Here is a 560,171-nt window from a genome sequence, read left to right as displayed (position 1 = left end):
AGTTAGAAGAATAATATTTATTTGATGAATTATTAAGGTTAGTTGTTATTAAGATGAATGTTGGCTATTTTTAATATTTATAAATTTTGTTCAATATGTTACAATATTTGTTACTTAACTGTCCAGTGTCCGTTTTATAATTTAAAGTGTTTTTATTTTTATTAATGTAATACATTTCAAGAAATAATCTACTTTTGTAGTTATCAGTCTGTGCCAAAATGTGAGCTTTGTTATAGTCTAGCATATGACCAGTGTTTTCATAGTGCTCAACCACTGCGCAAGTATTTTTTCTCAAGTTTTATTTACTGATAACTACAAAAGTAGATTATTTCTTGAAGTGTATTACATTAATAAAAATAAAAACACTTTAAATTATAAAACGGACACTGGACAGTTAAGTAACATATATTGTAACATATTGAACAAAATTTATAAATATTAAAAATAGCCAACATTCATCTTAATAACAACTAACCTTAATAATTCATCAAATAAATATTATTCTTCTAACTTTTCTTTTATTGTTATTTTTATTTTTACATTTGAAATAATTTTAATTTTTTATCGTATAGCTGTAACGAACGTGCTTAAGACAATTTAATCTTGACATTCAATATTTCAAATACTTCAATGTCAGTTTTTATTTGGGAAATCTTTTAAATTCTGTAAGTGTTTAAAATGTATTTGTACGCCATTTTTTGTAATGTTCAAATTGTTTTTAGTTTACTCCTGAGGAAGCTTTTAAATAAATAGCGAAATATTGAGTAATTTAGAAAAAAGAAAGATTTTTATTATAGACCACTTTACCCGATAATTTGAACGTATTTATATATATATATATATATATATATATATATATATATATATATATATATATATATATATATATATGAAAATCACTAAGTTCTCGGAAAGAACCGCGACGAGAATTTAATGCTCGACGTTTCAGCACCCATTTTGGAGCCATTTACAAGAGTGATACGATTTCGTACGAGTTCGGGGTCTCAATCTGCTTACTCCCCGCACTCGTGACTTACCAGTATCGTGTTCTGTAGAAATACAAGAACCGTAAAAATGCACTGAGGTCTCAATCTGCCTACTCCTCAGTGTCGAGTGACTCGACAGTTATCGCCAGTTTTTAACTCCAAAAATCAGAACTTATTTATTAAATTTCTAATAGCTTTTTACGTGAAGTAAAATCCAAATTTTGCTTTTTGGAATAAGTTTTGTTGAAAGAATCAAACGAAAATAGTTTTTCTTGATCTGGACTGGCCAAAAGTTTCAAAATAATGAAGAGAATCTTAGAGATTCTAACACAAATATATATATGTGGCTAAAACACCCCTTTAGGGGTTACGCCGCTTACGCTCTCTAGATCTATGTTTTGAGGTAGATCAGTCCTCATGTTCCTTATTTAATTTTCTCAGTTATTTTTTTCCATTGTGTCCTATCTCTGGTTTTTCCTTTCCACTGTCGTATGCCCGCCTTGTTGAGATCATTTACATATACATCTACTATTTACTGAAATTTACACTTTAACTGTAAAATGTTTCTTTTGCAACCCACCTTTCTTGTTTTATTTGGCTTTCAAAAAAAGCCTTTAATTTTACACTTAATTAATGGATCGTTATCTTTAATGTAAAATAACATTAAACATTGTTTTTCATTTCCAGCCTAACAGTTGGCGTATTTTACTTGAATATCAGCTTCTTCAGAAGAATAATAATTTTAAACTAATTGTTTTTGCTAACCTCGTATATGAACAAAAGATTTTTTTTACTTTTTATCTAAAAAGTAAAAGCCACTGACCGTAACCTTCCCATAGATATTTTGTTCGTTAAGAATCAAGTCTGTATTTTTAGGACGGTTTTATTTGGAGCAAGACTAAAGTTTTTATATTATTCTTATGTATATAAATTTTCAAAAGCATGGTTAAATCTATGATTTTCTGTAAATTCTAAATGGTTTGCTTGTATGTGATTGGTTTTTTGGTTGAAAAAACTATCTCTTTGTTGAGGTATTTTTTGTTGGAAACCTGTCCCTTCCTAACCTATGTATACGTATAACAATTTTTATTCAAACAGTTTGCTACGTTATTGGTTGGTTGACCTATAAATGTTAACGATCACATGATACATGACATGGTAGTTGCTATGAAGCTATTTTTCTGTGGCATGTAAATACAGCTTACTATTTTTACTGAGAATAATCCACAATTTTACTTTAAACAATAAGTTTATTTTGATGTATCGATTTCCACTTCGGAAATTTATTTATTTTGAGAACGAAGAGAAAATCTAAACATCAAAACAAACTTTAAAGTAATATTTCGGCTTATTCACAGTAAAAATATTAAATTGTTTTTATATAACTTATATCACAGTATATATTATATTTTGTATTAATATTTATTTATTTTATTTTATTTATTTTTTATTAAATTTTTTATTTATTTTATAATTAAAATTTTTTGTTTTGGATTATAATTTGCACAGTCTAAAAACCAGAAATTTTTTAGGTAAACATATAAAAACTAATAAAGATAGAGATAATCTTACGTTTATTTAAGTAAATAAGATTACTTGTGTGTGATAAATGAATATAAGCATACATAGGTGCAACAGAAAGAAATTTCAAACAAGGATAACTGAACATAAAGCTAGTTTTTTGGACAGAAAATTCAATAGCACAAATTCAATTCGTTTGATTGCAGAAATTTTTTCTAGCACAAATTCCATCCGTTTATTTTAATTTGAGTATAATTTTAAAATTTTACGAGTAAAAATTAGACTTGCTAGAAATTTCAATAATTAACCACTTCAAAGCAGTCCTCACTTGATTATTAACGAACAAATAAAAATATAACTCAGTAGGCTTAGTAGGTAATAGTACAAGCTTAACCGGTAAAAGTAAAGATTTATTATTCTTCTGAGGAAGATGAAGATGAGGTCTCAACGAAACCTTTTCCTTTTTCCATTTCAAATATTTTTTGGACTGGACTATATTTTATTTATAATGGTAAATTTAACTTCTCGTAATTATCAATCATATTTCTTGATTATTTACAAAATTCTCTTATGTTTACTCAATTATGCTGAGACCCATACTGACTCAGAAAAATTTGACTGTGAATTGACTCAATATTGTATGATGATCATTTAAGTTTCATTAAATTTAACTATCCATCAGTAAAGTGTTAAACTATTAGTACTAACAGAACTAAACATTTGACAACATTAACATAGAAAGAACATAATTTTTAAGTCTTATTGTTTTTTTTTTCATGTATAGTAAGATTGTTAAGATTAAGGTCAAATAGTAAATATTATTACCTATCTATTTTGATTCCTGTATGGTCTTGTTTTAAACTGTTTTTGAGGATTTTACCATTGAAAATACGAGTAGCATAAACTAAAATTATTAAGCTATAAATTTTTGATCTGCAGTTATTCAATCATAAAATAAAAGATTCATGTTAATTTTACTTTAGTAATACGGAAATAAAGCTTAGTTTAATAGATTAGCCTTGTTACTTGGATATAAATTTTTATTGTATTTTTTGAAATGTTTCGCATAATGGTATTGCAATACACTACGAGCACTATCAACTAAATGTTTGGACAAACAAAAATTTATTGAATATGTTAATTTTCACAACTGTGTTTATTAAACCAAAGAACGAGATTAACAATACAATAAACTCTATCAAAAATAACAAAATATTGAAATGGTTCGGTCTCTATAAACTCTAAATTGCAGCTTTGGCGGCAAAACACACGAAAATGTTGCATAACATCGTGACAACTAAATCTTCGGACAATTAAAGAAATTATTACTTTAATATGGGGTTACAGCGCAATGCGCCTTAACAACCAATTCATCGGTAATTCTGTCTGGAATTGTTCGTACTAATGATTTACACAAATCAGCGTCGAAACTATCCCATAATTCATCTAATTTACTCTTCAAATCGGTGACGGTTCCCTGGAGATCATTACGCAATATCTGTTTAATCTTATGCCACAATGTTAATAAAATTAAGGTCTGGACTGTTCGAAGGCCATAAGAGTACTTTAATATTATTGTCTCCAAACCATTTTTTTGTTATTTTAGCCGTATGGCATGCAGCACCTTCCTGCTGGAATATAAAATTCAATCCAAATAAGATTTGGGGCTGCATGTCATCAGCGGATCTAGAAAGATATAAAGTGGTGAAAGGCACAATTAACGCATTAATTAAAGTATAAAGAAATTTTTAAAAATAGTCTTGTACCACTCTCACGATCACTACCAGGACTGGAATTTTATAATCCCTCACGAAGTCCTCACATGGCTTTCGAACAATCCAAACCTTAATGTTATTGAGACATTGTGGCATAAGATGAAACAGAAATTGCGTAATGATACCCTGAGAACCGTCGCCGATTTGAAGAGTAAATTAGGTGAATTATGGGATATTTTCGACTCTAACTTGGGTAAATTTTTAGTATGAACTATGCAAGGACAGGATTGCCGCGGTTGTAAAGGCACATGACGATATAACTCCATCGTAAAATAGTAATTTCTTGAATTGTCAGAAAATTTAGTTGTCATGATATTGTGCAACGTTTTCATTTATTTCGCCACCAACGCTGCAATTCAAAGTTTATAGAGACCAAGCCATTTCAATATTTTGTTATTAATGATAGGGTTTAATATAATATTGATCTCGTTCTTTGGTTTAATAAGAAAGATCGTGAAGATGAACGTTTTCAAAATTTTCGTTTGTTCGAACATTTAGTTGTTAGGGCTCGCTCGTATTACAAAGAAATAAACCAAAAAAGTGTCAAAACATGTAAAAAGAAAGTGTGTTATGATGCTTAAATTGCGATATTTTAAATTAGTTAGATTATATTACCGATTTTACTACAAAGAATTGCTGACTACAAAATCAGAAATCTTAGCATGTTAAATATTTTGGCATGAAATCAGATAGCAATCTAAATTTAAAGAACGTTTTTTAAACAATAAAGCACGTATTCACAAATGAAAAAGTATATGGGTTACTAGGAAGATCGACACCATCGTTCGTTTGAAAACAAAAATATTGCTATGCAAAACAATAACAAATGACAAGAATTAAAAACCAAAATTAACGAAGCCACAAGCAAAGTAATTGGGAAGAAACAAAAAATAAGAAAAAACAAAGATAACAAAGACTATGAAACAGCGGGAGCATTTAACCCGTCAATGTTCGTGTATCAGGAAATGACGCGATTGTTCGCCTATGAGCGCTGCGCTCAGTCGCCATTTTCTTCTCATTTAATTACAGGGATGAGTGCCTTAAGAACCGACAAAATAACGCAAAAGATAGAAAACATAATACGTTGTGAAATAAAAAGAGATGAAAGTAGTAGAGGTGAGAAATTATCGATATAAACCTATAATTTACTTTACATTACATTAGAATTATCGAAAATTTCCCACCTTTAGAAGTTAGCTTATGAGCTGGTTGACTTCAGTTATAGTAATACGTATCACGTAATGTAAGTAAAAACAGTTTAAGTAGGAGTATTTTTTTATCCAAAATTAAACTATTGATCAATAATAAACTATGATTTGAGACGTCGCATACACTCTTCTCAATACAGAATTATCATAGCTTGTTATTCTGTATTCGTTAACACAGAATTAATTATCAAATTACTACTAATTAAACTGTTTATTTACATTTGCTTTATTGCCTTTAATTAGTTCTTACTTTATGCGAAATTTAAAAAATGTTAATGTTCGGCGTCATACTTGTAATATTATGACTGAAGTCAACTAGCTCATAAGCTAACGTCTAAAGGTGGGAAACTATCGATAGTCCTAATATAATATAAATTAGAAGTTTCTATCGATAGTTTCCCACCTCTACTACTTTCATCTCTTTTTATTTCACAACGTATTATGTTTTCTATCTTTTGCGTTATTTTGCTGGTTCTTAAGGCACTCATCACTGTATATTTTATTAGGATATTCAATAATTAACGAAACTTAGTCGGTTGCTAGTTCTTTAAAAATTTTATTAGTGATAAATAACATAAATGTATTTATTTTTTATTAATGAAATAATACATATAGAAAAAATTGTATAACATAAAAGAAATGTAAACCCTTTATTCACTCTCATGACATGTTGTAATTATATGTTCACCACAAATAGGTTTTAAAAAATCTTCACACTTTGAAGTGGTTTTTCTATGTTTATTTCGAGGACAGTAAAAATATTTGACTCTATCTTTAGTTTTTGCAGTTGCTACTGAAGTGTCTTCATCAGGAAGACCTGCTTGGCGTCTTATTTGAAGTCGTAATAATATTGGCAATGTTGTTATTGATGCACGATTATTCAGGTGGGCTCTGATGAGATCTACACTAATTTCTCTTAGATATTTACGGCGTTCTAATTTAGCATTAGTATTGCTATAAGAAATTACCTGACTATTTATTCCTGCAATATTCATTAATGAAAAAATACTTTTAGTGACCATCGGCAAATTATTCGAAGAACGGAGTAATTAAATTTTATCTGGTCCACAACATAGACTGCTCCCTTTGTCTTATTGTAGAAGGTTATAACCTGCGGCTTAAAGTTTTTACCCGTTTTTTCATTATTTGTGTCATCATCATGAAACGTAGATAACATCAGAACATTTTTTGTTTTTCTTTGGAACGTATGATAGTAAAAAACAGTCTTTACCATAACCAAAAATACTGCTGTTTAATGGTCTTTCTTTTGTAGCTACAAAAAAAGGAGGAATTTGTGATTTATTCTTTCCCAGGGTTCCTACTAGAGTTATCCTGTAATTATGTAGTAAGTCCAGTAATTATTATCCTGTAATTATGTAGCAGTAGACACTGGCTACTGACTTGCTACATAATTAAGTTCGCGAATCAACAAGTGCGAACATTTTGATCCCATATTTTGCCAGATAACTAGGTGTATATTGACCAATGCAGCAATACATTCCCACTGTATAGCAAGCCATGCACTTTTTCAAAAACTCGTCGAAAACTTTTCCAACGGGTGCAAGTTTGTCATGCTTTTGTTGTTCTGCTCTGGACTGGATATCGTCAAAGATTAGTACATAAAGGAGAATATCGAATCGCTTCTTCGTCGAAAAACATTCAGGAGCTGTTCCATTTGTAACCCAAAGATCATCCAGATTTACATAAGAAGCTTTGAAAGTACAACAAACCAAATAGTACTCTAATTTCATCACTATTGGTACATACTGCATCCCGTTGCGCATTTTTTACTAAATAAGTTTAAATATATACCACAATTTTGTTTATCATTTTGCCACAGAAAAACAATTTCCAGCAATCAAGTAGTATTAACATATTTTTCGATATTTGTTTTACACCTGGTAGACGAGTAACTATGTTGCGCCTACGTATGTGACTGGTTTTTTAAAGTCTGTATTATGGCCTATATTTTCACACTGGTCTATATCACTGTCTTCTTTATCTTGTAAACCAGGTTTATTTTCATTCTCCCCTGCTTCAGTTTCATCTAACTACGTCAAAAAGTGTGTCTCTTGGAGTGGATCCATAATAAAAATCGCAGGTAGTACAATTATATCTAAGCGGTGACGTTAATACAGCACGACTAAAACGCAACAAATTCTTTTCATGATTGTTCGTGTACTGAGCCTTTTTTACATCTTTAAACAGAAGAAGGAAAATCTGCATACAGACACCTGTGACTCACACAGGTAGTGTTGGGTTCCTAATACCCTAACTAAGCTGTGCCAGGGCGAGATGCCCAAGGAATTTAGACCTTTGACACTTCGTCCCATCACCACTTCGAGACGGTCAGCGTCCAACTAAAAACCTCTCCTCTGTCACATCAGACATCAGGATGGAAGGGCCGGTTAAGGCAAACATCTCCCCTGATGCCCTGCTATCACGCAATTCCCATTCTTTCTCTGACACATTCATCGAGAAAACCGCACCCACACGAACCACCAAAGACTTTCAACCCCCTGTCTTAGCGAGGCTGTCATCTCTCTCGCGTCGTCTGTCTCTCATTCACTCTTATTTCAGCCTGTGATAGTCCGAACCCCACCAAGGTGCTTCTCGCTTGTTTTAGAATTCTGTTGCAAGATTCCTTTCCTTTCGTTCTTTTAAAGAGAGCAGCTCCCTGAAAAATTTGTGGATCCGCGTCCACCTCTACTCATCCCTCATCATTTTCTCCACCATTTCTCACACGGAATCAAACATTCTGCAGTTACACTCTCTTACAAACTTATCTCTTTCATCCGCCCAACGCTTACACTTCAACATCGTGTTTGTCACAGTATTCGAGAAACCACTTCGCTTCGAAGGTTCGGGATTTATGTTGTTGCCACTGTCCGATTGAAACTAATCTCTCGGCCAGTCTTATCTCATTCATTTCTCGATCTCCAATGTTCCGTAGCAATGTAGCCTCTGAGTACTACAGCCTCCGTCTTATCCTCCGCGAGGGAAAGATCATGCTCACTCATCCAATCCTTAACTAGGACACACGCAAGCGTAATCCGAAGCAAGAGTTCCTCCCTGTCCCGTGCCGCCACCAGCATAGCAAGGTCGTCCCCGAATGCGAAGGGGGTCACACCCTCCCAATTTTCGCAGTTTCGTGTACTGAGCCTGAGCGCGTCGCTCAGCTTACGCCTGGACAAGAAATAAATATTTAGTGGTGGGGTATTTGTGCTTGCCGGCAATGTTTTTACACGTAAGTGCCTCCTACATATTACCATTAGAGGTTACACTGAGTCTGAATGCCGGTTGTTTTCTGAATTCTTTTGTAACCTTAAAAATAATTCCAGCTGAGCGCTGCACTCACCACGCGAACAATAAAGGGTTAAAATTTCTGCCAAAATGACATGAGTCAATCAAGAATTAAATATTTTTGTTGCCTTAGATTTGTTTTCTTGGTCTATGACATAACATACGAAATAATGGCAATGTATGGTAATAGCTATATTTCCAAGCAAGAATTGGTATAATAAAATGTTAGCGTATAGTCTGTAATATAAAAATAAGTAACTTTATAAAGATTTTTAACTTACATATCTTTAATGCAATATTCAATATGCAAATACTATGTTTATATGGGATTGAGTAACGATTGATTATAATGACAATTAAATTTTACCTAAAAATTTGACGTTTCGACTTCCACTCTGGAAATCGTTCTTAAAAAAAGATTATTAAATAATTTTATTGCGGCCAAAAGTGAATCAACCTTTAATTTTATGACATATCCTTGTCAACAGTTTTGGCGGTGAAGCTTCACATTACAAAAGTTGTTGCTCAATTCCATAGTATTTAGCTTAGACATGCCACAAGAAAACAGTTTCAGAAATTCATTATAAGTTCTAACAATTGTACAAACTATAGTTACTATAGGTAAGTTTTGAATATGACTGAGTTAATCAAATATTGTTACCAGAAAATATACCAATAAAATTTATGATTAATTTTGTCTGTTTCAATCATATTGTTTATGTTGGCTCTTACAATATAGTTTTATATAAATTTATATAAATAGAATAAACCTTTGTTATAGATTTTGTAAAAAATGTTAATACTTAATACTTTAAGTACCTAATTTTGATAATATATTTTTTTAAAATAGTTTTATTTTGTATTACTTTTAGTTCTATGTATCTCCCTATAAAGAAAACAAAAACAATGGTAATACCGCAACAGAATACTCCAAATATAAACATATTAGTAAATGAGAATCTAAGTTAATTACTATTTTAATGGGAATAAGCCACAATGAAGTTTAAAATAAGTTTATTAACGTTTCAATTTCCACTTCGGAAATCGTTTTCAGAATACAAACATTAATAAATTGAAAAAATTTGTTTTTTGTTTGGAAATTGAAAATTCTCTACGAAAAACTGGCACATTGTCAAAATTTAATCAAATTTTTACTAAGATGTAGAGACAATTACCAAGAAACAAAATTTGTTTAATTTATTAATGTTTGTATTTTGATAACGATTTCCGAAATGGAAATTAAAACGTCAATAAACTTATTTTAAACTTCAATTGTGGTTTATTCCCATTAAAATAGTAATTACTTTAAGGTGCTACAAGAAAATAGAAGTTGAAAAGCTTAAATATTTAGTATGATGGATATATGGAGCTTAAGCTTAGAACATGAAGTCAAATGTAGAATGTAGAACAAGCCAGAAACGCATTTCTGGAAATGAGATAATTTTTCACCACTCGATATTTTGATCTCTACGACATCGCTTGATAAAATCATATAAGTGATGGATTTAACCGTTACTTGATGAAAGTTCATTTTATTTTACAATAGCTTTGAGAAAGTAAAATTTGAAAATGGTCATTAAAAGAATGATCATGATCTAGAAGGTGAAGTGTGTACGTAAAATCTGTTCTGTTATTGAAAGCCCTTTTGTGTTATGCTATTCGTTTGTTTAAGATTCTACCAGTTTGGCCGACATAAGTTTTTGGGTAGTCACCAAATGTAAGTTTTTATACACAACTGAAAAGGCACTTAAACAGTCTGTTTGTTTTTAATATAAGTATACACATAAATAGATATTCAATTGATCAAAGTTTGTAGAGTACAAATTTTGAAACGATTTATGAAAAGAAAAAATGAAATTTTGCAACTTTTCATTAGCAGCAGGGCCAAAGATATCATAGAGAGTGAGAGAGAATTAGCCTCTGTAAGGCTAATTTAAATTTATACCTTGGAGAAAAATCGTTTCAGTGCGAAATTTGTTTTAAACGATTTAGTCGAAAGAGTGCTTTAACTTTTAATAATTAAGATGACATCTTTGATACCTTGAATTATAATGGGAGATTTTATTGCATATAATTCATTATGGGGCTCAAAAACATGAAACTCTCTTAAATAATCTCAATTTAAATCTACTTAATGACGGCAGGAATACTAGATATAATGCAGCAACAGGAGAGTTTTCAGCAATTGATTTATCGATTTGTGAACCATACTTGCAACCTAGTTTATCGTGGGACGCTTTACCTGATCTATATGAAAGTGATCAGTGATCACTTTCCCATCTTAGTTAACAATCTGTTGTACCATAAGCACAATACACGCATCACATCACCAAATGGTCCTAAAATTAAGACAACTGGACACTATTCTCAACATTGATTTTTTCATCAGCTATGGATCTTAGAGAAATGTAGAAATGTTAGACTCAGAACAAAATATTAAGGAGAAAACATCCTCTTTCAATAAAGTCATCATTGATGCGGCGAATAAATCCATTGGAAAAACAGCTTTTCATCCAAAACATTCACCTGTACCGTGGTGGAACGATGCGTGCAAACAGGCAACAAGGGAATCTAAATCGGCTTTTAATAGATATAAACGATATAAAACTACTGAAAATTATTTAAAATTTATAAGAATAGGAGCTGAATGTAGATTTATTATTAAAAAAAGCAAACAAGAGTCATGGCAAAAGTTTGTTTCAGAAGTCAATAGATTTACTCCAATTGGTCAAATCTGGAACATGATTAGAAGTATATCTGGAAAAAATTTACATCACTCTATAAAGTACTTAAAAGATAATCAGACATTTGCGTCCGAATGCAATATATCTGAAACAATGGCAAATCAATATTGTACCGCTTATAGTGATGAAAGCTATTCAATAGAATTCTTAAATAAGAAACGATTCGAAGAAAATAAATACCATTAATCAATGACAATTCACCAATAAACAATCCTATAAGCTTTACTTAAACGCTTATTGAAACGTTTAACTCCGTTAGAATAACTAGTCCAGGACCACATAACATACCTGTGCTTTTTCTACAGAACCTACCACTAGGAGACCAAGAACTATTATTTTAACTTTTCAATTTTATATGGATCAATAAGGTATTCCCACAACTATGGCACTCGTCAATCATAGTTCCAATATATAAACCAGGTAAGCCTAAATTTGAAGCAGAATCCTATAGACCAATCTCTCTCACGAATGCAATGTGTAAGTTGCTAGAAAAGGTCATTGTCAATGGACTCATGTGGTATATTGAACATAAACATCTTACTATACCCAAACAAAGTAAATTTAGTAAAAATAGATCAACATTAGATAACTTAATATCATTGGAATCAGAAATTCACTAAGCATTTATATGCAATCAAGAATGTTTAGCCATATTCTTTGATGTAAAAAAGGCTTTTGATACCGTATGGCGCTATGATATTTTAACTACACTACACAATTGGAAGATTCACGGTAACATGCATGCTTTTATTTTAAACTTTCTATGGCAACGATATTTTCAAGTTCGAATCAATAACCATTTGTCTGAATCTAAATTACAGAAAATGAAATTCCACAGGGCTCGAGTCTAAGCGAAGCACTATTTTTAATTGCTATTAACAATGTTGTGTTGTACTGCAATGGAACAATTATAACTTTTTTGTACGCTGATGATCTGGTAATTCTACCAAGAAATAAAAACATTATCTGCTCATAATCGTATTGCTGCAGTGTAACGTTTCATTGAACCAATTGAACGTGATACCAAGCTCCTCTTGGTACTTGTCCCCAGTACTATATTATTCCAAAGCGACCTCACTAAAATATAAATATTTTTCGCTCTCTTTTCAATCATTCTACAATGAAACTTTAGTCACACAAATTGGTTAGTTTCTTAGCCGTATACACGGCCACTACCGTGGGGTGCAAGCAATAGCCAACCACACTACCTTGGGAAGCAAACAACAGCCAACCACACTACCTTGGGGAAACAATCAGCAACCACCCATACTACCTTAAATCCACTGATGCATCAAAATATAATTTGAAACCCATTTACCAACATGGGGACAAAAATGATTGCTATAATCTAGACCAACAACCCTTCTTAGCCCAACCAACAACCGCCGACAGCGGCTAGCTTGCACAAAGATCGGAACTCTTCCTGGAGAACTGAACGACTCCTTCAGAACGAACTAAAGCTGAGTACTTTTTTATACTTAAATTAGTTTATACCGGCAACCGGCAGAATCTTTTAGTCTCAGTTTAAAAATTTATTTTTGTTTCACATTCATAATAATATGAATTCTGTTTATTATTATTTAATAAATATATACATATACCTTTACTATGACTTCGTTTTTTTTTTTATTTCCTGTACCTCTCTGGGATTGGTGTGGGGAGAGAATGAACAGGGAACGAACCTAGGGCTGAGCAGTAGGGCAGAGCACGATTCTGATGGATGGAACGGTGAACGTTTTTCTCTTGAATATCCTTAGGGATATTCGAAAAATTTCTCCCCTCGCTTCTTCAAGTAGTGTGGTGTTGCTTAACGCCCTGATCTTAATACGAATAGACGTTACAGCAGCTCTTAAGTCGATAGAATCGTGGTCTAACAATATTGGGCTCAGGGCAATTGGGGAGCAGATTTTCCAACTCTAATAAATTTATATAGAGCCTTAATTAGATCAAAACTAGACTACGGATGTGTTGTGTATAACTCCGTAAATCAAGCATTGCTTAAAACTTTGGATACTCTTCAGAGTTCAACCGTTAGACTTGTTCTTGAAGCATATTGCACCAGTCCAGTGGACAGCTGTTTACTCTGAGAAGCTGGAGAGCCACCCTTATACCTAAGACGAAAATACTTAACTCTATCGTATGTCTCGAATATAAAATCTAACCTAAAAAATCCAGCTCTCCATCATGCTGTTGCTTACAGGTTCCAGGAGGTCTATCAAAAAAGAAATAGGGGTCCTGTACCTTTCTATGAACGAACTAATAGATACTTATTAGATTTTAATATTGAACTACCTCCCATTTATCCTACCTGCGAAATAAATTTATATTTTTCTTGGGTTGTTCCCTGTCCGCTTTTTAACCTTAAACTTACAGCATATAACAAAAATAACGTGATACCAAATTTTTTTAAAACTCACTTTCTTCATGTTCTCACACAGTACAAAAATTACCATCTTATATACACGGACGCATCTAAGACCATAAATGGAGTAGGAGCATGCTTTGTGATATCACATGAACATTCCATCTATAAATTGTCTTCGGAGACAAGTATTTTTACAGCAGAACTATTTACCATAATTAAGGCCCTAACCTTTATTCTAGAAAATAACTTCCCTATCTTATATTATTTGATTCACTTAGTTGTCTGACATCAATTTCTCAGATTTGTATCCCTCTCATCCAACATTACAGCAGATTAAGTTAATTTTATACCGTATGTACCAAAACAATTTGACAGTAGAGTTGCTTTGGGTACCGTCACACGTTGAAATAGATGGTAACAAAAACGCAGATAGTCTAGCTAGGTCCGCAGTAACTAGTACAGCCGCATTAGTGGAACATCTATAGGTGCATCCAGATTTAAAACCTTACTTAAAGGCAAAATTGCACGATGTTTGGCAAAACCAATGGAATAGAAGCACCACTAGATTGATAGAAATAAAACGTTCCGTCCTTCCATGGAACTTCTGGCCTTTAAAGCGACAACATCAAGTCCTAATAACACGTCTCAGATTAGGACACACTTCTACAACACACGAATACTTGTTGAAGAGAGAAGAGGGACCAGTGTGTTTTGTTTGTAAATGTAAAGTGACAGTGAAGCAGATTTTGATTAACTGTCCAATATACTCAGTTGAAAGACTATATCACCGCACTCAAAATCATTGATTAATGACCCCTATTAATGAATGATTTTCTATTAATGAACGATTTCATTATAGGCAATACAACATACATTGCTTGTATAAATTAATTTAACCACATTTAACGCTCTGTGATTGGCAGTTACCTGTGGTGTAGGCAACCAAACATACCTATTTATATTCCCACTAAAAAATTATTTAAAATGAAGTAGCCGCTGTAAGTACTGTCTGTCATTGTATGTCATTATTTATCGTTAAGTAAATAAAAATTTAAACTAAGATATTTTTATTTCTGAAAAGTACGGTCGACGGAAAAGTTTTGTAACGAACTCGTGAATTAAAATGGCGATTAACAATCTCGAACATTAACGCACTCGCTTCGCTCGCGCGTTAATATATCTCAATTGTTAATCGCCCTTATTAATACACTTGTTGGTGAAATAACTATAACACAATACATCAATAATTAAAATATATATTGTATATCTTCTTATATAATTGATATTTTGTATATGCTTATGTATGTCTTTATCACTTTTTGTATTTTCTTATGCTAATAATAACCTTAAGTGGTCGAAGCAAAATAAATAAAAAAAATGACACCTTTGATATTGCAAAATACAGTGATAATTAAATTAAGAGATAATAATTTTTTAAAGAGTTCTCCTAATAATTTCTAACATTTAACATCAATCATATAATAAACAAATGAACGTACGACAATTATATAATCTACTGTTATTTTTATTATTAAGAATTATTTGTCTATGATAATTAGCATGAAATTATTCGCAATATTCAGTTGCTGTGAATGCATAAATATATTTTCCCAAGACGATTTCACCTAATGTTTAGATATTCAAAATGTAAATTTCTTCTTAAAAATGATTTTATTTGCGACGATGTAAAATTAAAAACATTAAAACATATATTATTATTTAATATATATATATATATATATATATATATATATATATATATATATATATATATATATATATATAGAAAAGAAATTTAATCTTTGCAGATAAGTTAAATAGTAAACTCTTAAATATTGGGGAAATCTGCAAGAAAGACTCTAATGAGTATCAATTGTTTCGCCGAACGTTTTCGCCAAAGAGAATTAATTTGGCTTCTTCAGGGCTGAAAGAGAATAAATTATAATTAGCTACCATATGCAATACTTGGGTCATGTGTTGAGAGGCGAAAGATATGAATTACTTCAACTTATACTGGAAGGAAAAGTACAGGGCAAAAGATCAGTAGGAAGACTCCAGAACTCGTGGCTGAAAGACCTGAGGAGATGGTTCGACCGCCCATCCGCAGAGATCTTTCGCGCAGCAGTTTCCAAAACTACAATTGCCATTTGGATCGCCAACCTTCGAAAGGAGACGGCGCAATGAGAAGAAGAAGAAGCTACCATATATTATCTATTAAAACATTGATCTTACCGTAACTTAGAATTGTAGAGTTAGAATATTAAAAAACTTTGCTAGTAACATAGTGGTGTTTTTTGTTACTATGTGCAAAAAAAGTTTTTTTAGGGTTTGAAATGTATGGTAGCTTTGTACTTAACACGCAAAGGTTTACCTAAGGTTAATCGAAAAACCCAATGTAACTACATTTAAAAGGAGATAATTCTTTGAATTGTCGGCAATAACTAAATTTTTGATTTTTATAAAAGTTCTGTTTTAGCCAGAACGCATGCGCTGACAAATTCAAGTAGTTCTTATGAATCGTTATGTAGTTAAGGTTCATTGGTAAAAACGAATGAAATTAAATCCCAGTATAGGGAAATATTATTTTGATTTTCTTTATTTAATTATATTCTATTGTTCATGTATTATTATATCTTATTGAGATGTATCTAAGAAAAGCAAGGGAATGTTATCTTTTTTTGGTTAATGAAAATTAATTATAAAGGTAGATTAGTTGTTAATGGATATATCAGTCAAGTTAGTTATCTGTGATGTTGTATTGTTCTTGGTATCTGATTTAAATAAGAAGTGGTATATATCGCTGTAGTTCGACTCGAGCAGTCGAACAGTACGGACGTGCTCAAGAGAGAAGCGTGCTTAGGTGGGGGCGACTGACCTATTGTCAACGGAGCTTTTCAGCTCCCGGTGGGTAAGACACCGAGTGTGGCATAGGCACTTGTCCTACATATTAGCGAAAAGCGGATGCGAGGTTGTTACTAGTTAAACCGTCGAGGAGCTGTTTTTATAGGCTCCTCGCGGAGGCTATAATAGCTTCGCGTTTGCGAAGAATTCGGGATCACCTCAGTGTGTCGTCAGGGATGACACTGTAAGGCCTTGACATTTGACAAGGTCGGACAGAAACGGCCCCTGCTCCTGAGGTGTGAGAAACAGGAAGAGGATCCCTCACTGTGAATACAGGGAGTGAACTACCGCGAGGTACCTGGGACGGCACCCAGTAAGCCGTACTGACAGCGGTCAGTCGGTGGAAAAAAAACAGAGTCGTCTAAGTAGAATTTTCTTATATCTTATGAACTATTTGTTCACTGCCTTACGGCAATATGAGTGATATTCCCCCCCCAGAAAGTGTTGTCACGCAGATGACAACACAAGAAGAAGAAGAGAATGATTTAGCCGAATCATCAAACCCCTCTGTTGACAGCTCGATCGAGCTATATAATAAATTTATTAAATCGACTAATCCCGCGATCGACGACATAGAAATCGTAATATCTTCTGACGATGACTCCTATCTGCCCGAGTCGGAGGAAGAAAAAAGCGAAATCGACACCGATGACGATATTAATACGATGGACGCCATCGACGAAGAGCCGAGCCTAGCTGCAGAATCGCGCGAAGCCCCACCCCCAACTGTAGTAGAGACACAACCCGCCATGGACAACGTCTCCAAAAATGAAGCCGAGCCCGAAATCGGCAAGAAAATGAAAAGGCTAAGGCCCAAAGAAGACTCTTCGGAAGACGAAGAAGTAAAGAAAAAGGCCAGAGAAATGGCGGAAAGGGAAAAGGCCAATGAGCTTTTAAGGTCGGTCAATGTACTGACGGAACAGATCAAATCCCTTAAAGAAGAAAGCCGTATCCGCGAGGAAAAGGCAAATAAACAAATCCAAGACCTTCTCGCTCAGATGACTGAGCTGAGAAACGAAAACAAAGAAAAGGACAAGGAGATACAAAAACTTGTACAACATATAATGGCATTAACAGCAGCCAAGGAGAAAGAAGAGTCAATAATGGAAATCGACCCGTGGAAAGCCTCCTTCGATAATGACGTTGTAAAGCTAGTGGAACTAGGAATCGGTTCACCTCCCCCCGTAAAGCCATCCGGTAGCAAAGGCAAGCCTAAAGAGCCGGAAAGAATCATAACAACCAAAGAACCTGCAGGTTGGACACAAGTCCAAAACAAAAAAGGAAAAAAGACAGGCACCACTACTGAGAAATCAGACAGTAGTGTGAAAACAAAAATAAGCGTCGCCGAAAAGCAGACGCAGATAATAAATCAGCGGAAAGAAATCGAATTTAACAAGGCTGCGAAAGAGGCTCATGAAAGAAGCCAGAAAAAGAAAACTGCCCAAAATAACTTGAGCAATAATAGCCAAGTTGAAAAAGAAAACGACGTACCAAAAGACTCACCTCAAACAAGCGAGGAGCCTATAGTAAAAGAGCCGAAACCACCGGCGATAATCCTAAAAACTGTAGGAGAACACCAAAAAATCCTGCAGAGAGCAGCCAACCAAGGCATAATATCAGTCAATAAGTTTGCACGATCAGGCAGATCGATTGTTATTAACACAAAAACCAGAAAAGATTACCTAGGAATGGTACACATCCTAGAAGAACACAGTCCAAAAGTAGAATTCATCGCATATCCCATAGATAGCGATAAACTAAAAAGAGTCATTATAAAAGGGCTATCTGCTACTACTAGCACAGTAGCAATTAAAGACGAACTATACAATAAAGGAATAGAAGCAACAAGGGTGATCAATATGAGCTGATAAAAAAGTACTGCCACATTTCATCGTCACCCTCAAAGACGAAGACGTTGCAAAAATTAAAAAAATATCTGATATATGCTACATGCGCATCTATGTGGAGGATGAATTCAAAATCACAAAAGACACCCTACAGTGTTATAACTGTCAAGGGTTCTATCACAGCTCAAAGGCTTGCCATTGCGGATCCAGATGTGTAAAATGCGGAGAAAACCACATCAGTAACGACTGTGAGAAAAGCCGGGAAACCGACCCCAAATGTGCAAACTGTGGTGAAGAGCACACAGCAAATTATAGAGGATGCTCTAAAGCCCCCAAAAAGAAAACACCTGCCGCAACAAGACCGGTAGGAAGACCCATAAACAGCGCTCCAATCAACAAAGGAGTCAGCTACGCAAAGGCAGCGAAAAAATCCGCTGAAACCACCTCAGAATCTCCAGCACAACCACAAGAAGTGTCGGTACAGGACGCAGCTACCCTCATCGCAAACTTCCATACAGAGTATAATAACAAAATGATGTCCATGATGGACAAAGCAACAAAAATGATGACTGCATTTGGAGAAGCCGTCCGAAAATGTTAGCAAACCAAAACGAAGATCTACGCATTGGGTCATGGAATTCCGGCGGAATATTCAAAAAGATCAACCTTCTGGATGAAATAATAAACAGATTAGAGCTCGATATCGTAGCCCTTCAAGAAACCAAACTAGTGGAAAGGAAAAAAACAAAATTTCCAGGCTACGATATCTATAGAACGGATCATAGAGCATTATCAGGAGGAACAGCTATATTAGTCAAAAGGGGACTCGAACACGAGCACATCCCAACACCAGACGGACTGGTGACAATGGAAGCCACAATTATTCGACTTAAGGCCAACAACGAAACACTAAAAATAGTGTCAGCTTACGTTAGACCACATGATCCGATTTTCAACGAAGATTTGAGCCTAATACTGAACTCAGAAGAGCCAACTATAATTATTGGAGACCTAAATGCTAGATCTCCCAATTGGTTTGACAGGACGACCAACCGAAACGGAAGATATCTCTGCAACCATCTCGAGAACAGACCGAACACATACGTCATCGGACCAACAGAACCGACATGTTTCCACGGAGAACTCCCTACGTATCTCGACATTGCAATCCTACACAACGTGGGTCAACAATACGAGATACACTCTCTAAATGAAGGCGATTCGACACATAACCTAATCGTCCTGACCCTGGGCGCAACAGAATTGAACTATTTGCAGCCCCACAACAGAAAGAAAACAAGTTGGCCAAACTTTAGAAGAATTGTGAGCGAGAACATCGGTAACATCCCAACAATTAATAATATTACAGAACTAGAAGACACTGTAATAAAACTAGAACAAGCAATAAATAATGCTATCGATGCCAGCTCCAAAACCGAAACAATCACAAGACAAAAAGGAAGATTCAGGGATATAAGTATAGAACTTCAAAACCTAATCAAAGAGAAAAACCGGAAAAGAAGAAGAGCCTACCGCACAAGAACGGTAGAAGACAAAAGGATTGCAAATGAGCTAGACAGGGAAGTGAAAAAACAACTTCAAAATCATAGAAATGAAAGCTGGGACTCCTATATCGATGAGCTAAATCCTAACAAATCCGCCTTCTGGAAGTTATCTAAAATCCTCCGAAAGGACAAGAAACCCATACCTCCCCTACACGGAGTAAACGGGATTGTCCATACGGAAATCGACAAAGCCGAAGTCATGAAGGACGAACTAGAAAGGGCGTGTAGAAACAACGAAGACCCCGACGATGACATAGACTTTGAAGAAGAGGTAGAAAGAACAGCGAGAAGACTTAGAAGGAAAAAGGGCAGAATAGGTATTACACATACATCTCCCGAAGAAATAAAGGAACTTATAAATATGACAAATGCCAAAAAAGCCCCAGGACCCGACAACATCACAAATAGGGCGCTGAAAAATCTACCAACAAAAGCTATTGTTTATATCACTAACATAATAAACAACATGCTAAAACTACGATATTTCCCAGATAGGTGGAAAGAGGCACACGTAATAATGATTGCAAAACCTGGTAAAAACGGCACATTTCCGCAAAATTACAGACCTATCAGCTTATTATCATCTATAAGCAAGATAGCAGAAAGAGTCATACTAAAAAGACTCAATGAAGAATCACAAATGCTAGGAACCATACCAGAGGCTCAATTCGGGTTCAGAAGCGACCACTCCTGTGAATTACAGGTACTACGACTTACAGAATTCATCACCAAAGGATTTAATGAAAAAATGTACACAGCTACAGCTTTTCTGGACGTCAGCAAAGCCTTCGACAGAGTCTGGCACCATGGACTCATCTATAAAATGAATGAATTTGGTTACAGTGAGGCGATGACATGCCTCCTTGCGTCATATCTTGCCAACAGAAGGTTCAGAGTTCGAATAGGGGCAACCCTATCCGAAGTCGGGACCCTGGAGGCGGGTGTGCCTCAGGGAGCGGTGCTGTCGCCGTACCTGTACATCATCTATACGGCCGACACGCCAAAAGAGCCAGGCTCTCTGTTGAGTCTTTACGCTGACGACACAGCAATAGCTGTTAGCTGGAGAAACCCGGATTATGCAGCTAATCATCTGCAAAGAGCACTAAACAGATTCCAAAGATGGTGCATAAAATGGAAAATAGCCCTAAATCCAGATAAAACACAGGCTGTAATGTTTAGTCACAGAAGAAGTGTACCAAATCGCGAAATTACAATCGAAAACACCCCAGTAGACTGGACCAACCAGGCTAAATACCTAGGGGTACATCTAGATAAGAAGCTAACGTTCACTGAGCACATCAATCAGCAAATACGCAAAGCCAAAGCGTTGAAAAGTCAGCTCTCAACACTTATTGGAAGGGAAAGTAAACTACGATTTAAAACCAAAATCAGGGTTGCGAATAGTGTTATCCTGCCAGTCCTAACATATGCATCCGCTGCGTGGGGACACACCTGTAAAACAAACAGGAAAAAGATACAGACTACTCAAAATCAAATAGTCAGAGATGCCCTTAAGATACCAAGGTACGTACCCTTGAGATATGTATATAGAGACTCAGGACAAACAAGAATCCTACGCACGCTAGACGAGAGAGCATATGAAATTTTTAACGGACTAAGAAACCACCCCAGCAGAATGTTAAGAGAGCTGACTAACTACAATGAAAACACAAGGACGGTACACAGAAGACCAAAACAACAGATAGCTCGATATAGGGAGAACCCGAACGAATAAATAAAGAATGAGATGGTTGCAAGAAAAACGAACAAAGAAATGCAGTCAATCAGAAAACACACCAAAAAAAAACTCTGGCGAGAGAGTACGCTTTTCCTTTTTAGGTTTTTAGGTTTTTAGGTAATTATAAGTCCAATATACACCGGGGTGTGTGAGAGCATTATACACTTGGGAATGCACACCCCAATACACGCACACAAATAGGATTAAGGAAAAAAGGAAAGAATTGTTGCCCAGGCATTTTATAGTCCCGACGCCACAAGGAAGTCCACAAAAAAAAAAAAAATGTGTTTTCTGATTAAATAACGTAAATTCATATTGATACATTCATACTTTTCATTAAACCGTTTAACGTAAATTTACCTTATATAGCAAATATAGAAGGGGCCCGCCAGGCCTTCTATATACCGCTCCGCAGACTAGGCCCTTAAGGCAGATCGAAATGAAAGATCTACTCGCGATATCCGAGCATTGAGGTCATGTGCGGCATGCATGGGCTTGGTGGCCGGACCCCTCTCGGGTGCTCAGCCGGCGAGGAGAACAAAATTTATTTTGCCAAATCGGCGGCTGAGTGACCGAGCACACACTCTTTTCCGGACATAGAGTCATCAGCTCAGGCTGATGGCTCTATGGTCGGAACACACGCTCTTTTTTCTTTTTATTAGGGGCTCAAGTCCCGACGTAAAGCTAGAGTAAAATCAATTGAGTCAGTAAAGTAAATAGGGAGAAAAGCCTAGATGTGGCTACCCCTACAGTTAGGTGGCATAACCACATTCACTAAAAACCGAGGATGTCCTATTACCCAGGGCATCTTAAGTAAATTTCAGATCATAAGCCTCCTCACGTAAGTCACACGATGAGGAGGGGTGGTGACTTTTAGATTTATTGTTCTCACGGTGGAGAATTGTAGTGTTCGTATAGTCCATGAGATGACCAGTGGAATGGACATGTTTGGCTAATGCACAACGGTCAGGGTGAAGTCGAGAATCACTTTTGTGTAGTGTAATACGTGATTTCAATAATTGAGATGTTTGACCGATGTAGGAATTGTTGCAAGAGAGACATGGAATGTTCTAGACAATGTTACTAAGCCTATCTATGGGAGTCTTATCTTTTATCTTAGAATAAAGATTATTAATTGTTAGGGCTGATCTACAAGCCACATTAAGTTTAATGTTGTTATTATTATTACCAAAGCTATTTTCAACACTTTTCAGAATCCTTGTTAACCCCGAAGTGATATCTCTGAAGTATGGTAATGAAAAATATTTGTTGATAGGAGTATCCGAGACTGGGTTCCCACTTAAGACATCAGGATCAGCATTGTTAGTCGCGAAGGAAGGTGAAATATCTTCGTTATGGATAGTATTAAACAAAATCTTATTCACTAATGGTGTTGGATAAGCGTTTGAAATAAAAAGTTTCTGTAGGATTTGTAGGTTTTTTGTATGAAATGAAGGATCTGATAGTTTTATTACTCTATTTTTCATCTGTTTGATTAAGTTGACTTTGGTAGAATTATTATGGTATGAGTGGTAGTTAAGGTATCTACCAGAATGGGTCGGTTTTTGATACCAATCTATTTTAATGTTGTTGTTTTCCCTGATCATCCTTATGTCGAGAAAGGGGATGGACCAATTACCATCTTCCCTCTCTATAGTGAACTGGATATAGGGGTCATAACCATTAAAAGTATCTAATAGTTCATCTACCTTGTCATTGGGTATAGCCAAAATGATATCATCAACATATTTTTTAATAAATGGAATTTTAAAGGATAGTAAAGGAATGGCTGAGTCTAATACATAATCCATAACGGAAGTTGCAATGATAGGAGAAATCTTTGCTCCCATAGAGGTACCGAAAGTTTGTTGATAGAATTTACCATTAAATGAGAAGTAAGTGTTGTTAAAGAGAAATTCGACGATGCTGATGAATCTGTCGCAAGGCATGGAACAACAACCTCTAATACGGTCCCAGTTGATCTCTATTGATGTCAAACATATTCCTAGATGAACGTTGCTGAATAAGGATACAACGTCAAGGCTGACGAGGACATAATTTGATGGCAGTATGTAGCCATTATATTTATTTACCATCTCAAAGGAATCTTTAATGTAATACTGAGTTTTATAATTATATACATTAGTAAGTATGTCTGTAACAAAAGCTGAGATATTTTCAGTGGGTGTTCCAATGGAAGCTACTATGGGACGAACCGATAGTGTTGGTCTTCGGTTCGTGGTTGTTGCAAGTATTTGGCTCAAAAAAGTTCAATCATTGCAAGTATTTGGTTCAAAGAATATTTTGTAGGTTGGACGTGCTTTTTGTGATAAGTCGATAACGAACCTGTCTTTAAAATGTAAAAACTAGGTAAAAAAACGAAAATAGAAACAGTTGTTTTATAATTTATATATTAATTAAAATACTTGTATTGTTTGGTTGCTTGTAAATATGTGTTGCTACAAACCATAATGCAGGGAAAAATACAGGGAAAATGAAGTATTGGAAGAAGACGCATCTCCTGGCTCAACAATCTGAGAAAGTGGTAAAATTGCAGTTCCGTCGACTTGTTCAGAGCTGCAATCTCAAAAGTGAAAATAGCTGTGATGATTACCAACCTCCTTAGAGGAGACGGTACCTAAAGAAGAAGAATTGTTTGGTTATATTTTCTAGTATAATGTGAGTTTCGTTAATAGGAATTTCCATTCTATTGTATATAATTTTGTTTTTAATAATTTCGTTACAGATATTTATCAGATTTACTTTGGTAGTTAGGTATACATAGAAGTTTGTAGTTTGTTTTTCTTAGATATTTCGAATCCTTATAGCTGTGTTTTCTTTAATTAAACAGTTGTTTATGTTAGTAAAGTATAACCATATCGAACAGTAATAACATTGGATTGTGAGTATTTGTGTGTACTTTGCTAGTATAGTTATATGGTAACTTTATTTTATTGGATTATTTTTATCATAAACATTTTGGTTACTGATTTTCTTTTACCGAAAAAACAAATCCTAAAGATATTGTTAAAATCGAACTGATATTCTACCGAGGCTCATACAAGGATTAAATAAACTTCTGAGTGATGATTTTTACTTGAGGATACTTATTGAGTATTCAAAAGAAACACATAATAATGCTTACATTTTTATTCTGGCCATACTGACCACAGTATGATTCCTTCTATCTTATTGCCAGGAATGACGGCGTCTGCCCATTTCAGTAATGCAGATCCGATTTCATTTCCACCACGAGTAGGTCATTATAACTTTTATCTATATAAGACTCATCTTCTTCATCAAAACTCAAGTCATCTCTAATAATATGCTCTTCGCTTAAAACATCATTTCTTGGTGTATTATTTGATTCTGAAATAAAACTAGGCTTATAATATTGGTTGTAGAATATATTTTATAATACTACTAGTCTAAGATTGGTACCAAATCACTACATTAACTTTTTGAGGTTATGTTTTTTAATCATTTAAAAATAATGAGCAAAAAAGGTAGAACGCAGAACTTTTCAGTAGTTCAAGAATCTTTCTCCCACGACAATTATGGTAGATTATTCTTATTATTAGTAAAAAACAACAGTAAACACACCATAAATGGCAAAAGTACTATTATTATATCACTAACAGTCTACCTGTCATCATAAAGATATGCAAAATATGTGCGGGGGTAATTCACATGTGTAGAGGAATAAAACAGTCCACATGGTGTTCTAAGTGAAAAGGACTTGGTATTATTTTAAAGGTCACTATTTTAATTAGCCAATGGTTAAGACCTAGTGCTCTATTCCTTTAAATAAAATGATGAAAGTTGATGCGTTAAGTGTCCATGCTTCAATCCGGTAAAGCAGAAATACCTTGCCAGCCTAACTCTCAAGTCTAATTTCAGTTCTCTTGCACAAAGTACCTTTCTCATTTTATTGAAGTTTGTGCGTGCTTCTTCTATTCTAACTTTGATTTCTTTGAAGTAATCGTTTGTGTGAATAATTATTGTGTCAAGATAATTGTAGTTTTCAACTTGTTCTAAAGTTTTACCGTTAATTGTCAGGTTTTTATCATTATTTTGGGTTTTTGATATCCTTATAAATTTAGTTTTCTTGATGTTTATTGATAATCCATATTTTTCTCCATACTCAACTATCTTGTTCATTAGCTTTTGGAGGTCTTAGAGGTTATCTGCTATTATAATAGTATCGGCCGTATATCTAATGTTGTTAATTGGTGTTCCATTGACCTTTATTCCTACTGTTTCTCCCCCAAGAGCCATTTTTTATAATTTCTTCAGAGTATGCATTGAATAGTAGTGGTGACAATACACACCCCTGTCGCACTCCTCTTTTAATTTCGAACTCTTCTGATGTGAGTTCATTATTGCGTATATATGCCTGCTGTTTATAATATAGATTTGTTATAATTCGAAGGTCATTGTATTGTAATTGTTTTGCTTTAAGGACGTCCATTAGCTCTTTGTGGCGTACTTTATTGAAAGGCTTATTGTAATTTATCAAACAGACGTACATATCTTGGTTCACATCCAAGCAACTCTGGATAAGTAAGTTGAATGCAAAGAGAGGTTCATGCTTCACCTACGCCTCTACGGAATCCAAATTGGCTTTCTTCAATATTCATATCAAGTATTTGGTAAATAAGTTTATGGATGATCCTTAAAAACATTTTAAGTGTTTGAGACATCAGGCTTATGGTACGGTAGGCGGTGCATTCTCTAACATTTTTCTTTTTTGAAAGACAAATAAATGTTGAAGTCAACCATTCATTGGGTATGTCATCCGACTGATAAATTTCATTAAAAAGCTTTAAGAGGACATCGATGTACGCATTTTCTATTATTTTAAGGATATCAATAAGCAGTTGATCTGGCCCTAGGCTTTTTCCGTTTCTGATGTTCCTTAGTGCATACAATATTTCTTTCTTTGTAATTTCTATACTTGTTTCTCTGTTCTCGAAAGATGTGTCTTGTAGGTTTCCTCTTTTGTCGTCGAAGAGTTCTTCTACATATTTTTTCCATCGTTTTAGCTTTTCGTCAGTCGTTATCATAGTATTTCCATTTTTATCTAAATGAGTTGTGTTGTGGTTTCTTTTTTGCAGCCCTGTCATTTCTTTAACCTTTTTATGTAGGTTGAATAAGTCGTATTTATTCTGAAGATCTTTTATCTCTTTACATTTTTCCTCATAGTAAGTTTATTTTGACTCTCTTATCATTTTTCTGATTTCACTGTTAATGATTTTGTAATTGTGACTGTCTTTGTTCTTGGTTTGTCTTCTTTGGTCTATCCTGCCGAGTATTTCGTCGGTCATCCAGTTGTCTCTCTTTCTTATCGGTTCTTTTAATATCCCTTTGCATGGAACGAGGAGGCAGTTTTTTAATGTTTTCCATTGTTGGTTTATCTCGTAGGTTTTTCTTCTTCTTCAGCCCTAAGTAATCCAACTTTGGACATAGGCCTCCCCCAAATTAATCCAGTGTCTTCTATTTTGCTCCATTTGCTTCCAGTTGTGCCCTCCGATCTTCTTAATGTCATCAGCCCATCTCATTTGTGGTCTTCCTCTTCATCTCTTTCCTAACCATGGCCTCCATTGTTGTATTTCGTGGTTCCATCTCTTATCCTTCAGTCGGGCATTTGTTTTTTTTTGTATATAAGTCTCACCCCGAGCATTGATCTTTCCATCGCTCTTTGTGCTTTTACTATTTTATCCATATTGGACTTGGTGAGTGTCCACGTCTGTGAACAATACGTGAGTATAGGGAGGATACACTGATCGTTAATTCTGGTTTTCAAATACTGTTCTATTTTTAGTGCTTTTCAAGATCCAACTCAGTTTTCCAAATCCTGCCCACGCTAACCTTATACTTCTGGTAATTTCGGTAGTTTGATTTTCTTTGTTAATTTTCATTATATGTCTTAGGTAGATGTATTCGCTTACTGTTTCTAAATTTATGTCGTTCAATATTATTTCTGGAATGTTCGGTGTATTTGTCATTATTTTTGTTTTTTCCAAGTTCATCTTAAGACCTACTTTTTCCGAAGCTTGAAATAGTTGCGTCGTCATGGTCTGTAGTTCTTCTAAACTTGTAGCGAATATTTCAATGTCATCAGCGTATCTTAAATGACTCACTTTTCTTCCATTAACATTTACTCCCTTATCTGCCCAGTTAATGTCTTTGAACACGTCTTCAAGTCCAAGTGTGAATAGCTTTGGTGAGATAACATCTCCCTGGCGAACTCCTTTGTTGATTAGTATAGGTTTGGTTTTCGCATCAATTTGTATTTTCATTGTAGCTTTCTTGTAAATATTGTGTATGAGCATTCTGTATCGGGAGTCTATCCTGCAGTTGTTCATAGCTCTCTCTATTGCCCAAAGTTCTATAGAGTCGAATGCCTTTTCATAATCAACGAAGCCAATATATAAGTTCAAGTGATATTCATTGGCTATCTCTATTAGAGTTCTGACTGTAAGAAGATGATCCGCTGTACTGTAACCTTTTCAGAATCCTGCCTGCTCTACCGTTTGATAGCTATCGAGCTCGATCTCGTAGGTGTTAGTATCTAATTTATCAAAATTTTCGTATATTTTCTGTTGGGGTTTGTTTTTTATATCAGCTTCTTACAGTTTTCTTACATCTAATTTTGGATTTCTTTGGGGTTGTCTAATACGTTTAAGCTTAAGCGTGACATTAGCGATTAGTGGGTTATGGTCTGATGTGACATCTGCTCCTGGATATGTTTGAACTGATTTGATGGTATTACAATATCCACTAGCCACTCATGCACAACTTGACACCAGAATTGTCCATCTCTTAGTAACAAAAATGACTGTCAATATCAATCAAAGAGCAACAACAAATGAAATGACAAAATTAAAAAAAAGTAAGTCAAAAACCTAAATGAAAAAATGGGAAGAATGCTAAATCTTTCGATTACTGTCATCACCAAAATATCAAAATAAATAAGTTCATTAAAATGCCATCTATAACACCAACAAGTAACGAGCACAACATGTACAGTAGGGTGTTGTGAAACACTTTTATATAAGTTCAAAATTTTGTAATATCACGGTCGTCGATAAGACACTATAAGCTAAATAAATTTAGTAAAGACTTTATTTACAACAACCCGAAGAACAAACGGGATTTAGGGCCGGACGCTCCACTATGGATAATATCTTCACATTAAAAATTGCAATGGAAAAACGAGTGCAGAGAAATAGAGAAACTCATATAGCTTTAATAGATTTGGAAAAAGCATATGACAGTGTACCGATCTCCCAACTATGGATAGAAATGGGTAACTTGAAAATAAACCCAATTCTTATTAACGCCACTCAAAAATATTACGAACAAAACTTTGCAAGAATTAAAATGGGACAAGAAATCACTTCTCCTTTTCAAACAACAAAAGGACTAAGACAAGGCTGCTGTCTATCACCCACCAGTTTTAAAATCTATTTGGACAGATCCTTAGTGAAATGGGTAAAAAAATGTAGAAACATGGGAATAACGGTGGAAGAAAACAAGCTATATACACTTTTCTTTGCGGATGACCAGGTAGTAATTGCCGAAGACAGCTACGATCTTAGCTATATGGTAAGAAAACTGCAAGAAGAATATGAGGTGGCAGGTCTAAACATGAATATGACAAAATGTGAATATCTTTCAGTGGGAACAGATGAAATATGTGACCTAGTCTTGGAAGACGACAAAATCAAAGGCGTGCAATCCTGCAAATATTTGGGGGTCATTTTCAACAAGAAGGGAAATAGCGCAGATGAAATCAGGGAAAGAATAAACAAGGGCAGAGCAGCGACCCGTGCCTTAAACTCTCTTCTCTGGCAAAAAACAATTCGACGAGAAACCAAAAAACACATTTACGGTAGTATAGTCCAAAGTATTACACTTTTGACAACAGACAACAGAAACAAACTTTTGACGACAGAAATGGATTATCTGAGACGAAGCTGCGGTAGATCGAAACTGGAGAGAGTTAGAAACGAACAAATAAGAAACGAAATGAAAATGGAGAGAAATATCAATGATGACATAGAAAGAAAACAATTAATCTGGTTCGGACATGTTAAAAGAATGCCAGAGTACAGATGGCCTAGGAGACTACTGGAATGGATCCCTCCTGAAAGAAGAAAGAGAGGACGACCAGGGAGAAGTTGGCGCAACGATATTGATGAAGCAATGGCGGCAAGAGACTTAGAAGAGGCAACTGCATATGACAGAAAAAGATGGAAATTGGGGGCGGAGAAGCGGCGACAGCCGTAATAAATCCGTTATTATATATATAAGACTTTATTTAAGCTACTATTGTTGGTATAGAAGACTGGAATGGTTTACTGAGAGTAAGAATTTTTGCATACACTTATTAATAGACTTTAATCGCACAAAGTCTTTTTTGATGCAATTAAAACAAGAACTTGTTCATCCAAATATAATTACTGTTTGCTGATAAACAAAACATCTGTTATATCTATTCCTAGTTGATTTTAATCAACAAATAAAACACAACATCTTGTATTACAGCACTCCAGAATGTCGAAGTAAGTCTATTTTGATGCAATAAAAACAAGAACTTGTTCATCTAAATATAATTACTGTTTGCTGATAAACAAAACATCTGTTCTATCTATTCCTAGTTGATTTTAATCAACAAATAAAACACAATAACTTGTATTACAGCACTCTAGAATGTCGAAGTAAGTCTATTTTGATGCAATAAAAACAAGAACTTGTTCATCTAAATATAATTACTGTTTGCTGATAAAAAAAACATCTGTTCTATCTATTCCTAGTTGATTTTAATCAAAAATAGAAACACAATAACTTGTATTACAGCAGTCTAGAATGTCGAAGTAAATAACAAAGAAGTTCTCCACTTTACTTGAATTTTATTGTGAACCAACTCGTTTTATATTCAACGACAAATAAAAATAAACATTTCTGAATTCCTAGATCAACATTCAGTGCAACAGGTGCCTAGTGCCTAGTAAATAGGGGTCAATTTATTTGCAGTATATTTCTTTTAGACGAATCGCCCTTATAATTGCATTATAGAACAGGGTTGTCCAACTGGCGGCCCGCATCCGGCCCGCGAGGCTGTTTGTTGTGACCCACGTAAGATTTTAGAAAAGCATATATTTTCTTTAAATGCTGCCACTGTGAAAAAAGATTTTTTAATTTATTTTATATTTTATGGCTTAGCAGTGTTTTTACATCACAAGTACTATACCGCGTGCCGCTTCGCGGACGTGTACCGAACACAATCATTCTCCACCACTATGAGAACTGCACTGATTACTGCGCATCACAGTTCACGCAGGCCACACCTCCCACTGCTTACCATCCGTCGCCAGCCGCCATGCCATCGTGCCAGTGTGCTACTGACACGAAGGCTAGTCGGCTAATCTATTACGTTGCTAGTGAACAGTGAACTTGACTAATTCTTTGTCTTGATTCCTCTTATACAATAATGAGTGTAAAACCAGTAAAACGGAAAATTTATAGTAAGAACAGAATTTACAAAGAAAGTTGGGAGAGTGATTACTTGATTGCTAACAATAATGGAAAGTTGCAGTGCTTAGTGTGCATGAATGTCGTTTCAGTGCCTAAAGAATATAATGTGAGAAGACATTACACAACAGTGCATGAAAATAAGTATGCTACGTACACAAATGAAAGTCGGCGTGCCCTAGTTGCAGATTTGAAGAAAAAACTTAAACAGCAAACTGGGATGTTCAGTAAAATATTACACTCTCAACAAAAAACCTTTCACTGATGGCAATTTGATAAAAAAAATGTGCTGTTGAAATGGCCAAAGCTTTCGGTGATTCTAAAATGGCGGAGAAATTTGAATCAGTGTCAATTTCGCATCAAACCATACAAAGAAGGATTGTTGCTATGGGTGAGCAAGTAGAAAAATCTATGCTTAGCCTGATTAAGAAAAGTTCATATTTCTCACTTTGTTTGGATGAAAGCACTGATCAAACCGATGTTAGTCAGCTGTTAATATTTGTGCGCACTACTTTTGATGATTTTACCAGTAAAGAGGAGTTATTTGATATTTGTCCTCTTTATGGAACAACAAAAGGAAAAGACATCTATGAGGCTGTGAAGAAAACAGTTGACAGAATTGGAGGCTTTGATAAATGTTCAGCCATAGCAACAGACGGGGCCTTATCAATGACAGGTAAAAAAATTGGATTAGTGGGTCTGCTTCGAGAGAATGGTGTCACTTGCTCAACAATTCATTGTATTATACATCAGGGAGCTTTATGTGGAAAATCAGTCAAGGAAGATCAAGTTTTCCAAACCGTGATTAAGATTATAAATATGATTAGAGGTGGAAATCGATCTCTTTTACACAGGCAACTTAAGCGTTTTTAGTGGAAACATAGGCTGAGTATGGAGAATTGCTAATGTACAACCATGTAAGGTGGCTGAGTGCAGGAAAGTGCATGGAACGATTTTTTGCCATAAGAAAGGAAATCCCTGCATTCCTCAACAAATACGTTTCATCTGACACAACTGAACTGGAAGAGAAGTTTAAGGATCCAGAATTCTTAAGACAGTTAGCTTTTATAACAGATCTGACTAATCATATTAACATGTTAAACTTGAGTCTTCAAGGAAGAAACAAGACGGTTTCAGATTTGATCGCAATGATGAACGGATTCCGGAATAAGCTGAACGTGTTTAAACGTGCTTTGGAGAAGAACAACCTGACACACTTCCCTAGCTGTCTGCAAATAGCAGAAGAACTCAACGGTGAGGAAAATATTGAGTTTTGATCCTGCATTTCACAAATTGAACAAGTTATTAATGAATTCAATACAAGATTTGAAGAAATTGAAAGTCTCAAAAGCAGTGTACTACTTTATAATAACCCTCTTGGAGCAACCATTGATGATCAACCACCCAACTTACAGCTTGAGTTATGTGATCTTCAAGCAGACATGTTCCTTATCACCAGACAAGAAAAGGGATTTTCCGTTTATAAAAAAATGTAGTTGTTGAGCAATAAAAGAAATAATACTCTTTTTTGTTTTAATTATTTTTATACCTCACTTTATTTTGTTATTACTTGTAACAAAATTATTATATGGCCCGCGACAACATCAAAGGTTTTAGTTTTGGCCCTTGAGGCATTGCAAGTTGGACACCCCTGTTATAGAAGGTGTTACATCAACTTTTGGTTTTTTAGAAGTAAATCACTTACTGTGTCTTAAAATAATATTGTTGAGCACATACTATGTTTAAAAAATATATTTTTCTTTAAAATAGTTGTCTTTGTAGAAAGGAATTTTGTCATTTTGATCGAGTTGCTTATAAAATAGATACATTTTTACTAATTTATTTTAAAATAAAGAGGTGTTAACCATTTATGTTTAAAAATTGTTTTGTTTTAACATTTTCTTACACTATCCTTATCCCCAATATTTATTCACCCAACAACTTTTGACGAGAGCAGTTTATTATCTAACGCAAAAGTTTTACATTAAAAATTTTACTAAAAATTTATAAAACTGGGTTTAAAACAAAAATACCATAAACTCATTTATAGTGAATTATCCTATAAAAACCACATACTCAAATATTATGCTTATTATTTTTAACAGTCAATTCATCCATTTTAATATTCCAATACATTCAGATGGTATTTGTTATGATTGTCTGTTACTGAAGCAACAGAGTTAATAGAATAATCAATACCTTCATGTCTAAAGATATACGTAATTTGTAACCATTGTGTGAATATCCAAACTTATTTAAAATGGCACTACAATGGGAAGACAAAGAAGTTAGATTTGATATACCATATTCGTAAGTACATATTAGAAATCGTAGTTTTATAGTTGGTATTATATACTAAACTTTTTAAAGGATTGCAAGATTTTAAAATAAATAAGATATTGATAAATGTACCAAAACTGTTATTAAGTATAGAGATCACTGTAAAATATTATAATGAATGGTTTTATCAAATAAGACAAATTAGAACAGGGTATAGAAGAAAAGAACTGCATTTCTAACCTCAAAGTTGGTCCCCTACAAATCTTTGTGAAAGAGTTTGGTTGAGTTAGATTAGGTCAACTAAGTTAGTCTACCAAAAATAATAATAAATATAAAGATTACCCTACAATATTTGTGTTTATTTATCAATTTAGGTTAAGAGTTAGAGACATTCTCATTTTTGAATATGTCAAAGTTATCTATTATTGAATGAATGTTCTCTTATAACGTCTTAAGAGGTAAATAAAATTTAAACTAATAAAAAAATTCGTCCCAAGTAAAAAGAAACGAATAGTTTAATTTTTCTAACACGGTGTTTCTAAAAAGGTTTTTGAGCTTAGAGAGAAGATTTCAATTTTAATATATATATATATATATATATATATATATATATATATATATATATATACAGCGCTACAGGTCTTGTAGGCCCCTGGCTTCCAAAAACTTGGGTTATTTTCCTCCATTTTTTTTTTGGTTCTTTGCTTTCTCTCTCCAATCTCTCACTTCTATTTCTGACAAGTCTTGCTTTCTGCTTCCAACCATTTCTTCTTTGGACGTTCTCTCCTTTTTTTTCATTCCTCCTCCTTCAGAATTATTTTAACATTTCGATTCTCTGGTATGTGACCAAGTCACCCAGCTCTTTGGGCTCGTATTTTTGCCGTAATTGTTGGGTTTCCATACATCCTTATTATTTCTTAATTTATTTGTCCTATCCAAATATTTTCTGCCGTCTTTATTCCTCCGAAGAATTTTCTGGGCCCCTTTATTTCCCAGATTTCTACTTCTTTTCTTCCTGTTGGTTCATAATTCACGTTTCTGACATACATCACTGTGTATCTGATTACTCTCTCGTAGACTCGCAGTTTAGTTGTTCTTGACACATTTTTGCTTTGAGTAATGAATATAGTGACCCATCGCTCTGTTTTCCTTCATTAATCTTTTGTCTATTTTTTTCCTTCTTTTCCCGTGTTCGTTATGGTTACTCCTAAGTATTCGAATTTTGACACTTGTTCAAAACTATAGACAGTCTCTGCTCCTTTCATTTTGATATATTTGTTATGTCTTCTCTCATTTCCAAATATTGTGTTTGGAATAAATTCGTTGATTGCGGATCCTCTTGTTTTAAACCTCTGTTTGCTGTAAACTGTCTTGAAAAGCTTCCTTCCATTGTTACCCTATTTATCGCATTCCTAAGCGTCATTTTCATTAGCCGTATAAGCTTTTCTGATATTTCTAATGTTCTCATGTCCTCATATAGCATCGTTCGATTTATGGAGTTATACGCTTGTTTAAAATCGATAAATAGCATATGTAATCCTAAGTTTTGTTCATAGCTATTATTTTGTATTAATTTTAACATACTTATTTGATCAGTAGTTGTTCTTCCTGGTCTAAAACCTCCCCGGAATTCTCCAATCACTTTGTTGTCATATTTTATCAATCTTTTCCAACAATTTTTACAAGTATTTTATAGGCTACTTCTAATAGTTCTATACCTCTATAGTTTTCGTACTCGGTTTTGTCTCCTGTATTATAAATAGGACAAATAAGAGCGCTATTCCATTGTTTTGTCATTTCTTCCTTTTGCCAAATTATTAATTTCAAGTCAAATATTCTTTCCTTCAATCTTTTGCCACCTTCCTTAAAAATCTCAGCTGGGATACCACTTTCTCTTGCACTTTTGTTTTTTTAGGTATCTTATTATTTCTTTGACTTCAAGTCCCTTCTTCATCTTCTTGCTAATTTTCATTTCCCTCGAGTTCCTCTTGTTGGTCTCTATTTAATAAATCTTCGAAGTATTCCGCCCATCTGTTTAACTGTTCTGTTGTTTCTCCTAGAAGTAAACCTTCTTTGTTTCTGCAATACTGTGGAGTATTCTTTTTAGTTTCTCTGGATTTATTAACTTCTTTTGAGAAATTCTTTACCTCTTTGTTTATGTAGGCTTCTTCTATGTTTTTTAAATGCTTTTTTAGCTGTTCTCTTTTCTTTTTTTGGTAAATTCTTTTCACTTCTTTTCTTCTCGCCACATAGTTTTTGTTTCTTATATATATATATATATATATATATATATATATATATATATATATATATATATATATATATATTTATTTTTATTTTAGGAAAATGAAGCTTATTAATGGCGAAAAGGTGATAGATAAACTAGATAATATCGAGGATACCAAAGGTAACAGTGGCTTCAGAGGTAGATTGATAATCACAAATATTAGAGTTTTATGGCATTCATCATCTAGTCCACGTATCAATTTATGTAAGTTCACATATTAGAATAAGTTAAAATTTATCATCGTCAGTAGTCCTACATATAGAGTTCGTCTGGAAGGGTAGCTTTCCTTTTCTCTTGCAAGGTATCACGTCCATCTTAGTCTACCCTATTATTTTTTTTACCCCCGTTCATCTGCTTTTTCTTCATACTTTTATTTGAGCTTAAAGTTATATGGTTTTCTCCAAATGGCATTTCCATGGATTGCATCAAATAATCTTCCTAAGTTCTTTCAGGATAAGTGATTAGGCTGAAAAGGCTGAAGCTTCAGAGGTAGATTGATAATCACAAATATTAGAGTTTTATGGCATTCATCATCTAGTCCACGTATCAATTTATGTAAGTTCACATATTAGAATAAGTTAAAATTTATCATCGTCAGTAGTCCTACATATAGAGTTCGTCTGGAAGGGTAACTTTCCTTTTCTCTTGCAAGGTATCACGTCCATCTTAGTCTACCCTATTATTTTTTTTACCCCCGTTCATCTGCTTTTTCTTCATAGTTTTATTTGAACTTAAAGTTATATTGTTTTCTCCAAATGGCATTTCCATAGATTGCATCAAATAATCTTCCTAAGTTCTTTCAGGATAAGTGATTAGGCTGAAAAGGCTGAAATATGTATAATACAGTGGCAAATAGAAGAGGTATAAACATTCCTTTGTGAGATTATTTGCAAATTATTTTATGTTTGATTTACAAAATAAATCTAGCTGAACCTCTGAACCAGATATAACTCATAACACTAAAGAGAAGCTCTCCTTCTTTTTTGCTTTAAGTAATTTTGGTCTTTTTTTGGTAGTTTTATATTGCTGTAATTTGTTTTATAAAAGAAGGTGGTGGTTTATGTGCCAGGAAGCAATGAATGCCTCTCCTTTTACTAGAAAAATCTCTCTTCTTTTTCACTACGAAATATTTCAATCTAGTCGGATTTTATTTCAGTGACTAAAAATTCTCTTCCTAATACCTAATGAAATAAGACTGTTGTAAGTTATTGCCCTTTTTACATATTATTTTATTTATTGATTTTTGATTCAGCCCTAGGATTTGGATGCATCTTATCTACAAATACTAAGATGGTTAATTCGGTAAGTATATATTATTTTATTCAGTTAATTCTTGTAAAGATATTTTTCCAGTTTTTGTAAAGGTGTACTTACTAATATAGTTTTTGTTTAGTTCTAGTTTCTCGCTTAAATCATCTTAAAATACATACATTTTATAGAACTATTTGCAAAGAGTAATTTTTTTAATTTGAATTAAGGAGTCTCGACGACGAAGTCATTGACACGATTACAGTGTAATACAATATAACGATATTACAAATACAGCTTTACATTTGTACATACAGTACATACAGTACACAATACATAATACACAATACTTTTTTTTACAAATTTAACCATATATATGGTTTATAAAGCACTTCTTAAATATTTAAACAGACTTGCATATTTCTCAGTTTCACTCAAAATTTCTTGTGTATTATCTCCCAACTGAGGTTGGTTTCTTTTAGTAGAAAGATGTGAACATTCTTTAAGGAACTGCTTGACGGTTAAGTGATTGCTATAATGGCCACAGACAGGTGGATCGGTAGATGCCATGAGAAAGCCATGTGTAAGCCGAGTGTGTTCAATTCTTAATCTGCTTAGAGTAACCTTGTGTCTTGTGGGCATAGGTGGTAACTCTAAGGAAGGTATAACTGGTTGTATATCATGTAAGTGACTCAGAGTTGTGTTTAGACTGTAAGTGACTCAGAGCTTGACATTTGTCATATATACGCTTTTGAACATTTTTTAATATCATTATTTAGCTGGATATGTGATATAGGTATATCCAAAGTAGAAGCTTCTTTTGAGGCCACATCTGCAGCCTCATTTTCTACAAGTCCTACATGTGAAGGTACCCAGACAATAGTGACAATTACTCCATGGTCTGTAAGTTTATTATATATGTCATGTATTAAATTTACCAGAGGATAATCTGACAACATATTTTTAATTACTTGTATTGATGATAAAAAGTCTGTGCAAATCGCTACATTGCGGTCATTCCTCGCTACATTCCAACATACGAAAAGCCTCGACGAAACCATAATAGATCTTTAGTGTATACACTACAAACGGCAGGAAGTCTGATTAGTTTTGTAGTACTGAAAGAGGAAACAACAGCACTACCCACCCCTATATCATTTTTAGAGGCATCTGTATAAAGAACATTATGAAACTGATTTCGATTAAGTATGACTAGGAACGATTGTTTAATTATAGCTTGAGGAATATCATGTTTATTGAAAGAGCAAAGGAATGCATTGGCATTCAGAAGTTGCTTATGCCACGGAGGATATATAGAGATATCTTAAACCATCGAGAAGAGAATTTACTAAACAAGAGAGAGGTTTGGCAGCTCTAGTGGTCTGAGAATAATGAATGATAATATTTGGTTAAATAAGTAGTTAGTAGACTGGATTTTGTGGATTGGCTAATGAGCTAGCTGCATATGACAAAAGAAGATGTCTCCTTAACCAAACTGGTAATTCGTTAGCTTCACAGTACATGCTTTGAGCTGGGCTAGATCTGAAGGCAATTAAGCAGATCCTAACACCCGTATTGTGTACGGAGTCAAAAGCTTTCAGATCTGACTTAAAGGATGATATATAGACAAAACAAAGTGGAAATTGAAACGTCAAAAAAAAAACAAATTTTAAAGTAAATTTGGGGCTTATTCAGTAAAAATAGTAAATTGTATTAAGATGCCACAAAAATAGCTTCAGAACAATATTATTCTAGCTTGGTATCACGAACCTGTTTTAATTTATCTTTCACTACGTCAAAGGTTCCTCCTTTCGAAGTGAAGGGAAGGTTCTAGACATCTGAGTGTTATGTATACTCAGATGTTAGTTAGTCAATTGTGTATATATTAGAGAGGATGGGGGCCATTACGTTACCATAACCAAGACCTTACTTTACAGTGAGGATTCGACAATTTTTATTAGATGGTAATCTTTTGAACATCATAATATAGAGTTCTTTTTATTTGATAACAGCTGTCTGGAATTCACTGTATCGTAGTCAGGACTCAGATCAACCAATGCAAGCCTGGTTATTTGACTATATTCTTATTTTTTTATGTGATCTCTGTAAAGTTGAAAATTTGACTGAAAAAGATTTACATGATCTGAACCTGGCTTATTAAGCTATACGCTTCTGGTCGACAGATTGATCTGTAGTTTTTGGGTGAGTATTAATCCTTATCTGACTTTATACTAGCTAACTTTCAACGTTTTGAGATTCTGCAGTTGTCTCGATTTAGCTAACTTTAGAAACAAGTTTTTGTTTCAGATAGATAATATACACGCCCGCTGCCTTTCTATTTTATATTGAGTAAATATTAGTAGTAGTATATTGTTTTAATTGTAAAAGGTACCTCAAGACAACTTGATATGGGGCTTGTAATTCTTTGTAATCTGTTTAGTTTTGAATTGAGCTTTCAGTTTAGTAGGAACTAGTAAGGTATTTGGTCTGATGTTACTTTATAGAATTGTCTCTTCTCAGTAGAGCCACAGCTGAGATTTTTGATGATGCTTCATGCCACCTTACTCCTATATATTAAATCCATTATATTCAAGATGCCCATTCACTTTATTTCTTCATATCATTTCTTCGTTGAATAAGTTTTGGTTATACAGTTTTAATATTTAGCCAGTTTTTTGCCAATGTTTTTTGATATTATCTTGACTCTTTCGACAAAGATGATGGTAGACAAGAGTTTATATTATTGATAGTCTTGTTTATGTGCTTTAAAAAAATTTTTCATTAAGCGTTTTTTTAAAACTTCAGAATTTTTTTAAATATTCGTTACTTTATATCTCACTATATCCCCATGATGTGTTATGGATACTGAAATTCCTTACAACGTAATAATCCCAACGAACTTTTGATCGTTTGAACTCGTTCGAACGAACGAGTTTTTAGTTTTTTTTTAATTATATGTCAGCAAGAAGTTAAAGGCTTCTTCTGATGGTTTGTAAACTAACGTCACTGTTCGTCTCTCGTTGGTTAGCACTTTAATGTGGTTTTGTGTTGTTCGATTTACTGATAGCACTATGAGATACGGTCTTCTCAAGATTGGACTGTTCGACTGCCGTACTAGGGATATGGCGTCTCTACTATTAGGCGTAGTTCATATATCATTGGTCTGCACGAATATTCAGTTGACAATTTGACACTTATCCTGGAGATAAGAAATCTCTTTTTTGGTTCGGCTGAATTCGGAGAAAATGTCCTTTTTTTTCAACATTTTTTTAAAGTTGACGCTAAATAACAGAAATTCATCATCCTATTTAATGATTTAATTTCGCCATTTATAAATACCTTTCTTTTCAATCTGTTCATTTATCAGATTCATTATTATTATGAACGTTGACACTTTTCGAAGGAATGTATTGCTCCGTTTATGCTGTTACTTAATGTGTAAATATTTTGAGTTGGTTTCCTTTGAATCAGTACTCTCTTCAGATTATCGCCCCGTGTAATATGTCCAAATAATGTTAATATATAATAAAAAGAAATATATTTATTCTTATAGTCATCCAAAGTATTCGAAGCTTTTTTCTCCAACAGCATATCAAAAATGCAATAATGCTTCTTTTATCAGCTGTTCAACATATAAAACGACCAATCGCTTCATATATAGCACTGTTAGAAGTATGTCTCACTTTAAGTCAACTTCCTCTTCATTTACAATGTCCTTTCAGAACGTTGGTTACCACATCATAGCTATCTGAATTTTTTTCACTGCGAACCTAAATAGCATGTATCAATACAATAGTTCTTTAAACATGCAGTCTTCCTTCCTCCTGGACTGCGTTTGCCTGCTATTTTTTTCTTGTATAATATATTGTAGCAACTTATATTCGGGACCTCTTATTACATGTCCGAAATACTACAGTTTTCTCTTCTTGATGCTTTTTATAATCTCAGTAATATTGCTGAGACGTTCTAGTATTGTGGAGTTTCGAATCTTCTCCCCCCAAGAAACTTTTAAAATATTCTATAGCACTGCATTTCGGAAACCTTAAGGAGATTTTGATCACTTTTATTCACAGTCCAATACCCGTCACGATAAAGTAAGATCGAGAAGACGTAGCAGCAACTTTTACTGTTACATTGTAGCGACTATATTTGCCTACCACATCAGGTATCACTTATAGGGGGTTGAAAGTGGGAACTGGGCAATTACTGGGCTAGGGATACGGTAAGCAAACAAACTGAAACGTTTTCGAACGGCCACTCTTGGTTTGGTTGGAGAGCTGTGTCGTAAGTAAGTGAATAAAAAAGGGACTAGAAGGGGAAACTACAAAAAAATGAATCAAAAAAATACTTACATAGATTTCCTGAGCAACACAACACAAGAAGGTTCCTAAACTATTTGAAAAACACGCAGTTTACAAAAATCTTCTCGCTGGATGGAAAGAAAGGCTTTTCTTTCCTAAAAAAAATATTAACAGGTGAAAATCTTTTTAAAGGAAATAATTCTACAACTGCTGGTTTAGAGAGACATTACATATATATGATTACTTTACCATAAACAGTTATTACAAATAATATTAATAAAATTTTAAAATAAAACTTACAATGGTCTTATTTGTAACGATTTACAACAAGCTCCAGACGTCGGGGACACTTACAGGAATTTAATTTATTATTAAAATGAAAATATCTAAATTTCTCAAAAGAGCTTACATTGAGGTTAACCTTCAAACAAAACAATTCAAATTTATGAATATGTACCAAATGTCCGAAAAAGATGTCATACTAACTGTCATATGTCGAAATGGAAAATTAAACCTTTTTGAAATATTAATTTTAATTCTTTAGTAAAACTAGAGTTAACTTTATGTAAAAGAAAACTAATATGACAATTAGCTAATCCAAAAAATTATAATTTTAATTATTATAATTTTTTAGTTTGTCATGAAAGCAAATTTTTTTATTAATCAAAAATGTCTATTTTACTTGGAAAAATGTTTAACAAAAAGTACCTTATATCACTCTGGCTGATGTATTTCCTTCAAGAACTTTTTGGGATTAGAATTGGACCAAAACACTGTCCCACACAATTGACAGATCTTGCGAAGTTGGACTACTGATTCGGGCCTCGGATTATCCTGAATGACAACAAACTGCAATCTTCAAAACTCGTCCTCTGAAACGCTCCTGCTTAAAACCATGTGGACCTCTCAAATTGTTATAACGCAGCTTTACAAGAAAACACTTTTTAGCATTCAAGTATTGATACAACGAGCAAAAGATGTTAATACAGATGTCTTTGCCTGTTTCATTGACTTCGAAAAGGCATTTGACAAAGTACAGCATTAGAGGCTTATTGAAACTTTGCGAATTGCAAACATCGATGACAAGGATATAAGAATAACAGCCAATCGCTATAGGAAACAAATAGCCAAGATTCGAGTAGACAATCAATAATTATCCGATGAAGTCTTAATACAAAGAGGAGTACGACAAGGTTCCATACTCTCGCCTTTGCTGTTTAATGAGTACTCTGAACTATGTCGAGACGCTTTGGGAGAAACGACTGATGACGTGATTGTTAACGGTGAAGTAATAAATAATCTAAGGTATGCAGACGACACTGTCCTTGTTGCGAATAGTGCTGAAGGATTACAAAGACTGATAGATTAAGTAGTTAACATCGGTAGAAAATATGGAATGAAACTTAATAATAAGAAGACGAAAATTATGATTATAAGCAAAAACCAAGATACAGATGCAAAGTTTATGGCAAACAATGAGGTATTGGATAGAACAGAGAAAATAACATACCTACGATGGAACATTACAGGCAGCTGGAATCACTCATACGAGATTCAGTGTAGGATCGAAAAAGCAAAGAGTGCCTTCCAACAGATGAAGAAAGTTCTTTGAAATTTAACCTTAAACTTACATCTCCGACTCAAAACATTTAATTGTTATGTCTTTCCTTTTCTTATGTATGGAGCAGAGGCATGGACACTCACTGATGTGTCTTGCAGACGGTTGCAGTCTTTCGAGATGTGGTGCTATCGTCGCATGCTCAGAATATCATATGTACATCATATAACTAACGACGCAACGTTTACAAAAAGAACCTGAAGTCTTAAAATCCATTAAAGAAAGAAAGTTAGCATACTTCGGACATATAGTGAGAAATGAAAATAAATACAAAATACTACTATTGATATTAGAAGGGAAAATAGAAGGAAATAGAGAACCAGGACGCCGCCGAATATCCTGGCTTAAGAATTTGAGACAGTGGACAGGTATGACCACCACAGACCTATTTCGAACAGCTGCTAATAAAATACGATGGGCCATTGTGGTAGGCAATATCCATAGAGGACAGGTACTGGCAGAAGCAGAAGCTTTACAAATCTCCCACATAGGGCACAACACAACAAATCGGTGGTTAACTCAATAAAAACTGCCACATTTCATTTGAGCTTAAATTCACCTCTCCACAAAAAAAAATTTGCCGGCTTTTGAAGACTACACACGCCGAAATCTTTCTCCTCCAAAATCTCAATCCAAACTTTGACTTAAACTCCACATTTAACTGCTACTGTCACTTTATACTATACGAGTATATATATGACAAAAACGAATAACAAACAACAATAACGAATTTGAAAAAGAAAAATTAGTACTAAACAATGAAACCGATTGACTTTGGTGGAGATACCACTGAGAGTGAATCACTTTACACTATGTTTCCATTACAAAAATGAATAACGAACATACAAAAAAAAACAATAACGAATTTGAAGAAAAATCCGGACTCAAACAATAACTAACCGCTTCCGCTGCTTATCGTCAAGTGAGTGATCTCATCCTTAAAAATAATTCGCCTCCCCGCATAACTTTCTCACTAATGTAAGTGAATATTTTTTATTTAACGCGCAATATTAGGCGGCATCACGATCAAAGGAATTCAATTCAAATTATTATAGACAGACCAGAACTGTTTTTGTTATCAATCCCAGCGACGCAAAAAAAGGATTGAGAAAATATTTCGGTGTTTTAACATATAAAAGGAAATAGAAATGCCACAAGATAATACCTTGGACATCCTTATTAAAGCGCCTCTAGCCTGCTTAATTCTATATCCCATTTCACCAATACTATTTACATTACAATTTAACTGATATCCAAGGTAAACAATTTGATCAACTTGCTCAAGTTTGGTACTATTTACATGTATAGATGGTTTTATATTCTGTTATTTAATTATTACGAGTATTATCCATGTTTCTGGTGTTCTTTAGTGCATACAATATTTCATCCTTTGTAATTTCTATACTTGTTTCTCTGTCCTCGAAAGATATTTCTTGTAGGTTTCCTCTTCGTCGTCGAAGAGATCTTCCAAATATTCTTTCCATCGTTTTAACGTTTCATCAGTCATTATCACGGTATCTTCATTTTTATATAAAAGAGTTGTATTGTGTTTTTTTTGCAGCCCTGCCATTTCTTTAACCTTTTTATGTAGGTTGAATGGGTCGTATTTGTTCTGAAGATCTTATGCATCCTTACATTTTTGTTCATAGTAAGTTTGTTTTGTCTCTCTTATCATTTTTCTGATTTCATTGTTAATGATTTTGTAATTGTGACTGTCTTTGTTCTTGGCTTGTTTTCTTTGGTCCATCCTACCGAGTATTTTGCCGGTCATCCGTTGTCTCTCTTTCTTATCGGTTCCTTTAATATCACTTTGCATGAAACGGGGAGGCAGTTTTTTAATGTTTCCCATTGTTGGCTTATCTCGTAGGTGTTAGTATCTAATTTATCAAAGTTTTCGTATGTTTTCTGTTGGAGTTTGTTTTTTATATCAGCTTCTTTCAATTTTCTTACATCTAATTTTGTAGTTCTTTGGGGTTTTCTAATACGTTTAAGCTTAAACGTGACATTAGCGATTAGTGGGTTATGGCATCTGCTCCTGGAAATGTTTAACTGATTTGATAGTGTAACGATATCTCTCTTTAATCATTATATAATCAATTTGGTTTCTTACCACTTTTTCCGATTTATCTGCTGGTGAGCGCCATGTATATAACCGTCTCATAAGTAATTTAAAGAACGTGTTTGTGATTATTAGACTTTGTTCTCGGCAGAATTGTCTTAGACGATCTCCTCTATCATTACGTTCTTCTAGTTCTTGATCTCCCATTATTGTTCCAGCTCTTCTTTTACCGGCTTTTGCATTGAAATCGCCGGTAACTACAGTGATTTCCCTATTCTTTGTCATTTTCAGTGCACTGAATTCAATTTGTTGGTAGAATGTTTCTACTTTATCTTGTGTTGCATCCGTCGTTGGCGCATATACTTGGATCAAATTAAGTTTTGTGTGTGATGTCCTTATTTGTAGTCACTCTGTATGTCACTCTTTCTGAGATTGGGACAAAACCCTATATTGACTTGTTGACCTCTGTATCGACAATTATTGCTACTCCACGTCTATGCTGGTTGTCAATATTTCCCGAGTAATATAAGGTACCGGTTTCTGTTGAAAGGTATCCTGAGTTAGGCCACCATATATCGCTTACACCATATATATTTCTATACATTTTTCTCATTTCTTGAAGGATGTTATACGTTTTACCAGGTTGATACATGCTTTTGACGTTTGTCTTGTTTTGATATTTGACAAGGGTTTCGCAGGTTAACGACCTGGGAGTTCCTGTCTGTTCCTCCCCTGTCGGATGTTGGGATCTGATTCCCATGATCTGTTTCTTTTTTTTTCTTTTAGTATCATTGTCATGACGATTGTACTAGAGATATCCAATTGGATCTTTAATGCAGTGGTTTCTCCTTGCCTTCTGCATTCTTATGCCGTTGACCATTTAGTTGATTCATTCACCTTTGGTGCCAATTTCTTGGCGCCAGGACATAATAGTGCCCTTCCACTTACCAACTCATCCGCCCAAAGCCATTGATCAGTAAGTGTGGGATTGCTTATACCGGCAATAGCTCGGTGGAATTTTCTCCACATCTGGCTTCCCTCACTTAGTTTATCCTGCAGACCAATGCAGTTGCCCGGGGTGTGGCACGTGGAGCCATAAGTGAGAGTTCGTTGTCTTATAAGGACCAGTTATCACAAACCATCTCCCGTCTATGACGCTCGATGTGGTCGTTCCGATAAAAGGTGCTACTTTTATAAGACAACTCTACATCCCTAATAAAAATCATAACAATGTTAAATACCGTACCGAAGAAATTCGACTTGCTTCTAGAATATCAATTAAAAGCAGTATGAATATTTGAAATGTCTAAAATTAATAAACAAATTAGCAAATGAAAATCACTTCAATACTGACATTACACACACTTATTTTTTTAATTAATTATAAAACTGTTTTTATAATACCAAATATGCTAATACATTATCATTTTACAGAGATTACGAGGTACCACACAGGCTTTGCAAGTTTTAACATTATCCAGAGGAACTCGATATGAATTTATTTTTACAAATTTGGTACCAGGAAATACACGACATTTTATTTCAGTTATGGGCGTCCACAAGTAAGTTAAAAATATACCTAGCATGATATATTAAGGCATATTAAGCACACTGAATATAAATCTAGGCTCTCGTTTTCATCTGAAATATTCATTTATAATATTTAGAATAGATTGGCTTTCTATAAAACTTTTTATTTGTAGAGCATATAACTCGTCTAAACTCTACAGGGAGTTGAAATTAAGAGGAGCCGTTGTTCATAACAAACAGCTTAAAATTCTACCTTTAGAGCAGGTAGTATCAACGGTCAGTGGTGTATGGAACTTATCCAGTGATCAAGGTAGCCTTGGAACCTTTATAGTAACAAACGTCAGATTCGTATGGTTTGCAGATGTCAATGAAGGATTTAATATATCTCTGCCGTATTTGCAAATCGATACTGTAAGTTAATGTAGATAATAAACACTTAAAACGTATGTAAGAACTAAATTAACACACTAAGGTTAAATTATTGAATTTAAAAGTAGTAAGTCTTATCCTAAACAGGCCGGTCGGAAAAAGAAGAAGGGGGTAACCTAAAGCCAGATATTTAGACGATATGCAGGACGATTTAAGTAGATTGAAGTAAGGAGATGGAGAAGACAGGCACTCGACAGGGAAGCATGTAAGAATGTTTTGAGGCAGGCCAGGGCTCACGAAGGGCTGTAGCGCCAACTGATGATGATTAAGTCTTGTCCTATTGTATAATTGCCAAGCGTTCGCCTGAAAAGATTTTGTTCTCTAACTGGTGGAGTCAAGGTTTCTAGTGATTTTTTTTTAATTAATTTCATTTAAAAGTTTAGTTTAAATTAAGTTCTTGTATCCCCAATAAAGTCTGTGTCTCTTAGTCACGAACACAGATAACATTAATGTAAGGAGAATTTAACAACTTTTGAAATGAGGTATCAGTGGACCCTCCTTTATATTTTTTAAATTTTGGGGGTGGTGTCACCCCGCCTAGGTCTGTTCAGATATGATCGTGAATTGGTAATTAATAAAAGTTCCTTTAAATACATCAACGGGTATAACCGTTTTCCAAAGAAATTAATTTCGTTTTCGGTGCATTATTATTTTTATTTAATTATTTATTAATAAAATTATTTTTTCTTCTTTTGGTAGAATCTGATTACACAGTATAATGTTTATAAAAATAAATCAAATTAACTCTGAAGTTGACGCTCAAATTAACTCAAATATTGACAATGTCTGGTTGAAACAGTTACATAAATTATGCGTTTATGCGTTTGATAATCTGTCCCAAGCTGCATGTTTACGATCTGATTTAACGCTGAATTTTTCTTAAAAATAAATTGTTCGTATTAGATTTTTCAATGTAAAATTGGGAAGTATATAAAGTTAGTAGCTTTAAGACAGCCAGTTGAAAACTATTGAATTACATGGAAATCAAGCTGAAAGATTCTGCTTGATTTCCATGTAAAAATTGAATATTTCTTTTACTACCCTTTGAGACCCTGTGTGCATGTGTAACTACATAGCTTTTGTTCTTTTGTTAAATATTAACCCAATAATCACATATGCACCTCTCGCATGGGGACACATAAGCAATTCAAATAAAAAGAAAATAAAAGCAGTCCTCAATAACATCCTAAGAGAAGCGGCAAATGTACCCAGATACGTCGCTAAACGCTTTCTGTTTAGAGAACTACAAAAAGTAAGGGTGATAGATAAAATGACAGAAAAAGCCAGAATTCGGTTTGCAGAATTAGAGAATCATCCAAGCCCGATCCTGCGAGAGATAAGATATGATGCTTTCTATAGATGGAAGCACAAAAGACCAAAACAGCAAATCTTGGCAAACACAAAAATTCTAGATAATTCGTAGCTCTACCAACAGAAGAAGCCCCAGCATGCAGCACTGGAAATTTTATTAATTGATGTTTATTTTCAGGACAACCTTCAAAAAAAAATAATAAAAATAAATAAATAAAGGCTTTGACCACCAAAAAAAATAAAAAATACTAACAAAAAGGCGACAGCCATCCAAAAAATTAACAAAACCCCAAAACCTGGGCACGAAGGGCCCACATCCTCGGTCACCGAGTTGCCGAACTGGGCGCAGCCTGGGGCGGAGACTCGAGAAAGCAGGGAAAGAGCGCATCACCCTGCATTAATCGGATAAGGATCTCATGTTGGAGTTCTTATACCCTGAACTTCCACACGAGAAGCATTTGGCTGATAATTGTGCCTATATCGCGCATCATAGTGCTATAGGGGGGGTAAGGGATAGCCTAGAGCATTGGAGCGCGGTGGAATGACTCCTGTTTTTAACTCGTTAATGCACCTCGCTCCAATGAATTGTTACACCCGAACCTAATTCTTAGGAGTGAGCATGTCTCACAAGCTGGGTTTACTTAAATTTCTTGCTTGCTTATAACTTATACTCGACTATCTATACCGAAATTGCATTTAATCACTCGAGTATACATTCACGATCCACATTTCTAACTTCTGCTTCCATCTTGTGGTCAAAAGGTAAAGTTGTCAGCCATTTGGTTGTGAAGTGTCAGCTGTTTAGTTGGTAAGCGAAACTGCTAGTTTTATTTTATAAGAAATCGTTATCTTTGTGAAACGAAATCCATCAAACTTTTTAAGTGCAATTTATAAGGTAAGTAGAGTAGATATTTTACACTTTATTAAAATATTAATGAATGCTTTATACGTGCAGATATCCATACCCCACATATGCGCTCCCAACGGTCACCGCTAAGAGGAAAATCAAGGCGCATGACGGGAGTCGAATAATATCATCATCAGCAGCCATAAGACGTGTTTGTTCCTCGTAACAAAAGCTGGAATAACCATAATTTGTAAGTGTTATTGATAAAGATTACTAATTCACTACAAAAGTATTATTACGACGAAGACGTGTAGATCTATGAGAGGATATAAAAAGCAAGACCTAGCGTAGTTTATTATAAAGTACAAAACATTACCATAAATCCGATAGTTTTTAAATAAACAAACGTTTTTTAGATGTCCATCAGCGTGTACAAGTGGTCTGAAAGCAAATTTCTGATTATACATCTGCATGGAAGTTAGAATTTCTAGGACATATAATGAAAAACGGCACTAAATACAGATTACTTAAAATAATCCTTCAAGGCAAAGTACTCGGAAAGCGAGGAATTGGGAGAAGAAGAATATTATAGTTAAAAAACCTGAGAAAATGGTTTTCCACATCAACAACTAATCTATTTAAGGCATCAGTTAGTAAAATAATTATAGCCAGAATGATCGCCAATATTAGAAACGAATAGGCACCAGAAGAAGAAGAAACTTGGGTTTTAACTTAGTTATTGTTCATTGCAAATAACATGGATCACAAAAGAAAATATAATTTGGACAACCCAAAATATCTCCAAGAGTTAATTGACCTGATAGAGGACGGTAACGTATCAGAAATAGACCTAGATCTATCTAAGGGAGATAGTTCTGACGAGGAGGATAGAATTCTGGATAACTGTGAAAATAAATCTGTCATACGATCAGGGATTGATGCTTTGACCAGACGTGAATCTGAGACACTGGAAAACGGTGATGGCAGCGAAAATAAAAATGATCATAAGGAGTTCTGGCTTTCGGTTGTTTGACTTGTTCTTTCATAGATTTAAAAAGGTTATAAAATATCAATTGTCTAATAAAATGTTAAAAATAATGTAATATCTCTTTTATGTCGACCTATAAGAAATTTATTTTCTAACCTGCCTCTTTCGCCAAAAATGCAATAACACTAACAATAATTTTCTATGATTGAGCGCAAATATCTATTCTAGCTAGTCGTAGTAACAACGAGGAAGTTAAGTCTAAATGTATTAAATGTCTTTCTAGGATTTATCTTTAACATAATATCTCTACTATAACTTTAACATGTTAAAACATTTTTGTTTTACAAGACAAACGAATGTTCGATAAAACTTGTTCCTTTATATTCTATAATCGTCACAAGTAAAAAGCCTTGTAAGCACATTTAAAAATAAACAATTTAAATGGTTTTGAATAACATTTTTTGTATTTTTTAGATTGCAATAAGAGATTCAAAATTTGGAACTGCACTTGTTATAACGAGCTCAGAGTCGAGTGGACTGTACGTTTTAGGCTTTAAAGTAGATCCAGAAGAGAAACTTAAAATACTGTTTAAAGAACTCTCTTCTTTACATACTGTTTATACCTCTAAGCCTACTTTTGGAGTGGAATATAAATGGACATCTTCCCAAAATACAAAAGAACACAATAATAATATAATTGCGGAATTTGAAGCTTTCGATGAAAGTAAAAATGAAATATCAAATTCTATATCTGCTTATTTAGCTGATGAAGGTCATTCTAAGGATAGACTACCAGCGTTTTGTCCTGAATTGGGATTAGCTGTTGAATCTATTAAAGAAGGATATACGTTGCAAAAACTTTGGGAAGTCATACCTTCATAAATATTATCATAATATTACTATTTTAAAATAAATTTAAAGAAATTATATACTTGTTTTACTTACTACTTATATCCTTCGACATTTCCAAAGGAAAAACTTTGCTTTGAGCAAAGCAAATTTTAAGAACTGAGCTTTTCATACGCTACTACTGTTTTTCTAGACCTTGTCGATAGGTGGTGCGGAAAATGGAGAGTAACGCCTATTCAAAATAAAACACAAATGATTCTCTTCAGATATCCTAATCTTGGCAGATACATCACAAATAATGTTGCCAAAAGAATTAACTTTAAACTTTGGGAAGATCGACTCCAACTCCGTGACCAGATCGAGTACCTAGGCATGGTGTTCACAAAATACTACACTGGAAACGCGATCTGGCATAAACCCATAACAGGATAAGGAGAAAAGTCGGTCTACCCAACGCTCTATGTGAAAAATTTGGACGGACATATTCACATAGGAGAAGTAATGAACAGTAAGAAACAGACATACTAACATACATAGAACAAAAAAGACTAAAGTGGTATGGACATGTAAGAAGAACTAGCATAAAACGAATAACCGAATGGAGCCCCATAGGAAGGAGGAAAAGAGGACGACCCCGAAAATCCTGGAGGAACGAAGTAGACGACGCCATGAGTAAGAGAGGTCTAAACGATCGAGAATGGGACAACAGAGAGAGATGGAAACGGTTGAGCGAGGAAAGGCAGTGAATACTGTAGAATCCCTGAATACAAATACATCAGGCCCGTGATTGATTACAGGGTTAACATATTATATGCTCTTTTCAATCACGACCTTACACGAGAGCTGCTAGGACTGAAGAGAAAAATTTTGCGTAAAGTAAATTAAAAAACACTACAACTACTCTTTCGCCTTCATATATCAACTATAGAACATCCAGCACATAAATGAGAGGCTGTCCTCTCAGAGCAGGAGTTATATGATTAAAACCATCAGAAAACTTTAGAGCCCAAAACATTATCAAAACTACCTGCTCATCCTTTGGCAATGTATTCATCAGACATCCCAAAAAAACTATTCTTCCTCCCGACAGAACTGCTGGCCTCAGCCAGCAACGAACTCCCTGATAAATACATGGACATTCTGGAAAAAACTCCACTTTATTACCGTAACTAGCTAAACAGCTCACTTCGAGCTCTGCCACGGTCAAGGAGGGATCGGTTTTCTATGGTTTCCCGATCCCATTGCACAATTGTACCTTACCTTAGGGTGGATACAGTTTAGATAAAATCTAAATTCATTTTAAAATAATTTATACATTTAAATTCAGTCATATATCATTCATAATCATTAACAGAAATAATTTCTGAAAAGACCCCGTTTAGCACCAACTTTTTCTCCCTGACTACTCTGGAAAGTTATCTTCTCCGCAGGAATCAACATCCACCGAGCCAATACCACCAGCGAGACACAAGGATCCCAGTGCCAAAACCCACAAAGTAAACCACGTCCTGAAGAGATGACAGACAATTAAAATAGGACACACACCTACCCACCAAAAGAAGCAACCAAAACACATAACGATACATCAACGAAACCCTGTGCGTCAAGGAGCGGGATCAAGTCATCTACCAGGAGTGGCCATTGGAGGGGAGAAAGCACTCCCCCCGTGAACGCCCCCTAGCTGTTTTGGCCAAAATCTCCTATTATTAAAGGTCTGTTAGAATCAACCTATTTTCCAGCAATGCTTTTGATCCAGTTACATATGGTAGTGGATATGTCTATTTATGTTTCTACACCATAAATGAAATTTGGTAACGTATTATTGAATGCGCATTCTATATCCAGAAAGGCGGTAAGTACAATCTCTTCATTATTACTGGAGTTGGTTTCCCTCTTGATATGCATGCTGGTTGCCAATGTCTCAATTAACCCTCCGTAATACCTCTATCAAGAGTTTTTTTTATTGTCTTTAACAGATATTTTGTAAGACTAATCGGTTTGTAGAGTTAAGGTAAGGCGTTGTCTTGTCATCCTATTTTGAAAAACGCTAAATCTTTTACTACAGAACCACTTTCCATGTTAAACAATTATTGATAGGCAGACTTAGGCTGAAAGTCTGGAATGACCTAAACGTCATAGGAAACAAGACTAAGAATTCTCTGCAATAAATATTAAAGCAGAGAATGTAAAGTAGGCCATAAACCACCTTGCTCCATTGAAATCGCCAGGGGAGGACGAAAGATTTCCTGTCTTACTACAAAAAGAATTAAATTTAATCTAAAACTAAATCTTATTGCTCATCCTTTGCCCAACAAAGATCTTTAGGGCTAACAAAGCACTAGGTTGTATACCAAGAAATGGACAATTGTAATGGTGGTTTACATGCACGGTCAGGAGTTTACAATGCCTATACAGTGTGTCCGTAAAGTATGGAATAAATTCAATATTTCCTAAACGAAAAGCCTTTTTAAAAAAATCTAAAACACGTCGATTTTTAATTTTACTGACCTAAATTTTACAAAAAAATTTAATTATACAGAGTGATACAAATTCAGACAATATACTTTTTTGGAATCAGCTCATTTTTATCGATCTAAAAATGTCCTAAAATACAGGGTGTTACATTTAAAAAAAGAGCCGATGACGTCATCACTGTAATGTGTATCACCTTGTATAATGAAATTTTATTGTAAAATATAAAACATTAAATTTAAAAATCGACGTGTTTTGAATTTTTTTAAAAAGGCTTTTCATTTAGGAAATATCGAATTTATTCCATACTTTACGGACACACTGTATAGTTAGAGTTGTAGCGTAGCGCAACCTAAAATTATGATCAAAATGACGAACACCCTTTTTTTAAAAAATACTACTTTTAGTTTTAAGTCGAGTTGTACCCGAGAATGCACGATAGATGTTGCATATATTCTTTGCACAAAATTGCGAGATTATCACGTACTCTATTCTTAATTTTATTTAGAAAAAAACATCAGTCACTGTCACTGTCATATTTATTAATTAAAAATAATTCGCCCATTTTTTCACCACAGAATGTTTAACTAAAGCAAAATAAAGTTTTTCAAGTTGTAAGTGTTTTTTAAAGTGTAATCCGAGAAGTGTGATCGCCAACTTAAGGTAACACATTTTAATTATTATTATCATTCGAATCAGATCGAAGGTATTGCCCCAACAGGCAGTGAGCAACACTTCAGGAGGAGAAGATAAATTCCCCCGGTGTTCTACAAGAGTATAAAGGTAGCAATATAAATTTAATCTACCAGTTGCTAAAATCTAAATCAGGTTTGTTTTTAATCCAAGACGTATTACAGTTGTGATATATTTTCTTTAATAATTATATGGCTGGAACCATATTCTATCAACCAGCCAACAATGTTCATTCGGGATTAGGTAAGGATTTCTTTATTGGAGGGGGGAGGATTGAACATGTGTGTCCCTGTTTAGGACTTTCATCCTCTTCGCTATTTTTGTTGAATGTGGTTTTGGCCTCGTCCATTTTCAACACTTTTTTTTTTCATCAGCATATCAACATGCTCGTTATTTTTAAGACTGATTTGTGCTTTAACCATACAAACTTATTGTTTTTTATAATGCAGTTAATTGTTTTTTACTTAGCTTTAGATTTAAAATCAGCTTTTTAAAATTATATAGATATAATATAACTGAATGAGTAACTTCGGTACTTGACGAAAATCAAGGAATTTAAAACAGACAAGGAGTCCGATAAAATTGTTGCAGGGCCAATTGTAGATTGTGTTATAGTTTGTTTCACGAAAAATGGTTGAGTGCTTAATGGTTACCTGAGTTGATCCTATTGTGTATACAAGAGTCTCTCAATAAACTACCGAAGTACACAGGGTCGCACTTCAGAAAGTTTGTTATTTAATATATTTCAACAAAATTTCAACAAAATGAGAAGAGTTCTATGTACCAGGGATTTAAAACTGGAACTAAGAGTTAGGTTGGCGAGGTGCTATGTTTTTTCGACCTTATTTTATGGAATGGAATCTTGGACCTTGAATGCTACATCAATGAAAAAACTGGAATCATTTGAGCTGTGGGTGTACAGAAGAATTCTGAAAATATCATGGACAGAACACGTCACAAACAAAGAGGTTCTGAGAAGGATGAACAAAGAAATGGAAATTTTAAATTCAATAAAAACAAAAAAATTGGAATATCTCGGACATATTACACGTGGAGAGAAATACACCTTGCTCCAACTGATCATGCAGGGAAAGATCCAAGGAAAGAGAAGCATAGGGAGGCGTAGAATGTCATGGCTGCGCAACCTGAGAGAGTGGTACGGATGTACATCAAATGAACTTTTCAGAGCAGCCGTCTCAAAAGTTCGAATAGCTATGATGATTGCCGACCTCCGCCGCGGAGATGGCACTTGAAGAAGAAGATTGGTAGCTGTGTAATACACGATTATAAAAATTTATTAAATTATTTCATATGGTATTTTCCGGTTGGTCAAGTGAATATACTTGATAATTGAACAATTTTTAACATGAAGAAAGTAGTTTTTTGTTCTACGTGAATAATTGTAGTATATGGATCTAAATTCAGAAAGGTACTTTCCTTCACACTTTTTACAGGCTTAGGACTGTCAGCAAAAAACTGGCGTGTTTAAAAGTTTTTGCTCTTCCTAATCGGATATCGTTAAAAATGTACAGTAATAATAGTTCTATTTACAGTATATACATACAAACGAATACATAATGTACAAAAAATAGATGAATTGAAAAAAAAATATAGAAAAATATATACAAGTTAATATTTACAAAAAAAATAACAATTGGTTTAATTATGTGATTCAAAGTAACATATGAATTTTCTACGTTCATTACATGGCGTACTGAATTTTTCCAACTTTCTGGGGAGATATCATCAACACATTTCCTTATTAATTCGACTACACTACCACTTAAAGTCGGAGAAACATTTTGTGACCTAACATTTGACTTTAGTTGGTGCCACATATGCTCTATGGAATTAAATGAACAATAGTAGGGCGGAAGCCGTAACACTGTATGTCCCATGTCCTCGGCCAATACGTCACAAACATATACTTTTTTAATAGAAAAGGATTTTAACACTTTTAACAGTTCATTTTTTAAATAACTTTCTTCAAAATATATATCGTTTTCTAACAGGCAGTTTTGAATTTCAATTTTCGTGTTATTTGCACTTGGAGACTTATGTTATTGACGACTGTGGTAACTTGCATTGTCCATTACTATCACACTATTTTGAGGAAGGTTAGGTATAAATCAATTCTTAAACCATTGCTCAAAAAGCGCTGCCGTTGTATCCTCATGATAGTCCACGCAGGAGTCTTTATTGTTCTTTGCAGAAAGCCATAAGGCATTTGGGACCCAACCATTTTCTGATCCTGCATGTAAAATTGTTATTCTTTTCCCTTTGTTTGATGGAGCTTCTGTTTGACACCTGTTGGAAGAATCGGACCATCCTTTGGATGGTGTTTCATGAGTGTCAAACCATGTCTCGTCCAGATAAATTATTGGTCGATCTTCTGTACGGTACTTTCTTATGGAAGTTATATATTCAGTACGCCACTTTTGTAAACGATGGGACTCCATAAGCACTTGCCTTTTGTCAATTGTACGATATCTGAAGCCCATTTTAGACAAAAAAGACTAATGCGGCTACAGTTTATTTATGTATCATCATTAGTAAGCCGTTGTTTTAAAGCATCTAATATAGGTATCCGTTGCTCTTCGTACATTGTGTAAATTTTTCGTCTTATTAAGTCCTTATCACTTTCGTCAATACATTTGGTAGAACCGGCATCCTTACGCTTCCTTCTTGACTTAATGGGATTTGATGTTTTATTACACTGAATTATTTTCAGTGTGGTTAGAGGTATTTTCGTTAAATCAGATATTTCACTGGCAGTAGTATTAGCAGTAAGTCCTCTTGTAAGTAAAGAACTATATATTGTTTTTACGATTTCTCTAGCGTCAGCAGATAAATTCTTTTTCTTTGCTGGAACACTGGAAGAAGCACCATCAATGTTTTCCACGGACGCCACATAATGCTGTTGTATAGGTATAAATAGGTATAACACTGGTAACACTTGTAACACTTTCAACTAACTAAATGAAACAAAATGTATATTTAAAAATTTCTCATCGGTTTTATATACTTTTAAATTATACAGAATAGAGGGAACCTGTATAGTTATTCCAGGAAATACTTAACGATCAAAAAATTTATTGTGGTTATTAAAAGATCAACCATTGATAGTGAAACTCACTGTTAAAATGTTTACAACTTTATGAAATAAAATGTATTCTAATCGTTTTTATAATTTTATACGATTTTTTAATCGTTTTTATATTACCAGGATTTTATTATACAAACAAGATAACGACACTCCACAGTAGCTTCAATTTTACCTGAATACTTACCTGCTCAACTAATGTTGACTAAGCTGGGGTACTTGCGGTCGGGTTTTATTGCAATCATTATGTACTCAACCATTTTTCGTGAAATAAACTATACATAAGTCCAAGCTGTATGATTGCAATAGCTTCAAGAATAGGATGGTGTATAATGTATTGTTATAGGAATATAAGAAAGCATTCTACGCCATCCTTGGACTTAGAAGTGCCAGTATATATGGCCACAGATTCTTCGAAGCTTGCGCGTATTTAGTTTAAAAAGTTATTATTTGTGAAACTACTATACAAGAGTTCCACTATACTGATATTCAGAAACAACGAATTATTGTAATTATCAAGATCTGATAGAGTTAAGCTGGTATAATATAAATCACTAAGGATATCTTGATTAGATGGAAGTGCGATGTACAGAGAGTTTTTCATTGACTGATATTTATTTATAATATCGTATGCATTTAATATTACTATATTTATATATATATATATATATATATATATATATATATATATATATATATATATATATATATATATATATATATATATATATATATAAACTAAGGTACACTCGAAGAGTGGTGGGTTTTTCGGTCAAAGTGGAGAAATAAAAGACAAAGAAGGTGGCGACTTCATCTATTTATTGAAGACGTTTCGCTTTCTGCTCAGAAAGCATCATCAGTTCATCTAAAAAGAACAATATGAAACCAAACATCCATAGAGAAGTTACAACAAAAGTGTGTTACCTTACAAAGACATGTAGCAGTCAATGATGTTAAAAATATGAAAAAACTTACGAAACTGGACATTCAGAGTTAACGTTGTATAAAATAATTAATTGAAACTAGGTATAGTTTGCAATTTAACAAAATTAGCACAGCAAAAGAACATGTGATAAAAATACATGTATTAAAAAGTTATTATAAAAACTTAAGTAAAAACATTAAAGTTTATTTTAAAGTGTAAAGAACTAAAAAGATCATACGAATGCACTTCCAACAAATTTATTTAATAAATTAGATTTTAATTTTAACTTTAGGTAACATTATAAGTTATTTAGAATAATAGTAATAAGATAAAATGAAGTTACCAGTCTTTAGCTTACTGAGACTCGCCGATAAATGAATTTACAAGTTTAACACCCACGAAAACACGTGAAAATAGGTGGCCTTGAGGTCAGAGTGACATAAACAGCAAGGCAACCTACCAACTTCTATATATAAGGCGGTATATTCAAAATTTGTGATAAATTTGGTTGACAGCTTGTCGTTAAAACACCAAACAATGAAAGGAAAAGGTGGTTAAAATCACCACTCACCCCAACAGTGATTGATCTGTCAACAAAGAACAAAGCATGCGAAGTCAATCCAAAATATCATATATTATAATATTATGACGTCACTAGTTAGCCAGCTAGTCACAGGTTGTCTTGCTGCTTATGTCACTCTGACCTTAAGGCCACCTATTTTCACGTGTTTTCGTGGGTGTTAAACTTGTAAATTCATTTATCGGCGAGTCTCAGTAAGCTAAAGACTGGTAACTTCATTTTATCTTATTACTATTATTCTAAATAACTTATAATGTTACCTAAAGTTAAAATTAAAATCTAATTTATTAAATAAATTTGTTGGAAGTGCATTCGTATGATCTTTTTAGTTTTTTACACTTTAAAATAAACTTTAATGTTTTTACTTAAGTTTTTATAATAACTTGTTAATACATGTATTTTTATCACATGTTCTTTTGCTGTGCTAATTTTGTTAAATTGCAAACTATACCTAGTTTCAATTAATTATTTTATACAACGTTAACTCTGAATGTCCAGTTTCGTAAGTTTTTTCATATTTTTAACATCATTGACTGCTACATGTCTTTGTAAGGTAACACACTTTTGTTGTAACTTCTCTATGGATGTTTGGTTTCATATTGTTCTTTTTAGATGAACTGATGATGCTTTCTGAGCAGAAAGCGAAACGTCTTCAATAAATAGATGAAGTAGCCACCTTCTTTGTCTTTTATTTCTCCACTTTGACCGAAAAACCCACCACTCTTCGAGTGTACCTTAGTTTATTTTGGATTGACGGTCGTACTCCTTTTCTCGATATATATATATATATATATATATATATATATATATATATATATATATATATATATATTATTAAATCAAAAATACTCTTAATACCAGCATAATAAGAGTGTACAAGACAATAATCCATCCCACAATAACGTATGGAAGTGAGACATGGACTCTGAACCAGAGGAAAACGACAAAATTACTGGTACTGGAAAGAAAGATACTGCGGACTATCTATGGGCCTTGTAGAGAAGAGACAACAGGAGAATGGAGAAGAAGACACAATGATGAACTTCAGACAGTATATGGAGATGAAAACATAGTACGCTACATTAAAGCAAACCGAATAAGATGGGCGGGCCACGTACTAAGATCGAGTGACGAAAGACTCCTGAACGCCACATTCTGGGAAAGGCCCGATGGCAGAAGGTCAGTTGGTCGCAAAAGAAAGAGATGGAAGGACGCAGTAGCCAGTGATCTACGCAGCAATGGGAAATAGTCGCTCAGGACCGACAACAATGGAGGAAAATAGTAAACGTAACCAAGACTCACATAGAGTTGTAAAGCCAAATGATGATATTTATATATAGAATACATTTGGTTTTGGATATTTTGAGAAGACATTTTTCTGCACGGAACTGCTTTGCGTGATTCTAAAGAAAAGCTTCTACATGAAAACGAAGTATATTGTATTTAAATATACAGGGTGTTTCAAAAAAAGGTAACCCTGTCTCTAGGGTAGGTAAAAAACTGAAAAATAAGTAACCCCGTCTCTAGGGTAGGTAAAAAACTGAAAAATAATTGGGGTTTGCTTATTAAAAAATTTTTGTAACGCCATTCGTTTTCAAGATACAGGGCGTTGAAGAAAAAAAATTACGCATTTTTTACGATTTTGCCGAAACTAATGGCAACCTTGTAATGAAATTTTATACGAATATGTTTTGGAAGCTGATACATCCCATGAATTTGTTTTTATATCTGATTCTCATAGAGGGCGCTACTTACACGGATCGTACTAAGTAGTAGTCAATATAACTTTTTTAAGAGTATAATTATTAATCAAAATTTCAAGTTAACTTAAACATCATTCAATTTTACACGAAAAAGATACTCTTGGTGAAACTCGATACTGTGTGCCGGTTTCGTAATATTTTGATTTGAAAATTATGAAGTAATAATTGATGCTGGTAGTAATGATAAAGTTCTAATAGGTATACCTCTATTTTCTCCAAGTGGAAATCTGACATTTTTATTGATTGTTATGACGATAAATCAACAATAATTATAGTTTTGAAACCTTGTTATTTGTAAAATCAAATCAAAATGTACTCAAATGTTGAATACACTGACACGTTATTAACCTTAGGCGAATGTTTAGGATATTTTAGTGCAGCTGTGACATGTTATGCAGAAAAGTTTCCTAGAAGAAACTTACCAAGTAAAAAAACATTTAGAGCCGTTGAACAACGTTGTCGAGAAACTGGAAATGTAAGACCAAATAAAATAAATTCTGGTAGACCAAGAACAACAAGAACAATTAATAAAGAAAATAATATTTTAAATTTACTTGATCAAGATCCAACAGTTAGCGTAAGGAATATAGCCAGACAAACAAATACTTCTTCTTCCAGTACTTGGCGGATACTGAAAGAACAGCAATTACATCCTTATCATTACAGACAAGTCCAAGAGCTCTTGCCAGATGATCTACCGGTTAGAGTGGATTTTTGTGAAACATTGCAACAAAGGACAGCCCACAATCCAAATTTTTTAAAATGCATTCTTTTTACGGACGAGGCCACCTTCACGCGACAAGGTATGTTTAACTCCCATAATGCACACTACTGGTGTGATGAGAATCCACGAGTCAAAAGGGTATCACATTACCAACACTCATTTAAAATTAATGTTTGGGCAGCAACTTTAGGTAACAAATTAATAGGTTATCATATTCTACCTGGAAATTTAAATGGTGATAAGTATCTTGATTTTTGACGTGACAACGTCTTAAATTAGGTTGTGGCTCGGAGTCATTTAAGAAAAAGTGTAACGCCCGCTCACGTCTGTTACAGTGAGTCGCCGAACGAGAGAGAGGCCCGCCGGACCGGCGAATGCCTTGCGTCTCTCTCCCACTCAAACATGATCGGTCCGCTGCGCGCGGCACTAGAGAATTAGGCGCGTTGAATCGCTAAAGTTGAAAATCGTTGAAAGTATCGTCAGCTGTGTCTGTAGTGAAAATGTGGAGTGCTTAGATTCGTCATTTACAACAACTACAACAATAAAGGTAAATAATTGTACACTAATATTTCATTATCGTAAACTATGATTGATTGATTAATTGTTAGATTGACTCAAAAGTTGAGAAACTGAGTTTATAGGTTATGTCATACTATTGACAAATGTTGATAGTGTTAAGTAAATTATTAGTTTACATCAATATTATTCTACCGAGAAAAAGACGTTGTCACGTAAAATTTTGGCCCGTAAAACCGACTTTACAGGCAACCGATTTTTTTAAACAATTCCTTATTCGAGATATTAGAAGATTTAACGCTAAACGAGCAAACATCTTTATTTTTTATGCACGATGGAGCTCCACCACACTTTGATAGAAGGTGTCGTAATTGGTTAAGTTATCATTTTCCGAATCGATGGATTGGTATAGGTGCAGAAGCTCCGATTCATTGGCCTCCTCGGTCATGCGATTTTAACTCTTTGGACTACGCAGTTTGGTCGTATACAGAGGTAAATTCACGCCAAGAATTGGAAGAAAGAATTCAACGTCAATTTAATGACATCATAGCTGATCCCCTACCATTTAGAAGGTTAATGGAATCTTTAGAAAAAATAATTGACTTGTGTATTCGCGAAAACGGAGGGCATTTTGAACACTTACTGTAATTGAATTTTATTTTATGTCCTTAGTCATTAATTTAATTTTCTTCTTGTGAGTTTTGTTTAATTACTATTTTATACCAGCATCAATTATTACTTCATAATTTTCAAATCAAGATATTCCGAAAACGGTACACAGTATCGAGTTTTACCAAGACTACCTTTTTCGTGTAAAATTGAATGATGTTTAAGTTAACTCGAAATTTTGATTAATAATTATACTCTTAAAAAAGTTATATTGACTACTACTTAGTACGATCCGTGTAAGTAGCGCCCTCTATGAGAATCAGATATAAAAACAAATTCATGGGATGTATCAGCTTCCAAAACATATTCGTATAAAATTTCATTACAATGTTCCCAGTAGTTTCGGCAAAATCGTAAAAAATGAGTACAATTTTTTTTTTCTTCAACGCCCTGTATCTTGAAAACGGATGGCGTTACAAAAATTTTTTACTAAACAAACCCTAATTATTTTTCAGTTTTTTACCTACCCTAGAGACAGGGTTACCTTTTTTTGAAACACCTTGTAGTTCGGACTAAATATTTACTCGATTGTTATTTTTATTTTTTTTTATTAAAAACTTCTCTAAATCATTTGTTTGTTATTTAGTTATTAGTGTATTATTTTTAATCCTGTTCGCTTTTACGAAAAATAAACATATAAATAAACTATTTGATTTATACTTCATGTGAGAGATTCTTAGATTTATAAGATAATCCATATTTTCCAGTAGTTGACACTTAGCTAACATTGTTAGATTTTTTATGAAAAAATGGTTTAAATACTGAGATTAGTTTTAAGACAAGTGTTACACTTTTATTATAGCGTTTTGCCAACCTACACCAAAATTTAATTTCGACCGTCGACAAATTGTTGTCGCTTCTTTTCTTCATGGTAGAATTAAGTTAACAAGATAATAAAGGAATGCAAAATTATTACATATTAAAGGCGCAGGTCATACAGAAACAAGTAACTGCACGAAAAAGTTGAACACTGTGATACGTATTGGGTTTTGTGATTCCAAATTAACCTATGTATTGTTTGTTTTGATAATCTGCCTTATGGAATAATAATACCTATTATACTAATTTGTAAGTATACCAATATGTCATTAGATGAGCCAATTAAGATTTTGCTTGTTAATGTTTACGAATATTTTGATAAATGGCGTAATATATTAACCAGGGAATCATATACGTACATTTTTAAATGCAACACCATATACAGTGAGGGGTAAAATAATGGAATCTATTTTTCGAGAGACTTTGTAGACAAATCGCAAAACAAATCGATTTTTATTCTTAAGTTATAATTGTTTGGCATACATATTATTTTAATTTTATAGTTTTTTTAAATGAGCATAGGGTTCGTGTACTGGCTCATTTCAAAGACTATTCTTAGTCAATTCCCTATTCAGTGATAGGTATTATTTATACAGGGTAACCAGAGAATTTTTGATTTTTGAATTAAATTTATTTACACAAGAAATATGTATGTAATTCAATTAAAACAAAATGTTCATGTTTTAGTGCTGTCAGAAAACAGAAAAATGTTTATTTGACAAAAAAATAGTTTTTTTTTTAAATAAATGAAAACCAATTAATGAACATCTTTTCAATTTCCCATTTAATTTTATTTTTGAAATTTTGTAAATTTTGTGGTTAATCCACATTAATTAATTAAATTAATTTACACAACAAAAAATATGTATATAATTCAATTAAAACCAAATACATTTTAGTGCTGTCAGAAAACAGAAAAAATGTTTATTTGACAAAAAATTTGGTGTTCCTTTAAAATAAATGAATGAACAATTAATGAACATCTATTTAATTTCCAACCTAATTTTATTTTTGAATAAAATCAAGTAAAATCAAGTAATGGAAGACCGGGATATCTTGGGAACCATTCTATAGCTTCTTGTCTTCCAATCCATTTTCTAAAGGTTCGTTTTGTAAAATATCAAGATATTTTTGGACCGTCAGAGGCTCATCGAAGAAAAAAGAAGCCATACATACATATAGCATTGCTTCGCAAACTGCATTTAGCGATGTGGATCATCCTTACTGATTTACAGGACATTATTTTTATAAGGATGATATTTCTTTTTTTTAGTACACGTAAAAGAGATCATTTGAATGGGTTTGCATCAGTTGCAATTTGTCTTAAATTAATTTAAGGATTTTTTGTCACAGTCAATAATACATTAAGGTTTACACTGTCATTGATCGATTGGTGGACGATCGGCATTTTCATTGTATTTCAGACGTATACCTGTCTTCCTTTTAAATTATTTCAATGTTAGATTCCTCTCGACGTTGTTATCAATTGCTCTTACGTCATCAAGCCATTGATCTCATTATCATTACATTTGCCTCGATAATCCTTTGTGAATCCTGGCCTGCTACAAGATTTGTCGTTATTTTGTTGTCCTCGTCGTCAACTGATCTTTTGCCCTGCAGTTTAACTTCCAATATTTCTTCTTCTTCAAGTGCCCCCTCCGCTACGGAGTTTGGCAAACATCATTGCTATTCGTATCTTTGAAGCTGTTGCTCTAAATAATTGGTTAGATGTGCACTGGAACCAGTCTCTTAAATTGCGCAGCCAAGATATACGTCGTCTCCCCACGCTTCGTTTGCCCTGAATCTTTCCTTGAATAATTAACTGGAGCAATCGGTACTTTTTCCCTTTCATCACATGACCAAAATATTCCAATTTTCTTCTTTTAATGGTGATCAACAGCTCCCGTTCTTTGTTCATTCTTCGAAGAACTTCACTATTTGTTACTTTGTCTGTCCAAGGTATTTTCAAAATTCTTCTGTATATCCACATTTCGAAGACCTCTAGTTTATCAATATTGCTCTTGTTTAAAGTCCAAGTCTCTACTCAGTACAGCAGTATCGAGAAGATGTAGCATCTAACCAATCTCATTTTCAGATTTAAGTTAATGTCATGACTTCCTAGAATGTCCTTCATATTAACAAAAGCAGCTCGAGCCTTTTCAATTCTAGTTTTTATTTCTTCTGTGATGTCATTGTTGTTATTAACGCTTGTTCCCAAATATTTATATTTGTGCACCCGTTCGATTTCGTTATTGTGAATGTACATGTTTGCATTCAATTGTTTTTTTGAAATAATCATGAATTTCGTCTTCTTGACGTTCATTGTTAACCCTTTTTCTTCACTAGCTGTGACTACCTTGTTTAAAATGGCTTGCAGGTCTTCTACTGTCTGCTCCATTAAAACCGTATCATCTGCGTATCTAATATTATTAATTGGTTGGCCGTTAACCTTTATCCCAATCTCTTCTTCCTCCAATGCTTTCTTCATAATTTCTTCCGAATAGAGATTAAATAGCAATGGCGACAGCACACATCCTTGTCTAACTCCTTTTTTAATTTGAATTTCATTTGTTGTGCTATTTCCGATACGTGCGACTGCTTTCTGATTATAATACAGAGTAGATATTATTCTTATATCGCGAGTGTCTAACTGTTTAGCTTCCAAGATCTCTAAAAGTTGGTCATGTTTGACGTTATCAAACGCCTTGTTGTAATCAATGAAATAAGCAAATACATCTTGATTCACATCCAAACACTTTTGTGTCAAGATGTTAAAGGCAAATAATGCTTCACGAGTTCCATATCCCTCCCGGAATCCAAACTGAGTTTCTCCTATATCTTCTTCCAATTTTCTGTAAATTCTATTGTGAATTATTTTGAGAAATATTTTTAAGGTGTGGCTCATCAGACTGATCATGCGATGATCACTGCACTGCTTAGCATGTGCCTTCTTGGGTAGAGGGACAAACGTTGATCTTAGCCATTCTTCAGGAATTATACTGTTTTCATAAATCTTGTTAAATAAGTCTACTAACAAGTGGATTCGATCTTCGTCTATCAACTTTAGTATATCCGCTGGTAGCTCGTCTCGTCCTGGAGCTTTGCTATTCTTTGATAACTTCACCGCTTGCATTACTTCTTCTTTGCTTATTTCTGGACCTGTCTCCTCTGGAAAATTATCACAAGGAGGCTGCCTTTGATCGTCAAACAGTTCTTCTATGTATGTCTGCCAATGTTTTAGTTTCTCCTCTGTTTCCATTATCATGTTCCCTTGTTGGTCTATAAGTACTGTTTGCTTCCTGTTTCTATTGTTGATAATTTCTTTAACTTTCTTGTGAAGATAGAATGAATCATATTTGGCTTCCAAGTTTTCAATCTCCTTACATTTGTCTTGTAACCATTGTTTTTTAGCGTCGCGGATTTTTCTTTTGATCTCTGTGTTAATTTGCTTATACTGTTCTTCCTTTTTGCCTTTCGATAGTCTTCGAGAATTCATCAATAACAAAATTTCGTCATTCATCCATTCTTTCTGTTTCTTTGGTTTTTCTCTCTTCAGAATATTTTTAGCGGGCTCCAGCATGTTCTTTTTAATAATGACCCAGTGTTTATTAATGTCTAGTTCTAGTACCTTCTCTGTCTTTACAATTTTTTCAAGATTTGCCTTAATGCTTGTTTCTACCTGATGTTTAATTGTTTCATCATTTAAACGATTGATATCTATTACTTGTTTGAGCATAGGTTTTTGTACTCTTTTAAGTTTTATTCGGAATTGTGCCACTACTGGATTGTGGTCTGACCCTATATCTGCTCCTGGATACGTTTTCACAGATTCGATTGTGTTTTTATATCTGTTGTTTATGGTTATATAATCTATTTGATTTCGTATATGGTCTTTAGTGTCTCCAGGAGATTTCCACGTGTATACTCATCTTCATGGTAGTTGATAAAATGTGTTTTTAATTATAAAATTATTTTCCTGGCAAAATTGCAACAGCCGATCGCCTCTTTCATTTCTTTGGCCGAGACCATATTTTCCAACCCATTTGCCACCTTCTCCTTTCCCAATTTTCGCATTCCAATCTCCAATTATTATTGTAATGTCTCTAGACTTAACAACTTTCAGTGTTTGTTCAATGGTTTTATAAAATTCTTCTGTGTCTTCTTCGCTACTCTCCGCTGTAGAAGCATATATTTGAATTATATTTAGTTTTCCCTGAATAACTGACAGTTGTAGAAATATAACTCTATCTAACACTGGTACAAAGTTTATAATCGACTTACTTATTTCCTTGGTGACCATTATTGCCACTCCATTACTATGATGATTGTCATTTCGTCCTGAAAAATATATGGTACCGTTTGGGGTGATGCATTGACCTGCATTTGTTCATCTGACTTCGCTGAGTCCTAAAATACTGATCTGTAACCGACACATCTCTTGACTAGCATTGTGTAGTTTTCCAGCTTCAAATAGCGTTCTCACATTCCATGTGGCGATACGGATCGATGTATTATGCATTTTGCAGGGGTTTTGCAGATTGACGACCGGAGGAGCCCTGCAACTTATTGAATCTCCCCTCCTGCCGGATCTTGGTTTCCGATGACCATGATCAGTAACTTCCAAAGAATCGCTATTCTTTGCCATGATGATTTATACTAGGGGTACTCTACGAGTCTTTAATACAGTGGTTTCCCGTTGCCTTCTGTATCCTTATGCCGTTGACCTTGATTCATCCGCCTTCGAGATCGATTTCTCAATCTCAGGACAAAAGAGTGCCCTACCACCTACCAACTCATCCGCCCGGAGCCGTTGGTCAGTAAGTGGGGGATTGCTTATACCGGCAATCGCTCGGTGGAATTTTTGCCATATTTGGCTACCCTCAACTTCCAATATGATTGTGAGTAATTCATATCTTTCACCTCTCAACGCATGACCCAAATATTGTATTTTTCTCTCTTTGATTATGCTGAGTAATTATTTTTGTTTACTTATGCGCCAAAGTACCTCACTATTGGTAACTTTTTGTATCCATGGAATTTTTATTATCCGTCTGTATATATACATTTCAAAAACATCTATTCTTTTTTCTGTTTCAGAGTTTATTGTCCAATTTTCATAGCCATACAGCAAAACAGAGAAAACGTAATATCTGATTATTCGAATTCTGAGCTCTATACTAAGGTCTGATCTTGTAAAAAATGTTTTTTTGTTCATGAGTGTTTTCCTCGCTTGTTCTATTCTTGAAAGGATTTCTTTTTTTGGGTTACACTGGCTGTTATTTGCTGCCAAATATTTGGGAGCTACCTACTCTATTTATTTGTCCCTTGGCGTACAAATGTACGTTTGTTGGTATCTTTGAAAATACGTACTAGAATTTTAGTTTTGAAAACATTTAGATGTATACCGAACATTTCGCTATGACGAACTATTACATTTATTATATTTTGTAGTTTTTGTGCATTGCTTACTATTAGGACAATATCATCAGCATACCTGATGTTGGCTATGCTGGTTCTGTTAATCTTGATTCAATTGTTGCCGTTTGGTGCCAATATCTGAGATAATTCGCAAGTCTTGTTCGTCAATTCCAGTTGTTCTCAGAATTTCGATCATCTTTTGTTGGTTAACGCAGTCAAATGCTTTTCGATAATCAATAACACGTGCATATACATCTACATTCATGTCTGCATCGTTGTGTTAACACAGTTAAGGCAAAAAGAGCTTCTCGTATTCCCAATCCATTTCGAAATCCGAATTGAGTGTCATTCATCTGAAACTCACACTTCTTGTAAATTCGAGTATGAATGATTTTGAGAAAAATTTTAAGGACATAAGACATCGTGCTTAATATTCGATAGTCATCACAGTGTGAGGCATTGGATTTTTTTGGTAATGTTACAAATAATGATTTTTGCCAGTCTGATGGTATTTTATCTGTGTCATTTATATCTTATTGAATAGTGCTGTTATTAAGTCGAGGCTTTTACTTTCGTTGTCTGCAATTAATTTAAGTATTTCGACATTGATATTGTTTGGACCGGTAGCTTTTCCGTTCTTCTGAGCTTATTGCATAAATAACTTCTTCTTTTGTTATTTTTGAACCTTTTTTATTTATTCAAAATGAATGGGCTTCTGTTATGCTATCAACATACACGCTTTAAAAACTAAAAACTTTGAAGAAAAAATGAAATAAGATAATATTGTACATTAGTTAATTGGGTGAAGAGCAAAGAAAGTTAAATAAATCGTAAAAATCAATAAAATCAAAGAATAAACTTTATTATATATAAATAACTTTATTATTTATTATATATATTAGATACCTAGAAAATAACAGTTTGGTCACTCTAGTAATACAAGGAAAAATATTCAGAGTAAGATGTCTATATAAAAGAAGGACATAGTTTAACAACCTTTAAACTTTAATAAAACAGTGGTATGCGCAAATAACCTGAGATAGTGGTACGCATGAATCTCATTTCTGGAGAGCAGATACTGCTTTATTTAAGTTTGGTACAAATGTAGGCCAAAGTCACTACACCAAGTGGTGGTCTATGATAGACAAAGTTTTTGTGAGCGATGTGAATTCGCTTGTCTCGGATTTTGCTGCAAACTTTCATAGACAGAGGTGATGTTTTTGACATATCTTGCATTTTATTAACGTACGGATGTGGTTGGTACCATAGAAGTCAAATGTAAGCACCATCATGGTAGTTATCTTGGTAGGACGATTAAGGCGACCGTAACACCTATGTTGGTCAAATAATTTTATCATTTGTACATGTATACTATATCCATCCGTGGTGATTTGGATGGATGACTGACGGAATGACAGTCAATTGTACAAATGCATTTTTTTCAACAATATGGCCACTACAACTGACGAAGTTTGGAGATTCCTATTGGAAGACCCTATAGATGCTAAGCTTATAGCTTGCTCTTGTTAAGACATTTATTTTATATTCTCATTCTCTGAATAACTTGGTTGTATTGCGTTTTCTTGTTGTATTCCAGTAATTAATCTTTTCTATTTCTTATATGTTTTCTTATGTTGTCCTTTAAGTGTTTTATTTTTAAACTCAACAGAATATTTGCAGTTTCAAAAATAATGAAATAATAAATTTATTTAAGTGGGCTTTTTATTAAAAAAACTATTGCTGGTGTTTTTTTTTTGAAAACTTTTAAAATATCCCATGTGTTTAGTTAATATAATTAGGGGTCACGAAACACATATTTACTCGCCCACATCAGAGGAAACTTAACCTTCTCAATAATAAGATGATTACCCATATGTCTTTTCTTGTTATAGTTTTTTGACCTAGTTGTAAATAACGTATATATACAAAGTATTAATACATTATTAAATAAAATAAAGTTCATATTTTATTTAATAAAGTAATTGATGAAGGAAAGATTCCTCAAGAATGGTACAACTCCGAAGTCATTTTACTATTCAAGAAAGGAGACAAAGCAAACATCGAGAATTACCGACCAATATCCTTGCTCTCACATCTGTATAAATTACTAACTAAAATCATAACCAAGCGCCTAACACATAAGCTCGATTTCTATCAACCTATCGAGCAGGCTGGATTCAGAAAACATTTTAGTACCATAGACCACTTGCACACCGTAAGAACACTGATAGAAAAATGCACCGAGTATAATGTTCCAATTCATATGGCGTTCGTCGATTTCCATAAAGCATTCGATTCCATCGAATTATGGGCAGTGCTTGAATCTCTAGAAAATGCACGTATAGATTCAAGATACACTAACATAATTAAAAACATATATGAAAATGCCACCATGCAGATAAAGCTGGACGAAAGCACAAAAACTAATCCCATAAGACTACAACGGGGAGTAAGACAAGGAGACACCATCTCTCCCAAACTATTTACCCTTGCTCTAGAAGACATTTTTAAGAAACTAGAATGGAACAATAAGGGTATCAACGTCGACGGATCATACTTAAACCACTTGCGATTAGCAGATGACATAGTTTTAATAGCCGATAATATCCAAGAACTAAATGATATGTTACAACAATTAAATGCAGTTTCAGGAGCGGTAGGCTTAAAAATGAACTACAACAAAACAAAAATACTGAGCCGAGACCAGACAAATATAACAATACAAAATCATACCATAGAAAATGTTGAACATTATGTATATCTAGGTCATGTTATCAAACTAGGAAAACCAAATCAAGATGCTGAAATTAAAAGAAGAACACAACTGGCATGGGGCGCTTTCGGCAAATTAGCATATATCTTGAAAAACACCTCCATTCCTGTAAACTTAAAGAAAAATGTGTATAACACATGCATACTACCAGTTTGTACTTACGGCTTGGAGACAGTAGCCCTTACCAAAAAATCTGCTAAAAAATTAGAAACAACGCAAAGAGCAATGGAACGAATCATGCTTGGAATATCACTAAGAGACAAGATTAGAAACACCGAGATAAGACGTAGAACGAAGATTAGGGATATTGTGGAAGAAATTGCAAAAATGAAATGGCGCTGGGCAGGTCACGTAGGCCGATATAATGACAACAGGTGGACTCGGAGAATTCTAGAATGGAGACCAAGGACGACAAGAAGAAGCACGGGAAGACCTCAAAAAAGATGGGTAGATGACATAAGAACAGTGGCAGGCAAACAGTGGATTAGATTGGCGCAAGATAGAGAAAGATGGAAGCAATTGGGAGAGACCTACATTCAGGAGTGGATGGAAAATGGTTGACAAAGAGAAAGAGAGATTAATACATTTTATGACAAATAAAAATACAGGTTTTATATATAATAAACTAACAAGACAATGTGTCCTAACCATGCAACGAAATGTTTTTATCCTAAGGTTTTTATTATAGGAAATGGAAGCGGTAGCATTAGTGTCATGTAAAGATGTTGAAATAAAGGAAACGAATGATACAGAGGTGAAACTGTCCATCGATGGAAAACAAATACCTGAATCTAAACAACCTCTTTTAGTTAACGATAAAGAATCATCTTTTAAATTAAAGCCAAGGTAAGGATGAATAATTTGATTGTGCTATTTCTTTGTTTACTATTTTTTCTGTCATTTTCTTGCTAAAGTCAATAAGCCGTTCCTTGAACAGGATTGTTATCCAAGTATTTTTATTAAAACTGTATTTTATGTGCAATGATTGAGTCTCGCTCCAACCTTTGCTGGAGACAGTCGCATAAATTTGTTTTTCTAGTACAAAAATATCTATTATTATAGTAACCAGTTTTTATTGGAAACTATATCGTTAATTACTAATATTAATTATCAGTGTTCTAAAAACGCAAACAAAATAAAACAAGTGCTATTTCCAAACGCCAAATAAAAGTCATAGGCGTATCATAAATAATTGATCGTGATGTATAAAATATTTAATCGTGATACAGGATGGACATAGACAATCCGTTCTTAAATTCTAACAAAGTGAGCAGATCTCCGCCGAGAAGTTCAACTTCAGAAAAACACATTGCTAATCTGCAAATAACTACCATGCAACAACCATCGAGCAACAGAACCTTGTCTAGCGAACAACAAAGCAATGAAAATTGCTCAACCAATATACTACTCCAAGAGACAGAGTCAACTGAGAATCAACATGAACAACCAGGTAACTCTTTTCTTTCTAATTATGCTTCTTCTTCTTCTTATCTACCGTCACAAATATTCATCGCTAATCCACAAGATAGCCAAGAAAACCAAGATCAAGAATGGAAAACTGTTCAAGCCCACAAACGAGCAAGAAATGACAGCCCTGGAGGTGATAAACAACTAAAACAAACAATAATGAGCGATTACTGGCTCAAAGCACCCACACCAACGTCTAATAGATTTGCTAGCTTAGATGAAGTACCTGATGAGACCAACCAAACCAGAACTGATGCAGTTAAAGAAAGTATTCAACCCCCACCCATATTTGTTTCAGATGTAGGTGATATACAACCTCTTCGACAATTGTTAGAAACAATATCCCCTCTGGGATATTCCATCAAATGTCTCTATAACGACCAAGTAAAGATCCAGCCCTTAACTTCTGAATATTACCGAAACATAACCAAAGCACTCAATGAGAAAAAAACACATTATTACACCTACCAAACAAAGGAAGAAAGAACATTCCGAGTTGTGCTTCGTAATATGCATCAGACAGCAGATAAAGACGCTTTAGTACATGAGCTAGGATTAATGGGACACGAAGTAACCAACATAGCTAATATATATAAGAATGGATCCAAAATAGCGCTTCCGCTCTTTTATATAGAATTAAAAACTAAGCCAAATAATAAAGACATATATGATGTGAGAGCACTCCAGAACATGATTGTGTCCTTCGAACCACCATATCCCAAACGACAGGTTCCCCAATGTACCAAATGCCAACGCTACGGTCACACACAAAAATTCTGCCATATGCCTCCAAGATGCGTAAAGTGTGCAAGTAATCATCTTACTTTACACTGTCCACGAAAAGAACGCAGCAATAACGTAAAATGTGTACTTTGTATGGGAAACCATCCGGCCAACTATAAGGGCTGCAGCGTATACAAACAAATACAAAAAGAAAAATTCCCCCAACTCAGAAAGAATCAAGAGACCCACAGAACAGACACCTATGAAACCAATAGTCAAAGAGTAACCCCTGGTGTTTCTTACGCTCAAAAAACTTCAGGAAATAGTCAAGCGGATGAAATCACAAATCAACAAACTAATGTCGGCTCAAACCATTCAACGAAAATTGCCAACCTTGAAAACCTGATGACAAAACTAGTAGAGAGAATGGACACTATGCTTAATCTTCTTATGACTATGATTTCCAAAATGCACTAATGCAACACAGACTTAAAATAGCCGTCTGGAACTCAAATGGCCTAACGAACCACATCCAAGAAATAAAAATTTTCCTCGACGAGAAGAAAATTGATGTTATGCTTGTATCAGAAGCTCATCTAACAGACAAAAACTATATCAAAATTCCAAAATACATTGTCCACTACACAAAACATCCAAATGACAAGGCACACGGTGGCACAGCTATCATTATCAAATCTAATATAAAACACCATGAGTTAAATAAGTTCAGTGAAAAGTACCTGCAATCAACTAGCATTGTCATCGAAGACTGGTTAGGCAACCTTACCTTATCTGCGGTCTACTGTCCTCCTGGTCAACCAATCAACGAAAACAACTTTAGCACCTATTTCAGTTCTCTTGGACACAAATTCATAGCAGGAGGAGACTTTAACTGTAAACATCATCACTGGGGCTCTAGGGTAATTACAACAAGGGGTAGACAACTGCTTAAGTCAATAACAGGAAACAACCTACAACACATATCTACAGGAGAACCAACTTATTGGCCTACAGATCCAAATAAAACACCAGATCTCTTAGACTTCTGTGTGATTAAAGGTATCTCACTTAACTATTTAGCAATAGAACCATGCTGGGACCTCTCTTCAGATCATTCTCCCATTCTAATTGACCTAGACTCCAAAATCATACTCAGAAATAAGCCTCCAGTCCTAACCAATAATCAAACAAATTGGAAAATATTCCGAAGCGCACTAGCAGAACAAATACCAACGAACTTGCCACTTAAAACAGAATTACAAATTGAAAATGCGGTACAACAACTTACTACCTCCATACAAAAGGCAGGTTGGATTTCTACTCCTGAACATACAACATGGAAGGAAAGCATAAACTGTTCGCAAAGTGCAAAAAACCTGATCGATGAGAAAAGAAAACTTAGGAAAAAGTGGCAAAACACACACGCTCCTATTGACAAACAAAATTTAAACAGAATTACCAGAAGACTTAAAAATCTATTAAAAGAAGAGAAAAACAGGGGGATCCAAACTTACTTAGAAAATTTGACTCCGTCCAAAGACACCAATTATTCTCTATGGAAGGCGACGAGAAAGGTAAAAGGTCTACAAGACGCCATACCTCCTCTAAAAAATGTCAAAGGTAAATGGGCAAGAACAGACACAGAAAAATCTGAGACATTCGCTGAACATCTTTCTACAGTATTTAGTCCATTTAACAGAGTAGTGCCATTAGAACAAGAAGAACCATTTAATTCTTTTCTTGAGGCTCCATATCAAATGGAACTACCAATCACCAAGTTTAATATTAAAGAAGTAAAACAGATAATAAAGAATGAGATACAACCCAATAAGGCTCCGGGATTCGACCTCATAACGGGTAAGATCCTCCAGGAACTAACCAATGACTGTTACAGAATAATCACTATGATCTTTAATGCTATGCTTAGTCTGCATTACTTCCCTCTGCAATGGAAAGTGGCACAGATTATACTCATTCAAAAACCTGGTAAAGATCCAAAAGATGTCAACTCATACCGACCGATTAGTCTACTCCCAGTCATCTCTAAGGTCTTCGAAAAACTTCTGCTACGAAAAATCAAACCAATATTGGACGAAAAGTGCCTCATACCTGACCATCAATTCGGTTTTCGTAACCAACATGGTACAATCGAACAAGTTCACAGACTATACACAACAATAAGAAGTAGTCTCGAGAACAAACAATACTGTACTGCAGCCTTTTTAGACGCCTCTCAAGCTTTTGACAAGGTGTGGCATACAGGACTTCTGTACAAATTAAAGAAAAATTTACCTTATCCTTACTTTAAACTGCTTCAATCATACCTTACAGAAAGGAGATATCTGGTAAAATATAGTGAAGCCTATACAAAACTCTACCCCATCCTATCTGGTGTACCCCAGGGTAGTGTGCTCGGACCGATTCTGTACCTGATATATACGGCTGACTTGCCAATAAGCAATAACCTAACGCTTGCAACATTCGCAGATGATACTGCTTTCTTGGCCTCTCATAGCAACCCAATAATAGCATCAGAGAGACTGCAACTACATCTGAACAAAACAAATGAATGGTTTAAACTCTGGAGAATTAGAGTAAACCCCTCAAAATCCACACAAATTACATTCACTCTACGAAGAGGTACATGTCCACAAGTTAACCTCAATGGACATCCTTTGCCCCAAAAGGATGACGTAAAATACTTAGGTATTCACCTTGACAAACGTCTAACTTGGACCAAACATATATGGACGAAAAGGCTTCAATTGGGAATTTTATACAGAAAACTTTACTGGATGTTGGGAAAAAACTCTCACCTATCGATTGACAACAAGCTGCTGATATACAATACAATAATAAAACCCATTTGGACATATGGCTCACAGCTCTGGGGTTCAGCTAGCAAATCTAATATTATGATAATACAAAGATTCCAATCCAAAACTTTGAGAACAATCGCTAATGCACCTTGGTATATCCAGAATGATGCAATACATAGAGATCTTCAGGTACTAACAGTCTCTGAAGAGTGCAAAAAATCTTCTGAACAATATCAAAACAGGTTGCGGGTGCATCCTAATACCCTGGCACACAATCTTCTCAACAACCAACAAGCGAAGAGATTGAAGCGACATGACCCCTTGGACCTACCTCACCGATCCTGACAGAGCCTACAGCAGTGGGAGTTACGCCTTCAACAGCACCCAGCCATTGTGATCAGTGCCGCTTTTAGTGCTCGCGTATCAGTGTATGTGCGCATCCTACCGGTAAACAAGCCAATTTGTGTCGTGATGATTTGGTCACTGGACCTTACATCTCTCTGTCATGTAAAGACAAAAATTTTACTTATTGTTTTCACTGCAAAACAGATTGTAAAAATCTTAAATGTTAATAAAAAAAAAAAAAAAAAATGTGCAATGATTCGACGGATTTAAAACCGCTTGGAGTTTTTGTGGTAATATAAATATAATTATAAATAATATAATAAAACTTTTCCGCCTACAGCTTTGTCCCCTGGAAAACAAAAGGTGCAGTCTGGAGTAGCTCGGCAATCACAATTGTACACTTCCTCACAATTGTACAGGCACAGTGGTTCATAATTGTTAACTAATGAAAGTAACACAGTCGTTATCTATGTATTTGAGGCTGATAAAACGGCATCTTTTACTTCTCCAACAATTTTTTTTAAGAAACTTGCAAACAATTTTTTCATCTGTGAAGTTCGCATTACCCAAATTTTCAGCTATTTCTTCATCTTTTCCTTTTAAAACTGGACCTCTGGTAGAAACAGTTGGGCGGTCTTCTCAGTAAAGCACTCGGATAATATCTGTTCGATGTCTGAATTTTTCCCACTGCGTTTTCGTTTTTGGGTTAATTTTGAATCAGCTGGTCAATCGTTTATGAAACTGTTTTAATTATTTTTTAAAAGTTTACTTGTGAAATTAAAAACTTTCTAGCAATTTCGATTTGACTGCACTTAGATTATTTCACGTTTTCAATTACATTAACTTTTTCTTTTAAAACAAAATCCTTTTTCTTCGAATTTATCAATGCCATGATTCACTTGCAAACAGGTAGGTATCTGGGTGAATTCTTAATTAACCGTTTCTAAAGATGCATTAAGAGGCAACAAAGTAAGTTTTCAATAGAAATTTTTAGAGAAATGAAAGAGTGCTTTATGGCCTTTATGACCTATGGATATTTCGGAGAAGTATCGAATTGCTCCTTTAAAAGATATGCCATTAAATAAATCATGGAAGCTGTTTAATATATTTTTGCAGCAAAGAGGGGTGCCCTAAGAATGGAACAATGCTGTAGCCATTCTTTTGCATAAAAAAGAAGATAGAACGGACCTAGAAGATTATAGACCTATTAGCCTGTTGAACCACATATACAAGCTCTTCACTAGGTTAGTGACATCAATATTGGAGAAAAAATTAGATTTCTACCAATCAAGAGAGCAGGCAGGATTCCGTTCAAATTATGGTACCACTGATTGCCTCCATATAGTAAAGACACTCATTGAAATAAATACAACAAATCTCTTGTCCTCACCTTCACAGATTTTCATAAAGCGTTCGACACAATTGAAATAAACATCCTTATAGAAGCAATGAATGATAGCAGGATTGACCATAGGTATAGTGAACTTATTTACAACATTTACAAAAATGCCACTATGACTGTTAAGATACACGATAAAACCCGATCAATACAAATAAAACGTGGGATAAGGCAAGGAGATACATTGTCACCGAAATTATTTATAACGGCAATAGGGTATGCCTTTAATTGGACTTTGCATGTTCAAAGTTGGGCCTCAGAATGAACTTGACCAAAGTTTATGACAAGTATGGTCCCCAATAACCATTTAACTATTCAAGACAAAGTGGTAGAACTGGTAGAGAAATACACGTATTTGGGCCATGAAATAAGAATCAGCAGAGATAACCAAACATGCGAAATCCAAAGACGATTTACTTTAGCGTGGGCAGCCTTTGGAAAATTGCGAAACACGCTTAGGGCCAACATACCAATTAGCCTCAAAAGGAAAGTATTTGACCAATGCTTATTAAAGGTCATGACCCATGGGGCGGAAACTTGAGAGTAGCACAGAGACGAATGGAACTGTCTATGGTGGGAGTGACGTTGCGGGACCAAATAAGAAACGAAGATCTGCGAAGAAGGACGAGTATTGCTGATGTTGTGGAACGCATAGCGGAACTAAATAGAAAACTGGGCAGGCCATGTAGCAAGAATGCATGGCTCACGATGGACGAGCAAAATTACAAATTAAAGTCCAAGAGCAGACAAACGTAGTAGAGGAAGACCACCTACACGTTGGGATTACGGCATCAGGCGTATCACCATAAATGGGCAACAAAGAGCAAAAAATGGTAAAGACTGGGAGAGTTTAAGGGAGCAGTGACTTATGTCCAGCAGTGTACGTGATTAATCAAGGCTAGATGATGATGATGCTTGAAGTACTACTCATAACAAAATAATAAAGTATCTATTACCTAACAGACCCTAATAAATCAGAAATCATTTAATTTTAGAAAATTGTGCACAAAAAGTTATTCGTTTATCTAAAAAATATTCTATTAAGCAGTCTTATTTTATTAAAACGTATTGCTCTAAACGGATAAATTTATTAAGGATTAGATGGAAACGTTTCGGGACCTCAAATTGTTATTCCTTAAATCAGGATATACCTATAACTGGTATTCTAATAAGCGGGTTCGAATGTATTTGATGTGCAAATATTTTATTTTTGCAGAGCCTCTACGTTAGGTATATGTTTTAACCTAACATAACCTATCATTTTAATGTAGACAGACTACATTTATGTATATATTAATCCATAGATATTGTAACGTGTTAAAATGATGATTGGGAAAGTTGACTTATTTTACTAAATTTTAAAGCATCCCGTATATGGTTTTAACTTCTTTCTCGTGAGATAATTTTAGGCAGATAATACTTTTTAATAACAATGCGATAATAAGCACACACAGTCTTTTGACTAAATTGTCGCAGGTCTGTTTTTTGCACATATCGAAGATAATCCCTCAAAGAAGCGTGTTTGGCTTGTTTAAGTCATTTATTGTCCCTTAGATGTTCTACCGAAAATGCTCCTAAATATTCTGCATTTATGATCAATCCTCCGTATGAAATATTCGTTATTTAGGTTAGTTTCAGTTTCAGCACGTCCCGTTTAAAAAATATCCCGTTATGAATCATCCTTACAGTTTCACCTGATTTAGACCTACCTTCTTCTTTAGGTGCCGTCTTCTTAGCGAAGGTTGGCGATGACCTCTGCAAAGTCTTCCCTATTTTGGGCTTTCCTTATTAAACTTTGAAAGTCTAATCCTGTCCAATCTTTGATGTTGCGCAGCCAGGTCATTTGTCGTCTACTCGGGCCGCGTCTACCTTCTATTTTCCCTTCTATAATAAGCTAAAGGAAGTTATACCTGCCGTGTCTAAATATGTGTCAAAGATAAGACGTTTTACGCTTCTTGACAATTTCTGTGAGTTCACGTTCTCTATTCATACGCCTTAAAACTTCTTCATTTCTAACGCGGTCGGTCCATGGAATTTTCAGCATACGACGAAATACCCACATCTCAAAGCTCTCTAAACATCGTAACGAGCTGACTGTTAACGTTCAAGCTTCCACGCCGTGTAATAGTACCCTATATACATAACACTTTATCATGCGGTATCGTAGGGACAAATCAAGATTACGGGTAGTGAGTAACTGTCGCATCTTTTAGACCTACCAGGACAACATAACTATACTCCGTCTTTAAATGTTTTTTTCTAAACAGCTGAAATATGTAGTTGAAGTACGACTAGTGTTATGTCTCCAGACCCCTGATAAAGGGTAAGCTATTATTTTGATACCTTTCGTATTTCTTTATATTTTTATCTTTTCCTTTTCTTTGCCTCTTTTTAGATTGCTATTTTCTCATGTAATTAGGGTACGAAGTTAATGTCGGTCCAAGTATATTCGAATGTGGGTAAATAGACTCCGGTATATTTCGAGACTGGTTTAAACGTAATCTCAAGTATAATCCAATGTCAATCCAATGTCAGTTCAATATAAGTCCAATGTTGGTCTAAGTAAATCCACGTATTTCCAGTCTATCTCACGTTTTTCCATGGTTGGTAATGAAGGTTCCCTTCAGCTTAATTTTGGAGCCACCCGTGTAACCCGGAAATGGGTGCACAAAAGTTCAACGTTCAGTCGATTCGTTCAAACATTGTGAGTACTGTTCCCCTTATGTATATTGTCAGCCAATTCAAGTGGTAGCAGTTACAAGTAAAACTACAATTATAACAAGAGACTGTATATATAAAAATGGTTTTTTTTTAATTGAAGTATTATATGTGGTAGATCAAGCAAATGATGGCATAACGAATGCTCTAAAATAAACGGAAAGGGAGTGCTGCCCGATCGTTCTGACCCATAAAGAAAAACTAAGCCAAAATACCAAAGAGCTAATAGGTAAAAGAAGACAATAGACAATAGGGTCAATCCGAAAACACGTAAGAGAAAACAATACAAGAGAAATAACTAAAATAATTCAAGAAAACAAAAGTTTAAAAGTTTTGAGGCAAAATACGAACAACATAGGCAACAAAAATATGTACAAAATAAAAAACAAAACATGGAAACACGACTGCTGATAGAACCAAAATCCTTGTGAAATGTATGAGAGCACCGACAAAAGGCAAGATCATCCCCTGCCCAAAATCACAAACCAGGGATCAGAATTAATGCCAGAAACAACTCCATACGAAATCAAAACGGCACTTTTAGAAATGAAAAATAACAAATCCCCTGACGATGACAGAGTAGTGATCGAAGCGATCAAACTAGGTGGAAATAATATTATCCAGGCTTTAGCCAAGCTTTTCACCAAATGCATCTACTAAGGAAAAACTCCTTCTCAATTAAACAATGCAATCATTATTTTATAACACAACCAAGGAGACATAACAGATCTAAAAAACTACTGGCCTATCAGTTTGCTTTCACACATATATAAACTTTTCATAAAAGTTATCAAATAAGACTTGACGCTAAATTAGACGTCCATCAGTCTAGAGCACAAACTGGATTTAGATGGGATACAGCACTAGCGACCACTTACTAGTGATAAAGAACCTAATAGAGAAGTCTGCAAAATACAACAAACCATTGGCACTAATATTTGTTATCTACGTGAAAGCATTCTATAGCATAAGTCATCAGAAATATCAAAAGTATTGACAGAATGCCGAATAGACCATCGCTACAATAACATAATCAAATATATCTAATAAAATCCCACAGATAGCGTAAGACTATCTGAACACGAAACGAATAAATTCTGTATACAGCGAGGAGTACGGCAAGAAGACACCGTCTCTATAAAGCTATTCACGACGCTTTTAGAATATACTTGTAAGAAGGCACATCTGAACGATGTGATGATGCAATAATAATGTTTGAAAAATTATATCACGCTTCCTTGGAGGTCGGATTAAAGACTAATATGAACAAGGTGCAAATAATGACTAATCTGATGCTAAACCGAAATGTTGCTGTTGATGGAAGGGATATTGTGCAGACTACATCGTATAAGTACTTAGGACATGAAATTCGGTTGGCCAGAGATATCCAGACATGTGAGCTCCCACGTCGCATAGGAATACCAGCGTTAGGACCATTAAACTATGTATTTAAATCGGATCTACCCATGTACCTCGAAAGGAAAATCTTTGACCAATATGTGTTACCTGTACTCACTTATGAAGCGAAGATATTAACACTAACAAAAAAGGTAGTGAGTAAGATTCGCGTGGCTCTGATGGCTATGGAGCGCCAGATGTTGGGTGTCTCTCTGAGAGACCGAATACCAAACGAAGAAATACGTCGTACAACAAAAACAACAGACGCCATCGAAAAAATCGTGTCGTTAAAATGGAATTAGGCAGGACATGTAGCCAGATTATCTGACAACCGATGGACAAAACGTATTTTAGAGTGTAGACCAAGACAAGAAGCAATACGGAGCAGAGGACGCGTACCAAATAGATGGACTGACGACCTAAAGCGTGTCAGCAATAACTGGATGCAACCCACACAAGACAGAGACAGATAGAAAGAGCTGAGGGAGACCTATGTACAGCAGTGGACGCATACAGGTTAATGATGATGATTATATGTGGTGATACTTATATCATGAATACTTTTGTAACATATTTAATTTCAATTTATAATTTAAATACAAGTCGCTCATATTAAACCTATGTATAAATCATAATGGATTAACGAATCAGTAAAAATTTTTATTCTCTTTTGCGTATATATCCCTTAACATTATGTTTTGTTTTATTTGCACAATATATCCATGGCACAAAAGGATATAGGCTCGTTCTCATGTTTCATTTGATATAAATTTATCGATACTAGATATATTGATATTTATCTGCGTTATTTGATATGAAATTTGACGATTTTATTTGATCAGGTTGTCTGATTATGCTATTTGATTATTTGGTGGTATATATGATATGGTATAATATTTGATTATACCATATTAATTACTTACTTACCATGTTTTATTTATTAATAATTGCCTGTTTTCCTTGTTGCAATTTTGTTGCTGTATATCTATTCTTTCATATGTTACTCACCTCTATGAATTTTCATCATCATTCTGGCAACCATGCGTGGGTCCTAGCCTTCCCAGGAATTTCTCTCCAGTCCTCCCTATCCATCGCCTTCCGCCAATCACGTATATCCATATTTCTCATATCTTCATCGATGTTATCAAGGAACCTTGTTCTGGGTTTTCCTCTTCTTTTTTGACAAATGAGTCTCTAAAGGAGCGTTTTTCTAGCTGGGTCAATTTGTTCCATACGCAGTACATGCCCTATCCACAAGGAGCGCTCGCAGGTATACAAATTTTTTCACTGCTTCGATGACGTCGTTTTCTATAACAAGTGGTCTTAGGATTTGTGGTTGCGTGCTTATTTTCATATACTTCGTTTTGTTGGTGTTTATTATTAAACCCATTTTTGTAGCTGATTCTTTTAATGCTATATATGCATCTCGTACAGCGTTTTCCGTTCTACCAACAATATTGATATCATCAGCATAGGCAAGCATTTGCACTTTATTATATATTGAACCAATAGTTGTGATTTGTGACATACGTATTACTTTTTCCAGAGCCAGATTGAACAGTATAAAGGAAAGAGGGTCTCCTTGGCACAGCCCGTTATTTGTTTGAAAAGGTTCAGACAGTTCCCCCTGAATTCGTACTCTACATTAAACTTTTTTAAGAGTTATTTTTGTTAAATTTACCAACTGATTTGGTATTTCTAGCTCTTTCATTGCTTTGAACATTTCTCTTCTATTCACAGAGTCGTAGGTTGCTTTCACCTCTATGAATCACCCCACCCATAATCTATCAGTACTAAGCAACGGATCGTACGAGCCTATTGTCAACCGGTGTTCTAAGATTTTTTTCTTCATAATCTAGATCACTAGGAATTGTACAGTATATAATTAAATGCGTTTAATAATATAATAATCTTAATTAATCTTAATACCTTTCTTATTTATTTTTTGTTTAATTGATTGTCTTTTGTATTTCAGACTAAATACTACAAACTTGCCATACATACGAGCAGTTGCAAAAAATGGAGACTGCAATATTTATCCTTCAAATGTACAGAAAAAGCGATTTTTAAGGGATATTTTTACAACACTTATAGATATGAAATGGAGATATACCTTCACAGTATTTTCTCTGGGTTTTATTATAACCTGGACTATATTTGCCATACTTTGGTGGTTTATAGCGTATTACCACGGTGACTTAGATGACCGCCATTTACCTATGAATCAGATGGCTTCTAACTGGACTCCATGTGTTACAGACATTTACAATTTTAGATCCTGTTTTTTATTTTCGGTAGAAACTCAACAAACTACAGGTTATGGTGAAAAGAGGCCAACCGAAAAATGCGCTGATGCGGTAGTACTTATGTGTGTTCAAAATGTAGTGGGTTTATTAGTGGATGCATGTTTGGTTGGTGTATTTTTTGCAAAACTTACCAGACCTAAATTAAGAACCCAAACTATACAATTCTCGAAATATGCTGTAATCGCTATGAGGGAAAACGTTTTGTGTCTAATGATAAGACTTGGTGATCTAAGAGAAAGAAGTCGGATAATAGAGGCTAAAGTTAAAGCACAATTAGTAAGACAACGACTTACTAAACATGGAGAAACATTTTCAAACTATTTAACCAAACTTCGTGTTACTATAGATGACTGCGAAAATGATTTGCTATTCATTTGGCCTATGACCATTGTTCACAAAATAGATTCCTCGTCGCCTTTTTACAATATTTCGAAACAAAATTTAACTGAACATAACTTTGAGATAATAATTAGTTTGGAAGGTACTATCGAAAGTACTGATCAAAAAACACAGGTTAGATCAAGCTATTTAGCTAATGAAATATTATGGGGGTACCAGTTTGCTTCTCTAATGTCAATTTGTCAAGAAAAAAGCGGCTATAGAGTTGACTATACAAGATTTGATGATTTAGTACAAGTTGATACACCTTCAGGACCTGCATCTGAATTTAAAAATCGAAATAGAAATAATAAAGAAACTTATATACCTACTTCATGATAACATGTCATAAATAAGTCATTTTACATACTGTATTAAATTTTGATTTTCTTTTTGTTGAAGTATAAAATTTATTTTGTTTAGATTTAAGTTTAACTTAAATTAACTAGTTTAATAAAAACCAAAAAAAACTGGTAGTAAACTTTGTGTTTCTCATTTATTTATTTTTCATTTCGATCCTCACTGTGTTTCTTCTCATATATATATATATATATATATATATATATATATATATATATATATATATATATATATATATATATTATATATATATATATATATTTATAATATATATATTTATATTTATATATATATATATATAATGATAAACGGTTGTACTCAACGCTGATCAGTTAGAATGCAAACACAATTATTTGGATATGCTGCAGAAGACAGGACAAAGAAGGATGTACAATGTACACCGCTTAGTTAATCAAGCTTTTGCAAATCTTTATTTGCTTTATCAGGGTGCTGCAATCAGTAAGATTGGTACAAATTACAAAATAAAAAATTATTTTGTATTTTACACTAATTGAGGTTGGTTGTCAAGATGTTAAGAATATGAAATAGACAACTCATCTGGCTCCTCTAAATAATAGCGAAAACTTTCCAAAACATTGTTTTAAAATTTCACAAAAAAAAGTAGTCATATTTTAATAGTTCTAGTTTGTTATTCGTTATTAATTATTCGGATATACAATTAACGATTATACTTATTCTTAATTAGAAATAACACAATTGGTTGTGAATTCATAATTACCATCTTAAAATGATAGAACGTTGGATATTAGTCTTAGAATGATAACATATGTAATGTAGATAGTATACCCAATTGGCATTGGATTTTCTGAAAAAGAAAAGTCAAAAACACTTATTTTATGAAGTAGAGGAGATATTATATATTACTTACATGATAGATATATTATAGATGATTAATTGTCTTTATTAATAGATTTGTAGTTATCTAAAATTAACAGTAATGAGTAAGTTACTCAAATTGTCTGTCTTTTTATTAATGATTTCTTTCTCTTAAAAAATGAATGCCATCTCGAGAGACAATCTTGTTGAATAATTACTCTCTGTGGATAGGATCTCTACATTGGGAATGGGAGGTATGACCTATATAGGAACCTTCATAGCCTAAACAACTAAGTTTGTATACAACATAATTTCTAACTGAGCTTCATAAAAACAGTTTTATTTAAATGGCCATGCAAAAATGCTGTGCTGATATCTAAATGTGAAAGATCTAAACCAATATCTACACTTAATGCTATTAACAAACGCAAAGTTAAATGTTTCGGGTGAAAAAGTTTCAGAATAATCAATACCCTCTTTTTGAGTGAAACGTTTTGCTGCTAACCTAGCACGATGGAGTTTTCTATTTGAACTGTCACTTTTGAGCTTAAACACCCACTTACACTCCACTTAAGCACTTTTATTTGGTAAATCTACTAAATCCCAAGTGTGGTTTCCGTTTCTTCTAGCATGGCCTTCTGCTACATGCTACCATCAGTTCTGGGTTAAGCTTCTCCTACAGATTTAAGATATCCCTCTGGAAATGTATCTTCTTCCAAACTGTCTGTAGTACTTAATTTATAAGTAGTACTTAATTTGTAAATAATAGATTATGTTACTGTAAGTAACATAATCAGTAAAATTCTTTTTGGTTCTTTGTCTTTCGAACCTTCTTGGCTCTATTTTTTGCAGTGGTTTATCGTTAGATACATTATCTGGTACTTAGTTACCATCATTTGGATCATCAAATTCTAAATTATTATCTAAAGTACCATCAGATAGTATGTTTTTATTATTTCCTATGTGATCATTCGGAACTGAATTTAAAACATTGCCCTCACTTCACCTAAGTCTCCTTGTTCTAAGTTCGCTTCTTAAGACTTCTTGGGAATAATTCTCATGAATAATAACATCTCGGCTTGCAAAAACTTGCCTTGTTTTTTATTATATAGTCTATAGCCCTAGCTGTACTCACCGCTTCTGCCCAAAACTGGGTCTCTAGGCCTGCCTCATATAACAAACATCTAGCCTTTTCCACTAATGTTCTGTTTAGTCTTTCTGAAAGCCCGTTCTGCTGGGAAGTATAGGGATTTGTAGTCTGGTGAACAATGCCTTGTGTTCTGAGGAAACGTTGAAATTCTACACTGACATATTCTTCACCATTATCTGTATTTAATACCTTTATCTTCTTACCCAGTTGCTTTTCAACTAAACACTGAAATTATTTAAATTTATCAAATACTTCATCTTTTGCTTTAAAGGACATGTGACTAAAGTCATCTTGCATAGTCACAAAATATTTTGAACCAATTATCGATGTTGTTTCCATCTGACCTGCCAAATCGCTATGAATAACATCTAAAAGTTCAGTGGCTCTAGTACCTACATGTTTAAATGGACTTTTAGACTGTTTACCTTCAGAGCAAACTTCACAATTTCGTTTCTCAATGTTTGTTTGTTTGCTATTATTCACACCATCAACTAAACCATTTCTCATTTTGTTCAGATAGCTAGAATTAATGTGTCCAAGCCTTCTGTGCCATGTATCACCAGACACGGTTTGAGCAACAAACATTTCACTTTCTGAGATATCAATTTTGTACACGCCATTATTCAGGAAACCTTTAGCAACTAAAACCCTATCTTTATTGTAAATCTTGCAACATTCTTGCTCGAATTGAACATAATTCCCATTTTCAATTAATTTACCAACTGATAATAAACTTGTGGTCAAATTTGGTACATATTGAACATTTCTAACGTCTATTTCAAAGTTCTGAGTACTTTGTGCTATGAATTCTAACTTCGCCAAAACTGTATACAGAGAGACTTGTACTGTTTGCAATTACAATATCTTTTAAAATAGGTTCTCTTTAATTTAATAACCAATCTTGTCTGTATGTTAGATGCACACTTGCTCCACTATCCACCCTTGCTTTGCTTTGGCTTTTGAAATTAACACTGTGTCTGTTTCTTCACCCTCAACACACTTACTTCGACCTTCTAATACAAGGAAATTTTCCATGGCAAACGAACATTTCTCATAATTCCCACAGCCACGTAATTTTGGAATCGGCGATAAATAATTGACGGCCATCTCATAATTAAGACACTGCACAATTCGTACTGTTTTCTTTTACAAAACCTATTCTATCGTTGTAAAAACTAAACACACTGGCGTAACAATTACTTCTCAGCCTTATTAAACCTTTTCTGGACCATAACCTGTCATAAATACTGTGGAAATAGGTTTTGGAAAAGGCAGAAATAATGAGAGTACACACGTTAAGTTTGAACACTTGTCTGCGATTACTTTATTACTGACATATGACATACACATCATATATGTTGCATACACTGCAGGAATTAACTTATATTTCAAACTATTTCTAACACATATCTCGACGCGTATTATTGCGAACATTAAGGCGAATGATCATTAGATATATAAAAAAAAAAGTAGGAACAGTATTCTTACAGAAAGAGAAGATATTCTTTTGTGGCAGAGACATTGTCTGAAAAAAATCTATCGTGAAGGTAGTAAAAATCTAGACTATAGTTCGACTACTATTTAGATGAAATTTGACTAAATCAATGGCATACTGTCTCAAAGGTGTGGCAAGATTTTGAAGTTAGAAACCATTGACAAGCCTGTATTGAAGAGTTATCGGGTGTAAAAACACCAGCGGGCAAAGGACTGAGACTCATTTTAGCATATGTAAATAGGTAGTAATTCGTGTTTTTTGGTTGGAAAGATTTTATTAAAAATCTTATCTCTAATCTCTATTTTATTAAAAAGGGCCTGCGTAGCGCAAGCGGTAGGATGCTTGCATCGCAAGCCGGTGGTCCGGAGTTCGAATCCTACCGCCGGCAAGAACATCTAGACATTTTAAAAATGTCTATAGGCCCCAGGTCGACTCAGCCTGAATAAAAATGAGTACCTTGGGTAAAACCAGGGGTAATAATAGACGGTTGAAGCGTAGCACTGGCCATGTTACCTTCCTTGTATACCGTAGGCCCTAGATATAGCAGACTACCCTGCTATAATCCCAAAGCCGCGACAGCGGTATAAAACGGGAGACTATTATATAAGATTTTATTAAACCTTGAACCAAATTCTGTCGTCGTTTTGGAAAATACCTTTTATCATAGTAGACAATTGGAATCGTCACCTACAACTGCCTGGCCAAAAAATGACATCATGAACTGGCTCTCTCAAAGAAATATACCATTCGATGACAATATCTTCTTACCATAACAACTATTAGTATTGTGTTACTTTGGCTTTAAAAATTTTTATAGATATAATAATGACATCAATCTATAGTATTTAATTTTTATTTATTACGTTATTGTAATTATAAATTATAAACTATACATAGGCTATTTTACCTTGTATTGTTATTTTTTTATATCAAATACCTGTATATGATGTTATAAATTCTCTAGCGTTAGCTAGCTTAACAAACATATCAGGTGATGTAGCGTCAGCACATGGTCCTCGACCATCTGTTATAATTCCCACAATAACACCGTCTAATAATACAGGTCCCCCAGAATCGTAATTACAGGTACCAGCAGGGGTTTCGATGCCGCTAGCACAAAACATATTCTCGGTAAAATAGGGAGTTTTTGTTTTGTTACAATACTCATAATCAAAAACAGTAAGTTCTGTTTCCTGAAGGATTTCAGTAGGTCCTATAGAGTCTCCTTTGCCGCCCCATCCTAAAACTGTAACGTTTGAACCAACGGGAACAATATCAGTGGCGTTTGTTATTGTAGCAAAAGTAACATTATTCACTTCCGTTTCTAATTTTAAGAGACCCACATCCATATCATTATTTAAGGTATTAAATTTTGGATGGCTAAAATAATTGGCGATGTGAATAATTTGCCCAGCTGACGATATATTATTTGTTCCTAAGCGAATGGTTAATTCTTCAAGAACATTTATATCTTGAGTACAATCACCAGAAGTCAGAGCCCATTTGCTTGAAATCAGAGTTGCGCCACATAAGTGGTTTCCCTGATATTGTAAGGAAGCTATCCATGGATATTTTGAGATATCAGCATCATGGCCACCTATTATTTCAAGTGGATTCGTGTCTGAAACAAAATCTATCATTAGATAATATATTAAAATATGTGAGAATGTTTATACTGTAGTTCGTCTGTATTTATAGAAAGAAAATATGAAAAAATGGTATTTAATTTTAGCGTCCAGGCTTCAACTTCATACTGAAGGACTGACCAAATCTAGCATTTTATAACTCTAATTCGGATATGTAAGCTTAGTTTTCTAAGATATAGATAAGTTGCTTTCATTTATTGTACATGTTCTACTTCTAGCCCGTTCTATTCGTGTCTTCATTTTTATGTCTGGATACCACTTATCATTTAGTTCTACTCAGAAGTATCTAAATTTGTGAATGTGTTCTAATTGAGTGTTATTTAGGTAAATGCGACAATTTTCATCGGTTTTGCTAATTACAGTTATAGTCCAGTCGTAAGAGATTTGACCCCTACAAATCATACGAACAAGCTGAATTTTGCTGAGAATGTCACTTTTACCCCAAGGGTTCCCCCTAAAATCCCCCTCGTAGGTGGAGAAAAACGGAAAAAATCTGTACCAAGAATCTGTACACCTTACAAAAAAAATGTTTATAAGCACTTTTTTTGTAGAATCGTTCTCTCAGAAACAACGCTTGAAGCGAACGGTGATTTTCAATGTCAGGTACACGCGCGAAATCAAATTTAAAGAAAATTTGTATCAACTCGATGGCAAAAGTTCGATATCTATTGATCAGATTGTCCTATTGACAAAATTCAAAATGCATTTTAAAGGTAAAAATTTCAGCTTTCTTATAAAATGTTCGTATAGTGTTGAAAATGACGTCAGTTTCTATAAAGGTGTTAAATAAATAAACGTTTAGCGATTTTTACCATTCTTTACGATTCTCATGAAATCAATAATATTTATCACTTCCATTGACCGGTCACTATAAAAATTTTATTATTAGAGTCCAATCTTTAAAACTTATAGTCTGAAATTTTGGTTTTAACTTTTGTAAACAAATATGAGTCATTTAAAATAAGCCCAAAAAATGCTGAATTTAAACATTCACATCACAAACAATCGCACTTCACGGAAAATTGAAACCTCAATACTCTGGGGTATTGTAATTTAGGAATAAGAATATACAATAAGGAGAATTTGGAGTGAAGTTATTGAATGTACTAATAAAGAATTTTTTAGCTCGGAGGAATCAATTTAAAGGCCAGAGAGACACCAAATCTCAAGGGAGAATTCGGGCTAGCTTTTCTACACTTAGGAATGGCTTTAAGATAAAAGACCAATATAATAATAATAGTCTCCTGTTTTATACCGCTTCGCGGCTTTGGGAGTATAGCAGGGTAGTCTGCTATATCTAGGGCCTACGGTACACAAGGAAGGTAACATGGCCAGTGCTACGCTTCAACCGCCTATTATTACCCCTGGTTTTACCCAAGGTACTCATTTTATTCAGGCTGAGTCGACCTGGGGCCTATAGGCATTTTTAAAAATGTCTAGTTGTTCTTTGCCGGCGGTAGGATTCGAACTCCGGACCACCGGAGTGCGAGGCAAGAATCCTACCGCTTGCGCTACGCAGGCCCTAAAAGACCAATATATGGGATGATAAAATTATATAAACAAGGGAGAAAATGAGACCTTTAACACAAACAATGAAATTAGATATGACAACTTAGAATTTAATCTTGTATTGAAGGCACTATGACTAAATATACGAAGATGCCTAAGGTACTGAATGTGGGCGCCACTCAAGACCAGCTTGAGAATTTAGAAATAAAGAAAAAACAAGAAACAGGTATACCTAATACAATAACCTGGAATTACTTTTAAAAAACCACTATTTACCTTGTATTGCTATAATATACTACTTAATAGAAACTGTATTTATAAATTTTATTTAACACAGTTTAAATAATTTACCTACATGTAAAAGAAAAGCTGAAATAACAGTAGTGGTGGGTGTGTAAATATAATATGGGGCTTAATAGCCACGAATAAATAAAAATACCACTACTACTGTACCAAGTAAGAAGGGTATTACTAAAAACAATAATCTAAAGTCCAGGAGAAAAGCGAAATAACTTAACACTAAAGGTTAGTATTAGAATATATAACAAACCTAGACTAGGTAAGGTATTAAAGGTATGAAAAGAACAACTATGATTACAATAAATGAATACCTTACCTAGCAGACGCAAAGGGGCGAGGTACTCACCGATAGGACTAATATGTGTCCGAATAGCAACTAAATTACTATAATTAATAGAATGAGTCGGGTCAGAGACTCTTTATAAAAACCTATTTAAAAAAAAAACCCATAAAATTTTCCCTTTCCTTATTTAACAACCTATATAAACTTTAATTACCTTTATAAAAAAACTAGTAAGTTTACTTGATTATATGCATATAAGCAGTTTACACTGATTGTAAGTCAAAACAAGTATCAACAATTTAGAGATATTAAACGATTTACAGGTATTTATATGAATTTAAAATTAACAAAAGCTTATCTGTTCCAACAGCTGGTTCCACAGAAAACAGGTCCACATAGAGTTTGACCCTCTCGGCTCTACAAAAACCAACGACATTGGAAGGCTGATTGAAATAAGCCAAGCTGATTTCTCCAAGTATTGCTCTTCAAATAATGTGCAACTATATGGGTGTATGGGTGAATTGGGTTGCGAATCTACAAAATAACATTAAGAAAATTCTAATTGTTTCTAAGAATGGTTATAACAGTACATATTTTACATCGGATCGTTCGATAAACAGTCTACACATCTAGGACTTTTTACCGTATTGGAAAAAACGAATAAAAAACTAATAAGGAACGATACATGTTACAATAAAAATGAAGTCCATATGAAATTATGACATAAAAAACGTTGATTCTATTTTGTTTTTTAGAAAATGAATAACGATATATATGGGTATTAAAAGAAACGATATTATAAAATAAATAATTGAGATTGCTTACTTGAGACGAGTGCGCAGCTTTAGGACTTTAGAGCGATTGTCATTATGGCGTGGTTTAATATCTAGTTTCTTATTATTTAAGTTTCTTTATATAGACATAGGTAAAAAACGCTCACTTCTCAAATCGGCCCCAAATTCGCCACCAGAGATGTGCCAAACTGCTACGCACAAGAGAGTCTTGGCCCCAACTGGCAAACCAAAACGTCCAAAACCAAGATTTCGCTTGTCGCTCAGCACAGTTGACAACACAGCGACTCAGCGACCTCTTATATTTTAATTTAGCCATGGGCGTATCTAAGGAGATTTTTAAAATACGCGATAAAAAAATTCACGAAAAAGATATTAGGTGGAATTTGTAGTTAAAGTTGTGTCGTTTCGAAAAATATACTTTTGTAATCAAAAAAAAGTAGTTTTAAACGTTTTAGATCGTTTGTACAGTAAATGTTTAAATTTAGCATTTTTTACGCATATTTATAATGCCTCACTTTTTTTGCTAAAACTTAAAACTGAAATTTAAGGCGATATGTTTTTAAAGCTGGTATCGAATATATTAAAATTCCATAGTGACCGATCGATGGAAGAAATAAATATTATTGATCTCATAAGAATCTCAAAAAATGGTAAATATCGCTAAAAGTTTATTTACTTAACACCTTTATAGAAACTGACTTCATTTGCGGCAAAATTCAAAAATTGCATACGAAAGCTGCTTTCTTTGCCTTTAAAACGCATTTTGATTTTCGTCGATAGGACGCTCTGAATTGGTAAAACGATTTGTTCCGTTTTTTCTCCTTTGTGGGTGGAGGTTTTAGGGGGAAGCCGAGGAGTAAAAATGGTAAACTTTTTTGCCATCTTTTTTGGGGTTACAAAATTGATATTCTCTGCAAAATTCAGCTTGTTCGTTTAATTTTTGAAGGTTCAGTGGCATTTTCGTCTCGGACGAATGGAGTATTACTTTAATTTAGTTTTTTGAAGATTTATTGTCAATCCCATTGCTTCACTTGCATTATTAACTCTGTCTAGTATATTTTGTAAGTCTTCAATTACTTCTTATCTTAGCGGAAGTTACAAAAGAAAAAATGCCAAAACAAAGATTATTCATATACAAAAAAAAGTAAGGACTAAATCAAAATAACTTACCAAAGATACATCTAGACTTAGGCAAATATGCAAATTGCATATTTTGCATATAATGCATAAAAAATGCAAAAATGTCCAATTTTGCATATTTTTATAAAAGTGAGCATAAAGTGCATATAATTTGAAAATTTGGTGTTAACTATATATTTTTATATTCAAACTTACAGATAGCATGAAAATGCAAATATTTAATTTTGTTTTATAATCACTTGGTATTCAAATTCTTGATATAGTAACTAATAAAAGACAGCGGCTTATAGTTTTGTCACGTTTTGTCCTGGAATTAAGGGTTTGTGTTTGCCAGTTTATGTCTCTAGGTAAAAATTTTTATTTTGACGGTCAGTTTCACTTGGTTTCACTTTTGTTGTAAAATTGGAGGCGTAAACAATGTGTATTTTTAATTGTGAATAATTATTGAGCTTTGAAAATGCCGAAAATAAGCAATGTTTCAACTTGGATAAAACCTTACAAAGAGCTATCTATGGATATGGATAAAGTTTATTGCTCATGTTGTGGCAAAACTGTAAGTACATACGTATTATTTTTTATTTTATTTTAAAAATTTACACGGTGGTACAAACAAAGATTTTAAAATTGGAGATTATGTTTAAGAAAAGTACCGACACAACGCTAGTTCGCAATAAATCGATGTATTTTTTCTTTTTTCAAGCATTTTTTAAACTCCTTGCGATAAAAAATAGGATACCTATTTAAAATTCAAATCATTCAATAGTCTACTGAAAGGTCGTTAACATCTTAACAACTAAAACTAACTCATAACATCGTTACATATATATATACCAAAAGTATTATTCTAGAATAATTAAAAGTAGTCCCACCTCTAATTCGCCTACGTGACCGGTTGTTCTCTCTCGCACTCGATACATCGCGAAAGTTCTCGAAGCGTTTTCGAGATGCAACCGTTACATGGGCCATGCCAAAAGCATGTTCGTAACAATATATATTGGACTTAATTAGGTGCTTTTAATTTATGCTTACAGTATTTTTTCTTTAAATGTAAACAGAAAAGACCAAGAGCCTCTTGTAAATATTTGGGGGTTCTTCTTTCTTGTACATATATTTCTTGACATTTTCCAGATTACTACACCGATTTTTATTTGATTTCATTTAAATATTTTAATTGTTATGCAAAAACGGTTCATTTTTAGTTTATTTCTACAATCTTAGATTTTAAAAATGGGTACAACTATAGAATATTTATATTCTTTTTTAGATTTTATCTGAAAAAAAATTTCAAATACATCAGCATGTCAGAACCGCGAAACATTTAACTAAAAAAGTAAAAACCACATCCGGTGAAAAATATCAACCTTCAGTGTCCAAGTGCTTTCAGTCAAGTTCCAAAAAACAAACCAAACAAGAAATTTTTAACAAAGACTTGTGTCGTGTATTAGTATCTTCTAATATACCGCTTTCAAAATTATCTAATGAAAACTTTAGTTCTTTTTTAAAAAATTATTGCAAACAAAACATTCCCAGTGAACGAACTCTAAAGAGAAATAATGTCAAGTTGTTATACTCCTCAGTTATCCACAACATAAAAGCCGAAATAGGTAATAATTACTTTTACATATTTGTGGACGAGACCACTGACTCGTCAGGAAGATACATTGTGCACTTTTTGATTAGTGTACTTAGCGATGAAACCTTTCCAAAATCGTATTTAATTTCCTGTAAGCAAGTGGGAAAAACCAACGCTTTAACAATATCACGGTTTCTACAAGAAGCATTAGCAAACTTTTTTCTTCCTGCTGCTGTGCCTAATGATAATGGTGATAAATAAATGATGTGGTGAAAGCAGGACAAAATTTAAAAATATTTTATCCAAACTTAATACATGTCACTTGTTTAGCGCATGGAATAAACAGAGTTGCGGAGGAAGTAAGAAAATAATTTCCACTAGTTAACAGTTTAATAGCGAGCGTCAAAAAGGTGTTCCTGAAATCACCTGTAAGAATACAATGTTACAGAGATATGCTTCCTGCTGTTCCACTGCCACCGCAACCCATTTTAACACGTTGGGGAATATGGTTCGAAGCAAGCTAATTTCTATGCTGATCATTTTGTTGATTAAAAAAAATAATTAACCATTTTACGGATGATAGTTGCCAATCTTTATTGGAAGCTAAGCAAGCCTTTCAAAATAACATCCTCTAACAGCAACTGTCATTCATAAAATCAAATTATAGTTTTGTCCAGAAAACTATAACTCAATTAGAATCCTCAAAATTATCATTGTTAGAGAGTAGTTTTAATAAAAGAATTTGAGTCTTTGTGTCAAAACGTTAAAGGTACTATAGGAAAGGAAATTTTTCAAAAATTTAAAGTAACCATGGAAAAACATAGTGGTTACCAGGTTCTTTCTGAAGTAGTTCAAGTACTAGCTGGGACATTTTCCGAACCACTTAATTTAGAACCATCTATTAGAGTAAATTTGAAAAATGCCCCAGTTACATCAGTTGATGTCGAAAGAAGTTTTTCTATTTACAAATATATGTATTCAGATAGAAGCTATAAGTTTTTATTAGAAAATTTTGAACATCATTTAATAATCTATTGTGACCACAATTCAAAATAATATTTATATGTTAAAATAATTGTATATGTTATGTATTTATAATATTTAAGTATTTTGTAAATAAAAAAATATTGTAAATATTTTTTATTATATGCATATTTTCTAGATAAATATGCATATTTTGCATAAAACACTGCATATTTTTGCATAAAATACTGCATATTTATGCGCATATTTCATACTTTTTTATTTGCATATTTGCCTAAGTCTATACATAACATTTAACTATGACAAGATTAAATTTAAATTGTAAAATTATAGGCGCCAAAAACAGGTCCCAATCTAATCTTTTTCTGGGAAAACTAACGGTACTAATTTAAATCTGGTATAGTCCAAATATCTATTTTACATTTTTATTAATTTTATTAAGTTGTGTATTATAAAATGCACCAATATATATATATATATATATATATATATATATATATATATATATATATATATATATATATATATATATATATATATATATATATATATATATATATATATATATATATATATATATATATATATTATATATATATATATATATATATATATATATATATATATATATATATATATATATATATATATATATATATAGTGGAACTGCTTAAATACGCTGGCAATAAAACCTGGAAAATCTTAGCAGGCATATTTACGAACTGCCTAAGATTGAGATGCATAAAAGACCACTGAAATACAGCAAACATAATTCTTATTGATAAGAAAGGTAGCGAAAAGGATATCAAAAACTACAGACCTATAAGTCTACTACCAACCGTATACAAGATATTCATAAAGATCATCAACAACAGATTAACAAACCCGTTAGATGCTGCACAGCCGAGAGAAAAAGCTGGCCTCAGAAGTGGATTCAGTACCATAGATCATATTCATACATTTCGAGAACTAATGAGTAGAGCTAAAGAACATGAAATACCGCTAGCAATAACCTTCATAGATTTCGAGAAAGCTTTCAAGGCAATAATAGAAGCTTTGACCAACCAAGGTATTGAAAAACCATACATACAAACTTTAGCAAATATATACAGACAAGCAAAAGCTAAAGTAAAAATTTATGAAAACACTTTACAATTTTCCACTACCAGAGGCGTCCGACAAGGAGACACAATATCACCAAAGCTCTTCACTACAACTCTAGAAAATATATTCAGCAGAAGAACTGGCAGAACAAAGGAATATCCATTGATGGAGAATACCTCAGCCATCTAAGATTGCAGACGACATCGTTCTGATTGCTAATAATTCTGCAGAGCTACAAGAACTTAAAAGCGACCTAAATGCAGCTAGAAATAAAGTTGGAATAAAAATGAACTCGACAAAAACAAAAACCATGTACAACTAGCCAGTGGGTGTCCAAAATGTAATAATAAACAACATTGCACTTAAGACAGTAGACGAGTATGTATACCTAGGACAATTAATATATAAATCTGGCTCCTTACTTCCAGAAATCAACAGAAGAATGAAACTAGCTAGAATAATCAAATCGAAGATGCCAATCCACCTGAAGAAAAAAGCATTCGATCAGTGTATACAACCAATCAAGACATACGGCTGCGAAACTAGGACACTAAACAAAGAGATAATATCGAAACTCAAAGTCACTCAAAGTTCAATGGAGCGATGCACGCTAGGTATAACAAAGAGAGATCGAAAAAGAATAGAATGGATCCGACAGAAAACCAATGTTATTGATGTAATGCATAGAATTAAATCTTTAAGATGGCAGTGGTATCCAAGAGGCGCGAAGAGACCAAAAAGACGTCCAAATTTAAGATGGGACTGTGACATAAGGAAACAAACCCGTACAACACGCCACAGAAAAGCTAAACTTAGATAATCGTGGGCAGATATGAAGAATGAATATGTAAGGGAGGCTACATCATAATTGGTAGAATATGCTGAGAATACTGATGATGATGATGATGATGATACGGTGCTACCAAAAGTTTGCAAAAATGTTCATACCATGAATATTTAGTTTAATTATTTTTTAAAGAGGCGTTTAAATGTTTACATAGGGAGAATGGTACGTACTAAACAAAGTGCCGACAAAGTAGCAGCTCTCTTAACAATTAGTGAATGTAGAAACAATTTTCATGCATCGGAACGTCTTTTTAATGAATGGTGCTTCTTCGAAAGTTTGAATAAACAGGTAGTGTTCAAGAAGCTAAACGATCTGCTCGACCAACAATTAGTGATGACAAAAAATTGACATAATTGGAGAGATGGTAGTGTACCCTACTTCTTCTGTGAAAATATGTCCAATCAAATTAACCAACAGCCAGATTACGTAAAAAGAATTTGTTTTAGTGACAAAATTACTTTTTCCTTAAATGGAAATGAAGACTAAAACCTAAAAACAGACTCAAATTACTTATACCGCCGACTTCTCCCTAAAACCAACCACTCTCGTAGGAGAGAAAAACAGAAAAAATCGATTTGCCAAGAATCTATACGTCGTAGAAAGAAATATTAAAAAAAAATGTAGCTGAGTAAATTTGGTATGCAGTGGACGGAAGACGAGCATGCAAAAATGCACCTTAACAAGAAAAAGAATCAAGTGAATTGTTCGCGAACACCATAAGTACCTGGAACGGATCTTTTAGATTATTATTAAATAACAAATGTTTTACCAAAATGGACAATATTTCTTCTCAGAATTCTAGATCATCATAATCATTATCATTATTGTGGCTTTACAACCCTGTCTGAGTACTAGTCTCCTCAAGAATTTCTCTTTAGTCATCTGGAGTATAAAATAGCAAAAGCTATTTCAGGTCGCAGTGCATAAAAAGACCTACTATTATAGGTACCTTTGAAATCTACATGCAATCTACAACTTATCTTTGTAAAGAGATATTTTTTGGGTATGTAAGCAACAATAAAAATAGTTTAAAATATAGCTGTTAGAGAAAATAAAATTTAAGTAGAATTTAAAAAAATACTTACGTACAACTGACGAAAATATTAAAATAATAAAAAATTTAAACATTTTTCAACATGAGCACTACTGTTTAAGTTGATATCAACAGTTGTATTAATCCAAATGGAATGATGTAGATAACCACATATCAAGTATGATAATATAAGTAGTTGATTAATTTTAATAATAATTATAATAGGTAATACCCTGTAAATATAATGGATTTTCTATAAAGTAGATGAGAAAAATAATTTTTGCTTTGTTTTTTAATCGCGATTTTCTTTATATTACGCTCATTTGAAAGTGACAATTGGTGCTATGGACAAGGAATGTCCCATTGTTTACAAAAATGCATCAGCAAAGATGTTGCGCGTTAGAAAATGTGCAAATACCAAAAATTGAAACGCCACCTGAACCATTGAACAGCTTGTTATTATCGGTATGGATCCAGATTCAAATCTGTTCCTGAAGTCCATTCGCACATTCAATTAAGATTTTCAAATTACATCGTTCGGAGCAACATAAATAGTTCACTATAATGCGGTAAATGATCAACAATGAATGGTTGGTGTGTTATTATTTTTATAGAACGTCATCGTTTACAGCGCTCCATTCTTCTTTCGGTATTATTAGACATTACGAATGCAGATTCACTGCAAGATACAAGAAAAACAAATCCTAGCAACGAAACTCCAGAAAATACCAATTCAAAAGTTTTGTCCATCCTTTATAAAACTTATTCAATGGCATAAGAATGTTGGCAGAATCTGTGGCAAAAGAAGTAGAGGATGACCGCGTAAAAGATGGATTGATGATGTGGAAGAAGACTTTAAGATTCTTAGGGTTGTGAGATGAGGCAAAAAGGCCAAAATCCACAAAGGATTGTCAAGTCAATTATGATACATTTTTCAGTCATAGACCTCATGCCCACAAACCTACAATAAGTAACAAGTTATTTTTTTATTTAGTGACCAAAATATTCACGAGAAATAATTTATATGGCAAAACAGCGTTTGCCAGGTAATAATTGTAAAGTGAAATATAAACAATAATAACTTTTTAGGTTTGATATTAATAAATGTCAAATACAGTCGACTCAAAAATAGCGCTGGAGAAATTAATTTTATAGTTGCTGTATTTAGATATATTTATATATCTAAATTATAAACAAATAGTCTCAAATTACAAAAATTTCACTTACATCTTCACTGATTCATCTAAGTATTCACAAGGCGTAGGAGCAGCAGTATTTATAAACAACGATACCAAATATTTATTAAAGCTTCAAAGCTCATACCGTATCTTAAATGAAAAACTTTATGCCATATTACAAGCTTTAAAATACATTTTCAGAACACAAACCAAACACTCTTTAATATTAGCTGACTCACTCAATTCACTGAGACTCATAGATCAAACCTTTACAAACAACACTATAGCCCTATTAATCAAAGAAATATTACATAGTCTTCATCAAACAGAATCAAAAATAGTTTTCCTATGGGTTTCCTCTCATTCTGGAATTGCGGGAAATAAAAACGCTGATTGTTGGACTCACATCGCTGCATAATTACCGTCACTAGCGGAACAATTAATTGTAGCCTCAGAAGCAAACTAAAAGAGATAAAAGAAGATACTGGTCCATGGAACCCACATTCAACCAACAGATCTCACCAAGTTATCCTATCTCGTCTTCGGTTAGGATACTGCAAACTTACTCATGAACATCTCATTACTCATATCCAAGCACCAAAATGCAGCAAATGTAATGTACCAATAACAATAAAAGATATAAAATATCGTACTTTTAAGTATCACATTACACTTTATTTTTACTTGTTTTGACACTTTTTTGATTTATTTCTGGGTCATTGGCATCACGCCTCTAGACATATATGTCAAAGAGGTGGCGCTGGTAACAATGATGCGACTGCGCTCAGCTGGTGCAAACCTTGATGTAGGAATGTGACAATTGAGAACTCGTTTCTGGCGGGGACAACTAGATGCGCTACCTCTGCTACAGGCAGGCTGTGGCCCAATTAAACCAAAGTCTGTCTTTGACAAACCCTACAAAATCGAAACAAGACAGTATAGGGAGACAAACGTGGCAAATGCCTTTTGCATATACACCGATGGTTCCAAAATGGAAGAAGGCTCAGGATGCGGGATATACTACAGATCACTGAACCTAAGAATAAAGTGGGGTATGGGCAAAAATGCCAGCGTAGTTCAGACAGAACTGGCTGGTATCTCTATACCCGCAAAAGAGATAACCCAAAAAGATATAGCCGGGAAAACTATAACAATCTGCACAGATAGCAGACAAGCGTCACTAACCTTGAATAGACCACGTGTCACATCAAAGTTAGTAATGGAGTGTCACGAGTCACTAACTCAAGCTTTGAATGATAATACCATCATCCTGAGGTGGGTTACAGGACACGACAGGAATAAAGGAAACGATAGGACCTAGGGATCTTTTTGGTTGGTCAACTACATCGCGGAAATTGTCAAATGTCACTCCCATACGCAAACCGTAAAAAGATGGGAAGAAGGGCAAGGATGTAGACTTGCCAGGGTAACACTAAGTAACCTTAAACAGTCAGCATTTAAGAAGTACTGGGAATGACCAGGAAAAACCTACGCTTGACAGTTGGTTTTTTAACAGGTCATTGTCAACTAAGCAAACACCTCCACATACTGGGGCTAGTAGACACACCTCTATGTAGGAAGTGTGACCGAGAAGACGAAACTGTGGAGCATGTCCTATGTGAATGCCTGGAGTTATCGTTAATACGAGAGTACGCGTTCGACGAGTCCTAGTCCACACCTGCCCACATAAGGGAGATGTCTCTTGGTGACTTCCTAGAAAAGGCAGGATGGACAATGAGCTAAGGACGACAGCTCTCTGGGAGGATGCACAACGGGTCAATTGTGGCCTAAGTGCTGTGGAACTTAACTTTCCCTCCCTACTCTTCAGATACAAAACAATAAAACGTGTTAACAGAATATGATGAACTTGACGCTTAAAAACAATCGATACCTGGACATTCAAACAATATGAACATTGACATTCTTAAACTTCAAAAGTAAAGTTATTAGGATATAATGTACCTAAACTTATATTTTGTAAACCTATTGTATTTTCTTTACCCCGCTAATCATGTTCGTGTTTAATGCGGTTATTTTCTAAATAAAAAAAAATATTGATATTAAAACTGACACCAATGGTATACATACTCAACCAAAACGAAAAATTAATGATAGATATACTTACGCCACCATACACAGATACAAAAGAAAAAAAGTTTCGATGCCAGCACCTAAAATGAAGAAAACTAAGACCGGTACAGACTTCACAGTAACCATACCATCTAGTCAAGCTCTTTTTCAATCAGTAAAATACTTTATTGAAAATTAATCACAACCATTTGCCCTTAATTTCGAGCAGTTTGTTTACTTTTAAGTAATGTTAATGTGCAAAATGCCATTAACGTAATTAAGAATTTTATTACAGATATAACAGATATAACATGTTAAACACAGTTTACTCCCATTTAAAATGGAGCTCTGCTAAACACCCCTTAGAGAAAATGATAAAATCTGAACTTGAACAGACTTTAAAAAATTCCAGATGCTTCATATTTATCCCGTCTCGTTTTGGAGTTGATGGAAACGAAGCAGCAGACCAATACGCCCGTAAAGTTTCGGAAAATGTTGAAACATATGTAATGGAGTGTCGAAATCTAGCAAGTGATATAAAATCATATATAAGAAATTTAATTAGGTATAAGTGGAATCAAGAGTGGAATTATTCAGAGACAATATGTATCCGGGGCTATCTAAAGTTCACTATTCGACTACGTACATGTACGTACATGTGAAGTTTGTGTAGAAACAAGTGTAGAACATTTTGTAAATGACTGTCCACTTTTTGTAAATGAATGCAACAGGTACAATATTCCGAACAATATCAATCAACTTTTAAGTACAGCTTTTAATTATGATGATAAAATACTGTCAAAGCTTTTCAAAGTTCACATCATGAACAGGGCTCAACTATCTACATCTACACAAAACAACTTTAATTCCAACCCAAAATCATATATTTCGTTGCCGCACTCGCTAGGCCTTCTTCTCCTACGTTTCTTAAAAGGAAACAAGCTATTATCATGCCCTTCATTTCGAATTCTGTTTTATTTAAATATATTAAAGCAATTGGTGAAATAGTTCCCCAAAAAATATTACTTTTGCATCTCGTATTTCAAATAATCGAATCTGCATTTTCTCACATCTACCGACATTGTTGATCAACTATTGAAAAATTTACCGCACATCCCACACCATCATAATTAATTCCACCGTCGTCTCTATCTGAAGGCTTATTTCCCCGGCCAAAAGAATTCTTATTTCAAATGTGTGTCCTTCCATCCCGCATTTACTAATCGAACAGTCCCTAAAAGTTATTGGATACAGCTAGCAGCCCCTGTTACTTTTGTAAAATAAACATCGGATGATCAATATGCACATTTCATGAGTTTTCGTAGCTTAACATTTGTTATCCCTGACAGGGAAGTGCAATCTTTCCTGCTAATTAACCATAAAAATACACCTTTTAGAATATTTTTATCCACTGACAGACTAGAGTGTTTTCTTTGTAAGCTTACGGGACATATCGTGGAGTTTTGTCCTAAAGTCTCCAGTGGAACAAACCACACACTTACTACATCTATACTTCTCCCCTTTTTTATTTTTAGCTGACTCCTTAACTTCATCCAAAGAACTTCCATCTTTAGAAATTGGGTCCATACTCATTATCGGTATACCCACCATGGCTACCATTATTAATTTATCCATCCCTTCTTATACTAATTCAAAGCCCATGTAGGCAGTAGAAAAAAAAGAAAACACTCTACCGATAGTCCTTCTGACACTTCTACCAGTCTCTCCTTATCCGTTACTTTTGCCCCACCAACTTCTTTTCCCCCTTCTATATTCTTGATGCTACCCAAACCAGCCAAAGAGGTCCAAATCTAATCTTGGATCTGATTACTCAATGAAATCTAATTGCATTTCCGCCCATAGAAATGGTTTACAAAGATAATCCGTCTAATTTTACACTCAATTCCACTCAACTTATTGCTTTTCTTGAGAACTCTTTTGGATATCTCCCCCACTACAAGAAGCTCAAAAATTTTCCTCCAACATTGATGGTTTTCAAAAGAATATATCCCAGCTCTATACAGATACAAAGGAAAGATCACTAAAAAACCGTATCACTAGAATCTTAAAAAAGTTGAAACAACAGCCTACTCCGATGTCGAATCTAATTAGAGCACACATAATGAATGGTAATCACTCGCTTTCTCTCGCATTTTTTCTTTGTTTCTTCTCTCTGTATAGTTTTTGTTTCATTTTAGTCTTCAAGCCAATTCGTATTTCCTCGGTTGGAGGTTTATCCCTATTAAAATCCAAAATTAATAAATTTATCAGATGGCCTCCAATGCCTCTTACACCTATATTTATAAACTATTTACCTCTTCTCGTAGTTAATCATTGTAAAATACTGGGTTTGACATTTGACTTTTGTCTCTCTTGGAAGCAGCATATTTTTAAATTAAAAAGGTCCTGCCACAAAAGATTAAATATTCTTAACTAAAACACTATCTCATTATCACTGGAGTGCAGATGGAAAGTCGCTCCTTAAAGTATGTAAAGAACTTATTCGCTATAAATTAGATTATTGCAACATTGCTTATATGTCCGCTTCCAAAAAAGACCTGGAATCCTTAAACTCTATCCATAACACAGTCCTTCAACTCTGTCTAGGATCATTTTATTCCAGTACATCTAAGAGTCTCTACTGTGAAGCCGATGAACCCTCCCTCTGGATTAGAACGGCAATAACTTCGTCTTCCCTATGCAGCATCTGTCTTTTTTAACCCCCTTAATACTGTCTTCCGTTTATTTACAACAACCTATACCACAACCTCCCCAAAAGTTAACACCATATTTTCTATATTATCCACAATAACAAACGACATCAACTTTACACTCACAAATCCCATGTCCTTCCTTTCAATTCCACCTTGGATTATGCACCCACCTCAAACTAACACATATTTAACAAAATTTAATAGATACAAAACACCTAAAGAACTCATGATAAAAGCATTTTTTGAAATTATACACAATAATCACTTTGATCAAATATTATACACCAACAGTGGCGGATCCAAGGGGGGGGGGTCACGGGGGTCATGACCACCCCCAAAACAAAATTAAATATCAATCAAATAATCCTAAAAAAAAATAATTTAAAACCCATGAACCCTATAAGCAGGAAGTTAAGAGTTGAAATGATTCAAACTCATTTATTTTGGGGGTAAGTGTAGAATTATATGGAAGCCTTTTTAAATTGCTCTTTAAAAAAATTAACAATTCTAAATACAATATTACCTCGACTAAGACTTCCACGAATTTAGAGTTATTTATACGCGATTTTCAAATTTTGTCAATTCGTTATTTAAGTGCCAGAGAATCGTTCGATTATCGATGAGATAGAATTACCGCCCACACATTATTGCTCATTTAATGTACACGACTTTTCGCACGAAATCAGCACATTTTTATTTTGTATTAGGTATTTCTTATCTTCAGTTTTGTCTACGAATTGGTTGTTTGTAATTTGAATATGTATTATAATTTTTTGAGACTATGTGCTACATTTTATAATTTATCTATAATAAATATCAAAGTTAATATTGTTGTTGCATTAGCTCTGTCTGATACTTTAGTGAAGACAAATAAAGGAACTGGGGGCTGCTGTCCAAAATATTTTTGAAACTGTGAAACAGTAGTTTGTCTTAGTGATGTTTTAAGTACAGCTGTATCACTTAGTCGTCTTCTTCAGTCACCAAAATTAGATTTTAAGTAGGCTACTGAGGCCATAGAGGACACTAAATGCATTGTTCAAAATAAAAGATCAAATGCTGAATCTGTTTTTAGCAAACTTTACCATGAAGTAAACAAATAGCTGAACAACTGAACAACTAGACATTAAATTGAAGATGCCTCGTATAGTTTCTCGTCAAACCTGTCGTCAAAACCAACCTGCTAACTCTTGCGAAGAATATTTCCGAAGATCTATCTATTTACCTCTTTTAGACAATATTTTAACTGATTTAGAAGAACGACTTTTACCGAAAGTTATGAATCTATTTAATCTTCGAATTGTTTTACCTAAAACTGATAACACACCAAAAGATAAAGTTGTATTAAAAAAAATTGTTGACACCTTTCATAATATTATTGGACTTACTGCATATTTTACAGTAGAACAAGAGTTTTCACTGTGGATTCAAAAGTGGAAAAGAGTCGTGCAAAATAATGGAAAACTTCCTGATTGTATTTTAGAAGTATAAGAAAACTGCGATATTCATATGTATCAAAATATCAGAATATTTCTGCAAATTAATATTAATTACACTGCCAGTCAGTGCAGCAACAACAGAGCGTTTCTTGGCTTAGAAATAGAACTTCTGTAGAAAGGTTAACTGATTTAGCACTCATCAATGTGCATCCTGAAATATCTCTAGATGTTGATGCAATCATAGAGCGATTTGCTAAATCAAATAGGCCAAAAGAATACATTTTTATAAAATTATATAATATTTACTTATCTTATTCTTATAGTATTTTTAATCACTGAACTTTTATTTACCACTCGTTGCCGGCTGTTGCTGACAATTTGTGAGAAAAATTTCAATACCGAGTAAAAAAATATTTCACTCACTTATAGCCTAATATGCCTAATTATAGAAATACCTATTCCTTAATTATATTATGTTTTTTGTTGGATAAATTAATTTAAATAAAATGCTGTTTACATTTATTCTTAAGGTTTCTTCTTCATTACGGAAGGGTAGCTATAAATTCAGATAATTGCTCTCTATCTTGAGCTATTCTTAGTATCGAGTATGTGTCCATGCCTGTTCAGTCTCTTACATTCTTCAGCCAGGAGCATTTTTTTCTTCCTGGACCTCGTTTTCCTTCTACTTTCCCTTCCATTATGAGCCGTAGAAAGTTATATTTTTCTTTTCTGTAAATATGTCCTAGATAATTCTTTTCTCTGTTATTTACAATATTTAGTTCTCTCCCAAGTCTCATTCTTCTCAGCACCTCGTGATTGGTCATGTGCTCTGTCCACGAAATCTTCAGCATTCTTCGAAAAACACAAATTTCAAAGGCTTCTATACGCCTCATAAGATAGAGTTTATTAGGAATGTTAAATATATTCATTAATGTTTACACTTACATTGAGTTATTGCATTTAAATTACTTAATTTTAGTTTATACTTATTTATCCTTGGTTTTGTTCTTGATTTTGTAGCTATAGGATAGGTGGGTTTAAATTAATTGTCTTTAAAATACCTAGTTTAAATTAACAGCCCTTGATTTTTCAGTATTTATATTTTAATAACTTTATTTTAGTTTAATAGTCTTGTACACTTGATTTTACTGTCATAGAGTAGCTGATGTTAATTTTTTTTTTTGTTTAAGGTTAAGACCCGTTAGTGTTGTACCCTTTTTTGCACCCGTAGGGTATTTGGGTTTTAATAACTTCTCATTAGTTTAACATATCGCTTAAAATAATTATTGAGAAAATGGTTCTCTTACATGAGGCACAAATCATATCAATCGTAAAGGTGCAAAAATACACCAATGCTTCCAAAAGTGATTTGGCGGTTGGCTGTTCAGTTACCTATCAAAACAATCTCATTTGTACTTCTTTTGTTCCTCTTTTGTGCAGCGTACATACTAGAGAATTGTATAGTGTGCTACTGGCTGTTACAGATTCACCAGGATGTTATGGTAAACCCACTAGAGCTCCTTAAATACATCCTTACGTGCAATCTAGTCCTAATTTTATAAGCCATTATACACTGGCCCCACGGGAATATCTAAACAAGACCTTACAATTATACGAAGAATCCGTGCAGGCCACACCAAACTCACACAGCTTCCGGATGACATCAGATGTGAGGCCTATCTGTCACACATGCCAGTGCCAACTAACAGTGAAACACATTCTTACCGAATGTCATCAATAAGACCGACAGCTAAATCTCAAATATGATTTGAGATACAGATAGACTGAGTTCTTCAGTTTTTTTGGAAAAATGTGATTGTATCATAAACTCTAAAATATTTTTATATAACGTAACTTATTTTTGATACTATACCTCTTGTAATGTTGTTTGCAATCGCCCACGTGTGAGTGGTTATAGTTGCCGAGAACGGAAATGTAAAAAAAATATGAATATTATCTAAAATGTATAGATTTGTATTATAAATTTTAAACTATTCGAGTTGTATACCTACATTGTATTCCCGTTAACCCATTAATGCCCACTATATTTTATGTAATACTGCTACATATTTCGCTATCTACTAGTCAGAAAAAAAAAGTAAACATTGTGGACAAGTGGAAAAGTGGACGAAGCCATGGAGCCGTATTATGTGCATCATTCAATAAAGCAGATTATTCGAAGAAAACCCATCCGTTACGGATATAAATTCTGGTGCGATGCGACCAATAAAGGTTACCTTGCAAAATTTCATCCCTATACTGGAAGGGGAGATAAATTACAGGGTAACTCGTTAGGAAGTTTTGTAACCAAAAAGCTGTGTACAAGGTTTTTACCACAAGAATCTGTTATCTATATTGATAATTTTTATACATCTTTACCTTTACTGACAAGATTGAGAGATCAAAAGATACACTGTACCGGCTCAATTAGAAGAGACAGGATTGGAAGAGCCCCACTCAAAGAAATAAAAAACAAACGCTCTACGTAGCGAAGAACATCAGCTCACTCTTGTTCGCTGGAATGACAATAATGAAGTTATTATGGCAACTAATATTTCAACTCCAGAAATATTTACTATGTATAGGAAACTGTAACAGATGGTCCAGAAATGACAGAAAAATAATTATAGAGGTCCATCAATCAAACGTTGTGCACAGGGAATGGGGGTATAGACTTATTCGATAGGCTAAGAGGTTTATATAAAATTCGAATTCGATCTAAAAAATGGTATTGGGCGATAATAAGATTTTGCTTGAATGAAGCAATATTTAATATACTTCTTCTGGCTTCTTTACTGCAACATTGACGTAATTTCTTTATTAGATTTTACAGGCGAATTATGGAGGCCCTGCTGACAGCTCCAGATATTCCAACGCCACGTAGAGTACGTAAAAAATGTTGCTGAAGAAATTCGTTTGGATAATGTGGGTTATTTGGTGGACAAAATCAAAAAACAACGAAGGTGCGGCAAATGTGGCAAGTGTACCAATCGATGCATTAAAAATGTAATGTAGGACTTCATCCCCAGAAATGTTTTGTCAAAGATCACACGTTCTAAAAATTTTAAAATAAATAATGTTTTATGAAATATTGTGTACTTCATTGCCCGGTGCAGGATATATCATACGTCAAAAAAAACACAGTTACAATGAAAAAAAAAACTTAAATTTTGCAGATTGCTATTAAAAACAACCTCTCTTTATTTCATTCTGAAGTTTTGATTTCGTTTTGATAAAAATTTAATTTTGGGCATTTATGGGTTAATCGCCTCATGGTGGATGCAGCAAATTTTTCATTAAAAAAAATTACTTCTTGTCTGTCAAAATATAAATTGCTTTTAACAATATTTTAAAATAAAAATATGCATAATGTGTTTGAACCATATTTAAAAAATAGATATTTATTACCGCTATGTTGGTTTGGCTTTTCTAATATAATTTAATTCTATTATTTTATTATGGGAAAATTTCGATTCTTGCATTTTTTTGTATAAATTGATAGTTGTCTCCTGCCAACCATATTCTTTATCATTGTTATGTCTATAAAAGTCATTTATTTTAAATAATGTAAATTTACATACCTATATAAATAGTGAAAGATAGTTTGAGATCTTTTAGTTCAGTTTCTTTTGAGATGACTTTCGAGAAATTTGATATAGATTTGAAATCTGTGTACTTCTTTTATTTACAGCAAGTAAGTAATTATGTTCGTAGTAATATTGTTTTAGACTAACGTTTTATACTATTCTACAGGTATAAATACTTTTATCAAGTAAATATAGATTTTTTGATACAATTTGTAGAAAATACAATTTTCTTACAATAAAAATTTTGTAATCTTTTCTAAAGTGGGAATAAAGTTAAATTAATAGCTATTTTATTTTTATCCACTATACTTATTGGAAATTAAATACAATTTTAATTGAAAACGTTTAGATTTCCGCATTGGAAATATTTCTTAAAATACTACTAGATATACACAAACACAACAATTTTTTTTTAACACCAAAGCCACATCAACCGTGCATGGGTATTAGTGAATATAATAAACACAGAAATATTAAATAGAATTGTATAACTTGAGAGATGTTGAGATGTTTTTGGTAAGAACTGTTTTAAGATCATGTAATTCTTCTTAGTACTGTCATCTCTGCCGTTTCCAGTAACCTTTGCGTTGTGGCTGTGTCGGGTCTTGTTTCTGAGGCATATGTCATTATTGGTCTTACGCTGGCTAAATTCTTGAGTTCATCTCAGTGTTAATGTGTCTGTTTCGCCATATAGGGTTATTAAGTCATCCTGCCTATTTGCTTTTTGTACTTGATCTCACACTTCTTTGTCCAGGTCTTCATAGTTGGACAGTGTAATTCCCAGGTATTTTATTTCCATTACTTGTTCAATACTGATGTCATCAATTTCTATTTTACATCTGGTTGGTTCTTTGCTGACTACTATTGTTCTAGTTTTCTGAGATGAGATTGTCATATTAAATTCTTTTGTTCTTATGTTAAGTCTGTGGGCCAGTCTTTGCAGACTAACTTCATCTTGGGCTATCAAAATGGACGTAACAGAGTATTTTTATTTCTTTGTTTCCCATTCTGGAACTCCGCCAGCAGTTTTGTTGGGTGGATCAAGTAGCTCGGCAGAACTGTTGCCGGTCCCAAGCCCGGATAAAGGAGAAGGGGGTCTACAGCCAGGTTAGCACCCTACTGATAGACTTTAAAACCATACAGCTCATACAAACAGGATTATGGTATATTTTTAAAGGTATAAAATAGGCGATGCCAGTATTTAGAAGCTCATAGAACAACCCAATCATTTATGCCAATATTGCCTAGACATTTTACCCAATCAATAGATGATAAATTAATATTTAAATCCATATAATTGCCATTTGTAAAATCATAGTAAAACTCATTACATACAAGATTTCTAGACTAAAGTGCTTTTAAAGTAGTTATACTAAAATCAGAACTAGTATGATACAAACTGAAATTCGTACGAGGTTCAACCTCCTCAGTTACAACACAATATCTAGAATTAAAAAAAAAACTAAATCTAAAAATATATTGAGATCATTTGGTATGTTATTGTGGTGAAAAATAACAGTAATAACAGAAAAATAAGTAAAGATTGAGCCAAATCAATTGCTGGGTCACCTGCTGGACACTGGCCTACTGTCCCATTGGACCACAACGCCTTCGGCAGATTGTAATCACCTAGCAGGTAAACATTCGTAGCTGGATATTATTGAATCAATCCCTCAACTGTCTCACAATGCACACTGTAGATTTCATGTGAAAACTGTGGGGGGATGTAGATTCCAGCAATAATAAAATGGGTATTATTAATTAGATAGAAGAAATATACTTTCTCCACCCTTGTTTTTTCACCTCCGCTGGACTTATGGCTAGTATTGCAATTTCTATCGCAACGGAAAATACGAAAACCTGTACATTTAAGTTGACAATTAGAAAAGTCCTTATTTAAATTACTTTCAACCATGACAATAATGCCATAATTACTGCTCACCACCCTTGATATTAGTTCATGTAATTTGGTAAGGAGATCTCCGGCATTTTGAAAATAGACCTGGGGTGCCGCCGTGGCATTTTAGTTTCCACAACAGGCTCATCGTTACGGTACCTAATGACCAAATTCTTCTCACTAGTTGAAACCCTAGCTTCCAGATTAGTCTTGACTTTTTTATAGGCTTCCCGTTGCATCAGTGTCTGATCATAGGACATTTTATAGCGTGTCCCCTGCAATTTTTTCCCAGATTTTATTGCCAGCCTTACTGTATCCATATTGCAAATAACTTTGACGGCTCTTGCCTTGTTATTTTTGATTAGTCCAACACGAATAACTTTCTTTATTGTTGCGAGTTCCTGCTACATCCCCAATTTATTAAAAACCTCATCGACTATGGACTTATTACGAGCAATACGGTCCTTTAAATTTGTGGAATTAGAATCAGGAATATTATAAACTAACAAACTGTTGGCTCTTATTGTTCTCTGAGTCACCTTATACTCTATTGCTTGCTAGACAACCGCATGCTTCATAGTTTGCACTTTCTCTTCCAATTTAACAATTTTACGCAGCATAGCTGGAACACTCTTTAATGCTTTGCGACATTCCTGACAAAAGAACATAAGAGTACGTTTTTTAAAGACAACTGCTCAGAGGCAGAAAGACCAGAGCATCCTTCGGCTAGATGAATGCGAGAGGAGCAGGCCGTAAATATTGAATAAGCAGAGGAGTTAATGATGGTCCGTTGCAAGTGGAGACATATTTTTAAGTTAGCAAAGATCCACCTCGGATTGTAGTGCTAGAGAAAATGAGAAGAAGAAGTAAAAAAGGTACTTGATTTATAAGGTTTTAAATAATTTATAGTCAGAAGACAGACGGTGTTTTTGAAGGAAGGATAAGACTTATAACGAGAGCCTAATATCCTGTGGAATAATTCCGTTTGCGAATTTTCATAAAACCTTGCAATCATGTCTCCTAAGCATTGTGTTTTTTGTTTGATGTCAAAATATGCCTTGGTTCATTTTTTAGAGCCAAATGAATTTGCCACCCACAATTAAGGACTTTTTTAATTATGATTATTCTGGAGTTATTTCGTAATACGTCAGGTGACTTTGGTGACTTTTATCATTATGTCATATTGACACTAACATTTTATTTACCTATGATTGATCATGCTTCTTAGTGTCGAAGATTGTGCGAAAGCCGTTGCTCTGGTTTAAGATGGGCGAAATTATGAATAGGTCGCTAGATTACTACACATTCATCGCTCTAGCATCCAAAGAGTAGTGGAACGTTTTATACGAACTGGAACAAACAAGTGTAAAGCGGGAAGTGGCAGGAAGCGCAAAACTACCGCTTTAGATGATCGTTTTATACGAGTCAACGCTTTGCGGGATCATCATTTAACAGCGGTGCAAACAAGAAATCAGCATCAAGAGGTTAGAGGCAATAATATGCGTGTATTTGTGTATAAGTGTATTTACAGTTCGTCAAAGATTACATGAATTTGGTTTGCAAAGTTACAGACCAGCAACTGGGCCCAAATTACTTTCACGGCACAGAGTAGCTAGACTACAATTTTCCAGGAAACATTTACATTGGAATTCACGACAATGGAGTAATGTTCTTTTTACGGATGAGTCGAGATACTGTCTTCACTCATCAGATGGGAGAGAACGAGTATGGCGTCGAACTGGAGAGAGATTTGCGGAGTGCACTTTCAGCCCCAGTGTTAGCCATGGAGGGGGTTCGGTGATGGTATGGGCAGGAATATCCCGAGTGGCGCACACTGAATTGGTATTTATTGAGGGTTCGTTGACTGCACACCGATATATTGAGGAAATTTAGCGAATCACGTAGTACCCTTTTCTCAATATATCGGCGATGATTTTCTATTAATGCAAGATAATGCTCGATCCCACTCTGCAATATGTGTCATGCAATATTTAAAGGTATGTTGGTATTAATAAAATGAACTGGCCAGCGTGTTTGCCAGATCTGAACCCAAAAGAGTACGGTTGGTACATGCTTGGTAGAAATATTAGAGGTCGAGAAGTCGCATCAGCCTCAATTAACGAACTTCGCTTGGCTCTAGAAGAGGAATGGCAAAACATCCAGCAAGATGATATTCGCAACCTCATAGACAGCATGAGCCGACGTGTACAGGCAGTTATAGAGGCTAGGGGAGGCAATACAAAGTATTAAGTTATTTTTTACTAGTTTTTCTTTGTTATTTGCGTACTTAGGCTAAGTTACATTTAAGTTGTTTTTTTTTTATGTTTTGTTATTGTTATCATTGATGTTATTGTTATCACCAAGATCATGTCGATGCTTTTAATCATTATTTAAATACAGTGCTTTTGGGATGTCTATATGACATTCCTTCGATATCAGTCCCCAAAGCCCCTATCGTCGTATTACAAATTAATACAAAAGATAATGGTAATAATAGGAAAAGTCGTAAATTGTGGGTGGCAAAGTCATTTCGCTCCTAAAAATGAACCAATTCATATTTTCACATGAAACATAATACTTAGAAGACATGGTTGCAACCGAAAAACAAGGTTTTACGAAAATTCTCTAACGGAATTATTCCACAAGATGTTTCAAAGTTAGGATAAAAAACCACCTTTCGATTAACTCCGTATAATAAGTCAAATACAAAATTTTATTAAAAAACTCACTATACTGAATTAAAATTTATAAATTTTTACACAGTGTGCTAAAAAAATTATCAAAATAGGGATAAAAATAAATTTCAATTTGACCAAAATTTTCTCCGTTGCGTTTTTTTGCATCTGAGTATATATATATATATATATATATATATATATATATATATATATATATATATATTTTATTTTTTTATTTATTCGTATTATTTGTTTATCCACATTGTCTCGTGATTTCCAGCTAATACATTACCATTTTTGATTTTAACATAGAAATTTAACTTGTCAAAAGATGTTAGACCAACATTTATTCCTTTGTTTATACTTTTGAAATAACCACACCACAAGTGTTATTGTCTCACTAATATTTATAATTTTGATTTCCAAAAAAACGACTTAAGTATAGTGATACTACAAAGTCAATTTTTCATTTCATAAATCTTAAAATAAGAGAAAGTTTTGTTATTGTTTGTGAACATACAGATCGTGATTAGCAGTTGACAACATTATATAAGCACTCCCTCTTCGAAATGAAATAAGACAGTATTAGCTACTGAGTGGTCTGTGACAAAACGTGTTACGTGGGTGATTTAAATATGTCTTCCCGTTGATAAAAAACGCCTTGAACAGGAGGTAACTTGCATATTCAGACATATTTTATTTTCTAATTTATTAGTTTAAAAAATTAAATAGTGTTTAAAATTATTTAATGTATTTAATCCATTATATGCATAAATTAATGTACATTATTAATATACCAAAAACTTTTAAATGAAAGAGCTTTACTCACTTATTTCATCATGTATAATTCTATCTTTTTATAGTTGTATATTCTTTATGTATTTTCTTTTTGCATGTGATTAATTCGTAGAAAAGACGTTTATTGTCTTTTTCTATTTGTCCTGCAGTTTAAAGTGTTCCATCCAAAGTTCTCTGTATTTGTATTTTTCATTGTATTTAACTTGTTTCGTAAATATTATTTTCAAAGCTTTAGTTTGAAATGTATCTTTATTTTTGAATGTACCTACCAACTTAAAGTAATTATATGTCAGAATATGAATCTTTAATGTAAGTTGTTGAGATTATAAAATGTATATTAAGATCTATATTATACATTAAGAGCGATTTGTGATTTAGCGTTGGTTATATTCAATTTAAGAAAATACGTATGTATGTATAGCGTTAAAAAGCCTTTTAGGCCCATTGCTGGATGGATAATTTCCATCGTTTTCTGTTCTGTTCTTAGCTATCAGCTTTCAATCTCTGATTCCCATCTCTTTGACATCGTACGTCACTACATCTCTCCATTTCTGTCTTTATCTTCCTCTCTTTTTTTTGCCCTCAGGTACTCTCCAAACAATATTCTTGACTAGTCTATTACCTTGCATTCTTTCTAGATATCCGAGCCATTCTAATCTATGTTTTTTCACCACTTTTGTTATTGTAGAGTTAGCATACAATTGGTACACTTCTGCAATAATTCCTCTTTCCCATTCTCCCTCTATTACTTTTTCACCAAACATTCTGCGAAGCATTTTTCTTTCCCATGCTTCAAATCTGTTCTGTATGGTTTTGTTCATAGTCCATAGTTAGTCCATAGTCCATAGTCAACGAAGAATGGCAGTAGAACAAGACATACTCAGCTACATCGAAGAAAAACATTTAATTTGGAATTTTTGGAATGCAAACAAAAAATAAGTTGAAATTTACTTACGACGTCATATTTTAATGTTTTGTTTAAAAGAACAAAATTAATAGTTGGTTTTCCGTCCTCGAGCGTTGACTACTGCTTGTAACCATCGTGGAATGCTCTAAATAAAATCTTGAATATATGCTTGAGGAATTGCATATCATTCTTCTTGTGCTATATGGGTTAGCTCTTTTGGTGTCATATAAACAGGATTTCTTTTCCAAATGCTACATCTTAAGATGTCCCACAAATACTAGATCGGATTTAAATCCGGGCCATATGGTGGCCAATAAAATCTTTCAATTATCGTGTATTATCAAATGGAAAAACATGATCTTCTAAAATGTTTTCAATGTACATGTCAGCTGTCATTCGCTCAATCACACCCTCAAGTTCAGTATGTCCTTCCCAAGTAATACCACGCCGATAGCACTATGCTGCCACCATCAAAAATAACGTGGTGTGAGGTTAAAACTGGTATACCGGTCGTCAACTCTTCTGTAGACGAATTTTTGTGCATGTGGCGTCCATAAATGAATTCTCGTTTGATCTGTGAACAAAACATTTTAGTAGCAGTATTCACTGCTCGATAGTCCAATTAACATACCCAATTAAATTATTCCATATTTTTATCCATTTTTATATGAAGCAGTTAAAGACTCCCTTCTTCATGAAAATTATTGTTAGAGAGTTTTCCTCTTCTTCTTCCTGTTTAAGCATTTGTTGCCTGCTACATCACACTTTGCTTTATCTTTCCAACGGGCGTGCTACATATCTTCTTGCTTTTGATTTGTAATTTGGTTAGTTAGCCGATTTTTATGAATTCTGTTTACATGCTGTTTCTATTTTGTTTTATATTCCTTTATTATCACATTGGTCGCCTTAATATTTACTTTTTTTTAAGTTTACTCTCGACAACTAATTATCATTGTCACGGGAACTAAAACTATGTTTGCGATATTTGTTAAAATGAAACTGAATGAACTGAAAGTACCGCATTCAAGTAGGATATGATGAATGGAAAGCTATGTGTTCTTAAAGCGTTCACAAACTAGACCGTTACCAAAACTGATGAGGTAACCATGCGTGGGTCGAGTGTGACCTAATCTTATTCTTCTGATTATTGCTTTGTCTCTTCTTTTTTCTACAAGGCTATACGGAAACCGTATTTTTGGTTTTATTTGGTGTACTTTGGATGTGATTTTACTCCATTGATCTTGTTAATTTTCCAATACCGATTGCTTAAAGAGATATTTTAGGTCTTGATATAGCTGTATTCTTTTAACTGGAAGATTGAGACAATAAACTTCCTTCAATTGTGTACCTTATTGACTATTGGATATTGTGAGCTTAAGGTTCTTAGAGAATGAATCGATAACAGTAAGTCGGTGCATATGGCTACACTTTTTTTGCTTTTTGGTGTCACTTTCAGAGCTATATATTTCATATAATTTCGCTGTGTATATATTACACATTGTAAAAAGTCGAAATGACGTTATTGTTTGGTCTATTGTAGTAACTGCGTAAATTGTACCATCTTCACCCTTACTGGCATCAGCGTAGAATATTGTGTCAAACTTTTCCTTATCTACCATTTTATTGAATTTTTATCTAATTAGAAGGGTGCGAGTTTCCTTTTTGTTGTAATTATATAGACTAGTATTAAAAGTGGACAGCTTTCTGGTCCAAGGCGAGATATGAGGGATATAAATGGGGATTATATTTGAAAAATATATATTGTTAATTAACTGTAATTTACGGTCAATTGGGCTGACTGATCTAAGTTTAAATATGGGCACTAATTGTGTGTGTGTATGTGCGTGCGTGTGTGTGTGTCTTGCCACAAGATCCCCAGCTGAATTAGGGATTAGCAGAAACTTTTGTAAAGTAATTCAGAAGGAATCTTTATCTCCAAATGATCAGGAACGTTCATAGGCTTTGATGTGAAGGCTTTTATAGAGACTAATTGAAAGATATTTATTTTGAATGACATTAAGAAAATTAAGGGGAGAGTTGCAGCGGATATGTAGAGTATGCTACTGTAATCCAGTCTGGACATGATTAGAGCTAGGTGAATTCTAAGTAATACTTACTCTTTAGCTCCCCAATGACAGTGAGCAAGGGATTATATTAATTCTCCTTAAGTAATTAGCCTTAGTTTCTTTTATATAGTTTCGTCAGGACAGTATTTTATCAAATTTATCTACTACACGAAGAGAAGTTCCATGAAGCTATAAATCTATAAATTTGGCGTGAAAATTTGAATATACTTGCGTACTTTTTATGACCAATTGATACTCTGTAGGTTGTTTTAAAGCAAGACTTATGTACTGGATTTGGTTTTACCTTGACAAAATAGTAAGAGATCAACAGCGTAAATAGCGTGCTGCACTGGTGCTTTTGTCATAGAAGCATATGTTATTAATACAGATCAATAATAGTGTAGTGCTAAAAAAAGAACCTTGGTAACCCATGTCCTACAGCTTGTGGTGCACACACTTTACCATTTATGGACACTTGAAACATTCTATTAGTACCAAAGTATCCATATGCTGGAAACATTATTTCTGTTAAAAAGTAAATAGTAAAGTTCGATATGTTACTTCTAATTTGAGGTCATTAAGTTTTGCAAGAATTACTGATTTTGAAGTATTATCGAAAGCATTTTGTATGTCTAGAATAACGGCTATTACCTCATTCTTGTTTTCCATGGCGTGCGCAATTTCAGAACCTAGTGTATCCAGGTTATCAAAAGTACATCTATTTGGTCTAAATCCTAACTAGAATGGATTTAGAAATATTTTTAGGGGTAGTAGAATTTATAAAAAAATGTGAATCTTTTATGGGCGGCACGCAGTTTGTATTTCGTGAAGGGTGAACAAAAAAAGCTTTATTTAGTATTCAGGTTCCAGTTCAATACTATAGGGATGTGTCAGTACCAATATACGCTTGTTTTATAAATTATAAAAAATCTTTTGACTATGTTTAACACATAAAACTTTCGGATACTCTTTAAAGGGTTGGCGTGGATAATCGTGATTTAAAGTTACCAATTTGTACTGGAACCAGACTATCCAAAAAAAAATTAAATACTAATGATCTGATCTATAATGGCAATAGAGCAGCTTATAAAAGAAATATGGACACAGAAATCCCTCCCCAATGAATGAAATATTGGAATACTTTGCACCATACACAAAAAAGAGATATTTTTGATTGCTCTAATCACAGAGGAATTACGCTTCTACATGTAGCGTACAAAATATTTTAAACAGTACTGTCACCGTATGGCACCATATGCAGTACGGATAGTAGGAAAATACCAGGTAGGTTTCAGAGGTGGTAAATCGACAATTCATTGAAAAAAAAAACACTGAAATATGGCATTAATAGTCATCACATATTTATAGACTACAAAGCAGCCTACGAGCCTACGACTTTATGAATAGAAGAGAAATGTAAAAAGCAATGAATGAGCTAAGCAACCAAATCAGTTGGTAAATTTAACTTTATCTTGAAAAAGTTGAATGTAGAGTACAAATTGTCTGAACCGTTTAAAACAAATAACGGGCTGTGCCAGGGAGATTTTATCTCTGTATACTGTTCAATCTGGCTCTGGAAAAAGTAATACGTATGTTACAAATCACAATCACTGATTTAATATATGATAAATTAGTGGAAATCCTGGCCTATGCTGATGATATCAATATTGTTGGGAGAAGGGAAAACGCTGTACGAGAGGCGTACGTATCATTAAAAGAATCAGCTAAAAGAGGGTTTTAATATTAAACACCAACAAAACGAAGTATATGAAAATATGCACGCAACCACAAATCCTACGACCACTTGTTATAGAAAACGACGTTATAAAATAATAATACTATAATAAAATAATAAAATAATAAAATAATACTACCCCAGAGATAAACTGTAGAATTTGCACGGCCAACAGATGCTATTTTGGGTTCAATCTCCTTAAATTCTCAATTATATCGAGAAATGCAAAAATTGAACCCTACAAAACAATAATACGCCCAGTCCTAACATATGGTTCAGAGACCTGGACTCTAACAAAAAGTAATCAAAATATGTTAAGATGTTTCGAAAGAAAAGTACTATGGCGAATCTATGGAGCAGTGAATGACAATAGAGTGTGGAGAAGACGATACAAATTCGAACTTTCTAGAATATACCAGGAACCAGATATCGTAAAACATATTAAGATAGGACGTCTGAGGATGCAGTTCATATAATGCGGATGGAACAAAATAAACCAGCTAGAAAAACGCTCCTTGATAGCTCCATTGGTCAGAGTCGAAGAGGAAGACCCAGTACAAGGTTCCTTGATAACATCGATGAAGACATGAGAAATACGGGACTACGTGCTTGGCGGAGGAAGTCGGTCGATAGGGACGACTGCAGAGAAATTCTTGAGGAGGCTAGGATCCATGCAGGTTTGAAGTCAGAATGATGATGACTAGTTATCTGAAGAGGTTATAATTAGAAAAGATGTTTGTTAGTTTATGCACAGTATCTCAGCTGTTATTCAACGTTTACAGCTACAAAATTATAGAGAATGTACTCTATAACTGCGAAAAAGGCCTGGCCATAAATGATAAAAATAAACAACTTAAGGAATGCCGACAACACCGTTGTAATTTCAAACCTGAAGGATTTACAAGAGTCGCTCAATCGAGTTGTATTCAAAAGTCCTGATTTCGGGCTTAACCTGAATCTATGAAAAACAAAGTGGTTGGTGGTCTTAAAAACAAAAAACGTTAGCGGCATATTGGAAGTAAATGGCCTTTAAGTAGAACAGGTTTAATCCTACAAATACCTAGCTTGCGAGCTTAATAAAAACTGGGATAATGTGCAAAAGATTCGTGCAAGAATCTAACAGGACAGACAGTCATTTATCAAAATGAAATAGATTTTGTGTAGACGCGATCTTAGTACGACACTACGAATTCGGGTGTTGTGCTATTGAGTATTTTCTATTATGACGTGTATAAAAACTGATAGTCCTTGGAACGTGGTGCTACAGTCATCATCATTATCATCATCAAGATTTCATTTATCACGTTAACTGCTGGACATAGGCCTCCCTTAAACTCCTCCATTCTTTGCGATTTTGTGCTCTTTGTTGCCAATTTTTGGTGATACGCCATACGTATAATATCGTCAGCCCAACGTGTAGGTGGTCTTCCTCTACTACGTTTGTCTGCTCTTGGCCTCCAATTTGTGATGTTGCTCTTCTATTGTGAGTCGTGCATTCTCGCTACATGACCTGCTCAATTCCATTTCTTCGTTTCTTATTCGTTCCCGCAACGTCACTCCCAGCACAATTCAGTATATGGACTTATTTTACTATCTAATTTTCTTTTAGGATAGTGCACTCGGTGACTTTCTTGTAAGGCGTTTGTGATGCAATTATTCAAGTCGTTAAGATCGTTCTCGGAGGTTTCATGCAGTAGTAGCTTATTATTGATATGTGCCTGATATTGGTTAATATCTAATGGGGGTGTCCAGATACCATGAGATTTACTTTTAATCATTATGTTCCTTTCTCTTTTTATGTTGATTTGGACTTTTACCCGTATCATTCTGTGGTAACTGCTTTATTAGGATGCTACAGTAGGATGCTCAAAATATCATAGATTGACACAGTGCCTAACAAAGAAGTCTTTCTAAGATTAGATTAAAAATAATAAAATATTGCTTACTGTAAAAAAACGCAAGCTTTAATATCTAGTCTACATCTTAAGAAATGACAAAATACAAACTCCTAAAATGAATATTAGAAGAAAAGATCGAAGAAAAGAGAGCTCCAGGCCGTAGGCGTACTTCTTGGCTAAAGAACCTTAGATAATGGTATAGAGTCAGCACAACGACTCGCTTTAGAAAAGTTGTTGACAAATGTTGATGGTACTTAAAGAAGAAGAAATACTTTGAAAACATGCACAAATAAGGTTATCATTGCTATAATGATTGCCAACATTTGGTAACGAATATGCGCTAAAAAAACAAGTAAATATTTTAATTTATAATTATTCCAATAACAAACTTTAGGTATAAATTTAGTACTCAAAATTATATACTTGATATAATAAAAAATAATAAACAGGAATAGCATTACAACTATTTATAAACAATAACTATTCGTTGATATTTTTAATTTTAAAACTTAATTAAAAAGCTTTTATAAACAATATACAAACCCTGACATTATAGTTCAAACATTTGGCACCTTATCTGCTTGGATATAATGATGTTTGGAATTATTAAAAGTAGGCCCAGAAACTGGACCACCAGTAATACAATCAAATTAGAAAATGCAAGAGAAACAATGCTGTAAATAATTAGGTTTTAACGATAGTGATACTATAAATAATGTATTATTCAAATAAGTACTTTAATCTTTAAATTTTAGTCGTAAACAAGTCCAAAAAACATTCTAGAGATTGTTGATTATTCAAGATAGTTACCTGATTGTCTGTATTAAGAAAGCTTTAGTTATTACTGTTGATAGTGATTTTGATTCTTTTGAATCGTATATTGAATTTGAAGTTGCAAAATTTTTACGTAATATTTCTATTCTAAAGTATAAATATCCTCAACAAGTGGAAAAACTATTTTTACATATTTCTATGCTGAAAACAGATCTAATTCATCCCAGTCAGCAAAAAAGAAATTAATAAAAGTAATATATTGGAATTCAAAATCATTTAGAAGATATAACACCCAAGAAAATAATCAAATACAACCTCCAAAAAGCTTCAAAAAATTTAATTTTGACCAAATATTTACTTTACTTCTCCGTATCGAATAAGGACAATGTATTTAAAATAACAAAAAACAGCTAAATTCTTACAGCACTTAGAAAATTATTGCCAAACATATACATGACAGTCAAAATAATAATAAAAAATAATCAGATAAATTCCTAAACTCTCCATGCCAACCTCAAACTTGTCTGAAAAATATTTCAGCTGAACATGTATCTAACTTTATAAAAACCAAAATAAGAGCTAACGCACAATGAGACTCCGTCCACAGCAGAATTGCGGCTGGTCGGATTCTATAGCCATTTGGTTCACTTACAGATTTGCTCCAGTTATATTTATTAGCTTGGTTTTGCTGGTGTTTATATCGAGTACAGATGTTCGACTTGTTTCCGTTATTTTGTTCATTAAGTTTTGCAGCTCTTCTATGGTTTTGGAAAACACTATTGTATCAAGACAGTGTTGTACCGCAGGTTATTGAGCTTGACTCCATCTATTGAGATGCCTTCATCAATATCTTTTAAAGTCTCTTTAAAAATGTGCACCGAGTACAGATTAAATATCAGTGGTGAAATTATGCACCCCTGTCTCACTCCCCTTAAGATTTTGACCTGATCTGTATATTCTCCAGCTATTCAGAGCACCGCTGACTGATTCCAATGAAAGTTGGCTATTATTTTTAGGTCTCTTTCGTCAATCCCTGTCCTCTTCAGCACTTCCATCTTTTGTTCATGCCTGACTTTATCGAAAGCCTTCTTGTAGTCATTCAGGCATGCAAAAATATCACAGCTGACATCTTTACATTTCTAAAACAATACCGGCATGCTAAATAAAGCTTCCATCGTACTAACGGCGTTTACAAATCCAAACTGATTGGGCGCAATTTGTTCCTCGCATTTCCGGTAAATTCTTTTGTAGATGACTTTTAAAAATAGCTTCAGCAGATGGCTTATTAGGCTTATGGTCCTTTAGTCTTTACAAACTTTTGGTTCTAGTTTTTTGGGCAATGGTACGAACTCCGATTCGACCCACTCTACTGGTATGTTTTCTGCCATGTATATTTCATTAAATATTTCAGTTATTATTTTTATTTGTTCTGCAACTCTTAGCTTCACTAGTTCTGCAGTCATTTCATTAAGTCCCAGTGCCTTTCCATCCTTCATTTGTCTGACGGCTGCCGTTATTTCTTCTGGTAAGATTTCGGGACCTGAATTTTCTTCAACGATGGGTTCTTGTATTGTTCTAAGGTCGTGGAAAAGTTTCTCCAAGTATTCTTCCCATACTTTCTTTTTATCTTTTTTGGTTATGCCAAGATTTTTCCGCTGTTGAGTTTTCGGAACTTTTCAACTATCTTTACCTTTCGATGGACAGTTATCATATCGACTTTGATACTCTTCTATTTCTTGACATTGTTTTGTGTTTTTTGTTTCTCTTAGTGGTGACGGCTACCCCAGTGACATCCACCTTACTACTACTAATTGTCGGTTTATAACGTTCTCCGCCGTTTTCCGACTTCCAATCGCCACTTAGACCGGTTGTTCCATAGATCTTCTTTTATGGCCCTCTCTCTCAGTTCTTTCATCACCAAATCATCAGATCTACCTTCAAATTGACAAGAAAAATGGATGTAGAAAGCCTGGTCGGAGGCCAACGTAAAAGCAGCATGTTGCTGGCTGCACGGATGGTCACATTGTAGGTCGAACTCGATGCGGCCACGATTCGACCAGTTTTTGTTGCCAAAATATCTTATTTCGGCATAAATTGGTGCCACCCCTAGATTTCCCCTAATATACTCATTTTTAATCGTATCCTTTTTTTGTTACTCCACTCATCCATCTAAGCATTCTCATTTCCGCCTAATGAATTCATTGTTCCTCTTTGTTTTTAACTGTCCAACATGGGGCTACATTGGGCGTACATCACAGTTAATTTACAGCACTTCTTTGGAATTTCCCTTTAGTTTCATAGAAATCCTTCTGTCACGCAATACACCACTTGCTTCGTTCCACTATTTCCCCATTACTCTGTAATACTGATCCTAGAGACTTCAAACTATTACTTTTTACAATAAGTTTACTATTCGAAGATATTCTTTTAATTTGTAGTAAAGTTATCTTTAAATGAACATATTTTTTCTACTAAGATTTCGAAATTTTTCCTTGAGAGCTTGTCTTGGCTATTTCAGTTATTGTTTTAAATAGTGTTTTATAGTTGCTAAAAGTAAATTGAGCAAACTTATCTCATTTGTTTCCAGTTGTCATTTTTTTCACCAATTATAAATATTGTTAAGATTGCCTGAAGTTTGATTGTTGCAACAGCTGAGTCCTCATCTCATATTAGTACTGGTGCGTTTAGATTAAATAATTTCTATTCATTATCTTTTTAATAAATAATTAGTTTCATTTACGATACCGTGATGTGTTTAATGATTTCACTTTCATCTACGGGAAAAAGTATAATTGATCATTAAAATTTGGTTATTTATGTTGCTATAAAGACGCCGCATTATTTACCAGAGGATAAGAAAATTAGTTGTTAATTATTTTGTTCGAGAAAAATCACTCGTTACAGGAGTGTAGTTAACGAGAACAATAAAAATGTTTATTGACATGGTAAAAAATAATTACTTACTACACAATCGAGACAAAACATTGTTATCATTATGTCTGCTTGGAAACTACTAGAACTTTGGGTTAATCTATAAATAAAATATCTTAGTAAGTGGTTTATTATTACCATGCAGGATTCTAAATAGATTCATTCATTCTTGCTATAAATAAAATTTTCTAGATAAACAAAACTTATTTTTTAAATATAATTATAAAATATTGCTATATTAAACGAGATTGAAACTACTTTTATATACCTAGTCTTGCCATCAATATTGATACAAGGTATTTAACTAAAAAAATTTACACTATTGAGTTGAATTGAAAAAAATTTGCACAATTTAATACTAATATAATGAACTACAAACTACAAACAAATTATTTCAAATGTCCGCTTTTTGCCTGAATACAGCGCCGAAGTCTGTTAGGCCATTCATCGATTGCTGTACCAAAGAATATAGACGAATCTATACTCTTATCTAGGTTAGTGACATCAAGATTGGAGAAAAAATTTGATTTCTACCAACCGAGAGAGCAGGCAGGATTCCGATCAAATTATAGTACCAATGATCACCTCCATACAGTAAAGACGCTCATTGAAAAATCTATAGAATACAACAAACCTCTTGTCCTCACTTTCATAGATTTTCATAAAGCGTTCGACACGATCGAAATAGACAGCCTTATAGAAGCAATGAATGACAGCAGGATTGACCATAGGTATAGTGAACTTATTTGCAACATTCCAATCCTAACATATACAGCGGAGACAAGGATGAAAGACGAAACAACAAATCAACAATATCGAAATGAAAGTATTAAGATCAATAGCGGGCATATCATTAAGGGACAGACAAACCAACAGAAGTATATGCGAACAATGCAAAATTCAAAATATTAACAGGTGGATAAAAACAAGAAAAAAACTGGAACGAACATGTAAACCGAATAGGACCAGATATATTAGCGAACATCTGTAAAAACAACAAGCCGTATAGCAGAAGACCCGTTGGAAGGCTGCCAAAAAGGTGGAAAGATAATGTACAGTCAACAACGACTGAAACAGAATAAGAGGCAGACAAACAGGAGTAATCCTAGTCGCGCAAAGAAGAAGAAAAAGAAGATTTGCAATATTTACAAAAATGCCACTATGACTGTTAACATACACGATAAAATTAGATCAATAAACATAAAACGTGGAATAAGGCAAGGAGATACATTGTCAACGAAAATATTCATAACGGCATTGGAGTATGCCTTTAAGATGATCAATTGGGACCACAGAGAAGTAACAATAGACGGCGAAAAGCTTAACCATCTCCGTTTCGCAGATGACATTGTCCTTATCACAGATAATTTAGAAGAGGCCACAGATATGTTAAATGGATTGGACTTTGCATGTTCGAAGGTGGACATCAGAATGAACTTGACCAAAACTAAGTTTATGACAAATATAGTCCCCAATAACCATTTAACTAGTCAAGACAAAGAACTCGTGGAGAAATATACGTATTTGGGTCATGAAATAAGAATCAGCAGGGATAACCAAACATGCGAAATCCAAAGACGAATTACCTTAGCGTGGACAGCCTTTGGAAAACTGCAAAACACACTTATGGCTAACATACCAATTCGTCTCAAAAGAAAAGTATTTGACCAGTGCGTATTACCGGTCATGACCTATGGGGCGGAAACTATAACACTAACCAAGACTACGGCTTCGAATTGGAGAGTGGCACAGAAACGAATGGAGCGGTCTATGCTGGAAGTGACGTTGCGTGACCGAATAAGAAACGAAGATCTGCGAAGAAGGACAAGTATTGCTAATGTTGTGTATATGGCTCATGAAGGACGAGCAAAATTACACATTAAAGGCCAAGACAGACAAACGTAGTAGACGAAGACCACCTACACGTTGGGCTGACGACTATAGGCGTATCACGAAAAATTGGCAACAAAGAACACAAAATCGCAAAGAATCGAGGAGTTTAAGGGAGGCCTATGTTTAGCAGTGGACATGATAAATAAAGGCTGGATGATGATGATGACGATGATGACATTCCTATGCTTCCCGATTCACTTAACTTACCGTTTACTCTAGACGAAATGTACGATGTTGTTACCTTCCTAAAAGATTCTACTGCCTGACCAGATGACATTTCTCCCATATTTATTAAAAAAATCACACTCAGATACATTAAGAAAATTATTAGATCTGTAAAATACATTTTGGACGGATCAACAGTTTCCCAGGCTATGGGGGAAATCCATTATGATATCAACTAAAAAGAATGATTCCTTCGTAGCATTACCGAGTTCATTTCGACCTATTTCTTACCTTGTTCAATACGTAAAGTCTTGGAAAAAATGATAAATAATCGCCTTAACTGGTACTTGGAACGGCATAAAATATTAAATCCATTTAAGCCGTGATTTAGACAAAATGTACTACGGACAACTTGGTTACACTACAGTCTGAAATTGCCTACGCCATGGAAAACAAGAATGTGGTAACAGCCGTTGCTTTAGACATAAAATGTGCTTGCGATAGTACTTCAAAATCAGTAATTCTCGCAAAATTTAATGACCTCAAATTAGAAGGTAACATATCGAACTTTATTAATAACTTTTTAAAGAATAGAACGTTTCAAGTGTCCATAAATGGTAAAATGTCTGCACCACAAGCCGTAGAGAATGGGCTACCATAAGCTTCTGTTCTAATCACCACACTATTCTTGATGTGTATTTATGGCATATGCTCCATGATAAAAGCACCAGTCCGGTACGCTATGTACGCTGATGATCTATTACTATTTTGCAAAGGTATTAGCATAACTAGCACATGTCTGACTTCAAAACACCCCAAAGAGTATCGATAATTGGTCAACAAGAATAGGATTTAAATTTTCACCACTTAAATCAGCAGTTATCCAGTTTAGTAAAAACACTTTATATACCAAATATACAAACCAAATTTACAGCTACATGGAACTTCTCTTCGTGTAATAAATAGGCAAAAAATCTTAGGTATAACATTTGATAAGACTGTCTTGGAGAAACCATATACAAGAAAATAAGACTAATTGTTTAAAAAGAATTAACATAATTAAGTTCCTTGCTTACTATCACTGAAACGCTGAAGAAGAAGTGTTACTTAGAATGTACCGAGCTCTAATACCGAGGTCCAAACTCGATTATGGTAGCGTACTTTATATGTTCGCCAGAAATTCTCTCCTAAATTCTCTTAACATCATTCAAAATACATCTCTTAGAATTTGTCTTGGTTCCTTTAGATCTAGTCCATCTGAAAGCCTTCATATCGAAGCCTGCGAACCTCGCCTTGCGACAAAGACTTGTTTTGAATTACTTTGCAAAGGTCTATGCTAACTCCTTAAATCCAGCTGCCTATCTTGTGGCCAGATACACACAATAAGTGCCCATAGAAAAACCTAGGTCAGTATGCCCGGTCACTTCACATGTAGGTGTCACTGGTAATGAAAAAGCGGATCAAGCAGCGAAAATAGCTAATTGTACAAATTTTCCAGTCGAAAGAATACAGCTACATCAAAAGCTAAAACAGCTCTTTAAGCAATTGGTATTGGAAAATTGACAAGATCAATGGAGTAAAAGTACATACAAAGTACATCAAATAAAATCAAATATACGGTCTGTACAAAAAAGAAGAGACCAGTTTGTGAACGCTGTAAGAACACATGCCTTTTCATCCAGTATGTCCTACTTGAATGTAGTAGTTTCAGTTCCATCCGAAGACACCATAATATTAGTGGTATTCTCAGTGATATAGTTAAATGACCTGGTTTAAGGAACTCTTTAATTAGTTTTTTGAGAGACTGTAACTTATATAATATATCTATATAAAAGTCACACCGATTGTCCGGTAAGGTAACGACGCCACCTAGGAAAGAAATCTGAACTACCAACATTTGACATTTTAATCATATTTTGTTCTTAAAACGATACGGTTGATTTATTGCTTATTTAATCTACAAATTGATGATACAAATCAATTTTACTACTTCACAGTAAACATTTTTTTCGTAAAATTACTACAAATATAAGTTACTGTAATTTTAAGGTAAGATCAATGACGTATAATATATATTTATTATATGTCATTGGGTAATATAAACATACACTTACTGTAAAATAAAATGACGTTTACCAAACTTCTACGCTTTACCAAAATAAAATAAAATTAAAACTAAATAAGATTAAATAAAATTAAATAAAGGTAAATAGAGTTAAATAAAATTAAATCAAGTTCAACAGAATTACGTAAAATTAAATAAAAATTAAATAAAATTAAGTAAAAACGCTGCTATACCGTTTCTGCCTCATTTCCTATTAGCCTAAAATTACTTAAGAAAATGCTACGGTTCATTCAGCTCATTTTTTGAGCGTTTATGGTGGGGGTAGAATAGTTCGTCAGATCTTGACGTATGATACATCATTGCAATATGTTGAGACAGAAAAAACACATTGTGGTATATTGCTAAGAGGGTATTACATCATATCTCCTTTGTTATTGTTCCGATTGGAGCGTGTGATACGTTTGTATCAGCGTGAAAATAATTTAACTAAAAAACAAATTTTGATTTGTTGACTTGTCAGCCTCTGGCTGAGTACAAAATAAAAAACTGAACGAATTCTATGTTCTTGCGACATAGCAAATGAAAGGGGAGGAAGTAACGAATATATTAAATAAAAAAAACAAACAAGGCACTACCAAAAGGGTAGGTACTACACAGTATATTCATTATTAATGAACGTATAGCGATATCCGACATATCCCATAACACTATGGATGATAATAGACATATTTGCTTTATATATAAAGCATAAGGTAAATTTGCTTTATTGACATTAAAAACCTCTTACTCATTACAAAATAAACAACTAGCCTAATAAAAGGACGTGAATCAAATTATATATATATATATATATATATATATATATATATATATATATATATATATATATATATAGTCCGTCTAGAAAGTATCCGGAATTTTATATTTTTCCTAATTTTAATAGATTTCCTTTTTGTAACATTTTAAGAAAAAAGTAATGCATCAAGTAGGTTGTGCCGATAGTAGGTTATGGACAAAATCGCATGACATCACCATCTGTCAAATATTGTTGTTTGTAAACAGACCTAAGATTTGTGAAATAATGTCGCAAGTAGAAAAAAGAAAAGTGGTGGAATATTTGTATAGAAAGGGTATCCGAATCGTTAAAAAATTGGTGCAATTGACTGAACTCGCAAAAGTGAGCAGCGTCACGAGATAAAGAAGGTTTGGTTCAATCAGTTTTACAGGCCTGGAACACCATTACCGAAAATTATGGCCTTGACCTAGTTTCGGGTGTACCTGGACGTTTAGTTAAGTGTTTAGATTTAAATGGAGGTTGTATAAGTAAATGAGATGAATTATTTGTTAAAATTTTATATTTCAAGTGATAGAAATAAATACCGTAAAATTATAATTCTGCTTTCTTTTTTTCCGGATACTTTCTAGACGGACTATACTATATGGACTGTGGAAGTTGAATCAATCTTCACCTGTTGGCTGGCTAACCAGTCACAACGTAGATTTTATAATATATGATATTTTGGATTGACCTCGCTTGCTTTGTTCATTGGTTTTCTCAACCAATCACTGGAGGGAAAATGATGATCTTAACCACCTTTTCCTTTCATTTTTTGGTTTTTTACTGACAAGTTGTCACCCAAATTTATCATATTCTTTAAATGTACCGCTCTATTGCACTAGAGGTTGGTATTTCGCCTTGCTGTTCTGTCATATTTTGACCTCAAGGCCACTGTCTTTTCACGTTGTTGGCGTGGGTGTTATACCTGTCGCTTTCATTTAGCTGCAGCATCTAATAAGCTAAAGACTGGTAACTTCATTTTACTTTTAAATATTATATTTCGATCTTAATCTATTCAATAATGTTACCTAAAGTCATTTTTTTATATATATGTACGATTATCACATGTTCTTTTGCTGTGCTAAGTTTGTTAATTTGTAAACTGTACCTAGTTTCAATTAATTTTTTATACAACTTGATCTCAAAATGTCCATTGTCGTAAGCTTTTTCACACATTTAATATCATTGACTGCTACATGTCTTTTTAAGGTAACACACATGTAATAACTTTTCTATGGATGTTTGGTTTTTCATAGTGTTCTTTTTAGATGAACTAATGATGCTTTCTGATTAGAAAGCGAAACGTCTTCAATAAATAGATGAAGTAGCCACCTTCTTTGTCTTTTATTTCTCCACTTTGACCGAAAAACCCACCACTCTTCGAGTGTCCCTTAATTTATATATATATATATATATATATATATATATATATATATATATATATATATATATATATATATAAAATTTTCTGATTATATTCGTTAGGTATAAACATCAGAAGGTTGGCTTTTGGGAACTAATTTTAAATAAATAAATATCACTACCTATCAATTATCCAAGTTTTGTAAACCTATATCTATTATCTGATCGGCGTTTAGTTTTCATTTTAAACCTATATCACAGGAAATGGGATATTTCAGGTCAAAATTAAACTATGAAAATATTCCCCAAACAGTAAATGTATTCAGAATGAATTTACTGCAATGCAATAAAAACTTCTTCATTCCAATTTTCTTTACAATAGTATCATATTACCTATCATATTTTCAATAAATCACAAAAAGACCCTCCTAAATATTTAATACTTGGAAACGTAATACGACCAAGAAATCTGATACACCCTTTGGTAATAAATACAGTGAAAATACATCCAATATAATTTAGTCAAAAGTGAGTGAACTACAATTTTCTTGTGAGACGGGTAAGTCATTTAACAAATACTGGTGTATATAGGTATTTAGAATTAAATTCAAGAGTTTTCTATAAAATCGAAATAAATGTATACATGGCTAAAATTTTCTATAAATGTTTTCTTTTATTAATATAGCCTTAATTTCACATATCAGTATTCTGACAAGAGTTTTATCCTCTCTTAACCCACACTTTGCAATTATGTACTCTCTCATTTGTGTCGCACATTGTGTCATTTAGGAAAATAGTGTTTAAATTAGTTTAGACATGTTAATTCTTTTTATATTTTTCAAAAAACATTACTACCAATTTAGAAATTAAAATTTTGAAAAATATTTAATTCTAAATTCATTCTGTATTAGATTTTTAATTATAATATCAGTTTGTGTGTGTCATTTATAATATCAGTTTAATTATGTATGAGATTTAAACTAATAAAAGATTGGTTAGTTAATCGATTTAAAAAACAGAAAATTTCTCTCCGGCCGAAATGCACGGGGATTTTGAAAACTGTTCCACACATTTTTATTTTGTGCGTATCCTAATAGACGTTGGAAATATTGGTTTTTTTAATTGTTTGAAGAATAAATAAGGGCTTTTGGTTAGGTACTCTTTTTCAAGATATTTTGTTGTTCTTATGATCAGGGTTATTTCAAAATATGTAATTCAATAAATCATTGAACTTATTTACGAAGTTGAAAAATATTTAAATTAATGTTTGATTGTTTTTCCTTGCCAGTGATTTTATCTGTAAAAGACTAAAGATATTTGTTTTCTCTCTTCTTCACAATAAGTTTTAAAAAAATGTTTTTTGAATGTTTCTACAGCTTTTGAGTTTATTTTTTAGATCTGAGCATATAATGGCTAGTAAACATGTGTTGTAGATATCCAGTATTCATAAGTTTTTCACTAATGACAACAAAACTACTATTAACTATTTAAACTACGAGAAAAAGAAAATATATTTAGTCTTTTGGGGATAAAATTACTATCACTTAAAATAGAATAAGACAAGAATTTAAAAATTTTGAACTTCGTAAATAAATTTAATTACTTATTAATAAATTTTGAAATAACCCCCATAAAAACAACAACAAAATACCTTTAAATACAGTAAAAACTAATTCAAGTTTAAACCAAACAATAACATAACCTTAAAATATGAACATTCATAGTAAATATCTTAAAGCTTTGATATTCTTACCTCACAAATTCACAAACAACAAATAATACCAATCGTACAGAATTAATATTCATAACCAAAAGTCCTTATTTATTCTTTCAGATGTTTAATTTAATCGGAGCATCTAGTTAGTGATCGTCCTCTTGATCTTCTCCCCGGAACGTTTCCAGAAACAATTAATTTCTCCAAACTATCGTCACCTCTGTGAACCACGTGACCGAAGAATTGCAGATTACGTTGCAGACATATTGTGGACAACCTTTTCTTAATCTCGAGTTGGTTTAGAATGCAAACGTTTGTCCTATTAGCTGTCCAAGGTAAGCGCAGCATTCTTCTCCAGCACCACATCTTAAAGGCATCAATTTTTTGTCGGCCGCCACAAAGAAATATTGAGAATACAAGGGCATTCATCAGTATCATCTTGATATTTTGAGAGATAGATCTGTCTTTCCAAACTTTAGTTAGGCGACTTATCACATTGTTTGCCATACCAATACGTCTCCGAACTTCTGTTTCACAGTTATCATCGTTAGTTATACTAGACCCTAGATAGACAAAACTGCCCACTAGCTGGTATTCCTCTAACATGTTAGTCAGTAGTCAGTTAAATAGTGTGAAATCTGTCGACAACCATTATTTTCAGACCAACTTTATTGCTTTTGTACTCAACTCTTCGCAGGAGATTAAACATTTCTTGCTCATTTGTTGCTATAAGTGTAGTGTCATCAGCAAATCTTAAATTGGAGATTTTCCTACCAGACACTGTTACTCTACCGTCCATCCATCAAAAGCCATCCTCATGACATGTTTACCAGAAATGTTAAATAAGTCAGGTGACAACACGCATCCTTGTCTAACACCTCTTTCGATCTTGAATTGGTTTGAGAACTTCTAATCTAGTTGTATCGTTGGTATATTGGACTGGTACAGATTTTTAATAAGTGTCACCAGGTGCATTAGTGTGCCCATTTCCATTAAAATGGACCATAGATTTATCAAGCTTACACAATCAAATGCCTTTTGGTAGTCAACAAAGCATATAATCATAGGTACTTGAAATTTTCTAGACTTTCCAGTGACTTGTCTCAGGTTCAGGATTTGTTTCCGTGTACCTTTACCCTTTACAAACCCCGCTTGATCCTGAGGTATTTGGTAATGTAGATGGGTTTTAATCTGTTTTTGATGATGTGTAACAAGATTTTGCTAGCATGACAGTGTGCGGTAGTTTTCACATCTGGTAGTAGTTTTTTTTATGTAGCGTAATATAAATTGAGGTAAACCAATCAGATGGCAATTTTCTTGAATTCAAAACAGCGACACAGATAGAATGAATGATATTTAATCCTTTGTTACCTAGTAACTGTAGTATTTCACCTGGAATTGAATCAATGCCTGGGGACTTATTTCTCTTTAGCGATTTAATTGCATCTTTGACTTCAGTGAGTAAGACAGTAGGTTCTCTAGGGTAGTCAGAGGGCCACTGATGTTCTGCTGGTACCTCGTAATTTTTGTATAGCTCGCCACAGTAGTTTCGCCATGTTTCCAATATTTCATCAGTATCGGTCTTTAGATTACCTTCCTTATATTTAATATTTAAGAAATGTAATCAGCTGTGTCTTTTGTGATTTCTTCCAATAACGCTCTGTATTCATCGTTTGTTTTGTATCTAGTTTTATGATCTTGTCTACGTTGAATTACAGTCCACGTATTATTGGGTATCCACGGCTTACGGCCCCTGGAAACCGCTGCCTCACAGTCTTTTACCGACTCGATTACCTTATCTTTGAGATAGATCCAAGTGCTCTCAGGGTCACTATCTACTTGGTCTACAGAAAGAGCTTCTTCTAGGTGATTTTTGATGGATTTAGAGACATGACTTTTCTTAGGGGTCTTCTTTTGGGGACTTTAAAATGAAGTCTAACGTTCAATACCAGGAGTTGATGATCACTTCCACAGTCTGCGCCAGGATATGTTTTACAGTTGATGGCTCACGACTTCCATCTTGATCTAGTTAGGATGTAGTCTATTTGATTTCTTGTTCGTTCATCTGGGCTGCGTCATGTGTATAATCTCCGTGGATGATGTTGATATAACGTATTTGTAATTGTAAGATGCTGTTCTTCACAGATCTCCACTAGACGGTCGCCATTCTCATTTGTCTGTCCCAGTTTATTTTTGTCTAGCTTCTTCTTCTTTTGGCATCATAACCCTGGATGGGTCTTTGCCTGTCTGGCAATGTCCTTCCATTCAGATCTCTCTTGTGCCCTTCTTCTCCATCGTCTTATGTTCATTGTTTTCAGGTCGTCTTCCACGTCATCCAACCATCTCGTTCTGGGCCTTTCTTTTTTTCGCCTTCCTATGGGCTTCCATTGTAACATTTTCTTTGTTGTTTTTGCATCGTTTTGTCTCTGCACATGTCCCAGCCATGACAGTCTTTGACTTTTCACAAATCTTACAATGTCATAACCTTCATTTAACTCATTAACCTCGTCTTTTCTCCTGATTCTCCATGTGCCATCTTCCTCTTGTACCGGGCCATATACTTTCCTCAGTATTTTTCTCTCGAATGTCCTGAGTTGGGCTTCATCTTTTTTCGTCGTTACCCAAGTTTCACATCCATAGGTTACTACGGGTCTAATCAGTGTTCTGTATATAGTCATTTTGGTTCTTTTGTCTAATAATTTTGATGTCATCAATCTTTTATTAGCATAGTATGTACGATTCCCGCTGGAAATACGTGCATTAATTTCGCTACTTACGGAGTTATTCTGATTGATTTCTGTGCCGAGATATGTAAAGGCATCCACTCGTTCGATAGTATAGTTGTCTATTGTGATATTATTTTCATTGTCAGTTATTCTTTTGACTGTCATATACTTCGTTTTTGCTTCGTTTATTTTGAGACCTCTTTTTCTTGCTTCAGGGTCAATTTGTTTAAACACTTCCATTAGTCGTGGCTTATTCCTACTAATGATGGCTACATCGTCTGCATATGCAGTAATTTGTACTGATTTGGTGTTTATATGGCCGGTTATATTGGTTTTTCTGATGACTGCCTCAAGAACTAGGTTGAATAGCATGGTTGATAGGGCATCTCCCTGTCTTACTCCCATGTTGATGTTAAACAAGGGAGTCAGTTCTCCATCTACTCTGACTGCGGCTTTTGAACCCTGCAATGTCATTTTTATGAGGCTGATGTATTTCTTAGGTATACCTAGATTACAAAGGTCTTCCAGCATTTTGTCTCTTTTCACACTATCAAAAGCTTGTTTAAAGTATATATACATATTATATAGGTCTATGTCGTATTCATAAGCTTTTTCTTGTATCGTTCTTAGTATGAATATGTTATCTGTAGTGGCTCTATTTGGTCTGAATCCATTTTGATAATCACCAATTATATTTTCGGAGTATTCTAATAATCTATTGTAGATTATACCAGAAAGAATTTTGTATATTACATTTAGCAATGTAATTGGCCTATAATTCTGGCATTCCCTCTTATCTCCTTTTTTATATATTGGCTGTATGAGGCCAACTGTCCATTCCTCTGGCATTTGCTCCTTCGTCCATATTAATGTTATTAGGTAATGGACTCTTTCCCAGAGTTCGGATCCTCCATGCTTTAATAATTCTGCCGAAATTCCGTCCGTTCCTGGTGCTTTATTATTTTTTAGTTTATTTATTATCTGAACTACTTCTTCATAACTTGGATTTTCGATGTGCAGCTCCGCCGTATAATATATTGTCTCGTTCTGATTATTTTCGTTGTCTGCATTTAGATTTTCTTCGAAATATTGTTTCCATCTCATTATAATTTTTTGCTTCTCTGTTAGTAGTTCTCCGTCCTTGTCTTTGCATATCGTTAGTTTTGGTCTAAATGACTGTGTGCTTTCTTTTATGCATTTATAGAATTTTCTGCTTTCGCGTCTGTTGTTATGCTTTACGATTTCTTGTACTTGTTTTTTCATAGCCTCTCTTTTCTTTCTTCTGCATATTCTAGTCGCTTGTATTCTTTTTTCGTTATAAATCTCACTGCTATTTCTTGTATTTCTTTGAAGTTGGTTAAGCCTAGCTTGCCTTTTTTCCTCTACTGCAGTTCTGCATTCATCATCATACCAATCCGCATTTCTTTGCCTTTTGGCTTTTCCGACAGTTTCCTCTGCTGACTCCGTTATAATTGTTTTTAATTGTCTCCATTCCTCCTCTGCAGTATCTTCCTCTCTAGTTCGGTTGAGTTTTATTTGGAGAGCATTTCTGTAATCTTGTCTTTTTGTTGCGCTTTTGAATCCTTCGACATTCCATTTTTTGATTTGAATATTTTTCCCTTTTGCTACTCTCGCTATTTTCTGCCGTAATTTTGCCCCTACAAGATAGTGATCTGAGTCATAGTTCGCCCCGCGATACGTTCTGACATTAGTTATGTCTGTTGCCCATCTTTTTGAGATGAGTATATGGTCAATTTGATTGGCTTCGTTAGTTCCTGGTATTTTCCATGTTCCTTTATGGATATCTTTTCTCTGAAAGTTAGTACTGACAACTACGTAATTATTTGCTGCTGCGAACTGTGCCACCCTGAGTCCATTTTGACTGGTTTCAGTGTGCAAACTGTGTTTCCCAAATATATTTGCAAACGTTTCTTCTTTCCCCAGTTTAGCATTAAAATCGCCTAACGTTATAACAGCATCGTGTCTTTGGATTTTATCACATACATCCTGTAGTTCTCCGTAGAATCTTTCAACGTCTTCTTCATCAGCCTCTTCCGTCGGTGCATACACATTAACCATTGTCACGTTATGAAATTTACCTTTAAATCTTATGGTGCAAATTCTTCTGATATTGGTGTAAATGCGATAATGGCTTTCCGCAGTTTTTTGGTTACCATAAACCCTACTCCTCTTTCACCTTGTCTCATTTCATTTCCGGAGTAGTATAGTGAGAATTTATTCTTATGAATTTCTCCCTGGCTCTTCCATCTGATTTCCTGCAGTGCCAATATTTCAACTCCGTATTTTTCAAGTTCTTCTGCCATACTTATCATAGCTCCTGCCTTTAAGAACGTTCGCACGTTCCAGGTTCCAAATTTTAAATCCATAATCATGTCCATTTTTCTGTGCTGAGTTCGTCGTTGTGAGATCCGTCCGTTTGTTTCATTAGCCATTGTATTCGCAACAATTGAGTTCTACAAGGAAGGGTTGTTAACCCTTCGCTTAACCCCCTTTTCATCGGAGGACCAAGGCTCCCTTCTTCGTCTGCCCTGACCTCACCTTCCACTGGGGTTGGCTACCCAGTCTCCAGTGGGGTTGCTCAGGTTACCGGTGTGTACCAGCTTGGAGGTGAAGATAGGAATTGTGTAGGAGAGGCTAAGTGATGCCAACAGGATACGACATCATGTATTGCGCTTCACTACCCCTTTACACACTTTTTGTCTAGCACTCCTCCAATATAATCATTAGAGGCCCCTGTTAGAGTACACTCCATTTTGGGAGCAAACCTTTAAAATGTTGTGTTGGCAACAATGACAGCAAGTCCCTGTCTTCAGTAACAACTGTCATGTGTCACAGGATAATAATATAAGTCAAGTGTAATAAAAAAAGGTATGGCGCCTTTTTATATCTGTAACATTACGCCTAATATAAAATAAAATTAATTCTTAACACATTTTCCAAACATTATTTAAAGAACCTAACAGCCCCACTTTGGTGTTAAAGTCTTCTAAAATTATGATTAGTTAACAATTCGGAATAGGGCTAACAGTTTCTTCTAGACGACCATAGATCAGGTTGATGTCTTCTTCTTGTGAAGCTGTTATAGGTGTTGCAGCTGTTGTTGTTATCAATGTATTCTCCTAATTTTAAATGTATGTACAAATGTGGGTTTAATTAGGGAGTTTTTGTAACTACCTAACGTAACGTATCTCCCTATACGTAAAGAACTAACGCATCGAAGAAGATGAACGTTAAATTGAGAGTTAAAGTTCTGCACGCAACGTAACGATGGTGTTGCCCCCATCGAATTAGTGATTAACTAATAAATTGTTAGTGCCAGTCTTGTCCTTGTCATTTAACCCTATTTTTGATATTCAAAATAAATAACAAATATTTTTTTGAACAATTTTTAATTTTTGAGATGGACGCGATATTAAATGTAGGTGCCTTTATTGATGTTGAAGAAGAAGAAGACATAGAAGATGCCCTTCTTCTCTACATCTTGCACGACTATACGGCCGCTTTAATTTTGATACCATTAAAAATATTTTTCGCTTTTGAATTAAATTCCACCTTTCTGGATGGTCGTAAGGGTTCTTGCCTACGACTTCCTTCAACAAGAACAAATCATCTTCATTGCTGAGGTGAAGTCGTTTTCTACTGCTTTCCATTATTTATAAAAATCAAAACAAATATACTTAACCACAAATGTAAAAATACACGTACCACGTGTGCTTATGAAATGTGGATGTTGAAATTTTGGTAATCGGGTAAGATTTCCTTGCACATTCGGTTACCTTCGGCTCGATAGGGATGCGTATGAACGTAACGTACCAGCCCGTTACGTTAGGTAATACGTATCTAGATACGTTAGTTCAACCATTAATGCGCATGCTTATATGTCAAAAAGATACGTTACGTATACGTATTTGCTTGCACAAAAACTCTCTATTAACTACGTGATAAACGTAGTGATTCTGCAGTGGGATATTAGGCTATTAAGACTCAAAGAGCAAAGGAAAGTTATAAAAAATATTATTTTCTGCAGCCGTCCCGAAAACTAAATTTTCGGTATAATTTATTAAATCGAAACTTACACTTTACACAAATAGTACCGATTTTTTACTTTTGGAACAATTTTGAGTATCTACGTATCAACAATAATATCAACTTGTTTTTAGGGGTTTTCATTAAAAAAAAAAACGGGTGTGGCAGTCCAGTGGGATTGCCGGTAGAAATTATACTTCTATACACGCGTTCGTCGTTAAAAATTTATATGGGAGTCAATCTGCGCAATCATTACATATGTAATGCTATAGGTAAGAGAGAGCAAAAAGAGAAAAATAATTAGGTATACAGGTATATGGTGCATCGTTTGCTGTATATAAACATTTGACCTGTAATAGGAGTATAGTAAGTAAATGAAGGATTGAATCAATATTTTAATGAAAATATATATTTTTATTTTCATATATGTATAAAAGGAGTTGAATGCAAAAAAAATTTTTTTACACATACTCTGCAGTAAAATTCATTGTTAATTTTGTTATTAATATAAAAATACAATAAAATACACATAATACATAATTCAATATTATAATACAATACAAATTAAAATGCAATATTTATAAGTATTTAAAAATGACAATATACTAATTTACGCATATGTTTAATTTACCATGATAATAATATTAATAAAAAAATAATAATATTAATAAATATTAAATATGTTTACAAAAGGAACATTTTTATTCTTGAGAAAGAAAGGGAGAGAAATTATATCTTTTGTCTCTCCCTCTTACCTATATCTTACATATGTAATGATTTTGCCGATTCACTCAATATATACGAATACACACAAATTTTCAACGTCGAACGCGCGTATAGAAGTATAACTTTAAAAAATGTTTGTGGAAGATAAAAATAAAAAACCAACAACTCGGAGTATGTTGTAAATTTTCCTTTTATTTTAAAATTTAGCATTTTTGCTTATATTACATATATTTAATAAGACTAACGTAGGGTTTTTAAATATTTCAAAAATAAAAAAAGAAATTCATATTGAGATTCGAACTCACATATACCAGCGTATAAACCAAACACGTAAGAAATTTGCCAATTAGACATGACAATAACTTATTTCAAAATTGACAGTTCTCGGTCATACAGTGATTTATTGTAATTATTATTTTGAAATACAAAAGCCTAAAATAATTATAAACATTTAACAAATAATACAAAACATATCACATAAATAATAATATTAATATATATTATATTATATATAATATTATATATATATATATATATATATATATATATATATATATATATATATATATATATAATATTAAATATATATACAAAAGGAACATTTTTATTCCCGATAGGGAAAGAGAGAGAAAATATATCTTCTGTCTCTATCTTACTTATATCTTACATATGTTATGATTTCACCGATTCACTCCCGTGCAAATTTCCAATGTCGACCGCGCGTATAGAAGTATAACTTCAAAAATAGAAATCACTACTGAAAGTGTCTCTGAATTGATTCCATAAGATTATTGTAGCTGCTGCACTCACTACTTATGAATGATTGCTAATAAAATCAAGAGAGAGGTATAAATTTGACAATTCGCGGGATTCCAGGACGAACCTTCGGCTCGTCCGGTAAACTCTGTCGGTAAACTTCGTACTCATCCCGTAAAATACCAATTTCGGAACTTGGTACGTACATCACTATAAAAGTTAAATGTATTATAGAAAAAGCAATAAGCATATAGTGAAAATTTATCGATATAACATATTTTAAAAAGAGGATTAATCAACAATTAAAAATCTGAAATTTAAAATAAATAGATAATTACTTAGAGATTTGACTTTTACAGTGAAACTTGGATATTAAGGCCTCGGTAGTTACGTCATCTCGGTTGAAACGCCAATTTGTAATAGGTCCGGAAAAACTATTCGATAACATTATTAAAAACCCGGTTTTATTGGCTAAAAATGAAGTAAGCTTCGTCTATAGCATCATAAAATTTTATAGTAGGTTGTCGTTTTTTATTTTATGAAGAATTAAGTGCTATGCGTTTCCGGCTTTGCGGCATTGTTCCTTCCAAGAATGTGAGAAAGCCCGATTATCCCTTCTGTGTACAGTTATGTGACCTTAACATTTCTATGATTTCTCATTTATCAGTGCCATCCTAACATTCAAATTTTCTGTTTCAGACCAGTCAGTTTAAGAAATTTTCGCTACCGTTAAATTGTGTTCGGCTCGTTTTATTTTTAGATTTTAATTTAGTAATTAACTTTTATTTTTTAATAAGGCAAGTTGCAGTACTAAAAGGAAGCATTTGCCTATAAAAGATAAAGTGCGTGTTATAAAAGCATTTGAAAGTGGTCGAAAAATTGCAGATGTATGGCGGTAATTTGGACTTGTTAATTCGACTGTTGGCTTAATCCTAAAAAACAAGGACAAAATTTTAAAAGCCTTTAATGAGGAGGGAAAAAATGTTAAAAAGATTAGGAAGTGCATTCGTGGTGATGTAGACTCAGCTCTACTCAAATGGTTCAAGCAGTGTCGCAGTTCTGATATTCCTGTGTCTGGGCCACTTTTTAAAGAGAAAGCTACAGAGTTCGGAAAACTGTTTGGTGAAGATTCCACATGCTCTAACGGCTGGCTAGATAAGTTTAAACCCCGGCACTCAATTTCCTTCGCGAAAATTGTTGGAGACGCAAAATGTGTGGACAAGAACGTGAAAGGTGATTGGTTACAAAACACATGGCCACAACTAAGGCAACCATACAAGGATGAAGATATTTTCAATGGCGATGAAACGGGTGTCTTTTACAAATTAACGCCAGACAAAACTTTAAATTTTAAAAATCAAAAATGTGTCGGTGGAAAGCTTTCAAAACAAACAGTTACGACTTTTGTTTGTGCAAACATGACAGGTACAGGGAAAAGAAAGCTTTTAGTTATTGGGAAAAGTTTACATCCTAGATGTTTCTAGCCTTGTAACAGAAGACAGTCCTGTGGATTGGACTGCAAAAAAACTGTTCGAACACAATGTGGAAAGTGTAATGTCCGGGCTCTGTATCGATTGTTTCGGAACTTTTTATAAAATGTAATCAAAAACAAATTTTTATTAGAAAGAGTATTTTTGTACCTCATATACTCCTAGCGTAATCATAATATAAACACGGGATCCTGTAAGGATCCCTTTTCAAAAAATATAGAAATTTTTACAAATTTTATATAAATATACTTATAACTTTAAAATAAAAGAGATTTTATACAAATATTTAACAAAAAAATAAATCAGGCGCTAATATCTTAAGGACACTACAGAAAAACTTTTCGGAAAGAGTTGTGCAGAAGAAAATAACTAACTTTTTTTAGCATTAGAGAACTTTTTTATAAAAAATGTAAGTTTCATATACATCTTCTCTTCTCATTGCGTCGTCTCCTTTCGAAGGTTGGCGATCCAAATAGCAATTGTAGTTTTGGAAACTGCTGCGCGAAAGATCTCTGCGGATGAGCGGTCGAACCATCTCCTCAGGTCTTTCAGCCACGAGTTCTGGCGTCTTCCTACTGATCTTTTGCCCTGTACTTTTCCTTCCAGTATAACTTGAAGTAATTCATATCTTTCGCCTCTCAGCACATGACCCAAGTATTGCATTTTCCTCTCTTTGATTATTCTTAGTAATTCTTTTTGTTTACACATGTATGTTTTATTTCCTAATTTTTTGTGCTAAATCCAGCTGTAATATTAAATAATGCTGTAATAAAATTTCATTTTTTTTCTACCTCTTTTATAACATTTTTTTATTGGACGCCTTTAATGACGCTATAACCAAGTTCCACTTTATATTCAAATACATTTAAATTTTTGCAAAATTATTTATACCACCCATGTTTTTTATTTACTTACTTCTTTCCTCACTTTTCTTTATAATAAACAATAAACGACAACATTTTCATATAGATAATTTGTTTTAGGTAAACATATCGCGGTATGTATTACGAACTGAAACTGGTAGGTTTCTATTGGTTTTTAGTTTTAATATATACAACAGACGCGATAGACGATCAAAAGATGACAAGGAAAAGAGCCTTCTGCGGACCAAGACTCACTAAGATGCTAAATCAGTTTTGTTTGGTATATCCTACACCATCACCAGGTAATTGCTTTTATTTAAACTGTTTATGTTTAAACTTAAGAAGGATTTAATCTATAAAATAATTTTACATTAATTATATTGTAATAGATGAATGTGCTGCTTATTATTGTTCTCCATGCACTGTTCACAACAAATTACCTAATTTTAGATACTACTCGATTTAAATTTACAAATCTGTTCTTTTTTAACAATAATTTTTTTAATAAATTAATCGTTAGTTACCTCTCTACCTTATTTTCTTGATTTAAGGGATTTTTAGTTTTTTACGATTTTTATAGCGTCGCTAATGCTTTCTTTAATATTCGCTTATATCGCTATTTTAATTAATAACTGTCTGAACATGCAAGCGTTTTTCAAAATATTTAACTCATTTTTTCATTTCTCTGTGGGCAGTCAGTTCTTAATGTGGCGAATATATTTTCACGTTTCTGATCACAGTTTTGGAAGTTATAGAACAGTACAACTCTGCCTGGGGGTTATGAGCGCTAGGACTGTGTGGATTGGGTAGCTCAGAAACCGCGTTCAAGCCCACAGCCGGTCCCAAACCCGGATAAAAGAGGAGTTGATGAGCCAGGTTAGCATCCTACCCATTGTAAAAGAAAACAAGGGTCAAAGAACCGATATAAAGTCTCAGAACTAGACGGAACCAAAGATGACGAACCACGCAAAGAAAAGAAAAACGTAAAAGAAAAATAAACCCACATTTAGATTAGCAACATGAAAAATTACTTCTTTTAACAACAAAGACCAAGAAATATTGGAAAAGCTAATAAATAAAAACATAGACATTTGTGCAATCCAAGAAACCAAGAAAAAAGGTAACTGCAACAGAGACTATAACCAATATTTTCTAGCATACAGTGGAGTGAAGAAAGAAGAACGAGCACGAGCAGGCGTAGGTATACTTGTACATAAAAAAAATTTAAAGACAACATAAACAACTGCCGTTATATCTCCGAAAAAATAATACATATAAACATCGCAATTGACTACCAAAAATTAAATGTCATATATATCTATAGCCCCGAGGACTACAAACCTAAGGAGAAACGAGAGGCATTCTATGAACAATTGCAAAACATCCTGGATGAAATATCTCATGAAGAACCCTTAATTCTTATCTTCTTCTTGTAGTGCCTATCCGTTTCGGATGTTGGCGACCATCATGGCAATCTGTATTTTGCAAACTGCAGCTCTGAAAAGATTTGTCGTTGTTGTGTTGAACCACGTACGTAGATTTTTCAGCCAGGAAATGCTTCGCCTTCCTGGTCCTACGTTTTCCTTCTACTTTTCCTCGAAGGGTTAATTGCAGCAACCCATATCTTTCGCTGTTCCTCATGAGGTATTCAATTTTGGCTGTTTTTATTCTTATGGGTGATTTTAATGCACGAATCGGAAATGAAATAGTTCCAGGAGTAAAACACAGATTTAATGAAAACTATATACCATAGGGCGGGGGATGTCTTCAACCCCGACACGGCGCGTCCCAATGGCTGATAGGGAATGTTCCTGCAGATATGCAGGGCAGGTACGAATAAGGCTTAGCCAAATCAGTACCCGCGGATCAACTGAGGGCATGGCATTAGGCAGCAGTGATGCCATTACTGAATCAAGGCTGTTAGAACGAAATCTAACAGGTTTGACGACAGACACCCACAGGCGGCAATCTCATAATGTTTTAACTGGCTGTGATACTGCGGTGCAGAAAGCAATGGGAAACTACTGCACTAAATCTCCCAAGAAAAGCTCCATGACAAATACAAATCATACTACGGCCCCGAGTCTCCGGCGTCCCTTTAATGGGACAGGGGTGCTAAGAATCTCCGGAGGGAAAAATAAAAATAAAAATAGATCATTAATAAAACATATTGCTACGTGGAATGTTAAAACTTTATATCAATCAGGAAAACTAAAAAATGTACAACTCGAAATGAAATGTCTGGGCCTGCAAGTCCTTGGAATTAGCGAAGCTAGATGGACCGGATCGGGAACTGTAAAAAGTGGAGGTTATATTACTTATTACTCCGGAAAAACAGATGATGTTCATGAAAATGGTGTTGCTATAATTCTTGAGGAACGACTTGAAAATCTGGTTGACAAATTTGTTCCTCTTTCAGAGCGAATAATGATGATAACTATTAAAAGTAAGATTAATATAAACTTAATACAAGTATACGCTCCTACAAGTAACAGTACAGACAACGAAATTAATGAATTTTACCATGTATTAAAGCAAGCACTAAATAACACAAAAAAACACGAAATTTGTGTAATAATGGGAGACTTCAACGCTAAAGTAGGAGAAGACATAACTCCCGGAGTTACTGGAGGATTCGGTCTTGGGGAAAGAAACGAAAGAGGTGATAGATTGGTGGAGTTCTGCCAAGAGGAAAACTTTGTTATCACCAACACATGTTTTAAACAACCAAAAAGACGTCTCTATACATGGATATCACCGAGAGATGGCCATGGTAGTGTAATGCGTAACCAAATAGATTATATCATGATTAACAATAGATTTCGAAACTCATGTAAATGTACTAAAACATATCCAAGTGCCGACGCAGCCACCGATCACAATTTACTGGCATCTAGAATCAACCTAAAATTAAAGACAATCAAAAAGCCTTCCATTACATAGAAATACGATAGACAAAAACTAAAAGAAGAAGAATTTAAACATCACTTTGAACAGACAATGAATGAAAAAAAATGGAGGAATGGGAAAACTACATTAAAGCATTATTTAAGGATGATCGAGGATCACTACCTAACTTAAGTGCAAATACAGGACCATCAATCTTAAACGCTGAAGTGGAAAAAGCCATACACCAAGCCAAACACAACAAAGCCAGTGGACCAGATCAAATATACAGCGAATGGCTAAAATTACTCTCAAATGACAATATAAAAGAACTCACTGTACTTTTCAATCAAATATATGATACCAGTGAAATTCCATCGGACTGGCTAAAATCGATCTTTATTCCTCTACCTAAGAAACGAAACGTTAAGAAATGTAGCGATTGTAGACTCATTAGTTTAATGAGCCATGCCGTTAAAATACTGTTGCATATTCTTCTAAACCGAATTAACAACAAGTGCGAAGAAATAATTAGTCAAGAGCAGTTCGGGTTCCGGAGATGCCTTGGAACTACAAAAGCACTATTTTCTATGCAAACACTCCTTCAACGATGTTGGGAGGTAAGAAAACCCGTATATATGTGCTTCATTGATTTTGAAAAGGCATTTGATTGCGTTCAGCATACCAGACTAATTACCGCCTTGCAGAGCATCCAACTAGATGAGAAAGACATCAAACTTATTGCCAAACTTTACTGGAACCAAACAGCCACTATTAATACCAACAACAGAGAATCAAAGCCAATCAGTATTGAACGAGGCGTAAGACAAGGCTGTATACTATCTCCCACCCTCTTTAACGTGTATTCTGAGAATCTATTTAGGGAAGCTTTAAAAGATCAAAAAGGAATTATCATAGGAGGAGAAATAATTAACAATATACGGTACGCCGACGATACTGTGATTCTAGCTGAAAACATCGACGATAAGCAGGAGCTAATCAATAGAGTTAACATGGAATGCACAAATTGGGGACTGTCGATAAATATCGATAAAACTAAATACATGGTGACCAGTAAAGTGGATATCGGCGCAACCCAACTGATATTATACCAACAACCGCTGCAGAGAATTCAGAGATTCAAAAACCTTGGATGTTGGATTACTCAAAATCTAGATCCATCCTTCGAAATTCGATGTAGAATTGAACAGGCAAGAAACTCATTTCAAAAATTCAAGCCTCTATTATCCAATAACTCATTAAATTTGGAAATCCGTGAAAAGTTTACAAGATGTTACGTGTGGTCTGTATATTTGTATGGATGTGAAACTTTGACTTTAAACGCCGATATCATGAATAAAATCGAAGCGTTTGAGATGTGGTTGTATCGAAGGATACTAAAAATTCCATGGACAAGCAGAACTAGAAACGAAGAAGTTCTTCGAAGAATGGGACATCAACGAACTCTATTAAATATTATTAAGAGGCGTAAACTAGAATATCTTGGACATATAATCAGAGGACCAAGATATGAGTTCCTTCGGCTAATTCTCAACGGTAAAATCGAAGGAAAGAAATGGATAGGACGGAAGAAACTCTCTTGGTTGAGGAATTTGCGGCAGTGGACAGGTTTGACAGCGGACCAATTGCTACACGTGGCGCAAGACCGAGATCAGTATAAAAATATTATAAGCATGGTAGTCGCCGACGTTCCGTAGGGATATGGCACTCTAAGAAGAAGAAGATATACCATGGTTCAGAAAAGAAATATAAAAAGAAACGAGAGGGCTACACGAAGTACAAAATATCAAATACTCCAGAATCCCGAAACACCTATTGAAGAATACGAAATCAAACAAAGTAGTTGGTAAGAAGAACAATAAATGAACACTGGGAACAGTATACAAAAAGGATGAAAAGCGACTTCTACGGTACACAAAAACTTATATGGAGATTCATAAAAAACCAACGAAAAGAAATGGAAGAATTGAAGGAATACAATAACATACCAGCAATAAATGAGAAAGATATCTGACGAAACTGTTTAAAGTAAAGGAAAATAATAATCAACATAATAACATACTTGAATTAAAACACAAAATAGAAATCAGTTTTCAGGAAGTAGAGATAGCCCCATAAATTCAATTAAAAATAGAAAGTCACCAGGACCAGACGGAATAACCAACGAGCTTCTAAAATATTGAGAAGAAAGTATAACCCTAGAGATGACCAAACTTATACAAAAACTAATATTGCACTGCAAAATACCAGACGCATGGAGAAACAACATAATGATACCAGTGTTCAAGAAAGGAGATAAAGAAGACCCCAATAATTATAGAGGTATAAATCTACTGAACACTGCACTTAAGTTTATCACAAAAGTCCTACACAACAAAATCAACAAACTAACAACTTTATCAGATGAACAACAAGGATTCAGATCCAAAAGATTCTGGGTACACGCCGTATTTGTACTAAGAGAAATCACAGAAAAGGCCATCGAGTACAATAAACCAGCATATCTATGTTTTATAGACCTGACAAAGGCTTTTGATCGTATCCAAGTCGAAGACGTCTAAAACCTACTGCATAAATGAAACATACCAATCAATATTATACAAACCATCAAAAACATCAACTTCCATAATCGAATACAGACACAGATAAATAGAAAACTAACACACTGTATACCAGTACAAAGCTGGAGTCAGACAGGGTAACTAGTTAAGACCACTTCTTTCTAATATAATAATGGACTAGATAATACAAGCAGTAAGTAAAGGTCATAGTTACAGAATGGGGAACAAAGAAATCCAAATATTATGTTATGCAGACGACGCCGCATTAATCGCTGAGACCGAAGACGAGCTCCAAAGATTAACAAACATCTTCAATACAACAGCCAAGAAATACAATATGATAATATAAGCAGAAAAAACTGAATGTATGACAACATCTAAATACCCACTACGATGTAAAATCGAAATGGATGGGAAAATAATAAAACAGGAAGCAAGCTTTAGATATCTTGGAATAGATATAACTACTTACGGAGATGTTGAAGAAGTACGACAACAAAGCTTAAAAGCAAGTAAAGCGGCGTGATCTCTTAATGACACAATCTGGAAGAACAAACACCTAAGACAAGACACAAAAACAAGAATCTATAAAGCAACAATTAGACTTATATTAACATACACGGCGGAGACAAAACCTGACACATCTAAAACGAGGCGACTACTAGAAATAACAGAGATGAAAATACTCTGACAAATATCAGGGAAAAGTCTGTTGGATAGAGATAGAAACAGAAACATAAGAGGAGCATGCAATTTAGAAGACAAATGGATGGGTGACAAAGCGGAAACAGGAGAGGAACGAACACATTAGTAGAATGACAGTGGATAGGATAGTACGAATAGCACGAGATAAGTCACCAAATGGACGAAGAAGTATTGGCATACCAAGCAAAAGATGGAGCGATAATTTAAACAATTTTGGGAGGCTAATATTGAAGAAGAAACAGGCTTTAAGCCTACATAGAAGAAGGAAGAATAAGTATATATAAAACAGTACGATTTACATGTATCTAACTAACGAAAAGCTGAGAATATTTAAAATAAATTTGTAAATCTTCCGCAGATTTACAAATCTTTAGGAAGGTTCCGCTTTTATGCGCTTCGTTAAATATCTTGAACCTTACGAAATATTAAAAGCTTAGGAAACAGGGAAAACCTAGCAAGAATCGAGATGTCACGTGATCTCATTTCACTTAATAATAAAACTACCGCGCACACGTGTCATATTTTTTATGTAATAATGTAATTTCAATATACAAAGTTTTTCGCAAACATTTAAGTTATCGAATTTTATCAGTAACACAAACAATATATTACATTTTTATTTTTCATGCATTAATTAGTTTTAGTAAATATTTTTAGTTTTTGATAAATAACGTTCATAACTGTGTTTCTGTACTACGTTATCACATAATTGATTTGGGATTTTTGGACAAATAATTATATAATAATTATTATTTGTTATACTAATGAATGTTTAACTAAACTTTCAGGAAGACGATACAGTAATAAACAGTAATAAGCATACATTTTTCTTTAATAACATAAACACAATTATGTTCATGTGTGTGTTTCAAACAAAACACATTTCACATTCAAAAAGTGTTTCAAGTTTAACAGGTGTCCCTTAGTAAATGGGGTGTGATGATCACGAATATGTGCTTAGTTTTTTTTTTCAGTCTGTGAGATTTTTAGGAAAAACCTGTATGAATTTTTTCATAGAAACTTCGAAAAATACTGAGAAAATATTTATTGAAACTATATTTAATAGAAAATTACACTGCAATTGAGTTGTTCATAAAAAAACATTGCAGTATAATCTACGTTAGACAATCGTTGTTTTTTTTTAATAAAATCGTTCTCTTTTAGTTTTTTTTTGTGGATTTTTGTGAGCGAGTCCCTCTTCAAGGTCCAGCAGTGATGAGTTATCAGTATAATGTCCCATCTGCCTTAGTAACGTTTCCCCATCTCCTTTATGTCTTTATTGAACCTCTCTCCTTATTGTTGAAAATAGTCAACGCGTCAATCCAGGAAATGAAGTTTGACGCTCATATTGCATCCCAGTTTTTTAAATTTTTCCAACCATGTTGGTTACAATTTTTTTGGAGTTTGGAGACTTGTTGTTTCCAAGGAAAGCGTCTATGACTTTTACAAAGAACTCCATGTTTCAGATTCATCCCATTCATTGTATTCTGAAACAATATGTCCGATTTTAAGGTTAGAATTTGAAGGCCTACAAAAATTCCTTGTTTAAGTTTAGCTTCAGGAAGTGCATGAAGTTTGTCGCACAGGTATTTAAAGCCACAGGTATCACCTTGTTTACTTAAAGGTTTAACAAACTGCTTCATTAATCCTAACTTTAGGGGAGGGGGAAGGGGAGAGAGGGAAGGGGAGGCAATCCCCTTCATATAAAGTTAGGATTAAGGCTTTTAGTTAGGTTAGGATAGGCCATCTTAGTTAGGATAGGTACCTAGCGAAATACATATGAACACATACCGAAAATTAAATGGAATATAATCATCATCATTCTGGCTTTACAACCCTACGTGTATCCTAGCCTCCTCAAAAATTTCTCTCCAGTCGTCCCTATCCATTGCCTTTCTCCGACAAGCACGTATTCTCATCTTTCTCATGTCTTCATCGATGTTGACAAGGAACCTTGTTCTGGGTCTTCCTCTTCTTCTCTGACCAATGGGTCTATCAAGGGGCGTTTTTCTAGCCGGGTAATTTTGTTTCATCCACATTACATGCCCTATCCACCTCAGACGTCCTATCTTAATATGTTTTACGATATCTGGTTCCTGGTAAATAGAATGGTAACTAAAATAAAGTTCGAAGTTGTATCGTCTTCTCCACACTCCATTGTCATTTACTGCTCCATAGATTCGCCTTAGTACTTTTCTTTCTAAACGCCTAACATATTTTCAATATTTTTTGTCAGAGTCCAGGTCTCTGAACCATATGTTAAGACTAGGCGTATTATTGTTTTGTAGAGTTTTATTTTTGTATTTCTCTGCAGTAGTATTATTTTTAGTGTTAAGGAGCGCTTCCAAGTATACAAATTCGTTCACTGCCTCGATGGCGTCATTTTCTATAATAAGTGGTAGTAGGATTTGTGTTTGCGTGCTTATTTTCATATACTTTGTTTTGTTGGTGTTTATTGTTAAACCAATTTTTGTAGGTAGTTTTGTTAACTTTACCAACTGATTTGATATTATCTTTCATTTCTTTGAACATTTCTCTTCTATTCACAGAGTCGTAGGCTGCTTAGGTCTATAAATATGTGAATATGTGATGAGTATCAATGCCATATTCCAGTGTTTTTTCCAAAATTTGTTTCAGGGTTGCAATCTGATGAATTGTAGATTTACCACCTCTGAAACCAGCCTGGTATTTTCCTACTATCCGTTCTACATATGGTGCCATACGGTGACATAGTACTGTGGAAAATATTTTATACGCTGTATTTAGAAACAATTCCTCTGTGGTTACGGCATTCAAAGATATCTCCTTTTTTGTATATGGTGCAAAGTATTCCAATATTCCAATCATTGGGGAGGGATTTCGGCCACCATATTTCTTTTCTAAGCTGCTGTAATGCCATTATGGTATCATGTCCACCTTCTTCATATAGTTCAGCTGGGAGATTATCTATTCCGAGTGATTTGTTTCTGGCTAGTTTTTTAACTTCATCTTTAACTTCAAGAATCGTTGGTGGTGCCTCTTCCCTCTCGTATATTCCCCTTACCTCTTCTCTTTCGTCTTCCAGGTTTTCTCCTTCTTTCTCTATATTAAGTGCCTGGTTAAAATATTCCACCTATCTATTCAATACATCTTTTCTTGTTGTTAATAGGTCGCCATTCTGACGTCTGCATTGCCTTGAATTCTTTTATGTTGATGTTAACTGTCTTCTAGAATGCTCTGAATTCTTTCTCTCTGTTGAGGTTTTCTATGTATTTAAGTTCCTTATTTAAGTGGTTTCGTTGTTTGTGTATCCTCTTTTCTTCTCTTCTCTTTGTCTGGTAATTCTCTATAGTTGTTCTAGTTCGTCGGGTAAGCATCTTCCTGTAGGCTTCTTTTGTTGCATTCTTGCATTCATCTTCTAACCAATAATTTTTCCGGACACAAACTTATGTTCCTATTTCATCTTCCTCTGCTGCTTCAATGTCTTCCTTTATTCTGGTTCAGTAGGAGTCTATATCTGCCTGGCCTTCTTTATTTACATTTTGACTAAGTAAAGATAATAGATGGACCAAAAAATCTTGGAGTGGAGACTGAGAGCGGATAGATGAAACCCGGGAAGACCGCCCACGAGATGGACAGACGACATAAAGAGGATATGTACCAACTGAATTGCAACCGCGCAATATAAATCTGAATGGAAGTTTTTCGAGTAGGCCTATGTTCAACAGTGGGCGACTATAGGCTGATGATGATGTTAACATTATATTTAAGGGACTTTACATTTTATTTAGTTAATGATAAGATAAAAATGTTATCTTGTTATACTTACTCATGTTTTAGTTGTTATATTACATTGTTATATATTCGGCTATTTGAATTTATTATTTTTTTTTAGATACTGTTTTTCGAAGGAAGAGGCAAATCGTTAACGAGTGTTGCAGAAATAAATGTTCGTTGGATTATTTACTTGACAACTATTGCCAAACAGTCAACAGGTAAATTTATTTTCTAATAACAACTTGAAATATTATACTGTACCCCGTTACTATGGAAATCGACAAAAGATCAGCAATTACTAAGCGAGCAATGACAAAGCTCACCAGTATATGGAAAACTCACAATCATCACCATACATATAAAGATGAGGCTCGCAACAACAATGATCTTTTCCATTTTCTTTATAATGGATCTGAATGCTGGCCCTTGAAGAAAGTTAGTAGAAGTATTATAGACGCGTTTGAAATGTTTTTATGTAGGAGAATGCTGGGAATACCTTGAACCGCGAGAACAACCAATTAGTCGATTTTTAGATAGCTGCACGTTACAAAAATGCTCCGAAACATTGTTACTGAAAAAATCACCGCCTACTTTGCTCATGTGGTGCGAAGAGATCTATGAGTTCTAAGCTCGACCTCAATCGGTAATTCACCTGATTTTATATTTCACCTCCTGATCTCTTTCTTTCATATTTTTATTAATTTCTTTTCTTCTGTTTACTCTGAGTATTTGTGGATTTCTCTTTTCTTCCAATGATTCTACTGTTGTCTTATTGATTCATTATTACTATTTGTTTTTAGTGCCGCATTAGAAGAATTTAAGAAGACTGACGATTCCAGCGAACGGTACACTCTTCCAAAATCACCGACTGAAAATATTTTGTCCCGTAGATTTAGACAAAAACATGGTTTAGATAATGCTCCATTTGAACCTGCAACTCATGACAGTTATCAACACCATCGAAAGAAAAGAAACTGTAAATGTAAAAAGCTACTTAAAAATGAGGTAAGCATAATACAGTCCACGTGTTAACTGTTAGAAACTGTTTTTCTTTTTTTTTTTCTCCACTTACACATTTTTGTATACAGTTTCTTATATTTTGTTGCAATAAGATATTACCCTATTGAAGCCGGCAAGGGGATACGACAGGGAGATTCCTTGAGTTCTCTATGGTTTAACCTGATTATGGATGAAATAATAAAAACTAAAAAAAAATAAGAACTAAAAAAGGATGCCAAATGGGAGAAAAACAACTTATAATATACTCTTCTATATACTCTCTCAAAGTGAAGATGATTTACAACGTATGATGCACCAATTTAATATAATAGCCAGAAGATTTAACATGTTAATTTCTCCGAAAAAGATAAAATGCATGGTTATACAGCAGATGAAATACAGAGTGAAATAATAAAGCTCTTCGAAAGTTTAGGTCAAATATCTCTCCTTCATCTGTTTAATAAAATTTATGAAACTGGCTATATACCAACGGATTGGCGGCTGTCGACTTTTGTGACGATATCTAAAAAAGCAAATGCAAAAAGATGTAGTGACTACCGAACCATCAGCTTGATGAGTCATGTTTTAAAGATATTTCTACGAATTTTGCACTCTAGGATGTACCAAAAAATAGAACAACAGCTTGATGACACACAGTTTGGATTCCGCAATAACCTTGGAACAAGAGAAGCACTATTTAGTATTCAGGTTATGGTACAGAGATGCAGAGATGTCGGACATCCAGTTTATATGTGTTTTATTGACTTTGAGAAGGCCTTTGATCGAGTAAAACATACTGAAATGATAGCCATTCTTCAGCAGGTAGGTATTGATGATAAAGACCTACGCATTATTAAAAATCTTTACTGGCATCAACGTGCAAACATCAGGATTGGCCGGGACACCTCTGAAGAGCTTCAAATACGAAGAGGAGTAAGACATGGCTGCATTTTGTCCCCGCTACTATTTAACATCTATTCTGAGTTCGTTTTCAATAAAGCAGTGGATAAATTTCAATGTGGTATAAAAATGAATGGCGTCAATATTAATAATTTAAGATATGCGGATGACACAGTGTTAATTGCAAGCAATTACGAAGAACTTCAACACCTAATTAATAGGATTACCACAACGTGTGATGAATATGGCCTTAAGCTAAACACCGCAAAGACAAAAGTGATGGTCGTCAGTAAAACGTCAATACAACCGGAAGTGGTAACAGCTTATGGTGAACAACTGGAGAGAACTAATAGTATCACTTACCTTGGTTATAATCTAAATGAGAACTGGGACATGAGCAAAGAAATTAAAATACGGATAGAGAAGGCCAGAGCTGCATTATTTAAGATGAAGAAACTGTTATGTGGAAACAATATTACTTTAAGTCTGAAAATTAGATTAGTGAGATGTTATGTGTTCTCTACTCTTTTGTATGGTGTCTAAGGTTGGACTTTGACGGATACACTTCTCAAGGAACTGGAAACCTTTGAAATCTGGGTGTATCGGAGAATCCTACGAATAAGTTGGGTGGATAGAGTTCGTAACTAAGCTGTTTTGCATCGGATGGGAAAAGTTACGGAAGTCGTCAAAACAGTTAAAAATAGCAAACTTGAATATTTTGGCCATGTTATGCGCCACCCAGAGAGATATAATATACTCCATTTAATAATACAAGGCAAGGTAGACGGAAGAAGAGGGCCAGGTCGAAGAAGAACGTCATGGCTTAGAAACCTGAGAGATTGGTTTAACAGATCCTCTGCATATCTTTTCCGAGCTGCCGTCAACAAAATTACTATAGTCAATTTGATAGCCAACGCTCGATAATCGAGCTCGGCACATTAAGAATAGATACAGCAAAAAGATAGAAAGGAAGAAAAAAGATACAGCAAATTTACTAAGATGTGAATTGGAGCTGGAAGGTCGGATAATAGAACAAGTAATGGAGTTTAAATATCTAGGCATCACATTATCTAGCTACGGAAAGCTTGAAACAGAAGTGTAAGATCAAGTGAATAGAGCAAACAGAGCCGCAGGTTGCCTGAATAAAACAATAACACACGCGGCAAAAACACGACCTGACAGAGAGAGAATAAAAAGGATGTTAGAAACAGCAGAGATAAAAACACTCTAAACTGCAGAGAAAAATTGATGCTAAAACACTATCTTCTTCTTTACGTGCCATCTTTGTAACGGAGGTTGGCAATCATCATGGCTATTCTGATCTTAGATGCCCTGGATGTCTCTCTTGCCCTGGATTTTACCTTGAATAATTAATTGAAGTATGTTGTATCTTTCATTACGCATAACATGTCCCAGGCATTGCAGCTTTCGTGTCTTGATGGTTTCCAATATTTCCATTCTTTTGTTGACTCTTCTTATGACTTCGTTGTTTGTTACATGCTCGGTTCATGATATCTTCAGGATTCTTCTATACACCCACAGTTCAAATGCTTCCAACTTTTTAGTAGTCAACGCGTTAAGTTTCCATGGTTCTAGCCTGTAAAGCAGAGTCGAGAAAATATAACACCTTACCAGCCTAACTCTCAAGTCTAATTTCAGTTCTCTTGCACAAAGTACCTTTCTCATTTTATTAAAGTTTGTTCGTGCTTTCTCTATTCGAACTTTGATTTTTTTGGAGTAATCGTTTGTGCGATTCATTATTGTGCTAAGAAAATTGTAGTTTTCAACTTGTTTTAAAGTTTTTCCGTTAATTGTCAGGCTTTCATCATTATTTTGGGTTTTTGATATCCTCAGACATTTAGTTTTCTTGATGTTTATTGATAATCCATACTCTTTTCCATACTCAACTATCTTGTTCCTTAGCTTTTGGAGGTCTAGGAGGTTGTCTGCTATTATAATAGTATCGTCCGCATATCTAATGTTGTTAATTGGTGTTCCATTGACCTTTATTCCTGCTGTTTCTCTCTCAAGAGCTCTTTTCATAATTTCTTCAGAATATGCATTGAATAGTAGTGGTGACAATACACACCCCTGTCACACTCCTCTCTTAATTTCGAACTCTTCTGATGTGTGTTCATTAATGCGTACGTGTGCCTGCTGTTTATAATATAGATTTGTTATAATTCGAAGGTCATTGTATTGTAATTGTTTTGCTTTAAGGACGTCCATTAGCTGTGAGTGGCGGACTTTTTTGAAAGCCTTGTTGTAATCTATGAACCAGGCGTACATATCTTGGTTCACATCCAAGTATCTCTGGATTAGTACGTTAAATGCAAAGAGAGCTTTTTTATATCAGCTTCTTTTAGTTTTATAACATCTAATTTTGGAGTTCGTTGGGGTTTTCTAATGCGTTTAAGCTTAACCGTGACATTAGCGATTATTGGGTTATGGTCTGATGTGACATCTGCTCATGGATATGTTTTAACAGATTTGACAGTGCTACGATATGTCTCTTTAATCATTATATAATCGATTTGGTTTCTTACCACTTTTTCCGGTTGATCTGTTGGTGGACGCCATGTATATAACCATCTCATAGGTAATTTAAAGAACGCGTTTGTGATTATTAGACTTTGTTCATTGTATTAGACGATCTCCTCTATCGTTACTTTCCCCTAATCCTTGATCTCCCATTATTGTTCCAGCTCTTCCCTTACCGACTTTTGCATTGAAATCGCCCATAACTACCGTGATTTCCCTGTTCTTTGTTATTTTCAGTGCATCTTCAATTTGTTGGTAGAATATTTCTACTTTATCTTCTGTTGCATCCGTCATTGGCGCATATACTTGGATGAAATTTAGTTTCGTGTGTGATGTTCTTATTTGTAGTAGCTTCACTCTTTCTGAGATTGGGACAAAGCCCTCTATTGACTTGTTGACCTCTGTATCGACAATAATTGCTACTCCACGTCTATGCTGGTTGTCAATGTTTCCCGAGTAATATAAGGTACCGGGTTCTGTCGAAAGGTATACTGAGTTAGGCCACCATGTATTGCTTACATCTAATATATTTATATTAAGATTTCTCATTTCTTGAAGAATGTTATGCATTTTACTAGGTTGATACATGCTTTTGACGTTCCATGTGCCTATTTTTGTTTTTGATAATTTTACTTTGTCTTGTTTCGATGTTTGACAAGGGTTTCGCCGGTTAACGACCTGGGAGTCCTTGACTGTTCCTCCCCTGATCCTTGGTCTCCGATTCCCATGATCAATTTCTTTTTTTTTCTTTTAGTACTTATTGCGATGATGATTGTACTAGAGATATCCAATCGGATATTAAATGCAGTGGTTTCTCCTTGCCTTCTGCATCCTTATGCCGTTGACCATTTACTTGATTCATTCGCCTATGGTACCAATTTCTTAGCGCCAGGACATAAGAGTACTCTTCCACTTACCAACTCATCCGCCCGAAGCCGTTGGTCAATAAGTGTGGGAATGCTTATACCGACAATCTCTCGGTGGAATTTTCGCCATATCTGGCTACCCTCACTTAGTTTAGCCTGCAGACCAATGCATTTGCCCGGTGTGTGGCACGTGTAGCCATAAGTGAGAGTTAGTTGTCTTATGAGAACCACTTATCAAGAACCATCTCCCGTCTATGACGTTCGATGTGGTCGTTCCGATAAAAGGTGCTACCTTTATAACACAACTCTACACTCCTAGAAAATACTATGGGAGAGAGCTAGAAGTAGAAATATACGACGTAGATGCAAGATGGAGAACATTAAGGGCTAGGTAAGAAAGAGAAGAGCAGAATGGACTGGTCATATAAGCCGAATGACAACAAATAGTGTAGTAAAGATGACAAGAGACGGTTCCCTAATAAGAAGACGATCAGTAGAAAGACCAAGAAAACGATGGAACGACATCCAATAAAGAGATACATTGAAAAACAGTCATGTCTACGTAAAGAGAAGGAGATATTACCATTGTGATACGTAAAGGGGAGAATTAAGGGCAGGTAAGATAAGTGAGAGACGTTGAGGAACCAGGAGGAGAGATAAAGTAAAGATATATGTCCACGTTATCTTCTTTATAAGTACACGCAATCGTGACTCGAATTGTCCCTTATATGTATTGCTGCACATCTGTCCCTCATTCGTATACACATCTGCTCTAAACTTACGAGAAATTACGAGAAAAGCTGTTTCTTTTAGGTTGTATTACGTTAGATCTGAAAGTGATTATCGCAAACTAAAAGGAAGACATAGATTGGATTATAGGAGTAGAGTACTTTCCAATTCTCCGTTCTTAGGCCCCGATTTATCTTCCTCAGTCTGTTGAAGATTTTTTCAGCAGTTATTTAGGTATCTTTTTTCTCAGAAGATATATATGCAATACATATCTGAGTTTCGGAGAGATCGATTTCTTCGATCGCCTTAACTTTTGCTACCATGGATTAAGTCGTTCAGTCTTCTCAATTAGTTATTTGGAGCTTGTGTGGTCAACATTTGTTACTGAAGTCATCCCGGTCGATTTGAACAGCCGTAGAATTTAATTACTGGCTCGTTTTCAGGTAAATCTTCGGCAGCTGGATGGATGGATTTCTTCAGCCTCCCAAGATGACCATTATCTATTAGCTCTACTCTGGGTGAAATATTATTACCTTGATAACGCTGGTTGCGGCTTTATAATTCGTCTTTTAGTTTTGGAAACGTTGCATCTGTGCACTTTCAGGGGTGCTTGCATCTATTTGCAACTTACAGCTATTTATTATTTGAAGAATTTTGGAAGATGTGGGTTTATCCCCGTCTTTCTCTTTCTCTATCAGAGGTTTCCTTGTTTGTAGAACTTACAATGGAAGGGAAAGTGGAAGGAAGAAGAGGTCCAGGAAGAAGAAAATGCTCGTGGTTGAAGAATGTAAGAGACTGGACAGGCATGGACATACATTCGATACTAAGAACAGCTCAAGATAGAGAGCAATTTGCTGTAGTTATAGCCAACCTTCAGTAATGGAGAAGGCACCTTAAGAAGAAGACTCTTCTAGATATTTATCAAAGAGTGTTCCCGTTTTCAGAAGTCGTCGTGACCACTTCCGTATCACATCACTAAGTATTTTCCTTTTTCCCTAAAGTTTATCTTGAGGAGATTCTATTTCTTTAGAGATGTATTTTTCAGAAGTACGTTTATAGAACTCCGGTTTTACTGTTAGTTCCATATGGTTTCCACGAGCAGCTAGGAAAAACTGTTCACTCAATTAGAGCTTCGCTCCGATACGTAAGAAGTAAGTTATCTTACAACTAGTATCCGGACGGAACCATTCGGGACTACGTGTCCTGTATCCATGCATCATTCAGCAAGATGTCTCTAGAATACATACATTCTAATAGAGATAATAAATACTAGCGGACCAACTCGACATCGAGTTTTTTAAATGAAATTTTTATTTTGCGAGAAAAATATACAATATATACTATGACCGGAAGTAAAAATATTTTTATCAATAACTCAAAAACTATAAATGATAATTTCGTGAACTTACATTTTTGAACTCTACGTTGAATTCTCTATTGATTTGACTAATAAAAACGAAACCGGAAGTCGACCTCAAAACCGGAATGCAATTTTTAGTTCATCAAATGTCGACATGGATATCATTTAGCAGTTAATTTTGCATGCTGATCACGAATCCGGTGTCAGATTTGCTCTATCTTGACGTTTTATACGCGTTTCGGGTCACTTCCGGTGTCGGATCGCAACCGGAAGTACATATTTAGATTCATCTCGACGAGACCTTTCGATCCATATATAAATTGTGGGGTATAAAACTTAAAGTAAATTTTAACTTCCGGTCATCTCAAAACCGGAAGTGAATTTTTGTACCAAAAGTATATCTTGACAATCTCATACGTAATACTAATAATATCCCGAAAAAATATTTTAATTATCTAATATGGTTTTTGAGTAAAGTGGTGGACAAGAAAAGTGCTTAGCGTTTTAGTATATAAGATCAGGTCGAGTTGACCATACGTTTGCGATGTAAGTAGTGCCGTAGACTGGAGATGTGACAGTGTATATCCAGTATCCAGTTCTCGCATATTATCATTTTGACACTTTTTAGGATTTAAATAAGTAAATAAGTAGTGTATAGCTGATAAAGGCCCGTTTTGTCTTATTTGCTGTTCTAGTCGTGTATATTAAAAAGTCTCTCAATACTCTATTTGGAAGGGTTAGTAATCAGTAAATTATTCTACTAATTTTTCATTCATTACTGGTAATACTTCGTTTTGCCGTATGCCGAAACAGTAAGACAATAGATGAGGGCTTTCGGCTTGATTTACTCCTCCATAGATCCCGAATGAGTGCGTACGCTTAATAATAATAATAAACGGGTACATAAATATGTATATATATATATATATATATATATATATATATATATATATATATATATATATATATATATATATATATATATATATAGTAAGGTCTCTTTTTATGCGGATTATTTTTATGCGATTTTAAAGTTGTGCGGTTTGTATTTCATCCAAAAATTTCTATTCTTAACTATTATAATTAAATATTAATGAAAATTGATAGAAAAACATTATGATTTAAACTGGAAGGGTATTGAAGAATTAACCTATTTTAAACACGTTTTAGAACGAGTCAACTTAGGAAACATTCACCTGCAGACGAAGTTTATAAATAATTAGTTTACTTTCAACAACAATACTAGTAAAATAAACAGGTTCCCCTGTTTTCCTGTTTATCGACACGATATAAATAGTCACAAAAACAAATAGAATTATGGACCAGTTTTTTTAAGCTTTTGTATGAATTTCTTTTAGATATTCGAAGTAATTTATCATGCAGCCTATTTCTTTTGATTTCTGCACACTTTTTTGTTTTTATCTTGGTTTTATGTAATTTTAGAAGGCTACGGAACGTATACCTACTTTTTCAAGGCAAGTAATGTCTTTTTTTATATATAATTTTTTTATATGCGCTTTTCTGTGGAACGTATCCACCGCATAAAACGAGACCTTACTGTATATACATATTTAGTTATAGAAAATGATAAACAATTTTTAAAATTCACCCATGGTATAGTTTTTCTGTCTTAAAAATAATTATATTCCATAAGAAATTTCTACACTGCAAAAGTACATTTGATGAATCCTGTTTTGTTGATTGGCTTCCTTTAAAATTTAATATAAATGACTGTATAAACTTTTTAATATTTAATTAACAATAAACATTAACACATAAATTTTTGCTATTATAGGAAAAACATCAGAAGGAAATACGGCTCCTAAATTTATTAAAACAACGACAATATCCAGTTCCAGCTTCGGAGATAGAAGAAGCTGATTTTCAAAAACCATTCATTGTTAATTTTCCTTGATTGAAAATTATGTGATATCTTTAATAAGTCAAAATATTTCAAAATAAGACAAAAATTGAACAAATAAATTTAAAGTTATTAAAAAATAAATAAAGTAATTAAAAAATGTTAAATGTAAATATTTCTGGTTAAACTTTTGCCATGACAATCTTGTTTTTTGTTTTCTACTGTTAGTTCACTAGAGATTTTTAAGATAGTATTACATTATTGTTAGCTCCCAGTCTCGACAGTACAGTGGCATATTCGGAGACATCATATCAAAGAGCTTTTGCACGGTTTTTCTTTTTTTTTTGTTCCGTTGTTTCACTTGTATTCAATTCAAACAGTGGTACAATTTGCATTTCTTTCTATTTACATCACCAGTTGAAAGGCTTACCTCATTTATCTATTTTTATAGTCAGTGTGAGGGATGGTACCAATAATTTTTATTCAAAATTACCTAAACGCTTCAAAAATTAAAGGAAAAATACTAGCTAAGTAACTAACAGATGAAAGTAAAAGAAGGATAAGATAAATGTGTGCAAATGTTGGAAACTAAGCTATGGCTCAAAAACTATCTGCACTATTTTATATTACAAAAGATAATAGATAAAAATGCTGGTACTAAATTGCGACATGTTGTCTATTAAAGATCTCTTCCTAAAGTCAAAACGTCGAAAAACATAAACAAAGTCCAAAACATAATTCAAATTTCAGAAAAGTTACTATTTCCAATTTTTTATCAGGACCCTTTAGATTTTTGTCTGCATTTTCATTTAATATTTTCAGTAAACCATATAATTGGTTATCATTTGTAGTTGTTTGTTTGACTGTACCTTTTTTTTATTCCATATGATTCCGTTAATATAATTCAAATTTTGTCTTTAAATCTTTTATAAATAACTGATTTTAATAATTTTATTTGATCTTATAAATCTTGCTTCTTCATGCAATTATTTCGTGTTTTTACTAGATTTTTTATTTAGTGTTTACCATCGTTAAACAATTGCATAGCATGCGCTGACTGAAGCATAAAATAAAATTAAGAATTTATTTTTAAAAATTGTTTGCACAAATAATTATAAATATACTATGTTTTTTTCTTATTTTGAAATATATATTACTATTAGAATAATATTTATTTTTTTATATTATCTATTGATTATAGGAACACGTTGTTTTATAACGTGATATTTGGAATAATTGTACTTTTTCTTTTAACTAAACTATTTCATTTATTGATCGATATCGGAATAATAATGATACTTATTTAGCCTTACAGCTAAAAAGCTTAAAACGTTATTTACTTTCGTTTCTTTAGCTTTCTTTACAATTAAGTATGTATACTGCCAGTTTAACTCCAACATTGAACCACTAGCTGTCAGTTAAACGACCATAATGAAGACGAAATCGCGCCAGAAATAATAAAATTTTCAATGGAAAAAAAAGGTAAAAGGGAATTGATTTTGTATAAGAATGTAGATAGAAATGCATGGAAAGAATAACGGAAACCGAACGAATGGTAAATAACATAATATTACCCATATGTAAGCGTAAGAGACGCAGTATGAAAACTGTAGAGAAAAACGGTATGTGGCACTCCAGAAGTGACAGGGGAAGGGAAGCACAGTTTTCTTATCATCTAACCACGGACCGATGGTTTTGACGATCCACCACTCCGTCAGATAAGAAAGGTATGCTTCCAAAAACTATTTATTTACTAAGTTTTGGGTACCTGATTGAAAATTATTCACGGCCTGTAACGGTCATGAATTTGTGCTTTGTTTTGATAATTGGTATTTGTCACTGAAGATTTTACCTTGTATTATCTTATTGATCCTAATATATTCCGTTGGTTAGTTGTCGCTTTGTATAATCACCTTTGTAATTCTCTAGTGTTGGGGAAAAAGGTCATAAGTCGAAATCTGTTGTTTTTCAGGAGGATTTATTAAAGGTTTCATTCTTGTCGTATAAATCCATTTTTAAATTAAACTTACATTTATACTAATATTATAATACGATATATTAACCAAACTTATGGACAATACTAAAGTAGGTTATATCTTTTCAAATTAATGATTTTTGATTGACTTAAGTCTTCTGGATCTGACTTTGATTGCGATTGCTGACTTAAGTCTATATGAACTACCATGCTAGCCATTAAGTATATTGACAAGACTGTTATTGCGGTTAAATAAGTAGTAAAAAAGTATGCGAAAAAGTATGGTAGTATTCGAATAACATAGAAACACAGGTAAATACAGAAACGTAAAATAATGGATGAAGTTTTATTCGCTGCAAAAAAAATATAAGTAAAATACATCACTGCAAATGTTTATTACGTATGTACCTCTTCTAAGTCTGGATTTTCGGCGTCCGGATCTAGGTCTTCTAAATCTGGATCAACGTCAGCTGTTGCATTTGAATGTACAAGTTGCTCATAAAAGCCTTTGTGTACATCTGGAATAAGGGGTATTAATTCCAAGAGATCATCTTTCTTGGCCCTGGAGATTGCAAGTGGCTCTGTATATTTTTTTGATAAAGAGAGTGCAACCGGACGGCCACGGCGATTTAAATTCAGAATGGAGAAGTCTTCTGTTTCTTGAAGTGATTTTTTATAATATATCAGTCCCTGTTCCTTTGTGTATCTGAGCCATTTGCAGTCGTGCCATAGAAATTTTCGTTTTTCACTATCTTGTTTTCTTTTGACAAAGACAATTTTTAACAAGGCTGCAAAGTCATAAAAATCATTCATTCTGCATGATACTACCTTCTTAATCTCACGTTTTCGCTGAATTTTTCCATTCTTCTTCTTTAGATGCAAATCCACTAATGGATGTTAGCGATCACATTTTCCATTTTTTCCAATTTTTCCATTAGCAGTAATATATTCTTTACCAGTGTTTCGTTTTACTTTTCTTTCCGTTTTTAGTTTCCTCCCTTAAGGCTTGAAAATCTACAGCACGTTCTCTTGTTCGTCAATTTGTTCACTGTTTTCGGCTCTATGCAAGCATGCTGCATCTTGTTGATTACTTTGGTTGTTACGCTGTTGTACAATATTTTTATTGAGCATCTCTGTACTAGTATTCTGAAATTTATTACTCCTAGTGAAAGGAGCAGCTTTAAAGTCGCTGTCATCACTTTCATATTCACCATCACTTTGTTCCATTTCAAATACTTCGTCGGCATCACTATCATATCCGTCGCTATCTGCCACTTTTTATAGCTATAACTACGTTTTTGTAAAATTTCGGTTTTATTTTATTATTAGGAGAATAGTAGTCGTTTATGTATGGTCAGTGCACAATACAAATAATATAATATTCAATTTCGTGATTAACAACTTCAAAATATTAATCTGCACACTCTGTATACAGCGGCGGCTCGTGGCCTAAAAAAGTGGTGAAGATGAGGAAAGCTTGCCGGACCAAAAGGAGGTTTGGTACCTACGTCGCGCCCAAAACTCATTAAAAATTTGTTAAAAAAATGTATAGAGTTTAGGGCCCTAATAACTTGAAAACAGTTTTTTAGGGCACTTATACTAGATACGATTCGTTCTGCTTGCCTGGGGTATTTTAGTTCTGAACCTTGACATTTCATTGAGGGTTTTTTGGCGATTAAATCACCACGCCTGCTTAAACGGCTTGGTGAGTTTCGATTCAGCCGCCCACTCTGAGTCAGATGCTGATTGCAGCCGACCACTCTGGATCAGACGCAGATGTTTAAAATACTGGTTGGTCGACCATGTAAAAGAACATCCCTTTTATCTTCATTTTTCCAATGCCTAAACGGAGTCTCTAATATATTACACACCAAGTCATTAATTTAGCCACCATTTAATACAGTCTTCTGCAGGTCATCATGCAGGATAGAGTCGATGGCAAAAAGGGAATAAGTAGAAAGAGGAAATCATGGCTGCGAAATATTCGAGACTGGACAAACATGACTGTAGACGAATTATTCCACGTTGCAAAAGACAGAGAAACTTTTAGAAACGTGGTCGCCAACCTCCGTTAATGGAGACGGCATAGGAAGAAGAAGAAGAAGTCATTAATTGGATTTATGTCTGTCTAAAATTATTTTTGTTCAAACGAAATCCACGAGAACACGAATCCGAAATCCGAAACAAACCACAGAGAAATGTATTAATAAAGTGCACTAAACAAATCAAATTAATACTGTGACTAAACTAATAAATACTATACTATACACTATACTATATAAAAAATATCTATAAAATAGACTAAATTTCAAAATATTGTCGCTAAGAGAAATTTCCGAAAAATAGGAATAAGAAATACACATCCAACAGTGGGTGAAGACGAATAATATATTTATAGTCGGAACTGCACTCACCAGTTTTCTCAGCTATCACTAAGGATAGGCTGACGTCACGTTGCCATGGAAACCGTGAACGCTCATGCAGATGCATTCCGAATTTCAAAAATTATATTCACCTATTCCTGAATAGTAAGATTCAATACACGGCTAGTGACACAGGTCAGGACTTGACCGTCAAGTACGTACCGCTAATAAAGCTAGTTGTCTTTTTAATTTTTAGATTAATTAAAAGAGAATAAATAATTGATTTCAGAATTTAGATATAATAATGTTGCTTTCATTTTTTATTTATTTGTCTCAATTTAATTATATTTTTTTGGTGAACCTCACCTTCACCTACTTCACCTGGCCGGCCGCCGCTGTCTGTATATAAATGTATATAAAGAATGGTCACTATTTAAAGAATTATTGATTTTAATAAACATACCTAATATTACATATAAACCTCAAATTTTGCAATAAAATTCATTTTTACAGATAACAACAGTATTAAACGGTAACATACCATTATTTTTCTCCTTGTTTATTTTATTGTCTATTGTCGTTTTATTATTATAACTAGGCAAAAATTGAAACTACGGTGGACTGTACACTGGCTTTATTTTAACGCTGTTTAAACTAAAAACATTATCGTTTTTTGTAAATGAAAACTTTTTCTTGCACGAATTTATGGTTTTTTTACCGAACTGCTAAAGGCTTTGCTGGTTGATGTCTAGTCTCGATCTCTATGTCCTCTGCTCGGTGCGCGCACTCCTCGCTGAAGACACGCACACTGTTGCCGGTTGTACAAAAAGTCTAAGACAATTGTTTGCGACGCAAACACTCATTAATCATCTTCATAATTCTTTTACATCTTTCTGACATTTTTACGTTAGCAAAAACACAAGCAAATACAAATTTTTATCACTGAAAAGCAATACGTGTTTGTTATTGTAACGGGCCATTCGGAATTAAGTCAGCCTGTCCTTGGCAAGTGTAAATATATATGGCTGTAAGGTTGCCGCGGTAAAAAAGACTTTAGTCAACATAAGTCCGTTTGTCCAAACAGAACCGGTTTTACACGACTTGCGTCTATTAGATCAATAGAGATTAAAGCTGTTAGAAATACAATAGACTTATGTCCTTTGGATCACAACTAAATTGATTAAATTCCATGTCGCCAGTGTACTTAAGTCAATATAGTAAAAATTTGACTTATGCCCTTTTTCCCAAACACTAGAGAATTATTCTCAACGTTAAATAAATGTTTGTTATAGTACGGGTCACGTCTCATATTTTACTTTTGTAGAAAGTGATGAGTACAATTAAATGTGTATGTGATATTTTCTTCTTTTATTTCAGTTAGTTTCTAAGTTTTAATGCATCCAACAACATTTTTCAAATTTCCTAGTTATAGAAAATATTTTATAACGTAATGAAAACTATTGATTAAACAGATAAATTATAAATTTAGAAAAATGCATAGAATATGTAATATTAACAAAAAAAAATCTAAAAGTTTACCACTAAGTTACATCCCCTTTATTTTTAATGACATCCATAATTCTTAGAGGCATAGGTTTTACCAAGTTCTGACAAAATTCTAATGTAAACGAATCCCATATTTCTTGCAATTTTTCCTTCAATTCGTTGACGAATCTGGCAGGATGTTTTCTCAAAGCTTTTTTCATTTAGCGCCTCTAGCGACAAAGTCTCTATCGGGGACAAGTTGGGACTGTTAGAAACCCATTCGAGAAGTATGCCATGGTCTTCAATCCATTTTAAACTAAAAGAGAAATCAAACGATTTCTACCTAGCGAAACCGAATTCAAATTTTTACCACTGTGTTTCCTAAAATTTGCGAAACAAACAGCTGGCTATACCGTTCTGACGAGACCTTCTTCTTCTTCAGATGCAAATCCATTAATGGATGTTAGCGATCACATTTTCCATTGATTCTCTATTTCTTGCAATATGTATCAGAGATTGTATGTCGTTAATCCCTGTCCATTGCCTTATGTTTCGGAGCCAGGACATTTTCTTGCGTCCCATTCCTCTCTTGCCTTCAATTTTACCCTCGATTATAAGTTGGAGGAACTGGTATTTTTCATTTCGCATGATGTGACCTAGATACGCCGTTTTCCTTTTCTTGATGGTTTCGAAAAGTTGGCGTTCTTGGTTTATTCTTTTAAGGACATCTATATTTGTGATTTTCGCTGTCCATGGTATTTTTAGGATACGGCGATAGAGCCGCATTTCGAAAGCTTCTAATCTGTTTATATCCCTCGTTTTGAGTGTCCAGCCCTCTACGCCATATAGCAGCACTGACCACAGTAGCACTTAGTAAACCTTAGTCTCAGTTGAAGATCGAACTCTGAACAAGTCAGTACCTTCTTGAATTTTACGAGACGAGACCTAAGGAGGTCGAAATACGTATCAGCGGTTGTCGCTGCCCTGTATCAAAACAAAAATCTAATACCGTCATTATGCCATTTTAAACTCTTTTTTGAGGTATAACTACCTGCGCCGTCCTGTTGGAAGACAAAATCTTCCGCTGATGTTAAACGGTGTTCCATAATCGGTAAAAGAGATTTTTCTAAAATATTCAAATATTTGTCCGTGTTTACAATCCCATCGATAAAATGTAATTTCCCACACATTTAGACGACATGCTACCCCAGATCATGACAGTTGCACGAAATTTAACTTTTCTCTTCAGACAGTCGGGATGGAAAGCTTCATTTTTCCTGCGAATGATTCGACTCTTACTGTCTCCTACACACAGTTCAAATCTAGACTTATCACTCCTTTGTATTGAATTATATTGCGACTGACTCTAATCTTTATGCTCTTTTGACCATCTTAGTCTATTTTTCTTTTGTTGTAATGTTAAAAGTGGCTTTTCCTTAGCCTAAAATAAAATTAAGTTTATTAAAAACATTTCGTACTAATTTTTTCAACTATTAAACTTACTTTGTAAGTACCCAATCATAATTTGTGGGCCTCTCAGTGACATATTGATCTAGAAACGTGTCTTCCAATAACGCCATAAAACGCCTAACTCCATAATTTGCTCGTCGATTTTTCACTATAATGCGTCTTAATGTCTTTCGATCTGCTTAGGATATTTTACTTTTTCGTACATTTCTAGGTTTTTGTGACAACCGAACCTGTAGTTTTGTATCTTCTGACTATATTTCTTACACATAACGTGACAATTGCAACATATGCGCGATTTCCGAATTGGATTTTCCAGAATACAAAATCTAATAATGATTGAACAAATTTTCTCATCGATAACTTTACCTCAGCCCGTTATACAATCCGCAAACGGCAAAAAGCTTTACAATACTACAAAATACATTTGACATTAACTGACAATATTATTGTTATGATATCATTATTCCATAGCTACCTCTGGATTTAACGTAATTATGAAAAAATCAACGTATGTTGACATAAATGAATGCATAGCCAGGGTTTAGTGATTTTTTTTATTATTGAAAGTAAATAAAAAACCATAAGGGTAATGTTTTTAATAAATATTAATAAAAATGCCATATTAAATAATATGGGAACTTATAAAACATGCAGAGTATAATTTGTTTATATTAATCGACTTAAACTGCATATTCCATAGGTGGGCCAACTGATATACGAAGGGGCTCGTATATTACTATAGTCAATTTGCTTATTCCATCTTGTTGTATTTCGTAATATACATATTCAAGTTGAAAGGGTGAAACCAGCCTTGTTCTAGACTGAACCTCATTTGCTATATAGCGGTCATCGCAAACAGAAAGCAACACCGTCAATATATTTTTGCGATTTGATTTTATTTCGTAAAAAAATAATCCGACCCCGCTTTATTTATCCATAATTATTAAGAGTCGAGGTTCTCAGAATCATAAAAAAATGGCTCAGTTAGCAATCCAAGAAATTCGGATTCGCTCCGATCTATTCTTCGCTGTTTTGCCCTGCGGTAGTGTGCATACGTGTGTAACAAATATAAGCCAGTATATTGGTACAAAATTATTTATTTCAATTACACTTTTAACAATAATAGAGTTTAACAATCTATATACAACTTTATTATTAGAGTAATAACAATAATAGAGTCCCTAATTTTACTGATACAACTTACAGGCAGTATTGTATAGTGCAACAAATTAAAACAATACTCAGTTACATTGTATTGTATTGTGTTAAATTTTTACATTGTAGACCGGTTATATTCCCTTTTTCTGAACTATAAGATGTCCAGCTGGAATTAACTGATCGTATTAAATTTTGACAAATGCCACGTACATTATTGGGACCATTAATAATGAACAATGTTTATTTATTTTTTTATATTTTTATAATACCAATTTAATTTTAAGGTACAAGAAAATATCATAATTCATTAGAATATCAATAAACACAATAGTTTTTGTACATATAATATAAACGCTATGTATATGTGGTAATGTTATTAATGACTGTACAGGGATAAGTACTCTTTTAATTAACAACTAATAAAGAATAACTGTATTGTGCCCCGCAATTTAAAAAATTCATCCATCTTCATTCGCTCTCTAAGTATTATATTATAACCTATAATTATGACTATGTAAAGTAAGGCTAATGTATGGAATGACGTGATTATTTCTAAAATTTGTGTTGTGGAAGACACGTAGTGGTAGTTGATCCTTAAACGGTATTTACAGCATAGAGAGATTTTAGGTGTCTTTAATATTACGTCAGTTTTACCATTTCCAATACATAATAATGGATATTAGAAAACAAATCACTCTGAATAACATAATATTGACAAGTTTATCATTATCAATATTTAAAATTTACAAAATAAAATATATACAGTTTCTTAACAAAATAAATAAAATATGTTTCTGAATTTTCAAAAAAGCCAAACGTCTGATTACTAGATAAATACCACTAAAAGATCGACATGATTACGCAAACTTAATTTGATAAAACTTTGTGCAAGCTGTTGGCAGAATCATTGGATCATTCTATACAATTGCCCCACACAGTACACTACAATTACTATAAAGAATTCCCGTATTAGTTGCAACGTCACAGAAAATAGAGTATATTTATAATAATAAATAAAATTAATGTAGAAGAACAATATCTGCATAATGAATCTCAGTGCAGAAAAGCGACTATATTTTTAACGAATAAAATAGGCTATTCAAAATGATCTTATGTAAATACTTGTTGTTCACAACGAATATTTTTCAACCAAAAATGTTTTTCATGTTAGCCGGATGTATATATGAAGTAGATCGAAAGCTATAGATTCAACAAAACCAAATCAATGATGGTTGATGCTTCTAATTTCAATATTTTGACTCCTAAATGAATACGAGTGAGAGAAATTATTGGGGTGTTTAGGATGTTGAACTATAACTATAATTAACACTACAAATTTATCAAATATGTGAAATGACAAAGCCACAACGTAAGAAATAAACGTAAGTAAGAAAGTTTTTTGCAGTAGATTTGATTTATTGTGAGAATTTACAAATATAACACAGGGGCCATTTTCAACTTTTAAAGCCATTTTAATTGCTTTAAGATCAAAATATGTTGTCAGCAACAAAACAGTAGTCTAACTAACAAATGTCCAAGAATTAAGGGGACTCAAAACCTTATCAAAAAACGATCAACTATGTTAGAATATATAATTAGTATTATTACAGCAATAAATCGGTAATAACAGGTCGAAATAATTTAAAAAAGGAAAAAGAGACGGGAGAAGAAGAGTATCAAAAATAATTATATCTTTCATTAATTCTTCTTTTTCTTTTACTCGTTCAGGTGTCGTATTTGGATGAGTAACGTTATTTTATATTCTCATTATTTTCTATTATTTACCATTACTTCCATTTCTTTAAGTGTTTTTTGCTTAATTTTTCCCGCCTCCACAATTTGGAGTATCCATTTATTTCTTGGTCTGCCCTATTCATTGCCAAACGTTACCAGTTTGCTGCACCTAGCAAAATATCTAGCAGAAAAACCCTCTTAGACAAATCTTCATGTCACAGCCGGTGGAATGTCAACGGAGAAGTAGACTAGAACTTAAATAGAACGATCTACTGAAGTCTAAATTGGTCCAGCTATCATAATTTATTTTTTAAGCTTTTTTTATTATTGGCATATACTAGGTGTCAATTAGCCAGTCACAACATGACTAATATATCAAACATAAAAGTTTAATGACCATAAAGTCCATAAAACACCAATAAAGAACAGATAGATGACATTATAATCGGAAAAAAGATTTATCGTGGAAAATTATGGACAGGGTGTAATATCTTGAGAAATACACTTCCAAATGAAAAAAACAAAAAACAAGTGTTTAATATTTTTTTTAAATCTATCGAATGGCATTAAACACGACCCCGCACATCCATCCCTTGGGGGTGAGGCGGGGGGCAATTTGAAAATCATAAATAAAAACCACATTTTTTATTGCAGATTAGAGTTCTACCTGAAAAAATAAACAATTTTATCTCTTTTTTTCGATTCGCGATAGATGACGCTGCAATTACAGAAAAAACATATACAGATTAAAATTCGGCAAACTAATTATTATGATAGTGAATACAGTTTTTAAGAATGTTTCGTAGAATGAGAATCTGCAATAAAAATGGGGATTCCTATTCAAGATTTTTTAAAGATGTACCCCGCCCCACATCCAGGGGGTGGGGTACGGGTCGTGTTTGTTGCAATTCGATAGAGTTTTAAAAAGTATTAAACACGTGTTTTTTTATTTTTCATGTTAAAGTATATTTCTCGAAATATCGAAGCGTTTTCATAATTTTCCTAGGGTATCACGATAAATCGTTTTTTGATATTACAACGCCATGTTCAACAATTCGAAAAAATATCTCAAATAAAAGTTAATTATTTTTTATGAGGAAATCAAATCTCTGCAATAGAAAAAATGAGAGGTTTCTATTAAAGATTTTAAAGTTGCCCGCTTCAGAAAGTGTGGCTGGGTGATCGTCTTTAGTGTCATTCGATAGATTTTTGAAAAATATTTAACACCTGTTTAATTCGCGAAATATTCGACTGTCCCGCTTCTTTTAACACACCCTATCCTATATATATATATATATATATATATATATATATATATATATATATATATATATATATATATTCGTATTTTACAGTTTGCTTATAAATCGCCATCGATGAGAAGTCTTCTGACTTCATGTTCGTATACAGGTCGCTACCAGCATATGTATAAGACGAATGGTAAGACTCAAACTGAAAAGAAAACTACCCTTCTAACGGTTGCAACTAATACCTTTTTTAACAAATTGGTGAGATAAAATATGCAAAATTAAAATCTTAAAATAGAATCTAAACTTCCATTTTTAATGTATTTACCATACTGTGCATAATATCCCAAACCAAATTGTTCTTAAAAATATATTAATAATTTAGCTACTTAAAGATAGTAATTCAAAACTTTATAAAAGTGTATACATAAACTTAGTAAACTGCACATGTACTTGTCTAAATAGTACATGATACTCATTATTTTTGGTTTCTGAGTGTGTCTCTTTAATTTTCTATACCTTTCTTGTCATTAAATTCATGAATTTGCAACCAGATTTTCTCTTTAAATTATTGGGACGCTGCTGTCATTGTGATTATATTACGACTGTCATAGTACTATTTCATTGAATATATTTTTGTCTCACATAGATCATTAAGAATTAGAATTAGAATCTTCCACATTTTCTTCAACATTCTTAACTTTAATAACGATTCGAATCAAATAATTGTTATTTACGACCCTTTAGTATGATAAAAGTGGTATCAATTTTATACTGCTCTTTGTGTTTTGTTAACTTTTCCAAATTTCCCTTTAGCATCATATTTATGCAGTATATATGAGCACTGCCACACTGATTTTATTTCTTAGTCTTCCAGAACTGATAAAATATTTAGAATTTAGATTCCTGCTTAGGTTTCCAAAGGCAGTCCATTTAAAGCAACCTCTGGGGTTATGTCGTAAACAATAATATTCTGAAGTATCTTAGCAGTTCTCTTCGAATCCTCAGGATTCTGTGGGAAGGATTGTAAAAAATCAGATTGATTACATGCTAGTAAATAAGAGGTATAGGTACAGCTGTACATCTGTCAAAGTATACTTGGAGGCAGACATAAATTCTAATCATGTACCAGTTGTAGATAATTTCAGTCAGAATGAAGAAGGTTACAAGTAAGTCGATGAAGAAGTATGATATTAGAAAACTGAAAGATTCCAATGTTCGACTGAAGGTGAGTGAAAAACTCAATACAAAGATGCTAAAATGCAGAAATGCAGGAACTATACAGGAAAGTCTGACCATCATACAAGAAACAGTGAGAGAAATAAAAGAACAACACCTAAAGAAAGATACAGAGGAGCGGAAATCGTGGATGACCGATGAAATACTTGAACTTATGGATCAGAGAAAAAAAACAAAGAACATCTCCAAGAATATAAGAGAATACATACCATCGTCAGAAGAAAGATAAGAGAAGCTAAAGAGAAACAAAAAACAGAACAATGTCAAGAAACAAAGAAATATACGAGTCGACATGATAACTTCAATTTCCATCAAAAGGTGAAGGAAATAGCTGGAAAGTTCCGAAAACGCAACAGTGGAAAAATAACAGATGATGAAGGCATTCTTGCCATAACCAAAGATGATAAAAAGACAGTATGGTAAGAATACCTGGGGAAACTTTTCCGCGATCTTAGAACAATACAAGAACCCACCATTGAAGAAAATTCAGGTCCCGAAATCGTACCAGAAGAAATAACGGCAGACGTCAGACAAATCAAGGATGGAAGGCACCGGGACTTGATGAAGTTCCTGCAGAACTGCTAAAGCTATTAGATGCAGAACAAATAAAAATAATAACTGAAATATTTAATGAAATATACAAGACAGGAAAAAGTAGGGTGGCTCAAATCGGAGTTCGTACCATTGCCCAAAAAACCAGCAGCAAAAGTTTGTGAAGACTATAGGACCATAAGCCTAATGAACCATCTGCTGAAGTTGTTTTTAAAGTCATCCACAAAAGAATTTACCACAAATGCGAGGAACAAACTGCGCCCAATCAGTTTGGATTTGTGAAGGCCGTTGGTACGAGGGAAGCTTTATTTAGCGTGCAGGTATTGTTTTAGAAATGTAGAGATGTCAGCTATGACGTTTTAGCATGCATCTCAATAAATGGAGTCAAGCTCAGGGTATACAGATGGTATAATAGTGTTTCCAATACCATAGAAGGGCTGCAAAACTTAATGAACAAAATAACGGAAACAAGTAGAACATATGGACTGGATATAAAAAACAGCAAAACCAAGCTAACGATCATCAGCAAGGAAAACATAACTGGAGCAAATCTGTATGTGAACCAAATGAGAATTGAACGTGTCTCACAGTACAACTTCTTGGAAACTATAATCAATGAGTCGTGGGACAATACCCAAAATATTAATTGTCGCATCGGAAAAGACAAAAAGTGCATTCTTGACTATGAGCTCTGTGTTCAAGAGCCATGACCTCACCCTAGAAACAAAAATAAGGCTTCTTAAATGTTACGTGTACTCAGTGCTTCTGTACGGAGTAGAAATATGGACATTGAAGGCAGAAACTCTATCAAAACATCAGGCTTTTGAGCTATGGTTATAGAGAAGGATTCTAAAAATACCATGGACCGAAAAAGTCACCAATGAAGAAGTAGTACGGAGGATGAACACAACCGCGGATTTGGTCAACATCGTGAAGGGCCGTAAGCTGCAGTTCTTGGGACATATACTGAGAAATCAAGGCAGATATCAAGAAAATCCTGGCTTGCTAACCTGAGAGCATGGTATAGACAGACCTCAACACAGCTATTCCGTACAGCAACCAACAAAGTCATCATAGACAGAATAATCGCCAACGTTCGGAACGGACAGGCACCCCAAGAAGAAGAATCTTAGCAGTCGACAAACCAAGTTATGAGTTTGATTGTCTATTAAAAAAATTTATTAAACAGTAATAACGATGATATTTTTTTGAAAAAAGATTCCATTCCACTGTGACGTGACAGGAAAGATAATGTGTTTTTTAAAGGCGGGTTTCCACGATAAATCAATATAAAACAGTAAGAATATGATATTTGACAGGTTGATTCTAGTCGTTATTTCTTAGTAACACTACATAACCCGCTAACTTTGTGTTTTTCGCAGAGAAAATAGCAGACCTCTTACATAGGTAGCGTCTAAGTGTTCTTGCACTTAGACGCTAGAGATAGTGCAAGCACTCGTGACCACGGCGCAGTAGACGAAATTTGGTTTAGTCCCCACTTCCATGCGAAACGCATTGTACTATGCACTGTATAATTCCACTTACAATTGAATCTTTCTGCCTTTACGTGAATTTGACTCCGCCTTCGCGCAGCTCCATGGTCAGGAGTGTTTGAACTATCTCTACCTATGTAACCTCCTACCTCCACACCATAATGGAGGAAATTTGCGAATAAAAGTATTATCAAATTTGGCAAGGATTTTTTTTGTTTTCAGCGCAAATATATACAAGCATCTTTTTATATCTCCACGTCAGATTACTGTAAATAGACCAACTCAATTGTGATACAAATTAAACATGTACATAATTAATTCTTTTCTCCTGAAACAAAATAGTCCTATACATTTTACTATCTTTGAGTAGCGTGTACTTACTTACACTTTTAGGGCCATAAAAATTGAGCAATAGAACATAATTAACAATTAAGAACTTGGGGTTTCCGGTTTAAATGAATAATAAACAAAAGTTATAAACATACAGTAAAATTCAAATCGAGTGATGGGAAAGACTTAAAATAAATATTATGATCTTGTTTGGTCAATGACATCCCGAAAAAAATTGCTTTATGTAAACTCTAAGGTAAAATAAGTATACATTTTAATACACCACAATTGTTCTATGTTGTACAGCAAAAAGCTTTCATAAAGCTTTTCTTCACTTTGAATTTGAATTTGACTGTAAAAGAAATGCTTATATTAGGTAGACCAACAAAATGGAATCATACATACTATTCAGACGAAAAAAAAAATGAATCAACGAAGAAAATATGAGTCATTGTATGTTTCGTTGCCTATCTTATCGTCGTAGTTACAATGCGACAAGCGAGAGCTGGCGGGTGAGCTGCGCGAAAATAGAAAAGGACTTATTCTAAGAGAGATAGTAGAGGTACTTAATCGCGAGTGTCACAAATGCGAAGTTGCCGTATCAAAAATTTAGTTGGGATCTGAAAATTACATAAGTAGATATGTACCGTGGTTATGTGGATGCGTATGTGATAAACTTATTTACCACGAAAACAAAATAAAAATTATAATAATATTGAATAAAACGTAGAAAAAACTGTTAATAATATTTATTTTCGTAAAACGTAATTAATTCTCAAAGGGAAGGTATTTTTGTATGTATCGCGGACAGATACAAATTATGTCTTAATGCTTACTAAACTAAAGACAGCACAGAACACGCGTTCTTTGTTTGTTTTTCTAAGCCAGACGATAAACTCAAGTATTATCGGCCTTTTATCTTGTGATATCATTGCTTACAATATCATATTTTGTTTCCCATTTATAAAAAATGCAACGTATCGAAATATTAAAGTGTCCAGCATATCTATAGTAAATAAACATATTGTAGAAACACATTTCAATTTTTATGTCATTTCTATTTCACATGTGTTTCACATTATTTACTGGTAATCTAATGCACTGTAATTTTTTATTTATTTATTGATTGTAACTTAACTTAAATTAAATTATTTAAAGCTCAATTTATTTTGAAAATGAGTATTATAATTATCAGTTAAATGAGCTACACGTTCTTGTATCTTTTTTAAATCAACTAAGACTTTATCTGCATTAGCTTCTTCGGTTGTAAACTTAAAAACATTGAAAATTATGTTTCGTGCTTGAGATACCAAAGGTCTGCCTTTTAATACACTTGCCATTTTAATAAATATAAATAAGTTTATAATATAGCCACTCCAAATAAAAATGTAAATACTTGACAACACTGTTAGAAATCTAGCACGAATTCCACGATGTGAACTCGTAGCCGACAGCAATAGAAATGAGCAATCCCTTGAACTTTTCAATTTGTTCTACGCGCAACCCACCAGCTCTCGCTTGTCGGATAGTACTAGGCAAGATTAAAGAAATGTTAGAGAAACTACAGCAAGAATCAATTATGAGTATAAGTTTGGTTATGATTTTAATAAGCGGAATTTTGACGACATTGACAAAGTAGATCGTAGTAGAAAACAGTGGCAAGTCTGCCTGAATAGCAGGTAATAATTAGTACATCGCCGATACATCACTATATGCCGAGCTGATACATGTTGAGCTTCTGATCGGCTTAGTGAATGAGTTTGATAACTCAATGCGAAAATACGTCGTTTTGCGCATCTCGCGATCCTATGAAATTTAAGATTGGTATATGCAAAAGAAAATAGGGAAAACAGTTTTATATCAAGCCAAATCCCCACAAGTGCGAAGCAAATAGGAAAATAATTATAGCTGAGCCAATAAATGAAAATGAGAGCCAACAATAAACGAGTCACGAAGGATAATAAGCACCACCTGCAAGCTTGTGGGGATGTTAAAAAATATATTTAAGTAGAGGAAAAACCTTAATAAAATGAAAAGTCGGCTTAAGGTAGAAAACTATGTAAAATGGATTAAGTGTAAAAACGAACTTACCTGAAAGGATAAGATGAAAACGATGTAAAGATATACAAAGTAGTCCACCAGAGGAGCTGGTATAAAAAAAAATAGCAAGGTTATAGCAAAACAATATTTCCAACAACATTTAAAACAAAATAACATTTCAAAAACCAGCTCCTTCAATAAAATAAAAAACATATGTGCAGAAGGTCTACATGTTAATTACATTTAAGGTAAACATTCAAGATTCTTCTAACTAGTGAACTAACTACAGATTTTTATATATAAGTAAAAGATAATAATGACGTTTAAAAACACTGTAGGTATCCCTATCTGTATTTTTAAACGGTCAATATATGTATCAATAAATATGGATATAGAGCAAAAATATTTTGTTAGATCGATCTATCAATTGTAGAAGGTATCACTGAAATATTTTAAGACACTTACGGTAGCTTTGTTTGTATATTTATTTATATACAGCTATATCTAAATGTTGTTGCAGTATATTTATTACTGTACAGGACAATCGCTACTAAAATCTTAGTAACGTTGCTAATTTGAAATGTTCAAAGATACTTATAAAGTAATCAGCGAAACATTGACCATACTGAAACATTTTAACACATCTGTTCTAATTATATGTTGTATATACCACACAATTAATCATAATTTCTATATTAATTAGGAACTTGTAACGTTTCAATCGACCGATTAATCTTGACCTTGACAAGGAGAACAGTGCAAAAGATCCGTTTTACTTGAAGGACGATATATTGGGCATCTCACTGTGAGTTCCAAACCGTCAGCTGCGACGAAGATCAGGAGTGGCTGATGCTGTAGAGAGAATAGCAACAGTTAAGTAGACCTGGGCAGATCACGTGGTTTAAATGACAGATAACAGATATACAAAGCAGATACTGAAATGGAGAACAAGAGATTATGCCTATCAAAGCATAGGTCGTCCACCAACACGTTGGACTGCCCATCTAAAACGTTGCCATAGGAATTGGATGTAAGAGACACAATGTAACTTTCTTCGATGGGCGTGGGAGGAAAATAAAGAGTTAACGAACCCAGAGCTGACCAGTCGGACAGTATACGATCCTGATTGATAGAACGATGGGTGTTTCGTTTAAATATCCTTAAATATCTTCAGATGATTTCCCCCCTCGCCTCCTTCCGGCAGTAATGTTGCTTATCGGTCCTGGTCGTACTATGACTAGAACGTTACAAATCAATTCTTAGTTAATATTTTGCTAATGCTACCTAACTTAATCTTCGAAGCAAAAAGATATTTTTGTAGCCGTATAAATACGACATAGTTTGTCTAACCTAAAATAAATAGGCATGCGAATGTATTGTGGGATTTGGTTAGACAGTTAATGGTAGCTCGCAACTAATATAAACGTCTTTTAAACGGTCGTGTTAATTTAGGAACTTGTTGAGGTTAAGGAGTCACCTGAGGTGTGTTTGACGTTCTGTTAGAGATACGCAATAATAGTGTACAGGACGAATAAGGTCGATACTCAAAAAATGGTTAATTGGAAAAGCGAGCAGAACCAGAACATTAGGTCATTAGCTTCAACATCAGAAGAAGGAATGGTTCTCACGTTGATAATTAAAAAAAAAATGCTAAGGTAGTCAGGAAAATATTGCATAAAATTGATGAGTTTCAAGAAATTTTCGTGTCTTATCATAGGACTATAATTGACATCTAGATATCAAAGAGCAAAGTTGCTCATCACGTTGTTCTTTGCTGGTTGGATTCAGTCGATGAATAAGTTCTTTTTAATAAGGCATTAATATATTGTGTATTGCAATTAATGTAAAATGGGTAGAATTATTCGATTTCTAAGTGTATTTTTTATATTTCACTATGGCCGCCTTATGTGACTTTAAGTTTAGTTTCAAATATTTCAGAAATACCTGCTGCTTATATATCATACATAAAATAATTTCATAACTAAAAGTAACTATCTAATCTACTATTTTGTGGACTATTTCATCCGGTTTAGGACATAATCCGCTGTTACTATCAAACCCTTTTGATATGAACTCTGTTCTATGAGACTAGCGAGTCGAACTGCTTCTTGGCAATGTTGTCGTGCTAAAAATTGTGTCTGTTCAAGTCCTCTGGATTTATGAACTAATTCAAATGCTTTTTCTACATCTCCTGGTTCTTGAAACCTTCTCATTATCATTGGGTTGAGTTCAGGATACTAAAACATTGAAATTCATAAGTATAAATACAAGAAATACTGCTAATCTGCAAATTATCGCTCGGTATGATGTTTTTGCACGGGCCCGAAATAATATATAACTTGACGCGAAATATCGAGATTGCAATAACCTTTGCAGTATAAAGTAATATACATAATGTACATACATATCGATACCTTAATTCGCAAACCGGCCAACTCCACGTTTCTATGTAAATCGCACTCAAAAAATATTGCAAATGAGTACTTAAAATGAACAGGACCGAGATTTAACTAACACTACCACAGAGTCTTTATTATCATAAAACTCCTATAACTTGGATAGCATGGCCAAGTATGATAGCTTAGCTTCTCAATCTGCTTCCTCTATTTTTTTGACCAATGGCGACATAGTTGTATTGACAACGAACAGCCTCGTATAGAAAAGATGTTTAACGCTGAATACTTCAACGATAATATTATGTTTGATAAAGTTGTGTCCATAATAACATGCAGACAGTTGATAATGTTATACTTGAAGAGGTCTACTCACTCAATAATGAAAATTACAGTCAACCATTATTTGAAGCCAACACCAAAAATACGGTTCATCCTATTGAACCAACTACATGTAGCATTAACAACCAAAATTATACCTTATTAATATTGAATAGTGATTTAGTCATTGATATGCAATAAGAAGATCTACCTAACGGCTACTGCACCTATACCTAAAATACCAAAATCCTGAATTGACGAAAAAACTAGTTGATTACAGTGAATCTGATTCTGAATGTGATGAACCTGTTATCAAAAGAAAGAAACGGTGCCACTAAAGAAAGAAATAAAATGCCAAAAATAAATCAATCGGTTAGTCGATGGAATAAAAAGAATAGGGAAACAGGTAAAGAATACTGCGGAAAACCGAAAATGTATGGAAAGTGGAGAAAAGATATAAAGAAACTAAAAAAAAATTAGGAAACCTCGATGTAATTGTCAAGAAAAAAGGAATAGTGTTATCCAATGCAATATTATGTCTGAAAATGATCGAAAAACATTATTTGATCAGTTCTGGACTTTTAATTGGAACGAAAAACGACTTTACATCGATAATTTAGTAAAAGTTATTCATACAAATAGACAAAGAGATAGGAAAGATCCAGAAAAATCTAAGAGAGTTAATACTTTTATTTACCATCTAAAAAAAGGTGAAGATATGATCCGAGTATGTAAAAGTTATTTCTAATAGAGTAAGATCCCAGAGCGATCAGACATAACTTATTTTCACACAGATGAAACCTTAGAGTCTCAGTAGCGTCTCGCGTGTTTTGAATACCTGCGTATTTATGAAACTTGCTGAGTGACACCTAGCCGGTACCAGGTGATAAAGGTAACTAAAAATAAGAGCTATTTAACTTAAATTTACATAACTGATTTTTATACATATTTTGTAGAATATTATTTTGAAAATACTGTAATAAGTGTCAGACACTTGTCATGGACCAGAACTTTTGTCAGACGCTTTAAAGCTCCACTAAAATTAAATGAACTTTACTTACTTTTACATGTCTGATTTTTAAATATGTTATTAATGGTACTATAATAAAGTTATATTTAATCAGTCAGACAAATTAGAATGACCAAATATCCCTCAAACACAAAAATTAGTTAACCAGAAGTATGAGCGCGAGAGTGCTGTGCTTGCATTTCAGAGTGAGTAAGACATTGCGATAATTATGTTACGATATATGCATAATTTAAAACATGATGATTCGAATGTATGGTTAAACGCAGGCACCGCAAATAACCAGAGATACATTAATTTGACAAAGGTTTACGAGTACTTGGGACCATCTTTATGTAGAAGTTTGCCAGGGTTTCACGCTCTAACTGGATGTGACTTTAATCCCGCCTTTTTTAAAAAGGGTAAACAAAGACCATTCAATATATTAGTGAAGAAACATGAATATCAGCGAGATTTCATGCAGTTTAGAGAATCAGAGTTGTTTAGCGATGAAGCCACCCAAAAAGATATTTTCAAAATAATCCAAAAATTTATCTGCGAAATTTATAGTTTTCCTGATACGTGCAACATTTATGCTGCCCGGCTTCAATTGTTTTTAAATAATTACAGCGTATCTAATATTAACGAAGAATTCGATCGCAAAAATTTAAAAAATTTTGATGCTAGCAGTTTACCACCATGCTAAAGTGAGTTGTTCCAACAATTCCGCCGTGCTAATTACATTTTTAGCATATGGAATAATGCAAATGCAAAACAACCAATCATTTTAACTCCTGAACACAATGGGTAGAGATTAGAAAAAAACCAATATCACTTTTATTGGTTTGATGGTGACCAATTACCAGCAAACGTTAGTGAATTCCTTCAAACTTCAGGTATTATACTTTGATTTCAGGTTTAGAATTTATTATGTTTGTGATTTTCTGCTTTTTAATTCTTTGAACTATTTTCTGCAGAACAACCAGCCAGCAACAACATAACTGATAATGATGAAGATGATGACTCGGATGAGCAACATCATGATTGGTTGAATAATGAAAATTGTAATAATTGCGACAATGAATATGATGATTAAAATATAGAAAAATGTTTGTTTCAATCAATCCCAGTTGAAGATTTTTTACCAAAAATTATTTTTTTTTAATTATCCTAACTAGTATCTTTTTTACAATAAAGTAAATATAATTTCTTATGAAACCAAATTGCTTCGATATAATTAATTATCCCAAATATATTCAATACATTAATTTACTTTAATATTTATCTTAATGCTAGAGTTCATCATATTAAAATAGAGATGCAAAAATATTTAATCGGATCGAAAACAGTAAGTATTCTTAATGAATTTGAATTTTTTACTCTAAGGCTCATGCGCACAGCACTCTCCCGCTCATACTTCTAGTTAACTAATTTTTGTGTTTGAGGGATGTTTGGTCATTCTAATTTGTCTGACTGATTAAATATAACTTTATTATAGTACTACTAATAACATATTTAAAAATCAGACATGTAAAAGTAAGTAAAGTTCATTTAATTTTAGTGGAGCTTTAAAGCGTCTGACAAAAGTTCTGGTCCATGACAAGTGTCTGACACTTATTACAGTATTTTCAAAATAATATTCTACAAAATATGTATAAAAATCAGCTATGTAAGTTTAAGTTAAATAGCTCTTATTTTTAGTTACCTTTCTCACCTGGTACCTGCCCAGGTGTCACTCAGCAAGTTTCATAAATACGCAGGTATTCAAAGCACGCGAGACGCTACTGAGACTCTAAGGGTTCATCTGTGTGAAAATAAGTTATGTCTGATCGCTCTGGGATCTTGGACTATAAACACTTTTTCCATCGGTAAATCATGCATTTGATGAAGAAGTTAAAACTTTGCAGGACTTTTTAGAATGTTTGTCCAAAATGCCGTCCCAGTATTGTAGAAAAAGGACAACACAGACATATATACAATCCCGCATTTCATCCAAGCAACAGCTTTACAAAATGTACACAGATTATTGTGAGTCAAAAAACAAAAAGACGTTATCTATTTCTACTGTTATAAACACTCTTCTTCTTTGTGTGCCGTGCTTGTATTCAAGCGTTGGCTATCGTCATATTGACAAGCTGATGAAATGATTCTCGGTCGGCAGCTAGATGAAACAGTTCCTCGACCGTTCGACCTGTCCATTGTCTAATGTTACGCAGCCAGGACAGTTGTTTTCTTCCGACCCAACGTTTTCCTTCGATTTTGCCCTGAATGATTAACCGGAGTAAGCGATATTTAGGTCCTCTCATTATATGACCGAAGTATTGGACCTTTCGCATTTTGATGATGTTGATCAATTCTCGCTCTTTGTGCACGGTCTCTAGTACACAGTCACAAACACTCTTACTATACGAAAAATATCTCTCTTTAAATAAAAAAAAGACTTATGCAAAATTTGTAATGGATACACGTTGGGTCTAATTTTTACAAGTCCATAAGACCAGGAAAACTCAAGGGAGATCCTAAGGTATCGCTATTTAGTAAATCGTAATCATTACTTTTGACTACATATATTGGACCGGTGCTTTTTATCTTTATTTTTCAGGTTACCGAAATTCGAGCTTTCATGTATACACCCCCTGGAGAAATATTTTATAAGCTTAGATTTTCTGAGGACTATAAATTACCCAATCAACGGAAAAGTTCCAGAATAAATACAATACCGTTTAAAGATTTGTCAAATTTGTACCCTGAAAAATTACACGAAAGAAATACTTGGATTTACAATTAAAGAATTTGATGTCGAGAGATTACCATAAGTATTATGACGACTTTCCTCATGAAGACTAGAAATACGTTATAAATCATAATTAAAAGTATAATTACGTTTGTTTTGTTTTAAATTAAACCTATTTTATAATCACCAATGGATTTTTATTTGAATTCATCTCTGGTGCATACCAGCTAACTCAAAGAAGATATTGAAAATGCTTCGCTAATCTCTACTTCCACTGATGACTGTATTTATAATGTGGTCATAAAAATCGCTAACATTACCGTGTCCAACATTTACAAGCCACCTGCTACGTCGTGGCCAGCCCAAGCAATTGAAGTACATCCTCACCCTGCTGTATACGTTGGAGATTACAACAGCCATCATGAACAGTGGAAGTACAAAAATAATGATGCGAATGGGAATGCTTTAATAAAATGGGCAGAAGACGAACGCCTGTACCTTTTGTTTGATGCCAAAGATCGATCAACCTACAGATCCGCGGCATGGAGGCGGGAATACAACCCCGACCTATGCTTCGTCTCGACCGACAACAAAGACATACCTCTAGGGGCTTCACGAAGAGTTCTAACTGATTTCCCACACAGCCAACATCGACCAGTAATAATAGAAGTAGGGACGCAAATCCCTTTAATTAGTTCTATCCCACGTCCAAGATGGACTTTTAAAAAGGCCAACTGGACTGACTTCTCTGCGGATCTGGATAAATGCCTAGGGTGGATTACACCTAATATTAAAAACTACCACAGATTTGTTAGTGCCGTCCTAAGTGTAGCCAAAAAACACATACCAAGAGGCTATCGCAAAGAATATATCCCTGGCTGGTCGGCAAATAGCGAGGAATTATATCAGAGCTTTCTTGAAACTGGCGACCAAGAAATAGCGGATGAACTACTGCACAGCCTAGACGCCGCTAGAAGCCAAAAGTGGACCGAAACAGTGGAAAGTCTAAACTTCCAGAAATCAAGCAGACAGGCATGGTCATTACTGAGAAAATTAGGGAGTGGTGTCCGTACGAAACGCCGAGAGGCAGCCGTAAAGCCAGATGCCGTAGCATCACATATAGTAAAAACATCCAGGGCACCAAAGGATAAAGCACACACCATTTTCGTAAAGAGAGAACTTAAAACTTTAAAACACGTAGCCACAGAAACGGAGCATTCCCTCCCCTTCACCAGCGAAGACATATCAAAGGCTCTTAAAGACGTTAAGCCAGCAAAGGCACCAGGATTTGATAATATTCACCCTGAATTCCTAATAAATTGTGGCAAGTATACAAAAGTTTGGCTGGCTCGATTTTTCACAGACATCATGGTAACTGGAAATATTCCACAAGAACTAAAGCGCTCTAAGATAATAGCCATACTAAAGCCAGGCAAACCCGCCGACAACCTAAAAAACTACAGACCAATTGCGCTTCTCTCTGCCATCTACAAACTATTAGAGAGGCTTATATATAATAGAATCAGTACAGAACTGTTCCAGGCGATCCCAGTCGAACAAGCGGGTTTTCGACCAGAACGAAGCTGTGCAGACCAGGTAATGTCACTCACCACCTACATCGAAGCGGGTTTCCAAAGAAGACTTAAAACTTCAGCGGCATTTATTGATCTCTCGGCAGCTTACGATACAGTATGGAGAGAGGGCCTTATATACAAAATTCTCCGTGCAATCCCCTGTAAACCAATAGCACGCCTAATAGATAGCATGCTTAACGACTGAATGTTTCAAGTGGTGATGGGCACAGATATCAGCCTACCAAAGAAACTTAAGAATGGCCTACCACAGGGGTCAGTGCTCTCTCCACTACTATTTAGCTTATACCTAGCAGATATGCCGGAAACACATTCAAGAAAGTTCGGATACGCCGATGACTGGGCCCTCGCTACACGATGCAGAATACTAGAAACGTCTGAAGAAGTTCTGACGGCAGACTTATATACATTGGGCAAATATTTTCGCAAGTGGCGACTTCAACCAAATGCATCCAAAACAGAAGTTAGTTGCTTTCACCTGAACAATAAACTTGCTGGAAAGGAACTCAACATACGGTTTGAAAATACCACACTTACCTACAACAAAACACCGAAGTACCTGGGCGTAACACTAGACAGAACGCTATCATTTAAAGAGCATTTAACAAAAACTGCCCAAAAGTTGAGTACAAGAAATAACATTATACAGAAGCTCTGCGGTACCACCTGGGGAGCATCGGTTTCCACTCTCCGCTCTACTGCCTTAGCCCTTGTTTTCTCGACCGCTGAATATTGTGCTCCAGTCAGGCTACACAGTCCACACGTAAAAAAGGTCGACAATCAGCTGCACAGCACTATGAGGATGATAGCTGGTACAATTAAATCAACTCCCACCCAATGGCTTCCAGTATTAAGTCACATCCCACCTCCACATTTACGAGGAGTCGACGCACTTACACGTGAATACAAAAAGATCATGAACAATATAAACCTGCCGATCCACCAAGATACCGAGGATGCACGAAATACCCGTCTCCGTTCTAGAAAACCACCAATGAAAACGGCAAGAATGATACATGAGGAGTTCAACATCACGAATGCATGGTCCCAAGAATGGAACGAATGGCAAAATAACATGCCCTGCATTACCCACAAGCCACCAGGTTTTGATCTTCCACGCAAAACATGGTCCACTCTAAATAGGATCCGAACCAGACATGGCAGATGTGCATACATGCTACATAAATGGGGAAAGAACCCGTCTCCTCAATGTGACTGTGGGGAGAACCAAACCATCGACCACATTATTCAAGAGTGTCCCTCAAGATCCTACAATGGTAGCCCTGAAGACTTCCTGTTTGCAACTTCAGAGTCAATTGATTATATAAATACACTTGATGTTTGTTTGTAACTATTTAAAGTTTGTCAAATACCTATATTACTAGTGTTTGTGTATTTGTTCTAAATGTGTTGTAATTGTCATACGATAAAATAAAAAATAAAAAAACCAGCTAACTCAAACAGTACGTATTGTTCCTGTAAAAGAAAATTGGATAACTGCTTAAAATACCCTAGTGTTGTAAGAATCGTTGTATAAACGATTATATACTGGCGAAAATAATAAGTAATGATATTATCTATCAACTGGATTGTAATTTTTGTCGTCAGTAGCTTATAAAAAATATTATAATGCTTTATATCTCTCCTGAAAAAATTGTTCAAATGGAGTTAACCGTTTTGCGAATTAAGGTATCGATATAAACTTATTATAAAAATAAAATGACGTTTAACAAACTGTCCATTCAGTCGAAACGTTTATCTAGTTTTTAGTTTGTTTGGTTTGTTCTGGTAAGAGTTTTTTTAGAAATAAATTATAAAAAAGAGTTAACGAGGGCTGCAGTTAGTTCATCGCAATCACAATCAAATTTTTTTAATTATTTGGATTTGGAGTGTCAAATTTTTTATTTTCAGTTGAATTTTGCTTCTTAAAAATGCCACCAATTAGACGTCGTAGAACTCGCTGCAAATAAAAAAAAATATACGAGCAAGTTAAACTGACGAGCAACGCGAAATGCGAAATGAAGGTAAACGGAATCGATGGAATCATAATTAAAAACATAAAAATGTCACGTTTGATTTCCATCGAGCAGCATTGAATTATAACGTGGCAATCGATTACAGTTTACAGCAAATCGTTGTTGTTGGACAAATAAATGTTATGTGTGCACATTGTAAGGCTTTTAAACTAAAAGGTAAAGCTCTGGATTGTGTTACGCTAGTGACCAAGTCAAATTGACGCCATATATTCGTTTCCGGAAAGAGGCTAGATTTTATCGATTCTTGACTCATATAACTAAGACACCTTCTGAACAACTTCTGTCGTATCAGCTATTTAGAAATATTAATAAATATTAAATAATATTAAATATTTAATATTATTTACTTTTACATTTAAAAGTTTTACATTTAGAATAAAAATGCGTTCTTTTTATTCTCTTTTAACATAAATGGTAAAAATCCGTACATTTCTTACTTGGCGAAACTAAAATTGAGATATTTGTCTACTGCGTTTGTAACAATATAATCTAACGTAGTAAGGGGACGTGATTTAACTAACGGTGTGGTGATTCAGTCACGGTGATTTATAAATCACCGATAACTAGGGTTCCTTGCTAACTTCGATAACCGTGATCGATCACCAGATATGATATAATTTCAACGTCATCGTCTCACAAAACTTGTTTATATAATAAATATTATAATATTCTCGGTGAACGTGATTTGGATAACGGTGACTAACATCTGGGCATTTACCAACGGTGAATATTAGGAACTGAAATGAGATATTTTATGTTACTATCTACTGATATTTGTCTTTTTAAAATTATAAATTTAAAATAATGTCATTAAACGTAACGAATATATTTTTTCTTTCATAAAAACATTCTTTTTTAGTTTATAAAAAAATTTAAGTGAAATTCTAGTGAGTTATTTTTAGGTTTATTTAAAAGAGGAAGCGTTGTAAAGAAAGTTTTATAGTGCTTTAAAAATGAATTTCTATATTGTTAGTATTGTAAATTTATTATTATTAAGTCAAACCATCTAGTTGCGTTAGTTAAAGATATTCATTATCAGCAATATGTTTTTATAGTACAGTACTACCTAACACAGAGTGATCGCGAGCGTGTTGTTTAGTTCACGATACTTGTGACTACCTGTTACTGTACATTAAAGATCGAGCGTGTTGTTTAGTTCACGATACCTTGACTACCTGTTACTATACATTAAAGACCGGTGATCACGTCACCGTTTAAAATCACCGTTATTTAAAAATCACAGTTACTGATCACGGCGTGATATACAAATCACCACGTTCACCATCACTAATATAACGCAGATATATTGATGAATTAACCGACAAGGGGATTTTGCAATTTACATTCCACAACCTGTCGTCCACCACGGCAAATATGCTTTGCGAATTAGTTTCTAGCCCTCCGAACATAAGTAAATAAATAAAGCAGAAAGACGTTTGAGATTTAATTTCAATGCAGGGATACTGCCATCTGCTTATACTTATTTCAACCTTATCAGGTTTCTTCAGAACGACATATGCAGAAACTCTGGATTAAAAATAAATCTTTCCCTGAATTTTGGTTTCGCCAAGAAAGAAATCTTTGAGGATTTCTACTATTTTTGTCATTAGATGGCGTTGTAATGTCCTATATAATTATTTTTATAATTTTTCTTTTATGACGGGAGAGATTTATTTTCAATCCAGAGCTTCCGCATTTCACTCTGAGGAGACCTAATAAAGTCGAAATGCGTATAAGCGGATGGCAGTGGCTCTGCATTGAAATTAAATCTCAAACGTCTGCTATTCTTCCTTAGTTACATATCACTGAAATAACCTGCTCCCTAATAATGCCTATTATAGCATTATTTCAATATAAAGAAATTATTAGTTTTTTTTTATATAAATTCAAACAAGTCGAATATGGTAAATATAATATACAATTCTCAAAAACATGTCGAACTATTTATAATTTTAATTATTTAGTTAAGGATGGCTATGGTAACATACCTTCTCACATGCAAACAAAACGGGAGCTGTGGCCAAACCCAATTTTAAATCTGCTGCTGTCGGTTTGCCCATAGCTTCGGAAGAAGACACGAAATCCAGCAGGTCATCTACTAATTGAAAAGCTATTCCCAAATTTCTTCCATACTGATATGAAATATCAGTTAAGTTTTCATCTGCTTCTGCTAAAATCGCAACCTAAAGATATAAATTGATTAATATCTGGTGTGTACCATAAATATCTTTATAAAATAATTTATTGAAAGATAACGAAGAGCTAAAGGAGACAAAGATAAATATTATCTGTGTGAATCTGGCACGTCTACAACTTTTACTATGTAGTAAAAGACCCAACAAAACTGGTATACGATTTAACACAAAACACCGATTCTACACGTTGGCGCATCTATAACTCACGCACTTTGCGCGGGAGCGCCAATACATCCAGTCTTTACTTGCCGAGAGGCAAATTCGCACTGATCTATAACGCGGGGGCGGGGTGGAGAGAGAATATGCGGAAGCCGGTCGCACACGAGAGCTAAGGGCACAAGTTGGTAAAATAAGTAAGATTAAAATGAACAATGGAATCGTAGCCTTCAAATAAAACGACGCATTGAGATGGCTAGAAGCGCTTTTAATAATATAAAAGCAGGATTATACGATGGAAAACTGGGAATAGAAATTAAGACTAGAGTCTTGAGGTGCTACGTATTATCTGTCCTTTTATACAAAGTTAAAGCCTGGACAATTACGCACGCAACTGAAAAAAACTTGACAGCCTGACATGTAGTGTTATCGAAGAATGTGTAAAATATCATGGACACTAAGAAATGAAAAATATGAGTTGATATGATTCCTGATTAAGAAATTTAAATCAGTGGAGTGGAAAATCAACAATATTACTCTTCAGAACTACTACAGACAGAGTAAAATAGGCCATGATGACCTCCAATGTCCTTAAGAGATGAGGCATACGAAGAAGAAGAATCAATTACTATAACTGACAATAATATTTTATGTTTGTTCCCCAATTTTTTCAAATCAAAATTAATTTACACGTTTATAACAATGTTTTTCATCTCCAATCTTGTTTAAATTTAATTTTGCAGAAAATATGAAAAAGAAAACGTATATGTACCTACTGTGTAAAAAATCTGACTATACATATAGTTATACATATCATATGCATACTCATATTCGCCTACTTTGTTTAGGTCATAGAACAATATTTGTTCTTAATAAATCACTACCTTACATACCTGTCTAACGGTTAAACAATTTAGATCAATACAACCCTGACCTTTACACGAACAATATTGCCAACCATGGTACAATGAATACACAAGGTATGATACATAATGTTCCAAAATCGGTTCGCTTTCGCGCATGACGTAGTCAAGAACGCTTATTCCCGCAACATTTGAATGTAGTTGTATAGGAAAGACTTTTAATTTTAAGTTTTTTTATATAATTTGGCTAATTTAATTATAGTAATTATAAAGAGATGATAAAATTATGTTATTATAATATTTAATCATAAATAAAATTTTGAAGTTAATTTAAGTTTATTGATTTTTGGTACAGTTATTTTGTTAACATAGATATCCTTTATAAAACAAGTTTTAATTATCTTTTATTACACGTAGGTACAGGTTAATTAACTTATACTCCAGAGTTCGATATTTCAGATGTTCAACACAAAATCAAAATAAATAATGATAAAGTCAACTTTATTTATATCAAATAAGCTAGCTGGCCATCGAATATGAGTGTAGTGAGGTCACACAATATTGCATATTTTAAATGACATCTTTTGTAATATTCACACATAAAATTATCTTGGTATTGTTTATAATAATGATAATATATATAGTAATAGTCTCCCGTTTTATACCGCTGTCGCGGCTTTGGGAGTATAGCAGGGTAGTCTGCTATATCTAGGGCCTACGGTATACAAGGAAGGTAACATGGCCAGTGCTACGCTTCAACCGTCTATTATTACCCCTGGTTTTACCCAAGGTACTCATTTTTATTCAGGCTGAGTCGACCTGGGGCCTATAGACATTTTTAAAATGTCTAGATGTTCTTGCCGGCGATGGGATTCGAACCCCGGACCACCGGCTTGCGAGTCAAGCATCCTACCGCTTGCGCTACGCAGCCCCCCCAATAATGATAACATTATATATTTTAATAATGATAACATGATTTAACAAAGAAAAATATGTTATTTTGGAAGATGCTAAATTGATTTCCTCCGAAACAGTTCTTATTGCAAATTGCATAGCAGGCTGAGGCTAGTTTCTTACTTAACAAATCGATATAAAAGAACCATTTAAGGTTTCATGACTAATAATTAATAAAAATAAAGATTTAGACTTACGTCGTTGACCTAGAAGTAGTAAGAAGCTGCTCAACATACTTTTTGGACTCTCTGTGTTCGGCTCTTTGTACGCGTTTCTTTTAGTTGGTTAAAAAGGTAGCCGATTTTGATTTAGGCAAATAAAGACTAGGTACTGCCTCAGGTTTGAGTTTTAGACCCTTTTTAGAAACGTAATTTAAAAGTTCCTGTTGTAGATTTCTTTAGTAATCTTCAGTTTTAAAATGTTTAGAACAAATTCTTGCAGTATTACGATTAAAATTATCCTATCTACAACAAGATATAATCCACAGTTTTCTGGTCACACTATCTTTAGGAAATGTATGAAACCTAAAGATTTTTTCTTCATTGTCACTATTGCAACAAGCAATTGCACAGCGCACTTTGAAAAAGGTACAAAACCAGATATACAATGGCAAATAAAAACTTTTAGTTTTACAAAAAAAATACTATACAGTATAAATAAACAGTAACTAAACACCACAAGTACACACAAGTCTCAGACACAGGCACGCCTTACTGGTAATTTTTTACGCGCCCGTCTGGGATATGGTTAAATTTTACCTATCAAATTTTTTAAGCCCTTGCGAAGTGGATATTTGTATAAAGACACATATGTAAGCATATATCTAAATTATTTTTCTATTATAAAATAGATGACTCAGTCAGTATTGAGTTACTTTAAAATATATTTATTATCTCATAACTTGCAATTTGCAATAGTCACCATTGATAACCGATATTATTGTTGAACTTTTGTGTTTATACAAGCCTTCTGTCTTGCCGGTGTAGAGTCGTCTGAAGTCGATATTCATTGTGTTTTGCGTTTGAACTAATTTGTGTCGTATTTTCATATTATTATATTGTTTGATAAGTAAATTTTTCATATAATAATCGGTAGGTTATAGTAATGTGTATATTTTTTATTTTACTAAATTTCATTATAACTCATCTAAAATACCATATTGAATTGTAAAACAGATTTTTCTTTATTGTAATTTATTTTGTTTTTATTTCAGTAAAACTGCTTGGAAGTGAGTGACAGTGAATCAGAATAAGCAAATCTACTACTATTTACCTATTCACAGTATTTCTTCTGCAGAAAATTTTTAAATTTCAACGGATTTGCATACAAAAACAGTGCTTATATTATTAGTATATGTTTGAAAACAAAAATAAATATTTCACCTGAATCCCTAGGAAAAGTAAAGGTTTTACGCTACTGAAAATATATTTTTTATTCAATTATAACCAAAACAAAACATTTAAAAAAAAATCATTTTTTGACCATAATTTCAAAAATAATGTGTACGTTAAGCTGTAATAATGGATGATAATGGGTTCGAGCGGTCTTGACTACGTCACACTCCTGGGCCAGCTGTCAAATGTCATGCGCAATATCATACCTTGTGTATTCATTGTACCATGATTGCCAAAGGTCAAGTGAGCGGCATTTTGTAAGTTTACCTGCTGATTGTTTTGAGGTTAAAGTTCGTTTTAAAAAGGGCATAAAATATTTAAACTTATAATGTGTAACAATTGCAGAAGAATTGAATAAATTAGTCAAACAAATAAAATATTTAAAAAAAAATACTAACTGCTTTCAGTGAGTTGGCGATTAACGATGCAGTTTTTCTATACGTTTTTTGTAGATAGTGAGCAAATCGTTCGTTTTCTGTTTCTTTCGATCCTAACTGCATAAATTCTCCTTGGACTAGATCTGTAACAACCTAAAACAAACAAAGAAAATTTAATATTCGTTTAGCTCTAATAACACTACTACTAAAAAAAATACTATGATTATCTCTTAAAGAAAAAAGATCTCCTTACAGTATTTATACTCCTGTTAGAATAGAGGAGGAAACAGATTTTTTTTTGTATTCCTCCTATAAAAACTTTTGTTCTGGTAAAAAACCTTTAGACCATAATATTAGAAATCAAATCATTACGTCTGAAATTTTACATCTTGAAATTTGCATAAATCACGACTACATTGAATTTAATAATCAGATATATATACAAATAACAGTGCAGGACTTCATATTTTTATTGATCATCTAGAAACAAAGATTTCAAAACATTTCGTATTCAAACAGTTTTTATATTGGTGGAGATACGTGGACGATACCAGTGTTAGCAACGATGCTATAATTATAGTAGACATACTATAATTACACTCTTTTTTTACTATGTACTATACTAATAATCCTTAAATCTACTATAATTTTCATAAACCATAGTTTTAGACCAAGAAAACAAATTTATTTCAAACTGTTTTTCATTCGGCGCCTAAATGATGAGTAAATTTCAATATAGCGTACAACACATCAATTTCTTCAATTGTCGCATGTAAACATTTAGAAAAGAATAGAATAGAAATACGCTTTATTGTCACTGAAAATTGTACAATTTTATGGACAAAGCTTACAAAAAGTCAAACAAATAACAATAGCAATTAAAATTTACTAAAACTACATAAATCGTCAATACCACAAAATAAAAGATAATAAAATATACAATCCATTGCTAAATTTCACTAAATTGCAAATTGCATAATAAAACCATATAAAACCTTACGAACTAGTTTACGAATAAGTTTAAGCTGCTGCATATGATACCCAAATATATACTTTGTTGCTTGTACCTAAACGTACTGTAATTTCTTAGTTATTCGTTAAGAAACTCTGCCATTGAATAATATGGTCTTTCCGATAGATAGGCTTTGGAACTTATGGAAAGAAGTTGTAGATTTAAGTTGAAAAAGGAGATGGTTGTATAATTTTTTTTTGCCGAATATAATAGAGATTTCTTAACTAACTCAGTGGACGGGATCGGCAAATACATATCAAAGCTTGAATTTCTGATGAAGTAGTCATGATTAGCTCTTGCTGGAAAAACATGTAGGTGTTTACGAATTAAGCAAACAGTTTCTAGAATATAAAAATAGGGAAGAGTTAAAATCCTGTGATTTTTGAAGTATCTTCTGCAATGTGTTATTCTTCTCTTCTTTAAGTTCCATCTTCTATCGAAGGTTGGAAATCGTCATGGCTATGCCGACTCTGTTGACTGCCGCTCTAAAAAGTTCTGCACTACTGCATTCAAACCATTCCCTTAAGTTTTTAAGCCACGATATTCTTCGCCTTCCCACATTTCGCTTTCCTCGGATTTTACCTTGCATAATAAGTTGTAATAATGCGTATTTTTGCCCTCTCATCACATGTCCTAAGTACTTAAGTTTTCGTCTTTTGATAGTTAATATTATTTCCGCCCCATTTCTTATCATTATATTTACTTCCACATTTGACATTCTTTGAATCCATGATATTCGTAGGATTCTTCTGTAACACCAAAATTCAAAGGCGGCCAACTTAATCAGATGGACTTGTTTTAGTGTCCACGCTTACAAGCCATACAGAAGAGTAGAGAACACGTAACATCGAAGCATTCTCAGGCGTAGGTGTGTTATTCTACTGAGACCAAAAAGATAGCGTATTGCTCTTTTTTGTAATTTAAAAATAACATCAGATTGGGAAGCTGTACTAGAACCCCAAAAAGGAAGGCCATATCGAAGATGAGACTCGATCAAGAAAAAGTATGTTATTCTGGAAGATGCTAAATTGATTTCCTTCGAAACAGATCTTATTGCATAGCAGGCTGAGGCAGGCTGAATTTCTTACTTAACAAATCGATATGAACGGACCATTTAAGGTTGCTGTCTATAAAAATACCAAGAAATTTTACAGAATCAACGATACTGATCTAGCTGTTATTAAGAAGCATGGGTTGAAGAACTAGTTTACAGGATAATGCTACTAGCTTATCCACGTTAAAAGAGAGTAAATTAGAGCCGGACCAGGTTTTTACTTTAAGTAGTTCGGAAGTTATAATTGCATGAAAAGTTGCAATATTAGAGTTCCTCCAGGTAATACTGGTATTATCAGCAAAAAGAAAAATGTTTCCATCGATTTTAAGTTAGTGATGTCATTTATAAAGATAAGGAAAAGTAAAAGTCCCAGTACTGAACCTTGTGGTACTCCACATACAATGCTTTTGTGATTAGAGTCAGTATCATTTGCTCTAACTAGTTGTTTCCTATTCCTCAAGTAAAATTGGAACCAATTCAAAGAAATACCTCGAATTCCGTAGAAATTTAGTTTTTTTTATCAAAATGTCGTGATTTACCCAATCAAAAGCTTTGGCATAGTCACAAAAAACAGTAGCTGTTAAAATATTATTGTTTAGTTCTTGATAGTAGTGATAAATGATAAAAAAGTTCTTGATGTAGTACAAAAAACATAGCATCACTGGTACATTTATTAGATAAAAAGCCGAACTGAGTTTGTGATAAAATGTTTTGTTTTCAACGAGAAAGGACATAAGGCGGACCTTTATGAGTCTCTTAATAATTTTGAATAGGAACGGTAGTAACGCAATAGGTCTATAGTTGCAGACATTCGATTTTTCATTACCCTTTTGAAGAGGAATAATAATAGCTGTCTTTAGGAACTCTGGAAATACACCTTTTTCAAAGGAATCATTAATTAGTGAGACCAAGAATTCCAACTCATTATTTGGGAGATTTAAGAATTTGAGACCTTTTGTGAATTGGGGAGATAGTAAACAGATTTGTTGTGACAAAAGAGCTAATGTTATATTTTTGCTCACATTAACGAAGTATTCATTTAGATTTTCAGGGTTTGGAAGAGATGTTAGGACATTTTCAGAAAATTAGTTTAGTGCGGCAACATAGAGTCTGTCACATGTCTGTGCGTTTTCTGTTCAAGATGACACAATCTGACGGGATCAAGTCGGCAATTGACAATATTGACATTAATCAAGTAATATCCAAGAAGACGCCGCGATGTCATTATTCACAAATTCACAGTTTTTTGTACAAAAGGTTAATAAATATAATTCTATTTATTCACACAAAAATAATTTACAATCCACACCAGGTTAATATCATCTACCATAAGAGAATCCAACAAGAGAAAATGCTTGAGCTGCGTTAGTTTTATTTCGAAGATCGTTTATGATGGACCAAGTTTGCCTTAGAACATTTTTAGATCATCCCGGATGATTCTCATAGTACATTTTTTAGCTGCTTTGGGAAGATATATATTCAGTGACAACGACGTTGGTAGTAAATTTCTTGATGTACGAACGCATATTGATGTACCAAAGCATATGAAGTAGTGAACGCATATTCTTGGCTGATATGCGGATACCTTGGGTAGTCCAGGGTTTGTGATGTTTTGACTTAATTGTAATTAAAGGAAATGTCTTATTGAAAATACAGACAAGCTTATCTAAAAATTTCAGCTTATCTTCTTAATTTATCAAAGACCCAGACTACCTGTTTCCTCCTAGAGTTGTGACACCTCTCGCACGTCTCCTGTAGAATGAGCGACCGCATCTAGATTGTCAGCAAGGGCCAACAATAGTTTTGATCCTCGATTGGCAAATCCCCGGGTCAGTTCAGGCGATATTTTACTTATTGCATATCCTATGGCCAAATTGAATAGCAACGGCCATAAGAGGTTTCCTTGTCTAAGTCCTGATGTTACACGAAATAGCATCAATGTTCTGTTTCCTATCTTTACCAGTACATATGAGTCTGTCACGCACATTTGAGTAAGCTCCACTAATTTCATTAGTATTCAAATTTCTAGCACACAGTCTGCTTTTTCTTTTTATCGAAAATATAAAACGTAGAAATAAAAATATTTCTATGCTCTTGCGGACAATTACCTACAGTTCAATTTAAGTTAGGTAAGTAACACAGAAAATTTAGATATAATAGCAGAAAAATGTTATTATTTAACTTACTTGACTAAGTACTGAAGTGACATCATTGTTTCTTAACCTAGCGATCAACATGGATGCTACCGCTAAAATAAAATCACCTGCCATTGTGACCTGGAAAGGAGAAAATATATAATATTAATATAGAAGAAGTGATAGGTCGTAAGAACATCGATATAATGCAGAAAAATGCATAGAGTTTTCCATAGTAAATATGTTCACGTCATTGTACAGATTGTAATATTACAAAAATTTAATATATCATTTGTGAGGTATTCTTTAAAATAGAAATATACTATTGTCACTGAAAATTCTACAAATTTATGGACAAAGCTTACAAAAAGTCAGAAAAATAACAATAACAATTTAAAATTTACTGAAATTACATAAATCGTCAATATCACAAAATAAAAGATAATAAAATACACAATCCATTGCAAAATTTAAATAAATTGCAAATTGCATAATAAAACCTTACAAACTAATAAGTTTAAGTTGCTGCATGTGATACGAAAATATATTTAAAAATACTTTAGTTACTTTAGATACTTTATTTAAGTTGCAAAGGGAGATGGTTGTATAATTTTTTGCCGAATACATATAATATAGATTTAATAGATTTCTTTACTAAGTGGACGGGATGGGTAAATATACATCACAGGTTGAATTCCTGGTGGAGTAGTCATGATTAGGTCTTGCTGGTAAAACATGTAGGTCTTTACCTACAAATTTTTCCATCGATTTTTTTAGTGATATCATTTATATCATTTATAAAGATAAGGAAAAGTAGACGATCCCATACAAGATGAACGTTGTGGTACTCCACGTACAATGCTTTAGTGACTAGAGTCAGTATCATTTGCACTTGTTGTTAGTATCAGTTGTTTCCTATTCCTCAAGTAAGATTGGAACCAATTCAAAGAAATACCTCGAATATAAAAATTCGGTTTTTTAATCAAATTGTTGTGATTTACACAATCAAAAGCTTTGGTATAGTCACAAAAAACAGTGGCAGTGTAAAGATTATTTTTTAGTGCTTGATAGACCTCATGTAGTACAGAAAACATAGTATCGCTGGTACATACATTTATTAGATAAAAATCGGAACTTACTTTGTGATAAAATGTTGTTTTTAACGAGAAAGTACATAAGTCAGACTTTTATAAGTCTCTCAATAATTTTGGATAGGACCGGTAGTAAGGCAATAGGTCTATAGCTGCAGACATTCAATTTTTCACCATCCTTATGAAGAGGAATAATAATGGCTGTCTTTAGGCACTCTTGAAATCTATCTTTTTTAAAGGAATCATTAATTAGTGATACCAGGACTTCAGGACTTCTAACACATTTTTTGAGAAATTTAAGAAAATTTTTATGGATAGTCTATCAGTACTATAGAAAGATTTGCTTTTGATACTACTGATTGTTTGGTTCAAGTCAGATTTATCAACTGGTCTTATAAAGAATGAATTCGAGGCCTTTTTTGAATTGGGAAGATGAGAAATAGGATCTTGTTGTGGCAAAATAGCTAATATTATATTTTTACTCACAGTAACGAAGTATTCATTTAGATTTTCAGGGTTTAGAAGGAAAAATGTTTGAGCTGTGTTAGTTTTATTTCGAAGATCGTTTATTATGGAGGTTTCTTTTGGAACATTTTTAGGGCTTCCCAGACGATTTTGATAGTACATTTTTTAGCTGTTTTGATAAGTTTTAGATAGGTTCTTCTGTACTTGGAGATATATTCAGTGACAAAGACGTTGGTAGTAAATTTCTTGATGTACAGTGGTGATCGCATATTCTTGGCTGATATGCGGATACCTTTGGTAGTCCAGGGTGTGAGATGTTTTGACTTAATTGTAACTAAAGGAAATGCCTTATTGAAAATACAGACATGCCCTTTCAATAAGGCATTTCGTTTAATTACAGTTAATTCAAAACATAACTAACCTTGGACTACCAAAAGTATCCGCATATTACCCAAGAATATGCGTTCACTACTGTTGCATTCCTGGTGTATGGCGTTGATATAAGCACATTTTGAGTTATACGCATATTACAAAGAATAATAAATACATTCTTAGTTCCTTGAATAGTTCAACTAATCTTATGTGCCTTCCAAGTATCGAGTAAATCTACAATCAAATAAAAGAAGTTTGTGTTGTTATTTACTATTGTTAAAACCTTAAAAATCAATAAGATTGGTTTATTTTAACACGATTATCGCGTTCAGTGAATATAGCCTCAGAGGCCACCAACGCGAGTCGCGCGGTCTTTGACTATATGACAATTATGAACGTTATCTCAGTGGATTTTTCACGAATTACAACAAATATCTGCTGGCCGCTTGGAAACACTGGCATATACTGGAGTTTGTGTTTGGTTTTCGAATTTTGATGTTAAACTTTATTCTGAATATATGGCAATGTATGAATGTTATCTCGGAGGATTTTTCACAAATTATAACAAATGTCTTATGTCCCATTGATAAAATATGAAATCCTCAATTTCATTGCTTACTTTTCAAATATTCAAGCTAGACGTGCTCGAAAACGACAAAATTAGCTGTAATAAAAGGTTGGAAAGTAATAAAATTAAAAGCATCAGTAAGCTTTGAAAGAATCACCAGATGTATTTAGATTATATTGCATTTCCAATAATTTGTTGTATTATCATAATCCAATCCCATCGGTTTATTTTGCTATGTATTCAGTAATATTTTCTACGCCTTCGGTGTTGGATGTCTTTTGGTTTTACTGTGAGCCATTGCACGTGTTTTGTTAAATACTTCAATTTTAAATTATTTTTAAAATGAGATGAATATTCGACTTCTAAACGAGGTAGGTGGGAAACTTCTCAGCCAATCTCAGATGATGAATTATTACGCATATTAGAAGATTCACATGACGACAGTGACGCAAGTGATGAAGATTTATATTGTGATGAAGATGATCGGACAGACGATCCCAATTTACAAGAAGTATCTGAAGATGGTGATGGTGATGATGAGTCTCAAAATATTATTGAATGGTCTTCAGAGGTTCAACATCCTACAGTGCTACCATTTACAGCAATACCAGGATTGAAAATTAATGTGGGTGGCAGCAATCCTATTGATTACTTCAATTTATTGGCATGTGAATTATTCTATGACCTGATTATTCAAAATAGCAATTTATATGCCGTTGATATCCTTTCTCAAAGTAAATCTGAGAAAAGTAGAATTACAGCTTGTAAGGATATATTTTTTTAATAATAAAATGGAGAATCTTTATTATCCAAAAAGAAAATTAACCCTGGACGAATCTATGATTTTATGGAGAGGAAAACCTAGTTTTCTTCAATTTCTCGAGGGCAAACGACACAAATGTGGTGTCAAACTGTATACTTTGGCAGAATGTACCGGGATGATTCAACGCATATTAGTTTATAGTGGAGCTAGTGACTATGTAGTTGGAGGACGTAATCATATGGAAAAAGTAGTGCTAAATTTGATGGATTCAAAACTAAATGTTGGTCACTCCTTATATATGGATAATTTTTATAATAGTGTTCCATTTGACAAAGTACAGCATGAGAGGCTTATTGAAACTTTGCGAATCGCAAACATCGATGACAAGGATATAAGAATAATAGCCAATCTCTATAGGAAACAAGTAGCCAAAATTCGAATAGACAATCAATTATCCGATGAAGTCCCAATACGAAGAGGAGTACGACAAGGTTGCATACTCTCGCTTTGCTGTTTAATGCGTACTCTGAACATCTATTTTGAGAAGCTTTGGGAGAAACGACTGATGGCGTGATTGTTAACGGTGAAGTAATAAATAATCTAAGATATTCAGACGACACTGTCCTTGTTGCGGATAGTGCTGAAGGATTACAAAGACTGATAGATCAAGTAGTTAACATCGGTAGAAAATATGGAATGAAACTTAATAATAAGAAGATGAAAATTATGATCATAAGCAAAAACCAAGATACAGATGCAAAGTTTATGGCAGACAATGAGGTATTGGATAGAAAAGAAAAAATAACATAGCTAGGATGTAACATCACATACAGCTGGGATCACTCATACGAGATTAAATGTAGGATCGAAAAAGCAAGGAGTGCCTTCCAACAGTTGAAGAAAGTTCTGTGCAATTTAACCTTGAACTTACATCTCCGACTCAAAATCCTTAAATATTATGTGTTTTCTGTTCTTATGTATGGAGCAGAGTCATGGACACTCACTGATGCGGCTTGCAGACAGTTGCAGTCTTTCGAGATGTGGTGCTATCGTCGCATGCTCAGAATATCATTATGTACATCATATAACTAACGACGCAGTAATGCAACGTTTACAAAAAGAACCTGAAGTCCTGAAATCCATTAAAGAGAGAAAGTTAGCATACTTCGGACATATAGTGAGAAATGAAAATAAATACAGAATCCTACTATTGATATTAGAAGGGAAAATAGAAGGAAATAGAGGACCAGGACGCCGTCGAATATCCTGGCTTAAGAATTTGAGACAGTGGACAGGTATGGCCACCACAGACCTATTTCGAACAACTGCTAATAAAATACGATGGGCCATTGTGGTAGCCAACATCCATAGAAGATAGGCACTAGCAGAAGAAGAAGAAGAAGTGTTCCATTGTGTAAAAAACTACTTTCGGTTAAAACTTATCTTACAGGAACATTGAGAACAGGAACAGCGGAAAATCCACAAGAAGTTGTTTCTCGAAAATTAAAACAAAATGAACTGGTGAGTGCTTATAATAATAAAGGGATATGTGTGTGTAAATGGAAAGAACAGCGAGATATTTTAATGATCTCTTCCGAATTTGGTCATGAAATGGTTTCAACAATATCTAAGAAACGAATTGATAAAGAAAAGCCCCGTTTAGTCGCTAAATATAACAAAACAAAGGTGGCATTGACTTAGGCGACCAGATGTTAAATTATTATAGTTGCGAACACAAAACTATGAGGTGGTACAAAAAAATAGGCATACATATTTTGCAAATTATGCTAATCAACGCATACTATTTCTATAATAATTCTAATATAAAAATGTCATTTTACGACTTTCTATTGTCGGTGATTAATAGTCTTTTGGGACCAAACCCAAAAATTCCTTAAGTCAAGAAAAATTTGATGTTTCATTTGCCATCCCATTGCACTAAATCAGCTAATGGTATTACAAAACGACGACGATGTAAATATTGCTGGCAAACTAAAAAAGAAATAACGGACTCATTGTTTTATTGTGCGGAGTGCCCTGAACATCCGGGATTGTGCTTAGAAAATTGTTTTAGCCGTTTTCATGAAGTAATTGAAAATTAGGTAATTAGTTTGTTTTCTTGATGTTGTTGCCATTAAATAATTACTTATGTTAGTTATCTAGGTTCATAATTATATTTTTTTCTCAATCAGATTATTATAATTTTTTTAAAATAAACCGACACATTTTCTGCCCTGTAGCCACCAACGCGACTCACGCGGTGAGTTTTTTTTTGTGACCAAATTAATTTTTTTTGTACCCATATCTATTATAAATGACATTTTAAAATGTACCTTAAAAATTAATTAGTTTACACAAATACATCTCAGTGGCCCCCTGTTTTCCCGTTAAAAAAGCGTTAAACCTCTCCATGAAAAGCAAAACCTTTAATAATCATCTTTATTATAATATGAAGTCAAAATTGAATAATTCACTCAAAATATTGTCATGCGCCACCTTATTATTTTGTGATATCTACACCATGGGTACTTTAGTTTATTGTTAAACTCGCATTTACGATTATGAAAACAAACTCTTATAAAATACTACTTTTTGAACTTTAATGACTTAAAATACTTGGACCTTCCATAAATAATAAACAATAAATAACTTTTTATTAATTTCACGTCTTAAATCAATTATTTATCAAATACGCTATCAATATTATTTAATACACAACTCAAAATATTCCTGAAGCCGTGTCAAATATTTAGTAGCCTTGCTACCACATTCAGTTCGACTAAGTGCGGTGTATGACAAAGATAGCAAATATTCGATTTGGAAAATATCACCACAGACATGGTGTTCATTTTTTTCGAATCCTAAAACAACTAATAAATATTTTTGAAAAATTGAAACGCAGAATAAAAGATTACATTATTACCGAGGGCCGAAAGTCCCTTAGAATAAACAATAAGTATTTTTGAATGAGATATTTGAGATTAAAAATCACACTAAATTTTCTCTTCTTTTTCACCCCTGTAACTTATTAAAATAAACATTATAGAAGTTTTCAGGGACTTTCGGCCCTCGGCAATAATGTAATCTTTCATTCTGCGTTTAAATTTTTCAAAAATACTTATTAGTTTTCTCAGGATTCGAAAAAAAATGAATGCATTTAAAAAGCATTGACCCGAAATTTTGCGCCTTCGCTCTTAAAAAAAAAGGGGCGGAGCTGAACGTGTTGGGTAATTATCGTGCAGCAGAACTGTACACTATGCAAGTTTCGGATTTTGAAGGTTGTGGATCCATTTATATAATATGTCGTTAATATACTATTATAATAAACTAATCTATAACGAAAGAAAGAAAATCTTAAATTTCTAGTCATTTCTACAATATTTAACTGTACAAGAAGAAAAATTAAAAACAACAGCATTACATAAATTGTTGAGCGTTAAAATTGTCCTACATTGTTAAAAATTATATTTATTCATGGAAAGACAAAATCTCCAATTAATTGGTTAAAACTGCTGTAAATACAGCACAATCGCTATTAACAAACACCTACTCATCTATTAAAAACAACTAATTTATTGTCAAAACAATAACTGAAAAGATTACAGAAGCATTAGCATATCATAAACTTCCTTTTTGAGCAATAAACGTATTGGGTAAGATCCATTGATTATGTTTATTTTTAAATATGTATATAGTTAACATACTTTACAACATTTTGATAGTTGTATAAGTATCTCGGTAGGCGGTCTGTCAAAATGTTTTAATGTTTTAGATCAATGGGTCAAACAATAAAATCATTTTAAAATCAATGGCAAACTATCAAGGCTTATCGGAAGATGATCAGATCTGGTTATTATTTTTTAATTTAAAATTATGTAACAATCAACACCTTAAAATTTTATAAGCAACACAATTCTCCTTTTTGAACAAAAATGTTGAAAACCTATTTAGAAATACGTTTACTGTTTTATGAAGGTAAAACTGACAGCGTCCTAAATTGCTTCATATTTTTGTTAGCGTTACATAGAACAATTGAATTCTATGCTGGAACAACGTTGTAACCGTCAATACTTTCATATGTGGGTTTTCCACAATAATGTACTGCTGACTGTGGGGAATATTATGAGACTTAACTTGCCTGTTTTGGTAGTTTGAAAATTAGTCAACCTTTAACTTTCGGTGTAACAACGTTGTATGTGTTAAAGTGGGCCGTGTTTCCAGCCAAATTTTCTGCACGTGTTTTGTAAGTCAACGTTTTCAATCGTGTAATTTTTCATTTCGAGCTAAAATGGATGTTAATATATCCAAGTCAGTGATTACCCAAAATAACAGAGGGAAAACACGACAGCTTAACATTGATAAGTGGAAGCAGAATATTAGAAAACGTCGCAGAGATGCTGGTGATTCATACATTCCGTCTAGAAAAGTACCCAAAGAAGCTCTAAGTTGCCCAGATGAAGTAAGTTAAAGTAATCTAGACTAAATCCGTAAACTAATTTTTCGAAACCAAATTCAGATTTATGCTTTAATCTGTGCCTTTTAAGAATTGCAAGGCAAAACAGACGTTGATAAAGATGTTATTAAAGACATGAGGAATCTAAAATTGCATTTCTCTAATATGTCCCTAATAAAAAAATTTTTCAATAAAATCCTTTATAAAAAGGTATATAAAAAACCCATTTGGGTTATGTTAAATTGACAAAACGTTTTCGGAATAAGTATTCCATCATCAGTGTCCTAAAAAGTATTTAACCACTTAATTAACAAGAACATGAAAAAATTTTAAGTTTTGACTAAGGTTAATGTAAAATGTGGTTAATACTTACAGTTTAATACATGGAAATAGCCACTAAATATGGGCGTAAAAACCCTTTAAAAATTTAGCAATTTTTAAAGGGTTTTTTTAAAGGGTTTTTACCCCCATATTTAGTGGCTATTTCCATGTATTAAACTGTAAGTATTAACCACATTTTACATTAACTTAGTCAAAACTTAAAATGTTTGTTTTTTTAATGTTCTTCTTAATTAAGTGGTTAAATACTTTTTAGGACACTGATGATGGAATACTTATTCCGAAAACGTTTTGTCAATTTAACATAGCACAAATAGGTTTTTTATATACCTTTTTATAAAGGATTTTATTGAAAATTTTTTTTAATATATGGTATACAGCCAACTACAGGAACTTAGTTTCCTTGTGGATGTCCCTAATATGTCCCCCTGTCTCTAATAACATCTTTATCAACGTCTGTTTTGCCTTGCAATTCTTAGAAGGCACAGATTAAAGCATAAATGTGAATTTGGTTTCGAAAAATTAGTTTACGGATTTATTATCAGATATGGCTATTTGCGTCCATACGAAGCCATGTTAGAGTTGCTTCCCAAGAAAGGAAAGATTTATTTTCACGTTCACATCGTCTGTGAATATCCTTTCTGATGATCCCTTTTGGGGTTAAATACGTATAAGCGGATATACAGACGCACTATACGTGAAATCAAATCTTAACTATCTTTTTCCTTTTAATCTAGACTAGTTCCATGTTTAATATTTATTTTAGGTGGGTATTTGTAAATGTAAGCAGTCTGCTACGGGTTGTTCTGCTGAGTTATTAGTCGGTAATCACGCAAAACGATTCAAAACATTTAGAGAATTGAGTTACAATGGCCAATCAAAATTTTTATCTCAGTCTCTTTCCCTGCAAGAGCAAAAAGAAGAAGGGTTGGGAAAGCAACACCTCGTCGTCAGTGTACATAAAATATACAGTAGAAACATGGGGGGTATGTAAAGCAACGGTATGTTATATATTTTCAATAACCGCTAGAATACTCCAGTACCTTGTTGATAAAATAAAAACAGGAGTAAATCTAAATGATCAACGTGGCAAACATACTAATCGTCCCAAAAAACTTTTGATACAGATGCAGAGAAAATATTTTTTCCCCAGCAAGAAAATCATTATAGCAGAAATGCTTCTTCTAAAAGTTGCCTTCCAGCTGATTTAAGCATCTCAAAAATGTACAGATTATTTTTAAAAATGTACCCTGAAACAAAAATCCCTCTACGAACCTACCACGACATTTTTAAAAGTAAATTCAATGTGCCTTTTGGACTTCTCACGTGACAAGCTCTTTATAAAACTTATTTCTGCTAGCGATGAATGTGAAAGAAAGAAAATAGAAATTGAAAGTAAAATTCATCATAATGCAAGCGAAAGCAGGTTACAAAACATTAAGACAAAATACTGAAATTGCAAAAATAAATGGTAATTATGTCGTTTTATGTACTGATTTGCAACAATTTCTTTCTTGCCCTAATTTAACTCATTTATCAATCTTCTACGAGCGACAACTTTCTTCGTATAACTACGCTGTTCGTAATATGGGGAGTAATACTGCTACAATGATTCTGTGGTACGAAGTAGTGGCGCATCGAGGCTCCACTGGGATAGCATCAGCATTGCTACTTTATATAACTGAAAACTTCAATCGACTTGATCCAGGCCAAGAAAGAAAACTTTGGTCAGATAAGATAGATGTGTAGACCAAAATAACAATTGGAAAGTCATACCATTACTTCGACTACTATTGTCACCCAAATTGAGTAAAAGTTTCTAACTAGTGGGCACAGCTTTCTGCCTGTGATAGAGACCTTGCCCTCATAGAACGCAACAAGAAACTTTCATCGGTTTATATCCCGTTTCAGTGGACAGATGTAATTGCAAAAGCTAGAGTTAAAAACCCACTTAAAGTTATCTACATGTATCAAACATTTTTTTTAAATTTTATCAACGCAGAAAATGTAGTCTGGAAAGATCCAAAGTGCAAAATAACTCAGTCGGTCCAATACTATGCGGTTAAGAAAATCCAACAACACTATTCAACCATGGTCATCTCATTCTTTAAAGTCAACTACAACGTCTATAACTGAAGTCACTCTTGCTGAACTTACAGAATCCTATGAAGGGCCACTGCCAATTAAAAAAGAAAAACATGCCAATGTATTAAATATTGCCGAATATATTCCACTACAGTATGTAAGCTACTATCATAATCTTAAGAGTGAATATTATTTTGATATGTACGTCATATAAAACATAGTAACATATATATCATATAAAATACATAAACAATTAACCGAGATAATTGCAAAAAATCCCTTATTTTTGCAGTAATTTATTGTTACTGTAACTATTTGTAATCTAACTATTTGAAATTATGGTAATTAATGAGTTATTAAAGTTTGCTAAATCTCAGCTTCTTCTTCTTTTAGTACCCTGTCCGATTATCGAACCTTGGCGATCATATTGGCAATATTAACTGTGTTTACGGCGGCTCTAAATAAATTAGCAGGGGTCTCTTGATACCATTCTCGGAGATTTCAGAGCCAGGATGTTCTTCTTCGGCCTGGGCCTCTCCTTCCGGCGATCTTACCCTGTATTATGAGGTGTAGAAGGTCTCTGGATGTCTCATTACATGACCGAAATATTGTAAATTTCGAATGTTTATCATTTTTGTTATTTCTGTGCTCTTTTTCATTCGATGTAAAACGATTTCATTTCTTATTCGATCAACCCAACTTATCCGCAATACCGCAATGTCGATAAATCCACATCTCAAAGGCCTATTTTTTCATTAATGTCTCTGTAAGGGTCCAGCTCTCCATACCGTACAGGAATGTGGAGAATATGTAGCAGTAGCAAGTATTAATCTGATTTTAAGGTTTAACGTAATATATCTCTAATAATTAGAATTTTCTTTAATTTATAGAAGGCGGCTCTGGCTGTTATAAATGCGTATTCTTATTTCTTTATTTATATCCCAGTTATCGTTAACGTTTGCGCCCAAATAGGTAATATTGTGGACTCTTTCTAGCTCTATTTCATACGCTCTAATGTTCGTTGGTTGAAACTCCGTGTTGCTGACAACCATAAGTTTTGTCTTAGAAGTATTAGCTCATATAAGTTTTAGCTCATATTCATCATATGCTTCGGTTACCCTGTTTATAAGTCGTTGCAGGTATTATTTATTGGAGGCAATAAGTACCGTGTCGTCTGCATATCTGAGATTGTTGCGATTAATTCCATTGATTTTCAACGGAATACAGATTTAATACAGCAAGAGACTTCTTTATGTACAATGTATGCGACGCCATTCCGGTGGTTAGTGCCTTCTTCTCCGGAATAGAATACATCGTTGTCGTCTATGCTACATTTACTAGTCCCCGACATTTCGCTTATCCTAAGAATTGGTATATTAAGCTTTAACATCTCACGTATGGTGTTTTGTATCTTACTTGGCTCGTAGAGACTGCTTACATTCCATGTGCCTATTCTGACACCTGATTTTATTCTTATTTCTTTTCAATTATCACAGGGATTTCGCTGGATAACGGGAAGCCCTGGGAAGCCCTGTGTGCTTGTCTTCTCCTGTCGGATCTTGGTATCCGAGGACCATGATCAGTATACCTTTTCTTATCCTATGATAGTGCCATTATGATTGAACTAGAGAATACTAATGGGGTGGTTTCCCGTTGCCTTCCCCATTGCAGTATCACAACCATTTAAACTGCTCCAGTCATGCTTGTGATAGTCCAGTTTCAAGCCGATCCAGGATTATTTCCTCTGTGAATTGAGCTTGTACTGATGATCGCTGCTGCCCTTCATCACATATAGTCAGTCTATATAATCCCTAAAATCAAGGGATTGTCACTTCCGCCATCCACACCGTACCGAAGGAATTCTTCCCCGCCGTGGCTGCCGTTGTGGACTTCCGTGACCCTAAATAAGGGACCCTAAGCGGGTACTAGTTTCCCGGGTCAGGAAACACCTGGAATCTGCGGAGAGCAGGGATTGATTCATTTCCCTGATGGGACTATCCAGAGAAGTTCCTACCCGCTGTCCTGTTAATTTGTTTATCCCGGAGAGCGATTATTTAAACAACTGTACTTGTCCAAACTCCAAACAGCGCCTCTAAAGGTATTTAGCAGATCGCAATCGATTCGTTGTGGCTTCAGTTTTAAGATATATTAAATAAATTTCAACATTTTATCAAAATTGTTACTAAAAGAATCGTTTAAAAAAGAGTGACTTTTTAGTTTATACACATTTATAATAACTATGATATTTTTTTATGTCGCGCGCTTGTAAGTAGGCTCACTGAAAGATGGTGAAAAATGCAATCTTTAAAAAAAAAGAACCTTCTATGACCAATAGGAAGCAAGATAGCATTTTTTTCTTAACATCACATTTCCATTGTTTATTAACATTAAGAGATGAAAATTTAACAGATTTATAAAAAAAGATCTAAATTTTATGATCCATTTTATAGATGGCATATACCGAGAAGGAGTAAAAATGTATAAACCGTTAAAATGATGGTAATTTAAAATTCTGATGATACAGACATAAATATAGAAAAATATCATACTTTATTCATTCTTTTGTTCAACCTGTAATACAAAACGTTAATTGTCTCTTCATCTTTCTTAACTCTTGTCTAAAGACCGACGGCAATAATAATAAATTTACATAGCTAAAATTCAATGGTCAATATTTAGATTCCATCGGACGGTACAAAATGTTACCACAAAAATGTAAGATTCTGCCACTCCCTTGAAAAAAGTATCACGATGAACAAAGCACATATGTCAGTCGACGTAACATCAAAAATTATGTAAAACGTGTAATAATACCACAGGCACAGGAAAAGTGGACAACAACCGAACAGTACTGGCTCGAGGTAGAGTCTCAGCTACAATTAAGGAAAACTTTCATTAGCGTCTCGGGGTTGCGCAGTTATATTTTACGTAAATCATGTCAATTGACTAGAGTGTTGTATTACAAAATGTTTTACACTAAAGTATATTCATTTACCAAATTCCCATCAGTAAACATGAGCACGTGTTGATATTCGCCGTCTCATTCGTCAAGAGGCAATAAAATATAATTTATTACCGTAAGCGAGACAGATTCTTATGTTACAGATCCCAACTTGTGATTATTTTAAATTCTAATTGTATCGTGTTGATTTTTAAGTTATTATATTGTGTTATATTTATGTTATAGTTATTGTTAAGTTATTTACTGGTCGTGTTATTTTTTAGAGTTTAGTTTAATTGTGATATAATGATTAAATTTCAAGAAATTCTTACACTAACAGTTTCAAAAGTAAATATTTTTATAAATCATATGATACATAGGTCGTACATCAGTACGACCCTGTTTGGCTTACACGTGGTTCTGTTGACGACTGGGAATTTGTAGAATGAATAGGGTTTAAAGTCAAATAAATGGAACGTGTTAAAATGCATGTAAAACTGTCGATTATCGATTATACACAAAACGATTAAACTACAAAAACGATTAAAAAATAAACATATAGGACTAAATTATGCAGGACTAAAATGGTAATGGGAGTGCGACAATGGGAATTACTGGCACAGGATCGGCAAACATGGAAAGCAATAGTAAACGCGGCAAAGACTCACGAAGAGTTGTAGCGCCATTGATGATGACGATGAAGATTCCAGGACGAGTAATCTGAATGGATAGATTACTTATGAACTTTTTATTATTAATTATATATAACATGACAATTGATCTTATGGATACATTACTTGTGAATATTAATTACACAATTATAACAATTACTAATATTATTAGGGATATTAACAGAAGTGGCAGTATTGAAATTAATATTACTAGATGTATCAGTAGGTATTTGTACTAGTTTTCGAAATATGAGTGGTCATTCATCGAGATAAAAAATATCCTATCTCCTAAGTTGGACCAACAAATACACTTTCACAAAATTTTATTGCAATAGGTTCAGTGGTTTTTGAATATTAGCTTGGACAAACACCGTACTATGAGATTTTTATATATAAAGATGAAGATAGTTTCTTTGTGTATATTTCCTAATATTATAATATTATTCTTTGTTAAATATTTAAGTTTCTTACTTATTTAAGTTTTGAATCAATTGAAAAGCAAAAGTATTTGTTCTGGTTGCTAAATTTTTAAACCATATTTTTCGGATTGCTGTCTTCTTCTTCTACGTAATATTTGTTCGGTCAATGTAATGACTTAACCCTTTTATTACTGATTTCATTGTAGCTAAATAAAACTGTTTAAAATGACTTTATTGATATTCGTTAATACAAAACAATTTTTGCATAGAGGCACATTGCACGCTGTACAAATAGTCCTAGTTGGAGTTTCTGATTTATTTTGTGAACATTTAAAGTACCTTCTCCTAGTAGGTGTTTGATGTGGCAAATGGTCTCCAACGTTGATCATCTGTTTCTGTCATTTAGATATTCTTCCAGAACGGCCAATTATTCGTCTTTTTACATTTGATTTTAATCTTTCTAATTCAATTAGCTGTTCTACTAGTGGAACCAGAAAATTAATTAGCGAGATCTACTCCTCCCATAAAATTATTGCAAAAATTATTGCTTCTGGACAAGTCAACTCAGCTTTTTCTCCAGTTTTCAGCTTTCTGTTGATAATTCCAACAGTTGTACTGTGACACTTCAACAACAGCATCATTTTTTCCGTCTTTCGCTAAAATTCCTTCGGATGAAACAAAACTCCATATCACCCCTTAACATTTTTTTTTATTTTCAAATTTGGCTACGTTTAACCGATTGGCCATATAGGTTCCTAAACACGGAAAGTTTAGGTTGTTTAGTAGGTTAAACGAAGTGAAAAATCTATCAAAGCATAGACACATATCTGGTGACCGTATGATGTTGGCTAGAGTTTCAACAACTCGTTTTCCTAGAGTTCCAGTAGTTGGTGTGGATTCTTTTCCTAAGTAAATATTGAAATCCTATACAGGGTGTTTCAAAAAAAGGTAACCCCGTCTCTAGGGTAGGTAAAAAGCTGAAAAATAATTGGGGTTTGCTTAGTAAAAAATTTTTGTAACGCCATCCGTTTTCAAGATACAGGGCGTTGAAGAAAAAAAAATTTTACGCATTTTTTACGATTTTGCCGAAACTACTGGCAACATTGTAATGAAATTTTATACGAATATGTTTTGGAAGCTGATACATCCCATGAATTTGTTTTTATATCTGATTCTCATAGAGGGCGCTAGTTACACGGATAGTACTAAGTATTAGTCAATATAACTTTTTTAAGAGTATAATTATTAATCAAAATTTATCAAAATTAATCAAAAATCAAAATAAAGTTGCTGCCCAAACATTAACTTTAAATGAGTGTTGGTAATGTGATACCCTTTTGACTCGTGGATTCTCATCGCACCAGTAGTGTGCATTATGGGAGTTAAACATACCTTGTCGCGTAAAGGTAGCCTCGTCCGTAAAAAGAATGCATTTTAAAAAATTTGGATTGTGGGCTGTCCTTTGTTGCAATGTTTCACAAAAATCCACTCTAACCGGTAGATCATCTGGCAAGAGCTCTTGGACTTGTCTGTAATGATAAGGATGTAATTGCTGTTCTTTCAGTATCCGCCAAGTACTTGAAGAAGTATTTGTTTGTCTTGCTATATTCCTTACGCTAACTGTTGGATCTTGATCAAGTAAATTTAAAATATTATTTTCTTTATTAATTGTTCTTGTTGTTCTTGGTCTACCAGAATTTATTTTATTTGGTCTCACATTCCCAGTTTCTCGACAACGTCGTTCAACGGCTCTAAATGTTTTTTTACTTGGTAAGTTTCTTCTAGGAAACTTTTCTGCATAACGTGTCACAGCTGCACTTCTTCTTCTTCTTAACATGCCATACACCGAAGTGCGTAGGCGACTCATTACTAGAATTCTGTTCTTGGCGGCGTGACACAGCTGCACTAGAACATCCTAAACATTCGCCTAAGGTTAATAACATGTTAGTGTATTCAACATTTGAGTACATTTTGATTTAATTTTACAAATAACAAGTTTTCAAAACTCAACAACAAAATTATTGTTGATTTATCGTCATAACAATCAATAAATGTCAGATTTCCATGGAACACTTGGAGAAAATAGAGGTATAGTTCGTCTCAAACCCTTCTTTCAGTGCGTCATAGTTGATCGAATTCTCTCTAACACATTAAGTTAGAAGTGACAGAAAAAAACGTGAGTCTGTGATTATTATACATAGAACTTAGAAAATTATTTATCGTAAGCTAATTCTACTTACGGATGTATAATTGGTTGGAGTTTAGAATACGCTTAATAGATATCCAATCAATGATGCGCATAAATATAATTTGATGCAGATTGTCTCGATCGTGACAGTATTTTCACAATGCCATCTGATCAAATGATAATTGTCATTCCAGGTTAGTATTTTCAGACATTTTACAGTGAATATTTAATTTTGTATTTATTTATTGTATAATAAAAATATTTTAAATATGCCGAGATATATCGAGAAAGAACAAAGACTAATAATATAATTATTAAATTATTTTCAATTAGAAAGAGACAGATTACGATCCTGCAACTGTCAAATTTAACTAAAATGTCATGCAATAATTGTCGACAGTCTTAAAATCTTATATGACGTCAAAATTAGTGACGCACTGAAAGAACGGTTTGGGACTTACTGTATACCTATTAGAACTTTATCATTACTACCAGCATCAATTATTACTTCATAATTTTCAAATCAAAATATTCCGAAAACGGTACACAGTATCGAGTTTTACCAAGAGTACCTTTTTCGTGTAAAATTGGATGATGTTTAAGTTTACTTGAAATTTTGATTAATAATTATACTCTTAAAAAAGTTATATTGACCAATACTTAGTACGATCCGTGTAACTAGCGCCCTCTATGAGAATCAAATATAAAAACAAATTCATGGGATGTATCAGCTTCCAAAACATATTCGTATAAAATTTCAGTACAATGTTGCCAGTAGTTTCGGCAAAGTCGTAAAAAATGCGTAAAATTTTGTTTTCTTCAACGCCCTGTATCTTGAAAACGGATGGCATTCCAAAAATTTTTTACTAAGCAAACCCCAATTATTTTTCAGTTTTTTACCTACCATAGAGACGGGGTTACCTTTTTTTGAAACACCCTGTATATATTTATCCTATGAAAGAATCACTTCGTTGCCACATTTTAATACCTCTTTTTACTGGCTTCATAGGAAGATACTGCTTCAGGGCAGATCTTCCTTTGAACTTAGTCATTAATTTTTGTTATTTCATTTTCTTCATAAACATTATTATATACCATATACGTGGTACAATATAAAAATCAGCAACGCTATTACAGGTCAAAGTATAATAAAGTATCACTGCAAAGGCTAACGGCTATAATAATATAATATAATTTTATAAACAAATAATACAGTTATACAATATTATGAGTGAAAGCAACGTATTGAGTAAATAGACTATTTAAATGGAAACTATTTATTGTACCACGTTTATAACCGGATGATTGATATTAAATTCCAAAAACAAAACAAGTACCAATGAGTACTAAGCTCTGACGCAATATGTTTATTTTTCTTGTAGGTAAATGCAATACATTTTTATTACTTGCAATGCAATGTATTAGTAATTCGTTACAAACAGTCGAATAAAATCTTAATATTAGTAACTTCTAAAATTTAAACGCGTGGATAGTTTGGATACTTTATTTGGCTAGGTTAAGTTTTTAACTTTAAAATATAATGTACTAAAACGAAATATACAGTGTGGAAACCACTTATGGAATAAAATTGTTTGTGTCCTTATTATAGAAAATAATAAAAAACTCTGACACGTTAACTTTTAAATTTAAATGTGCGCTTTTTAAACATAAATTTAAATGTACAGGGTGATCCACGCAAGTCTGGCATAGTACATAATCCTTATTTTTAATGAAACACCATGTATATTTTTATGTTTTTAAAAGATTCTTAACAACCTGATTATATAATGTAGGGTTTATAATAAACAATACAAGGTAAAATTTTGAAATTAATAATTTATCACGTGTTATGGTATTATTTTAAATTAGCTAAATACAGACAATACACTTCTACTCTAAGTGTCAGTATACTGGGGAAAATTTCTGTTTAGTAACCGTGTTTTTTTAGTAACATTTTTTGTCATGAATAGGTAAAAACTGTCAAGATAGTTTGCTAATTAAACTAAATCGGTAAATATTGCGGATTGTTATCAATCAGTTGTTGGTGTGTTGACATTTTACATTAAAATAAAAAATTCCTAATTAAAATCTAATTTCTTGCAGAAATAAAAATGAAATATTTAACTGAGACCCACCGAATTGAGATTTTAATTATGATCGGTTACGGGAAAGTGGATATTTTGTTAAGTGTCGCAGTGAGTCAATGTGAGTCACACAACTGTTCTAAGGTGTCTCCATGAAGAAAAATTTAATCCATATAAATTGACTTTTGTGCAGGAGCTATCAGAAGACGATCCAGATCGTAGAATTGATTTCTGCGAAAGAATGATGGATAAAATTAACACAAATGAAATAGTTCTTGGCACAATTCTTTTTTCTGACGAATCAACATTTACATTGAACGGAGAGGTAAACCGACAAAACTGTAGATATTGGTCAGCGGAGAATCTTCATTTGATGCGTGAGACACACACTCAGTATTCTCCAAAGTTGAATGTTTGGGCACGTATTATAGGAGATCATAATATTGGTCCTATATTTGTAAATGGTAATTTGACAGCGGAAAAATATTTAAGCATGTTAAGGGACGATGGTCCTCCTCAGTTGGCTAACTTATATCCCAATCCAATAAATCCGACCCTACCGCATGAAACTGTCTGGTTCCAGCAGGACGGTGCAACACCCCATTATGCTTTAATGGTGAGAAATTACTTGAATGAAATCTTCTTTATTAAATGGATTAGACGAAGGGGTACTATTGAGTGGCCAGCTGGTCGCCAGATCTTACGTCTTTGGATTTTTTCTGTGGGGTTATCTCAAGAACAAAGTATATGCAACAAAACCAACTAGCATTGAAGACTTCAAAGAAAGGATAACTACAGAAATATGGAATATTTTACCTCAAACTTTAAACAAAGTTCGGGACGAGTTTTATAGGAGACTGAGTTATTGCCAACAACAAGGTGGAGAACATTTTGAGCATTTTAATGTAATCCAATCAATTACCTCGGGTATTCTATGAATTAATTGTCTTGAAGAAAATTATACTTAACTTTAAAATTATACAGGGTGTTTCATTTAAAATACAGATTATGGACTATGCCAGGCTTGCGTGGATCACCCTGTACATTCAAATTTATGTTTAAAAAGCGCACATTTAAATTTAAAAGTTAAGGTATCTCAATGTTTTTTTTATTTTGTAAAATAAGGACACAAACAATTTTATTTCATAAATATTTCAAAATGAATGTAACATCAAACAATTTGTTGAAAATTAGTCTAGTAAAATAAGTTTTTTTTGAGATATCTGAACAGCCAGGTATTTGACGAGTTTTTCCATTAATATATACCCATAGTAAGCAACCTATACGTTTTTTGCAGAAATTTCTGCATGGTTTTGAATTATTAATAATTTAGTGCGAAAAATGGTTTTCTTTCGAATTTTTGCTTGCCATTAAAAAGTATCTATTTATACTTAATTATAAACATTTTATATTCTAAGAAAAACCTAAACTTTTTATCTATTATGTTCCTCCAAAAACAGCAAAATAAGGCAAAATGGATAATTGTTTATTACTCCAGTTGTCAGAGACGAAAATAGCACTGAATCTCTAAAAATTATACTATTATACTATGTCAATCAATTTTGGGACCTCGAAAAATATGCAAAAAAGTTTACTCCTATCTCTCTCCCCGTTTCTCACTAAAACCCTATCGCAGTGAAGGCGGTGAAAAAAATCTATGTACCAAGAATCTGTACACCGTAAAAAAAAGATACTTTTGACCAAAAATGTTTTTAGCACTTTTTGTGTAGAACTGTCCTCTTAGAAACAATATTCTAGCAGCCAGTGTGGGGATTGAGTATGCACATTTATATCCTCTCGGTATCTTGACTTTTTTATGTTGTTTGGTGCGTAGATTCGATTTTTTGAGGGCAACAGGCTAAAAACCCGTCAGCTAATTTGTTATTAACAACTTAATTGTTTAAATGATTGTATCTCCTAAACTATTATAGATATTTAATTTTACCAAAATGATAATTGTTTCTTTTGAAAAAAATGATCAAAATGGCGTTTAGTAAACTTTGATCCGATTGTTATAACCGGAGTTATAACAAATTTCGTGAAAAGCAATTGCAAAATAGGCATTCGATCGGGCATTTACAAGTATAACTCAGCTTTCTAACTATGTACAATTAACTTTCAAAACTCCCTCATTTTAAGGTTAATTGTTTCAGCTTAAAAAAACTCTGAAAAATTACTTTATCTTTATTAATAACAAGGTTATAATAATAAAACATTAAAAATCTCAATAAAAAGTTGCGAATTAATTTGTTTATAGGAGATTTAAACAAAATTAAGATCTAAACTTTGAAAATCTGGGTAGTGCAAATTATAAAACAACTCAAAACGATCATTTTAAGCTTTGGTAAATGTTTCTATGTTAATTTTTGACCAAGATATCGAACCTTTATTAACGGGCTCTGAGACGGAACTCATGTTATGAATACCTTCTACAAAAAGAAACCTAACAGAAAGTGGAAATGGGTCGCACCTAACGGAACTACCAAAAATGAAATAGATTATTTTCTCTCAAACGACAAAGGAATATTTGAAGACGTCACAACAATAATCAACGTAACAACGGGTAGTGACCATCGTATATTTAGAGCAAAAATAAATATTAACATGAAAGAAGAGAGAAAAAGGATTTTTAAAAAAACAACGAGGATAGATGCCTTTAAACTAAGACCAAATGAAGAGCAATTCCGAGAGGTCTTAGCGGATAAGTTCGAATCTGATGCTTCACATAATCAAGATCAAATTGACGAGATTAATAAAAACCTCGCAGCAGGACTACAGGTCGCAAAGAAAACAAGGACTAAAGAAGACAAAATAAGCAATGAAACTAAACAGCTAATGACGGAAAGAAGACAACTACTAGCGCAAAATAAACGCCATACTCAAGAATACAAAGAACTTAATAAAACAATTGGAAAAGAACTAAAACGCGACATACAAAAATGGAACGAGAACTTAATAGAGCGAGTCATTGAAAACAACAGAGGCTTAAAATGTCTAAGACCCGCACTGGGAGTTGAAAAAATCATCAAAATTAAAGACGTCAACAATAAGGTAGAGAAAGACAAATATAAAATAACAAATATTGTCGAAGACTTCTACACATCCTTGTACAGCTCGAGAGGTCAGCCTCATGAAACAACAAAGGAGAACGTCAAAAGAAAAATAAAAAACGTGGGATCAGAAGTACTACCAAATATAAAGGGATTCGAAATAGAAAGAGCTTTAAAAGAGCTAAAAAATAATAAAGCTCCAGGACACGACGGTATAATTGCCGAGCTCTTGAAAACAAGCAAGACATTAACAATCCCTGTCCTAACAGAGCTATTTATATGTTATATGTTATTTATTAATAGATGTCTCCATAATAGCAAGATCCCTAAAGACTGGAACGAGAGACTAGTAATACTCTTACACGAAAAAGGGGACAAATGTGATCTACAGAATTATAGACCTATATCGTTGCTCAGTCAAGTATACAAACTATTTATGAGAATTATTAACAACCGGTTAACCTACAAAATGGACAATTACCAACCGGTTGAACAGGCTGGCTTCCGCAAAGGATATAGTACATCAGACCATGTGCTAACAATGAGAACATTGATAGAGAAGGCAAATGAATACCAACTACCCGTATTTCTTGCCTTCGTCGACTATGAAAAGGCGTTTGATAGTATCGAGATGTGGGCCATAGAACAAGCTATTAATAATTGTAGAATAGATTCGAGATATAGGCAACTAATACATAATATATATGAAAATGCAACTATGATCGTACAACTAGACGAAAATACAAATCCCATCCCCATTAAGAGAGGAGTGAGACAAGGAGACGTAATATCGCCAAAGCTTTTCAACCTAGCCCTAGAAGACGTCTTCAAAACTACAAATTGGTCAACCTATGGCATTAACCTTAATGGCAACAAGTTAAACCACCTCACATTCGCTGACGACGTAGTGATTATAGCGAGCACATTCGAGGAACTGCAAATTATGATGGGCGAACTAGCAGCCAGCTCCCAATACGTCGGTCTAAAAATGAATATGAAAAAAACAAAAATAATGACAAACACAGATGACCCCAGACGTATAACTATAAATGGCAGTGAGATAGAACAAATCCAGGAATATATCTACCTAGGCCAAATCCTGAGACTTGACAAAAAGAACCAAAGTGCGGAAATTACTAGAAGAGCAAGACTAGCATGGGCAGGATTTGGAAAACTTAGTTGGATACTTAAGAACCGCAAAATACCCCAATACTTGAGGAGCAAAGTGTTCAACCAATGCATCCTTCCTATCATGACATATGGATGTCAAACCTGGACCCTAACCAAGGCAAATATGAATAAACTAGCCATAACAGAAAGAACAATGGAAAGAGCAATGTTAGGTATACGACTGTAAGATAAAAAGAGGAACGACTGGGTAAGATCCAAAACAAAAGTCGAGGACATAGCAACAAAAATTGCCAAACTTAAATGGAGCTTCGCGGGCCACACTGCTAGACAAAAAGACCAACGTTGGAATACAACAATACAATAACTACAATACAACATTGGAGACCTTACGAAAGTAAACGACCAAGCGGAAGACCACAGATGAGATGGGTTGATGATATTAAAAGAATAGCCGGAACAAATTGGAAATATGTTGCTCAGGATAGAGACCGATGGAAGGAGTTGGGAGAGGCCTATGTGCAAACATGGACGATAGAAGGCCAAGAAGAAGAACAAGATGCGGACATTAGGCATTTCCACATGAGTGTGTGTGGAGGCATTTTCCGTAACGTCGGATCGTTTGTAATATAAAAGTTTAAGTTCTACGTTTTTCGCATATTTCAAATGCCTCATATTTGTTGTCAAAAATCAAAATTGAAATTTCATGCTATAACATCTGATTTCATTTGCGGCAAAATACAAAAATTGCATACGAAATCTGAACTCTTCAGCTTTAAAATGCATTTTGATTTACGTCGATAGGATACTCTGATTAAAAGATACAAAAAATACAAAAGATACAAATTTTATTCAAAATTGATTTCGCCCGCCTAACTGTCCTTCAAAATCCCGATTGCTTCAAGCGTTGTTTCTGAGAAAACGGTTCATTCTACACAAAAAGTGCTAATAAATATTTTTGTTCATAATTATATCAGCTAAATTTTTTATTTCAAATATGTTTTTCTATGGCATACAGATTCTTATTAATTTGTTTTTTTCGTTTTCTCCCCCTCCTTCGAGGTGGCGTTTTAGGGAAGTGAGGGGGTAGGAGTGGTAAATTTTTAGCATCTTTATTGGGTTCCAAAAATTGACAACTTTTTAACGGGTACCTGCTCCTCTTACCTTAGCTCAGCTCGAAGTGGCTGTTTTAGAGGAATGTAAATCAATGTAATACGAGGTGTTAATTAAATCGAGAAGTAATTTGTATAGGTTTCCTTGATATTTTTTTTCTAAAGATATTTAAATAAGTAGCAATTTGTTTTATTTTATTTTTTTTTTGTATTAGTTTGCAGGTTTGTATAGTTTTCTTTAAATAAAAGTTATTTCTACTCATTTCCTGTCTAAAATATATCTTCTTCTTCTTCAGGTTCCTTCTCCTATCGGAGGTTGGAAATCATCATCGCTATTTTAATTTTATTGGCCGCGCTTCTGAATAATTCTAATGAGCTGCAACCGAACCATTCTCTCAAATTTCTTAGCCAGGATATTTTGCGTCTTCCCGGGTTTCTCTTCCCTTGCATCATTATTCTAAGTAATACGTACTTCTCGCCCCTCATTATATGACCCAGATATTGAATCTTTCTAATTTTAACAGTTTGTATGACTTCACATTATATCTTCATTCTTTGTAACGCCTCTATATTAGTTACTTTTTCAGTCCACGATATTCTGTGGATTCTCCTGTAGCACCACATCTTAAAGGAGTTTAATTTTTTGATTTCAGACTGTTTTATTGTCCACGCTTCCATGCCGTATAGTAAAGTAGAAAAAACGTAACAACGTAGCATTCTTGTGCGGATCTCTAGATTAAGGTTACGGTTGCAAAGTAAGTTCTTCAATTTTATGAACGTGTTTCTTGCCATTTTTATTCTAAATCTGATTTCTTTTGTTTGATCTCCATCTTCGGTTAGCCACGTTCCTAAATATTTATATGTTGTTACTCTTTTTTTCATTGTATTATTGATGATCAGGTTATCTACATTTTGTGGTTTTTTGAGAATATCATTGATTTCGTTTTCTTGAGATTCATTTGCAGTCCGTACCTTTCACATGCATTGTATACATGTTGTATTATGTACTGTAGATCTTCCATGTCACTTGCAAATATGACCGTATCGTCCGCATGTCTAATATTATTAATGCTATTTCCGTTGACCAAAATACCTTCCACAATATCCAATAAAGCTTCTTGAAATATCACTTCACTGTAGACGTTGAATAAGAGTGGTGAAAGTATGCACCCTTGTCGAACTCCTCTAAGTATACTTACTTCCTCTGTCAGTTCTCCTTCAACTCTTATTCTTGCTTTCTGATTTTGATACAGATTCGATATAATTTGTAGATCTCTACTATCTATGTTTTTGGTCCTAAGAATACTTAAAAGCTTTTAAGCTAAGCTAAAAATATATCTTAAAACTCTTAAAAATAGGTAGAAACATATCTGATTGATCCAATATGAGTCAACTAGAGTATATATTAACTGACCTACATCTTTCTTATCGGTTTTAAACGTAAAAATAAAATAAAATCTATCCCTGTTCTCTAATAAAGTGTGTTTTTTAGAGGTATAGAACTTTGAAATGGAATAATACAAAGATGATTTTTATAAATTGACATGAAATTGACTTTATTCGAAAGATAAACTTTTGGCATTATAATTTAAATATGATTTCTGGCATATGACCGTCAAGGCTGGCTCTGACGTCGTCTAATCTGGAGGTCCAATTTTCGATCACTTTTTCCAATATTTGTCGCCGTATATCAGGAATAACGCAGCGAATGTTGTTCTCCAAGTGGTCACTCGTTTTATGCTTATCGGCGTAGACTAGCACCTTCATATATCCCCACATAAAATAGTCTAGCAGTGTTCAATCGCACGATCTTGAAGGCCAATTCACGGTGCGAAACGTGAAACTATGCGGTTACCAAACGTTTCCTTCAGTAAATCAATTCTGACACGAGCTGTGTGACATATTGCGCCGTCTTATTTAAACGACAGCTCCTGCAAATCCAGTTGTTCAATTGGGAAATCAAAAGGCAGTAATTATGGCTCTACAGCTATCTCTCTATCCCTCTTCTGTGCGTGTTGTTTTGCTTCGGAAAATGAGTAACCAGTCATGTCCTTTATTGGGTCCGATCATCGTACCAAGTTCTTCCTCTGAATCTTTTACCAGAGGAACACACCAGTCAGTTTTCTGAATATAATGAATTCTCAATATGCATTTGAGGATTATCTTAACTTTAAATAGGGCAGTTTTGTTTGTTGACGTAGCCATGAAACCAAAAGTGAGCTTCATCACTAAACAAAATTTGCTTATGAAAATCGAAATCAACGGCAATCTCGTTTTTGACATACTCACCGAATCTACGCCTTGCTAGGTGATGATGTACCTTTAATTCTTGCATGAGTTGGATTTTGTAAGCACGCAAAGCAAAATCTTTACTTAAAATTTTCCATTAAGTGGATGGACATGTATCCAACTGCTGTGCACGATGACAGATAGACTGATTCGGGTCTTCCTGTATGCTACGCTCTACAGCAGCAACAACTTCTTCTGTACGCACTGTACGACGTGTGTATAGATGCATATTATCATTTAGAGTAAACATTTCATGGTTAATCGAATTACTTGTTTTGGTGGACTATTATGTTGACAATAAAATGGACGTAGTGCGCGATACGTATTTCGAACAGAACCACAATTTTCAAAATAAATTTGTAAAATTTGAAAGCGTGGTTCAGGAGTCAAATCTATTCATGCTGAAATGCCAAACGCAACTTAACATAAATCACTTGATAGCTGTCAAAATGGTCAACAGTTAAAAAAGTGGTATCAACTTACATTTCTATACCTCTAAAAAAACGCCCAATATACTATGCCATATATTGGAGAATATTTTATACGCTGCATTTAGGAGCGTAATTCCTCGATAGTTAGAGCATTCAAAGATATCTCCCTTTTTGTGTACGGTGCAAAGTATTCCAATATTCCAATCATTGGGAAGGAATTTCTGTATCCATATTTCTTTTATAAGCTGCTGTAACGCTATTATGATATAGTGGCCACCTTCTCTATATAATTTCGCTGGGAGATTATCTATTCCGGGTGATTTGTTTCTGGCTAGTTTGTTTACAGCGTCTTTAACTTCCAGGATCGTTCTTCTACATTGATTTGTGTTTGCCTTGAATTCTTTTCTGTTGATGTTAACTTTCTTATAGGTTTCGTTTCTTCATTCTGTGTATTTTCTTTTCTTCTCTTCTCTTTGTCTGGCAATTCTCTATACTTGTTTTAGTTCGGCGGGTAAGCATTTTTGCATAGGCTTCATTTTTTTTCTGTGTTGCATCTTTGCATTCATCGCAAACCAGTGATTTTTTCGGGTACAGGTTTCTGTTCCTATTTCATCTTGTGCTGCTGACTCAATATCTTCCTTTATCCTGTTGCAGTAGGAGTCTATATCTCTCTGGTCTTCTTCGCCTAGACTTTGATTCCTTAACCTATTGGTAATATTTTCCCAGTACTGTTTTGCAACAGTTGCATCTCCCAGCTTCTGTACATTCCATTTCTTTCTATCTATTTCTTTTTCTTTGTTGGAGTTTGAAATTCTAACCCTTCGTGTTGAGATCACTAAACAATGATCTGAGTCTATGTTTGCGCCTCTATAACTTCTGCAGTTTGTTATGTCCGTTCCGTGTCTTGAATCTATTAAGATGTGATCAATCTGACTAGTTGTTCTTCGATCAGGGGAGGTCCAGGTTACCTTGTGTATATTCTTGTGTTCAAAATAGGTGCTAGCGACGGTCATGTTCAGTGCTGCTGCTAAGTTTATCAGTCGTAATCCATTATCGCTACTGATGTTGTGTAGGCTATGCCTTCCTATAGTCGGCATAAAAACTCGCTCTCGTCCTATTCTTGCATTCATATCACCTAGCACTATCTTGATGTCATTTCTGGGGCATCTTCTGTAGGCTTGTTCTAGGTCTTCGAAAAGCTGCTCTTTAATGTCTTCTAGTTTGTCGTCGGTCGGTGCATGTGCAATAATTAAACTGATATTAAAAAATTTACCTTTTAAGCGTAAATAGCACATTATTTGACTGTAGGCTTTAAAATCAATAACTAGGCCTTTTGTTCTTTGGTTTACTATAAATCCCACTCCATCTATGTGTTGGTTTTCATTGCAGCTGTAATATATGGAGTGGGTTCTCTTGTCAAGAATGCCTGTTCCTCCATCGCATTTCCTGTAGTGCCAAAACATCTACTCTGTACATGTTCACTATGTCTAGTAGAGATGCGAGTGCTCCAGCTCGGTACAGGGTTCGGGTGTTCCATGTTCCTAATCTTAATTCCATTTTTCGTTTGCAGTGTCGTCGTCGTAAGTTCCGTCCGGCTAATAGTTCTTGAGGTTCCGTAACATATGATTTTTACAGGAAGAGGTTGTTAGCCTCTAGCCTAACCCCCAACCTGGAGGGCCAGGGACTCTGTTGGGTTGCCATACCAGTCTGTTTTGGTTCACGGGTGGTATTTTTGTAGGTCGCTTTCTGTTTCTAATATATTCTTTTCTAGTTCGCTCCTTTTTTCTGTATTTATTTAACCCATGTAATTCTCTCTACGATTTATTTTCTTCTATATATCTTTCCGCTTCATCCATGTATTTTTCATATGTAAGGAACAAGAAAAAGGAAAAGAAAAAGAAAAAGGAACAGAAAAAGAAGTTAGTCAACAATAAAATAAAGTAAATTAAAAAAAGAATAAGCAAAAAGTATAAATGTTGAGTCTTACTGTCAGTTTTACAAGATTACAGTAGTTTTTCAAAATAATTAACGATAAACTTACAGTTTTATACGATTTTTTTTGTTAATAATAGTAAAACCGAAAAACATCTAAATTGTAATTATTTTTGGTACATACACAGCAATCTACTTCTCGTTCTTAATGATGAAAATTGGACATCCTCATCTTTCTTTATCTGTTTGGTCTATACGATTACAAGTATAATCATACAAGAATGTCGAATAACCCATCAGTTTAGTATAGCAGTGTCCAAATAAATTATTTGCGTGAAAGTTTTCGTACATAATTATAATAGTGCAAAATATACATTTTTACATCACTCGAACACTAAATCGGGTTGTGTAAATATGATGAAAATAGATGGGCACGTGAAAACATTCCAATGACAAACACTCAAACTGTGTACAAATGATAGTAAAGCTAAAAGTGAGATTTCATTAAAATTCACCAGATACCGCTTTCAATCAATGAAAGTTTTTGTTTTGGGGTTCAAGCCGTATATCATAGACGTATCCGGTTGGTATACGAAGGGTCATTTTTTTAATAACTCTTTAATGAAATATACATACAGGGTGAGTTTTATATATACATACATTTATATGTATACATACTTAAAAAATATGTGGAATTCTACAGGGTGATCAATAACTACGTGATATCGCAAACATACAATTGTTTTAATAGGACACCCTATATATTTTTTCATATTTATATTCCTCTCATAATTCTTGTTCTTATAATATTGGGCTTTGTATTACTATACAGAGTATTTAACAAGTTATGACCATTTTTATTTCGAAATCCCTATGAAATCAATACCATGTATATAAAGAAATAATGCATAACAATTATTTATTTTATATAATAAGGTGAACAATATATTTTAGCTTTTAAATTAAGTTTAATTGAAATCATTGACTAAAATTTGTATACAAGGTGAACTACAAAACGAAATTACAACTTTCTCAATTTTTTTAAATAGATCACTCTTTCATTTTTATATAGCATTCCCTATAAGTACCTAAACTCATTATTTTCCGAGATATTTTTAGTTTTTTTCAAATTTCGGGAATACATTCAATTTTTGTAAGTAGAAATAAGTATTGAGTATTCAGTGATAATATAACAAAATTATTTTTATTCAATAAGTAACTAACAAAAAATATAAACCATAATAATATGTAATGAATGTAACAATTAATGTGATACTAAGGAAATAAGCCTAAAGTAAATGTTCAAAATGTCCACCTTCAACGTCTATACAAGTTTATAACCGATATTCAAATGACCTAGCCACATTTCTTAACATTTGTAAGCCAATTTTATTAAAACCTTCTCTTATTCTATTTTTCATATCATCTGGCGTTGTTGGGGGCTTCTGGTATACAAGGTCTTTGATATAGCCCCACATAAAAAAATCAATATTGGAGAATTCCGGTGATTGCGGTGGCCAAACAGTTGGTTCTCCTCTGCCTATCCACCTCTCAGGAAAGTTATTATTTAGATGATTGTGAATAGGAGCAATGTGGTGAACTGGAGCACCGTCGTGTAATAACCACATTCTTTGTAAGCGGTACATTTTGCAGTAGTATTGGCAAATGATTATTTAGAAAATCCACATATATGGCACCATTGACACGACCGTCAAAAAAATGTGGGCCAATCACATAATCGCCAACAATACCACCCCAAACATTTATAGACCACCTAGTTTGACTATGAGTATTAACAAAATAGGGATTGCGTGATGCATAGTAATGAAAATTATGCCGATTCACCGTTCTATTTTTGTGAAACGTAGCCTCATCTCCAAAAAGCACATAATCGAAAAAAAATCGGTCCCTTTGCACTTGCTGCTGAGACCATTGACAAAAAGCTAACCTGCGTTGATAATCATCGACTGTCTATTCTCTCAGTTTATGTTTACGAAAGATTTTTGCTGTTGAAGTTTGACTAATGTCATGTTGGCGTGAAATTTCACGAGTGCTGATGTGGGGATCTTCAGTAGTAGCTATCAGTATATCATATTCCTTTTCCTCACTTTTTCCTCCTCCAACAGTTTTGGTTCTCTCTTTTTTTTTTTTTCATATACAACTGACCCAGTGCGAAGAAAACGATCCATTAATTTTTCAAAAGCTCTTGCTCTTGGCTTCCTGCGTTCGGGATATCGCTCGTGATATATTCTGGATGCAAGTAAGCAATTTCTCAAACTTTCTTCTAATACCCAGATTATATCTGTTAACTCTTCTGAAAAAAAATTCATTTTAACAATAAAGACAAGCCACACAGACCGATTAAAAAGGTAATAATATGAAAACCTACCTACATTTTCAAAGCCTACCATTTACGGTTTAATAATATAAAAACTGCCATTTTTTCAAAGCCTACTATTTTACCTTTGTAACTTACACAAATGGCCTTTTACTTATTAATAACTGCGCATCACAATCGGCAGTTAGGAATGTTTTATTAAAAATTCCTGGCTTAGAATAATTTTGATATTCAATCTAAAAGTTGTTTCATCAATTGTAAATTGTTTTGCTTTCTGTTGTGTGCGAATTATTGAATAAAAATAATGTTGTTATATTATTATACAAAACATAATATTATCTTGTAGATTATTGTAAATTAGTAAATGTATTGGAAAATTTCTAAAACTTACTTTTTTGTGGTTCCATTTGACATTAACACTAGGTTTACCCCTTCGAAAGTCTGACTGATCGATGACATCATCGTGAACAAGTGAGGCTGTGTGGATCATTTCTGATATCATCGCTACTTCTCTTTGCGACGACAAAAGACCACTGAAACAAAAATAAATAATTACAAAACTTAATTTTATAGGTCCGTGGATGCGAAGATCGAAAATTTTGAAATCTTACACGAATTAACTAACATGGACAGATTGTCTCTTTTTTTAGTACTTCTCCTTAAATGGGAAGTAGCGGCAACTATGGAAGAACCTTCTTTATATGCAATAGTGATTAGATGTTTTAAGCTATAATTTATAATCTGTTATATCTGCTGTTGCCTGGTCCGCCTATGTCTTCAATTAAATTATTAATATTGTTTGGAAATTAAAATATTATATTAAAATTAATTATTATTTGTCCATAATGAATTATAGAAGGATGTATCGTTTGCATATTATAATGTGGCCAAATACAATTCAACACGTTCTTTTAACAACGGTTTCTTGATTTTACTCGGTAATTCGTTGTAAGATATGAAAGACAGATTACAAAAAATAGAGTCAGAATTCAGACGGAGTATTGCTCTAACCACTATAATGTTCCATAACTTGATAAAGTTATACCTACTGGATGGGAGGAAAAAAATGGAAATTACAAATACCTATCTACTTGAGTGTATATGATAGATACAAAGAGATTCATGAACTCAAAACTGGAATAAGAGACCAAAAATATGAAAAGCTAAGAATGGTAAAAAGTATATGCAGTTAAAAATGTTACGAGATAGCTAAGAAGTCAAAATCTGTATCTAGAAAAGCAAAAACGCAGGGAAAACATTTTAAAGGTAAAGAGTGCAGCTTTCGGATGAATTTTTTGTATTTTGACTCAAATGAAAGCAGTTTTTATAAAGATGTTCAATAATTAAACTTTGCCCAATTTTTGCCATTTTTTATTATTCTCATGAGATGAGTAAATTTTATCACTTTCATTGACTGGTCACTATGGAATTTTCATTATTAGAACCCAATCTTCAAAACTTATAGTATGAAATTTTGGTTTTGAGTTTTAGCCAAATGTGAGACATTAGGTGTCTTTATTCAAGTTACACCGGATTAAAAAAAATGAAGAAAATTGCTCCACTAGAAGCCGAGAAAATACATTTTTTTTGCTTATACCGATTTTGAAATTTATAATTCAATTTTCTTCAACCTAGTTTTTTTTTGCTATGTTTTACGTGCAATACGTCGTTTTTATTATTATATTATATCTTGAAGATATGAAATTTTTATAGAGAAAGAGCTCCGAATATTTATTTATCGTATGGCATACAATAAGAACACATAATTAAAAATCAATATAAAACGTTACATGAAGTATTACAAACGAACATCTAATGTATATTGTAAAACATTTTCGGTCTGACGTACGGTCAGTCGTTGCGCACCACAGTCACACTCAGGAGTATAGGCTTTTCCCCATCTATATTAGCTGTCATGACATCTACCGCTGCTCTTCTCCGCCTCCATTCATCAACTGTCGAACATCCAGCCCATCAATGAGAGGCTCTCCTCTCTGAGCAGGAGTTACACAATCAAAACCATCCGTGGCCAAAACTTCAGAGCGCAAAACATCTTGAAAACTACCTGCTCATCCATCGGCAATGTATTCAAAAGACGACCTAAACCCAAACTCCCTTTCCCACTCACTAAATTACTGGCCCTTGCCAGCAACGAACTCCCTGGTGAATAAATTGACACCCTAGAGGTAACTCCTCTCTTTTGCCGCCATAATAATCAGTAAATGCTCATCTCGAGCTTTCTAGACAGGGAGGGATCGGTTTTCTGTGGTTTCCCGATCCCATTGCACAATGATACCTGTCTATTGCAGAGGATACAACCACAGCTGCCCTCAGGCGATTCACAATTATATACTTATTAATTAAATTAAATTTATATATTTATTAAATTCAATCAATGTGTAACCATATTTTCACTAATAAAATTCTGAAAAGGACCGTTTTAGCTAAACAACCCTTTCACCTGTGATTGTCCAGGATCCTCCTCCACCGGACACATCCAACGAAGCTAACCACCAGTAGAACCAATGCAGCGACAAAAGCTAACCCAACAAAAAAAACAAACCACGTCCTGAAGAGGTGAAAAACCTAAACAGGACAACAAAACACAAATTAAGAGAAAATCCAACCAAAAGCAAAGATCATCGAGACAATGAACTACCGCTGCTTGTTCTTATTCTGTTTAGCTTTGTCCATGCATTGCGGGTCAGTTCAAAGCCTGGCGGTTTCTGATCGATACAGGCCATTTGGTGTGCTTCCTGTGGTGAGTCGTTCTCCCATTGTTTTCTCCAATCGTTGGTGAGGTTGAAATGTTCCTGATGTAAGAAGTTGGCTCTTAGGAATAGGGGATATCCAGAGCGCAGTCCATTTATTTCGATATCAAGCTTATCATGGTGGATGGGTAGTTAATGGTTAGCCTCGATTTTTTGATATTCTCTAAGAACAGAACGACTTCTTCGCAGTTTCGGCGGTGGAATGTGACTCAGAATGGGAAGCCAGTAGTTCAGTGTGAATCTAATTGTACCTGAGATCATTCAAATTCTCTGGTTTAATTGGGTGTCAATAATCTTCGTGTGTTTGCTACACCAGGGAAGCATGCTCAGCCGCTGAGTATACAAGTCCGAGAACGGATGATCTGAGTACGGAGGCTGAGGACCCCAATGTGGTGCCACATAGCTTTTGGCCTATATTATTTCGCGTTTTCAGTTTTGCTGCCGTTCTTTGTAGGTGTTCTTTAAAACTGAATGTTCTGTCCAGAGTCACTTCAAGATATTTTGGTGTTATGATATGAGTGAGCAGTCTGTTTTCAAAGTGGCTTGAACATTATTCACATAGAAACAGCACACTTCGGTTTTCGTTGCATTGGACCCTAGCCTCCATTTGTGAAAGTATTCTCCCATAATGGCAACGTCCGTTAGTATTGTTTCTGTAATATCTATGTTATTATTCCTTGCTGCAATGGCCCAGCCGTCAGCGTAGCCAAACTTCTGACTGCTTAGAAGTTGTCTCAGGTAGGTCCAAGATGTAGAAATTAAACAGTAAGGGTGCCAAAACAGATCCCTGTGGCAGTCCATTGAGGAGCTTCATTTGGACACTTTTAAAGTTGCCCATTGTAACTTGAAAAAGTCTGTCGGTGAGCGTGATATCAACAAGTTTAGTTACCTCTTGCAGATTAGTCCTTATCTCCAGACAGTATCGTATGCAGCTGATAGGTTAATGAAAGCAACGGATATTTTTTGCTTTCTTTAAAAACCTGCTTCAATATGTATTCTTAGGGATAGGATCTGATCTGTGCCGCTGTGGTTAGGTCTGAACCCTGATTGCTCAGTAGGTATCAATTCAAATATATTACTACTAATTCTGTGGTAGATTAAGCGTTCCAAGAGTTTATAGACACAGCTCAGTAGTGCAATCGGTCGGTAGTTTTGGGGCTGATCATTTACCATTAGTGGCTTTAATATGACTCACGAATATAAGAGCTCAGAAAGAAAAAGGTAGTGGTTTAAAGGATTAGTTGTAAAAGAAGCGTCTTTTCTAACATCGTTTTCTGAATTTAATTTAAACAAATAGTTACCTACCGAAATGTTGTATTTGTTTTTAAACCAAAAAATTGGTTATAATTTTAAAACATTCCTGAGGCCGCCCAAATAATCCGATTATAATTCTAAAACAAGATTTTAAAAAAATTCAATTTATAAAAAATTTGATTGCAAAATTATTATGCAAAATCTATGAAATCTATTTGATGGAATTTGGTAGACTGTTTTGTTATAAAGATGCCAAGTGCAATTTAAATTGTTGAAAAACTTGAATAATAAAAGGCTTTGTTGGTGAATTTTGTCACTCAGTATTAGTGGTGATTTTATTAATATTATTTGTCGATTTATAACAAGCTCGTAATAGCTTTTCGATTAACGGAGAGGAGTGTTACAAATGATGCATGTTTTGTATCACGTTTTGCATTTTAACACTGTAATAATATTTAGTATATAATTATTATATGTGTGATCTATTACATGAACTTTGTGTTCAATCATGCAAAAACTTGATCTATGCGCACTATAGACAGAAAAATTTAGCTAATTGTCGCCTTGTCATTTCTGGTGCAATGTAAAGTCAACCTTCAAATTCATTTAGAATGTCTTTAGCAACTGCCTATGAAGTTATGAAATGGAACCGAATTGCACATTTGCAAGTGGTAATTAAGCCTGACACTGAAACAGTCATTATATCAATAGCTAAAGTAATGATACTTTATAGGTTCTTTGCACTTAAAAAACAATTTTATTTCGTATTTATTTATATTTCTATAATATCTCTGGAAATATACGTTGAATTTTCTGTTTTTTATTTGGATTTTTTTTTTGACCGTGAACTTAATCTTTGCTATTTTTTATTCATGATAATAACAATACAATCTTAACATTTAGGATATTGTTCTGAAGCTATTCTCTTGTGACATTTTAATATTATTTACTATCTTGAATGTGAATTATCCACTTATTGAGTTTAACACGTTTTGACTCATATATGGGCTACATCGATTTTTCACCACTGGACCAGTGTCTCACCCTTAAGCCGGGGATCGTACTGCACAAACCGGCAATTTAACTTGTTACGTTCGGACAGAGCGGATTGCGCTTTGGACATGGTCTATAAAAAAGTGTGACTTATATATCTGACAAAGCACTTAGAATGTTGCCCATCAATTTGAACTAATGGCACTTTGGTTCCAATATAATGTTTGGATTATCTTTATAATTTTACTTTCAATGTGCTTATTCGTAAGTATTGATATTAGTTTTTTATGTCATACTCTATCAAAAGCTTTTTCGTAGTCAAAAAAGCACAAGTATAGGCCAACGTTTACATCCCGATTAATACTATCTCAAGTTATTTTATAGTTCTTTTTCTTCTTGTGTTTATGTAGACATGACTGTCTGTTTTTCAATGTGCCTCCAGTAAGTTGTGGTTCGATCGTTTTCGTAGACTTCCTACTGATCGTCTTCCTATTAGGAAACCGTCTCTTGCCGTCTTTACTACTATATTTGTTGTCTTCGGCTTATATGATCGTTCCATTCTATTCTTCTATTTCTTACCCGGTTCTTGATGTTCTCCACCTTGCATCTACGTCGTTTATCTGTACTTACCATCAATTTTTCATCTCTGCTGTTTCAAACATCCTTTTTGTCCTCTCTGTGTCAGGTCGTGTTTCTGCCACGTATGTCATTATTGGTCTGATGACTGTTTTGTAAATTTTGTCTTTGATTTCTTTCCCGATATTATTATTTCTTCGTATTGTTTCATTTAGGCAATCTGCTTCACTGTTTGTTCTATTCACTTAATCTTCCACTTCAGTTTCGAGCTTTCCGTAGCTAGTGCCTAGATATTTAAACTCCATCACTTTTTCTATTATCTGACCTTCCAGCTCCAATTTACATCTTAGTAAATTTGCTGTTATAACCATGCACTTTGTCTTTTTTGGGGAAATTTACATGTACAGCATACGTTTTAAATCATTTTCACTTTGAGTTAGTAGTATTGCTATGCAGCGTCGTCTGCATAGCAGATTATTTTAAGTTGTTTTTCTCCCATTTGGTATCCTTTTTAGTTCTTACTTTTTTCATTATTTCATCCATAATTAGGTTGAACAATCGAGGACTCTTGCGATTATAAATATAGCGTCAGTGCATGATCTTCCCGACCTAAAACCTTGTTGTTCTTCTGCAAGTGTTATAATTTCATTCAGTGTATTTGTTATGACTTTGGTTGTTAATTTTAGTGTTGTTTATAATAAATTAATTCCTCTGTAATTTTATGGGTCCGATTTGTCTCCCTTTTTAAAGAGAGGTATTAGGATTATTATTCTCCATTCTTGAGGAATTCGGTTTTGTTCTATTATTTTTTGGATAAATTTTAATAGTTGTTTAGTCAGATCTAGTCCTCCGTACTTTAGGAGTTCGTTCGGTGTTCTGTCCTCTCCTGGTGATTTTCTATTTTTTAATTTCCTTGATGCTTTCTTTACCTCCTTACTTTCCTTCCTCCTCAATATTTATTTTTTCGTTTGTCATCACCTCTGGTGTTAATGGTTCATTATCGTCACCTTTAGCTTTACCTTTTAATAGGGATCGAAAGTAGTCTACCCATGTTTCCTTCTAAGTGTTTTTCGTTTTTATTAGTTCGTGCATCTCTTTTCTTTGTTCTCTGATCATTCTCCATATTTCTTTTTGTGTTCCGTAGAAGTCGTGTTCAATCTGTTTTGAGAAGCTCTGCCAGTGTTCCCTTTTTATTTGTCTAACTAAAGTATTCGTTTCATTTCTGATTCGTTTATAGTGGTTATATGTCTGTTGTATTTGTTATGTTCTGTATTGTAAAAAGGTTTTCCTCTTTTCTTCACAATTTGTCTTTATTTCCTTTCTAAACCATGGTGTTTTCTTTTTTGATATATTAGTGTTCGTTACTTTTCTCTCTCCAAGTGATATTGTTGCTGTGTTAATTATGCTATTTTTTGAGTTTTTCCCAGCTTTCCTCGATGTAACCTTTTTGTAATATATTATTCTCAGCGATCTTCTCTTCTCTGATATATAATATATAATACTATAGTTGAAGCCATTAAATTGTTGGCTTATTTATTAATTTAACCTATTTTAAAATGTTTAAAATTTCGGCCAGATCATAATGTTGATCCGACAAGAACGGTAGTTCCGGCCAATTGGCCTGATCGATTCATCCCTAGTAGAGCGTCGATTATCCGAACCTCGATCAACCAAACCACCACTTATCCGAACTCTCGATTCCCGCGTACCTATCTCCTCCGGCTCCCCGCGTTCACCCTTATCAAGACTTGTTAGTTGTATTCGTTTCGTATGTTAGTTACTCCCGAGTAGCCGCTGGTCAATAAACTAAATTTTGACGCGTTGTCACTTGAAAGTAAACAGCAGATTAATATAAACGGTTAGAGGAAGGTAAATCTATATCGAAGTTATCCATTTCAGTTCTGTCAAAGAATATAGACGCTTCTATATTCTTTGGTTCTGTTATGCGTTCCACAACATGAGCAATACTCGTCATTCTTCGCAGGTCTTCGGTTCTTATTCGGTGCCGGAATGTCACTCCCAGCATAGACCGTTCAATTCGTCTCTGTGCCACTCTCAATTTCGAAGCCGTAGTCTTGCTTAGAGTCTTAGTTTCCGCCCCATAGGTCAAGACCGGTAATACACATTGGTCAAATACTTTTCTTTTAAGGCTAATTGGTATGTTGGCTCTAAATGTGTCTCGCACTTTTCCAAAGGCTGCCCACGCTAAAGTAATTCGTCGTTAGATTTCGCATGTTTCGTTATTTTTGCTGATTCTTATTTCATTACCCAAACGTATATTTCTCCACCAGTTCTGGTGGTTATACAATGAGTGATCAAATTATTAGAGCCACCCCATAAAATTTTACTTTTTGTCTAAAAATGGTATGTAATGGAGCTATAAAACATATTTTTGTGCTTAATTCTATTTCACTGTGATTTAGAATCTTATAAAGTTTATAAATATTAAAAAAGAAACCAGTAAGTAATTACATGAAAACACTTAAAATTATGCCTTAAGCCTAATACTTGGTAGTATCATCCTTTGTAGAAATGACTGTCTGGCACCTTCTTGACATACTTTCTATGAATATCTGGCAATTTTGTGGAATTGTTCCACTCCTGTGCCATTCTGCTATTAAGCGCTCGATCAATTGACGCTTTGTAGTTATAATTTTATTAGAAACTAGCGGACCAACTCGACATCGAGTTTTTTAAATAAAATTTTTATTTTGCGAGAAAAATTAAGAGATCAATACAAACAATATAAGCAAGAATATACATAACATTCATCAATAATAATGCAAGTAAAAAAAAAAGTGATTATGGAAGTCGACCTCAAAACCGGAATGCAATTTTTAGTTCATCAAATGTCGACATGGATATCATTTAGCAGTTAATTTTGCATGCTGATCACGAATCCGGTGTCAGATTTGCTCTATCTTGACGTTTTATGCGCGTTTCGGGTCACTTCCGGTGTCGGATCGCAACCGGAAGTACATATTTAGATTCGTCTCGACGAGACCTTTCGATCCATATATACATTGTGGGGTCTAAAACTTAAAGTAAATTTTAACTTCCGGTCATCTCAAAACCGGAAGTGAATTTTTGTACCAAAAGTATATCTTGACAATCTCATACGTAATACTAATAATATTCCGAAAAAATATTTTAATTATCTAATATGGTTTTTGAGTAAAGTGGTGGACAAGAAAAGGGCTTAGCGTTTTAGTATATAAGATTTCTTATTCATGAGCTTCCAAAGATTTTCTATTGCATTCAGATCTGGCGAGTTGCCAGGGCAGTTGTCTGGTTGTCAGCAAGGAATTTTGTAACAGTTTTTGCCTTGTGCCAGGACGTCGAGTCAAGTATAAACGTGAAACTCTTATTCAGAAACCACTCCTGGGCCTGGAAAAGCATTTTTGCTTACAGTACTCTTAAGTACTGGTCCTGCCGCATTGTTACTTCGACAATGTAGAGTCTACCTGAGACTGCTTATGGTAGACCACACCATGATATTTAGGAGCTGTTTTACCACCCTTACAATACAAACAGCTTTATCTTTTTCCCCATACAAATTCAGCTCTATCCATGAGGATCTGGACGGTAGATTTGTCCGAAAAACAAACCTGGAGTATTATTAGTATTTTAGAATCATGGACAAATTGATCAACTGTAAACTAGATAAAAAAAATGTTAAGCAATGTTTTTTACCTGATTCCAATCGTCAATGGTCCAATCTTTGTGATCTCTAGCCCACTGACGCCTTTTTTTCTTCATGGTTGGTATGAGTAGCAGCTTTTTTGCAGGGCGACAGGTTGAAAACCGTCGATCCTTTATTCGCCGATGAGCTGTCATTGGTAAAATACTGGTACCAGACTCATGCATCATTTTCGTTCAAAACCTTCAAGGTTTTTTGTGTGCCAAGACATGTGCCATATCTCGAATTGTTCTTTCATCTCGCGTCGTTGTAATTTTTTTAGACCATATTTTTGTTTGTGCCGTGGGGTCAAATCCAAATTTCCGTCAAATTTTTTCTTTATACAGTCCACAGTTGCCCTTGAAACTTTAGAAATTGATGCTATTTTTCTGTTGGAATGATTATTGTTCAATAATAAAGTTTTTATTTCCACTATTTTCCTTGGTGATATGTTTTTGGCTTCTCCCATGATGTTCTGGTACCACGGGTGTAACAAATATGCAATGTTTGCTAAATTCATAAAAAATAGTATACGACTGTCAGAATATCACTAGAGAGCAATGTAAACTATTTGTTTTAACTCTAAACACCAAGAATACAAAACAATATGGACACGAGTTGCAAGCTAGTCTGGACAGCATTGACAAACAATGGCATCTGAGTCATGAATTGCCACGCCCACTGTGGTGCCTCTGTGGTCAGATTATTTATTGTACTTTCATAAAGTGTTATAAGATGATAAAATGAAAAAAAAACGCATTAATATACTATACAACTCAATTATATATCCTTTTTGTAAAAAAATTTAAATTTTGCTAGGTGGCTCTAATAATTTGATCACCCACTGTATATGGTTAGTATACATTTACGGAAATAAATAATACCTTGTCCTAAACCCTCCTTCGTATAGGTGGAGGAACGAAAAAAATCGATTTACCAAGAACCCGTACGCATTTCAAATGCCTAATATTTGCTACACTCTTCTCCTTAAAAACGCATTTTGATATTTGTGGATAGGACACTCTGATCAAAAGATATCGAATTTTTATCATTGAGTTCATACAAATTTTATTTAAAAAAATAATTCATTTTACACTCACAACTGACATTCAAAATCGCCAGTTGCTTCAAGCGTTGTTCCTGAGAAATGGTTTATTCTACACAAAAAGTACTAATTAAGATTTGTCTCCAAAATTATCTGAGCTACAGTTCTTGTTTGAAATTTTTTTTCTACGGCGTACAAATTCTAAGTTAATTGCTGTTTTCCGATACCCCCTCCCTACGAGGAGTGGTTTTAGGGGAAGAGTGAAGGTAGGAGTGGCAAACTTTTTTGCGTCTTTTTTGGAGTCCCAAAATTAATATTCTCATCAAAATTCAACTTATTTGTCTCGTTTTTAGAGATCAAATCTCTGACTATTATGGAAAATTGAAAAATACATTAAAATTTTTTTTTTTTCGTTTACTTGGAGTAATAACGCATCCGCTATATTTCTAATTTATTTATATATTGACAACAGCATTCAAAAATTTTTATATTGACCGTCTCTAATAAAATTTATCCTGGAGCAGATGTTAACTCAGACCAAAATCCGTTAGTTGCTGACGTGAAAATAAAATTAAAAAGAATTGAACTCAGAAAACAACAACCAAAAATTAATGTAAGAATGCTAAAAAACGAAGAAATAAAAAACGAATTAAAAAATAATGTGAATGTTAATATGCAAAAAACACTAACTGACAACAGACAAATTATGGATGTAAATAAAAAGTGGTATAATATTATAAAAAACACATTACTGAAACCAGCTCAAGAAAGTTTGATACAACATAGGTCAGAGGCTAAAAAACAGTGGATGACAGAAGAAATACTATTACAGATGGAAGAAAGAAAGAAATATAAAGGAAAAGATCTACAGAAGTATAAAGAAATGCAACGAATAATTAAGGAAAAAATCAAAACAGTTAAGGAAATCTATTTGATGAAACAATGTAAAGAGATAGAAGAACTAGAAACAAAATATGATATGAGAAATATGCACAAAAAAATAAGAGAAGTGACTGGAATGGGTCGAAATAGACAGCAAGGACACATAAAAGACAAAAAAGGAGTACTACTAATAGATTTACCAGAGAAATTAAGACGAAGGAGAATGTTAGAGAACTTTTCCAAGATGAAAGAGATGAAATGTAGAAAATACAAGAATTAAATCCTTTAGAAAAACAGAAGATCACGATAGATGAAATCAAATATGCTATCAAAAATTCTAAAGACAATAAGGCAGTTGAATTAGATGAAATACCAGTAGAACTGTTAAAACTAGTGGAAGACGATAACTTGGAAGTATTGGCAGATCTATTCAACACGGTGTACGATACGGGAGTGATACCACAAGAGTGGCTGAAGACAGCATTTATAACCATCCCTAAAAAACAAGCAGCAAAAGAGTGCTCTGATTATCGAACACTGAGCCTCATGAGTCATACTTTAAAAGTACTGCTGAAAGTAATACATAACATAAGAGAATATACAAAAGGCTAGAGGAGGATATTAGCGAGACGCAGTTATGGAATGGGTACTCGAGAAGGACTATTTACCATCAACATATTGATTCAGCGATGTCGGGATGTAAACGTTGATCTACACTTGTGCTTTGTTGACTAAGAAAAAGCTTTCGATAAAGTAAGACATAAAAAACTAATATCAATACTTATGAACAAGCGCATTGACAATAAAATAATAAATATAGTGCAAACATTATATTGGAACCAAAGTGCCATAGTTCAAATTGATGGGCAACACTTAGAAGAAATGAAGATCTGTAGAGGAGTTAGACAGGGATGTGTTTTATCGCCACTTTTGTTTAGCTTATATTCTGAAAAAATTTTCCAAAACACGCTCAATATTATCAAAGCGGGAGTTACCGTTAACGGAAAATTAATTAACAACTTAGGACATTCGGACGGCATTGTGATCATAGCAACGAGTATAGAAGATCTATAACATCTTATCGAAAGCTTAAGTATGAATAGTGCTGAGATGGGAATTACTATAAACGCTAAAAAAACGAAGTACATGCTAATTACAAAAAGACCACAAGATATACATCACCTATTGACAATCAATGGTAGCGTGATAGAACAAGTAGAAAAATATCTACTTGGGAACTTTTATCAATGAAACCAATGATCATACTGCAGAAATAAACAGGCGAATAGAATAGAGATTGCCAGATCAGTATTTATACGAATGAAGCCACACTTAACGTGCAAAAATTTACATTTGGAGATCAGACTACGTACCATTCGCTCTTATATATTTTCAATATTATTATATGGAGCCGAGACTTGGACATTAAACAAATGCAATTTAAAAAGAATCAAGGCTTTCGAACTCTGGTTATACCGCAGAGTATTAAAAATATGATGGACTGATAGAATTACAAATAAAGAAGTACTGGAGAGTTTTGGTAAAGAAACAGAACTAATCACCACTATACAAACCAGAAAACTGAAATACCTAGGCCACGTGATGAGGGGACCAAAATATAAAATTTTGAGACTCATAATACAGGGAAAGATTCAAGAAAGAAGATATGTTGGCCGAAGGCAGAACTCATGGTTGAAGAATCTACGTGATTGATATCAATGCAGATCGATTGATTTGTTTAGAGCAGCAAGTTCAAAAATATAAATAGCCATTATGATTGCCAACCTCCGTAGCGAGACGGTACTCTAAGAAGAAGAATAAAATTATTACTATTTTTTCATAACTTTTAAGAATATGCGATACATACGGTAGCACGTATGACACCTTTTTATTTTTACAAGAGTTTTATATTATTTTATTGATTTCCCTATCATTTAATGTTTTTTGTATTAATTTGTCCTTACTGTTCAAATATTTTAGCTTTAATCACCATAATTACTTGTCTAGTTGCCTTGCAGCCGGTAATTTAAAATGAACGCCGAATAAATCGAAGATACCGAATCGTCTGGGCCTTTAATTTGTGGCATTTCTTCTGATATAACAATTAAGTTTCTTATGAAATCACATATTAATCCCAGTAACAAAAATGATTAATTCAACATTCGAAAAATGTGAAAGTGACCCCTCGTCGCCGGTCATCGTCGATGAGTAGGTACTGTGTGAAAGAGAAACGCCAACGTTGCCAAATCCATAAATTAGTTTACAACAATTTGTAATAAACACTACAATTATTAATATTCTTTTCTGGAGTATGACAAAAAATGGCAAAAAAACGATTAAAATCGCATGTAAGTATACAATATGTGTCTATTGTAGTAAATGATAATAAATACAGTCATTAACAATTGAACTGAATGGTTCTAACTGCTCTGGATTTTTAATTTTTAATTGTAATGTCTTTTTTAAGCTGAAACAATTACTGTTATAATATGAAAACTCAGCTTTCATACGTTATATGTATGAAAGCTAAGTTATATTTGGAAAAACCCCATCGAATGTCTATTTTGCAATTATCTATCTTCTATCTATCACTTCATTTCAATTAAAAAATACACACACACAAATAAAACTTCTGTACGCTCCTGAGGTCTTTGAAAACTAAGTGAATAGTCACGGTAACTGCCAATAATTTATAAATTTCGTTTGAGCGGCTCTGCAAGTAGAGACAAGTATGTACTTCGAAAGTGTACGAATAATCGTGATCTCTTTGACTCGGGTCATTTTCACCGAGAACAGATGGAAAACCAACGAGTGACAAATAATTGTACGAGTAACCCACTCACACGACATGGCAAGTATACGCAACTGACAATTATTCGCCAAGTACACGAGTCGTTTGAGTGCGGCATTAGATATAGGGACAGAGTTGTTGAGTCAACAATTGCATTTAATGATTTTAACGGCTGTCTTCACCATGCCAGAATGGTAAATTAAATGACAAAATAACAGAACAACAAAAGCAGCCACCTTACTCGCCACACATGACATCACCTTTTTTTATATGCTATTTTCTCGAACTGAACCAGTTTGACTGGAACATCCTTTGAGTTTTAAAGACTAAAGTAATTCGAGAATAAATAATTATATATTAAGTCTGTTGAGAATTCTAATACTTAAACTATTTGTATTATGGAAAACTACCACCTTTGTATGATAGAAAATATTAAAATCCGAGAACTAATTTTCGAAACCAAATTCAGATTTTTGCTTTAATCTGTGCCTTCTAAAAATTGCAAGGCAAAACAGACGTTGATAAAGATGTTATTAGAGACATGGGGAATCTAAAAATTGCATTCCACAACATATCTCCTCAACTAAGCAAAATTCTTAACGAATTGGTTTCTAGTACTCGTACAGAGTATATCGGAATAAAAGGAAAAAGACAGTTAAGATTTGATTTCACGTATAGTGCGTCTGTGTATCCGCTTATACGTATTTCGCCCTAAAAGGGCTCTTCAGAACGGATATTCACAGTCGCTCTGAACGCTCTGACTGCTTTGAAATTCTTAGAAGGCACAGATTAAAGCAAAAATTTGAATTTGGTTTCGAAAATTAGTTTACGGATTTTAATATCAGATGTCGTTATTTGCGTTCATACGAAGCCATGTTAGGGTTGCTTCCTAAGACAGAGAAGATTTATTTTCACGTTCAGAGCGACTGTGAATATCCGTTCTGAAGAGCTCTTTTAGGGCGAAATACGTATAAGCGGATACACAGCGGACGCACTATACGTGAAATCAAATCTTAACTGTCTTTTTCCTTAGAAAATATTAGTCTATAGTTATAAAAAGTATATTGGTTTGTGAAAATAATATGTCATATTTATTTAGTTGATGACATTTTTCACAAACTGTGTGACGAAAATAAATATTTAATTCCAAATATTACTTTCCCTAACACTATGTTTAAAAATAGGAACAAATATCTTACTTTTGGCAAAGGACGCTGCACGTGTCTGTACTTAAATTTTATTACGTTTGTCTCAAAATCAGCATTCGTTGGAACAAGTTTATGAAAGCATCAAAAAATATATAATTTAGTTTTCAAAATTTGGTTTATATATTACGTTATGCCGATAGGATATCCAATAAGGTCTTTTTTTATTTAAAAACATACAATTCACATCAACCTCGTCGGGTTATTAATGGAGTAACGTATGCAAGTATTCGACTTATTTACATTAAATGTATATATATATATATATATATATATATATATATATATATATATATATATATATATAATAAAGTTTTATTTTGAGGTTGCAGTCAGTCATTAATAGGGCAGGAAAGTAAAACTCTTTGTTCTTTAATCAAGCTTTCGCAAAATTTATTTGATTCTTCAGGATATGCTAAAATATGGTATCAGTAAATACAACGAAATTAGAACTAAATAGCATTGTATAAAACTAGTAAAAAAAACTTACAACATGAGGTTAATCCATTAAATTTTCAAATTTGCAAAACATTAAAACTTAACTTATTTTAAAAATTATACAGTTATGTAAGTACAATATTCCAATTTAATTTAATTTTGTAAAAATTCATTATGACATTGATTATGTTGATGTTTGATTTATGTCAGAAAGACACTCGTTTCTGTTTATTATATTTTTTGTTGTTGATAACTAGCTCTTGATTGTTATTATGGTTACGTACAAAGTGGCGCCAAATATGAATATTTAAATTTTTTGAATTTTTTTTTAGCATATCCTGAAGAAGCAAATAAATTTTGCGAAAGCTTGATTAAAGAACAAAGAGTTTTACTTTCCTGCCCTATTAATGACTGCAACCTCAAAATAAAACTTTATTTTACATAACGTGTCAGTCAATAATACCTAACTACTTTATATATATATATATATATATATATATATATATATATATATATATATATATATATATATATATATTTATATATATATATACAGGGTGAGTCATGAGGAACTTTACATACTTCTACCATATGTAGAGTCCCTCAGGGAGCATATCATGTGACCACTAAAAAATGTCAACTCCTCTTCTTTATTAATTAACAGGGTGATTTGTGTAATTGACCATTTATTTCATTTTACTGTAGTGTTTAAACGGCTCATTTGATTTTTTTAATTTTTGCATGATACAGTACACTACTATCAAGCATTCGACTGGTATTAGCTGAACTAAAAAATTCCAGGACTGGCTTTGGAAAAATTAATTTAGGGATTCGTATTAAATATTACACCCTGTATATATATTTTTTTTAAAATGCAATAAGTGATTTTCAAACTACATAAATAGCCAATGAAAACAACATATGCGACAATGTTGTCGCACTTTTATTAAATTTTTAGTGAACGATCAAATCTTAGCAAAAATAGAACAACCATAATGAAGTATCAAATTATAAGGTATTAATTTAAACAAATGTTATAAATTTCAAACATTTTAATTAAAATGAGTTCCTACAACATAATCTAATACGTAGAAAATTAACATCTTTACTGTCACTTTGTATTATCTCTACGATAGAATCAATTGTTTTTCAATTTTAAATTTTTACTCATAGATCGTATTGGGGCATTATTTTCGATAAATAATAAATTAAATTGATTAAAAAGTCAAACCTCTTGTATGTGTTAGTTTTTGTTGATTGTAAATGATTAAAATTTTATGTTAAATAATAATACATTGCATCAACTGTACTAAATAAAAATAAATCTAAAAAAGTTTAAAATGAAGGTTGGCGTTGACCATTTGACGTTTCTTGATATTTTATACCCATTGTCATTATTGTCATTATCAATTGTTATTTATGTGTACAAGAATACATATTCCTTCTGTCATATCTACGTTAAGTACATTGTGTTAGTTTTGGTAGAACTTTTGTTACTTTCGTTCAAAATGTCACATCAGTTTTCGACCACAGAATATGCAGACATAATATTTGTTTATGGATTCTGTAATGGGAATGGTAGGGCTGCTAGTAGAGAATATCGCAGGAGATTTCCTAATCGTCGAACTCCCAGTCATCCAACATTTGGGTCAGTTTTTAATTATTTGCGAGAAAATGGCACTTTTCCTAGTGGAACAACAGAGCGACATGTAGATGAAGCGCAGGAAGATGACATTATGGACGCCGTTACTATGAACCCTACAATAAGCACTAGACAAGTAAGTCGAGAACTCAATGTTACTCAATCAAAAGTAAGTAGAGTCTTACAAAAAAATAATCTATACCCATATCACATTCAAATGGTTCAGCGACTACATGCTGGAGATGAGATCGATAGGTTGGAATTTTGTACATGGATTAACAATAATCGACCAACGCTATACAGGACACTATTTACAGATGAAGCCCAATTTACCAGAGACGGGATAAATAATTCACGAAATTCACATGTGTGGGCAGAAGAAAATCCCCATGCTATTCGAGAACGTCGTTCTCAGTTAAGGTTTTCGGTTAACGTGTGGATTGGTGTCATAAATAACCAATTAGTAGGTCCTCACTTTTTTGATGGTCCTTTAACAGGGCAGGTCTATTTGAACTTTCTACAAAATATTTTGCCGAATTTGCTTGCCAACGCGAACGTTGCTATCCGAGGGATGTATTTTCAGCATGATGGGGCACCCCCACACTTTTTAATGGCAGTGAGACGACATCTCAATAATGTTTAAGGCAACAGGTGGATAGGACGTGCAGGTCCTATTTCGTGGCCTTCAAGATCCCCTGATTTCAATCCAGTTGATTACCATATTTGGGGACGATTGAAGCAACTAGTTTACGCAGTGAATATTAATAACCGACAACAATTAATTGATAGAATTATACATTGTTGTAATACTATTAGAAACGATCCCCAGAGTATCCGTAATTCAATACGTCAATTAACAATTCTGCAACAAAAATGTGTACAGGCTGCAGGGTTCCATTTCGAAAATCTATTTTGAATAATTTTTATTTTGTTACCATTATTGTATCTTTTCCAGTTCTAATTTATGGGTTTATCATAACTATGTACATATTTTTAGTTTTTTTTTAAATTGTTCTTCGTTATTGTTAGTAGTTACTGTTTTTTGTTGTGCAGTGACTCAGTTTATCATTTCAATTAAAATGTTTGAAATTTATAACATTTGTTTAAATCAATTACCTTATAATTCGATACTTCATTATGGTTGGTCTATTTTTGGTAAGATTTGATCGTTCACTAAAAATTTAATAAAAGTGCGACAACATTGTCGCATATGTCGTTTTCATTGGCTATTTATGTAGTTTGAAAATCACTGATTGCATTAAAAAATATATATATATACAGGGTGTAATATTTAATACGAATCCCTAAATTAATTTTTCCGAAGCCAGTCCTGGAATTTTTTAGTTTAGCTAATACCAGTCGAATGCTTGATAGTAGTGTACTGTATCATGCAAAAATTAAAAAAATCAAATGAGCCGTATAAACACTACAGTAAATTGAAATAAATAGTCAATTACACAAATCAAACTGTTAATTAATAAAGAAGAGGAGTTGACATTTTTTAGTGGCCACATGATATGCTCCCTGAGGGACTCTACATACGGTAGAAGTATGTAAAGTTCCTCATGACTCACCCTGTATATATATATATATATATATATATATATATATATATATATATATATATATATATATATATATATATATGCACTATCTATAGTCCAGTTGTCAGAGATTTGAGCTCTAAAAACTAGACAAACTTTGTTCAGGATCTTGATTATTAGACCCCAAAAAAGATGAAAAAATTTGCCACTGCTAACCCTGGACTTCCCTCTAAAACACCCACGGTTTTCTTCCGCGAAGACGGCATTGGATAGAGTTTATAGCTGAAGTTATGTAGTTTCGGAAAACGTACTTACATGTACGTGCAATCGAAAATAAAGAGTTTTAAACGTTTTAGATCGTTTGTAACGTGAAAGTTTAAATTCAGTCTGTTTTAGGCATATTTCAAATGCCTTATATTTGTTGCCAAAACTTATAATCAAAATTTCATGCTATAAGTTTTGAAAATCAGGTTCTAAAAATGGAAATTCCTTAGTGACCGTTCAATGGAAGTGACCGAATTTTATTGATCTCACGAGAATCGTAAAAGGCAAACGTTTATTTATTTAACAGCTTTATAGAAACTGACTTCATTTTCAAGAAAATACAAAAATTGCATATGAAAGATGAACTCTTCATCGTTAAAACGCATTTAGATTTTTGTCGATAGGACACTCTGATCAAAAGATATCAAATTTTTACCGTCAAGTTGCTACAAATTTTATTTAAAATCATTAAAATTATCTCATCTACATTTTTGATTTAAAACATTTTTTTCTACGGCGTACAAGTTCTTGGTAAATCGATTTTTTCCGTTTCCTCCCCCACTAAGCGGGGGATTTTAAGAGGAAGCCGGGGGTAGGAGTGATAAACTTCTGCATTTTTTTTTGCGGTCCCAAAATTAACATTCTCAGAAAAATTCAGCTTGTTCGTATGAGTTTTAGAGGTTCAATGGCGTTTTCATCTCTGACGACTGGACTAAAAATATAATAATCAGACTGAAGAAAGGTGGTTTTGCAATGCTTTTTTTATAATAAATAGAAATGCTGAATTTGCTGTTCCCGAAAGTCGTAATTAGTATTGAAGAGTCCAGAATGTTTGGTTCTGACAGATGATTGTACTATAATTCGCGTCAGTCGTGTTCCAGTATTCAAATTTCCCCAAACAGTCCTAGAATAATATTCTCGATCTAGGTTGAAACTATTACCGTAGTGTTTTCTAAAAATCGCTTATATTATAAGATCCCACTGAAAGGTCACTACGTTCATAACGTAGTTAATCAACCTCACATTTTTACAAGATACAGTTATGAATAGGAGAATACATTGATAACAGGTTGACAGTCAAAAAGTGGCGGCAAATAGGTTTAATTCAATAAAGAATGGTAATTAATTTTTGAACAAAAATTTATTTCTCCGTTCATTTTTTAAATAAAAGACGCTGCTTATGACGTATATGCATGTTTTTTTATCAAATTGTTATCATTTTGTTAATATGATGGTAAGGTTGACTGAGAAAAAATGGTCGAAAATTTGGGTTGCCAGCTGTTAAAAAAGCGAGGTATCAAAGATAAAGTAAAATGGAGAATCTACAGATATTAAGCAGATCACAATCAATTCTTTGAAGCCATAATTTTAAAATATATTTAAAAAATTCTTCTTCTTCTTCTAATGGCGCTACAACCCTTTGTGAGTCTTGGCCTGCTTAACAATGTTCTTCCATTCTGCCCTGTCGGATACTTTCCTTCGCCACTGCCTGATGTCCATGGTTTTAAGATCCCTCTCTACGTCGTCTATCCATCTTTTACGGGGCCTTCCTCTTGTTCTGTTTCCTTGGGGCTTCCATCTCTGGACTACTTTTACAGCGCTCGATTGTCTGGCATTCTTTCTAGGTGACCAAGCCAGTTTAGTCTTTGTGATTTTACAAATCTGACAATATCTGCGCTCTGCATTAGTTCATCCAGCTCGTGGTTCATTTTAATTCTCCACGAACTATCGCTGCATTGGGTTGGTCCAAATATCTTCCTTAGTATTTTGCGCTCAAATATTCTCAGTTGATTTTCATCAGTGGTTGAGAGGGTCCACGTTTCACATCCATATGTGACCACTGGTCTAATAACTGTTTTGTAGATTCTCAGCTTAGACTCACGATTCAGTAAGGAACTTACTTTTCATTAAGTCTTTGTATGCATAAAAGCACTTATTACCGCTAAGAATCCGTGCTTGTATTTCTTGACTGATGTTGTTGTTGTGATTTATTATTGAGCCTAGGTAGGGAAAAGTGGAGGCATATTTGTAGGTATGGTTGTCTACCTTCAGATTCTCATGTTCATTCGATTTTGTGCACTCCATATATTTTGTTTTGCTTTCATTTATATATAGACCAAACGTAGCAGCTTCTCGTTTCAGTTCTATAACTTTTTCGCTTAATACCCTTTTGTTGCGGCTTATTATGGCAACATCATCCGCATATGCGCATATTGGCATAGATCTTGTATTAATACAGCCGTTTATATCCAGTTTTCTAACAACAGCTTCTAAAGTTAGATTAAAAAGTGTTGTTGATAAGGCATCCCCTTGTCTAACTCCATTTTCAATATCAAAGGCCTGCGTCATATCTCCATCTATTCTCACCATAGCTTTGGAACCCTACAGAGTCATTCGTATAAGTTTAACCAACTTATTGGGTATCCCTAACATAGATAGTTGCTTTAACATCTTTTTTCGATCTACTCCATCAAACGCCTGTTTGAAATCGATATACAAGTTGTAAATAGGTATGTTATATTCAACACATTTTTCATGTATACCTCTTAACATATGTATTTGGTCTATAGTTGACCTCTTTGGTCTGAAGCAACGTTGGTATTCACCAATAATCTCCTCCGAAAACGATTCCAGGCGGCTATATATAATTCCTGATAATATCTTGTAGATGACATTTAAAACTGTTATGCCCCTATAATTTTTGCAGAGTCGTTTGTCTCCCCCTTTGTACATAGGAAGTATGATTCCCACTTTCCAATCTTCTGGGATGACTTCTAGTGTCCATATGCGGTCGATTAGTTTATGGATACGCCTCCATAGAGCATGTCCACCATTCTTTATCAGTTCTGCAGTTATTCCATCTGTGCCAGGTGCTTTGTTATTTTTTAGATGTTTTATGACGTTTATCGTTTCTTCCAATGTTGGTTGCTCAACTAGTTATTCTGCTGTGTGGTGAATTATCTCTTCATCTTCGTTTTGTTCTTTTTCTGGGTTTAACAGCTCTTAAAAATGCTCCTTCCACCTTTTCATTATTTCCTCTTTCTCGCTGATAATTGCCCCATTTTTGTCCTTGCAAACTGTTGATCTTGTTATGTATCCTTGGGTGCATTGCTTGATTTCCTTGTAAAATTTTCTAGCCTCTCTTCTGTTATTATAATCTGTAATTTGTTGTATTTTTCTATTCAACATTTCTCTCTCTTTCCTTCTGCATATTTTCTTTGCATCTTTTCTGAGTTCTTCATATGCCTTTCTATTCGATCGGGAATACCTTTGTAGACAATTCTGTCTAGCTATATTTTTGCTATTTATTACTTGTTGGCAATCTTGGTCAAACCATTCCTCGTTTCTTTGGCTTGAGGTTTCACCTAATGTTTCCTTTGCCATATTTGTAATTGTCGTTTTGATGATATTCCATTCTTCTTCAATGTTGTTTTGTTCTCCTCATTTCAAATCTCAAAAATTTCAATTACTTAAATCAATAAATGGAAAAAATAATTTATTCATTCATGTTTATTTAATAATAATATTATTAAATATTTATTATAAGAAAAAACGACAATCTCCTGTAAAATTTTATGACGCTATCGACGAGGCTTACTTTATTTTTAGCCGATAAAACCGGGTTTTTAATAATGTTATCGAATAGTTTTTAGTCGGACTTATTAAAAATTGACGTTACAACCGAGATGACGTAACTACCAAGGCCGTAATATCCAAGTTCCACTGTATATTTGTGAATGTGCCTTACCCCGTAGTTAACACACATCGGCCACTAATCTGCATCGTAGTTCTGAAAGTATTTATTTGCTTTTACTCCTAGATTCACATAAAACTATTCTTAGAAGGTAGAATAAATATGTTACCTGTTTTCTTTATACATATGTGAGTTGATTGCTTTTGCCATTAAAATTGTAACCATTGGTCGCAGAGCTTTTCCATGTCCATCGAAGTAATATGTTGCTATTTCATATAAATTATCTTGGAATGTGTTTCTCCTTAGCGCCTAGAAAAAAAGAAAAAAAAATTACCAAATATACAATATTAAAAATTAATAAAATTCAATTAGGAAGATAATTATTCTCTTCCTATAATAGCAAAGAATCTATAAATTAAAAATTATAAATGTATTTTTATTATTTTCCATCTTTGTAATAACTATATTTCTTGGTATTTTTTGCATATTAACTGCTTAAATAATATAATATTATTATTCAAAACTTCTTAAAGACGTCGCCAATTATATCGTTAAGAACCACTCGAGAGATACTTGAGCAAAAGTAGCCTATGGATGAACGAACCTAAAAGTAACAGCAAAATCAATAGGCATTACTACTTTATTATTAAGTCAAATAATACATAATTGCTCAAGTACAAATTATTGTTGGCTGGCAAAAATTTTAAAAAATACAAAACATTAATAAATATTTCAAATAAACTAGCGGACATGTGTAAAAAGGCTGTTCAAACAGCATTGAATTGTTTAAAACCAAATAAAGTACCAGGAGTTGATAGAATTGCTGCTGAGTTCTACAAGTATCTTCAGAAAACGAAAAAGAGGGACCGGCTAATAACTTTTTCGTCAAACCAGACTTTCTCAAAGTTTTTAAGTCGCAATAATTGTTCCTCTTTATAAAAAGGGAAACATGGAAATTGCAGGAAGTTATCGAGGTATTAGCTTCTTAAATTCAATAATTAAACTAATTGTGGCATTGACTTTGACAGACTTACCTAGTGGGTACAAAATAATAACATTTTAAATAAGTTACAGGCAGGATACATTTAACTATAGATAACATAGAAAAATGTTTACACATTTTTTGTGAACTTTAGTGCTGCTTTTACTACGGTTGATCGGCGGCCTCTTTTTTGCACGTTGAGTTACTTAGTATTGTCTACTAAAGTACTTAATTTGCTGAAAAGTATGTTCGCGAATATAAAATCGGCAGTCTGGTCAACGGAAGGTCTACCGGAATGGTTTGACTGTACCGCAGGAGTGAAACAAGGATGCTTTTTAAGTCCTTTACTGTTTGCGCTTTTATGAATGAAATGCATAAAGCATTGGGAAGCGGTTTGGAGAAAAATGGTTAGATTACAAGACATTTATTATATGCAGATGATTTGTTTTTAATGGTAATGAATCCGAAATGTTACAATGGATGTTTCTTCTTCTTATGGTGCCTATCCGTTACGGATGTTGGACACTAACATTCTATTCTGATTTTCTTGACTGCTGCCTTGAAAAGTCCGGTAGCGGTTAAGTTAAACCATTTTCGCAGGTTATGCAGCCAGGATATTCTTCTTCGTCCTGGACCTCTTTTCCCATGCACTTTACCTTGAAGTATGGAAGTAGGTTGTATCGTTGTTCATTGGGCATTATATGGCAGAGGTATTCTAGTTTGCGACGTTTTATGGTTATGACTAGTTCGCGCTCTTTACCCATTCTATGTAGTACTTCTTCGTTGGTAACTCTGTCTATCCAAGAAATCCTCAACATGCGTCTATAGCACCACATCTTAAATGCTTCGAGTCTCTTCAGTGATGCTTCAGTTAAGGTCCATGACTCCACGCCATATAAAAGAACGGAGAATACGTAGCATTTTAATAAACGAACTTTTATTTCCAATTGTATATCGTGGCTGTTCAAGATTTTTTTCATTTTGACGAAAGCTGATCTTGCCTTCTTGATCCTTATCTTAATTTCCGTCGACTGGTCCCACTGTTCATTTAAGTTTGCACCCAGATAACAAAACTTGGTGATTTGTGTTATAGGTTGTTGGTTAACTAGTAATTGACCAGGTGGTATCCTATTTTTGCTTATAACCATGTATTTGGTTTTTTTGATGTTAAAATCAAGCCCAAACCTGCTACTTACTTCTGCCACCCTGGAGACAAGTAACTGCAGACCTTTAAGACTGTCTGCAAAAATGACAGTATCATCAGCGTATCTTATGTTGTTCAATCGTTCTTCGTTTATAAGTATTTCCTCGTCTATGTCCGTTAGCGCTAGGTTCAGAATGTGCTCTGAATATGTATTGAACTATAATGGGAACAATATTCATTCCTGTCGCACACCTCTTTTTATCTTTGTGTCGTCTGTTAACTGATCCCCAACTCTAACAGCTGCAGTTTGTTCGTAATAGATATTGTTTATTATACGGCGATCTCTGCTGTCTAGACCAATTGAATTTAATATTTTCATCAGTTCGTCATGTTTTATTCTATCGAACGCTTTCTGGTAATCAACAAAACATACATATATATCACAATTCACGTCTCTACATCTTTGAAAGAGAACTTGTATTGCGAAAAGTGCCTCTCGAGTACCCAATGCATCCCTGAAGCCGAATTGTGTGTTTGTCATGTGTTCTTCACACTTTTTATATATTCTTTTATGTATAATTTTTAAAAAAGTTTTCAGGAGATGGCTCATAAGGCTTATTAGGCTTTGTTGGATGTTTAATGAATTGGAAAAATTGGGTGTGGAATCTGAAAATAAATTTAGATAAATCCAAAATATCCTTGTATTCAGAAGAGAATGTGGTGTAATCAGGGATTCTTTAAAAATGAATGATCGAGTCTTAGAGGTAGTGAATAACTATAATTATTTGGGAATGATAGTAACAGACAAAAAGTTTGTCAAAAGTGGCTATTCACACGGCTTAGAGTAGTTTAGCGTCCAAGGCTGACATACTCTTTTCGACTAAAGTATCAGTGTATGAGTCGGTCGTAAGATCAATTTTGCCTTATGGGACTGAGGTATCGGGACTTTTTGAGTACGACGGAGTGAAAACAATAAAAAAAAATGTTTTCTTGCCCAAGGTATTGTTTTAACTATATGTTAGATTTGGAGACAGGTATTGCTAGAGTATACATATTATACAATGAATTTACATAAAAAATATATTGAAAGAATTCCGGGATATTCGAATGATAGGTTGCCAAAACTTCTTTTGAAAGAAATGATGAGAGCAAGGTGTGGTTGGTGAAAAAGTTGGATGAGCATGGCAAAAAAATTTGGTATTGAGGTTAGGTGTGAATGGGAATGGAGAGAAAGTTGGATAAGTATGATTGGGAGTATGACAGATAAAAAAAGGAAGAGGTACAGTAGCAGGCTGAGAATAGAGCGCTCGAATAAAATTTTTGTGGACACTACAAAGAACTGCGGGAAGAAGGAATAAACATACATTATATGTAAACGTACATTATCCACATATTAAGATGTGGAGTTCTACATTTGAATGATCGACCAGGCAGAAGGAATGAGGTTTTGCTTAATGTGTAACGCGAGGGAAAGGGAAGATGTGATACATTTTTTGGGTAAATGCTAGGTGTTGAGGCAGATTAAATAAAAAGGTGATAAAAGATTAAGGTAATTAGCATGGTGGTAGTTCGATAGGATGAATATATATATATATATATATAATATGAAACCATAATAATTTGTCTTGTACTTATATCTTGTTTTTAATATTATAATATGAAAACCTGATAGGGAAGTCTGCAGAATACAACAAACCATTGGCACTGATATTTGTCGACTACGAGAACGCATTCGATACCATAAGCCATCAGAAAATGTTAAAAGCATTGATAGAATGCCGAATAGACCATCGCTACACTAACATAATCAAATATATCTACCAAAATGCCACAGCTAGCGTAAGACCATCTGAACAAGAAACAAATAAATTCTGTTTAAAGGAGTACGGCAAGGAGACACCGTCTCTCCAAAGCTGTCACAACGCTTTTAGAACATGCTTGTAAGAAGGCACATCTGAACGAGCATGGTATCAATATAAATGTAGAGAAGCTCAGTCATTTGAGATTTGAAGATGACATCGTCCTTACAGCCAATCGTATGGATGATGCCAATAACCATTTAACTATTCAAAACAAAGTGGTAGAACTGGTGGAGAAATATACGTATTTGGGCCACGAAATAAGAATCAGCAGCGATAAACAAACATGCGAAATCCAAAGACGAATTACTTTAGCATGGGCAGCCTTTGGAAAACTACGAGACATACTTAGGGCCAACATACCAATTAGCCTCAAAAGAAAAGTATTTGACCAATGCGTATTCGGCTTCGAAATTGAGAGTGGCACAGAGACGAATGGAACGGTCTATGCTGGGAGTGACGTTGCGGGACCGAATAAGAAACGAAGATCTGCGAAGAAGGACGAGTATTGCTGATGTTGTGGAACGCATAGCGGAACTAAAATAGAATTAGGCAGGCCATGTAGCGAGACAAAAGATCAGTTGGAAGACGCCAGAACTCGTGGCTGAAAGACCTGAGGAGATGGTTCGACTGCTCATCCGCAGAGATCTTTCGCGCAGCAGTTTCCAAAACTACAATTGCCATTTACAACGCCAACCTTCGAAAGGAGATGGCGCAATGAGAAGAAGAAGATGTAGCGAGAATGCATGACTCACGATGGACGAGCAAAATTATACATTGGAGGCCAAAAGCAGACAAACGTAGTAGAGGAAGACCACCTACACGTTGGGCTGACGACATCAGGCGTATCACGAAAAATTGGCAACAAAGAGCACAAAATCGCAAAGAATGGGGGAGTTTAAGGGAGGCAGTAGACGTGATAAATAAAGGCTGTTTAAAAAATGATATCACGCTTCCTTGGAGGTCGGACTAAAGCTTAATATGAACAATACGCAACTAATCACTAACCTGGTGCTAAATCGAAATATTGCTCTTTATGGAAGGGATATTGTGCAGACTAAATCGTATAAATTAAACTATTTATTTAAATGGGATCTACCCATATGCCTCCAAAGGAAAATCTTCGACCAATGTGTATTACCTGTACTCACTTATGGAGCGGAAACATTAACACTCACAAAAAAGGTAGTTAATAAGATTCGCGTGACTCAGATGGCTATGGAGCGCCAGATGTTTGGTGTCTCTCTGAGAGACAGAATCCCAAAAAAAGAAATATGTCGTAAAACAAAAACAACAAAAGCCATCGAAAAAATCGCGTCGTTAAAATGGAATTGAGCAGGACACGTCGCCAGATTATCCGACAACCGATGGACAAAATGTATTGTCGAGTTGAGACCAAGACAAGAAGCAATACGGAGCAGTGGACGCCCACCAACTAGATGGACTTGAAGCGTGTTAGCAATAACTGGATGCAAGCTCACAAGACAGAGACAGATGGAAAGAGCTAAAGAAGACCTATGTCCAGCAGTGGACCCATACAGGTTGACGATCATGAATATTAAAATTATTATATTATCTACATTTAAGCCATTCATTATTAATTATAATTCTAATTAGCCATTATCTAGATTAAATTCACTCATTTCAGATACCATACTAATATATCTTGTTATTATTGCTAGGAGGATAGATTTATCACCGTTGATGAAACCTGGGTGCCTTATTACACACCGGAAACCAAAGAACAGTCGAAACAGTGGCGCAAACGCAGCGAAGGGCCGCCGAAGAAGGCAATCAGTGCTCATGCGGCCGGCAAAGTGATGGCGACTGTTTTCTGGGATGCGAAGGGCATCATCCACATCGACTACTTGGAAAAAGGAAAAACAATCAATGGTGAGTACAACGCAGCATTATTGTATCGATTCGATGCTGAATTGCGTCGAAAACGCCCCGGTTTAGAACGCAAAAAAGTGCTCTTTCACTAAGACAATGCACCGGCTCACCGATCGGCCGTGGCCATGGCAAAATTACACGAATTGGGCTATGAATTGGTTGAACACCCACCGTATTCCCCAGATCTTGCCGCCAGCGATTTTTTCCTGTTTCCAAACCTACAAAAATGGCTTGGAGGACGCCGTTTCGCAACAAATGATGAAGTCGTCGCTGAAACTTCGACCTATTTTGAAGAGCTCGAGCAAAAGATTCGGATGGGATAAAAAAATTGGAACATCGTCTTACTAAGTTTATCGAGCTAAAAGGGGACTATATTGAGAAATAAATCGATTTAATTCCAAAAAACTTGTTTTTTCTATCAAAGGCTAGTTTTATATCAATCCACCCTCGTATTAATATTATTATTAATTAAAATATTCTATTCACCATGTATTGGTTTTTGAAGTCTTTAGTTGACGAATGTACTTTTACTCACTAGGATAAACAAATTTAGTTTATTGCTATATCATTTATATTAATATTTATTTACTTTATTATTAATACACTTTAACCAATATATAGGACCTTGTTATATAAAATTCGCCTTAGTGTAATTTTGTGTATATTAGAAAATAAGATTTGTTTGCATGTGCCAAGGAAATAAATGTCACTGAAAGAGAATTTTGTATTTTTTGAGAATAAAAAACAAAAAGGGATTATTGATTGATTGATTGTGAAAGAGAGCTTGTTAAGTAACTATTGGTGCCTTTTAAATGGGAACCAGATTTCCCATTACAATAAGTAATCACCAAATCAAGATTTTGGACTGGTGAAAAGAATGAAGTAAAATCGAATAAATTAAAATCGATTACCGATTTCGATTTAACAATTATGTCAAGATTACTTTCAATAACCTTTACAGCTCCGGCGATCTTTATCAGTGCTAAATAAATCATTATGGACTAGTTTAAGATCTTTTAGAATTAAGATATTTTAAAATGTTCAATGAAATTTTCGTGCAAAGTGCTAGTTGTTAATCTTAACTTTGATATTAACTCTGAGAATAGCTAGATAATAAACATGCATAATTCAACTAAAAACGGTAGGATAAAATTAATGAATTTTAAAAAAATAATTTTTAGGGGGGTGAAAGCTGATATGAGTCTTGGGGGTTTTCCATCTGGCCAAATGGTAGAAGGCACTAAAAGATTGAGAAAAGTCTGCCTCTGGACAAAAACAGAAAAGCTACAGGACAAGATTAAATACCAACAGAAACTTAAAATACTAAGAAATAAAGAAAAAAAATCACTTACTAACTTTTTAAATAATGTATACAAAACCGGGGAAATACCAACAGATTGGCTTAACTCTCTAGTTGTAATGGTTCCAAAAAAAAGAAATGCTAAAAAGTGCTCCGACTAGGCTAATCAGTCTTATGAGTTACGTTTTAAAATTCTTTTTTCGAATAATTACCTCCAGAATTTAAGCTAGAATTGAAGGAGAAATTAGTGATACGCAATTCGGTTTCCGTAATAATCTTGGAAGAAGAGAGGCACTATTCCGCGTGTATATCCTGGTTCAGAGATGTAGAAAGGTTAATCATCGTGTGTACACGTGCTTTATAGACTTTGAGAAGCATTCGATAAAGTTAGGAACAGGAATAGACGACAAAGACTATATCAATTGAAAGTCTCCGTGGTGTAAGATTAAATTGAATCAATTCTTTGAGCATATTCTCAAAGAGCTACTTGCCAGGGTTGACGTCGGTATCACGGTCAACGGAATTAAGATCAGTAATCTGAGAAATCAGCCCATGTTCCATCTATCTCATCAATATTAGGAACCAAATTAAAGACAAGAGGCGACTAAGTAAGATGTGGCAAAACACAAGGCAGCAGCAAGATCAAATAAACTACAATAGAGCACCAAGACAACTAAAAAATACAATAGTATAGCACAAAAACTTCTACGTTAAAAATTATCTACTAAATTTTAACACCAAGAGTTAATACCGATTATTGACTTTGGAAGGCCACCAAGAAATTAAAACAAGACAGTAAACAAATCCCATCATTAAGAAACCCAAATAGTTCATGGACGAGAACAGATCAAGAAAAAGCAGAGACATTTGGAAAATATCTTGAAGAAGTTTTTTAACCTCTATTCTCTGTCAGTGGTGAAGAAGATAAATCTATTTACGAAAGAGTAGAAATAATCGAACAGCCAGGTGAGCAAATTAAACCAGTTTCAAAAAGAGAAGTAAAAAGTGATATTAAATATAGATTAAAAACCAAAAAAGCTCCAGGTATAGTACAGGAACTATCTTAAAAGAGTTACCAGAAATAGTTATAATAACACAACTTTTCAATGTCTCACTAAGGCTCAAAATTGTACCAACTTAATGGAAAAATGCTGATATATTAATGATCCATAAATCTGCTAAACCGCCTCACGAACATACCTCTTATTTTAGTCTCTTACCGGTACTTGCTAAACTATTTGAGAAGCTAATAGCTATAAACTTATGGTGTTAATAACTGATAATAATCTTTTCCCATCATTAGTTTGGTTTCAGAGAGAAGCATTCAACAATAGAACAAGTACGTACAAGAGTCGTTTATATAGTGAATAAAACTTTTGAGGAAAAAATACTGCTCTGCACTGTTTCTTGACGTCAGTCAGGCTTTTGATAAAGTCTGGCATGGAGGGTTGCTCTTCAAAATAAAAATGAAAATCATATTCAGAAGGAAGATACTACCGTGTTAAGTATGAATCAGAAATATCAAAAATCTACTCTATACAATCTGGAGACCCTCAAAGTAGTGTTCTGTAGTCAAGGAAAATGTAACGACTATAACATACGTAGACGAAACTGCCATGTTAGTCACATATAATAATCCCTCAACAGCTACCAAATATCTTCTTAGGGACATTGAAAAATGGGCAAAGAGATGGCGTATAAAAATTATTATTATCATCATCCAGCCTCAAAAGTCCACTGCTGAACATAGGCCTCTTCCACGTGTTTCCAACCCCATCTATCTTGCGCCACTCTTATCCAAGTGAGTATAAAAATCAATGAATCTAAATCACAAAATATCATCTATCAACAAATCAGTCTGCACCATGGTATTCAAACATGGGGTACAGCAGCAAAATCCAACTTATCCATAATGGAAAAATTTCAATCCAAAGCGTTACGCTTTATAACAGACACCCCATAGTGCGTGTCAAGCAAAGATATTTATTGTAATCTAGAAATACCTACGGTCAGTGAAGTGATAGTTCAGTGCAGTGCTCGGTATCTAAAACGTCTAGAAAACCATCCAAATGCCCTGGCAATAAACTTGTTTGATAACAGTTAACAAACTCAAAGACTAGAACATAAAAAACCATTAGACCTAATTTATAAATAAGTGGAGTAAGTGGGTTAGTGGTAAGTCATTATACTGAGCTCTCTACAGTCAATTGATTTTAAAAAAAAAATTTAATAAATGAATAATGATTTACCATTTCAATAAAGTAAAACTGGAATCATTTCTAACGTACAAGGGATCAAAATAATAACTTGTTTTCAAAACGGTTATCCAGTTATTTATATTTCGACTCCTAAAGACGCTTATTATTAGAATGTTTACGCTGAATATACGTTAAAAAAACTGAGCATATCTGAGATATGCGGATGATACTGTCTCGCTTGCGAGTTCTGCAGAAGAACTACAGTTATTTGGAGAATGCGAAAAATACGTCTTAATATTTTAAAAAGTAAATATATGATAGTCTGCATAGTGAAACCGCCAGAGCAATGTTTTTCCGAATGAAAAAGGTGGACGGAACATTAAAAATAACCTGAAAATAAGACTCGGCAAATTTTAGATCTTCTCAACATTATTATATGGAGTTGAAGTCGCTATTAAATAAACTACAAGCTTTCTAATGTGACAAATGAAGAAGTAGTAAATTTATTTAAAAAAAAAAACAAGCCAAAGTAGTAAAAACAGCAAAAATAAAAACAATGGAGTGTTTTGCCCATGTCATGCTAAATCCAGAACGTTATGGAGTCCTCCATTTTATTGTTCAGGACAAAATATGTGGAAAGAGGGGTCCCGGTCAAAGAAGACATCATGGCTAGTAACCTACGTGAGTGGTTAAATCATTATTCATCGTCCCTCTTCAGAGCTGTGGTGAATACAATTATGATAGCCAATATCATAGCCAACGTTCAGTAATGGATATGGTACGGAAAGAAGAAGAAATAAAAAATAAAAACTTTTGTTTTTCAGATGGAAAGTCGTTGCCAAAGTAATTTTCTATTCCAATAAAATCAGAGTTATTCCAAAAAAGGCTGTTGATGACTTCCTATTACGTGAACAATATTTATTGTTAAAAGCTGTTAATTTATGTTTATTAAAATTGAGATTTGAGGTTCCATTTACTTACTCAATATCTGTAATTAGAATTTTAATAATCATTTGCTAATTATGGTGTTTTTCTATAGGTATCCCATCAATTTTCTCATAGATATTAGAAAGGTAAGATAAATTTATATCGATTAAAATGACACAAACGACAAACTATTCAAGATTAAATTCTGCATCGCCACATGCTCATCTTCAAAGAATAATAGAAATTTTTAAATGAATTTGTTGTTACGTTTAAATATTGACTTTATATTAAAAAATACTTTCACTTACAAATAAACCACCTACACGTTCGTTTTGTATTATATGTGTATGTACTAAAGTATGTACTAAATTTAAACAATGTAATGGCTTCGTAGAGAGTCACGGTCCCAAACTTTACCTTAAATATATTTCCTACTAATACAATACTTGGTCAGTATACATTACACACCAAAAAATATATTGTTAAATCTCCTCCTAACACGCATGTAAATTATGCAGACATACTTCAACTAATAAACCAAATGCCAGTACCACGTATACTGTCCTCCTAAGCCAAAATGACGTAACTCAATATTTTGCCAATTTTGCGTCAAAGGTTGTGTAGGGTCTTCATATTTACACGCATCAAATTTACTAAGCGAAACAGACGTATCTCGCATGAAACCGCTTCAAAACTGCTAATAAAATATCACGTATCTCAAAAATAGCTGTAAAACCTTGTCGAATTTGACTCTATTTTTCTAAGCAAAATTAACCTATGTCAGAGATAAGTTAATTATAACAATATTTTATGGTTAAGGGTGAATATAGGCGGTCTGCAAATCAGCGATGTTTACTTACTTGCTAATAATAACATAAAAATGCCTGCTAGGGGATTCGAGCAAGTGAATGATTTTAAACGCGAATAAATACAAGTATTAAAATTAATAGGGCTCTATTTCTAATAGATTGTGTATGAAAATGGTTTAATGAAGCGTAGTGTGTTAATATATTGTAGTTTTTAAATTGGAATTACATTTAAAGTGGTTATTTTAATTTACGAAAAAAACATTACTTTACTCTGATCTTCCCTAAGGTCATCTTGTCGGCACTATTGAAGTTTTTATGTCATATTTTATGTTATTACTAGCAAGTAAATGAACTATATGAATTAATGTATATAATTTTGTTCTGCGCATGACTGTTTTCAAATATTAATTAATTTAATTGAGATATTATTTAAGATTTTATTTTGTTAATTATATATTTAATGGTAACATACAGTAGGTGTGCACAAACGGTTTTATCGGTTTTGAACGACCAAAATAAATTGAAGAATTTACCTAACACTAAGAATGTTTCGGACAACTTCTGCAGTCATAAAGAAGGTAAAATATTAACGGCTAGTTTAAACAAAAATATTCGAGAACAGTTTAGGAATTCATCTAAAGTCAGAGATAGTGTAGCTAGTTGTTCGAAAGATCCAGATTACTTGCCCAGCAGTAGCAACTCAAGTAAAAGCGAGGATAACAACGAAATGTTTAAAGGTGAAACAGTTGAAACAAGGCTTCCTAACATAGCTGTAACAAATGAAGTCGTAAATAATGTTGGTACTAATGTTGATATGACTAAAAAAGGTACAGTTAGAAAAAAAATCGAGTAGGTGACAGGAAAAAACCTGAAAGTTCGTAGAATGGTAGAAAATCATTCTCTCAAACGTAGTTGCTCAGAAAATAAGTGCAGACTAAAATGTATTATAACAGTAGCATAACGAATCAAATCAAATAACATATTTAATTATACATATTGCTGGCTACTGTTACATTTAGACACATACCTTCAGTTAAATTGACTGCTTTGTTCAGACTTCCCTCCTAATGTGTCATTTTAATCAGTTGCTATCAAAAAGTCTTCACAGACACTTCATCTAAGGACTAGCAACCCCAGTGGAGACTTACGTAACCATGTGTCCAATTTCTCTTATAACTTAAACGTCATAGTTTTTTAATTAAAAAAAAATGTAATTCTGTATAATATATCTAACAACTTTGGTAAAAATTTTAACTTGCACGTTTGCTTTAATTTAAGTGGTTATACTTATTTCAGAATAGCACTGATGATGGAATAATTACTCCAAAAACTTTCTGTGATGTAGCCGGATAGGGTTTGTTATTAATATAACTTTTATAAAGGAAATTTTTTAAATAAAAATCATATAAGTTAATGCAATTTAAACGACTACAATTACTACTCTCAGCACGAGAACTACGGTCATGCTGTCAGTCAAAAATTTGCTAGAGAGATGTTTTAAACTAAAGTAAACAAAAAAGCATTTGTTTTTTTTATTTTATATCAGGAACGCTGAAATGATTTTGGTCTACTTTCTCATTATCAATACCTAAATAGGAAGGAAGTAATAAGTGTGTTGTAATGAATTTCTTTAATCAAATTAATAATTTTCTTTTTTTTTAATGTTACTTTTTAAATCTAAAAATACATTTTCTTGGTATCGTCAACTCTTACATGATACACTCTGTATAAAGTTTTTTTATGAAAAAAATGCACAAATAAAAATACAAATCAATATGTCCGTGCATTTTTTCGAACATGCCCCCATTTATTTGTAATCGAATTTATTCCATTTGGCTGATACACACTGTATACATACGAATATATTTTTCAAATATTGGTGGATGCGCTATATAATTGGTGCAAGTTATTGATAGCAGTCGAGTAATACGCGCAAAGTGCAAAGTGTCAAAGATCAGGATACTTTATAGTAGAGAGATGAGATGACATATTTAAATAATTCTTTAATAAAGCTGATGTTGATTGAGACTGGCTGAATGACAACTGGCCAAGCAAAAAAAACAAGTTGTTTTCTTTATTTCTATCTACATATCTACAAGGAAAAGACGCACGTATGTTATAATATATTTTAGTGTTATATTGTAGTTATTTGAGCAGTAATATTCGTTTATATGAACCATTTTTCTTTCACCTTAACCTTGTATGTGCAAACATTTTTGGTTACGAGCTACCACATTAATTAATTATTATATTGTACCAATTGAGTTCTAAACCGAGCACGACATTGAATTAGTGTTACAAAATTGGCCTCTTACTTGTGTACAAAAATGCATTTATGTAATGCTACCACCTTTAGTTATTAAATCATATATTATGTTACGACCTTTACTGTATTAAAATTAATGCTTCTCAAATATTCTAAATCTTAGACTAATTATTAATTATAAAAAAATTAAGACCCACATAAAGGTGCAGTAAAATACATGTCATTATCAAAATTAGTTTATACATGACCTCTATTTTTACCAACGCAACGGCCAATGTTAGGATTAATGACACGAATTATTTGTCAATTAAAGTCTAAATATATAGTGTTAAAAAGTATTTCGGTCAAGTTTTCGGATTCCCCGTCATAAAAAAATATAGAATTAACGTTAATAGTAACGTTATTTTAAATATAATTGAATATTGATAATTATACAGTGCTAGTCAAAAGTCCGTTCCCCCCCCTCGTATCTTTTGAACGGTTATACTTATATAATAGTGAAATTTGGAGGGAGGTAATAAACAGACGTAGGCTTCAACTAGTCATAACAAGTGACGTAATAGTGACAGATGACGTTACAGCGCCACTGTGACAGATAATTTTAAATAGGACCTTATGGCAAGTGATACCTCGTTTGAAAGGTAATAAAAATGCCTATTCAACCATACTAATTTTATTTAAGTTTAAGCTCATTTTGATGAATAAATTAAATAAATACTAAAATTGTTTCGCATTTAATTAATAAATATTGAAACCTCTGCCTCTGGTTACTCGTCAAAAAGTTGACGTTTTTCAACTCTCTAAATGATGTTTTTACATCAACGTCAACTTTTTTGACAATTAACCAGAGGCGAACGTTAGGATATTTATTAATTAAATGCGAAACTACAAATTATTTTAATATACCTATTCAATCATACTAATTTTGTTTGGATTTAAGATGATTTTGAAGAATAAATTAAATAAATACTAAAATTCTAGAATATCGAAATATTTGTCCTTTTATTCAATCGCATTTATGATACAGGTAAAATACCCCAAGATTGGCTGGAGTCAATATTCATCCCACTACCTAAAAAGCCAAACCCACAACACTGCAATGAGTTCCGTCTGATAAGCCTTATGAGTCATGCAGTAAAAGTCCTACTAAAAATCGTACATAATCGTATCTATAGAAAGTGCGAAACAATCATCGGAGACGATCAGTTTGGATTCAGAGCCGGCATGGGAACGAGAGAAGCCCTGTTCAGTTTACTAGTTCTCGCCCAAAAATGCTACGACCAACAGAAAGATATATTTATATGCTTTATAGACTTCGAAAAAGCATTTGATAGAGTAAGACACGACCTACTATTAGAACGTTTGCAAGAAGTCGGTTTAGATGGAAAAGACATCAAATTCTTAAAAAACTTGTACTGGAACCAAAACGCCAGAGTTAGGATCGAAGGTTCCACATCCGCAGAAGTAGAAATTAGGAGGGGAGTTAGACAAGGATGTGTTCTGTCGCCTCTGCTGTTTAATCTTTACTCCGAGTTTCTATTTAAAGAAGCATTGGAGGATTTCAAGGATGGAGTCAAGGTGAATGGCGTAAATATCAACAGTATCAGATACGCCGATGATACAGTGTTAATTGCGGATTCCGACTTAGGACTACAACGACTCATCGACAAGACCAACTCAACCTGTGAGCAATTTGGTATGAAAATAAACATTAAAAAAACCAAAGTGATGTCAATCCGAAAAAACCAAAACGTACCTCAACCTTGCACAATAAATGGGCACATTTTAGAACAGGTCAATAGATTTAAGTACCTGGGATGTTGGATCGATAGCAGCCTAAATCCTGATCTAGAAATAAGATCGAGAATAGAACAGGCCAGAAAATCTTTCGAAAAAATAAAAGAACTGCTTTGTGATTCTCGAATAAAACTCGAAATTCGACTACGTTTATCAAAATGCTACGTCTGGTCGACTCTTCTATATGCAGTTGAAACGTGGACCCTAAAAACATCAACCGTAAATAAATTGGAGGCCTTTGAAATGTGGATCTACCGGAGAATGCTCAAAATTTCATGGACATCGCATACCTCAAACGAAGAAGTGCTGCATAGAATAGGAAGGAAAGAGAACTTTTTAACACAGTAAAAGTTAGAAAAACATCATACCTAGGCCACATACTGAGAAATAATAAGTACCAATATGCCCAACTTATAGTGAAAGGAAAAATCGAGGGAAAGAGAGGCCTAGGAAGGAAAAGACTATCGTGGCTTAGAAACATCCGACAATGGACAGGGCTAAATTTTGAACATCTAATAAGAACAGCTGAAGATAGAGAAGATTTTAAAATTGTAGTAGCCAACCTCCATTGAGGAGAGGGCACTTTAAGAAGAAGAAGAAAATTCTAGTTTGGCATTTAATTAATAGAAATTCTAACTTCCGCCTTTGATTATTTGTCAAAACAGTTGACGTTTGTCAATTCTCATGTTGTTTTTAGTTTGCAAACGCGTTTATACCTAAATATTTAGTTTCTGTTTCTACTTAATTTAGTCAATTCAAGTTATTTTTAGTTAGTTGTTCTTAGTTAATATTTAGTTTAATTATTGCTTAACGAGACGTTTAAATTTTTACAAAGGCAAAATTGTACGTACTATAGCCGACAAAGTAGCAGCTATGTTAATGATTGGTGAATGTGAAAATAATTTCCATGCAGCGGAACGTCTTTTTAATGAGAGGTAAGCCGATCATCCTACATCGAGAGCTTATTTGAGGAAACTTCTTTGAAAGTTTAAACAAACAGGCAGTGTTCAAGATGTGAAACCATCTGGTCGACCAATAATTAGTGATGACAAAAAGATTTACATAATTTCAGAAATGGTAGGGAACCCTACTTCTTCTACAGCCCAAGTTGCATATATCTATGGAATCAGTCAAAAGACAGTATACCGAGTGTTGGCTAAAAACAAATTTCATCCATACAAATTAAAAATTATGCACCAAATTTCAGATGATGACCCCGACCGAAGACTATAATTATATAAAAATATGTCCAATGAAATTAACCAACAGCCCTTTTACATAAAAACAATTTGTTTTACTGACGAAAGTACTTTTTCTCTCAATGGAAATGTTAACACACACAATGTGAGGTATTGAAGTGACACAAATCCTCAAGTCTTTCGTGAAACACATACTCAATTTCCAAAAAAAATAAATGTTTGGGCTGGTATTTTGGGAAACCACATAGTTGGGCCTGTTTTCCTCAATACTAACTTAACTGGTGAAGTGTATCTGGAGATGTTACAAAATGCAATTGAACCGTTAATACTTCTATAACCCTTCTATATTCCGTTAAATTCTGGAGGATAAATCCAGATGAATTCGGGAACTTGGAAATAACGTTTAAACAAGATGGTGCTCCTGCACACCATTATGGTGTGGGACCTAGATGGGGAATATCGTGGTAGACGGATTGGACGACGAGATACGATAGAATGGCCAGCTCGGTCACCGGACCTCACACCTTTGGATTTTTATCTGTGGAGATACTTGAAATCTAAAGTTTACGCTAGAGCACCCATCAATATTGACATTTTGAAACAACGAATTGTTGAAGAATGTAGGGCAATTTCCTCCGACACGTTTGAACGAGTACGGCAAGAGTTTAGAAATACGATGCATTACTGTCAGGAAGTAGATGAAGCACATTTTGAACACTTACTATAAGTTGATATAAGGTTGAATGCTCGAATAAATGAACTTTGATAAAATGAAAGGCAGATATCGAGCACAGTTTTATTAATTAAATCTTGCCCAAGTACTTTCGCTTCCTAGAGCATCTTCAGGGGCATTTCCTCAAGTTTGGGCTATCCAACAATCGCAGAATGTCATAAACATAAAGTTAAACATAAAATTGTACATAACACTACACTAAACAAGGACAAACAGTTTAAAATCATTTGAAAAATAGTCGAAGCTACATTCTGGTCGGCAACAGGAGAGAGTCATTCTCTGACCTGAGTGAATTTTGATTTTTATTATACGTTCTCTTTTTGTCTTCTACTCTTATTTGCCGTTGGGTAAAAGCATTGTTCATTGACCAGTAAAGCGAATAGTAATTTTTAAAGATGCTTTCGTTCATTATAAATTTTCATATAACACTTAATTTTACACGAAAAAGGTCCAACTACGAGTTCTTTAGCATTTTTATGTTGTCCTTCTTCCGTGACATATTCTTCTACTTTTTCCCTGGCCATCTGCCTTTTATTCTCAAGACTTCTTACTCTTTTTCTGAAATTTTGCTGCGATTTGCTTTCTGGTTAATTATAAGTGCGTTCTGTTCTTCTTCTTAGAGTGCCATATCCCTACGGAACGTCGGCGACTACCATGCTTATAATATTTTTATATTGATCTCGGTCTTGCGCTACGTGTAGCAATTGGTCCGCTGTCAAACCTGTCCACTGCCACTCATCCAAGAGAGTTTCTTCCGTCCTATCCATTTCTTTCCTTCGATTTTACCGTTGAGAATTAACCGAAGGAACTCATATCTTGGTCCTCTGATTATATGTCCAAGATATTCTAGTTTACGCCTCTTAATAATATTTAATAGAGTTCGTTGATGTCCCATTCTTCGAAGAACTTCTTCGTTTCTGGTTCTGCTAGTCCATGGAATTTTAAGTATCCTTCGATACAACCACATCTCAAACGCCTCAATTTTATTCATGATATCGGCGTTTAAAGTTCAAGTTTCACATCCATACAAAAGTACAGACCACACGTAACATCTTGTAAACTTTTCACGGATTTCCAAATTTAATGAGTTATTGGATAATAGAGGCTTGAATTTTTGAAATGAGTTTCTTGCCTGTTTAATTCTACATCGAATTTCGAAGGATGGATCTAGATTTTGGGTAATCCAACATCCAAGGTATTTGAATCTCTGAACTCTCTGCAGCGGTTGTTGGTTTAATATCAGTTGGGTTGCGCCGATATCCACTTTACTGGTCACCATGTATTTAGTTTTATCAATCTTTATCGACAGTCCCCAATTTGTGCATTCCATGTCAACTCTATTGATTAGCTCCTGCAGATCGTCGATGTTTTCAGCTAGAATCACAGTATCGTCGGCGTACAGTATATTGTTAATTATTTCTCCTCCTATGATAATTCCTTTTTGATCTTTTAAAGCTTCCCTAAATAGATTCTCAGAATACACGTTAAAGAGGGTGGGAGATAGTATACAGCCTTGTCTTACGCCTCGTTCAATACTGATTGGCTTTGATTCTCTGTTGTTGGTATTAATAATGGCTGTTTGGTTTCAGTAAAGTTTGGCAATAAGTTTGATGTCTTTCTCATCTAGTTGGATGCTCTGCAAGGCGGTAATTAGTCTGGTATGCTGAACGCGATCAAATGCCTTTTCAAAATCAATGAAGCACATATATACGGGTTTTTTTACCTCCCAACATCGTTGAAGGAGTGTTTGCATAGAAAATAGTGCTTCTCTAAATCCAAGGCATCTCCGGAACCCAAACTGCTCTTGACTAAACTGCGTTCTGTTAATTAGTTATAAATGCGATTTTCATTACAACCAATAATTGTGGCCTCATCCTATATATCTAAATATAATAATTAAAATATGAATTTACAGTTGTATAAATCTACACTTGTACTTCCATTGACATGTTTTTAATAGATCCTCGGGTGTTTATTTGGTCATACCTTATTCGCACCTTTCCTGTTGTCCTATATATCCAAAAGAAGTTACCTATTTTCTTTGGGATGCTTTTTATATCAAATTAGAACTTCTCCAGTCTGTCCTGCGCTGTCGACCCAGTTCAGAGCCTTACACAGTCTCATAAAGACACGGAAAATGTAAAAGTGAAAACAAATTTGTGAAAAACAGTACGTAGTCTACTTGTAAGATTGAAGTAATTGTAAGATGATCTTCTTTGTTTGACTGTTGACTCTCGCAAGCGTATAGTAACATCATATATCGATTATACAGATCGTGTTTCTCCATTCTTCTCTGTATTAAGTTGCGAGGGAAACTTCGTATAGACCATGGCCAATATTACCGCTGACTTGATCCATCCAGAGTGTGGAAAAGCGTTCTCGTGGTTGTTTACTTTTTCTAAGCCTTCTATTCTTCCCACATTGTGTCCTAAGTAACTGACGTAAAATCCTTGGGAATCTAAGACCTGTTGAGCTGATTTATATATACTTTCAATTTGTATGATTCGAAAATCACAACGTAGAAGTGTTGAATATTAATGTTTTCAAGAAAATTAGTCACAACTTGAAGTAAAATAAAAACTTTTGCTACATGAAAAACATTAATAGCGTTTTGATTGCCGTAGAAAAAGCACTGCAAGAACTGATTGATTTGTGTCTTCTACAATTACCTTTTATCGATAATTTTTTCCCGTGATACAATATTTGTATCCGTCAATTACGTGATTAGGCTTAAATTTTATCGTCTCACATGTCGCTAGCAAGAAAAAAATTAACACCTACACCGTCCATAAACAATAATCAAGCACATCATCGATGTTTGTCGTAACTTAAGGCAATTTTCTTATAAACACAATTTTCTTTTATTACCTTCTTGTTTAAACCATAGATGACAATGACACAAAAAGTGTCCACGCAAGTTTTATAGAACGTAGAAAAGATGCTCTTACTTATAATTATTATGTATTGGTACGGCTAATGAAACACGTAACTGTCAGTAAATAACTAGTTTCTCAACTTATAATACGCAATACGATTACATACACAGTCTTTAATATAATTTAATGGTATAAAGTAAACAGTAGCAATCAGAGTAGTGAACGTAAAGACTTTGTTTTAATAGATAGCAAATAGTTTGTTATACTGAAAATGCAGAAAAATTTATATGTTTAGAATCCACAGGGAAAATGTTCATTTTCTTTAGTCAGCTGTATACCATACAGTGTGTCCGTAAAGTATGTAATAAATTCGATATTTCCTAAATGAAAAGCCTTTTTAAAAAAATCTAAAACACGTCGATTTTTAAATTTAATGTTCTACATTTTACAATAAAATTTCATTATACAAGGTGATACACATTACAGTGATGACGTCATCGTCTCTTTTTTTAAATGCAACACCCTGTATTTTAGAACATTTTTAGATCGATAAAAATGAGCTGATTCCAAAAAAGTATAATAATGGGGGTCTAACGGATATAATTTGAAAGATATGCGCTTAGAAAATTCATTTTTATTGATTTATAATATTAATAAATTATATATAAATTATAATAAATAACTTGAAAGTAATCCAGTAATTAATACATGACTTAATTTTAAATGTTCGAATTGTAGCCCTTGTTGTATTTGACAGTAACCCAAACGTTGTACAAATTCTTGTAGAACCTTGTTTATGCTTTATTGAGATATATTGTTTATTTCTTTACGAATTCTTGTTTTTAAGTCTCCAATATTTGCAGGTTTCGTTTTATAAACAACATTCTTTAAATGACCCCACATAAAATAATCCAAAGGATTGAGGTCTGGCGACCTCGCTGTCCATTCAATATGTCTACGTCTTTCAATCCACCTGTTCGGAAAAATTTCGTTTAGGCACCTTCGAACATCTAAAGCATAAAACCTCTAAGATTAATTGTACTGTGAAATAAATTAACTAAAGTAAGTACGAGATACCCACTTAAAAACTGAAAGCATGCAGGCCTGTTTAAATTACCTTCTAAATAGTAGGGTCCAATGATTTTATTTCTTACAATGCCAGCCCATACGTTTACCTTTTGCGGGTATTGTGTATGATGTTCCCGCATTCACTTGGAGTTTTCTTTTGCCCCGTATCTACAATTCTGACGGTTGACATCGCCATTTAATTTGAATGTAGCATCCTCATCAGAAAAAATAATAATTTGAACCAAGAGAGGGTTTTGGTGGCTGTTTTCCATCATTATTTCGCAAAATTGTATTCTTTTATCTGGATCATCCTCGTTTAATTCCTGTACAACTATGCATTTTACTTACTTTACTTACTTTTACGTACTTTGTGTACCGTTGTTTGCAAACATCGAGATCACCACTAACCTTACGAACAGAAGTGTGCGCATCTTCTTCAAAAGCAAGTAGAACATCTAATGTTGTAACATAATTTACAGAGGGACGACCTGATTTCCGTGCATTTTCAACCGTACCAGTTTCTCCAAATTTCTTTTCAATCTTACTTCCTGTTGACTGCGTGATGGGTATTTCCGAATATTTATCATTAAATAAATTACACACTTCCATCTGAGTTCGCGATTTGTCTCCATACCCAATCATCATGAGTATTTCAATTTTTTGCTTTACACTCAAATTCATTTCTACTTAAAATTAATGCTAAGCAATAATACAGAACATTCACGAATTAATACAATTATTGTACTACTTAATTGTTATTGAACGTTACTAAAAATAATTACAGTTTACCAAAAACTAGAAGTAGGCTACTTTTTTGCAATTGATAATAAATAATTTATTTTCTAAGCGCATATCTTGCAAATTATATCCATTAGACCCGAGTATTATACTTTTTTGAAATCAGTTCATTTTTATCGATCTAAAATGTCCTAAAACACAGGGTGTTACATTTACAAAAGAGCCGATGACGTCATAACTGTAATGTGTATCACCTTGTATAATGACTTGTATCTTATTGTAAAATGTAGAACATTAAATTTAAAACTCGACGTGTTTTATATTTTTTTAAAAAGGCTTTTCATTTAGGAAATATCGAATTTATTCCATACTTTACGGACACACTGTATAACAGAAAAATGTTTTTATTAAAAAATCATTTATAAAAGGTATATTTATTTAAAAGAACATAGTCCATCTTCAATACAAAAAATGCCAAAGAGGTAATAGCTAAAAGAAGACATCTGACAGAAAAATACAGCTCCAACTACACAACAATGAAGAAATTAAATAAATATATCCACCGGTCAATCCGAAAAGACGAAAGAGAAAACAATACAAGAAAAATAACTTAAGTAATTCAAGAAAACAAAAGTTTAAAAGTTTTGGAACAAAATACGAACAACATAGGCAACAAAAATTGTACAAAATAAAAAACAAGGGTGGAAACATTACTATGTATAGAACCAAAATCCTTGAGGTTGTCGAATCCTTTTGTCGCGAAATTTATGAGAGCACCGACGAAAGGCAAGATCAGTCCCTACCCAAAATCACAAACCAGGGATCAGAATTAATGACAGAAATAACTCCATACGAAATCAAAATGGCACTTTTAGAAATGAAAATTAACAAATCCTTTGGCGATGACGGAGTAGTGAATCGAGGCGATCAAACTAGGTGTAATTAAAATTATCCAGGCTTTGGCAAAGCTTTTCACCGAATGCATCTACCAAAGAAAAATTCCTTCTCAATGGAACAATGCAGTCATTATCTTATTACACCAGCAAGGAGACATAACAGATCTAAAAAACTACCATCCTATCAGTTTGCTTTAACACAAATATAAATTTTCACAAAAATTATCAAAAAACGACTGGACGCTAAGTTAAACTTCTAACGACCACTTACTGGTGATAAAGAACCTGATAGAAAAGTCTTTTTCTTATGTAAGTTCCATCTTCTATCGAAGGTTGGAAATCATCATGGCTATGCGGACTCTGTTGTCTGCCGCTCTAAAATGTTCTGCACTACTGCATTCAAACCATTCCCTTAAGTTCTTAAGCCAGGATATTCTTCGTCTTCCCACATTTCGCTTTCCTCGGATTTTGACTTGCATAATAAGTTGTAATATTGCGTATTTTTGCCCTCTCATCACATGTCCTAAGTACTCAAGTTTTCGTCTTTTGATAGTTAATATTATTTCCGCCTCATTTCCTATCCTTCTAGTTACTTCCACGTTTGACATTATTTGAATCCATGATATTTGTAGGATTCTTCTGTAACACCAAAATTCAAAGGCGGCCAACTTATTCAGATGGACTTGTTTTAGTGTCCACACTTCCAAGCCATAAAGAAGAGTAGAGAACACGTAACATCGAAGCATTCTCAGGCGTAGTTCTAACCTTATATCCCGACAACATAGAAAAGTCTGCAGAATACAGAAAACCATTGGCACTAATATTCTTGGACTACGAGCATTCGATACCCTTAGCCATCAGAAAATGTTAAAAGCATTAACAGAATGTCGAATAGACCATCGATACACTAAAATAATCAAATATATCTACCAAAATGCCACAGCTAGCGTAATACTATCTGAACAAGAAACAAATAAATTATTTATAGAGCGGGGAGTACGGAAAGGAGACACCGTCTCTCCAAAGCTATTCACGATGCTTTTAGAGCATACTTGTAAGAAGGCACATCTGAACGAGCATGGTATCAACATAAATGGAGAGAAGCTCAGTAATTTGAGATTTGCAGCCGATCGTATGGACGATGCAATAATAATCACGCTTCACGTTTGAAAAATCACGCTTCCTTGGAGCGCGGACTAAAGATTAATATGACCAAGAGGCAAATAATGACTAATCTGGTGCTAAATCGAAATATTTCTGTGGATGAAAGGGATATTGTGCAGACTGTATCGTATAAGTACTTAGGACATGAAATTCGGTTGTGCAAAGATGACCAGACATGTGAGCTAGCACGTCGCATAGGATTAGCCTGGGTAGCGTTTGGTAAATTAAACTATTAATTTAAATCGGACCTACCCATATGCCACGAAAGGAAAATGTTTGACCACTGTGTGTTACCTGTACTCACTTATGGAGCGGATACATTAACACTCACAAAAACGGTAGTGAATAAGATTTGCGTGACTCAGACCTACTTCGGACCATACTTCAAGGTAAAGTGCATAGGAAAAGAGGTCCAGGACGAAGAAGAATATCCTGGCCGCAAAACCTGCGAAAATGGTTTAACTTAACCACTACCGGACTTTTCAGGGCAGCAGACAACAAAGTCAGAATAGCCATGTTAGTGTCCAACATCCGTAACGGATAGGCACCATAAGAAGAAGAAGAGGGCTATGGAACGCCAGATGTCTCTCTGAAAGACCAAATCCCAAACAGAAGCACTTGAATAAAGGAAAGTATGAAACACTAACATACTAAAAAAGAAAACTGCATGGTTTATAGAATAAGTGAAGCTAAGGGAAGGAAAAGGACGCATTAAGGAAAATTAAAAAATAGAAAATCACCAGGAGAGGACAGAATACAGAACGAACTCCTAAAGTACGGAGGACCAGATCTAACCAAACAACTATTAAAACTAATCCAAAAAATGATACTACAAAATAGAATACCACAAGAATGAAGATCAAGCATATCTCTATTCAAAAAAGTATCTTTCTATTATAAATATATTTTTTAATATTGTTCTGAAGCTATTTTTTGTGGCATGTTTAAGTAATTACTATTTAAATGGGAATAAGCCACAATTAAAGGTTAAAGTACGTTTATTGACGTTTCAATATCCACTTCGGAAATCGTTCTCAAATAAAAAAATCGTTTATTTCAAATAAAAAAAATTTATTTGAAATAAATAAATATATTTATTATAAATATTCGAACAAATTTAAATTAACAAAAATTTTAATCGATTTTTTTATATTTCTTATCGTAAGTAGCTTGTTAAGGGTTGAAGTGTAAAAAAAATATTACATTTTATTTCACAAATGATATCTAATTCAATAATTTCAAATCATTTCTAGTAGTAAAAAAATCGATTCAATTTTTTTTTAATTAATATTTTTAGAAAATCTAAAAATATTAATTAAAAAAAAATTGAATCGATTTTTTAACTACTAGAAATGATTTGAAATTATTATATGTTTTAATATTTACCACCTCCAAGGGGTAGTTTATAGGGGTTAAAACACTTCAACAAATAACAAATTTTATATAACTAAAGTACAATAATTTAAATTTAATATGACACACTTTTTTTTGAAGTTATAATAAATATCTTTAAAAATATTGTAAATTTACTGCAGTCAGGGAAGGTTTCTCAGGAGTTGAATCTTTTAATTCCGGTAGTTTGAATTAACGGGTACTTCTCACCCGTAAAAAATGAAAAGCGCACCCCGGCATTTTGTAGATTTTGAAGTAGGGGGAAATACAAATTAAACCCAAATTTTTATAAAAAAACCCGGCCTAACACTACCCCGGGGTATCAAAATTTCACAGTAATTCTGTATTTAAACGCTGATGACTGGACTAAAATATATGATTTAAATCTGTAGTTGATTCAGTGCCACATAAACAAAGGTGTGTATTTAAGATTTCTATCGTTAAGATATGAGCTGGAAATTTTCCATGATTCAGTTTTAAACGGATAAAAAATTATTATATGATCTAACTTTATACTTAAAATTCTGTTTGGCAACATTGCGCATTGGATCTACAAATGTGTAATGATTATTAGGTTTTTACAAATTATTCCAGTGCATCTGCTAATTTTTTTTAATTTCACGTTTGCCTATTAAATTCGAAAATTGGCTGTTATTAGGAGTATTATTTCAAAATAATGTATATTCTTTTACTAGTATATGCACAATATAATTTCTGGAATATACAGTGTGTCAATTTTAAAACTTACAATGGGTTCTCACGAACAAAAGCTGATATCGAAAAATGCTTAAAACTGTTTCTAGGACAGTAGGGGGGAACTAAAATGACATGAAAGAGAACTCACCCCCATCAACCCCTAGGACCAACCTTCTACAACCAAAAAATTTAAATTGCAAACCTCTACTTGTGATACATCATTGAAATGACTATAAAAATGCTATCCAACGGTATAAATAATAGTTATACAGGGTGAAGCAATAATTGTCAAACTTTGGCTTAAATGGGAAATTTAATGAGGTTTTGGTTGAACAACAAATTTGTTAAAAATGCCAATTAAGTAAATGTTCAAAGTGGGTTCTGTTGTTTTGTAAACAATAATACAGCCTATTTTCAAATTCTGCACGAACTTTGGCAAAGCGCGACATACTTGCGTAATTTTTTCTCGCAATTCTCCAAGTGACGCAGGTTGAGTTTTATAAACAACTGACTTGAGGTAACCCCATAGAAAAAAGTCAGGTGGTAGTAAGTCTGGTGACCTCGGTGACCACTCAATAGGACCTCTCCTTCCAATCCATTTGTTCGGATATTTAGTATTCAACCAGTGCCTAATTGGAGCTGCATAGTGAGGAGGTGCTCCATATTGTTGGAAGTGCAGCAAATCTTCGTCTAGAGCTAGGTTGCCTTGATCGTCCCTTTGGTTCTCTAATTCATGCACAATTAAAGGTTCCATGGTGTTTTAAGCATATCGAGATAAATGTCGCCACTTAAATTGCCTGGTATGAACAAGGGGCCAATTATAGCATCGCCTAATACTCCTGCCCAAACATTCAGTTTTTCAGGATATTGAGTGTTTCTATTTAAATGGAAATAAGCCACAATTAAAGGTTAAAGTACGTTTATTGACGTTTCAATTTCCACTTCGGAAATCGTTCTCAAAATACAAACATTAGTAAATTGAGTTTACTAATGTTTGTATTTTGAGAACGATTTCCGAAGTGGAAATTGAAAGGTCAATAAACGTACTTTAACCTTTAATTGTGGCTTATTCCCATTTAAATAGTAATTACTTTTAAATGCCACAAGAAAATAGCTTCAGAACAATATTGAGTGTTACCTTCTCTGAATTGATGCGGGTTCGCATCACTCCAGTACCGACAGTTTTATTTATTTACATCACCATTCAGCATAAAGGTACATTCATCAGTGAAACAAATATTTTTTAACATTCTCGGTTCAACGCGAATTCTTTCAGTCATGAGTTCACAAAACTCAATTCGTCGCTCTGGATCATTATCGCTTAGTTCTTGAAGAATTTGTGTTTTGTATGTGTGAAACTCATGTAATGTCAACACCTTTCTAACCGACTCATGTGAAAGTCCTGTCATTCCAAATCCTCTATTGCAAAATTTCCAAGGACGGCTTGGGATGCTTCATTCAGTAATCTTGGGGCATCCCTTTTTTTTTATTTTGCACTGATCCCGTTTCTCTAAACTTTTCAACTAAATCGCGGACGTACAAGTCACTTACATATTTGTCCGGATGTCTGTCATGAAATATTTGAGCTGTTCGTAAATAACACTGGTTCTGGGAGGCATATATGAAAATATCTCCACACGCTCAGGTATACTGTAAACCATCGTGACAACTACAGCTGAATGACAGTACCGATCGTACAAATGATAAAAACTAATGACATTTAAAATTCTCAAATAAACCAAAAATTATTGAATCTGACAAAACGCAAAAACGGATGTTTTCAACTTGTTTTGCAAAAACGGCAAATTCAGTTTTTATTTAACAAAAAAATATTCCGACGGGCACAAAAAATAGCCCGGGAGATAGCATTACAAAAGCAAAAGTCATAGTAAGCCGGCTGATATTAACACCCTGTATAATTATTAAACAATAATTAAGCAGGATCATCAACAGAATCAACAAAAACCTCATTAAATTTTCCATTTAAGCCAAAGATTCACAATTAACCATGTCCATTATACTTCACTACTTCATTATTATCTAATATTCATGTCTACATCATATTCCTGTCCATCTTACTTTCTTTTATTATTTTCAGTCATTTTATATATCAACCACCTACTCATTTGTTTTAAACTCAGTAATCACTCAAACAAAATTCACAGTCCTACAATTTATCAAAATTCACTAATTCCTTTCTTAGACACAGGTCCATCTGGTCTCACCTTCCCAATTATTAATTATTAAAAAATCCTTACTCAACCACCGCTCCCCCTTCTTAATCAACAACTTAGTACAGCACACTCATCCATCAAGTTCACGTTTTATATAAACCGAATCACATTGTACCGAATTTACATCTCCAAAATAGATTTTTTTCTTAGGGTGCTAGATGCTTTTTAGCATGAAGGACCTCTATTATTTCTAATTTGTTGATTAATTCATTTATTTTTCCTTAAATCCATCTCCCCTCTTTATTCATGTCCCGTACCTTTACTCTTTTTAAGTCTCTGAGGAGCTCAGCCTTCTTAAGCTACATTTAATCCCACAGGTTATTATTTTAATTTCTTCAGCCGGAAGATTTTTAATCTTCAGTCAATTTATTGGACCACCTTATATAAACCTTTTACCCTACGAGCAGTCTTATATTAGCTACAATTTTATTCAATTCTATTTACCTTGTCCTAGATGTGATCAACATAAAAAGGCAATATCATATAGCTAAGCTAATCAATCATAAATACACCTTTTAGACCACACTCCATACGACAAAGATTTATTTGGGCTGCCTAATACCTACGTCATCCTCTTAAACATGACCTTTACCTCCATCGGTAATTTTACGTCCTTTATACCCAAAATTCGAAAATCAACATTTTTAAATCCCAACATCTGGATTGCTGTTATCATTTTAACATCACTAAAGCTTTTGAATAGTTTGGCTGCAGAAATATTATGTATAACCAACGCTGTTCCATGGTGCATTGACATTCTGTTTTCGACACCGTTCATAGGTACTTTTTCAATCAGTTACCAGCTGATGTCCGTTTGAAGAGGTTTACTCTCCGGACTCTGGAACTCACGTGAGACATGGTTATGTGTTGCCTGAAGTTAAATCTAATAAAGTATTAAACATCACTCACTTTTAAACAACAACATGTACATTTTTTGCAAACTTTATTTTTTGTAAAGGGTTGTACCCTAATATTTTGGTGGCTCAGGCATGTTAACCTGTAAGTATAACCATTTTGCTTTTTAACCTTAGTCAACATTTCAATCACGTTTGTTTTAATTAAATGGTTTATACTCATTTTAGGCTTTTTAACCTGATGATGGAATTATTATTCCGAAAACGTTTGTGTTTTTTGATGTAGCCCTTTTAAGGGTTTTTAAATATACCTACATACAAAGATTAAACCCCCCTTTTTTTCACAATTATTGCTTCACCCTGTATAATTATTATTTAAACCATTGCATAGCATTTTTTTATAGTCTTTTCAATGATGTACCACAAGTAGGGGTTTGCAATTTAAACTTTTTTGGTTGTGGTGGGTGGGGCCTAGGGATTTGATGAGGTGAGTTCTCTTTCATGTCATTTTAGTTCCCCCTTACTATCCTAGAAACGGTTTCAAGCATTTTTCGATATCAGCTTTTGTTCGTGAGGTATAGCCCATTGTAAGTTTTAAAATTGACAGAATGTATGCATTTGCATCAAGTCGTTCTTTGAAGTTAATGAAAAATATTATAGTAAAATTCATTAGCCGATGCAGGGAGATGTAAACATTATCACGTGTACGCCTGCAACACGGCCGCATTGGGATTATCTGTTTGTTTAGTCAGAATATATATTATCTTATAAAATACGAAATTTATATTTTAATTTTGCAAAAGTGCTCGACATAGAACCTGATTGTTTTAGTTGATATCCGATAATAGGAACCATTTATACTGGGCGAAAAACCCAGGAATTTATTTTTTTGCCAACAATTTTATGTACAGTGCCTGCAAAAAATATAAGTTTTATTTTTAATTTTTACTATACTTAGTTGTACAATTCTAAAAAGTTTCATAATAGTAATAACAAAAAAATACTCATTACTCAATAATGTTGAAATAATATATATATATATATATATATATATATATATATATATATATATATATATATATATATATATAATCGATATATAATTATATAAATTTATAAAAAAAATTATAAGCAAAAATGTATGGTAAACTTTATGAGCACTGAATAATGTAATAAATTACCTGAAGGATTTTTTAATACCGTTGTTAATCCATCCAAAAAAGCTTGTCTTGATGTTTTTACTGTAGTGTCTACCCATATTTTAGACTTTGTATGGCCAGCGTTCAACCATTTCTCATCCAGATAATATATTTTCCGCTTCTACTCTCTATAAGCTCTTATCTTTTGAAGATATTCTCTTCGCCACATCACAATGTCGTCTCTATCTAGTAAAAGAGCGTTTCTTCCCCTACGTTTATATTGAAAATTAAGTTTTTTCAATATTCGGTAAAATGTGGTTTTCGAAAAATTTGGCAAATTAGGGTCATCGTTCACCTTCTTTAAAACCTTATCAACGGTGGGTATTTCGTTGCTCATAAAAAAATTATGAAACAGTCTTCTAATGGCACTTTTGTCAAAATTATCAATTTTGTCAAACTTCTTTTTCAGGGGCAGAAATACTTTTGGTCCAGCGAGTTGATAATTCGTTTTGTATTCCTTTATCACCGAAACACACTTCTATCACAAACTCCAACTTTATTAGCCACTTTTTTCACAATATCTTCAACCACTAACCCGAGATTTTCTTTCACATGTAAAAACATTTAAAATGATTTCTTTAACTTCAACGCTAAGAGGGCTTCTTTTACTTCGTTTTCGAGGAGGACTCCATGTATTTTCAACCAATTCATCAGCAGAATCAGTGGAGGACATTTTTGCTTTTAATATCAGTTATTGAAATCCGTGGTTATTGTTACAGTAATCACAATCGCGTATAGATAGGGTCGTTATACAAATAAAAATATATACTTAAATAGTTTTAAATAGCACAACAAATAACTGCTAATTCGACATTAACAGCATAAATATAATTTATTGTCCTTTAACCATCAAGATGACTAACAATATACTCACAAATCGATTCAAATTACAAAATTTCAATACCGAAATTAAATCGTGTCCGAACCTGTATGAGTTCCGACGACGTCGGCAGTAACGAAATAAAGATGGACATTTCGGTTAGTTTTTAAATATTCTTGAAGAACTGTTACTTGCATGTATGCATAAAATATTCATTAATTTTATAAATCAGATTATTTTTTTACTTACTATGTATTCAGCGATAAAAATAATTTATATACTATGCAATAAACACTAATAGTTGAGAAAATAAAAAAATTAATAAAGTGTCATAATTATAATGTTACTTATCGGAACGAGTAGACTCATTTGGAACATCTTTAACAACCATCTGTTAAATTTATCTTTGTTTATACACCCTGCATCGCTTAATGAAAGTAGGTATAGTACTTACATTTCTTATATACACATATACATCTTTGAGGTCGTCTTCAAGCAAGGCGTACGGATCGATTTGATACTCGGGAAGGGATCCTGGTTGCTGCGTTCGCATCGTGGCGAAAGTACGTGCTGTACCAGGTATTTCGGGCCTTATGCAAGGATGGCAACACCCTTGCGTTATGTACGTCTGAGACGCTGCTGCGGCAGCAACCGCATTTTGTAGAGCTTGTGCCTAAAACAATAATATTTATTAGATGGTACATTAGACTGTACATTATCAAATCATTTTAATGAAAGTTTTGCCATAGACTAATAATGGATTATTTTTTGTGATACAAAATGTCACAAAAAGTAGTGTATGCTATAATATGCCAGAACAGTTTTATTAAAATTGGTATTAAGTATAACTTGATTTTTTCTTCTCAGTTTTCACTCCTCCATATAACCTTCCTCCTACTGTTACCAAGTATTTGTGTCTAGTGTGATTTCAATTCAAATTTTTTCCAAGGATAAACCAAACTGTTGGTTTCTCAATGACAACAACCTAACAGTCCGTGTGTCCTACCATCCGGTGGCTGTTATTCATTTTGTATCATATTTTGAGAGTTATTGTGGTAAGGTTTCCTAATTTGGACCACTTTTCAAAATATCTATTCTCTGACACATGTTAATAAATATTTCAAAATTTTATCATAGAAATCGTTGATGGATTCGACCGTTACTTGATGGAACTTCATTTTATGTAACAATAAAATACTGAAAACTTTGTTTTCAAAACTTCCAAAAAATTTATTATAAAATCTTATCACTACAGCTGTTTCAACAGAGTGCCTTTTTCAAGTAATCTATTTTTGGTATGCGTTTACACTTTATAGTCTTTAACGAAATAGGTTGAGGAGGGGAGAACTGTTTGTCTCAAGTTGGTCATTCAGAATTATGTTTGTGTTTTTTAATTTGTTAATTACCATAGATTCTAACAAAGATAGCTTAAGGCGTTTATTTTGAATGTGAAGATTTGAAATTCGTCATTAAAATAATGATTATGGTCAAGAAGGTAAAGTGCGTATGTAGAATCTGTTTTTATATTAGTGAAAGCCCTTTTATGTTCTACTATTTGTTTATTAAAATTTCTACCAGTTTGACCGATGTAAGTTGTTGGGACAGTCGCCACATTTAAGTTTGTATATACCAATTTGTAAATGCTTTTTATTTTGGCTCTTGTTGTTTTTAATATATTTGCCTAAGTTGTTTTTTGTTCTGAAAGCTGGTGTTTTTCCTTTGTTTTTTATGTGTTTGACAATTTTTATTGATATTTTGCCTATATATGTAATCGAGCAGAAGGTACTGAGTTTTTCCTCTGGTAGTGGAAATACTAATTTCAGGGCTTTCTTGTGTAGTTTTTGATTTAAAATTTTATTAATTGTAATAAACAATGGATACAACAAACAAACAATTGGTTGGCGATCCAATGATGTTTTGCCGAGCCATCAGCGAAGCTCCCTCAGCCAGAAATTCTTTCTTTTTCCTATTGACCTCTTCCCTTAAATTTTGCCTTCGATGATTAACCGACGTATATCATATCATATCTATCCCTCGCATTAGATGTACATTAGTTTACGCTCTTTGATTGTTGGCATCAGCTCCTTGTTATTCTTCATTCTGTTAAAAAATTATTCTTTTCGTCCAGAAACTGCGTAGTATTCTCCTATTAAGGTACATTTAGATACGTTTCTTTAACGAAGGACTGAGTGTCCAGCTCTCGCTGTGGTAGAGAAGGATTGGAAAAACATACCGTAGCAAACCGTAGCAACCGTTCTCAGTTTTAGATCTAGATCACGTCTGATAAAGTTCTTCGTGCCAATAACCGTCTTCTAGCATGTTTAATTCTTGACAGAGTTTCTGTCGTCAAATCGCAAATGCTGTTCAATAGCGCACCCAGGTACCTGAAGGAAGCAGCTTGTTCAACGGTAGTGTTATGTATCCGGAGGACAGCTTGTGCTTGCATTTTCCAGAAAATCATTAATTTGTAATTTCAACGTTAAACCGCTTCTGAAGCCAAATTCTATGCCGTCGACTTACTGTCTAATCGATTAAGTCTTAATGATTAAGCGATTAAAAAGAAATAAACTTCAGACTTCCCTGGTCTAAATATATTCTTTGTTCATCTAAAACCATACGTATTAATTAATCAAAAATATTTTGGAACTAGCATAATTCACATTTTTTACGTTCTCTTCACTTGCTGCTATAAAAATTGCATTATACGTTTAATCTGTGTCATCATGGTCGGTCTCACTCGAAATAATTCCCAATTAATATGTCTAACCACCCAACACATTTTAAATGAAAAATTACAAAATGTTAGGCGCAAGAATATTGTCTGAAGACACTTGCAAAAACATCATTGTTTAACAATAGAATGTGCAATATTTCAGACATGTATTGACTAATTACAAATAAATAAAAAAAATGCAACTACCGGGAAACACTTTAATAGTAACTGAAAAATAAATGAAAGAGGTATTATAGTTGCTTCATATATATGTATATATGTATATATATATATATATATATATATATATATATATATATATATATATATATATATATATATATATACATATAACTGTTTTGGATGATGGGTTGGAGTCAATAAACGGGTTATTGGTTAACTATTTTTTATCTCGAGCTTTCAATTGTGTTTACAATTATTATCAAGAGCTGCTAAAAAAGACAAAATATCTTACAAAGTTGAACTAGAAAGAAAAAACAATTTTTGTTATCTCACCAAATAAAATTAGTTTAGTAAATAAAAATTGCTGCTAATACATTTTAAAAATAATTAATATAAAAATATCCTAATCTAATAAATGCTTCTCTGAAATTTTTAGTATAATTTTGAAAACATTTTTTTAATACAAAAACAATTGAATTCATGAATAAGTTAAAATAGCAACCAATTACAAATAAGCCTCAATGTCATAAATGCCAACTTAAAATTTTTATTTTTGACAATTATATTGCCAAAAATAAAATTTTGTTTAAAAATTCTTTTTTGTTTAGTAACCAAAAAGAAGAAGATTTATTCGCCATTGATAGATGTCTGAGAATAGGTAACAGATATATGGAAAATTATATCAAAATGTGACATTTTACAAGTTTTATACATAAATTATAAATAAAGAATATAATTATAAATTTTGCTTAGATTTTGAATTTCTGATCTTTTGTTTAAATTATTATCACTTTTGCTAATACAAACCATTTCCAAAAAAAGTCCTTTTGAATTTATTACTTTTACTACATAAAATTTTAATGTTATCAAAATCCATAATATGGTCTTTATTGATTACATGCTCTGCCAAAGCACAAGATGGTTTTTTAATTCTGCAATCACTTTTGTGAGAAATAATGCGATTTGAAAGATTTCTTCCGGTCTCACCAACATATTCAGCCTCACACTGAGTACAACTAATGCTGTATACTAAATTCGTTTTTTCAAATTTGTCTATAGGATATTTAGTTTTGGAATATAAAGATAAAATAGTTTTGATGTTCTTTGTTGCTATTTTTATATTGTCAATAACCTTTAGTGTTTGTATTAATTTAGGTGTTAATGATGGTATAAAAGGTAGTGAATGATAATAGATGTTCTGATTGTTAGATACAATGTTTTGAGATTTAGCAAAAAATGGTGTTAAGTTATTTATATTAACAATATTAGAAAAAAGCATCCTATGTAGCATATCTTTTATTGACTCCAACCCATCCAAAACAGTTATATATTTTTTCCAAACGAGTCACAAGTACTTCTTTTTTCTTATTTATATATATATATATATATATATATATATATATATATATATATATATACGTATATATATTACAATATATAATATGTACATTAATAATATATATTACAATAGCAGTTGCTTTAGAAGAAATGAATATATAACCAACTTGAGATTGAAACTATAAATACCAACATAATTAAATTAAAAAGCAGGTGGCACCTCTGTACGCTAACCACTGCAGTGGTCAAGTTTTAGGAGACATTCATTGGACTTTCCGAGTTTGAATTTGAATCAGCCCAAGTGTCTGATGAGGCTGGGATAGGCCGAAATGATTCATAACACTTTATTGATACCGATTCGAGCACGGGAAGTTTAACGAATTTGTCCTTCTAGGCCATATATATATATATATATATATATATATATATATATATATATATATATATATATATATATATACATATATATATATATATATATATATATATATATATATATATATATATATATATATAATCTAGTTCCACATGTAATATAATGTATTGAACCTAAACCCAAGAAAAACTAATTTTATATATATATATATATATATATATATATATATATATATATATATATATATATATATATAAGCAAAGAGACAAGCAAATTTGTAATAATAATTAAAAGTGTAAACAACAACGTATTTGGTGTTGCAAAATTGTTGTTTTAATATAGTTTTTATGCAGTACGAAATCTGTTCTTATCTGAACAAAATATAGTTTCTCTATTTGATTGTAATTTGTATCCATTCACATTGTCGAATCTGCTGATTGATTTAAGCACATTGCACAAAAAATTCCGCAATATGTGGACAGCCGCTGCAAATAATTAATAGCGAATTTAATTGAACATTTTAGAAAAACGTCACAATGGTAGTATAGAATTACAAGCACAAATCGTTAGATATGTATTATACAACTTTATTGTTATTTACACATATTTAGAAACTTATTTAATATTATGTTTTGGAAATAAAATAGAAATTTTGTAGTGTTTGTATTATTACGACCAATAAACAACCTCAAATTTGTTTACTGTTCATCTGCTTTTCTATTATAAGGTAGCCGTGGAATTTCGTCACATGTAGCCATAAGTATTTATCAATCTAATAACGTAGGTTTGTTATATATTTCTAATTTTCTAATTAAAGAAAAATAAATAATTCAAAAGCAAAAACTTCCAGACCGATTAAACAACAAATGATGACGGATGACAGTTAAAACTTAATTTTATTAAATCCAACAGAAACGTTGACGTAAGTAAAATCCACCCTGTAATAAATGTGAATGTCTTGCCACAGAATAATAAACAATCAGAATGAACACTCTGTTTGAAAAAATAAGTACGCGCATTTCGTTCGCGCAGGCCATCGAGTTAGAATCTATGGAGAGGGCATCACGTGACAAAAACGACCTTACTTCGGCCATATTGTTAAGATTGTTTTGACACTTTTGACAGATCGTATATGTTTGTTTACTTTGTTGTTTTTCGAATATTTTTAGTTTTATAATACTTTTATAGAAACTGTAATAATATATTGTAATAGTGCATAATAATGGTTTCTTGTTCTCAACATAGTTGCAGTAGCAGAAGCAATGTTAATAAAAAATCTTCAGGAATAACGTTCTACAGGTTAGTATACAAATATGTAAACAAAGTAATGGCCCGTACTTCAGAGAATAAATTAATAGTATTTGACTGTATTAATTTCTTAACCTTTCATAATCTTTATGTATAATTAATATATCGTGTTTTTAGTGTTTACCGCGGGATAAATAAATCATAGTTTATTAAAAATGTATTGCACTTTTTTAGATTGTGATTAAATCTTCTGAATAACTAGTCATATTTTTATAGTAGTTTTAATATTATTGAGTGCGGTCATGATCCCACCGCCATATTGGTATCATCGTAGCCACGCCTACCTACGCCGTTTGTAATACACACGTTAATATGCTCATAGCTTCTCCATAGATTCTAACTCGATGGCGTAGACAGAATCAGCCATGTTTTAAACGGAACCAGTGCTGTTCAGTGACATTTTATCTGGTGTTAGAAAAATTAACCCGGTTTAATTTATTTACGGCAACTATAGACATAATATGCGCCATTTTATTCGTACTTTTAGTTGAAGAATAGATTAAATTATTCCAAATGTACTTCCAAATTTAAATTACAGTACTGTCGTAGCTAGTCAGAAAGTTCTCAATTCGAGTCTATGTTTCCGTTTAAAATATGGCGATCGCTTGCTGACCAACTTCAAAGGCGGCACCTGAGAGTGGGCATTCTGATTGTTATTTATTCTGTGGTCGTGCTAATAAAATTTACTAATTTCATTTTTTACTGACATAATCGAAATATGGCAATAAAGTAAAGCGACTTCTACTTCTCAAGTCGTACTGTACTATATTTGGAAACGTTGAAAGTAGCAGCTTATTTATATTTTATGTATTGTTGATATATTATTCAATATTTCTCTGACAGCCGTTACACATAGTAAGAATGGTCAGTCATGATCATCCGCACTCATGGTACGCAGCGCAAAACCGATGTCTTTCACAAGCTACGTACGAAACAGTTTTAAAAACATGTAACTAAAGCGTGCGGAACAACTCGTGGTCACCGTTTTTTGCATGAAACGATTAATAGAGCGAAGAACAAAAAAGGAAAAATAGAACAATGTGAGTGCAACCAATTTGTGAAAAAAGACTACTCCAAGGTGCATTTAAAAATCTTTTCAAATTTAAGATATGACAAAAAGAAGTTTTTTAAATATTTCAAGATCACAACGTTTGATGAACTGCATAATAAATTGAAAAAATTTTTGACGTTTTCTGACCTCATAAGGATTTTCCATTTCTTCTATGGAGAGGGCATGTGTGACTTTGAGGTAAGTAAAGCACTTCAATTTGCTAACTTTGCTATCGCTTTATCGCTAGCCATATATATGGCGTAACAGTACAATTCGTCAAAGGTTGCGTGTATGAATCGGTATCATTAGGATCTTACAACCTGCACTGGTTTTTGGAGCTACCACTACAAGTGGGAAACAAGCAGTGACATTCGCCAACCTTCTGTGTAGTTTGTATCTTATTCTGATCTCTGTCTAGGCAAGGGTTATGCAGAAATATGCAAAAAACGATATCAGATTCTAATTATTAGTCAGAATAGGTAGTCAACTTACAGAACCTATAGAAATAGGCAGCGGAATAAGACAAGGGGATTCATTGAGCCCTATGCTCTTCAATTTGATCATGGATGAAATCATCAAAAGCGTTAACAAAGGAAGAGGATACAGAATGGGAAACAAAGAGATAAAAATGCTGTTACGCAGACGACGCAATATTCATAGCCCAAGATGAAGATAGTCTATAAAGACTGGTCCACAGATTTAACATAAGAGCAAAAGAATTTAATTAAACTGTCTAGCTATGGAGACCTGGACAAAAAAGTGAGCGATCAAGTACAAAAAGCAAATAGACTGGCAGGATGCCTTAATAATACTATATGACGAAACAGACACATTAACACTAAGATGAAATCAAGAATTTATAAAGCCAGTATAAGACCAATAATGACATATGCCTCAGAAACAAGACCCAACACAGCCACAATGCAAAGGCTACTGGAAACTGCAGAGATGAGAGTACTGAGAAGAAGTAACGGAAATACGCTGAGACATCGAAAGAGAAGTGAAGACATTAGAAGAAAATGTAACGTACAGTGTATAAATGAATGGACACAAAATAGAAAAAAGAATGAAATAAACACATAAGCAGAATGGAGGAGACCCGTGTCGTCAAAACAGCAAGACATAAGTCACCAATCGGCAGAAGAAGTATCGGACGACCACCTTCCATAGGGTTATTAATCCGCCAATGAACAAGCAGAATTGCTTATAAAGAGGAAGAAGAAGAAGATTCTAATTATACCGATTCATACACAAAACGTTTGACGAATTGTACTGTTGCGCCATATATATGGCTATTCAATTTCAACAGATGGAAAATGGGAAAACAGATTTCCCTTCTTTTGGGAAAACAGATTTCCCATCTTTTGGGAAAACAGAGTAATCAGTAACAGATAGAACAGGGCAATCAGAAAACCCAAAGAAATGAGTATTACCTCGATTATAGTATTTTGTTAACAAAAACCAGTGAGAAGACGTAGACCTGACCTCGTATCGTTCCCGTCAATCACTCCAATGGACCACAGCGCTAACGAAAGCCTACACTCGATAACTTATCAGTTAAACGGGTTAGAAAGTTTCAATAGTTCGGGAATGTGAGCGATTAAGGTAGTGAAGCTTTAAAATGTGGAAAACAGGACACGAAAAGCAAGATGCACATTTTCAATGTTTGGACAAATAATCTAGTTCCGTTACTGCAGTAACTAAGCAGCGACTCCTATATAGCAGATTTTCTTCATGCAATAAGATAGATGAAAATCAATAAATCCTCCGGTGTAGACCATATCCCAAACGAGTTATTAGAGCTAATCAACGACAAGAATCGGTATATTGTGGTAGGATTATTCAATAATATGTAGACAGAATAAATCATTCCCTGAGATATTTTAAAATAGACATTTATATACCTAGCAAAAAGACAAAGGAATACATAGACTACGGAACAGTTAGTCTTATGTTAGATCTGCTAAAAACCTTTACGAATCATTCACAATAAAATATACTCCAAACTGTATCAATACTTATTAACTGTGACGCGCAATTGGGCTTTCGTACCGATGTGGGCACAACAAAGGCACGATTTGCTTGTACTGATCTTATTTAGATGATGCTTAGATATTAATCAAGACCCTAAAATCTGTTTAATATTCTACAACAAATGCTTCGGTGGGAGTAACATGATAAACTGAAAGAAAGAATAAAGGAATAAACGTTCCTACACTAATAAAAAAAAATAACGACTATACTGCCAAAATAAGACTTCCGACTACAAGCCGGAAGTGCACGAGCTAACTTTAAAATAATAGGAAAGGTTCTTTATAGCAGAGATTTAACCGTCCCAAAAATTCAATTAATTAAATGTTACGGATACAGTGTCCAAGATTCAATTCTGTAGTCGAATCGTGGACGCTGAATTGAGAGGTAATAAAAATACTAAACTCCTTTGAGTCAGGAGATATAGATGGATTCGTCTTCCAATCCAGAAATTGTTTTCCAGGATGTCTCGAGTTAAAATCGAGTATAGGTTATCAAATGAAGTATACACATATAAAGTCGTCCATGAATGCACTAGGAAAATATTGAAAATCTTTTCTTAGTGTATTATTGTCTAAAAGTCAGTAAAACTGCATTAAACACGAAAATCACTAGAATAATCACTTTTATAAAAATGAGGATTTATTGATGAAAAACATGGCTAGTTGTTGAAGTACCTAACTTTTTATTATCCAACATAAGCGAATGAATCAAAACACAAAATATTAAGAAAACCTGAGGCTATAGTTGGGTTTTAATTTCAGTATTTTATTTATTTTTTTTTATTATGACTAATAAATTAACAATCAGAATAAAACAATGTATTCTATAAGTTAATGTGATGTGTTTAGGTCCTGTCCCTTGGTTCTGGCGTGATGTGGTCCCCTCCAGTGAGAGAATCACGGGTCCATGTTACTGGTCTGTTGGCTAACGTTGCTTTAGTCTTCTGATAACTCGATGTTGAGGTATTGCGGAAATTAATGGATTGGAGTGTGTGTTCACTTTTTGAATGTATTGTAATTTCTTTTGCTGGTATACTTCTTTCACTGTTGAGATATTGAGATCCTCATAGATTCTTTGGTTGGTTACGTACCAGGGTGCATCAACAATTGCTCTTAAGATTTTTGATTGGCATCTTTCCATAATAGCAATATTAGATTTACTACTACAGCCCCATAGCTCTATGCCCTATGTCCATATTGGTTTGATAACTGTTTTATAAATTAGAATTTTATTATTTATTGACAGCTTGGAGTTTTTTCCAATTAACCAATTGATTTCTTTGTGTCTTAGTTGTATTTGTTTTCTTTTTTTGGTGATGTGTTCTTTCCAACACAGGGTTTGGTCCAGGTGTAGCCCTAGGTATTTGGTTGTTTTAGTCCTGGGTATTTCCTCATTGTTGATATATATTTGTGGTGGTGTTTCTCGTCGTAAAGTGAAAATTACGTGGGTTGACTTGTTTTCATTTATTTTTATTTTCCATTGTTTTAGCCAGTTTTCAAGTTCATACAAATAGTCTTGGAGTTGTTGTGTAGCTATATTAATGTGTTTGTGACTTGTAAGTGCTACTGTGTCATCTGCAAATGTGCCAATTGTTACATTATGTGAAGTTGATAGATCAGACGTATATAATATATATAATAAAGGTCCCAGGACGCTGTCCTGTGGAATTCCCGCCTTAATGGGATGCGTTTTGGATATTTCTCCATTTACTTTTGTTATAAACTGTCGGTTTTCCAAGTAGGATGTAAGTATTCGAAATAATAGAGTGTTCTCGTCGAAATCCAAACTGATAATTAGGTATCCAATCTGCGCCTGTAAACTCTGGATCTATTCTTTTTATTAAAAGTTTTTCTAGTAATTTGGAGATTGTTGATAAGAGACTGATAGGTCGATAGGATGAGACTTCACTTGGGTCCTTTCCTGGTTTTGGGAATAAAAGTATTTCTGCAATTTTTAGATTGTTAGGCCAATAATTACATCTTAATATTGCGTTAAATATATATGTAAGGATTACCATACCCTTTAATTGTTGTTAATTTTATTGGATTTACTGATGGTTGTTCTGAGTTTAAATAATTAATAATTTCTTGATCTTCTTCATTGTTGTGTGGTTGGAATACTGTAGCTAAATGTTCAGCAAATAATTCTGATTTTTCTTTATCGCTTCTCGCCCATTGGTTCTGTATGTCTGTGGTTTTTCTTACTGGTGGCGATATTGCTTGAGGTTTTATGGATGATTTGATTGGTTTCCATATTGAATGGTCCTATCTATTAAGTTGTGTTACATATTTTTTGACTGACTCTTCTCTTGCAATTTTTAGTTGTGTTTTTAATTTATTGGTTAAGCGATTGTAAAACGTTTTATCCGCTGGGTTCCGACTTTGTTTCCATTTGGCTCTTGCTCTTCTTTTTTCAGCAATGAGCTTTTTAATTTCTAGTGGAATATTTATTCTATTCTCGATTTTATTTTTATCTGCATCGTTCGGTGTCGCTTCTTTTGCAATAAAGTTATAAGGTTGTTTGTAGCTGCTTCTATTTCTGAAGGGCTCCTTAGTCTTACATTTAGTTTAATGTTTTCATCCAGTATTTTTCGGTAAAGGTTCCAATCTGTTCTAGGTCCATGCAGTTTTGGGGTAGGTTGTTTGTTAATAACGCAGGTGCTAATTGTTGCTATAATTGGTGAATGATCTGAAGATAGATCATAACTTGGAACTATGTCCATAAAGCTGTTATATATTCCTTTTATGATGCAAAAATCTAAGAGGTCTGGTCTTTTTTTGGGGTCCGTTGGCCAGTACGTCGGTGTTCCTGTTGATAAATATGAGTATTTATTTTCTTGCATTAAGCTATAGAGCTCTCTCCCCTTTGTTGTTATTAATCTTGATCCCCAGTAAGTGTGTTTACTATTAAAGTCACCAGCTGCGATAAATTTTGGACCTAGAGTATTGAAGAAGGATCCGAAATCGGTTTTTTTAATATTGTGCTTTGGAGGGCAATATACTGCTGCTATTGTTATTTCGTAAGGTAATGAGCATACTTTAATTACTGTAGCTTGGATACAGTCTGTTATATAACTTTAGACCATGAAATGTTTAATTGATTATTTGATCAAGATTGCTGTACCTCCATGGGCTGTCTTGTCTGGGTGGTTAGTATGGTACGTTAGATAATGAGGTATTTTAAAATACGATTTGTCTGTAAAATGTGTCTCACTTACTAATAATATATCTATAAAATTTTGTTGTAGAAGTATTATCACCTCGTCCTTATGATTCAGCAGGCCGTTGGCGTTCCATTCAGCTATTCGTAGAAATAATTTTATTTGCATACAAGTTTACTTGTTGCATGTTGATGTTTTGTTGCAAGATTTGATTAAACATGGCTTTGAATTCTTCTAAAAACTTCATAAAAATAGTGTTTGAATCTTGGTTATCTGAAGGAGCAGTAGGAGGTTGTCTATTACTCACTGCATTAACATAGCTTACATTTGGTCGTACTGTATTGGATATAAAGATTATATGTAGTTTGTGCTATATTTTTATTTCTATTTAAATTACGATAATATTCGCATCCTTTATAGTTAGTTGGGTGATCTCCTCCACATAAAGCACATGTAGCTGGTGTGTTCTTGTTCTTTTTACAGCTGTTTGTACAGTGCTGCCCTCCACATTTCACACAGACATATGGTCTATTGCAATATGTTTTTGAATGGCCATATAATTGACATCTCATACATTGGATGATATTTTTGTTTTTTATGGGTGGTTCAATTTGTATATTGCAGTGTTGTAATTTCTGAATTTTATAAATATCTTGGTTATTGTCTGATGGTTCAAGGTCAACAAAGAACATATTTACCGACTCTTTTGTAATCCTATGTTTAGCATTAATGATGTTTCTTACCTTGTGACCCAGTTTTGTCAATTCTTCTTTGATATCTTCTGTTGCATGTGAATAGTGAAGGTATTTAATTACGACTCTATAGGCCCTTTCTTCCTTTGGTTGATATGTGTGATGAATAATGTGGTTCTCTCTCATATATCTTGATAATTTTCTGTATAGTTCTGGATCGCTACAAATTATTTTGACTATATTATTTGCCATAGTCCTGGTTTCGTATTGTTCAGCTTCAGCTATTTCTGTAAAATTTTTCCTCATTTCTGGGAAGTCGCTTACACCGTAAACAAATATTGGTGGTGGTTTAGGTTTTCTTGGCGCTGTTTCATTTTGATTGGTTTCATTTTCTTGGGTATCCGTTAGTGTATTATATTTGTTCGATAGTGTAATGGTATCATCTTCTTTGTCTGTTTTTACATTTGATCTGATTTTTCTGCGTTTTGTAGTTTTAACTACTTGCCATGAGTTTTTTGTTGACACATTTGCACTTTCTGGTTCGTCATCTTGATTGGGCGGATATATCATATTTGTCGAAGAATTGGTGGTTGGTTGATTTATTTGCATATTGTACATACCTGGTGTTTGTGATGAGATTTGTGGATAACCCTGTATATTGTTGATTTGTGATTGACCCTGTGTGTTGTTTGGAATCTGCATTTGTGGGTAACAATTCATTTGATTTGATGGATACTGGATTGGTAATGGCTGGCTCTGGCTGTTTACATTTTGCATTTGTTGGCTAACTATGTAGTTGTCGAATTCTGGTCCATTCCCCGTTGGAAACATTATAAATAAATTACTGAATTGTTTTTAAATTTAATTTGATGAGTTTATTGTTTTTAAGTCTATTACTAAGTGATTGCTTTTTAATCACTAACATTTATCTGTTCAATTCGAGAAAACCGGTCGCATGTTGATAACGGAGAACCATTTAACGTCCGCTCGGTTTGGAGTATCGATGTGAACTCCAGTATTTTATAAATTCTAGAATATGGCACAGGATGTTGCGAACTTTGAGAAAAAAACACAGTCTGATTATTACACCCATTATTACAGCGATATTTTTAAAGAATAAGGCTGCAACATATTAAAAAAATTACTTAAATCGGACAACAGGTTTAGGAAATTCGAGACATCAAAAATTATTGGCTAAGGTTTTTAGATTTAATAGCACAAGAACGATAATTAAACCCTCCCTCACTCACAATAAATGTGTGCTATTAGTCATAAATTAAGAGAAAAAGCCTCCTTTATTAAAGATTATTCTGGAAAAAAATAATTAAATCAGTTAAATAAAATTTATAAAATATAAAATAAGAAAAAATAATTAAATCATGAAAAACATGTTAAAATACCGTTAAATAAGAAGCAAGTCACATAAATAATATTTTATTATACTGAAAGTTTACTTATTTTGCGAATTTAAAACGAACTGGAATCTACAATGAATCGCGGACTTTCACATAACAATTACCGGTATACCATTTACTATCTAATCTAAGACGCGTGTACATACATAAAGGTTTTATTAAACGGCATAAGCCTTTAAATGAGGTTTATGTCTAGATTAGAAACTTTGCAATTTTATGTCTTTTTTACAAATCGGGTTAATCAAATACAATACAATTCTTAATCTGTCTGTAATATTAAATCCTTAAAACAATTTCGTTCGCTCTAACACTATACAAGATAAATGTAAGATTGGTGTAATATTTTAAAAAAAGTTCCTTTCGTCAAAGTTTAAAATGTACGATTGCAAAATTAAAAAAACTTAATGTATTCTGTGTATGTTCTGTGCCTATTCTACATTTTTTAATTCCAAATCGGTCAGATATCGGTTTTGTTTTTGTATTAAAGGGTTGAAAATTCAGGAACAGTATTAACTGTGATCGTTTGGTTTGAATTTGACAGGTACGAGGTCTGGCTATTAAATAACGAGACTGTTTATGAAAAAGAGTTTTATTTTAAAAATTATTCTACAATCGAATGCTCCCCTTCAATATATTCCCCTTCCGTCGCCACACACCGTTCCATTCGTTTTTTTCCATTTGTCAAAGCAATGCTGGAAGTCTTTTTTTGTTAGAGCTTTTAGGAGCTCCGCCGTTTTTCGCTTCACCTCTTCCGCTTCACTCGAACCGGATTCCTTTTAAGGCAGACTTGATCTTCGGAAACAGGAAAAAGTCACAGGGTGCTAAATCAGGCGAGTACGGCGGGTGTTCGAACACTGTAATGCCTCTAGCGGCTAAATAACGCTTTACAGATAGCGCGTTATGGGCAGGTGTGTTGTCCTGGTGCAAGATCCACGGCTTGTTTTTCCACAACTCCGGCCGTTTCTTACGAACTCGCTCTTGTAGCGTTGCCAAAACTTTCAAATAGTAAGTTTGGTTTACAGTTTGACCCTCTGGAACTCATTCAGTCATCACGATGCCGTTAATGTCGAAAAAAACGATTAGCATGGCTTTAAATTTTGATTTCGGCATCCTTGCTTTTTTCATTCTTGGCGATGCATGAGTTTTCCAGTACATGGATTGTCGCTTAGTTTCAACAGCGTATTTGAATATCCAGGTTTAATTGCAAGTGATGATGTTTTCCATTAATTCAGGCTCTTCATGTAACCTCTCAAGAAAATCTGAGCAGATATGTTGACGGACGAGCTTTTGGTCAGGGGTCAAATTTTTTGGGACCAATTTCGCACAGACTTTCTTCATGTTCAATTCGTCATGTAAAATTTGTCTGATAGTTTCTTTATCGGCGTTTACAGTCTTAGCAATCATCCGAATGCTCATACGACGATTTCCGAGCACAATTTCATTTGGTCATTATATTGGTCGCTGTTTGCGGAGTTGAAACAGAGACAGGTTGACTTGGACGTTGGTCATCTTCGGCGTTCTCTCGGTCTTCAGAAAACCGTTTATACCATTCGAAAACACGCGCACGAGATAGTGAATTCTCACCATAGGCCTCTTTCAACAAATTATAGCACTCAGTCGGAGTTTTTTTTAATTAAACGAGAAATTTCACATTAATCCGTTGCTCGTGTTTTTCGTGACACATTGTTATCGGCACGAGAAAAAAACACGTTCTTTTCTAACCTCTACAGAAAAAATACTACTACAGACCTCGTATGTCACAAGTAAACAACGTATGCTTTGCAAATACGTTAACAGGTGGCGTTAGGAGCAAAGATAATAATTTTTTGAATTTGTTAGTTCAATAAAATATAAAAAATAAATAAATAATAAAATTACTTTATTCAATTTTAAATATATTATTAAAATTTTAAAAATATAGAAAACATAGTATGAAGCTTCCTGCTAGTCTACAGTACTGACTACTGTTCCACTTTTTTTATTATTACCGTAACGTTAATTTTAACAAAGTTATGGCTATTCAAAACTAGACTTTTATTCATCGAATACAAAAATCCAAACATGGGTATGATATTAAATAACTACAAAACGGTAAGTTTTTGATGGAACGCTGCTCGAGACTTTTTTAAATATCTTTAAAAAAAACTTTTAAGATAACTACTGGTTAAAAATGATTTGCATAAAAATTAAGGTAAATTATAAATAAAATAAAGTTCGCTTATATTTTTAGTAACAAACTTACCCCCTCCAAAACCACCCTGTCAATATTCGTTGTTCATTTAAAACTTACTTTACTTATATACATACATTATATTCTGGAAAATCCGAGTTCTATTTTCGGAATTTCTCAAAAAATCTCCATTTTTTTCAAAGTAAGTCAACAACTAAATAAGATACAGGAAAAAATCTACAATACACAAAAACAGATTTCTTTACTGAAAATTTTTGATTTCTTTTATTTCTATAGACTAAAAATTAAAAAAGATATGATGGTTTGAATATTGTATTCGCCTACGTTTAGCACCATCTTCAAGCCTTTTCAGTGCAACCTTTGTTAAAGCGAAGAGATTGAAAAAAATTTAATATACACTATTTTTATTTTAAAAGCTATAATGTAGTGTATATTAAATTTTCTTCAAGCCCTTCATTTTAAAAAGAATTGCGCTGAAAGTCTTGAAGATGGTGCTAAGCACATGCGAATCCTTTAAACAATCATATCTCGTTTAATTGTTAAGTCTGTAGAAATAAAAAAATTATCTTCAGTAAAAAAAGCTATTTTTTTTATTCAAGCGTTTTTTCTGTAGCTTCTTCAGTTGTTAAGTTATTTTGAAAAACATGGATTTTTTGAGAAATTCCGAAACTAGTGTGTTCGTGTGTATTTTAAACTATAAATGAAGTAGATTGTAAATGAACAATGAATAGTTTCAACAAAGGTGGTTTTGGCGGAAGTAAGTTTGTAACTTTCTGCGTCACAAAAAATATAAGCGGACTTTATTTTAGTTATAACTTACCTTCATTTTCGTGCAAATCACTCTTACTAGTGGTCATTTTAAAGGTTTTTTTAAAGTCTTTAAAAAGTTTTTATAAGTTTTCCACGAAAAATTTACCGTTTTTTCCGTTACGCAACATCATATGTTTGGATTTTTGTATTGTAATAATGAATAAAAGTTTACTTTCGAACAGCCATAACTTTCTTAATATTAAGTTTGTGGTAGTAATAAAAAAACACATCTCTTTGTTTTGAAAGCTTCATTTTATATCCAAACAGTTTTCCCGATAAAATCTAAATTTTTGGAGTTATTCGCGAAAATCCGTTTAAAAACATGCTTTTTTGATGTGTAATAACTCCAAAAATATTGACTTTTCGAAATAACTCTACAGAACATGTTAATCTTAAAATTCTTTAGTTTTTTTTACAAACTTTTTCACCCCCCGAGTTGGAGTAGTAACCACCCTCAGAAGAAAAGCGCATATTGCCATAGGGTACGTATTTATCTTTGAGTCAAACTACTGTTAATTTTTCAAGCAAATTGATGCATATAAAAAAATTCAGAGGTTTTCGACTATTTCTACCGTCATATCCTGGACTATATAACAAATGTTAACTAGTATTACTGCAATAACAACTGTCAAAATTAAGGATTTTTAATGTAAATTAAGAATTATTAAAATTTTGTTTTATATGTTCAATATTTTCTCCTATATTAATCAAATTTTAACCAGTTTTCTCTCGTATTAACATAAAAACCTCCTCCTCCTCAGTCCTAATCCCTTTTGGAATGTGGTGACACCATCGGGCCTTTACAGTTTTTTCACGATTTCCCTCCATCCTTCCTTGTCCTGGGCTAGTTGTTCGGCTTCATGTAACCCTTGGGTAATCAATATTTTTGTTTGATCTACCCAAAGGCTTGGAGAAATTCCCCTAGGTCTCTTTCCTTCAACTCTACCTTCGACTATCAGTTTCTCCATCGTACCTGTTCTTCTAGCAATGTGTCCAAATGTTTAAGCAATGTTTAAGCAATCTATCATTTACTTTAAGTTGTTCTAATATCGATACGTTAGTACGATGATCAATCCAGGATATTCTTAACATACGGCAGTATACCTACATTTCAAAAGCGTCTAGTTTATTTTTATCCGCTTTCTTTAAGGTCCACGTTTCGGATGCATATGTGGCTATGAGAAAAATGAGTGCCCTTACCAGCCTTAGTTTTGTGTGTATTGTTATGCTAGAATTTTTCCAAATTGTTACCAGTTTCATCATAGCTGTTCTAGCAATAGTCAACCTTCTACGTATCTCTCTGTCACACCCTCCGTCATTTTTTATTAGGGACCCCAGGTATATGAAACTATTTACTACTTCAAAGCCCCCAATTTCTTTAATGTGTTGAAGATTATTCCGAGCTCTGTCTACTATCATGATCTTTGTCTTACTCCTATTTAGATGCAGTCCATATGTTTTGCTTTTCTCCTCCAGACATCTCATTATGTCTTCCATTTCTTCTTGATTTGCCGCGATTATTAAAGTGTCATCAGCATATCTCAAATTACTGATTTTTTGACCTCCTACCGATATTCCACCCTTCCATCCGTATAGTACCTTTCGCATAATGTGTTCGCTGTAGATATTAAACAGAGTTGGCGAGATTATGCATCCCTCTCTGACACCTGCCTGTGTTTTGAAATGATCGGAATGGGTGTTGTTTATTTTTACTGTGCGCTTATTATTTTCATATAGACTTCTAATTAGTTGAATTAAGTGGCGGGGTGTTCCCATTTCTGCTAGTATGGACCATAGCTGCTGCCATTTGACTTTATCGAAGGCCTTTGTGTAATCCACCAAGCACATAAGCACAGGAGTATTGAAATCACGAGTTTTTTCGATTGTGTGACATTAAGGATGTGTTCTCTTTTGCCTTTTCCTGGGACAAATCCCACTTGTTCTTCTGATATCTGAGGCAATAGAAAAGCTTTTAGTCTTTCATGTATTACATGAAGTAGAACCTTGCTTGCATGGGATATTAGGGTTACCGTTATGTAGTTGCTGCAATCTAGCGGAGTTCCTTTTTTGAATTTAGGGATGAAAGTTGATGTTGTCCAGTCGTTGGGCCACTCTCCGGTTTCCCAAATCTTTTTGCAGATCATATGCACAACATTTACTCCAACATCTCCAGTCTCTTTTAAAACTTCTGCGGTGATCTGGTCGGCGCGAGGAGATTTTCTATTTTTTAAATTTTTGATTGCTTTTTCTACCTCTGACTTTAGAATGTTTGGTTCTCTCTCTGCAGTGAACTCGTCGTGATTTGCATTCTGGGGATCATCTGCATATAGACTTTGACAATATTTTCTACATACCTTCGCAATCCCTTTCTTGTCATTTATAATATGTTGGTTTTGATCCATTATTGTTTGTGTGATTGGTTTAAATTCCCTGGATAGATATCGGACTTTGTTATATAACTCATGGGATTCATACCGGTTTGCATGTCTCTCCAGTTCTTCGCATTGTTCATTTATATGTTACTTTTTATCATCCCTACATGCTCTTTTAATTTCTCTTTTTAACCTGCTAATTCGTTTTTGTTGCTATCGTTTTGATATATGAAAGATTTGATTCTCCTTCGCTCTTCGAGAAGTTGCAGCGTTCTACAGTGTTTTCCCTTGATGATCTTTTTTTCGGTTCTGGTTCTTTCTACAGAGGTTTCTATGGCATTTTTGAAACCTTTCCACATTTCTTCTGGGTTGTCTTGTGTGTTCAACATACTAGTTTCCTTTAATGCATCTCTAAATATTTTCGGATTTGAAATCTCCAGACTGTTTTGATTTTGGTGCGGCATTGTTCTTTTTAGCTTCATCTTGAAGCAAGCCCATAACAATTTATGATCGGATCCACATTCAGCTCTTGGTCTAGTTTTTACGTTTGTAAAAATGTCTTCCATCTGTTTCTAATCAATATGTAGTCGATTTGGTTCTTATATTCTCCATTTGGGCTGGTTCACGTCGATAAACGACGGGCATGATGTTTGAACATTGTGTTTACAATGGCCAAACTGTTTCGGTTGCGAAATCTATTAAACGTTCGCCTCAGCTGTTTATAATACCTAACCCATAGTTTCCTACATTTTGGATGTTATCATTTCTTGTTTCTCCTACCTTAACGTTAAAATCGCCCATGATTATGAGTGGTCCTTTAGATGAAATATTTCTTATTGTGTCTTCAATACGTCTTCCACTTCATTGTCTAACGCGTCTGAGGTTGGCATATAGACATGAAGAATGTGCATTTTGTTTGGTGATGCTAGTAAGGTTATTTTTATAAGTCTATCATTTATCGGTTTGTAATAATACAAATATTGTGAAACTCTTTTAGGCACCATAATTGCAACACCATTTCTTCCTGTGTTATTTGCTCCCGATATGTATACAACATGATCTGCCGTTCGGAAGTGTCCTTGTTCTTTCCAATGGGTCTCCGAAAGTCCGCATATTTCTATATCCTATATAAAAACCAGTAAAATGAAATTAGATGAGAAACAAAAACCATTTATAAGGCGAAGGCCCAAACTACATATAAGTTTTTATTTTTTGATGTAGTTATTAAAGCTATTTTCTTCATTCTAGGGTGTAATAGTAATTAGAACAGATAAGTATAACACGTAAAAAAATTAATATCTTGTTACGGAAAACATCCAATATTAATCGTAATTTCTTCTTAATGGGTCCAAAGTACACGGTCTTCCCCTATTCTTTTTTCATAGAAAACATTTTTTCTTGTTTTTGTTTGTTCGATATATTACCGCCCTATGGATGTTTGTTGCTTTCAGTAATTTAACAAAACTCTAAAAGTTCTCCTTCCACGATCCGCTTTTCAACTTCTTGACTTTCTTGAATTTCTTCTCCTTTATTTTTTAGGACATATCCTAGATACTCAAACTCTTGTATATCATTGAAACAATACTCTTCACTGTTTGTGGTAGTCTTTACTTATATGCTCCCTATTGAAAACTATTTCCATATGGAATTTTATTAAAATTATTAATTATTAGCAAAAACATATAAAAAGAAGGGTAAAATTTAAATATTTGATATGAATGGACAAAAATTACGTACAGGAAATATTATTTAAATTATCCAAAAAAAAGGGAAGATATCAGCCAACATCACTAAGAAGGAATATTACATCCAAAATATTTCCCTCATATATATATATATATATATATATATATATATATATATATATATATATATATATATATATATATATATATATATATATATATATATATTCTTCTTCTTAAAGTGCCCTCTCCTCAATGGAGGTTGGCTACTACAATTTTAAAATCTTCTCTATCTTCAGCTGTTCTTATTAGCTGTTCAAAATTTAGCCCTGTCCATTGTCGGATGTTTCTGAGCCACGATAGTCTTTTCCTTCCTAGGCCTCTCTTTCCCTCGATTTTTCCTTTCACTATAAGTTGGGCATATTGGTACTTATTATTTCTCAGTATGTGGCCTAGGTATGATGTTTTTCTAACTTTTACTGTGTTAAAAAGTTCTCTTTCCTTGCCTATTCTATGCAGCACTTCTTCGTTTGAGGTATGCGATGTCCATGAAATTTTAAGCATTCTCCGGTAGATCCACATTTCAAAGGCCTCCAATTTATTTACGGTTGATGTTTTTAGAGTCCACGTTTCAACTGCATATAGAAGAGTCGACCAGACGTAGCATTTTGATAAACGTAGTCGAATTTCGAGTTTTATTCGAGAATCACAAAGCAGTTTTTTTATTTTTTCGAAAGATTTTCTGGCCTGTTCTATTCTCGATCTTATTTCTAGATCAGGATTTAGGCTGCTATCGATCCAACATCCCAGGTACTTAAATCTATTGACCTGTTCTAAAATGTGCCCATTTATTGTGCAAGGTTGAGGTACGTTTTGATTTTTTCGGATTGACATCACTTTGGTTTTCTTAATGTTTATTTTCATACCAAATTGCTCACAGGTCGAGTTGGTCTTGTCGATGAGTCGTTGTAGACCTACGTCGGAATCCGCAATTAACACTGTATCATCGGCGTATCTGATACTGTTGATATTTACGCCATTCACCTTGACTCCATCCTTGGAATCCTCCAATGCTTCTTTAAATAGAAACTCGGAGTAAAGATTAAACAGCAGAGGCGACAGAACACATCCTTGTCTAACTCCCCTCCTAATTTCTACTTCTGCGGATGTGGAACCTTCGATCCTAACTCTGGCGTTTTGGTTCCAGTACAAGTTTTTTAAGATATTGATGTCTTTTCCATCTAAACCGACTTCTTGCAAACGTTCTAATAGTAGGTCGTCTCTTACTCTATCAAATGCTTTTTCGAAGTCTATAAAGCATATAAATATATCTTTCTGTTGGTCGTAGCATTTTTGGGCGAGAACTAGTAAACTGAACAGGGCTTCTCTCGTTCCCATGCCGGCTCGGAATCCAAACTGATCGTCTCCGATGATTGTTTCGCACTTTCTATAGATACGATTATGTACGATTTTTAGTAGGACTTTTACTGCATGACTCATAAGGCTTATCAGACGGAACTCATTGCAGTGTTGTGGGTTTGGCTTTTTTGGTAGTGGGATGAATATTGACTCCAGCCAATCTTGGGGTATTTTACCTGTATCATAAATGCGATTGAATAAAAGGACAAATATTTCGATATTTTCTTCGCTGATTAATTTTAACGTTTCTGGGTATATTCCGTCTGGACCTGGGCTTTTATTTGTTTTAAGATGATTAATTGCATTTATGATTTCAGATTTCAGAATTGTTGGCCCTTCGTTGTTATTTTCCAATCTTGGTTCTTCTCGTATGTCGTGAAAAAGAATTTTAATATAGTTTTCCCATTCTTTCAGTTTGTCTTCCGTTGATTCTAGCAGTTTGCCATCCGTGTTCAGCATGGTGTGAAAAGTCGTTCTCTTGGTAGTCGATGTAAACTCTTTTACCCTTTTATGTAAATTAAAAAAATCGTGCCTTTGTTGTAGTTCTTCTATTTCCACGCATTTTGTTTCCAGCCATTTCTCTTTTGCTTCGGTTATTTTTTTTCGAATTATTCTATTCAGTCTTTTGTATTCTCCGTCCTTGTCATTTTTTCCTTTGGATTCTCTTCGTTTGTTCATTAATTGTAAAATCTCTTCTGTCATCCATTCCTGTTTGTTATTTCTAGGTGTTACTTTTAGATGTTTTTCCGTTACATTGTTCATTTGTTCTTTAATAGTTTTCCACAGAACGTTTATGTCATCGTACTCGCTAATTCTATTGTGGTCGATATTTCCTAAATTTTTGTTTAATTCTTTATTTACTGTCTGATATATGGTGTCGTTTTTCAATAATTGGATGTCTAATAGTTGGTGTTGAGGTTTTTGCTTCTTTATTAGTTTCCATCTTGCGCGAACTTTTGCAACAACAGGATTATGATCGGAATTGATGTCAGTTCCAGGATATGTTTTTGCACTGATGATTGCATTGTGATATCTTTTGTTGACCAATATGTAATCTATTTGGTTACGGATTATTCTGTTTTCATTGTGTTGTGGTGAAGTCCAAGTGTACAATCTGCGAGGATGTAATTTAAACCATGTATTTGTCGCTACCATGTTGTGTTGTTGGCAGAATTCTGTCATTCTCTCTCCCCTGTCGTTCCTTGTTCCAAGTCCGAAGTCTCCAATCAATCCAGAAACTTTTCCTCTACCTAACTTAGCATTGAAGTCACCTAGGATAAATGTTAGGTCTCGTTTTTTGGTCATCTTTATAAGTTTTTCCACGTCAGCATACCACGCTTCTAGCTCTTCTATGGGTTTATCGGCCGTAGGGGCATAAGTTTGAATGATGTTAATATTTACTGGCTTTCCGGATAGTTGAATAAGAAGACATCGGTCCGAAAATGGCACAAAGTTTGTGACGGCATTGTTATATTTGTCTTCTAAAATTATTCCAACCCCGTTACGATGAACCGGATCATTATTACCCGAGTAATAGAAAGTTTTGTTCATGGTTTTAACTTTACCTGAACCTGGCCATCTAACTTCACTCAAACCCAATATCTGCAATCCTAAACGTTTCATTTCGTGGCATGCATTTGCTAGTTTTCCTGATTCGCTAGTTATATATATATATATATATATATATATATATATATATATATATATATATATATATATATATATATATATATATATATATATATATATCTAATTAGAAAAAAAGAGAAAAAACTACCAACTAATCACCGACTACAGTAAAGTTGTTTAATATTATATACTTAAGTGTCTCAATTATGTATACAAATGGATCGATTATAAGACAATTACTAGCTTGCATGGATAAACAGTACTCTGATATGATTGATTTCATACACCTTACAGACAAACGTAACATTCGTAAATATATCGTTAGCTATAGGTACTAAATCTACACCGGTATTAACCGTAAGCTCTAGCCTAGTACTTCAGTAAATATATCCTTCTCATAAGCGGATCAATAAGTGCGGTTTGTTTAAAACAAACCATAAACAAATAAGAATAATATGGAATATACATCAAACTTATCCGTTGTATATGGTTTATGGTATATGGGTGATATGGCTTTTTTCCTAGCCAATATAATACTTAGACCACCTGAAAAAAACGCTGGGACTAGACAATAGTTGTAGTCCAGTTTCCAGCATACCAAAAGACGCAGCTTCGTTGGAATAAATCAATCCAAGATCTAACGCTACCTTAGAAGCCAATCCCATGAAATGTAAGATTCTTGAAAGGTCCCGCTCAGTAGAGCCTAGCCAATCTCATGCTATCACTTAGGATCCACGAGTCCAGAAACATCTTTGATACATCTAATACTGTATCGATCAAAACTAAAGGAGCAAAATAAAGGGAGAAACGGACGTTATCCACGACCATTAAAATTTTAAACCAAACCAACAGATCAATTTCCAACAAACAGTAGCAAAGTGACGAGTCCATTATGCTGACTCTTCTCTTAGAGAACAGTTTAGTATAAGGGTCCCATATCGGACCTAAATTTCTCCCTTTTTTATTTTGCTTCGATACGTACGGTTTAGTTATTCTTTTTTAAGTAAAAATATAAATTATTTTTAATTTGGAAATAAAGTAATACTAAGATCTACAAATAAAATTACGATGGGAAGAAAGAAGAAAATATGGAAACAAAAATCCAAATAAATACAGAGAAAAACGTAAATTAATAAGAAATAAAATAAAAGAAGCTAAGGAAAAGTGGATGGCGGAAACATTCAATGAGATGAAGAAATTACATAAAAACAGGATCATTATAACTTACATAAAAAAGTTTATTTTCATACCAAATTGCTCACAGACCAAGTTGGTCCTGTCGATGAGTCTTTAGACCCAAGTCGGAATCTGAAATCAACACCGTATCATAAGAGTATCTGATGCTGTTGATATTTACGCCATTTACCTTAACTTCATCCTTGGAATCCTCCAGTGCCTCTTTAAATATAAACTCGAAATAAAGATTAAATAGCAGGGATGACAAAACACAACCTTGTCTAACTTCTCTCCTAATTTCTACTTCTGCGAACGAGAAACCTTCGATCCTAACTCTGGCGTTGTGGTTCCAAGTTTTTCAGGGGTTTGATGTCCTTGCCATCTAAACCGAGTTCTTGCAAACGTTCTAATAGTAGGTAGTGTCTTATTCTATCAACTCTTACCGTATAGTATGGTGATGACACATACAAAAAAACCTGTTATCATTTTATTTTAACTTTGAAGTTGACATTTCTTTACCTTAATAGCTATAACAATTTCAATCCACTCCTAGCAAACAAATTACCTTATCCATGGAAGGACATCAAGTTGGAAATTGGGGTAGCGGAAAACATGTGTTTACGGGGGTAGAATTGGAGAGATTGAAAACTCCCGCTTCAGATAAGGATTTGGAGTTTACAAAGTAAAACCCATTAGTTTTAAACATCTTAAGCAAAAATTTTCTATTTTTATCGGATTTGATTAAATAAAAAATAAAGGATCCCGCCTGGACTATATTAACCTGAACACTTTTCCAAACATCCTTCCCTACCCCCCCGCTCTAAAAACGAATGTTTTTTAAAAACAACTACAATTATAAGGATAAAAAACGAACACTAAACTATCAATATAATAATAATAGAAATGAAGAAAAAAGATAGTTATTAACAAATAGGCAGTGGGCTGATCTTGACCACCGGACGTTGTAGAATGCCATCTGAAGCTGTCCTCAGACTAACAACGCGTACAATGCAGTCAGTGCCGCAATGCAACTCAGTGATTCTGGCTAATTGATAGTGAAGAGGAGGCTGCTGTTCATTTTTTATGAGGACTAGAGAACCTTTAGTGGGAGATGAGTTGGACTATTGAATCCACTACGGGTTCAAAAATTAAAAAGTGACCAGGAGTCAGTGCCTTCAAGTCATTAGGGTCAGAGCTTGCTGCTCACAAAGGACGAGAGTTAAGAACTGCCTTCATTTGAGTAATAAGAGTATAGAACTCTTCATAAGTCAAAACTTGTGGACCCAAAACATGATACATATGGTTCTTGAATGATTTGACCCGAGCCTCGGCTAACCCATTAAAATGAGGAGCGCCAGGCGGATTAAAATCCCAAGTAATAGAAAGAACTTCAGCAACAGATTGAGCTAGTTTAATGGTTTCGTTGCTGGCTCCTTTAAAATTGGTACCATGATCATTCCTAATTGTTAGGCACTTACCGCGTCGAGATACAAATCTATGAAGGGCAACCAAAAAGGACTCAGAACTAAGACTTGAAGTTACTTCCAGATGAATAGCCTTTGTGCTCGTACACACGAATACACAAACATATCCTTTGTATGCTTTTGCACCTCTATGTTTGGACATCAATAAAAAGAATGGTCCTGCAAAATCCACACAAGCAGACAGGAAAGCACGAGATGGAATACCTCCGACAGTTGGCAAGTTTGCCATAAAGGTAAGATTTAGGTCGGCACCTAAAACAACGAATGCACTTTGACAAACAGCGATAAATATCACTTTTCGGAGACAGAATCCAAAAGCGCTGAAGTAATAAATAATGCATAGCCTTTAAACCAGGGTACAGATGCATTTGATGAGTCCATTCGATGATTAAATCGGTCAGACGATGAGTTTTGAGTAATAGCGATGTATGTTTAACATCAAAAGTGCGAGTTTACGGAAAAGTTTGTTTAACAGATAAGTCTGTCTAATTTTGAGAAAAATATCCCAAAAAACGTCAGTTTGTACGTGCTTAACAATGTATCGTAACACAGATTCCATCTCTTAAGAACTGACCGGGGAATCTAAAGAGACAGCATTGTTTTTTCTTTGAAGTTTAGCCACGAATTTTAAGACGTAAACCATGACTTTAACCGATCCCACCTGGACTATATATTAACTTAATATAGAAAAGGATAAAAACAAAAAAATGATGGTCGCTAAAGTTCTTGTCCCGATGAGTATTTTACAGTGTTTTATAAATCATCAATAAAGTAATCTCATATATAAATTTAAGTTATCCTTAACCACTACTATACTCTCAGATACGCTGCTGTCTACGATCAGGTTCAGTTCTTCCTTAGAGAGCTGCCGTTGTTAGTGAATTCACTTTCACATTCCATAGCGACTGCAAATGTGGGTTAAACTGTATTAAAGTTAAAGATTCGTTGCATGTGTAAACTCAAATGAGACTGAGACACTTGTCTCGATTGGTATGTCGATGGACGTAATAACCAGTCGTAATCGGTACAGATTACCTACAGTTTGATAATTTCAACGTTTAGCTCGTTATTTAATTCGTACAGTAATATTTTTCACATACGATGTGTTTCAATAGGTTAATATACTATCAATAATATAAAACAAACCGTTAATATCAACAATTATTGTCATGTATAATCAAATGTATAAGAAAATTCAGAAAGGTGTTCGTGTACATCCCGTAGAAAACCTGTATAATTCAATTTTCCAAAAGTTCACATGTGTTGTCATTTTTCATTCATTGCCCTAAATCTATTATTTGTCAAATGTCCAATGTTCAATGTTCAATGGGTAGCAAGTACAGCAAGTCCAATGTACAACAGTAACATATAATTTTTTATGTTAATTGGTGGTAGTAACAATATATCCACAAATTCACATAAAAACTAAATATTGCAATAGATTAATGGTTTTTCCGAAGAGATACGAAAAATACTTTCTAGATATAACATCAATGTTGGGCTTAAATTACCAAAAACATTCAAAAATTATTTTTCAAAATTGACAATTAGTACAGGCAGTTAATTAATTGTTCTTTTAAAACAGGTTATACGAACTGTAATGCAATACAATGGTCATACACATCAATGTCATATTCCTAAATATACTCTAGCTCCGCTACACTTTCAAAATTTCTCATTCTTTCTCAGAATTATCTTTATAGATTTATTTTCTGATGTGATGATGATTGTCTGATGAACATTATGCCGACCTAGTTATAGGCTTTCGCATTTTCAAGATATGCTGCCTCCTTTTATTGAGAGGGGTCTGGATAGGAGGATTAACAGTATTGTAGTTTATTAGTTTAGGGCAGGAAGATGTGATCGAAGCTGGGTTTTTGGTTGATAGTTGGCTCGCAGTTCTTGCTCACGTGGATGGTCTCTTATTGCTATATAAGAGATATCTTATCTTATCTTATTTCCTGCGATATTTCATTGGGATGGTTTCTAAAATGTTCCAGTACTTATCAGGAATATGTTTAGAAGCTTAGCAGGCGGGACTGAAACTTTTGTTTTTGGAATTCTGGTGAGTACTTGTCCTCGTCGGTAGCAAAGTTTTTTGAGAACCTCCTTTGCTCTGTCGTTCGAGCCATTTATTGTAGAGAGAACGTATCTCTTACTTAGGTTAAGTATTATATCATTCATTGCGTCTACGCTTGCTCTTTGGACTTTTCTTTCGGGGACCATGACTTGATTGAGTTGTCTTTTATTTAGTAGTGTGTAGATTTTCGCTAAAAAAGGAGTTAGACAAGGATGTGTGCTGTCACCAATGCTATTTAATCTCTATTCGGAAGAAATTATGAAGAAAGCATTGGAGGAAGAAGAGATTGGGATAAAAGTTAACGGCCAACCAATTAATAATATTAGATACACAGATGATACGGTTTTAATGGCGGAGACAGTAGAAGACCTGCAAGCCATTTTAAACAAGGTAGTCACAGCTAGTGAAGAGAAAGGGTTAACAATGAACGTCAAAAAGACGAAATTCATGATTATTTCAAAAAAACAAAGATTGAATGCAAACCTGTACATTCACAATAACGAAATCGAATGGGTGCACAAATATAAATATTTGGGAACAAGCGTTAATAACAACAATGACATCACAGAAGAAATAAAAACTAGAATTGGAAAGGCTCGAGCTGGTTTTGTTAATATGAAGGACATTCTGGGAAGTCATGACATTAACTTAAACCTGAAAATGAGATTGGTTAGATACTACATCTTCTCGATACTGCTGTACGGAGTAGAGACTTGGACTTTAAACAAGAGCAATATTGATAAGCTAGAAGCCTTCGAAATGTGGATCTACAGAAGAATTTTGAAAATACCATGGACAGACAAAGTAACAAATAGTGAAGTTCGTCGAAGAATGAACAAAGAACGGGAGCTGTTGATCCCCATCAAGAGAAGAAAGTTGGAATATTTTGATCATGTGATGAAAGGGAAAAAGTACCGATTGCTCCAGTTAATTATCCAAGGAAAGATTCAGGGCAAACGAAGCGTGGGGAGACGACGTATATCTTGGCTGCGCAATTTAAGAGACTGGTTTCAGTGCACATCTAACCAATTATTTAGAGCAACAGCTTCAAAGATACGAATAGCAATGATGATTGCCAAACTCCGTAGCGGAGAGGGCACTTGAAGAAGAAGAAAGATTTTCGCTCTTTACTCGATAATTGGTGTTGAGAAAGTTTTATATGTGTGTCAGAGAGTAACTTGATGATAGTGATTTATTTCAGATGCCGTATATTGATAAGATGGGACGCCAAATTCATGATTTTCAAAAATTGACTAAAAACAATTGATTTCTGAGTCTTGGAATACTAAGATCTTTTTATTAGCTTGGCCGAAGCTACCTCTGCAAAGTTTCAGTAAATTTAACTGAAATCACTTTTAAATAAACATTTTTTGTAATGGGTTAAAACTTTAAAATTTTTGTAGAAACCGTTATGGGCCCAGCGTTATTCAAAATTTTCGGAGATTGGAAATTCTATTTTTTGTAGTTTGCGCCTATTTAAAATTTTATTAGTTTTACTTTCCGTTATTGTTCTGATTTAATGTTATTGTATTAGATAGTTCTTGAGAATGTATTAAAGAAATGAGAAGTACGAGTTAGGATGTTTTATTGTTTTTTGCATAAAAACGGGCTTCATATTAAAAAAAGAAGAAAGATTTTTTTTGTAAATTAAACGAATTCAAAAATGATTTTTAATTTAAAATATCTCGGTGGCGTACAATTTAACTGAAACCACTTTTATATAAGAAAAGTGCAGCAGTCTTTCTATTATTTGTTCTGCTTATAATATTTATATTTGGACTTCAGTTATGGGATTAGTCAAAGTTTGTAAATCGTCCACATTAACTGCAAGAACTTTGGTGTTGTCTGCTTATCTGATGTTATTCAGTTAATTACCGTTTATTATTATTCCTTTGTGACATCCTTTGTGGTCGTGTGAGTCCGTTCCTAAAGACATTCAGAATCAATGTTGGATAGCAGGGGAAATAAAATACATGTCCGTAGTACTACAAATTATATTGTCTTCTATTTTGATTTTGGCCCTGTAATTGTAATAAATATATCTGATAATTCCCCATATTTTCACGAAATGTACAATACAGTACCAACACAATTGTTTATTATAAAATATTTTTAGATAAACAAACATTTTCAACAACACTTCATGACTGTTTGATTAAGTTTGTCTGAGAGGGTTGTGGAATCCTACATTATAATCCTACCCTTACATTACCTGTCTAACCATGGCCTACTCTTGTTTATCAGAAATAAATACAATTATAGGCCACTAGATAAATGCGAATAAAACCTTCAGTTTTCTTTATCGGTTTATTTTCCTGCTTTTTTCTTTTGTTTTTGACTTAATATGCATTTTAAATATCTTTCTTTGTGTCATCTCTTTGTGTACGTTTTATCATGGTTACTGCATTTGGTTGATTGTAATAAGCGTGATTCTTTGATATCCAACCACTTTATTACTGTTGCCACTGCTCACACAATAGAATTCATTCTTTCGAAGTTTTTCATTTTTGGTTTGCTTTTTCCACATGAAATCGAGTAAATCTTTGCGCTTAAGTCTGACTGTACCTATAGCATACACCTGTTTAACATATAAATCTTCCAACAGTTTGCAATCTGTAAACAAGTTATCAAAAACAACCAAAAATTTGTGTGGTATATCTTGGCATAATTCAGTTACAACTTTGTATCCCAATCCATCATTTCCAATGCCCTCAGTTTTTATAGTGTAGGTAATAAACTGGTACAGATAGCCACTAATAGCATCACACTTTGCCCAAATTTTATAACCAGGCTTAATTGACTTCTTGGGTATATACGGTTTGATACAACTACGCCCTTTAAATTTCACCATACATTCATCAATAGAAAATCGAGTTCCAGGATTGGCTTGTTCTTTGAAAATTTCATTTAGTCGATCTACAAATGGACTTATCTTATACGGTATATCAAAGTTAGGTGAACCTCTCTCTGTAGCTGCTAAGTTGTCATTTAGATGGATATTTTCTATTAATTTTTTTTAATCTGGTTATTGTAAAAGCTCTTTAGATAACAGGATTATTGTAAAAAGGATCACTTGACCAATATAAATCTTTGTCTGGTAAAGGGTGCAGTCCTATTAAAATAAAAACACCTAGCAATGCCCTTATTTCTTCTTGACAAGTGTATTTGTAATTTTTGCTGTCTTTTTGTACAGCATATAAATTCGTTTGAGAAACAATTTGTTCTATCAGATCACAAGGGAAGAAATTCTAAAAATAAAATATTAGTTGGCTTTTATGGGTGAATTAAACATTTGACTGTAAAACAGACTCAAATTTTGGTATTTCTGGAACATCTGTTTCAGAGATCCATTGTCCAGTAAAATTAGTCAGCGTAACCACTGAACTCTGTTCTACCAAGACACTTTGAATTTCTTGTGGGTCATTCTCAGATGTTCTTTCAGTTGTGGAATTTGCATCAACGGATGTAGAAGGAACAGCTTCACCAAGCAATTGCCCAGTTTTGCTATCAATAACATCTCCATCGCAAACAGAAGTAGATGGGGATGGTATAAAAACGTCATCACAATCATCAGAGTCGAGATCAACATCAGACCAATCTTCTTCTAAGGCAACAAGGAGTTCACTTTCTGATAATCCCCTTCTTGAATTCTTTCTTTCTTTCTTTCTTTCTCCCCTTCCTTTTACCCTTCTTGAATTCATAATGCTAAAATATAACATAAATTTTAATGTTTCTGACTTGTATGACTCTGATGTGTATGATTTTTATGGAATTGGACAAAAAGAGAATAATTTTCCCACCAACTTCAAAGACAAAAATCACTATGTTTTCATAAATTTTTATAACAAATTGCAATGTATTTAGCTTACCCAAACAATATATTATATCAAAAATACAATAACTTTGTACTTACCAGAATTTTTGGAGCCGATTCACCAAATAATTTGCGAAATTGTAATAAAAATCAACTTTTAGCGGCAAGAAATATCATAACCTATCAACATCTAATTGTCGATTTTCAACTAAAAATCAGATCCGTCGAATAACTGTCAGAATAGTTGGGGTATTTATCCATGAAACGAATACTTAATATCACAAAATCTAACATTCTGTGTATTGACAGCGACAATCCAAATTTGGCGGCAAAGTAAAGTGGCAAATATGTTCCCGTTTATTCCGTTGATTAAATCTTAATCCATTTTTCTCTCAATTATTTTATCCCGAAAGTTATTGACGTCGAAATAGTTCCTTTAATTCTCCCGTACTTGCCTGGGTTATTCCGTATTCCTCTTGTTCTAAGAAATAGGTGACATTTGTGCAAAAAACTACGTTTTTAATGGTGGGTGATGATAGGGCAATTTCTAACATTTAATTAAAAGAGAACAAACTCTAGTTTGAGGTAATGAGCCTTTTATACGTCATTCTTTTAGACGGTAGTAGGTAAGTACATGAAAATAACACCCTTTACCACTTATTCCACCACACCACTGAAATTGATACAGTTATGTTAATGGCTATAGCGTTTTGAATGCATAACTTCCACCAAACAATACCATGCTCTTGAATATTTAACCAATGTCAAGTTAAAGATGAAACGAAAGTGAAAAGAAATTAAGTGCATGCACGTCTGAACAACAGCCAATTTCTACATCAGTGAACAAATACGAGGGAATGATCAAATTTAATTTGTGTGATATTATTAAAACTTTTAAAGTTTCGGTAGTTTCCTTCCTATTTCGATGTTTTTGTTATAATTATCATAAAAAACTAAAAGAACAATAAGTGGAACTTTGTAAGAGCACTGTTAAAAAATTTGAATCAAGGGAAAAACATTAAAATAAAATTTTAAATAGGTATATATAGGACACCTCAATCTTCTTCTTCTTTACGTGCCATCTCTGTGACGGAGATTGGCAATCATCATGGCTATTCTTATCTTAGATGCTGCCGCTCTAAATAATTCGATTGATGTGCATCCGCACCATTCCCTCAAGTTACGCAACCATGAGATTCTTATCCTTCTTACACTTCTCTTTCCCTGGATTTTCCCTTGTATAATTAATTAAAGTATGTTGTATCTTTCATTACGCATAACATGCTCCAGGTATTGCATCTTTCGTGTCTTGATGGTTTCCAATACTTCCATTCTTTTGTTGACTCTTCTCATGACTTCGTTGTTTGTTACATGCTCGGCCCATGATATCTTCAGGATTCTTCTATACACCCACAATTCAAATGCTTCCAACTTTTTAGTAGTTGACACGTTAAGTGTCCAGGCTTCTATCCCGTAAAGCAGAGTCGAGAAAATATAACACCTTGCCAGCCTAACTCGCAAGTGTAATTTCAGTTCTCTTGCACAAAGTACCTTTCTCATTTTATTGAAGTTTGTTCGTGTTTTCTCTATTCGAACTTCGATCTTTAGAGTAATCGTGTGTGTGATTAATTATTGTACCAAGATAATAATTGTAGTTTTCAACTTGTTCTAAAGTTTTACCGTTAATTGTCAGGCTTTCATCATTATTTTGGGTTTTTGATACCCTTATAAATGTATTAAACTGTTTGTTCGGGCTGTTAGGCCGTCGTCTTCTGAGATTAGTTCTCGACGTTTCGCCAACACTAAGGGTTGGCATCTTCTGTAGATGTTACTGTCAGTTTCAGCTTACAAGCGAAGCAGTAATATCTCCAGAAGATGCCAACTACTAGTGTTGGCGAAACGTCGAGAACTAATCTCAGAAGACAACGGTCTAACAGCCCGAACAAACAGTTTAACAAGTTAGACGATGGCCGTGAAAGCCTAACGCATTTTATCTTATACATTTAGTTTTCTTGATATTGATTCATATTCTTCTCCATACTCAAATATCGTTTATCAACAGGATATGAGGTTTTGGAGGTTGTCTGCTATTATGATAGTATCGACCGCATATCTAACGTTGTTAATTGGTGTTCCATTGACCTTTATTCCTGCTGTTTCTCCCTCAAGAGCTCTTTTCATAATTTCTTCAGAGTATGCATTGAATAGTAGTGGTGACAATACACACCCCTATCGCACTCCTCTCTTAATTTCGAACTCTTCTGATGTATGTTCATTAATGCGTATGTGTGTCTGCTCTTAATATAGATTTGTTATAATTCGAAGGTCATTGTATTGTAATTGTTTTGCTTTGAGAACATCTATTACCTCTTTGTGGCGGACTTTATCAAAAGCCTTGTTGTAATCTATGAAACAGACAGATCTTGGTTCACATCCAAGCATCTCCGGATTAGTACGTTGAATGCAAAGAGAGCTTCATGGGTATCTACGCCTCTACGGAATCCAAATTGGGTTTCTTCAATATCTATATAAAATATTTGGTAAATGCGTTTATGGATGATCTTTAAAAACATTTGAAAGTGCGTGAGACATCAGGCTTATGGTGCGGTGGTCGGTGCATTCTCTAGTATTTTTCTTTTTTGGGAGACAAATAAATGTTGAGGTCAACCATTCATTGGGTATGTCACCCGATTGATAAATTTTATTAAAGAGCATTAAGAGGGCATCCATGTACTCAGGTTCTATTATTTTAAGGATATCAATAGGCAGTTGATCAGGCTCCGGGCATTTTCCGTTTCTGGTGTTGTTTAGTGCATCCAATATTCCCTCCTTTGTCATTTCTACACTTTTCTCTCTGTCCTTGAAAGATATGTCTTGTAGGTTTTCTCTTTCGTCGTCGAAGAGCGCTTTTATATATTCTTTCCATCGTTTTAGCTTTTCGTCAGTCGTTATCAAAGTATTTGTATTTTTATCTAAAAGAGTTGTGCTGTGGTTTCTTTTTTGCAGCCCTACCATTTCTTTAACCTTTTTATGTAGGCTGAATAGGTCATATTTGTTCTGAAGACCTTCTATCTCTTTACATTTTTCCTTATAGTAAGTTTGTTTTGCCTCTCTTATCATTTTTCTTATTTCATTGTTAATGATTTTGTAATTGTGACTGTCTTTGTTTTTGGCTTGTCTTCATTGGTCCATCCTGCCAAGTATTTCGTCGGTCATCCAGTTGTCTCTCTTTCTTATCGGTTTTTTTAATATCTCTTTGCATGGAACGAGGAGGCAGTTTTATAATGTTTCCCATTGTTGGTTTATCTCGTAGATGTTTTCGTATATTTTCTGTTGGAGTTTGTTTTTTATATCAGCTTCTTTCAGTTTTCTAACATCTAATTTTGGAGTTCTTTGAGGTTTTCTAATGCGTTTAAGCTTAAGCGTGACATTAGCGATTAGTGGGTTATGGTCTGATGTGACATCTGCTCCTGGATATGTTTTAACTGATTTGATGGTATTACGATATCTCTCTTTAATCATTATATAATCGATTTGGTCTCTTACCACTTTTTCCGGTTTATCTGCTGGTGAACGCCATGTATATAACCGTCTCATAGGTAATTTAAAGAACGTGGTTATGATTATTAGACTTTGTTCTTGGCAGAATTGTATTAGACGATCTCCTCTATAGTTACGTTGCCCTAGTCCTTGATCTCCCATTATTGTTTCAGCTCTTCCCTTGCCGACTTTTGCATTGAAATCGCCCATAACTACCGTAATTTACCTGGTCTTTGTCATTTTCAGTGCATCTTCAATTTGTTGGTAGAATGTTTCTACTTCATCTTCTGTTGCATCCGTAATTGGCGCATCTACTTAAATCAAATTTAGTTTTGTGTGTGATGTCCTTATTTGTAGTAGCATCACTCTTTCTGAGATTGGGATAAAACCCTCTATTGACTTGTTGACCTTGCATCGACAATAATAATTGCTACTCCACGTCTATGCTGGTTGTCAATGTTTCCCGAGTAATATAAGGTACCGGTTTCTGTCGAAAAGTATCATGAGTTAGGCCACCATGTTTCGCTTACACCTAATATATTTATATTCATTCTTCTCATTTCTTAAAGGATCTTATGCATTTTAGCACTTAGATAGACAGCAGATACATGCTTTTGACGTTCAACGTACCTATTTTTGCTTTTGATAATTTTACTTTGTCTTGTTTCGATGTTTGACAAGGGTTTCGCCAGTTAACGCCCTGGGGGTCATTTAGCATCATTATGGACACCTATTAAGGCCAAAATTAATATTTGTTAAAATGGTTACATGATGTTTATCGTTGAAATCGAAATCACCTGAAATAAAAGTAACAAGTTCCTGAAAGTTTCAGGAAATAAAGGCAGAAGAACAAAAGGCGGGAGATGGTTCAATGAACAGACTTGCAAACGGCATAAATATCGATGTCGCTCAAGATAGAAACATGTGAATGAAATGAATTAGTGAAGCAGACCCACAGAGGATTAAAGATAGTAATGCTAATGACGTTATATCTATCATAAATCTCATTTGGAATTATTCCTACCATTATATTTGACCTTTGAACAATGCAAATGTTAACTTTCGTTGCTGTTCTTAATAAAATGCATTCGGAGGATTATTACTTAATATTAAACGCATCAAGGTTTTGCTATTTTAACATTCTCTTTTTCATATCTTTATTATAAAGAAGGTCTCTAATAAATTGTCTTTATTCAAAAAATTGTGCCAATGCCAATATAAAAAACCGCATGTCATTCAGTTGTAGATGAGTTCTTCTTAAATAATTATTAATAGTTCCTTTGTTAAGGTATTATTATTTATCAAAGTATGATTGTATTTATAATATAACGAGTACTAGGTTACAAGCAATTTAATGAGATCTATTATAAAATATTTTTGAAAATTGTTCCTAAAAAAAAATAAAAAACGATTCCCTAATTTTATTACACAATTTGGCAGAAATACATTGGGCATGAGAAGTACTCTTTGGAATTTCAGTTTATATACAAATACACTCGCGATCATAAAATCCGGGTCACCTTGAAAATTTCAAGTTTCTGGAATATTTTTTGCCTCTGGTGCAGTAATAACCTTTTTTTAGGCTTACGTATTTTTTATTTGTCATCAATGTTTGTTTTGAAAGAAAAAAAGAACGGTTTTTTATTTTTTTTATTGAAAAAGCAGAAAACAAACAAAATTTTTGATAAAACAGGCATGCGAAAAAAATGGAAAATACAGAACGTGGTAAAATGTCAGTGAAATTTCAATGACTAATATCGTGTATTGCCTCCACTTGCTCTAATGACCTCTTGCAGACGACGGGGCATACTCTCAATTTTTCTCCGGATGACATGTTGTGGTATATTATTCCACTCTCTCACTAACAGATCCTTAAGCTCCTGTCCGTTGTTAGGAGGAGATGTTAGGGGTTGAATGCGTTTTTTCAAATCGTCCCAGATATGTTTGATGGGATTCAGGTCCGGAGACCTAGCTGGCCAGGGTAACCTCGTAATTTCAACGTCGTCCAAGTATTGCATACTGATCATGGCAACGGGCGTTCGCGCGTTGTTCTGCATAAAAACGACGTTTTCTCCAAGCCTTGCCATGGTGTGCATAACATGTTCTTCCAGAATCTCCGTAATGTCCCTTCGTGCAGTTAAGGACCCATTTTAGATGAAGGGTAATTCTGTGCGGAAGTCGGAAGATACACCTCCCCAAGCCATGACCAAGCCTCCACCAAATGGCATTCTTGGAGCAATGCAAGCTTGTGAAAATCATTCACCGGTTCTCCTCCAAACTCTTACACGTCCATCGGATCCAGTTAGGCAGAAACGGGATTCATCTGAGAATAACTCTTTGCTCCAATCGTTAATTCCCAATGCGCGTATTGTCGAGCAAAAGCTAGTGGTGCAACTCGATGCGCCAGGCAAAGTGTCGGTCCTGTAGCTATTGCCCGAGAAGATAGTCCAAAAGAACGAAATCTTCTCCTGACTGTTGCAAGGCAAACATTGCGATTTCGTACTTCCTGTAGACGATTTCGATGCATAATCGTAGTTGAGGTCCGGTTTCGTAAAGCCTGAAACACAAGAAAACGGTCATCTCGTACCGTGGTCATTCTTCTTCGTCCAGAGCCAGGTCATCTGGACAACAAACCCTTCTCCTGAAAGCGTTGAAGCACTCGTTGAACCGTAGAAAGGCTTACGCCAACAGTTCTTGCGACTTGCCGTTGAGTGTGACCGTCTTTCACAAGCGCAACAATTTGTGCCGTTTCATCAACAGTCAAGAGTATTTTTGGCAAAAAATAAACAATAATAAACACTAATAATGGCACTAATAAACACTAATGGTGGCAATAATAAATGTTTGTTCGTTGCGTTTGAACAGAAAGCCGAAACACAAATGAGACATTTAAAACAAGCGGCAGTTACAGGTACCGTTCATTTTGGGAAGTGGGCGCTTTTCCGCGAAATTGGCACTATTGAAATTCTTTGTTGCAAAGGAAACCGCTAAGCAGACAACAATTCCTAGAAGTATGCATTAGTTTGTATTTGTGTTATTATTATTTACGATAAAGCTCGTTAAAAATGAAATATCGGTGATTTTCAAGGTGACCCGTATTTTATGATCGCGAGTGTATGTAGGAATTTTAATATAATATTCTTTTTAGAACTCAAAAAAGTGTTTTTAATTTAACAGAACATTCATAATTTATTCACACCGTGCTGGGGAAACTGATTGACTTAAATATATCAAAATAAATAGAAACCCGACTTGTAATGAGAAAGTATAAGTGACCAACAATTACGGAATAATTGAAATTACTAAAAATGTAAGGTAACCGCCGCTGAAAATAAAAGAGATTAGCAAAAAATATGGTCTATTAAATTTACCATTCATAATTGGTAGCAGGTAGGTATTTTAAAATAATCCCAATAGAAGCTATACCTGCCTCAGGAATTAAGCGCCTCTGTCTACAAGAGCTCCTGCTTTTCCTCCGATCTTTAACCCGAGAAAACCAGGTCGAAATCGCAGTATCCTGTCCAAACTTCAAACTCTTTCCTTATATCCAGTACAGTAGGTTATTGCTCAATTTCCTGGAACAAATTTTGAAGACAGAAAAGTAAGGTCCTTAGTCTCCAGTAGTAAGGAATGGGACCCAATTCATTTTGATTTTAAAGATAATACAAATAGATTGTACATGAATTTAGAAAGAACCACACCCAACCTCTCTCCGACACGAGCAGAAGGGCCTAGATTGTTTGTGTACATAAGTAAATAGTTTGCTTACGTTATCACAGAGGACTAGATCAGCCTACCAAAGCCGATGACCATTGGATTTACTAACATATAATACCAGAACTACGTCAGCTGAACAAAAAGGTAATTAAATTCAGGAAAAACTGCAGCGTATAAAAGGGTATGTCATTGGTACTGGCAAACATGAAAAAATGGCAGTTGAGTTATATAAAAAACTACACATATAGCTAATAAAATAACAAATAAAATAAAGGTAAGTATTTTAGGAGACCTGGAAGTCAAACACCTACACAAATAAACCTAAGTACTGATATCAGCCAACATCGCACAGACCACAAGCTTGTGTTGGGAAAACTACGAACGGCAATTGTATTAAAGAAAAAAACTCAACCACTTAACCTAAGAGTATTGATATCAGCCAACATCGGTACAGTCTACAAGCTTGTGCTAGAGTTCTGCGAATGGCAACCCTAATAGAAAAAAGCAATAAATTTAAAAAATTTAACACAGAATCGCTCAACAATCAAAACAATAGGCTACTCTATTCGGTCATTTGTAAAAACCGAATTATTTTAAACCGATGTCTGCCTTTCTCTCTCTGAAATTGTCTTAGATCTACCACTATCTAATGAGCCTCAATATAGGCCAAAACATGTCATAGTGTGACCGAAGCACAAACTATTAAACAGAAAAGATAGATTATTTGGGCCTTCTGATGCATAATACGCCACCCTCTATAACGCGAATTATAGAAATTTGTGGCTGACAGAAGTTTCTCAAAGATAGATAATTATGTGAGTCCAAAGTTTTGATAATACAGTAGACTCCCTCTATAACGAGAACTGAAATGACAGACTAATTACCTCGTTATAAGCCGATCTCGTTATATCAGACAATCATAATACTGTGCATACATATGAATCTGTAGTTTTCTAAACCATTAACTTCCTATAGTGAAGCCATTCCGAGCAATATAAGATGCTAAAGATATTGTTTGAATGGCGTTTTTGAAAAAAAGTTATTTACTTTTATTGTCAATGAAATATATTAAAACATAAAAGAGTTGTTTACTTTTATTATCAATGATATACGTTAAAACAAAAAAGCTGTACTTATATTTTTTTCCAACTACGTAATGTATAAATCGTATTTTCAAGGATAACATAAACTATTGCTTCTGCAATTTTAAGAACTCTGTTGTTTTTAACTGCTTTAAATGGTCCAGTATCATTCTATCATATATTTTCTAAAGATGTGAAACAGTTGTATTTATTCATTGTAAAGAAGTTTATTGCGGGCTGCAGTTAAGTTTATTGAGGGGCTGAAAAGGTATTTATTTATAGCCACGACCGGACTAAAAACGTAAAAAACACGTTTTTGGATCTTATTTTCTCTCGTTATAACCAAATTTGCCTCGCTATAGACGGTTATAGTTCAATAGAAATTTCATGGGACATCTAATGTATCTCGTTATAAGCGAAACCTCGTAATAACCGTGTTCGTTATAGAGGGAGTATACTGTATTTCAAACAAAAACGTGAAATAACAATATAAAATTAAAAAATGCATTCAAAAGTACATTGCGATATAAATAGTGGCATGATTACAATGCAATCTTGCTTTTTTAGTTCATTAATGTCAATTTAATTGTCAATAAGTTCATTAATCAAATTAAATATTTGATTGTTTTTCTTTTAGTGTGTTAAGTGTAGAGTGTATGTGTCAGAGTATAGTTTTTCCTCGTATGTTATGTTATTTTACGCTTCATTCGATTTTCTTTAAAATTATTTTCCCTCTAACTCATAGAATAAGATGTTGCCTACTTCTCCTTCAAATAGTATCTCATCTTCTTCTTGTTTGCCTTACTTTTTGTGAATCATACGGCGATTTCTCATTTTCATAGCAGCAATCCTAAACCAACAATATTGGTCTTTGAAGCTTATTATGGATGATTTTATTATTTTTTTTTTTTCATTCTCTTTTGTCATTTGGTTTTCTTTTTCAGTTTGTGATGTTAGGCCTTCTCATATCTTCTTTAACTTCCTTGCCCCATCTTGACCTAGGTCTTCCTTCTCGCCTCCTGCCTGCCTGTGCACTAGATACTATTATTCTGGGAATTAGGTTCTTGATAGAATTCAGTTATGTCGTTATTTGTTCACCCATCCATTGTCTATATAAGTTTGTCCCATCAACGATTATGCTCAGTATTTTTCGCTCCCAAACCAATAACCACTCTTGATGTTTTTTTTATTGTGACCCATGTTTCAGAAGCATACGTCACGATCGGCCTTATTACGGTCTTGTAGGTCTAAGAGTAGCAATGAATAAAATAATTTTTATTAAAAGGAAGAAATTTCTATACAATAATCATCTCAGTTTAGAACTAAGACAAAGAATGATTAAGTGCTATATTTGGTCTGTACTTTTGTATGGGGCAGAAGTATGGGCACTGAAAGTATCAAACATGAACAAAACCAAAGCATTGTAAATGTGGATTCATAGACGAATGCTGAAAATACCTTAGACAGCCGGAAAAACTAATGAGGAAGTATTAAGTAGGGTCAACAAACGTAGAGAATTTCTAAAGACTGTTAAAAGAAGGTCTTTATTTTTGCTCTTGGAGATATATTTTTGATTCTTAACAACTTATTGAGAGCATATATGGCGCGGTCTCCCGACAAAATTCTTCTCTGTATTTCTTCTCTTGGAGAATTATCTTGCGGATAGTTAGAAAGAAAGATATTTAGATCTATTGACGAAAACGGAGTATGGAAGGAAGTTATTTGGATCTATTAACGAAAACGGAGTATGGAGATCCAAGTAAAACCATGAACTCCAACAATTTTTCAAAGAAGCACCGATTTCAGAATTGGTTAAACTTCAGAGACTTCGATGGGGTAGTCATGTAGTGAGATTATCAGAAAACTACTGGTACCAAAGAGGGAAAACGAAGAGGATGCAAGACAATGGATGAATGACGAAATACAAGAATGAATGGGTCAAGAGAACATAGTTAGAGTAATAAAAGCCCTAAGAATTAGACGGTATGGACACATAATGAGAAGAGAGAAGACCAATCCGTTAAGATTTATAACCGAGGTGATACCACCAGGTAAAAAAAAACAGAGGCAGACCTAAACTAACATGAAGACAACAAGTGAAAGAAGGCTTAATGAGTATGGAAATTAGAAATATGGAAAGGACAATCAAAGAGAGAGAAGAATGGAGAAAAGTAGTTGAAACAGCTAAGTCACTCCAGAAACTGTAAAACCAAACTCAGAATAGGATGATCCCCCACACAAAAAGGATCTTCATGTGAAAACAGCTTCAGTTTCTTCGGGAGATGGCCGAGTCATCTACTCTCACTACATGGAAAATATAGGCTAGTGCCAAATATTTTACAAATACATGAGTAGTGGGAATCCGCCTTAAAAGTAAACCCATTTACTATAAATACATATCATTTCTGGCGTTGTTGCCCATTCCTCACCAACTAGTCGGTAGATGTTCCTTAAACTGCACATCAGATAAACAATTTACATGTTCTGTTGTTGTGCTACTACGTGCAACTACGACTCTGCAAAAGCAAAAGCGTTTATAGTATTCCAAAGTTTCCTCTAATTTTTATTTACCTTACTAACACTACACTCCAGTCTTCAGAGACGAAAATGCCACTGAACCTCTAAAAACCATACAAACAGCTGAATTTGGTCAAAAATATTAATTTTGGAAATTGCAAAAAAGTTTACCACTTTTACCCCCGGTCTTCCCCCTAATATCCCCCTCGCAGGGGGGTAAAAACGCAAAAAAAATCGATTTACCAAGAATCTGTACATCCCAGAAAAAAATGTTTCAAATAAAAAATGTAGCCGAGATAATTTTAAACAAAAATGTTTATAAGCATTTTTTGTATAGAATAAACCGTTCTCTTAGAAAAAACGCTTGAAGCGATCATCGATTTTGCATGTCAGTTACGCGCGAAATCAATGTTTTGTATCAGCTCGACGGTAAAAATTCGATATCTTTTGATTTAAGTGACCTATCGACAAAAATCAAGATCCGTTTTAAAGGTAAAGAGTTCAGCTTTCGTATGCAGTTTTTGTATTTTGCCGCAAATAAACTCAGATTTTATACAAGTGTTAAATAAATAAACGTGGCGCGATTTTTGCCATTTTTTATGATTCTCACGAGATCAATACAATATATCCCTTTCATTGACTAGCCACTATGAAGTTTCGATAACTATAGCCTAACCTTTAAAACCTATAGCATGAAATATTAGTTTTCAGTTTTTTCAACAAATGTGAGGCATTTGAAATATGCGTTAAAAACATCGGATTTAAACTTTCACACAGAAGAGTGTCAAATAACTGTCAAAGTGTGGTAACACATTTTAAAGTTTCTCCACATTTTAAAGTTTAATTCGAGATTCCAACCCTGCGTTTAGTTGATAAAGTGCCGATTAAAATCTGCTCTTACTAAAACTAACTTTTCAGTGGTTTATAATCAAGAAACGTAAAATATTGTTAGCTAAATAGAGTATTTAAACAACAAAGTTTCTTCACACAAAAAATAAACTGTGAGTACATTACCAATTTAATACAAATTCAATATTATTAAATATTATACATAACCCATAATTCAATACAACACATCAATTAATCCAGTCTCTGGTTTTTTGGCAACTTCCACAAGTCGAACTAATTAGCCGATACAAGACCGGCTCTAGAAAAATTTTATCAAATGAAGAAAACAAAAATTAAAAATGGATAATTCTGAAAACATTAGTATACCTACTACATCATCAACATCGACATACTCCAATGCAGTAAGCAACTTCAATTTTCCTTCAAAAGAACAAGCCATTATTCTGTCAGCTATCCAAGGTATTAAAATACATGAATACATAGTAGCCATAGGGTCTCTACTCACACCAAAAAATGTTATCTTTGCATCACGAATAGCTAACAACAGAGTTTGTATTTACTTGAACAATACTAGCATAGTAGATACCTTACTAAACAACCATAAAACAGTACTCATCCAAGGCAATGAGATAGAAATTCGAAGACTTATTACGCCAGCAAGGAGACTAGTAATATCAAACATCTGCCCCAGCATTCCGAACAGTATTTTAGAAGAAGAACTGAAACAACTAGAAATAACCGCAGTATCCAAATTAACGTTTTTAAAAGTTGGCATGCCCGAGTCTGAGTATAGTCATGTCTTAAGCTTTAGGCGGCAAATATTTGTCTCTCCGATAATCACCAAACCAATTCCAAATACAATCTTAATAACCTATGACAACACTCCTTACAGAATCTTCCTATCCCTAGATGGTTTAAATTGCTCTAGATGTAATACTACTGGCCACAAAGAAGAAAACTGCACATCAACATCAACTGGTACAGAAACACTTAAAGATCCTTATACCTCAGAACTTGAACTCATGGAAATAAATCAGAATAATTCAGCAACAAATATTTCAGATGATACAACCAACTGTTTCAACCCTATTTCTGCAGATATCCCAACGACAAATGATTCGCTTATAGTACACAGCATACCTTCAACTAAAGCTAACAGCAATAATAGTAAAACAACCAATCAAGCAAAAAGGCAAATTTCAACCTCTCCTGAAATCTCAGAAACTAAAAACCTAAACGAAACTTTCATAACTCCAAAAAAATCTGCACACAAAAAAAAGAAAAAGGCTTTAGATGTCGAAGCCACATTAAAACCAATTGAAAACATTTTAATGACAGCATCTCCTTCATATACGCTAAATTTCTCTGAATTATGCGACTTCGTGATAAACGCAATAGGATCAAAATTTCCTGAACTCACAGCTAAAAACTATACAGAAGATTTTGACGGCTTATACACCTTATTAAAAATGGTTCACTCAAAATTAAATGATAGACGCATGAAAAATAATATCACAAGAATTATAAAGAAAATAAATCCAACAAATGAATCTTCCCTCACTGAAGAAAGCGACTGCGATTTATCTCAATAGTCCAATTATATTCATTCTTCAATGGAACTTGAATGGCTATTATAGCCACATTGAAAACATTAAAATGCTAATCAATGAACTGTCACCACTAATAATATGTCTTCAAGAAACTCGTCTTTCCAACAATCAAGCAAAACTAAAAAATTATATGCCCTATACAAAAAATCGAGCAGTACAGCAAATATCCAGTGGTGGAGTCGGAATTTTTGTACATTCAACCATCCAATCCCAAGAAATTCCGTTAAATACAAATCTGGAAGCAGTAGCAGTTTCGGTAATACATCATTTTAAAATCAACATATGCAACGTATATTTACCACATCCTGACGAAACTACTCTATTAGAACTTCAAAATGTAATTAAACAAATTCCATCTCCAAAATTAATTTTGGGTGACACAAACTGTCACAACATCGCATGGGGATCACAAAGAACAGATAAAAATGGACGAATATTATTAGAAGCAATTAATAACATAAAACTAGTTTTATTAAACACAGGAGCACCTACTAGATTCAATGCACATAATGGCACTTTTTCCTTCATAGACTTATCTATCAGTGATTCAACTTTAGCTCCATTTTTACAGTGGAATACATTGGACCACCTATACGACAGTGATCATTTTCCGATAATAATTACTCATGACAAAGATGAAAAAACCTGTACAACACCATATGAAACTTGGAAATTAAAGTCAGTCGATTGGGAAAAATACTCGAACTTAGTAAGCATACGTATACCAAATCTCGTTATATCAGATAATATAGACACTACTCTATCATCTTTCAATGGTATAATTTTAGACGCAGCCAGAGATTCTATAGGAAAAACCAAAAATATCACAAAAGCTCCTCTTCCTTGGTGGAACACTGAAATCGCATCCGCTTTAAAGCAAACAAAACATGCTTTTAATATATACAAAAAGTTTAACACACCTAATAACTTAAACAATTTTAGATCTTTAAGGGCCAGATCTAGATTTTTAATAAAACAAGCAAAAAAAGAGAGCTGGACCAATTACGTGTCGTCAATTGACTCGTCTACGCCCATAAGGGATATATGGCAAAAAATAAGGAAAATAAAAGGTTCAAAAACATTTAACCATATTGACACAATCACTACAAATGATCTAACAACTTCAGACAAACACGAAATCTCAGAAATTTTAGTAGAACACTATCAGTTGTATTCAAGCAATCAGCAGTACCACCCAAATTTCTTAGAACACAAAGAAAGAACAGAAGCATCAAAAATTAATATAGAAGATACTGCTGATCCACTAAACACTTCCATAACACTTGATGAATTAAAAGAAAGTCTTAATAACCTCAAAAATACCTCACCTGGACCTGATGACATACCACCAATTTTCATAGAAAAACTACCAATAAGCGCGAAGGTTACTTTAGTAGAGATCTACAACAAAATTTATTCGACCCATAAATTTCCATCTCTCTGGCGCGAAGCAATTATAATACCATTTTTAAAAGACAATAAACCAAAAAACTTATCTTCTTCGTATGGACCAATATCTCTTACCTGTAGCATCTGTAAAATAATGGAAAAAATTCTAAGCAAAAGATTAAAATGGTACTTAGAAAAGAAAAATCTCCTTACATCCATCCAAAGTGGGTATCGATCAGAACGGTCTACAATAGATAACATTATAGCATTAGAATCTGAAATACACGAAGCTTTTATACATAAACAAAAATTAATAGCAATTTTTTTGACATCACAAAAGCATTTGACACCACGTGGACATATCACATCTTAAAAACAATGAAGAGTTGGAAAATAGATGGTAAATTCCTAGCCTTCGCCAAAAACTTCCTGGAGAACAGAAGTATAAAAGTTAAAACAAACGGTGTCATGTCAACTAAGAAATTACTGGAAAATGGTATCCCTCAAGGATCTGTATTAAGCCCCCTGCTATTCTTAATAGCAATCAACAACGTATCTAACCATTTTATGCTTCCAGTAAAAGCAAACCTTTACGCCGATGATCTTGTAATATATATGAGAAGTAAAAACCTAAAATCAGCTGCATCAATATTACAAAATACACTAAATAAATTAGAAGGGTGGTCTTTAGATATAGGCTTGAGATTTTCAACCGAAAAAACTAAAGTAATAATATTTGACAAAAGAAAAACACAACACCACTTAAATTTAAAACTTAACGGAAATACTCTTATAACAATCAACGAAATCAAATTTTTGGGAATGACATTCGACTCTCAACTAAAATGGACATCGCACATAAATGAACTAATTAAATCATGCCAACAGAGAATAAATCTTCTAAAAGTTCTTTCCAATCACAAATGGGGCGCAGACACAACTATTCTTCTGCGATTATATCAAGCTCTAATTAGAAGCAAACTAGATTATGGATGTATATGCTACGAAACTGCTACTAAAACTCAAATGAACAAACTGGACATCATCCAATCCACAGCATTACGCATAGTTTTCGGAGCTTTCAGAACCACGCCAATTAGCAGCCTTCAAGTCCTAGCAGGAGAACCGCCATTAACTCTCAGAAGACAATATTTTTCAATGTGTTGTGCTACTAAATATCTCAGTGCAAAGGAAAACCCGTTCATAACAAGCCTAATAAGGAGCAACCCTCCAAATCTGTACTCAAATTATTGCCCTAGAAACTTACCTTTCAATGAACGAATAAAACGATTTGAATTCGATATACATCAATTGAGAGCCACTTCTACAAACAGATGCCAGTCTCCTCCCTGGAAAGTTCAAATACCAAAAGTAGATTTTACCTTACTTAACTATCCCAAACATTCACACAATCCTTCTGAAATACAACAACAATTCCGGTCTACCATCTCCAGATACCCTGATTTCAAACTAATTTTTACTGATGCCTCTAAAAGCAGTAATGGTGTAGCTGCTGCAGCTATTTTTGAAGACAACACCTCTGTCACCCGTCTAGCCAAGGAGTGTAGCATATATACTGGAGAACTGCAGGCAATCTTCAACGCACTGAACCAATGTACCAGCATTGATACAAACTTTCTTATTATATCAGATTCTCTAAGTGCCTTAAATGGTGTCAAGCAGATGTATCCTACTCATGCCAATTTAGCATTAATAAAAGACATGCTATACAATGCCCAAACATGTGGTAAAAACATAACATTTTTATGGGTACCATCCCATGTTGGGATAGAGGGTAATGAAGCAGCTGATAAAGCAGCAACAGAAACTATCAATAACATGACAATTCCTATTATGCAAAACATACCAATTTCAGACCAAAAAACATTAATAAAAACTTACATGAACAAAATCTGGCAAGTAAAATGGAACCAAACAGAAGCAAAATTAAAAAGTATCAAACCAGATGTTACTTCTGCTTTACTACCGCTCCCAGCTAAAAGACATGACCAAGTAGTTATTAACAGACTGCGGCTAGGTCATACAAAATTTACACATGGATACATCATCTCCAAGGACCCTCAGCCGATTTGCCACATCTGTCAAATACCATTTTCAGTGCAACATATAATGATATACTGTCCAGTGTACTCAACAGCAAGATCGACAGCAAAACTAAAACACAATTTGAAAGAAACTCTAAAAGAAAACATCAGCAATACAATAAATTTTATCAAAAATTGTAAACTGTATAACAAACTGTAACATAACATAAAATGTATTTTACAAAACTGTTATGTAGATTTTAATAATATACTAAATGTAACTTTTCTAAAATAAAGATATACCACCCGCTAATAACCCTAGGGGTTGATGCGGTAAAAAAAAAAAAAAAAAACTTTCACACAACAAACGATCTAAAACATTTAAAAATTTTTTTCAATTACACTAGTAAGTTGCTCAAGAGAATAAAACTTTTGTAATAATCTACACCCAAAACAGTCTTTTTAATTGCATTTCCCGCGACGTGTGATCGTTTGTAATATAAAACATTAAATTCTGCGTTTTTTATTCATATTTCAAATGCCACATATTTGTTATCACAACTAAAAATTGAAATTTCATGTCATTTGTTTTTAAGATTGCTCCCTAAAAATGAAAATTTTACTACAACTGGTCAACGAAAATAATCAATTTTATTGATCTCACGAGAATCGTAAAAAATGGCAAAAATCGCGCCACGTTAATTTATTTAACATTTTTAGAAAAACTGAGTTTCTTCTCGGCAAAATACAAAAACTGCTTAAGAAAGCTGCATTCTTTGCCTTTAAATCACATCTTGAGTTTTGTCGATAAGACATTTGTATCAAAAAATATCGAATTTTTACCGTCCAGCTGCTACAAATTTTTTTGAATTGATTTCGCGCTGGTATCTGACATTGAAAATCGACGGTCGCTTCAAGCGTTTTCACCGTTGTGTACGATGTGTCGCTTTAAGCGTTGTGTAGAATGAAACGTTCAAGGGAACGGTTCATTCTACACAAAAAATGCTTATAAATATTTTTGTTTCAAATTATCTCAGCTACATTTTTTATTTGAAACATTTTTTTCTACTGTGTAAAGATTCTTGGTAAATCAATAGTTTTGCGTCCCCCCCCCTGCGAGAAAGGTTTTAGGAGGAAGCCCGGGGGTAAAAGTGTTAATCTTTTTTGGGGTCCCAAAATTAATATTCTCTGAAAAATTCAGCTTGTTCGTATGATATTTGTGGGTGAAACTCTCTGACGACTGGACTACTATGCAATTATGCCTTATAATTTTAAAAATCGCTGTGAAAATGGCCTAGTCGTTGTTTTTATAAATTTTTGATTAAAATTATTTTGTTTTTAGAATTTGTTCTATTGTTGCTTTCCACGAAGAAATGCTAATCATTCTTCTGAAATTTTGGCTTTTCAAAATTCTGTTCTTCAAAATCGTTAACAGAATCTTGTTAACATAATTCAAATGTTTACCAGTATAAAAACACCGATAGACACTTTCAACGAATCAAACACTATTTTACATAACCTTGATTACTTGACTTCACTGCTGTATGGACAAAGGAACATAAAATATTAATCATTACACGATGTAATGAGAATAACGACGATAACCCTAATTTGCTTGGTAAATTTTTGCGAATGAAATTATTTCGCAAGTACATTCAACTTTAGAATCACGAACGAAACAATCTTAGTCATAAGTATGAAGTAGCCTTTCCATATACAACCTTAATTGATATTGTACATGATTTATGTTAGTGAGTTAGTAATTGATACTGCATAAGGAATTGTTAAACTGCAATTACGTTTAAATATGCACAACATTAATTCTTTTAAGCCGGTTAGAATAATTGATAAATTATATTTCAAGAACCTAAAAGAACAGTTGCCTAGGTGAATGTACCTGTATAACAACCAAAAACATCGACTTTGGCATCGATTTTTTTATGATTTGCACCCAATTCAATTTTACATCGATAGAAAAGTTACTTTATCTCCAATATGTTGATTGAAATATTATGAGCAGTTTATTTAAAGCAGTCTTGATTCACTGGTCCAATATATAATATCTTAGCCGATATGTTGTCTTTGTCTCCATGACCAACAAATTGTTTTTTAAGTACGGTTACTGTACTGTTTCTGTACTGTCCTGTATAAAATCAAAAACAGTACTGTAAGCAGTGTAATCTTAAAATGTTTACACAAAAGACGGGAACCAGAACAGCAGTGTTCTGGGGTGATAAACAGTTTCCCGACAACATGTGTTTCAGACAAGTAAATTCTCAGTCCCGAATACTTTTCCAAACATACAGGAAGCAAATATTAATTCGCGGATGACACTGTAATATTAGCATCACATCAAAATGCAGGTACTGCTACAAAAAACCTTCAAAATTGTCTTAACTTTAGCTGAACAAATGGAAAATGGAAGCAAATGAAGCCAAATTCAAGCGCGTAACCTTCACAATCAAAGGGGACACCTGCCCACCGGCCACAACGAATAGTATACAGATTCAACAAACTAATGAAGTAAAGTACCTTGATATGCATTTAGATCGTCGAATGACGTATAGAACACATATCTTGACAAAACGTAAACAATTGGGATTAAAACTGCACCAAATGTACTGGCTGATTGGAAGGAGATCTAGCCTAAAAATAGAAAATAAACTTCTAATCTTCAAATCAATCCTGAAGCCGGTATGGACATACGGAATAGAACTCTGGGGTGCTGCTAGTAACTCAAACCTTGAAATCATTCAAAGATTTCAAAATAAAATCTGGCGCATATTAACAGATGCCCCGTGGTACGTGTCCAGTATGCTAATCGAGAGAAACTTGAAAATATCATCACCGTAAAAACAGAAACACGTTACAGTGATAAACACAAACATAAAGCCAGTGACTATTGTAATGTGTCAGCAAGGCGAACTAAAATCGGTACAAAAAAGGAAGAAAAACAGTTTCCGAGTCCAATTCACGTGAGAATACTTACGATGAGGGAGTGAAATCTCGAATAAGGAAAATTTCCATGATTTTGGAAAATATACCACCAACCGTCGACAACATAATGAACAGAGTGAAGGATGATGAGGACCTACAAGCTTTTTCAAAATACTAAATGACATATGTTTTGAATATGGTAAAAGAGGTCGAGATTCGATAATAATGGAAAGAAAAGATATCATATCTTGGAGACACAAGTACCTCAGACAAATTACAATTCTTTACGTTTTGTGAAGATATGTGTTCTTGTACGTCATTCGACGATCTAAATGCATACCAAGGTACTTTACGTCATTGGTTTGTTGAAGCTGTATACTGTGTAAAATTACCAACCAAAGTGATAACAAATAAACTGAATGAAATTATAATACTAGCAGAAGAACGACAAGGTTTTAGGTCGGGAAGATCATGCACCGACGTCACATTTATAATGAGGCATGTGCAAGAGAAATCATTAGAATACAACAAACCGGCATATCTATGTTTCGTGGACCTTAAGAAGGCACTTGACGGGGTCAAATTAAAAGACATTATCCACATACGGTACGCAAGAGAGATACCTCTAGAAATAATCAAAACGATCGAAAATATCTACCAAAACAACACAATAAAAGTAAAAGTCGAAAAAGAACTAACCGACCCTATTGAATCTGGCAATGGGATAAGACAGAGAGATTCCCTGAGTCCTCTATTGTTCAACCTGATTATGGATGAAATAATAAAAAAGTAAGAACTAAAAAAGGATACCAAATGGAAGAAAAACAACTTAAAATAATCTGCTATGCAGACAAAGTGAAGATGATTTACAACATATGCTGCACCAATTTAATATAACCTCCAGAAAAGTTAACATGTTATTTTCTCCAAAAAAAGACAAAAAGCATGATTACAACAGCAAATATACTTAGATGTAAATTGGAGCAGGAAGGTCAGATAATAGAACAAGTGATGGAGTTTAAATATCTAGGCATCACATTATCTAGCTACAGAAAGCTCGAAACTGAAATGGAAGATCAAGTGAATAGAGTAAACAGAGCCGCAGGCTGCCTAAATGAAACAATATGGAGAAATAAAAATATCGGGAAAGAAACGAAAGGCAGAATTTACAAAACAGTCATCAGACCAATAATGATATACGCGGCAGAAACAAGACCTGACACAGAGAGGACAAAAAGGATGTTAGAAACAGCAGAGATGAAAACACTTAGAAAAATTGATGGTAAGATACTATGGGACAGAGCTAGAAGTACAGATATACGATGTAGATGCAAGGTAGAGAACATCAAGAACTGGGTAATAAATAGAGGAGTAGAATGGAACGATCATATAAGAAAAATGGCAACAAATAGAGTATTATGGATGGCAAGAGACATTTCCCCAATAGGAAGACGATCAGTCGGAAGACCACGAAAACGATGAACGACTGGAGGCACATTGAAAAACAGACAGAGTCATGTCTACATAAAAAGAAGAATATAGAGGAAGAAGAGTCAAAAGGATTTCAATTATTTGTGTATTTGACTTTAAAATGTATACTTGTCGATTTGGTCGCAATTAATTTCTGCAGTACTCTGTGTTTGACTTTCGCAGCGCGGTTTGTGTTTTTAATGTTGTTAATTCTAGCGTTTTTTGAAATGGGTGGTGTTTGGGAAAGTATATACTATTTCTTTTCATATTTTTACTATTAATATTTCTGTTACGGTACTGTAATGTGATCTAAATTCAATGCTATGTATCCTAACGACTTTGGTAAATATATTGCTTCCTGTAAAACCTGGTCGTCTCATGTATTATGTTTAAGTGCGGAGAATTTGACTTCTCTTTTGTCTTGTGTCGCCAATACACACAAGTGTACAAGTACGGTTTCGTATTACGGTCACAATTAACAATACAATAGGGTGATTTATGGGTTTGTCCTTTTGCCACCTCGAAGCGTGGTCAGAGGGTTGTTTCTGACCGTCTTAAGTCTCAACTCAAGACACTTCCTAACAAGACAGCGAACGAAACATACGAAGTTTGTTGGCTCTCGTGCCAGAGAGCTGCGTCGGCCGACGCCCCGACGGTACCAACGAGATTTCCTTAGCTACGACATCAATATTTCAAAAGGTAAGTCTATATTCTTTGTACAGACAACAATAATGAGTAAGACCAGTTTCTTTCCTAATTTATTGATAGTTTTATTTGCTATTTTTCGCTAATTGATTTACAAACAAATTATTTCATTTTTTCGTTATAATTATTTATCTATTATCATTTAACCAGCGACCTCATTAAGTTTTATACAAAACAGGTGGTCTCAAGAAGTGGCTTTTGAATTTCTCACATCCACACAATATAAAACAGAAATTTGATTAACGATGCGTGGCTTCAATTCTTCTCATGCAGCCACTCAATACCACAAACGCTGCTGTAGCGACAAAGCGTCTATCGATAATGGAAACAAAACAAACAATGAAGGTCAAGAAGCGATGGAACCCGCTGTACTTGCCAAGTACCCCAGTATTGCGCCGCGTTGTACTTAAAATTGAGTTCTAATCTTGGTGTATTTGGCAAATACGCATATTGACGTATTTGTCAAATACACGAGTAGTGGGAGTCCACCTTTAGATTACAACAAACAAACGAATGACATGTCTTATCCTTATATGTAAACGTTTCTTTTAGCACTTTTTACTATTCTAAGGATATACCAAAAATAAAAAACATTACTCGAATTCAGTTTTTAAAAATAAATTGGCTTTCCTGATAACAAAAATTATATATAGTAGTCTAAATCAATTAATTCCAGATGTTTGCTACCGAGAACATGTACTTAACGTATTTACATTTAGTTTGACTTGCTCTGTAAAGTTCCATATGATGACGTTATTATCAAATGAAAAATACTATCAAGGTCGTAATTTGTCCATTTAACTGCATCATTGTCTTTCGAAATTAACAGTGGTGGGAAACCAAAAATTATGGAAATACAACGTACGTAGGAATAATATTCTGTCCGACACCGATTTGGTTTCTTGCGAAACGCGGCAGTATCACTAAATTTTGTGTCTCTATGTCCAACAGTGTCAATACCCTCCTATACTACAAGTTGAAAGGACTTTAGAATGTATGCAATAATTTACAAAACTATGTAAGACATAGTTTTTATAAAAGGGATATTGACTATGGTCTGATAAATAAAATGGGTGCCAGTTTCAGCATAATCCTAGAAACTCGATCTATTAGTATATAACGTAATAACAGCATACCTATATTAATATTTTTCCATGGGCTTGTAACTTTATAAACGTCTTTATTAATTTATATTTAAATAATTATTTTATTTTAATTTCTTTATTAATTTATTAATTCCTTTGCCTTCATCTTCGTTCTTACTATTTTTTCTTCAAAAAGTAGTTGGCGCCCTCTGTCTTTCTTTTCTTTCTCTTTCTGTCCCGTAGAATAAATATTCGCCCTCTCTATTTCTGTCCGGTAGACTAAATAGTCTGTTCTATGTTGACAGAAGAGCTAATTCCATCATAGGCATACGTCCTATGTCATCTGTGCAAACTTCATTTTAGTCTCCCTACTTTCTGTCAATCAACTTTTCTAACGTAGTGGGAATATCATTTTTTGCCTGTTTTTGAAATTTATAAAAGAAAGCAAAAATTATTATAAACTTGATTTTATGGTCTGCAGAATTCTCTTGGTGTGATTACTTTCATTGTAATCTAGATTCTATAATTCTGATAGCATTTTCAAAATTCGTAACCTCACTTCTTTCGAAAGCACGTTTTTCGATTATATGTATGTGGGAATCGTAACAAAATTTAGCTAAGTTTAATAATAATTATATTTCATTTTATCATTGCCATCTGCTATTTGTTTCATTGTAATTTTGTAAAATGGCAAGGAAGTTAAACCCCCTTTGATGTGTCTCTAATACAAGTTGTTCCTTATATTTTAGTTTATTGGCCGTATTCAAGAATTTATTACCTGTATTACCAGTTTCTTGGTTTTATGGGATTTCATTGGAGGAATTATTGACTTGATTGGAGAACCTAACCACCTAATTAGGAGGCCCCTCAAATATGAAACAACTGCAGCTCAGGAGGACCTAACCATCTAATTGGGAGGCCACGCAATCACCCATCGATGCCATAAGTATCGCCAAATTGATTTATTGTAAAGCCTTGGCAGGGTTGATTGTTTTTTTTATTTTTTTTTTTTTTTTTAATAAATATGATTAGTTAAATAATTGTTTTATTTTCTATCAGCTAGGGGTTCATGGTTTAATTCCTAATTTAAGACAAGATGAACTCACATTTGAGATACTGAGCTAGGCGAAGCATAGACGATAAGCTCCCGTGGTTGGTTGAGGTATTATTTTCATAATAGTATTTCAATTCTCTTTGGTAGTCTTATCGTTACAGGCTAATAAACCCGTGTGTGTTGATAATCTTCTTCTTCTTCTTCTTCTAAATGTGCCTATCTTCTAGAGATGTTGGCGACCACATTGACCCATCTTATTCTATTCACAGCAGCTCGAAATAGATCAGTTGACGTTAGACCAGTCCACTTCCTAAGATTGGCCAGCCAGGATATACGTCCAATACCTCTCTTACCCTCAATCTTGCCTTGTAGAATTAACTATAGAAGTCGGTATTTATTATTACGTATGATGTAGCCGAAGTAAGCCAATTATCTGTTCTTTACGGTGTTAATAATATCCCTGTCTTTTCTTAGCCTATGGAGAATAGTTATGTTACTTGTATGGTGTATATATAAGACCCTAAACATACGTCACATTTCAAATGCATCTAATCGTTTTATGGCATCTTCTGTAAGGCTCCAGCTCTCTAGGACACTAAAGACGTAGTATCTAAAAATTCTTATGTGTATATTGATACACATTGATATGATATTGATAAGATAACTTGCAGAAAATCTTCCTGCAAGAGCTTCTGGCTTTTATTTCGTAGCTGTGATCTTAAATATCCTTAATATTGCAGCCCAAATAGCATATTTTTTCCACTTTTTCTAACGGTGTATCGCTTATTGTAATTTGAGCGTTTATGTTGGTGTTCTTACTAATGATCATTATTTTTGTCTTCTTGCAATTAGTTTTAGGCCATATTTGTTACATGTTTCTACAACGTTATCCATCATCCTTTGGAGCCCCTGCGCACTATCTGCCAGCAACACTGTATCGTCTGCATATCTAATATTGTTTATAAGTTGGCCATTTACAGCAATCCCATCTTCTGATTCCTCCAAGGCCTCTATAAAGATATTTTCAGAGTATATGTTAAATAATGCCGGTGACAATATGCAACCCTGTCTAAATCCTTGTTCGACTGTGAAGATCTCGGACAGTTCATTTTCTAATCGCGCTGTTGCTTTTGTTGGAGATATAAGTTTGAGATCAGTCTTATATCCTTACCATCGGGTCCTGATGTTTTTAGGATATCGATTAGGTTCCCATGTGGGACTTTATCAAATGCCTCCTCGAAATCAATGAAACATGCATACACATCGCAGTTGACATCCCTGGCTCTCTGTATTAGAACTTGCAAACTAAAAAGTGCTTCTCTCGTTCCGAGTCCTGCACTGAATCCAAATTGAACTTCACTCGGGTCTTCTTCTAATTTGATGTATATGCGCGAGTGAATGATAGTAAGGAGTACTTTAAAGTATATGGCTCATCAAACTAATTAATCTATGTTCTTCACATTTTCTAGCGTTGGCTTTTTTAGGAAATGGAATGAAAACTGATAGTAGCCAGTCTTTTGGTAAGTAACCAGTATCGTAGATGTTGTTGAATAGTTTCGTAAGAGCTGTGATTTAGTGTGCCTCTAAGAGCTTTAAAATTTCACCATGCACGTCATCAGGTCCTGGTAATTTCCCATATTTAATCCGCTTAATGGCCATAGTTACTTCTTCGTTATAGTTTATAGAAACAAAATAATAGCAAATACTAAAGATTTGAATTGAAAGCTGGCGTATTCCAGGCATTTGATTAGACATTTTGCAGTACTCTGTGTTTGGCTTCCGTAGCGCGAGCGTGGTTTGTGTTTTTAATGTTGCGTTTTTTGAAATGGAGTGGTCTCAAGAAGCGGATTTTGAACTTCTCGATGTCTATGAAAATGAGCCAGTTATGTGGAAATCTAGGCATCCACGGCATAAAAACAGAAATTTGATTAACGATCCCTGGCTTCATTTCTGCACATACAGCTACTCAATGCCACAAACGCTGTTGCAGCAAAAACGCGACTATCCATGATGGAAACAAAATAAACACTGAAGGCTGAGAGGCGAAGAAACACCAGCATTGACCTACTTGCCAAATACACGAGTAGTGTGAATCCGCCTTTAGAGTAAGGAATGACAGACTATTAAACAAATAACGGTAAATATCATCGAAAGAATACGAAAAACTTTGTTTATATAAGAGCGCTAAATGTTATATAATTTTTTATCTTCATTTTATATTGACGGGATGTCCCCATTTGTACAAAAATTTAACAAAAATAGAATATCGCCACCATAACAAAAATTCTGTAAACTAAATATTAAATAATGATTAAATAATTTGTCAAATAATTTTAAACAAATGATTTAATTAAAATAAATTAAACTAAAATAAATTCAATTAAATTTCCCTGAAAATCTTAATAAAATAAAATTAATACTCCAAGTTAAAGGTCACTCATCTTCGATCCCTCACATACGTAGTCAAACAGTGATTAAATCTTATAGATTTTATATCCACCAGATCATAAGATTGATTAAAGTCATTTCCTAGTATCTGAATTCTGTTAATAGTAGAGAATTTGCCATAGTTAGTGTGACAGTGTTTTACAGAAAACAAAGGCATGTCTCTGAGAATTCTAATACCACATCTAAAGTTGGTAAAACTTAATAAATTAGAACAATCAGTGGTATTCTTCTACAGAATTAATATTTAGACTTTACATTAATTCCGCCAAAGACATGTTCTGTAAGTTTAATATATAAACAAAAATCCGGAGAAAATTTTTTTCAAGGGTGTAAATATAGTACGGTGACATATCAATCTTAAGACCGTAGGATTCTGCGGACGAAACTAAGATATAAAATTTTATATGTGGGTACCAAAAGATCTCAAGAGTTTTTTGTGATAAAACGTAGATTGCGATATGCTTTATTTGACAAATTGTTGATGTGAAGGATAAATTACAAGGAACTGTCAAATAATACCCCCAAATCTCTTATTTCAGTCACTCTTGAGAAAGTGTTTTATTAATGTCGTAGTCAAACACATTATTTTTAGTTTTACTCAAGAACATAATAAAACACTTATCTTTATTCAGCTGTAGACCATTGGAAAGAGACCAATTATATGGGTAAGTCAGGTCTTCTTGGATCCTTAGAGAGTCAGATAGGTTTAAAACTTAGAAGTATATCTTAAGGTCATCAGCAAATAGCCAAAATTGACAAAACTTTATTACCTCAAAAATATCATTATTTAACATATTATTCACATGTGAACCTTGTGGGACCCCTGAACTGATCAAGAAAGGAATCGAGAGTGAACCCTTTTTTGAAATGATATTTTCAAATCTATCTCGATTATATTATTGGGCACGTACCACGGGGCATCTGTTATTATGCGCAGGATTTTATTTTGAAATCATTGGATTTCAAGGTTTGAGTTACTAGCAGCACTCCAGAGTTCTATTCCGTATGTACATACCAGGTTCAGGATTGATTTGTAGATTAGGAGTTTATTTTCCATTTTTATGGATTTATAGATTTTCTGCCAATCAGCCAGTACATTTAGTGCAGTTTTAATCCCAATTGTTTATGTTTTGTGAAGATATGTGTTCTCCACGTCATTCGATGATCTAAATGCATACCAAGGTACTTTAAGTCATTGGTTTGTTGAAGCTGTATACTATTCATAGTGACCGGTGACAGGTATCCCTTTTCATTATGTAGGTTACGTACTTGGATTTGGCTTCATTTGCTTTCATTTTCCATTCGTTCAGCCAAAGTTCTATCTGGTTAAGACAATTTTGTAGGTTTTTCGTAGCAGCAGCTGCTCATTTTGATGCGATGCTAATATTACAGTATCAACCGCGAATGCACCTACTGTCGTTGAGTGTGTCAGGGAAGTCCATGGTGTATAGTAGGTAAAGCACAGGTCCAAGAACACTGCCTTGGGGTGCACCTGATTCAACTGAGTACAAGTCGGTGCATTCCTTTAGGTATCTAACTAGGAAGTATTTGTTGGTCAGATAAGCACATTCTAGCACACCATAGAATCTAGCTTAACCTAATAATAAATGATTTCAATAAAAATACTTGCGATTTCCTATATTCCATCAACAATGCAACACCCTGTATATATTAGTAGTTGCTTATAACACAGAAGAAAGCACCACATATGTCGATACTTATCTATTCGCGTAATAATTATTGTGTATAAACAAAAACTAAAAAATAAATCAAGTGTAACGTATACCTACTGTAAAGGATTAGGTAATGTTAAGTTTGATTAATCAAATGAATGTTGTTTTAGGTTACGCAAGGTACCAAACTTGACACAGAATTCTCATTTTACAAACAGAATACGCTCGAGCCAAATAATGGAAAATCAATCCTACACAGTTATTTTTACAAAACACCTGCTTGGATTTGACAGTGTAATGTTTTATAACGTTAAGCAATTAATAAAACCTAATTTTAATGGCAAACGTTAACTTCGCAGTTTAAAGTTTTGTTGTAAATGTCATGCAGTAAAACGTATTAATATGACATAGTAACATGTGATGATTGAGAAAGTAACCTTTTCTTTAATTTGACACTATTTCGATATTAATAGACCAGGTAAGTAACGATTTTCCCAAGACACTCGTTGATACAGGTATCTAACAATTGATTTTGATAAATTTAGTGATAACAATATGTAATAAACAAAATATACAAAATATTTGTAATATTGTCCCCAAAGTTTTTTGTGGTTTTTAGTTATTAAATTATTAATAATTTTCAAAAAATCGTCTTTTGAAGCTATTTTTGCAATAACTACGCAACAAATTAACAAAAACAACTTTACAAACTCTCATTTTAAAGGATTTTTTACGCTTTTTCAGTAAAATTGTGTCACTTTTCGATATAATGTGCCAGTCTATAATTTATCTTTAGTATTTAAAATCAAATTGCTAACTTACATTGTTTATATATTGTTTATAAGTAAAAAATGACGTTTAAATCGAAACATCCGGGACATGGCCCGAATTACATGACTCGTGTCCCGGCGTCCCGGACAAGACTTCCGGGTCATCCGAATTTTTAACTTTTTGGTAAAATTCCATTTTGAAATTTTAAATACGTTATTCTTCTAAGAATTCACATCAAATTGAATTGTTGGAACGAAAAAAAGTCGAAAATTTCTAGAGTGTAATACTACTACCACATCCAAAACGCATGCATTTTATCGTGGTATTATGTTATAGGAAAACTCAAACTGTGCACTTTTTTTCGTTTCTGTATTTTAATTATCCACTTCCGAAAAGATTATTCAAAAACGATAACAATTCATGCAATACACATCAATCATGCCGTCCGAGGTGTGTCGCATTTAACGATGTAATGATTGCTGATAAATGTTTTTTTTTTTTCGGTTTTGTCAACCATTCTAAGTAGGTAAAAACTTTTTGATTTCATTCGCGCTACATTCTTGAAGAATAAATGATTCATTTCCAAAACCGTTACGTGCTTTGAACCAAGATTAAATCTGCTGCGTTGCAATATGATTTTATGTAAACATTTATTTTATGTCACTAATCAGTTTGAAGCCTCAAATAGATTAGTGATCATCTACGAAGGTCCGAAGCATTGTTTAGTTGACTTTAGATTTTTCATTCCATTCTATTGTTAATATGGAACCACAACAAGAAAATAAAAAGAGAAAATGCTATTGCACTTTTAATAAAACATTGCAAAGAATTCCCATTTTTGAAAAAAAAAAAAAAAAAAAAAAAAAAAAAAAAAAAAAAAAAAAAAAAAAAAAAAAAAAAAAGTAAGAGTGACGTAAAATGTGATACTTATGGTTCCGAATTTTCGATCGCCCACAGTGGTAGAACGGATGTAGTGAGACACATCAAAAGTGAAAAACACCAAAGAGGTATTAGCTCCGCGGCAAGCAGCAAACAATTTGCTTGATTTTTTCAAGGCAACAGCAACATCGAGCCATATTGATTTAGAGACAGCAGCTCGGGAAGGTGTTTGGGCGTATTATATGATTAAGGCAAATAAAAACTTTTGCTCAGCTGATTGCCCATCGAAAATATTTCAGAATTCCTTTGGATTGACCAAATTTCAGTCAGCTTGACTAAATGTGAGACAATTGTTAAAAATGTCTTTGGTCCGTACATCGAAAATCAATTGGTTGGTGCAATGAACAACGCAATATACGTCAGTATAATTATCGATGCATCTAACCATGGAAACGTAAAGATGTTCCCGGTTGTGGTGAGATATTTCGTTCCATTAAAAGGCATGAAGACGAAAATATTGAATTTTACGGCTGAAGATGGGAAAAAATCTGATATTACTGTGCAGCTCTTGAGGAAGACTCTTGAAAAGAACAACATCTCAAGAAAATTAGTTTCATTCTGCGGCGATAATACTAATACTAATTTTGGTGGTAAAAACCGAGGTGGGCAAAACAATGTTTACTATAAACTAAAATCATAGGTGAATCCAAATTTGATGGGAATCGGTTGTGCGGCTCACATTATTCACAACACTTTGCAATGTGGCTGCAATATGTTACTATTTGACGTGAAATTAATTATGGTGAAAATTTATTCACATTTTTATAGTTTCACTATTCGTGTCACACATTTGAAAGAGTTTTGTGAGACCGCCAACGTTGAATACCAGAAAATTCTTGATTAATGTAAAACTCGCTTTTTTGGAAATGTTCAAATGCGTGCAATCAATCTTACGAGTTTATGATGAATTAAAAGGCGTATTTTCCGGAAACTTCAAACAGCCCAAAATTACTGAAGGATTTTTTCAAGGACCCATGATTGAACATTTGGTTGCTGTTCATTTTTGATCAGATAAAAGCAGCTTTACATCTAGGCAATGCAAGCCCCATGCTATGCAAGTCTGCCTTGTATGACATATCTCTTGCCTAGCCTGTTTACATCAGAGCTATTTCTGTGCAATTTTTGATACCACTTTCATTGTTGCCAACAAAAGAAATATACCAAAACATTAACTTTAGATATTTCACCTGGAAATTTCAGTCCAGCATTAAATATATTAAAATATAAATCACAAATTATTACATCCAATAAATAATATTATAAACTTACACAATAATATGTGATAATGTTCAGTTTTATTCTAAACTATAAATTTTATTATAATGGCAACATGAATTTTGACAGCAACTTGCAGCAAAATAGTATGAAAAATTGAACACGTTTTAATTTTTCCTATAGCACAGGAGCTTCAAAGACTCATGCAAAGCATACACACAGCAAGTCAAGAATATGGTTTAGAACTCAATACAACCAAAACTAAATGCATGCTCATCAGCAGAACACAACAACCTCCGATGCAATTGACATTAAACAACCGAAAAATAGAACAAGTGGAGACATACACATACCTTGGAACCACAGTCAACACAAAATGGGACCAGTCAACAGAAATAAGATCACGAATTGAAAAAGCGCGAAACGCGTTCAACAATATGAAAAAGTGGTTCACAAGCAAAATCTCAATGGAACTAAAATTAAGACTGGTCAAGTGTTATGTCTTCCCGGTCTTGTTCTATGGAGCAGAGGCATGGACCACAACAGAAGCCACCCTGAAGAAACTAGAATCCTTTGAGCTGTGGATATATCGCCGTGTTCTTCGGATATCCTGGACAGACCACATCACTAACGTGGAAGTAATGCAGAGAATAGGCAAAAGCAAAGAAATAATCTTCACCGTAAAGAAACGGAAGCTTGATTCACTTCGGACATGTCATGAGGCATACTAAGTACCGGCTGCTACAGTTAATAGTCCAAGGAAGAATCGACAGTAGGAGGGGACCGGGAAGAAGACGACACTCATGGATGCATAACCTGCGACAATGGTTCGGACTAACATCGACCGAACTGTTCAGAGGTGCCGTAAACAAAGTCAAAATAGCCTTGTTAATAGTCACCGTCCGAAACGGATAGGGCAAAGGAAGAAGAAGATAGCACAGGAATTGCATAAAAATAGCGCGTGGGCATGCGCTGTTGCATAATCTGTCTTGCTTGGCTCTTGCCTAACATGAAAATTGCATAATGTAAAACCATCTCAAGAAACGTGTTTAAAAATTACTTTTTATCACTTCATGACTTGAATATTTGAATCTAACCTGAATTGCAATTGTTTTTTTTTTCTATAGGCTAAGATTTTCAATCGGACAGTCTTAAGAATTGAAGGTGAAGAAGTAGTTGCGATTAAAATGACACAGGCTTTGGGCGATTCCCTGCAGTCGTTGAAGACAAGAGTGGATTCACAGTTCCTGTCGTCAGCTGCATTAAAAGAAGTAAACAAAGCAGACGCGGACCTCGGTATTGATAAACAAACAGTGTTGCAAACAGCCCTTCCATTTTATCACACTTGCATCGATTATCTCGAGCATTGGAAATCACAGTTTGAAGATGTAATCATATTTAGATGGGCTACACTCGCTGCCGAGCCGAATTGGAATGAAGTCGAGGCAACGAATAAATTCATGGCAGAGAATAATAATTGGATTGGCGTAGAAGAAAACAATGTTGAATTGTTTGACGAGTTCGGATATGTAAAGAAATTTGTGACCAGTGACAAAAATTACAGCTTGGAACGAAAATCACACAAAACAACACCAACGCTGGGTCGAATGCTTCCAACACTTCGAAAAGAATCAAGTTCCTTACAAACGCTTTGCACGAGTTATTGAATTCATCTTTTTTTTACTAGCTATATACTTCTGCGAACGTCGAGTGCGTTTTTTCATTGATTACAAAAATATGGACAGCCGAAAAATCGCAACTTGGCATTCTTCTTCTCATGACGCCGTCTCCTTTCGAAGGTTGGCGATCCAAATGGCAATTGTAGTTCTGGAAACTGCTGCGCGAAAGATTTCTGCGGATGGGCGGTCCATCTCCTCAAGTCTATCAGCCACGAGTTCTGGCGTCTTCCTACTGTTCTTTTGTCCTGTACTTTTCCTTCCAGTATAACTTGAAGTAATTCATATCTTTCGTCTCTCAACACATGACCCAAGTATTGCATTTTCCTCTCTTTGATTATTCTTAGTAATTCTTTTTGTTTACACATGCGACGAAGTACCTCAACATTAGTAACTCTTTGTACCCATGGAATTCTCAACATTCGTCTGTATATATACATCTCAAAGGCATTGGCATTCTTCTTCTTCTTCCTTTGCCCTATCCGTTTCGGACGTTGGCTATTAACAAGGCTATTTTGACTTTGTTTACGGCACCTCTGAACAGTTCGGTCGATGTTAATCCGAACCATTGTCGCAGGTTATGCATCCATGAGGGTCGTCTTCTTCCCGGTCCCCTCCTACTGTCGATTCTTCCTTGGACTATTAACTGTAGCAGCCGGTACTTGCCTCATGACATGTCCGAAGTACTCAAGCTTCCGTTTCTTTACGGTGAAGATTATTTCTTTGCTTTTGCCTATTCTCTGCATTACTTCCACGTTAGTGATGTGGTCTGTCCAGGATATCCGAAGAATACGGCGATATATCTACAGCTCAAAGGATTCTAGTTTCTTCGGGGTGACTTCCGTTGTGGTCCATGTCTCTGCTCCATAGAACAAGACCGGGAAGACATAACACTTGACCAGTCTTTCATTGACATTGAAACATTAAAACATATTTTGTTCGTAAAATTTAATTTGAAATATGAATGTGTTGATTTTTATAAGTTTTTAAAAGACTCGCCGTCATTGTTAAAGAAAATTTCATCGCAAGAAAAATATGATTTTAAAAAATAAGCAGTGCAAAGAATTAATATATTTTGTTCGTTGAGGTCAATTGAAAATATGAATGGATTGATTTTTAAATGTTTTGAAGCTGTTTTCTCGTGGCATATTTAACAATTGAAGACCTTGGGACCAGAAGGGGGCAAGCCACAATTTCATCAAAATTGAGTTAAAGTAGAAATCGCTGACTTTAAGACCGTATCAATGTCCCGAAGAGAAAATTTCAGCTTTTTTCTTATAGATGGCGCCGCTGTAGTTAAGTCCCGTTGTGTCACCATTACTTTATTTTTCAACATAACGAGACAAGCCACAGTAGCAATCAACATGGCGGCGAAACATTCCCGTGCATGTAAACGGAAAATAGACTTTTCTGAGTTTGATTCTGATCACAGTGACCAAGATCCATTTTTAAATGAAAGCGAAGATGACAAAGACTATACAGTGTCCGGAAATAGCAGCGATTCGGAAAATATCAACTTAAAAATGGTAAGTTTATTAAATATGTGGCTTGTCCCCTTATGTTACATTTTTCGAACCTAAAAACATTAGGATTTTTCTAAAGGTTTTTTGTGGCTTATCCTGTTCTAAAGGTTTTTTGTGGCTTATCCCTTTTTAGTAAAATACCTATTTTATTGTAGGAGAATGAAGAGGTTTTTACCCCACAGACTTCTCGAGGTGTCTTGCCAACTCCAGAAAAGAAGGCGCCTTCTAGATGGAGACACAAGAATACCCAACGGCATAAAAAAATTAAGCGCAAGACTAAAAGAAATCTAGGTCACGAATATATAAATACAAAAGGGAAGAAAATAGAACCAAAAAAAATTAGGTGCGCCTTGCGGTTGCACAAAACAGTGTAGACAGCTTTTGGCAGGTAAGGAAAATGATATATTTAATGCCTTTTGGAACCTGGGTAATTATGACAAGCAAAATATTTACCTCTTCTCAACTATGACAGTAATTCCAAAGAAGAGAAGTTACCCAAAGAAAACAAAAGGAATTCATTCGTCCAGAAATGTATCAGTTAAATATAGAGTCAAAGTAAATGGAGATGAAATTGAAATTTGTAAGAAAGAGTTTCTTGCCATACACGGCATTTCAAAAAAACGTATTGAAAGACTGGTTCACCAAAATAAAGAAGGTGCGTCTACTCCAAAGTCAGATGAAAGAGGTAAGCATGACAACAACAACAAGAAAATACCAGAAGAACACTGTGAGTATGTTAGACAGCATATTAATTTGATACCAAAATACACAAGCCATTACAGCAGACAAAAAAAACCCAACAAAAGTCTACCTAGATTCCGATATTTCAATTTCCAGTTTATATCATGATTATTATCTTGAGTGGTGCCGCCAAAATAATTTTGTGGCAGTAACCCAAGACAAATATAGGCGCATATTCTGTTCAGAATTTAATATAGGCTTTAAGTTACCTAAGAGCGATACTTGTAAAGTATGTGATTCAATGAATGTGAAAATTAGTAATGAAGCTGACATAGAAATTGCAAAGACACTGAAAATTGATTTTGAGTTACATCAAAGACGTGCCCAGGCCATGCAGGATCTAATGAAAAAGGACACAGAAGAGGGAAATGCAATGGTTATCAGCTTTGACCTACAACAGGCAATGCCAGTGCCAAATTTAACAGTGGGAGCAGCGTTCTATTTGAGAAAGGCATGGGTTTATAACCTCGGCATCCATGACTGTATTAGTGGAAAGGCCTTCATGTACATGTGGCCAGAAAACATTGCCAAGCGAGGTAGCGATGAAATTGCCAGCATTTTATATAAACATTTTCGAACTAATAGACCCACTGCTAATAAACTTATAGTGTATACAGATAACTGCAGCGGCCAAAACAAAAATTGGTCTCTAATTTGTTTATGGCAACAACTTACTATAGAAGGCATTTTCACTTCTATTGAGCACAAATACTTGGTAGTAGGGCATACGAGATTACCATGTGACCGTGACTTCGCAGTAATTGAAAAGTATAAGCGTCATCGATTAAAACAAGTGTATACTCCAGACGATTGGTACGAAGCAGTGAGAAAATGTAAAAGAAAAAACTGCTTTGAGGTAATTGTATTGAAACAATCCGACTTTTTTTCTTTTAAAGAACTCCAAAGCGAAATTACGAAAAAAAGCCATACAGATGACAAGAAAAAAGTAAACTTTTCCAAAATATCAAGCCTCAAGTTTTCATCTGAACAACCTAACATAATGTATATAAAACATCTTATAAATGAAGACTATAAGGCAGTTAATATTGGAAAGAAAGGTATGAGGAAGTCAATTTTACTTTCCAGGGATTTGAAATCAAAATACAGTGAACCTATTCCACTAAATAGAAAAAAAATTGAAAATATTTCCCAGCTGTTACAGTTTATTCCACCAGCTTTCCTAAAATTTTATGAAGAAATTGGTGCCTGCCAACAAATTCTACCAGGTACTGATAATGAATCACTGGAATATATTGAACATTTCGACGACTTTTCGGATATTGAAAATATTGACAACTGAATATATTATTTCATTGTTGCATTTTATGTTCATTTTTTAGAATAATATATTTTTTTGTTCAAAAGGGGATAAGCCTCATATTTTTTCAAAAAATGTTCAAAAACTCAAAAACCGTTCAATAAAAATTTTTGTTACTTTTATTGTGTATTTAATAACATATTTCCAAACGATTGTGGATCTTACTTCCGAGAACAATGTAAAATTTGGATTTCAGGATTTGAAAATAAGTTTAAAATGACGTTTTCTCCAAAATAATCTTTTGTGGCATGTCCCCTTCTGGTCCCAAGGTCTTCAATTATATGTTTTATGGGATTAGCCACAGTTGGTTGTAATGATAATTACATTCTTTTGTTAACCTAAGGTTACATTAACATGGAAATCCAACATCAGTTGATTTTCTAATTTTTCCGGAAAAATCCCGGATTTCAGAAATTTTTTTAGCCTTGTCCCGAATTCGATTGAATTGGAGTTGGTCACACTATACATACGATATGGGAGTTTACTGCTGACATAAATTTATTACCACGATAGATTATTCCACAAAATGTGTTGAAAATGCATTGAAATATTGAAATTGATTGAAATATTAATACTATTTCCGATCAGGAATCGCCAATTTAGTGCCTTCAAAAAGTTAGTTCAAAAGACTTTTCCAATGGCGTTGGACTAAGTAAAATTTCAAACGAGGAGTTTACAGAAATTAAAGAGGAAAGTATGAGATATCTTTTAAATGCTTGTCATGAGAAACAAATTTCTCGTGCTTGACGTGAGTAACAAAAACAGATCAAACAGTGAAAGGTCATTTCTTGACTGTTCACGCTAAAAAATCTGAACTTAAACGAAATTATAAAATTAAATTTTATAATAGAAGTCGAAGTGGTTAATTAAAAGTGCAACAATTTTGATGAAATAAATTGCAAGTATAAATTCTGCACAAAGTAGGAGGAAAACGTTAAATGAGTCATAAAACTAAGTAAAGTAAGATTAGTCCACCGAGGCGAGAATATTTTCACCTGCGATAACAGCACCACAAATAAAACAAATACAAAGCAGAATCGTAACAAGGTGAGATACAAAAATTTAATTAGGATAAAAAAATTTAAGTAATAATGGGACTTGATCTTCTTCTTCTAGTGCCATCTCCACTAATAAAGGTTGGCTATAACCATTGTAAATTCGTCTCTATCTTCTGCTTTTCTTAAGAGCGTCTGTGTGTTTAACCCGGTCCAGTCGCGAATGTTTTTCAGCCAGGATATTTGTCGTCTACCAGGACCCCTTTTTCCTTCGATTTTACCCTTTATAATCAGCTGCAACAACTCCTACTTATCATTTCTAACTATGTGCCCCAAATATGCTGTCTTTCGCCTTTTAATGGTGGTCAAAATTTCTCTGTCTCTTCCTATTCTGTGCAACACCATTTCGTTCGTAATATGATCGGTCCATGGTATCTTTAAAATTCTCCTAAAAACCCACATCTCAAAAGCTTCCAGTTTTCTCATTAAGTCAACATTAACAGTCCTGGCTTCGACACCATAAAAAAGAATAGAGTGGATATAACATTTTACCATCCGATATCGGATTTGCAGATTAAGTCTTTGGTTACTCAGAAATGTCCTCATCTTCAAAAAGGCTGCTCTTGATTGCTCTATTCTTAAGCGAATTTCTGATTTAGGATTCAGATCTTCCGTAATCCAGACTCCTACGTATTTCATTTTGTCCACCTGCTCAATATCTTCATTTTTTATCTGGATCCTTGTAATGACTTTGCCCCTCTTACTGATAACCATGGTTTTTGTTTTCTTTATGTTTATTGTTAAACCAAACTGTTCCCCAGTGTCCCAGTGTCCCCAGCATACCGGATGTTATTTATATTTTTACCATATGGGACTTGATAGTCATAATAATTCCTAAGAAGATCAAAGCACAAAAAGGAACAAAGCTGAGGACGACAAAGATATATTTAGCAAGAGCACAAAAATAGCAGGAACTCCAAACAAATACTTCTATCACCGATATTTTTTCTTCCAAACTTAAAGTACTTCAAAGTACCTAATTTTATGTCCATAAGTACCTATAAGTAATGGATTTTGACAAGAGCTATGACCTTGTAAATAACAGGTAAACTTGTGTACTGCATCGGCCTGACTCATAGCTCTTGTCAAAATCCATTACCTCTACTTATATAATTAGTTTTATGGCTACAATAAGTTATGTACATATTTGTCCGTTCATCAGAGGTCTCGTTGTGGAGGGGTGTCCGTTTACAGAAGTTTTACTGTATCAACAAATAGAGGAAAGTAAACTAGATAAACTCGAAAAAGAAACGGTAAACGTTGTTGAAATATTGTTCGCATTAACATACAGTTTCTAATTTACACGAGACGATTGGCTGGAAGTTGGACGAACTTTAAAAACACTAACAAAATATCAACATAAATATCTTTTTTTGGTGGCTTTAGCACTTGGTTATTTAGCTAGACACGTGTTGAGAAATATTAAACGAAAAATTACTAATATTAACATTCTAATATAATTAATAGTAAAATAAAAAAAGGGTGTATCTATACTAATAATTGCTACTGCAAAAAGTTATCTATTCGAGTCGAAAAACCTCATAGAAATCCCTTTAACTGAATTAAACAGAATAGAAAATGATAGCAGGAAAAAACAATGATCAAAAAAGACAGGGATAATCGCTTCTAGTCCAAGGACCCATCAGGACATACATTACCAGAAATAGGTCACGGAAAGGAACAAAGGTTAACGAGATTAGCTAAGATTGATTACAGACACACATTTTTTTATTATGTATAATTTATACATAACGAAACAGCGTACCTCCTACGGATCACTTGTCACAATTCTCAGAAGGATCACTCCAGAATATACGATCAGCGGCGTTATCAATAGTGATTCTGATCTTCGAGAAAATACTAACGCGACGAATAGAGATGGGCTACTCCAGATCATTCTCGAATAATACTTTTTGTATTTATATGCAGCGCTGTTCTGAGTTAAGTTTAGTTGTTAAGATAATATCGTACTGTAATATTTTAAATAAATAGATTTAAATAAATTAGAACCGCTCGTTTTATTTTTAAAATACGTTACAGTGGTGTCACGGTGTGAGATAATTTATCAATTTAAAAATAAATTAAACAGTGACTTTTGAAAAAACTTTTTAAACTTTTGAAAAGTATTGTTCATCGGGAAAATCTGCGTAGTTCGGTAGTGATTTTTGTAGAAAAGAACATTTACAAAGTACGTGTGTGCTTGACCAAAGGATGCTCCTTGCAGAGCTGTCAGTAAAACACCAGATCCAAGAAGATCCTTCAAGAACGATTGAGAGATATCCTCAACAAGAATGGAGATAACCTAGAGGCATTCCATTTTCAGTCAGCAGAAGAAGCAGTTTGAACGAAAATTAAATAAACTTCTAAAAAGAATGATGATAAATTCGAAAATGTTTCTAGAAAATGTGACGAAACTTCTCAAATAATTAAAGAAGTATGTAGACAGAACAGTGAAAAATTTGAAAATATTTCTCAAATGATTCAAGAAACTTCTGAAAATGTTTCCAAAAGATTCGATGAAACTTCTCAAATCATTAAAGTATTATGGAAACAGAATAATGAGACATTTGCAGAGCATTCGATAAGATACAGAAAAATGTAGGCGGTATAGAAGAGAAGATCAGACAATTAGAGAGCATGATAACCAATACGAAAGTGCTACCAATAGTTAATGCAGTAGGTTTAGATCCTGTAGTAAAAGAAGAATCACCGAGGGACGAAACGACACATCATATGAGATTTAAATTGCCATCATTTGAAGGGAAGTCTTCTTGGTCTATATGAATTTACGAGGTGAGAGGTGATCCTGCGGATATCTCAAGATCGATTTCTAAGGGTCAAAAAAAATGTTACCACACCTTGTTCACTCGACTAGAAACAAGTGAGAATCTGCAAGAATTTGAAGCAGATGTTGCTCGTACAGTGCCGTTGGCTAATCTGGAGGCACCAGACAACATATTGGAAGAAATTGCTGTAGATACCTTCGTCAATGGGTTGAGAAACAGTGAACTACAGAAAGCTTAAATCGTACGGAAAGTAGTACATAATACAATGCCGAAGAGAAGCTAGCCTAGATGTCGAATGGTGGCGACGTAGGCCATATTCGCCGTAAATCGTAAGAAAATAATACAACAGTCGGGAAAGTAGAACAGATCGAACACAGGAATAAAGGAGTTCATTCAAATCCTGATACTCTTACGAGACAGCCTTGGAGTGCAAATTATAATATACATCTAATTAATACATCACTGTATTGAATTAATTAGCGCATGTAGTCCAGAAGGCAAATTATACTGGAGCCACTGGAATTGTCTGGAATAAAAGATATGTACAGAACCTTTGAGGACGATGATAGTACAGAATGGTACCTAAAAGTGAAGTGTCAGGAGTATTGCGTTAGTGGTATGACGGTGCATCAGGTGAACACTTTGGTATTACGAAGACTCTGTGATGGTACCGAAAATGTGAACTGTGTGCAACCAGTAATATTCCACATTTTAAAAAGAGGACACTCACAAAACAATATAATGATAGTAGTCCTACGGAAAGAGTAGCAATCGACATTGCAGGTCCGTTTCCAAAAACGGACAATGAAAATAAATATATTTTGGTAGCCATGGACTACTTTACGACATGGACTAAGGCCTGAGACCTTCATTGATTTTATTTTTAAATACGTTAATATAAATTAAATTTTAAAAGTTAAAGATTAAAATTAAAACGACATAATGTCGATGATTTCAGATCCGACCGAAAGGGAATTGGCCCTTACTCGAAACAGTGACCACGTGTGAATTTGACAAAGGTTACCAGTCAACTATCAGTCGTATCAACTAAAGTCAAGTTTTTACTGCTGATAGTCTTATAGGATCAAAAATGTTTTGAAAATTGTAATCCGTTTGTATATTTTCATTATTTTAATAATTTTGCAAGCACACTAATTACACTAGAAATTTTTACTTCGTTGTAAAAACTTTATATTTAACTATAATATATCTAACTTTATATTAGTTTTCTCTTACAATATTCGAAATAATGTTATTTAAAGCAGAAACAATTCGAAGTAGTCTAAAGAATAAAAAACCAATAAATTAACGAAACTTACACCACTGTTATGACGAGATAGTAGACTAACATAATTCCGCCCTTGAAATTTTTATGTAATCGTTACTGCTATAACATTGCTTATACATTGTGTTGCATTGCATGTTACACTTACTATTTGCATGTTGTTTTTGTTTTTTTCATACCTGCAACAGAAAAAAAAACTTTAGTATTCATGTTAAAGTATTTTTATATTTAAAAGACAATAAGAAATATTTTAATGAATATTAATCAGAAATCATTATTTCTAGTAATATAAGAATTATTTAACGAATTCTCGTACAGTGACACTACGACTGAATATTTTAATGCGTAGCTAATTTTAAGTATTTTTAACTTATCCGCTGATGTTTTTGTTAAATGTATTTGACTCTATTTACTGTATTTGGCATAAGGCTAAGCGAATAAGAAGGGAAAAGGAGACTAATTGACCCAAATTCAATAGCGTTTACACCAACAGCAACCTATGTACCATGTTTCAAGACTCTAGAACTTTTTCTTTAAGAACTATCGCAATAACGACCTGTGGGGTCCTTATTTATATCTTAAAAGTTCTCGAACGAAACCTAAACAACACAAAAAATAAATTATTAAACTGAAAAACAGACATGTCGAAACAATATCCAACAGAATTTAAGTACTTTACCAAGAATTATACAAAAGCCAACATAAGAGTCAGACACTCAACGAACCAGAGAGACGAAAAATCAAGAGGAGTGGTTAGACATATCAAGAAATAGGATTATTTAACTGCGGATAAACGCCAGCGCCGACGGGAGGGATCGTGTTCTGGTCAATCTTATTGAAGGTAATGATTAGAACTTTTTAATTTATCAGAAGAGTTATATACACTAAATAATCTAATACAGAAAATCCAGCAGGTTTATTATGCGCTGATGAAACAAAGAATACCGAACTTGCTTAGGTTGTATTAGTGTTTTTTTATACGGTTTATTGTAAATTACGCATATTCGTTAAAAATTACTACTTTCATTGCGAACCAATCTTAAACACCTGGTTCCTTATGCTATTCGTGTGAACATTCACAGGTTTCACGATTCGTCCGCTTGATCATTAATTATATCAACTATATTGTTATATTACAAAGACTATTGAAATTGTTTGAATAATCCGTTCGCACTACGCGTGTTTATTAAATGTTAATTTCATTAGACAAAATTATTACTTTAATTTAAGGTTTAATTGTAGAAATTTCTTATTTTAATAGCAGGTAGAAATAAAGCTTATCCAAACAACGGATTTCACCACTTTTACTATGCCTGTTCCGTCCCTCCTGACATTTTTTTCTTATTATTTCTTATTATTTTATTAATTATTTCTTTTCATTTTTAGTTTAATTAATATATGTATGTATTAGCATACTTAGCGTACTTAGCTAAGAGATTCGAGGAAAGTCTCGAAAGCAAGCTGGAAGGCTGCACGGATGTTATAGTTGAACATATTAACAATTATTGGAGGCAGTGTAGAGACATATTGGAAGAAGTGGCAACTGAAGTTATCGAAAAGCAAAAACGTAAAAAATTAAGGTCAGACTGGTACGATGAGGAATGCGCACAAGCAACGCAAAGAAAGAATCAGGCATATAGAAGACTCCAAGGGCGAAGAACGAGACAAACAGAGGAAGAATATAGGCAGCTGAGACGAGAAGAAAAACGAATACTTAAAAAAAAGAAGAAAGAGTATATAGAGAGCTAACTAAAAGAACTAGATAACTGTAAGGCACAAACAGAAACGCGAAAGTTCTACACGAGGATTAAGGAGAACAGGAAAGAATTCAAACCTAGATTATCAATCGTTAGAAATAGAACAGGGGAGATCATTGGTGATCAGGACCAGATACTAGAAAGATGGGCAGAAAACTTCGAGGAAAGACTAAATATAAGAGGTGGGACAGGGCTCCACGAATCACGAATCACGAATCAGAAATCCAACTCGAGGACATTGACGACGAAAGAGAGAAAGATAACATCCCAACAAAGGTAGAAGTCATCCAAGCTATACAAAAATTGAAAGAAACCAAAGCTCCTGGGGCGGATGGCATTCCTTCAGAACTTTTAAAGTATGGCAAAAAAACCTGACATACTGTATATGTAGACTGCTATAACTGATCTGGAAGCAAAGGAAGTTGCCAGAAGACTGGAATGTAGGTATAATAATTGTACTACAGAGGAATAACCCTCCTAAACGTAACATACAAAATATTGGCATATATTCTTTACGACCGACTATCGGGATATTGTAAAGATATAATAGGTAAATATAATATCAGTGTGGGTTTCGTAAAGAAAGATCAACGACCGATCAAATATTCCTTTTAAGGCAAGCTCTGGAAGAAACATATGAGTATGGCATTGATAGTCGTCACCTGTTTGTTGATTGTAGATGTGCCTATGATAGTGTTGAAAGAAACGCACTGTACAAGGCCATGATAGAATTCAGCATACCATTATACTTAGTAAAATTGGTAAAAGCGACCCTCTCAAGAGTCGAGTGTAAAGTTAGGGTGCAGAACGGAGTTTCCAAAACATTTCAGTCTCAGATAGGACTTAGACAAGGAGACAGTCTATCATGCCTTCTATTCAATATTGCACTAGAGAAAGCGATAAGAGAATCTGGAATAACAACAAGAGGAAGTATTATTAATCGCAGCGTACAATTACTAGCGTACGCCGATGACATCGACATTATTGCAAGAAGAAAGGCGGACGTGGTCGAATCATTCAAGGCGCTTGAAGCAGCAACAAAAAGAATAGGACTAGAGGTTAACACTAGTAAGACAAAGTATATGAAAGTATCAAATTATATACAAGCAGCACAACCCGAAGATCTAACGATCGGAACATATACTTTCGAAGGAGTAAGAGAGTTTATATACCTAGGCTCACAAATTAATCAGAATAATGCAGTAAGTGCAGAAATTAACAGACGGATATATCTGGCAAATAGAGCCCATTATGGATTAAAAAAATTTTAACAACAAGGCCTAGTTACAAAAAGAACGCAACTAGTGATATACAGAACTCTTATCAAGCCCATCCTCACCTACGCGTCGGAAACATGGATAATGACAAAGTGCGATGAAGAACGTTTAAGATGCTTTGAACGTAAAATCCTCCGGCATATCTATGGAGGAGTACAGGAGGGAGGATTATGGCGTAGACGCTATAATTTCGAACTTTACCGCCTTGACAAACCTGATATTATTAGGTCCATCAAAATAAACCGGCTGCGGTGGTTAGGTCACATAGAGAGAATGAATGAGATGGAACCGCCAAAACATATATTTATAACCAAATAATAGATGGAGTGAGAAGGAGAGGCAGATCCAGAGCACGATTTAAGGATCAGGTGGAGGAAGACTTGAGAATGTTGGGAGTACGAAACTGGAAAGCCAAGGCGAAGAATAGGAGGGAATAAAGACTTATCCTTGAGCAGGCCAAGACCCACCATGGGTTGTGGAGCCAATGATGATGAGTATATGTATGTGTGTGTGTGTGTGTATGTGTGTGTGTGTGTATGTGTGTGTGTGTGTGTGTTTAAGTTACGCAACGTATACAGTCCTGTAAATACCGGCCTAATATACTTAAGGAATGCGAAGTTTATTCGGAGTACACTCACATGACTCAGTATTCGTGTAACGAACCCAAGATAAACACTTCAGTTTTTGATATAAGCCGTCACATTGTAAGACGAAAACCACGAGATTCCACAGCCCCATCGCACTGGAGACCTGTGGAATAATTTACATACACACACAATTCAAATAATTGATACATTTGCATTTGACTTATTTTGTCATAAAAAGCAACACCAGTAACGTTAAAATAAATATTTTGTCTTATATATTTGTATATAAGACAAAATACATTTTTACAATGCCCATTTTGGTACTTTAAGCGCAGTACTATATATATACATATATATATATATATATATATATATATATATATATATATATATATATATATATATATATATAGTATATATCCTAAAGCTAAGATTAATACTATTGCAAGAATTAATATCAAACTCACCAAGCTTCCGGGTTGAACTACGTCGATTATCACTGCGCCCGCCGATAAAGAAAATACCACCGTCATCCTAAACACTTCCTTTTACATTAATTAACTCTCAAATCTCATTAATGCTCCAGACTACAGACCAATTGCTAATAATCCAACAACATATCTAGAGAAAACAACAAAAGCCATCATCAATAAAACCTCTCTTCCTGTTGACATCAAACAATCTCTAAATCATCGTGAAAAGTCTTCCAGAACACCTCGAATATACGGCCTACCCAAAATTCACAAACCCGATAATCCTCTACGTCCCATTGTCAGTGCATATAACTGCCCTGTACAATCATTGGCCAAGTACTTAGCCAAAACTCTGCAATCTATTGCCAAAAATGCTTTATCGTTCGTCAAAAATTCTTTTTATTTTCACAAGGAATCTACGTTCCTGTAGTTGGCTGTATACCATATATTAAAAAATTTATTAAAATCCTTTGTAAAAGGTATATATTTAATCTTTTTTTCTTTTTTACAATCTATGTAGTTTAGCTTTCCATAATGGTTACAAATCTCCTTTTTTAAAATTTTCAGTTGGAAGATGTTCTTTAAGTTGACTGGAACATTTCCTGGAGTTTTAATCTTGAAAAAAGTAGGGAAAACCTGATTATTTATGAATTGGGAGATGAACCAAATATCCAGCTTCAAAGTGCATCTTTTAGTGGCTAGTGGCAAATATATACGTTTTACAAAGGATTTTAATAAATCTTTTTATTTTATCGATCTTCTTAAATAATACCCTATCTCACCGACAGACGGGGAGATAGGATATTGTTTATATATTTTAGGGTATTCTAGTAAGTTTCGATATCGTTTCACTCTTTACAAACATTCCTATAGACGAACTAAACATTCTGAAAACTAAATACAGTATCCAGCAAGACCACTTATCTCTCATCAAACATTGTATGTACAAAACAACAAAAATCTTCCATGATCAATTCTACAGACAAATAAATGGTACCCAATGGGCTTCCCACTATCTCTAGTAATTGCCTATATCTTTATGGAAGTCTTCGAGACTCGAGTACTATCCACATCAATGCTCAAACCCACATGTTGTCTACGATATGTTAACGATACATTCGTCATTTCGCCCCATGGCAGGGATGCTTTTGTATATTCTCAAACCCATCTGAATGGTACACATACTAGTATCCAGTTCACACGATGGAGGTGGAAACTATTCATCCCTACGGTTTCTCGACGTTATCATAAAGAAAAACCAATCCAAATATTTTCATCATTCTGTTTATCGAAAACGCACCCATATCAATCGTTACTTGCATACTAACTCTCATCATCCGCCATTCAAAAATTAATTCAGTCATTAATACCCTTGTCTCCAGATCAATACGCCTTTTCGATAATGCAAGTCCCGCTAAGATAATGGAAAGTCCCGCTAAGACCCGCTGAGCTCTCTAGTTTAAAACAAGCCCTCATCCAAAACTGTTACCGCGAAAATCACATTAATAGGAGCAACCACAGACATCAATCTCCCATTCAATCTCAACCCAAAGACTCAGATCCTCATCTTACGAAAGCTTTTTTTCCTTAAATCAAAGGTGTCACTGGCAAAATCGACAAAATTCTTAAATCAAGAGGAATAAAGAGACAATATTTACTCCCCAACAGAAATTTTTATTTCTTGTCCGATCAATAAAAGATAGCAAGACATTCCAAATGAACAGCACGGAGTTTATGAAATTCCTTGTGCAGACTGCCCCTGATTTTATATAGGCCAAACAAATCGTAGAATCCAAAATAGGATTTACGAACATTCCATTTCTGTTCACAATTCTGATTCAATTTCAGCTCTAGGTCAATACAAATTGTCTCAATAAAAGAGATGATGGCATCCGGTGTCTGAAGATCGGCAAGCATTGGCAGCAAAAACCCTTCCAAATGAACTCAAAGCTGTCTTAAAGGTGAGTATTAAAGTAGAATTACATAAAAAAACAGTGCGTTGAATACTCGACTGTTTAAAACGCTTTGTGAAGATTTAGGAAGTGATCACAAAACACTGTTATTTCATACAGAAGTACGATGGCTCTCAAAAGATGATTATTTGACCTTCGAGGTGAAGTAATCACTTTCTTGGAACATCAAAAGCAAAATGAACTAAGCGTGGCCTTAAAAAATATTGTAGCCAAGTAATATTGGCTTATTTGTCAGACATCTTTGACTCGTTGAACAGCCTTAACCTAAAACTGCAGGGTGAAGACTCAAATATAGTTACTCATCGTGATGCGAGCAAGATTTATATTGAGAAATTGCAACTTTGGAGGCGTAAAATATCCCCAAACCCCTGCAATTATTTAAATTTTCCTAAAGTAAAGTCAATCTCAGAAGAAACACGCTTCGAGGACATTGATGAAGAATCAAGTTTGAAAATCCAAATATCAAACCATTTGGAGAGCCTAACTAAAGAGTTCCAGAAATACTTTCCAAACACTTGTGACGATAGTATTTACAGAATGTTAACTGACCCATTCTGTGTCAACATAGACTCTTCTTCTTCTTCAGTGCCTTATCCGGTCCGGATGTTGGCGATCATCAAGGCTATCATGGTTTTGTTGACTGCTCTGCGAAACAGCTCCGCTGAGGTCATCCCAAACCATTGTCGGAGATTTTTCAACCACGAGATACGACGGCGTCCCGGTCCTCTTCTGCCAAATACTTTACCCTGCATAACAAGTTGAAGAATTCGATATTTTTCTTCGTTCCGCATCACGTGGCCGAGGTACTCAAGCTTGCGTTGTTTAATTAAATTAAGCACTTCTTTTTCTTTTGTCATGCGCTGTAGGACCTCAACGTTGGTGACATGGTCCACATAAGATATTTTTAGTATCCTTCTGTATATCCACATCTCGAAGGCTTCGATTCGTTTTTCAGTGGCTTGCGTCAGTGTCCAGGCTTCAACTCCATACAGTAACACTGGAAGAACGTAGCACCTCACTATTCGCATCTTGGTTCCCAAACTGAGATCACTGCAGCACAGCAAGGATCTCAACTTAATAAATGTAGACCGTGCCATTTCAATTCTGGATCTAATCTCTTGAGCGTAGTCCCATTGTACGTTGAGGGTAGTTCCGAGGTAAGTGAATCTGTCGACTCTCTGGATCTCTTCGCTACCTGCCATTAGTGCCCCGGGATCTAAATTTGTACGGCTGACAACCATGAATTTAGTTTTCTTAATATTAAGGTTCAGTCCGTATGTTACGCTCACAGTTCGCACTCGGTCTAGTAAGGCCTGCAGATCGTTTAGGCTGGTTGCTAGTAACACAGTGTCATCGGCGTAGCGGATATTATTGATGTATTCACCGTTCACTCGGATTCCCATGTCTAGGTTTGTGAGGGCTTCATTAAAAATCTCCTCAGAGTATATATTGAAAAGAGTCGGCGATAGCACACATCCTTGTCTTACTCCTCGCATGATCTTCACTTGGTCGGTCAGCTGGTCTTCGACCTTGACTTGAGCACGCTGGTTCCAGTATAAATTCATGATGATCCGAATGTCCTTCTCATCCAATCCAACTCTTTGTAGTGCGGTGACCATCTTCTGGTGCTGACAACGGTCAAATGCCTTGGCGTAGTCAATAAAACAAATATAGACATCACAACTGACATCGCGGCATCTCTGAAGTAGGACTTGTAAGGTGAAAAGTGCTTCACGTGTACCCATAGAATTGCGGAATCCGAATTGCATTTCACCGACATTTTCTTCGCATTTCTTGTAAATTCTGGCATGTATGATTTTAAGAAAAATTTTAAGTGCATGACTCATAAGACTGATAGTTCGGAAATCTTCGCACGTTTTCGCAGATCGTTTTTTTGGTAGCGTTACAAATGTTGACATAGACATAGACTCCCTGCCTGAATTACTTCAAGAAGATGCTTTGCAAATAAAACATGATTCCTCTGCCAAATACAACTTTGATATAATGGAGAAAGCTTCATTTTGGTTAAAATATTTCAAAAAGTGTATCACGGGAAGCTCTTCGTTTATATTTGCCTTTTTCAAGCACCTATTTGTACGAAAAATCATTTTCAACACTTGTGGCAATTAAAACAAAGTATCGGAATAAACTTGATGTTGCTAGTGACTTGCCTTGTGCACTTACTAAAACTCAGCCACGAATAGGCATACTAGTAAAGAAAATGCAAACCCATGCATCTCACTAACCAACCTATCTATTTTTCTTTTATTAATAATTTTTGTATTTTATGAAAACTAATATTGTTGTAGCTTATGGCAGTATAAATAAATGTTTTGTTTTCAATGTAAAACTTATTTGTTTTTGTTTTGTTCCTAGGCACATACAATTTATTGTTAATTGGGGGACGCAAGAAGCTTTCATTTCAACTAAAGGGAGCGTGGTACAAAAAAGTTTGGGAACCCCTGATCTAGAAAGATATGAAAAACCAATATTCTAATAGAATGACAGGGATTTTTAAAGAAAAACGGACAATATTCTTAAATAAACCTAAATAAAAACATAATATGTACAAACTTCCTTCCAGTTACATGCATATATTTTATGATTATTGATGTTATTTTATTTATTTTATCAGCGTTTCTAGTTCTGTGTTTTTATTTAGTATTCGGTTATTTTTTTCTGTGCAGTCCTTAAAACTCTAACTCCAAGAATATTACCATCTTTGCCACTTATTTCACACTTCATTTCACGCATATTATAAAATAAAAATTCTTTTAATGTAACAAAAACCAATAAAAGCTGCAAAAAGGAAGTTTAAAAATTTACTATTTCCAATAAATATTCTTTGAAAACCATTATATTTAATAGACTTTCGACTAATACAGTAAAGTAAAATAGAAGACTAAAAAATAAGAAATACAGGGGAATAAATATGTCTACTAATAAATCCCAAGCATTCATTAAACGAGAATATTAATAAAATATGTATTTATTTGTAAAATTTCACTTCTTAAACAAGCGACCATCAAAGAGTTCAAGGAACTGGACCGGAACAGATTGAAAACCTCAACCAAAACCGCCGCATATATGGGCACGGTAATGTAGCGGAGTTATAGTAAAAAGTGAGAGTTTAATGAGTTTAAAGAAAATTCTTGGAAGATTATGGTAAGTGGAACTCGTTTCTTCTTGTGTTATTGAGTTTAAACATTCTATAAAAATAATGGTTTGCAAAATAAATGGAAAATGTTAATTATACTGAAATATGTGATGTCCTAAACGGCAAAACTAAAATTGAGAATGTCCTGTGGCAACCTGGCATTATGATGAATACTTACCTATATTTTTCCGAACATTGCCTGGTGTCGTGAAAATTAAATACAAAAACAATAACAAAAAAAAATAACAATAATAGTATTTTATCAAAAAAAAGTTAACCACAAATATAATAGTCCGGGAGACGAGGGCCATTTTTACAATTTATTACTAGCAGCTAATTTTTCGTGAGTAGCTTCATTTTGACGAGACGCCCAACTTTTGCCCTTACAACAATTTGCGTTTGTGGTAGCTAACAGGGGTAATATGTTAATTTGACGATTCTCAAAAATGTATTACTACCGGGTTTCTTCGATAAATTCGATATCTTTTTATGCAAGTATCATATCGACAAAAATCAAGATGCATTTTAAAGGTAAAGAGTGCAGCTTTCGTATGCAGTTTTTGTATTTTGCCGAAAATAAACCCAGTTTTTATAAAGGTGTTAAATAAATCAGTGGCGCACCCAGAATTTGTCTTAGGGGGGGGGGACTTGAAATTTTTTATGCTACCTCCATTTTGAGTCCATAAAATTTGGGTTTTAGTTTAGTTTAAAGTACTAAAGATAGCAGTGTCAAAGATTCAGGTATCTATTATCCTGCCTACCAACTAAAACCACCCTCTCTTACTTGTGCGCAGTTGACTGTCGCACGTACCGTACTCCGAATGTGGGGTGGCCGCTGTAAGGCTGACGACATTTTTAAAACCCTCCCTTCTCTTATCTAGATCTTATCTATTGTTCTGAAGCTATTTTTTTGTGTTTTTTTAAAGTAATTACTATTTTAATGTTTAATTAATAAGTTTATTGACGTTTGACATTAATCCAACTTGTAAGTACAATACATTTTGGAGACGCCTACCGCCAATCTTTCCGGTCCAAGGCATGCCCCTCCTCCAAACCTCTCGATTCCATCGCTCTTCTAATTCCTTCATTACATGAGCGTCGAGGTCTACCTCTTTTTCTTCTTCCAGAGGGCTTCCATTTGTGAAGTTTTTGGGGTCAGCGTTCGTTAGGCATTCTCAGTAGGTGTCCAAACCATTTTGAACCTTTTCTTTCTATTCTGTCAATGACCGTTTCAGTAGCATTCATGTTATTTCTTATAGATTCTTTGGTTTTCCTTTCCTGTCGTGATGTTCTAGCACTTCTTCTCATATAATCCATTTCAACTGCCAATAATCTTTTCTCCAGGCCTGCATTAATTGTCCATACTTCAGAGCCATAACAAAAAACTGATTCAACCATGGTTTGCCCTATTCTTTTTGTTCCTTTTTTAAATGTTGCGATCCCACCATAAGGAGTTGAGACATCCTACAGTTTTACGTCCCTGATTAATTCGGTGTTTAATTTGGGTTTCTCCCAAGCCGTTCTTAGCAATGAGTGCACTTAAATATTTAAATCATGAATGTGTTGCTTGTGTGAGTCCATTTCAAAAGGTAAAAGAAATAATAAGTTAGACTTACTCACAATCAATTTAATTTAACTAATCGGACGACCGGTTTCGCTTTCTATAATATGCAAAGCATCTTCAGGTCACGATACAAAGTTAAAATGCTGAAAATAATAATCCCATATTAGGGTGTTGTCTAATAAAGATAAAAACATAGGTAGGTGATATAAATTATATAAATTACAGTAATTATGCCAATATTACATGTCTGTGGTTTTATAAATGAATAAAAAGTTTAAGCAGACAAGGTACGACCCACAAATTGGTAACATAGTCTATTAAACTGTAATGAATTAATTAATAAATCAATAAATAAACATTACTTACATGCCGGTACTCTATTAGTAGATGGTTGAAAGAACATGGTTCAAACTATCTTGGATTGTAGATTGGAGAGCTCAGGTCAACTATTGTAATTATTTAACAGTAAACGGGGAAGTTCTTGAGGAGACAGATTGTATGATCTTCAATGGATGTACAGATTGTGTGGGTGTGCAATAGTATAATCTTGTAGTTATCAAAATTTCTTTGATAAAGTTGTTGCAATATCTGGCAAATTATTGTAAAGTCCAAAAATTTTTATGTTAAAATTAAATTAAGACACAATTACACACACAGAAACACACAGAAAACACTTAAAAAAACGGGGGACGAAACAGACATTTAATTTAAAAGGAGTGGATTTCCAAAAGAACTACATTTCTTAATAGGAGACAATGAGTTTTTTATGTGATGTATATCAGATTTTAGAGGTAAACTTGACAAATGTAGGTTAAAGTGTGACAGTTCTTCTTCTATTTTAAATGCTGTAAATTAAGTTATCCAGTTTATGAAATAAGCTGATATTAATAAAAATCTAAAATTTTTTTAATTTTAGATATTAAAGTTATTTGATGTGTTAATATTGGCATACTTTAACAAACTTTAAATAATTGATTTCAATGTAACAATATAAATAATTGTAATACTTATTCTATGATAACAAACTCAGCTAAGTCAAAGTTACAGAACAAACTTAAGTGATTATTTGTTAATTAAATTAAATATGTACATTTGTAATGAAAATGTATAATGTATAACGAAATTACAAAATTTCTTTGAAATAATTGTTGGTGTGAGTCATCTGTCATGGTGTGTATAAGTATTTTTAAATATTTATTCCAATTCTGATATATTAATATGGAACTTAAATAATAAGTAAATAAACCATTGTTGATAAAATTATTGATAAATTAAAGAAAATTAAAGAAATTGACTGAATAATTAAGTATTCAAAAATTAGTTGGTAATTTTAATATCTGACAGTTGGGACCGGAAATTGGTTATACCAACAGGTAAAAGGTTCTCTATTTAAACCGGTGTAAAGTAAAATTATTCTTATTTCAATTTTCTAATACCATGAAGAAGTATCCTCACACCGACCCGAACAGTGGTGAGTTTGTACAATAATTTCTGTGACACTTTAACAATTTTAAATTTAAAAACAGTTTATAGTTAAAATATAATATTTCTATTTGAAAATGTAGATTAGCTAATTATTAGGATTAACAAAATTATATTTAATTAATACTGCTAGTCTGAACGACTTTACCATGTTGTGTTGGGAACAATCAAACCACGTGTTAATTTGAAATTAAATATTTTGTAAAATGAGTGTATGTCGCAACCGGATGGGGTGTAATAATAATTTTGGGTTAAATAAGTTGAGGCACCATACCAGTTCAATACTGATGTTTTATATAGTTTTAGGAAAATGTAGTTTATAGTAACATGTTAATGAATCCAGTGAACAAAAACTTAATCCATGGGGACCATACCTTAAACTTTATGTAGAAATTCAAATAATCTGAGGAGTATATCAAATGTATTTGAATGTATATGGGATACTGGAATAAAAAGTTTGACCATGATGTTGAAGTTAATTCCAGAAAATGTGCATGAAGATAATGGATACTGTATGGAAAACCTCATATAAAAGAAGATATTGGGTAATCAATTATATAAGTATATGGATTTTGGTGTGGAAAGCAGAAATGGAGTGAGATCAGGTAAAATTATTTATATTAAGTTTATATCAATACTGAGTATACTGGTGTGTACTCTAGTTCTAACTGTGCATTTAAAGTTTCAGCTGTGTGATTTTTTAGAGATTTTAATATTTCTAAATGTTCCAAGTTATTGAGTAATAAGCCTTTGTTACAAGTATGGAGGATTGTGAAATCTGTTTGTGGATCAAAGCTGTGGTTTTTATGTCGGATATGTTGGGAGAAGTGTGATTGACCCGATGTTGGACGTTCTATATATCTAAGATTTTTTAAGTGTTTTCTGTGTGTTTCTGTGTGTGTAATTGTGTCTTAATTTAATTTTAACATAAAAATTTTTGGACTTTACAATAATTTGCCAGATATTGCAACAACTTTATCAAAGAAATTTTGATAACTACAAGATTATACTATTGCACACCCACACAATCTGTACATCCATTGAAGATCATACAATCTGTCTCCTCAAGAACTTCCCCGTTTACTGTTAAATAATTACAATAGTTGACCTGAGCTCTCCAATCTACAATCCAAGATAGTTTGAACCATGTTCTTTCAACCATCTACTAATAGAGTACCGGCATGTAAGTAATGTTTATTTATTGATTTATTAATTAATTCATTACAGTTTAATAGACTATGTTACCAATTTGTGGGTCGTACCTTGTCTGCTTAAACTTTTTATTCATTTATAAAACCACAGACATGTAATATTGGCATAATTACTGTAATTTATATAATTTATATCACCTACCTATGTTTTTATCTTTGTTTTTATCTTTATTAGACAACACCCTAATATGGGATTATTATTTTCAGCATTTTAACTTTGTATCGTGACCTGAAGATGCTTTGCATATTATAGAAAGCGAAACCGGTCGTCCGATTAGTTAAATTAAATTGATTGTGAGTAAGTCTAACTTATTATTTCTTTTACCTTTTTAAATATTTAAATTTTTCCACTTGTTTGATTTCCACGGGTCGTCTATCAACACTTCAAACCTTGCATCTGAATTGATAACTAAATATACTGTTTTCTTCATGCTGACTTGTAACCCCCATTTTACATATTCTCTGTATAGACGCTTTATCATAAATTCTAGATCATAAGAATCTTGAGCTAGGACGACTTGGTCATCCGCAAAGTTCAGGCAGAACAGTACGTCATTTCCTATGGGGATTCCCATTCTCTGGCAGTGGTTTTTCCAATTTTGGGCTGCCTCAATATATAAATTAAATAGTAGGGGTGACATACTGCATCCTTGTTTTAGTCCTTTAGTTACTTTTATTGGCTTTGATAGTCTATTTTCGATTTTTAGGTAAGTAGTGTTATCCCTGTATACTTCTGTGGTTATTCCTAAAAGGTATGGACTAATATCGAGTTCTTGTCAAGCTTGCCACAATTTAAGTCTTGAAACTGTATCATACGCCTTTTCTAGGTCGATGAAGGCTACGTGTACTTCGGTACTAACCGCTATTCTTTTTTCTATTAATTGTGGGAGTATAAACAAGTTATCAGTGCAAGATAGAGGATCAAAGATTCAAACGTCAATAAACTTATTTTAACCTTCAATTGCGGCTTATTCCCATTAAAATAGTAATTATATCTTATCTCTGTCATTGGCCCGGTTGGTGTTTCTGTTCTTCTTCTTTCTTTTTAATGACTTCTCGGATGTAATTGTGAACACTATTCCATCCCTCCGTACTTCCCGTCATATTCACGATCATCTCTCTTACAGTCACAGGGTTCATACCTATTTCTTTATACATTCTGTTTCTCTCCACTGTACATCTATTACACTCCAGCAGTGTGTAACAACAGTATAGGCATTTATCTGTATCTGTCTTTCTCGACCTATTCTAAGATACGTCCTAAAACAGACAATCTACCCAGTCCCTTAGGCTCGGGATCAGCATCTTGGTCCAATGGGCAACATTTTCCTGGTTGTCCCACTCTTCTTGCCATCTTTCCATTAATATTTCCCATTCTTCTTTTTTATAGCTGTTGTCACATGCCCTCTTCTCTCATAGAGATGTCCCTTTTCTACTGCTAACACATGCAGAGGAACACAACCCGTGATAGTTTACAAGGCCGCCGCAGATACAGTCCTGTAGGCGCATGCTACTCGCAACAGACTCGTTCTGTCTACTTTTGTCATAAGCCTAATATTAGGTATCTATATCTAAATATAATGAAAAATATTATTAATTATTTTGTATTAATTATTGTGTATTTATACAATAATTATTGTGTTCTACATATTTAAAGTGGTAATTTAATTATTCAATTAGCGTTTTGGATTTTTTGTATTGTGTGTGAAAGACAAGTTACATTTTCCCACTATTCTTTATATATTTTTTACTTTATATGCCCTGGGGTTGGGTTTTAACCCCCAAAACCTCCCCTGGGTGCGCCACAGAAATAAATAAACGTGGCACGATTTTTGCCATCTTTTACGATTCTCGTGAGTTCAATGAAATTGATCACTTTTATTGACCAGTCGTAGTAAAATTTCCATTTTTAGGGATCAATCTTTAAAACCTATAACATAAAATTTCAATTTTGAGTTTTGGCAACAAATATGAGGCATTTGAAATACAAAGGATCACACGTCACGGGAAATGCATCCAAGAAGACGGTTTTTTTATGCAGTTTATTGCAGAAATTTGGTTCTTTTGAAAAACGTACTAGTGTAATTGAAAAAACAAAAGTTTAAAATGTTTTAGATCGTTTGTTATGTGAAAGTTTAAATCCAGCGTTTTGTAAGTATATTTTTTCTACTCTCTTACTAGTAAATTGTATATTAATTTGGATGCTAAATAAATACATCAAAACAGATACTGACACGTAATGACTAGCACGTAATAAAAAAAATTACGCTTCAGTTCTATAAAAATGTGTAATATCACATAAGCCTTGTAAGTCAGTTGGTCGAGTTACGATGGAAACGAATTACCAGACGTTATTTTGACAGATTAAAAATTATTAATCTGTCAGTGTAAATATAGTGGTAATTTAAATACAGATAAATAAAATGAGTTCATCGAATAGTGAAGATGAATTTAGTAGCACACCACCCAATATTATGCAGTTAGCTGCGAACACTCCCGAGAATATATTACCAAAAAAATCTAGAGGAAGATATGAAAAGGTATATCAGCAGTTTATGGATTGGCGTACAACAAATAATGTAAATTCATTTTCTGAAAACGTACTCTTGGCTTATTTTGGAGAAATCGCTAAGAAATTTAAACCATCCTCATTATGGGCAATATATTATATGCTAAGAAGTGTTATAACTTTGAAAAATAATATTAGTATTGAAAATTACCCGAAATTGCGAGCTTATCTTATGTAGGAAACAAGAGTTAAAAAATCTTAAAATTTGTGACATTGATGATTTAAGTACCATGTTATTGGGTAAAATTCCTGATACGAAAACCAAAATATGTAGATCTTTCGTTATTTCCGGAAATTTCTATAAAATCTGCAAACAATATATAGAAATTCGACTACAGATTAGCGATCCGCAAATAAATCAATTTTTTCTTAATTATCAAAGAGGTAAATGTACAAAACAGGTGGTAGGATTAAACAAAATAGGCGGTGTTCCTAAAAAAATAGCCGAATATTTAAAGTTACCAAATCCCAAAACACACCGTACAGTTTACGTCATCTCACCATTCACCACGTATTATTGAACAACCGTCAAACTCGGATAAGGGTATAGTTATAAATAATTGCCAAAATTTTACAATTAATTATTATAAATAAATGTTTAATTTAAATTATTCCCGAATTTTGTTAAATAAATAAAAGTTACTTGTTATACTTTTTATTTTTATAAATGAAAATAATCGTAGAAAAAGTATAGTACACAACTTGAGTTGTAAGCTTATTACATTCTTGTAAAATTACTGCGCTCGCCTCTACGCGGCTTGCGCGCAACTTTTTTACTTGCATGTAATAAGCTGCTTACAACTCTCGTTATGTAATATACTATTAAATGCCTCACATTTGTTGCCAAAACTCAAAACTAAAATTTCATGCTATAGGTTTTAAAGGTTAGGCTCTAGTAATCGAAACTTCATAGTGGCCAGTCAATGAAAGGAATGGATTGTATTGATTTCGTGAGAATCATAAAAAATGCCAAAAATCGCAAAAATTTATTTATTTATTTATTTAACACCTGTATAAAATCTGAGTTTATTTGCGGCAAAATAAAAAAATTCACTCTTTAACTTAACTTTAAATTAACTTAACTCTTTACCTTTAAAACGCATCTTGACTTTTGTCGATAGGACACTTGAATCAAAAGATATCGAATTTTTACCGTCGAACTGATTACCGTCAAATTTTATTGAACATTGATTCAAATCAACGCTTCAAGCGTTGTTTGTGAGAGACCGGTTCATTCTACACAAAAAGTGCTACTAAACATTTTTGTTTAAAATTATCTCAGCCTCATTTTTTATTCAAAAGATTTTTTTCTACGGCGTTCTTGGTAAATCGATTTTTCTGCCTTTTTACCCCCCTACGAGGGGGGTTTTAGGGAGAAGCCCGGGGGTAAAAGTAGTAAACTTTTTTGCATCGTTTTTGCGGTTCCAAAATTTATAATCTCAGCAAAATTCAGCTTGTTCGTATGATTTTTAGAGGTTCAGTGGAATTTTCGTCTCTGACGACTGGAGTATAACATTATCTAACTAAACGTTCGGACAATTTAAGAAATTACAACCGCGGCAATCCTATCTGGCATTGTTCGTACTAAGGATTTACACTGATCAGGGTCGAAACTATTCCATAATTCACCTAATTTACTCTTCTAATCGGCGACGGCAATGTCTCAATAACATTAAGGTTTGGACTGTTCGAAAGCCATGAGAGGCTTTAATGTTATTGTCTCCAAACCATTTTTTAGTTTTTTTAACTGTATGGCATACAGCACCGTCCTGCTGGAATATAAAATTCAAGTCCTGGTAGAGATCGTAAGCACTTGGTATAAGACTATTTTTTCAAAATTTCTTGATACTTTGCTGATAGTCCCTTTGGGAAACTTTACAGTTTTTTAAGGCAATCTTTATGGAACGCTTCATTTTGACTTCTGATAACCCGTTTTCGGAAGTCTAACCAAATATGACTCTGGACCAGTGATTAACCAGTCATTAACGGTCCATGAAATATTTCGATCTTGCCCAATTGAAGCGGTGGCTTAAAGTGTTTATGGACTGTTGATGACTGGTTCAATGAAGAATCGAAATTTGATGTTTGCATGGGAGACTTTCGAAAACGGGTTATCAGAAGTAAAAATGAAGCATTCCATAAATATTGCCTCAAAAGAACTGCTCAAAGGAATTTTGATTTGGGGGTACGTGTCATCAGCGGGTCTAGGAAGATTGAGATGGTGGAAAGCACAATTAAGGCAGCAATTAAACTATCAAGAAATTTTGAAAAATAGTCTTGTACCAAATTCTCACAACTAAAAAGGACAATACAGTTTACAGACAGTTTTGGAGACAATAACATTAAAGTGATCTCATGGCCTCCAAACAGTCCAGACCTTAATGTTATTGCGACATTTTGGCATAAGGTGAAACAGAAATTGCGTAATGATCCCCAGAGAACCGTCGCCGATTTGAAGAGTAAATTAGGTGAATTATGGGATAGTTTCAACTCTGTCGAATTTCTTAAATTGTCCTAACATTTAGTTGTCACGATGTTACGCAACATTTTCGTTTATTTTGCCGCCAACCCTGTATTTAAAAGTTTACACAGACTGAACCATTTAAATATTTTGTTTAATGTTTAACATTTACATGCGAAAAAGCTTCAATATCCTTAATAGTGCAGGAGCCAGAGCCGTTTCGTGACCGATCAGAGCTCACCGAGTTTCAGAGTGTAGTCTTTGCGTCGGAAGTGACAGGAATCTGTTAAAAACAATTTAATTGTGTAAATGATTATAATTCGTAAACAAACAAATATAAATCATTTTTACAAAATGCAATTTGTACCTTTAAAAAGGACCTACCAAATGATGTTTGGTAAACCTTGGTCCAATAATTAGAACCGGAGAATGCAAACATTAGTGCAAAAACGTTGCAATATTACGGCATTTAGCCGATTTACTCGCTTCAGTTTGAGATAGATAACCAAGCTTAACCCGACTGGACCACAGATTTTATATAATATTTTTTTTTTAATAGCCCATCGTTATAGGTTGTAGTGATGGTAGCTTATGCTTAAAATATTAAATTTATTTTATTTTTTTGGTTTGCTAAATTTTTATGAAGGATCTTGCCTTGCTCGATATTTTCTTTAGTATTATTTGTATTGGTTTTTTTTATTGGCATTCTAAATATTTTACACATACTTTTGATCAGGGCCTCACAAAACATCATTATTTTGACGACACAAGACTAGTATATACAGATTGAACGAATTTAAAACGGAACATACGAAATCAATGTATTTCGGCTCAACTCCGCTCTAGGTGGTTGGCCAACAAAAGGTTGTCAAATAATTATATTATAAAAATCCAATACTTCAGAGGGCTGCTGGATTCTGAATTCATTCAAGAACAAATCAAAACTCCACCCAAATAGGTTGCCTAGAATCACTGAAAAAACTAGACTACACAAGCAGTTATTATGCTGTCAAACCACTTATCGCTTCCTTATAGTCCAAGAGATAGAGCCGAAATTTTGAACTGATCAGTAATATGACATTTCTCTATTGGAATATATTCATTGTAACTGGGTTAAGAATTTGCCTTACAGGCGGGCCCCCTCGTGGTACAGGGGGTGGCTATACAGGGATGAAGTTGTCATTTTTTTCGGAAAAATTAACGATCGATAATATGGCTGAAAATTTGCCCAGAGTAAGACCTTGGTATAACTAGACGAAATCCCAAAGGGCGGACGCGAGAGTGGATACATAAGGGGTGGCGGACAGGGGTGAAGTTGCAATTTTTTGGGGAAAAATTAACGATAAGTAATATGTCCGCCATTTTCATGGCTCATTATTTAGCCCCTAAAAACTCTAAATCCAAAAGGGCGGACAGCTGGGTTGGTACATAGAGCCATAAAACGGGGTCAAATTTACCACTTGCCTGCGCATTTTAGGTCTCGGTAACAATTTTCAAACTGATTTTATTATGATATTTTTATACCGATTGATTTGAAAATTTGTATGCTCACTTCTGTTACTATTCTGAAAAGCGTCAAGTAGAGTTTTCCTCAAAATTTTCCAAAAAAATTTCCGTAAATCAAAATTTTCGTAATTTTTTTAGGTAAAATCTAATTTGTAGAATCCTTTCGATTTTCTGATAAGAAAAAAAAATTTAGAAAAACTTTTCTAAAACATTTGATAAAACTCTACGTCATCGTCTGAATCTTTTATAGAATATTTTGTAGTTTTAAAATGATATTATGATAATGTTTTTTTTTTTCAAACTAAAGTCATATTTACTTTACAAATCACATTTTTTTCTTAAATATAAATATTTTACGAATTAATTTTTAATTGAATAAATGTTTGATATTTGATATTTTATTAAATTAAAGTAATTTTATAATGTTAACTATTACACATTTTTTATATAACAAATAGTAATTTTACTTATTTTTTATTACAATAAAAAGGTTTTTAAATTTATATTGCATAAATAATGGTTGTTCAGATATAAGAAAAATTTGATTTATTATTACATTAATAATCAAATACAAAATATATTATTTCTATTTATCAATAGATAAAATTCAATTTGTAGAATTCCTTTAACATTTTACAAATAATTATTAATAAAAATCAATTTAATAGTGGAATTATCAATTTTTTAAGTTTTGAAATTTACTTTGTAGATATTTTCAATATTTTTTTTAACTTTTAAATTGATTGAATTTTTTTTTCATTAGTTAATTATAATTTTACAAATTCTGTTTGGACATTAATTTTGCATCATTATTATTTTAAAATATTAAAATAATAATGATGCGCGTTCCATTTAGACCAGTAATTCTAGACGCATGCGCTAAATGTAATAAGTATCCAGATGCTTTTATCCAACTTGGTGAAACTGACTTCGATTGTAATGAAGTTTTTGAAACCTTAGAAACTTTCATATGTCACTTATATGGAACAGGACTGACGAGAACAATTCCAAAAAGAAAAGTAAACGATGTCAGATTTTCCCTATTTAACCGGCAGTATAAGTTGCATGATGTAAACGAGCCTTTTTAAAAAAAAATTTCGATGCTTTAAGCTTACCACCATGTCAAGATGAATTACACCAACATCTACTGCGAGCCCATTATATTTCAAATATTTGGACAAATGCTCATAAAAAAGTACCAACAGAATTGATTGTTGAAGAACATGGTTGGGAGTTTTAAGATGAAACATATAAATTCAAATGGTTTAGTGGACCTCAGATACCAGAATCAGTTGCCGAGAAGTAGTGATTGAAAATGAAGCAGATAATGAATGTGATATTATTGAAAGTGAAAGTGACGAAGATGATGAATGTGATGACACCAATGAGAGTGAGAAAAATGACGAAATTTTTAAAGTTTTTCTAAATTTTTTTTTCTTATCGGAAAAATCGTTTGAAAATTTTTGGAAAAAAATCATGGTATAACTGACAGAAAATCGAAAGGATTCTACAAATTAGATTTTACCTCAAAAAATTACGAAAATTTTCATTTACGGAAATTTTTTTGGAAAATTTTGAGGAAAACTCTACTTGACGCTTTTCAGAATAGTAACAGAAGTGAGCATACAAATTTTCAAATCAATCGGTATAAAAATATCATAATAAAATCAGTTTGAAAATTGTTACCGAGACCTAAAATGCGCAGGCAAGTGGTACATTTGACCCCGTTTTATGGCTCTCTGTACCAACCCAGCTGTCCGCTCTTTTGGATTTAGAGTTTTTAGGGGCTAAATAATGTCCGCCCTGTCCGCTACCCCTTATGTATCCACTCTCGCGTCCGCCCTTTGGGATTTCGTCTAGTTATACCAAGATCTTACTCTGGGCAAATTTTCAGCCATATTATCGATCGTTAATTTTTCCGAAAACAATTACAACTTCATCCCTGTATAGCCACCCCCTGTACCACGAGGGTCGTCCGCCTGTAAGGCAAAGTCTTAACCCAGTTACAATGAATATATTCCAATAGAGAAATGTCATATTTCTGATAATTCCAAAATTTCAGCTCTATCTCTCCGACTATTAGGCAAGCTCCTCTTTCCTTTAAAGGAGACAGATAGTTGAACGATATTTTATACAATGTCTATCACTGGGTATGGATTTATTTTTGTCCAAGTTTTATATTGGTCCATTATTTCAAATGCAGTTCAAACAGACATATATTAAATTGTATGTTCCGTTTTAAATTCGTTCAATCTGTATGTTGGTAAGATGTAAATCCGTACGGGTTAAACGTAGAGATCTCTCCTTCATTTATATCAACCCCAAACTCAAATTCAGCCCTCGTAACAACCTCGCTAGACACATATATCATCGAAATTTATCCCCAAAATATTATGAAAGCTCGTGTGAAAACATGGTGAACATTATGCATTATAAATAAAACTACTTATTTACTACTTACTTATTTTACGATTTTACTTTAAACAAAATTTCATGGAGACGGTTAATGGACCATAACATTTTTATAGAATGGTATATACATTTTTTATGCTTTCTAAATTGTATTTTAGTGGTTTTACAATACATAGATCTTGGCAAGATAAGTAAGTTCATCAAAATAGTCAGCGAATGCAACAAGTACAAAATTCTGTCAAATTAAAAACTATTATACACTCTGGGCCAAAATTAACCGGCCACCTTAAAAATGGGTAATTTTTGATGTCTTATATCTCCTAAACCTGTTGTCCGATTTAATCGGGTGTACGAATCAAACTGTGTTTTTTTCTTAAAGTTTGCATCACCCTGTGGAATATTCTAGCATTTGTAGAATACTGAAATTAAAACCTAACTATAGCCTCATGTTTTCTCAACATTTTGTTTTTTGACTCATTGGCTTAAGTTGGATAATACAAAAGTTAGGTAGTTTAACAACTAGCCATGTTTTCCATCAATACAGATGATTTAACTCACTAGCAAAATTAACCTCACCACATTTATTATTGTTTTATTTAAATTACCTGTGACAGTTTGTTTCCTAAATTTGTGTCATCGAAGGATTTTTGACATATAGTCGTTGTACGACATTGTTGCAAATCTGTTTCCCTGCTAATAACAATTCTTGAACAATTTGTAATTAAAATTAACAATTAAAATTGTGAGCGATTGTGAAATTTTATATCATTGTGAGCGAATATTGTTTAAATTGAAATTTTAGTGCTTATTTATTGTTTGTGATTTTAAAAATGCCACTCGTTCCAACTGATGCTGCTAGGGCAGTGGCTTTAGTTGATGCTGGTTACAGTCAACGTCATATCGCTGGTATACTCGATGTGCCCAGAACTACGGTACAAGAGGCCATCAGACGATTTCTGGAGACAGGATCGTACAACCGCAGGCCAGGTCAAGGCCGAAAACGGTGCACCTCAGTTCGAGATGACCGCTTCATTGTCACTAAATTATTAAGAAACCACTTTTGCACCGCTCCTGAAGCTCGTAGGTCTCTTCTTGAGGTGAGAAACGTTAGTGTGAGTAGACAAACGATTAGAAGAAGACTGTCAGAAATAAACTTGAGGGCTTTTCATTCAACTGGCGCACCACAACTGCTCCCACAACACCGTAGGGCTAGACTTCATTTTGCGCGAGAATATGCTAACTGGACTATGGTGGAATGGAAGAATATACTGTTCTCAGATGAGAGCAGAATAGCCCTAAAAGGTCCAGATGGACGCCAACGTATTTATAGGCGTCAAAATGAAAGGTTTGCTGCATGCGCTATAACCGAAACAGTGGCTTACCGAGGAGGGTCAATAATGATTTAGAGAGGTATTTCTTACGAAGCGCGTACTGATCTTGTTGTGTTCGGTAGAGGCAGTATGAATGCCCAAGTATACGTGCAAGAAGTTCTCCAAGACCATGTCATGCCTTTTGCACCATTCATTGGTGATAACTTCAGACTAATGCATGACAATACACGTTGCCATACAGCAAGATCTACCCGTGAGTACCTTAATGAGGTCGAAATTCAAGTTCTACCATGGCCAGCACACAGTCCCGATCTTAACCCAATTGAGCATATCGGGGACAACCTCTAAAGATGGGTAAGAGCAAGAGTACCAGCCCTTGCATCCTTTGAAGAGCTGAAGACAGCTGAGGTAGAGGAGTGGCACAATATCTCCCAATCTGATATCCAGGATATCATGAATGGATTGCCAAACCGGCTCCAAGAAGTCCTAAGGGCTAGAGGCGGCAACACCCATTATTGATACCCAATTTTTTTTCAATTAGACTTTGATTTCCAAAATATTGTTAATTTGAATTTTCTTCGAAGATTTTATTCATTAGATTTTTACTGTAACAAATGACTTTTTTTCAAAAAGATTATTTTTTCTCTTCCACGGAGATAAAAATTGATAAAAAACATGTCTAGTTGTTACAGCACCTAACTTTTGTATTATGCAACATAAACGAATCAATCAAAAAACAAAATGCTGAGAAAGCATGAGGCTATAGTTACGATTTAATTTCAGTATTCTACAAATGCTAGAATATTCCACAGGGTGATGCAAACTTTAAGAAAAAAACACAGTTTGATTCGTACACCCGGTATACAATGAAAATTTACCTTTTTAACAACAATATTATTATAAAGATATTGTCAAGGAATAAGGCTATAACATATTAAAAAAATCGCTTAAATCGGACAATAGGTTTAGGAGATATAAGAAATCAAAAATTATCCATTTTTAAGGTGGCCGGTTAATTTTGGTCCAGAGTGTATTATGTACTGGTTTTAGTTATGAACAAAAATCGTTTTTATTAGTTAATATATTGTGAAATTCATATATTTAATAAAATATAGAATTTTAAATAAAGAGAATAACCGAATGGAGCCCCATAGGAAGGAGGAAAAGAAGACGACCCCGAAAATCCTGGAGGAACGAAGTAGACGACGCCATGAGTAAGAGAGGACTAAACGATGGAGAATGGAACAACAGAGAGAGATGGAAACGGTTGAGCGAGGGAAGGCAGTGAATACTGTAGAATCCCTAAATATATATATATATATATATATATATATATATATATATATATATATATATATATATATATATAGAATTTTAAACGAACTGTAGTACCTGCGAGTCCTAACAACTAAATGTTCAGACAAACGAAAATTTATTGAAAACGTTCATCTTTACAACTTTGCTTATTAAACCAAAGAACGAGATCTACATTACATTAAACTCTATCATTAATGTAAAATCTAAGATGATACCTAGGTAATTAAAACTATTATATACAGAAATTTTCAGCTGTGAGAGTTACTATTACTTGTCATGTACCAATATAATTTAAAATGACTAAAATACAAATTATGTTTGAAAGTACCTGTTTGCAAAAGTCTGAGTAAAACAACAAGCGGCATGTGTAACCGAGATTTAACACTGTTTTCACAATTCTAATTAATTGCAGTATTGTTTCTCCTAGGCAAGGGCAACTTTGTTTAGTTTTGAAACACCTTATTTTATCTAATTAAAATTATTATGTCTGTTTTGCACGACTGCTTAATAGTTCATACCAATTGAAAATAATTATTTCTACTCTTTGTTACTTAACAAGATGCTTTGCGCAAGGTATATGATTGTTGGTATATTTACTTAATATCAATAAATTTTTATATCTCCTCGCCCATCGAACGGCTTCCTTTCTTGTAAAACAAGGTTTTTGTAGTTGCACTTTCCAATTGAGTTTTTTTTATTTCAAAACTATTTTTCCACGTGGTTTTAATTGTACATGTTTATATGCTTTTCATTATCTCGGCATAACCCTCTTGTGTACAGCTTACAAATTTTTTACTTACATACTCAACAAACGACTCCAACAATTAACTGAATTTTAAACAAATCGTGGAATGCGACATTGATGTCCACAACACATTCATAGATTTCAAACAGGCCTACGAATCAATTAATAGAAACAAGTTATATCAAATATTGCATAGCTTTAACATCCCCCAAAAATACATCTGACTAACAAAAACAACAATGCAACAAAAGCTGTTAGAATACATAATGAGCTCACTGAGAACTTTTCAATAGTCAAAGGATTAAAGCAAGGAGACGCGCTGGCGCCGACATTATTCAACCTGTCTCTCGAATATGTGATACGACAGTAGAATTTGGCTAATTGCTGAGCCGATTTTAGGATATCTCTAACTAACAAATCATGGAAGAATTTGCACCCTGAATTACTCACTGATAATGATGAACCAGAAGCTGATGTTCCCTGTTTTTTGATTTGACTCCCTGATTTGCGAAAAAGCCCCGATTTTGAATAGGTTGAGGAGACCCAATGATCATCAAATAAGTGAGGCAGAAGCTCAAGAATGGGCTGCTGGTGGTGCCGAAAATGAGATACAAATATATGACGTATTAAATGATGAGGAGATTGTGCAAGCGGTTATGTGTGAGGACGATGAGCAAGATGAGAACAATAGCCTTGAAGTGTTCGTCTCAGAAAAAGTTGGTAGTTCAGAGGCAGTAGAAGCTTTCAACATAGCTTTTCAACGGGCTTTTGAAATAAAGTGCGCACATTATAAACAGAAGGGCATTACAGACGTTTTGAAGAAAAAACAGCGATAACCTAACAAGGAGTCCGGATTAGCGAGGCCCTACTCTATTTCTGAATTCCCTGCTTTGGTCCATAAGCTTCAGTATTTCCTTTCCAGCTCTAATTTCTTCTTGTTTTTACTAAACTCAATCTTGTTTCCTAAACATTATTTTTCATTCCCTTCTAGTTTCCATCAATATCTTCCTCTTTGCTTGGTGTCCACTTAAGATTTTCCTCCAGTATGCTGGTTATTTGTAGTTTTACGGTATCATTTGGCATCTCTATTAATATCAAATATTTGCTTTCTCACCCTGTTTGCAGTAGCTGTTTGGTTAATTCCCGGAGTATATTAATTTTATGTTCACTTCGTTACAAATGCTGGAATCCCTCGAATACCAAGCGTTGACTACATAATGTCTGCCTTATAGGATTAGTCAAAATTTTAGAGGCATAAAATCTGTACAAATATTTGACATATCGTTACGTAACATCCGAAATCGATATAACATAACCTCGAAATAAAATAACAACCAAATTAATAGCATCTACAAATTTCTTATCCGTTACAATAATGGATTGATTCAGACAAGTTTTATCTTTTGGGTGCGTCAGTACATATACTTTCACTACAACTTGGTTATTATCCCTTCGAGCGACGAATTCTACGCAATACTTCAGATGTTTACTTAAAACATGTAAATTTTACATATGATTATAATAGTTATAGAATTATATTCAACAAAAGTTTAGAAATAGTTCATATAGGTTTAAAATCATGCTGTGTTAGTAGTTTTTTTAACTATTTGAAGTTCTAGTTTGTGGGTAGTCTCCATCTGCATCTGCGCATAGGAGCTCTAACATTTTTATTGGAAATAATTATAGATTTGCAATATTGTTCTGAAGCTATTTTCTTGTGGCATTTTAAATTAATTACTATTTACATGGGAATAAGCCACAATTAAAGGTTAAAATACGTTTATTGACGTTTCAATTTCCGAAATAGGTGGCCCTACCCCGGAAACCTCCAACTATCTCTCTAGACTGCTAATAGCGTACCACCCCTGATGAGCCAATTACAAACCTGCAACTTCGTTTCAACTATCCCAAAAGCAATATCACAACTAAAAGATAACAAAGCTCCTGGAACTGACAATGCATATGCTGAACTCATAAAGCTATTTATAACACCGACGGTACACAACGACTAACAAAAATATTCAATGACATATATTTAAACGCAGTAATACCTAGATCATGGCTGAAGTCAATCTATTGCTCTACCAAAGATCCGTATCCTGCAATTATTTCCGGACTATCGGCTTAACGAGCCACGTTTTAAAGTTTTCTAAAAATCATACATCAAAGGATCTAATAGACTATGCGAAGAAAAAATCAACCGTACACAGTTTGGTTTTCGGAACGTAGTGGGTACGAGAGAGGCTGTCTTTAGCATACAAGGGCTATTTCAACGATGTTAAGATGTGAATTACGATATTTATGCATGCTTCATTGATAACCATAAAGCGTTCGATACAGTAAAGCTCGACAAGCTAATGGAGATATTAACAAATATTGGAATAAACACCTGTGATGTAAGAATTATTAGCAATCTTTACTGGAATCAAACATCGTCTATCCGTACAGAGGCAGAAGAATCTGGTGATATCAAAATCAAACGTGGGGTTCGACAAGGATGTATAATATCACCCCTGCTGTTTAACATACACTCTGAGGAAATCTTTCAAGAAGCAATAGAGGATGTTGAAGACGGAATTCGAATTAAGGGAGAATATATCAATAACATGAGATACGCGGATGACATGGTGGTATTCGCTGACAGTTATGAAGCCCGCCAGGAGTTAATGGATAAAATCACAGAAATATGTATGTATGATGATCTCTAAAAAGGAGCAGCAAATTGGAAGAATCAGTGTGAATGGTCAACCAATAGAAAGAGTAAAAACATACACCTACCTTGGTACGATCGTCAATGAAAATTGGGACCATTCCCTAGAAATGAAATGTAGGATAAAGAAAACAAGATGTGCATTTCATAAAATTGCTAAGCTATTCAAATTCCATGCTTTATCAGTACCCATAAAAATCAAGTTACTACGATGTTATATCTTTCCTATACTGTTATAAGGAGTTGAGTCATGGACTCTCACATACGCTACCTGCAAGAAAATTGAGGCATTCGAAATTTGGCTTTATCGTCGAATCCTGAAGATATCCTATACCTATACATTTTATTCTGTCTCCGGCTTCGGCACGCAATGTAGCTTTTCTTTAATAATTTTAAAGTGTTTGTTTGTCCTTTTGTAGTGTAGTGTAATGTACAATTATATGTTTATGACATTTTGTTCTTGTCAGATAGGCCGCAATTGACGAAATGCCCCTGAAGATGATCTAGGGATCGAAAGTACTTGGGCAAGATTAAATTAAACTGTGCTCGATATATGCCTTTTATTTGATCAAAGTTTATATCCTATACCGACCACGTTACTAACTAGGACGTTTTATTAAGAATGCAAAAAGGAAAAGAGTTGTTAATCACAATAAAAATAGCCAAAATCGAATACCTCGGTCATATCATGAGGAACAGCGAAAGATATGGGTTGCTGCAATTAATTCTACAAAGAAAAGTAGAAGGAAAACGAGGAACAGGAAGACGAAGGATTTCATGGCTAAAAAATCTACGTACGTAGTTCAACACAACAACCACAAATCGTTTTAGAGCAGTAGTATGCAAAATACAGATTGCCATGATGGTCGCCAACATCCCAAACGGATAGGCGCTATAAGAAGAAGAAGAACTTCGTCCCCCAAGATTATGGTAGTGGAAGTTACAAAACTGCTCTAATGAGGAACAAGATGCTCTAGTGTGAAACAGTGGGGAGAAAGTGATCTTAAGAACAACCTGTAAAAAATGGGGATGTGGGAAAAATAACATATCTTGTTATTAAACAAAATAAAGGAATCAGGCGGAATGTCGGGCAATACTGCGTTCCAAACCGACCGTATATATGAATCTACGTATCAATAAAAATTCCAAGAACAATTCAGCAGGCTGCACTAGAAGCCCTATTATTTTAACAACATCGTACTACTTTTCTGCAATTGTATGAAAATAAATCACATGTCACATGCGTTGAACACTAACCAACCAAAGCCTGTAGAATTTCCATACAGTATATCCAAGAGAAATCCGTGCAGACAGAAGAAACGTAATAATGACAACAAGCTTAACATTCAAAAGATCGGGTGATCTAATTTTGGGGGATGGGAACTAATTATGGGTATATAATACACTATAGTCGTTGAAATCTGTATCTTTTATAGATCTAACCTAGGAAAAATCTTTAAATTACCATAAAAAAGTTGATAGTTTTTATTTAAAGCACAGAGTTTGTGGAGTTTATTAAAAGAAAAAGGTTTGGTACAAGCGAATCACGAAGCAAGTCTCAGAGACAAGTAGTGTCTCACTTAATGCAAGAAGCAGAGAAAGAAGAAATGTATAAGAAATATCCTAAGGTAGTGATCTTGGAGTGGTATCTCGTATTATTAGATACATAACAGAAAAACCTGATTATACTTAAGTTACCAACTTTAATAAAGCCTTAGCTCTCAACAGTATTCTCTGACGAACTAGAATTTCGAAAATTCTTTATTGCTTGGCAATATAAAGACTCTGAATGGATTAAATGCCAACATAAATCCTCTATTAAGATCAGTATTGTAAAAAAGACGCCAGTATTGATAAATATCAACCTTCGAAATGAAGGGGAAACTGGTATAAAAAGAAAATCTTACAATTAAAAAATTTAATAGAAAAATAACAATTTCATGCTGTGTGCTTATACAAACTGCGACATGGGTTAACAGTTAACGATTAACTTAGGTCGGGACAGTTTATCGCTATTTAATGTAACCTTCACCCAAATTTTATAATGGTATTTATAAACAACAAAAGATTCATTATGTCTTAATTTGAGGATGTTAAAATTTAAGTAGACTTCAGTTTTTTTATAATAAAGATCCAAGATATTAGAAGTTGCACAAGATATGCACGGTTCTCAAGGATCCGTTCTAAAACAGCCACACCAAGAAAGCTACTCGCAGTAGTACAAGCGCTTAAATATATTTTGAGCATTTTAAAAGAATTGTTACATAAGACGATGCAATTTGAAATTTAGATAAATCTTTGAATAGTTAAAGGACGACAATGGAAGTAAAAATATATTAAAAATAATCGAACAAATCAACGAAAAATAAAGAACTCGAGACTGATGCGTCAATTGAACTATCCCAAAACATAAAAATATAAAATTTATTTTATTCTAGTTTAATGAAATGTTACTATCTACTATATTTAATGGAAATAAATCATAATTTTAAAAAAAAATATATTAAAGTATACCTATTTCATGAATTTGGGGCTATTTTGGATTAGGGATGAAACCTTTGACTTAAACGGTAGGATGTACTAAAAAAGTTAATAGCACATTATTCCAATAGTTGAAGCACTGTCGAAGACAAGCAAAAATACGGCTTTAACTGATAATGTATTTTAAATTCATTTAGGGAAATATACAATTATTAGTGTAAAAATAAAATAACATTAAAAATAAATTATATTGTTTAACACTCAAAATTTTTCTTAATGAAGAAATGAAAACGGGTAACCACGAATTAGATTCACGCTCATAATCACTGTCGTCGATATCTTCATATAGATTGTAAATTATGACTGGGTTAATTGCTTCGATGCGATTTTAACGATTTCAACATTCTTCTAATTAAGTTTTCACATTTCCACACACTTTTTCCCAAATTGCATATTTAGCAGTATTTATTGCTTCCTGCCATGTTGTTTCCAAAACTGCTGCGTCACTGTAGCGATACGTTCAATATAACTATCATAGTAAGTTCTGCAAATTCCTCAAATATGTTCAATTGGATTGAATTCACAATGGTAAGGAGGCAGTCCTAACACATTATGTCCAAAATTATGTATAATCTCGTCTACTATAAATAGTTTTGGTTTTTTATTCTTTTTGGGTATTTAACTGGAGTATTTGTTAACCATTCTTTTATTTTATCCACTGACCAGAAATTTGTTGGTTGCTTATTTAAAATTTATCGAATGGTATAGGTGGGGGTAAAGTGGTAGAATGCGACAACGTGGAGTTGGTTCCAGTTTACTGCACTTAGCCTCTTCCACTCAAATCCGACTCTCACCAACAAACAAGTTTACTTGTTTCAAAACTAAGAAAATAAACGTAATATGTGTAAAGTGTGGAAAAGCGTTCCATAAATCATGCACGGCACGGGATTGGGCCGGAAAACCTCAAATTTTAGATGAAACGAGTGTGATTTGTTATGATTCTAACATAACCTTAAATAGTGGGGATGGCATGGAAAATACGATCATTAATTTGCTAAATGAACTAATTTGTGAGTTGAGAAGTAAAAATTAAATCCTACAGGAAAATAATAAGCTGCTATGGGAAAAAATAAAAAGCATAGAAAAAAAGTTACCAAAAAATTCCATGGAGGTAAAAAATGCCGCAAAAACTAAGAATAACAATAGCAATCCATCCATTTTAAAAGAACAAAATGATGTCACAGAGACCACAAGCCACAAGCTCAGTTGACGCAGTCACGGAGCAGCCACTTTGTTCTGTGGATTTGTCTAAGCTGCCACTAAAACCAAGAATATCAAGTAGTTCAATTGCACCCGTGACGCCTGTTAAAGAAAAGTCACCTGATTGAAGATGAAAATGATAAATAGAAAACCCAAAAAAAGAGGTTTTTACAAAACAACTCGTCCAATACTTATTAAACGACCAGTTCCATTCCAGGGAACCAATGAGAGTGTTGAAGGTATCCTGCGTGTGACCACAAAACATGGCGATTTTCCTGTCAGGTTTCGATCCAAAAACGGAAGATCAGAAAATACTTAACTACCTAAAGGAAAGAAAACTGAATGAAAACGTTATCTGCGAAAAAATGAAAACCAGGACAGATAAGTACAAAAGTTCATTTAAAATTACTGTTCCAGAACTAAAAATACCTCATTTAATGCAGCAAGAATTATGGCCGAACGGTATAAGTTTTAACCATTTTCAGAATGTACAGAGGCACCCCAATGTCAAAATATAGTCTACCCACACACCAAAAGAAATTCTCAGTAATCCACTTAAATACGCAATCAATTAGAACAAGTATTGATACCATTAATTTTAATTTAATACCATTTAATTTTATTCTAGAAGAACATGATAAATACTTTGCTCTTTGTTTAACTGAGCACTGGAAAACAGAAGAACAACTGAGGGACTACAATGTGAGGAATTTTAAACTGATCTCTTCATATTGTAGAAGCAGTTCACAGGAGCATGGTGGCAGTGCGATATACATCACAGAAACATTTATTGCAAAAGCCCGGAAAGATATATCTCGTTCATCATAAAGAACGGTGTTTGAGTGTTCCACTGCAGAGGTGCAAATTGATAAGGACAAGATTGTAATCCTATCCATCTACCGAACAGAAGACCCACAAGTTTTAATAAACAAATTAGTCCAAATAATTTGTGATTTAGTTGACAAGGACTCCATCATTTTTCTGGCTGGTGATTTTAACTGAAGATATGCGGCTTAAGGGTGCAAAATGGCCAGACACATTAAAAATTTTTTTGAGCTCCTTTGAGTGGAGAAGGCACCGCAATGCTGAATTGGTAACTCTGTATGGCACTGAAAACATCGTCAGACATATAAAAGCTAACCGGATAAGATGAACAGGTCATGTGGTAAAATCAGAGAAAGGCAGCGTGCTAAAAACAGTGTTTTTTGAGAGACCAGACGGTAGATCAAGAGGCCATCCCAGAAAAAAGATGGAAAAATGATGTTGAAAGTGATTTGTCTAGGATTGGGGTACAACAATGGGAAATGGATGCGCAAAATCGTAGAAGATATTATCTTTTACTTTATTAGTAAATAAAATAACTCTACCAATAAGATGGCTTGCACAAAGTAAGTTTTAACAAAAAATATGCAACGTAGTCATAAATCATAAAAAATTTAGATAATCCCGGTTCTTTGCGCTCAAACCGGCCCTGTGTGTGTGACTTTACTCAAAAACGTTAATCGTAAATATCGCTGGCATTTTAAATAAGAAGTTAATCTATAACCTCTATTTGGTATATTTCGCAACATGGAAAGTGATTACGACGTACAATATGGAAAAATTACTGATGAACATTCAGCAATTGATGATGACCGGCGGCTTTCGGCGGCTAAAAAGTGAAAATTTCATTAATAATTCAAGACTTACGTGATTTTGGAAACGGCGGAATGTATTAGATGTATTGTTTGAACATTTTGTAAATATTACTAGGATCTTAAGAAATTTATTCGGAATGTGGGTAAGACGACCACAGGTCTGTTAACATTGAACTTAATAGCAACTGGCCTGATATATATTTATCTATAATTACCAAAAATATTTAAAATGTAAATTACTGATTTAGTGATATAATGTTTATATTCTTCATATAATAAGGACATGGTTTCAAAATGATTGCTATGTTTAATACCTTACTTATAATTATATTACCAATCTTTAGCCATATAAATAAAGTAGGACAATTAGAATGGCGTAAGAATATAGTATCGTATTACAACAGAAGAGGATACAAAGCTAAAATCACAAGACACTAAGACAAGACGAAGCTGGCAGTTTTTTCCTTAAGCAACTAATTGAACTGCCCCCTCGCAGACTTTACACCTGGAAGACGCCAGCAGACTCGAAAGAAACAAATGTAAGAAACCAGATCGACTTCATTGCCATACCAGAAAGATTCAGAAACTCAATCACATCAGTAAAAACCTATCCCGGGGCTGACGCTCAATCGGATCACAACCCAGTGGGAATCAAACTAAAACGTATAGAAGGGAAGCCTAACAAAACCAAGATAAACATTAGAAAATTAAAGGATCCCAACATTAAACAACAAGTACAGGAATCCTTAAGAAGAAACATTGGAAACTTGAGTGAACCCGCACAAGACGCAGTTGCTAAATGGGAAGAAATAAAAAGAGCTGTTGAAATAACAAACAACACACTTCTGTTACAGGAGCGCGTAAAGAAGAAAGAATGGATGACGGATGAAATCCTTGATATGATGGAAGAAAGAAGACAACACAAATGCAAAAATCAAGTGAAGTATCAAGAAACAAGTCACAATATAAAAACAAAGATAAAGGAAGCGAAGGAACGCTGGCTGAAGGAGAAATGCGATGAAATGGAAGAGTGCGACAGAAGATATGACTACCACAACATGCACAAAAAGATCAAAGAATTAACAACTAAAAAGAAAACCAATAATCCCCACCCGACACTAATAGACGCAGACGGTAACCTTATATCAGACGACTTGAAGCTCATTGACACATGGAAAGATTACGTAGAGCGACTTTTAACGATAAACGCAGAGCGACAGTGGACCAAAATGACGACATGACTGGACCCGAAATACTAAGGTCTGATATTGTTCTGATATTATATATTCTAATATATAATAAAGAAAATATAAATTGAAAATTTATATTTTCTGATATTGAAAATATAAATAATATAAAATATTATTTATATTTTCTAAATATAAATTAACTAAGGTCTGAAGTGGAAAAAGCCATTTCATCGCTAAAAAACGACAAAACACCAGGTCCCGACAACATACAGGGCGAGATCATAAAACTCCTATGCGAAACGGATGACCACTTCCTCGATTTTCTGACAGGCCTTTTTAACACCTTTTACGACAAAGGGGAGATTCCGGAGGAATGGCTTCGATCGACCTTTGTAGCCATACCTAAAACACCAAATGCAAAACACTGTGATCAACACCGCTTAATAAGCTTGATAAATCACATTACCAAAGTTTTCACCAAAATCATACACAATAGAATATATAAAAAATGCGAAGCAAATATATCGGAGTCACAGTTCGGATTCCGAAGCGCATTGGGCACAAGAGAGGCGATCTTCAGTCTGCAAATTTTAATTCAAAGATGCAGAGACATGCACAAGGACGTCCACTTGTGCTTCATCGACTTCTCCAAGGCGTTTGACAAGGTCAAACATGATAAACTCATGGAAATGCTCAGGAAGATGCATATTGATGGCAAGGATCTGCGCATAATAACCAATCTCTATTGGAACCAAAGTGCTGAGATAAAGATGGGCAACTTACACAGTGGGAAGATAGATATTAAAAAGGGTGTACGACAGGGATGCGTCCTCTCGCCGCTCCTGTTCAATATATACTCTGAACAAATCTTCAGAGAAGCACTGGGAGAAGTTTCGGAGGGTATCAAAGTAAACATAGAGGTAATCAATAATATTAAATATGCTGACGACACAGTTATTATCGCAAATGACTGCAACGAGCTTCAAAGACTCATACAAAGCATACACCCAGCAAGTCAAGAATATGGTTTAGAACTCAATACAACCAAAACTAAATGCATGCTCATCAGCAGAACACAACAACCTCCGATGCAATTGACATTAAACAACCGAAAAATAGAACAAGTGGAGACATACACATACCTTGGAACCACAGTCAACACAAAATGGGACCAGTCAACAGAAATAAGATCACGAATTGAAAAAGCGCGAAACGCGTTCAACAATATGAAAAAGTGGTTCACAAGCAAAATCTCAATGGAACTAAAATTAAGACTGGTCAAGTGTTATGTCTTCCCGGTCTTATTCTATGGAGCAGAGGCATGGACCACAACGGAAGCCACCCTGAAGAAACTAGAAACCTTTGAGCTGTGGATATATCGCCGTATTCTTCGGATATCCTGGACAGACCACATCACTAACATGAAAGTAATGCAGAGAATAGGCAAAAGCAAAGAAATAATCTTCACCGTAAAGAAACGGAAGCTTTAGTACTTCGGACATGTCATGAGGCATACTAAGTACCGGCTGCTACAGTTAATAGTCCAAGGAAGAATCGACAGTAGGAGGGGACCGGGAAGAAGACGACACTCATGGATGCATAACCTGCGACAATGGTTCGGACTAACATCGACCGAACTGTTCAGAGGTGCCGTAAACAAAGTCAAAATAGACTTGTTAATAGCCAACGTCCGAAACGGATAGGGCAAAGGAAGAAGAAGAGAACTAACTGAAACTTAATTGAGTAGAATAAACTTGCCTACGTATATTTTATTGACTTAGTAAAAGCATTTAAGCATATCCAATTGAAAGATGTCATACAACTCTTCGGAAATTGCCGTTCTGTTCCAAAATGGCGTGAAAGTGGCTATGGCCGCATAGGCATTTTCATACTTAAGAGCATTGATTATCAAATAATTAACATTAACAACGGAATAGAAGTAATACAAGTATGCGCAGTTTTACTTAATAAAATAATATATCTTTTTGGGTCAATATATAAACCATCTGACATCAGAGTAGAAAAACTTATTAGATATTTATTTAAACAATTCTGTTATTAATAAAACAGTTTTTCGTGGTGATTTTAACGCCCATCGTTACATGTGGGGTCCGATCCTGGATGAACATAATGGTAGAATATTAGTCGAAAGCATAGATTTTTTCGAACTAGTCTCTCTAAATGACGGAACACCTACTAGAATTGCCCCAAGTGGGAATCATTTTACCGTTGATTTGACTATCACCTCAGCTACATTAGCAAATCATATAAACTGGTCAGTATACTCCGACACATTGGGATCCGATCATTTTCCTATTAAAAGAGAACTTAAAACTAACCCTTCCCCATTCCTAATTAACCCATTAACAAAATGGAACGACTGCCGCGCTGACTGGAAATTATTTCATACAGATTTAGAGAAACAACGGTTAGTATCAACCGATAATCTTTCAAACGATGAGAAGACAGCCCAACTTTTTGCAGCTCTCTCTAGTTGCTTCAAAATATATGCCCATAAAAAAATCTTTTACTTCTTTAACTCCAAGGCCTTGGTGAGATGAGGAATGTACATATATAACTAAAAAAAAAATCAGAAGCCTCGAATGCAAAGCGAATCGAATGCAAAGTAATCATAATACTTACATAAACTATAAGAACATTACAGCTCAAACCAGACGACTATTTAAAATAAAGAAAAAATGTAGTTGGATAATTTTTTTTAATAGTTTGAACAAAAGCACAAATCCCTCAAAAATATGCACAACCGTAAGATTAATTTCCAATCATTTTCAGTACAACAAAAAAGCTCAATTTTCTGAAGATCTCATTAAAAAGATGCTAAATCAACTTGCACCTTCATCTGCTATAGGTAATACCATTGGTAAGAACAAAGAAATTTTTCGTTTTATTACTAATATTGATTCCGTGTCAGAATCTTTTACTTTTTCAGAACTAAAGTTTGCTCTAAAAAAAAGCAGAAATAAAGCACCTGGTTTAGACGGTTTCACATATAAAATATTGGACAAATTGGCGTTAAGTGCTAAATTAAATCTTACTCTTACAAATCTTTAATAGTTGGTGGTTGAAACAAGAATATAGCTATGATCTTTATTATCATGAGTGACCAAATTCTTTGAGAGGCTAATAAAAAACTACTCGCATATAAATTTCGTAGAGGTCGAAGTATCATTGATGCTGTCATACATTTAGTTACGAATATTCAACTCTGCTTTTCAAAAAACCAATTTATGCTATGTTTGTATCTAGTTTTAAAGGGCGTATACGACGTGGTTAATTTGGATACATTATATTAAAAAATGGTGGCATGTGGTATTGATAAAAGATTATTTGTAAATTATTAAATTTGTATACGAACAGAAAAATATATTTACGTGGTCATAAAAATGTATTACATGCTCCAAGAATATTATATAAAGTATACTACAAGGCTCAATTCTAAGCCCTTTATTATTTATTATTTATACCAGAGATTTGCATGTCTTGATGGATGACAAATGTAAAATAATTCAATACCAAGTGGGTGAAACAAATGGGTTTTAGTATATCACAAGAAAAATCTTCGATTATATGTTTCACAAGACGTAGGCAAAAAACCACAGGCAAATGCCATATAGGGGAGGATGGGGCATCATGGACCATGGGGGTAATGTAAACCACATCGGTTATTTAGTTTAAAATTGGCAACACTGCATCTAGTAACTACTACAAATATGCGTAGACAAGTAGACATCTTATCTACTTTTAGTATGAGTGTGAACGCACGGGAAGTACGATAATTAAAAACACGTGTTTCGTCGCTGCTGATCTAAGGAATTTACTACTTTTGACTAAAGATTTCTCGGTAAGTAGACATGATTATTTTAACTTTTTGATACTGTGGTGTTGCTTGTAAAATGTGCTTTTAATAATTAAGATTTGCTTTTGATATGTTGTGAACTGGTACGTTAATTTCCATATTTTGAATGTGTACTACGCATGGGGCAACGTGGACTAGGAGTGGTTCACATTGCCCCATTATATTTTCTTGACACTTTTTTAATTATATGCTTCTTTTGCAGTTAGAAATGGTACGAAATTATGTGAGGAAAACTGAGCAACAATCCTGGTCTCTTGTTGCCTTGAAGAATGCTATCCGGACAGTTAAAGCTGGGGAAATGGGCTATTTAAAAGCTAGTAAAGTTTATGGTATCCCGAAAGCAACGTTAATTCGCAGATGCAAAGAAAAATTAACAAGAATTTCTCCTGCCGAAAAGGGTCTAGGTTTCTACAAAACGGTTTTTACCAAGGAACAGGAAGAAGAATTGTATAATTATATCTTAGATGTGGAGAAGCGTTTATACGGAATTACTTTGCTTGATCTTCGTCACCTAGCTTTCCAGTTAGCCGAAAAAAATAACATAGACCATCCATATAATAAAACAAACAAACTTGCAGGTTTAGATTGGGCGTACGGATTTCGAAAACGGCACCCAGGGCTTTCATTACGTAAACCCGAATCGACATCTGCTGCAAGAGCTGAAGCTTTTAATCGTTACAATGTAAAACAATTTTTTGATCTGTATAAAGCCTGCGTAGCGCAAGCGGTAGGATGCTTGACTCGCAAGCCGGTGGTCCGGGGTTCGAATCCCACCGCCGGCAAGAACATCTAGACATTTTAAAAATGTCTATAGGCCCCAGGTCGACTCAGTCTGAATAAAAATGAGTACCTTGGGTAAAACCAGGGGTAATAATAGACGGTTGAAGCGTAGCACTGGCCATGTTACCTTCCTTGTATACCGTAGGCCCTAGATATAGCAGACTACCCTGCTATACTCCCAAAGCCGCGACAGCGGTATAAAACGGGAGACTATTATTATATAAAGCTACTTTGCATTCTAAACATGTCAATCCAACGCGTGTTTTTAACTGTGACGAAACAGATCTAGGTACAGTCCCCAAATGTAATAGTAAAATCTTGGCGCATAAAGGACGGAAACAAGTTGGACGGCTTACTTCTGCTGATAGAAGTGGAATAACAACAGCCGTTATTTGCATGTCATCATCAGGAATCTTCATACCGCCGAAGTTAATCTTTGCAAGAAAGAGAATGAAAGTTGAACTCCAAGCTGGTGCACCTCCAGGTTCAATATTCGCCTGTAGCGATAGTGGCTGGATAAATAGTGAACTCTTTTTAATATGGTTTCAACATTTTCTTCAACAAACGAAACCAAGTGAAGACGATCCGATCTTATTGATTTTGGATGGACACAGCAGCCATACAAAAAACATAGAAGTAATTAATTTGGCTAGGGAAAAACATGTACATATCATTTGTTTGCCTCCACATTCCACCCATCGAATGCAGCCAACCGATGTTGGTGTCATGGCTCCTTTAGCACGATATTATGATATGGCATTAGAAAAGTTTCTTAATAACAACCCAGGCAGAGTGGTAACAGCTTTCCAAATCTCTAAAATTTTTGGTGAGGCTTATGATCTTATGATCCCAATATATTTACAGACCTCGATTTTGCACCATCTGCTACGACTGAAAGAGATTTGGAGAATAATAGTCTACCAGTGTCAAGTCAAGATGAGGCAATTCCTTCAACTTCAACTGCAGAGCCTCACTTAAGTCAAGATGAGGTAATTGCTTCAACCTCAGTTGCAAAGCTTCATACTGGTAACGATTTTCAATTGACAATTTCCCCTGCACACAATAGAGCAACAACTTCATTTGGAGCAAACAGCCCTAAAGACATTCGTCCTCTGCCAAAGAGAAGTAAATTAATGGAACCAAAGAGGAAATCCAAAAAAGGTAAAACGGCTGTACTGACATCTAGTCCGTATAAGCTAGAATTAGAACTTGAAATAAACACGAAGGAGGCAATAGAAACAATGAAAAAGGAAAAAGCTAAGAAAAAAATAAATGATGATAAGCACGAAGATAGTGAAAGAAGTAACAAAAAAATAAAAGTTTGTCCTTCCAAAGATGGTAAGGGAAAGAAAAAAAATAAATGTAACCATCAAGTACAAGATGATGGCAATGGTGAAGATGCTGAATGTTTTTACTGTAACGAGTGGTTCTCCTCATCAGCCAATGAAGAAGGATGGGTACGTTGCTCGGCCTGTCTGAAATGGGCTCATGAAGCATGTGCGGGAATAGATCCAGAAGATGATGAAGAATTTCAGTGTGAATTTTGTATTTCTGAATAAATATAACATGTGTCTATTTTTACTAATGTTCTGTTACCGGTTTTCTAAGTATTTTTAATAAAAAAATTCTTTTTACTTGATTTTATTTACCAAACATAGCCATTAGATAATGAAATAGTGTGACTTTCCTCAGTAGTTCACATTGCTCCACCCTATGGGACAATGTGAACTTTTGACATATAGTCAGTTGTCATTTTTTTGTTGAAAATACGTTAAATAAATTATGTTTCAGTTGCAACTAAATGACAGTTAAATGTTTAATGAACGTCCCTAATTAATTAAACAAAACAAAATCATTTCTGGTTTAACAGTATGTGCATATCTTCCTTAGATGGTTCACAATGCCCCATCCTCCCCTAGGTGATTATGTTTTTCCCTTGGCTGAAGAGTATAAGTACCTGGGCATGATTCTAGATAAAAAAAACTCTTGTGGTCCAGCCATATAATGTATGTAAAAAAAACGCGAGGACTTTACTTTCTGCGTTTTGTTTACAAAAAAAGATGGGATGCAGATCAACATATATTTCTTTAATTTTTTATAGAAACGACGTTTTATAGTACCGGTACTTAACGAATACCTATACACGTTAAGCTTTGCAGACGATCAAGTAGTGATTGCACAAGACCAAGACGATCTCAGCTACATGATGAAGAAACTACAAGAAGAAGATACCAAGGCTGGCCTAGATATTAACCTCGCGAAAACAGAGTACCTATCTACAAGTGAAGAAGACATAGAAGATCTACAGATTGATGACAACGTAACAATCAAAGGAAAGGATAAATTCAAATACTTGGGGTTTATAATCACGAAAAAGGCAACAACAGAGGAAGAAATTACACAAAGATTAGGACAAACAAGAACAGCAATCCGACAACTTAACTCAGTATGGTGGGATAGACACCTAAATATGAAGACAAAAACACAGATTTATAAAACATCAGTGCAAAGTATTATGATATATGGGGCTGAAAATTTGATCATAAACAAGAAAAACAGCAGTAAGATAGTAGCAACAGAGATGGAATGCCTGCGAAGATGCTGCAGAGTAATAAGAATGGATAGGAGAGGTAAAGACGAAATAAAGCAAAGAACATCAATAGAAACAGACATACTTACATATATAAAACAAAAAAGACCAAAGTGGTATGGACATGTAAGAAGAACTAGCGACAGCAGATGGATAAAGAGAATAACCGAATAGAGCTCCATAGGAAGGAGGAAAAGAGGACGACCCCGAAAATCCTGGATGAACGAAGTAGACGACGCCATGAGTAAGAGAGGCCTAAACGATGGAGAATGGCCAAGCAGTTCTAGAAGAAGTCCAAGAAGCAAAGAACATCAATAGAAACAGACATACTTACATATATAGAACAAAAAAGACCAAAGTGGTATGGACATGTAAGAACAACTAGCGACAGCAGATGGATAAAGAGAATAACCGAATAGGAAGGAGAAAAAGAGGACGACCCCGAAAATCCTGGATGAACGAAGTAGACGACGCCATGAGTAAGAGAGGCCTAAACGATGGAGAATGGCCAAGCAGTTCTAGAAGAAGTCAAAGAAGAAGTCCAAGAGCCACCTTTACACATACGTAGGCAAGTGTTAGCCAACAAACGTTTAATGAAATTTATGGTCACAAAATAGCTTTACTTTTGACACAAAATTTAACAAATTCTTACTGGAGGATAAAAAATTCTCCTCCTCTTACAGAATCTTTTATTAACACGAACTAATATCAACCTTATATTTTACAGCTACCAAAATTTTATCTTTACGAACAAAAACTTGAACTTCTTATAGACAAACCAACCTTTACATTGCCTTTTTATTCAGACGTGCCAATTTTAACTAATCTGATATTTAAATCCACACTAAGCAAATTAGGGGAAGATTTAACAATACTTTATACAGATATACCAAAAACTGATGAAAGTGCTGGTTTCGTAATTTTTTTTTTTTTTTTTCAAACAACAATTATGCTGAAAAATATCGAATTCTTGAATGTTCTTCTATTTTTACAGCCTAGGCTACTGTCATATAGAAAACACTAGCTTAGTGTGTCATTAATTATTGTAAGAAAATTGTAATGGTGTCAGACTCTCAAGTAGTATTACAAGCTATTAAATAGCTTGTAATACTACTTTTGTAGTATTACAAGCTATTTAATTTATTTAATACAAATTTTGTAGCCATCCTTTAGATAATTTCCAAAATTCCATTAGTTTTCATATCAAAAATTTTGACATAAACTAAAATTCACAAAGAAAACAATTACTTTAGTCTGTGTTAAAGGACACAGGGTGTAATTGGGATCGAAATAGTCCATATTATGGCAAAAAATACATCTAAGATATCAGTAATCACAAACATTTTCAACTTTAATAATCTATTCTTTATTTTCAGGAGTATTAGCAGGATAGAGCTCAAAATATAAAGAGATATAGTTGACATCAAGAAACCATTACTTCTATTCATCGATCCTTACCAAAAAATATTCCTCATTTGAACTACAACTATAATAAAGTAAATTCCTCGTTGATAATCCGGCTAAAACTTAACCATGGTCTCTATCCAGAGCATCTTCATAGGATTGAAATCTATGTTGTATTTTTCGAATGTCTTAATGATAGGGATCTAAGGGATAGGGACTCAAAACCGGTTTTAATCGATCTCAACATTAGCCTACCAGTAAACATCAGCAATATGTTATCTTATTCTGAAAAATCTATATATATTATTCCAACTATATGTATATATATATATATATATATATATATATATATATATATACATATATATATATATATAATCTTTGCAGATTAGTTAAATAGTAAACTCTTAAATATTGGGGAAATCTGCAAGAAATACTCTAATGTGTATCAATTGTTTCGCCGAACGTTTTCGCCAAAGAGAATTAATTTGGCTTCTTCAGGGCTGAAAGAGAATAAATTATAATTAGCTACCATATATTATCTATTATAACTCTACAATTCTAAGTTACGGTAAGATCAATAATGTTTTAATAGATAATATATGGTAGCTAATTATAATTTATTCTCTTTCAGCCCTGAAGAAGCCAAATTAATTCTCTTTGGCGAAAACGTTCGGCGAAACAATTGATACACATTAGAGTATTTCTTGCAGATTTCCCCAATATTTAAGAGTTTACTATATATATATATATATATATATATATATATATATATATATATATATATATATATATATATATATATATATATATATATATATCTTTATAAAAATCTATATATACATATATATACAAAATCTATATACGAGGCATGTTTTTTAAGTAAGTACCGTTTTGCGATTCCGCCGCCGCAGCGCTACGGTCGGCGTTCCGCGTATGAGCGCTGGTTACCTACATCTCTTGTCTACGCACTGACGCCATTACAGTCTGATTCTTCATTGTATACTTGTTTACTCCAGTGTTTAAGATGCCTCCAACAATCGTGAGTCACGCTGATTGTGAAGTAGGGGCTGTTATACGATTTCTTAGTGCTAAAGGCGTAAAACCGATCGATATTCATCGTGAGATCGTTGAAGTTTACGGACAAAACATTATGAGTGATGGAATGGTAAGGAAATGGGTGAGAGCATTTAAAGATGGCCGCACAAATGTGCATGATGAAGAACGGAGTGGGCGTCCTTCGGTCGTTAATGAAAATTTGGTGCAGAAAGTGGACGAAAAGGTGAAAGAAAACAGACGCTTTACAATTTCATCATTGACCGACTGCTTTCCTCAGTATTCTCGTAGTGTTTTGTATCGCATTGTTACCGAGAACTTGAATTACCGGAAATTGTGTTCACGTTGGGTTCCAAAAATGTTGACGGATTTGCACAAAACCCAACGTTTAGGCAGTGCATTGACTTTCCTTGAGCGGTACCACAGTGAAGGTGAAGATTTTTTAGACCAAATTGTTACTGGTGACGAAACGTGGGTGGTCTACGTCACACCAGAATCGAAACAACAATCCATGGAATGGCGACAGTCATCATCACCCAAAAGAGTGAAGTTTAAGCAAACAATTTCTGCCCGGAAAATCATGTGCACAGTTTTCTGGGACAGAAAAGGAGTATTGCTAGTGGAGTTTCTGCCTCGTAATGAGACAATCAATGCAGCGTCTTATTGTGAGACATTGAAAAATCTGCGTCGTGCAATCCAGAACAAAAGACGTGGCAAGTTGAGTAAGGGTATCGTTTTGCTGCATGACAATGCCCGTCCACATGTGGCTAATCAAAACAAAGATCTCATCAAATCATTTAAATGCGAAACTCTAGATCATCCTCCATACAGCCCTGATCTGGCGCCCAGCGACTACCATTTGTTCCAGCACTTGAAGGAACGCCTGGGCGGTCAGCGTCTTCAAGACGATAACGAAGTCAAAACATTTGTGATGCAGAGGTTAACAAGTCAGGCGGCAGAATTTTATCAGGACGGTATTCAAAAACTTGTGCCACGTTATGACAAGTGCCTCAATATTCACGGAAATTATGTAGAAAAGTAGATTAAGGTACAGGCTTTCATGTAAAAATAAAATTATTGCCATATCTTTGCACGTCTTTTTTTAATTCCAAAACGGTACTTACTTAAAAAACACGCCTCGTATATATATATATATATATATATATATATATATATATATATATATATATATATATATATATATATACATATATATACATATATATACATATATATATATATATATATATATATATATATATATATATATATATATATATATATATTAATCAAGTTTATAAACGATTCTAAAATAAAAATTTTAACATCTTTATAACAAATTTCTGGGGATAAAAAGACTATTTGTCTAATGCCATCTTCCTCTCTCTCTACACGCATACAGACAACTCTTCTGACAAAAATAAATACCACATAACCTTATGCACTATGAAAATATACATACAGCACACCAACACCAAGCGAAGAAGTTCCCATGCTGCCCGCGCATTGAATTCCTGATCTTTGGGAACATGAAGAAGTCGTTGCGACGCTGGGATGTTTTAAAGCTCCAAAAACTCTATTGTCTTTTGGGCAGTGTGACAACTTGCATCGTCCTGATGTAGGATGATTCGGCGTTTTGTGTTGCTTTGTCGGAGTTTCGCGATAGCTTGTGGTAAACAAACGGTTATATGTCAATCAGAAGTAATCGTTCTTTGATGTTCTAAAGCAATTGTTGCCACATGACCAGATTTTGACACAAAAGTTGCGACCATTTTCTTTGATACACTTCCAGTAAGGATCACTGTTGTTGGTTTTTCCTCATCGTTAAACACCCATTTAGGGGATTGGCGTTTATTTTCCGGTTCGTAGGAGTGAATCCAAAATTCATCGCCACTAACAATACTATAAAGGTTTTTTGAGCTTCCTTTGTTAAAACGTTGCAATGTTTTTCGACACCAATTGACGCGAACCGCTTTTTGCTCTTCTGTGAGCAAATAAGGGATCCAAAGGGAAACCAATGTTCCTCGTTCCTATGAGCCTTCACGTAGTATCTTTTGGTCTTTGAAATGCCCAAAGATGCTTCTATCTTCCGGTATGTTACACGGCGGTACCCCTTAATTAGCTGACGAACCGCATCGATGTTTTGCTGTGTGACTGCTGTTTTGGGTGGACCTGACCTGGATTCGTCGCTTAGACTGGAGCAACCACGTTGAAATTCGCAATACCAGCGGGAAGTAGTTGATTGGTGTGACGCTTCATTCCCAAACACAGAAACCATTAAAATTTATTGCTCGAAAATGTTCTCGGATAAGATCTATTTTTCGACCGACTTGTTAATTTCAAAAATTCACTGTATCTACACGACTTGTTGTATCGCAATGAAACTCTCGATTTATGTCAACAAAAGATTGATGTTACATTTGTGTCAAAAGGTTTTATTGGTGGCGCCCTCTAAGCGGCTATATCCACAACTAAAAAGACAAACCTCGTATTGTTTCTCGGAATTCTTTCTTTTGCTTTTATATTATTTATCAAAATATCAAAGCAACAAATAATTAAATAAAATTATATACACTCAAATGAAGTGTAAATTAAGTGTATTCAGTTATAAATATAACAAGAGTTTATCAGATTATTCGATATTATTCAATTCAATAGCACTGCTATCAACATTTCAATAAATATTGATAAAATATTTAATGATAAATACTTCGAACTTCGAGAGTATAATATAATTGAAATTTATCAGATAAAACTCACTTAAATGTTTACTCTGTGATATCAGGGTTATGTATGTGTGTACCTATTACTTTTAGACTTTTTATATAATCTATTATTCCGATTCGCATAATCAATTTCATTCAGAGTAAAACTGGCCCACATTCTTTCATAGATTAAATATTTTAATATATTGTACGGCACTCTCGCAATTTTGCTCTGCGCAAGAAGCTTTGAGAGTCAAGTGATCGTGAGTTTTCTTAGAAGCCCTAAGCTGGACTCTAGACTAGTGTGGGAATGCCAAGAAGAACTCGATAGACTGACAGAACACTAAAGATTAAAAACTTAGTTTTTAGAAGGCAGTGAAGACTGTATAATCGCTGAATATATATAATAATTAATGCAAAGGGATAAAATTTTCACCGTTAAACTCAAAATGTGGTAAATACTTACATCTTAAAAAGTAGTTAAAACTAGCAACATAGCAAGGTCTAATAACCCATAGATCACATATTTAAAATATTGAATTTTAAAAAAGTTGTGACACAAGGTCTATGTTACAGGATTTTACTTTAAGAGAACGTACACATCCACGCTAGGAAAAAGGACCTAATCCTACGGTTGATATCAACCAACTGGCAAGATCAGGGAGTGAAAAATTAATTGCAGGAGAAGGCCTTTAAGACAAGTAGCAGTTAATTACCTGTAATTAATTTTTGACTTCAACCGAAGACTCGGTCCTTTTTTCGAGAGAGGATGTGTACTTTCAGTCTTTTCTTTTATATATATATATATATATATATATATATATATATATATATCGAGAAAAGGAGTACGACCGTCAATCCAAAATAAACTAAGGTACACTCGAAGAGTGGTGCCACTTGTCCACCTTGTCTTTATTCAATGAGTTTGATCCTCATTTACAGTTCACTGTTGAACTTGAGGACTCCAACACAAATAGCATTCTCTTCTTAGACATGCGTGTCATTAGAATGGGAGATAACACCCTTACTACAAGTTGGTACAGGAAACCGATGGCCTCTAATAGGTTTCTCAACTACCACTCTTGTCATCCCTTTAAATATAAATTAAACCTTATTAAAGCTTTAAGCTGCAGGCTAAATAGACTGATACATCCGATTAATCGAAGGGAATCCTTTCAATTACTTAAAAATATTCTGATTGAGAATTCCTATCCATCCTCCCTTATTAATAAATACCTTTACACTCAAAGTTATGGTTCTTCTTTAAATGACATACCCAATGGTGACCAACTCAGAACAATATCAAATAATTCAATTAATAACACTGTTCTGCCTAATACTGTACTTGGGAATCAAACTACCCATTACTCATCTTTACCTTATTTTCCTCAAGTTACTGAGAAACTCGTTAAACTGTACAAACATAACAACGTACCGGTTAAAATTGCTATTAAGAATGCTAAGACTGTCAGGAATTTGTTTTCTAAAACTAAAACACCTCTGTCCCTTCTGGAACAAGTTAATGTAATATATCATATACCTTGTGCTGAGTGTGACTCATGTTACATCGGTCAGACAGGGAGATCACTGAGAGGGCGTCTCACGACTCACCGCATTGATATTAATTTATCTAAGCATACTTGTGCTCTTGCCCAACATGCTATCAACACTAAGCACGAAGTAAACTTTAATGAAGTTAAAATTCTTGGCACTGAACGCAATCTCGTAAAAAGACAGTTTTTAGAAATGTGTTCAATATTAAAACATCCTAATACCCTTAATAAGAGAACCGACATTAGTAATTTGAGTCAAATTTATCATGCATTAATTTTACAGAATTAGGCTTGATATGTTGTTTACTTAAAATTTGGTCCCACATTGGGGATAGAATCTTTCTCATTACGGTCCTAAATGTTTGAGCCTTTGGACTGTGGAAATTTGTATGAATCTTCACCTGTTAGCTGGCTAACTAGTGACGTCATAATATTATAATGTGTGATATTTTGGATTGACTTCGCATGCTTTGTTCTTTGTTGACAGATCAATCACTGTTGGGGTGAGTGGTGATTTTAACCACCTTTTCCTTTCATTGTTTGGTTTTTTAACGACAAGCTGTCAACCAAATTTATCACAAATTTTGAATATACCGCCTTATATATAGAAGTTGGTAGGTTGCCTTGCTGTTTATGTCACTCTGACCTCAAGGCCACCTATTTTCACGTGTTTTCGTGGGTGTTAAACTTGTAAATTCATTTATCGTCGAGTCTCAGTAAGCTAAAGACTGGTAACTTCATTTTATCTTATTACTATTATTCTAAATAACTTATAATGTTACCTAAAGTTAAAATTAAAATCTAATTTATTAAATAAATTTGTTGGAAGTGCATTCGTATGATCTTTTTAGTTCTTTACACTTTAAAATAAACCTTAATGTTTTTTACTTAAGTTTTTATAATAACTTTTTAATACATGTATTTTTATCACATGTTCTTTTGCTGTGCTAATTTTGTTAAATTGCAAACTATACCTAGTTTCAATTAATTATTTTATACAACGTTAACTTTGAATGTCCAGTTTCGTAAGTTTTTTCATATTTTTAACATCATTGACTGCTACATGTCTTTGTAAGGTAACACACTTTTGTTGTAACTTCTCTATGGATGTTTGGTTTCATATTGTTCTTTTTAGATGAACTGATGATGCTTTCTGAGCAGAAAGCGAAACGTCTTCAATAAATAGATGAAGTAGCCACCTTCTTTGTCTTTTATTTCTCCACTTTGACCGAAAAACTCACCACTCTTCGAGTGTACCTTAGTTTATATATATATATATATATATATATATATATATATATATATATATATATATATATATATATATATATATATATATGTAAGAAAAAGAAAAAACTTTATTATATATATATATATATATATATATATATATATAATAATATATATTTAGGCGCCACGCCCTTCCCGTAGGGAAGGAGATCTATGGAGGAGTATCACCGAGCCGCAAGCCCTTATCTCTTGCCGTACTGCTCCACCATAGGCCAATCAGACACCAGCATATTCTAGTCTAAGCCGCAGATTCGTTTTAGAATTTTAAACTGCTGCGTTAGCCTTTTTTATTTTTCTGTACACTGAGCCGGGGCTTGAACCCACATCCACTGAACCATTCGACAGTGAAGCGAATGAGAATCGGCCGCCTGGCCCGCTTAGCTACCTGACTGTCTTTTCTTTTATATCGTTTCTAATATCTACATTCGTAATTCTTCTAATTTCATTATTTTTGACATGGTAGAGCCTTGAAATCTTGGCCATACCATATCAGTATTTTATTTTCTATTGTTTCTATTATATTACCATCTACACTCATATTTCTAATTTCTAGCGATAGCAATCTGTCTGTATCTTTCTTTCGAACTTTCCATATTTCTGGCCCATATGTAGATATGCTTTCAACAATGGTTTTGTAAATAGACTTTCTTGTTTTATTTACTAATTAATGACTCCAAACGATTGAATTTAATTGGCGAATAGCACGTCTTCCTTGTTCAATTTTCTTTTTAATGTCTTGCTGGCTCTTTCCGTCAGATATTAATGTTACGCCTTAAGTAATTGAAGGATGACCAATGCTTGATATTAAACTAAATGCTGAAAATTTTCTGCAACAAAATCTTGCTTGCTTTTATCATCAATTATTATATATTGAAAATTAATGGGAAAATCCCAGTAGTTGAGTTGGTCTGTGTCGTCTTAACTGACAAGAACTACGTGTTAAAAACCGAGCAGAGAGACATGTAGTTCCTCAAGTATTAAATTTATCCATTGTCATCGACCTAGAGTCAACACATAATTTAAGTTTGGAAAGATGTAACCCATTTATGGATGTCATAGAAATCTAATTTCATTGTTAGCTTCAAGTACATAAGGCACTGAAGATGATCTGATTAGATCGAAAACGTTATGCTGCTACTGTATAAATTTTGACGACACTTGTAAAAGTTTTAAAAAGTTTTAACTACATGTTTATTTTATATACCTAAATACAATGGTAAAGTGTTTTAACTTCTGTATGTTTTTTTATTATATATTGGGTCTTATGCCATATGTACATTTATTTTTAATCTCTATATATCGTACTCCTCAAACAATTTCCTAAGCATATAACTTAAGACGTCAGTATCAGCAGATAGCAGTACTTGATCGTCCGAGAGCAGATGAGAGTATATTGTGCCCTTCGATTTCGAGGGCAGTTCCCAAGATTTCCTGTTTGCGATGCCCAAGTCGATTAATTACATAATAAATCTCGATGTTTGCTGATAAATTGGATATAATTAAGAAGTATTTTCATATAGAGTCAATTTTAATTTAACTTCCGTTTCGCTACATTTCCGTCGTCATATTTTGAGTTCTTCTGCCAGATGAACAATATCGGCGCTAAGGAACATCCTTGTTTTAAGGCTACAGTAATCCGAAAATCTTGACGCCATCTTGCCTACGTTGACTGAGCTGGTAGATCATGAGTACAGGAAGCTTTACTGAGACCATTGTTTTTCATGTATAGCCACAACTTATTTAATGTAAGGTATCGTAGACTTTCTCAAGGTCGGCAAAGGATATATAGACAGTTGATCCTCTTTATATGCTTTTCTTTATAAGCTGTTTAATAGTGAATACCCCGTCTATACAAGAGCGATCAGCTCTAAAACCGTTTTGATCTTCTGATTCCTTAAACTGTTCTCCAGTGTTTTAGTTTTTTTTAGTATATAAAACATTACTACAAAACATACAGACATACACTTCCTCTGTAATTTTTGCAGTCTTTGAATAGATGGCTCTATTCCATTCTTTTGTGTGCAGGCTCGTCTTCGTTGTGTTCGAAGTGTTCTCCTGAAATTCGATTCTATCTTCCTTTAGGAGCTTATGATAATATTGTTTCTTCTCTTGAATGCCAATAAGATATAGTGCTGGAACGTCTTTATTTTGGGTACGTAGTCCTCTAATAACTGTCCAGGCTCTATCTATGCTGACTCATCTTTTATCTGCGTAAATTTGACAGGCAGTTGTAGTTGATATAGCAATTTAAGGAATCATTCTGTAGACTATCTAAGTTATACGGGTACTAGCTGATTGTCTTGAGTTTCTTCGCTTTTTACTGTGTTTAGTAAATAATGGAAATATATTGAACAATATTAAAGTGTTTTATTATTCTCATATCGATAAACCAAGGAAATGTATACAAAAGTATGAATAAATAAAATACTTTAATATTGTTCAAAGGTTTCGGGGGATACTTCTTCAATTTAGGTATATAGTAAAATAAAATATTTCAAATAATGACTTCACAAAATAGGAATATCACAATCAAAACCGCTCGTCCAAGGTCATTGCCACCGAGAATTAAAGTTCACTCTTACAAAGCGAAGCAAATCAGTTTTACTTTTTCAAATAAAATGCATTACGTACGATTAGTAAAAAAGAAAGTGTATTATTTATTCTGCGAGACAGAGACGGAAGATTGGGAAAGTAAATTCAAGTTGCGTACGGTGGATGATGGCGATGGCGACGGTGTAATGTGATTTTTTCATCAAACGCGAATGCCGATCGAGAGTCCGTTTAACCTACTTTTGTGTTAGATCAAGTTATACCAAAACGCCCTACCGTAACGGATAAACTTCGACGATGACTAGTTTTCAATAGACGTTTTACGTTGCGAAATGCTAAATATTTTTATACACGCATGTATAAGATATTGACCTGTTGTTGCATTCATTGATAGATGTACGCTAAATGTAGGTGAACAAAAATTACTTGTAGACGTTTAGATTTGGATATTTTCAGTCGTTTCGAATATTTATGACTTTGTTCTTTCTATTTTATGCAAAGAGTAGGATTCTTTGCTCAATGCAAACGGTAGAATGACAATACGTTTCGCGTAGCTTTCTAGGACTTATATTCCTACTGGTAGGTATAGCTGTATAGGGAGGGGGAGATGTAGGGAGCCTCCACGTAGATTGTGTTCACTAGTGGAAACACTTAGACGCTCCCTGAAAACGAGTGATATTGTCTAATCCTTTTAATAGCGGTGCACAAACACAGATTTAAATCCATTCAAAACGGTTTTTATGAAAGTCATCCTTGATGAGTACTTCAATTAATATTGAAAAAGTTCTCTAGTAAAGAAGTAGTGAAATGGACAAACATGGTTGGAAGCCCCCTTCCAAAAACACAACACAGACCAGTAACTTGCCTTTCCAAGGCGACAATCAAATACGAAACTGTTCCTTTCAAGAGAAGGTTCAACTTCAAAAAGGCAATATGGGAAAATTTCTCTGAAGGCTTCGATCAAGAAGTTTCCCACCTAGAACCGTGCCCTGGGTCATAATGATAAGTTTGTACAAATCGTAAAACAAATATTACGAAGTAAAACCGAACGAAAACCCTAAAACAAAGTATATTCCTAGAGGTTACCGAATTGAATACATAGCAGGGCTCTCTGAAGTATCTCTACTTAAAAGATATAAGAAGCTATATGAGAATAGCGATGAAGCTTCTTCGGAAGCAACAATACAGGCTGGAGACGATGTGTCAACAGAACGGACAGGTGGTGCAAGCTGGTGACGAGTCTGGACATCAAACAAAACAGCAAGTTGATTCGAAATATTGGCAATAATCCCAGCACTCTGACACAAGTAACATCCGATCAGATAGCCTACCGTCTCTTGACGAACGGTAGCTGGAGATCAAGGAGATCAAAGGTAAGAGTCCAACAAAATATCGACGAAGAACGGAATGTTCTAGGTACTTCCTTTTGGCTGGAGGAGATGAGAGATACGACCCATCGATCAAAATAATAAAGCAGCTAGCCTGGACGAAATACAAACAGAAAAAATAAAAAACTTTGGATCAATAACCGTAGAGTTGCTTGTACTAATGATGAATTGCTGCATCTATGCATTACAAATCCCCAAAATCTGGAGTAAAGTTAGAACGGTGGTAAAACCAGGGACGGATCCGGCGAATTCTCCAGACAATGGCTGCAATCGACCTTTGTAGCAATTCCCAAAATGCCAAGTGCAACAACCTGCTCAGATCACAGAACAATAGCAAAAATAACATATAGCAGAAATAATTGTTAAAACTCTTGAATATGTAATAAGTGACACACAATTTGGCTTTAGAAATAATATGGCCAGAAGAGATGCTTTGTTCGGCTGGAAGGTGCTATCTAAGAAAGCATGGACATAAATCAAGTCATATACTTATGTTTTGTAGAGTTTGAAAAGGCATTTGATAAAGTTCAACATAAAAAGCTTGTAGATATATTAAAAAGCAAAAATATTGACAGTGGTGATATGAAAATTATATCTAATCTATATTGGAATCAAACCGTTAAGGTTAGACCTCAACAGATCCCAGACATGCAAACAAGCCTGAGACAATGATCAGATAGTAATATGTAAAGATGTATTAATAGTCATACAAGAAACAAACAACAAAAAATCAAAGAAGCCTCCCTTATCTTAATTGGCGAAGAAAAATATGTAGCAAACCCATCAACAGAATGTAGCAGGCTCTGGTTACCAATTTCTGAAAAAAGTCAGCAATAAGAATATACCAACATGAATGGATTAACAGAAGGTCAGATAAACATCATCTACAATTAACTACATAAGCACACAAAAATCAAAATTTGATATCAATCCGAGGATAATCACCCTCAAAATTTCAACAAAACATGGCTATTTGCCTACAATATCGAGATCAAGTAAGTCAACTGTCAAATTGGATACCTCAAAGCGCCAATAATAAACATTTGGCTTAACAATTTCTTAATTACTAATTAATATTTTCTGAAAACGATTTAGGGACTGGAAATCGAAACGTCAAAAAAAAACAGTTCCAAAAGCTATATATTTGTGAGTGAGAGTTAAAAGCATTATAAAAAACAAAGTGAGTTCTATCTCATAAATAGGATTTTATAAAAGCAACGAAAGAAAAGCCAAAATGACAAATCATCTCCTATCCAACGCTTCAGATATTTATTATTATAATACTAACTAAGTTTGTAACTTTGGATTGATTAAGCAATAAATCCAAGCTTATATCGAAATTGGAAATTGGAGAATGAGTACATACGATTATTAGTGTGATTTCAAAAAACTTCGACAAATTGAATGTAGTAGATGTGGGTCTATAGCACAAGACATTTTTCATCATTTTTATAAACAGGACATATCTTTGATTGTGTCCAGAGGCTTGGATACTGCTTATTTGCTAGACGTAAATTTAAAATCTTTAATAATCACTTAATAAAAAAGGGGGTCTTATCAGATCCAGGAGTCATTAGTATTTTTCAATTTTTTGCGAGCTTGAATTATTTCACTTCCTTGAAAAGGATAAAAATTTAGACAGTCTGTGTTGACTGCTAATAAATATTGTGAGCTATTATTTTATCTAGTTGATAAATACTATTAAAGTATTTAGCTAACATATTAACAATATTTTGCGGTTCCGAAGTAGCAAATCCTAATTCTAAAGTTCAACCTATCGAAAATGGAGAATGCGGCTTCGACGAAACATCCGCGGATCTATTACGCAAAAGGAAACAAAGTAAACATCGGATGAACGTCCGAATATAGACAAAAACATCAATTTCAAGATGGTAAAATTTAAATGTAAATTGTTATAAATATATGTACTTTAATTGTTAGGGTTTTTTTCAGGAATTTGAGAGTACTAACATATAAGTGTGTACAATACGTAGTATACAAATAAGGATGTGACAAAAGGAAAACAAGGTCAAAATATGTCATGCAAAGGAATTAAAAATGGTGTAGGAGCCCAAAAAGTATAGAGGAGTAGTACGGAAGAAGAAGCAAGCTCTAAGCATTTGTAACAAAAAAATAAAAACACAACTGTAATTAGTAATACGACTCACAAGATACGCGATAAATTTGCTTTATGTTGTGATAGAAAATTATATTATCTAATATTATTCAGCTGATTGAGACTGGCTGGATGACAACTGTCCAATTATTCTGTCCATTATTCTTAATCGCAATAAATAATATAACAAACCACATAAAGCTACGCAAATTTTACAGAGAACATTAAACAGCTTAGAAATATGGTCTTTAGAGACTGGTTTAACTTTTTCAACTGAGAAGACTAAAGTAATAATGTTTGACAAAAGAAGAGCAGAATACAACTTAAACTTGTATCTAAATGGTCATTCTCTGAAACAACTCCGCGAAATCATATTTTTAGGTGTAATATTTGACTCACAACTTATATGGACTTCACATATTAACAATTTTATCAAATCCTGTCAACAAAGAATAAACTTACTAAGAGTTTTATCCAATTATAAATGGGGTTCACATACTAAAATTCTTCTTTATTTATATCAGACATTAATAAGAAGCAAACTCGACTACGGATGCATCTGTTATGAAACAGCAAATAAAAATCAACTAAAAAAACTAGATGTTACTCAAACCATATCTCTTCGACTAATCTTTGGAGCCTTTAGAACTACTCCAATAAGAAGCCTTCAAGTGCTAGCAGGAGAAATGCCACTATACCTCAGAAGACAATATATATCACTATGCTACGCTTCAAAAATTCTAAGCGCAAAGGATCATACCTTTCTCGCAAGTTTAGTATCGGAAGAATCACTAGATCAATACACAAATTACACCACCAAGACAGTACCATTTTACGAACGAGTTAAAAGATTACCGTATTATATCAATCAAATCACCTTGGCACCCATAAAAATATATCAGACACCTCCCTGGACAGTTTCTTTACCAATAGTAGACCTCTCCTTACTTAATCATGATAAGCATTCACATATTTCTGCTGAAGTCAGGCTTCAGTATCATGCAGATTTACTCAAATATTCCCCTTCCAAATTGTTCTTCACTGATGCCTCCAAAGATTGCAACGGAGTAGCAGCTGCTACTGTATCAGAAAACGTAATTGCTGCCACTAGATTAACTGACGGCTGTAGTATTTATATCGCAGAGCTCCAAGCAATACTTGACGCACTAAATCATTGTAAAACCACAAATGAAAAACAAATACTAATATTATCAGATTCATTAAGTTCTTTACAGGCCACTAAACATGTCTATCCTACACACATCAATATATTCCTAATTAAAGACGCGTTGCAACAGCTCCAATTTTCTGGGAAACCATATCATTTATGTGGGTCCCATCCCATGTCGGAATAACTGGTAATGAGCTAGCAGACAAAACAGCGTTTGAAACAATAAACAATGTGAACATTCCGACTACAACAGGTATACCAATATCAGATACTAAGAATTTATTCAAGACTCATGTAAATAAAATCTGACAAGAAATATGGGATCAAACAAACATAAATCTTAAAAGCATCAAACCAGACGTATCTTCAAAAAATCTTCCTATACCACCAAAACGAAAAGACCGTGTAATTATCAGCAGACTCCGACTTGGGCATACACGACTTACGCACGGCTATATAATCTCCAAAGAACCACTACCAATGTGCCAAAGATGCCAAACACCTTTCACAGTCAACCACATAATAATAGAATATCCAGAGTACACCTCAGCCAAGGCGATATTCAAGATACCCAACAGCCTGAAAGAAGCACTGGTTACAAAATTCAATGAAGTTCTGTCTTTTTTAAATTAAATTTAACTCTATAATAAATTGTGATTTAATTTTTGTTACATTTACATACATGTACATAATACAGATGACAGATAAAATATTGCACATGATGGAAGAGATGACTAATGAAGAAATGTAAAGAAATCGAAGCAATACAACGCAAACATAACAATTTCCAGATGCGCAAAAAGATTAAAGAGGTACAGAACACCAGAAAACAACGCACTACAAGCATAGTTGTAGTCATCGAAGACCATATTTGACTACAATTAAAGATAAGTTAAAAAGATAGAACAATTTCATGCAAAAATTATTCGAAGGTACAGCCAGAAGACCGACTAAAATATGACAGTCCCTACGGCCCATAGATAACAAACGAAGAAGTAACTGTGGCCATTAAGCGAATTAAATATGGAAATCACCAGGACCTGATAAAGTGCATGGTGAAATTTTAAATCTATTAAAGGCACACCAAATCACAGCTATTATGAAGCTATTTAACAACATCTACGAAACTGGTTATTTACCAAAAGATTGGCTAATATCAATACTCATTCCACTTTCCAAAAAAACCAACGCTAGGAAATGTGAAGAACATAGATTAATTAGTATGTGAAACTGTGATTCGAAAATGAACTGTCCGAGATCTTCATAGTCAGAAAAGAATTACAAGGTTGCATACTGTCACCAGCATTATTTAACATACTCTGAAAACATCTTTAGGAAAACCACGAACGAATCGGAAGATGGTATTGCAGTAAATGGCCAACTTTTAAACAGTATTAGATATGCAGACGATACCGTATTGTTAGCATAAACGTCCAAATTAGAATAAACGATACACAGGTAGAAAGAGTGGAGAAAGGTAAGGGTTACCTACCGAAACATTGATTTCAATGGCACACTAAAATCTAGTTCCAAATTTAATATTACTTATTGAACCTAAACCCAAGAAATACTAATTTTTATATTAAATATAGTATGAAGTATTAGATTAAATATAGTAATAATGAGGGGCTGAAGAGTATATGTTTTAAACAAGTTAGCACTTGTTATATAAGAGTAGTTATTATTTAAGTTCGGGCGTAACCGAAAACATCCTAAGAAAAACAGAGCAAGTGGTCTTAGAGCAATAGATGCAAAACTCCTCAATTGTGGAACCAAAAAACTAAATCGGTTGATCACAAAAAATGTTAATATGTATATAAATGGATACTATAATATCGGAAATAATTAACGTGGCATACCAGTAACTAGTATATGGAAGTATATTAAGGGATCTTATAGAAGAAAAGGTACTGCAATTACTAGGAGAAAGAACAAAGTAAAAAACGAAAAAATAAAAAGTAAAAATTAAGTCAAAACTGTTTACCACTTTCTTCTCAGTCTACTCCCTGGTCTACACTCTAGATGACCCAGCCACGGAAACCGTTTACACATTCTGGATTGCAAACTGTTCATTTGTGCGCATCTCCCAATGTATCTATAAATCTTATTAATCTTATGTTTTATAATTCTTTTCTTATTTCTTTCCCAAATATAATCTCTGGTTCTTCTCCAAATAGCTTTTTGGTTTTTGTTAATCACAACATCTTTCTAACATCGTCAATATTTTCAGCGTTTCATCTTTGCATGTATGCATTATGTTGTCTATCTTGCAGGTATTTCTGATCTTATTACTCCCTATTCTGTATTTTATAGTGTGTTATAATTTTATTAACTAATACTGTTAGTTGTTTCGTTTGTTGTTTCTTGGCTAGATTTTTATTTCTGTCGAAAATAAGTCGTTTCGTGTCTTTTGACCCCACGTATTGGTTTACGTTATAATTTTTTCAGAGTAAAGGTAGATGTTTATTTTGTTTTTTGTCCTAATTATTATTATTATGGGATGCTAAAACTTGTCGATAAAAGGGAACTGTATAAAAAAAGGCGCCATCTTACGGAAAAAGAACTTTAAGACGAGCTATACAAAGACGAATCGAGTGAAGATATTAGTGGCCAGGAGTCTTTATATGAAGAAAATCTACCAAGAAATCTACAGAAAATCGTCCCTGATGTTCTGGTCGTAATGGTTTTAAGTGGTACAGCCATTTGTGACGAAAAAAATAAGAACTTCTTCAAAAAATATTGTTTTACATTTAGCTGGTCCAATAGGAAGAGCTAAAATGTGAAAGAAATATGGCAGATATTTTGCACCAACGACATTTTGGACATATTTGTCAATAGTACAAATAAAGGAATAGAACTAAGTAAATCAAAATATGCTTCAGAACAGGGAGATTTAAAACAAATGAATAAGACAGAACTTAAGGCTTTGTTTGGATTTCTTTATTTTACCCGCGTTTTAAAAGATGCACACATTTCCCTAGAAAAAACGTGGTCAGAAAAATTTGGGTTCCCAATATTTCGTAACACAATGAAAAAAAACTGATTTGAGTTTCTTTTAAATTGATTACGTTTCGATGATAAAACAACGCTTGTGCTGAGAGGAAAGCAATGGACAAATTCGAAGCAATAAGAGAATTATATGAGTTATTTATAATAAGCTGTAAAAGTAACTAACTATACTCCATACGAATATGTGGCTGTAGATGAACAGCTATTGAATTTTAGAGGACGATGTCCATTCAAAATATACTTACCTAACAATCCGGACAAATATAGTATCAAAATTATTATGATATGCTCTATGCTATGAAAAGCTCCAAATAGAAACCCATAGGACGGTTCGATTACAACCCAATATGTCTGAAGATATCAAATAAAAACAGCAGAAATGAATTGCAACATTACGATGAATAATTAGTGTTCTTTATTAAATAAAGAAAACTTCTATATAAAATAAACTCACCATGGTTGGAATTCTTCGCAAAAACAAAAGGGAAATACCGATGCAATTTTTGGATGTAAAACAAGAGATCCCTTTATCCTCTTTTGCTTTTTCAAAAGACATTACCTTAGTTTCGCATGTATCAGAAAAGAAAGTATGCGTCGTGTTAATAAGTTCTATGCATTTTCAAGACGATATAAATTTGGAGACAAAGAAAATTAAGAAATTATAATGTTCTATAATTCGACTAACGGTGGGGTCCATACATTTGAGAAGCACTGTCACTCAGTTTTCGTTACAGTATGTATAACTTCCTCGCCTAAAATCGGTGTTTGATCATCATGGAAAATGTCTTTTATAGCTCTTTCGTATTCTGACCAGCAGATTACCTGTTGTTCGACGCTTGAAATCAATAAACCATTCCTGTGTCTAATTACAGTTGTTAGCATGTAAGTTCTTGATACAGTCTTCTATTTGACCTTTTTGTAAAGCTATGATACTTTCGATCGTATTATTCAATCTCTTCGTATTTCCTGCGAATCCAGTCTTCCTTGGCACACTTTATATCCCTTTTGATCTTTTGGTTTACTTCCTTGTATTTAATTGGATCTTGCTCATCTAATCTTCCTTCGTCCATTGAGTTTAAGAATTCGTCTGCCATCCAGTTCTTCATTAACATCTAATTATTTTGTAGTAGTATAGTTATTATAATAGTTATGTCTTTTGGCTCAACCGATAATACCTACGCGTACATTGTGCCAATGACTATTATACTTGTCTATAAATACAAAATATTTATTTGTTAAGGTATATTAAAAGTCAAAATAAAAGTCCAAACATCTCGTAACTTAGTAACTTATTTTTATTAGTAACTTAATTTAGTACGCACCTACTTTATTAATTAAGAGAAAATATTCATTGAGGTGTTACGTAGTATCTGAAATTTTCAATTATGTGGCTTTAGACTTACGTAGAGAATTTGAATTAAAATATATTGGATAGTTCGATTATATCTAATTTAAATATTGATACAATATGAGTATAAAATACATTCTTGTTATATTGACAACTGATATGAAAAACATTGTAACTCACTTTTGCTTAGTTTAGAGGAGAGCGATTTAAAAAAATCCACATTCAATTTTTTTACTTGGTCAGCTTTTTTGTTGTTTTGTTAATCCATATTTTATAACTTTTCCTCATCTTTTCACTCTCACGTATCACATTGTTGTTAAAATTACTGGTCCTGATTTAGGTCGAGTTATAATAGAAATTTTTTTAAGAATTTTAGGTGAAGATCATTGTAAGTCATTATACAATATTTCAACAAAGTATGTTCCTTGGATTAGGTGCATATAAATGGTAACTAATGGGTAAATAAAGAGATTATTATTAGTTTTTTTTATTGATTTTATTTAAAACGTGATTTTTTATTCTAACTAGTATCTAAAAATTTACATAAAAAAAAACAAAGTTAAATAATAGCAAAATTTTATTCAGAATCATCATCCGAATATTGTGTTTGGTGATAGTGGGGGATATTAAAATAAAAACTGCAGTATTTCTCTGGTATATCTTTACTAGAGCACAAAGCAACAAAACAACTTTATATTTTGAAGTTGTTACACGAAGTAATCCATTATATGCAAAAGGAATTTAGAGTTCCCATAAATTTTGTATATTTTTATCCCCGGATTTGGTAGCCCTTTTCCTTAATTTTGGTTTGCATTCTACGTATATAAACGATAACTGATCAGAAATAAGATTGTACTGAAAACTGAGAACATGAGGTTATTTTTTACATGTTTTTATGTTTTGTACTTTCGACCAGAAAACTTGGCGTTTATCTATATCGAAATCCCAATTCGGTATTTTGTTTAACATTTATTTAAAGTCCACTGTATCATTTTGATATAGTTCTTTTAAATCGTATGGTTTTCCTGTGACTTTAGCACACCTTATTAGAGTATACCTTTATTGTGGAATATAAACAACTTGGTTCTTTTTACTTTACTCTTTACTTTACACACCTTATTAGCGTATACCACTATCATCATCATTGGTGCTACAGCCCTATAAAAGAGCCTCGACCTTCCCAAGTCTATTACGCCAGTAAGTTCCAACTGTCCCATGGGTTGTGACATAAGGATTCTTCTAGGAGGGTTGTTCTGCTGTGATCTTGCCAGATGTCCTGCCCATCTTAGTCTTCCTATTTTTATAAAGGATACTACGTCTTTACCACCAAATATGTGTTTATATCTGTGATATATCTCGTAGTTGTACCTCCTTCTCCAAACACCATTTTCACAGATGCCACCGAATATTCTTCTCAGGATCCTTCGTTTAAATATAAGCAGGAGATTTTCATCTGCCTTGGAAATGGTCCATGTCTCTGACCCATATGTCAACACTGGTTGTATAAGGGTTTTGTATATGGTTATTTTTGGCTTAAGTTTCTGCTTCTCATATGTTTACTCAGTCTAAAATAGCATTTGTTTGCTAGGATTATTCTTCGCTTGATTTCTTCCATCATGACGTTCTCCTTGATGATCAGGGAGCCTAAGTATGTAAATCTGTCCACCACTTCAAAGGTAGAATTATCAACCGTGAATTGGTGGCCGATGTTTCTGGCTCTATTTTTGGGTGTTGATGCCATTATCTTATTTTTATCTTCATTTACTTGCAGGCCCATATTTTTTGAGACGTTTGACAAGGTGGTATACATTTCTTCTAGCTTGCGTGTTGTGTGGGCAACTAGGTCAACATCATCTGCATATGCCAAAATTTGGCATGATTTATTAAAAATGTTTCCTCTGTTGTCTATTTGGGCATCCCTGACCGCCTTTTCCAGAGCTATGTTGTAAAGGAGACATGCCAGCGCATCTCCCTGTCGCATCCCAACATGCGTTTCAAATGCCTGTGATTGTTTGCCCTGTATTTCGACTTTGCAAACAACTTTATGCATTGTAGCATTAACCAATCTTATCAGTTTATCGGGGATGTGGAATTCATCCATTGCTTCAGACAATTTATTTCTTAGGACACTATCATAGGCCGATTTAAAATCTACGAAAAGATGGTATGTGTCGATGTTAAATTCATTGGTTTTTTCCAGTATCAGTCTTAGCACAAAGATCTGGTCTGTTGTTGATCGACCAGGCCTAAAACCACTTTGATATTCGCCAAGAAGCTCATCTGAATATGTACTCAGGCGACCATATAAAATACTCGAAAATATTTTGTATGCTGTATTAGGGAGGGTTATTCCCCTATAGTTTCTATATTCTAATTCATCGCCCTTTTAGTGTAGTGGGCAAACAATCCCAATACACCACTCTTCTGGGATTTGTTCCTCATTCCAGGCTCTCAGTATGATTTTATATATATGATTAGTCAGAGTAGCACCTCCACATTTAATAAGTTCCGCGAGTATACCATCACTTCCTGGAGATTTATTATTTTTTAGGTGTTTTATTCCATCCCGTACTTCCTGAATTGATGGAGGCTCCAACGGTGTATTGTTGTTTACTCCTGGGGGTGGTTGATTTTGATCTTCTACTTCGATAGTAAGTAGTTCTTTATAGTGTTTCGCCCACCTTTTCAATACTTCTTCTTTTGTATTGAGTATATGCCCCTCCTTATCCTTACATAGTCCAATCCTTGGTTTAAATTTCTTTCTTGCTGTATTTAGATTTTTATAGAATTTTCTTGTTTGATTTTCCTTTTTTTAATGCGTATACCACTATTGTGGAATATAAACAACTTGGTTCTTTTCACCTCAAAAAATATGTATGTACTTAATGTTAATGTTCATGATCTTAGCTGCATAACTATACATTAAAAATATTATTCGATTTTGATTTTGTCCTCCACAACAATCTGAATAAAATCTAAACTCTAATGCTCCATTACTTATTTCATTAGGCCCCTGTTTAAATGTGGTTTTATCCCATGCATAACAACAAACTTCCGCAGATCCGATATCAAAGATAGTAAAATTGCACACTTTAAACTTCCTTTTATAATAAAATAATGATACCTCTGATTGAGGTGTAGCTAATATTTTTTTGCAAATCAAAGCAGACAGTTAAAACCATTTCTGTTTTCTTAGAAACCTCTTCATCACGATTTTTGGCTTCACGTGCAACACATTTCTTTGCAATATATAAAGCATACTCATTTTCTATTTGGTCTTTTTCTGCTTTAGTGTTATGTAGATTACAAGTAAGACACTGATCTTTTTTCGGTGCAAAAAACTGATATTAAACTCTGAATATGTGTCTATACTGACTTTTGGTGGCTGGCTTATCGCATTAGTAATTTTCTAACATACATTCATTATACAATGAATACAATTTGAGAAACATAAGACTCATCAAAATATATCTTAGTTGTTCTTTGCCTTACGTAGTAGGATTCTTTTGCTGGAATAGAGTTTATATGCGCACGAATGGAATTTTTAATATTTTTCGTCTACAGCATTTGCTCTGTTCTTATGGCGACCACGCATATCTCCAGGTATACGCCCCCCACCTTGCTGACTATAATTTTTTTGAATAGCGTAGTTAACCACATATCTGTTATGCTAAAAGTGTCAAAAAATGTTTTCTTACAAACTTGGAGACGGTGTTCTGCTAACTGCAAATTATATTCATATGTCCAGTTTCTTCTGGACTGTTTTAACTATACAACATTTACCTTTCTCTCTTGTCTGAGAACATATCTACATAAATATTCGCTCTGTTTGTCATAATCAGCCATTGCCCAAAAATTATTAAATAAATTGAGATTTATTCTCAAAGAGAAAATGATAAAAGATAAAATCAATTATTTTCAGATAATTTCGATGTACATTTTCTGTTACGTTTATCGTTACATCCAGGTCCCAATTCACTCATTTTTGTTAATTTTCTAGTTTTTCTAGTATATTTTTGGCCAGAGTTCCTCAGCTTCTTCAAGCCATTCATTTTTCAAACACTTCGATCCCTTTGTCCCTTTTTCCAAGTTTTTTCTTCTTTGGTTCTTGTTTTTTCTTAGCAGACGTATCTAATGTTGAATTTGTACTTTGGTGATTGTAAAATTTTCGTCTTCCCCACAAAATGTTAAGTATTGGATGTAAAATCATAGTAAATTGACTTACAATGTTAATCATAGTAATATTCCACTACCTTGCTTTCTTGTATCACAACTTACAATAAAGTTATAAAAAGTTACTCAATAAATTTTTCGAGAAAAACGTCGTATATGTTTTTATAAAAAATATTTTATAATAAAAAAAATTTTCAATATTGTAATGTTGATTACAAGGTTTTTTTCACCAAGTGATTCAAAATTTGCACTTACAATGAGGTTATTTTGGTAAATAACTTTATATTTACATAAGCTATAATAAAAGTTGTTAGACCAAAATCATACCCTTTATAGACGTCATTTCAACCATAGTTGAAAAACATTGTAAGTGGAGTTACAATGTTATTTATATCAGGTCGATATGGGGAAAAACTAATAGAAAAGGCAAATCCAGTGAAATTAAAATTGCCACTACAGAAATTCAAAGAAAACTGAGAATATAAATCGGAAATCGAATTCAGGATTCAGCCTCAAGTGTTTTCTAAACGTTGCAAAGCAAGCAGACGACAAATGCACTAGTATGGGGTTTATAATTGTATCCACGTCATGCCAATCTGTCTAGACAGAAATCCCTTCCTGAAAACGATTTCCTAATACTCCGTACTAGAGTAAAAGAATAAAAATAATTCCATTACCATTCGGTGATATATAATATGTCTGCCTCTTGGCTTCATCAGAGCAAACTCAGGTGAAGATGATTTGGCCCGAGGTCAGTCATGTGGCGTCCTGGACTGAGATGTCTTTTAAAGATTCCAGTCCCCCCTCTATAAAGACGAAAAAAGAATGTAAAAGGCACACCCAGTGCCAACTAACGTCTTAGATGCATATGTATAAATATTTATAGTCTGACCAATCCTCTAAGAATGTTTTCAAGATGTTAGAGCTAATACCAATATTTTCACGGTAGCTTCTTATTATTAATTTAACTTTATGTGAAAAAGTTATAATTATAAAGCTCCAGTCGTCAGAGACGAAAATGTCACTGAACCTCAAAAAATCATACGAACAACCTGAATTTTGCTGAGAATGTCAATTTTGAGACCCCAAAAAGATAGAAAACGTTTACCACTCCTATCCCCTAAAAGAGAGAGCTTTCCCCTAAAATCCCACCTAGTAGAGAGGAAAACGAAATTGATTTACCAACAAGCTGTACACAGTAGAAAAAAAATGTGCCTGTGCTAATTTTCAACAAAAATGTTTTTTAGCACTTTTTGTGTATAACGAATCATTCTCTCAGAAACAACGCTTGAAGCGAACGGCGGTTTTGAATGTCACTTACAAGGGCAAAATCAATTTTAAATACAGTTTGTATCAACTCGACGGTAAAAATTCGATGCCTTTTTGTTCGAATATATCCATTCGAAAATGTAAAACTATTTATCAATATTTTTAATTTAGTATTTAACTCCACTTTTGACAAAATATCACCCACTGTGTAAATATTTAAATGACAACATTGTCGACAGTGCTTATTGTTAAAGTATTGTGCGTTTAAGACTCGGATTCCAAAAAACACTCCCGAAAAATCAGGCACCCTGCCTACACCCCAGAGCGAATTTAGACGGGGACGAAGAAACATCTCTGTTTGGCAGAAGTCCTCAAAAATATGTTAAGGATTTACTCCTCACAAAGTTATAAAGTGCTCTCCAAATCTGTCAAAGATTTGTCCCGCTTTTGGTATACAGCAATCAATTATAATACAGTAGTGCCCTTTTTGTATAAATTAGAAGTTTTTGAAGTTTTCACATAGTTCTCTGGGTACCCTTGGACACATCGTTGTCACATCTTCACATATCGTAATTCAGGATCTTAGTGATAGTGACATTACAGGTAAGAGCATATTTGTATCCAGCAGTCTGTTATATTCTCTCTCTCATTTTAGGACATTCTTCATGTTTGTCCTATTGTGTAGATACTAATTTTATCTACACTTTTGATCGGAGTGTCCTATTGACAAAAATCAAAATGAGTTTCGAGTTAATAAAAATTTTATTTAAAATTGATTTCGCGTACCTTCACATCACGATTTAACGGCACATCATGCCGTTTTTGGTTATAAGTTTGCCGGTGTCTGCCCATTGTACGTCACTTATGCCCAGTATATTTATTTCCATTCTGGTCATTTCTTGTATTAAATTGTCTAATTTTCCTGGCTGGTACAAGCTTCTTACATTCCATGTTGCAAGTTTTATTGGTCTATATTTGTGTATTCTTAGACGTGGAACAGAACCATTCCTAAATGTTTAATGGATGAAGAAAATGCAATCTTCGCAATTAAGTTTTATCTATTTTTGGAACATTGTGTGGAGATTAAGAGGAGAATGGGAATGAACTCCGACATAATAGACTACATCGAACAGAAGAGGTTAACCTGGTACGGACATGTCAGAAGAGCAGACCAAAATCGGTGGATAAATAGAATAACAGAGTGGAGCCCGATAGGAAGAAGAAAGAGAGGCAGACCCCGAAGATCTTTCAGAGATGAGGTGGACGAAGCAATGAGTAGAAGAAACCTACAGGAAGGGGACTGGCTAAACAGGAAAAATTGGAGAAAACGGTTGAGTGAAGGAATAGAGTGAAAACTGTGGAAATCCTTGTATATATATATATATATATATATATATATATATATATATATGTGTGTGTGTGTGTGTGTGTGTGTGTGTGGAGTGAAAATACAGACAGTATAAATTTGTTTAGAGCAATTTCAAAACCGTTTTGATTGACCCATGAATTAACACAGCATATGTTTTGGCCTGTCAATACAGAAGAAAATAATCAGCATGTATTATTTGAAATGTAAAAATGTTCAAATCCTCAGTATACATATTAAACAACAGAAGACTCAATACAGATCTCTAAGTCCTAAATTATTATATCTAGGACGTATCAGTCTTTAATTTTAATTTAATTATTACTTAGTTATCAGATATATCTTTGTGTGGGAATAAAAATTATACATAGCTTCTGCCAATTGAGGCGATATTTGAAAATGTTTAATCAATTTTTCCCTTAGAATGTCAAGACTCACATTATCATACGCACTTTCAATGTATAAACATATTCACATATATAAAGTATCACATCCTTTTTTATAACCAAACTGAGAATCTACAAGAAGTTTATTTTTTTCTACCCACCTGCATATTAGGATGATCTGATTCATGTTAATATTTAATAACTATGGATAAATGCATTCCTAGCAAAGAAATCTTCAATATTCATATTTGTTTACTTAATAGACTACATTCTCTTGAGTGATTGGGGGGTGCCCTGTATTGGTTTACTCTATTAATACCAAAATTTAAAGTATTATAAATAACCTGGAGCCCCCTAAAAAATAATGTCTTAATGCTTTGACACCAAGTCTTAAACTCAGTTTATCCTTAGAAATGAAATTGCTTGGAAATAAAACAGAAAACGAATATATCATTTTTGTAATGACATTAGTGAATAAGTGAATATAAATTACCATGATTATTTAAATAAGAATCTCTAAATAAGAATATGACTCTTATACTAAATAAAAAGACACTGCTAACAAAAAATTAACAAAAGATACCACCAGAAGGTAAAATAAAAATTACTAGAACCTATTACAAGCGGAGCGGCAGAATATATCGACGAACTGTTCGATGATGAAATAGGAGATCTGGAGCACATAGGACTTACGTCAGAAAAATAGGTCCATATATTACAAAAAAGAAATATTACACGCATTAAAACAATGAAGAGTGGAAAAAAACCCTGGACCTGACATGCTTCCTGTAGATATCCTAAAAATTCTAGATGAGAAGCACATTGATGTTTTAGTGGCATTCTTGAACCAAATTTATAGTTCAAGGGTATTACCCAAAGAGTGGTTAACGTCGATTTTTATTTGTCTCCCCAAAAAGAAAAACGCAAGAGAATGCAGCGATTACTGTACCATTAGCTTGATGTCTCATGTGCTAAAGTTACTACTAAAAGTCATCCATAACCGAATATATCACAAACTGGACATAGACGTTAATATGATACAAACTTTGGTTTTTGCAAAGGCCTAGAAACGCTTAAAGCTCTTTTCTACTTAATATACTGATACAAAGATGCCTGGACGTCAATCAAGATATATACGGAGGTTTTATTGACTATAATACAGCATTCCATAAAGTACGACATGAACAATTAATGAATGTCCTGAAATCAAAGAAGATTGACTACAACGACCTTAGGATCATATCAAATTTATACTATAAACAGCAAGCAAAAGTACGTGTTAACGAACAGCTGTCAGAAGAAATTGAAATAGGATGTGGAGTGAGACAGGGATGCGTATTGTCGCCAATTCTTTTTAATGCCTACTCCGAAGAGATCCTGAAAAAAACTCTTGAGGGTGAAACAGCTGGAATAAAGGTAAATGAAGTTCCCATTAACAATATTAGATATGCGGTTGACACTGTGATCTTAGCCGAAAATATTGAAGATCTTTAGAGACTGGTGACCAGAATAGCGGAGTATGGAAAAAGAGTACGGTCTAACAATGAACGTCAAGAAGACGAAATTTATGAGAATATCGAAAACTCAAAGAAATAATGAGAATCTTCTCATAAACGGAACCAACGTCGAACAAGTGGACAAATATACATATCTGGGAACAATGATTAACTCCACAAATGATTACATTCATGAGATCAAAATCAGAATAGAAGAGGCTAGAGCAAATTTCAACAAAATGAGAAGAGTGCTATGTATAAAGGATTTAAAATTTGAACTAAGAGTTAGGTTGGCGAGGTGCTATGTTTTTTCGACTTTGTTTTATGGAATGGAATCTTGGACATTGAATGCGACATCAATGAAAAAACTGGAATCATTCAAGCTGTAGGTGTACAGAAGAATTCTGAAAATATCGTGGACAGAACACGTCACAAACAAAGAGGTTCTGAGAAGGATGAATAAAGAAATAGAAATTTTAAATACAATTAAGATTAAAACAAGAAAAATGGAATATTTCGGAGATATTACACGTAGAGAGAAATACACCTTGCTCCAACTGATTATGCAGGAAAAGATCCAAGGAAAGATAAGCATAGGGAGGCGTAGAATGTCATGGCTGCGCAACCTGAGAGAGTTGTACGGATGTACATCAAATGGACTTTTCAGAGCAGCCGTCTCAAAAGTTGGAATAGCTATGATGATTGCCGACCTCCGCCGCGGTGATGGCACTTGAAGAAGAAGATTACAAGCGCCATGCACTGATCTGGCCAGTCAACAATCTTACAAGCAACAGACAAACATATCGTCGGCTGTATGCAATAGTGGCTTAACCTAAAAATTGACAAAATTGAGTTAACATCACCAGAGGGCTTAAAAAAGCCTTATTTATGACCTGCAATACTGGCACAATAATAATAGCAAAAATGTCCGCTGGACATCACTATTGTCGCTATGGCATGTTATCGGTTGAGATCAATTGTTTCTTGCAGTACTGGCCCTTTTTAGTTGTGCAAGTCGAACCCTGTCGATATCAAGTTTCTATGCAATACCTTCACTTTTGAGTTGTGCCACTATAACAGACAATTTTACATATTTTCAAACTGTTAGCAGTGAAAATTTTGGAGTTGTGTCACATTAAATAAAAGGAATAAATTTATTATTTTAAAAATGTCAGATCCAAAGGGTTATCAGAAAAGAAGGGAATTAATCCTGTCTCGAGCAGGAGTAACGTAAGTAATAATATTAATATTATTTGAATGTATAATTTCAAATAATCGATTTAGTAGAAAACTGTAGATGATTTTTTTATTACATCTACCGTTTTAAACAAAAAATAAATGAATTTTAGTTCTGATGCGGACCCTCATTACATTTACAGGGGTTTGTCATGAAAATATGGAGACTAAAGTACCAGAAGACGTGACGATTAATAAACCTAAAAGTAGGAAAAAGAAGGCTTGTCCGGACCAATAGAAAAGAAATGTCAGAAAGTTTCTTAGAAATTCAGGCCAAAAATACACCAATGTTAACGGTAATCTTGTAAAGTCCCGCAGTTTAGGTCTATCTTGCAATCAATGTAGACTGAAATGTGATGAAAAATTCACGTTACAAGAAAGAATACAGATCTTTGAAAAATATTGTTCAATGGGAAATATAAATTAACAACGAAGTTATATTCTGAGATCCACGTATATAATTAAACCAACATATCGATATGCAGATAAAGGTTAAAGATTAAAACTGTTATTGGAAAGACGGAAAGTGGCTTTATAAGCAAGGATCAAAGAGGAAAACATAGCATGCATAAAACGTTTCGTAACGAAACTTTGAACAGGGTTCGTACACACTTTCTTCAATTTCGACAATGGAGAGCCACTATTGTCGAAGTAGTACCTCAAAAAAATATAAAGAATGAGGCAAAATATTGACAAATCTGAACAATTATTATAAAGCTGATGGCCAAAGAGACAATGATGAATTTGTAAAAATTGGTTTATATCATAAACATTTTAATTATATATTTAACTATGCATTCTTTTCTCCCAAAAAGATCAATCTCAGTATTGTGAAAAATACAAAAATTCGAGAAGTGAAGAAAAAATAGCCCTAGAAGATGCTTATAATAACCATCATAAGGAGAAAAACTTAAGCCATAGAAATTGGTTCGTGCTTGCTGATGTATTTGGAACAAACATCTATAAAAACCGATTCTGGCGATTTGAAATTCATATTTTACTCAGACAATTGTGGTGGTCAAGGAAAAAACAAGTAGGTACCTAATTTCAATGTATCAGTACGCTGTAAACCATTTCAAAATTTCTTCTATAAGTAACTCATCGCTATTTAGTTGTCGGCCACACTCAAAATGAGGGCGACAGCTACCACTCTTTAATAGAAAGAAATATCACTAAAGCTTTAAAAGGAGGGCCTATTTATCTACCGACTTATTACGCTATACTAATCCGAACTGCTCGTTGTAAACAACTATTTGAAGTACACGAATTACGTCATAATGATTTTTTTGACCTGAAAATGTTAAATATTAAAACAGCGACAATTTTCAATTAATATGTCCAAGGAAATACTTTTCATTTCAACGATATTGGTGATATTCATGTAAAAAAAAGCTCTGGCACTCACTACTATTTTAAAACTTCATTTGCACAAGAGGAGAATAGATCAGTTAATACCACCAAGAAAAAAACAAAAAAAGGTTTAAAAAGCATAAATATTATAGAACTCGAAAAGGCTTACACTGACACCCTGACAATAAATGAAAAGAAAAAAGACCTTACTAGCCTTTGTGAAGATAAGAGTGTTCCACCAATTCAGTGGCGGATCCAAGGGGGGGTCACGGGGGCATGACCCCCCCCCTCCCTAAAGAAAAATGAATATCAATCAAATAATCCTAAAAAAATAATCTAAAACCCATCAAACCTATCAGCAGGGAGTTTAGAGTTGAAATGATTCAAGAAAATAGGAAGAATTTGAATCCAATAATAAAAACTGTTATTCTTTGTGGTAGACAAAATATTTCTGAGATGATAAGGGATGATAAAAATATTAAAGTATTGTAAACAGTGATGGTACAGAAAAAAATAATGGCAATTTTAGAGCATTGCTTCGGTTTAGGATAGATGCTGGCGATAATGATCTGCGAAAACATTTGGAAACTGCTCCGGCTAATGCTACAGTACTTAATAAAACTGCTCAAAATGATCATCATTTGATGATCAATCATTTCTTCCTGTAGAGAAGAATGTCTCTGTGATATCTTTGTTTAAATAAGATTAGAGAAGATTTCATCACATTTGTTAACGCCTACGATTCGATTCGAGAAGAAAACGTCGGTTCAGAAGGAGAACGCCGCTTAACTGGAGTTGTTTTAGGCCACATTGGTAAATATTCCGTAAATAATTTTAATTTAGATTTAAATTTTTGCGTAGGTTTGGTGTTGACAGTTGTTCAGTAATGACATTCGAAACGAAAGGTGCCGTTAACGCATTAAAAAAATCGGCCGAACATGCTGTGCGTTGTCCATGTAGGAATCATATTTTGAATAATTCCTTGCCAAGCTCCTCAAAAGTTATATCATGTCGTAATCCTTAGGAACTATGAGAAAAGTAGTAGCTTTTGCTAATGCCTCTCCCAAACGACATGATGTTTTTAAGAAGGAATGGGGGCTGCTGTCCAAGGTATTTGTGAAACTCGTTGGGTTGAAAGGCATGAAAGTCATCTTCAGTTTCAAGGCGAATTAATAATCAAAATATACAATGCTCTTGAAACAATTTCTACGTGGAAGGACAGTAAACCGTCAGCTGATGCATTTTCAATAATGCAAACTATTAGGAGCCCAGAATTTATCATTTCAGTAGTTTGTCTTAGTGATGTTTTAGGTACAACTGTATCACTTAGTCGTCTTTGTCAGTCACCAAAATTAGATTTAAACAAGGCTACTGAGGCCATCGAGAAGACTAAATGCATTCTTCAAAATAAAAGATCACATGCTGAATCTGTTTTTAGCAAACTTTACTATGAAGTAAAGGAAATAGCTGAACAACTAGACATTGAATTGAAGATGCCTCGTAAAGTTTCTCGTCAAAACCAACCTGCTAACTCTTGCGAAGAATATTTCCGAAGATCTATTTATTTACCCGTTTTAGACAATATCTTAACTGATTTATAAGAACGAGTTTCACCGGAAGTTATGAATCACTGATAACACACCAGAAGATAAAGTTGCAAAAATTGTTGACGCCTTCCAGGATATTATTGGATTATTTACTGCATATTCCACAGTAGAACAAGGGTTTTCACTGTGGATTCAAAAGTGGAAAAGAGTCGTGCAAAATAATGGAAAACTTCCTGATTCTATTTTAGAAGTATTAGAAAACTGCAATATTCATATGTATCCAAATATCAGAATATTTCTGCAAATATTAACTACACTGCCAGTCAGTGCAGCAAAAGCGCTCGCAGTTTTTCTATGCTTAAGCGTCTAAAGACTTGGCTTAAAATAGAACTTCGAAGGAAATGTTAACTGGTTTAACACTCATCAATGTGTATCCTGAAATTTCTCTAGATAAACTTTTATTTACCACTCATTGCTGACAATTCGTGAGAAAAATTTCAATACCGAGTAAAAAAATATTTCATTCACTTGTAGCCTAATATGCCTAATTATAGAAATAATTATTCTCAAATGATATAATGTTTTTTGTTGAATAAATTAAATTAAATAAAATGCTGTTAACACTTCTTCTTAAGGTTCCTTCTTCATTAAGGAAGGGTGGCTATAACTACAGCAAATTGCTCTCTATCTTAAGCTGTTCTTAGTATCGAATGTGTGCCTGTCCAGTCTCTTACATTCTTCAGTTAGAAGCATTTTCTTCTTCCTGGACCTCTTTTTCCTTCTACTTTCCTTTCCATTATGAGTCGTAGAAAGTTATATTTTTGTCCTTTGTAAATATGTCCTAGATAACTCGTTTTTCGGTTGTTTACAATATTTAGGATTTCTCTCTCAGTCCTCATTCTTCTCAGCACCTCGTTGTTGGTCACGTGCTCTGTCCACGAAATCTTCAGCATCCTTCGAAAAACATACATTTTAAAGGCATCTATACGCCTCATACTTGTAATTCCGAGAGTCCATGTTTCCACTCTGTATAGCAATAAGGAATAAATGAATGTTTTTACAAATTGATATCGGATATCCAACGATAAGATAGTTTATTAGGAATGTTTAATGCATTTATTAATGTTTACACTTACATTGAGTTATTGCATTTAAATGACTTAACTTTGGTTTATACTTATTTATCTTTGGTTTGTTATTAATTGTGTAGCCATAAGATAGGTGGGTTTAAATTAATTGTCTTTAAAATACCTAGTTTAAATTGACAGTCCTTGATTTTTCAGTGTTTATATTTTAATAACTTTCCTTTGGTTTAATAGTCTTGTACACTTGATTTTACTGTCATGGAGTAAGTATGTGAATTTAAATTATTATTTTTTTTTTTTTGGTTAAAGTTTAAGACCCCTTAATATTGTACCATTTTTTACACCCGTAGGGTATTTGGGTTTTAAATAACTTCTCATTGGTTTAATTAAAATAATTATTGAGAAAATGGTTCCCTTACATGAGGAACAAATCATATCAAAATTACCCTTAAGACCCATGACCCCCCACCCGACAAAAACTTCTGAGGATCAGCAACTAAAAGGTGGAAAAATCTAAATCCTATATAAAAATCACTCTCAAGGCCCATGACTCCCACCAATAAAAATTTCTGTATCCGCCACTGCAGCAATTCACCTGATTTCTAAGACATTTAAAGCATTGTTAATCATAACTTTTCCTATTATTGTTAATATATACTTTTTTTATTTCGTTCTTCTTATAGGTGTCAATAAAAACATTTTCTCATTCAAGTAAGTAACTTGTAGTGTTCTTTATTGAACCTTTATTTCAGTTGATAGGAATAACAAAAAAATGCCAGTTTTGTCTTTGCCTTAATTAGCCTTGAAAGACAAAATGTTGATGTGCAATAGTGGCACAACTCAAAATAAGGGTTGAATTTAAAAGTCTGTGTTAAAATTCATTAAATGCTACCTAACACTCTCCCAAATAAACCAAATTTTCCATATATAAAACCAAAAATCCCAATCCATGTAGTAAAACAAATAATAAAAAATTATTGGCACACAAACTTTAAACCTCTGTTTTGAACAATTACCAGTTTTGTGTTGTGCCACTATTGCATACAGCCGACGATATTGTCAACACAAATATCCCAAAGAAACTCGGGTATTAGAGACAACAGAATTAATACAATCTATTAACAGTTATTAAAATGCCTCCTCAGCAGAACTATAGAACAGCAAATGTCCTATTACTAAAGAATCTTGAAGAGACAGAAGACAGCTGCCTAAATGGGGTATGTTTGAATTCAAATACATTCTCTGAACAACCCACTCCAGAAAAAGCTAACAATCTTGTCAGTTATTAAAGTACCTACTTAATAGATTAAATAAGAAGGAATATGAAGCAATTTAATAGTAAGAACAGATGAAACATTTAAAGTGAAGGAATAAGATCCATTGCAGAATAAAAAATATTTATAAATGGACGAAAAATATAAAAGTAAATGATACAAGTGGAGGGAAGAGAGATTGATTACAAAGAAAATGGTGTAACAATATTTTGTATGAAATATTTATAGAAAAAGTACACAGAACTATTTAAAAAAATACAATTGTTTGTGTGAATGTCACTTACTAATAATAATGTAACAATTTTATAAAAATGAAATAAAGGTCTCTATGTACCTATATGTATAAAAGAAATTTAGACAGCAGTAGTAAAGAAACAATTGCAAATAGATAAGTAATATAAAATAAAAAAACAATTAAATACCAAAATACATATTTTTAATAATTTATATTTGATGATATAAAGTCAAGCAATTTGTTCTGATAGAAAAACAGATTTGGTCCTAAATATTTCTAAAAATAGGGTATATTTAAATAATATGCATATATTTATACAATAGTGGTCTTAAAAGAAAAAATGATTGATAGGTTTATACCTCATCACAAGCTAAAAATATGTAGGTAGGTACCTAGTGTACATAACACATAGTGTTTTAATATTATATTATAATATTAAAACTTTCGGGTGTCATTTTTGCGCAAGTTACTTTTTTATTCTTGTTTTGTGGTATTTTATACTATAGTTATCTATGTTTACTTTAAAAAAATAGCATTAAGTATATACTGCATCAGGGTAAATAGGTACACATGTAAAAGATTGTAAAACTTAAACAATCAAACCTAAACTAAAATTTCCGGTTTATCGTAGATACTGATTTCCGCTCTTATTTTGAATATGGGGCACACTCAGCAAAAATATTATTTGAATATACTTAATTTAAATTAGAATATAATTGATTACAACAGAAGAGAAACTTCCTATCAATTTGTGAATAAACTGCAAAGTCTTTAGCATCTGTTTTGTTACATTATGGCTATTATAAAGAAAGTAAAAGCGAAAATAAAGATGTAATATAACAGGTGTCTCAAACTGGAGATATTCAACCAGTATCTTAACTCAAAGTGTATGTAGGACGAGAAATTAATACAATAAACTCATCATCAATAAACTTTCGAATGCTCGAACAAAAAGTAAAAGTTATTTTCATGTAAACTAAAAAATTACTTTCGTTTTCGTTCTCAAACTGGTCCTCTTAAAAGTAAGAGTCAATTAGATATTAAAAGAAGAGGAAGATAAATAAGAATAATAATAAAAGTTTAATCAAAGAAAACAAACCTTTGTTGTATTTTCAGAAAAATTCCTTGTCAGCGTGAAAAATCCAATTTTTGCGCGCACACAAGTTGTTTTTTTGGTTATCTGTGAATGTCCCCACTGACACAGTTTTTCATGAACACGGGCACAAATTCTACTATATCCTAAAGAAGCCATCGTTAAGACTGCTGCGAGACCGCAATCACCGACTAAGAAGCGTGGCGAAGCACCTCACAAGCGCCTTTCCACCAACGAACACGACGTCGCCGCAGTCCCACTACCCCCGTGCGCCTTTTACCATCACCAATCACGATTTCTACGTTTTCTAACCTCTAAGATAATGTCTTCTAATATTTTGACGCGAATTAATTTAGCAGTTCAAAATTTGAAGCATTATGTATTCTATACTTTTGGAAGAGGTTTTCCACCAGGTAATGATTTCACATATTACATAATTTTCGAGGATTTTTAAATTGATGACCTAACATAACCTTACTTTTTGACAGATGCACTTTGCCTAGCAGGAATAGAATTAAACAAAAATCCTCAGAATCTGCCCAAATTTTCTATTAAAGATATAATAGGCGAAGGATTTTTATGGGCAGTTCCTAAACATAGGCGCTCAGTAGAAAAACGATGGAAAAGAAAATTCGGTGACCCTTATTATGTCCTGAAAATTTTATTGCCTAGAAAGGATTTAAGGACCTGTAATGTTTGCGGTGATGACCACGAGGCTGGTGTTTTATGTCGTAAGTTTTTAATCAAAGGGAAACAATACAGATTTAATTTATGTATGATTAATTTATTTATGGTTATTTAGATGTGTCCAATTAATTGAGCTCTTAAAGCTATTAGAGATAAATATTTTAAAATAGTGTGATATTTCAAAAGTGAATAAATAAGCTAACTAAAACAAATTTTGTCTCCACCAATGTAATTATCTTGTTTTTATGAATTTAATAGTTGAGTCTAGTTCGATCTTGTTTCTTATCACTGTATTTCTTATTTTATCCATTGGTTTTAACACTTTAACTCATCAGAGATATTTCATTTCTACTACTTGGATTTTACTGTATTGTTTTTTGGTTAGGTCACTAAAATGCTAGCATTAATTTGTATATAGAAAGAAATTTTTTGTAGCATTAGTTTGTATATAGAAAGACATTTTTGTTCATTTTGAAATTTATTTTTTATTTACAAAAGCTTTGTTCATTGCATAGTATAATTTAAGGGTATTATTGATTTTATTATTTTTCTGGTTTACTGGGATTTTCTAAGTCTATTTCTAGATATTTAAAATTTATTAATTAATATTAATTGTGGTTAATACTATATAAATACAATATTTAACTTAAACACACCACAAGAAACAGTTTCAGAATCTCTCCTTCTGAAATTTCTGTTTTTTGTATATGTCTTTGCCTGGCTAATAGTTTTTCACTTGTTTTGAGCATTTCTTTATTATTGCATCCATTAATATTGTAAATAATGCAGGGTTTAAGCCCCCACCTTGCCTTAGTCTGTTTCGAATCATGAAGTATTATGTACACCACAATTTCTGTTAATTTTGTATGTCCATGGATTAAAGCACACTTATTGTATGTCTGTACATGTACTTTTTGAGAAAATCGATTTTGAATTTTTAAACTCTTATAGCGCAGCATTAAATTCAATATTAAACTTTACATAATTTTTTTAGATACATGATTAAATGGACATTGAAATGAGTAATAAAAATAAATACCTTTCCTCACAAAAAAAATAAAGAAGACTTTTGTTTAAGTATGGACATACAGAAGTTGGCAATAAAACTATGGACATACAATAAGTGTACATCATGATTAGGATTTAATTATTGGACATTTTATGTAAATAAAAATAAAGATATCGGAAAATCTCAACAAAGAGTCTATTTCACTTTCAGAATCGCTTTCTACTGGAACTCTGTCTTATAAATTTACTTTGGTCAGTAGAGAATCTATTGCTCCTTTGTAGTCTTTGGGTATAACTCCAACATTACACACTTATAATTGATCTTTTTTGTTGGCCGTAGATATTAGCAGTTGCTTGGAGTTTTTTTTGCAATGAAACTTCTTCCCAGGTTGGTGATTTTGTTGTACCCCCTCATGTGGCTGACACATCCAAATAGTAGAAATCTTCGTAATACAAGTTATATTTATACTGTCTGGTGAATGGCTTACTTTTTCCAAAGCAAAGACACTTAACAGTTTCATTATTCACATTCAACTTTCTGTTCATAATCATGAGATTGGTCAGAGCTTGAATTCAAACATGTCCTCATAGCTTAGAACATTTGTTTTGTATGGCCCTAGTTTGATTCTCACCATGTCGATAAGGAGATCATATTCTCATGTGGAAAAAACTGATTTGTGTTTTCTAGCCCTCTCGGTTTGTTTTTGTGAAATTTAAATCATTTGTATTTAGATGTTATTTTGTATTTACCGCATATAACATGGCTGCTGCCATATTTTTGTTGTGGTTCTGACCCCGCAAGTATCGGAAAATGTTCTTACATATTTGAAACTACTAGTAAGTTTTGAAATATACTTCAACAAACAGGATCCAAATTCAGATGATCCTTTTCTTCCATTTGTTTCGTCCCAGATGTAACAATTTCTGTCACTATTACAGTAATCAAATATTGTAAAGTTATAGACAGAAAGTTTGGGTCTAGTAGATTTGAGCATCACCAGCATAGCATAACAATTTCTGTCACTATTACAGTAATCAAATATTGTTAAGTTGTAGACAGAAAGTTTGGGTCTGTAGTAGATTTGAGCATCACCAGCATAGGGCACAGATAAAACTGCCTACAAGTCAAATATAACAGATTTAAATTTTACACTTTTGTCATCTATTGACTGTTTCTTATCTTTACCCTTCATCTTAAAAACGTTAGTTTCTCTCTTTTTATGAGTTTGATAGTCATTTTCTAAGGCGGACTTGTCTAAAGCATTTTTATAACTATTGGAGAGAGAATACTGATCTTTTTTGGTTTATAAAAACTTAAATGGAGGTTCGTAGCTATTGAAAAGAGATCTGCATATCTTTATAGTACACTTGGGTATATTAATCTCCTGGCAAAATTGTTGATATGAGTCTGTAGAAAATGGAGACATTTAAATCATACTATAAGTAAAGCTTCTTTGAATCTTTTCTACAATAGTGACTTTCTAAAGTGCCCCACAAACAGTCAATTGCAAAAAAATTTATATTATCCAGTATATAGTTTTCCCAGTAATAAAATTTTGTTTATTTCAGCAACGTGCTACAAGAAAGTTATTGATGAAACAAAGGCAATGCAAGAGCAAATTCAAAACGAATTAAAACTGGAACCTGTGGAAAAAGAGATTGTTGTTTTGTATGAAGGCGAGAAAAATGAAAAACCAGAAGAATTCTTTGAGGGAAAAAGGATTGTAGAAATGAATAAACCAAGGCCGCAATGGTTTAGCAAAAACTTGCTACAAGAAACAACACAAAAGAATGCTACAACTAAAGAAGTGAAGCCGTCTGATCTAGGTTAAATATAATTCTAGTAGACTGTAGATATCAAATGTATTATGAAGTTGTTAAAGAAAGAGAGAGAGAATATTGTATATTTCATAATTACAATATAGATTTTATACTTACAGTAACTGTTTTTTTTTTAAACCTTGGTATAAATATATACATCATCAGAAAATGTTACAATTTTAAAGATTAACATATATATTGAAATCGTAAGAATTCATATAACTTAAGCAGAATACTCTGAACAAACAAAATGAATAATAGTGCAAACACTACTTAGCCCTAGGCTTATCTTACAATTTATTGTCATATGTTTCTATCTCTACCATTATTTATCCAGTTTTTTTTGCTTTGTTAGGGTTTGGATTATGTTCTGCTTGATCTTACCAAATAAATCTTGGTTTTGACTTACCTTCGTTACTTACCGATATCTTATCTAAAACTGTTTTCAGTATGTTCTTGTTTGTAAATCTCTAAATATAACTCATCCTTTTATCGCTAGTATAAATTGTAATTTTGGGTTTTCGGTAGTCTTCGATAAACAATACTTTTTTTGAGTAACATATCTTTTTGTCCTCAGGCAATATATCTTTTTAACCGTATTCGACTACATACCTTGTGAAGAAGATCATGGAAGAGTATAATATCTCAAAATAAGTAAAAAACGGACGATGTTTGTTAGTGAACAGATTTGAAATATTCTATATGTTTTTTGTGTGATAACGTCATGAAGTTAGTTTATGCTTATGGCCGTCAGATGACAGAAGTGTCGTTAGTGTTAATCGAAAACTTTATTGATTGCAAAATATTGTCAGATTTTGAGATATGCCATCCTTTCTCAAACACACAATAAGGTAATACAATAATTTCTTCTTCTGTCTCTTTATAAGCAATTCTGCTTGTTCATTAGTGAATTAATACCTCTACAGAAGGTTGTGACTCCATCTTTTGCGCGGTCGTTCGATACTTTTTCTGCCGATTGGTTACTTATCTTTTGCTATTTTGGCAACATGGGTCTTCCCCATTTTGCTTATTTGGTTATTCTATTTAATGTCCATTGATTTATACACTGTACGTTAGATTTTCTTCTAATGTCGTTACTTCTCTTTCGATCTTCCAGCGTATTTCCTGTAATTCTTCTCAGTACTCCCATCTTTTCCGTTTCCAATAACCTTTGTGTTGTATCTGTGTCGGGTCTTGTTTCTGAGGCATATGTCATTATTGGTCTTAACACTGGCTTTATAAATTCTTAACTTCATCTAAGTGTTAATGTATCTGTTTTACCATACAGTGTTATTATGGCATCTGCCAGTCTATTTGCTTTTTGGACTTGATCTCTCACTTCTTTGTCCAGGTCTCCATAGCTAGTGTAATTCCAAGATATTTTATTTGCATTACTTGTTCAATACTGATGCCATCAATTTCTATTTTACATCTGGCTGGTTCTTTGTTGATTACTATTGTTTTAGTTTTCTGAGATGAGATTATCATATTAAATTCTTCTGCTCTTATCTATGGACCAGTCTTTGCAGACAAGCTTCATCTTGGACTATCAATACTGCGTAACAGAGTATTTTTACTTCTGTGTTCCCCATTCTGTATACTCTTCCTTTGTTAACGTTTTTGATGATTGCATTCGTGATTAAATTGAAGAGCATAGGGCTCAATGAGTCCCCCCTGTCTTATTCCGCTGCCTATTTCTATAGGTTCTGTAAGTTGTCCATCTTTCTGACTTTCATTTTGTTGTTTTTGTAGACGTTTTCAATAGTTTTTATAATGTAATACCATTGTTTACACAAGAATAGTTGGTCAACGCCATGAATCAATTTGTTTTGATTCTAATTGAGACAGTCACTAGATGTCACCACTCTTTCTGTCTCAATAGATTTTGATATACGAATGTTTGTTTGATCTAAGTTATAAAAGATTCTGCTATGTGAAAACAGTAAAGACTAAAGTAAATGTCCATTTTTGTTCCTCTGAATTAAATTAACTAGCGTTGCAATATTTCACTGACGTAGTGACAACAGGTTTAGTTGTGAAAAAAACATTTTTTTTCTTGTGGGATATTCCATACCATGTCTACCATTCTATTTGTGGTAATCATCTTTCTGCCAAACTTTCTATTTTGATTTCAACAAAATATCTTGGTACTCCAAAGAAAACTTGTGGACCGATGAAAAGACGTGATTCGCCGTGGGACTTCCCTCTATTTGTTTCAAGACTTATTATCTACATGAGTAAAACAATAAAAATGTATAAAAAATATCTTTTTATTGACTTAAATTACCAACGTATAAGATTTCCTCTACAATTGCAGTTTTCACAATTATTAAGCTCGTTTAATACTTTTTTGTAGGTATCGTCATCAATATTTATACAATCTCGAAATACACCGCCAGTACTAAAATGGGAAATATTTTATATTTTTATTTATTTATTTTATAACTTTTTACTTATATTAAGGTAAAAGTAGATAAACAATACCATTGTGTAGGGTTTTTAAACAAATTTGGAGCTTTCAAATCGCACAAAATCTTCAATAGTAAATTTAAGTGTATATCTGAAATATCCTTAAAGGTTTAGTACAATCCTTAAAAATTGGATTGTCGTTATCTAGTTATATCTTAAACAGTCGAATATCTCTTGATATCAGATATAAAGGCTTTGTTTTGGTTGCAGGGCCTTTGTTAATATGGGGTCTACCAAGAAACATAGGCAGGAGTGGTCGGAAGAGAACATGAATATGAGTACGACACTCCATAGACGTTTTGCAAACAACTCTGGTGGAAGAAAAGGAGATTCGGGAGGCCGAAGAATTACACTACCTCCTCATCTTAAGCAAGAGTTAGCTACTCATGTGATTGATATGGAAACAAAATTTTTTGGTCTCACAACGCTAAATTTGAGACGATTAGTTTTCGAACTTGCTGAGAGAAATAACATCAAACACAAATTCAACAAAACGACTCGTCTTGCTGGATTTCACTCAGAACACCAGAAAATACATCTTTCGCGCGAGCACAAGCATTTAATAAGAACAATATTAAAGCATATTTTACCTCTTTAGCAAAAGTTTTAGATACATACAATTTTCAATCCGAAAATATATTCAACGTTGATGAATCAGGTCTTAGTACTGTTCAAACAAGGCCTTAAAAAGTGTTTGCAACCAAGGGACGGAAACAAGTTGGAGCACTGAGCAGTGCGGAACGAGGTCAGCATTTAACAGTTGTAAGTTCAATGAATGCAATTGGTACTTTTGTGCCACCTGCATTTATTTTTCCCAGAAAAAGGTTCAAAAATGAATTAATGGACGCTGCCCCACCGGGAAGTGTTGCTTTTTGCCAGGAGAAAGGGTGGATGTCTTTAGACATTTTTGTTCAATGGCTTAAACATTTTATTCACTATACCAAAGCTTCGAATGAGAACAAAATATTATTATTGTTAGATGGCCACAGTAGTCATAAGGAACTGGAAGTCTTACAAGTTGCAAAAGAGAATGGTATTGTACTTTTCTGCTTTCCACCACACTGTTCCCACCGGGTGCAGCCACTCGACGTGGGCTTTTCTAGTCCTCTACAAACCTATTATAACCAAGAGATTCAAAATTGGTTAAAACAAAATCCTGGAAGACTCGTTACGCACTTTCAAGTTGCTGGGTTGTTTAAAACAGCTTACCTTAAAAGTGCTACTCCTGCTAATGCCATAAATGCCTTTGCCAAAACAGGGATTCAACCTTTTAATCCTGATATTTTTGAGGAATGGATGTTCGCTCCATCATTGGTTACAGATAAACCTATAGAGAGCAATCAAGATCGAACTCAAAACATCCATCTAAACAATCCAGATTTTAATCTAGAAGAAAACCTAGAAAGTGGACAAAATCACCCACCTAAAGACTGCCAACGGTTCCTTCTAGAAAATACTCAACAGGATACTCTTCACATATCAATCCAAGATTTATTACCCATTCCAAGTGTTTTGCAGTCAAACACAAAAAAAACAAAAGAAGCGTGGAAAAACAGGGGTAATAAATTCAACCCCTGAAATTCAAGAATTGAAAGATAAGGTTGTTGAAAAAGAAAATGTAGAACGAAGAAAACTGGCAAAGAAAGTTAAACGACAAATAAAACAGAAGATAGAACCTAAAGGAAAAGCTACGTACAACAGTGGATTAGAACGGAAATCTGTGGATGACACTTTTCCTGAAAAACGAACATTATACCGAATGGCAAAAGAAGGGATAGAGAGAAATGATGAGAAGGAACAGGAATCCGCGAGCGATAACGAAAATTTTGAAGATGATGATTCCGAAGTCGCTTACTTGTATTGTAATGGCCTGTATTCCCTCTCAAAGTCGAAAGAATGCTGGATTAAATGTCAGGAGTGCCAATCCTGGTGTCACTCTGAATGCGCTGGGGTCGATAAAAAATGTAAGATATTTTATTGTGATTTATGTTCTTAATTGTTTTAATGTGTGTTACTTTTTTATTTGTTGTATTATTGTTCTCTTTGAATAAAATGCGAAAATTCCACTAAAACATATTTTTTTCTATTATACTGTGCAGACATGCCATCATAGGCAAGGAATGTGCCTATGATGGCATACTTGACAATTCTGATATTTCAATTTTTTAATATAAAAATTCACATTCCCTTTGACCTATATATGTCCAGCTTAATTGGTACATTCAACTGAACTAGAAAAAAAATTGTAACAAATATGATCATGTATTTTAATAAAAAAAAACGAGAGGTGAAGTTAGGTATGCTATCATAGGCATACTTCCCCTAATCAATGTACGCTACTCGATATTTTCCACATTGTTGTATGGAGTGAAGGGCTGGACTCTTACGGAAACAGTAATGAAAAAATTGGAAATATTTGATGTTGATCTACCAAAGAATATTACGAATAAGCTGGGGTTTACGAATAAGTCGTTACATCATAATATAGGGCAAGGGGTTTGCATCTCATGAATCGTAAGCTAGTGGAAGATGGGGAACTATATCGTCCAAAACGCTTTTAAATAACCAATGGACAAGGTACAAATAATATTATTATATACCTAATATAATTATATATATAATAATTTAGGAATAGGTATTACCTGCACAGGCTTGTCGAAATGTCCTTAAAACTAGTAGGTAAATTAGCACTAATATTTTCGACATTCATGTAGGATATATACAAGTTACATATTTCACGTAATCTAAAATATAACATAATGATATATAACCTTTTATTAATAAAACCTATTAAAAAACTTACTTATTTGTCCAAGTTTTATCCATCTCAGTTCGAACATGATCACTACAAGCCAGTTTATTTGATATTACAATAAAATCATTATACCTTCTTAAATCAAATCTACAAATTTTTAAAAGTAAATACTTTTATTATAAACAACCGTTTAAAACGTTTTACATCTTTCGATTTCAGATCTACAGGCATTTTCTTCTATACCTCGATATTTCAAATCTTTGTCTACTCTGCTTCTCCAACTTCATTGGGGTCTATCGCGTTTTCTTCTTCCACATGGTTTACATTCTATAATTTGTTTGGGAAGAATTGTTTCGGAAATTATTTGTACATGACAAAAACAGTGTATAATGTAAAAATTTTTATACAGGGTGAGCACAGAAAATATCAATAATTGAGAACACTAGAAAAAGAAGAATCAGTGAAAGATCAAACGTAAGTAAAACTTAAGTCAAAACACCGATGACCTTAAAAAGGGGCACAAATATATCGTGAAAAAATAGTTGAATAAACAATTCCTTTCATCAAGGAAAAATTCAGGGAAGTTGTAACAAGCAACTAACTCATAACATACCTGGTTAAGTAATATAAGAGAATAGGCAATATTAAAGGGAGAAAGAAACCCTCAGAAAAGACAATATATTAATCATTTCAGATAAAAAGTCAACAATGTATCTTGGAAGAACGAATAAATTCACTGCAAATAAAACATTAGAAACTAAACAAAGACTACATCACAGACATCGATAGAATAAAATAACATAGAAATATGATTTATTGTTAGTGAAAATTGTACAATTTTATGGACAAAGCTTACAAAAATTCAGAAAAATATCAATAGCAATTTAAAATTTACTGAAATTACATAAATCGTCAGTATCACAAAATAAAAGGTAATAAAATACACAATCCATTGAAAAATTTAAATAAATTGCATAATTAAACCTTACGAAATAATAAGTTTAAGTTGCCCATTAACTGCATGTGATATGCAAATATATATAAAAATACTTTAAAAAACTTAAGCAGAAGTAAAACACTTCACATTTGTATTTAGGTATAAAACATATAATTAACTTTTTTAAAAAGGGTCGTCAAAATTTATACAGGAGCATAACGTGACGTTTTCGATCTAGATCAGATCATCCTCAGTGAATTCTTTTGTAATTGAAGCTAACACTAAAATTGTAGCTGTGACATCAATATATGGTTTTACATTGTTCCAAATTTAAATTCTAATGTGACTCTAGGTCGATGACATTGGATAAAAATTTAATACTTAAAGAGCAACATGTTTCTTTGCTCGACTTGAACACGTGGTTCTTGTCAGTTAAAACGACACAGACCAACTGTCTGTGTAAGATCGTTTATTATGGACCAAGTTTCTTTTGCAACATTATTAGAGCTTCCCAGACGATTTTGATAGTACATTTATTTAGCTGTTTTGATAAGTTTTAGATAGGTTCTTCTGTACTTGGAGATATATTCAGTGACAAAGACGTTGGTAGTAAATTTCTTGATGTACAGTAGTGAACGCATATACTTGGCTGATATGCGGATACCTTTGGCAGTCCAGGGTTTATGATATTTTGACTTAATTGTAATTAAAGAAAATGCCTTATTGAAAATACACACAATTACACAATTAATTTGAAGGAGGTAGCAGAACTTAAATACAAAAAGGAGACCTAAATAAAGTAACACAAACAAAACTAAAGGCCAACCAAAAGATACAAGACATAAGACACCAATAACTGTCAGCACTATATACCTACAGAAGACAGAATCTAAATTCCCCAAACTCAGACCAAATCTAAATTCACCGCAAACCTCTGAGACATTCAGCCCTGTGGCTTCAACCACAAGCAGAAAACCCACACACAATTCCTACACACAAAATCACACACATCAATCCGTTAGAGCGGGAAGGTACAACCTATTTAACAGAATCAACAAACAAAAAGAAGAAGAAGACAGCGAGGGAAAGACCTCATGAGTCACCTCGTACAAAAACATTAATCTCGGTGCAACTCCCATAATTCGCCAGAGATTCCAGAGAGAATTTAAGCAGAACATATCGGAGAATACTTAAGATCCCGTGGACTGACCAAATCACAAATGAGGAGGTCCTCAGAAGAATGAATAAGAACCGAGAGGTACTAACCACCATCAAATCTCGAAAGTTACAATTCTTCTTCGGACATATTATGCGAAATGAATCTAGATATGCTCTCCTTCAAGCCATCTTGCAAGGAAAAATATTTGGAAAACGAGGTCCAGGAAGAAGAAGAATATCTTGGTTAAAGAACCTTAAAATCGGGTTCAATACAACATCTGTGCAGCTTTTCCGCGCTGCTTCAGATAAGATAAAGATTGCCATGATGATCGCCAACATTCGTAACGGATAGGCACATCAAGAAGAAGAAGAAGAAAAATAAGGAGGTGGAGGACTACCTGAAAAGGTCGTGCCCTTTCAAGTGTGTGTGTGTGTGTTCGTGAAGATCATGATGGTTGACGCGAACGAGACCACAACTACGTTTGCTGCTGTACCTATTTTGATAATGTCTGCCGCAGTTGAAGACGAAACTTTAGAAACAAAAAATTCTAGACCAGGTCTAATAACAATGTACAATTACAAAATATTGACCGCGAAAATCTAGACTCCTTGATATAGACGAAGTCTCTGATGATACAGAAATGCAAAGGTATGTAAAATGTGTATTTGTAGCTTGATGTGTTAAGTTTGATTTGATGATTTGTTCTCACAACCTTAATAATTATTACCTGTTAAATCCTTCTGTACATAACGAACTCAATTTAGTAACTATTTCTGAATGTACAATATCTGGAGGTCTTTTATCAAATGAGGACATTGGTCTTACGTTTCGTAAGGTTTTGTCTATCTAAAATATATTAATAGATATAAATTGAATATAAACTGAATATTTGAAGCCAAAAATAGTCATAAATCGTATTATCACATAAATATCACATTATTTCTAAGACATTCCTTTTTATTTTTCTTTTTCTTATGTCTCTCCATACATCTGTATCTGTAGAGTAGGGAGAGCGAGTTAAGTTCCACAGCACTTAGGCCACAATTAACCTATTGTGCATACTCCCAGGGAACTATCGTCCTTAGCTCACTATCGATTCTGCCATTTCTAGGAAGGGGAACAAGTCTCAGACATGCTCTACAGTTTCGTCTTCTCATGTAGGTTTTTTCCTGGTCATTGCCAAGTACTTCTTTGATGCTGACTTTTCAAGGTTACTTAGTGTTACCCTGGCAAGTCTACATCCTTGCCCTTCTTCCCATCTTTCCACGTTTTGCGGATGGGAGTCACGTTTGACAATTTCCGCGATTGCTGTGGTTGATCAACCAAAAAGATCCCCAGGTCATAGGAGTCTTAGCCCTGCCGCCTTCTTAGCCAATTTTTATTCCTATTGTGTCCTTTAAGCCAGCTCAAGATGATGGTATTACCATTCGAAGCTTGAGTTAGTGTCTACAAGGTGGTGGATTCAGTGGCGATTTTAAATTTACATTACTACTGACCATCCCTAAGTTCACAAATTAATTAATGAAGAAATTGATGGAAGACAACTGGTCCTATTTTCGTCAATTTATTGATGGATATTCAGTGCTATTAACTAGTGTTGAAAAAACTAGGGATAAGGTTTATTGCTTTATTTATTTAAATAATACCCACCTCACTTGCGATTGACAAACAAGTTGCACACTTTAAATATACTGACGAAAATGGTTTTGACGGGACAAAATTTTTCATTTTTTCTTTGTAAGGATTAATTACAATTTTTGGAGTTTTCATCGTAAAGTTGCAGTCTATAAGATCTGCATATAAATTATCTTCAAATACATTTTGTAGATTTGTATCACGCGTGAAGGCATTTATGGAGGATGAACATAGTATAAATATAAAAAGTTGTATAACTTGCCTCATATAAAGCTGTAAATCAACACTGTCAAAATTTGGAATGTCACCCTATGACATAATTATATTTTCTTCTTTCGATTTGTACGAGACGTTCGTAAAGTTATCCTCAGACTATCAGTTATATAGACAGTACCTGTACTGATGGTATCAACAATGACAACAATTTAATATACTAAGGACAGAACATTTTGATATTTTTACATGTAGTGTGCATGTAGTTGATTAACGACGGAACTGACGTCACGTTATCGGCTACCATCGATATAATATACTAAGGGTGGAACCTATAAATAAATACTTGCGTCCAAAGTAGCTAGTAACAATAGCCGATCTTGTTTCCGTTATGTCAGAGGTGTACAAAAAAAATCTTTGGGTACATATAATATGTACAATCATTATTTGTTTTCGTTATTATTTACATTTGAATAAAAGATATACTGGCGTGTAACATTGTAAAATTAAAAAATTATTATTTTTATAACATAGAAACATATATATTTTACATGTACCTACATAGTCGTATATCGCTCGCCACTCGCCACTGATGGCTGATCGCACGGATACAAAATATTAAAAATTTAACGAATTTATTAATTTACCAAAAAGAATACGTTAAATTATTGACTTAACACATAATGCTACAGGTTTAACATTAAAATATCGGGAAAATTAATCACCTGTCAAATTCACGTCGGATATTGTAGCTAGTAATGTGACGTCAGTTCCGTCGTCTATCAGCTACATGTAAAAATATCAATATGTTCCATCCTTAGTTTATTATGTTGATGTCGGCTACAATGTACGACGTGAATTTGATAGGTGATTAATGTGAATATAGTAATCTCCAATATTTTAATGTTAAACAGGCAACATTATATGTTAAGTCAATAATTTAACGTATTCTTTTTGGTAAATCAATCAATTCGTTAAATTTTTAATATTTTGCATCCAGTCACATCAGTGGCGTGCGATGCGCAACTTCGTACCTGTAGAATATATGTTTTAATGTTATAAAAATAATAATTTTTTAATTTCAACTGGTTCAACTAATGGTTTTCAACCCAGTGGCGCACCGAGGGGGGGGTTTTGGGGGTTAAAACCCTCCCCAGGACCCTATTCCGACACTATTACTTACACATTTTAAGGTCTCAAAATGGAGGTAACACCATAAAAAAATTTTGATGACCAACCAAAACCCCCCCAGAGGCAAATTCTAGGTGCGCTACTGTTTCAACCATTGAATAATTTGAATAATTTAGTAACCATAGAATTGTTAGATAGTTTTATTCGATGGTTCCCACCACTATTTGCTATATAGGTGCATAAGTAAATATTTTATACTTACCACTACTCTCATCTGTGTTGGTATTGGGAATGTAATCATCTGAACTGTCGCTATTTCCAAACATATTAGCATTTTGTTCCTTATTACCTCTCTCACTATCATCAGAACTTCACTACTTTCTGATAAATGCAGATGAGTTCGTTTTTACCTAAATTTCATTTTTTTAAAACTTATTTATTCTGCAATTATTGTGCTAACGAGGCTCCACCTTTGCAATCATGAACGAAAATAGGGAACAGTCGTTTGTCGTAATCGTAATATCCCTATCGAGTGTCGTCGTCCACCGATTTCCCACTACTTACACTACTGTGGGAATCCCACAAAATTAGAAGTATTCTTATAATGTAACACTGCCGTGCTACAATGATATATACAAGGCCAGAATCGCTCGTTGTCGAAGAGTGTTGGGCGGGGTTTTCATAAACATATAGAAACTATATCGTATTTTAAATCCAAGCACAATTAGATAATATGAAATTATAATTTATTACTGGACGCCACCCCTGGTTTATCCTCGAAGGGGAAGAGCAAAAAAAATTAAGATTTATCGAAAGTTTACAAGAAAACTATTCTTTATTATTTCTTAGTAATGAACAAAAAGAAAACATTAAAAGTTACGTCATCCCAAAGGGATACCAAAATATTATTTTATGTTAACATTATCATAAACAAAAAATCTTTGTATCGTATTAAATTAAGAATTAGTTATAAAGAAAATGAATATATATGTATTAACCCCAAATTTCGAAATTTGTTTACATTGAAAATAATATAGTTATTTATCAACTAGGAACAATGAAGAAAATAAACCTTTAAATTAAATTAGAACACTTCACTATATTTTCATTTTTTTGAGTTCATAATCATTTCTGTTGTCTTGAAAGTAGGTATAATAAAAATTGGTACAACCTTAATCTGCTCTGTTTCCTTCTTATTTAATCAGTCAGCAAATAAACCATTGATTTGGCTACATCCGATATTAATCCACCACCATCCTAGATAAGAGGGGTTAGGTATTCCATAAAAAAATACCGCTACTGGGCCATGATCTGGAATAACTCCATACCAATACTATCTTGAGACATATATTAGAAATATAATATCAGCATTATAACCTCTCCAATAAGGGTCTAAAAAAATAAATATCTATCTGAAATATGGACAAGAAAAGGATTTATTAGCTCACCTCTAAATTGAGACCCACTTTGGAAACACGTCTTAACGGTTGGACGTTCTTAACAGAAAAGAGGGAGACGCTATTCTTGCGCTCTCTGGAAATTGGGCGTGAGTGACAAGTTGATTAATAGGCTCATCTACCGGATATATTTGGGAATTACAGAAGAATCCTTGAGTCGGCTACAGGTAGGTACTTGACAAATAGATGGGGTTAGTAGTTTTATTTAAAAAAAAATAATCGAAATTTATAATTATTTTCTTTTAAATCTTTTGAAACGGTTACAATAATAGGACACCGCATTCTCATAGAATAGGAAAACACTTATATTCATCGTCGGTCGGGACCGTCTTGACTCTGAGAGCGATTTAGATAGCGACTGCTATGACTGTCTTGTCCTAGAATATGCAGAATACCGATAATAAACCGATGGCCAGGACCTTCTTGTCCGTGAAAGGGTTAATGAGGGTGTTTTTAGTCAAAGCTCAAAGTAATAAAGATCGCGGTGATAATGAATAATAAAGAGAAAGCTTGTATTGGAATTATTTTAGCAAATTTAAAATTTTATTTCCGCATGAACGGTGAGTCGTTTAATAAGTTATTAAAAATGTTAGCACCTTATATTGAAAAAAAGACGTTCATCTAAAATCAGCAATACCTGCGGATGAAAAGTTGCCAGTAACACTTTAGTTTTTGGCAACTGGCAGAACATTTGAGGATATGAAATTTTCAACAACTACGAGAGTAACAACCATAAGTAAGTGACATAGCAAGGGAAACAATAGTTTTACATTTTTTTTTTTAATTTATTAAAATCACCAGTGAAAACAAAACATAATGCGTTGGCACAATTTCGTATGTACCTACATATTATTTAAAATTTTGAACTCCTGATGACTCAGTATATGCCTGCAGTGATGTATATATTGCATCGACATCAGGGCTGTAGCTCTCTGTTCGTACAGCCCCTCCTAGCCCATTGGTGGTGATGGCAAACTACTAGGTAGCTGCCGATGATGGACAATTTTATTTGTACTGAGTTTCTGTGTAAATTGCCTAACTAGCTTCAAAGAGAATGTCATTGATTGTTTTTCAGCTAAAAGCCTTTGTCCTCCTTCTAAGTTTTTTAGTTTATTTGACCACACGTTTGTTATGGGATATTCCTCTTCGTTATCATTAGATAAAAATTTGCACGCTAAATAAAGAAGTTCTTTGTTTCGGTTTTCTTGAGAAGCTTTTGTTTTTTCTTACTTTGGAACCTAAAAGTTGTGGTTCAGTTATTGCAACGTCACTGTAACCACCTGCAAAAATGAAACATACTAATGTACATATATTTTTTTTTCATGTCCAACAGACGTAGGAAGAATGGAAATATGTTGCTTTAGAATTTGGCTCACGATGAGTTTTGAAATTGTATCACAAACCATACATACTGTATGTATGGTCTGTGAATTGTATTGGAGTCGTTGATGGAAAACATGTACAAATAAAAAAAAACAGAAATTACAGGAATATAATTATAACGATACTCTTAGTATCGTCTATTAAAATAGTATCGTCTATTAAAATAGTTAAAATACGTGTTTACGTAAATATAGCTATTTTATTAAATTAAATCAAACTCGTTCACAATGGTCATAATTAAATCACACCAAATTATTATCTCTCGTTCCGCTGTGCTATGTGTCATCACCGAACTACTTGTGACCATATAAGGCAATTAGTGACCCAAGCCAATCACCGTATTAGAAGTTGAGTGTGACTTCACAATGTCATAACAGAACTACCAGTATTCCATCTTAAGCTGATTAGGACATTAGGAAGTTAGTGACTTAAGCTGATCAGCGTATTAGGATAATAGTGTGACTGCATTAGTATATTGAATAAATTTCTTATTGCAGATGAGGGGACAAAAGGCAGTTTAGTATCTCCAACCCCATTTCCGGGGTCTTGTTTAATACAGCTTTTTTGTAAACTTTTGCATAACTCAACATAAGCAGCTCTTTTCTTAGGACGGTCACTATATTCTTTTAATGAACTATTCCATAAAGGTGCGCTTACATCGGCAATATTACTCAGTTATGAACACAAATGGTTGATTGCGAACAAAATATCAAGCAATTTACTACAACGGCAACAAGTATCGATTTGGCAAAATGTTTAGCAACTACAATGTTGAGCCATAAGGAGCAACTCGAAGAAACACAATACTCTCAAACAAAAAACTTTCCCATTGTTATCTCGATTTTTGTAGTTTCTTATCTTATACGCCATTTTCTTATTATTTCGTCATCAATAATATTAAATAAAACAAGGTTCAATTTGTCTTCCTTACCAAATTCAAAATTGGCTCCCAGAGATACTCACACAGAGCTGGTAAATGGTATTCTAGAAAAAACCTTCAGTGATAACCCAGTCACTGGCGCTCGTTCCACAGTGATATTCGACGCCTAAATGTTTCGGTAGAAATTAAGACTATTGTAGGTGACACTGAATCTTTCTTCTGGAATATCAGTTATCTAGACTCTTTGTGTAGCGTCTTTCTCGAGAAAAATAAAATATTCTAAACATTTTAGCAATTTCAGAAAGTTATGGGAGTTTTCTTAGTACGTGAATTTCTTTTTTTTGTAATTTTTTAATTTTCTTCTTAGTAAGAGTGTTATAGATAACACTGAATCTTTCTTTTGGAATATCAGTTATCTCAATTTTTGTAGTTCCTTATCTTAGACGCCATTTTCTTATTATTTCGTCATCAATAATATTAAATAAACAAGGTCAATTTGTCTTCCTTACCAAATTCAAAATTTGCCCCCAGAGATACATCCTCACACACAGCTGGTAAATGGTATCTAGAAAAAAACCTTCAGTGATAACCCAGTCGCTGGCGCTCGTTCCACAGTGATATTTGACGCCTAAATGTTTCGGTAGAAACCTAAGGGTGGTATGGATAATACTGAATCTTTTTTCTGGCATATTAGTTATCTCGGCTTTTTGTGTAGCGTCTTTCCCGAGAAAAATAAAATCTTTAAAACATTTTAGCAATTTCAGAAAGTTATGGAGTCTTCTAAGTACGTGAATTTCTTTTTTTTTGTAATTTCTTAGTTTTACTTTTATCTTATCTCTTTGATATATCTTTTGTGGTGTCATTCGTTGTGTTTTAAACGCGTAGTTAAGTTGGATCTAATATATGAAGGTAATTTATCACGGAGTTAGCAATTTCAAAACTTTTGTCCTTCTTTTTTTTATAGAAGCCTTTAATTTCACTTAGTGTTATGTCGTAGAACATTCTTTATAATGTTAATAAAGTTGCGTGTTGGTAAAGAAGTGTAATATTTGTCTTTTATAGTTGATAAAGACTTTTTTGACTTTTCAGTTAATGTTCTGAAAATGCTTGGTAGTTTTACATCTCGGTAAGTCAAGGTTTTTTAACTCCGCCTACCAGATCATTAGATCAGTAGATTCACTACCTCAATGCTCTTGTTGCCGGTCCGAAGCCCGGATAAGGGAGGAAGGTTCGAGATTAGCACTTTAGACAAATTAAAAAAACCTTGTCTTTTTAAAAAATATATATCAGCTTTTTGGTACAAACTAATTACATTTTTAAAATTTGACACTGTCCGATCAACAATGCTGCTAAAATATTTGATCGTGAAGCAGTTGTACGAACGGCTTGATGACTGTGATAAAGTTTCTAGTGGTTTTAAAAAGATCAAAAACGATCTAATTGAGAATAGAGACTAACGCGACCCAAAGGCATTTAAATTCCAGCCAGCAGACTAGTACTCATGAAAATAATCAGAGAAATGTCTCGTAAAATCGATGAAACTTATTGTAAAACCGATGAGAAATTATAAATTTCTAGAAAGGGTAATTAAGAATTAAAAAATTTTTACAGTAAAATTCATGAATGAACATGGATCCACAACAAAACATTTACAGAACCTCTCAATGTATCTATATAAGCAGTACCTATTCATACTTTGAATTCAATTAAGTTGTAATCAAATCTACAATTAGTACCACGTTTTACTATACCGCCGTGGTGATTTGAAAGCGTCGTTTTTGATTTTTGTATTCTGATTATGTGCAAAACGATTTAAGAGAGATTGTAGTAAGGGGATGTAGAAGATAGACACTCGACAAGGAAGGATGGAAGAATATTTTGAGGCAGACCAGGGCTCACGAAGGGCTGTAGCGCGAACTGATGATAATTCTGATTATGTAGTCGATAATTGATTTTTAACGTAAGTTGGCGTTTCCTGCAAACCCACTACAGTTTTGAAATCACCTGCTATTATAGTACCTTGATGGACTTTTAGTTTATTGGCAAAATTAAAAGAAGCTAATAGATTTGCATGACATTAAGACATCAATTTACGTATGGTACTATATGTAAGTACTGCTACTGTATAAATATAAATATTAGAGTGCTTAAAGTGCGGATGAATTATGTTTTGTTAGTTTTACAGACACTCATCCATTAGTTGTTTATTTCTCGCAGATTTTGCGAGTTATATACCTAGAGCTACGATTAATACTATCACAGGAATTAATATTAAACTCAATAACAGTCTTCCGGGTTGAACCGCGTCGATTATCATTGCGCCGAGTTTTCCTCTTCGATGTATTCATAAGGGATTCCGAGGTCTTAGTCTCTCAATCCCATAGACACTACTACACTGATCACTAACCAATGCTTTACTGGTGCTGGAAATAGAGGACGGATCAATTATACCGTCGATGGTGACGTGGTTTGGGGGTTATCGTGGGGATTGCCGTCATCTTTTTGATAATTAATCGACGCGGTTGAAATCGGAAGACTGTTAAGTTTAATACTAATTTTTAAATAGTATTAATCTTGCTCTAGGTTTAATTGTACTAACCGCGGAAATCTTTCGAAACACAATACATTGCTAAAACGAGCAGGGCTTCAACGAATTGTCTCCAGCAAACTATTTCTCGCTAGTGCTTTGATTTTAAGCCAGGATTTTCTTTGGTCTGCCTACTTTCCGTCGGTCTTGAGGATTCTATTCTAACGCCGCCCTTGCACTTTCATCTGGGGATCTATGGAGTGTGGCTCAGCCACATCTACATTTTCTTCACCTTATTTGCTTTATGTAGGTTGAGTAGGTTTAATGTTATGCGTAATACTCTAGATATGGTATCGAAAAACAATTGTAAATTTCTAATTATTAAGTAATTCAAATAGAAAGTATTATTACATTATAAATGTTGTTTTAATGGTTTATTAAAAAATCATTTGAAAATGTAACAATAAATACTGTGAAAAAGCTTTCAAAAACGTCTTGTAATTATTAAAAATCTTTGCAAATGATGAAGTACTTAAAAATACTTCGAATTAAGTTTATTTAAAAGGAGATTAGCTGAAAATGAGTGACAATTATAAGAAGATACGTCGTATAAATTAGTAATACAGAGTATAAATCAAATTAATCATATAATTCTCCACTGTCCATCGCTTGCTGGTAGTTCTTTCCACCTCTTTGTTCGGAATCCAATTTAATCATATCGTCTATTCTCAAGATGGTAATGGCAGCTTCGGTTGCAAACTTCAGTGATTTTACTTTGGACATGGTCGGTTCCAAAACTCCCGCTTTTCGGTTATCTCGAACGGTACCTGCAATTAAATATTAAGTTACGATTATCTGAGAACTTTACAAATACAACTAAATGATATTTTCTTGAATTATAAACATAGTTTCCGTTTCTGCGATCGAGTATTGATCGACCGCTTCCGTCCCACACCTTGCCTTGACGGAGTATTGATCGGCCGATTCCCGATCTTTGGGTATTGACTTAACATATTCATTCCTCCTATCCATCCGAACGCCGCTAGCATTTATTTTATCTTCACCGGCATCGAAGTAGAGAACCGCAGCCCGTCTGCTTTATTTACTAGGATTCGTCTTTTTATTTTTACGTATTGTTAGGATTAAATTTATTTTGTTATTTATTTGAATATATTTTTATTTAAATTAAACTTTCGTTTTACTGAGCCTACTGTCTAATAAAGCTACCCGTCACAACTAAAACTAAATATAATTACATATAAACATAAATTTACCTTCCATGAGATCTAATCCTACATATTTCAAGTGCGCATGATCCTTTTTCGTTTGACTGGAGTTTTGGTATGCTCTCAACTTAGCTACTAAATCGGTAGCGTCCTGCGCTGCATTAACTGCCAACGTTTTAGGGATAACCAGTAAACTCCTGGCGAATTCGGCGATAGCCAATTGTTCCCTGGAGCTTAGTGTGGTGGCAAAGTTTTCCAAATATATCGAAAGCGCTGCTTCGACACTGCCTCCACCCACTACGACGCTTTTTGATTCGAGTACACGTTTTACAACAGACAGGGCGTCATGAACAGATCTTTCCATTTCATCACAATAGAAATCGTTGGGTCCTCGCAAAATTATTGAGGCTGCAGTACGTGCTTTTGGTCTAAAATATTAAATAAGAATAAGAATTTAAAGTATTATGTACAAATAAAAATAAATACTGCTTTTGAAGTGTGTACAATAATTAATAACTATAGTCTGTCCCTCCTTGACTTTACAGTACACGAACATACGGTAATGCAATCCTTATGGGAGTTTTTATCGCGGCGATGCCGATTTTCTTCAAAAGAATTTTCAATAGAACATTACCAGGATCCTAAATGTTGAATTAAAACTAACCCGTTACAGTCAATAGCATTGTAGTAAAATAATATTTTTCATTGTTTTTTGTGAGTGATAGTCATTTTCGAAAAGTAATTAGCAATTTTTTTTTATTTAGCTTTACGTGTCTCGACATCGTAGGTCACTGACACAGGTACAATTTTATTACATTACATTACAAGAATATACAGTAACATTACAATCAGTAAAGAAATACTCTTTCTTCTTCTAAATTTTCTGGTAAAGGTTGGTTTCATAGAGGAAATTAGTAAGGTTTTGGAATTGATCTGGCGAACTGAGAATATGTTGTAGGTTTCGACTCAAAAGATTCTTTTTTCTTTCGTTGTTAAGGTGGGGACAGTCTACGAGAATATGTTTAACAGATAGAATATTACCACAGTGTGTACATGTAAGTGCATCTTGGGAAGTCATTAAATGTTTATAAATTAGTCTTGTATGGCCGATTATAAGTCGGCGAATTAAGATTTTGTAAATCTTATATAATATCCATATATAAGAGAGGGAATAAAAGAGACTGTTCCAATTATAGAGGTATTAGTGTGACGAGCTCTGTGGGCCGGTTGTACGGCAGAATATTAAAGAAGAGGGTTGAAAGACAGATACAAGATATTGAAGAACAAAGCGGCTTTCGTACCGGGAGATCCTGCCTTGATAATATATTTATCCTACGATAAATTATTGAAAAGCGTGTCGAAAGAAGTAGAGAGACCCATTTGGTATTTATAGACCTTGAGAAAGCATAATGATAGTGTCCCGTTAAAGAAAATGTTTGAGGTCCTCGAAAGGTCCGGATTGGATTCGACGTATATCCGAGCGATATATAAATTGTACGAAAATGCAGTTAGTTGTGTAAAAATTGGAACCAGAACCTCAAATGAATTTAAAGTCACTAAAGGCCTAAAGCAAGGATGCTGTTTGTCACCGACACTCTTTAAAATATACGTCCAAGAAGCATTGAGGAATTGGAGAAATAAATGTAGATTTATGGGCATCGAAGTGGGACAAGAAACTCTGTATACATTGTTGTTTGCAGATGATCAGGTGGTGGTTGCAACCGATGAGGAAGATATAAATTATATGAATCGAAAATTATTTGAGGAATATGCCAAATGGGGGCTTACTGTAAACATAAGCAAAACAGAATATTTAAAAATTGGAGGAAATACCACAGATCTGAGGCTTGAAAACGCAGTCATAAAAGGCTGCAACCAGTATAAATATCTAGGAAGCATCATATCAGCAGATGGCAGAGTTAAGATAGATGTACAAAACCGAATAACCCAAGGGAAAAAATGCATCCGAATACTGAATTCATTACTGTGGTCTAATAAAATAAAGATGCATACCAAGCTTCGCGTATACAGAGCAATTGTAGAACCAATTACCACATATGGTGCCGAATGTTGGACGATGACAAAGAATGAACGAGATAAAGTAGACGTTGTGGAAATGGATTATCTTAGAAGGTCATGTCGAGTATCGAGAATGGAAAGAATCAGGAATGGGGAAATACGAAACCGTACAGGAATTAGATACTCTTTCAGATAGAATACAAGGAAGGCAATTACAATGGTATGGTCACGTGATGAGAATGGAGGAGGAGCGGTGGCCAAAGAAAGCCTTAATGTATGTTCCGCCAGAAAGAAGGAAAAGGGGAAGACCACCAAATTCCTGGAGAAGAGAAATTACAAAAAACAATGCAATCTAGAGGCTTAGAAGAGGAAGATTGGAGAGATTAAAGATGGGTAACACACTAAATTTTTAGGTGTTGATACAGCAACACTGGCGCAGTTTATTGTATCAACTCAGTGTGTCAACACTATTGTGTCATATAACACAGTAAGCCATTGACACTACGTGAAAGTTTGAAACCTTCCCTAAGCTGTAACATCTGTTTTGCATTTACTTAATAGCTGTGCGGACTGACCGAGAGTTGATCTTTTCACAAATAAATCCTTTTTGAGAAGCACACAAAAGGATAATAGATCAGACAGGTTAAAAACTCAAAATGTGTTTATTGATGTTTGATTGATGAACTAGTTAGATATATTGCGACGTTGTCAGTTTTTTGACAGCAGTCCGAGATTTGGCGAATGGAAAAACCATCACTAAAGTTAAAAAATGATGTAGTTACGTGATGGAATTTCACATTTGATATGATTAAGAGAATTTTACAGATGAAAAATGCAATCATATCAACATTGGCAGTTTTAAATAGTTCAGCTACAGAATCTGTTGGGCCTCTACAAAACGAAGACTGGACTATTGCTGAACAGTTCATTAAAGTTCTGGAAATTTTTAATTTAGTTACAACTGCCATAAGTTCCGAGCAAAAAGTTAGTGCTTCGTCAATAATATTTTATTACAAACAAATTACGAAACACATGAATTCATTTGACATAAATACAATGATGCCTCAGGTTTAAAATATGGTAAAAAATCTGCAATTTGAACTAAAACAAAGATTTTCAGATATAGAGGTTTCATAGACGAAAGACAGTATCGCAAAGCAGTAGAGAATTTGTACAGCAAGGTAGCCAACACAAAATTACCCACACAAAAAGAAAAGGAAGAGGAAAATATTGAACAACCAATTCAAAATATACCGTATAAGGAAGATCTACTTCAAAATTTATGGAAAGATTTTGACAAGGAAGTTCAACAGCACCAACAATTAAGCAAGCATTTTACCGAGAAAAGATAGCTGCGGTATAACCCAGGATCCTCTATTGTGGTGGCACCAGAGGAAGCACATTTACCCAAAATTATACCAAATTATGAAGACTAGGCTTTGTATTATGGCTACATCTGTTCCGTGTGAAATTTTCTAAAGCCAGACAGATAGTCAACGAAAAGCAAGAGAGATTAAAGACGGATAAAATCTCTTAAGTGATTTTTTTAAGTTATAACTTAAACAATAACGAATAAGTAGGTGTATATTTTTTTACTTTAAATTTTTTGTTTTGTTGCGTTAACCTAGATTTAGATTTTTTATGTAGGTATCTTTATTCTTTCTTTAGCGTTTAATATCTCTCCACTGATTTTTAAGTTAACTATAATTATTTAAACTATAACAAATTTAAACATAATTTAAACAATAACAATTTTAATTTCAAATTTTTTGTTTTGTTGTTTGGACCTAGATTTGAAATTTTATTTATTTGTTTTTTTTTTATAATACAGTTTTTTTCTTTATTAATTATTTTATCTGCATAAACAGAAATATATTCAAATTTATTTTTTAAGATTTAAAATTATCTGTAGACACCGTAAAAATATATAAAACGTGGCAACCAGGTAAAATACAAAATAGTCAACGCAGTTGAAAGACACTTTCGTTTCGGTGAGATTCGAAAACTTTAAGGCACAACTTTCGTGTTCTGTCTCTTTTTGTTGTATCTTGTATCAAATCGCACTATTGCGGTGAATTGCATTGCTCGGGCCGGAAACACTCGGGGTGTTACGACACTGTTACTGTGTCATGACACTTTATTGTCGCGGTGTCAATACACATGACGCATCCTAAAGTATCAGCACAAAAGTGTCATATCACACAGTGTTACACATGACTAGGAGAGATAGGAAAAGATGCAGGCTGAAATGCGGGAAGCGGCAATCGCCGTAGGACCCCCGTTATATGATGATGATGAATTAAGATTTTGTTTTCTCGTGTCATGGAAGGAAACTCGAGCTTGTTAACGCTGGGATGGATGTCACGAAGCTTGGAAGGGATTTTATTCCAGTGATCTTGCCAAGACATTTGGATGATATTTTTAAAATACGACTGTAAATCTGTATGTCGTTGTATGTTTTCAGTTTCATTAGAATACGAGGCTTGTTTTGCAAAGAGGTCGGCTAGTTCGTTACCTGTAATTCCTGCATGAGAAGGAATCCAGATCATGGTTATGGATACTCCCATTGAGATTAAACTATCGAAAGAGTTTTAAATAGTTTGAACCAAAGGATGTACCGTGTATATACTTTTGAGAGAATAGATAGACGCTAAAGAGTCTGTACATATTGCTACTTTTTTATATTTTGGAGATACTAAGTTTGTAGCTTGGAGAATAGAGAATAATTCAACAGTATGTATGCAGTAGAATAGCGGGAGATTACAAGATATAATCTGTGTTTGAAGTTACAGCACATCCAACAGCTATAGGACTCTTAGAAGCACCTATGTATAAAATTTGGTGAAATCTCTTGTTAGCAATTAATTCTTTAAAAGTTTGCCTTAGAAATTGTGAATTTGTCTGGTGCTTTTCGAATTCAGTAGATTCCAGTGTAATCAACGTGTCAGAAACACAAGAAGAAATTTCACCTGCAATGCCTCCTCCTTATCAGGATACAAACAGAAAACCAATGAAACAAGCTAGGCAGAAGTTAAAAATAGATTCGTCTGATAGTTCCAAAATCACGGATGCCTCAAAAGAAGCAATAAAAGACTGTTTTAGTAAGTTATCACATTCTTTTTCCACTTCTGTAGACAATTTCATAAGTTTTCTTCGAAATAGTTACGGTAGTAGCAATCTATTATTTGAAGCCCAACAGTTTACACATGACATCAAATCATTACTCTCTGGCATGTATAATGTTTATCCTTTTCTAACAGATAGGTCACTAAAATACAGATTTACAAGAATATCAAAAAACCTTAAACAAGATTTTAAGTCTGACACAGCAGACACAGTGAGCATAAATTCCCTGTCATCACTGGAACCTCCGGATGAGGAATATCTCTCAGATATCTCCCAACATTCCCAAAAATCCTCATTTTAATAAACTTCAATCTAATTCAATGGAATTGTGATGGGTTCTACCCTAGACTTCAACACCTTCAAAAGTTAATCCTTGATATTACTGCCGACATAGTATGTTTACAAGAAACGAATTTCAAATCTGACCACAAAAGACTTCTAAATGGTTTTGTAGGATATCATTTTTTGAGGACTGACTATCTTAGAGCTAGCGGTGGAACATCCATATTTGTATCCAATGATCTCTACTCCACACATCTTCCCATTTGCACAAACCTAGAAGCTATCGCCGTTAGCATTTGGTGTCCACATAAAATTTCAGTTTGTAGTATTTATATTCCTCCAAATTATAGTTTATCCGAAGCCGATTTAGTGGACCTCATATACCAACTTCCTTCACCTTTCCTTCTTGTTGGAGATTTCAATGCCCACAATACATTATGGGGTTCTGAAAAACTTTTGCCGAGGAAAGTCTGTCGAAATTGTTTTGAATATTACTGATACTTGTATGATGAATAATCATTCCAAAACTCATTTTAATATTGCTACTGGTACATTCTCCTCAAGAGATTTAAGTTTGTGTCACCCAAAAAAATTTCATAACCTCGTACGACCCTGTTTGGCTTACACGTGGTTCTATTGACGATTGGGAATTTGTAAAATGAATACGGTTTAGGGGAGAAACAAATCTTAGTCAACTTGGTGAATTATCGTGTAAATCAAGGATATGGTTCACTTTCAAAAAGAATACAAACAGTGGCAGTAGAAACCGGCATTTCCGAAAAAACAATTTACTCTGTAAGAAAAGGAAATTTCTCGGCACTTAAATTACAACCAGCAAAGAGACGATCCAAGAACAAGCCAACTTCATTATCGCGTGATAAAACTTACGATGAAGGAACAAAGAGTAGCATTCGTCGAATAGTGCATGATTTTTTTCGTAAGAATACACCCCCAACATTATATTCTCTATTAGCAGTAGTAAATAAAGACGAATATCTACCTAATTTTTCTAGAACTACTCTGCATACACTAATTAAGGACATGGGATTTGTGTACACAAAATGGGACAGAAAGTCAATGTTGATAGAAAAACACATTGTATATTTGGACGAATCATGGGTAAATGTGTCACAGTGTCAATTATGAATGGAAGGACACTTCCGTATCGTCACATAGGGATGAATTTGTTCGTGGACTCACTACAGGCTTGAAACCCCCTATCACTATGAACTAAATCCGATAGAGCTGGTATGGAGTGATAAAAAGATTAGTGGCAAGACATAACACAAACTTTAAGAAGGAACAAGTAGAAAATCTAATACATGAAGCGTACTCTCAAGTTACTCTTCAAAATGGAATAATTACGTACAACACGTAATTAGTATAGAAAAACAGAAGTGGAATATCGATAATTTACTGGACAATATCGACCTATTTATAATAAACCTTAATGACGAAAGTGCCAGTGAAAGTGAGGAAGACGGGAGTATAGAAATGTAAAATACACAGTTTAAATACATTTTAATTATTTATTTAGGTACCTAGGAACAGACATCGAAATTTAGTTTTCATAAATTAGCACACCTGCTGTGCCTATTCTGTCAACTGTTTTGTCAAAATAACAACATAACCTCAAAACCTTATTAGTATATTGTTCAAAACACGAGCTTTGTGTTTTATATCATTATTATATTTTGTTGTTATAAAGCCACAAAGACTAAACTGGCTTGGTCACCTAGAAAGAATGCCAGATAATCGAGCTGTAAAAGTAGTCCAGAGATGGAAGCCCCAAAGAAACAGAACAAGAGTAAGGCACCGTAAAAGATGGATAGAGGACATAGAGAGGGATCTTAAAACCATGAACATCAGGCAGTGGCGAAGGAAAGTATCTGACAGGGCAGAATAGAAGAACATTGTTAAGCAGGCCAAGACTCACAAACGGTGGTAGCGCCATTAGAAAAAAAAATTTGTTGTATCTCAGGTTATGTTCAAGTTGGTGTTATTTTCATTGATTTAACTGTGCAATCAGGTTTAACTTTTTAATATGGATATCACTCCTAGGAAAGGAGAAAGGATCATAACACTTAGTGAGCATACACCAATGTCTCAGAGGGACATTGCACAGGAGTGTTGTGTAAGTTTGGGTGCAGTAAACAAAATAATTAAACAAAAAAAGGAAACAGGGTCAGTTGAAGTGCAGCGGAAAGGAAAATGTGGAAGAAAACGGAAGACTACTCCTCGAGATGAAGCCTTTCTTTTTCGCGATAGCAAACTTCATCACAGAAAACCAAGTTATGACCTTCAGCAAGATTTAGAAAAGGCTGGAATAAAAATTCACGACTCAACGGTACCGTAACGTCACTTAGAAGGAGGGAGAAGAGCCGTGAGACCGCAGAAGAAACAACTTCTGACAGCGCCTATGATGAAAAAGAGACTAAATTGGGCAAAAAAATACGCTCATTGGAGTGCAGAAGATTGGAGAAGTGTTATTTTCTGATGAGACCCACTTCCTAGTGCAGGGCCAGCGATCAAAATTCGTACGAAAGGCAGCCAATGAGTCACTTTCAGCTAGCCATATTAACCAAACAGTTAAACATCCCCCCAAAAAAATGTTCTGGGGCTGTTTTTCATACTCAGGAACTGACATATTATTCCTATTGAAGGTATGATGAACAGTGAAAAGTACAAAGTCATGCTAGGGCAACGCTTAGCTATAGAGCTTGACAAAGTACAGGCCGAAGGGACTGCAATTTTTCAACAAGATTCAGCTCCGTGCCATGTATCGAAGGTATTGATGAAATACTTCAAGGATAATATTACCCTTCTTGATTGGCCTGGGAATTCACCTGACCTTAATCCTATTGAAAATTTGTGGACAATATGTAAGGCTAAACAGCAAAAATTTGACTGTACGACAAAAACAAAAATGGTGGAAGCACTGATTAAGGTGTGGTTTAGAGATGAAGCATAAACAATTGCAAAAAACTTGTGGATTCCATGCCTAGAAGACTCCAGAAAGTCATAAAAGTAAAAGGGGGACATATTATAGTTTATTTTTATGAACGAGAGAGTAATTAGCATAATTTTAACTGGTAGCTCCGACCACTCTATGGGCGTGCTCAAGATTAATTGAAAAATTACTTTGAATAATTGTAAAAAATAAATGAATTATTTCAGTGTTATAAAGTGTTATGTGTATGTAAACAAAAGTGACCTCTTTTATCACACACTATATTAGAACTGACTGGCCTACATTAAAAAGGGTTTTAAAAAATTCACATTTTTTTTAATTTTTAAAAATTACAAAAGAGAAAAAGAGTTTTTAAAACCCTCTAAGGTATGTTAAATAGATGAATAAAAATATTAATATAAAACTTACAGCTACTTGTTACAAATCCAAATCAGATTCAGAAGATGAACTTTCAGAACCAAGATTTATAATAACTGGCTCGATCATTTTATCAGTAATATTGTCCAGCTTCCACATTTTTTCCTCTTCTTTAATAGTGTGATTTACTGCCTTTTCCCAGTTTTCAGGTTTTACATTATTTACGGCCTCCAAAAACAACTGTTTAACATCATGAATTTTAAAAGTGGTATTTTTTCTTGAAACTTCACTCTTTATCTGTGCCCATACCAGTTTCAATTCAGTTTCAGTTCAATCGGGTTTAATTCACAATGATATGGTGGGGATCTAAGTACTGTCATTCCACGATTTTTGGCAATTTCATCAATTTCGTATTTTTTAAATTTTTCTTTATGAAGGGCACACAACGAATAAAGTTCCTTTCTTATAGATCCGGGATGGTACGTAATATGTTTTGAACTCAGCCAATTCTGCAAGTCTTTTTTTAACCACTTGGTTGTGGGCAGTCCTTCTATAAGTCTGGAGTGATAACTTGCATTATCCATTACTATTACACAGTTCTTAGGAAGAAGATCTATCATTTGTTCGAACCATTCTTGAAAGACATCAGCGTTCATGTCTTCATGGTAGTCACCGGTACGAGTTGATTCAAAAGTTAATAAACCACCTTCAACAAAACCGTCTGAACTGCCAATGTGTACTATTATCAGCCGGCGTCCCTTTCCTGATGGTGGGTTTAAACCAGTAGATAAGTTATTTACAAAAGCGTGCCTTTGACTTGTAACAGTTTCATCCTGCCAAAATTTATTTGGTGTATGACCCTCGTTGATCCATGTTTCATCAAAATAAAATATTTTTTTTTTTGGTTTCTCATTTCCTTTATGGTTCTTAGAAAATGTCTTCTCCATATGACAATATCGCTTCTTTCTAATAAAATAGACTTTCTGGGATTCTTTTTCCAGCGGAAGCCTATTTCTTTTAAAAGTTTCCATAACGTACTTCGACTCATTTCTGGGTAATCCTTATCATCTCGAACTGAGACAAGAACTTTATCCAATGTTGGAAATTCTTGTCTAAAGAAGAATTCATGCAGTTTCCGTCGAAGTCCTTCTTTAAAATGATATTCTATTTGAAATTTTGGTTTCCCTGGAGCATTACGTGGCATTTGAAAACTACCACATTTCTCTTCTTTAATAACTCTGTAAATCGTAGATTTCCCAACACCAAGTGTACTGCTAACTAACTCAACGGTCTCATCAACACTTTCACATAAACGTTTGTCTGTAAATGATTTAAAACAATTAAATATTAATGTTTTTTCATTAACTGTTAGAGGACCAATTTTTCGGCGTTTACACGGCACTTCCAAATTTTCCATAACACTAGTATACACAATAAACTGCACCTTGCAACTGAAGTACCTACTTTTAGTGAACTGTTAAGAATTTTGAATACGCCACTTGGACCTTCCTATATACAAAATGGAAAAACCCACTATCACATTTTCTGTGGAATAAGTTTAGAAGGTAATTATCTAGTCAATTACTGTCGTAGATTCCTGGAATTAAAGAATTAAATGTTTGACTGTTGAAACCCTTACTTCGTGGAATGCACTCATTTCAGATAAAATAAAACGTTTTATTTTATCTAAAGAATTAAACTTTATTTTGCAAATAGGCAAAGAATTAAACTTTATTTTGCAAATAGATAAAATAAAACGTTTTATTTTATCTAAAGAATTAAACTGACAGCCACAAAATATCAATAATATTAATTTCTAAGTTATTTATAGTTATCCTATAGAAAAAAGTATGTTTTCTTCAAACCTGTTTCTGATAAAATTTGGCATCACTGTTGGTCATAAGAACCTGTAATGTAAAGTCAAGGTGGGACAGACTATAGCTGAGTGTTTTTGCCATTAGACTATCATGGAAACTTCGATAATATAGTGCCGCGTCAGGTATATACAATGGTTTAAACTTACCCTTTAATGATTATCAATTCATCATCAGAAATTCTGTCTTGAACAACTTCCGCTGCCTCTCCTACCATGCTAGAATCGAAACTCTCATCTCCTTCCATGTTACTTAGAGAGGTTAGGAAAGTGGCACCGGTTGCTTTGGCAATGCGTTTTAAGTCTGCTTTCTTTACTCTTCTTACACCCATCGCTCCATTTTCCACGAAGTATTTCAGGCAAAGATCATCGATACCACCACTCACAAGAATAACATTAACACCAGTAGAGAGGATTTTTTGGATGCGTTCTTTGGTGATGTCGAGCTCTCTTGTACGGATTGCTTCCAGTTGATTTGGATCAGTAATTAAAACCTAATAATATAAACATTAAACAATCACTTATTATATATATACTGAGAAAATTATTACAATGAATTTTAACTGGAAGATCTAACCAAAAATTATGTTTAAAAAATTACATACCTGAACACCCATCTTCATTTTAGCCTTCTGCAATGAAAAATCTAAACATGCGATTTTGGCGTTAACAACTTTTTTGGGCATAGCTTGGCTGGCGACGGTGCAGTTCAATGCATAACCGGGTACGAGAAAACTCTCTCTGGCGCTTTTACCATGAGCTTTCAAGACATTGACGGCCTTTATGGGATACATGCTATTTCCTTTTGAATCTGTAACTTTAACAGCATTGGCGGCATCGACAACAATTTGTGAAAAAAGATCAGCATCACTATTACACGTTAAGAAAAATAATCAACATAGAACAATGAATATTTAAATATACTTTAAAATTTAAACATGCGGTTCATAACCAAAAGGGCCACATACGCTCCGTGTCAATATATTGTCTTCAGTACTATAATTAAAAAAGAAATTGGCCCAAGGGGAAAATTTATACTACCCTATTTGGGCAGTTAATGTGTTAATTTTCCACCAGAAGTAGATTGTAACATAAATAATATTTTTGAATCTACCGAAAATTGTTATAATATGATATTTAAAAGGATACGCTCCAATAATTTTTGAGCTCATTGAGGTTTTGGCAACATTTATGATGCACTCCTTTCCTAACTCTTCGACTGGAATAGTCAAATGGTCTTGAATGTACCTACAGGCCTCTTTGCATGCTAATCTGTATCCACTTATAATTGAAGTTGGATGGATCTTTTGTTTCACGAGTTCATCAGCATTCTATAAAAGAAAACAAAAAAGTATTACATCTTGTACTATTTATTATTAAAAAAGCAAGAGATTAATAATTTAAATTTATTGTACATTTTATTAGTACAAAATAGCGACGCTGTAGTCATTCTTGAGAGGCATGTTTAACTGAAGCAAATTTTAATCTTGAAAAAAAAAATTCTCCAACTTTTGTGTATAACTTGGGGTTAAAACGTTTCAGCGCCTTCTGTAAGGTACGAATGTAATGAAAGAGTGTTCAATTCAATCCAATCAGTTTTTTTTACATAAAACCAAAACTTATAAAACTATGGGATTTCTGATTGACAAATATTGTCGTTTCACTGTGCATGAACTAGAAACCCATCTTGGAATTCCAAAAATTATGTTTCAGGAACTCTAACCTGAACTTTGGGATGACTCGCATATGTACCAAATTCATTTCAAAACTGCTCGCAGCAGAGCAAAAAAAGATGTGCTTAGAATTTGGTATCTTGGAACTGTAGGCAATAAAGGTCAGATTTTGATCGAGACTGAGCTAGGATACATAAGACAGAAATGACAAATGAACAAGGCAATATGGCCATTAAATGGATAAAGTCAGGAAATCGCCAGGACTTAATGACATGCAGAAATGGAGAAATTTTCAAGCTAATAGAGGACAACTATATCACAGCTCTAACCAATCTATTTATAGACCCTAAATACAATAAAATGACTTTAGAAAAAAAAGTTGCTCTTGTTCCAAGAATGGATCGCCCAAGACAATCATCAGGAACTTTATCAAAAATATAATGTTTCAATGATTGATCAGAATCAAGATCAAGACCGCCCTGAGAGTTACAAAGAACAAGACATCTCAACAAATCTTGTTTCATACACAGATGCTGCCATTGCATTTGAAGCAGCGTATCACTGCAGATGCAGATGCAGAAAATTTAAATAGTAGGACTCCGCCTAGGTCTGACTGGTGGGTATGGATATGTAGACAATAGACTGGGTGTGCTCAATCATCCAATCACAAGACAGCCACATCACAACAGACTCATACAAGCCTAACAACTATATGTTGGAACAAGCAGTTATTTTGCCAATAAAATACCAATTTACCGAAATTCTTTAATTTAATTTTTTTTTAATTGTAAATATGAAATTAGCAACACTTTTTATGATGTATGGAATTATTTTTACAGTTTAATTATATATTTTATGTTGATTATTATTTAATTAATTATTTGATAGCCAAAAAATGCTGACAACTAAATATTGGAAAAAGCCTGAAAACTGCCTGAACTCTATTAGGGATAGTATTAACTAGAAGGATGTGACAAAACTTTAATGTCATGTTATCCCATCCATTTTTTTGGTAGATTTAGCTGTATGGCATGTGGCTCTGTCCTGCGGAAAGATAAAATCTGGATGGATATAACTTTGCTGTACTAACTAGAAATGAATATTTAAGGATATCTTGATATTTGGCTGCGTTTACTATGGCCATAAAATATAAACTTCCCAACCCTTTGGGTGACATACAACCCCACACCATGATGGCCTGTGAAAACTTTACAGTTCTTTTCGGATAATCGTTATGGAATGCTTGAATCACACGTTTTCTATAATCTTCTACACAGACATCAAATTTGCTTTCGTTGTTATAGGTAACTTTGTCCCAGTTATGTTTGGTCCACGAAAGTTTTGATTTACCCTAAATGTAACGATTCCTTTTTTTAGTTTCTGTCAACAATGGTTTTTCTTTGGCCTACTCGAATAAATCAAAAAATAGAAAATTTAAATCGCAAAGAACCTATCAAATATATACCTTATACTAAGACCGCTTTTGTGGTCTAGCAGTTACGTCTCATAGTGTATGTCTTGTTCTCGACTTACGTATTCTAACTAAATGCTTTACACAGTCAGTCAATTACTGATAAATAATAATTTCTCGAACTTTTGGATCAGTAGGTTTTTCATGTGCCATTATTATATTTTACTCGTAATAAATCTAACAGTGGTTGTTATTCATACTCAAATTAATGATGCGTGACAATTATTGTTGATCAAGCACTACCTACTTGTAAGTTTGATTTGAAGTTTGAAGCAAAAACATGTTCCAATATTTAGTTCTCAGCAGTTTTTAATTATCAAACAATTATTATACAACATTAATTAAATAGTAATCAATATAAAATATATAATTAAGCCGCGAAAATAATTCCAATAATCCGACATTTTTCGTGAAAAATCATGAAAAATGTTAATTTGATATTTACAAATAAAAAAAATTTAAATAAAAGAATTTCTGTAAATTGGCTTTATATTCGCAAAATAACTACTTGTTCCAACATATAGTTGTTAGGGCTCGTAGTATAGTGAGATTTGTGATGCCACTATTACACTTCTCAACCCTGAGATGTACCGCAATTGTATCCATGGAATATATGGTGCAATATGAAAAGTGTTGCCTAAACAATGTCTTAGCTGGCTATCTCAGACACACTAAAAAAGGACCCAGAAAAGAAATGATAAATGGGTGACACTTAAGTGAGTGAGTCTACTAATATAAAAATGTAGGGAACAAGAGGTGAGGTGACCCCATTCTCTCCATAAGGTTGCTTCAGCAAAACTTACTGTGATTATGGTAAGGTTCTATTCAGCCTTAATCAAATAGCTGTGCTGTGGTTAAGGGTCCTTTAATTGTAAATAAATAAATGCAGCTTTTAATTCTGATTCGAGGTTTTCACTCTTCTTACTTTAAACCCTTGTACACATTAATTTTGAAATTTTGGTCAAAAAATGAACAAATTTTTTAAGTGAAAATCTTATGTTTATACAAGGTGGTCCAGAATTATGTACATTAATTTCTAGAGCTCATAGTACGTCCAAAAATAAGGGTACTTCTTTATGTACACTTTTTTATAAAACTGAATAATAAGGGAGATACAACCCTATAAAGGGGTGAATTGAAATTCTTATTTTTTCAAATATCTTCCAAACGGTTTTGAATACGGAGTTCATATTTTGGGAGTGATTATAAGACATTAGGATAATTAATTTCATGTCACCACTATTACACTTCTCAACCCTGAGATGTACCGCAATTGTATCCATGGAATATATGGTGCAATATGAAAAGTGTTGCCTAAACAATGTCTTAGCTGGCTATCTCAGACACACTAAAAAAGGACCCAGAAAAGAAATGATAAATGGGTGACACTTAAGTGAGTGAGTCTACTAATATAAAAATGTAGGGAACAAGAGGTGAAGTGACCCCATTCTCTCCATAAGGTTGCTTCAGCAAAACTTACTGTGATTATGGGAAGGTTCTATTCAGCCTTAATCAAATAGCTGTGGTACCACCTACCACATCCTATATTAATACAGGGTAGTTTTGGAGGATAAGTGGGGGTTATTGCGTCACATGTTTTTTAATTTTTACATATTTTAAAAAAATATTTTAAAAATTGTTTCCTTAGACTTTTCTACGCAAAAAAGGTGCTCTTGTAATATTTCGATAGATATCACCGTTTTCGATTTATTTAAACTCGAAGGTATACATGTATTTTATTGTAATCGTTACATTTCTTAATATTCATCAAGTATGCTTTGGAATTGACACTTGTGTTAGCAATAATATTACAAATTAATGGAAAAGTTAATTAATACTTAACATTTAATTAATGGCGAAAATAATATTTCACAACAACTGTTCAAAATGTCCTCCATTTTGTTGAATACATAATCTAATTCTTTTATTTAGCGAACGCATTAATCCATTTAATGTTACTGGATCGTTTTGTAAATCGGTAAATAGTTGTTCAATTTTGTCTCTTAACTCATTTACTGTATTAATTTAAGTGTTATACACTTTTGATTTCAAATAACTCCATACTGTAAAGTCCATTGGATTAAGATCACAACTACGAGCAGGCCAATGAATCGGTGCATCCGCACCCCGGCCTATCCACCTATCAGGGAAATGTTCATGTAACCACCTTCAACAAATTCTTGTGTAATGTGGTGTAGCACCATCATGCATGAAAAACATGTTTCTTCGTATTTGTAATGGAATATCTTCCAAAATATCATGTAAAATATTGTCCAGAAAATTGTAATACATGTTACCATTTAAATTTCCGGGAAAGATGTGGTATCCTATGAAACTATTTCCTAAAGTAGCTGCCCAAACGTTTATCTTGAACATGTGTTGGAAGTGAGTTTCCATTGTAGCCCTTGGATTTTTTCAGCCCAGAAGTGCATATTTCTAGAATTGAACATACCTTGTCTTGTAAATGTGGCCTCGTCTGTAAACAGAATGTTGCTTAAAAAATTTGGTGCAGTTTGAACTTTATTTTGCAATACTTCACAAAAAATCAACTCTAAGTGGCATATCGTCAGGTAACAATTCCAGCACTTGTCGATAGTGGTAAGGATGTAATTGCTCTTCATGCAGAACTCTTAAAACACTTTGATGGGAAATATTCGTTCTTAATCCTAACCTGCGTGTACTTATTGTGGGGTCATTTATTACAGCATCCAATATTTGCTGTTCAACGCGAACATTTCTTGCTTCTCTACGACGACCAGCATCTGTATTCCTTCTTTGAAGACAACCGGTTTCTCCCAGTCGTCGTTCAGTACTTACAAAAGTCCTGGCACTGGGAATATTTCTGTTCGGATACTTTTCTCTGTAGCGTCTTACAGCGGCAGCAGCATTTCCCGAACATTCCCCTAATACTAAAAGTATGTCTGTCATCTCAGAATTTGAATAGTGTGCCATATTGCGGGCAAACAAATTTAAAAATATAGCAAAAGAGACGTGTTAAACAAATTTCACTGTCGAATACAATAAAAGTGTAGATAAAATAATTTAATTGTTATTAAACGTCACTGACAATTCATAGACTACTTGAGATTAAAATGTTGTTGCTAACACAAGTGTCAATTCCAAAGCATACTTGATAAATATTAAGAAATGTAACGATTACAATAACATACATGTATACCTTCGAGTTTAAATAAATCGAAAACGGTGATATCTATCGAAATATTACAAGAGCACCTTTTTTGCGTAGAAAAGTCTAAGGAAAAAATTTTTAAAATAATTTTTTAAAATATGTAAAAATTAAAAAACATGTGACGCAATAACCCCCACTTACCCTCCAAAACTACCCTGTATTAATATAGGATGTGGTAGGTGGTGACATGAAATTAATTATCCTAATGTCTTATAATCACTCCCAAAATATGAACTCCGTATTCAAAACCGTTTGGAAGATATTTGAAAAAATAAGAATTTCAATTCACCCCTTTAAAGGGTTGTAACTCCCTTATTATTCAGTTTTATAAAAAAGTGTACATAAAGAAGTACCCTTATTTTTGGACGTACTATGAGCTCTAGAAATTAATGTACATAATTCTGGACCATCTTGTATAATTAAATTGAAAAAAATGTATTCAATGACTTTTACTTTACCTGAGGTGAGGCGATTAAATCATATTTTTTTTCGTATAATAATATACACATATACCAAAATAAATGGGTTCCATACCGAAATATCCAATAAATGAAAAAATATGTTTTTGTATAATTTTCCCCCTTTTCTCAGAGGCGCTTCAGATAAACTAACGCTTTGTATAAAAACAAAATTTTGAATTTCTATCAATTTATCAATGGATCAATTTTGTTGGTTCTTTGTATCACATTAAAATTATCTGATATTTAGGGTCTTTGGGGTTTGAATTTGATTGATTTGAATTTGATTGATGACATCGAAATTATTAGACAAAAGAACCAAAATGACTATCTACAGAACACTGATTAGACCCGTAGTAACCTATGGATGTGAAACTTGGGTAATGACGAAAAAAGATGAAGCCCAACTCAGAACATTCGAGAGAAAAATACTGAGGAAAGTATATGGCCCGGTACAAGAGGAAGATGGCACATGGAGAATCAGGAGAAACGACGAGGTTAATGAGTTAAATGAAGGTTATGACATTGTAAGATTTGTGAAAAGTCAAAGACTGTCATGGCTGGGACATGTGCAGAGACAAAACGATGCAAAAACAACAAAGAAAATGTTACAATGGAAGCCCATAGGAAGGCGAAAAAAAGGAAGGCCCAGAACAAGATGGTTGGATGACATGGAAGACGACCTGAAAACAATGAACATAAGACAATGGAGAAGAAGGGCACAAGAGAGATCTGAATGGAAGGACATAGCCAGACAGGCCAAGAACCATCCAGGGTTATGATGCCAAAAGAAGAAGAAGAAGAAGGGGTTTGAATTTTAAGAGTTTTCACTGTAGATTACAAAAAATGTCCATAAAATAAATATCACAAAATAAATTAAAGGATTATGGGGTTTGTCCACTTATCCCTTGTTATCTGGACTTAAAGCTAATTAAATGTAACATTATATATGAAGAAAAACTGTGAGGGTTAAAACACTTTTATTGCATATGTTATAATTACAATGATTAAAAAGCTGACTATACAAAATATCGACCGACGTGGTTGAGTGTTGATGGCGAAGTGAGGTTGTTCGCGCCAAAAGCTAGCTTCTACCTCAACGAGCAAAAACACAAAGCGCTCCAGTAGTGGCGAGTATGTTTGAACACAGACAAAAAAATGAATAAATTACCACTGTGAGAAATAACTAAATAAAATAAATATAGATGCGAAACGGAAAATTATATCCAACAGAAATGTGAATTTACTAGATATTTTGTAAAAATTATTCAATTATCCATTATGGCATTTAAAATTACATTACGACTTTATACTTACTTTTAGTAATTCTGCAGCTATAATAACAACTGAAGTTGTACCATCTCCTACTTCTTCATCCTGTAACTGTGCCAATTCTACTAATACTCTGGCGGCAGGATGTTCAACTTCCAAAAGACGTAAAATAGTAGCTCCGTCATTAGTTACTGTCACATCTCCAATGTCATCAACCAACATTTTATCTAGACCAACTGGTCCCAATGAACTCTTTACAACATTAGCGATGGTAGAGGCTGCCATTACTAAAAATTTAATATGTATTAAACTAAATCATCTATGACTAAATCTAATAGGAATTCTAACCAATTTTGGTTTATGAGTATTATTTATTATTAGTTATTGTTCCTGTATGACAGTGGATCATTAGATTCATAGATATGGCAAATAAATAGATGTCATAAATGTAGCTGTTATTTGGTTTATTTTGTGATATTCTGAATTTTGTTAATTCTAGTATTTGTGTTTAAAATAAAAATCTTCCCAAATTGCAGTACAATTAATATTTTGGATATTGAATAGGCTTATTACATAAATATGCTTAGTTTGTAGAGTGATTAGACTGTATTTTAGATCTAAGTAAAATTGTACAAATAAATAAAAGTGGTAAAAGAAACATATATAAATGAACTGCATTTCATTTTAAAGTTACAATGGCATTAGTCTGTGGGATTATTCATTTAAATAATCTATAAACTAAAAATAAATAAAAGCAGATACTTTTGATATTGGACTTTTGTAGTGTTATTCGGCCCTATAAAACATTTGTGAAAAATCTTTAGTTGTTAGGCTATTTACAGGCAGAATGAAGCTACCAATGGTTCTTAACAGCTCCTTCATTAAAATTTAAAGAAGTCATCAACAATGGAATAGCAGAAACCATCGAATTTAAGAGGTTTAAGAATCTTCTAGAAAGACCCATGAAAAATTCCTAGGCATTTCTAAAACAATTGAAGAAACTTCTAAAAAGAATGATTAAAGAAATGCAGAAAATTATAGATAGTGTAGAGGAGAAAATAAAACAAATAAAAATAATGAAAAGTGTACACAAAGCACAGTTGTGAAGTAGAATACAGTCTGCAAACTAGACCTTTTAGGAATTTTAAGCTAGTGATACTCTTGGTACGATTGGCTTACCCAGAAGACACTAAAAACATTCTGGAAGAAATACTCAATACTGTTTATTCATTTTAAAAATATAAAATCTTACACATGTCAAATATTTACGAAACCTCAATTAAAATTAAAATTATGTTGTAAATATTCCTGAATACCCTGATCCATTTTGACACCTTTTCAAACACTAATATGCTGGTATCATATTGTGTTTGTGCCTATACAGCGTTCCACGTTAAGAAAATAACATTGCGGAGATAGGGCCATGTATTTCTTATGGACGATAGAAGCCCAGTGATGCCACGATGAACACAAGCACGATTCAGGGTTGTATAATTTGTATTTTCGTTTTCACAGAAATGAATTAAATAATTGTTTTTTAACGTAATTGAAGTGCCCATTCGAAACAAGAGATGGAAAGTAGGGAAAATGATTTTAATTAAATAAATAGTATTTACAAAAGATAATTTTATTTTATCTTATTTTAATTATAGTAACGACAGTTTATTTGTTTTTGGGTAAGAATATCATATACCATGAATCATAGAAATCAGTAGAAAATATTGCTTAGTTAAAGCATGCACTTTGCCGGCTATTAAAGATTTAAAAGCAAATAAACGGACCGCTTGGAATGCGTATATTCTAATTACTAATTGCAACTTAAAATAATACGATGTCTGTATGTCAGCGATTTTATGTCATTCTCTGAGACTACATATTGATAATAAGGCTTTGTGGTTCTTCCGTTGTTATTCTGACTTTACAGTTAAATGTTAATTGAAAATGGAAATTCGAAAAATATATCGACAATCTAGTAAACCGCATGCTTGAGAGTTTTGGCAACACTGATCTCCACAAGCCTAATGTTATTTTCTTAATGTGAAACGCTCTATAGTATCATAACAATGCTGATTTTCGTGACTTCTATAAAGATTGGTATTCCTCTTCATGAATCAAAGGTTTTGTAGAATGTACTGTTTTGGTACAGTAAGAATTCCCAATATTTCATAAGTCCTACAGCAGTCTTCACCAGCAAGGACCCTCACTGCCTTTCTCTGCAGACCAAATTCTCTAAGTATCAGTTGCATGACCTCAGACAAGGATAGAGTATAAAAGATGTAGATGTTGAAAGATTCCTCAAAATAAAGAGACTTTTATTTAGTTTATTCCATAAGTTATTAATATGTGGGCCCCACTGTAATTTTTGGGTCCAAAAGAACTCCTAAAAATACAATCTCGTCAACTTCAGCATTCATATCACCCACATCACTCATTGTGAAAATCATTTGGTTAGTTTTACTGTTGTTCAGAACCATTTGCAGCATACTATTGCTTAGTCATCTGCAGTGGCACCATAGAACCTTCCAGCTCATCTTCAATATTGTCAGTTCCAACTAGCACTAGATACCTAGTCATTATGTTAGAAACCAAAGGCATAATGGTTTAGGGGGAAAATCCAGTTTGAATCATTGGTGAAGCAAATGAACAGAACAAAAATTAGAATTTTTAATATTGTAGGATTACTCAGGTGCATTGACTGAACAGAGGGTGAGGTGTTTAAGAACTGCCAGTTACACAAATTTTGATAACTATCTTAAGGCTTACATAGAAAAATAGTATTTGTTTACAAACATTAGTATATTTTTAATAACTCTTCAATCCCTTTCCTATAATATTTAATACTACAATATCTATTTGGAAGAATTCAAAAACAGATTATTTCATTCCCTGTCTTTTATAAAAGATACTATGTAGTTCTCCTCAATAACGCTGAAAACCTATTCTTCAATACTCTAGAAATAAACTGTATAAGTAGATATACTGTTATGTAGACATCTAATGTAGTTAAGGAGTTCTTCAAACTGATGTAGGTACATTATATCCTTACCTCGTGAGCGGCGTTTAGGTTAGGTGCGGTAGAAATTATCAATGAAATATATTGTTACTTACCATTTTGAGTGCGAACCGAAGCTCCCGTTGTTCTGGAGCCGGCTACAGACAGTGGACTTGCTAAAATCGACATTTTTTAAAACATAAGTTTTATAGCAACCTCGCCGCAAATTAATCAACTGATAGTGACAGAAGACAGAAATAAAAGTGATTCATAATTGGCATACGACATGTTGGTCTTCTTTTTTTAATTTGGATGGGATGGACAAGCTTTATGTGGTAAGATAGTTATACAAAAAGAATAACATTGCTTTCATAATTATTAATTAAGTTTTTAGTATTATTATTATTCTACTGATGTAAAGGACCCCGGCACTTTTCTTACGTAAAATTGGCTGAAACTTTGCAGAGAGGTTGCGTTGATCATGTTGATCAAAAGTTCTCATTGCCCCAAGATTCGGAAATCAATTGTTCCTGAGTTCAAAATTGTCGATTTTTAGTTCATTTGATTAACACATAATTTATATAATATACAGGGTGTTAGTAAATAAGTGCAACAAATTTCAAGGAGTGATTCTGTATGAAAAAAATAATGACAATTTGCTATATAAACGTACCTATGTTCGCAAATGCTTCATTTTCCGAGATCGAAGTGTTGAAATTTTTATTACAAACTGATGATTTATTTCTTGCTCTGAAACTGGTTGAGATATGCAAATACAATATGGTGGGTTTTAAGAGGTATACAGTCATTGCACGTTTTTTTTTGCCATACAATTAAGATTTTTATATTCATCATTGACTTCAGTTTGGCTGAAACTTTGCAGAGAATCTGCTTTGGACCTGGTAATCAAAAGTTTTCTTTGACCCAAAGAAATCAATTGTGTGTTAGTTATAGAGCTTCAAAGTGTCGGTTGTTTTAGTTTGTTAAGATCACGTTGTAAAGTAGCTTTTAAACACATAAAAATATACCGGGTGTTCCATTAAAAATAAAGATGATGGACTATGCTAGACTTGTGTGAATCACCCTGTATTCCACAAGTGGCTTCTATACTTTATAGTTTCAAAATTTCACTCTGTATTATTCATAATATACCCTACATGATATGGTTCAATATATAAAAATATACGGGGTGTTCCATTAAAATTAAAGCTTATGAACTATGCTAGGCTTGACAGAATCACCCAGTACATTTAAATTTCTGATTAAGTGGTTTCCTCACTATACAAAATCATCCAAAAAGTAAAGTAGTTGCGTAAAAATAAGTTACTTCTTCATATTACTTCTCAGAGTGTCAGAGTACTGACATAAAGCAGCGCTTTCATTCCTGTTTCAGCTGACTAGCTGACTTCAGTCATCGTAGGAAAACTCTGGTCTAAAAAACTCTTTATATTATGAATGCTTCATAACAAAGTACAAAATCGGGGGACCCAGAAGACTTAAAATGATTTATTTTATTATGTAAAATCCATATTTTTTATACAATAATAGGTAATTATGTAAAATAAGAATTTCAATATATATCATAAATTTAACAGAATCAAAATAAAGTTTAATAGGAATCAGAATCACTGAATTATGGACTTTCCGGTAAAACCTAACCTATAGGTAGTGTGAAGGTGTGAAATAACAGTTGAAAAATATGAGTGTCAGAGTATATTGTGCCAGACCAGCCCGATTCTGAAGTCATATGCATACCAAATTAAAATGGAGATATTATATTTATTTTAGAAGTTCAACCTCAGTCTGTGATTAACGCGAAGTCATTCAATTAAAAATTAAAATTGTTTCTTGTAAGTACTTAGGTCAAAAAAATCAACAATACTCTTTATCTTCTGGTTCTGTGAGATTACAATAGCCTATAGATAGCCTTTGATTAAATTATTTCATAACTAAACAAACGTTAACAGACTTCACCTTCACAGCTGATATTCACATTACATATTAAAAATCTGAAGGTGTGTTAATGTGAAAGTATTTTTACAATTGGTAAGTTTTGAGGTAACTCTGTAGTTAGGCGCTATTTATACGTAAATTCTATAACATACAAAATCAATATCTCATCTCATTTAAATTTATTTCATATATTTCTATGTGATTGTTAAGTATAATCAAATAATTTATACCTCTGTTGATTACAGGTCTATTTATAGTAATAGGAACTTAACATGTTTTTATTTAAGAATACATTGAAATTAACCCAGAAGAATTTGAAATTGCTAGCTAAAATGTCATCTGAAACATTAAAGGTGAGGTCACTTTTTTGATATTTACTTACAACTTACAATGTACATATTTATTTTATTTCTACCGACGCTACCAGTCTATATTCTTTGCTCTGTATACCAGTAACCGAATTTATTGTTAAAATTGTCATTTGTCATGTGAAATGTGAACTCGTAATCGTAAACACTCGTTAACATGAGTTCCCAATGTTGCCAAAACTACAATTTCTCCCTATGTATGTAGTAATAACGACGTTTATTATGATTTGAGTTGTTCATAAAATATAAATTATATTATTCATCATTTGCATAATGATGACTGCGTTACCATTATTACCAATTCGGAATCGTTCACAGTTTACATCAGACCATAATGAATACAATACTTTTCATTTCATGTTTCATGGCATTTAAGTTATAGTTATAACAACAAATAATAAAAAACAAAATTAGCCTGTACAATTCTCTCTACTGCAAATTTTGATCTGCAAATCTGCAAACGGAGATCATTTGTCAGGAACAATATCTAAATATATAGGGTAGGGGAGCACGGGGCACAATGCAACACAAATTTGTTTTTTATTTTTCCTGTTTTTGCATGTATTCGTAGGTATCAGTTTGAAATGTGTTTTCAAAGATGCCCTTCAGTACTAGGAACAGACTTATAGTAGCATCAAAAACCTTATTATTAACTATTTTGAGTAATAGTAAATTTAAGTTAAAAAAAATGCCCCATCACTGGGACACAATGTAACATACATAGGGGTACAATGTAACATATAAAAACGATCAACTTGTACAATAAACCAATGAGATTGCTTTAGAAGTATGCCCAATAAAAGTGCTATGCTATAGTTTTATTTCAATAATAAAAAAATAATATAAAATCAAAGGAAAAAAATAATTCAAACGTTGAATATAGTCTTTAGCCAATATTTAAATTCGATTGAAGTCGACTCCGAAAGAAATAGATTGTTTTTGGCGTTGGTTTGATCCCGCAAAAACCGGGTTCTCCAAAATCATCTTAAAGGTGTTATGTCCTTTTTTTCTGAAAAACTTCACTTCGAAATCTCCGCTCGTATTCTTTTCTTTCATAACAAGTCCAACGTAGAACTTACTATTATGGCTGTTTAATTTATATTCCACCAGTACATAATCATTTTTAATGGGTGACCTACCCAGATCTATGAATTTGTCTTCATTATGAATGAAAATGTCTTCAATGGCGTCCAAGTCGTCATCAGTCTCAATATAATTGACTACATCTTCTTCTTCAGATGAAGACTGAACCTCTTCGATTTTTTTTGGATTTTTTCCTAGTATCCTTATTAAAATGTGTTATTTTCCGTTTTACCATTTTTCTTTTTGCTATTGATACGGCCGTTTTATTGGCAATTGCAGTCATTTCTGGAGTACTGGTTGCTATCATACTTTTTCCTCTTGCTCGACCGTTTCTATTGTTTTTCCTGCTCCCTGCCTTGGGAAATCCTCTAAAATCTTCAGGTCCGCATAAGGAAATTTTTACATTACTGATGGTAGTAGAAGTACTGGGATCTTGAGAGTTGTTATTGAATCTTAGTTGGCATCTGCATCGATTTCCATTGTTGAGTTGTTAATTTTTTCAGCAGGAGCATCACCTGACGGTGGATCCTCTTTTACCTGACAAGTCGGCCATTGGTCGATCAGTAAGGCAATTACATAAATAATCGGTATCGGTGAAAACATGTCTGTCATATGGGTAAATCCCTGTTTTCTTAACAGCAGCAGTGATGTTCAATGGAGTCATTCCTCTTTCGTGAGAAATCTTTACAAAACCAGCAACATTGTAAATATTTGCTGTTTGTCCAGGATGCTGCATCATCCAAGTATCTATTGCAACATTGTAATACATCTTGAATGGCTTAAACATCCAACGTCTAAAGATTGCAATTTATTGGTGGAATGTGGTGGAAAAGTTAACATAGTCATTCCATTTTCTTTGCACAAATTAAGTGCCTCCAATGATAAATGACTTTTGTGATTATCGCATAATATCAGAGTGGGCGATTGCATGCTGCTTTTTGAGTGGTGGATGAAATGTTTAATAACTTCAACAAATAATACAGAAGTCATCCAGCCTGATGGATTTGCCAAACCAAGAGCACCATGTGAGGCTTAAAGTGTAAACGTGGAAATATCATGACGGGGGGATACAGTTGCCACTTGCTGAGATGAAACAACAGGTTGTCACATTAGTACCCTTCTCAGCACTAATGCACTTGCTGACCTGCTTATCTCTGCTTTTTTTCGGCAATTATTTTTGAGGCTTCTGAACTGTGCATGTACCTGTTTCGTCCAGATTAAATATTTGTGTTTCATCTGCAAAGTAAGGATTTTTGTACACTGTTTACAAATTGTCAAAAAACATTTCTACATTTGCCCTTGTGAAAGAAGTAGCTCGGGACAAACTACATCTCTCAGGCGTTCTTTGACTCAGCGATGGATTTATTTTCAAAACCCATAGAACCAATCTTATACTGCCGATTTGCAGTGGCGGCTTTTGGGGGTAGGCAGGATAGGCCGGGCCTACCCAATAATTTTAAGAGCTATAAAATTGAAAAACATATATTCAAAAATTATGTTAATGCATGTAAATAACTTTTAAATGTACTAAATCACTTAATACATTAGGGTCCGTTAAAACAACTATGTTATTATATTACCTCAGAAAGCATCGAATCGTATTCAGGCATGTTAAATATCATTAATAGGCCCGATCGGAACTGGCCGACCCAGCTTACATATGATCCCCGTACAAAAAGCGTTTGAAGTTAAGCAGCTTGCCGGACAACGATTTATATTGTCGTGTTTATGCTTGCTGTTTAGGCACCAGCCGATCATCGTTGTCACTTGTAACATAATTATCGAATTGTAATATAAATTTTCTTTTAAATTATGATAAAAAAATATGTAACATAATCTATAATTGTAACATACTTTTAAATAAACAACACAATTGCAAACAAGTGCACGGTTGCCCAAATAAATTAAAAAAAAATCGTAAAGTTCGAAAAAAATATTCCCACTCTCACAAAAAAAAAATATGTATTACACACACTGGCGGCTACAGAATTTTTTTGGAGAGGTCATGGATCTTGAGGGTGATTACTTTTCTCTGATGCTAGGTCACTTTTAGTCTTACCACCAATAGGATAAGTGGGTTTTCAAATATTTTTAGGGAGGGGGGCCATGACCCCGTGACCCCTCCCTCTGGAGCCGCCACTGATTACACATAGCTATATGTAATTTGCTGGCTTGGCCTACCCAAAACTTTACCACACCTGCCGCCACTGCCGATTTGTTAGCGATCCATGAAATTGGATATTTTATTTTATTTATTACATCCATATCATAGGCAACTTTCTTGCATTCCGCCACTGGAAGACCATAATATATTTTGGAACACATTAGCAAATACTCTCTCAGTTTATATTCTTGTTCTACATTAAACACTTGTCATACTTTAAATTTGTATCACACTCATTGTCTTTTTTCTTTTTCACATACCTAGATAATGTTACGTAGTTTACATTTTTTAATTCTGCCGCCCGCCTGATGGAGTGACCTTGACAAAAGAGCTCTTCTGCATCTTTCATGTCAGTCTCGTGAAACAAACCTTTATTGGTATTTCTCTGACGATTTCGAACCACACTGGAACAAAAATAAAAATATTATTTTGTTTAAATATTAATGGGGCACCTTGAAACGTCAAATTCACAAAAAACATAACAATTATAGAAAAAAAAATGCATAAAAGCAATTCAGTAGGTAAATATAAAGGTTTCGAATAATGCTACCCAACTAGATAAAATATTGCAGTTATTACCTTAAAATCAAACAATGTCCGCACGTAACAATTTAGTTTTGTCACACAGAAACACAATTAAACACGATTATAACCAGAGTATAACGAAACAAAGATGACAGTAACAGGTTCTCATTTACCCGCCAGAATTTGAAATACGAACAATGTTTCAAGATGCCCCGTGTTTCAACGTGTCCCGTGCTCCCCCATGTTTAAGCTTTGTGTTTCACTATTTTTTTTCACTTTCGGTTTCTGGAACTATAATAGCGACTTTAAATCAATTAGAATGCTATCAAGGTCGCCATTTTTTTCTAATAATAAATCAAATAAAATGCGTTAAGGCGGGTACACATATGCGAGCAGAACTGTTCGCGAACCGTTTGTGAACGCTATATTCGTTAATTTGTACGACGGGACGAACCGCTTGCGAGCTGTTCGTTCGTTGCTCGTCAGGAACCACAGCCTGTCGGTTTTTGGGACGAACATAAAGAATGTTCGCAGAACTATAAATTGTGTCTATAAATTGTTTCTGCTAAGTGTGCGATGAGATCATTCGGCTGAACGAGCGCGGCTTATTTAAAAGTAACGAGAGAAATTAATAACAGATAATCTAAACAAAATACCGAAATGTTTAGAATAACGAAGTAAATTAATTCTCGGTTTGTTATTATAATAGATACTTAGGGTATTGGATAGCCTGAACATAACCATATTTTCAACGAACTCTTCGCGAACAGCTCACGAGCAGTTCGCAAACAGTTCGGCTCGCATATGTGTACCCACCTTTAGGGGCCATCGTCTAAAGGTGGGTACACATATGCGAGCCAAACGGTATACGTACCGTACCCGTACAGATCCTTGAAAAATATTCTACATCGTACTGATCGCATACTTATCTCGATCCATGGAAAGCGACAAACCAACAACGAACACACTTGTGCGAAATGATTCATTTTATTTATAATTTGGGTACTGATTTATGTTTCTGTTTTTGCTTGTTTAACAAAAATAAAAATATGTACAATAATCAGTTTACTGTTTTCTCACGTCTCTCTAGGAAGGAACACGTCATTCACACAATGTCGATTTGATGAGACAATAAAAATGTTCGCTGCGTCTAGTAAGCACCGTCCAAACTGAAAGACGAGCTTCCTTTGAAGTCGTGGAATAAACCGCAACAATTTGGTTCGCGACGAGTCACGATGAAACAGTACGCAAGCGGTTTTTTCTGCCGTACACATTAACGAATATAGCGTTCGTATACCGTTTGGCTCGTATATGTGTACCGACCTTAACTTGTTAAACTGTTTGTTCGGGCTGTTAGGCCGTTGTCTTCTGAGATTAGTTCTCGACATTTCTTCTGGAGATGTTACTGCTTAGCTTGTAAGCTATAATGCCCAATAAAATGCATCTTCAATATTTCAAATGGGACACCCTGTATTTTTTTATAGTTTTGAGTAGCCCTGCATTTCCTGATTACAAATATATAACATAGTGTAGCATTAGTTTTGTTCTATAATGGCGTATGGTACTACGATACTATACTAAGATAAGAAAAAAATATATTTAGAAAGTCAACAAAATTAATGACTTATAATACTACATTTAAGATTACAATAGATGCACAAGTAATATCTTCGTCTCAAATTTTCTAATTCGTCAGATATTGTGTTATTATGACCATTTAAATTTTCAATTTCCGCGCAAACTTTTGCCGTGATAGTGTTAATATTTGTATTTGAATCAAAATACACTTTTTCTTTTAAAAACCCCCATAAAAAGGTATCACACGGTGTTAAGTCGGGACTATTTGGTGGCCATGTAATGGTACCCTTATTGCCGATCCACACATTAAATTGATTATTTAAATGTTCTTGAACGGCTACGACATTACGTGGCGGTGCTCCATCTTGTTGCCATATCATTATAATTTTGATTTAATAACTCATCCACTTCTGTCATGACTGTGTCCAAATATGATTCCCCAGTTAATTTATAATTATAAAACAATGGTCCAACAGTTCTTCCAATGGAACAACTATTTTGTTTTGAAATATTCCGCACCACACATTTATTGATTTTCTTCCTGACTTTTTTATTTGCTTAATTTTTCTTTTTCTATTATTTTTCTGTTCCCACAAATACCTATTTCTTCTATTGAAAATGCCTGAAGTTAAAAAATTTGATTCATCTGTCCATAAAATGTTATAAAAATAATTAGGATCATTGTTCAAATTTGTAAGCATATCTTGAAAGAATTGTAAACGCTTTCTCTTAAGAACATCGGTAAGTTCTTATACCGGTAATATTTTGTACGGCTTATAGTTGTGCTTTTTTAAAACTCTAATGTATTGTCGCACGGCTTTTCTCTAATGCATTAGTAGCATTGTTTAGACTAGTTTCAGAATTTTCTAAAATAAAAATGTTATTATGGATTTAATCTATTATTTAAGTATTTAATTTTTACCTTCAAAGTAAAGCAAAGTATTAAGATCTTCATCATCATTCCCTACGATAGTACGTTTCTTCCGTTCAAACATTTTTTCATTTATGACATGACGATAATTATATAAAAATGTATTTGCAGGAGTCTGTCGATCTGGATAAATCAGCCTATATTCTCTTCTTGCCGCTTGCTTGTTTTTATTATTTTTTACGTAAATTGAGAATATATCTAATTTTTCATCTGCAGTATAACCCATTTCGGTATGAGGACTGACAGTTTATAATAAATTAATAATTATTTCATTTTGAAATGTCAGTTACATAGCCACCTATGGTTACCCTTTTGTAGTACCATATGCCATTATAGAACAAAACTAATGCTACACAATGTTATATATTGATAATCAGGAAATGCAGGGCTACTCAAAACTATACAAAAATACAGGGTGTAAAAAAATGTTTTTACAATACAATATAAAACATCAAAAGAAAATTTAAAAAGTCCTTCACTTCGAAAGAGTAAAGAAAACTTGTATCTTCAACATCAGGCCATGTAAATGTATCTTTCGAAAGTTTATCAGGTATCAAAAATGAAACTTCGACCGACTTGTTGGCACCACTGGATGAACCTGCCACACTGAAGACCTGAGCAACAAACCATTTTACTTGTTTTTTCACAGAAATAACTTGCATTTCAATAAGCAAAAAATCTTCTTTAATGTAATTTTAATCAACTTTGAATTTACTCCAATCTATCTGGGACTCGGTCTGTGAGTTTTCAAATTCTGAAAATATAGAGTTCGTCTGACTCATTTTCCAATAAATTACTCTTCTTGGCGTCTTCACTTGAATCGTCGTTTTCAATGAGGGTTTCAGTGACGTCAGTCATTGTTTTCAGAAGTGGAATCTGAATCGGAATCTGTATTGACAACGCTTTTTCCAGGTTACACTCTTAAATTTCTCTTTTTCTGTGGATTCTTCTTAGGTTCATAATTGCTATATCTTAAAATATCAATGAAAGAGTTTTCCATATTGTGTTGATCATCTCCAGCATATGTTGTGTCTTTCGAAATTTGATCTAAAACTTTCATCCTGTCAATGGTAATTATTCCAGACTTTTTAAATCCAGCTTTAATTATTTCGACAGTGTTTGTTTCCATTTTGCTTAATAGTTTGTTAAGAATAGACGGAAATATGTATTTTGGTACTGTTCCTGTATTGTCTTTTAGTTTTCACTCCAATATCAATATATATCGCGCCATTGTTTTTTTGAATGGTATAAAATAGGCAACATCTAAAAATGAACATGAGCGGAGAGGTGCGACGATAAATTGTCTCCAATTAAGGACCTTGGTGGATCTAGTCTCTTCAGATAGAGCAAAGCTATCGTAGAAAACCATTCATCAAAAGTTTTTTGATCTATCCAACCTGATTTGGTATTGCCATAGCTCGTTCCTTTTAGACTTCCTTTTGTCCATGTGTCCCATAAATGGGTTAAATGATATATCACGAATGGTAGTATAAGAGTAGCATTTCCAGCACACGCCATCATTACTGATGTAGAAGCTTTAGAAGAATTTTAAAACAAATTCTGGATGCTTGCATAACGACAACGAGCTTTCTCCTAGGGTCATCAGCCAAGTTGGTCTCATCATAGTTTATTATTGAGCCTGGCTTTATATTAAACAATGAAATCTTTAAATTATCGAAATATTCATTCACAATTTGTGGCTAAACTGCGGCGCGACAGCGTTTGATGTTTTTGGATATTCTGACTGTTAATCTTTGGTCATTTCGGCTTAAGTTACCATGCATCCAGTCTTCTCCTGGAAGATTTTCCTTAAAGACTCCTACCTGTCGTCCTTGTCTGTCTAGGTAAGTTTTTACTATTTGACTGACTTCATAAGACGTCCTAGGGAAGCTCCACTCACAATGATTAGTTTATCCGTGTGAAAGGTTTCCTCCTCTACAGGGAGCGCCATTTGTTCCCCATACTTTTTTTGATTTTTCCCTTTTAATGGATTTTATGGATTTTCATTTTGTCAAAACTGTATCTTTCACTAGCTTGCTGTAAACTTACCTTCCGGCTTCTAACATCTTCCAATGCCTTATTCAAATTTTCTACCGAATACGATGCATACGCGGTGGGCGGTATAGGAAGGGGCGCTGAAGGCCCGAGCGGAGGGTGCCGATTAGTTGGCACGTTTCGGCTTATTGAACGACGGATTAGAGAGATTCTACTGTATTATACACCTCATGTTCATAAAAAATAGATACAGAAGAACTTATGACAAGTAGATGATCTAAAATTAGAAGACTTAAATATTATATCAGCTTGCTTCTTTTTCGTAACACATTCATCTATTCTTATGTCCTTTCATTCTTCAAATCATCAAAATCAATCAATACAATACGAATATTCCTTTACCCTCAATGCTAATATTAATTATCTTTTTCATTTAGTATGTGACAATCTTAATATTTACATTATTTTTAAGACACATAAAATTGATGTTGATGGACAAACTATTAACTACCTTAAGGTCGGGAATGGTCCAAAGACAGTGTTGTGTTTTCCTGGAGCGTTGGGAACAATTTGGAGCGATTTTAAACCTCAATTGGAAAATTTAGATAGAGATAAGTTTACTATAGTAGCATGGGATCCCCCTGGTTATGGTTACAGTCGTCCTCCAAATAGAAATTTTGGAATTAATTTTTATAGAAACGATGCTATATGTGCAGAAAAGCTTATGAATGTAAGTACCTGTGTAATTTTTTTAATGCTAACGGAAATATTTATTTGTCAAAAGTCAAATATAAATAAAATGACCTTTTTACATAAGGAAAATAAAAGCAGCAACGTTAATAATAGAAATGCAAAGAAAACTACACAATTGTAACCAACTTATATATGTTGTTATCATTATTATTTTTATTGTCAGTAAGTTATGGTCAACTGTTCATCTTCTTCATCACTACAGTAACCATGTGAGAGTTATTTGTTGTTGACGGTGACCTCGCTTGAAATCGAGAGGCAAAAATCATCATGCAATTTTAAAAAAGGTAACGTAAAAAGATATAAAAACGACAGGTTAATTGCAGTAGTTAGTATATCCTAAAAATATATGAACGAATTATAAAATTAAAATTAAGACAGACAGTTCATTCTCAGGGACAAGGCGGGAACTAGGAGATTTGTTAGGGAGACGAATATCAAAGATCAACCCTTTTTTCAACCTTCTTTCCCGATTCTCCTCCCAAAAAAACAAGAAAAACGGACAAAATATGCTAGCTCGTTCTTCTAAAGTAATCTGGACTGAACTTCGTTATATTTTTCCACCATAATTGCCTCATTGTCGTAGAATTGACCTATATACTTCTAAAAGTTCTTTTGGGATCATTGTTTAATTTTTTAGAATTTCTTGACTGAGCCCTTCACCTGTTTTTTTACTAAGCCGGAAAAATCAATAAAACTTTCTTCTTCCTCCGATGTATTTGCTCATTTTGGCTGATGTCCCGAGTGCAGTCAAATATTAAGGAAAAGTATTTCTATTCCAAAATATATTATATTTTGCCTTAGATTATTGGCAATAATTTCAAGGAACACATCTTGTATTTTATGTGAGAAATGTGAGATTTGCCCTTTCTTGTACCGCTCAATATGTTGTTGAATAGTAACATTGTTTTTTCTCATTAGGAAGCCCTTTTTCTTTAGATAATTATTTGGTATAAAGTGTCAGTGTAATAAAGCTGATAAGTTGTGCAACAAAATCAAATACAATTATACAATATTGATGCGTCCAAAAATTATAATGCTATACAAAATTAACTTGGTTGGTGTGGTTTACTAAATACTTAGTAAGTTTTTCTTAAATCTCTTTTAAATTATATTTATATTTGTCTATCTGGTCCGTGGCGTGCTCGTTTATTTTTTTGAATCGAAGCTTTTATACTGGCGCTGTATTACTTTTTTCTCTATAGTAAAATGCTGAGACGAGCGTCACTGAACTAGCGCCACGAGAAGGCGTCATGGGTAGCGTCACGAAATAGCGGTAGTCATCAGATGTTTACTCTAAGCAAGTTTAAATTAAAAACTGCATAAAATAACTAACAAAATACAGAAATTAAATGAGAAGTTAAAAGAATATCTGTCAATAAAATTGCCAAAATTTTATAACGCTTAAAAAATCTTCAACTTTCGTCTGCCGAAGCCAGCCTATCCGTTTACGAGCGGCTAGGTCGCGTATTTTTTTAAGGACAGTTAGTTGATACTAGTCACTTTCAGCTTGTGTTTCAAATCAACGCAAGGCCATAGCTAAGCAAATAAAAAGCTTCTGAAGCAACTATTATGTTTTCATCTTCATTATCTGAACTTACAGTTGATAAGGTGCTAGATGTGGTGTCAGTTTTATTATTAATTTGCTCTATAATTTCACTATCTTGCATAATTTGATACTTACCCGGGATCATCATCGTCGAAATCCATCCACTGTTGAACTTCTTCATCACATCCGGCGCAATTGAGTTTTTTTATCATATCTATCATTTCAGACTTATCTTCCTGTTTTTTTTTGCATATCATTTTTTTTCCACTATTTCACTATTTTCCATTAAACACAAAACTTTATTCCACGCTTTTTTCAAGTTCTGCTCTTTTACACTGTTCCATGCTGCTCCGATCATGTAGCAGCCTTCAAATCAATTTTTCCATGATTTCTTATCAGGCTTTCTTCTCCTTCCTCTTCTTTTTCCAAAAGTAACTTACGTAACAATTCTTTTCTATAAAACCGTTTGGAAGTTTCAATAACGCCTTGATCCATGGCCTGTAATAATGAAGTCACATTAGGTGGAAGAAACATGACTTTTATAAAATCGTCTTTTTCCTTTAAGATGTCACATAATGGATGATTTGGGGCGTTATCAAGAGGCAATATTTTTTTCTCTATTTTACCATTTTTTTAACTGATTGGCTTTAACGGGGGGTATAAAAGTTCCTATAAATCATTCCATGAAAATAATACTATTCATCCAAGCACTCTTTTGCGAAGTATAAACTATACACATCGCAGTATGGTTTATACCTCGCAATATAGTATATACTTATATAATCTTGTTTTTATCAATGACAAACATGGGCAATTGGTGGCTGTAAGTAACATTAGAACAAGCTAAGGCAGTGAACGATCCTTGCTTATTTTAGGTCCAGGTGCTAAATTCGCTTAGTCTTAGTTTGAATGACTCTGCTGCTGATGAATCAGCACATAGTTTTTCACCTAGTATTTGAAGCTCACGAATGCCATGTCTCGACTTAAATCATTTTAACCAGCCTGTGCTTACTTGAAAATTTGACGAAGCTCCGAATTTTTCATTGAATTGAACTGCTTTTTCACACAGAATTGGACCAGAAATATGTTCTCCTTGGGATCTGTTTTGAGTAAACCACTTATATACAGCATCATCTAAATCCGTGTTTGAGGCAAGTTTCATAGTTTTACGACTTGTGGATCCATCAGAAGAATCATCAAGGTGGGACATAAAGTTACTTATGCTCGTCTTTTGTTTTTTTATATCCGTAATGGTAGATTTACTAACTTTGGATTTACCAACATTGGATAACTTGGTTACAGATTCACCTTCCTCTAACAGTTTATTAATATCGTATTTATCTTTCATGGAAAGGACAACACGCTTACGTTTAGGCATTTTCTATCAAGAAGTGTTTGCTGTTAACGCGACAAAATTTCGTTTATTGCCTATTGGCTACTCAGAAGGGACTAATACATATATACGAATATTTACAACCGACAATAATTTCAAGAATGTGACGCATACACTATTTTGACCGATATTAAATGACCCTCTCATCTATGTTAAATACCGAGTGACAATGAATTAATGAATCAAGAATCAACGTCTTGTAAAAATTGTAGGAGTCGTGAGTTTCGATAATCGGTCGTTCGGTTCATCGACGTTCAGATAATCGGTGCTCTACTGTAATTTATTGAATTATTTTAATATAGCATAATTTGTTTAAACTATAAATAATAAATAGGTAAATAATAAAATTACTTTATTAAATTTTAAAAATACAGAAAACGTAGTATGAAGACATTTCCCAACGTTGCACCTTTGGCTCGGTATGCCACTTCAAACTAATTTGGTTTAGAAGTGCTGTCTAGAAAATGTCCAGATTATCTCTGGATATCTTCATTTCAAGATTATCGTTAAAACTGAAGCGTAATTAACGTATTTTTTTATAGAAATTAGGAATAAACAAATATTCTCTGCTAGGCTGGAGTGATGGAGGAATATCTAGTATGATTTTATCAGCAAAATATCCAGAGAAGGTTGAAAAATTGGTTTGTTGGGGATCTAATGCATATATAGTCGCTGACGAGGTCAAGCAATGTGAAAGTAAGTAAAATCATCTTCATAGCGAGTTAAAATATATAATGTAGTTATAAATTATGGATTCGACCGATAGTTGATGGAAATTCATTTTATCTAACAATAAAACACTGAAAACTTTTGTTTTCAAATACAAAATTTAATATATTTATTATCACTAGAGCTGTTTCGGCAGAGTTCCTTTCTCGAGTGATATATTTTTACTATTCGTCTACACGGGGGGGTGTGGTTTGGGAGTTAACCCCCGCCCAGGATCGTATTCCGACACTGTTACTCACACAATTTTAAGGACTCAAAATGGAGGTAACATCTTAAAAAAAATTTCGGTGACCAACCAAACCCCCCCCCAGAGGCAAATTCTAGGTGCGCTACTGTTTAACTGAATAGGTTGAGGAAAGGAGAGTTGTTTGTAAGATATTAATTTCCATAGATTCTAATAAAGATAACTGAAGACCTTTATTTTGAATATGGAGAATTTGAAATTGGTCATTAAAAGAATGATTATGATGTAGAAGGTGAAGTGAGTACGTACTACGTAGAATCTATTTTTCTATTATTGAAAGTCCTTTTATATTCTACTATGCGTTTGATCGTGTATCGAACAGAAGGTACTAGGTTTTTTTGTGGTGGTAGAAATACTAATTTTAGGGCTTTACCTGCATAAGAAAACCCTAAAATTAGTTTTTTCCACCAACAGAGAAAAAACCAGTACCTTCTGGTACTGTAGTATAATAGTACTGCAATTATTACATTTATGAAAGCTGCCTTTTTACTTCGCTTTCGAGTATTTATCAAGGTCTTTGTATATTTCATCATAGTTCTGGTGAAAAATTCCTGTTTTTTTCGTCTTTATACTATGGCCAATAGCTACTTAGCCTACAAAACAAAAATTTTGGAAAAGTGTCGATTTATTTATCAACATAGTCTCGTTTCTGAAATCCGTCTGAAAAATATGTTTTCTGTAGGTCTACAAAGTAGGCTTCCGCGGCGGCGACGACTTCATTCTAATTTACATTTTTCTGCCCGGCGAGTGCCATTTTTACGTTTGTAAACAAAAACAAGTCGAACGGGGAAAATCTGGAAAATACGGTGGATGAGGCAATAGTTCGTAGCCCAATTTGATCAATTTCCCCATGTCGACGGCATAGGTATGAGCCGATATGTTGTCATGATGGAAGAGCACTTTTTTCTTCGCCAAATGGGGAAGATCCAATAATTCGACGTAGTAGAGTCCTGTGACCATTCTGCTCTTCTTCAGTTAGTCGATGTAAATCAGCCTTTGTGAATCCCAAAAATGCTGGCCGATAGGACTGTCTTCACCTTCTTCGAAGCACGTTCGATGGGTGCCGTCCACTATTTCGACTGTTTCTTGATCTCTGGTGTGTTCCAGTGGATCCATGTTTCGTCAGCGGTTACGAAACGACGTAGAAACTCCTTCGGATTACGCTTAAATAGCGTCAAACGCTGCTCTGAAGTGGTCTCATGGTTGCGCTTGTTATCCGGAGTGAGCAAACGCGCCGACAGCTATCTCGCGCACCTTCAGTCGGCGGTCTGTCAATACGAAATCGTGGATTTTTGTCACGTTATCCTCCATAATAGCCATTTTTGGGGCACAGATATGTAGCTCATCAAAAACCGACGTGCGACCACGTTGAAACTTGTTAAACCAATTTTCGACGGTTGCCATCGAAGGAAACGAATTATAGTATACAGCATCCACGTTCTCTTTGATTTCGTAGTGAGATCCCCTTCCAAAAACAAGAATGGAATCACCGACCGATACTGTTCTTTTTTCATTTTTCTAAAATCCCGCTTTCACACGCGGTGAAAACAACTATGAGTCTGATTCGGCTGAAATTTTGACATTAGCCGTCTACGAGAATATATTTTATGATAGTAGATTTCTCTTGAGACAGTGGCGCCATCGGACGGTGAGACTAACTAAGGAGACTAAGTACTTATTGGACCACCTACGTATATGTCCGGGAAGTATGATCTTCACGTCTCTGCTATATTTTGTGTTTGTTCTCAGTGTTCAAGCTTGAGTTTCTTGGGAATATTAATTCAGTCGAGTCCCTGCTCTTCTGCATCGCAAAACCATTCGGCTGTTATAGCTCAGCTTGTAATAGTCCATTTATAAGCAATTCCAAGATCCTTTCTTTTGCGCCTTAACTTGGTACTAGCGGTCACTGTCGCTTTCCGCTAGGAAAAGGTGCCTTCCGCTCTGAGGTATTAGATGTGAAGAATACATCAGGATTTGATGGTATAAAGAGCTGAAATCTGTGTTTCCTTCTGGAAGTAGAGCGTAGGGCACAATCTTAGAAACACGAAACTAGAAAACTAAATCGAATAATAAGAAAACATGGAAACTAATCATCATCATCATTAGTGCTACAGCCCTAGTTGAGCCTCGACCTACCTAGACTTTGAAACCTAACTATCGAAGGATAATGATGCTAAATATTTAAAATTTATAAAGCAGTATAGAACGATTAAGATTAAGAAGGTAACTTTGACAGGAAGTGCGTTTCCTTCTCTTTCTTTTTGACTATGTATGCATTTTGGCTTTTTTAGAGAGGTTTAGCCTGACTTTTTTTTATCTTTCTTAAACCAAGCTCCTTATAGGTCAAGTGTTGAGTTTTCCTCGTCACTCGACAAAGGACTAGGTGGCGCCCTTTATTTCCTTCTTTTCTTTTAGTACCAAATGCTGTCATTTTTATTTGTACGTTACAATTCCCAATTTTTTCTCTAAATATACTTCATCCCAGATAGTGGATGTATAGACCCAGTAACAAAGCTCACTATTATCTCCTTTAAAATACATGAGCGCCGTTTTGAAAGGTGAACATACTTGGATTTCCTATTTCTCTTTTAATCCCCCACTTCTCATCCAGACAAGTATCGCTACAACTTAAGAGTACAAAATTGAAAAACCAAGCCACTTTTAAGATATTACACTTCTACTTTACTTCAGTTATAATAATTATTTTAATAAGCAAAATGTGTTTATAATTTTATTTATATTTTAGGTCTCAGAGATATAAGCAAATGGTCGGATAAAATGAAGGCTCCATTAATAGCACTATATACAGAAAAAGGACTTTTGGATATGTGGAACGCTTGGTGTGATACGTTTGTGAAATTATATGAAAATGGTGGTGATATTTGCAAAGCTGAATTAAAACAAATTAAATGTCCTGTTTTTATATTACATGGAGACAAAGATCCTATGGTAGCCGCTGAACACCCCGATTATTTGTTATCCAATATTAAAATGGCAAAGTGAGTATCTTACTATTAATTTTTATAACGCTTCTTACGAAAGTTTGATAATGCAATACTCAACAAAGTGAGTGGGACAGTTATTTATTATCTTTTCTTCTTCTGGTCCACTTCATTACTAGAGGTTTGCATTTAATACATCAAAATCTTCCCTATTCTGCACTGTTCTTACTACTTTTTGAACGTTTATGCCCGTCCTAGCTATGATATTGCGAAGCAATGACATTATTTTTCTGCCTGTATCTAAATTTGTGAACTTGTTCTAACAGTGTTGTTTAGATCAATGCGACTGTTTTTATCGGTTTTGCTAATTACCATTACTTTAGTTTTTTTCAAGATGTATTGTTAGTCCCATTGCTTCAGTTGCATTATTATATATGCTCTGTCTAGTATAGTTCGTAAGTCTTCTATTCTTTCTGCTATGACAACGGTATCGTTTGCATACCTGCTAAGTTAATGTATTTACTGTTTATTTTTATATCAATTTCGGCATCGTCTAGTGGTTGTTTGAATATGCATTCAGAATATAAGTTACAGAGTATGGGAGACACGACACATAGCCTTGTCGGACACTTATGTGTATATGGACGGTTTTAGTAGTAGGTATTAATAAAATATTGTTATTAAGGTTGCTTCTTGGTTCCAATAAAGGTTTTCATTAAGCGAAGGTCTTTTCTGTCTAGCTTCATTTTCTGCATTTCATTAAACAATTGTTCATGCTGTACTCTATCAAAAGCCTTCTGGTAGTTGATGAAGCAGAGATATACTTTTTCTGGTGAGCAATGCATTTTTGAGCTAGTTGAGTCACAAAAAGCGCCTCTTTTGTTCCCAAGGCTTTTCTAAATCGAACTGGGAGTCACTAATGTCTATTTCACATTTTGTATAAATACGATTCTGTATGATCTGTTGTCCCTAGATATATAGCTTCAATAGATAATCCACCTATATATCCTTTTATTCATATCTGTTTCGAGTCTATTAATACCCTCACCTCCGTTCTTTGACCTCTTCTAAAGCATTAATTTCCTTTTGTAGACCATAAAAATCTTGTTCTATTTCTTTTGAAAATTGTTCTCAGCGATTATTTTTGTCCTTCTCATGTGCATCTCCTCCTCAATCGTTTCTCCTTCGTAAGGATGTAGTGGTGTTATGTAATTTGTTTGAGTATTTCTGTCCAATTATCTCTCTCCTGTGAGTGTTGTTTTACTTCGGAGAATGAGTAACCAGTCATCTCCTTTATTTGGTCTGACCATCGTACTGGAGATCTTCCTCTGGATCTTTTACCCGCTATGTTACCTTCAACTATCATTCGCTCCATGCCTTCTCTTCTTATAGTTATATGTCCAAAATATCTCAGTATATTTTGGTTGATAGTTGTGATGAGTCTAGTTTTTATGTTAAGTTTTGGTTTATATTTTAGGTTGCATAGGTTCCCAAACGGGAAACACAATATCCACTTGAGATATGCGGAAGAGTTTAACAGTTTGGTTACTAAATTCTTACTGGAGTAACAATTTTAAAAACTAAAATATGTATGAATAATTTATGTTTTATTATATATACACGTGTGATGTGAATATTTTTATAAAAGATTTTAATATGTTAAAAATATTTCGTGAAGAAATAAAATGTTGACAATTGTTTCAATTTTTTTAGTAACCAGAAATAAAAAAGTGGTACGGTAGGTGGTACTGTAAATTTAAATATTTCAAAAATTGAATAAAGATATTTTATTATTTATTTTTTTTTTAACATTTTAATAAAATTGTAAAAGTTTACATATTGTTTATAACGATCTCTCCTAGTAGCGTAAATGGATTCTTCCAACTGTGTACTGCAGAGGTTCCCGACTAGTGTGCGAATTCCCTGTAGGTGTGCTGCGAAATTTTACCGTCTTTTTTACTAGTATTTGCTATGAATGCAACAATACCGTTTTAAACTTTTTATATCTGTGAATCTGCTTTCTCGACGATGAACGCCATCAAGAACAAAAATCGTGCTTGTCTACAATACGTCCTAGAAAGAATTTCACCAAGCACAAATATCGCATTAGATACGGTGTCACTATTTTTAATTAGACGGACATTCTGTTTTATACTCCATTATTTTTTATTATCAACTCGTTTCTTTTAACAAAAAATATATGTTTGTTGGTGCATTAAAATTTTGTTTTCTTAATTTTCCTAGTTTACATGAGCACAGCATTAACTCAATGAATTATGTTTTAAATTATATTTTTAAAGAAAGTAACATAGTAAAAAATCACATAATTCATTATGATTATGCTCATTCTAGAGATTATTTACCCAAGTGTGCCGTGGCTGAACGAGTTTTAAGTTAGTGTGCCTCAACCTAACTGGTTGGGAACTGCTGATGTACTGTGACTGCGATCCATGAACCGCTATTTCGTGTTTCGAGTCGCTACTTCCTTGGTGCTCGCCTCAGCATTTTTCTATACAGAATAAGTAATACAACGCTAGTATAGAAGCTTAGCTTCAAAAATTGTCAAAATTATTCAAGAAATCAATGCATCTTTTGGTAAATTCATACATGTTATTCTCATATTTTTGATATAGCCCTCCATCTTCTGCGAACTTGCGCTTCTCTTTCCCATTGTTGTACCCCAACCCTAGGTAACTCTCAAAAACACTGCATTTAGCACTCTGTCTTCCTCCGATCGTACCGCATGAGCTGTTCATCTTATCCGGTTAGCTTTTAGAAGTCTGGCGATGTTTTCAGTACCATACAGTCACCAATAACTCAGCATTGCGACGCCTTCTCCAATTCATCTCTTTGAGGGCAAAATATCATTCTGAGAACTTTCCTTTCAAATACCAGCAGCTTATTTATCGCTGATGTAGAGTCCATGTTTCACTTCAATATGTAACAACTGGGCGAATAATTGACATGTAGTCTTAAGTTAGATTGTTTTTTTAGCAGTTTAGATTTTTATAATGACGATAGAGAGTATAATGCTCCATTTCCCGCAGCTATCGTTGTTAAGACCTATTTTTCTATGTGGTTGTCATCTGTGATTACCGCCCACTGCAACTAATACGCTTTCAAATAGGTTCGATTTCGTTTTCTTTTTGAAGCGACATTTGTGTGGTGACAAATAAATCAGTATTTAGCCGCCCTTCTGTCAAGTGTTTCGCACTTCTGAAAATGAGCCACTGACAATGCTATTTATTCAATTTCGAGTTTAACCCATTCATGCCCAGAACTATTTATGCTTATTTTTTTTTAATTTCTGAAAAATTTATATTCTAAAAGTCACAAACATCAGGCAACCTTACATTTAATACATTTTTAGTGGTTATTGAGTGACAAAGGACGCATCGGGTTTGTTTTTCTTGGGTAGAAATAAGATGGCCGATGTTGCCGAATTGAAAATCTTGTGTAATGTTGTTTGTAGAAGATTGAGGTGGACCAGGTCTTCTTGGACATCGTTCCGAACATCGTCAACAAGGCTTTGGCTATATTTCGACTAAACTGCAGCAAATCCATTTCAGGTTGTTCAGAGATAATGTGTCTCATTCTACGGTAAATTAACCAAGCATTTTGTATGGAGACATCAAGACTCCAGATAAAGGCAATACCATTTCTTGTATGTTATATTTGTTCTGTAATAGGCAACATTTTGATCCATCCGATGTGGTTGTTACTTTGATTTTTTGCTTTGGGCAAAGGAGTATCTGTTCGCTTGATAAACTGGCGTCGTTCTATGGTAATTCGATGCCAAAGTAACTATGCTGTTGTCATTCCACCATAAATAAAACACCTTATTTTTCTCGTGGTACCAATTTTCGTAAATACCATGTATGGATTTTTTAAACGTTTCACTGAATAGAAACTTTTCTGTTCTATTTGATCGTACAGTTCCTACGTAACTTATTCCCTTCGATGTTAAAAAATCAATTAGTTTCATAGAGGGAAAATAATTATCAGCATATAAACAATGAGGCATAACCCTATCGCGTTGAATTTTAGAATAAGTTGAGCAAACTGCAATATTATTCCACCTCCAAGGCCAAATTCTTTTTGTGTATTCGTTGGATTTTTTCTTGGCTCCTTGATAAATATTGAAATCTATGAGGTAACTAGATTTCTGATTTCAACACCACGATTTATACCCAAAGCGTATGGACTTGCTTTTTATATGTTGTTTCATACGATGAAACGTGCCATAATACCATAGTATGGTACCATGGCCTTATCCACGCTAGATTCGGTTTCCCGTACGGTATATTCAGTAAATGATTTGCGGAGACTTTCAAGCTACGGAGAAATTTTGTATGTTTTTTCTGAACGATCTATGTTTAGGTTATCGTTAAAATGGAGGAATCTTGGAATTGGAATGGTTTCAAATCGGTTACGACGCATGTTACTTGAAATCACTATATTTATAACGTCATCAGATTCTTCCCAGTACATGCGTCTTCTTGGATTCGTGCTGTACCCACTAGCTAGTAAAATCCCTATAAAGGCTTTTAACTCGTCTACTCCAAATTCTAAAGTAGTACTTTTTGAAGAGCATAACGAACTGTCTCCGTTATAATATTTGTTAAAAGCTCTTCATTCACTAAAAAAAAAAATCAAATATCTGTAAGAGTGAGTGGTCGTAAATAAAATAAAGCAGTACACAGCAGTAAAAGTTACACTTTTTGCACGAAACGAATCTCAGTAGATGCCACTTCAATATCTTGAATTTCTTCATTTTGTGTCTCTATTTCTATTTCCATCTCAATCTCTTCCGTATCTTCTTCCTGAACTTGTGTCACACTTTGAAGATCTGCCTCTTTTTCATATAGATTTATAATTTCTTCGTCGATCCTTCTTCTTCTTGATGAATTACAACTTCTGATTCCGCATCCCACATATTTTTGTTTAGGGTATTGTATGTTCCTCCACAGTCTTCATCTCCACTATCTTCATCAGTCAATTCAGTGGGGCCAGGAAGTGCTAGGAAAACATCTGCACTGAAACATGCTAGGAAAACATGAACACTGATAATTGGGCAGTTGTACCAACTAGCCCAGATAAAATAATAGCACTTACTTGATAGATATATCTTTTTCAATAATTTAACAATACGTTGCTACCAAAAACCAAATTTTTATCCAGTTAATTTATACACAAACGACTTACTACTAACTAAAAACAGGTGTTCACAGAAGTCAAAATTAACCTACTTTCAATATGCCATCCGTTAATAGAAACCTAAGTTTTGCGACCAATTTCCACTAAAACATACAGTATAGGTAAAAGTTTATGGTCGGTATTGACTTTACGTGAGATGGAGTGAGAAACACCTGTTTAAAAGAAGAGAGGTATATTAGGTCCGGCCTTTATATCGCCGAACATGCATGAGTTGATATAATAAAAAAAGGGAAGGTCAACGTTGCCAAACTTATTGGTTTTATTTGACCTGTTGTCTTTTTAGCATTTAAATAATCTTCTAACATAATCAAATTTGGGCGAGATGGATTTAAATGGCAGCTTACTGTTTTTTATTGGGAATATGCCACAATTCTACTTTACAATAAGTGTAATATAACATTTTGATTTCCACTTCGGAAATATCGTTTTATATAAATAAAATTAATAATGATTCGTATTTTAAGTACGATTTCCGAATTAAAAATCTAAACATCAAAATAAGCTTATTTTAAAGTCACATTGTGCCTTATTCTCATTAAAAATAATAAAATGCACAATAAAATGCTTCGTACAAAATTATTTGGTAACGTCTCGTCTCCCGATCTCTCAATTCGTCAAAGCACCAAATCAAAATAAGGATAGAGGTGGGTCGTTGAAGTTTTAATCGTAAACCGATTTTCGTAAACAAGTTACTATGATTGTTTAACAGTAGTTTCAAGTAAGAGAGTACCTACATAAACAAACATAATGGCTATTATCGTTTATACACAATATTTATTGAAGTGAAAGAAACTAATGAAGAATATATTTATTTTAACTTGAAAAATAAACTAAACAATACAACCCGATATTAGTAATTGTACTATGTCGGATACTGTGGATGTAAGGTTACCGTTTGCTAAAATTTTATTGCAAGATTCTTGCAGGCAGCGTACCATAACAATCACTGAACTACCCTTTAAGTATTTTTGGCCACTTATTGTACTTGTTTCTTTAAAAGGCAGTAAAATTTAGAACAAATAATCCAGTCTTCATTATTTAGATTTAGTCTAAGTCTAAATGTGTTTTTTGCCGAATTATCGAAAAAAGACTTTTTATTTTATCTATTTGTACACGACAGCATTTAAGTGCTTCCCCCACCAATAAATTTAACGTATGAACAAAACAATTTAAATGTTTTCATTAAAAACATCTTTAATAGCTTTGACCATATTTGAGTAATTACCAGTTACTGCAAAATTTACTTTTCGATTTAGACCCCACTGATTAATAATTTCACTAATTTCAAAAGCGATGTTTTCTGAATTATGGTTTCCAGAAAAATGGCAGCAACCTAATAAAACCGTTTTAAATTCTAAATTTTCGGTTAAATATTGTCCTATTAATGCGATGTAACTCTCAGTTGCTCCATATGTCCAGAGGTCAGTAGTAATACAGATATTTGCTACTTATTTAACAACTTGTGATCTAATAATTTGCTTAGTTTTTATATAACATTCCCGAAGTAATGAACCTGACGTAATGAACAAGTTTTTCTTGTTGGCGGTTTATATCCAGGAATCCACCCTGCAAACTTTTTAAAAGCTCGTTCTTCAACTATGGAAAATGGATGAAACGAGTCTTTGCATAGGTTTAGTAAATCCATATCTATTTGTTACTTTTGTTCTAAACTAATATTTTTATTAATGGAAGTATCCATCACTTTTTGACGCTTGGGTGGCGGTGGCAGTAAGTCGGTACTTGTAGAAGTAGTCGAAACGGACAGAAATGCGTCAGGAGAAATTTCAATCATTGCAATATTCAGAAAGCGGACCATAAAAGCTGCATCTTCTACAAATGTGCATTTTTTAAAAATAAAATTATTATTCTAATACTAGGTCAATAATTTTGACTAAGAAAAATAATTCTTAACTGAATATTTACAATAAATAAATCCTTTGACGAACTATCAATAAAGATTTGAAATCGAAAATGCAGATCAATCGTAAATCGGAACTCATTCATTATTCAGAATATCTAGTTATAAAAACAAAAGAAAGAGTTAAGAAGCTGATTACTTCTATAAAAAAAGAAAAAGAAGATTGTACTAGTGAAAATCAATAAGTACAAGAAAAAGAAACTGATAAAGATGACTTAAGTCCATGGTGTATTTTTGATGAATTTATTGGACATGACTCATCTTAACATACACCTGTATCTAGAGATTTATTTATTTATTAAAACTTACAAACACCACCTAGGTAGTAATTACATGTAAGAGTGTTCATTACTTGGTATAAAATATACACACAAAAAATACAATATACTACAATATACACACAAGTACAAAATAAAAACACAGAAAGAGAGAGATAAAAAGAAGTCGACATGTATTTGTCTGATGATATTACCCACAAAAAATTTCGAACCGAGATTGGAACTGTCCATTACAGTGGTGGAAAAACCATCGCCATGTATATCCTAACTTAACCACTATATATAATATGGAGGGGAGACCAAGGGGAAATATGATTGTTATCTTTGCCTATTCGCTGAAAATATGATTTTATATCTGTGTCATGATAAATGCGAGTCAAATATTGATAGATCGCAGTTTGGCTTTCGGAAAGCACTTGGAACTAGAGAAGCAATTTTCGCTCTCCAGGTGCTTATACAGCGGTGTAGAGACGTTGATAAGGACGTGTATTTGTGCTTTGTGGATTTTAGAAAAGCATTTGACAATGTCAATCATGAACAATTGATAGATATTCTGCGAAAGACAGGTATTGACGACAAGGACATTCGAATTGTGGCAAACCTATACTGGGGTCAAACAGCAAGAGCAAAAATTGGCAACGAACTCACTAAAAGTGTGCAGATCAAAAGAGGTGTCCGTCAGGGTTGTATATTATCCCCACTCCTATTCAATATTTATTCTGAAGAAATATTTAATAAATGTATGGAAAATGCAAATGAGGGCATAAAAATAAACGGCGAGTTAACAAACAATATAAGATATGCCGACGACACGGTGATCCTTGCCAGTACCATAGACGAATTACAGCAGGTAATGGAAAGAGTTTATTCAGTTAGTGAGGAATACGGCCTGAGCCTCAACTTCAAGAAGACAAAGTGGATGCTGATAAGCAGGAAGCAACAGCCTGCTCGACAGTTACGGATAAGTAACATACTAATTGACCATGTAGAATCTTATGTGTACCTTGGCACCAACGTAAATGCAAAATGGGAACAGGCCACAGAAATTAAGGCGAGAATAGAACGAGCTAGAGCAGCATTTAGCAATATGAAAAAGCTCCTCATAAGCAGGGATTTGTCTCTTCCCCTAAAACTACGTCTAGTTAAATGCTACATTTTTCCGATCTTACTGTATGGTGTGGAGGCCTGGACGCTGACGGAGACGCTTACGAGAAAACTAGAAGCATTCGAAATGTGGGTGTACCGACGCATTCTTCGTATATCCTGGACCGAACATGTCACCAACACAGAGGTAATCCAAAGAATCGGAAAGGAGAAAGAAATCGTGAATACAATTAAACAAAGAAAGCTTGAATATCTAGGCCACATATTGAGACACGATAAGTACCGTCTACTGCAATTGATTGTCCAGGGAAAAATAGACAGTAAGCGAGGGCCAGGCAGGAGAAGACACTCGTGGCTCCAAAATCTGAGGAAGTGGTTCGGGCTCACATCGGTCGAACTATTCAGAAGCGCCGCAAATAAGATCAAAATTGCCATGTTAATAGCCAACGTTCGCAACGGACAGGGCACTTGAAGAAGAAGATCTGTGTTAGATATCCTGTTAAATTTTACCATACCGACCATAAACTTTTACCTACACTGTATATAGGAAACTGTTGTGAAATAAATCTGAACTTTGACTGCCCGAATAAGTCATGTCATTTTTCAAAAGATGACGCCATAGTGGGCTATATCAACTGTTGCGAAAACGCAACGCTGGACATTAATGGATTAAATCCCACTCCAGGAATTAAAGGGATTTTCATATTAAAAAATTCGTTTTGCTGCAAAGTTTTTATTATTTTTTTACAAACAATTCAGTTAAAAAATGACAAACTAGCTTCTTTTTGAAAATACGGACCCGACCTGCGAAAACAAACATTTATTTTCGACAAGTTAGTTTAGCTATAAAGTTTATTAATGTAATAACAATATTTAAATATTACCTCAATATTAAATCTTCTTAAAATCTAACCTAAAGAAAAATTTACAAAACTTATTGAAGAAACTGTAGGTAAATTCTAATCATGAATTAATCATTGGTATTTGTGATTAACATTTACCTTTTTATTCACGTTACGGCTAAAACAACAAATTGATATCTTAAATAGACTTATGTAACTCAAATTATGACAGAACTTTCATGCCAGGTATTTTTTTAACCCTAGAAAGGTGGACTATCGTAAATTTGACGACGCTCCTCGGTTTTCGCCGCAGTTCGGGTGCAGTCGCGTAACCTCTGCCCATACACTTCTCAGTAGCTGTTTCTTTAGTCTTGATTTAACAGGCGGTGAGTGCGTTTCTCCACTACTGTATTTATGTATTAGATTTTTTGAGGGCACGTCGTCAATTTTACGAAAGTCCACCTTCTACGTTAGTTTTTTTCTCTCAAGTTTATTTGGACGCCGGTGACGTTTTTGGTAAGTCATTATCTAATTCTTTTTTATATTTGTAGTAAATATTATTTTATTTAATTGTAGCACTATGTCATCACGAAAACCTTTAACGGCAAGTGAAATAAACGATGAAATACAGCGTATAATGAATGGTGAAGATAGTGAGCAGGAACCTTTTGAAGATAGTGGAAGTGACTGGGAGTTAGAAGAAGATGCTTTGGAGTTTGAATCGGACGATTCAGATGAAGAAGATGACTCTAAAAATAGTGATAATTCCAAAATTTTCCAGCCATCCAGTGTATCCAGTTCATCTGTAAATTTAATGGATGCAGATATAAAAGCAATAGTGGTGGAAAGCGAAAAATCTACAGAAGAAGTACCTGGAACATCAGGTGAGAACTCCACTGTTTCTCAGTTTATTGTAAATCCGGGAAAGGCTCTAAAAGGTAAAAACGGGCATAAGTGGTCAAACAAAATACCTTCATTGTCAAAAAGAACGGCAGCTAGAAATATTATTCATTTTATAGCTGGTCCCAAAGGAAATGCCAAAAACTACACAAAAGTTGAAGAATATTTCTTACATTTTTTTTCAGAGGATATATTATGTCGTACTCTGTTACACTCAAATACTGAAATTACAAGACAATCTAAAAAATATGCCAGTCGTCCTAATATTTCTGACATGAGTAAAAATGAGCTACAAGCTTTATTGGCAATTTTGATAATGTCTGCAGCAAATAAAGACAGTCATCTATCTGTGAAATATATGTTTGACAGTAATATATCAGGAAAATTTTATCAGGCTTGCATGAGTGGTCAGCGTTTTAAATATCTCATAAACTGTCTTAGGTTTGATGAAAAAGAAACACGAAAAGAAAGGCAGCAAGATGATCCTTTTGCGCATATACGCGAAATATGGGATATTTTTATTACCACCTGCAGAGAATCATATACACCTTCATCCTATTTGACTATTGATGAACAGTTAGTAGGATTTCGAGGACGTTGCCCTTTTCGAATGTATTTACCTGATAAACCTAATTCGTATGGTCTCAAAATCGTAATGATGTGTGACAGCTCTTCGAAATATATGATCGATGCTATTCCTTATTTAGGCAAGAAAACCAATACAAATGGTTTGCCGTTGGGTACATATTTTGTAAAGGAACTTACAAAATCAGTTCATGGTAGTAACAGAAATATTACCATGGACAACTGGTTTACATCAGTTAGCTTAGCAGAGGAGTTATTAAAAGATCAGTACAAACTGACAATTATCGGAACTCTTCGCAAAAATAAAAGAGAAATTCCACAGGAATTGTTAAATGTAAAGAACAGAGTCCCCAATACATCTATATTTTGTTTTGATAAAAGAAAGACATTGGTATCATATATGCCAAAGAAAAATAAGGTAGTTTTACTTCTTTCAACACTTCACGAAGGTGCTGATGTTTCCAAAATAAATGGCAAACCCACTATAATAACTGATTATAATGGAACAAAAGGCGGAGTGGATACATTTGATCAAATGTGTTCGAATATGAATGCGGGTCGTAAAACGAGGAGATGGCCTTTGTGTATCTTCTATAATATGATAAATATTGCAAGTATTAACTCGTATGTTATTTACACCACAAACACATTAAAAGCAAACAGAACAGTTTTATCCAGATACGAATATATGGTTGAATTGGCTCGTCATCTCGCCGAACCCTGGCTGAGAGAACGATTGTGTATTCCAACTTTACGTCGAAATCTTAAGCAAAATATTAAAGATGTCCTCAAAATTTCCGAAGAAGTTGAACGTCCGTTACCTGAAAAAAAGAAACGCAAGGCATGTTTCCATTGTCCGAGTAAAAAGAGGCGCATGACTACCACATATTGCAACCAATGCCATCACGCTATATGTGGCGAACACCGAGGTAATATATGTACAATGTGTGCAAACGAGTAGTGTACATCGACTTTATTTATATGTGTACCACTTACTAATACTTACATTTTTTCTAATTTATTGTAATAAAAGTGTTTATAATTATATTTGTATTTTTTTTTCAATTTTTTGTTAGATGTCGTAAAAATTACGATAGTCCACCATAACTGTCAGTAAATAATAGTCCACCTTTCTAGGGTTAAATTACTTGTATTTATTATGGACAATTTTTAATTTGTTAGATATTTCCTTTCACGACTATTTCAATGGAAATTATTGCGTAAGATACAATCATTTTTAAACCAAATATTTTCAATGTAACTATACCTGGCAAGAAAAAACGACGTACATAGATAAAAGTGTTACTTTATAGAGTTACATTAGTACTATTTCAGTGTATCAAAAAACGTAACAAATACCTAGCTAAAAGAAAAATTCTAGAGATCAACAGAAAACAGTGCAAAGTCCATTTAGAATAATTATCTATATACAAAAATAAACATTTACAATGTTTTGCATCCGTTTTCGCAAATAGTGTGGTTATTAAATGCATGTTTATTAAACATATTGGAGACTATGTACTTTTACGAAAATTTTTTACGTTCCATAGTAATAAATTTTCGAAAAAAAAAAGTCATAGGGAAGCAATACACGCCATTTTTCATCTTCACAGCCGTACTATTCATATCTGGCTAAATAAATGCGAAAATATGATAAACGTACTGAAAGAATACAAATACAAAAATAGATATTTCAGTTTTTACATTTAGAAGAAAGAAATGATGGAATCCAGCTTACTAAGGTTGGCTTCTTCAAAAATATCTAATTTGAAAGGTAATTTCTTTCCCAGAATTTGTGTTTTTCGGAAATATTTATGCAGTGCATTTAAAGCTTGGTCTTTTTGATTTTAATTGTAGCAAACAAGTATATGTTGGTTCATTAATCTTGCAAAATCAGATAGCTTATAAATAGATAATAAAAATGAGTACCGTGGTCTCTAAAATTCTGACTCTTACAATAAGCAACGAATATTTGGCTCAAAAGTTGCTCAACATTTTATAAATATCTGTTGAACACGGGAAATCCTGTCGCTTACCTTCGCTGTTGAGATGAAATGTAATACTTATTATTTAAACTAATAGATTACTACTTTTCAATGGGGTTTAGTCCTCTGTGTAGTTATTCTTCTGAATTTCTATTGTAAGGTGGACAGGTTGCAGGACTCAGTGGTAATTTTATTTTATTTTTGGTTGTAACGGGACGGCCGTAAGGTACGTAAGGCCGTCGGTCTCCCTGGACTAGTGTGTATCGACACTAGTTATCTGAAACAGGGTTAAAGATGCAATTGGGCTCGGAACAATCCGAATGGAGCCCCCAAAAATGCCATACCATATTATTATTGGTTATAAAGTAAGACTTAAGAACTCCAACTGCATTTCCTTTCTTTACTTTCATTAATACCATCTACCAAATTGCTATCAGGTGAGTCAAACCTATTTTTTATAAACTTTAAACCTAAATTAGCCAATAGCGATTATTATCAGAATTATGAGCTTTCAGTACAAATTCGGTAAGTTTTCATTTCAAAAAGGAATGTTGTTTTGCTATAAATTCATAGAATCTCAGCAATTTCTGATCAATACCAAACTATTACAGCAAGAACTTTTGAAAATTGAAATCTCATATTGAATAAAAATTTAACCAATTTATATACAATACACTCTTTGTTATTAACTTTGCAACTGCCGGTTTTCAATACATCAGACTATAATGTACAAAAGCCACCAGTCTATATAACGATAGAAAATGGCGATATGTTTTTTGGATATTTAAAAAAAAATTGACAGTTCGTGTAAATACACATTTAAGTTTCAACTCAAACTGCAAATCCTTTCAGTTAACTGATGGTCTGAGTTTAAGGAAAGCATCCACACGATAGCCACACATTAAAAATATATTTAATAACCACCCAAAGAGAATTTTTCCGCTTAACGAGGATTATATCAAAGAGCTCACTGTTTTTACAGGATATTAAAAACATTAAAAAGAAATATTTCCCCAATAATAAAGAAATAATCGAAAGTTTGTAAAACAGAAAGCGTACATGATCATAAACTCAAACTAATGTATTACCTTTTCTTTTTTTTAAGATCATTTATTTTTTTGTATTAAAAACGATGGTAATACATTAGTTTTTTATTTTTCAAAAATAAAAACATGCAAAACTTTGGTAGATACTTGTTATCGAACAGTTTGTTCCCTACATTTGAAAAAATAAAGTGTATGTACAATTTTTTTATTTATATATAAAGAACACCTCTAAAAATGTATAAGTAGATAAATTGAAAGTACTACATATTTTCGTAAGTTCGGTTAAATAATCATAGCGAATATTTTAACGGGTAAAAAGTTTAATCTTCCAATAACTTATAATTACCGAGTATCTAAATAGAGCTACGTTTGCATGACAATATACTGCACACCTCGTCACAATGAGCCTTTATTTTGACAGTTTTTCGGTGGAGTAAGTGAAAAAGTCACTACAAGATAAACAATACTCAAACAAGATTAAAACTCAATATTCTTTCTTCATTCTGTATGGTTATTTATAAAAACGCAATGGAAATTCTAGAGTAATTTTTTACTAATAACTATCTTTTACGACTTTTGATCAAATAAAGAATACTAAATTGATTAAATTGTTACGTTAGCCCTTGGCCTGACGTCACGACTAACCTTACCACAACGCAGGTGGTTGTTCAATGACCCAGTAGAAAATTCGATGGTAGACGAGAAGTAAACGTTATTTTTCAAGAAAGATCAAGAAGTATGGGCGTACACTATATATAGGAAACAACTAAAATCATAGAGTTAGTGAAGTTATAAATTCGTATTGTATACGTGTATATAAATGTGAAATATTTCTTCGTATATGTATAAAGTCATAAATAAATGTATATTATAAATTAAGTTAGTTGTGTTGTTGGTGTAAACAAATTAAAAATAATTGTTAGAAAACTGTAATAATAAAATAAAGCCTGTGCATAAATAAAAGACTGTAAATAAAAGATAAAATCAGTGCAGAATATTCACGCACTAATAAAAAATCAGAACAAAATATTTCTGAAACAAAGTTTAGTTATGGAAAGGGTTTTGGCACGGGTGAAGCACTGTTACTATTCAGGTTTTGATCGAAAGGACACAGGACGTTACCTGTATCATATTTGCATGCTTCATTACCGTCGTAAAAACATTCAGTAGTCAAACATCAAAAGATTATAGAATCAGCCTGGATGATTGAAGATACTTAATCAATAATAAAATTGTACATCGACCACAGTTAACATCCGTCTATGTAGACAGAAACTTCCGTAAAAAGTTGGGGTGCTTCAGGGTTCTATTCATTCGCCAGTACTACTAAGAATTATTCAAGCAAGCACTTAAAGGAATAGATGGCATCCGTGTAGCGGATATATCATTAATAATCTAATATATACTGTTTTGAAAAAGTATTTAATCTTACATAAATATTTTATTTTTTATTACTTACTCTTTTTTTTAAATAAGACCTTATTTAATGGCTAAATTCATATCTTTAAATTTCCCACGTTACCCACGTTAAAATTGGCTACATTCATATTTTTTATCGAAAAATGAGAATCACTTGTCCAGGATTACTCACACGTCTGTGGAAAAGTCATTAATTTACTTCAAAACGCGAGTTAAGTGCTTTAAAAATTATCTAATGTATTACGCCTCTTTAAGGAGTCCACTCGACATTCGAAAATATTCCTATAGGGATTTCGTCTCACGCACCTCCACGTAAATAGGGATTCGTTTCTATAAAGAACTTCGTGGCGAGCGCACTTACATTTGAGTACAGTCGAAATATCATTACTTCCCGGTCACCGCCGCCGACTTTCGACTAAAATATTCAAAAGGGAAAGTGTTTCTTTTGTTCTGATAATTTATGAGTTATGCCAATCGATTTTTTCTTATTTTCAATCATACATATTTCATTTCATTGTTTACTACTCTAATTAATTGACCAGTTGTTTCTAATCCTACATAAACATATACAGATAAAATATTATTGGTAGATACAGCTAAAGACCTTCAAATACTAATAAATAGAGTTTTAATATTAATAGAATTTAGTAATACATATATTATTGATGTGATTCTGCCATAAACAGAACGAATCTCCGATTTAGGAGGTAATCAGAATTGGGACCAAGAAATAAAATAAAGAAAAGAGAATAACAGAACGTATATAGAGGCTTTCGAGGTGGTGTTACCGCCCCATTTTTAGAATATCGTATGTGTGTGTTACAAATGCAACGGTACTGGAGTGTGGATGAAAAGTTCTGGACATTTTAAACCACATACAGAACAGTAAATTGAATATTTTGGGCATTTTATGAGAAACAGAAAATAAAAACTCGCATGTTAAAAGGGTCTGATAGAAGAATTTCATGGCTTAAGTATCTTAGGCATTTGACCAGAATGACAACAACATTCTATTGAACTCAGTGACCAAAAGTAACCTTTTAGTTATGTTTAGGTACCATTATGATAAGTTGTACATCGTTTTCCGGTTTTTACTCATTTTACTGCTACAAGCAGTATAATGGTAACTTACTAAATAAAAAAAGCGACATGGCCCAAGATGATTTATTGAGCCAACTCTAGTCCGGGAACTTATTTGAGCTGTTAAATTTTTATTAAACTAGAGATGCGTGCCACATGCCTTCCAATATTTTGAGATATTGATCATAACGGTCATTTTTCTCTACCAAAAAATACTTAATTATTCCAAAGAATTAAACAAAACAAATTTGCAGTTTATTGTCATGTAAAGCCAGCCTAACTGTTATTTCAAAAAACGTTAGTTTCAACAAATAAACGCAGTAACTTCAGTGAACAGGAAAATTGTTTTCAATAAAGTGATACGTTTAAATTAAAAAATTGTTCGGTCTGTTTATGATTCCTAAAGATTTTTAACATAAAATTGGGAAATATCCACGGTCCTTTGGCACTATATTTTTATGTATAAATGAGTATTGAGGTAATCACTGTGGTCATCGCGTTGGAGAAAGTAAAATGGAAAGAAAGAAGCGAAAGATATCTCACTGAAACATTTTGTATTATGATTAAACATATGGCGGAATAACATATTGCAATTATTATAAAAGTCTTATTTTGGATAATTAAGTTTGATTCTTGAGTTCAAGATGACATATTTTGATCATTTTTTACAACCTTCACTTGCAAATTTAAACTTGTATTGTTTATGCCTGTCTAAGCTATCTTTCGCCCACAACCATTTAACTTTCCTCAGGAAAATGATGTAAAATCTCATCAATCAAGTTTTCATAAAATACAGTACTAAAAGTTGCGTTTTCCAACTACAGTTTAAAACTTCCTCAAAACGAAACCATTCTATAATACATACATAATAAAAACGAATTGGTACCCACTATTTAAAAACCTGCAATAATTTTTTAACTGATATCTAAAAAATAAACAGATTCAATAAATGTGAACTGTTTCACTTTTAGGGTATAAAGATAGCATTCACTATTGATATAAATATAAGATAAAGAATTTTCAAAAAAGAGAAATATGCTTTCAACTGCAGCAATAAAAATAAAAAATTAGACAAGATAATTTTAAATCGACCAAAATCGGGTCAATTGTCATCATTTTAGTTGTAAACATTATATACAATATTTATAAGATCTTTTACAAAATCAAAACTATGCTTATTTACAACCCTGTATAAACATCAAATTTTGTAAAAGATTTAAACACAACATTGTTCGACATATTAAAATATTAGCAATGATTTTTTTACTCCAAACAACAGACTTATTTTTATATTTTGTACTTTCATCATAGATGTATCAAAACATGATATTCAAATCAAAAGAAATCTTGATCTAAAATTTAAAACAACTAACAAAGCGGATTGGTTTACATAGAAGGGTTGTCGAATTTAGGTCCTTTATAAATACTAATTGTACCATAGGCTTCTTGTTGCTCTAGTTCCAACACATGGAATTTTTTGAGAACCAATAGACTGTAGAATTTTTGTGCAGCCTGAAATTAAATTATTATTTTAATAAACATCGTTCAATCACAAAGTATACAAGAAATATGAAATGGTTGTCAGTGATGCCATTCCTATAGTTTATTTTTATGAACGAGAGAGTAATTAGCATAATTTTAACTGGTACCTCCGACCACTCCATGGGCGTGTTCAAAATTAATTGAAAAATTACTTTGAATAATTGTAAAAAATAAATGAATTATTTCAGTGTTATAAAGTGTTATGTGTATGTAAACAAAAGTGACCTCTTTTATCACACACTATATTAGAACTGACTGGCCTACATTAAAAAGGGTTTTAAAAAATTCACATTTTTTTTAATTTTTAAAAATTACAAAAGAGAAAAAGAGTTTTTAAAACCGTCTAAGGTATGTTAAATAGATGAATAAAAATATTAATATAAAACTTACAGCTACTTGTTACAAATCCAAATCAGATTCAGAAGATGAACTTTCAGAACCAAGATTTATAATAACTGGCTCGATCATTTTATCAGTAATATTGTCCAGCTTCCACATTTTTTCCTCTTCTTTAATAGTGTGATTTACTGCCTTTTCCCAGTTTTCAGGTTTTACATTATTTACGGCCTCCAAAAACAACTGTTTAACATCATGAATTTTAAAAGTGGTATTTTTTCTTGAAACTTCACTCTTTATCTGTGCCCATACCAGTTCAATCGGGTTTAATTCACAATGATATGGTGGGGATCTTAGTACTGTCATTCCACGATTTTTGGCAATTTCATCAATTTCGTATTTTTTAAATTTTTCTTTATGAAGGGCACACAACGAATAAAGTTCCTTTCTTATAGATCCGGGATGGTACGTAATATTTTTTGAACTCAGCCAATTCTGCAAGTCTTTTTTTAACCACTTGGTTGTGGGCAGTCCTTCTATAAGTCTGGAGTGATAACTTGCATTATCCATTACTATTACACAGTTCTTAGGAAGAAGATCTATCATTTGTTCGAACCATTCTTGAAAGACATCAGCGTTCATGTCTTCATGGTAGTCACCGGTACGAGTTGATTCAAAAGTTAATAAACCACCTTCAACAAAACCGTCTGAACTGCCAATGTGTACTATTATCAGCCTGCGTCCCTTTCCTGATGGTGGGTTTAAACCAGTAGATAAGTTATTTACAAAAGCGTGCCTTTGACTTGTAACAGTTTCATCCTGCCAAAATTTATTTGGTGTATGACCCTCGTTGATCCATGTTTCATCAAGATAAAATATTTTTCTTTTTTGGTTTCTCATTTCCTTTATGGTTCTTAGAAAATGTCTTCTCCATATGACAATATCGCTTCTTTCTAATAAAATAGACTTTCTGGGATTCTTTTTCCAGCGGAAGCCTATTTCTTTTAAAAGTTTCCATAACGTACTTCGACTCATTTCTGGGTAATCCTTATCATCTCGAACTGAGACAAGAACTTTATCCAATGTTGGAAATTCTTGTCTAAAGAAGAATTCATGCACTTTCCGTCAAAGTCCTTCTTTAAAATGATATTCTATTTGAAATTTTGGTTTCCCTGGAGCATTACGTGGCATTTGAAAACTACCACATTTCTCTTCTTTAATAACTCTGTAAATCGTAGATTTCCCAACACCAAGTGTACTGCTAACTAACTCAACGGTCTCATCAACACTTTCACATAAACGTTTGTCTGTAAATGATTTAAAACAATTAAATATTAATGTTTTTTCATTAACTGTTAAAGGACCAATTTTTCGGCGTTTACACGGCACTTCCAAATTTTCCATAACACTAGTATACACAATAAACTGCACCTTGCAACTGAAGTACCTACTTTTAGTGAACTGTTAAGAATTTTGAATACACCACTTGGACCTTCCTACAAAATGGAAAAACCCACTATCACATTTTCTGTGGAATAAGTTTAGAAGGTAATTATCTAGTCAATTACTGTCGTAGATTCCTGGAATTAAAGAATTAAATGTTTGATTGTTGAAACCCTTACTTCGTGGAATGCACTCATTTCAGATAAAATAAAACGTTTTATTTTATCTAAAGAATTAAACTTTATTTTGCAAATAGGTAGGTACTTATTAAACTTTTATTGGTTATATATAACCAATAAAATAAACATCTTACATTTCTTGCAAATTCATTAGTACCTGTTAACCTCCATCACTCCGACACTGGCAACCTTATTTAGGGATTAGTAAACCTCACAACTATTGTATTCTATTCTGCTCCAACCTTTATACCTGGTGGTCATAGTCAATTTAAAATTGTTTTCCTATATACTTCTGTAAACTTGTTGACAAATATCTGTTTTTCATTGAGTCACCCGTATCAACAGTTTAGGGATTTGCATACATAATTTATTGTTTTATTACTCTCTCATACATAAAAATACACTATAGTTTGGGTACATCTTTGTAATACTAGAATATTTTTATTTATTCCATGAAAGTACACAAGTCAGTTATAAAATAAATGCTAAATATACAATTACAGACCCTGAGCGAAGGCTATGTGGGTAAAATTAGAAAAAAATATGTAATACAAACACTAATATAATTACTTTAACACATTAAAAATTTTTAATATGAAGATGAGGTTTAACTGTGCAAACAATTTGTATATGGTGTTCAGATATTATCATTATTGATATTTATTTAACAGAAAGGAAACTTAAACTTATTTATAAAAAAAGTAAACAAAAAAAAACGATTGTAAAAAATGTCAGTGTAAGGAGGTTAGAAAATGGTTCTCATAAATTAGATTTTTTTAATTTTCGTTTGAAGGCATTGATGTTCATTGCCTTCACTATGTCCGGGATAAGGTTGTAGTACTTTATTCCTTCTACCATAATGCTTCGTTGTCCTGCAGCTGTGTTCATTGCTGTAGCTCTAAGGTGGAATCTATTCCTTGCGTTATAGTTGTGTAGATAGATTTTTTTATAGCTGTATTTTGAAGCACACAAAGAGCATGAAGATGGTTATGTGTGGCTTTTCTCCAAATTAGAGTTAAATAGGTGACATGGCTATGGCTATTGCAGGTGAGATTTTTTTTGTATAAATGTTGTATGTGATACTCCCAAGTAAGTCTATGGTCGATGTACAGTCCCAAATATTTAATAAATTCCACTTTTTGTAAATGCCTTGATTCAAGTACTATCGTTAAATTGTTGCCACTCTTCAATCCTTGTTATCACCATATAACTTGATTTATCTGCATTAAGGGTAAGTTTATAATGATCCAACCATCCCTTCACCATCTTTAAGTCAAACTCAACATCATTTTTTGCCTCGTTCGGGTTTTTGCTAAAGTATACAATGCTGGTATCATCGGCATACATTTGTAGTGTACCTCTTAATGGCAATGTTGAAACTGAATTAGCATAAATAAGGAACAGCGTTAAACCAAGTATCGACCCTTGAGGAACTCCACACTCAATATTTTACAATTGATTATTCACCCTGTTAACAAAGGTAAGTTGTGTTCTTCCTGATAGATAATCATTAAACCACTTCAAAACTATGCCTTTTATGCCTATCAACTGTATCAAAGGCTTTCCTTAAATAAAGCGATACAAATATACAAGATTTGCCTTTATCAACTTTATCAATAATATTTGTTATAAGATCAGCTGTTGCTGTTGTTGTGCTGCTACCCTGTCTAAATCCATATTGACCATTATATAAGAAATTTTCATCATCTAAGTGGTGCATGATTCTATTATTTACACATGTTTCCAGAAACTTGGATAAGGCGGATAAAAGGCCGATATACATTGAGGAGTCACCTCCTTTATATACTGGAACAACTTTTGCTATTTTTAGGGAACTGGGAACACTTCCTGTAGTGAATGTTAAATTTAGATAACTTGTCTAGTCCACGTGCAGTTTTTTTACCCATCAATTTATTTATTATATCTTCAATTTCCTCCTTTGTTGTGAAGCCCCAAGAAAAAATGTTGTTTATTAAGGGTGGTCCTGGTGGAACATATCCAGAGGGTTCAATGGCCTGAGCAAGTTCCGAACCAACTGTAGCAAAGTAGTTATTGAGCTTGTTAGAGATGGTTAGGATCATCAATAACTAAATTGTCCATTATAAGTTTGGAAATAGTTGTTGGTTTTTTTGTAAGCTTCTTATTATGTATTATGGTGTCAAAATCCAAATTTTTTTGGATCATTTTCAGCTGCTGTTATCTCCATTTGATAAAATTCTCTTTTTTTCTGTTACAATGTTTTCTGTGAGTGTCTTCTGAGATGTTTTATAAAGTTGAAGTAAATTGTGACTATTGGGGTACATCTTAGACCTTTTGTAGTGATAGTTTCTTTCTTGTACTAATTTTAGTATGTCAACATTAAACCAGGGACACTATTTTTTCGAAAACGATTTTTTAGTTTAACTTGTATGAGGTTTCATTGGAAGGTTCTAATTATTTCATCACATAAAATGTTGGAGTCGTCCCAGATTTTGTCTAGTAATTGAAGTAACTCACACTAAAATCTGTCTTTATTTAGCTTATTAAACATACTGGTGGAAAGGGTAAACTTTGTTGCCAAACTATCCACATTTAAGAGAGGCGTATTTGAACACCTAATTGCTTCAAAATATTTATAAAGGACCACTGAAGCAATAAAACAATTAAGAGGTATTTTCCTTCGATTTATTTACACAATAGACTTAAGGGCTGGTTCAAACATTGACAATTATCGTAATTATGATAGTTACATAAAGAGTTATACAAATATTAGCTTTACAGTGAGTGCGGGGAGGCAGTAACAGATATACATGAAATGATAAAATTCAGAGAGACCAACTATATACGTTTTAACACAAAACACCGGGTTTACAAGCGCATTTATTACTTACGCACCACGCACTTTTAGGGATCACACACAACCGGCCTTTACTTGCCGAGAGGCAAATTGGCACTGTCTGTCTTGAGTTACATAACGAGGGGAGGACGGGTCCCTGATCTAGGAAATCAGTCGCACACACGTTAACACGATAGCTGCCGACCTGAGCGCACAATTTGATAAAATAACTATACTACGATTACACTATTATACAGGTTGTTTTTACAACACATACAATAATGTTCAGATTGATTGGACTGTGTTTGACTGCACAAGATTTGAATTCGGTGATCACTACTACATGCTTCCACAACTGCCAGTTCATGATTTGATTTAGTAGTGGTGACTGTATAGTCTGTAAGTTATTTTGTATTACTTGTGACTCTAGTAGGCATACTTTGATTTACAGAGAAAAAAGCATTAACATTTAGAAGCACTTCAAGATCATTGTTTGGTTTGGTACTTGATAGATAGTCCACATTAATATCAACCATAATCCAACATTTCTTGTTCAGCTCATTCAACTGTCAAGTTTGTTTTCTAGAATAGAATAAAATTTATATACACTAAAATCCCACGGTCTATATATTGCACCAACAATTATATTGACTTTTTCAATATAAAGAAATATATCAAGTAATTTCACAACTATGTAGAGATCTTTTGATAAATTACCAATACCACCACCTCGCTTTTCTCTGCTTATATAAAATGACTGATAACCATTGATGTTAAAGAACTTTTCTTCTTCCGGATATAACCATGACTCCGTTATTATCACAATATCAGGTACAATTTGGTTACATAAGATTTCATTCTCACTGAGCGGCTATTCATATACAGGATTTTAAATTTAGCCTTAGTCCACCCGTGTTATAAAACTCTTCTAAACTATCAAATAAATAAGCTTGAATATTTTGATTCATAGCCATTTTGTTTCATATTGTATTGTAATTTAACTATTGTTTCATCACATGTTATTGGTATAAGAGGACTGTCATCCTCTTTTCTCAAATAGAATTTCCCATTTCTAACTCATAGATATTTATAACCTTTTTGTTTTTTAGTTTTGTAGGCCATATTAAACAAATTTCTGCCATCTTGTGTGAGAGATTCATTTGACATATACTTGGGTTTTTCTTTTATTGTTTTTGTTACAGCTGATCATATCTGAGTCTAACTTTTTCCCTTGTCGACATTTCGTTATTTTGTTTTTATTTCTTGGTTGCAAATTTTGCAACTATAACAGGGCCACTTTTTGTGTTCTTCCTCATACATTCTTTAATGCCTGTTACTTGAATATTACACTGTAGCAGATCGTTAGCAATCTCCAAAACTATGGAATCAGCACTAACCTCTTCATTTAATTGTGTACCCATAAATTTAATATTGCATGAGATTCTGTCACACTCTAAATCATTTAATTTTTGTTCAAGTATTTCTAAAAGTACCAAAGCTAAAAGATATATGAAAGATGTAAAACTTGAATACAAATTTGTAGATCATACCATTGGATAAAATAATGAGATATGTATGGAAATGCCAGAGGAAAAAGAGATCAGATAAGATTGAAAACAATTTTTTTAACAAGATTTTGTTCTCAGTTTTTCAATAAGATTCGACTTCCATATTCTATGGCCAAAGTAATTATGAAATGTATAAGGGTAAAAACATATCATTCGTTGAATACCCAAGAAACTCACTGGATCTTAATCCAAATGCAAATTGGTGAACTATGGTAAAATTTATTCATAAAATACATTGCACAACAAAAACAAAACTGATTGAAGCTGTAGTCGAAATATGGTTTCAAGAACTTAATATTTCAGTAAAAAAAAATAAAAAACTTATTGATTTTGTGAAAATGCGCACAACAATTTATAAAAGCAAAGAAAAAACATGTTTCCAGTAAAACAATTTAAATTGTAAACCTTTCTTAATTTTTTTTGTCTATAACTATTAAATGTTTATTTCAAATTATCAGTTGCCTTCACATTAATTCTCACAATAATGTAGATACGAAAGATAAGGAAAATTAATAGTGAGATTGGCAGATTTGCAGTGGTGCTGACATAAAAAATTAATTTGCAAAATAATAAAATTTCTTACCAATTTTTTATTATTTCGATGAGTAAGTTCTTCTAAAATGACCTTATCCGTGTGGTTAAACCTTTGTTTAACAACTTGAAACATTTGATATGCTCTCTTATTTAACACCCTCTCCGCAAACTGTTCATCAGTTTCATCAACTTGTTGTTCTTCAACCTTAAAGAAAATTGTGAAATTAGAATCGTTACAGAATAATTTAAATTAGTTAAGGTATATTATAGGGTAAGTGGGCAACTTACTGGTCCATCATAATCATAATCTCCTGCCCAAGGTGATTGCACCCTTTCGGACATATTACCGGCTACCACATGTTCATCATATCCCATGTTCGCCATTTGGTTCTAAAAAAATTAATTTTATCATTAACTTTTTTTAAATGCTAAGTAAAAAACAGTCTAATAAACACAGTGACAAATATACTTATATGAAACAAGCTGTGTATGTCTCAGACCAGAAGAAATCAAAATAATCAAGAATTCTGTACAAGTTTATCAATTTACTTTTGGATGTTCAGAAATGTACAAATAATATATCATCTTCATACGGTCATTAGATCATTTGTTAACATATTATCATATTATATGGCAGGTATACAGTATATAGTATAGCAGGCAGCAGTATATAGTACAGTAATGTCTCTTTTTATGCAGATTATTTTTATGCGATTTTAAAGTTGTGCGGTTTTTATTTTATCCAAAAATTTCTATTATTCTATTATTTCTATTATTCTATCTATTCTATCTATTTCTATTATTTCTATTCTATCTATTTCTATTATTTCTATTAAAGTATTCTAATTAAATATTAACTATTTACATCCAGATATCAGTAAAGTGAGCGTTTGCATATCGGGGATTTCCTTGTTACATGATCTCCCTATTACATCATTGCAAGTTTCACATTGAAAGGTATAACCTGTTATTGTTTTAAAATAATTTTTCTCTTAGCTGTGCTTCGTTTTAAAATAAGTTGTTTAAAATTTTTTTGATTCCAAGTTGCAGTATAATAAGCAGCACGGTTTTCAGATTGAAACTTTTCAAGTGAGTGTCGTAAAGTTTTATTTTTCATTAGAAGAGGTTTTTGAAATTTTTTTTATTTTTTTTTTAAGATTTTATTTGGCCCAATGAAAAAAAAACATCAAAGACAATCAGTTTCGTTGGAAACGAAAATTGCATTTGTAGATCGCTTCGGAAAAGGAGAAGTAACTACAGCAATTGGAAAACATTTTAATTTAGGCGAATCAATTGTAAGAGCAATTAAGAAGAATGAAATTGCTATAAGAAAATCCATAATTTCTGGTAAAAAATTAAACTCCAAATTTTCATCTTACTCAAGGGATGTATTATTAGAAAGAACAGAAAGAGCCATCGCAATTTGGATTGAGGAACTAATTTAAAGAAGAATTCCTGTAAGTGGTTATTTAATCCAGGAAAAAGCTCTTCAGTTTTATGAGTTAATGAAACAGTCAGAGCACCAACTTCCACTTCCCAAGCTGGTAAAGAAGTTTCCGCTAGCAAAGGATGGCTAACGAGTTTATAAAAAGAAATGCACTTCATAATATCAAGATTACAGGAGAGAGTGCTGCAGCAAATGAAGCAGCAGCAAAATATTTCCAAAGGAGCTAGCGAAAATTATTGAAGATGGGATGAAAAAGAATGAAAAAACTGCAAGTGGGCATAAAGCAAGTAAAGATCGAGTAACATTATTACTTTGTAGCAATGCATCAGGAGATCGGATGTTGAAACAGCTCTTAGTACATACATCTCTTAGACCACTTGCTTTAAAAGCAAAGATTTAAAACAACTGCCAGTTCATTGGATGGCTAACAAGAAAGCCTGGGTGACAACAGCTATTTTTACAGAATGGTTCAATAATTGCTTCGTGCCAGAAGTAGAAGCCCATATAAAGAAAAAATCTATCGATTTTAAAGTTTTATTAATTATTGATAATGCAGCAATTCCATCCACACTTAGAACATCCAAACGTTCAAATAGCATTTCTTTCGCCCAATACAACAAGTCTTATTCCCCCATTAGATCAAGGCATAATTTCAATCTTTAAAAAATATTACATAATGCCAACTTACAAATCCATCGTGAGTAAACTAGAAAATGAGCCTGAACAGTAAAAGATGTGTGGAAGCAATTTTCTATTTTTGATTCATTTGCATCTGCTTCCGCTCAAATAAGACCAAGAACTTTAAATGCCTGTTGGAAAAAGGTTTGACCAGCATGTGTTTGCAACCGTTCAAACATCGACACTATCAGCTGAAATAATTTGGCACATATAATTGGCGGAGATGGTGTTAATACCTTCAGCCACGATGATATAGATGAACCGCTTGTGGATTATGTATTAAGTGACTATGATATAATTGATCAAACTTTAGATCTAACTTTAGATGGCACCGTGAGTCTAGAAGATGATAATGACAGACAGTTTCTTCTGAAGATAAAGATGAATTTGAGCCACTTCGCAAACGGTGCAACCCATTATCAGATAGCGATAATGATTAAAAATGTAAATGTAAAACTTATGTACCTATTACTTTCCCACAAAATAAAATTAATTAAGTTTTGAAGTTTTTTTAAGCTTTTGTATGAATTTCTTTCAGATATATTTGAAGTAATTTATCATGCAGCCCTTGGTTTTATGTAATTTTAGAAGGCTACGGAACTTTTTCAAGCAAGTAATATCATTTTTTATGTGCTTTTCTGTGGAACATATCCACTGCATAAAACGAGACCCTACTGTATATACATTTGTTCTCTGTTAACTTCTTTTTATATTTTGTAAAAATAATTTATTTTTTCAATGTGGATGTAGTAAACATTTCAGTTAATGTCATAATAGTACAAAATTGATTTATTTGGTGTAATTGTGAGATGGTAAGTAAAGATTCCAGTTTAACGATTTTTAAATAGTAATTCACTATTATAAGCATATCCTTCCACTAAAAGAAAAATTAAGGATAGAGTAGTACAAGAGTAGATCTTTTAATTTGTATTTTAAGTATAGGAAGTAATATAGATTTATTCTCAAGTCCCATTTCAACTTAAATAGTCAACTTTGTTGATAAAAAATTATAGTCAACTTAAATACCTAGATTTGATTTTTTTTATTTGATTTGATTAGATTTTGAGTTATTCCTGACCTGAGAGTTAGTAGCAAAATTGGAAAAACATTCGCTTAAGTTAAATGCATTTTTTTTTAGTTTGAAATAAAAGTTTAAAAAAAGGGATGTGGCACTCCGAGAGTGACTGAAGAGGGGAACCACAGCTTTCTTATCCTCTACTCACGAAGAGATGGATTTTAATTTAATTTATATTTTTTGTAACATGTTTTATTTAATTTTATTATATTTTATTTTAATTTAAATTGAATTTAATTTATTTGACTTTATTTTATTTTAACATATTTTATTTAATTTTAATTTATCTTATTTTATTTTAATTTATATTATCTTATGTTATTTTAATTTAATTTATTTTATTAAGAAACACATATAGAAGTGCGTTGACTACCCCAGTAGTTCATAGTCGCGCGATATGTCGTTTCATTGCGTTTCACCGTGTTTCGGTTGTTATTTTTTCATCTAATCATCTACCGTACCGATCAATATATTCCGTCCATAGCCCACGATGAGAAAGCTATGATTCCAAAATGTATTTGAGCAAGTTGGTGAAGTTCTTGAGTGGGAGTTCCATTAGGAGGTTTTGCTTTTACTTCAATTATCAGAAATTAACAAAAATAATTGAATATTAACAAAGAAATATCTATTCAAATCTTCAAATGCTACTAAAATACGTTAAAAATATTTGTATACTGTACCTGATCATATCCCATATTTTCCATCGGTGGCAGTTCATTCTGGAAATTATCCAACGGTTCCAATGGTAAACCAGGGGTAATACCAGACGAATGCGCCATGGGTGTACTAATGTGTTCCCTCATAAGATCTTCACTGGTATGCGCCGGCGTCATCGGAGGTACACCATTAAGAGTTTCTTGCTCTTGTAGTATAGAATGTACCTTAAAATTTATCAAAATAGGTTCGTTTGTTTGTTCTATACATATATCAAAATATAATGTTCATTAAAATTTAAAAAAAGAAACTAACTTGATCAGCGGGTAAATGGGGCATCTCATCCATACCATGTAGAGGTGTAGGTGGCGCAGGATATCCCGGAGTTTGTGGATACATCATACCTGGCGTCGAAGGCGGTAATATAACACCTGACATCATACCTGTTAATTAAAACAAAACATTTTTAAGTTTATAGTTTTGTGTCAAATTTTAGTGAATGATTGAAAGAACCTACTGTACCTACATTCATTATCCAGACAAATTGAACAAACAATCACGATCAGAGGGTGTGCAATTTCGTCATAGTACATTGATTATATTGCAACGCTTTGACTTAATGCAACCCTTCACAGCACAACTCCAAATTCAGTGACTGTATTTCAAATCTAATATTGTTTTGACTACACTTGTCTTTGAATTGAAAATAGTATAGTGAGAAAATACTCAATGTCCAATACATGTCTTGTTACTAATAATTTTTTTGCAGAAGCTTCTGAAAGTATATAAATGTACTTACCTTGTGGAGTATGGGGAGGTATCAAGTCTTGTCTCAGTTCCTGCGTAGGCATCATTGGCGTCATTGGTTGTGCATAAGGCGTATGAGGTGGGAGGGGGGTAGGTGCCGAAGGGTATGGTGTCCCTGGTGGTCCTGGAGTATGTGCCATTGGATAAGGAGTCTGAGGTCCAGGAGTATGTGCAGTGGGATAGGGCGATTGAGGTGGTAATGGGGTGTGTGCAACAGGATATGGTGATTGAGGAGGAACAGGTGTTTGTGACATGGGATATGGGGTTTGAGGTGGTACTGGGGTGGGTATTGAAGGGTAAGGCATTTGTTGAGGAGGTAATGGTGTATGCGCTGTAGGGTAAGGAGTTTGTGGCAACATACTATGCATAGAATCTTCAGAGTGAAGAATGGGCTGAGGTTGAGGATCTTCTTGAATATGAACAGGTGTTTGACTCTGGAACATTAGTTTTATGAATATTATACTCAATGATATAAAGATATTATAAATATAATTAAAGCAGAAAGACACACTTACAGGTTCTTCAACAACTTTCCGTTTTCTACCCCTCCTTGCTGGAATAATTGGCTCTGGAGGTGGTGCTGGCTCTTCGTGGTCTCTTGCTTGGTCTAATGCTAAAGAGTCAGCATCGCCTAGTACACTGAAATCCTCTGTTCCAATTGCTCGTAAAGACAAGTGCCTTTGGTAGTTCTGAAAAGTATAAGTGAACATACAAGTTACAAATGAATTCTACCAAAAAAGAAAATCAGTGATTTGCTGTATCAATTGTAGTTATATGGGTATTAAAGTAGAACTAATATGAAGATAATGGAAATGAAACATAAATAGCAGACAAATAGGGCTGTAATAAAAAAAAATATTAATGGAAAACAATGAAGTATGTATGGCCAATTAGTTGAAATGAATCAGTATAGATTAGTAAAGATCATGAAGACGATCAATGTGATTAAAAAAAAAACAACCATGGAAGCAGGGTCAAAAATTTTACATTAAGTGGAGTATTGGAGTAGGAAACAGTGGAAGAAGTGAAGAGAATCTTCAAGTGGTGCATGAATATAAACAATAATTAAAACCTTTGTCTAATGGCCACACCAGACAATAAAAACGATCACAAAATACAGAATAAATACTTGATGCAAAAATAGCACTTTTTTCTATATTGTATACACAAAAATTCAATTATTCTTTCAATTTTTGATGAAGTACCTAAATAAGGCCAATTAATTGTTAATGACGAACGGAGTACCTGACTTTCCACCACAAAAATATTAAACAAAAGAAAATGCCAGTCCTTTATTCAGTAAATATTTAAATACATACATATCTTGCCTATTAACTTCAGTTTTAGTTTGTTCTTTTAGCAGTAGGCAAACTATAAATTTGGTACTGTAAAACGTTTGATTTTTAAATTTGGTTCAAATGATTTTGTCGCTATTGTTGGTTCTACTGTATTATAAATAATGCAAATGGTGTTAAAACATGTTTTTAAATGAGGGACTTTATGTAAAAATTATGTACACCATGATTTTTAACATACCTTGAATAAAATCCTTGCTGGAATTAGTCTTGCAGGTAACGCGAAGAGTTTCTCTACACCTCCAGTTTCCTTCCAATGCATAAGTCTTTTAGTTGGTGGAGCCAAATCCAACGTCGTTACAATATCACTAGTATCACTTAGTTGGTTTTTCATTTCCTCGCCGGAAATATTTTTTACTTCGTCCACGATCAGTTTCCGTTTCTTCCTGGTCTTTGTTAGACCTAGGTAGAATTCATCTGTTTTTTATGTTAAATTTATCAACAACATTCTCATAAACAGCATTAAAAAATTACTAGAAAATACAATCTTGGAAAAAAAAATATAAAAAATAAAGTATTTTCTACATACAAATATGATTTTTTTGCAACAGAAACGTCGTTATGAACACTCAAAATTCACGTCAAAAAAGTTCAGAATTTATTTTAAGATAGTAAGCGGTTGTCTTGGCATTAATATAATGGAAAAATTCGTAATATTAAGATACACAAAGAACATGCAAATGCTCTATAGATCATACTGCTGGGAAAATTAGAGTTTTTATATTAGAAAGAAGGATAAAGGCATGCAAAGTAATGGAGTCATATTGCAATTTCTAATAACAGATTTAACTGATTAGAAAACTTGAAAGTTTACAATAAAATATCCCTTAAAAAGTGGATATCCGATATTGCATCATCTTGAATTTAAACCACTTCATAAGGAAGAAGAGAAAAACAAACATCAAATTTCAAAGAGTTACAGAAAATATTTAAGCAAAAAATTACCAAAAAGCTCTGAAATGAACACTCATGAAGTAAAAATTTGACAAAACAAACACAAAAAAATATATATATCAGGTTTTGATTCAGCCAGTATTGATGTATGGGTCAGAAGCACAGGTTGTAGATAAGAATTTGTCATAAAAACTTCTCCCGACCGAAATGAGGTACTGGAGATGTAACAGTGCAGTGTAACTTTACTGGACCATGCAAGAAATGTAACTATTAGAGAAAAAATGAAGGTTGACAGTATGATACTGGATAACATAGCTGAAAAGCAGTTGTATTGGTATGGGCATCTGCAACATATGAATAAGGTAAGGATCTACACTTTAACCCAACTAAATGAAAAAAGAATATCCACAAGGAAAATAATTCCTGTAGCTGGCTGTATACCACGTATAACAAAAGAGGTTAGTCTTTGTATGTGGGTATATTTTATTTTATAAAAACCCTTAAAAGGGCAACATTACAAGCACGAACGTTTTCGGAACAACTGTTCCATCATCAGGTTAAAATACAGGTTACCATGCCTGAGCCACCAAAATATTTGGGTAAAAACCCTTTAAAATGAAAAATGTTACCAAAGATTGTACATGATGTTGATAATATTATATGATGTTTAATATTTTAATTAGATTTTACTTCAGGTAACATACACCCATGCTTAAGTGAGTTCCAGTGTCCGGAGAGTAAACCTCTTCAAACGGACTAGTCGGAGTTGCCAGCCGTAGTCCGTTTGAAGAGGTTTACTCTCCGGACACTGGAACTCACTTAAGCATGGGTGTATGTTACCTGAAGTAAAATCTAATTAAAATATTAAACATCATATAATATTATCAACATCATGTACAATCTTTGGTAACATTTTTCATTTTAAAGGGTTTTTACCCAAATATTTTGGTGGCTCAGGCATGGTAACCTGTATTTTAACCTGATGATGGAACAGTTGTTCCGAAAACGTTCGTGCTTGTAATGTTGCCCTTTTAAGGGTTTTTATAAAATAAAATATACCCACATACAAAGAAAAAAGAATGGTTAGGGATAAACCAGCTCCTCTATTATTTTTGTGGACTTGACGAAAGCGTATGATACAATACCCCTATGTAGACTATGGTAAGTACTGAAAAGCTCATCTATTATTACACTTGTGAAAGCAATACAACGATTCTACAATTATTGATCAAAAATAAAGATTAACAACCAGTCCTCCGAGAATTTTAGGGTAAAAAAAGGACTAAGGCAAGGCTAAAAAAATGGAGATTATGTTCTGGAATGGGTATACCATTAAACAACGAAACAACCCTATATACGCTTTATTTCGTAGACAATCAAGTAGTCAGCGACCAGGACCAGGAAGATCTGCAATTCATGACAAAGCGGTTAATACAGGAATACGAGTGATGGGGACTAAATGTTTACTCAACAAAAACGAAATACATGTGCATAGGAGGAGCTGAAAACGATTATCTAAACTTAGAAGATGGAAATGTAATTTTGTCACGTTCCGAATATATCTCTTTGGGGGAAAGATGGAAAGAAATGGACACACTGAAACAGAAATCGAAGAACGAATTATAAAAGGGGAAAAAATTAAAAGGCGTTCTAAACTCACTCCTCTGGTCAAAAACTATCTCTAAACAGAAAAAAGTACAGCATATAACGGCATTATATATAATATATAACAGCATTTTTAAAAGCGTGGTACTTTATGGATGAGAAAACCTGGCAACTCACCAAGAGAATGGAACAAAAACTACTTCGTTCTGGAAATGAGGACAGGAATCATGGACAGAACAACCACCATCACAGTAGAAATATAGCAAAACAGCTTATTTGGTAATGTACAGAGAATGACAGACCATCGCCTACCGAAGATAATGGAGTCTAAAAGGCAATGTCAGAGAGAGATCTATAACAGGAGACTGAGTCCTGACATATACAACATTCTACCGTTGAATTGAACTTGTTTTTAATTAAATTTTGTTGTTTATCAGATACTATTGAATATGAAGTGTAGTTTTAAAAATAATTGGATTAAGTCGTTACCATAACTAATGAAAACATATTTCCATTATATCTTTCCATTCTCCTCCTATGATGATAAAATTCTCACGGCCCTTAGGAAATCTCAATACATGTGCTTGTATAAGAATAAAATATGTAATATTTAAACTGTAAACTTTTGAAATAAAACATTGTTATTTGGACTTTCAGAAAATGTTAAATGTAACAAAAAAATTCTAGAGATAATTTCATTTGTTCTTTTTTGACCTTAAAGAAATGATCTTAAAAGAGCCAAAAAATCTCCTGAAATTGAATATGAGACACTACTACTAAAACATGTTTACCTGTTCATCAAGATTTATCAAATGCATGATGTGTTATGGGTGGTTTAAACTCAAGATGACTGATAAGCGGTCCCGTGCCTTTCCTGGCTGCAATGCTTACTATCTTTATCCAAACGTTAACAGATGAAGACTTGACAATATATTTTATAGTTTATAAATGAGCCTTTATCTAAATGGTAAATTAAAAAAAAACAATAATTTTAAGTTTCCAAAACAAATCAACTAAAAAATAAAAACTTTTAAAAAAGTATAAGTAATGTTAAAAAATTATTTGTATGACACTATTTGGAATATTAAACAAAACCAAGAATGTATTTTCTATGTCTTAACGGCTACAAATTTTCAGTTTCTGTTAAAAAAAACAGGAACTGAAAATTGTAGCTCTGACTACAAATAAAAATAAACTACATTACTCAAGATATATAAAGAAACGTGTATCAATCTCGTATTTTTTTAATTACAGTACTATGTAGGTATAGTATATTTAGGAAACCAAAAACAAAAACATAACAAATACATTGATTCAGTTAGAGTACAGAACAGTATTATATGCATACAAAGTATAGAAAAAACAGTTTTATAAACTGTCAAACTATGCACAAGAATCATAAAATCTCATATGACAGATTCCTCTTTATTCAACCTCTTATAGTCTCATAGTTGATATTGTTACACATATTGACTATATATGGCTTGGCATTTAGTAGTGTTTATTAGCTTATAGCAACAGCAGTATTGCTAAAATTGGTATATATCGAAAAATCAGTACCAAGTGGTCCTTTAAGATTTAATAAAAATGAAAAATCAAAAGAAACTAATAGAGTTGCCTGAATCTTATAGTTGAAAGAAATCTAATAGAGCTGAGCCAGTTGGCTGGCATCTTTCCTAAGACTAACATGTAGTCCTCTCTTCGAGTATGGTTCCCTTAAAGTTAAATCTTTTAACATCGACGATATCGCTTCAATTTTAAATTTGAATACATTTAATATGTAATCCAAATGTTATTACATCTTATTAAGTGGCTAGGTTCAATTGCTAATTATGTTTTCACTGATGATGGCCTAATCAGACCAAAAATGTAATCTATTCGGAAAATTGCATTTAATAAATTTTTAATATAATACCATTTTACACTAGAAGTTTAAAGCCTAATAGAATTATAATGAATCATTGAAGCCATCCAAAAAAACAAAACTTGTTTAGTTAAACAAAAATGACACTTAAAGAAACAATCAAATTTTATTAAGTTAGTGGACTATAAATGAGGTGATATAACTATGTTTTTAATATAATACATACTAAAGTACATGTGATCTTCTGCAAAATTTGAAAAAATCTCTAAATTGGAAAGTTTTTAACTCCGCGAGATTAAAAATGTTAACTAATTGTTTCCTTCATTTTCGTTATGCCGAGAAAACCTTTCTAGAAGACATTTTTTTAATAATTCTTTAGAATATGTAAAAGGTAATTTATACAGTACTGTAATTTAAAAAACATGAAGATATGTTCAGTTACTCGTTATATTTTGAGCAATGTATAAACTAAAAATTTCTCAATTTTGAAAGTATGTTGTTTGCACGTCGTATTAACACAAAAAACAGAAGAACATTTATTATGCAGAAATATCAAAACACTACTAGAATCGCCTAAAAATTAATATCTAACATGCAATGTTAATATTCTAACTCAAAATTGACAAACTTTTTTAGTGATTTCTTGTATATAAACAATGAATTATAACAGTATTTAATTAAAAATAATCATATGGATGTCTATGTTCATTTTATCAGGTAATAAAAATTGTTGACACCTCTAATTAATGTAATTCATAATGATAGTCATATCATATTAGTGAATTTGAAATATATAGAAATAGGAAGAAGAGCTTGAGGTTAGGTTTAATGTGAGTAGAATTAAGGTATAGAAACTCTTTCAAAAACCGTATACAGGGAGAAATTTTTGCTATGAACAATACAAACTAATTTTGTAAAGCCGGCTCTGATTTTTTCTAGTTTGAATAAATCAATTGATTAGGTGGTAGTAGCATAAACTATCGAACCTACCGTTCAAAAGTAATGACGAATAGGAATTTCAGTAAAAATTCACAACTCACCCTGTCTATTATTAAACAATGGGAGCAGAAAAAATATAAATAAAGTGGTAGAGTATTGAAGGGTTATATACATACATAAATAACTTTTTTTGTTGGGCTAGATAAAGTGGTTGAGTAACTCTGAATCTCCTGGTTCTTTATACATTGTCCATCACATACATGAATAAGCTACTTGCTGTGAAATATTGGATGGACTCAATTAATTTTCGACATATGCATCAGTGGTATAGTGGCGAAAGGTGCAGCAAAAAAGTGTCATCCCCAAATCAAGTAAGGTGCAAAGACACAGCACAGTACCAAAATTGTAGAAAGTGGCTCATATTTTCAATGTAGACCTTCGCGGGTTTAAGGTCAAAGGAAATAGACGAGTCAAAGGCGTGCGGATTTTATTTAAAAAAGTAATCGGCCTTTTAGAACGAATTGATTGTCATAAACATTATTTTCTTATTTTATAGATGCCTTAGATAAAGAAAACTAGAATTACTCCTCGTTCTCGCGCCATTTCATCTAGTACATATTTAATATATTTATCTTTATGACACTGTGCTAAGTTTCTTCTTCTTCTTTCAGTACCCTGTCCGATTATCGAACGTTGGCGATCATATTGGCAATAATAACTTTGTTTACGGCGACTCTAAATAAATTAGCGGTGGTCTCTTGATACCATTCCCGGAGATTTTGGAGCCAGGATGTTCTTCGTCGGCCTGGGCCTCTCCTTCCGGCGATCTTACCCTGTATTATGAGGTGTAGAAGGTTATACCTCTCTGGATGTCTCATTACATGACCAAAATATTGTATCTTTCGAATTTTTATCGTTTGTGTTATTTCTGTGCTGTTTTTCATTCGATGTAAAACTATTTTATTTCTTATTCGATCAACCCAACTTATCCGCAATACTCGTCGATAAATCCACATCTTAAAGTCCTCTAATTTTTTCATTAATGTCTCTGTAAGGGTCCAGCTCTCCATACCATACAGCAATGTGGGGAATATGTAGCAGCGTATTAATCTGACTTTAAGGTTTAACGTAATATCTCTATTAATTAGAATTTTCTTTAATTTATAGAAGGCGGCTCTGGCTTTTTCAATGCGTATGCGTGCTAAGTTTAGTAACTCGATTTTCAAAATTGGTTCATGGAATTTAATGTTTTTTAGTAAGCCAATCCGCAATCTCGGTTTTTTTCCATTTAGTGGTTAACTGTTCTACACGCCGGCAGTGATATGGAGCGTTATTCATAACAATAACAGATCCTGGTTCGATTTTTAACAGAATATCTGAAACCCATTTTTCATAATGATCTGCATCCATTTCCTCATGGTAATCTCCAGTTTTTTTGGAAACAAATGCATTTAATCCTCCTTAAAAAAATCCTCAGTCGCTACCAATATGGCTAATAATAAGGCGTTTTCCCTTTCCAGATGGAATTTTTAAACCTGTTGACAAACCAGTTAGGAAAGTTTTTCGTTTCACATGGAAAGTTCACATTTAAATCCTGCCAAATTTGTGTCACGGTCCTGATATTTTTGGAATATTTTTATTAGATTGATGAAGCAATTTTTTTATAGTTGGTAATTCCTTTTTGAAATAAAATTCATGTACTGCATGATGAATGGCCTGTTTGGTTGTATCATCCAATTTTATTTGTTTCCTTCCTCTTGTCTCATCCTTCAAAGTATTATTATCGTTTGTTTCATCGTCTGTTTTAATTACTCTGTACACACTACTATATCGCTTACATTCATATTTTGTTCTCCAATTCCTTCAAACACATTTCCGATCATAGTTTTTTTTTGATATAAGGTTCACTATACTACTGTCAGTAATGTTTATTATTTGTCACCAAATTGAATTAAACTAAATTACTCAGACTTCACAAAAAGTAAACGTAAAAGCTCCTTCACTAGTAATAATACTACAAACAATTCTGTTCTTTGCTTTATGAAACCCCTGTCAGTGCGCTTATGAAACCGACATACAGATAACAGAACAATGGCGTTGTTGCCAGTTACATCGCCGTAATTTGCGATGATGTTGTTGATCGCAGACATTATCTACCGTTAGAACAACATTGCAGATAACTTCAAGTTGACTCATACACGCTGACAATGTTACATTTTTCTTAGAACCCAAATCTTTGCCAAAACATTTCATATAAAATGAGACCTCCTCTATCTAAACGCATATTCTTTGAACGGTCAGAAAGTTTTTGTCAATTTTTAGGAGATTACAACAGATTCTACAATAATCCACTAATTTGTTTATTAAATAATAATATAATTAAATTTTTTCCTTTTGTCGGAACAAAAATAATATTTTTCTATAGGGAAAACGTCCAATTTTACTAGCCTACAAGTATCATTAAAACATGAGTCACTTGCTACAATTGTGATATTTGATCGTACTTGAAATTACAGTAGCTACAGATGCCCTAATAGAAGTTCCTCTCCTTCACATCGTTGTAAGGTTTGATGCGAGAATAGGATATTATAGACTATGAGAAAACTTGAGTAACATAAGGGTTAGATCAGGACACATTAACATACATAAAATTAGAGCTACCATATAGATGATACTTCCGACCATATGGTACTCAGATACAGGCCTATAGCACCTTTCCATGTAGACATCTGTCCACGATGATACCTAACCTATTAAACCTAACATATGTGAAAAAAACTTTGGTATTCACTGAAATAGTTGAAGTCGAAGCTTAGGTGTCCAAAGCTATAGGTCGTACAGCAATGGTTGTAACTGTTTTTCGCTCAGTGATGATTCACTGTTACAGAATCCCTTTTGATAATGTCTGTCATAAGTGCGTTTGGAAGAAATAATCCTAAATCAAGGTGTATAGACTCCGAAAAAAAATACAATTATACAATTATATGAAAAATTGCAAGAATATAGTATGATTTCTTTAACTTGAAGTCTCGAGTATAATTCATTGTTAAATATATTTATATTATATAATGTGGATTTTAAACAATAAAGTCATAAATATATCAGGCAAGATGAAACCATTAGGTGAAAACTGACAAGTCATTGTAACCAAACGTGGTGAGCTACCATACGCCAAGTTTATTATTATGATTATTTAAAAATAATGTAAAACAATGTTTGAAATTCTTCTTCAAAGCTTAAGACGACTGATGCCTTTGCTCCCTCCACTCCTGACTTAAAATAAAAAATTGACAAATACCTCCCTTCAGTTTTCAATTTAATCTCCATTAATATATTATACTACTATAATACTTATATAAGAATAATATATTTTTTCTATCTAAGTTCTAGTATTTCTATCTCTTTATGGGGTCAGATATTCTTGGAAACAAATTGGCATAATGAGCAACTGTCATTGTGGCTCTCATTTGCAGGAAATCCACCAAAATTGCGCCTTTAGAATTTCAAAATATTGCTAGCCTGACTTTTCCTGCTGAAGGCTACATCTGGATTTTTTTCAGTTTTGGTGAACCACTTCTTATTCTGTATTTTGGTATCTTCAATTGTAGTGATATATCCAGGATTCAACCATTATTACTAATCTTATGTGAAAATATTCTTTCTCTTGTTTATAACGTATTGAAATATTGCAAATGTCTTGTTCAATGTGTGCTACCCATCTTGCAGAAAAAAATTTTATGTTCAATTTAGATAGGAAGTATCACTTCACCTGCATGTTCGTCTGTACATGTACATTGTCCCAAGAGCTAAAGACCAATAGCTCTGCTGTCTGCAACATACAAGCTACTAGAACGGCTAATCTATAACAGAATCAGCATGAATCACGAAACGATTCTTGTTGAACAATCTATGTTTAGACCCAAAAGAAGCTGTACAAAGTTCTATCACTCACCACTCACATCGAGGCAAAATTAAAGAAAACTCAAAAGCTCAGCTGAATTTATTGACTTATGCAGCCTATGATATGGTTTGGAGAGAGGGCATAATATATAAGTTTCTGCTTACAATCCCATGCAAACTTTACAACTCGACTAACAGACAATATGCTTAATGGTAGAATATTACAAGTCCTCATGGGATCCAATATCAGCTCCCCATGGAAACTAAAGAACGAGCTACCACAGGGATCAGTTCTTGCTCCACTCCTCTTTAACTTGTACATTTTAGACCTGATAAAAACAAGATCAAGAAAAATTGGCTATGCAGATGACTGGGTGCTTGCAGTAAGGCGTCACTCTATCGAAGAGTTAGAGGAAATCATAAGAGACAACTTAGAAAAAATGTGGGAGTATTTTCGCAAATGGAGACTTCAACACAATGAAAACGAAACAGAAGTCTCTTACTTCTACCTAAATAATAAACTTGCGAAACAAGACTCAACATACAATGTGAAAAAACCAGACTCATCTACAATAAAATACCAGAATACCTGGGTGTGACTCTTGATAGAACTTTATCGTTTAGAAAATATCCAACAGAAACTGCAGAAAAATTAAAAGCAAGAAACAACATTTAAAAATCTATGCGGCATAACTTGGAGAGTATCTGTTTCTACTCTGAGCTCGTCTGCTTTGAGCCTTGTTTATTCATCGGCAGAGTGTTGTGCTTTAGCCTGGCTAAATAGCCCTCACATACATAAAATAGATACTCAACTAAATAACACTATAAAAATGATTGCTGCTGTTATTAAACTAACCCAGGCCACATATTGGCTACCTGTTTTAAGTCACATACCATCTCCTCAACTTAAACAAACAAATGACCTAACAAATGAGTATAGAAAGATTATCAACTATTGGTGATAGTAACAGCTCACTAATTTAAAATAATCTTTTTTTTTTAACAATTTTCGCCGTGGAAATCGAAACGTCAAATATAAATATAATATTTAACTCACGTGCCACAAGAAAACATTTTCAGAACCTTTTTATACATTTTATAACTTTCATTTAAAATCCACATTGTTTATAAAAGTAAAGGCGTAAGAAAACCAATCAAAAGTTATTAGATTTTGTTTTAAGATTGAAATAATTCATTCAGAGTTGCTTTAAATACACAGACTCTCAAAAATTATTATTGTAAATAAAATCGGGTCCAAATTGTTGATAAATTAAAAGTTGAAAAATTAATATAATAATTAATAATTGGTGAGTAATAACTTATATTATAGGTAGCATTTATTCCGAAAACATTCTGTGATTTAGCCCGAAATCGTTTTTAAATTAATATATCATTTATAAAGGATTTTTTATTCCATTTTTTGTGATATATAGTATACAGCCAACTACAGGAAATTAAATTTTCCTTGTAAATTTGAATAATAGCAATTCGCACATCGTTGTAATCTCATATCCTTATGCCTGTTTTGAAATTTGATTATAGGTATACCACTGTACTTAAATATTTATTAATGTTGTATTTTATACGTTTTGTATTTCTCCTTATAAAACTGGTGTAAGTAAGAAATAAAGCTACTGCTAATGTAGTACTGATCAAAAAACAGAAGGAATTAATGTCTAACAAAAAAATAACAGTGAGTGATTGCCTTATGCCTTGACTTAAATTTTTTTTATTTAAATGTGAAAACAACTCCTACCTTTAAGTTGGCTGGCGTCTACAGGTGCCAAAGCAAAGCTTTCCTCTTCGTTTTGTAGGAGAGTCGTTTGATCAGTGGCAGCAGGTGCAGGTTCCTCCTCTGGAGGGAGTTCCTCAATAGTTGGTTCAGGATGGATGGAAGGAGTAGGTGTCGGAGCAGGAGGGGGCACAGGCAGATCGATAGGGGTAGGTGGACGAGAACCTCCGGAACTGTTAAAAAATAAATTTAGTTATAATATGTAAATTGTGAATACAATTACTTTTTTTAAGGTTTTTAATGAAATGCTAGACAAAAAATTACTCTCAAGAAGGAAGAAATCATTGAAGAATTTTATTAGAATTAATTAAAATTGACTTTTAAATAAATTATTGAAAATAAAAATTTAATCTTCTAAAAATTAACTAGTTAGTTGAATTGTTGCTGCACCTGCAAAACCTAGCAAACATATTTTGGGAAAATTGAGTTTAATTCAAAATATGATAATTTCTATAAAGTTTATTATATTTATGTGTGAAAAATATATTTGTGCCTGAAAAATATATTGAAGCCTTATGTTAAAATTATAGGTCAATTGGTATAATTAATTTTATACTCAGAGTACTTAATGATATACTCCCAATGATCCATGAGTAGTTTTATTATGAAACAATAGTTCAGATTTTAAGCAAAGAAACCACAAAGGGGCTTTGGGAGGTTCAATAATCAGCTCTTATTGGCCAAACTCGAGAAGTTAGCAATCAATAGCTCCCTCTTCACATGGTTTCAACAAGACCATGGTAGCACTTTACTCTTTAACCCTTTCATCAATGATATTTAGAACTTTAAATTTACATGATTTCCTGGATTGCTGAAGCTAAATTTTATCATATAAGTAGTGAATTGTTCCAATGACTATAAACTTCTTTAGTTCAATTTTGACAACCTTGTTAGATAGAATTCTAACGCATGGAACTTGTCTAAATGTGATACTATCTAGTTGTACCCTCACACAACCCATTCCATTTTTAGTATACTATTGAGGGTAGCATTTTGAACCATGTTGCAACTGTAAGTGAATTGATGGTGCTGATGGATTGAAAAGAACTGATGGTGACTTCCAGAGTCAGCAATTATCTAAGTTTATTATGTTAAGTAAATTAAATTTATTTTTGACAAACGTTTAGTAAGTTCTTGGGTTATTTTCTGACAGTTTGTAAATTTAAAAATATGATTTAATAATGTGTTGAAATAATTACAACACATTAATATTGTTCTGAAGCTATTTTCTTGTGGCATGTTAAAGTACATAATTACTATTTAAATGGGAATAAGCCACAATTAAAGGTAAAGTACGTTTATTGACGTTTCAATTTCCACTTCGGAAATTGTTCTCAAAATACAAACATTAGTAAATTAAACAAATTTTTGTTTTTTTGTTACTTAGTGAAAAATTCTTCTAATAATTTAATTTTATCTGACTCATTTATTTTGACAATTCAGACATACATTATACATATTTTAAAGTAGACGACTTTAAAATGATATTGCCAATATTGTTGAGTTGCGTTCCTGGGACAACTTTACTTGTAAGATAGTTCATTTAATTACATGAAATCAACCTCATAATACTATCCCGACATGGTAAGTATTTGGGCGTGCATTTAGATTACTTTCAATAAACACCAAATTCTGATTTTATATGTTTGTTATTTAAAAAACAGAAATGATGTATTCTCTATATGTTACCGACTTACTAATACTGGTATTTTCCTTTTAATAATTTCCTCTTTTAATATGGGTAACCGGATCCTACTACATTCTGCCGAGGAATTTGCGACACAATTGGTCTCATTTAGCATAATTAGATCCGCTTCTTTGATTTTTCTCTTTTTACCATCCGTTTCTTTTAGGACTATATTTGAATCATTCTATTGAACCATATGTTCATTATCCCATGCGTGTATACATATTTGAGATCTATCAAATTCTCTATTTTTAATATAAGATTGATGTTCACTTATTCTAATATTTAATGACCTTGATGTTTCACCTAAATAAAACTGATCGCATTCACAAGGTATTTTATAAATGCAATTCTTTGTCCTTTCTTGTTCATTGTTAGGTTTGGTTTTAGACAAAATATACCTCAATGTGTTTGTTGTTTTAAATGTTGTTGAAATGTTGAATTTATTTCTTATAATAAATATTTATTTATTTATTTATAAATAAGGAATTTTCAACAATCGACTGAATAGAACAGAACAACTTAGACCGAGATCCTACAGCATACACAATAATATGTCGAAAATAACAATACCATACATAAAGGAATTTAGGATAGGAAATAAATTCATCATTTCAACAACATTCATAACAAACACATTGAGTTGTCTAAAACCAAACCTACCAATGAACAAGAAAGGACAAAGAATTGCATTTATAAAATACATTGTGAATGCGATCGGTTTTATTTAGGTGAAACATCAAGGCCATTAAATGTTAGAATAAGTGAACATCAATCTTATATTAAAAATAGAGAATTTGATAGATCTCAAATATGTAAACACGCATGGGATAATGAACATAGGGTTTAATGGAATGATTCAAATATAGTCCTAAAAGAAATGGATGGTAAAAAGAGAGAAATCAAAGAAGCGGTTCTAATTATGCTAAATGAGACGAATTGTGTCACAAATTCCTCGGCGGAATGTAGTAGGATCTGGTTACCCATATTAAAAGAGGAAGTTATTAAAAGGAAAATACCAATATTAGTAAGTCAGTAACATATAGAGGATACATCATTTATGTTTTTTTAAATAACAAACATATAAAATCAGAATTTGATGTTTATTAAAAGTAAACTAAATGCATGACCAAATACTTAACATGTCGGGATAGTATTATGAGGTTTTTTTCCTGATTTTTCCCTCATAATTTACTATGGAATCACTAACAGGAGATTTTTACTGTCATCATGGCATGTGTTTCTCTTTTTAAAGACGAATTACATGCTATGATTTTTTCTGGCGGATATTCTCAAGTTAAAGTTGATTTCATGTAATCGAATGAACTATCTTACAAGTAAAGTCGTCCCAGGAACGCAACTCAACAATATTGGCAATATCATCTTATAGTCGTCTACTTTAAAATGTATAATGTATGTCAGAATTGTCAATATAATGAGTCAGATAAAATTAAATTATTAGAAGAATTTTTCACCAAGTAACAAAAAAACAAAATTTTTTTAATTTACTAATGTTTGTATTTTGAGAATGATTTCCGAAGTGGAAATTGAAACGTCAATAAACGTACTTTAACCTTTAATTGTGGCTTATTCCCATTTAAATAGTAATTACTTTAACATGCCACAAGAAAATAGCTTCAGAACAATATTAATGTGTTGAAATGCTGGTATATAATAAATATATAAAAATAAATACACATTTTACACAATTTTATTTTGTTGTTTTTTGCAGGCACAGATGAAATATTAACTGATTCCAGAAATATATAACAGTATGAAAAAGAGGACTTACCTTGTTCCTCCCACTGATGGTGGTCCACCAAAATTGTCCATTTCATCATCACTAGGTGGTGGTTCTGGAATATCTTGGGGAGTTGGGTCTGGTATGCTAGTATCAACAGGTGGAACATCACCCATTGGTGCATCATCAAATAAACCACCTTCGAATAAACCACCAGCTAAAGGAAATATTAAAAATATATTTAAATGTTTTACTATTAAAAATACTATGTGTTAAATATACTTGTGTAGTATTTACCTCCAAATGCATCATCTCTAACTCCTGCATCTATTTCCATAGGAGCTTCATTTTGTGTACCAGAAGTTGAGGGTACCGGTTCAGGTTCTTTGTCTATTCCAACTTGATCTAGCACTGGCTCACTAAAGAGCAAATTGCTCTGGAAGTGAAAAGAAAAGATATGAATCAAGTAAAAAATATTCTAAATTTTGGTTATCTGAGCTTGATAGCAAATAAAATTAGGCATTCAGTTTAATTGAAACTCTGAAACATCCTAAAGCAAAATAAATGTGACAATTTTTATTTGAACAATATTTTTGCAGATATAACAATGTTGTTATATCTGCAAAGTGCATTCTACCAGTCCTCACATACGGAGCAGAAACCTCAACTCTCACAAAAGCATCAGCCGAAAAATTGAGAAGGACACAACGAAAGATGGAGAGATCAATGCTTGGAATAAGCTTAAGAAATAGAATAAGAAACGAGGAAGTTCGTAGAAGAACCGGAGTGGAAGACATTATCGAACATATTACAAGGCAAAAATGGAGATGGGCAGGACATGTTGCAAGAATGAAAGACGACAGTTGGACAAAAAAATTGCTTGAGTGGAGACCACGGGCTGACAAGCGAAGCCGAGGAAGACCCCCAACGCGATGGACCGACGACCTCAAAAGAATCGTGACCAATTGGATAGCAGAGGCGCAGAACAGAAGCAGATGGAAAAGTCTAGAGGAGGCCTATGTTCAACAATGGACAACTCAGGGCTGATTGATGATGATGATGATGATGATGATGATGATGATGATGAACAATGTTGTACGTCACTATGAACACAAAAAAAAAATTAAGTAACAAGGATATGATGTTCTAGATGGTAATTAAATAAAATGTTTATGAACTTGTGATATCATAATAAGAAATAAAAGATGTGGAGGAAAATGATTTAGTTAGATCAACAAAAAGCGGGGGTTGTCTATCTCCAACAATAGATATATATAGATATAGATATATATAGATATAGATATATATAGATATATATACAGGGTGTTTGGTAGGTCGATGGAAATTTTTTAGGGGATAATAGGGGACGCCATTTGCAAAATTTTTTGCTAATAATGTATCGCTCAAACTGTTAAGGTTTCCAAAATAAAGTTAAATTTGTCAATATTCGAAAATAAGGCTGTTCGTCATTTTATTTTTAAAAATAATTATCTAAGCGAGATACTTCCCTGACATACAAAATGTTGAATCTTAATGCATTGTTAAAATAACCTTCATTAATGAAACGGGTAAGAAAGGTAAAACACAACAACGATATATCATGCTTTTTGCAACATTTATTATGCCTTATTAAGTATGTACATAAACTTCAAGAAACAGTCATTGTTGTTCAAAATGAGAACCACCATTCCTAATGCACGCTCTTGCCCTGCATCGTATTCCTGATGTGGTTACTTTTAACCTCAGTTCTGCCCTTATAATGTCAGCTGCTTTGACTGTTTTTTGAAGTTTATGTACATACTTAATAAGGCACAATAAATGTTGCAAAAAGCATGATATATCGTTGTTGTGTTTTACCTTTCTTACCCGTTTCATTAATGAAGGTTATTTTAACAATGCATTAAGATTCAACATTTTGTATGTCAGGAAAGTATCTCGCTTAGATAATTATTTTTAAAAATAAAATAGACGAGCAGCCTTATTTTCGAATATCGACAAATTTAACTTTATTTCGGAAACCTTAACAGTTTGAGCGATACATTATTAGCAAAAAATTTTGCAAATGGCGTCCCCTATTATCCCTTAAAAAATTTCCATCGACCTACCAAACACCCTGTATATATATATATATATATATATATATATATATATATATATATATATATATATATATATATATATATATATATATATATATATATATAACTGACAAAATAACATAAATTGTGCTGATCAAGCAAAGTTTATTATTTACGCTTCAGCTTTACAACATATATGTTCAAAAAGGGTATCAAAGCAGTCAGTATGAAGTTACTAAAAGTATTAAAAAATGTATGTATTATCTTAGAAAGTTTTATTTTAGTATGTTAGCCACATGAACGATTAAAAGTTTGTTAACAGAAAACTTGTAGAATGTAAGGTTGTACTAGAATCTAATTTTTATCTCTAGCACTACTGCATAGTGTGCTGGTAGTGGACCTTAGAATTTTTATAGAACTTCTAAATTAAACTACTAAAGCTGAAAATTGGGAGTTAAATTATAACACTAGACATTTCAGACTTGACAAATGAGCCATATATTTGATTCTTCTAGCTATTATTGATTATATTTGCAGAACCATCACTTTTTATTAATAATAGTCTCATTTAAATATCAAAATGATATCTAATACCAACATAATCAAAAAATATATATATTATTTCAAGAGCTATCTCAAGGTTGAATTAGGGTGTTTTAAGTTATAAAGTTATAGATTTCTTGCTTTAATTTTTATTTGTTTGGTTTTAAGTAAACAAGCTTGCAATAAATAATCCTTTAAACTTTGCTAATGGGACAAATATATTAATTTTGGTATAGCGTTTTAACAAAACTTTAGCAAAAAATACTTCGCTGCAGATGATTTTCTACTAATACACTAAGAGAAAATAAAAAAAAAACACATTACATGTGTACCTAAATTTGAAGAACTTGGTAGATATTATAACTGTAGTAAGTTGTATATATAGATATTAAGTATAGTCTGTCTGCTCAGCTTGAGAATATTTTGACAGATTCATTGCCAGAAACATACAATGCAAAAATGCCTACCTCATACTATTAATAGTTCAAATAAACTTATTGTTGCAGACTTCTTTCGTTGAAGAGAGAAAAATAATCATGAATAATAAGAGTTAGACTCCATTTGTAAAGACTCTATAGATAACTTTAAAATTTCAAAAATACACTTTTGTTTTAATTTATGTAATTTTATTTTATTAATAAACTGCATGTGAATATTTTTTTGTTTAAAATATTAGCTATTAACATGTATGCTTGGTTGTATAGTAATTTCAAGCCATTGCTAGGTAGTCAAAATTAACCTAGTGTAGCCAAAAATAATTATTAAATTTACTAGACAGTTGCAAGTGGTGAGAACTTGTCAGCAGGACATTTTAACAAATGTAGTAGAGCTGCTAAACTACACTGTGTTCCAAAAAGACTATGAATATTCCAACAGGACTCTGCACCTGTACATAAGGCCAAAACTACTCAACCGAGTATTGGAAATCATGCACCATTTATTAGGAGTGGCCATTGGCTGCCAGCCAGCCCAGACTACAAATTGTCATCAGTTTTAGATGACATGGTCTTTACAAGACGTCACCATAATCTGGAGTCATTGAAGCTGACACTGGTAGAAGCTGTGGACAATTTTCCTATGGATGTCTTTCATACAGCGATAGAAGAATGGTCTAACAGACTTTGATGCTGTATTCAGGCAAATGACGGCCATTTTGAATAATTTATTTGTAGATTATAGTCCAGTATATCGGTAATAAAGTGTGCAAACACTTTTAAAATCAAACCAATAGTTTAAATTTTTTTAGTTAAATACCTTGTATGAATATTTATGGCAGGACATTAAGTATTAAGCTGTCGAGATGTCAACAAGACAGAAACTAATTTTATAAAATTTAAGAAACCTGTTGCACATTTTATTACAAACCCACAAGAAAAGTGAATTTTCTGTAATTCACCATGTATATACCATAAATCACAAAATTTTTAATCAAAAATCATTTAAAAAAGGTATAATTATTTAAGAGAACCCTTTCAGGCTACTCATAGAACTTTTTCAGAATGAATATTTGGATAAAACCCTTTAAATTTTATTAAATTGTAATGTAATTAAATTGGTTTAATATTACATAAAGTGAATCTATTTAAAACTTCTTCTTCTTGATCTGCCCACCCGTTACGAATGTTGGCGATCATCATGGCAATTGTTATCTTATCTGCGGCAGCGCTGAAAAGATGCACAGATGTTGTATTGAACCAGATTCTGAGGTTCTTTAACCAAGATTAAACCTTCTTCTTCCTGGACCTCGTTTTCCAAATATTTTTCCTTGCAGGATGAAGAATTATAACTTTCGAGATTTGATGGTGGTCAGTACCTCTCGGTTCTTATTCATTCTTCTGAGGACCTCCTCATTTGTGACTCGGTCAGTCCACGTGATCTTAAGTATTCTCCGATAAAGCCACATCTCAAATGCTTCCAGTTTTCTGCACATATCTTCGTTCAAGGTCCACGATTCAACACCATAAAAAAGGACAGAGAAAATGTAGCATCGCAGCATTCTTACTTTTGTATCAAGAGAGAGGCTGTGACTCTTGAAGGCCCCCATCCGATTGAAGGTGGATCTAGCTTTTCCGATGCGCGCTCTAATCTCCTGGTTATTGGTACATTCTTTATTTATTATGGTGCCGAGGTAGTTGTAGTGCATCACTCTTTCTACAGGGGATTGGTTGACATAGAGTTGACCTTCTCTTATCTTTTTCTTGCTTATTTTCATAAGCTTTGTCTTCTTAACGTTTAATTGAGTCCATATTGTTGACTATAATACGTGATTTTGTTCATAAGAACTTGTAGGTCTTCTAAGTTGTCCGCAAATACAATGGTGTCATCTACATATCTGATGTTTAGCCGGTAACCATTTAGTAGAATACCTTTTTCAGTTTTGTGCAAAGCTTCAATAAATATTCTTTCAGAGTACAGATTGAAGATTGGAAGAGACAAAATACAGCCTTGCCTCACTCCATGCATGATTTTCACATAGTCAGTGTGTTCACCTTCAACTCTGAGATTTGCTGTCTGATTCCAGTAAAGATTTCTAATTATTTTCAGATCTTGGTTGTTAATTCTTGCTTCTTTTAGTATTTGCATCATCTTGGCGTGCTGTACTCGATCAAAGGCTTTCTCGTAATCAAACCAGACATGCGTATACGTCGCAGTTGACGTCTCTGCATCTCTGGAATAAGACTTGTACTGAGAACAAAGCCTCTCTAGTACCAACAGCATTTGTGAACCCGAACTGGTTGGGGGAAATTTGACTTTCACACAGCTTGTAGATTCTCTTATGAATTATCTTTAAGAACAATTTTATGAGATGACTCATTAACATCAATAAAACAAATTTAATAACATATTAAAAAGTTTTTTCCCAGATATTTAGTTTCTAACATTTATACCTAGTAGCAGCATTGATGATGGAATAATCATTCTGAAAATGTTTTGATGTAGCCCGAAACTGTTCTTTTAAATAAATATACCTTTTTATAAAGGATTTTGTAATTAAAATTATTACTACAAACATTAAACCAAATTTATTCAATGACTACCTACTGAGATAAAAAGAGGAATGTGAAGAAATGCATTAAATGCTTTTTATGCTTTATTTCATTAATTTTTTAAAATGTGGGTTTTTGCATTAATGTTATTGTTCTATTTTAAAATGTATACATTTTTTTATTGTGCTTTTTTTATCAATATAGTATGTTATTAAGAGGCAAAATATTGTTTTTTTACCTTGCTTGTGTAATGTTGAATGAAATAGGTAATAATTTGTAGCTCACTGTTATCTGATACTGTTTAATTGGACTTAATGTAAATTACGTTTTTATCAAGAGATTCTTGTAAATAATACTATTCAATTATATTAGTAGGAGAGGATTGAGCAATTTTTAAACTATATATTTCTGAGACTAATTTTTAAATAATTTTCAATTCTACTGAAATAACAAGCTATTAGCAAACAACAAATACAGCAGACTCGTGAGTCTAGGTTATCCGAGCCCCTGGGTTAACCAAGGCAAAAGTCGTAGCTGGTGAGACACAACTGCAAACATTTATGAGCTGTTAGGTCAATCCAGAATTTTTAGAAATTGGTCACCGCCTTATTTCCAGAAATTTCTGTGTCAAGTTTTGTCTACAATTATTGTACCTATGTAAATCAGTGTGAGTTGAGCTACCGTTTTGTTCGCTGTCATTCAGATTTAAGTTATTGCAAAATTTTTCCTTTTATGTACTGTTTTGTTTTAAACCTTATTTATTTGAGTTTATTAGTTTCAGTTTCCTAATTAATTTTCCATAAGTTGATTTTCGTGAGTGTAAGAAAGTTTATGTTCTTACTGTGCAACATGAGTGGAAAGCAGAAAAGAGTAGTTGTATCTTTAGAAACAAAAGTGAATGCAATTAAAAGGTAGGACGAGGGTGAATCAATAAAGAAGGTTGCTTCAGATTTAGGTTTTAAAGAAGTAACTTTTGGAGATTTTAAGCATAAACGGAATAAAATCAAACAGTGGGTCAACCGAAGTGTGAGTGGAGAGAAAGGATTGGCAAACTTTTGTGCTAGTGAGGGATAGATTGACTCATGGAAGAAGAAATATGGCATCCGACAATTGAAAATTGTTGAAATTGAAGAAAAATATCCAAGTGAATTGCTTACCTACAACCTATAAAAACCAACGCAATGCAAGGATGGACTGTAACATTTTTAAGAACTGGTTTTTTAATGACTTTGTACCAGTCATTGACGCCTACCTAAAAAACAAAAATCTGAATCTGGAAGCTTTGTTGGTGTTGGTGTTGGACAATGCACAATCCCACCCAGACGGATCTAGTTCTAAATACCAACTATGAAGAAGAAGAAGATACAGATAAGATAATTCAAAATATTTCTCATTCTGGTGGGTTGAATGCCCTTGAAGCAACTCTCGCATACATCAAGCAGCAAGAGGAAGGGACGCCACTAGAGGTCCTTCATTTTCAATGTTTTAATGAGCATAACATCAACCTCAAAAAGAGGAATGAAGCTTATGCAAAAGACTTTATAAAAGATGTTTAGCAGCTAAAATAGATACATGTGATACCTGTAATGGGTACAAGGATTTGTATCATATGGATCAAATTGAGCCTTCTATTTTTCTATTTATTATATTGCAGATATCGACATTTTGAGTCATCCAAGTTTTGTTTAATTTTAGTTGATCTTTCATCTTCAACCTATTAGGTTAATATGGTGACAAGCATTACTTATAGAGAGCTCAATTTAAAAGATATATTATTTTGAAGATATATTATGAAATGAAAATTTTTATGGGAATAGTCTAAAAATACTTTTTTCGACAAGACAAATAAATGCTGAAATTATTGTATTATAAATTTTGCTGTTTTATGCTATGGATTCAATATCTTTGCTATCATTTATGGAAGCCCAAAAGAAGCTAAATGAACAAATGAGAATTACAATCACTTATTGAATACAAACCTGATCCATAGATGGTGTTAAACCAGATGCATGCCTCATAAGATCAGGACCGTCAGTATCAAAACCCATATCTCCAAAACCATCATCATGATTGACTAAACTAATGTTACCATAATCTTCTCGCATGGTTATTTCTTCTGCTCTTGATTGGTTAAGACTGAATTGAACTTCTATGTCAACATCACTGCAAGTAAAGTTTGTAAATACTTTGTTGTCAAAGCATTATAATTTAACTTACTTTAATTCTGGCATTGTAGTATCAAAATCATGAAAAACTTCTGGTAAGGTAATAGCATTAACAGCAGCTTCCCTATGTTCTTCAGGTAAGTCTACCATTCCTGGCCTAAATGCCAGTTTGATTTTAACAAAGGCCTCATTACAGTCTGCCAAAAGATATTTAGCTTTTCTAGAATAAATTCTCACTACACCTAATAGAAGATGACCAGAGGTTCTAAGGGCCATTTTTACTTTAGGTTGTAAAATTCCATCTACTGATTTCTCTATGTTGGTCTCAAATACATGGGCTTTAGTAAGTTTTTTATCCCAATGGGCCGCTAGCCAGATCCTGGCTAGGGGGCCCTTTTTGGCTAGCACGAAGTGTGCGTAAAACATTATTACGCTTACTTAGTATTTAGACTAATATAAAATCTGAAAAAAATAAGGGAAAATAGTATAACAAGTGACAGCTTGTTTGCCAAACATCGCGTTGGCGCCTAACATTTTAAGGAATAAAAAACTTGATTTTTATCACTCACCTGCTTATTTTTTTATAAATTAGGTAATATGCGTTACACATAAATCTATTTGCAAGCACTTTTGAGCGGTAATTTCCATTCCCGAAGGAATTATTTTATATTTGTACATGAACAGTAAACAACGGAACTCAACATCAAAATGGCGACGAGTTCTACTAGCCGCCTAAGCAACGTTGCCACATTATTACACTGGAAAGTTTGTATTACATCAAATATAACGGGAAAACTGCAAGTGCACATGATGCGTGACCCCAATACATACAAATAGTTACTTTTATATCAATAAATATTTTTCAATTTTTTTTAAATAAAAGCATTAGATTTATATGATTGCTGTTAAGTTATACAAATCAGGTATTCATTTTCTCATATTTAATTCTTCAATTTCAGGTGCATTTAGAAAGCTAAATCTACAAAGTACAAATAGAAAATACAAATAATACACATACCTTAAATGCATAAAAAACATCCAAGGTTAAAAACCACGAGTGAATTAGATCACTATGGATTGTAAATGCTTAAATAGGTACATTGCAAAGATCTTCTACAATTTATCTGAAAAATGTGGCAAAATTGCCATTAACAACTGCACATGGGCCTATATATTACCTACCTACTATTTACTGTACATTACTATTTTTTAATTACTACCTAAATATTTAATAATATAAACCGATATAATGCAGTATCGAAAGACCCGACAGAATTCTTGAACATAAAACCAATAGAATCCTATGTACCTACCAAGTTTTAAGAGTCTAGAAATTTTACTTTAAGAAAAAGAAGGGACATAGGAATATGAGAATTTTAAGAAGACTTATTGACCTCAAATTCAAGAGAGTTCTCCTTACATCAAGAGGAATCTATTTACCAAATTTCAAGACTCTAAGAGTTATCACATAGAGGAATGGACAGACATTATTTTAATAAGGACCTTTGGGGTCATTAACAATTTTCAATATAGGTAAAAACATAGATATAATTGAAAATACACAATATACAGATTATAGGGAGAAAGTGAATTTAAATATAATTATTGCAAAGTGGACTAAATATTGGATACCATAGACTAGAATACCGCCAAGCCTGCCAGCTAAGGGATCTTATGAAAGTTGTGAAATTTTAATCAGTATTTCTTAAAAATCATAATACACTAAGTCGTTGTTCCCTACAGTTTTACTCTCAAAGGTTACTGCTGATTTATTTTTGTCCCGTTTCAAAAATCAGTAAGTTATCAAGGGGGTAAGTTACAGCACGTTACAGTGGCGTAGCCAGGATTTTATTTCGATGGTGTCCATTCGTTTAAGTTCACTCCCCCCATTCTACAAACCGTTTGTAAATTCAATCCACTCAATGCCAAATATTTGCAAAAAAAATAAATCTACCTTACTTTGTGAAGCGTATAATCAAAACATAGCACTTTTAAAAAATATGGATAGAACGAACTACATATTCAAAAACTACTCTTCTTTCTTTTTACATACAGATATTATTGTACCAAATTATAGTGAAAACATATATTTAAATAAAAATATTGTTCTATCTATAACGAGCAATTAAAAAGAGGCAATAGCTCTATATACAGATGCGTCTAAATCTCCAGATGGAACCGGATTCGCTATTTTTATACCATCGGGACATATAGAAAAGAAATTTAAACTGAACCTGGAAACTTCGATTTATACAGCAGAGGCTATTGCAATATATGAAGCTGAAGTTGATTTTGCCCATATTATAATTTTGTCCGACTCCTTAGCAGTGTTAAAATCTATTGGTAAATATGGACCACCAAACTTACAAACTTGCCCATACATCTATAGAATTAAACATATTATTCAAACTCTCTTAACCAAAGAAATCAATGTACATTTTCTCTGGATTAAAACACATGCAGGATTTGAACATAATGAATATGTCGACTTATTAACCACAGAAAGCATTTCAACCGATACTGATATTCTACATAAAGTAACGCTTTCTGATAGTATTGTTTCTTGCAAGTCAACATTGCTTCGAGAGTGGAGCTACCAGTGGAAGGAATACTCTTTTGTGAATCAAAATAGATACTTGTTAATTCAGCCAGATATTCCCAAATTTCCTTGGTACAAGTCTTTTAGAGCTTCCAGGAGGCACATAACTTCCATCAATAGAATACGATTCGGGCACGCATGTTATCCAAAACACTTATTTAAAATACAGGTTTTGGATGATGACAAATGTGAGCATTGTGGAGAGGAAAGTGATTTAGATCATATATTTTTTGGTTGTTCTAAAAATACAGTCTACTCATCCAAACTTATAAATGATTTATTAAAATATAAAATAGCAGCTCCTTGGAACATACTATATTTATTCTCACTTGGCTCTGTAGATATTTACAACTCTTTAATTAAATTTTTAAAAGACAGCTAATTATCATTATAATTATCTAAAAATTATTTAGTTAATCTTGTTACCTCTTTGTTTTATACTTTTTTTTACTGTTTGTCTATGTTTTCTTTCCCCTGTTTTCCTAACATCGATGTAATCTTTTATTTTTGATAGGGCATTTAGGTAAATTATAATGATGGATACTGTCTTATTCCTTTTGTGTCTGGCTATATGACGATAAGTCTAAGTCAAAAAAAAATTCAATCCACCAGTGGGTTAGTTAATTTTTTTGAGCGAGGAGTAGTTTCATTAACAAAAAAACTTGACAATACAATGGTTCTGATATGAAGTATTGTATTGCATTATAAGTAATGAAGTAATTTTGTAAGTATTATTAATGGATATGTAGGTATATGAGAAACAGTAGGTACTTATTTGAAAAACAGTATTTATAAGAAAAATAATTGACTTTTAATTAAAAAAAAATATATAATAAATATCTTCAGAAAAATTAAAATATTTATTAAATTTAAAATAAAATATTTGATAATATTTCGGGGGTGACCGGACCACCTAGACATCCCTGGCTACATCACTGGTAAGTTACAACATTGATTCTTTCAAACCTCTTTGTTTTTGTAATAAGATATAAAAACCAACTACCAAATTGCGATCTTTTTCATATTTCTCAGTCTCCGCAGAAGTAAATTTCATTGTATGATGCACTGTTTTCTTCAGCCGATTTGAATATCAAATTCACATGTGTTGATCGCCTCTACTGCTGATACTGGTGGAGTACTTGTAATGGTGTCATCTTCATCGGTTTATTACTTAAGTGGAAACTTTATTAACAATCTCCTCATCAGATATTTGATGAAACACACTTTATTCTTCATACAAGCCATAATAGCAGATTTTCAAAATTTCTAAGCCAATTTGCATTTACTATATATACTATAGAGACATATCCTTGTTAGAGGTAATATACAAAGCGCTCGTCATACTAATCAAAAGGCGATTATAAACATATGTGGAGAAGAATCTAGGAGAATATCAGCGAGGATTTCGCAGGGAAAGATCAACAACCGTTCAATTTTTTGTATTAAAACAAATCCTGATCAATTGCTTTAAATACATTTCAGCACAAGTACTTTTCATTAATTACAAGGCCGCCTACGATACAATAGACAGAAACAACTTAATAGAAACTTATACAGAAGTAAAACACTTCAAATTTGTATCTTGGTATAAAACATTTAATTTAAAACTTTTTAAAAGTGTCGTCCAAAATTTACAGGTGTATAACATAACGTTTTTGATCTAGTTCAGATCATCCTCAGTGCCTTCTTTTTGTACCTACTTGAAGCTAACACTAAAATAGTAGCGGTGATATCAATATATGGTTTTACATGTTTAAAAATTTAAATTCTAATGCAACCCTAGATCGATGACAATGGATAAAGATTTTAATACTTAAAGAGCAACATGTTTCTTTGCTCGACTTGAACACGTGGTTCTTGTCAGTTAAAACGACACAAAACAGCAAAGAAACATGTTGCTCTTTAAGTATTAAAATCTTTATCCATTGTCATCGACCTGGGGTCGCATTAGAATTTAAATTTTTAAACATAAAAACCATATAAAGTTAATATAAATAAATCCAAGTACATGGAAATCCTGAGCAAAACAGGAATAAACACCAGGGGCTCCTTTAAATTAGAGATGGAGGATGGATCAGTTGTAGAATTCTAAAAGGTGGATGAATATATGTACTTAGGTAGGTACCCTTGTTGACCAGACATGTAAGAAAGAAACTGAAATCAACCTGAGACTGACCAAGAGCAACAGATTTAGTGTAACCATGAAAAAAAAAATGAAGGCCAAAGATATATCTCGTAATATAAAAATACTAGTATACAAAACTAAAATTAGATTGCAATACGCTGCCGAGACATGGACTATGAACAAAACCAAACAGAACAGATTGGAAGCATGGGGAAGAAAGATACTTCGCAGAATATTTGGTGGAAAAGTAGTAGAGGGAGAATGGAGAAGACGAACTAATGTAGAAGTGTACCAATTGTGTGCTAACCCTCCAATAACGAAAGTAGAGAAAACACGTAGACTAGAATGGCCTGGACATTTAGAAAGAATGCAAGGTAATAGAAAAGTCAATATTATTGGTTGGAGAGTACGTGAGGGCACAAAAAGAGAGGAATGCCAAGAAAAAACTGGAGATATGTAGGGATGGAAGATGTAATGGGGAGATCAGAGATTGGAAGCTGACATCTAACAGAAATCGATGGAAATTATCCATTCAGCAATGGACCTAAAAGGCCTGTTAACGCTATACATACATTAAAAGGACAAATAAACATTATTTGCGACTAATCAGCAACCAGAAAGATTTTTATTAATATTTGTTTAATATCTACGAAGAAAATGGAGTATGGATTAAAAAAAAATGATGAAAAAACAAAATATATGGAGATGAGAAAAAATTAGAATAATTTAGGACAGTTTTTTAAGGTAGGTTTTTACTATTATAAGATTATATTTTAGAAACAAATAGTAATGAAGAAAATCAACAGATCGTAAAAAGCCTAGCTGAAGGTAATAGGAATGCTAGGAGTTTAACTGATAGATGTTGAGATCAAAGAAAATATTCAGAGCCAAAAAACACGAGTATATACACAACAGTTATCAGACCGATACGATGGTGCTTTATGCAATCGAGTCCTAGATATTTAATAAAGATGTGAAACTAAAATTAAATAGATGGGCGAAATATACGTAGAATAATATACAGAGGTGTGAACCAGGAGAATGTCTGGCGAAGAAGAACCAATTAATGTGAATATATGGGTAACCAGATATAACGATTAGTGCTAAGATTAAGATGGCTCGGTCACATGGCTAAAATGAAAAAAGGAAGAATTCAAAATAAATTAATAAACCCCAAAAACAGGCTGGTACAAAAAGGGGACTTTCCCAAAGAAAATGGATGGAGTCGGTAAAAGAACATCCAAAATTGTTGAGGGTACAAGATTGGAAAACTCTAACACAGGACAGAAAGATTTTTTTTTTGTATAACACCTGTACGGTGTTTGTATACTGCCTTCTATTTTATCTATCAACTAATGCACTACAACTAACATGCAATAACATCACAGCGCTATACTCTGCTTTTTACACTAAAATGTTACACATTTACACTAACTCAAATGGTTTTGTCCTTATGAGTCTTCTCTTTAGTTCAGTGTTGTCAAGAAGCTGGATTGCCTCGACATTCACATGACTATGCAGCCTATGCTCGTCACTTGCTCCTGCTGTTCTCTTGATTACTTCGGTCACAGTTTCCATACCCAGGTCCTGACTCCTGACGGAGGTTGCTGTTACGGATATACCAAGGAGCATCAACAATGTTCCTCAGTACTTTGTTTTGAAATCTCTGGATAATATGTAGATTACTAGCTTTGGTACAGCCCCAGAGTTGGTACTGGCCTCAGAACTTCAGCCAATACAATTTCTTATATCTAATATCAAGCTCCCCTCTTTTCTTTTTGACATGGATTTTCCAGCGTAGCCTCGCGTCT

At 33.6% G+C, this 560,171-nt stretch overlaps 12 protein-coding genes across 18 annotated transcripts; 7 read left to right on the top strand and 5 right to left on the bottom strand.

The window, feature by feature from the left end:
• Window positions 1–31,790: 31,790 nt before the first annotated feature.
• On the top strand, window positions 31,791–32,366 carry LOC140446598 (SCAN domain-containing protein 3-like). The gene has a single exon (XM_072539169.1). It carries the CDS (start codon window positions 31,791–31,793, stop codon window positions 32,364–32,366), a length of 576 nt encoding a protein of 191 aa, XP_072395270.1.
• A 1,184-nt stretch (window positions 32,367–33,550) lies between these two features.
• Window positions 33,551–51,318, top strand: BBS5 (Bardet-Biedl syndrome 5 protein). The gene is made up of 6 exons (XM_072539520.1): window positions 33,551–33,803; window positions 36,116–36,264; window positions 37,313–37,362; window positions 46,721–46,848; window positions 46,990–47,227; window positions 50,866–51,318. Exons 1-6 carry the CDS (start codon window positions 33,754–33,756, stop codon window positions 51,271–51,273), a joined length of 1,023 nt encoding a protein of 340 aa, XP_072395621.1. The 5' UTR covers window positions 33,551–33,753; the 3' UTR covers window positions 51,274–51,318.
• A 12,192-nt stretch (window positions 51,319–63,510) lies between these two features.
• On the top strand, window positions 63,511–85,716 carry LOC140445717 (G protein-activated inward rectifier potassium channel 4-like). Its single transcript, XM_072537996.1, has 3 exons — window positions 63,511–63,753; window positions 72,384–72,541; window positions 84,540–85,716. Exons 2-3 carry the CDS (start codon window positions 72,387–72,389, stop codon window positions 85,585–85,587), a joined length of 1,203 nt encoding a protein of 400 aa, XP_072394097.1. The 5' UTR covers window positions 63,511–63,753; window positions 72,384–72,386; the 3' UTR covers window positions 85,588–85,716.
• A 4,205-nt stretch (window positions 85,717–89,921) lies between these two features.
• On the bottom strand, window positions 89,922–100,454 carry LOC140445718 (trypsin-1-like). The gene is made up of 2 exons (XM_072537997.1): window positions 100,356–100,454; window positions 89,922–90,711 (listed from the first exon to the last, which is right to left on the bottom strand). Exons 1-2 carry the CDS (start codon window positions 100,396–100,398, stop codon window positions 90,020–90,022), a joined length of 735 nt encoding a protein of 244 aa, XP_072394098.1. The 5' UTR covers window positions 100,399–100,454; the 3' UTR covers window positions 89,922–90,019.
• Window positions 100,455–111,321: 10,867 nt separating this feature from the next.
• LOC140445716 (uncharacterized) lies at window positions 111,322–170,498 on the top strand. 2 transcript variants are annotated; one of them, XM_072537995.1, is made up of 5 exons: window positions 111,322–111,395; window positions 145,738–145,919; window positions 155,665–155,764; window positions 156,347–156,551; window positions 164,737–170,498. In XM_072537995.1, the coding sequence occupies exons 2-5, from the start codon at window positions 145,754–145,756 to the stop codon at window positions 164,854–164,856; spliced, it is 591 nt and encodes a 196-aa protein (XP_072394096.1). In that variant the 5' UTR covers window positions 111,322–111,395; window positions 145,738–145,753; the 3' UTR covers window positions 164,857–170,498. The 2 variants fall into 2 exon arrangements, with proteins under 2 accessions (XP_072394096.1, XP_072394094.1); XM_072537993.1 differs by lacking the exon at window positions 111,322–111,395 and adding an exon at window positions 116,422–116,535.
• A 2,676-nt stretch (window positions 170,499–173,174) lies between these two features.
• Window positions 173,175–439,617, bottom strand: qless (decaprenyl diphosphate synthase subunit 1 qless). Of its 2 annotated transcripts, XM_072537990.1 has the most exons (9): window positions 439,465–439,617; window positions 389,612–389,647; window positions 287,106–287,324; window positions 255,777–255,916; window positions 233,221–233,362; window positions 202,162–202,251; window positions 197,931–198,062; window positions 193,959–194,153; window positions 173,175–184,125 (listed from the first exon to the last, which is right to left on the bottom strand). In XM_072537990.1, the coding sequence occupies exons 1-9, from the start codon at window positions 439,615–439,617 to the stop codon at window positions 183,904–183,906; spliced, it is 1,329 nt and encodes a 442-aa protein (XP_072394091.1). In that variant the 3' UTR covers window positions 173,175–183,903. The 2 variants fall into 2 exon arrangements, with proteins under 2 accessions (XP_072394091.1, XP_072394092.1); XM_072537991.1 differs by lacking the exon at window positions 389,612–389,647.
• Window positions 353,668–355,867, top strand: LOC140446129 (uncharacterized). The gene is given in 3 exon segments (XM_072538660.1): window positions 353,668–353,829; window positions 354,154–354,615; window positions 354,617–355,867. Coding segments are annotated over 3 exon segments (1,875 nt in total).
• An 18-nt stretch (window positions 439,618–439,635) lies between the features above and the next one.
• Window positions 439,636–443,092, top strand: mRpL32 (mitochondrial ribosomal protein L32). Its single transcript, XM_072537992.1, has 3 exons — window positions 439,636–439,871; window positions 439,947–440,189; window positions 442,723–443,092. The coding sequence occupies exons 1-3, from the start codon at window positions 439,781–439,783 to the stop codon at window positions 442,983–442,985; spliced, it is 597 nt and encodes a 198-aa protein (XP_072394093.1). The 5' UTR covers window positions 439,636–439,780; the 3' UTR covers window positions 442,986–443,092.
• Window positions 443,093–445,226: 2,134 nt separating this feature from the next.
• On the bottom strand, window positions 445,227–452,246 carry LOC140446925 (uncharacterized). 2 transcript variants are annotated; one of them, XM_072539518.1, is made up of 5 exons: window positions 451,945–452,246; window positions 451,022–451,140; window positions 448,247–448,345; window positions 448,086–448,187; window positions 445,227–445,375 (listed from the first exon to the last, which is right to left on the bottom strand). In XM_072539518.1, exons 1-5 carry the CDS (start codon window positions 452,194–452,196, stop codon window positions 445,258–445,260), a joined length of 690 nt encoding a protein of 229 aa, XP_072395619.1. In that variant the 5' UTR covers window positions 452,197–452,246; the 3' UTR covers window positions 445,227–445,257. The 2 variants fall into 2 exon arrangements, with proteins under 2 accessions (XP_072395619.1, XP_072395620.1); XM_072539519.1 differs by having other exon boundaries at window positions 451,022–451,136; window positions 451,945–452,082.
• A 7,693-nt stretch (window positions 452,247–459,939) lies between these two features.
• CCT1 (chaperonin containing TCP1 subunit 1) lies at window positions 459,940–482,706 on the bottom strand. Its single transcript, XM_072537986.1, has 7 exons — window positions 482,547–482,706; window positions 479,484–479,725; window positions 472,524–472,705; window positions 471,980–472,244; window positions 471,525–471,868; window positions 460,795–461,174; window positions 459,940–460,347 (listed from the first exon to the last, which is right to left on the bottom strand). Exons 1-7 carry the CDS (start codon window positions 482,617–482,619, stop codon window positions 460,160–460,162), a joined length of 1,674 nt encoding a protein of 557 aa, XP_072394087.1. The 5' UTR covers window positions 482,620–482,706; the 3' UTR covers window positions 459,940–460,159.
• A 1,126-nt stretch (window positions 482,707–483,832) lies between these two features.
• On the top strand, window positions 483,833–502,332 carry LOC140445712 (valacyclovir hydrolase). Of its 3 annotated transcripts, none has more exons than XM_072537989.1 (6): window positions 483,833–483,978; window positions 484,629–484,736; window positions 493,500–493,757; window positions 497,262–497,415; window positions 500,439–500,691; window positions 502,112–502,332. In XM_072537989.1, the coding sequence occupies exons 2-6, from the start codon at window positions 484,656–484,658 to the stop codon at window positions 502,200–502,202; spliced, it is 837 nt and encodes a 278-aa protein (XP_072394090.1). In that variant the 5' UTR covers window positions 483,833–483,978; window positions 484,629–484,655; the 3' UTR covers window positions 502,203–502,332. The 3 variants fall into 3 exon arrangements, with proteins under 3 accessions (XP_072394090.1, XP_072394089.1, XP_072394088.1); XM_072537988.1 differs by lacking the exon at window positions 483,833–483,978 and adding an exon at window positions 484,084–484,280; XM_072537987.1 differs by lacking the exon at window positions 483,833–483,978 and adding an exon at window positions 484,289–484,476.
• Window positions 502,333–512,617: 10,285 nt separating this feature from the next.
• On the bottom strand, window positions 512,618–554,377 carry vtd (RAD21 cohesin complex component verthandi). 2 transcript variants are annotated; one of them, XM_072537984.1, is made up of 14 exons: window positions 554,206–554,377; window positions 553,689–554,098; window positions 553,451–553,634; window positions 546,161–546,299; window positions 545,915–546,080; window positions 542,400–542,608; window positions 531,623–531,858; window positions 530,602–530,775; window positions 530,079–530,520; window positions 529,595–529,722; window positions 529,306–529,506; window positions 525,714–525,815; window positions 525,475–525,630; window positions 512,618–518,520 (listed from the first exon to the last, which is right to left on the bottom strand). In XM_072537984.1, the coding sequence occupies exons 2-14, from the start codon at window positions 554,060–554,062 to the stop codon at window positions 518,395–518,397; spliced, it is 2,637 nt and encodes an 878-aa protein (XP_072394085.1). In that variant the 5' UTR covers window positions 554,063–554,098; window positions 554,206–554,377; the 3' UTR covers window positions 512,618–518,394. The 2 variants fall into 2 exon arrangements, with proteins under 2 accessions (XP_072394085.1, XP_072394086.1); XM_072537985.1 differs by having other exon boundaries at window positions 531,623–531,843.
• Between the last annotated feature and the right edge of the window lie 5,794 nt (window positions 554,378–560,171).

This window comes from Diabrotica undecimpunctata, chromosome 7 (assembly GCF_040954645.1).
Source record: "Diabrotica undecimpunctata isolate CICGRU chromosome 7, icDiaUnde3, whole genome shotgun sequence".
NCBI lineage: Eukaryota > Metazoa > Arthropoda > Insecta > Coleoptera > Chrysomelidae > Diabrotica > Diabrotica undecimpunctata.
This window is presented reverse-complemented; position numbering and strand designations above follow the sequence as displayed.

Excerpts from the sequence above, each read along its gene's own strand:
- LOC140446598 (XM_072539169.1), top strand. The coding sequence starts at position 31,791 with ATGGCCAAAGCTTTCGGTGATTCTAAAATGGCGGAGAAATTTGAATCA.
- BBS5 (XM_072539520.1), top strand. The coding sequence starts at position 33,754 with ATGGCACTACAATGGGAAGACAAAGAAGTTAGATTTGATATACCATAT. Across the intron at positions 33,804-36,115 it reads AGATTTGATATACCATATTC|GAAAATGAAGCTTATTAATG; the intron begins GTAAGTACATAT and ends TTTTTATTTTAG. Across the intron at positions 36,265-37,312 it reads TAGTCCACGTATCAATTTAT|CCCTAGGATTTGGATGCATC; the intron begins GTAAGTTCACAT and ends TTTTTGATTCAG.
- LOC140445717 (XM_072537996.1), top strand. The coding sequence starts at position 72,387 with ATGGAAGCGGTAGCATTAGTGTCATGTAAAGATGTTGAAATAAAGGAA. Across the intron at positions 72,542-84,539 it reads TCTTTTAAATTAAAGCCAAG|ACTAAATACTACAAACTTGC; the intron begins GTAAGGATGAAT and ends TTTGTATTTCAG.
- LOC140445718 (XM_072537997.1), bottom strand. The coding sequence starts at position 100,398 with ATGTTTAAATTTTTTATTATTTTAATATTTTCGTCAGTTGTAC. Across the intron at positions 90,712-100,355 it reads AATATTTTCGTCAGTTGTAC|ACACGAATCCACTTGAAATA; the intron begins GTAAGTATTTTT and ends ATTTTGTTTCAG.
- LOC140445716 (XM_072537995.1), top strand. The coding sequence starts at position 145,754 with ATGTATTACGAACTGAAACTGGTAGGTTTCTATTGGTTTTTAGTTTTA. Across the intron at positions 145,920-155,664 it reads ATATCCTACACCATCACCAG|ATACTGTTTTTCGAAGGAAG; the intron begins GTAATTGCTTTT and ends ATTTTTTTTTAG. Across the intron at positions 155,765-156,346 it reads TATTGCCAAACAGTCAACAG|TGCCGCATTAGAAGAATTTA; the intron begins GTAAATTTATTT and ends ATTTGTTTTTAG.
- qless (XM_072537990.1), bottom strand. The coding sequence starts at position 439,617 with ATGGCTTCTTTAGGATATAGTAGAATTTGTGCCCGTGTTCATGAAAAA. Across the intron at positions 202,252-233,220 it reads TCAAATGGAACCACAAAAAA|GTCACAATGGCAGGTGATTT; the intron begins GTAAGTTTTAGA and ends TCTCCTTTCCAG. Across the intron at positions 194,154-197,930 it reads TCGCCAACTCACTGAAAGCA|GTTGCGATTTTAGCAGAAGC; the intron begins GTTAGTATTTTT and ends TTATATCTTTAG.
- mRpL32 (XM_072537992.1), top strand. The coding sequence starts at position 439,781 with ATGTCTTCTAATATTTTGACGCGAATTAATTTAGCAGTTCAAAATTTG. Across the intron at positions 439,872-439,946 it reads TGGAAGAGGTTTTCCACCAG|ATGCACTTTGCCTAGCAGGA; the intron begins GTAATGATTTCA and ends ACTTTTTGACAG. Across the intron at positions 440,190-442,722 it reads CGAGGCTGGTGTTTTATGTC|CAACGTGCTACAAGAAAGTT; the intron begins GTAAGTTTTTAA and ends TGTTTATTTCAG.
- LOC140446925 (XM_072539518.1), bottom strand. The coding sequence starts at position 452,196 with ATGAGGCAAGTTATACAACTTTTTATATTTATACTATGTTCATCCTCC. Across the intron at positions 448,188-448,246 it reads GATAAAACTTGGACAAATAA|ATTACGTGAAATATGTAACT; the intron begins GTAAGTTTTTTA and ends GTTATATTTTAG. Across the intron at positions 445,376-448,085 it reads ATTTCGACAAGCCTGTGCAG|TACTGGCGGTGTATTTCGAG; the intron begins GTAATACCTATT and ends TTCCCATTTTAG.
- CCT1 (XM_072537986.1), bottom strand. The coding sequence starts at position 482,619 with ATGTCGATTTTAGCAAGTCCACTGTCTGTAGCCGGCTCCAGAACAACG. Across the intron at positions 479,726-482,546 it reads TTCGGTTCGCACTCAAAATG|TAATGGCAGCCTCTACCATC; the intron begins GTAAGTAACAAT and ends TTAAATTTTTAG. Across the intron at positions 472,245-472,523 it reads AGCTCAAAAATTATTGGAGC|TGATGCTGATCTTTTTTCAC; the intron begins GTATCCTTTTAA and ends AACGTGTAATAG.
- LOC140445712 (XM_072537989.1), top strand. The coding sequence starts at position 484,656 with ATGTTTTTATTTAAGAATACATTGAAATTAACCCAGAAGAATTTGAAA. Across the intron at positions 484,737-493,499 it reads TGTCATCTGAAACATTAAAG|ACACATAAAATTGATGTTGA; the intron begins GTGAGGTCACTT and ends ATTATTTTTAAG. Across the intron at positions 493,758-497,261 it reads GTGCAGAAAAGCTTATGAAT|AAATTAGGAATAAACAAATA; the intron begins GTAAGTACCTGT and ends ATTTTTTTATAG.
- vtd (XM_072537984.1), bottom strand. The coding sequence starts at position 554,062 with ATGTTTTACGCACACTTCGTGCTAGCCAAAAAGGGCCCCCTAGCCAGG. Across the intron at positions 529,507-529,594 it reads CCCATTTACCCGCTGATCAA|GTACATTCTATACTACAAGA; the intron begins GTTAGTTTCTTT and ends ATAAATTTTAAG. Across the intron at positions 525,816-529,305 it reads AAAATATGGGATATGATCAG|AACCAAATGGCGAACATGGG; the intron begins GTACAGTATACA and ends TAATTTTTTTAG.